The following is a 460,459-nucleotide window of genomic DNA, read 5'->3' on the forward strand; positions in this document are numbered from 1 at the left end:
GGCGGCGGAGGGCGGGCTGGGCCAGGCCGAGCTGGGCCAGGCCGAGCCGCTGGCGCCGCAAACGACGGCGCCGGCGGCTAAGGGGGCGCGAGGCGGGGAGCGCGCGCCAGGCCGCCCGCCGCGGGGTGTGAGGCCCGGCACATGGCGCGTGGCCCCGCCCCCGCGCGGCCCCGGCCCGGCCCCGCCCCGCGGCTGCCGAGAAGCAGGCGCCGCTCTGGGGCTGACCCGCGCTACCCGTCAGGCAGCGCGCCGGGCGCCGCGCGGCCACCCCCGCCTCCCTCGCCCGCCCTCCGCCCCCGGCCGCGCTGAGGTGGGGCGGCGCGGCCCGGCGATGTGAGGCGGCTCCGCCAGCGCGGCCGCTTCCCATCCCCCAGCCAGCCAGGCAGTGGGGCGGCCCGCCGCGGCCTCTCCGGACGCGCAGCACGGTAAGCTAGGCCGCTCCTTCCTCTCCGCCCTCCGTGCTGGGGCGGCCTGCTGCCTCCCCGGGCGGAGGGAGCCGCAGCGCGGCGGCGGGCGGGCCGCGGGGGGATTGTCGCCTGTGAGACCGACGCCATCTTAGGTCGGAGCGCGGCCTTGCAGCCCCCTCGCGTATGTGAAGAGGGGACCCCGCGCCGCGAGGGCTTGTTCGGGCCGCCCGGCGGGCCCAGCTGGGAGCCAGGGGCCTGACCGCTGGGCTGCCTCGGGCAGGACTCGCTCCGTGCTGCCTTCGCCGGCCAGGGCCCGGCCGCGGCCAGGGCCTCCGGCCATGAGCGGCGGGTGCAGGGCCTCCTCCCCTCCCGTCGGGCCGTGGTGTGCGGCCCTCGTCCAAACCCGAGCCTGCAGCCTCCGTCGAGTCCTTGCGGTGACCCGGCCCCGGGGAGGCGGGACGCGGGGCGGTCAGGCGGCGCCACAGGCGCTGCGGGCGGAGCGGCGGCTGCTCAACTGCCCTCGGGCACTTGGCTCCTTCCCGCGGCCTCGCACCCGCCGCAGCGCGGGGGTGTGAACTTGTGACTGGATTGCAAAGGCAATATTGCCCTTCCCTAGGCGGAGCTTATTTCATCTCGTGGCGGAGAGGGTGGCGTTGGCTCTTTGGTTTGATTTTGAGGGAAAGTTTGTTTATACTTCGGCTTTTTAAAACTTTCCATTTCAGCTCGATCATCATTTCTTTGCTGCTGAAACCAGTGCAACAGTCAATAAAAATATAGTTGCTCACAGTCTTAATGAAACTGTGGGTTGTGCGCTTTTCTCCAACTAACATGATGAAAAGTTATGTTCTATATGGGAAGTCATCTGAAAAATACAATGTGGGTGCTTGCCGCATAATCTGGGTTGTAAATAATGTAAATTCTCAGATCATTCGAAGTGCAGCTGTTAAACTGCAGAAGAAAAATCTGTTTGAATAATGAACTTATAGTATGGAAAGATGACAAAAAAGGCTAGTCTGAGAACTTTCTGGTTAATGTAGGTGTCCTCACTCTTTAAGTTCACTACCATTTTCATATTAGTGATTTGGTTTCAGTTATTTTAACCCAATGCAAAGAAGTATTGCATATTGGAAGACTCACTTGACCTTAAGAGTGGAACAGATGAGTTGCATCTAAAGTACTACATGGTTTTTCAGTAACTCTAAAGCTTATTATGGCTGCATTTGCCATGATTTTCCATAGTACTGATTTCTGTGTATCCGTAAGTTGCACTTCTACAGATCACTTCCTGCTGTTTTCACTATAGCTGTTACACTCTTGTTACATTTACTAATGTTTGTATCTTTTTTTGTTGTTTCCGTGTGAATGCTTTTAAATCCTAACAGTAAAAATAGTCTGTAAATACAACTGGCTTTTAATAAAGTTAGGTATCTTTAAACGTAATTGCCATGATAAAGATGTCCAAACTAGTTCTTTTAAAACACATTTTGTCAGAAGCTTGTTGCTCTTTTGTGCAATTAGTTCATTTTTTTGTTCTGTCATGTATGAAGATTTTAGTTCATTGCTTGTCTAGTAACTATAATAGAGTTCCATGGACTTGTGTCTTTGCAGGTTGTTGATTATCTCTGCCTGTGCAATGAACTTTCATGACTAGCCTTATTTTTTGCTGGACAGTTGCCTTTTAAAGCAATATCTTGATATACTCTGATGATATTTTTTAAATGTTTTAAAGAACTTGTTCACATATTTGAGAATTTTAGCTTACAACAATGATTTAAATGCTTTCTTTGGTTATATATATATATATAGCATATCATTGGAGTTTTGGACCTCTCAGCTGCATTGACTACCTTTAAGGAGATGTGTGCGTGAATGTATATATATGTTTATACAGATGAAAAAATGAGGAAAATAAGGTCTGTTGTCAATAGGTTTACCTTTCTTATGTTGGCATCTGTGCCTCCACTGGAAAATATCTGGGAAGAGTGGGGGAAGGATTCACTGTTTGTTTTGGGTTTAAGAGCAACCACTAGCAGGATTCCTGGAATGCATTTTCTACATTAACGTAGTTAAAGAAGCTGAAAACTTGGAAGCTAGTTGTACTCTAAAAATGGAAGTAGATGTTTCCGTTGGCAATGGAGACTATTTGAGCAGTTCCTGCACACCTCCTGTAATCAAATCCATTACCCCGTACTGCGGCTTTGATTGCTCAGGCCATGGATTTTTTTGACCTCTCGTTTGTGCTGGTGAAACTGTTAGTGGGCCAGGTTATTTTTAATCTGAACTGGTTCACATCATAGTTCCATGAAAAGTTGTACTAGCACAACTGAGGGAGCAGCGCAAGACCAGGGTGGGAACTCATTAGGCTGACTTTGTTGCCAGAAAAAAAAGTCAGTGAAATCTTGGCTTCAAATCATAACATTGAGACTGAAAAATTAGATTCAAACATCTGAAATAGTCTTGATACTTGCCTTTTAAAAGCTGCCTCACATTTTGAGGCACCTTTTGAGAACACCTTAGCACACTCATTCTGATTTATAAAATGAAATGTCCATAAGAGGTGCCACCAGTTGGTGTAACTTTCTAGAAGTTCCTGCCTATGTTATTAAATTTCTTTTAACTGCATATTAAAAACTAGCTGCATTATAGTGTAGCTGCGATTATCACATACATCTTGCTAGAATTCTGCTAATATGTAGAATGCTTGTGTCTATTTTATGTTATTAATATAAGTTACATGTGCTCTCATTTGCATTCTCTGAGCACATTTTATAATTGATTACTGTGGGTTCTGGTTTTTCTTTTTTTAGTTTAAGAAAACCCCTCATATTTGTGTTGTTCCGTGAGAAAAGTCTCTGAAAATAGTTTTTCGTTTTGCCTTGAAGTCTAACGAGCTCTGCTTCTGTGTTAGTAAGGGTGTTTTAAACAATGTCCTTTTCCAGAGGAGAGTCAGACTTAAGTCTCTTTCCAAGGCTCAGCACATGACCTCTGTTGAGTGGAAACAAGTTTCATATTCTTCCTCTTTTCCTGTGACAAGAATCTAGTTTAGTGTCTTATTCTTTTCTTTCCTACCACCATGTTTAACTTCAGCATGCTAGGATGATGGAAGGAGGAAGAAAGGAAGTCTGGCTTTGCAACTTTACATTATCCCCAAGACTTCACATGTAACACCAGCAGCCCTGTTCTCATGCACTTCAGTGCAAGTAGGGGCGTGATTCTGTCTGCTCCCCTGTGACAGGTTATGACAGACTAAATATTTCTACGGTTCATCACCAAATCTAGCAGCTCATTATTCCTGAAATTGTCTTCTCTTATTAGTTTCCTGCTGTGTATGTGTATTTCTGTGATAATGAGGGGTATTTTTAGTTTTGCATAATTATACTTTCAAAAATGAAATTTGACCCAATGTTTAATATCTATTTTGCTCTTGAAATATTTTTGGAAAAGAGGAGGTCGTGGGCAATTGTACAGAGAAATGTGTTGAATAAACACCCTCTTCGTCTTGCAAGATAAATTGTTTAGTTCAATAAATATCAGTTTATGATTATTAATCTTGATTTTGTCACTTTGTGTGTCAGGTTTGCTAGTCTTTAAGGACATAATCATACATTTGTGCTGGTCTGATGCTGTGGCTGTTAGGAGTTAAACTACCAGGAAAACTATGAGTGCATAGTAGTGACAAGTCAGGCTTCCTTAAGTAGTGTGCTTCGTCAGGTAAGTGTTTCATCAGCACCAGAATTAGAGAAGTATTGGTAATGGTTTTTGTTTTTTACTGTCTAGTCTCAAGATGGCAGAATTATTTATGGAATGTGAAGAAGAGGAGCTAGAACCATGGCAAAAGAGAGTGAAAGAAGTGGAGGAGGATGATGATGATGAGCCAATCTTTGTTGGGGAAATCTCAAGCTCGAAGCCAGCTAGTACATGTAAGATAACATTTTCTGTAATTTAAAACAGATATTTCAAGGTGTAAAATTTTAAACTTACTTTGAAAATATAGAATTTTTAACAGTAAGACATAAGAAATTCTACATCTTAAAGCTGTTCCGTAGTTGTCATACTGAAAATTTGAATTCTTAAGGAATTATGTCCTAAAACTCAGGCTATGCACAGCTCCGTCTACCTAAAATCTCTGAAGTCAGAACAAGGACATTTGAAGGTTTTAGTGTTAAAAATCCAATATATGCAGTGCTGAAACTATGCATGCAATTGCTCTTAATATAGTTGATATTTAGTTAGATACTTGGAAGTTGTTTCCCTACTAAAAGAATATGCATGAATTTAAGTCTTCATGTTACGGTCTTTCTTTTTTTCTCCACCCGCATTTCCTTTGTTGGTGGACAGTCTTAATTGGTTGGAAATTATTCTCACAAAACCAAGGTAACTGCGTATCTATAAATGCGCGATCAAGAAAAGTGAATAATGTGAAAATAGTAGAAGCCTCTGTTAAGAGATTTTTTTAAAAATTAATTCATTAATACCCTGTAAAATAAAGAGTTTTTTTTTCATCAAGTTCTGTAGTTCTTTCCTAATGCAGGCAGTGCAGGGAGTAAGGTTAGGTGGTTGTGGTGACAGCAGATGTGTAAGGATTCCATGTTTGTCCTGTGCTTGGGCTTTAGCAGGTAAGTAAAGGAGAATATTATCTTTATTACTTAAATTACTTTTTGCAATGAAACTTTGATTTCTTTGTTCAGCATCTTGCAGTCAATTGTTAAGAGGTTTGACCTAAGGTTTCTCGAGCGACCAAATGCACAAGATTTTGCCTGGTGAGGTTTGGTGCTTTCAGTCTCTGTCTCATCTCTGTTATGCTTGTATCCAAGATTTCCATAGTCTTCTGACTTTCCATGGTTTTCTGAAGGTGTGTAGTTTGCAGTGAAGAATCTCAAGGCAAAATGTTGAGCTGGGTTCTCTGTCACACTGCTGAATGGACTTTGGAGCTATTATTAGCTGTTCAGTTATTTTAGTTCACAATACTTTCATCTTGCATCTGAACTCTATATTACTTTGTTACTTACTGGGACAGTGAATCTAGTGCTTCTTACACTAGCTTAAAGAAGTGAAAAACTGTGGTTTAAATCTTTATTAGGATTACTGAAGCTGCTCTTAAAGTTCTCTCACCTGACAATAGTTCTTAAGGGTTAGTATTTTTGAATAGTTAAAAAGTATTCTAGATCCTCTTGAAAATTTGAAGAATATTTTGAAATTACTCTGAAGTTTCTTGCAGTTACAAACTTCTAGAAGGACTGAAAAATAGCCTTACTGTTTTCTGGAAGGTCCACAGACTTCTGGGTTGCTTTTGGTCATTCGCAATAGATCATGACATGGAACAACTATTAATGCACTAGGCATATGTTGGAACAACAAATATGCCAAATTTCATTGCAGTTGTTGCAGTAGTCTCCAGACTTTTTGTAGTCATAGAAGATAGAAACAGTTCAGGTGAAAACTATAATTTTGATATGATTCAGCAACTTCAAGAAATTTGGTAAAAGATGGAGACTTAACAATGTATGCATCTTATTCTAGTGCTGTCCATACTCACTCCTGACACAAGTAAAATCATTTATGGTATAACTTTTTACTTTATCTCTTTTCCTTCCTTTTTCTCAACTTTTCTCGTTGTAATCTTCTACTTCACTATCAAAAACAGCTATGGAAGAATGACCTCAGTTCTTCTCTGGCTTGTAAGTAGTACTACCTGGCAGTAGTCAGGCTTCAGTTTGTTACCACTGATAGGCAAGACACAGTGAACTCGACTTTACTTATCACCATTGTTTAGTTTTTACCTGAGAAAATTCCTGTCTGATCAGATGGAAAATTAGATGACAAATAGAGACTCGCATGTAGTTCTCTATTTTTCTGAAAGGTACATTTTCTGCAATACATAGCAGAGCAGTTTTTTTAACCTTTTCCTAACAATGCGATTACCAGTTTTTATACAGGCTGGTGTGGAAAACATGATGGAAATAGTTAAGAAAACCACCTTCGACCTGCTGGCACAGTGTCATGTACAATAAAGCGCATCTTCTGATGTACTGGAGGATTAGTTTGACTGGGATTAAAAGTATTTCACACTTTGTGCCCTTTACCATTTCCTGCAACTACTAATTTTTCCTACAGTTACTGCTAATTTTTCTTGCTTCCTTTTTCATAGTGATACAAACCTGTAATTTGTTGCTACTTTAAAATGTTGTTCTGCATGGTAGCTTTCTTATACTTCAGTGGTGCTTTACCTGAATAAGACAACACTTAGATGGGGCAGGGGAAGGGGCATATCAAGTCTATGATGAATCAGTTGAGTCAGGTAAATCTAGTTTATAATTTCAAATAACTGACTTCTTAAATGTTATTTTTGAAAACAATAAAATCCACCTTTGTGTTTTAGGGTGTGAATTGCGTGTGCACATTGGACTGTCTGAAGCTGAACTTGCTTTGCGAGACATAACTTTTAGGATAGGTTGTTGTGTTTTGTTGTTGTTTTTTGTTTTTTTTTTTTTGTAGGTAGATTAAGGCTTTAGTTTCATTTCACTCTGGAATTCCAATGTGAGGTATAGATTTATTAAAAACCACACAAAAGTATGTGTTAAGCTCAGTTCTGAATTAAGTTAATCCTTACTCATAGTTGGTATTGTGTTGGAGGAAAAATAATATTGCTATTACAGGACGAAATTTTGTCATATCTTAAAAAATGCAGACCTGTTTGGATCTGTTGGTTGCAGCTGCTTTTTTATTAGCATGATCTAAATGCAGGTGACAGGTTGAAAGCTGTGATCTTCTGAGCTCTACTGCTACTAGATTTATTTATCAACCTGAGTAATGTAAACTAATGAGCCATTGCTGGTGGAAACAGCCTTAAGGTTGTCAAACACCATGTGTAGGTACGCTAAGACCTATTGTTTGAGATCCTGATGTAATTTAACCCTAGTTCAAGAAGGTACTTTAAACCTTGTTTGTTAGGTTGGACGATCAATCTAATTTCATATGCATATTTTCACATGTCAGAGCAAGACACTTGACAGCAACATTAACTGAATTGAGAGTCTGGTGTTAGAAAAATATTTTGATTCGATGAATATTTTTGTAACATTCTGGAATGATCAAAAAACACAGACTAAGACATAAAAAGTCAGGGAATGTTGGTGACATTAGTTAGGGGCTAAACATCAAATCTGAGAGATTACATGTGTTTCTAGTGAGCTAGAGCTCTGGTCACAGACTACCATGTAGGATATGTAAGAAAAATCAGTCCTTGTAATGCAGTTCCAACACAACTCCTTTCATTGCTCGTCTGTTGTTTTTTTTTTTTTTCTTTCGCATTGGAAAATGGAGATCGTGAAATCTAAAAACAAGTTTGTAAGTTCTGTATTTTCCGGTAACACGGAGTAAAATTGTGTAGTTACTAGTTTAGAGAAAATGCTTCCTTTAATGTACAGCAATTATTATATTTTGGGAACTTATTATGTGCATGAGAAACAGAAGTGAATAGATGCATTATATCAGCAAAGCTAAGTATTTATTAAATGCTGGTTTTTTGTTTGTACTCTTATTTGTGTGTTCACCTATCTGCAATAAAATAAAACTGAGATTCTTGGATGAAATAGTTTAGCCTAAGAGAAGCAGAATAATGTATCTTAATTTGTACATATAACGCTTTGTTTTTCCAGGTATTTATTTAAGAAATAATATTCTAATTTGTAAGTCAAATCCTCGTTGGCTTAATTAGTGGATATGAATGCAACTTTTAATTTGAAAAGCAATTAAGCTATTAATTTAACTGCAATTAAGATAAATGTAACTTTTGACAGATATATTGAACAGAGTCAACCTCAGCTCATCACGAAGGGGGATACAGAATGGTGCACCCAGTAGAGGTACTTTATTGTCCTAATATGGTAATTAAAACCAAAAAATCCACAACACTTATGAAACATCTGACTGCAAAATTATATAAAGATAACTTTGGAATCCTTTGCAACAGGTACAGTTACTTCATTCAAGACTGAAAGTCACCGTTACGCGACACCTGCCTCCAGCCCTAGTGCCATGCCTGTTTCATCCGTCTTTCATTCTGTATCCAGACTTACATCTAGCTCTGTAGCGGTTCAGCCTTTGTCTGTACCAGTGAATGTTTCAGGAACTTCACAAACACTGCAGAGACCAGTGGCTGGATGTTTATCAACACAGCAGATGCCTGGGTCAAGTTCTGGAATATCGCAGCCTGTTAGCAGACCTGTAACCGTTCCAGCGACGGCACAACCAGTATCAAGAAATATCACGGTTCCTGTAGCGGCTCAACCTATATCCAGGCCAGTGACTACTGTAACAGCACAGCCTGTGATGCTCAATCAGGTAAATTTTTATTACCTTGAATTGTAAAATACTCAAGTGCAATTGCTTTTGAATAAATGAATGGGGAACATACTGACTCAGTCTAGTAATTTGAAGACCCAGACTAGATTATAGACTGTCATTATATAAACTGTAAAGATTATAGGATCATAAGATTGCACTGGCAAATTAAAATATATATTTGAAAATACTGATTTGCAAGAGTCAGAGATGATAGCTTTAGTAACAGTGGAATTGCATTAAATGAAAATCTTAGGCATAAGAGAAATCAATACTGTTTAGGTTACTTTGTTCGGGTTGTGTGGAGAAATAATGGAAATTCTTATTCACTTAATTTTACAGATTTCTCTGCTCCAAGATGAATCTTCCGTATTGATAATTTCTTTTTTAAGTACCTTGTATTTGGTGATTAAAGTAACTGTGGTTTTCCCACCTGATTTTTACAATGTATCTTTTGGGATTTTTGTTTCTTAAGAGAATGCCATATTGGTAGTTCCTTAGATGTTTTTGCTTTTTGATTCGTGTGTCAGTTGTAATGAAGCAGTAGTGTGGCAAGGAGGACTTCAATAACCAGAAGTTGCAGGGTCAGTAGACTAGACAATTCTGCAACATACTTGTTTTGTTTGAAAAGCCCAGGTGAATTATGCACATAGATCATGTATCATAGATCTTCCTGGATTGCCGCAGAACCTCAAAATGATAACGTTAGGGACTCAGGTTAGATGCTGGTTTTGTTGTCTTGGCTCTTGGACATCTGTGAGAGAGATAAAGTGAAGGTTAAAATTTCATATCTGTATAAGGTAAGCTATGATACCTTGATTGAAAATCATTTAAGCTGCAACTCTTTAGACAATGTGCCTATAATACTAGCTATTGTCAGGTTAAAATGAAGCCTGACAGTAGACACCATCCCCACCATCCACACAGAAATATACACCTGCAGTTGTCCTAGCTGTCGGTCTTATGGTATAAATAAAAATCATGCAGCCAGATGTATTCTACATTTGCTTAACGGAGTGTTGGTCTGAATGAACATAGTTAATAAGGCCATTATAACATGAGAATTAGGTGTTCTTCTTAAGACTTGTGGCTAAATCAGTGCTGATGAGGGGTTGTATTTTAAGAAAAAATGCAATGGAGTCGTTGCCTGTCAGCTGGGTAGCTGAATCTCTGGCAAATTCAGTAAGAAACGACTTGTACTTTGCAATTTTGAATCTTCAGCAGTTGATTGGTAGCGTGCGGAGAAAAATTGTGGGCATGTCTGGTGAAGCAGGTTAGCTCAGTTGTCTGTCACTGTATCTCAGAAGGCCAAAAAAAAGATACAAGATATAGGTGGGATATCTGGACAGGTACTTAACTTTGAAGTTAAAATACTGTGACACAAAGATGACTGTAAGGTACAACTAGACACTGTAGCATGACTCCTGTTTGGCTGAACAACCCTCAGAGTGCCTTTGCATTCTTGATCTGGTGCAATATTTTTTAATCTCAGGATATCAAAGTTTGTTGGTTTTTTCTTTTTTTTTTTTTTTTCCCTGTGGGAACTGCTTGCTTTTAATCATTACCTGGGTTGAAACACAAATTTCCTAATGTGTGTCTATAAATTACCTTTTGTCAGTATTTGGTATTCCAGTTTTATCATTGAAATACCCCTTTCCAATCACAGGCTTGATTCACTGACTTCCTGCAAAAGTCTAGGTTTTGTGTTGTTACCACACTACATTAATGCAGTTCCAAAAATTCTGAGGTGAATTTGGCTTCAGTCATACTGTTTACAGGAATTCTAACTTTGTCAGAGCTGCTGTTGTCATATATGATAGCATAGGGCTATCCTCTTCTTTATGGAAGAATTTGTACTTACTGGTAAAGTTTTTGTATTATTCAGGGTTCAGAATGGTCTCCAGTACAGGGAGTACTTCAGATCATGTAGCTGTTACTCATAACAAAGAGCAGAGAAATCTGGTAACTATTTCCACAATTACTCTTGAACGTCTATGTTTGATTTGGTTAGATTGCATTAGGTCACTCACCGAAAGAATGGCTCTTCATTATCATTAAGGTCATGCAGGGTCTTCATTTAAGAGAAGTACAACAAAAAGACAGGATAAGGAGAAGCATCTTCCTTTTTGTTCAAATATTTTCTGGTACTTAGGAGTCCTAAAATGATTATCATATGTGAACTTGTGGACTTGTTTAGACTTCTTTCCATCAAGTTCAGTCAACATGGTGGTAGTTAAAAGTGTGGTAACTTCCACAGGGATGGATGTAGCACAGTTGTGAATGGGAAGCATTTTGTGAGCTTGATCTTTACAGCACGAAGTATTTTGACCTTTGTCTCGTGGATACACTGATGACAAAATCTGTGTGTTTTGGGTATTTTTTGTTTCACAGTACAGCTTGACGAAGTGTAACCAGTTGAATTATTTCAGAGTAGAACGATCAAGTGCCAATATTTTGCTGTTCATATCCTAACGCTGAAATTAAACCTAACTACATAATAACATTTTTCTTAGTTCCTTATTGTTATTGCTAAAAATATTTCACGTTCCAGATTGTTTGTGTTAGGATGAATGGATAATTAAGATTTGAGCATTACTGATGAGCCTTGGAAAGCATATTTCTCCTACCTTACCCTCCAACTTAGAGTATCTGTAAAGAGAACTAAATTTCATGTTTCTTTTTTCTCTGAATTTTACCTATTGAGTGACCAGTGAAGGTGTTAAGTTTTAACAGTTTTCAGTGTCGGAGCCAAGAAATGTGGACTATTTCATTTTTTAGGTTATGTGTAGTACTAAAGTGCAAACCTTTGAAACTGAAGGGTAAGACGACACCTGTACTTGATGATGCTCAAAACTTAGTGTAACAAGCTGCTAATAAATGTGAACTGACTTTTAGGTTAGCTGTGCTTTGAAAAGAGCATTTAATTCTATTATTTCTAGAAGTCCTTATGAAATTACTCTACAAAAAAAAAAAGAAAAAAATATGCTTATTTGATATAATGAATCTGAGTGCCATTTCTGGTCAACGTGATATAGATACACTTGTACTTTCATTAAAGCTTGACTACTTAGTAGAATTTGATTGATTTAATACCATCTTGCTTTGAGAAGCTTCTGCTTGCTGCCAATTTGTGCTTTTGAATTCTATTTTCTGGTCTTTTAAATGCGGCTAGCTGTCACTCGAGTAATGGGCAAATGCTTGAGTTTGGGTTGAAGGAGAAAGTATTAGAAGCTTTTGAAAAACAATTCAAGTATAATTTGAAACATTATCAGACTTTTGCACAAAACCAGTTACAATTGGCAATTCAAATAGGGTTAGTAATATTTCAGAAAACGGACTTTCCCAGGTCTTATGGTCATTTTTACTATTCTGATACACAATTATGGATAAATTAACAACCACTGGTAAGAGTTACAAACTTAGCAAAATGTCAAAAAGAAACTGTTTTGGGGAGATTGTAATTAACTTGATTTACAGCTGGGTACTTATGAGTACTTTTAAGCAATCATATGTTTTTAAAATAAACCCTTGGAAGCATGCAAGTTAAAAAAAAAAAAAAAAACAAAGTTAAACCTCAAATTTCTTTTCCCTCTTGAAAATATCTTATTAGGATTATATTATGGATTCTCCACCAGCTGCACCCGATAATACATCTGGTATACTGTTTGGTGTGAGACAGGACGTCGGAGTTCCACAGTACCAGACTGGGCCAGCAGTGATTGTAACAGGTGTGTATAACAGTAGTAGTTGAGAAGAGAAAGAAACAGCCTAATGTCATTTAACTCTAGTACAGATCTTTGGATTATAACTTTAAATAGGCTTTCTAGGACATAGTATAGCTACTTTTTTCTTCCCCGGTATATAACTCTGTGTAATGTTTAATGAAATAAACTTTGGAGTTTTGTGTTGTCAGACTTTGCTTTTCAGCACATTTGACTGACTCTAATGTCAGCTGTTATTTTCTTACAATGCACATTTAGATGGAACAAAATATTGCCAGATCCACTGTAATTTTTTTGACCGATAAAAGCTCTTTTTCAGTATATCCAGCACTCTTTGACTAGCATGAATAGGAATGGCTGTTAACAAGGGAGGGGCTGTGAACAGTGCCATAAGAACTTCCTCAGTCTGCTGAGTGGCTTCCCTGTGATTATGATCTTATTTTTTGACTGCTATATATAGTTGGATGGGTTCAGAAGGATCCTGTCTGAAAAAGAGGGGAAGAGGAAAAAGTATGTAGTTTGACAACCAGAAAATATGTATATTTTAACTAGCTAAGTAGTGTTTCAGCTGAAGCTATTTAACCTACTTAAAAACAAATGCCTTTTTTGTGTTACAGCTGATGAACAGGTTTGAAGTGTGCAGTGTATTCAGTCTTAAACAGGCTGTGACTTGGGACTTCCCTTCTTTTGTGAAGGATTGCACTATTGTAATAACTGACCAGAACCTTGTAATTCAGTCTGTAAGTTACAGATGACGGTCACTTCTGATTGTTCCATGAGGTTGCAGGTTCAATGAAAGGCTTGACCAGTCATACCAATGAGTTATGTAGAGCAGAGTGACTGCTAGTTTATTCTGCTTGATGTGATGACTTTGCATCTCTAGTGTAGGCATTCACTCCAGATACTTATCAATGAAGGGTTTGTAGCATATTTCCTTGCATGTGTCCAACTGTTCTGTGATCTCATTTTTGTCTTACTGAGTTAAATAGCTTTTTGTAAAGCAAGCAAAGGTTTTATTTCCTGCAAATGGTTCAGTATTTCAGCCCTTGTTCTTCAAAGAACAGGTAATAAAGTTTAATTGCTTATGGGTTTGTGGTTTTGTTTTGTTTTAATTTTGGAGAACTGCTTGCATATTTAAAATTACTTGTTTTAGTCTCTTACCCAGCAAAATTAAATACTTAAAAGCGTCAAGGATTGAAATTCCGAGTGTCTTAAATATACTATACTGAGCCTATGTATATTTCTGTAAAATGGCAATAGCATGTAGATGATAAAAGATTTATAATTGTGGGTTGAAACACAAGTATCTTTATGATTCAGAAGACAAATTAAGGTACACTTCACAACAAGGAAGTGTCTGTATATTTTGTGGTTTTGCTTGCATGGGGATGTCACATAATGGGCTTATGTTCATGTTGTTGATATGTGCCAGTGCCTACTTGCCTATGTTGGTGCTCTGCGTCCTCTAATTTATGTGCAGCACTGTGGGCACAAAACATTCTGAAATATGGTATTTGAAAGCAGAAGCCTTTTGGGAACTGACCTGTGATACTCTGCAGGACAACTTCTCTACATGGATCATTAAAGACATTTTTTTAGATTAATATAGCATAAATATATATTTCTGAAGTCTAAGCAGGGAAATGACAAAGCTGCTAATGGATGCTAACCAGCCATTTTGTTAGGCTGCTAAATAGGTGTTAGTGTTAAGGAAAACAACATTGATAACTCTTATCTGCAGGTTGAATGAGCATTGAGGGTGTATGTAGAACGGTAGTTTGCTTTCTGAGAACATTGTGGGATCATTCTCCCACAAACTGTACCCACTTGGAGGAACCAGAAAAGGCTATAACCAACAGAAGAACTCTTCTGTGGTATTTAGGAGTTGACTGGACTGTGTATGTGCATTCATAGCAGTAGATTGATGGAAGATGTTGGTGAGGAGCAATGCACTAGAGGCCTGAAATAATTTGGCTTTCATGTCCCTATTCTGTTAATCTGATCAGACTGTTACCATGATACATTTAATGCTTTTATTCTAGGTGACCATTTTTATTGTCTTTTGCCATCATTCATGAAATCAGGCCTAGCAGGCACAGATGCACGTAAGTGTTAAGGCTTTTACAGTAGTGTTGTAATGTGTGTTTAGAAAGCTGTCAGCAGAATGATCCTTCATCCAGGTTGTTCCAAATAGTGGGTGTTGCAGAAACCAGCTGCTTAGTTTAACTTTATTACTGTGAACTCACCTTGTCTCAGATTAGTGTGGGTCAAGATGTAAAAAGTAGGCCAAATAAATTCAGGTGCTCATAGTATGATTTACTGAGTTTCAGGTATGGGGCTGTATCTTTTTGCATTTATCCTGTCCTTCTGCAATGGCCTTAGACTATTCAGTCTGAGTTGGATATTGTTTTCTTGACTTCTGTATGGCTTATTCTTTTAGGGAAATGTTAACTGCTTTATGTAGGCTTACCTATCCATTAAAGTTTAGGCATGAATAATGTGTTATTAATGTACTGTGGGGAAAAAAAAAAAGGTTCTTTAAATTAAACCACCCTAGGCTGAATGAGAGTGGTTTTGTATCTAGGCATCCTGCTACTTTTGACGGCAACAGTGTAACTCAGAAAAAAGCCAGGCCTAATGAGGTTGGTGCTGGAAGCAGTTTCAATGTTTCACATACAGTTAGCTCTCCAAAAGTAACACCATTATAAATCAAACGATAGGGTAGATCAAATGGTCTAGCTGTCAATCCGTGTATCTGTTTCATGGAAAAAGCTAGCACTTGTAATGTTCAAGTTGGTCAGCATTATTAAACCTGTTAAGGCAGTGTACATAAGTAAAATCTGTTCTTATGCCTTAAAATAAGAAAAACCTCTCTATGCAAGGATTTATATGCTTTTACAAATTAATACACTCTAGGTTACTACCTATACAAATTTTAGACTTCTGTTGTTTAGTAGGTATGTTTGAATTCTGTAAAGCAATGATTAATTAAGTTTTTTAGTGGCTGTGAAGACAGATGATCAAAACAAATTACCTTATACCCTTAGTTCAGATTTTCAATGTCAAAGAACTGAATAAAGAGTTGAAACTTTATAAAACAACAAACCAGAAAATCAAGGTTGAAAAAATTCTGTGACTGCTGAATTTATCAACTAATTCTGATTAGGTAAAAGGAAGGGGGGAAAAAAAAATCATTGTAGGAATGCCAGGCAAAGCAGCAGGGACTCAGGTTGTGGAGATATTCACAAGTTGAACAAAAACGCCTCCGCAGACACAACGTAAATTATTATGTGATTCTGTACTCAACTATCACAAAGTATTTCACAGTTTCCCCCTTTCTTCTGCAGCCGTGTTTTTGATGCTGTTTAAAATAGTAGTGGGAAACAAGGAGAGGGATCTAAGTTACAAAGAGAGCATGTTCTTTGAAAGACCTTTCTGTCCCTACAAGAAGAGGTAGTCTGGCTGTTTCAGTGTATTAATAATTAGGTGCTTTTTCCTCTTGAGCCAAACAGAGCTTTCCAGGTGATTGTAATAGATGAGGATTTATTTCTGACTTTAAGATATTTCCAGACATGTACTTTCTCTTATAATGTTAAAATGAGGAGCCATGTGCAGTGTGATTCTGTTGTTTGGAATAATTTCATGTTTGGGTTTTTTGCATGTCCTGTTTGCAGCTGGTTTGCTATCAGACTCTTCCCCAGCAGCCAGAAGGAAGTGGCTATAACATGGAATATTGCAGCAAAAAATTTTCCTTACCCTTGTGTTGATAGAACAGATACTGTGCTTCAACCTTATAACGTACAAAAGATAACTTACTAAATACAGTAACAAAGGAGCAGATAGTATTCACTGAGAACCTTATTTTTATGAGTTTGTTTCTAAGCTGTCCCGTGCTAGCACAGCGATTTCTAACCTGTCACTGAATCCAGCACTGAAGCACTGCAGGATATTAGATCTTGCTGCAGAACCCGTTTTCTTCCAGCTCAGTTTACACTTTGCTGTGATGTGTCAAAATGTCTTACAAACAGTAATAGTGAAGACTTGCAGCACTCTTCTGCAGTACTTCTCTCCCTTGGCTGTCCACTCATGTGGAGGACTTTCTGCTTAATTATGATTCTTAGCAGTACTGTTTTCTTCAAGGAAGAATACTATTTGTTCCATGTCTACCTCATGGACTATGCAAGACTATTTTTGTGAAAAAATGTATAAAGCACGGTCATCTCTTAACTCAGATGCTCATCCCCTTGTTAAAAGGTGGGTGTATTTGTGTGTTTATTACATTTTTTCATAGCCCTAGCAGGGTACAGTTGACTCTATAGTTTAGACATTACTTAAAACTATTCCTGTGTTTAACCTCCTCTTCTAAACTACTTAGCATGGACCCCTTCAGATCTGTGAATGACTTAAGAATGCAAGAGAACTTCATCTGGAAAAGTAGTTTTTGCTCTGGTGGTTTTTGGCAGTTGGGAGAAAACTGGAAGCCTGGGTTCATTCATTAAAGTTTTACTTAATGTCAAGTTGTTGGGTTTTTTTTATTTGCTCAAAAGGTAAGAATAATTTTATGTTGATAAGAGAAATACTATATACTTTCATTACTGGGAGAAATTATTGAGAGGATTTATTGTCCATGTTCTCCAAATACATCTTTACTCAACAGGAATGATGCATCTGAATAGGCCTCGGTTTCAACAACTGTCCAGAGGCAAATATTCTCATCACTGAGAACCAGATGGTGAAATTCCTTTCCAGAATCAGTTATCTGAACACTTTTGTGATGATGATTGGGTCCTGGCATAAAACAAGATTTACATCTTTATTTGAGAATTAGAATTCTTCAAACAGAAGCATCAAAAATCTGTCCTATCTGGGGGCTGGTGTGGGACATGGTGCACGGAATTAATCCTTTGTCTCTATCGTGCTGCCTTTAACCCCCTCCGATTTTTTCCTTATTTGTTGCTAAGATTTTATAAAAGTTGTTTATAGGTCTATATCAAACAGAACAAACTCAAACTTGGTTTAGAGGAAAGAAAGGGTAGTTAAAAACGGTTGTTAAACCTTGCTCATGGTTACTGCAGTTACATCAATTATAGTATTTTCATTTGAAATAGCATATTTTGCTAGAATAATAAATAATAATAAATTTAGTATTTTGCTAGAATAGTAAATAATAATAAATTGGGTATTTTGCTTGTGAATGCTGAATCTTATGTATTTTGTATTTCACAGGTTCAAATGCTGCATCAAGCACCATTAAAAATGGAGGACCTTTTCCACGAGCTTGTCCAAAGTGTAATATTCATTTCAATCTTATGGATCCTCTAAAAAATCATATGAAGGTAAAATATTTTGGGGTTGGTAAACCTTATAACGAAGTTATGTGGGCTTTTGTTTGGTTATGAAAGAGTGCTATGTTTTGGTATGAAGATAGTCTGGCTGCTGGCTATGATCAGCCAGAGCCCATAAGCTCAATGTCTTGCAGTCATGGAGAAGAAGAATGGAGTAAGGGAGCTCTACATCTTGCCACTTTTTGCCTTATTTTTACAATGAGTTGAGGCATATTTACTGTCTCTGTTTGATTTGTCTCAGCCACAGCTGTGATTTCTTGAACCATTGGCCAGATTCAGGTGAATTTGAAGTGCCTTTCATAATCGGCAGCCACTTGACCCACATCTGTGCTAAATCACTACTGAAATAAGGATAACAGTGTAAACTTATCTTTTTATGTTGATATGTCATTTGATAGCTGAAAAAGTTGTTCAGCTGAGGGGTGAAACTTAATTTGTAGTTCATACTTAAGAACTGGGATAAACAAAGCTTTCAAAACTAAGCATCACTCAGACTGCTTGTGAAACTACTTGTTATTGTGTCTGGAAACGTTGTTTCCTGGAAAATATTTATTGTTATTTGGCAAAGATTCTTGCAATTCTTGGGCATACGTATTCCATTCCAGGGGCAGAGAGATGGCTTTGAGCTCTATACAGAGTGTGGATAACCCTTGCAAAAAAAAAAAAGGAGTATGAACTACTGTGTAATAGATATCTGTGAGGCTCTGAGTTAACACAGATCATTCTGATTTACTGGGCTTAAGATACTGTAAATGGTAGCTACTGTCCTCTTCAGCTTCAAAACACAATTAAGAAACATACATAATAGTGGAAAACAAAAGAAGAGTTTTATCTTTCTCTAATTGTTATTTGTAGAGAATAGATTTTGCATGGAGTACACCAACCAAATGAAGGAAACATTGAAGAAGTGGATTTACTTAGTATTATTCAATTAAATTTTTAGTTACACTATATGGGGTAAATATACTGAGTTACACTTCCACAGTAGGAAATGAACTCTTTACTAGTAGGCTTACAGTAGTTGTCCTACCCAATAAGAACCATTATTCAGCAAGAGAAACATCCAACATCTCTGAAACATCCAAGTTCTCAGTAAACTTAAGCTTGTCAGGAAAATGCTTGCTGCTTTACTCTTTCTTGTTATAAATGAAGTAGACATTTTTCTAATGAGTAAGGCAACACTGGTATTCTAAATTCTAGCTTAAATTTATCTTAGATGAGCCTATGCGAATCATCCCTTTTCAGGTTTTATAATATATAGTGTCTTGTTACTGAAACAGAACCTAAAGATTAATTGTTATTCAAAATCCATATGTGAATATGAGTAAAGTCTATGTTAGAGAATTGAGCTTTGTGTGTAACTGAAGTTAGTGAGTGGCTTCAGTTTTTAAAATGCTGTTGTCATAAATGCAGTTTGGCAAGAGAGACTGATACCTTTGTCTCTGTCTCTTCTCCTCCCACTTTCCATCCAGTATTGTTGTCCAGATTTGGTAAATAACCTTTGCCCGGGAACAACCATAACAGAATGTTCAAGCACAACAAGCAAGACTGCTGAATCTGAGAAAGGAAAATTGATTATGTTAGTTAATGACTTTTATTATGGGAAACATGAAGGTGACACGCAGCAGGTACAACAGGAACAGAAGACTCATACGACATTTAAGTGCTTCAGTTGTAGGAAAGTTCTCAAAAATAACATAAGGTATTTGAACTCAGTTCTTTAATTTTTTGTTGATCACTTACAGCCCATAGCATTTAGTCCTATGCATTAAAGACTTGTCTCTCTGGAATATAATTTTTTTTCTTACTGAAAACTGATAACTGAACAGAGCTTGAATTAATTTTTATTGTGCATATATGGCCATAATTTAAACTCTTCACAGATAAGAGTACAAATTTTAATGGTTTAGAGTTTTAATTAGAACAGTTGTAGGACTCTCAGGTTAGAAAGGGCAACAGAAGGTATTTTACAATTTGCTATCTGGATTGATGGTGATATCAGTAGATGCGTGTGTTAATTCCCTTTAGGGATGCACAATGACTAATAGTTGGTGCTTTACTTATGTAACATCTGTTACTTTGATGGAATAATTTTACTTCCAAATGCTGCAAAAAACTTCAGTAAGCTGTTTTAATAGGTGGATGAGTTCCTGCCATTGTTCCTTTGGAAGTTAAGGTCATTGCACTTTTTTACACGCGTTCTACAAGGGAAGCTGAAGTAGCAGAATGTAAAACTGAAAAACGGACTATTCCTTCAAAGGACACAGTCTGCAGATAAAAATGGAACATCTTTATGCTAACATTAGACCCATACTATTGAACAAAACAAAAGTTTCATGTGATTACAAACATTAAATTTGCTCTTAATCACTTAGTATGTGTAAATCCTAAGTAAAAGAGTCGGTAATTTCTCTTAAGCAGCTTGAAAATGTTGTATGTAGTTAGACTTGAAAAGAGTTTACCTCATGATTTTATCGTTCCTGTTAGTTACGGTGTTGATCGCCTTGTAATTTGTCTTTTTAAGAGCAATAACCAATGTTTGATACGGGTTGAGAAGGTTTTTGTCTTTATGTACATAGTACTTTTCAAATAAGCTCTTAAATTATGCAATTAATTCTTGCAGTATCATGAAAAGTAGTCTGCAGAAAGAATACTATGTTAAGATAATGGTTTCATTTTAAAAAATATTTTTTTCTCTCTGCATTATATTGGAAACTCTTGGTGCTATGGTGCCTGTGTGTTCCACAACAAGTTATTGAAAATGAGCTCTGATTTTTTTCTTTGAATTTCTCTAGAGTCGACTTTCAGCCATATTAATTTTTACTTTAACTTTGTAGCTGTATTCTGTAGTTCTATATCTTCAGAATTTTTATTCCAAGGTACATTTTACACCTTTAAGCATTTATAGTGGACAAAATAAACACATACTCCCTGTCTATCTGTAGTGGAAGTTTTCTGGACTTCAATTCAGAAAAGCACAAAGTGTTTGATCAGGGTAATCCCCTGCTTCCTTTCAAAGATCTATGGTTGAACACTATTGAAGTAATGTTCTGTTAAGGTAATATGCAGTACTAGTGTCAAATCCTTTCTTCTGCTAACTGAGTATCTTCAGTTAGCTTTCTATTGCTTTCTTTCTTTTTTTTTTTTTTTAAGCAAGCAACTGCGTGTTAGAAGCTTGAGTTCAAAAGACCATTCTCTTTCCTCATTTGTTTTTTCCAGTTCCGAGGTCACCACTTCTGTAACTACATTCCTTTTGTGAGTGGCTGTACTGAAATGAAGTGCATTCAAAGTAGAACAGGTTTTGAAGTTTAGCAGTAGTGGATTGTGCAGCTAACCTGTCCTTGTACTGCTACACTAGTAACTCACCTGCCAACGTTGTCATGGCTGCCTAGACGACTCAACCAGAATAGGTTCCTGCTACAGATAGGTGGACCTGTTAATGCAGAAAAGATGGTAAATTGCAGTAGTGACATACCAAGAATTTTCTGATACTCTTTTGGTTGTCAACTGCACAGTGGCATTCTTTGATAACTGTCCTTCATAATTCACCTTCAGTCCTAAATGCTTTATACAAAGAAAGCTCCTGGCACCTGCCAGTTTTGAATGGAAGCAGTGTCAGAAAAAGCAATAGCATCCTAATTACAGATATGTTGTTGCTACTTCATTGTTTTCAGCAGAGCTAAAGTTATACTTGCTTTAGAATGTAGCTTTGAGACTCTGGTGATGGTGAAGTGCGAACAACTGACCTGTTTGGTTGTTGCCTTTGCTAACTTCCATTTACTTCAAGGCAAGGACTTTGTCTAAGCAAACATGAAAAATGCAATAAATTGCTTAGTCTTCGAACATGTTTCAGGTGCGTGACATGTTCCTTATAACAGTCAGGATTTCTAAGCTTAGAAAGATTATTTCTGGCCTAGTCTTTGTTGCCTTTTTATTACTAATTTTTTAATGAACACTTATTCCTTAGAATTTTTTGAATTTGAGTATCCTTGTAGTGTAAAGTTTCTAAAGAATGCTATACATCTTGCATGTGATGTCATGTATACTGAATGTTAAAGTATAGTTTTTTCCACCTGTTCGGTATCATTTAAAGGTTTATGAACCACATGAAACATCACTTGGAGCTTGAGAAGCAGAGCAGTGAAAGCTGGGAAAGCCACACCACCTGCCAGCACTGTTACCGCCAGTTTCCCACCCCATTCCAGCTGCAGTGCCACATTGAAAGTACACACACGCTTTATGAGTCATCTAGTAAGTTGGATTGTATCACATTGAATCTTTTTGTGACCTAAATTTTTGAGATATTTTCTTTACTTTGTTGGTTTGTAACTTCAGAATAAACCTATTGTACTTTAAGTGTAATAATCTTGTGATTTAATATGAGAGCTGAGCACTTGTTCAATTTATGTTAGAGCAGTGTGTGTAGGAAAAAAAATTAAAATAATTTTGTGGGTTGTTTTTAATTGAAAGCTTGACTGTAAGAATTCATGTCAAGGGCCTTCCACTTCTGCCTTCTTGTAATTGTACAGGGAATTTCTTCTGAAGAGTAAAATAATGATTAGATCGCTTTCCCTTATAGTTTTATACAGTTCACGTATACTTACATATTATAGTTTATCTACTTATGACCCCAAATTAATTTCTACTTGTTTTTCTTGTTTTTCACTTTTTTCTAGCAATTTGTAAAATCTGTGAGTTATCCTTTGAAACAGAGCAAGTTCTTTTGCAGCATATGAAGGACAATCATAAGCCAGGTGAAATGCCGTATGTTTGCCAGGTATCTCAGAGTGACTGTTTTGTATTTAGATTATCTCACCACCCTGTCTATAGTGTCAATAAACTTTTAACAAGAAAGTTAAACTTTTTTTTTTTTAGGTATGTAACTACAGATCCTCAGCTTTTTCAGATGTAGAAACACATTTTAGAACAGTTCATGAAAATACAAAGCATTTGCTATGCCCTTTTTGCCTAAAAGTAATTAAAATCGGAGCACCGTATATGCATCATTATATGAGGCATCAGGTAAGCAGATATTTTCAATCCTTAATGCTAGAAAAATGCTAAATATATATCATGAATCTCTATCTGAAAAAAAAAAAAAAACTTGTATGATTGTTTACTGGATAAGAATAGTTAATAAAATATGGTAGAAGAATTATGACTGCATCTTTTAAAAGGTCTTTAAGAGAATTGTTAGAATTTTTCATGGTTTTGGGTGACAGCAGCTCCCTGTTTAAAAAAATCTCTAAATATAATTGAAAGAATATCTCTGCTACATGGTTTCTTCAGTAAGTTGTAGTCATGCGTTCTACCTTTCTTGAAGTTACTAGCAAACCTTTCACTAGTTCAGGTAGAGAAAAAGATTGTGAAGTATGGTATCTTGTAACTGGTAACCTGATTCCTCCTTCTCCTCATAATGTTACTGCCTTGCATTTTCAAGTGTTTAAATATTCTCTCTTTAATTCCTACACAGTGTCTTGGCTTTGTACAGTATTAGGACTTTGTCCAGTTAATGTTTTAAAAACTGAATGACCATTATGTAGGACAGTCTAGGGTTGCGGTTTTGTTTATTAAGACATTCATGCTTACTATAGATTGTCTTCCATTTTTTAAAAGAAAAAAGGGATCTACCGTTGCACTAAGTGCAGACTGCAATTTTTGACATGCAAAGAAAAAATGGATCACAAGACTCAGCATCACCGAACATTTAGGAAACCCAAACAGTTAGAAGGATTGCCTCCTGGAACAAAGGTAAGTGTTCATACAGGAAAACTAAATGGGACAAAGGCAAAAAAAAGAACAGGATAGAATAGACATAAGTGCTTTTCTCCTTTCTTTTCCAAACGAAAGGCTTTTTTTTTTTCTTCCTCTAAAACTAAAACTCTAAAAAATACTCTTTTTTGCAAGAATTGTCAGGCATAGTTTATGGTTTCTTTTGCTAATGTTTAGGTGTTATTCTCTGTCCCATTCTTCCGTATATGCATATCCCAGTAGTCCAGTCAGTGCTGTTGCTTTCTGGAGCTGTTGGTCAATTTACCCCCTCCCATTTATCCCTTCTTGTGCTAGGACAAAAGGAGATAGTCTGGATGTTATTCTGAGGGATCTGTATCGATTCTTGTGAAGGATTTTCAACCTGTGGAAGGTGGTGGCAAAAAAATCATGTAGAGTCCGAAATCTACTTCTCTATAGACAGTATGTGCCTAAAACTCAGTTCACTTGGTCTTTCGTAGCTCCAGCATTTGAAGGAGAAACAAAGAGCATATAATTTTCTACTAAGCATTTTATGAAGTAAACTTGGGTCCCGTAAGAACAGTTAGGCTATCTTTAAATCATTATTGCATTTCTCAAGAAGGAGCCTCTTACACTAGGATTTTCCAGTAGATTTCAGGACTTCTTACTATAGTTTTTTAATGTAGTGTGAAGATATATCTTCTTTCGGTTGAAAGAAAGAAGAAACTTAACATTTTGATCAACTCCTTACGGTTAGTTTGCTGTAGAATCAGGAAGAGAATATGACTGAAGTTGACGTTGATTGTGTTGCTTGGCAGAATGTAAAGCACTGATTCTCTATTCTGTGGCAAATACCTCAATTTTTCTAAAAAGTTCAGAGTCTTCTTGATTTAAAAAACAAACAAACAAAAAGCTTAGATTAGGTTAAAATTTGTTATTAGTAGACCTCAACAGGATGTAGATAATGAGACTGAAGAGCTTGGAAGCAGATTTAGAAGGAGAGGTGCTTATAATTAAGAGTCATGCTGCAAGTGAAAACTGGAGAACCGAATTTACAGGCAAGACGAGGGAGTGTGATAATGCCAGATGAGAGGTCAGGAACTAGAGTTAGTCCCTAGGGCAATCTGGGATGAGGAGCAAAAATATCTGAAGGAATCACATTGACTAATCGTGAGGCAACAAGACACAAGGCTTTTGTTAAATCCAGGCACCGATGGGATTGTTTGATATTCTTCTTAGCAGGCCTAAATGGCCTCATATTTTTGTGTCTTCTCCACAACTACATTTTTTTGTTTTAAGAAAGCAGGATGTAGCCAGTTGCAGATCTGAAGAGAGCAGGGTGTTTTTTCATGGCTAACTACTTCCACCAAAACAAGAGCCTTTTAAGCATCTATTGAGGTTGTGTTTACTCTAGTCAACAATATTTCATATTTTTCAAAGCAGTCTTTACTGAGGAGTGTTTCTTCTGCTATGATTTTTTTCCTGAAGTGACTTAAACTTTGAGACGAATGGAAATGGGAGTTTAGCAAGCTTAAATCTAAATAGAAAAATTTTTAATTTCATACTTGTAGGTGACTATTCGAGCATCTGTTGGATCTCTTCAATCAGGATCATCAGCTACATCTTCTGTTAGTACAAGCATTTCCATGTTTCAGTTATCACCTAAAGCTAAAAATAAAACCACTAGAAATCATAACAAAACTAATGCAAACAAGTCAAAAGAAAAATCAAAACCAGCTACAGCAAAGAAGCAGAATGCATGGACCAACAGCAAAAAAAAAAAAGTTACAAATACAGCATTGCATAATCTAAGGTAAAATATTATCTTTAAAATGTATTTCAGTATACTTTGGATATAAGTAACTGATCATTTAATTATCTTTCAATATCAAGAAAGTAAAAGCAAGCTGTTCGGGGAATGTGGTGCTTGTATTTACAATTTACTGAGTGTTGCTATCCTTACATTAATAATTTAATGAGTGTTTTATGGACTAGAATATAATTTCATTGATTGAGTTAGCAGGTATTTTTGTCAAAGATTGTAGATGTCTCCCTTTCAATAAGGTGCTAATACAGTGTGTAGCTGAGACATCAAAAAACAGCCAGCAAAACTGGGCAAGAGTGGGATTACATTCTTCCTTTGCAGATACTTCAGAGCTTGTGGGGATTATCAAGGGTGACAGAAAAGCCAAAGGCTCACTTTTTCCCTAATGTAGACAACCTTGCTGCTAACTGAAAGCAACAAGTTTGAAATAGTTATTTCATCCTGAAGTGTTGATATTAACTGTTAACTCTTTCATATTACTGTTAGGTGTCGTTTGGGAGCTCACAAATGCATTGAGTGTTACTCGGAAATAAAAGATTTTGCAAGCCATTTTCCTGCTTATGTCCACTGTAGCTTATGCAGATACAACACTAGCTGTAGTAAAGCCTACGTGAATCACATGATGAGGTAAGAATTCTCAAAAAAATTGTATTGAGTTATCAAATACTTCATGTAAGATGTGTTAAGTGTTTCTATTAGCTGAATTTTGAACTGGGTCATAGGACTAGCGGGGAAATGTGTAAGGTTGAATTTTTATTTTGTAATGAGGGCCCAAACCCTGTGTTCTTGTTTTGACTTCAAAGTCCACTGGTTCAGGCGGTGTTCTGTCTTTGCTTTGGAATTTCTGTGGGATCTTCCTTAATCTTTTTGACCAGACTTAACAAATAATGACTAATTGTTATATGTTCTCTGGGTTTCAGATTGAATACCCCACCTGATTTTGCAAGTGCTGAATGCATACAGCCACAGCTATTGCATACTCAAGTGGATACTTTTTCTTATTCTACTTCTGGTCATCTGTAAAAATAACGTCTCATTTTGCAGGAAGTTTGACACTGATTATGAAGCAATGTAGGGTATTAGTCATGACAGCTGTTAAAAAAGCCTGTTAAGAAAACATGAATTAGTTTTCAGAGCAGTAGAGTTATACTGTTCAATAATTAGGCACAGATCATGTAGCAGTGATGGTAAAGCAAAATTTTGAGAACCCACTTTTTAATCCTGTGCCCTGAACAAGCCAAATATATTGCGGAAAATACAGAATGCGGTTGTCTTCTCAAATACATGTATGTATAAAATGTCTTGGCATTTTTGAGTGCTAGAATTCTTGAATTCATTACCCAGGTCTTTGAAAGCTTTTGTATATATTTTATATGTTGAACAGTTCCTATTAATTTTGATGCTCATCTAAGTCCTAGGCTGAAATATTTTACATGCTTTTATGCATATAACCTATTGGTTACATGCTTTAAAAAAGAATAAAAACTGCTGTGCTTGTACAAGAGAATGTTTACTCTAGAAGGGGACAGGGAGAATCTAAGGTAAACTGTTCCTACTGTTGCCCCTGTTTTCGGTGTTGTCGAATTCAACTACGCAGTAAAACAGCCAGTCTTTTGTCTTCTGTCTCCTTGGTGCACTAATGCTCCCCCTACTTTGACCCCTTGCAGCACCTATCATTGACTTTTTTGGTGAGGAGGAAGGCTGTTAGAGGGAAGGTGTCTTTGCAGTAGCAGCTCCCATACTCAGCTGCTCGCTTTTTGTTTCATATGGGAGTACTGTGTTGGCACTATGAGGTAAATTATGGGTTGTCTGAAAAAGTGATTTATCTCCTTTAAAGTCTTCTCTTTAGAAGTGTGAGTTCAGCAAAGCTTAATTTCTTTCATGGAGCAGTGTACAGCTACAGCCACAGTGCTTCAAGGGCTAAACTACTGATGGACTCAATGTAGCTAATGTTCTTGCAGGACTGTGCCAACAAAGTTAAGCCTTGCCACTCCCAAACTTGTTATTTATAAGAGAGCCAATGTTTTAAGCTAGAACTGAGATTCACAAACCCATAAGCTTTCAGCAATTTTGTGTTTTAGAATAATTCAGGTTAGTAGTTGAGTCTTCTATTTTCATGCCTTCTCATAAGCAAATTGCGGTACCATGTTCAGTCTAGGGGATATGTAGAGTAATATACTCTAGAAAACCAGTCTAAGTAGTAATATTCTCTTATGTTTAGTTTTCACAGTGCTCGTCAAAGTAAAAGATTTTGGATCTATAAGAGGCATTCGGAAGAGCTACGGTAATTCATCTTTTTTCAGTTACAAGTCGTTATTATTTTAATTTCTGATAGTGAATTGATTGGTTAAATGAGATTATAACCTCTTGAATTTCTAGGCTTCCACAATTTAGAAAGAGCAGAGAAATAAAAACATTAAGTCTTCCACTATCTGTTCTGTTCAGTGACAAATATTTGTTATTTGTTGACATTTATTGACATCTTTCCTAGGGCTGAGCAATTTTAAAAAATTTCTATTTCTTTGTTTCTATTTCTTTATTTTCCAGTTTTACATAATGTAAAAAATTGGGGGTGGGGAGGGAAACAAAAACCCAACCAACCAACCAAAACTGAGAAACACATGCTTTGCAGACAAGTATCTGTCTAAAGTGATGTTCTTTGTATTACATTGAGCATGGAGATGCCCTGGTCATTGACTGGTGTTTCCAGGTGCTAGCTACAGTATAAAAACTAAGAATATGTTTTTGTGAGTCATCTCATCTAAAGTTACAGGAAAATTTATTTCTTTCTTTATAGTCTGTCCAGTTGCCATAAATTAATTAAACTGTTTTCACAATCGTATTTATACTTCCTTTTTGGTTTCTCTTCTCTAGAGGTGTTACTGTAGTATGTCTTAACTGTGATTTCCTGACTGATGTTTCTGGCTTAGATAGCATGGCCACACATCTGAGTGAAAGCCACACTCACACTTGCCAAGTTATTATAGAGAAAGGTGAGTACATACAGTGTCTTTTCTATATAGTATACTTGTATAAATACTTACACATGGAGTCTTCGTATTATTGCAGTCCTTTTTTCAGTTGTGTTGTCATTATTTCTATGTACTTGAATTTGAAAGTGAATACTTCTGTATTTCCACATTTTAAAATATTTTAATTAAATCCTTTATTTTTATTTTCAGTTTCTGTAGATATCCCAACTGCTGAACAAGTATCTGAGTAAGTTTTGTTTTACTGCTCCATGTTTATTTCTATTAGTTTAGTGACAGATGGCCAAAGTTTGCGCTTTGAATTTGGATTTCTTTCGAATGTCATAGAATTTGAAAAGCATGGATGAACATAGACCCTTACTTGTGTTTTTTGCATGTTCACAATTACAAGAATGGGGAGATAAAATGACTACCTACTGCAACCAAAATCAAAACCAGGTTTTTGGTCACTTTGGTCAAAGAGACAGCAATAATTTTTGCAATATTAGAACTTCTCAATGCTGGCTTCGAAGTCTAGACATAGTGAGACTGTTATTTCAACTTGCTTTAGTACTAGCTTTATTAAATGAGTGCTTTGTGTTCTTTATGTAATATTAATATGAATGGAAAAAAACCCTTACCTTTATTGCAGTAAGACAGATTCAGACTTAATATTTTTTAAATATTTACAAATTATTTTCAAAATTACATTACTTATATGACAAAGGTATCCTGTTTTGTAGTAACTTTTTAATTCTGACTTCCAAAGAAAAGTTAATAGGATTTCGGCTTTCAGGGTTTTTTAAGGAATTGAAAAAAGAACCTGCAGTATTGTGGAGATCGTGTTGCAGGGTTTACTTGGGGCTTTTTTTAACCTTAGAAGACTGAGACACGCCAAGCCATCTCCGGTTGTCCTGGAACGCTACCTGAAGCTTTACAATGTAGCTTCTTAGCCTACTTATGCCTTAATTGAAGGTGCAGATGTGTGTCAGTTGAATCAAACATTTGAGTTCTCTCTAAACTGTTTCAGAACACAGAAACAAAAATGTCAAATTGATTGCAAAAAAGGCATTTTAAAAGACAGAATGTTTAACCTTGATTTAGTGACAAGGTGCTGTTGAGTCCATCTACCCTATTGCAGGATTCTAAAAGGGATTACACATTCTCATGCATGATGTGAACTCTTCCAACAGAGTGAGAAGTTCTTAGACCTCTAAGCATAAATCAGCCCTTACTCAGTGTTGGGAATATTCCCAATGGGTTGTGTCATAACAATTAAGTATTTTCTTTCTTAGTTTCCGTAAATTGGCCGATAAGAGGAGATACTGGAATAACCTGCTATCTGATCCAAACTTGGACATACTTCTCTTTGGCTATGAGTAATAGTAGAGCAAGATAAATGCTATAAACTTCAAAATTCTACTGTTTAGCATGTGATGCAGTTGAATTGGCGGTCTGAGATAACTAATAGACATTATTAAAAAGAATTGAAGATATTCTGTCAGGAATGAACAGGAGAAGGAAGTTAATTTGGGAAAGCATTCCAAAAAGTCATTTGAAAAATGAAATTTCTGATTTTGGAGCACTGAATATTGAAATTGGACAGAACACTGGAAAGAGTCATCTAGGAGGGTGAGCTACATTCCTTTCATTAATCCAGACTGGCTTGTGTGCTTTAACAGTTTAGATTTCAGCAAAACTCAAACAATAGGGAAAAAAAGTGTTGAGCTGTGATACACCCTTAGCTTTTCTACTTGGAGGTGGTACTAAGTGTTGGGAATTAATACTTGCTGAACTACATGTAAGGAAAGGTTATAGATATATTGAACAGAGGGGAAGAGGTACCATTGTGTCAGGCTGTTGTCAGTACTGCACAAGGATCTAGCTGTCTTGAATAGTATTTTCATATGACATCTCTGTAATATATATTTAAGAATGTTCAATATACAAAGTATATATACAAAGTATATATTACTCAGAAACAGATGGGTGAGCGCTGAAAAGGTGTGGAGTCAAGAATATGTGCAGGTTTGTTTCTGCAAGCTGTTAGATTAGGACAGATGCAGATAACCATTATTTTTGAGAGCTCTGATGTTGGCATAAGATTAGTTACGGGTACCACATGAGGTGATAGAATCTGTAATGGTGCTTTTTGAAACTGTCATGCTTATAGACTTCATTCATTTCAGTAAATCTTGTCCTGTTCTGTATACTAATTTTCGGATACTTTGGACAAGAATATAACATCGCTAAACCTAAGAGCATAAATGTACCTGTGCAGCACATTTTTTGATTCATTATCTACAGTACAGAGTGCACACAAAAATGTTCATCTTTTTGTGGGACTGTTCTTCATGGTACTCTGTGGTTTGCTTTGGAAGAAGAGGAACCTGCAGACAATATTCATAACTTCTGCTGTATAGTTTCTCATGATCTATGAATGTTTTTTCCCATTCTTTAACCCATAATTCAATGAGGTATGACTTGTTTGTGGGGCTCTTGAGAATCACTTCATCATCAAACAATGACTCACAGTTACAATCTTGAATGCTTTTGGATCTTCTCTTGCATCTCTCAGATGGTGTCTTTTGGTATCTTTTATTACGCATCAGCCTGTCTGTGTGTGTTGTAAAACTCATCTTTATTGCTAATGACCAGACATGTTCTGTGAGCTCTGTGTAGTGTTGATGGGACTGTCTTTGGACCAGAATCCTGCCGTTAGTAATACAGAAAACATGGCTGGAGAAGTTCCAGCAGCAATTGCTTTTTAAATTGTTACTCTACATAAAGTTGCCTTGTTTGTTTAGTGTTGAGGGAATAAGGCTTAGTAACTATGCCAGTACTCTTCTAATGCTCAACTCTCTGCTTTGCGCAACAATTAACATATTTTAAAATGAACTGACAGCAGACATTTTTGTTGCAGGGGAGTTGAAAGTGAGCAGGTATCCTATACTGCCTTGGCTCACTGATACATCATTGTGGACCAGAAAATTCAACCCAGTCCAGCTTGGGATTATTTTGGTATGTAAGTGAACAAGGATCTGACCAGACCTTTTCCTTTTTCTTCATACATTGAAGCTGTGGTATTCTCTTCTTGCATCTTTTAGGCAGCAGGTCTGGTCTTTCTCCAAATATTGTAGCCTGGCAAAGGCCCTTCTGTGATAATGTTCTCTGCTTTGCAGCATTGACTTGCAGCTTTTTGGGGGCTATACTCCTTTGAAGAGAGGCTTACCAGGAGTTTGACATATGTGATGCAGTGTTTCTTTGCTGCTCATAGCAGTGTTTCTTTGCTGCTCAAGTCTCTCAATATCATCCCAAGTCAGACTAGTATATAAATGATGACGTATGTGTTGACATCAAAGCCCATTTTATTCTGAACTTGATCCTAGCTTCTGAAACTAAAGGGCTTTGTCATTCTCTTTGGGTGTTCACTAAAACGTACAAGTCCTGATCTATTTAATATTCAAGTAAGTTGCGTTTTTGTCCGCCAATGACTTTACAGTATATAGTAGCAAAATATGCTTTGAATTACATCTGTTGCGTGTAACTGCATAAGGTGAATCTTGACCAAAGGAATTTATTAGCTGCTTTGCTCTGGTAGCTAAGCTTCTTTTTACTCCTAAATACTGTAGGAGGAGAGCATGTGATGGAAGCAGATACATTTATTGAGCCTTGATTCTAAGGGTGGAGCAGCCACAGTTCATTCACACTTTATTCTTTTGGTATCATTTCTCATCTTCAAGGATGCTCTACTCAAGCTGCTGAGACATCTGCTGCTTTTGATTTCACTGCTTCTGACTTCATCTTTAGTTCTAGATGTTCTGTGGCAAGTTTATTCATCAACAGGTTGTCTGGATGTATGATGAGCTTTCCTTTTGTCATGATGAACATCTAGTGTTCCTCCAAACTCAGCCTCCTGCTTACAGTGGATATGTGTCTTGGTTTAATCTCTAATTTACTAGCTTCCAAGCAACCTGATAGATAGAGCTAATCTTACTCTGAGATCAGTCCCCGTTACAACTTTCGAGTTATAAGAGATTATTTCTGATGAATGCGAGCTGTTCTTGATTTGCAGCACTTTCTTTTCCTGCATAATCAAAATATCTGAGAAAATTAATTTTTACCAGTATTTTTGTCCTCTTCACCTTTAGTATTCAAACAGTAACAGTTTTGGTGATAGCGAGCTTCTGCAACCACTGTGGTATTGCTAATAACAACAACGATCCTGTCATCCATTGTCTCTTATGCATATTTTGTAATTGAGCATCTGCACGCTTACTCAGTACTCTAAAATCTCGTTGTTCTTTTTGCTACTTTTTTTTTTCTTCTGACAGAAGCTATGTTCCATCTTGAATGCTGCTGTTCAACTTAAAGCATCAGTTACCTACTCCAGGTTTTTCTTGCAGGACTTACTTCTGTTTTGACACAGCAGCATTCAAAAAAGCATAGTGTGTTTGTGTTTTCATTGTGAACATGCTGTTGCATTTCAAAGAAAGTTGAATTTGTGATATTTCACTTTCATTCAGGTTTCTAGCAGCAACGAAACTGGAATATGATTGCAGATTTTCATGGCTTTCAGCAAGGTTCTCTAAGAATTTCCCAGAAATTACGCTAGATTGACATTTCAATTTGAAGTTATGTAAATTGTATGTCTGCTCATTTTGGATATTATCATTTGGTTTTTTTACAGCTTTACTGCAGAATTTTTTTTAAGTTTCAGGCTTGCAGTTAAAACACTTGTAAGCCACATTCAGGATTGCCAGCTTTGTGTAAGTAGTTCACATAGAAACAACTAGCACCATGGCATCCTGTTCCTGTTTATTTGTTTGAGGATCTCAGAAAAGTTACTCATGTGGAAAACTCAAAACATAAAACTGGTACTAAACCATGCAAGTAAACCTGCCTGACTCAATATTAAATATCCGTGAATGTCCCAACAACTACCAAGTTACGTGAATAATGCAACATATTGGAGCACATATGCAAGGACAGAGCATGAGTATGTGTGGTATAACCAGTTTAGTTTATGGTCACAGAACTAAGATTTCATTTGTTTGTACCTTAATCTGTCTTTTTTGTTATTTTTAGGATGTTGGGTGTCACTGCATTATGGGTACTTAAAAGACATGTAGTTGCAGGGAAACCTCACTTGAATGTATTAATTCTGTACTGGCTTTGTTTTGAAAGTCTTTCTGACTTGAAAGTAAATGTTTATTTCTGTTATTCTGTTAAATGACTGTAACTTCAGCTTTGAGGGTAATAACACTTTACTACTCATGATAATAACAGTATGTAACTGTTTTCATTGTTAACCCCATCTTACAGGTGAGAAACTGGAGACAGTGTCAAGTAACATTAATGTCGCCATCTTTACGTTCACATTCAGTCATTAACATTTTAAAACCAGCACGGCATACTGGCACATTTTTCTTCTCTCTAACAATGCATTCACATGTGCCCTCCTAGCAAATGCTCACACAATCAGATATTTGGGGGAAAATTGCACTTTGAGTTATCATTTCTATTTAGAGTTACATTTTTCAAAATGGGGAATTTCTGCTAAAAGCTGGGGGTCTTAAAAAAAAAAAAAAAAAAAAAGACCTTTCTGTTCTCTTGCTTGTAAAAATAAATTTATATTTTTAATGCTGGGTGTGGTTCATTTGAGTGGCTGGAAGGTACCTTTGAGCCACTTAAATTACATAAAGTTCTTTTTTAGAAATTCTTGGAGCTACGGTTGCCCTATCAAAGGCTACTTTTGGTTAGGGCTGAAAAAAAAGGGATGACTGGCAAAGGATTCCAGCTGAGTTTCAGTACTGCTTACTCAAAGAACTCTTTGGTTGTAAGAAAACATGACAGATTGCTGGGAAGACAACTGCTCATTATTTGAGCTCTGTGTGTGTGTGCAGATATACAAAATTTTATTATGTGAGGGCAGGGGAAGCAATGAGGCTGGATGAATTTCAGAAATGAGAATACTCCCATCTTTGCTTAGACTGTGCATTTTAGAGTCTACTTGTTTCACTGATTCCAAAACTCTTCCATTAGTCCTAGATGACTCCTCACGTATCAAATAAAGTTTCAGGTCAGCCTGAACTTTAAGGTGCCTAAATTAGTGTCCTTACTTACCTAGATTTTATTGTGAGTCTCGTTAGTTTTATGGCCAATCCATTCTATTGGGTATCTCGAGCTGAAACATAGTGCACAACTGCTACATTTTGGGGGCATTTTTGTAAGGGATCAATGATTAAGGGCCATTTTTTCGTTGTTCTTAACTAGAAGTTTATTTCTACGTAGAATAAAGAATCTTTGGAGAGTTCTAGAGAGGTTTCAAAGTTGCTCAAAATTGTGGACTAGCAGGCTGTACTTACCAGAGATGGTCATGATCTTAGTTTTCTTTTCATAAGGTTCTTTCCAGAAGCACTGTAGCTCCACAGATGTAAGAAAGTACATTGCTTTAGTTGCTCATTGAAAACGATGGGATTTAAGATTTCTTTATCACTAAAGTGTTGGGATCATCACAGGTGATAGTCTTCTCTGGTTTAGTATCTGTTTATTAAACTTCTGCTAATTTCTTTAAGTTCTTACATAGAAATCATTAAAGCAGTGAAGCTAAGCTACGTTTGGCATTGCATCGTGTTCTGCTGGTGTTGCTACATATGACTAAATATTTCAGAGTATTTCAAGTCCCTGACCCAAAAAATGTATTGTCGTTTGATATACCCTGATCATTTTCCTTACTGTTAAAATAGACAGTATAGCAATGTTATTTTAAAACAACCCTTTTTTTTTAGTTATTTTTGCCATTTTATTGCAAATTAAGATGTAATAATTAAAATAGTTATAAATGATTGTTTATACTATAGTTGAAGTTTTTGGTTACCTGCTAGAAGATGAGTGTTTTAAGGTGTTGATGGTATGCTGAAAGTATGTGCTGAAATTCTTTACAAGGTCTTTTTTCGTTACTGCTTTCCTGGATTAAATTGGGAAAACACATGTGGTAGATATCAATCTAATAGTAGTATACATTTTTTGTAAAATTTAAGTTGATAAAGTGGTTTCTTCTGTCAAATATTTTGTACCTTGTAGACAGCCATTAAGACTCGCTGAGGTCATGAATCATTTAATTTATGATTAATAACATTATTTAAATATAACAGAGGCAGCACCATACTTCAGCAGATTAAATTTGCCTTTAATGCAGCATCAACAAAGAAGATACAAGCATAAGCAATTTTGAGGGGTTTGTTCTTTTTTCTTTTTTTAATAGCAAGCCTTTGAAAGGTTAGATTTTATATTAGAACTGATGACTTAACAAGGTTTTGTAGGAGACATACTTCTTGCTATCTCTGCGGTAGCATTTTCTTATATAAACACAGAAAATCAATGTTAGTGATGTTGAGATAAGCGGTTTAATTAATGTGGTTTTTAAAGTCAATAAATTTAAATAATTTATAGCTAATCTAATGTATGGACTGTGCCTGTGCAGATATTTTGAAGGAAGTATCTCCTCCAAATAGCAGCTGGAGGTCAGCTGCAATGTTCTGTAGTTGCCCTGAAGTAAACTACAGCTGTGTTCTGGGTATTCCGGTTATGGCAGACAATGAAAACTGAACTTGTTTCGCAGAATGTTTTCCTTCAGTCATGATGTAGCTTTATGCACTTTAAAAAAGTACATTTCAGCAAATTTGCCATTTCAGATCTTAAATACTTCAGTCATGGTTTAAAAGGCCTTTATGGTGAGGAGATTGTGCCTCATGTAGAATTGCAGTAAGAACCAGAATAAAAGCATTGCTAACCATCTTAAGACTGTTGGTTCTCGTCTTTCTTGAGGTGAGAGAACTGGAACAGGTTACATGAAACAAGTTTGTCTTATAGTTTCTTTATACCCAAGAAAATATTATGAAATTCTGAAATGCTCTTCTGGAACCCTGAAGTGCATTTAAACTCAAAATAAGTATCAACTTCAAAAACTGGTTTCAGATTACCAAGTTGCTTTCTTACTTAAGTATTTTCATCCTTATCTCTATTTTCACTATACCGTATTTTAAAACATTGAATCTTAATTCTTTATCCACTAGGTTAGACTGAAATCTCCATTAGAGAGAGAGAGAAGCTAAGCTGGAGGTAGTGTCTTTTCTTCACACTGTCTGACAATATCTCTGAACTTCATGGCTAGTTTGAACATCCAAGACCATTGTTTTTTGTTTAACTACACATATACCACTGGGTTATGGTGTTTAGAAGATAATGCACAGTGCAAAAACCTAGCTTTCTGTATTTTACTACAAAAAGATGTGGCAGTGTTGGAGGGGCACCATTAGTATGCCTGCCACACCCAAAGATTTCCAGTTTGCAGTCAGTCCATTCTGGTTGATCTGTATACCAGGCTCCAATGAAGGAGTAAGTTTAGTTGCCTTCTAAAACTTCATCTTCAGGGAACCTGGAAATTGGCCTGAAATATAACATGAGATCTGGGTAAATATTGACTCTGAACTGTAACTTTTTGAGGTTTTTGTTTTATTTGTACTTATTTAAGAGGAAATTCTTTGCAAATGCCTCTTCAGGTCCAAATTATATTTTTCTAGGCATGTGTACAAATTTTCCCATGGTTTCTGCCTATTAGGAATCTAAACGATCTCACAGTACACAGTAACTCTTTTTAAAAAGTACCATCTTTGGATTCTGGTTTTATAGAATTTTCTTTTGTGACAAGTTATTTTTCTATTGCCCATCAAAAAAGGGCAATGTGTTACAGAAATCTGAGCTGGCAAGAGTGGGAGAAGTTCTCAGATGTAGTAAGGACTTTTCTTGTGACACTGCTTGTCTGCTTAAGGCTGCAGAACGAAGGTGAACAGATTGTCTGCTTCCCAAAGTGCAAAGGGGTTGGTGTGTTTGCACATACTTTGCAGCTACTCTGTATGCAGATGCGTGAATGTCACTTGTTTATAGTTCTGTTGTAGAGTTGTAGGAATTTTTTTTCTGCTTGTAGATTTCCAGATTGCTGTAGATTTTTTTTTTCCTGGAATGGATTTTTAAAATCTTAAGATAAAATACCAATATAAAAGAATACAATACTCTAAAAGTGAATATGCATAGCAAAGAGCAGCAAAAAAAACCCGGAGTAGTAGTATTTTAAAACAACAAATATTCAGAGCCTCAGCCTCACTTGGGACCCAAATTGTACGTTTTCTATGCAATGAGAAAAAGAAAAACAAGAATCCCTTTCTGTAGCTTACGATGGGTGTATGTTTGCACCTGGTAGACTCATCTCTTCGATTCAAAATTGTCTTATGCTACTCCCCTGAATAGTCGCATCCTAAGACCTGACTTCATATAGGTGATATGACAGCTAGTTCATTAGTATAGCCCATATTTGATAGTCTGGCCATGGTTTGTATAGTGCTTTAGAAGATGGGTTCATTGTTTTAATTAAACAGAAGTCAGATTTTACATTATAACTATTCACTGAAGTCCTTCTTTCTATATAATGCAGTTATTATCATTCTTGCATTTTCCAGTCTTTTTAACGTCTGGATTTTTAGTTTCCTTACGCTGTAATCAGTAGTGCCTACAAAAGTAAGAGTATGTTTCATTCTTAATACTGGATGGAAGACTGTTCTTTTTCAGCTACTGACTTACTAACAGAATGATTTCTTGCAATCCCATATGATTTTTCTTTCTATTGTAGGATTTTAGTGTGTCACAGGTGTTACATTTCGTTATTCATCTGCAGTTCACAGCAGAGGGAAATTATTTCGTTGGAGAACTGTTCTATCTAAATGAACTTAATGTCATGCTTAGCAATTTAAAAGACCACTGTTCTTTGTGGATAACTGTTTTGTGATAGGATTTGTTGTACAAAATCTTGTTCAATTTTGTTTTTATACTCTGTTTTCTTGTTATAAATGACTCGCAGGAAGGTATGCTGGTGAGAGACAGTGTGTTTCTGCATGAGAAGTGAATATATAGAGACTTTTCTTTTCCTCCTCCCCATTTCCTATCCTTCCCTTCCTCTGTTTTGCCAGAAATTAATGAGAATGAGAGGCTGGGTTTAGATGAAGCTGGGATTTTGGTTACTAGAAGGTGAGGGAGATTGTGATGGGTTTTTTTTATACGCTAAGGGCAAATTTGTCCTTTGAAGAGTTTCTCAGTGCAAATTGTGCGTGTACATGTATATGTGATCCATCTGGGATTTCCAGTGTGGGAACACTACTCTGTGTGAGCTAATGAGGCATTAGTCATATCTTTATTTAAACTCTTGGAGTTTTGTTCGGTTGTTTGGATATTTTTTTTGCACATCCGTGTTCAGAACTTACCGCATAAAGTGTAAGGGTGTGCTTGTTAACTCTGCATATACACCTGACTCTCAAGCTGCTTGTTGAAAAACTGGTAGCTAAAGGTCGTGTATATACACTGTTTCATAACCAGTTGAATGCATTTTCATGTGAAAACAATTCTAAATATTTACTTGCATTCATATGGTTCTGTGTAGCTTAAGTATTTCTCTGGAATAGAAGGACCAGTTACGGCAAGACCAGTTATGTCATCCACGGCTGATGGGTGGTTCTGGGTGTTGGCTTTTGTGCTGGAATTCAGTCTTGAGTTTTCTTTCAAATATTACCTGTTTTCCCTTTTTTCCTGGAAGTCTGAGAGAGAGAAGAACTTGTATATAAAGTCTGTTCATATATATGAGAATGTAATTTACTGGTTTCTATAGTCCAATAAATGAAAAAAAAATCTTTGACACAAGTAGCAAATGTAGGTTGTAATTTGGAAAAGAGTTTAGTCTATCTGAGCTAATTCCTTATTATGAATGAAAAATCAATATAACAGGATCAAAGTGTTCTTATGACTACCTCGCTGATGGGTAGGATTTCATCACTTAAGGATGTTTCAGCAGTCTCTTATCCCTACTCAAAATATTCCTCTGACTTGAATTCGAAGTAGGAAATGTATTTTTCTTGGATTAGTTTAAGTGAAAGTAAAACCTGAAAACAGATTTCTGAATGTTTGTAGTATGTAGCACATATCCCAGAATAAACATTTTCTGTAGAACTCAATATCTTTTAGTGCATAGGCAAATTATATTAATTTGGGAGACCTTTTTGCTCCTAATTTCACTTCCTATATAGAATTCATATCTGAAATCAGACCAACTGTTGTTCTTCCATCTTCCCCCTCTGCTTTATTTTGTCTGTCACTATCATAATTTCAAGTAATTTGAGCTGCTTCTCATTCTGAAAAATTTTTAATGAGTTAAAAATAATATTAAACTTCTACCCAATTTAAACCTTCAGAGCAAAAAATGAGCTCCATCATTGAATGAATGTGAGAAACTGGTGTTGCTATAATGAAGAGAAATATTGGAAACTAGTATTTAGGATTTTGACTGTTAGAATATGAACATATGAGCAAATTGCATATAGCATTATGACGAGACTTTTGTATTTTTGTGGGTACAGATGGTATTTTAAGTATACGGTTAAGTGTTTCTTTGCAGCATTCTGATTTTTTTTTTCTTTGTCACCCTAAAGTACTGCATGCATGTGGTTTTATTGAAACAATACAAGGTTTAAACAGTTTGCCTATGAAGTTCATATGCTGTGTTTTAGATTTTATTATACAGTAGGATTCTAATTTTTACTTACATAACTCAATAGTGAGCTATAATCCTTTTTATAAACATAGAGCTTTACTCTGAAAAGTGACTAAATATACTACTTCACAGATTCCATTATTCAGTCAATCCAAGTTTGGAGTTACTCAACAAAATTTTAAATATAAGTTATAGATTTCCAAACATTAGCTTTTTTCCTCACTTTACTCTTGTTACTATTGTGGAATCAATTTAGCAGTATAAAGGAATGAATGGCTTCTTTTTCTTGCGCATCATCAACCAAAGTTTCCTAGTAGTTGTATCTGCATCTGTGTCGAAGAGGAACTTAACATTGTGGTTTCCAAAATTCCATGTGCCACACAAATGGGGCAAACTAACCTTCCTTTCTGGAGCTGAAACGCATGAACTAAAGAGTTCTAATTGATCGGTAAATAAAAAGTTGAGTTTGTAAATAGGTATGAAAAATGCAGCTGTTAATTAAATTCAGCCCATCTTGCTATGAAAATTTGTGACAAATACTGAACAGGAAAGCTACAGTACCACTTTCTGAGTGTCACTTTGCAGAGTACATCCATGTGTTGCTTTATTTCATTTGTTACAAAATTAACTTGCTTTGTTTTGTTTTTCAGCAAACAAGGGCATGACTCTTCAGACAAAACAAAAGAATGCCATCAAAATCAAACTGAAAAAGTTGCATCAGTTGAAAAGAATGAAGAAAACTCATCATCGTCAAATATAGAAAATGTTCCTAGTTTGGAACTCCCTGACAACAGCTCAAAGAATTCTCTGCATGAGAAAGGAGCGTGTTGTGATTCAGATAATAACAAACAACTAGCAGATGAGCAACAAAAATGTATTCATGATGCAAGCGAATTAAAAACTTGCAAAAGTTCAGATAATGGTGTCTTGAATGAGCAGACTAAAGTATGTAGCTTGGATGAAACTACCCTCTCAGCAATGAACGCAAGGGACTTAAAGCTAACATTGGGTGAAGATGTTAGTTTTGAGCAGTTCTTGAGAAAAAGAGATGAACCTGACTCGGTTAGTTCAGACATCAGTGAACAAGGCAGTATTCATTTGGAGCCTTTGACTCCATCAGAGGTACTAGAGCATGAAGCTACTGAAATTCTTCAAAAAGGTAATGTTGCAGCTTCATCAAAGAAAGCTGGAAAACTCTCCGAACAAGCAGATGAGACTTCTAAAGAAAGTAGTCCCAACAGAATGGAAACAACTGTAAGCAAGACAGATGAAAATGAAACAAGCTGAAATTATGTTAATTTTATTGTTTATTATGAACAATGGTAAGAACACCATGGACCATTCTTGATGAGTGTGCTCACTGATGCTAATTACAAAAAATAAAAAAGACGGGGGGAAGGAAGAGAGAAAGAGACACTAGAGGGAAGTTCTGCATATGAAGGTAGCATGCACAACTGAATTAATTAAATTCACAAAAGATACCACGTTCAGGTATATTTTCCTTTCTCTTGGATGTGATATATCTTATTAGATTGACATTTCAAAGGAGGAACAAATTATAATTTTTGTAGTTAACTAGCCAGGGATAAGGTGATTTGTTTGCCAAGAAAATATTTTTATAAATCCTCAGTGTGAATATCATTAAACAGTAGAATTTAATATTAATTCCCTTCTGATGCTGTAATGGAGCACACTTGTAATGATGGTTATTGGTCTGCTGATAACTTGGGTAAACATAACCCTTTGGACTTGGTGTCACATTCCTGTCTGTAAGAGCATGTAAATGGAGTTATATTAATCTATGCACCTCTGTACAGGTGTAATCCTGCCAGGCTGTAAGCTTACCTTAATAAACTTTCAGTGAAAGTGGAATTATTACAATAAAAATATATATTTGTGGGGTTTTCAGTGTGCAGGCTGTGCAGCAATACCGAACATAATTGTATAAAGTAGAACATACTGCTGAATATACTGTAGCTGTTAGGCTTTTACCATTGTTTTAATTATTCTTAGCTGTAGACCTGTAGGAATGGTCTGGAAGTCACACCAAAGTATGGTTTAATGTAAAAACTCTTTTAAGCAAGAAGAAGGAAACCCCCCAACTGGAAACACCAAATGGCATGCATTCTGCCGTTCTGCAGCTGCTACTGGCTAACTGTTACAAAAAGGACACAAGGGCGTATAAAGTACAGTGTACAGTTCAATTTCAGGACTCTTTGTAGTTTAAATTCTGTACAGAAAGATGGCTGCTGGTTTTGGTTTTGTTTTTAATTTGCTTTTTTATTTTGTCGTCTAGTTAGCAACTAGATGTAGGAATGCATATGATTAACATTAGCTTGCTCTTATGACTTCATTGCTCCATTTGAAACATTCAGAATGTGCTTCTGACTTACTATTTTGTTTCTAATGAATGTTAAATGTTTTGAACAGCTGTTAAAGAACTGCTGTAAATTATTGCTTTTTGAGTAAATATTTGCAAGAAGATGTTGTCTTTGTGCATAATTTTATGCTCAGGTTAAACTTTGGGCATAGTCTTCCCACATCTTTTGTAAAGATTTAGTGACCATTCCCAAAAACTATTTAATTTTAAAATTGTGAATTGAATTTTAGACTTTCATGGGGGTTTTGGTTAGTTTGGGATGCTTTTTTTTTTTTTAAGAATTAAATGAGCAAGTGCCTATGCATAAACATATTTTGTAGCTGTGTATTAATATTATGGTAAATGTGCTAACTATCCACATTATATAGAGAGAGTTTTCTGGGCCATCAACATGCAGCTGAAGGCTACTTTGTCCTCCTAGGTTAACTGGGCTCAGCTGCTAAATTAATCTAATCAGCAACACTATTAAAATTTAGAGATCACCCAGCTTATTGCTGGAGTCTCTAAATAAACCACATCAATCTCAACATCTCAAAAATGGCTTCAAACTCCTGAAGAGTTATATGACTTGAATTTTGAATTGCATCTTAATTTTCCTCCATGCAGGTTTAGAAGACTTGTAGAAAGAAAAGTGGAACAGTTTACATAGTCAGAGCTCTTCGAGATCTGCCACTTTAAGAGCTTCAAATAACAAGACACAGAAATGCTAAGAGCAATAAGTTGCAATGTTCTTTTGTTCTTTAAAGATTTTAGTGAAATCAGTAACTCAAGGTATGATTAAGCAGTCTGATGTCTTCATGCGTGTACACACAGAAGACTCTAAAATCCAACATCACGATGACAGTTTAAAGGATTTAATCAGCTATGGAACTTGATGTGTATGTTGCTGAAGGAGTTCCTGAATGCAGCTGTGTTTAACCCCAGAGAAACCTCTATAGTATTTTTAATCTGGTTGATGATCTTCAATGTAAATGATATATTTTGAATAATGCTCTGATATGAAGTGTAGGAAAAGATTAAGTGCAATTGGAGCCAGTTGTATGATACTTGCTTGTGAATTCCTCACATTTGTCTTCTATTATGCAATTAACTTTTTAAAACATTCACTATTTTAATAAGAAAAATTTGGAAGAACTTGGCCACGTACTATCAAGAAAAGGTGGAAAATAAAACTCTAATTGAAATATCTGCGTATTTGGCAGACGTATATACATTCTCAGATACTTCATATGTAAAGCATTGTTTGTTTCAAACCACATATGCTTATATAAGGTAATGTTAGGTATAAAACACCCACATCTCTAGTAGCCCTTCCAAAGGTGGGGGTGGCAGAGAACTAGATTGTTCTAGCGAGACCATCAGACAGCTTTAGGTAACGAAGGTGAATCATGGGAAGATGGGCATGGTATTTTTGTGAAGGAAAAAAAATTCATTACAGTGAAGTAATGAACTTCTCTCCTATGCAAAGTAATTCATTTGCTGAATGAACACTTTAAAGAGTGTATAATTATTAAGATTAATCTCTATCATGTTCTTTGGTAGGTTTCCTAGAGATAAATTAAATAAGTACTTTTGACTGAAATCGCTCCAGAAGATGAAGTTACACTGAATGCATTTTGAGCACCTAGTTCAGTTTTTTGTTTCTGAGTCATCTAAAAGTGTTTTTCTCCATCCAGCCATCAGTGGTTCTTCTTCTGTGTCCTCTCTTTTTACTTAGGAAGACATTTTGCCTCCAGTTTTCAATGCCTTATGAAAAAAAACCAGTAACTTGAAGTTAGATTTTAGTATCTGTACTAGAATCACCATTTCCCATAATCTAAAGACATTTACTGTATTTGCTTGAATAATCATTTCAGATAGTTTATTTTTAAGGAAATCATATGCTACATGTATGCTATCTTCATTATTTGTATTTAATAGAAAACTGCTGTTATTATTGGCTTATGGTCAGTGAGTGTTCGGTCACTTGGAGCTTCCTCAAGTGCAGGCAGCATCTGTTTCCCTTGTGCAGTTTAGGAATGAAATTTTGGCTTACCTGTAGTTCAGCTTTTTTTTAAACAGAGTGGATGAGTAAACTCGGGGGAAAAAAATCACATCGCATCGCAGAACATAGTGAGTTCTAAGTATTGGGTGATATATTAGAGCAAAACCTCGTCCACTTTTCTTTTCCTGGAAATGGGCACAGAGAGAAGAGAAGAACCTTGGCCAATAGATGTTAAATCACATTCTGTGGTGCTTTACTGCCAGAAGGCATTAGAAACTGAAGGTCGGGGTAAAGAATCTTGAGGAACACTTGGTATTCTGCAAAACCTTAAATAAAAGATATCAAAGCTTTTTTGCAGGCATTTAGCATTGTTATTTATATGCTGGCATGTAGAAAGCAGTCATTTTTTTATGCTGTAGGATATACTAATATTCCACCAAAGACTGTGTCCATATGCTGTCACAGTAGAGTTTTGAGACTTCAGAAATTTTTGTGTGGGGCAAATCTTATACATGATTGTTTTCATTTTGTTTTCATTAGTGTTTGATTTTTGAGGCTTGTGAGCTTATTTTGTGTAGCGGCATCCTGTATTTTTTTATGTATGCTTAATATACACCTAATAAAAAAGGTAAGTATGTCTTATGATTGCTTAAATTAATTTTGCTGTTAATAAAACATTTGCTTCCATTTAAATGTAGCTCAAAAGGACAGTTCTTAGATGAAGCCCAGCAGGTGTTTTCCTTTGAACGTTACGTTTTTATGAATAATTTTGACTCTATTTTTTCTCCATTAATTCAGTACTAAAAGGGAAAGTATGTTGACTGGCATTTCATATTAGTTTACAAACTCTACACAGAAAGTTCTTCACTTAAGTTCATTTGAGTTTTGGATCACTGTTCTAGCTCTAAGACTTAATTTTTTTTTATTCTGTCATTTCATAACCATATTAAGTTGATATTTCCTGTATTGCACCAGATTTTTAAAAAAATGTGGAAAATATTTATCTGTGAAACACCTCATTTTGAGGGAGATTAATGTTGTTATGCCTGCAAGGTGCTGTAAAGCTCATGTGTTTATTGATATAAAAATGTGCTTGGTTTTGTTGAGGTTTTTTTTACTGTTGAAACCGTTATTTCAGAGAGGCTGAGGTTTTTGTGACAACCACAAGGATACGTGTGCTCTTAAACATATATCTGCATTTGAGTTTGGGTAAATTTAACTTAGTATTAAGAAAATTAAATGCTCAAATTGCATGCATGAGCTGAATCACACTATTTAAAATAAGATTAATTCCATTATCAGGAAGTGTTAGCTTGTGAGCAACCAATTCTCCATTCTTTAAGGATTTTTTAAGTAGCATTGCTAAACAAATCCAGTATGTTATGAATTTAATGTAAATAAACTTTGTTTCATATTTTAGTTCACTATATTCTCAATATTAGGCATTTAATTCAAAGTAGCTGTTTTCTCTAAAAATTTCAGTGAATGGGGTAACATATCATGGTATGTTTATGAAGAAATTTGTCTCATACTGATAATGTAGTAGCCTTGAAAATATAACCATATGTTTTGCTTATAAATAGAATAATCAATAAGTAATCATTTTTACTAAAGGCAAGTAACATGCAGTTCTGTTTCTTACACCCTATTCTGACTTTTTCATTCTGATCTCGTGATGATATTCTAACAACAAATTGAAGTCCTTACTTTCCTCCCTTTTAAGGCTGTAAAGGAAGTGCAACATGAATACTTGATAGTTTTTGAACTGAATGTATTTGAATTACCCAGATATTTGCTGCCTGAAATGAGGATTAAACTTTGTGTACCGCTCTCTCAGGTTTTCAGCTGAAATTCGTGTCTTTCCATTTTGTCTTCTTGGAAAGACCTCCCTTCTTCTTTGACCTAGGATGTTGGTGCCACATGGTGTAATTTTCCTAGGATATTTAGTGAAATGCAGTGTATTTGTTGGATATCATTTAAGTGGCTTCTTCTTCCCTGTTGCAATCCTTTGTTTCTTGGAATGTCTCCTCTTGATAGATGGTGTGTGATCAACTTCCAAGTTGCTGGCTGATGACGGCAAGCAAAAGACACTTCTACAGGGGAGAAGCAAAAGTGAGTTCAGAATTTTGATCATGACTAGTAGTGTGCAACATGTATGGCAGGTCAGTTAACCTGCTTAATCTGATAAAGTGAATCTTTTTTACTGATTCCTAAAATTGCAGATTGAGAAACCAGAGCAGTTGGGCAAATCCAACTTAAATGGATCAGAATTCGTAAAAGGAGCCTAAAGCAACGTGTTCATCCTAGGGAAGATCTTATGCTACTTGTGTGACTGTCCACTCTGTTTTGTTTCCTAGAGACCATATACTGGGTGCCCTTTTAAGACCACAGAAAGGCCAGTTATCCTAGAGGAGACGAGTGGTTGTATCATCTTCCTTGATGGAACCAAAAAGAAGCTCTTAACATGTAGCATGTATGCTGTTTTATATTAATACGGTAAGATGTGACTCAGTGTTGAACAGTGGCATTTTATTAATCTTTGTTAAATAAGGAAGTTCTGTCACTTCTTCGGAAGAGTCTCTTAACAATAGTTTTTAAAATAAACATCCTTTCAACTATAGCTTGCTGCTTTTCAGTGGTCTTTGTCTGAAATAACAATCTAGTAAGTACCAGCTGAAAAGTAGCAAGGCAGGCTGTGCCATCCTCTGTTTTAAGGCTGATAATGACTTGGCCTTTCTGGAGGATAACCTAGGAAGTTTCTTCGTTTGTTAGAAGAGAAACTTTAATGTACAGAACTTCTATTGTTCATAAACCTGCTTGGAACTTAATATTGATACAATTTAAATTAGTAAACTTACTAAAGCAGAATGTAGTTTTTAATACCCTAAAACTTATTTCTGTTTTATTAAAGAAATCCATTGTCCTCTGGGTTCCTCAGAAGGCAGTCTTGATGACGTAAAAGGAGATGAAAGTACGACCTGTATTTAAAATACAGTAAACATACCAAAGCTTTTCCTAGCCAAAGTAATGCAAGTTACTTGTGGATGGGAATGTATAATAATCCACTCTGTCCAGAACTCTTCTTCTCACTTTTATTCAGTGCAGTGAAAGATAAAGATTTCTCCCTTCCCTTTGCAGTTGTTTCGCGTAGCATATTTAAAATACTAGTGAGTGTGTAGTGCCAATATTAAATCAGATTTTACTTTTTCTGTGCTCTTTAAGTATCAGAAGCAACGTTACCATGAAAGATGAGCCTGGGAACTAAAATTCAAACCTTTAATGTATATTAAAACTAATGAACTGAGCACAGCATAAAACTAAAACATACTAAAACTTAGGGCAGTTAGAATTTTGGCATCATTCTTCCTGTTGACCCCTAGCTGTTTCACAGGGATTTCTTTGTCCATCCTGCAGGGTTTTAAACGCTCCTAGTTTCTCTGCTAGGTAGCCTTTTGCTCTTCATTTGTTTCATCTGCTTTTTCTCCCAAATTGGCACATTAATGAACATAACAGAATTCAAAATAATTATTCCCATCTTGCACTTTGCTGCAGTTTGTTGCTTCAGTTTCACAACTCCAAGAAGGGCTGTGTACCTGAAAGTTTATCGTTCTGTTTACAGCCACAGATATGGTTGAGGGGGAAAAAAGATTATTCTCTTCCCTTGTAAACCTGCATCACCAACATCCTTTGGACTATCATACTACAAATAGAGTTAAGTGAATTTTGCTTTATAAATAATTTCTTTTACTTAGTCATTACAGTTTTTTTAGATGAAGGTAGCTGAGTTTTACAAGAGGAGTCCAAGTTTAATCTCATAAATTTGCCAAACCAAGAAGGTTTTCAGTGATTGAAGCAGCCCTTTTCCTCTGTAGCTGCTAAGTCTCACTTCAGCCAATTTTTGCAGATACATGCTGAGCTAAATCACAGAGCTGATCAGGCTGAAAAAACACCCCTGGCAGCAACAAGCAGCAGCAGAGAACAGCATGGCCAGTTTAGGCCATTCTGTTACTGCTGAATGGGAAACCACAGCCTAAGAAAAACAGCTTTTGGAGGAGTCTGTAGGGAATTGTAGACAAATTTCTACTTTGTCAGGGGGAAAGCATTTCCATAAGAGGAATAAACACAGTGAGCTTTCAGTGTACCAAACAGCTGCAAGTAATGAAGCTATTGGATGAGTTCCTTTGGAAACTGTCTGCTTATTATGGCTGCATCTCCAGAGATGTTACTAGTTGTGTATGTTTCAATTAACTGCTGCTGCTGAAGGTAGGGCCCTTTTTGAGTATGACCTATACATCCTTCAGTGTAAAGGCTTAGAGGTTTTAATACAACTTGCATAATTCCTGTGCATATGATGTTTTTAGATCTATGCAAATGCAATGTATTCGGTTCGTCCAAGCAAGCACATTGTGATGGGGGCACCCTATTGCAGTTGGAGAAGACTAATTTTCAATATAAATTCTGAAAATTCAAATGTGACTGTGTAGGATTTTAGAAAGTAGAAAACTAGTCTGGTACCCAGGAGGACATTCAGCACTCACACTTTAATTTATAAATGGAATCTTATTATTAAGTAAACCTGGGACAGAATGGAGGGACTCAAAATGAAACCCAGTGCTGTGAGTAATTAGGATGAATTCAACCTGAAAGGAAAGCTTTAGAAAAACTGGACTTGATCAGAAGATAAGTGGTGGCAGTATAGAAGTCAGGTGAATTCTTAACTACGTTGGACTGTTACTGCATTCCTATTATATTTCCTTGTGCACACTTGTTTATGTGCAATGATACGGAAAACAAAACTTGGTTTTATTTTCCCTGATGTACATAAAAAGGCTAATAAGGAACAGAAAGGATGTTATTTTTTACCATGTTAAACAGAGGGTAGAGTTCAACAACAATCCGTATGCTCTCTTGAGCACAAGGTTGTCTATACAGATTGTTGTAAAATTGCTATTACACTTGAATGAGAGCGTTTTGCTAATCCAGGCACGCTTCCGACTAGGTGAGCTACTCAGCAAAGGGAAATGGGAGTAGGTGAGATGTGCATTCAGACAGATCATGGTAAGGAAGCTGGGCTCCCTGAGGGTTCTGGAAAGCGTTGTTCCTGTCCAGGACATCTCTGCCTTTCAAACTTGTTCGTTTCCACCAGGCTAAAGTTGACACTTCCTAATACAGTTGATTTATAGGCATTATTATGTATGGGAAAGTTTATTCATTGTTGGAATGAAGCAAACAAAATATTCTGCATGGAAATGGACTACTTTTCCTGACTGAGTTTTCACAGGGTGATTCAACTGCACTAGGGAACTGCTGTTCAGCAGTGGTATCTTGGAAGCTTTTTACATGCTGTTAGTTCTTATTGCCATTTGTATTTTAGCAGTAATAAAAATAGATCTGTTGTCTTCTTGCATCATATGTGGCTTATATTAATTTATTCTTCGTTTGCTGTGTTTACACAGTTCTTACAAATACATTGATTCTTCCTATCAAAATAAAATGTATTGTGAGAGAGCTTACAATCCACTTGCACTTTTCTGAGGGTTTCTTGATCACATCTTATTTATATGATTTTGTATGTGACCCTGTATAAAATATATCGGAGAAGCAGGGGGAGGAAACTACGAAAAAATGTTGTAAAGGTCAGTCTCTTGCTTATGCCTAATTAAAGTGGGCAAATTATATCCACCCTGAACTTCTGACTCCGCAATAACAGCCATATTCTCTTCCTTATAGGTGATGCTAAAGTTGGTAGGAATTCTGCTAAACAGAATATCCAGAGAAAATACAAAGCAGCAAATGAAGAGTGTCATTGGATTGTCAAGATGCCTCGTTGCAATAAAGGATCAATAAGAAGCTGCAGCAAATGAGAACTTTCCTGTGAGTGCTATATAGAACATGTACAGGCAAAATGCTTCTGCTTTTAGTCTTTCAGTTAATGATAATAGAGGCCTCTATCAAGAAACATGAGATTCTCTGCAGTATAGTCGCTTAACAGTACAAAGACATTTGACCTGACTGTAAACTGACATGCTTGATTGTGACAGTGTACATTTTAGTTGTGCATTGTGACATTAGTAATGCTAAGATATCAAAGCGTTTAGAAAGAAGTCATAGTTCTATGTATTTCTAGATGTAATATTCACCAATTCCATGGTGTCTCTCAAACATCCTAAACTTTTGAATACTATGCCAGATCAGTTCTAAGATCAGGGGAATAAAGAGCATCACTGAAGAAAGAAATTTTTTTGGTTTAGTTTATTTTGGTGATAACTGGAAATCCAGAGAAAACCAACAAAGATATAGATATGAAAAAAAGGTTTGTCTTCCCTACTGTGACAGCAGACAGAACACTGATTGTAGAGGTCACGTCACGGAGCCACTGATCAGGCTCTTCCGCACAGTGCCCAGTGGAAGCTCTAGAGGAAGTTACTGAAGCTGAAAACAGCAAAAAGAAAAGCAGATTCATCAGTTTAGGTTCACAAGAGTGTCCTTTAAAATTCCGGTGGGTTCTGCATCAGATGCTTGTATTTTTACTATTCCCATCATCAGCAAGTTCTGTGTTACAGATTGTGCATGACTAGAAAAGTTAAAAGGTAAAGGTTGGTCAAAGAAAGTTAACTATTTTGTTCTGCATGTAGTTGTGTGGATAAACTTAATTGACTAGGAACATGCGTATCTAAGGAAAGGCTCTCAATGCATGTGCTGAGCTTGAACAAAGAAATTAGCAGTCCTTCTCCTGATTGCAGAAAGGCTCTGTCTGCACATGCTGTTATGGTGAAGCAGACAAGCCGTTACTGTGTTTGTAGATGGATAGCTACAGTAGTTGCCTATGAAACCAGAGCTCATTAATCTTTGCACCCTTTTATGGACCGTTAGAGTATGTGGTGGGGGTAAATGAATTGCAAGGTTAACCAACTGCGGTTGTGAAATGGAGACATGCTTAACTAGATGGGATTTGAGATACTAGAACTAGAGTCTCTACAGGCAATCCAGGCAACGATTTCTTCTATTATTACAGAAGCAAGAGGGCAATTTTTTTTTAACAATACAATATAGTTTTCAAAGTATTTGTGAAAATCTGGATAAAACTCTCTGAGGTTCAACAAATTCAATAAGAGCTAAGACAGCTTGGAATGCAGTAGCTGTACTGATGATTGAGTCTACATGAAGGTATGAATTAAATTAAAAATAGGAGTAATCGGACCACCTTCATACTTAAAAAAACCTCTTTGCTAAAGAGCAGAGACAACAACTGTAAAATATTCTGGTCTTTCTAAAATGAAATTCAAGAGTCTTCTTGTCAATGAAACATGATATGTTTATTAAATATGCTGTAGAACACTGTATGAGAAAGTTGGTTTTATCTGCTTCAGTTTTTCTCCTTAATTTCAGCTGTATGTATGCTACTACAGCTTCAAAACATCTGGGTACAGCAATTTTTTTCTTTTCTGCACCTGCAAGTGTAAGTACACACATAAACAAAAAAGAAATTAAATCTTTCACAGAGCCAGAGAGAAAAAAACCAACCAGCCATGAAGCTCAGGGGAGCAGTATGACAAGTGCTGAGCTGTAAACAAGCTTGAGAGGGATTTAATTCTTATGACAAGCGCCAGTGGTAGCATCTCACATGGTCTCAGCATATGCACACATTTCAGAGAAGGAATCACAGAGGACTTAATGCAAATATAAAAAAGCTCAGAGCACATCAGCCTATCCTGTTCTAAAAATAGCCTCATAAATCAGGATGAGCTAGGGTTGTAATTACCTTGATTTTTCAGAATTTTGCCACTTGTAAGAGTGTTTCTGGTTTACACTCACTGTAATTAGACTTTATAACATATGGACTGCACACTCTTTGGGGCAGAGATTGTGTCATATATTTGTAGGACAAGTACAAAAAGACCTGACTGCGTGATGTTTTCAGGGTGATAGTACAGTATAAAGGCTCAGTAATAGCTGCTGTATTCCGTTTTAAGGAAGCTTATTTTAGGTCAGAAGTTTTTTTGTTGTTGTTTGTTAAGGAAAGAAAGCCGAGATGTAATTTGGTATCCAAATTAAATTTTAAAAGCCTCTAATTCACACTTATTCCCTAATTACAGCCAGGTCCTTTCTCTTTCAAGTATGCTCATAACTGCCTCATTTCTCTAGCAGCATTCTGAGAAGCACATACGGCAAACCATACTCTGCAGTCTGTACTTAAGCAGATTCCCCATGGCAGTTGATGAGATAGTGCTGCAAGATGTAGCCAGTTTTCACGTAACCTTCAGGCAGCTCTGAGACAAGCAGCACATTCCCTGCACTCCAGCCACTACACAGGTTTGACTCATTTAAGTAACCAGAGCAGTGCTCTGTTCACCCTCGATCTTCAATCCAGCTGCTTTATTTTCTGGTTTCCTCAGTGTGCAATAAATTAATTTAAAGGTTAAATTTACTAGCAAAGGGTTAATAATCCCTGGAGGTTATGGGTTTGGACTGACTGCAGGCTCAGGCTAAAAAGCTGTTTCTAACCATAGTTTAGATTTCATTGCAAAAGGATGCAGTCTCTAGGAAAAGCGTCTCTTGGACCCAATCTTTCTTGCTCACTTAGATGATTGACAGTTGGAAGGACATGTTATTTTACCAAAGTTCTATTATGTTTTAAACATACTGAATTTTAAACACAGTAGTACAATACTGATATTTCTGGATGTAAATATCAGGGGCTTTTGTATGTGCAAATTACCCTTCATTTTTGTGATGTAAGTACTCTCTTTTCTTAGCCTGCTTCTGGATGTGTGTTTTGGACATCTCATTTAATGCAAAAGATTGAAAATGGCCTTACATTTGCAGTTGGTATGAATAACCTTCCAAATAACAATTAAGAGGCTTGACTTTGAGTGGAGTAGTTTCTTCCCACCTTTGGCATGGAAAACTAGAACTGTTCTTTCCTTCTTTCACAAACACAGTAACATCTTCTGTTTTAAAATTAATTTTTAATTCTGAATTTTATTTATGGGGTTTTTTTTAATAACAATAAGCATAAAAGGTGCATATTTGGGTTTGAAGTTAGTAGTCTAGTGGCTTGCAAAACTTTAAATAAGCATTATGTCTTCTAGGAACCTGTATAATTTGCTTTGCTGATTTAAAATTCCCTGGATAGATCAGTGTATGGGAGAAGAGCAGAATACCAAAATCCTATTTTACCAGGTGACTAGAAAAACTTTCTTTTGATTAATTCTTTGTTACCAGGGCCGATGCCACCCCCCGGTCTGAACTGTCCGTTATTTGTAGAAGTATTGGGAATCATGTCTAAATAAAGATTCAAATACTGAAGTAAGTTAAACAAGCATTAAAATTCAAGCACCTCTAAATCTTGAAAACCAAATTCCAATGTAGTTAGAATCCTGTAATATTTATTTTCTTTTTAAATGTTAAGCATAGTGCTGCATGTTGTAGAAAGCCATTGTCCAAAATTCTGGGACTTTTAAAGACCTCTTGTGATAAGGTAAGGCAACATGGTTCTCACTGAAAATAATCTTTATGTAGATCAAGAGCTAGTATCTGACTTAACAAAACAAATTATAGTGACTCCGTTTATGCTGCAGTCCTTTGAAAGAAGCATTGTACTCTTGTCAGTAGCTTGTTCTTTTTTGTGGCAAGACGGAATAAGTTTGACTTTTCTGAAGAGCTTCTAGATGAAATGCTACATAATGTTTGGACCTAAAGGGTCTTGCATGAAAGTAGGGTGAACCGTTACTTTGCATACTTCATGGATTCCTGATTTTCAAATATCGTTAATCATCCCCACGAAAAAGAGGTCTGGGCTTTTCTAAACATCTAGTAGTAAATTTTAGAACAATAATGGATTCTCACATTCTACTTATCTTCCACAAGTAGGTTGAAAATAGAGAGTTCTTTTGTTCTTTATAGGCTCATCGTAATCCTCAATGTCTTCTGGCTTTACACAGGTAATCCATGTAACTGTGGTTTTTAAAGACCACTAGGGAAGCATCTCTGGCCATCATTGATTTTGTGTGTTACTGCTGTTTGTAGGGGGTGTGCTAAATAAGTTACATCTCTCTTACAGACTTATTTTGCTTCTTTTATTTTAATATCCTTTGATATTTTTCCAGTATTTTACTTTGTTTGTGCAGTAGCAGTTGGACAGGTCGTGCTGGGAGGACACCGGATACTGTGGGTGGCAGCAAAACTGCTCATTTTTATTGTCCTGGGACTATGATCTGTTGAAGAGTAAAAATTAATATAGACAATAGATAGGGCTATGGTATGCTGCTGTGCCTATGGGGTTTCTATTAATTTTGGTATCTTTATATAGGTAGTGATGGCTAGGTATACGCTTTGTGATTCTTTATGTCAACCTTGCCTTTCTTGTTGGGGAGGGCAAGAAACGCCCTACTTACCCTAAGCTTTGAGTAAAGAGTTATGTGAACACAGATGTACAATAACTAGGCCCTTAGGCCAATCAAAAGGCAACCATATACTACATTATACTAGTCTTATAATGTCCCTGTAACATAGGAAGTTGGCAGATAATGTGTATATTTCTGGATGGTGTTTTGTAAGATTTCTTTGCAGAATGTTTTGCTTGATTTTATAACTTGATAGAACTAAAGTTGTGTGTCTCTGTCAAAGGTAGAAGACTGGATTTAGAAGACAGGTTACTGAGGTAATAGGTGGTTAACTGTTGTTCTAGACTCCCTTGTGCTTGAGTGCGTTGTGGGAGCAGAGTGCCTCTGCCAGGCTCCCCTTTGCACCCCTCCACCCATCCTACTGCAGGTGTCAGAATTTTGGTTCTAATAATCATAGCAAAAAGACTGCTGCTTTCATAGTAGCGGGGAGAATTTCTGTAAACAAGGCAAATATCTATTTCTTACGGGGGCATCTAAATTTTTCTGCAGTTAACAGAAATTAAGTTGATTTAACTTCATTCTATGCTCTTTTATTGAACCTAGCTCTCCTTTCTAGTGCTGTAACTAAAAGCAAGTCAGGAGCAAGCTGCCAGTTTATACAGCTTCTTCAAATAGCTTACAATTTGATTCTTGCTTGTGCTACCTTTAAGAGAGATGGTACTTTTAGTCCTCTGGTTGCGTATATTGGTCTGAACATCTAGAAGGTTAAAACCGTTACATTTACTAGATTTCTATTAGTAAAAGACAGAAATTCATTCTGCATGATAAAGACAGTGTTCACCAAAACACGTTGGCTGAGTTTAAACTTTGCTCCATTAATTTCAACCCTCTGTGGATGCACAGGCCAAAGAATCAGTAACCTTCAAGATTTGTTAAAGGCTTTACTCTTCTAATTCCCACTGGGCTTTTTTAATGTTGACAGCTGTTATAATTCTCAGACTACAACTTCACATCCATATTTTCTTCCTCACAGACACCTGTAATGGGATTCCTCTGTTTTCTTTGTTATTCCCTCTGCTCATTTAAATGTAAAGTGCATTTTTCATCACACCACTGCATTAACTTCTATATAAATTACTAAAATGCACAGATACACACACACACACATATACACATATTTGTCCCAGAAAAAAAGAACATGGGATTTTGCTTTTGAATATAAAGCTGGCCAAAGATAAATACAGTACTATAATCCTCATGCCTTTCTTTAAAACAAAATACTTTTTAAATTATTATGTGGACAATAAGGTGTGGCTTTTGAAGCTCCTTTGGAGATTTTTCATCTTCCCTATCACCTCATCATTGAGTGATGTTCCAGGAGTGGAGGAACTCATTGCATTTATACTTCTGGTGGTTTACTACCAGTCCGAGGATCCGTCCCTGCCCCTCCAGTCCATCTCTTCTGATTTATAGTAGCTGGACTCCTGGCTTTGCTAATTTTTTTCCTGGGAAGGGTTAACCTGATATCAGGTGGGTATTGTATTGCTTCAGGGATTATTAATTTCCAGAGCTTTTGTTCTGCAAATGATGTGTTAATAGGGATGTGTGAATGGGTGTTTTAACCCGATGTTTGATTCAGATTCCTACTGAATCAGTCTTGTCTGCCTTGGTTCATCTACTGTGCAGGCAACTCTGGATGCCAGCATTGTATTTGCCCTCAAATTTACTCAAAAATAGCTTGGGGTTATAGTGGTTGGTAAAACTGAGGGAGGGTGGCTGAACAGTCTGAGGCAGAGCTGTTAAGCCATACGAAGTTTTCTGCTGCCATAACTATGTTCCTTGCGACACCTCACTTGGACCCTTTGAAGTCTTGGTGAGTGTCCACTGTACTGTGATCCCAACAGGGATCATCACAGAATAGATCTAGCACACGAATTAAAAGTACGAGATTAGCTGAGATGTAGTCATTAAGAATCTAATCTGCAGAAGATGCATGCTGCAATGCTGGTCAAATTAAATTCTCGTAGGAAGTCAGGCTTTTATGTATCTTATTTAATTCCCTTCCTCAGTGAGCAGGGAGGAAAAGAATAACTTAATCGAGATGGGTCAGTGTTACCTGCCTCTCTCTGCAAATACTCTTCCCGTGACAGCAGTGCTGCCCACTTGGCTTGAAGAAAGGCCTGCTCACAGGATGACTCTGGGTACCCTATTTGCTTTTGCAGCCTGTGTATGAGTTTGGTGGGTGGTTTGTTCGTCAGTCAAGGGTGACTTTTCACAATGAACTGATACTTAAGCACTTAGATGAAGCTGTGGTCTTTGTAGCTGTTGACAAGCATGGGGTTTAGACTTTGGTAATTTAGTAATTGGTGTAGTGCTCTTGTGAGGAAAAACGATATCACAGTATCACAGTATGTTTGGGATTGGAAGGGGCCTCGAAAGATCATGTAGTCCAATCCCCCTGCTGGAGCAGGAACGCCTAGGTGAAATCGCACAGGAAGGTGTCCAGGCGGGCTTTAAATGTCTCCAGGGAAGGAGACTCCACAACCTCCCTGGGCAGCCTGTTCCAGTCCTCTATCACCCTCACTGAGAAGTTTTTTCTCAAATTTAAGTGGAACCTCTTGTGTTCCAGCTTGATCCCATTACTCTTTGTCCTATCATTGTTTGCCACTGAGAAGAGCCTGGCCCCATCCTCATGGCACTCACCCTTTATATATTTATAAACATTAATAAGGTCACCCCTCAGTCTCCTCTTCTCCAAACTAAAGAGACCCAGCTCCTTCAGCCTTTCTTCATAAGGGAGGTGCTCCACTCCCTTAATCATCTTTGTTGCCCTACGCTGGACCCTCTCCAGCAGTTCCCTGTCCTTCTTGAACTGAGGGGCCCAGAACTGAACACAGTATTCCAGATGGGGTCTCACCAGGGCGGAGTAGAGGGGAAGGAGGACCTCTCTCAATCTACTGACCACTCCCCTTGTAATACACCCGAGGATGCCATTGGCCTTCCTGGCCACAAGGGCACAGTGCTGGCTCATGGTCATCCTGTTGTCCACCAGGACCCCCAGGTCCCTTTCTGCTACACTGCTCTCTAATATGTAATTTCCCAACCTATACTGGAACCTGGGGTTGTTCCTGCCCAGATGCAGGACTCTGCACTTTCCCTTGTTAAATTTCATCAGCTTATTCCCCACCCAACTCTCCAGCCTGTCCAGGTCCCGCTGGATGGCAGCACAGCCTTCTGGCGTGTCAACCACTCCTCCCAGCTTAGTGTCATCAGCAAACTTGCTGATAGTACACTCAATTCCCTCGTCTAAATCGTTAATGAATATATTGAATAATATTGGCCCCAGTACTGACCCCTGAGGCACTCCACTAGATATCAGCAAGGATCCTCCAGGGCCTGTGACTGTGAGGCCACTCTCAGCTGCGCATAGAAGGCCTCATCAACTTCCTCAGCCTATTCTGGCCTATAATAGACACCTACAACAGTATCACCCCCTGCCAGCCTGTCTCTTGATCCTGACCCATACACTCTCAACTCGTTCCTCATCTGCTCCTGGGCAGAATTTAGTACATTGCAGTTGCTCTTTCACATAGAGAGCAACTCCACCACCACGCCTGGCTGGCCTGTCTTTCCTGAAAAGAGCGTAGCCATCCATGACCACATTCCAGTCATGTGAACTGTCCCACCATGTTTCTGTAATTGCCACCAGATCATAATCTCCCGACCGAACATAGGATTCTAACTCCTCCTGCTTATTCCCCATGCTGCGCGCATTGGTGTACAGGCATTTCAGGAAGCGAGCAGAGCACACCAATTTCTCCCTAGGGGCACAGGAGGCCACCCGGTCCTCATCTGTTTTAGAATGCTGCCCCACTGGGACAAGCCCAGCTAGAACCCCATCCCCCTTCGAACCTAGTTTAAAGCTCTCCAAATGAGCCCAGCTAGTTCCTGCCCCAGCATCCTTTTGCCCCTGCGAGATAAGCCTTTCCCGCGTAACACTGTCTGGACTGGAGTCTTATAAAACCAGCCTTTATCAAAAAAACCAAAGCCCTGCCTGTAGCACCAGTCTTGGAGCCAACCATTTAGAGATTGAATTTTCCCATTCCACCCCACATCATCACTTGAAGAGGGAAGGAGTGAAGAGAAGATCACTTGAGCCCCTGAGTCTTTCACCATCCTTCCCAAAACCTTGAAATCGTTCTTCATTCCCCTCAGACTACAGGAAGCAGCTTCCTCCCCATCTGTCTGGAAGACCAGCAGCGGGTAGTAGTCTGTCGGGTGTACCAGTCTGGGGAGCTCTCTAGCAATATCCTTGATCCAGGCTCCAGGTAGACTACAGACTTCCCTAAGATGAGGGTCAACCCTGCATATTGGGCCCTCTGTTCCTTTCAGAACAAATAAAAGATATAAAATATCTAATTTGTACAAAATCAATTCTACTCTGCCTTGAATTTTCGTTTTAGCTACTTATGGAAGTAGAAATAACATGCTGCTATTTTAACTGTGCAACTTTAGCCTTTTAACTCCAACCCTTATTGTTGTTTTTCACTTCTACTATAGCTGTGCAGAAGCCCAACCCAGATTTATAGTTTTGGTATATATGGTATAAATATAGTATATATTATTTTTGTTACCTAGCTTACAGAAAGTCCTGTAAAATGTTTGTAGAGGGAGGTTGGAGAAAGGAAGGATTTTAATGAATCAGAGTCAGAAATAAGGAGAATAAGCAACTTTGATTTATTTTGGAACAATACTGATAACTTCATTGTTACCAAAAAAATAATCCTGCAACGGAGTTTGTATGAAGACTGAAGGTAGGTTTTGAATCTTTTTTTTTATTTTTGATGGTGTAAAACTCAATCATTTGCATATTTGAACAGGAAGATGTTGGTGTCTCATATAAAGCCTTTTTCTGTCATACCTTGAAAGAGAGTGTACAGTTTCTAATAATAAAAGTCTTTGCTCTTTTATAAGACACATACGAATATAAAGAGGTTACCTGTGCATCAAATAATGTGTTGTTATAATGCATCAAAATATTCTTTAATGAGGAAATGTATATAAAGTGTACAAAGCAGGGTAAAACAGCTACTAATACCTTTGTTACTGTCTGTCAAAAAATGACAGTCCTATCACTAAATGAGAGAGCTAGAAGGAATACATGGACAGCTTACCGAAATTGCTTTCACAGTGATCTCTGAACACAGAAGATGCAGTTTTAAGCCTTCAAATTTCAATGCAGTCATTTTGGCAAAAGCAACATGTTAGGTGTCAAGAATGTTTTACTCTTTAAATTCCATAGCTAGGCTTTGGAGTATTTTTTTAGTTTTAAATATCTTTTGTGAAATATTAGTGTGTTCTATCCTTTAAAAGTATTTTAGCCACTAGCATTATTCTGGACTGTAGAATTCAAGCTACTAATTACACTTCTGACAAGTACAGTTGTGTCAGTTGTGGCCTTTCAGAATTAAAGGAATTCTTTGTTTTGCTTGGGGCATATCAGGGCATAATACCATGAACAAAACGCTGACTTGACCATTGGTTCCAGGACATGATGTTGCTGCGTAATATTTTGAGGCTCATTCCACTAATAAATTACAGTTTTAATGATGATTCTGCTAACATGGCAAATAGAACGCACTTTTCATAGATTCAACAACATAGCTTCCAGTAAAGCCTCTGCAAAGACTAAAGAACAGTAAATTGTGAACCACCTAAGTGTTCATTTGTGGTACTTTCTGTTGAATTATTTAACACCTTCTTCCTTTCTGCTTTAAGGAATAATCTGCGTTAGAAATACTATTACTAATCAGGTTACCAAATCTGGACTCCTATATACTGCTTCTGCTATTTTAAATCTGTACATGATGTTTACCTGAAAAGCGGTGAAAGGAGACTATATTTTTCATAAATTAATTGATGAATATTTATATACCAGATGGTTTTCCAAGTGCTAGCCAAAACTGACTGTCTTTAAATCAGAGCATTTGACAAAGATTTAAGTAATAAAGTGATTAAAATATCTATGGATGGGTAGTACATTTGTGAGTTCTAACAGCCAAATCATTCTTGATTCTGATGTTGATCCTGTAGGTAGCCTATGCTTTTAAGAGGACGCTTACTGCTGTATATAGCACAAGCACAGGCTGAAAGTATAACTCACCCAGTAACATGAATATCTATCCACAGCATTCCTCAGCAGTAAGACTCTGGCTCAGTGTCTCATTTTGCTGTGTACACTTCAAAATGCGAAATCTTTGTTTATGGGGTAAGGATTAAAGTCTGAGACGGGGAGTGGGGGGCAAAGGGGGAAGAGAGAGCAGGGGAAAGGGGATTGTTTATTTTAAAAGACACATTCTAGACTTAATTAATGGCTATTTTATACACTTTAAATTAACTAAATTTCAGTACATTTGTTTTAATGGATTTGTCCAAACTAGCTGTCAGTTATCTAGTAGCATTTGCTTATAGATTGAATTTTGGTGCCATCATCTGTTGACATTGTATAATTGCAACATGGACAGATCGGGATCCTAAACCATCTGCAATTACAATTTTGTATTGCTTGTTTCACATATAACTTCAGTTATTGCACTCACAGAAAGACCTTATATATGCTGCTTTAAAGAAAAAAGTCTATACAGTGGAGGAGCTGTTGTCTGTTGGGTTGGATGTCATATGCGAATATTAGCACAGATGAAGAAATTTTACAGGGACATAAACTAGACCGTGTGAAGTGTAGAACAGCATCTTTAAAGGTGATTTTATGTAGCCTCTTTATATCAAAAATTACAGGTGCTCGTAAGGTTTTGCAGCAAGAGTGTGTGTTCTAGTTGTTACTCTATTTGGAAACTTATGCTCTTTGTTTTGGTACAGAGTTTCTGACCTGCATGAACAATGCTATTTGAAAGTAGTTAACACTGACTTAATTCTGCTGCTCTAGAAACTAGACCTAAATCTCCCATTCACTTTTCTGGGAATACAGTATCCAGCCAGTATTCTGTATTGTCTTCAATACTAGCATCTGCAGAAAGAATAATGATTGGTTTATTTGCTTTACCAAAATGGTGTATTTAAATTCAGCAGACCATCCAGACACAAGAAGCTTTAACATGTGTCTTGCTTGCTGGTAGTGGATGCCTATCCTGTAATCAGGCTTTTCTAGGTGTGAGGTGTTGTAGAAGTAAGGTTCCTTTCCACATTTGTAGCTCGTTATCACAGTTATTCATAGCCTCAATCTCAGCCTCTGTTTATCAGTTTCTATCAGAGTCCAGCAAAAGAAATAAGTATGAAGAAGTTGGAGAGATGTCTGGAGTCAGTCACCCTCGTCAGAATGAAGAACAAGACTTGGCTATACCTCAGGGCCTCTAAGTGCCTGATGTTTGTAGGTGCAAGTCGTTGTGCAAAGTTATCTGCATCTGAGTTGATCTTTTCCCATCAACAGACAGTGAAGAGAGACAGTGACATGATCTCAGCCTGAGGCACATGTTTATAACTTGCAGGTACACCTGCTTCTAGCCACTGGCAGTGACAGGACCTCAAAATGGAGATGCTACAGTCTGGACTTTGCCAAGGCAGATCCCATACAATATATCCACACTGTCTTTCTCTGTTGCAGAGAAAGAAGCTCCGTGATGAATATCTGCAACAGCTTGTCATCTGAAAAGGAACTGCTTAGAATATCTCAGAGCTATGAAACCAGAGCAACACATGGAAACTGGCCCAGCTCAGAGCAGGGGGTCAGATCAGATAGCTGCCACAGCCCCATCCACCTACAGTTTGGGAGTGTTTTGGGGATTCAAGCAGGTACCCTCTCTCAAGGGTGAGAATCAAGGGGAAAGCTTTCTTTTATAATGTGTGCAGGATTTCTGTGTGTTATAAGTGATCCTTAGCAACCAAACATACACATAACTTTTATAACTCAGTGACAGATTTGTGCTGCACAGTAAGCTGCCCAGGTGAACTCAAAACTTGTCATTGATTTTTGCACTCTCTTAATCTTCCTGTTTATTCTGTGCCTCATTAAAGTCAGTCTCTGCTGGACAGACTGTCACTCAGGCTAGGCCTGTCCTGCTGTCTGCACTCTCTGGGGAGCACCCTTCATCCTGATAAATGGTCTATTAGGAGAGCACATGTCAGAGAGAAACCCTCCGTGAAGCTAAATAGATTAGAGTCTCTTCCTTCTGAACAGTTTCGGTGCAGTGGGCTAGGCATGATCGTTAAAGCGGATTTAGAATGAGACGCTTTTTCCTCAGGGCAGGAGATTGCTCTGAGTTTAGAAAGGTACTGAATAGTTTTAGCAAATTTATAAAGGGAAAACTCTCAGCATTTGCACTTGCCACTGCTTGAAGATGAGCTCAGTTGTTTCTGAGGTTAATGGACATTTAGCAGAGGTTGGCTTTGTTCTGCAGACCCTCAGAAGCAGCTTCAAGCTCCCAAGGTTGCTGTTTCTTTTTTTTTAAACAAACAAACAACAAAACCAACCAAGCAAAAAAGCCACCACACTTTTTTTTTCCTTCGGTGTATTTACATTTCTTTTCTCTGCATTAGCGAGTGGGGATGAAGAGAAAACTGATTCAGAGCTTTTCCCCACAACCGTGTGTCCTGAACAGCCATTTCCATTAGCAGCAACAATCTCTGTTTCTCTGGTCTTTAGTGTATTCGCTGTTCTGGGGATGTCTGAGGTGTAGCAGGGATGCCTGTGGGAAAGGGAAAGACTATGCAAAGAGCAGGCAGAGGAGATCCTGGTGCTTGGTTTTTGTTGCTTGCAGGAACTAACATGCAAAAGGCCTGATTTTCACCTTTGTTGGAGCCAGTTCAACAGAAACATCTCGGTTCTGTTGGCAGCAAAGAGGGCGGCAGGTCCTCACTGGCGGCATTTGTACCAAAATGGGGAGGGAATGCTGCCAGAAGACTCTTGTGTGAAGAGTGGTTACGGCCCAGGGAGAGGATAGAAAAAGATTATGCTGAGAGAAGCTAATTTTAAATTAATTAAAGGAAGATAAATTCACATTTTCTGGTAGAGCATCTTCCAGGAAAAGAAATCAAATAACATAAAGGTAATAAACAGCAAATTCAACATTAGTTTTAATGAAGGACTAAGCAAATATTGTAGACTTTTTAATAATAGTAATAAAAAGCTACAAGTATCATAACAGCATTCATGTCGTAAACTCATGTAATCACATGCAGTTATTGTTCCTAAACTGCATCTTGGTATTTGCAGCAGTAATATATTCTCTGTCTGCCTGGGAAGATTTGGTAGACAAAGAATGCAATGATGGTACAGAAATTGAAAGAGGTCACGTATGGGAAAGGGAGTTCTGAAACACTCTTTTCAGCTCCTTCTTTTGTTGCTAATTATTTAAATCCAGATCTTTTAGCCAAAAAAAATAGTCAAAAATCTGATACGTATTTTGTAGCCTTGGAGGATTCATGAATGTACGACTGAAGTTACAGAAATGGTGAGTCATATAGAAACTTGTCCCAGAAAACAAGGCACATCTGATATTTTTAAGTTAAAGGAAGAACAGGGCATAGCAAACTCTTAAAATAAGCCAGGGTGTGTAGCGTATCTTAGTGTCTTCTAACAGTATATTTCGAAAGTCATCTTCTAAGAGTGAACTATGTAGGAAAGTACTTGCTTTCGTCATCTTCAGGCCAACCCAAGCAGTACTGAATTCAGACAGCTATAATCATTGCAGCTTTCTGCCTTCGGATCTGTGAATGGCAAATGCCTGTAAGGGCACATCGTGTTATTGTTAGAAAAGCAGGTGGTTACCAAGTCTGGGAACAGGTCATCATACACAATTGTGGTCTTGAGTGTGGTCTCCAGAAATGTCATTCTGCTCTGCGTGCACTTCTGCAGGTCCTGGTTTGTATCAATGGAAGTTGTCCTCCCTGCGCTGAGGTCGTTTCCCAGGGCTGGATAGGGTCTGATGCAAACAGGTGCAAAAACTCATTTTCCCTTTCTGTCCCTTGGTAAGTCAGTGTTTGAGTGGTGTGGCTTCCAGTTCCTGGGCAAACTGCAGCAAAAATGTGGCAGCTCCATGTGGCTCCTGTGCAAATGGGACTAAACCTTCCTGCAAGCCTGGGGGGCCTGGGGATACCCCCCGTTTCCTCTGTTAGTCCTGTGGAGGTGCAAGTCAGCTTCTCCCCTTGAACAACATTATGGCATGCTACAAATACATTAAATCTTTAATTTATTAAGCTTAAGACTTACCTGACCTATTTTAAAAATGTCACTGTTTCCAGGGTATCAACAATAAAAATAATACCTGAAAAAGACCTACAGAAAAGCTTAGATGCATGTCATGAATGTCATGTTATTTAATGGCTCTATGTTTAAGCATCTTAATTACTGCATCTACTTACAGTTAGAAGATTACCAACTAGAACAGGTTCAAAACTTTGTTTAAATGAAATCTACATAGCATAAAATGAATTCACAGTAATCTGTGGGATGTAGGTAGAGATGACAAAAATGTGTGGCTCAGCATTTGTTGTGTACTAGTATTGTTATTTTTGTCGTTTTTTAGTGTTTCTCCCATACCTCATAATGAGTTCATTACAAAAGCTTTGCCTTTACAGTACGACATAAGTAAACTTACGTTTAGCATTATTATTATTATTAATATTATATTATTTGCTTGTAAGCTCTGCCAATTTTAGTGCTGAATTATAAATTTTTAGTAATATTATTTAGTAAATAAATGTCAACAAATGTCTAGGATTTTTTCTAGCTTTACTCGGATCAGTTTAAATTAAACTGTTCAAATCTGAGGTAAAATACAACTTAGTAGAGTCTATATGTAACTTTAACAGTCATTTAGCACTGACTAGGACTCGCCAGAAAATCAATATTGGGGGGGCTTTCATACATTTTGTGATTAAAATATCTCAATTTTTTCACTACTTCTTGAGGAAAAAGAGACAAATTCTCTATCTGATGTAGTTGAGGGCATGGAGGGTGGATCTTCTACTTATAGGACTACTGGGTATTTAGGATTATATATTATTTAAGATATTTCTGACTTCATAGTCTCAGCCTTCATGTCTCTCTTTGAAAGCACATTTGAAGTATTGTTGTTTGTTTTCTTGCTTTCAGCTGGGGACAAGCTGCTATAAGGACTCAAGCTTGTGTGCTCAAGGCGTACAGAGAAGCACTCGTGCAGGGGGACGCCCTTCTACACCTTAGGTCTGGACTGGTTAGACACTATTCTCTGTGTGTAGAGTAGCAAGAGGTTTCACCATGACTTGCTAATCCAGTTTGGGAGCCAAGCAAGGTGAGTATTTGCTGACAGGCTGCCTGGAAGGCAAAGAGCATCATTTTTTCAAATATTGAAATTCATAAGAAGAAAGGGCTTGTCTGTTACCCCTTCAGGAGACTGGCGCTTTATATAAGAAGTAGGTAAGAATGAATTGTTCAAGTCAGTTTTTAAAAGAGGAAAATATTTAGAAAGTCAATCTTGCAGTCTGGATAACAGTGATTTTGTTTTATGTAGCTGCCAGTGAAGAGTCTGGTGTCAAAATGCTGTAGTACTTGTAAGTGGTAATCAATAAACATTAATTATTTAGCAGACACAATATTAAAATGGGCAAGTATTAAAATAGAATCAATCCACTGTATAAGCACTAAGAAATGTGTATGAATTCCTAGCAAATTGATAGTGACATCCATTTGGAATCTCAGCTAACATGCATAAAAAGTGTAAGTGAATATTTCATTATCAAAATGTAAATAAATTATAGATAAACTTTAACTAAGTGGTATCAACTAACTGTTAAGGATCAAGTATCTTTGGAGCATCTACAGTATATAAAAACAGATATGTCTGGCCAGATGGTGTGAGAAGAATTGACTGTGTTTCATATAAATAACCAGCACCTAGAAATCATGCGAGGTCAGTCAAGGAGCAGAGGGATTCAACTGGCCACCACATTTTAAAAACACCTGGAAGGAAGAGATGAGACAGTTTAGGAGTGACTGCATTCCATGTGCAACTGGTAGAGAGAAGATTTTAATGCTTTTTCAAGGTAGAGGGAAAAAAAATCTGTAGTAGCAATGGCAACACATAAGAGGCAGACTGATTCAGGCAATTTACTCTGCTAGACATCATATGCTTTTTTGAGGCTGTAAGTGATCATTCAAAAGTTATCTCAGATCAAGCACCCATGGCCAAATGTCTCTTTGTTGGAGGGGAAATGAGAAAGTCTCATTTAACAGAGACACTGTTATTCAAATGTTTTGCTTATTCTGTCTGCAGAAGTCAGGTCCCAACAGAGCTCTTGGATTCTGCAGAAGCCTAATGAGAGATGTCATTCCAAACCCACTGACAGAAAGAAGTCACCCCACAGAGAGGAAGAGGAGTAATAGTCCTCATATGTAAATGAAGTGAGGCAAGGCCAGAAAAACGCTTCACAACAAGAGAAAAATTGAGGCCAGGAACTAAGAGTGCCCAAAATAGCACTTTGGAGAGCAAGCACCTTTAGGATGGTAAGAAAATGCCAAAGAGGTAATGGAGATGAGAAAGAGGGTAGAGATAATTGCTCTGAAATTCGTTTTTTTTACCCATAGTTATATCTCTGTAGTACATGTCTGAATAGATATGCAGACAGGAAACAGTCATTTGTAAGCTAAAGTGAAAAATATTACTGGTGAGGGATGTCAATTTTTTTTTTAAACAGTAAGTGACACGCTTTAAACAGTGAGATCGTGACTGTTTAAGGCTGGTCAAATCCCTTTGACTTCAAGTCACAATCAAGGCTTTTTACTCACGGTTCCTGGTCACTCCTCACCATGTCACGTCAATGTCAGAAGTCAATATTGGGCCCTCAGTTGTGTGCAGAGTTACATACACACGTGTGCAAATGCTGTATGTTTTGTGCACTGAAGTGTGCAGAACTGACTCTTGTTTTGTTGTTGGAAAAACTGAGGCACGGAGAGCTGGAGAACAGGACTAAGGCTCCTGAATGGCAGCATGGCTATTTGTGGCTGGGAGCAGGGTGCTTCCATCTGCTCTGGGTGTCCATGAGAGCCCAGACTGCCCTAGGGACCCCCTGGGAAAACAGGCCCTCACCTGTTCCTAGAAAGCTTGTATCAGTCAGAGCATGAGACCAGCTCTGCTTTACAGTTGGCAGTGAGCAGAGAGGCTGATGAGAACGGCAATCAAGCATCTGGGGAAGTGAGTCCTGACAGCTCAGTGATAGCCGTTACCAGGTAGTGATGTATGCATTCAAATGCAGTACAGGTATAAAAGAACTGATCTGTATAATGCTCCTCCTGTGCAAGTATGACAAGTATTGTTGCAGGCATGAAAAGGGCAGTAAGATAAAATCGTTTTTTGAATGCTATGCAGCAAACTACAGACAAAACCAGAATTCAGGTGCACGTAGTCCTCAGTCTGTGCCCAATCCTAGTTGCTCGAAGTCTCTTTGCTGTTGTCATATACAAAAGGTAATTACATATTTGAAAACGTTCCCTCTGCTAGTTGCTCGGAGAACTATTAAAGAAGCCACATATGAGGGACGAACAGAATGAGACTGTAAGTTTCTCATTGTTCAGCAGAAATGCAGGACTGGCAAACTCCCCCATCACATGCAGGATTGGTGCTCTGAATTGCAGAAGAAAGACTGCTGTAGCAGTGTTTAAAGTGGAACTGACTAATCTGAAGATTATCAGTCCACAGACTGTAAGAAAATTACACTGAATGTTGCAGCCCTTCAGCGTTTGGAACTTGTATTGCTTTCAGGGTCTGCCAGATTACCCCCCAGTTTGTGAAGAAAAAGCCTTACCTGACAGGCTTTTGAGGAATGTTCCTCTTTGAAGAAGTAATTCAAACCACCAGTTCGTTCTAGAGCATTATTAGAGACCGTCCTCCCTGTGCTGCAGTTATTGGTTTCCTTGCGCATGGAGTGAATTAGTGCCATGTTTCAGCTGGATTTCATGATAAGTATTATCCAGTCAGTAGTAAAATCCATTCATGTCACCTCTTTGAAATGCCAGCCTGTTGTGGGTGCAATGTCATGTTTCATGGGAGCTGTTTACATTATGAGAGAAAGAAAATGTTTGCATAGTAGGCTATTTAGCTGTTCTTTGAAACTGAACTTTTGGACAAGCAGGAGGGGGTAAAAAGGGAAAAAAATCCTGAAAAATCTCTGGTTGGGTGGAGGTTTCAGCAAATTACTTATTATTTAACCCTATTATTTGTCTCAAAGGCAAGATCGTCCTGTGCCTTTGTTCTGCTGTTATCCCACTGGAGTCAATCAATTTAACGAAGCTGTTCAAGCAAAGAATTAAGCTTTCTGGTATAACTCCCACCACGGAGCACTGAGTACTGCAGAAGCAGAGCAAGCACATTTCTGCTTCCCTTGCCTGCCTGGGTATGACCCGGACCCACCACCACCTTGCGCTTGTATGTGTGTGTTTTGCTGAACAGACAAAGCATGTGCTTATTTTTCTAGCTCCACTAAAGTTTAAATTCATAAACCTGAAGTTCCTTCTTTCTTTGGCTTCCTCTCCGGTGACACTTTTTAAATATGTCATGCTCTATAATCAGGAGTAAAAGAAGCACACTGATATTGCTTTCAAACTTATATATTACCTAAAAGGCAAGCCCATGTAGATAATTTTCCGAATGAACTCGGTTAAAATTTCAAAAATATAGATGGATGAAAAGTGGGAATTTCCAGCATACCCAACAGCAAAAGAAAAGTAGAAACTGCTTATCTTAACCTATAGAATTCTGTAGGTCACCAGCTTCAGGTGATATGCCCTTATTAAAGCACCAGGAATGTTTCTAGATTCGTTGCAGTGAAAGCAGAGTTTTTTGACAGCAGTGTTCATCTATCAGGACAGCAAAATGATCACAGATTCTTACATGACTAACAGAAAGGCGAAGTTAAAGATCTTCAAACAGAGGCCTTTTTTAGCCACACGGGACAAAAGGAGAGTAGGAAAAAGGACTGAAGAAAGTTGTATACAAATAAGCCATTTAATGCAGATTTGCCATAGGGCAAGATAATAATGCTTGAACGTTATGAACTGCAGAAACTCTATGAACACATTATGCTTTAAACACTTAATCTGTTTTACAAACTATGTACATTCTTCTGCTAAATAAGATGAATTGAGATTCAAGAAGCAGAACATCCTGACAAATCTCCTCCTAAAGGCATCCATTAATATAAATCAACAGTAGCAATTTTGTTTGATCATTTATTTGCAAGAATCATTAAGGCTTATTAGCATAATTATTCCCTGTGGGACTTGATGTCACATAAATGAAAAATGGCATTATCAATATTTAAAAGATAAGTGCGTCATGTTCAGAGTACTTAAACAGTACTCTGCAGGTGGTGTCCAACTGTAGTAAATTAGATTAGGTTTGATTTCTAAACTGTAGAAATAGAATTTCAGTGTAACTGTTTATCTCAAAACTAAGTTTGTTTATTGTGCAAGGCATAAACACACAACCGAACTCTACAGTTAATTGTTACAGTACATGATGTACATTGTTTTCTGTTTCTTAAGTAAGCAACTTGTCTGAAGATATCAAATGGGAAGTTCATGTTGCTTACTGGTGGAAGTATTTTTATAATCTTTTTTACTTTTTATAGGTCTATATAATGACCTGAAGTTCTCTCAGTGAAACAAGATTACTTTCTCCCTCATCCTCCTATCTCCTTCCAAGCAAAACAGTAGTTATGGTGTCATCAGATTTGAGGGAGGTCAGATGAGTGAACCGCCTGCTTGTCCTCTGCTTGGGGAAACACTTTGGCTCCACTTGCTGCTCAAGAGCAAGTGCTGAGCAGCAGGCGTGAGCAGGAGCACATGCTGCTGTGGGGAAAAGTTGCCTGCACAGGTGAGTTACCATTGGGTGCTGCTCAGAGCGAAAGCCTTTGATTGTGAGAAGGGACTAATGATAGTCCAGCTGCTGGGTGGCACAGTAAACACAGCTTTTGGGGCTGGGTGAGCCCCACTTTTGGGCAGTAGATCCACAGTGTGCAGAGCTGCATGGTGTGAGGCCGGAGTGCGGGCGTGAGCTGCAGCCACCCAGGACGGCCTCTTGAGCCCTCTCCACAGCTGCTGGCAGTGCTGCTATCCCCCCAGCTGGGCCGTGCCCCACATCAGTGTGCCCTTTCAAGGGAGCTGGCGTGCAAGGGTCCCAGCAAATGAATCATGCTAAGAGGTGAGAGAACGCCTCACAGACAGAAATCTGTGGGTTTTGTCTGCTCCATGGAAATACAGAGGGAATTCAGCACTTTGATGGTGAATTTTTGGGGGGAGCACAATATTGCTGTTTGATCAGTAGTGAAGCGTATCATTAAGCCCTGTGTGCGCTTTTCCTCTCTAAAGGCTCTTGAATAAAACATCAAGGATTTCACTAAGAACGCCCCAGGACTCCTCCAGACACATGCCCGTGGCGGGCAGGGCAGCAGGGCCGTCACCAGCTCGGGGCTCGTCACAGTGCTCTGCCGAGGCTGTCGCGCAGGATGAAGTGCCAGCGAAAGAGATGGCTGTGGGCAGCAGAATTACTTTCACATTGCTCTTAGCCCTTTCTGGGACTGATGTTTGTTTTCTGTTATTGCCCTTCAGTTGCCCTTTCGGTTGGCTAGCTTAAGGTTATGGTTATGGATTAGTTTGTTAAATACTCTGTTGTTTGCAAGTGGCATTTTTCTTCTTAGTTTTCTGCTCTTTGCTAAGCTTCCCTTTGGAGCTCCTCGCTTTTTTAATTATTCACAAATGTTAAACTGAACTCTCTGGAATTAATTGTGTTTGGTATCTTGCAGGAACGAAAGGGGTCTGCTTTCTTAGCATCTTTCTTGGTGCTCTGTTTTGCACTCACATCAGAAAATATTCCAACACCTGGACTTGGTGCTTCCCAGGGATTGGGGAGTCCAGGAAGCATAGGCCAGCTCACCCTGTTACTTGGTCTATACTTTTTTATGGTTGTTGCTACGGGGAGAAGAAGAGTAAAGCTTAGTACTTAACAGCTTTTTCTCAGTATCTCACTCAGCCTTGGAATTATGAATCTTCCTTCCAGAGTGTGCATTCTGATGGCATTGCATACCAAACACTGAAAAGGAAACCATGACCTGGTTAAGTGCTTAAATAATGACCAAAATCAGCTGAGGTGACGATGATTCCCCCCGAGACACTTCCTTTGCCCCACTCAGTTGGGCGCTTTGGCAGATGAGCTTGTTGCAGCCTCCCCTAAACCCCGCACGGAAAGACAAGGATGGGATAGAGTAGGAAAAATCAAAGTTGGGTATTTAATCTTTCTGCTTTCAAATTAAAAACTACAAATGGAGCTTGTTATCTTGAGGATCACTTTTTGATAAATAATTGAATCAGAGCTCACATGTAAAAATCTGATTAAAGTAGATATAAATTTTTTGAAAGGCTTTTACAAACAGAACTTTCATACCCATAAACATTTAAATTCTCAACTAAAAATCATCACTGTTCATTTTCTTAAGAACTCGGTTCTTTTGCTTGAACTTACAATCCCTGTTCTTTTTTCACAGGAGACAGGATTCTGATTATGATAGGTAAGTGGATAAAGCTCTTGCTGCACAAACCAGAAGTGATGTCATAGCAGTGGGTTTACATTCTTTACACAGAAGAACTATATTTGCTCTGCCTAGACCATTTGCTTAAAACAAATGATCCCAGGTAAAGCAGAATGCCTGGCAGTTGCAACTTGTATTGTCCCCAGTGTTAGCTAGCTGGATTAAAAAGAGCGTGGTGAACGTGGCTCTCTAATTGTTTTTTAATCACTCAAATCTAGCAAAATTGTGCCACCTGCACAGGAGAAATGCCCTATTCCATAACCCACACAGATCTACTAGCCAGGCAGCCAGTTGGCAAGAAAGCTCAGACTTTGCTGTTCTGCTATGAAAGCTCATTTCCCAGCTCACTGAACGGATGTTGGATGTTGTACGAAACCTGGATGATGTTGATGGTGTAATTGCTGCCTTTTTTCAGGTTACCTATAAGAAGCAATTGAACTGCGATATAGATTAAAGCAGGGAAATAATAAAAAACTATAGAATATATAGGATACTTACAAACTGCTAAACAAGGTGTAAATAAAGTTGATGGAAGGGAGAGATGCAGAAAGACACAAACCTTGGTATTAGTTGGAGTAATAGGAATGGGACAGAAACTGCAGAGAAACAAGAAGCACCCAAAGAAAACGTGAAAGAAACAGTGAGAGCCCAAGGCACTCTTCCCATCCTGAGCCTGGACAAATTGTGAAAGGCTGAATGCTGGCTGGAGAGCCACTTGAAAATGAGTTATGAAATAGTGTCCTAATTCCCTACTTTTGTTTTACAGCATCAAATGGGTTTGGGCTGCACGTTTCTAGAAGCGCTTGTTTTCTGGCATTGCTAATGTGGGAACAAAGAAATGACAAGGATTGTGTGGAGGTAAGAGATTGTGGGGTGAAAAATGATTTTGTCAACATATAAGTCTGCAAGGGACTGTATAATCCTTCTGCCTGCCTGGAAGCAGAATCTCATCTAGTTGCGCTACACTACAGTTTTTATTTTTAAAGATCCTCTCTACAAACTATCTAAGGAGTTTGGTTTGGTGTTATCTTGCCCTTTTAACTAGAATAACAATTATTTTGTGTCCAACCAGGAAAAACACCCTCTGTAAGAAACATTAGAGTGTAATGTCACTGTGGAGTATAATTCATCTGTGGTCTTTCGAATTTATGTATTCAGTTGTTAAAAACAGTATGTCTCCTCAGAAGAGTAGGTGGATGCTTTATAAACTTGAATAAATCAGTAATAAATATTAATGAGGAATGTTAAGAACTCTGGGTTTACCAAGAAATGCATGCTATATGGTGCTATGGATGTAAATGAAATCTAATAGTTCTAGTCCCATCGGTCTTTAGACACACAGCTCACAGCTTTTGCTCTTGACCGGTAGGACAGAGCAGAGTCTGTTGCACAAACATCCTTTCTGGCCTGAGACACTCCATTTATTCTCTTTATTCTTAGAAAACTCAATACTACAGCTTAAATATTTATTAAAACCACATTTTTCTCATCAGGAACAGGTGCATTTTTGTTGAACACATTTGAAGCACAGAGTATTTTTGTTCCTAGTAATATTTTTGTTTACAGTCCAGAATGTCATAAGTAAAAGATCAGTTCTGCCTACTGCTGCCATGAGACATATTTTCCCTACTACTGCAGGGTAATTTAAAATAAAAATAAAAATAGTGCTAACATTTTCTTGACAGTGATAGCCCCTTAGCTGCTCAATCTGCTCTCCCATCCATCACTAATCTCAAGCAAAGCAAGCATTAGTTTCTCTGTGACTTATCTAGGTCTTTAGTAGATCAATAGCATAGCTCAGATGTTTCAGACTCTTCCCTGTTAATTCACATTTATCTTTTCATCCAAAGAAGGTAAATTACCTCACAGAGAAGCTGTTATCCCCAATAGCGGTTTATAATGTTGCCAAGTCAGCATGACCCATATATCTTATCTCAGCTGGAGCGCATTTGTCACTGTCTCATGTTATGATCATCTGGTAAAATGCCCTAGAAAAGAGGTAAACCTGCAAAATGGCTTCACCATTTTCATTTAATTACCTTTTCTGTTGTGTGCTCCTGCATCACCTTCAATTTAAGCTGCTAAAATAAAGGGAACTTTCTTTTTTCCTTTAGTGCTTCATTTGATAATTTTTATTATTAGCAACATTTCCAATCCTCAGCAGTCTTCATTTCTGCTGTCAGGAGTTGATCACGAGGTGATGATATTGAGACAGAGAACTGAATCATTTATTAATATGCCGTTGTTAACCCTGAGAAAGGACTGCTGAGTTTAACTCTGCATTTGTACCATGTGCTGCTGGTTACCCAAAGCTTTTCAGGCCCTGGGAGCATTTAATGCTGTTAGGAGAAGCAATGAGAAACAGGTCGCTGACCAGTAAGCTGTGACCAGGCTGCTGCAAGAAGAAATGCTGTATGAAGCAGGAGTTTGATAGCAGTTATGCAGCAGGGACTTGTTCCTTTCCAAACTATAGTAGATATTTCATTATTTGTTATTCTAAAACCTCATAAATTATATTATATTATGGAAAGAAACACACTTGACTTTTAAGTTGGTGGCAAAACCAGTATGTTTTTATTCTGTTCCTTCAAATGAGCTGAGTAACTCTGGACTGAGTAATGCCTGGACTGAACTCTGTTCCACACATGTTAAATTCTTAGGTCTTTAACTGAGAAGTTAGCTGATGCCATCAAGGAGATCTGCTTTTTGACATGAGGAAAAGATAGGTGTGTTTTCAACACACAGCTTCATTTCCTCCCAAATAAGAACGTATGAGGGAGGCTCCTCCATGGAGCAGGGAGTTGCTGTGACCGCACAGCTGGCAGGAGCAGCAAAAGCAGATGCTTCCCCTGCAAGTGGAGGTGGGTGGTCCAGCGAAGGTGACCTTGGTGAGGAGAGCAGGATGTGCCAGGAAGGCGCAGGACAGAAACTCTTGTCCACGTGCAGGTGTGTGACCCGTGCGCTGCAGCCCCAGCCAGTTTGCAGGTGATCCGAGCTGGGACGTGCAGTTGGTGCCCCTGGGGGACGGCGCCACAGCCCCTGGTTGTGTGGGGAGCGCACCAAGAGGACTGAGCCAGGCTCTGCCGAGAAGCACAGTGGGCGTCTGAGAGGCCAGTGGTCACACGCTGAAAAGGGGGAAGTTCTGGCTGGATGTGAGGGGGCGAAAAAAGAGTTAAGATGACCAAGCTTTGGGACAGGAGCTTGCATTTATTGGGGGAGCTGAAATGTCTTTGGTTTCACATAAGTATGTAGAAAGGAAAAGAAGGGTGTGGAAGGGGGCGGGAGGACTCCGGAATTACATAGAACTACAGATTCTGGTGATGTTCATGGTGAACGTTCTGCCTGTTGATTCCCTGACTGTCATAGTAAGTATGAAGGAGGTAAGTTCTTCATTAAATGCTGCCACCTAGGCCTTGTGCCTGTAGATAACTGCATTAACTTGCAGTAATCATTCAAGAAATGCTCTTGAAATCGATTTTTTTTGTTTAGTTTGCGAGGCGGAGCGGCCGCCGCCGTGGGGCTGTGACAGGCTGGGTCCCGCCCCCGCGGCTTCGCCCCGCCCATCCCAGTCACGTGTGAGGTTGGGCTGGCCAATCATCGCGGCGGGTTTCTCCCGGAAACTAAACCGGTTCACTTCCGCCCGGCTGCCCCGCTCGTTGCCATGACAGCGCGGCCGCTGCGGGGCGGGCAGACGACATGGTGAGCGGGGAGCGGGACTGCCGCTGCGCTGAGCCCTGCCCGCGGCGCTGCCCGCCGCACTGCTCCTTTCTTGTCGCCCGCAGGTGTCCGTGCAGCGGAACGAGGGGCTGGGGGCGGCCGCGGAGGAGCGAGGCGGGCGGCGGCGGGCAGCCAGGCTCTGGGCCGCGGCGGAGCAGGAGCGGCGGCTGGAGGAGGCCCTGCTGCAGGTAACGGAACCTGCAGGTCCAACAGCCTGTTGAACTGCGGGTGTGCGCGGACGCAGCCCCGGGGGCCTGATGGCGGGGGAGGTGGCGACCCCGCCGTGCTGCTCGGAGGTCACCCCCTCCAAAACCTGCTCCTTGGGAACCGGCTCACTGACCGCGGGCCTTGCAGCCTGGCTGCTTCCCAGCGGTGCGGGAGAGCTGTCTCGGGAATGGCTTGTTCCCATTAGGCAGAAGAGAACAAAAAACAGCGTGAGCTGCAGCTGGAGCGGGAAGAGAAGCTGGCAGCAGAGCTGGCCAGACTGAAACATGAGAAACTTAAAGATGAGAAGATGAGGCAACAAGTAAGAGAGAACAGGTAACGCTCCAAAAAATCTCACTGTTTCATTTAACTACCTGTTATTTAAAATCAGTGTTAGCCCTGAAAAGCATATTTACAGAAGCATTCAGTCAGTTGCATACCCTCCTACTCATTTTTTATTTTTCTCGGTTGCATTTTGGTCTGAACCCTAGATGCCCTGAGACTATAGCATGAGGTGTTTTCAAGCAACAGAGAGGAAGTTTAAGCATGCCAAAATCAGAGACATATCATGTTTTTTAGAATAGGCTTTAACTTTTTGAATTTCGGCAACAGATAAGATCATAACTGGAAAAAACAGAGGAAAAGGTAGATTGAGAAGAGTCAAGGAGAGGAGGCTGTGGCACCGGGGGTTGCTGCAGATTCAGTAAATGGTGTCAGAAAGAGCGTGGGGGTGAATGCAAAGCAGAGGGGAGGGAGGAAGGGGTGAGGTGCTGGAGCTTCTGTGGAGACGGGACAGACTTTGTGACGGTTGTAGCAGAAGTGGAAATGAATCTGCCCTGGAAAGAAAACTTAAGGCCTAGATATGACAAAAAATTACTTCTAAGCAAAGCAAATTTTGTCAGTAAGAGAAAAAACATCTCCAAACAACAGAAGTGTCATTTTTTAAGTGTACAAATTTATATATAGTTAGAGGTAAAGGTACAAAACTATTGATAGTATATGTACAGATGTGGATAGCTCTTGGTTTGAGAAAGGTTTTTCTTTTTCTGCTGTTTTACTAGAACAGTTGTTTTTAATCTAAAATCAGGCTTTTCCCTTTAAAAATAACTTTTAAAAATTGTGTTTAAATAGTGATGGACAATTCAGTTTTTCCTTTAGGCACTGACCTCCTTGTAATAGTATAAATTTCCTTTTTTTTTTTTTCTTTTTTCCCCAGTCTTGAACTTCGAGAGTTAGAAAAAAAGCTAAAATCTGCTTATATGAATAAAGAGCGAGCTGCACAGATAGCTGAAAAAGAAGCTATACAGTATGAGAAAATGGTAATTGGCTTCATAGCGTCTCCCAGCACCTGTGTGCTGTAACTCTTTGTATGGATTGTGCTGAAAATTTCTGCTTTGAAACTGGCCTTTTTTCTGCAATATTGTTAGTTTAGGCATTCAGTGTTTATTGAAAATATGTTGTGTGTTATCGAAGACTGATTAGCCTGCAATAAGTAGCCATAAGAAAAAGGCTTACTTTGCTATTGCAATCAAAGTTGTAGTGAATTAAACTGTATGAGAGGGTATAGTTTTTATTTTACTGGTTTGTAATATTTCTCCATGTTAAAACTATGATACACTTTGTCCATAAGTGCTTATTGTGGTGAATCTTTACCTCAGAAGCAGACTATTGAAAATGTTATTACTATTATTAAACATATGTCTTACTGAATGAACCATGACGTGTGTTAAGGCACTACACTTGGAGACTGAGGTAGCAAACATTCCATTTTTGAAGTGCAGTATGATTCCTTTTGATCCTGTGTAGTTTCTCGCTGTAAGTTTTATTAGTGGTAGTAAAAAGGCATCTTGCATCACTTTTTTTTCCCCCTATAGAAACGTGAAGCTGAAATAGCCCAAAAGATGAAGGAAGAGCATGAAAGGGTAATAAAAGAAGAAAGTTCTGCAGAACTGAAGCGAAACAAGGAGAAAATAATGTACCAGCAAGAGCTGGAGAAGCAGCTTGAGGAACGAGAGAGGAAGAAGCAGGATGCTTATGAAGAGTTCCTAAAAGAGAAACTCATGATTGATGAAATTGTAAGAAAGATCTATGAGGAAGACGAAATGTTAGTTACTTTGAGTTTTTAATATTCATTAATTTAAAACAAAGCAGCTGATATAACACTGTATAGAAAACTAATTTGTACGTTTATTTCACAGACTAAGGCCCACTTTAGTTTTCCTTGGTCACGTTTTACTAACAGGAGATTGACTTGTGGCGATTTTGCTGTTTAAACATGAGAATGCTCTTGTCATTCCAATCAGTCTCACATCCTTGTTCCCCAAATAGAAAATCCAGCTTATTTCAAGGAGCGCTGCCGCTGGGCCCATCCCAATGGAACCAGCTGCATTGCACAGGTTTCTGCTGGGCACCCCGTCCTGGCTCTCCAGGAGACACGTGGTGTCTGCCCGTCTTACGGACAGCGATAGGCTGGGACGTTACTGAGGGCAGGCTGGGGGTGCTGGGGGAGGAGTTTAGTTTAAATAAAGTTTAGGAGATTCTGTGCTGTTGAGCTTCCTTCTCTGTTCTGTGTTGGGGGGAGCACGTAGAAAATGGAGTGGTAGTGAGTACTTATGTGTCCTCCTGAAGAAAGGTGTTCGACCTGAGGTTCCCTTGTGGGGCAATTCAATATTAAGTATTCTCAACCTAGGCATCTGGTTTTCAGCTAAATGGATAAGGAGAGTCACTTAAATCTTAGTCTCTGGGATATACTGTTAAAGGTCTGTTTAATGTTACTCTGCACTATGTTAAATAACTATGTAAACACTTTTCATCTTCTACAGGGAAAAACAGCTGAAGTTAGACAAAATGAAAGCAACTCAGACGTATATTGAAGAATTTAAAAAAGAGCAAGCTATGTGGAGGAGAAAGAAACAGGAAGAGATGGAAGAAGAAAATAGGAAAATTATGGAGTTCGCCAGCATTCAGCGACAAAGAGAAGAAGATTGGATGGCTAAAGTTCGAGATGCTGAGGAGAAAAAACAAAGACTTCAAAGCATGGTATCAAAAATGAAACGGTAGAAAGAAATACTGTTTGCTTTGTCTGTCATTTAGAAATCCTTCCTTCTTGTAATAGATCGCCCAAAATCTGGAAAGAGAGCAACAGAAGCGAGAAGATATGGAACAAATACGACAGGAGCTGTATCTGGAAGAACAAGCAGAGACTGAAAGGAAGAAGGAGATGGTAAGTGGCAGCAGGTGGTTGAAGCAGCACCTGTGTGTTGGGGGGAATATTTCTCTTGCAGAGACATCTGTGGGTATTTTGGTACTTGGCAGATACCAGTTCTTTCACGTGTCATACGTATGTTACGTGTACCTGTGCAGAAACTGGTAAAGGAGGATGCAAGTGCAGTATTATAACTGTCGTAATTCCTGCAGAACATTCAGGTCAGTGGAGCTGGCCTGGATGAAACTTTCATAAAATAAAAATAGTGTATATGCAGAAAAACACATCATTTATGGAGCACTTGTAGCTATGGGTGAGCAAATCTAATTTAAACGTTAATTGACTGCTTGCTTCTTACATGTACATTTGCTCTTCCTGTATGCCCACCCATATTCTGTCTTACCTTGCTATGGGTGACAAATAAAATGTAACAAAGGCTGAGATACGTAATACTGTTATTTTGAGAGAGTTGTTCAGGATGACTGTCATGTTGATTCACTTTATGCTAGTGGAATAAGATAATCTCCCTTTGTTTTGGTTTTAATTTTTGAGAATCTTAAAGAGATCTGCCAAACTGGTTAATACAGGAGACTACTGTCAGACCTGGAGCGTTTGCTCCAGTTTTTTATGCTAGAAGGTAACCGTTGCAGTAATTTTATTCCAAGATAAATCACTTAGGTTGGCTGATGATTGGTCAAAATTTTCCAAAGTATGTTCAGTAGTACAGCATTTTATTGACTTTCCTTCATAGGCAGAAGTTGAAAAGAGAATAAAGCAACGCCTGGACTTACAGCAAGCATTTGAAGAGCAGCTTGCTTTTAAGAAGATTGCGCGACAAGCGATGCAAGAGGAGGAAGACGCTTTCAGAAAACAGATGTTGGCCAAGTTTGCAGAGGATGATCGCATTGAACAGATGAATGCTCAGAAACGAAGGATGAAACAGCTTGAACACAGAAGGGCTGTGGAAAAACTGATTGAAGACCGTCGCAAACAGTTTATTGCAGATAAAGTAAGAGTTTTCACTTTTGCTTTTGGTTTGAGCCAAAGCATTTCAACAGGAGAATACGGCTGCTCTCCTAAGTGACAAGGCTATTGTTACCAGGGAAAGATGACAGGGGAGCTGCAGAGAAATGTGCAGGGGGAAGCAGGCCTTTGTTTTGGTTTGAGGACAAGAAAAAGTCGTTTTAGAAGTAACTTCTTTGTAGCTCAAGAGGTTCAGCTCAGCAGTGTCCCTAGACCCTGGTGTACTCAGCGTGCTCTGCAAGGACCTTTTCATGGAATCAGCAACGCAACTGTCGTCCAGTTCAGTGTCCCTGATGATCAGCAGCACTCATGTTGATGATGTGTGAGAAGGGAAAGTCCTAGCCTTGATTTAGACTAAGTGTCTCAATTATCACCTGAGGAAGAAAAGCCATAAACTGAAAACAAGTCATGGGATCCTACACTGCAGCTTTTGAACCTGTTTATAGGGTATAAATCACACGTAACGTGCATTGCCATTTCTGGCCATCAGCACGTGAGTGCACATCTGTTTCTCCTTTCCCTGGCTTACATCAGTGGGGCAGGAACAGACTCTCTTATCTGAGAGCCAGGAAGGAACCAGAACTTGACTTAACTGTATTACCTTTAGAAGGGCTCCTAGTCTGAGACTAAACACACATAGCAGAGCAACCTCGTGTCTTGCCATTCCATTTTCTCTTTGGTCTGAGACGTCTTTTTCTAGTTACCAAACACGTATTGTTTAAACACTGCTCTGTGGGCTTTTGCATACACTTTTCCATCCTTCTCAAATTAACTTCCTGCAACCAGGAGTTAATAAGTGGAAGTTCAGAATCGAACTCCATTAAAAAAACTTTTCTCTTTATACTGTGGGGGATATTGGTGGAAACAAATGTTAACAGAGCTGCAACTGGACAGTTACAAAAACTTGCTTGTTTATTGTAGGAGCGTGAACTTGAAGAAAGACAGTTAGAGGAGAGAAGACAAGAAAGCATCCGTGCAGTTGTTGAGGAAGAGAGACAGAAACTCCTGAAAGAGCATGCGTCTCAATTATTGGGTTATCTTCCTCGAGTAAGTTAATTGTATTTTAGATGCTTTAAATGTTTACCCTATAAATCAGTGTACTCTTGGGTAGCTGAAGGCGAAGTTGCAGAACTGTACAAGTTCTGGGGTCAGTGGGTGTCCTCACTGTGTCAGCCCTCCTGGGCTCACCTTTTGCTTCTCCCTTTTTTTTTTTCTTTCTGAGTTGGGAAGCAATTTACAAAAACATTTGTTCTGTATGAGGGACTTTGGGCTCTCCTGCAATGCTGATGCCTTGTACTGAACTTCCCCAGTGCTGTGCACATTCAGTTTTTGGCACATGGAATACCAGTTCCACAGCAGGGCTTTTCTGGCTAGGAAGGGCTCCACCATCTCTTGAGCCCCATTTCCACCAGATGTCTCAGGTGGGCTTTTGGGACCAGTTTCTGACAGTGTTGGCTGTTTTCCACATTTGCTGTTACCATGGACGCTCTCTGTTGCAGTGCTCACAGAAGCATTTCAAAGCTCTCTCTGTTCATCCTCATGTTTTTAAAAGTTAAAAAAGATGGGAACAATTATTGTAATAGCAATAAACTACAATTTATTTTGTATCGTACTTCATAATCAGAAAGATCACCTGACGGTACACAAATGAACAGAGAGCTGCTCTAGGGATGTAAAAGCGCATTTACAATAGGCAGGGAATTATCCAACTCTTAACAAAATTATTTTCTGCAATACTGGAAAACGTTGTAAATATAGCAGAGTATAATTTTAATTCAAATATTAATATACTAATTTGCTGCATGAGTTTGTAAAATTTGGAGTGACTTAATTAAAGGATAACTCAAATTGGCAATATTTTGATGGTCTTTTGGTTGGAATTTACTGTTCTAGGAAGTCTTAGCTATTTCAGTGTCTCCAAGGCTCGTACCTGTTCCATCATATTGATGTTCTAGTTGGTTTTTTTCACTCCTTCAACACTGTGTCTCAATCATATGGTCATACCTCGTGTTACTTCACTCAGAATGGCTCAATGGAAAAGTGACACCTAATTCTGAAGTCTGTAATGTAAATGTAATTTGTATTTTTTTTCTAAATGCTGGAAGATATGTTCTGTGGGCCATACACACTTTCAGCCCTAAAATTAATTTAGATTTAGAGATTTGGATTTCTGGGTTCCTCTACTTCCTTTCCCCAAAACATAGTTGTTTACAAAGTTGTTCAGTATCAGTTGATTTCCAAAATAATTTATTTGTATGGGCTCATTTCAAAACACCTGGAGGTAGAGACAGAGCCCCACCCCAGCCACTGCATCTTCTCAATGCAGTTGCTTGATTTTATTAAGCCTGCGTCTGTGCTGACTAGAATCACTTTGATTAGAAAGAGAATGCAGGTAAGTGTTGTCTTTTGTATAGTGCTCATGTTAGAATCTTCACGGGGTTCTCAGCGTCATTTGCATACAGAACAAGAGGCAGCTCCAATGAGAAACTCATCCGCTGACCTGTTGTGACCGTTTTCAGAGCCATTTGTTTTAAAGGTAACACCAGTGCCAAGAGACTATATTCTCTTCCACAGAACATTTCTGAGATCCATAATGATCTCTCTACTTTGTTTTACCTTCTGACACGTGTTTCTTTCCCCTTGTTGCAGGGAATAATCAAAGATGAAGATGACATTAACATGCTTGGAGAGGAATTCAAATTGGCTTACCAGAAGAGGTAATGAATTTACAGGAGAGAGCTCAAAACTTCCCCATCTCAGCTCCTGCTTTGCCACTAGGTGTCATCTGATTTCCAATGAAAAGCTCCATTTGCTGTTACCAGTGAGGAATTCCTTTTTCCTGTCATAAAAGGTCTCCATTTTAAGACTGAGTTCTGAACTGATGGGCAGCCTGTTATATGTAAGTGTATGCTGCACTTGCCTTTTTCATCAATAAACTGCTATGGATTTCTCTGTTATTCCCTGTTAGTGATGCAGCAGCATTAGAAATGCTTTCTCCAGCAATTCCGCAGAACACTGAGCTCCTGTAAATTCACATATGTATTTCAGTGCAGACTGCAAGATTCTCTTAATGCAGTCTTTCTGGTTTTATTTTAAAGATTTGTCTGCATTGGCATTACACAATCAAAATACTAATCTACATGTAGTTGGTCTCATCTCAAAGGGGCAGGTCTGAGTTACCTGTTTCACTGTTAGTTCATGTGACTTGGCCAGAAGGATTTAAGCAGAGACATTTTCCCATTTTGAGGTCAGAATCACTGTTTACACCTTCCAGTGCATAAACTTACTATTTATGTGCTGTGTTCCTATTCGGTTACTCTGAGGGAGGAATCCATTGAACGCTTAAGTTTGACAGAGGTTCAGGCAAGCAGCACAGGCTTTTATTCCTCCTGTTCATTAATGTACATGTGATGTGCTCAGCTCATCTACACTCAAACTTCTTGATTATAATGCTGAGAAAATGCAATGCTTGCAGAGCCATCACTCCAGAGGGTATCCCAAAGTAGCAGCTGATGGCTAAGGAAAGATTTAATACTCTCACCTTGACTAAAGTACCAGTTTAAAAGAATACAACTGTATCACATCATGGAGTCTGTCTGGATAGTGAGGGGCACGTCTCATGTATGTGTTTGTCCCCAAGGGTGTAACAGGTAACAGCTGAAACAAGTCATGGTCATGTCTATGAAAGAGCGGTTGGTCCCTATATTAGATGCCAGACCAACTGGCTCTGACGGGAGATCTCTTACTGAGAACAGACAAGGCCGGTCTTCCAACCATGTGGTTTAAAAAGGACACCACCATTTTCTTCTCAACTACATCAGTGGTTAATTTATTTCTGTTGCAACAAGGAATCTTCTGAGACTAAACCCCAATTTCTTTGGACTGAATATTACGTTAGATAACATATAGTTTTAAATGCTAAAACAGAGCCAAGCGGTAACACAGTTCACTTGTTGGAACATTCCTTGCATAGTCTGTGCTTCTCTGCTCATTACAGAATGGACAGTTTGGCCTGAAACTTCACTAGAAATGTGTATTTCATATGATACCACAACACACACCATAGGCTTATAAAAGTTAAACAACTTATATTTAAGCCAAATCAACAAAATTCACTGGGATATGCAGTTGTTATTAACAAGCCTTCATATACAAAATAATGTACCAGCGGACTTGTTTTTCAAACAAATTGGTTTTTTATGGAATCAATTTCCCCACTCAAGAGCCTTCATGAATTCCTCTTCTGTAAAAGAAAGCATCTTAGCAGCTTCGATATGCAGCTTAAAGAAAAAAAGGAAAAATTAGGAGCAGAAGGTAAAATAGTGTGAATGACCAATACAAAATTCTTTATAACTGGGGTAGCTGAAAGAGGCTTCAAATCTCTCATTCTTTTTCGCAGTGTGGTTTTGATGGATGTTCTGGTTAAGCTGAAGCTGCTCTTCATATTTTTCTGCAAAAATGTATAGTGCAGGGATAATGTGATAAATTTGATGTCAAGCATTATGCTAAACAGGACCAACAGCTTTTCTTAGTTCCTTTTATATTGCTTTAAAAAAAAGTCAGTTTTAATGAGGCATGGAAATTGTTGAACGTGTGACAACTCTTGTGACCTCCAAAGAACGTGTATAAGAAAACTGGTTTACATTGTTTTGAGCTGATCAATATACAGCTTCAATTTAAAGCTATCACAAATCAAATACATCATTAAGGCTGAGCATGGTAGAGCCTCTAATATGTGTGATGTTAAATGAGCATTTTAATGAAAGAATCTAACACCATGGTGTTAATTAAATTAATAATTAGCATAAGACAAAGAGTAACTGTACTACACCTTAATGAGAAATACCTAGAGCTGACCAGGGGTACTAGCTGTGTTGCCATGTATCACACCGTACATCTCTGGTCCATAATGGCACATATATACACATATAGCCACTGTACATAAGTATTTGTTTAAAAATCATACGGTAGTCTGAATTTGTATTTTCATCATATAGGATATAGCACATTATTTTAAATTGAACACTGAAAGGAACAAAGAACTTTGAGGTACAACAAGGCTATTTTCTGTTCAAATGATGCAACTGCTTGGAAAAACGTCATCAGGGTTATCAAGGTTTGATGAGAAAACGAATACTAAAGAAATGGTTAGTGTATCTGCAGAGAACTACCAATGAAAACTCCCTGGTTCCAGCTGATGTCACAGCAAAGGTCACAGCTGTGCCACATGTCCTCATGCCCTCACTGCAGTATCATTTCTTTACCTGTCACTATGTCAAGTGGAAAGGAAGGTATCCCAGCTAAATACTTTTACTGCAAGTTTTAATAAAATGGTTGTGCTTTGAAGAACAGGAAACAATTCACATCTACAAGGAGCCTTGTGGGTTTGTTTTATATATAGACATGTTGTAATTTAAAGACAACAAAGCATACTGTAGTTTATGCACCCTCCAGCTCTGTAAAGCTTGGAGTAACTTCCCTTAGTCCCTTTTAAAACTAAGATTGTATATTAAATTCTCTCAAGGCAGCAGAGAATGGTCAGAAGAGACCAGCTGGAACACCAGCACTATTTGCTGCCAGCTGCAACTTGTTCTACTACTGATATTTAATACCTTTGTGGGATTTTTTTTCCTCTATCATTTTTCACGTGGCAGCACATCCTCACCTTCACACGGCGTTACCTGCTGCCTGCATCCGAATCTCCACACAGGCGCTACACTAACAGGACAAATTAGGTTTTCCTCATTCATTCCACAACAGGCTTGTGTAAAGCAGGGGGAAGCTGTGCAGGTGTTGGGGGGCACTGAGCACAGGGAAGCTCTGGCTGCACCCCTCCCCTCCAGCCCTGTTGCTGCACTTACAACAGGCAGTTGAGCACCCTTCTCTCTCAGCTGCTTCTGACTGTCTGTTCTGAAAGGAGAACTAACAGCATCCTCCTTCTGAGAGTAAATCACTTTTTTAATAAGGTAAGTGGCTTCCACTACTATCTGCAGCTCTGATACAGTATTCATATTTTTTTCTAAAATGTATTTAGTGAAGTTTGTCTGAGACTATGGTTTTGGTTCACAGTCAAACAGAAATACTGCTCTTTGACACCCATTTCAGTGAATTCCTGTTCCAGAGGACGAGCTACCTCCTGTAGAGAGTCTATTTCAAGTGAATGCTGTGTTTTTTTCATTCTCAGAATAAACTGTAAGGGCTAGAAAGGCCAGTCAAAGCCTGCGCTTCTGTTGGGTAAATCCCCAAGATCAACTCTGCATCTTGTTATTCCAGGAATTATAAATGGATTGAGATCAACTCCCCTCCTTCAATCTAGTAAATTCACACCTAGGATAGGTACTGGATTTTTTTCTTTTTGTTTTGGCCTGCAGATGAAGAGAACTGCACTTTGGCAGAGCTGAACGTGTACAGAACACCTCAGAATAGAAATAAACATAAGCAATGTTAATAAAGAAGGACACACTTGCAAATGTAGGTCTCGAGTGTAATGGCTCACTCCTGAGAGGGCACCTGTTAGAGCTGCTGATATGACAACTAATATGTTGGGAGGAAAAAAAATAGCCAATAAATATCTTGCATGCTAAAATGGATTCTACTGACACAGCACCACAGGGAGTTGCTGTCATTACCTCAACAGTATTTGTTCCTGAACAAGTAGATACTCTCAGTCGTAGAGCTTGTCAGCAATCCTTCCCCAGGACAGGCATGTTCCTAGTTAGGGATGGTGTCACTTCAAAAGACGATCAGCCTTCACTATAAAGCAACACCTTGGCAAGATGCACAAATAGAAGTGAGGCAGCTGCTCCCTTGCACTGAAACCTGCCAGCCCTGGGGCTCTGGTTGACACAATTACCTCATTTGGCAACAGCCACATTTACCTAGAGGTTGTTAACTGAGATACAGAAGCACTCTGGTTCTTACCTTTTGTCTCTTTAAAATATCAATTAATTTCAGCTGCTTTTTAAAACCTGTCATTAGCTCTCCTTTTTGTTTCTGCAGCTTCTTGTTTTCTGCTTTTAATTCTTCAATGGTTTTGAGTTCTTGGCTAGCTATATCCTACCGGGGGAAGAGAGGAGAAATGTGTTATTTCTAACAGTGGTGCTTTAACCAAAAAAACTTGACGTTGCGTAACAAAATGACAAACAGTAGCCACACATGACATTTCTGAAAAGAAATGGGATTAATCAAAATATTTCCACATCAAAACTACTTTAAAAATAAAATAAAAACTCAAAGAGAACAGCCATGGTTTGACTTTGTATGTATTAGGTGTGTATGTGTACTTTGCCCTTTTTCTGAACACTGATTTTCATACAAATGGGGAACATCAGAAGGGCTCTAACTTTATTCTGTATGTTTCTTCCTCCTGCATAGGTTGCAATTGTGTGGTCCCGAGATAACTCATCAAGCCCTTTGGTGACTTGTTCTAAGTCAATTTTGGAACTGTCTGTAAGAGATGCGATACTTAAAAAGCTGATCAAGCCTTTTGTCTCATTCTAGCATTACAGAATGTTTACAGTTGGAACTGGTTTTCCTAAGCCACTGTACCTTGGCACTTTGTTTAAGTCTATTCAGCTCCACTTTATACTTTTCTGCTTCTTCCAGGGCCCTGTTTAAGCGAACCTCTGTTGCACTCCGGCTGCTGGCAGCCTGCTTTTGTACACGCTTTAGAGTCTCCAGTTCCTATTTCAGAAGCAAAAGATAAAAACATAGATTATGATTAATGGTATTTTAATGAATTCTGTATAGACAACACATTTACAGCAAGGCCCACCCTTGAAAACTTAAGAATCTGTGGACTTCTTTGGCTTGCAGATAAGCTCTGCCTCAAAGACCATTAATTCCACTGTTGTAACATTCCCTTCTCCTTTGGAATCTTGAAAATGGATCTTTCTCACCTTTGTTTTAAACTTCTCTTAGAATAATTATGGAGTTGATCATGTCAGACGACAGGAGTGACTGAAAACCTTGCATGCTCAGTCAGAAAAAAGAGTTTTAAATGTTGGTATGTCCACGCTGTGGCAGACTTGAGAAGGGTGTCTGGTATTCCCCGCTGCCTCTTCCCCCCTACTCCTTTTACCTCTTTTCCCCAGAGACTACTACATGCAATTACAACAAGAAGTTACAACAGCCTACTGCAGATGGCTGAGGGTAGCAACTATTTCATCTAGCAGGAAACAGTTCAACGAAGTGTTTATGGCAACAATCAAACCAGTTCCCTCCTGTCTCTGGTGCTGGTATTTCATAGTGCTCTAAGTGGGGACATGAAAAAAAGAGAGCAAGATGAGGAACAGAATAGTGAGATTTTTAAAGATCAGGGAATACAGGTAAAAAGCAAAGCAGAAGAAATAAACAATTCTGGCAGAAAGAGCACATCTTGTCATTTGTAAAAAAGAAACAGACACTTGAAAAAAATATTATCAAATTTTTAGTAATGAGTGCAGAAAGATTCTTTTAACCACATCAGGGTAGAGAAGGGGCTTGTTAACTTTTCACACTCAGCCTTATTTCTGAGTAAGTGTTCCATTTCCTCAATTCCACACCAGCTCTTGTGGTGGTTACTTCTAATTTCTGCATCACTTATCCAAGAAATACACGCTAACCGACAAGTGGGTGCAGCAAAGAGTTATGGTAATTTTATGACCGGAACAGGTATTTTGGGGAAGCTTTGAATCTTCTCCAAAACAGATGATGAAAAGAGGAGAGTAAGATGAATGTCACTAGAAGATATGCAAAATAACTTCTGAATTAGCAGAGAACTGCTCATTACACATACCTGCCTTGTTTTGCCTTCTCAGTATTTTAAAGAATTACCACTATGTGTCATTAACATGTTGATCAGTAACCTTGAGAAATTCTAGAGAACACAACCTATTAGAAATAACTGAAGTGACTAAGGATGGTTGATCCAGAGCAAAGACAAGTGAGGAAAGGGACCATATTTTGGCTATGGTGGCTGTACAGGACAAGTGAATAAACTTCGCACCACAACAGACATCTCCTAAACACTGGGATAAACTTCCTGACTGTGACTGCACAAGAATCAGCACAGACTGTCCAAAGTACTTACGGCAATTGCCACCATGGAGGCTTTATGTAAACAAATGTATGTGCAGGATGGTTTAGGTATCATCTGCCCTGTCTTGGTTTAAGAGAATGGAATAAATGACTTGGTAAGTCTCTGAGCCCTGTTTACCGTGAGCCAATGGGGAGTATTAGTACTGCTATTGAACATTTTTCCTGACAAAATCAACAAAGAGGGTACTTATTTAAGGGAACTTAAAACCTCCAAGTAGCTGCACAAAAAGAACACATAAACTTAGAACATCTTAGTTTTAAAATGCCAGAACTACAGAACGCTAAGATGAAAGCGTGCCTATACAAATGCATAGTATGATTTAATGGCACTATCATGAGACTTGGTTAGGCCAAGTTGTGTTTTTCCCCAAATTTTCAAGTGACACATTCTCCTGGTTACAGTACATGTACTACACAATACTATATGCATTACATGATTTTGAAGGCAACTTCTCTCACTCCCAAGTCATTAAAGGAAAACACATGCTGCTCCTAGATGAAGTTCCAAACAAACAAAGCTGTGTGTGCAGGCCATCTGCTGCAGCCGGGCGCGGGTACCGCTTGGCACGCGTGGCCTGCGGCAGGCGCCAGGTTCCGCTGCACTCACCCACGCTGGAGCGGCTGGTTTCCAAACAGTCCGCTTTCAAAACAGAGACACCCCCATGCCTCAGCCTGCAGAAGATAGCAGTATGAGCTGCAGGTGGTTCTTTTCAAAATGTTCACCAGGTTCTGCAGTTTACAATAAAACTCTTATTACCAGAAGTAACTTATAACATTTATAGTGAAAAATGGAAAAAATGAAATTTCCCTGTATTCTTCAAGATTCCTTTCTGAATTTGACCTCTGAAAAGGTTGTTTTGTCTCTTCCAGGTCTTTTACACAAGAACTTAATTCTAAAATAGAGAAATAACTGATTGTAGGAGCAGAAGAAAAGCAATTAGCAAAATATATTATTTCATCCTTTAAAAAGGTGATCAGACCATTTAAAAAACACAATTTCTAAAACTGCTATCAGAGATTGAAACACTAATGGGATCATTGGATATGAACCCATCAAATTTGGGTACAGAGGGTGGTTTGATGAGGGTTTTTTTTTTCCCTTTCATGAGATAAATGAGACTAACATCTGCAATACCTTTTCTAGCGAAATGACTTCTTGTTGTAACCCTTCACTTTTTTTCTTTGCTTCTTGTGACAACATTTTGTACTTTTCAGTCTGCGAATGTTGCATATTGATTGTTCGTTGCAGTCTGGTGTTTTCTTCTTCCGCATCTTTAAGCAGAGATTTTAAACTCTGATTTTCATCATCCTGTTTGACAGTAATTAACAAAAAACCCAACTAAATTATTGCAAGGAAGCAGTAGGATAATACGATTGTAATGTTTTGTAACTAAAAGGCAGTTAGAATATACATATTGTAGATGCAGAGATAATGATTTTTTTAAATTATGTTATTTTTAAATGTTTAGATCCTTCGTGATGGATTTCACAACAATTTTAAGACAGGAAATACCTAGGACTAACTAAGAAAACAACACCAATTTACCAGGACAATACTTCAGAAAACAGTAACATTCTTCTCGTTTCGTCATCTGCAGTCTCTTCCTTGGAACTGTCTTGTATGTAAAACATTTAATTTCTCATAGTTCAAAGGTTTTGAGAATTAAGTCTCAAAATGTTGTAGAATAATATGAATAACAGTGGCATGTAGATATTCTGTGACACTTTTGTGAGAATAGCTAAATGCACATATTAGGAAAAATTCAGGGGAAAAGAAGATAATGTAATTACTGATAAATCAATCCATTATGTTTTAGGAGATTATCTGGTTTTGACTTAAAAGCAAGCTCATGATCCAGGATACATCAGGTATTCAAATTCTGGATTCTCTTAACATCAAGTGAGTCCTGTATTAACTTCATGACCTACTGCCAATTACATCCCACATTAAGCACTATAATTTCAAGGCCTTAATATTTTATGGCCTTTTAAATATTATAAGTGAATATTAATGTAGGTTAGTTCAGAGATACATTATGCCCTTAATTTCTTTAAGAAAAAGAAATCAAGGCACATACAGAAATGGGGTTTCTATGAAAACAAGTCTCTCCTGTCCACTCAGCCCCCAGGAGAACGTGCTTCTCACCCAGGAAATCTCTGTGCCTTACCCCAAGGTGCACGTGACCACACGCACCCCAGGAACTCCCACTGCTTTATATCTAAACCAGATTTACTGCTTCAGTATAGTAACTGAACTGTGAATTGGACAAAACCCAGAATCTACATCAAGGCTTTGCCGATATGAAATACTTCTCACGTTCTGAATGTAGTAAAGTTATTTTCACACAAGAGGAACTAGTACTTGAAACGATAGAAGAACAGGTACAGGGTTGTCTTCTGTCATCTGCTATAGTAATTGAATTTTGTAGTATTTTTGGCATGGAATTATGAAGTTCAATAGCTGACAAAATCATATTTGACTTGAAAATGAAAATTACTTTAAAATCCTACGTAACGACTTTCTCCTGATCACAGCATAAAAGTATTGAAATATAGAAGTAACTATATTGATAAAAAATAAATAAAGTATAAAATATGGATACAGAATATCAAAACCTAATTCCTTCTAAAAATTTATCTCCATATACGTGTCTCAAAAATCTTATTTAATATCACCCCACTACTTAACTCTAAAATAAAAGCTTGACACAAAACATATAGGTGGTTTGTCATATGTTCTGAATGTCATCATCACATGTGGGCCTGGGCAACAGGGGAAAAAAGCATTCTGACGTTAAGAGATCACAACTAAGAATAATCTAATTGTGCAAAACTGAAAGTTAGTTCAAAAGCCTTGCTTGACTACAAATGCCTGAAAAACAGGTGATCCCTTTGGCAGACAGACAGAGACTATTTGAGGTTTTACAGTTCAAAAGGTGTTTGAGCCTCACCTGAAAACAGATTGCCAGACAGTGCAGATGATACAACTCACCTGTAGTGTGCTCTAACAGTACAGTATCAGTGCAGCTTCACGCTGCCTTCACTTCCATCTGACCTGCTCAAATTATGTAATTCCTTCGCAGCAAGTGTAATCTTGAGAATGGAGAAAGCCTGATTTCTGATTTGATTATGATATTCTACTTAAAGTGATCATGGATCAGTGATTTCCATACTTTTTTCCACCAAGGATACCCCAAACCCCTGAATAAATTTCTCAAGCATTTTTATTTCTCATTCTGCCCTAAACATCCCTCTCTTCCCATCACCCAGCTCTGGGCACCACTCAATATTCTCTCTGTATGCTGAAATCTGTATTTGACTGTTACCATATCCTGTGCCTTCTTCCCAGGCTCTGGACAGGCTCTCCTTCCCAGCCATGCTGGCGAGGGCACCCTGCAGCACCAGTGTTCCTACACTGGGCCACATCTTCATTCCCTGTGGCTCTTTCCTACCTCAAATTCTTTTTCATTAAGTATATTCCATAAGCTTTTAGCCCAAGATCACATTTATACAGAAATTACCATTCTTGCCTCTAAATTCTTAGGGAATTTTAGAAAATAAAGCTTTTGCTCTTCATACTTGAAAAAGAAAGGTGAGGAAACTCTGTTGTGGTTATGTTAAAGGGGAACCTACTCTGTTTCTATAGATAAGAAAACTCAGCTCCTACCTTCTTCCTGCATTCGCACAGTACACTGTCCAGCTCTTCCTGCATAGCACGTAACTTTGCCTTAAGTAATCTGATTTGAGGTTCTGTGAACATAAAAGGTTACATTTCATATCACAAGTATGCATTATTCAGTGCAGAAAAGAAGCAAGACGGATGTAAGAACTCACTTCCCTCTTATTTTTAAAAACACATGATGTTGTTTATAATTACTAAAGAGAAATAGTCAAATGAAACCTAAGATTTCTAAATAAATTTGCAAGTTTCTCGTTCTTAGGCAAAGCTATTATAGATTTTTCCTTTTAATGACTGAACTCAACATCTTTAAAAAGTAAAAGAATCACAGTTCTCAAAATTGAATCTTGTTGGAAACTTTCACCATACTATGCTATACACTGCAGCATTCCTTGAGACTGAAGTCAAGAAAACTATCTTGTAGGGTCTGTCTACATTGCAATCAATCGGTGGCTGCAATTTGTGTAGTTACACCCAAAGTAGTTTTAAACTGCTCACAAGAAAGAATTTGATGTAAACTGCAACCCCCTCCTAATAGGTTAATACCCATCCTAACTTTATTCAAATAATAGTTTAAAATTAAACCAACTTAACCAGATTTTTTTTCCAAATGAAGTACTTCCTTGCTCTTGGACAGCTAAGAAACATACTATTGTCCTGACAAAACAAGCTGTGAACAGTGTATTCATTTTCTCCCTGTTCCCCACCCTTTCCCCAGGTCATCCACCAGGAGCTCCCCCTGAGCTTCCGGAGGCACAGAGCACAGGAGCAGTCCTGAGGATTAAGTTGAGCGACACGGGAACAACCGTTATCCACAGCAGGTATGAGGGGAAAAGCACAAAGTGCAGGAGGAGTATGTGGAGCTGAATGTGAGGGGATGGATGGGGACGTGTTCATTTGTTGTAACAGAAATTATTTTAATTTCACCCACCTTCCCTTATCAACTGTCAGCTGCAGCTTAAGTTGTAACTCTGTAGAGGCCAATAATAAGTCAGATTTACCTTTTCCCCCCTGTTCCATCCTTGCTAGCTTCTGGGAACTAGTGGCTATCCTGAGATGGAGACCACACTGAAGCCATCAAGTTTAATACTCTTTCATGTACTGCTGTACTATTAAGTTGTTTGATTTTATTCATAAAACATATTGTAATTTGGCATTTAAATATCCTGTGGCAATGAATTGGCTAATTTAATTATGTATTGTATAGCTTGTTTTAAATCCAACTTAATGTGGCATTTACTAGTGTCTGCATTACAAAAACACAGCTTTCCCTTTGCCGTTACTACTTTCATTACAGAATCCTTCACATTGCCCTCAATTCTTCTGTTTTCAAATTGAAGATTCAAATTCAAGTTGTTCCACACTTTTAATTGCTTTTATATATATATATACATATATATATACTCTTTCCTTTATCCTTCATAGTTCTACATCCTTGTTTTGAGGTGTACAGAACTGTGTTTCATACTCAAGATGGGGTAGCATCAATTACATAATAGCATGATGACAACAGTACAGTATTTTGTCTTCTGTTATCTTCCAAAGGATTTCTAACAATCAAATTGCCTTTTCCACCATGAACAAGCAATAAGTTTAAGCTTTTGTAGACATCCTAATTAGTAATAACTAAACAAAGTCCAACTCAGAAGTAGGTGTGATTAAAGTTGTTTTTTCTATCAGCATTGCTCTGCACTCTTTAATGCTGATTACAAACCTCCATTCTATCACCTTACTCAGTGCCATGAGATTCTTCTATAACACTTCAATGTCAGTTTTAACTATCCTAAAATCATTGCTTCATACACACATTTGTTTACCAGCTAGCATTCTTTTTTTACAGATTCTTTTTCTGTATATTGAACAATGTCAGCTCCATGATGGGTCACTCTAGGACTATACCACTACCTACAAAAACTGGTTGTTTCTTTTTACTATTTTGTTTTCTCTTTTACTCTAGTTACTAGTCCTCAGACAATTTATCTTCCTAGACAGTGCTTAGCAGTAAACCTTACTGAAAATCCAAGAGCACAAATATAACCACACCAGCCTTGAGAGGTGTCTATGATCCTAAATTGGTTTGAATTCTCACAAGAGGTAAAGACAATTAAACAATTAGCTTCCTAATTGGTCAAATTTAATCACCTGATGAAGCTGAGAAGGGGGACGGGTATCACTTTCTAGGATGGTCTTAGGTTATACAGCAAGCAACAGTTTGGTGACTGAGAAGAGGACATTGGGGAGACTCCCATACCTTACAAGAAAGAATAGGTGTCTTGAACTTCTGTGTGATGACACATTTGGGTATTTTGTTCGTGTGTGTGAGTGTATATTAGATATAAATAGAGCTTCATCTTCAGCCTTCTATGTGTCTGTGTGCTACTATCATTTGCTTGTTACTGCAGAGTTGAGTTGAGCCACAGAAGAGGCTCCTGAGAAAAGTAATGTGTAAGCTCCTGTGTTGGCAGAAAAATGGCTGCACTGTCATAACCTGTGAATGTGAAATTAAGATATGGAACTGAAGTCCAGAAAGTGCAATTCAAGAGGCTCAGGGAAAGAACAATGCTATGGAGCCTTCTCAGCATGTTGGCCTAAAAAGTCCAGCACAGGCACATAAGCCTCAGGAATCCCTTCCTAGGAGATGATTCCCATGAAGGGATCAGCCCACTCTGTAACAGGCCCTATTTAGCCTATTTAGTAGCTACCTCTACTTCCTTGTGTAAACTGTAACTGTTCTGTGAATTTGACACTTCTAGCATACTCTGCAATAACTTATTTAGCACATTAAGGAGGAATTCAGAGTGTCCTAAATAGTCAATATGAAATTTATAAAACAAAAATATATCCAGAATATTTTAATTAAAGTTACAGAAACAATTCTCAATACTCAAATACATGCTCTTGGTCACAAGACCTGATCACTAGACACCAGTAATAACTCTTCTTGAGTTAACTTGGATTATTTTGGTGTAAGCTTCCATTGCAGTCCAAAGCAATTTCTTTTTAGTTCAAGAACAAGAACTATAAAAAAGATATCTGAGGTTCTGTTTTGGGAGACTTATTAATGGAAGACTTGCACATAATTACATGAGGTTAGAAATCAAGCTATTTTTGTGCTGGCATGCTTGTTGATGTCAAGCTGTTAGATTACAAGATGTTTTGAGTATTTCATACTATTGCAGTGAATCTCTGACTTCATGCTTGCTTTAGCATTGTAAAGAAACTGCACAAACCCACTGTTACCACACCAGAGCCAAGAAGACAGATGTGCATCATGCCTTTGGCTTCCCTGGCAAAGGCTGCAATTCCCTTTCCTACTCCATAGCGTATTTCAAAGAGATGGACCCTGTTTCAAAGATACAGGGATTTCAGATTGGGTCCATCTTTTTGAAACACCCTGTATTTCTAGCACAAACAAACGCAGCATTTGGAGGGGGACAGTATCTGGAGGATTCTCATTCAAGCACTGTAACTGAAACGTTACTCCATTTACTAAGATCTTACTAAGATTACTACAGCATTGATCTGAGAAACGGCTGTTTCCTCTAAAGGCAGAGTCCATGCAAAGGACTGAAGTTCATCTTTTGGGAAATACAAGCTTAGCATCACGTATTTCTATTTCCCTATGCAAATGAATCAAATGTTATGCACATATTCAGCCTATGTAACCACATGTCTTCCTGCAAAGGTGGAAATCAATGTAAGAATTAATTTTTTCCAATGATTATTGGTATGTGACCGGATCTTCCTCTAGGACTACACAAAGAATAAAAACCGTCTGTTCCTTTTCCTTTAATTAAGAGCTCTAGAACTTTCCCTGTAATTTCTACAGAAACTCTTCATTTTTTTTCCCCAGGAGAACCCATTTCTAACAGTCAGGAAGTAAGCATAAAAGTACTTAAGCATGGAAAGAAACCTACCTGCTCTGATTTCGTTTCCAGTGCTTGGAATAATATCATCATCTAGACAATGTGGTAAGCCTTCTCGCTCTACTTTTTCTTCTGTTTTGCTTATTGTTTTTGCTAAAGAAAAATCCATGCAATCGTCCAGTACTGCAACATCATCAGCACTTTGTACATCCAGGTTTCTTATATTTGAACTAAAAAAGAGCAAACCCTAGATATTAAATTTATAATACAAAAAAATTACAAAAATATAGCATACTTGCTATTTTTAAAAGCATACAGAGTTATTTACCTAATGCAACTTCATTGCTCACATTTGTCTGAAAGATGCACTGATGGCAGTTTCTCAGAAAAAAACAAAGGAATGTTCTCTTGGCTTTAGCTACTATCCTCTGCCTTAAATTCTGTCTTTTCCCCTGCATATTAACTGTTCTAGAACTCTGTCTTCTCCAGCTATAATCTCACCTTACTACCACAATTTCTGTATCACTTTGCCTGGCCTAGGAAGGAAACTTCAATGATCCTAGAAGTTGCATACCAAAAATTTCATAAAACCAAAACACAAGGTGTGTGACACAGTTGCTATGCAGGGTGTCTCCTCAGCTTTTTTTTTTTTCTTTTATAAAAAGATGACATTGTTTCCCACAGGATCTGAAGCTCTTAAGTTTTTATTCCAATATATCCTCATCCTAATGCAGCCTCCAAAGTTGCTCTAGCTACTAACTTTCTCCCACAACTTTGGGTTCACCCTGCAGCTCCTGTACCTGCACTTCTAAATCTCATTATGTAGTGCCAGCGCTCTCTCCTGCTGCCTCCAATCATGTATTTCCCACACTGCACTCACTAGGCATCCTTTCACTGAAGGAGTTAACAGAGATTAACTGCCAGCCTGGAGAAGTGCTTGAGCCGAAAGCAACAGTTTCATTGTTGTAATATTAATCACATATGTTCACTAATACTTGTTGGTGCTCTATGCAAGTAAAGAGACAGCTACATGGTGGAGCTGACTCAGGAGGGCCCCAAAAGTTTCATACCTTTATACAAATATATATAAACGTAGAAGTGTACATGAATAAAATTAACCCAATAGACAAAAATAGCAACTAAAATATTTTATTACAAACAGACAGATGTGTATAAGATACCTTGAAGTTGTTCTTTTCCCCTTACTTCCAGAGTATGGTCTGTTCTGAGCCATGGGCATGGAAGCACATTTCTTCATGTTTGCTAGCTACAAATTTTTTTCAGAAAAAAGTTATTTATTTTCTTTTTAATAAGTTAGGAATTACTTTTTTCTAGTGTTTCTTGTGGGTTGTTTAGTTTATATTTTTCATATATTCAGACTCAAGGAAAGTATGCTTTTCAAACTTTCAAAAGCACAGTTTTTCAGTTTTATTTGCACTTGTCTTTATCTTGCAACTTTCATGTCTATATGCCTGAATTACAATACACGCAATAGTCATTTGCTTGTAGCAGCTTTTGAACACACACTTATAATAAATTCATGCATAAGCAAGGCTCTCAGCTTTTATGAAGATATTAACTATTGCATTTATTTGAAAAATGTTTAGCATACATTCCAAAACATGCTATTTTTACACATTACTTTAATCTTATAAATTCCCTGTAGAAAGATCTAACAATATTTTTGTTACCTTCACTCAAATATTATTCAAAAATTAGGCTGTATTCTGATAAATAACTGAACATAATGTTTTCAAAGCTTCAGCTCACCTCCTAAAAGATTCAATGTAATTGTAATAAGAGACTATTGCGTTTGTTCCTAATATAATCTCCTTTCTCTGTTATATTTCCCTTCCTGTATTCAGTTATTTTGACTACTTGTTTATTATTACATCTAGAAGACAGTAGTACTGCCTGTAGTATTATACTGGGCGCGGAGGGAAGGGGAGGAAGGAATAAATAAATTTTGTTCTAATATTTGGCACCTGGAATTTTTAATTTGACGTTCAAAACACTGAACACTTCAGTGCTTTACAGATGAGGAAACACAGAACACAAAAATTAAACATGATATAAGTCCACTTAACTACCAGTGGTGCTAAGAAACCCTAGTACCACTGTCCCTGTAGAGCTGCTTGGAACATCATTTCCTTTTGGCTTCCCACCCATCTAAGTCCCCAGTGTAGCACAGCCTCAAAACCAGAAGTAACACGTGGAAATTATACTAGAAGATAAATTAACCAGGATAGTTTTGACTTTGATACCTCAGCATGTGAGTGTGTAGATGAAACTTCAGGACAGAGTGGAACCCTGCAGAAAATAAAAATTCAGTGAACACGTATAACAAAATAAACATTTTACAATAAAAATTCAAAGCCCTCTTTCAGAATCAGGACAATAACATTTTAAATGTCTAGAATAAACAATATAGCTAAGGTGTGAACATACTCTAAGTCCAGTCATAGATTCAGTCTCATTCTCTGTCCTTTCCATTCTACCTAATTTGCTGTCTAAATCACCTGGTGAGTCCAAGATGTCCATTAGAACCGTTCACTTCTGTACCAGAATCTGAATCTCGTCTCTTGCAATTCAGGCGATTGCGGCAACTATGAGCTGATTTGATCAGTGATTCTCTGTAGCAGGGAGTACTCAGCCAGTACACAGAGGGTTATCAGCTTCAACAAGAGAGGCTGACAGTCCCTCACCAAAGATCACCAACAGCTCACTGGTTAATACACCTACCTGACATACAAATCCCTGAATTAATACAAAGAAAATGAAGTGATAAACCAGTGTCCTCTACATCGTAACAGAAACGGTGTGCTCAGATTGACTATTATCAAGTCAATTGACAGGGACTACCAAGTGAATATGAGGTGGGAGCAATTCATAAATTAAGCCTCATAGAATTTTATCTGAAATACATATTTTAAATATCGTATCAATTTTACAGGTGATAAAAAAAAAAAAAAAAAAAAACAGGAATAAATAGGCAGCTTTTTATCTGCTTATTTGGCTGAAAACCATGCTTCTTAGTAACTGAACTTCAGGTTAAATTATTATTTTTTAAATCTGCTGGAAACAAGCAGAAAGTTTTAGCATGCTGTGTGCTATTCAGGTCGAGTTTCTTGTCATATGTATAACATTTTTGCTTTCAGAATGAGTTATGTGAATCGGTGTTATTGCACTGAAAGGTGACTTTTTTTACTACCCTTTATAATTTTTAACTTCAATTAAAATGCTGGCTTATATAAGATTTGAAAAAAAAAGAAAAAAACAAAACATTAAATTTCAGGCACATCAAGTGACCTCAATTTTTTTGCCAAGCTGATTTGAGCAAATGTTTAGATCCTGCCTTTAAAAATTTCACAGACATCCATTCATCAGCAAGAATTATCTGCACAAAGCTCCAGGTTTTATTAATCCAAAAAAAACCTGGAGAAATTGTCTGTGTGCGGGTGGCAACAGACTTCAAGAATAGTATGATTAGTTTTTGTCTATTTACCCTATTTTCCTCATTCATCCTTCCTATTGGCTAGCTTTAGGAGCACGCAGAAGGTGAGGATTTGCTGCCACAGAAATAGCAGCTATTCTGAAAAATATGAAAATACAACACTTTCTATAGTCAAGAAAACAATAAACTTCTCTCCATCAATAGACTAATTTGTTCCTACTCTGTTGTCTCAAGGCCTTCTTTTTAGAAAAAAGCAAAGCAAAGCATAAAAATCCCAAACCTCATTGTTCACTAAATTCCTCAAACTTGTTTAACCTTAATGGTTTCTTTCCTCTTCCCCATGCACTGCAACTCATTTTTAAAACCTCATAATACAATTCTATAGTTGTTTGGTAAGTGAAATTAATGTGTAAATCCTGGAAAGGTATAGAAATAAGTAGCTAGAGGACTGTGGCAACACTGAAACAGAAGCTAACGTTTAACGATTCCATCTCTGCGTGTAAACACGAGATGCATGTGCATGAGCAAACCCTTTGTGTTTGCTAATCCTATTGGAAGCCTATAGCGCTTGCCCATGCGCACGCAGCTCTCATCGCCATGAGCCTGGCGCTGCTCGGAGAGGGAAAGTGTAAACAAAAGCTGATTTCAATGCAGTGTTGCTGGAACTGCTTTGTCTCTATGTAATTCAAGCTCCTCTGCAAAAATTACATTATAAAGCTTCAGAACAACTTATTTTAAAATATACACTGATTTGGAGAGCAACTTAGATTTTTTTGTTGTTGTTTTTTTACTTTGCTTACTCATCCTTTTTCTCTTAACCTGTCTTTTCTCCCCCTGCCCTGATATGACCTCTTTGCTTCAATTTCTTCCCCTCTTTTAATTTGCTTTAGTGTTAATTCTTCTTAAAGAAGAATTTCAATGGAAATTTCAAACAGATATTTCAAAAACATCTCAAGTGCTTCCTTTACATTTATAGCCTATCTGCTTGTGCAATTTTGAAAGAAAAAAAATTTTAATTAAATACTTGGAACTAATCTAATTGAATGGCCTCAATGTGCACTCATGGATAATCAGTGTGCCTAATTCCTAGCACACATTTCTGATTTTTTTCACTACAGCATGGGATTTTAATTCTCTCACATAAATGTTTACCAGAACACAGTCTGGTTTTTTTTTTTGAGGTGTTTTAATTTATGTAGGTAATTGGTAAATCAGCTGCTACTCTGACATGCTAATTGCCAATATATTTGTTAATTCTTCCAGCACTCCCATTTATTTCAAATGTACACCATCAAAGCTGTAAACTCCCTTTGCGGGGCTGAATCCTCTGATCACATTACTTCATAAAACAGCCCCACAACTGAACTCCAGTTTGAAGTGCTTAAAAATCTTCTGTTTGCTGTTCAAAATGCATCTAACAAAACTAAAGTAAGATCCAGAATTTGCTTGCAAAGTATGATTATACTGATAATACAGTGAGTTTCTTTTTTTTTTTTTTTCCCCTCTATGCCTGACAGATATGGCTTTAAAATAGCTTAGGAATAATTCTATCTATAGTAGCAAACTTTTCATGGTGTAGCCAGGCTTCTGTCAGAGAGTTCCTGTCGCACCTTTCTGCGTACTGAAAAACCCTTTCAAATTCATAAAACACCTTTTTGTTTTCAATTATACTCTCCACAAAAGTAATTATTTTATCATCTCTAGCAGCCTTTCATTTATACTATTTCAAAATAGCTTCCCAACAGCAGCTTAACATCTGAAGCACATTGTAGTGTGCCCCTGTATCTTTGTTATCCAGATTAGTGGCATCATAAATTTAGGACTCTACCAGATCAGATCCTTGATAAAATGTGTATTAGTCTATCTTAAATTCATCCCCTTCCTGTACTATCAATACACAAATCTGTAACAAGTAAGCAAATCATAATGTCTCTGAGCAACTAAGTAAAGAGGGCTGTGTATCCACTCTAGAGTGGGTTTGAACACCCAGGCCTAAACCCACGGCTGTCCGTCTGTTCAGCCAGACCAAAGGTGTCGGCCTGGGACATGTAATGATATCCAGGTTCCAGAGGGTGGCAGCTGAATGTTTGTCTGTCTTTGGTTTTTGTGTTCGTTTTTTTTTTAATCAAGCTCTTCCTGTCCCAGGAATATTTAGGCCAAGTTAAACGTGAGCGAACATCTATTTCTTCACTTTGTCAGCTGAACTGGTTAAAAACCATCTACTGCTGAGTGTCTACTGTTGCGCACTGCAAAGAAACCTGTTACCTTACCTTGCTTTTTTACAGATGTCAGCACTACTTAGCATGCTAAATAGAACTTTCAGCAAAATAAGGACCTCTTTAAAATAACAAGGAAAAACACTTAGTATCAATTGTTTTGAATAATATGAAAAAATTTAGACTCTACCACTCTAGTATGCTGCAAAGATAAATCAAACAGGAGCATGACTAGAGCGCAAGTCAGGGTGTGCAGATCAGTGTGAAAGAATCCCCATGAATTACATGCAGCAGTTGTAAAGCACATACCTCTGTCTGTTGTCTTCATGTGACTTACTCTGTACTGAAACTGGTCTAGATAGTATCTCCTGTTGGCTTTTCTTTATTAAAAAAAAATAAATAAAATAAAAAGAAGTCACTTCTGTGGGAATATAATCAATTAAAGATGAATTACATATTCATAAATCACAGGTCACAACTATAGTCAATTATGGAATAGAATGGAAACCATAGTCTACTGTGGAAAAGAACTTCTCAAACACATGAAAAGATGGCTCAAAATTAAAATGCCATTGCTATCCCCCACCATTTACTTCTGCTCCACAACATGTAATTGTCTTTTGCCTGTAAAACTTTCGGCCAGCTTAACATCATCTGAGATGCTGTTACCCTCCCTTCTTTTTCTTGGAAATATAGGAGTAGTAAACGCACAGCAGGTGGAACAAATTTTCATTTTTCCATATTGTGCAATAAACCTTAAAAATAAATCTTTGTTAATGCAATATGACCATAATTGGACACTGATATGTTGTATGTGCTTTAGAGAACAATTCAGCCTGAATGTTCAGACAGCTCCTATGTTGCTAAGTTACACTTAGAAAGCATAATCCAGAACAAAATGCAGTTGTCCTGTTTGGCACTTTTTTTTAACTTAGACTGCTTCGCTTTTGTTAAAAATCTGTGTGATCTGGCAGTGCCATGTGGTATATTAAGTGTCCTAAGAATATCTGATCTTCTGCTGTATTTAGAGAAGGAAAAAAATAAAGCGGTTTTGTTGTTGCTGTTTTTTAAAGGAAAGAGACTAGATGCTATTTTGGATGCTTCATCTGCTCCTGTTCAAATGCCAGGCAGTTAGCCCCAGCGTACCACAGCTCAAGAGAACGTTTTCAGAGGGCATAAAAACAAAGTTTCAGCAAGAGAAAAAGTGCATATAAGTATAGCTTTCCAGAAGACTTAATAATTTGCTTTTTAATCCTTATTTATTTGAGTGGGTGCACTTACAATGAATGTATCCAGTATGCAAAACACCTTCCCCAGACTGTTTTGCATATAAACCATACCTGTCCCGTTCCCTAATTTGTCCAATTTTCATATAAAAACTTGACTCTATCTGGTACACAGCCACACCAATGTTAAAAGATAATACTGACAATAAACAGGAAAATTTTTTGTTTCCTTCTTACTAACTACATATTTTCTATTCATGTTGCTTATTCTTTTGTATTTCTTTCAGCTTGAACAATGTAGATCCTATTTCACTAGGATGTTAGTGCAACAGTACCTAGTTTCAAAACACTTTTAGTATTTAAAACATAGAACCCTCTACAGACACTTTTCTTAAACATCATAAACAAGTTTTTAATGTGGTTTTATGTATATATCTGCACAAATGCTCTATGCATCTATGTGAACGTCTACTTACCTGATGAATTACATAAAAACTACTTTGGGATGTGTTTACAATTTTGAAAAAAGAAAAAAATAAAAGCTTAGATTGCATTTGAAACTATAATACTTTTAGTTGTCATAGTCTAAATAATTTCTTTTGAAACCTGACACTATGCATGTGAACCAAGGCTGAGTTATATATCAGTCTGTATACTCACCATTACTTCTTCAGCCTGACGCATCAGTTTTTCTGTTTTTGCTTCTAATTCTGCATTCAGTCGCCTGAAAGCATAAGAATGCTTGTCACTGAGTTTTTTGAAAGATTTGAAAGAAATAAATGTAAGCTTGACAGTATCTTTCTCTGAACTATGTGAAATTTTAATAAATTCTAAAAAGGAACACTGAAATATACTTCAGTGTATTAACAAAGTTATGTTTCTACAGCTTCCTGGGTTTCTGTCAAATCAACAGTAATAAAACACCTATACCCATTAAACAGTAAGGTTTAGACTATAAATCTGAGAGGTGAAGGGTGTCCTTGGTTTTGGTCATGTCACTGCTTAATATATATTTTACATGTTTATTTCCTCAGTGCTTTCAGTCTTTAACACAGTCCTTACCTTCAGTATACTTAGTAGCAGGGGCTGGGGAAGGTGTCATATATGATTATGTTACTTAATCAGATAACTAAAATGTGTGGCTACCTGTATGTACAGGTTAAAATAAGCTTGTGTTCTTGCCTGTTTCTCTGTTTATCTTTCCATGCAGTGTGAGTTTCTGACACACAGGTCCTTGTCCATTCTCACCATCCACAGGGGCTGACAACTGACAGGTAACTAAGTGCTTTTAAATGTGCCTTCATGGCATTTGCCACAAGCTTTAGAGCTTTTATTTATTTTTTTAACAGGCTTAAGCATTTCTATATTAATAATTTAAAAGGAATGTGTTTTAAGTGCAGAACGACCTGCAGTGCTATGCAGCAGGGCCGCAGCGAGGCCCAGCGCAGCACACAGCCCGCCCGCGGGCGCCTGAGCACGGGGCTTAAATTTAAAACTGCGCTTTTCGGTGCTCTCGGCTGCCCGCTTCGGGGAAGGGATGCTGGTTGAGGGACTCAAGACCCTGCGGATGAACTGCAAACTCCGTCAGGGGTGACGCTGAGGTGCCCAGGCCCGCCCGCCCCCCTTACTTGTACTCCGCCTCCCTGGCCAGCAGCTCTCCGCTCAGCGGCGTTCCGCTCGGCAGGCCGGGCCCGGCGACGGGCGGCAGAGGGCCGCCGGGTGCTCTCCGCACCTGCAGCGAGGACAAGTGAAAGTGTGGGGGCGGGCAGGACCACCCTGCCCCGCTCGCCTCCCGGTGCCCGAGCCGCCGCCTTACCCCGGGCAGGCCCCCGCCCCGCTGAGCCGCGCCGCCCGCCGCCATTTTGTTCGCTGCTGCGTGACGACGCCTTCGCCGGGGCAACCGGCTGCCGCCCGGGGCTGCGGCTCAGCCGCCCGCCCGGCTCCGCCGTGGGGCCGGGAAACGGCCGCCCTCGCAGTTTGCTTCACCCCCGCGGCCTTAGCCCTGGCCCAGCCTCCCGGCGCTGCTGGGTACGGGGGCAGAGACAGGGGCATCCATGTTTCAGCCCTTGCTGCCAGGCCCTGGGCAGCAGAACCGCTTCGGCCCCGTTCCCGTGCACAGTTCGGTGCCGGGGTGAGACGTGTCAGGGCCCGGTGACACCAGTGCGGCCCCAGGGCACGGGGACAGCTGGCTCCTGGTGTGGGCACGGGCTGCCGTGGGGTCAGGTGAGGGGGAAGTGATAAGGTCTGAGGTGGCGCTACACTTACTATTGTAATAAATACTACAGTCCTTCTGTTCAAGCCTCTTGGCCTTGCTACGTATTGTCCTGCCACCATCCCTTCATTTCAGTGTTTAAAACTAACATGTTTACAGCACTATGGCAACAATAAGATAGCTCTACACCTTGAGTTACATAGACTGTATATGATTTTAATGAAGAGACTTGCACGGGGGAAATCAGAAGAGTTTGGTTGACTAGAAGTAGGAGGTTGATGCATGGTTGAAGGACTTCTGCAGAAGTATTAGTTGCAAAACAGAAGAAATGCTTGGAGGAGATTAACTGTGAGCACTGAGACAGGCAGTGCAATGGGATAAATGGAAGTGGAATGAAAGACAGGACAAATGTGATTAATCAAAGGCAAAAAACAGAAATATCAATACAGAAAATGAAAGTGCTTAACAGTAATGTTGGTACAAATATATTGACAGAAAGGGAGAAAAGAGTGAGCCTATGAAAAAAGTTATGGAGCTTTTGAAAAAATTGTCAGCCAAGAAGTCAGTCTGTTAATTTTTTTTTTTTTTTTTACTAGTAAGAACGTCAAGATGTTAATGGTGGCCTTTCAGAAAAAGATATGCAGAATTTAACTCCATTAGCTATGCTTTTGATTTGGAGAAAAAAGACAGGGCAAGGTCAATAGTAGAAACCAAACCTGCACAATGGGAAAGACAGATTTTGTTAAGAAATAAATTGTAGATTCCATGAGAGGTTAAGGCATCATAACCAAACCAAGGTTTTAGAAACCTCCCTGGTGAGATTAGTGAGGTTCTGGGGGATTTTAAGCCAGAGAGAGGAGCTAAAGAAGGGAAACAAGGCTGACAGGTTGAAAGCTACAAGGAGAAACATGCTCTTTCCAAACAGCAACTTTTTTTTTCTTTCCAAAAAAAAGCACTCTTTTTGGAGAACTAAAATATCTTAGTAAAATTCTTACTCTCTGTAAAGTTCTCGTCCAATATAGCTATAAGATCATACCTTAAAAATGCCAAAAGTATTAGCTAGAGGATCTCTGCTAGTTAGATACCAAGGCAACAAAATCACTGGTTGAGATTAGAGAGATTAGAGCCACTGGTTTTCTAGCCAGCTTTTAGATAAATCTTAATAAACAAAAGAGGGGTAATTTATTATATGATAAATGAGTAAATATGTTAACAAACACAGCAATGCAACATTCTTTTTGCTTAGAGCTCTCTGAGAATAATAGCGTACATATATATTAGGGTAGTAGATTTGTACAATTTTTCTAAGATCCACAACATGATTATTTAATGTTATTTTACTGAAGTATTGTATCAACTGGATTTAGAATTCAACTATCTATATTTAAAATACTATGAAAAGATTAGTGTGTCTACATAAAGTATTTCTTAGTGAAATTTAAAGTATTTCTCCAGAGATGTAGAAAACAGAAATAAGAGATTTTGTTACATTCTTGATCCCTTACTCCATTAAGGTTTTATCACTTTAAAGTTGACCTGGTGTGACCTTAGCAGTCGTGGTTAATTCTCTAATACATAGTTGGTAACTGGGTAGAGAATAGGCTTATATTACAGATGACAACCAATAGCAAGACACATAAGGAGCTAGGAAAATTTATCTCAGTATTTGTCTGGAAAAAAAAAAAGCAGCATCTGAAAAGCTCACATTGGTATGGGATAATGAGCTGTACTTGGGACCTATTGCTTGGGACCTCTGTGATTAGAGTAGTACATCATCATTCTGTGTTTTGCAAGTGTTTCAGTTTTGAGGTTTTTGAGGATTTTAAAATCCCAGAATTAAATGGCTCTAACAGTGATGTTAGACTCCAGATTAAGTGGCTCACTGCATTGCCAGAGTTGCTCTTCCAGCGAAGGAGGAGGTCACAGAACAAAAGAGCTCAGTCAATGTGTCTGGTAGGAGCGGTGCAGGACAGAAAGGTGTGCAGAGCTGGTATGACATTAGAATAGTTTATTGCACGAGACTGATGAGAGTCAATAACAGTATTTACCCTTGATTGGACCAGAGAACTTGCATTATTTAATTGTTACCTATGGCCTTCTTCTGCAGGCACAAATTTTCTGATCTCACTTTCCTCCCCCAATAAAAATATAAAAGCAGGTGATTTTTATATCAAGCTATTATCTTTACACTTTTAGACACATTTTTTGTTCGTAATAATTTACTATTGGCTTAAAGATTCATTATTCAGAATTTTCAATGCTTCTGATAAAAGTTGGGCCATTTAGTAGAGACCTAGGGTACTGGCAACAGCCAATGCTGTAGGAAGGCACAGGACTTCACTGTATATCACATTACTTGTCAGAAACAGAGGAACAATAGTGGTTTAGGACATTTTGTTCCATAAAAATCATTGCAAATGTTTCAGACCAAACAAACAACAGGTGATACCCTTGCTCAAGTTTTTGGTTTTTTTTAATAAAGCCCATTCTAAACAAATAAATAGCATCATATATATGCAAAAATGCTTACCGTTTTTAGACCAAGAATCCTGTTAAGGGTTATATGTTGTCTTTGGTATGTGATAGACCTAACTTCAATTAAACATGTATATATATATATATGAGAGAGGCCTGCAGTCTGTCGATTCCACCTCTAGAAGGAAAAGTATTCTAGCAGACTTGTTGCTGCCTGCTGTACCCTCCACCCTAGGAAAGGGGGATACTTCACTGAGGCAATATAACACAAAATGTGTCATTCTTCGTTGTATGCTAGTTTCTTTGACCAGGACAGTGTGTACTGCTTAAATTACCCTGCTCTGGGATAAGCAGTCAGGGAGAGACTGTCTACCACAACACATTCACCATCTCAGGTCTGAACACTTGTACTTTTCCCACTCAACACCCGTGTTTTAGGCACAGGAATCCGAAGCAATCCAACCTGCGCTTGAAGGAGAAGCGTGTTACCGACGGGGCTGCCTGCCTGGCAGCTGCGTGTCACACAGCGCTGCCATATCTCGTGGCCCACGTGACACAAGCTGCCGCTGGCACCGTGCACCTTATCGCGTGCTGCAGGGCCAGGCCATGCACAGGAGCTCTGGCAGAACCAAAACCCTGGCCATGGGGAAGTACAGCAGGGACAGGCCTACGGCAGCACTCGCAGGTGAAGGCACGGATTGTAAAGCAGCAGGCAGTTGTTTACTTGTTTCCTTATTTATTCTAAATGTACCATAGAGGATGTCAAACTTGCATCCAAAGCATATCACCCTAACATAAGCAAGTGTAACAATTACAGCCCCTTCACACTGAAATAGTTTCCCTACCTTAAATTTCTGCCTTGTTTTTCTAGTTCCAATTTCCCGGAGGGAAGAGCAGGATTTTGGATTGAATTTTAGGTGAAATTTAACACTCGGCAGCTTTCTGAAAAGTAGAATTTTTTTTTTTTAATCTCTAAGCACTCATATTAGTTTTTACTTAAACAAATAAAATTGCTATTTCATATTCCTATTGTGTGGGGTGGAAGCAACAGCTAATCTTGAATTCACCTAAAAATCAGAATAATATAAATAATTTTTTGAGAAAAAAAAGGGGGAAAAAAGTGTAAAAAAGGAGGAAAAAAGTAAACTCATGTACAGTATTTGCAGACATTAGTGGAGTGATAGGATCTAGACAACGTGTAGCTATTAAATCAATAATCCAGACATCGAGGGGATTCCCCCGACAGCTGTTGGATTTTCCCCCCCTAATCAGTAATAATAATCCAATGGTGTTTGAAATGGTGTGATTGTATATCAGAACGTATTTTTGTGCTGGTATTTTCTCATGTGTCTCTAATGGCTCCCTAAAATCCAAAGATGACCAAGTATTATTGATAGCCATATATTTCTTATGAAAAAGCTGTGAGCTGTTTGTATATATGAAGTCTTCAAAAAAAATCTTTAGACCTTACTGACAGCTATCCTAAGCTGGTTTACACCAGTATAGGCTGATATATTTTTTTTTTCTAGCAGAATGACCCAGATGCGTGTCTGTTGCCTGTGTCTAGTTTTGTGTGGCAGAAGCTGGGGAGGTGTGTGGGAACTGAGCACGCAGATTTTGATGGGCAAGCTGACCTAAGAAGCCTATTCTGTCTCCAGTGTCTCCAGTTTTGCTTTCATATGGATGGTGCAATACAAATGTTTATTCTGTTTCCAGTAGCTGTATAAACATATACAATACCTAGTTTCTAGGCTAGTCAAAGTTATTTTTGTATAGGTCTAACCAGCATACTTAGGCTATCCAGACTGCTATTTAAAAATACAAATATTTTTCTTTGTTCTTCTCTGCTTTGCGGTGCTATTGGGGCTTACTTATTTCAGTGTCATCCTTCCTAACCTAATCCAAACAATAACCTTGGCTCAACAATTTGAACATATTGAATCCTCAGCCAGAGTAGTTTTCCCTAGTAATACTCTGATTACAGCAGCTTTTATGTCTGAACAGGAAAGGACCTTAAACACTAAATCTCATCAGCACTGTAAAAAATAAGTGGTGAGCATCAGTCACATTTTCTTGAAATACCACAAGTCTTTCTTGAAGCCTAATCCTTTAATCTCTGGATTTTGGGCACTTCTGTTCTGATTACTAGGGATCAAAAGGTTTGGTAAATACTCTTCAGACCACTCTTCAAGGTGGCCACTGTAATATCACTAGGTTGTTATGACAATTGTATGGTTATTTGTTGTAGTAGAACTGGTGTTTGGTTTGGTTTGTTGTTTTGTTTTGGTTTTAGGGGTGGAGGGGACAACAAACAACCAAACCAATGAACACCACACAAAAAAACAACCTGAGAAGTTAGTTTATCAGTGCAACAGTTTGCCACATTGAGAAGTACTTTGAAAAGCACATGGTCTTCCAGTACTGTGGTTCAGAGGATTTCAGAACATGGCAATGTCAAAGAAAAAGGGAAATATCCTTCACTGATGATGGAAATTCCTCCTACTGTGTAAGACACAATATATTTCTAATGGCTGTTACTCCTAAAGGGCTGCTGCAACATATACAAATGCTGTTTTCCCAGCTTGTTCCCAAAGCTGCTAGGTAATAATTCATTTTACTGAAACTCGAAGTCTTATACCGTTTCCTACCTGAAATACTATCATATGTGAAGTTGAACAAAAGAAAGAACTTGGCATGTCATCCATAGATCAAAATCAATACCTTAGACTCTGCTACCAGATATAGTTTTGTCAAATGTTCATTGGTCTGTTCTGGAAGGATAGAGCTTTTTCCTAAACGAGATTATTTCCTCATGCTAGTTCGAAGAAAATCTACATACATTGAAGCAAAACAGTGACTCCTCCTCCGCAAGTTTCATTGTACTTATTGCAAAATTAGAAGTAAAGGTGGGCTAAATATTTTTCTCTATATTTGATCACTAGGACTCCTAAAGCCTGACAATTTACATGTTAGATCTCTGTCTGAAGACAAGAATCCCACCTCACTCAAATTTGAGAGATAAAAAGCTACTTTTAAGAAGAAATCACTCACTTTTCAACAGAGAGGCATGCTATTGACAGGATAAAGAAACAATCTTGTCACCTGGATGCTGAGCCCTGCAGTTATAGCAGCAGCAAGCACAAATCTGTCCGTACTGTTCCTGTTCATCACAACCTCCGTTACTGGCCTGCGTTTGTTGTTCCCATCCTTGCGGTTGCCAGTAAGAAACCCAATCGTGTATTTAGTACCAAAAGCCTAGAGCCTGAAAGAGCCAAATCCTCTTCTGCTATTTTCATGAATATTTTATTTGCATGGGTGTGTTATCACTTGTATCCAATTCCTCTTCACTTGGAAGATTATGTTCTGCTACATAGCATAACATTAATTTAGAAAATACTTTTTTAAACTGTTGCTTTCATGAGGCTTGCAACATTGTATATCTGAGCGTGCATACAAGGAGTGAATGCAGATGAGGCCTTTGGAAGTTACTTCGCTGTGTTGACACCACCAAAACAGATCTGGCCTTTACTATCAACTTGCATATTGTTTATTAATTTTTCATTCAGTGCAGAGTAAGACATAATGGTTCTAAAATATTCAGTGAATATAGTGTGGCACCACCAAGAAAATTAATATTATGTAACAAGTACAAACAAGTTCTAACATTTTAAATGTGTCAATGTTACCATTCAATGTTAGCCTAAAAGCAGAATAACACATGTTTTGGCATTTGCTCATTCTATGTTGCTCGATAAAAGGAATGCTAATTCAGCCTATATTGTCAGCTGAGCCCTTGGCTTCCCTGCTAATGCCTACTCTCTTTTAGAAAACTTGTTCCAGTGTAGTAAAATGGATTAAAAGTCAACCTACATGCCCATGTGTAAACTGCCAGTATGAACGCATTTGACTTCTTAGTGCATTAAAGTGCACTGGAAAATTATTTCAGCTTAGGAGAGGTAGGAACTTTTTTGCTAACTGTAGTAAAAAATGTGAAGCTCAGTGTCAGCTGGAGGGAGAATGTTAGTTTGTTATCTTTTGCCCGTTTTCATAAACAAATGCCAACAGCGATTGTTGTTATTGCAGAGCCAGCAGAAATTCATAGGAGTTTTCTTTTGTTGTTCTGCCACACACAAAAAAGATGTTATTTTAACAACAGCATGTTTGATAGCTTTTAAAAATACAAGGCCTAATTTTAGGCATACTGAGCCACCACAATTGCCACTGAAGTCAGCTCTTGCTGCAGATGCGTTACAGCACTCTAAGGAGTCCCTCAGATTCGCGATGCAAGAACAACATTAGGGAACATCTCTGATGTGAGGATAGCCACCAGGAAAAGCATGGCGGTTTTTGCTTTCTGTATGTGAACTCCAATTGGACTGAGTCTTTTGGAAGGTACCTATGTTGAGTGTGTTCATGAGATCTGCCAAGGTACCATCACAGAAATCAGGCTTAGTAGTAATGAGCAAGTTAGCTGAAATGAGAGCAGGGCTTCTGTGATGGGAATTGCTTAGTGAGAGAGAATGCAGAGGTCAGATTTGGACATAACCACTGTGGGACAATCAGGCACAGTAAAACACCTGTCCTTTGAAGAAACTACCTGTGGCAAAAATAACTTTGGACTGAACGCTGAGCTACATTTCCAGGCTGGGTCCACCTGTCAGAGATTTAAAGGTTTCTGTTGGGTGGTCGCTGTGGTTTTTTTCCCTTGGAGCAGCTAAGGTTTTCCCAGGACTCATGCTTCAGCAGGTAACAGTTAACAGATAACCCTGAAGGCCTTCTGAAAACAAACAAAAAAAAACCCCGAACAACGACAACCACAAACCAAAATAAAAATTTCAAGTCCCTGACAAAATCAAATGCATAAATACAAAATGAATAAGTTGCATATACAAAGTGGAAAAATGCCCTTACTTTGGGCCTATCATTCCTTACTGTCCTCTTTCCCAAAGCTGAATCCCTACTTCAATTCAGGTGTTACGTATCCATTAAGTGTCATAGAACAGATGTAGAGACAATGTAGTGGCAGGTAAAAGGCTGTTCATTCCCTTAACATCTATTGCCCACTAATTGATTAGCACTATTAAATAAATGTCTGTGTTCAAATGCTCTGAACTTTTGCTTAACAAGGTAGGAGAGAAGAAAAACTGGCTGATGTTAATTTTGAATGGATCAGCTTTTATGCCTGTGGCTGTCCTGAGTAAAAAGAGCGCTCCAAAGGCATTTAAGTTCAAAGACTAGGCTGTGGGCTCTTTTCCCTAAAACCCGATCAAAAGAAAAAGATCCATTGAAACAGCTGTTTTGTTTGCTTGGACTTGGACATTTTTCTCCAGTGTTGGCAACTCAGATTTTGCAAGTTTGTGCCAGAAAGTGGAAGATAGAGATGAAAGCAAATGTTTGCTATCAAAGAAAAGTTGGATTCTCACTGTAAACAGATAGCTTGACTAGTGAAAATATTATTTGTAAAATTATTGCTGGTATCAGTAAATTTTAAAATATGCACATAAGCATTACATGTAAAGTTACATTTAATCATTTTCAAATGCAGAGTCAGCATATTAAACAGCTCTGATTATAAGCATGATTTTGTAGCACTTCTTTTCATTGTATATTGAGTGTTAAATGGTACTTAAGTAGAATTAAAACTCCAAAGTCAGACTGGGACAGCAAAGATAGAGCCGTTGGGAGTCTAGCACACCAGTTGTGGAAGGGCAATGGGCAGAGTCAGTGAAGGTTTGCCTGATGACTGTCTTTCAAATCAAACACATGGAAAGATGAAGAAAAGAAATCACTTAACCACTACACAATGGGAAATTAAGGACTGGAAAAATCTTTGTAATATATTGCTTATGAAAGAGAAAAAAAGCAGATAAGGCAGTGAAAAATAAGTTCCATTTTCCTTTTTATCTTTGAAGTTAATGCAATGAGAACAGCAATCATGCATCCTGTCCCTGTGCTACTCTGTCGCCATCACTAGGAGCTGGTCTGTAGTAGAGAAACCACCTCCACTAAAGTTGTGGTTTATTCTCCATGCAGCTTTTCCAACTGTGTTGCCATTAACCATAAAGCTGCACATAGTGTTATTTCATGTCATGTATAGTTGTGTTTTTCCTTATGTGGTCAGCAGTCCAATAGGCGATGAAAATAAACTACCTCTTTTCTGAGCCACATTGAACAACCGTTAGATGAGTGCTGACCACTCCTGTGTCTGAGCATTCAGTTCTATAAAGCAGTGCCCAGGCTGGCGTCACTGGAGTTCTACAAAGTTACCTGTGTGACAATGGCAGCTGCTGATGTCAGTGGGCTATGCTAAGGAAAGCACTACTTGTGTAAAACTGAAAACATATTTTTCCCAACTTGCATAATATTTTTGTAGATCTCATCTGACAAAGATTTCAGGGTTTTTTGAGATTTTTTCTGATGTTGGAACTGTCAGGAAAGTGGTTAAACTCATGTATGCTGCTAAGCGCGTGAGCTGTTATCCAGCTACGTTGCTGAATCAGATTTCTAAATTTGTTTTGTCTCCTTTTGAATGGAAATTGATCCATCTTCTGAAATATTGCTTATGCTAATTGAAACATATTTATTTTTTCAGAAAGGCATGCTAGTTGAATTAATATTTGCCTTTAAAGTTTGATTTCTTCTGGCAGAGGGAATAGTTTAAATTATGTCTGTGCTACAGTAGAGCGAATTTCATAATGAATATATAAGAGATGAGAGAAGAATATCTAGCATTCCTGCAAGTAATATGAAGCACCCTGTTTTATTGTTTGATCTATGGCTATGCTGTACTGTTTAATAAGACTTCCTGTTTAAGTCTTTTCCTAATGTTTCAATTCCCTCAAAAGTATTTATTCTTTAAATTAGTAACATGGTATGAAACCATCCTGTCACTTTCCAAGGTCTTTTAGAATTTACTTTCATACATGAGTTTAGCTAGATTTTTTAAAAAGCATTCATGTTAGCCATTTCCAACCTGTACTCCTTCACTTGCCTTGCCTATTTTTCAAGTTTTCCTTTTCTGCATGTTATTTTTATGGCAGAGACCATGATGCAGAAACCACCTTTGGGACTGATACCGTGTGGTCTGGAGTCTCCGCAATGTGCATTGCAGTCATTGACCCAGGGTAGACCTGATGCTTATTAACTCAGGTTTCCACTTGGGCTGTGATAGTTGTGTCCAGGTGGCTTTAACCTTTTATGCTTAAAATATCTCATTGTTGCCACCTCTGGTTCAGCTCCATGAGAGCACTGGTCTATAGACCATGCAACAACACAGCTTTTGTGTTCTAGGTCAACTAGTATTCAGACATTCATCCCAAAACCAGGCAAAATAGTGGCAGAAATGGTGAGAAATTACTCCTTTGGTTGAAGCAAAAAAACTGAAGAATAGAACCCGTGTTTCGTTATCTCGAACACCAGAGAGTGCTGACACTGTGAGTCTGTTAGCACATGCACACAGTTCGAGAATAACAGCTATCATGCCCAAATTTCCATGGCATCTATTCATAATAGTCCCTCTTTCTCAGTAAAAAAAGCAAGGTTTTGGTGGCCTTTCTGAATTTGTTTTCTGCTGAAAACTATGTCTCTTAAAATCTGGATGCAGCTGAACTCTGGGTAAGGCCGATTCTTTTGTTTGTTTGTTTGTACTTTGACCGAAGGATTACATTGACAGTTTCCCAGGATCCAAAATAGTATTTAGTCTGTTTACGGAGCTACATATGTTATTTGAATTAGAAAGAAGGAAATGAAAGTGCCTGTATCTGCGTGAGCTGGTTCAGAGGAAGCAGCGATTACTGTCTCGCCTGCTGCCCCGGGAAAGCCCACTCGACTGCTGCGTGGGGCACGGACATGCAACGCTGCCACCCCAAGCACCAAAACAGCACCAGAGAGCAATAACAACTAACACACATAGGCAGAATAACAAGAATTAGAATAATTCCTGCAGGAACATAACTGAAGGTAATTTCACTTGCAATTGTCAAACTCAGCTAAACTGGCAACCGAAGGAATGTGGATTTGTAATCAGCAGCTGTGCACTTGCAGCGAAGGAGCGACGCGGGCACAGCACGCTCAGGCACTATCACCTCTTTCAAATTCGCTCAGCCTCTGCCGTACTCTTGCATTTTTCCTCTTTGCTTTTTTTGGTCACAGCTCACACATCTGTGAATCATTGAAGGGGAAAGTTTGAGAGATGCTATGTGTCAGGTCAATCCAGGTTTATTCACTGTATGTCCTTAGAAAGCGAGAAACACTGGTGTGTAAACAATGGGGGAGGGGAAGGTTTAACGAAACAACCAGGGTTAACCTTTTCTTTCAGTGTTGCACAAAATTTGTTTTTCTGATTACACACAAAACTAGAGTTGCATTTTCTTTAATTCAGTTATATAAACACAGCAGACAATTAATATTCCTGCGCTCTGTGTGTTGCGAAGGATGCACGGAGAAAACCTTTGTTATTTTTCTGGTGCTAAAGGAGCTGTTCAAGTTAAACCATATCCTCTACACAGCAACAGCAAAGTAAATGACAGAATTAATTCAATTCAGAATGCTTGATAAATTGAGACGGATTGTTTACCTAGTGTATGAAAATGTCTCTATGGGGATGGGTTTTATTGTGATCTGCATAGTCATCCATCTTCCTATACTGTCTGTGCTCATGTTTGTGAGTAAAACATATACAGTAATTTAGCATTCAGATAATCCCACTGCTATAATCCAGACAGATTTAGCTCAAATTTCTCCAGGATTTCTATTATCTAGATTTAGCAGTGTGGTGTTGACTGGATATTTTAAATTGCTGCAAATGCTTTTTTCTGCAATAAACAACATATTTTGATGTTCTCATAATTGAGATTCTTTCTGGCATTAACCACATGTAAAAATGTATCTTTGTGAGGGCAGTGATTGCACAGCTGGAGCTTAGTTTTAATGAGTTCCAGCTATTTGACTACAGACCACGTAAGATCATACAATGTTCATGTGAAATTCAATGTAACATATATGAAAGTACTCATGGGGATAACCTGAAGAATGTTTGTCTCCACACCTCATCTATTTGAAAATGAACTCAACTCCTTCAATTTTAATAGTGTTTTACTACAGTATAGAGACAATACAATACTATAGAACCTGTTTCTCTTACAGCACTTTTCTTAAGTAGATCAGAGCTTTTATTGTTTTCTGATTCATCTGACAGGACTTCTAGTCTTCCTCGCTCAGCAGTTTTGAGGAAAAGAGGGAGTCCAGGGGGAGAGAGAGCATCATTATCTGCATGAAATGAGGGGATATTAAGTCCGAGTGCACTGGGCACCTTTCACAGCAGACCACCCTTTGTCGTGTGTTCATCTGATTAATTGCAAATATATTCAAGGGAGCAGAGCAGACGCTATAGCGAGGGTCCAAATATTCTTGTACCAAAAATGTCAGCCCTCCCACACTTGCTAGCACTGGTGGAGCTGCAGGAGTAAGAATGCTTATGTGGGAGATTTTTAGGAGGGAAGTGTACTGTGGGGAAAATTGTAAAGCTGCTTCTTTTGCTCAAGTAGCGTGAGTGAGAGTGTCCGAATTGAGGCAAACTGCAGAGCAGGGCAGTGCATGCACTGTGCTCTGCTTAGTAATTGTGTTGCAAATGCATAAAATACATTATTCACCCCCAGGCCAGATCTTCTGGGAAGAGGCTTATGCGCACTTGGCAATAATTTGATGCTAAGATAATGTCATCCATAAGTGTCTGAGAAATTAAAAATAAGCAAACCACTTGGAAATGTTTGGAAAACAAATGTTTGGAATGATTTGTTGGGTTTGGGATGCCTTGTGTCATATTTTTGCTCCCTGAACTGGAGAATTCAGATGCCAATTCACTAGGTGAATTCAGGTGCTGCCCATGAAAGCATCTCCATCCCGCTGTGTTCCAGACACCACCTCTGACTGTGCAATATCGCCAGCACCAATAACTGTAAAAATCTTGAGAGACTTTTCTGTGTGAAGAAAGAGGATTCTCGTTTAATCAGCTGTAATAAACCTGTTCCAGGTATGAAATTTATCTGGTTAGTCCCCAAATTACAGATTTGCCAGAACAATAGAGGAGAAAAACAAAGGCGGGGGGGGAGCATGAATGAGAGACTTTTGTAGCTAACAATCATGCTTCTAGGTAGAAATCTGAAAGAAATATGCTGGGTCTATGTGGCAGTACTTGTGGTTTCATACTTGCTCTGAGTTATTCTTTGCTCTACTATAGCAACTAGGTTTCAGAAGCAGCAGTGCTTATGCACTTGCAATGGAAAAGAAAAGAATCAAAGCATTCACATGCCTTGCTCTGATGCCCCTGCCACAGCAGTGGGTCTGCCTCTATTGCACTGAAAGCTCCCACTTCTGGTCTAAGAAATTATACTTATGTTGAAATATCTATCAATATCCAAGCGCGATCCTGAGTAAGTCAGAACTATGAAGCTGTAATGCCAGTGAGGTGGAAAAGCAATCTGATAGCTCTTAAACTGCTCTTTCTTCCAGACGGTGCCTGGGGCACCAACTGTTTTATTAATAGTTGGTAGTTTTCAAGCCTCAGTTCTCTTCTTTCTGAAAAGGATTTCCTTAGACCCCTAGAAAGTGGTGTCAGAAAACCACAGATGATCAGAAGAGTTTAAGAGCCTAAAATGGACCTGACATTATTATGTCTTAGCTGCATCTTTATCTGAACAGAAGTATAAATCAATTTAATGTTTTACAGTCAATGTCTGAGGAGGTTGCAAATGCACCCACAGGCCTTCTCATTACTGCACATAGCTGCTCAGCTGCCTTTGCTTTTTCACTTGCTAATGCAAATGCATCTCAAAATATCATCTTCCTAAGTTATTAGATCCAGGGCTTGATGATGCATACTGGGCTTAGTTGAAGTATCAGACCAACAAAGAAAGACCAAGAAACAAAAGAGCACTGTGTAAATATTGACAGATTGTTTTCATGACTAAGCTATGATTATTCTTCATTGATTTGTCTATGCTTTCAGAAAGGAAGGGAGGAAATTTGAAAAGCAGAGTAGTATTTTTTTAAAACAGGCACCTGTGTTCTGTGATTGTAGAATTTTATATTCAAGAAATTCCTCAAATTCAGGAAAAAAATTTAAAAAGAAAATATCTTACAGTGAGGCAAGTCTGGTATGTTTAAGAGTAACACCAGTGTGTTCCGTGTCTGCATCTGTAATTTGAGATTAAATACACTGTGGATAAGGTTAAAAGCATAATCTTTTCTTACCACCTACCAGGCATTTCTGCAGTATAGTGTTTCATTTTTGACAGTTAAATTACTAGTAGTAATAAAGCTCTGTATCTCTGCCACGACAGTGTTTGTCCTCTAACACAGTCGTGCAACTGCACCATCTGCTATAAGCTGCACCAGCACGAGGGCAGAATCTCAGCCTGCAGCATTCAGTTAATCATTCTGCGTGCCATTAGCAGAGCTGATACCTTTGTGCCTCCTCCCCTACCTCAGTGCTGGAGAAATAAAGCAACTCGTCAACTGCTGCAATTCTGAAAGCAGATTTTCTGTGCAAGAAGTTGCCATCTGCACAATCATCCTTCTCCTCTTTGGGGTGCAAACAGCCAGAAGGTACCAAGCCCCCTCTCTCTGTTGCAGAGGGAAGAATCTCAGACATGGCTTTGGTAGCTGTGCCCTGCTGTTTTTTTTTAAGCCATTGAGGTATTTTCTAAAGATGCTCTTATTTCCATGTGCTTGGCTGGTGTTATGGTGACCATGAGTGCATATATCAGGTTACTGGTATGGGAGTAGCCTTGCCAGGAAGCCAGAGGGCATGTTCAGTGCAAACTGTTTTTAGAAGCCTAAATAGGCACAGCTCTAAGTTGAGTGCCTGTTAATAAAATGTCTAAACATTACTTCTCCTACCTCTGAACGTGGACAGAACACAGCCTGTATCTGAGAAAAGGCTTACTCCTGGGTTGGTGTCACACTTGGCTAATTAGCCCTTAAAGCATTGCGTAAATAGCATAAATAGTATTCTTAAACTGGAGTTAGTCAGATTTTTGAGCTTGGGATCTGCTGGAATTTGGGGGGAGGACTTTTTAAAAGCTGAAAGGGGAGAAATTAAGAAAAGAAGCAAACAAACAAATTCCCCATCTGGCCCAATATGGGAAATTTTAATGAACAAAATGTGATCAACTCATTCTAGTAGAGGTTGAAGTAAAAATGAAAACCAGAGAGAAAGCTACCCTTACTTCCTTTCTAACTGGTGTTGAAAGAGATCTGTTCCTTGCTTCATGAAGGGAATTATCTGACTCAGGAAAATCAAGTTAGGAAGGTGACCTACTGATTTATTTATTTTACTCTTCTCATGGTGGTATAAAACATTCAGTTGCAAAGTGCGCTGGTTTGTAAACTGAGCTGTTCTGCTAGAGGTTATTCAGATTAAAACTGCTGAAAAACTCTCAACACCATCCCAAACTGTAAAGTTGAGGACTTTATCAATTATAATCCTCGTGCTTTCCTCCTATTCTCAGATTATATCAGTTGTAAAATGGCAGCTAAATTTCCATAATTTCACTCGTAGTATTTATTAAAAAACTATTTAAATACATAAATAATCTCTTACGTTCACTTAAGAACAGCAGAAGACATGAAGTGCTCTCTTGTACTGAAGTTTATACCTTAGTCTGTTTTTCTGTTGAATTGTTAGAGAAATGTTAGAAACCTGATAGTATGAGAACGGCTGTTTCTTGGCTGTATGTGGTGTTGGTTTGTAAGAGTAATGATATTGTAATTGTTCAACTAATTGGGACATTGATAAAGCATCTTGATACAGGATGCCATTCTCCTCCTATCTAAGCTGATTTGCTGTTGAGTTTTTTGCCAAGTCAACAATCCAACCCAAACACATTGGTTAAGACCGCAAAGATCCCTGTGGGTATGGAGCAGCCTAGACCCACCACTGCTGACTCCTTCCCTGCCACGTTCCGCTGCCCTGGGAACCGCTGCCCAGCCTTGCCCTTACACCCCTGTACCTGCTGCTGTCTGCCCATGGACCAGGGTCCCTCAGCAGCTCTCTGGCTTCATCCCCATCTCAGTGGTACCTTTCCTGATAGCCTAATTTTGGCTCTGAGCTAGATCCAGTGCCTAGATAGGATAAGATTGCAGCCAGATGGATTATGAACAACATTTTCTTTTCAATGTTCTTGGCTACAACCCACAGGAGATTGCGTTAGCCCAACAGAATAAAACCCCATCGTTCAGGCAGCTGAGCCACTTGCCTTTACCATGCAATGTAATTATCCTATATGTTCCAAATAACAGGCATTCCATTCTGAGCTTCTGGTTTGCACCTGATGTGCTGCTGAATTCAGGACCACACAGTGTGAGCTTCCTTACAAAGGCAGATAGAGGCATTAAGAATCAGGAACTAGGTATAGCATCACAAATAAACAGTCTTTCATTTCTTACATTTCACCTTAATAAGAAAAAAATAAAGTCCATGCTTCACCAAGCTCTATGCTAGTGAGGAAAACTCCCTGTGAAACTTATAAGCCTGTTCAATGCAAATAGATAATACACCTTTTTTTTCCCAACTTGATTCAGATTATCAATGAATGCAATTTAATCCACCCGTCCATACTGAATAATTCTACAATCACATATTCCTGCTCAGGGAGACCTTCTAGTGAAATTATTTGCAGGATAAGTCTTTGCTACCTGTTAGAAGTGGGATCATTGCAGAGATAACATTTTCCTTATACTTATCAAATGCAGCACAAATCTGCTTGGCATCTTTGTTAATTATTTAGAGTGTAGAAGACAAAACCAATCTTCTTAGAATTATTACTGCAAGAATTTATGATCTATTATGAAGTGAAAGCGATTTTTATATATGAGCGGTATTGAGAGGAACTGCCAGTGTGAAAACTCAAACCGGATCTGTGTGCATAATATTCTTGTCTCGCAGGAAGTAGTGGGAGTCACATGTAAAATAGAGTTGTTCACAAATCGGTATCCTTGGGAGCTCTCTAGGTGACTTTTCCTGTACTTTGTGATACTCTATAAAAAAAAAAAAAATCCTCTTTTCCCTTCTTTAGCCTTTTTGTGTCACAAGCTGTGCACATAAAGCCACAGGCGTAACAACTCACACCATTCTTCAGCAGAGGATGCAGAGTAGGATCAGGTACATAACAAAGGTTCCAGTCCATTATGGTGGTTACAACTACAAATCTCTGTGCAAAATAATGTTAGTCATTAAAAGAAAGGTATTCTTAAAACCGTTTCTATTAGCAAAGGCTGATTTATCTTTCCATGTTATAATGCAATGAATACCCGACAAGCCTTTGCATTGTCTTCACTCACAGTTTTACTGGAATCATGAACAGTTTTCCTAACGAAGTCTAAAGCCTGCAAAAGATTTGTATTCCAAGTGTACGCATAGACTCTGTTGTTCCAGATTGTACTTCTTTCCTAAAGCATGCACTGACAAGCTCTTCAGTGTGTTTATTACTGTACAACACTGTGAGCCAACTAATGTTTATTACTGGCTGCACATTAGGTCAATCCAGGTTTTTACCACAACAAGGTAGGTTTTAAATGGGTTGTGCCTGAAGGGCACTATCCCTTATGGATCAGCTTAGTGGGGAGAAGAACCTGCATCTTAACAAGGGTGTGCTGAGCTCCCACCTCAGCCTCGGGGGAGAGTAGGTAGAGTGGCAAGTCCTGTCCTTGTATTCTCTAAGCACAATCCCCCTGGCCTTTTTACAGGGCTCCAAGATGCAGGAAATCCTCCTCATGTCCTGCCTCACTCCGCAGAGCTACACTAAAGCCAACCGCAATTACTGGTATGTGTCTTATTTTGAATAATTAAGTCCATGTAACATCATAAATACATGTGTATATACCTAAGTTATGTTCATAATGAAGAGCAAAGATGCATCCATAAATACATGTACGAGACTGCTCTGTACATAGAGAACAGATGATATTTATTCTATATTAATTAATATTACATGCAGAATTGCCTCCCTCTTCAAATATCTTTAACATCCTTTTTTAGAATCTATATGCATACATACAGATTCTTTTGCTTTGACAGCTCACCACTGTATTTTATCTCAATTCAACATAGGTGGTCTTGGTTTGTTCTTATAAGTATTATCTTGTGTATCTTCAATCTAAATGCCATTATTGTAATTCTACTTTCTACTTAAATCAAGTTAATCAACTGATTTAATTAAAGACGGAAAGCAAACAATGCTACCAACCCTCCTGAAATTTGGGAGTTAATAGTTCAAGTTTGACAGGATTTGGATCTGCAGGTGTTGGTTTCCCTGGCCATTACCCTTTTGTATAGTTTGTGTTTTCTTAGCCACTTGTTTCAGGCTAACATTACAGGTAAGGATGAAATGCAGCCACTGCTGGGATTCTACTGTTCCCTGTAACTTGTTCAGAAATACTGCTTGAGACACGTGGTCTTTGCCATTGTAGTCGTACAGTGGAACATTTCTGCCTTACAACTAGAGCCACACACAGATGCAGCTAAAAACAAAAAAGCAGTGGCACTATCATGGATATTCAAACACCATTGCTTTAAGGGACACTTGAAACGAAACTAGGCCAAAAACTTGACCTATTTTAAAAGACATGGCAATCTGTTCTTTTAAAAAATCCTTCACACTTCACTGAGTCCTTCTCTCTCTCCTATACCATGAAAAATATCATACAGCAGCAAGATTCAGAATTCTTCTATCTCTGTACAGTTTCCCATACAAATATTGCAAGCTGAATTCTCTGATTTGACAATTTCATTTTTCTCCATCACTGGTCTTGAGAAAGAAATCATCTTAAAAATTAGCAAATGCATAAATTTAACTAATTAGGTGTAGCTAACTAAAATTGCTACATCACTGTACTTTGTCCCTAGCGTTAGCCGCTTGTGGACCCATATGACAACCAAAAAGTCTTAGGATCCATAAAAAATTTTTGCTTCTAGGAACTTCCCTGTTTTGAATTTGAAAACCAGGAGCAGTGAGGCATATTTCTCAGTTATTTTGTTGTTTGAAATCTGGCTGTGAAACTCTATTTACTTTGTGTTGGACTCCTGCCAGAGGAGGCCTGGTTTTAGCAGATGGTGGTGGAGCGGAGGCCAGACGTTTCCTGCTGCATCCTGACGAGGCACTGATAGCACCGCTCCCAGGCACGGGCAGCGCTGCCTGCAGCAGCTACCGGCGCTGGAGGTGCAGGGACTGCTGGCCCAAAGGTTGTGAAGAGCCTGTGATGCAGCCCTGGAGGCAAAAGCCTTTGTGGTCAAGAGGTTCCTGTTGTGGTGCTCAGAGGTGGTGGAGGTGCCAACCAGAAGATGAGCAGGGACAGGGCTGGAGTTTTGACCAAGAAGAACTGAAGTGTTAAAACCAGATGGACGTATACCAGCAGGGATGAGATGTGATTGCTGAGATCTTTGACAGGACACCCCAGTGCATTTTCAGGGATATAGAGCTGCAAGAAGAAAGACAAAATGGGAGGCTATGGCATTTTACTGTTGTGTGAGTTTACCTGTCTGCTCTATGGGCACAATGTGCAGGTAGCCTTTTCCTTTCCCCCCATTTCTGGGGAGCAACTTCTATGAGAACAAAAATCTTCAATGTGTCCTCAGGCTGGTGTTTGATCTTTTAAGACAGTGCCTGCTTGCAAGATGGGGAATCAAAGGGCAGTGCCATAATTGCAAGAGTGTATGTATTGCTGGATCACTGCCTTGCCAATTTGCATATAGGAGAAAATGCAAACAAATTTCTCAAGGAGGCTGTAGGACTTGGAAATCCATCAGGATTCCTTCAGGCAGCAGTAAGATTAAGGACATACATAGTTTATCTGGGGATCCAGAGCTTGGACCAGCATAGCTGAAATTTGTGGTTCCTGTGCCACATGGCTCTGCCTTTGGGGACTGGGTGCTCTCCCATCCTCTGCTATCAGATACCTGGAGCCACTGCATTACTGTGTGAGGCTTATTTGGCTCATGATTTTGTACAGGTGGCAAGGCCCCTGGGACCTACAGCTGGCCCCTCCTTGCGCTCAAGCCATTCTGCTGGTACACAGTGTTCAGTTTTGAACACCTGTGCCTTTCCAGTTTACCACTGGATCTCAAAAGGGAAAAAAAAAAAAAAATCAAGGAAAGACTGAAGTGTTGATTTCTTTGTTACATGAAACTTGCATATATTTCTCTCTCCTTGGCCTTAATTCTGTCAGAAACACCCTAAAACCAAGCCTCTGGGTTAGCACAAGAGACAACTGACGAGATCAAACATGTGCGTAGGGGTCTGACTGAAAATATTTTTCCCCTAACTTCTACCTGCAGGAGAATAAAATATTCAACAACACTGAAAATGGAAGGATGTCTCTTTTTAGAACCTCAGTCAAGGATCAAACTTTGGTATTTATTTCTTTCAGTGACAACCCTTCCTTCCTACTCATCAGGCTTGTACAGGACAGTCTGAATCACCACTTTCATGACCTACTGTTCCCTTCTAAGTAGTTTTCTTAGGCTGTGGTAGTTGATGCCTTTTTCTTCCTTGTTGATTTCTTCCAGCTTGAAGACAAGTATGCAGTGTATAGGAACATCATACTCACAGTAACTTTTTCAAGCTCAGCAGCTGAGCCCATTTGACATTACATTGAGACAAAGATATATTTTACAGAGGAATCAATCTACAGAAATGAAAAGTTTCAAACTACCTGTATGATCAAAGAGCCTTGATGGACCTTGGGAATTAATCTGCTTATCATGACTTACAGAATGCCAATGGTCTGTGTATTACCCCAGCAAAATGCCATACTCCTTGTCTGACCAACCATGGCAAGCTACAGCCAGGCTTGTGTGAGCCTGGGCCATTGCTGTCTTGCACCTGATGATCATCTACATCTGCACTGAGTAAGGGCTCCATACCTGTTTAATTAGTGCCTTAAAACTGCCTTGCAGAGATGTAAATGACTAAATGGATGGCAAAGCAGACAACTGGAACTGTGGTTGCCAGGAAAACTGCTGTAACTAGTTAGAGTGGTAGGACACGTGACCACAGGGCCTAACTCAGACGTCCCTACCATTTTTTAAAACGTTTCCCATTATTTGCCAGGTCATGAGACTGCCCACCGCACAGCCCTTGCACCCGCTTGAACACATACTGCAAGATCCAGCAAAGCTTGGCAAACTCCCGGTCAAGCAGGCTTTCATTATCATTAAAATAGCTCCCTTCTCACTACCAGGTTTGAAAACAGCCTGGTTTCTCCTGTCAGTTGGTATGATATCAGTTTGAAGATTACCTAGGAAAACTTTTTGGTTTTGTTTTTAATAATTGAAACCATAAAAGCCAAAGTATCCATTAAAAGTGGTTAGGTAAATTACTAGTTATTGCACTTTCCTTTTACAGGTGCTATGCATGAACAGAGGTAACAAAACAAAGAGAACCAGAGGAAGATGCCTTGGGCACAGCTCAGGATACATGGAGACAGATACCGCTAGGGAAGGAGAGTTGCAAAAAGGCATCAAAATGGGGTTCACTGAACCAGCGTTTTAAGCTTTTGGAAAGTATATTTCTTTAGCAAACCTTTAAAGTCAATTATCCTCACAGAATATATTTTATGTTCGTCTTGAGGATAAAGATAGCGAGATTTCATTATTTATCTGCCTCATACCTCGGGTTAGTCTCTGAGCGTGCAGGTCTCTGGCCCTGTGCTAGACAAGAGGTGGCAGATCCCTCTCCACGGACAGAGGAGTGGGAAGAGCTCCCTCCCTTCAGTCTGGCTGCTTGCTGGAGAAAGGGCAGCAAGACGTTGCTCCTTGAAAGCTTGAAACGCTGTATTCCCCAACTGTCAGAGACAACTCATAACAGTGAAGAAAAAAAACAAAACAAAGCCATGCTGAAGTACAGTAGAGAAAATCCTGGAAAACAGGTTAGATAGTATGAAAGCACAACTTTTCCCCACTGAGACAGCTTGTGTTAGACCCTAAGCTCCAGAAATGGAGGGAAAATAAACACAACTTTTGGAATTAACCTAGCAAAATGGAGTTAGCTCCTACCTGTCACAGGACCACATGGTGGAGATTGTTTTCGTGCAGACAGCTGGCTCTTCCTTTCTCTTTTCAAGATCATCCTCTAATGAATGTATCTGTCTGGCACAGCAGGCTTCTAGTGTTTTGAGTTAGAAAAGACAGGAATTTTAGTGTCTAATACAGCAACATCAATTTCTAGATGAGCAAACTCTGTCTGCAGAAGGAAAGAGGAGGAGAGAAAGCCCCCGGCCTACCTGCTCTGAGCTCAGCTGCTGCGCTCTTCCATCAAAGCATACATTTGGAAAATGGAAAAGAACAAGTAAGATCCTGGTCAGGTTTCTGACAGGCTTAAACTTTCACACGTGCCTTCATTTACAGTAATGTGACTTAATATTAACTCATTTTTATTACTTTTTGTGTGTTTGTTATACAGTGCTGACCAGGAGCTCAACCTCTGTGTCACACAAAGGTGTTCAGAGCTGTTAGGTGCAAGAACTCCAGCAGATGGTTGTCATGGTCCTTGGTGGACATTCCCTGAAGGTCTCCAGTCAGTCCATCTGAGTTCAGGTTTGTCAGATCATTCTCCTCTGTGTCTTCAAGTTAATTCTGTCAGCACAAGTTCTTTGTTTATGCAATTATTCTGGATCCGTTTGTTCTTTGCTTTAGTTGTGTATAACCAAGTAAACTGCCTGTAAGATGCCGCCGTTTTTCTTTCAGCCATTTTGCACAGGAGTCAGCTAAAATGCCCTCCATTCATGGGCCTACCTACTGCATAAAGGGAAAAATTCCTCAGTTGGCGTTAAACGGGCCCATAACAAACCCACGCCAAACCCTGTGCTCTGTCGCACTGAGGGAACACCAGGGAAGTACGGAGGGGGAATTAGTCCTAATACAAAAAAGGCTCTTGAGGAGCGGAGTATGGGCCTCTGCTCTAGCTAAACACAACAAAGCCCCATTTATTTCAAGTATCATGCTAGGGAAAAAATGTTAAACTTTTGTTTACTGCTAGGCCTGAGGAGGAAATATCTTCTTTACACAAAATTGGACCCTGGTCCTATTTTGGGCCTCTATGCCATCTTATTTTGGGCCTGCTACTAGAAACCTGGTAACAGAAACTGACTAACACTTCAAAGGCTTCACACCAAAAAAACCCACAGAAAAAGTAGTGATTTGTTTTGTTTTGTTTTAAAGCTGACTTGATGGTGAGATATGGAAGTACAGACATAGCTTTTGGGACCCAGTGACCACTTCCACCACAAAAATGCAACCTGGAGTCTAGCCCACTTATTTAATCTCTGTGTCAATTTAATCACATTCTGGGAACTAAATTGATTATGAACTAAATAATAAATTTGTCAATTCCTGGTTTAGACTGAAAGCAACACTGAAATGATGTATATTTTTTCAATTTATTGTAATAGACTATTACCCTGTGACTATGATGCACATCTGTTGAACTTTATTCTGATGTGTAGGCCCCTTGATTTTAGTCTGGGACTGATACACACACTGGCCAGAACGTTTTTAGGTCTGGGATCCCCATGGGTTAAGCTCTGAACAATCAGATGCCACAGGGTCCAACAAAAGATCTCAACAGAGGCAACCCTGAACCCTGGCTGTGTTGATACTATTGGTATTAGGTGGAAATTGCCACAAAACTAGAAAACATCACCAAGGACATCCACCTCTGTCTTCTGTGCCAGTTAACATGCTTATTGATGTAGTTTTCCTGCAAGAAGCATACCAGTTAGGGATTTTAAATGGATTACTTTTTTCTGTTTACTTCTGATTGCAATTTTTACTTGTATTTTTCTCTTTTTTTTTTTATGCCCTTCAGAAATTTTAAATTAAATTTAAAAAATGCTTTTAACAGGAGGCAGGAACAAGAGAGCTTAGTTTTTGTGATTCTGATGAGAGGTCTTATAAGGAGAAGAAAATCATCATTGTCATAGCCATTAATGTTCCGATTTTGGAGCAGTGGAAACTTAAGCAAAGATGTATTTTTGAAGTCTCTCTTTGGTTGGTGACATAGTGATTTACAAATACTCATCTCCTAAATTTAGCAGTGCCATGTCTCCATGTGTGTATTTACATTATTAGTCATCTTCAGGCCCACATCTATGATCAGCCTACGGAGGTCAGTCCTCCTTCCTTGCGTACCACTGTCAGGAAGGGTACCTGCACCTCCATCCCTTTGCCATGTGCTGCCCCAGTGGGCTGAGCCCAACAATTGTGAATTCCCATCAGAATGCTACCAGAATTGCAGCGATTGGGAAAAAAGGGGCAACACAGGGGGAGGCTGAGCCGCCTGTGCTGTTCATGAAAGCTGGGGGTCAAGGCCCGTGGGACTAATGGCACCACCGACCCACTGATGTGCAGGGGACACACAGGAAGGCGGAGGACAAGGGGTGGCCCTGCCCCCACGCCGTGCCATGGCTGCCTTCCTCAGGGTCGTGTGAGCACCGAGGAATTATTTTTTTTTTAACAAACAAGCACTTCAGGAGCGCTGCCCGAGGTGTGAGGCCGGGAAAGGCGCAGGAGCACCCGGGAGGAGCCGGGCGGCTGCGGTGCAGCCCGCTGATGTAATGCTGCCGCAGCTTCACGTGTCTCAGTGCGCAGATCAGCTCTGTGCACCCTGTGTAAATCATGCACATCTACGTGTATTATATATATCTCTATCTATAAAAAACGTACACACACACACGTATGTGTTATTTTCGCCGCCAGCGCGCAGCGGGGGCCACCCCCGCAGAGTCGGGCCGCTCCGGGAGGAGCCCACCACCCCGCGGCGGGGGCCCGCAGGCCGCGGCCCGGGGCTATTGGAGGGGCCGCCCCCACCTCCCCGGCTCCGGCTCGCCACCGCCGGCCGCGCCCCCGGCCCCGGCCCCCTCCCCGGCGGCGGCGCGGGGCGGCCCGTCTGCTCGGGCAGCGCCGAGCCTGCGCACTCGGCGCCCGGGCGGGCACGGCGGCCGCGGGGCGAGGAGCGGCGGCGGCGCGGCGCGGGGCGGGCCGGGCCAGGTGCTGCGAAACGGGGTAGCGCGGAGCGACCCTGCGCGGGGGCGGCGGCCGGGCCGCCATGCGCCTTGCCGAGGGCTGGGCTCGCCATCCTGCGGCGTAGCGGCGGGACGCGGCTCGGCTCTCCGCCCGTGATGTCCCCCGGGCAGCGGGGGAAGGCGACTCACTCAAGGGCTGCGGCAGAGGCCTAGTGCGCCCAGCGCCGCTCCGCGTCCCCATGGCCGAGGAGCAGCAGCCGGAGGGGCAGCCGCCGCGGCGGCTGGCCGGCACCCCCGCGCCCGGCGGGGCCCTGCCGGCCCTGGTGCCGGGGCTGCAGGGCTGCGAGGCCAGCGCGCTGCAGCACAAGATCCGCAGCTCCATCTGGTAAGGGCCGGGCCCCGCTGCGCCCCGGGCCGGCGCTCGCTCGGGTGCACGGGGGGAGCGGAGCGGGGGTGGGGGCGCTGCGCGGGCGCGGGGGGGGCGCGGCCCCTTTGTGCCAGGAAGCGCGGAGCTGCGCCCGGAACCGCCTGCCACCCCTCCGCGCGGAAAACACGCGTGGCCGCGGTCAGGTGCGCCGGTTGGGCGGGCCGGGGCGCGCGGCTGCTGCCGTGCCCGGTACTTGTTATTTTCCAGGCGTGAGGCAGCCAGGCAGCCTCCGTGTGCTCGGCGATAATGGGAGCTGCGGAGCGGCTCTCCTCGGGCGGGCGGGCGGGCGCAGGCTCACCTGCTGGAGGCATTTTAATTACTCGGCATCCTATACGGCACTCTGTTTTTACCTTTGGGGTTTTTTTTGACATTCACATGAGATCCTCCAGCACAATGTTGATGCAGCAAGGAATGCAGAGTGTTGCAGTAAGGGTGCGTTTTTCCAGCCTTCCTGTAAACCTCTATGCTTCTGAGTTTCCAGTCTGGCAATTGAAATGCAATTTTGGCAGAAACTTGTGATGGTGGTTTGCAAGTTTCTGCACAGGAATCCGTTTTGTTTTTCTAAAAATAGAAACAAAATTAATAGTAAACCAACATTTTATTTAAGAATATTTGGGGGAGGTAGATTGAGCTTAGCTTGCCCTGCAAATAAAATATTCTACTTTTAAAATAATATCTGTAAGAGCCTGTTGTAGCATTTATATTTTCTGTATGTTTTTAAAAACTGCTTTTGGCTGAGGGGGTTGGTAAAGTATTGTGAAAGTTGGGAGTTATAAATATAGGTTGCTCATATGTAATGTTTTCCTTTATATATACATAGTATATATATGTTTACATACATGTGCTCATCCTCATAAGAACATACCGACCTAGCTTGCATATTGCTCCATATTACAGTTAGATTTTATGGTTGGATTGATGTAACTATGAAATAAAGAATCTAAATATAATTTTTCCTTCAGATTCTTTTATTGTATGGCATACTGAATTTGCATTTGTTGTTTGGTTGTTGGCTGTTTTTAATTCATTGTCCTTAATCTACACTTGCTACCTTTTGTTTTGGTTTTCTCTGCAATGTGACCCAGAGAAGGAATACAAACTGCAGAATTTCCTGTCTGTTTAGATCACACAGTCTTCACACCCTCCTAATTTATTATGGTATTCAGTGGTGGTCTTTTTGTATTTTCTTCTCTTTCCATGAACGTGCTGTTTGGAAATGAGCCTCAGAGAGCGTGTTTACATTGCATTCAGATTAGGTATCATGTCCAAGTTGAAGACAAAATGGCTACTAAGTAAAACCTCTGCTTTTATTATGGGTTTTCTTTTCAAAGAAAAAGAGAGTGTATGTTAACCTTTTAGATGAAAGCTGCTGATTTAATTCAGGTAAACTTGATGAGTAGCTCGAGCCTGCACTGGGTACAAAGGAATGCAGCGCTTTGGGGGTGTAAGTGGCTGTCCTGTTGCCAAGTGCCTGTGACCAGCAGAGGTGTTGGCAGCACCTTGCAGCCCTGTCTCCTGCTACTCTGACAGCCGTTCCTCTCCTCTGCAGGACTGTTCCTCCCTGGAACTCACTTCCTGCACTATGTTGCCACTTCCTTGCTGCTTGCAGGCAGTATCCCTTCCCTGCAGGTTATACTGGTGAAATGCGGTGTTTGAAGATAAGATTATTTTTTATAATAAAACCTTTTCTTTGATACCTTAAAATCTTTTGTCTGGAACCACTAGAAATTCTGTGTTTCTGTATTGCAATCAAGCGGTCTTCATTTCAAGCTGGAGTTTAATGTTAATTTGCATCTTCACATAGATGCGGTGGTTGTTTGCGAGCAGCAAGGATGAGGAGCATTGCCAGGGAAGTCGTGCATTCCACGCTTGGAGTAAACTGTGGAAAGTCTCCTGTAGTTGCCGTTTGGATCTGCGGTTCTGTTCGGCAGGTGCTGTGTGCTGGTGATGCATAAACAGTGGGAGAGATGGTGGAAGGCTGCTTGTGAAAATGGCAGTGTTCTGTTGTTAACAGGGACGAGGTGTAATGTGCAGAGAGAGCTTCCTCTTTTCTGCCTCCCCTCCTCTTCCTCTGCTCTTCCCCTGCCCCGCTGGTTGTGTCTGCTGGCAGGTTGGCGTGTTCAGTTCCTCTGCTTCCCAAAGCATTTAGCACATCTAGATTAGTACTCTTCCGTATTGTTTCCGCCCCCCACCTCTTTCTTCCTACAGGTTTGTGCATACTGGATGTTTTTTAGTTCGTTGTTTTCTGGTTGTGTTTTTTTTTTGAAGAATGGTTTCAGTTTTCCAATTGTCTTGTCAATGAAAACAGTAGTATAGCAAAATATAGCAGCTACTGAAATACTGGACTTGAGGATCACAAACAAGTCTGTGCTTGTCCTTCTGCTCTACAGACGAATATAAATATAGTGTGTGATGCAGACCTCGCATGGAACAATGAGTTACTTGTTATCTCAACTCACACTTAATTTATTCTGTTTATTAAATTGAAATGTAGTTTGATAGAAGTAGCTCGAGTAATTGTGAACATGTTGAGTGCCCTAAAATGAAAAAACAGGTTAAGTCCTGCTGGTTAAAATTGCAGACGTGGCTGACATATGTACTGAAGACTTAAAAATGTGCTTGTTAGGAGTCCAATCTGGGTTTTGTGTTTGGTTTGTGTTTTTTGTCTTTTTTTTTTTTTTTTTTTGCATATAAACTGACCATTAGTTTGGACTGAGGTGGAGAAGATAAGAGTTACTTAGCTGTTTGTAAAAACAAATCAGGACGTATTTATTTGCATTGTAATATCACATACAGGTATTTAACTGCTGTTTGGTTACAATAATTGAAGTTCATCACTGTCTAACTGTATTTCTTTCCTGTCTGCCCTACTTGTACCCATCCAGCAAAGTGGTGTCTGTTTTTGTTTCATGTTGCGTACATGAGTTGCTGAGGCAGTCAGATGTGTTCTTACGGTGTCAATGAAACAGGCAGAAATAATATTAGATGTCTTTTCCCATTGACAGATTAGCAGTCTAGACGGGAGAACACGTCTTTGGAAGCCCAGCCGGGCTGATTAGTGTCAGGTTGGGTGGGTTTGCAAGTTGCCCTGGTCTTGGCTGGCCACTGGGCCTTAGTCTGGCTGATTTTATTTCCCTCTAGATTCATTAAAGCTTTCATATTTATTAATAGCTTTTTGTCCAGACGTTAGAGCCTGAGGCGGGAAAACCTCTCCAGTCAGCTGTCTGAGCCTATAGACTAATGGGGTTTCAATTATTTCCTTCGGGTGAGGGTACTGTATTTCCAAACATGTGTTATTTGTATATGATGTTTCTGTACACAAACACGTGGTGGTGAAGACACAGTCTACTCAATATTACATTAAGTTGCCAAAGAATATCTTGTGGCTGAAGACAGCCAGTTATGTTTGTACATAGAAGCAGTGTGGGACAAGGACTGAGGTGCGGAGATGACCGAGGGAGGAAGGTGTCGCCTGAGGGTCTGCTCTTGCTGGCGTGAAAGAAAAAGACCAACAATTCTAGGCAATTTAATCCCTCTGCTCACTGTTTTAATCTAAAATCCAGTCTGTAGCAGCGAACACTGTAGGAATGGATGCCTTTGTTTTCCTGCTCACTGTTGTGAGTAACTGGTGATGATTCCTCCATGAGAACTTGTTTACTGTTGTAAATAGTGATCTCGTGCTTGCATCTGTGTGCGGGTTGGCCTCAGCTTCTTTCACCTTGCCTACCTCTTGGCTCTTTTTGTCCCAAAGGCATCTGTTAGAATTTGAATATAATAATTCTGCTTGAGAGATTAATTTCTCTCCTCCCCCTCCCCAATAGCTCATGTGTAAACCAAGCTGAAGACCAGGTGGCATGGAGTGGCAAAGACAAACCATTGCTTTTGCAGACATTTCAGCTGGATGTGGATGTGGGTTTCGGATCCATAATTTTTGTCCTCAAATCACTCTTCTAGCTAGAAGTTGTACTGGAAAACCACATGAGCTAGACTGCACAGTGCCAAAATTATGTGTCCTAAGGCCCTGTTTGTTTCATTTTGAAGGGGGAGTAGGACATGACTTGTGCCCTTGTTCTGGGCTCTTGGTATCATGCTAGAAAACCAAATTAGCTATTTCTAACACCAGTATTTTCAATTTTTGGAAGACTCTGTTCTTTCTTATGACTTAAGTAATTCCTGCTTCCTCCCGCAATCACATCCATCACTCCTCATTAGGCATTGTCAGCAAGTGTGGATCGTCACTTAGCTGTTGGAAGAGCAAATGTTCCACGATTTGGGAAATGCCATTGAGATTTTTCATAATAGGAATTGCTACTTATTTGTATGGTTAGGTCAGCAGAAAAAATGATCAATAGCCTTGATATTTTCAACAGAATACCTGACAATGAAGAGAGAAGCTCTAGGGGTATGTATTTCAGGCTCTTTGCAAATGCAGGTGCAAGCACCTTTCTGGTAGTTTTCTTCTGTGGTTGAAATTCCTGCAGCACCCTTTATGTATTTTTAACAACTCAGATTTCTTTGAGTCAGTTTGGTTTAATCTGTAGACCAGTCCATCTGCATTTACTCTTTTTCAATTTTCTGTAGCTGAGGAGAGGGAGAAAGGGAATAAGAGCAAAGCAAAAAACCTCTATATTTTGTTAAAATTGACTGGAGAACTTAAAGATTCTTGTAACTGATTGCAGACTCTTTGTGGTTATTCTGTGTCTCCAGCCCGAAATGCACCAGCCGCTATTGCCTCCTTCATCCTGGTTAATTCATTGTTGGAGATGGGAAACAAAGCTTGTAATTCTTCAATAACAGACTACTAACTATTGTGAGGAAAAACTAATAATTATCATTGACAGGCATACAGGCTGCGCTCACTTCACTAAGTCTGTGTAATGTCAGAAATGTGTTTACCTCCTTTGAAAAAGTGCTTTGAGGCTCTTGGCTAAGAGATCCCGTGTAAAACTGCAAAAATTTCTTGTCCCTAAGCCAGTTTTCCCTGGCTTTATGGTTCCATTGTTCACAGGTGATGGTGAGACTTGCCTGTCCTGAATGTATTTCCCGGTGTGGTATATAAGCAGTTGAATATGTGGGAAAAAATTGAGCTGTGGCCCATATTTTAGAGTAGTTCTTGATGATTTCAGGGGAGGTCAGGCTTCCTTGGGCAGAGCATTTAGCAGCATGTCATTCTGCTTCACACTCTGCTTCCCCAAATGGATAGGAACAGAAAGTGGAATTTGTTTCATTTGGCTCCGTCTGTTTCTGTACAAGTTGGTCAAGGTAGCTCCTTTGTAGCCATTGTGGAGAAAAATGCACTTCTGAGGTGAGGGCCATCTCCTAGAGAAGACGTTTCCATAAAACAATCCATCCGATCACTTTATTTGCCTGATTTCCTTTTACTATAAACAAATTCTAAACTGTGTGCCAGGGCCAAACCATCTGTGGTGCAGATCTCTCGAACTGGGCGAAATAAATCCTGCACCATTTGTCATTTTTTTCAACTTGATTTATTTTCCTGGAGGATGGCCGCTGTGTCCCCTCCGTGGGTTGTTTTGGAGATCTTCCATTCTCTTGAAGAAGGTCCAGGTACACCCTTTATATATGACCACACATTCCTGTATGGAAGTAACCCTCCTTTTGGAGGGAAGCCCCCATGGAAGAATTGCTTCTCACCAAAGTGGCTTAAAAAAGCATATGCTGTTCCCTGCTGAAATGCCTCCTGTTGCTGGTGGGGAAGCTGTACCCGTGTGGGAGCGGGCAGGTCAGCAGCCGGCACTGCCAGATCGGCGTGGGAGGAGAAGCAACTTCCCAAACCGGGGCACGGCCACCACAGTGGTAGAGTTTCTAGGTCAGCAGGTGTGGAAGCCAATTTGGTCCACAGGCATTTTTACAAGGTTAGAAAATAAACCTGGATAAAATGAACGCTAACCTTTATGTAACCTTTTGAGAATGGAGTTGAGGTTTTATTGAATATCCTGGCGCTGAGTTGGATGGAATAGCTTTGCAGAAAAAAGATCTTTGTAAATGTGCTTTTAGGAAGAGTGGATTTTTTCACTCTTGCTCCTGGGTTCTGTTTGTCTGTGTTTCTTGAAACAATAGGATCTAATAAAGTATATGAGAAGAAAAAAACACTATTCAAGTAATAAAAGGTTTGGCTAAGTTTTACTGCTGTTTATTTAAAATGCATAGGGGTGCATTAAATTGTTGACTTTCCAGCATCAAACATGTAATTCCTTGTTTCATAAACATTTCCACTGCAGGAGTTCCCTCCGTTGAAGTAAGTCAGACGGTGTGACATCGTGATTCAGAGCAGCATTTCTAATGAGCTCTTAATAAGAACAGAATTGCAGCAGTGTCATCCCAGGCCTCCATAGCTGGGTCGCTTGCCATTTAGGACAGTTCTGTTTGATTTGTGTGTGTGTGGATGCCATTGGCGAGTGGGAGTCCAGACATCTACCTGAAAAGAACATTTAGAACACCCCCCCCCCCCCCCCCCCAATTTTCTGGGTGCCGTATAAGTTAATCAGAAAAAATACTGTAACTGGGTGAGATGGCAGAAATGTTCAGGTTTGAGTGATCAGATTTCTACTGAAGTACTGATTAACCTTTTAATTAATTGGGGCTGGGTGTGGTTTTGTTAGTCTTTTTGTGTTTGTGTGTTATGTGTAGTTTTGAGAGCAGGGGTTGAGCTTAATGTTTTTATGCAGATCCTATAACTTATGTATGTTGCCTTCTCTTGTTACTCCACTCTGCCGCTTGCCAAACAGAAGTATTTGGAGAGAGGCCAGAGCTGCAAAATTCAGGATCCAAATTTGGATTTTTGGTTCAAGTCTTTCTAATATCTAATATTTCAAAACCTCATAGACAAAAAAGGAACTTCTTATTTTTAAACTGTGAAGGCGAGGAGGTGAAGGTAGCTTTCTAGCTTGCCTCTGAAGCAGTCCAGATAGAATGCTGGACTGCATGTTTGAAAAGTTATCAGTAGGTGATTCAAAAGGTAAATTGAATAGATGAAAATGCAGCGAGTGCTCTGTCATCCAGAAAGAGCCCAACCAGAAGGCCAGCACAAATTGGTACTTTCAAGCCAGTGAGAAGAATCCTCCAAAAAAATCTAAAAATTCTGAAAGCACTGGGGTGTTTTTTTGTGTTCCCTCAGATCTTTGGGAATTTTGAGGGTGTGTTTTGTTTTATTCTAAGTGGAGTTAGCTGGTATCTCAATTTTAATGCTTTCTTGATTTAATGGAAAAAGGATTATCTGTCATCAAGTAGGATGCTTGTTATCGGCTGCTGTGCCATCAACAGGCTTTCAGTAAGCTGCCAAGTGTTTTCTGTTGTTGAATGTTTAATCATTAAGACAGTGGAAAAAACATTCAAAACTTCCCAGTATTTTCCCTGTTGCTTGTTTTCAATTGCTTGTGGTTGCTGCAACAGCATTGTACCAGTCGGAGGGTGGAGAGGCCGGGTGTTGCTGCAGGTGGGACCCAGGATGGGTCTTTACGTAGCGCTCAGAGCTCTTATTTTTTTCTGATTATAACCTCTAAACACACTGCGGGACACAGTGCGTGGTGATTGCAGAGGCGGGGATGTGTCTACAGGGTCTCTCAGGGTGTACCTGTGCTCCAGAGCGAGGGGTCCTGCTTAGTTTTTCCCTGGAGCTGGCTAGGGATGGTATCACTTACTCATTGTCAGGTACTTCAAGTTTGGGAAGAAAGTCTTGTTCCTGGGAAGAACTCATTTGTTAAATGAAGCATCTTTGTATCTCCCCCCAAGAGGAAATTAAAGGTTAAATGTCAAAGTCTGTGATTTATTGCAGTCTTTTTTGATGGATGATCTCACAGGCATGGAGGCAATCCGTGTTTCCCAGTCAAAGATTCCTAAGTGCCATTATAAGGTTGTTGGGACTCCTGTCAATTAAAAAGTTGGTTTGCATGGAACAGCAAGAATTACAGTTCATTACTTTGGTAACCTTTAAAGCAGTGATTTAAATTATTTTTAAAACTGTCAGTGATACAGACTATTGGAACTTCTTCTTAGTATGAGGTTGCGTGGCAGTGTCTACCTCAAGCAACCTTCGGACAAACAAGAATTAGCTTGTGAGCAAGATGTACCGGATAGTAAGGTGGGCAATTTGTTCTGATGCATTTTCCTCACCTTCTTCTTGCCCTTGTTTAGAAATCACCTGAAAATACTTAAGAGTAGTCTTTGTAACTTCAGTGAAAATACTCCTGTGTGCTTTATTAAAATACAGACTTAAAAGACAGTTACTCACTACCACAAGTGGTAACTGTTTGAAGTCTGTAAATTGAAAAGTTTTAATGTTTATTTAATTTTTTTCGTGGATGGAATTTTAAGTGCTTTTTAAAAATAGAGACAACTCCATCATCCAGAACCACATGCTAGTTTTATTGCTAATTCAGTGGAGAAAAGTACTCGAGAGACTTGGAGGCTTATTAAGCCAAGGGAAGAGCTGGGCAAGGTGCTTCTGGAGGCAACCTGGAATTGGCACTTGAGGCTTCTGCTTGGGCATTGTGGTGTGGGTGTCCCCCAAGGGACGGGTGCCCTGCTGAAATGAGCTGTGCCTCCTGGTACTTACACAGCATCCTCTGCCTACAGCCGCCGTCTCCCATGTTATCCTCATATTCAGGTGCTCTGTGCTTCTCACAGTGTTTCTCAGTGAAAGGTAAATGATCGCTCTGTGATCCTGGTGCTGATTACACAAAGGTCGAGGTCAGCCAGCCGGCACACAGCCCTTGCCTGAAAGCTGCAGCTCTTTCTGCTGCCATGGGGCTCTCTGAAGCAAAGGCCAAAAATAGTTTGGAAATAGTCTTGCAGGACTTAAGAGCCGGTGCCACAGGAACCTTTTATCCAACCTCTGGCAAAGTATGGTGTTCCTTTCATAAGGGTATGTAAGAAATGTGCCTGTTTTCTTTATGGCTTGATTTTTTTTTTAATTAAGCCTGTTAGCATTTTAAACAACAAGCTGTATTAGGCCCTACATTGCTATTAGTGGTCATGTAAACGAAATAAATTAGCTGATATTTAAAAGACAGTTAAATTACTCACTGGCAGTAATAGCAAGCTGCACACCTGGAACCACAGTGTGCTGAAGAGCTAAGCCAGCTTTTGGCTCCAGGAGGCTCTTCTGCAGAATTACCTTCATTATGCGTGATTCCAGTGGTATAGTTCAATGATTAACTCATAAAAAGTTGAGAAATTAATTGGCAGCCAAGAGAAAAGTGTATTTGCATCTTCCATTCAACAAGTGAATGAAGTGGGATTGATGGGTCTAATTCTAAAAGTGTGGAATGGGATATTTTGAACAGAAACCATCAGTTGTATTTAACAACTAGAGATAGCTTACTGAATCAAATAAAAAAATCCCAAGTAATCAACAAATGTGCTCAAGACATATTTCTTTTTACAGTAATTTGGAAATGCTAGTTTGTGTGCGTTTAATTACGTTGGACAAAAGTATGTCTAAATGCAGCTTAGAGTGAAATTTTGGGTAAAAATTAATCTCATAAATTATCATTTTATCATGCAAAAAAAAGCTAAAATGCTGATCCTGAAGATTAGGTAAACTACATAAATAAGTCTCTGATCCATGAAAATATTCAGACAACTCTCTGTTATTCCTTACTTCCAAGTAGCAGCTGGGTGTCTGATTACCCTGTAGATATGTACCTGAATGTCCACTATGAGTAGTCAATTTTCCTGGTTAATAATGGCTAAAAAACCTGTAATACTATTGATCTCTCAGACTGAGAATAAACATGAAAAACAAGGTAATGTTTTGTTTTGTACTAATAAGTTTAAGCAGTCCCTGTTTACCTTTCATTGCAGATATCCCCGTGGACTGCATCTTTTCCTTGCTAGATGCTTACTTCACTTGGAGGGATTGAGAAAGTGAGGTTCATGTAGCATCATTTGTATGTTCAAGTTGGTGAAACTTGTGGGTTAATTAAAAATAAAATTTAGATTGTGTGTACAGTGGTTTAGTGTGTGGAAGTCCTGTCTCTCTGTGAACACTTAGACACATGTGTGTACTGGGATGTTGTCAGTCAATAGCTCCAGATGTTCAGGGTGAAAATATTTATAATGGGTGTTTGCAGCATGGCACCTAATAATTATTTGTCATTTCATGGTGATTCTTGCTACTTCAGAAGAGTTCTTAGTTACCACTGAATACTTCAAATACCAGTAGCTTTGTGGCAAATTAGGCCCAATGTAGGATCAGGAGATAGCTCGAGTAGATTGTATTCTTCTGGAAGAGATGGTCCTTCCTAAATTCATCAAACTTGGAAAGGCGAGCTGCAGTTTTGACTTGATAGTTCAGATGCTTAGTAAGGGAGTGGCAAAGCAGCATATAGTTCACCTTGAAAATGGAAATCAAACTGCGTTAATAATCAGGAAAAGACATTTTCATTCCCTTAATGCAAACATCTGCTCTCCCACTGGCATGTTTACGCATGATGTGGTTCACAGAAATTAAAATCCAGGCTGATCAATTCCGTACTGCTTTCAGACAATGTCTCCTCCTGGAAAGACCCATCAGACAAGTAGTTGTGGGTAACATTAGTGTGAAACTTTCATACAAGCATAGATCAGTAAATTGTTAGGTGCTGAAAGATGTGAGCCAGCTACGTGCTGCAGCCTACAGGTGAATTTTAACAGTGCACTTATCTCTTCGGGAATATTGGTTTAGTACCTTTCTGTCTACATCTATCTTAAATATAATTCGCTGGTGCTACGATTTTTGGAAAGTCAGAAGTTTAATGCAGTTTTTCTGAAATCTGTTCTTTAATCAAAGAAAGCCTTTTCTGTTTCTGAGCGCTTTACTAAGTAAGTTGTGGTATAACATCCTGGGGATGTCTGAAATGGACATATTATAATAAAGAATCCGTGCAGGTGTTCTACAAATTGTCTTACTAGGGTGCTAAACTCAGTGACCTGCATGGCTGTGGCTTCAGTACCTGACATGAAGGCAGGTCACATCCGCTCTGCTATGTTTTTAAAAGAAAACCATGAAAGCTTTAAAAATAAGTATCAAAATGCTTATGGACAACATTTTACCTGCAAAGTAGGTATGATACTTGAGAAGAAAAGGGCGAAATTCTCCAGTTTTTTGGTCGTGTCCCCACTAAGTTGCCTACAGAGGTAGGATAGGCTGGCAAAGCCAAGCGTAGCACAGGCTGCCTGCAATGAACTGGCTGCGTACATTGCACTTTGTTCCAAGGAGACGGAGATTCAGTGCTGGTCATAATTTCCATTAATAAATTAGGTTTTAGAGGAAAGAAATAATCTGATAGACTTGCTTGTTCATTCATCGTGGCTGCAGAGGCAGCCTAGCAGTGGAGGAGTGAAGTGACTGAGTGGATGGTTCTCGTCTGCCCCACGCTTGTAGTTTATGCATCGTTGGCAGTGGAATTGTCTGCTCTGGCCGCTGTGAAGCTGCACAGGCCTGCTGGTTGCCTCAGCCAAAGAGCTGGCAAATGTATCTTGGGTTTCAGCACCTGGTCCTGCAGTGCAGGCTCGTGCAAGATGCTAGTTGGACACAGTTAAGCTACCACCTAGGAGCGAGGGCAGCTGTGTTCAAACTCGGCTCTCTAGCTGCAAACTGAAATAGATGCATGTAGGTATGAACTGACATGGCTTTAACTTAATTAAATTTTGTGCAGCTTTAATTTTAAGCAAGTGCAGCTTACAGGTTTAGACAAGCTCTTGAGTCTGCAAAGTAAACTAAAGTTCACCTGGGTTGCAGACAAGGGGAACTCAAACTTCCCAAACTAGATCCTTGAGAATTGGAGTAGCACATGTTTGCAGTTTTTCTGAAGATCTTAGTTTGGGGACCAAAAATGTTTTAAAAGATACCAGTAGGATTATTATTTTTACCCCCAGAAACATAGGCTGGCAAACTTATGGTTTATACTACTGTAGTATCTGATGAACAGACCTTGAAGGTAGGCAAGAGACTTCTGACTGCTTGCAGATTCGTATTTACAGAGACCAGACGGTCTCTGTGCCCGGCGTGGGTCAAAGCCTGTAAGCAGAGATGAGTGAGAGATGCCCCACGATACAGGTGCAAGGCTGAAGGATGGAGGCCTGAAAGAACGTGTGGCAGCTGAACAAGAGGGAGGAATTTTTTGAGATGGGAGGCTGTATGACTGTCACCATCAGGCAGCAGTACCATGTTCATCCTGAATACATTCAGCTTTTAGATTTTACACCTCTACAAAAAAGTCAAGGACTGGAGTAGGGTTATGGGATGTGCCAGTGAGAAGCGTGGCGCAGGTCAGGAAAAGAAGTTGCCTTTTCATGTCCATCTAGTACAAAAAAGTGACCATTTTACTAGGAAGATGCTTGGAAGGTGTTTGTGGATACTCAGAGCATTACTCAGCATGGGGAAGCCTAAGAGGTTGCAAGGATTGCATCCCCTGGGAGTTACCAAGGTCAGCACTGCGGTACAGGTTCCTCTTCAAGTGGAAAAAAAAGGGTGCAGAGGAGCTCTGTGCTGGACAGCCGTGGGAGAAAAGGGAGGAGGAGCAGAAATGCAGATCCAGAGATTGGAGCAGAAGTGGTACAACCAGTAACAAACCTGTTTCTTAGCAGAAAGTAACTAGGATGGCTGTGGGTCATGGAGATGTCAAAGGAAACGATGAGAAATGAAGAAGAAACACACCTTTTATCAGCAGGCTTCAATCTGCCATCCGTGCACCTGCGCTAGCATTGGGAAACGCGTGTGGTAGGAAAGCATTGCTGTGGAGCTGCTTGCACTGGAAGCTTTCATAGTGGATTCAGCTGAGCTGCATGTAACTGTGCAAGAAGCACAACCCTATACAGATTTGTACGTTTATGGGTGCTTGTTAAATGTAAGCAGAGTGTAGAACCATTCCTGTCTTCTTGCGAGCGTGTTGTTTCGCTTTGCCCTCAGCTGTTTGTAGCCACCGTTTCTGCAGGGAAGGCCAGCAGAGGGCTGGGTCTGTGCCCTGGGCAGGCTGTGACGCACAGTGAGGTGCCGCCGTCCTCCTACTCATCCTGGGGGCTCCACAGGCATGGAAGTGAAACACCTTTGTGCTCATGTGTAATGTAGCTGTGCTTCTCCCCCCCACAACCTGGTTTTTATTTTTAAGTGCTGCTGAGGAGTGTCGCTTCTTTAATTTCATTAGATGTCCTTTCTTGGAGCTAGGTGGGACAAAGGCTTGAGAAAAATCTCATCATGCTTTATAGCATCTCCAGTTCAGACCCTGTAGAAATACTAACCTTAAATAATAATGTTGTGGTTAGACCTCTGCTGACCATGGCTGAAAATACCACAGCAGATCTTTTAGCAATCTGTAGACTGAATTCAGAAGCAACCAGTATTTTTTTTTTTCATAATTAGTTTTAAAACCAGAAGTTTTCATTGTGAAATATGTGAGCCGTTGCAATGGATGATTTGCCGTTTAGCCACAAACCTGCCTATCTGGCGACTGCATCCATTCTTTTTTGCTTTTAGTGGAACATAGGTTAAGTTCCAACTCGAGCAGTCTTTCTTGTAATTTTGTTGAGATCACCCTGTGCTTTTTGTTTTTAGCCTTTCTAGGCAATTGATCCTTGCAGACTGATCTTAGAACAATGCCCTGCAGTGCCCCATGTAGATTGTTAGTAATAAATATAGGATGCAGCTCCTCTGAAGTCGTATTATCTCCCCACAGAATGTACAGAGGACATCGCATCCTTGGAATAGAAAGTCCTGCCTGAATATAACAATATGCACTGATTTGAATTCAGAGCAAGGCTGAAAGAACTAGGGTGAGAACTGTATAAAAGCATTTTCTTTGTCATTAAAGTAACTTATGGCAAAATACTGTATTCAAATAAATGTAAAAACCCTCCAAAACTTAAATGACTATCTTGTAGCTGGAATAGAGCACCTGGCAGTGTGTGATTGTTATAAGTTCTTCCCAGTTATTTTAAGAATTGTGGAACAAGCCTTTAGTGTTGAATACAGCTAGATTTCTTCAGAGAGCTAAAAGAGATGTTTATAGACCTAAATTTCAGACATAGGTATTCTGATGTCTGCTGGCTAATTATTTCTTGGCAGTTCTTTACAATGGGCTACATTTGAGGCTTGGACATTTCATTAGCAGCCTTATCTTCATTCTTTGTTCAGCTATTTGTATAGCTGGTATTATTTAATACTCATAAAATCATCATAGTGTCAGAAAAGGTGAAAGGATTAAATCTGTATCCTATATGAAATATTTTAATTGCATTTATTTTAGTAATAAGTGTTGAAGTAGTGTGTTTGACCAGTTTTAACCTGCAGTAACTCAAGTGTTGTGGCACGCTAAACTAATACTTTTTTCAGCTCTGTGATGCAGCATTGCTCCTTGTGTCTGGTGGGAAACTGGTCTGGCTTATTCTCTTTGGCAAGTGGATGGAGGTGGATTGGGTTACAGGGAAGGTTAAATGGCTGCAGCTCACCCTTGTTGCACTGTTTTATCCGCTTGCTGTGCTTGTTGCTTCCTGATTCTGCCGAGAAGAGTCTTGACTTGGATTGAGTTGGAGTCTGCCTTCACACTGAAAGAGCCGATGTTTACAAATTGGTGAATACTTGCTTTTTTCACTTTTTGAGGCCTGGGAGTTGGACACTTTTCTGCATTGCCAGTGGACACAACTCTGGCTGTTTCTATGCGCTACGGAAATAAAGATACATCATGTGCTTCCAAGATGCAATTACAGTCCCTGTAGCTTTTATCTGGAGTAAGAATACATCTGCATTTGAATACTGGAAGATTTAATTTGTCTTTTGTTAAATGTTTTGCTTCTGTTTGCTCTAGGTTCAAGTGCCGTGTCCCTGAGGGGTGACAAGGCATTGTCCCCAGGGAACAGAGGAGTGCAGGTGGGGACAGAGCCCCTAGGTGGCATCAGAAGCCACCTGATTTTTGGGTCCCGCCTGCTGAAGGGTGGGAGTCCTGCCTCTGGGGTGCCAGGGCTGGGTGTGCTTGCTTTTCTCTGTAACCCGTGCTAGCAAAGGCTCTTACTCCATTAGCTGAGCAGTACATATAGTCATCATTTCACTAATTCAAACATGTTTCAACCTTTTGCAGCTCTGCTTTCTAAATATTTAATTGAAATGCTTTTACAGCCATTTTACTTCTTTATCAACGTGAGCCAAGCCAGACAATGTAACATGGCATATGTTAAGATGTTAATTGAGTAGCAGCACACATAGGCGGCTGTTTCATAATTTTCTCCTTAGATGATCCTTGGCTCCAGTTTAACATTTCTTTGTGCTTCTGAATGGAAGGTTATATAAAGATATATTTAGAGCTGTTAGTCTAAGAAAGAGAAGCATTAATTCAGTAAGATTAAGAATTAAGGGCTGAATCCTGCAGGCACTGCTGGGACACAGTGCTTGTCGTGCTAAGGATGCGATAATAGTACGTTTCTGATAGTACCACTTACTGTAATAGGGTTGGTAATCCTTTTATCGAGTGGTTCCTCACAGCATGCAGAGTAAGTAAATGTATTTTTTTTTAATGTTGCCTGATGAGTTGTGGAAGAGGTGTTGAATGTTTCCAGAAGGATGTGTGGTCAGTTTAATAATGACCCTCCCTAAGGTGGCTTTCAGGAAGATGGCTTTGCAGAAGCTGTCACTGTTGGTATTTAGTAGTGGAGTGTAGCTGGCTTTCCTCGGGAGCAAACTGGGTTTTTGCAAGAGGCAAAGAGGCAGGAGGACACTGCACAGGAACAAGAGCTCTTGCCACCAACACCCAAATACCGCCCGTGCCTGGGAGACAAAGGCCTGGCAAACACTGCTCCTGTGATATTGAGCTGTGATAAAGCAGCCGTTCCAGACTACCTGTAGACCCTGTTGTTAAGCAGTTTGACAAACCACCCTTGGAAATTGTGTGGGAGAATGGTTGATGCAGTGTGAAATGGAGGCTTTCAGGGCTGTGTAATTTTTAAAAGGCTGTGTGGCTGAAATAGTTCTTCCTTGGCAGACAGCTCTAACTGCTGTCTCGAGTATTGTTCTCATACAGAAGGCTTGTTTTCAGATATCTGAGTAAAAATACCAGGGCAGCAGTGTGTGGCCATACCGGGCTCGGGTGGTACCTGGGGCCAGGAGGGAACCATCATGGGGGGTGGTTCCCTGGGGCCCTGAACAGCCTCAGCTGCTCTTCTTTAGCTGAACCTGTGCTGAGCTGTTGCTGGTCTTGTGCTGAACTCTCAAAAGAGAAAAACTTATGAGTTGGGTCGGTTTTGGTTTTCCCCCTTCTCCAAAGAAAGGGGTTTTTAATAATAAAACTTGATAAACTTCATCTCTGTCTTGAGTAGTTGTCTGAGAGGGTGGGTGGTTTTCTAACTGAGATGGTAACTAGTTAACACTGATGATGATAAGTAACTACACACTGGGGTTTTCCTTTCTAGTTGCAACTTTTCTTACTGCATCCTGTGTACCAGGTAATAATGTAGCGTAATGCATGAGTAGTGGGAACTGGGGGCCCTGCGGTGGGGGAACCCTTGCTGCTGGGTCAGGAGGTGGATCCTGGCTTTGTGATGGAAAGTGGTTCTGTTTCATAAATTGCATTAGTGTTTGGCAGAAATAATGTTTTCCCCAGGCTGTCCAAAATGTACCAAGCACACGGAACACAGCTACAGGGGCTGGTTTTGCATGGGTATTCAGTTTATGCAAATATTTGCAGTCTTGGACTGAAGAGGATACAGAGTATCTGTGGCAACATCAGTGTCGGTATGGAAGTTATAATGAAAAAATCACTCTGGGCTTCCTGGGTTTGACCACCTAGTCAAATGATTACAATATTTTGCACAATAAACTGTGGCTCCACTTGTCCCCTGAATTTTGCTGAACGGGACTCATTGCTGAGATTGACATCGGCTGAGTCCACTGCTAGTGCCTGAATGATGAGAGCTGTGTCCCTTGGGACTTCTGGGGCTGGGAGGTCCCCTCCTTGTGGAATTGCTGGCTTTCATGGGGCGTGCATGATCTGCAGCTGGAATGCTGATAAGGGTTAATTTCAGTGGCTGTGTGGGCTTGGAGAAGGCTTAGAGTTAACTAGGCAGTAGCTAATAAGGGCTTTCTTTTACCCCTTCCAACCACCTTCCTCTTTCTGGTCTCACAGGCATAAGGCTTCTCATATCTCATGTGGTTATGTGGGCTTCTGCTGTTTGCAGCTTTACGGAAATACTCGATGTGCTCACAGCAACTGAATTCTGCCACCTCTTGTAATACAATAGTCTCATATTGCTCAACGTAGCTCAGCTACCTATTCCTGAAAGAAAAGTATTGCTTAATTAGAGGAAGGTTGGCAGTATCTGGTTTTATGCCACTTAGGAAAAAAAAAAAATTACATCTCCTTGCCTTCTCCCTCAGTGCAGAGTAAACCCAGCTGCACACCTGGAGAGAGAACACACTCCTCATTCTACCTGTGCCACATCAGGGCCATTAATATGGGGCTGTTTTGAGTAGAAATACATAAATAGGTCAGGGAAAGCAGACGCACATACTTTGGCTTAAGATAGAAGAGCAGTTTGAGGAAATGCTTTAGTCTGATTTTTTCCCCCTCTCCCCATTCTCCCCAGAATACTTTCAGGAGTTAGCAAACGTGGCTTCAGCATTTAGGAGCTTAAATTACTGCACCCTTCAAAGTCACCTTCAAGATTCTTTCAGTGGTCTTGGGCCTAAAAGGTTGAGTTGAAAGCTGAGGCTGTTAAGATGGGCTGGAGGCTTTCCAGTAATGCTTTCCACTGCAGACCCAAGGCGGCCAGTGCACGTGCTGGGAGGCTGTGGGACTGAGGGTCCCCATGAAACACAGCGGCTTTCACAGGGAGCCACCCTGTTGCGCTTCACTAAACCACACGATAAGAAACTCCCCTTTTCTCTGCTGTTTTACTAATTAGAAGCTAGACTCTTGATGGGCTGATGCTAGCTCTTCAGAGGTGAGCAGGTTGATCCAGACTGGAAACAATCTGCATGGTGGTATCCGTCAAGCAATAGTTTCATTGTCGATTGCAATTGTGTGTTTTGGTTTGGTTTTTTTGGTTTTTTTTGGCTAAGTTTCGATACGTAGTTTTATGCTCCCAGGTTCTCGTGGTGGGTCAGCATCTGGTGCAAACTGGTAAATCCAAGGCAGCTGTTAAAGCAGCCACCTTTGCTGTCACTTATAAGAGACAGCTACCCCCAGAATCACAAGAGGCACCTTCTTGTCATGGATGGAACTACTTGCAGTAGTCTGAAATAAGTTGTAGATCAAGTAAGTGAGCTATTGTAAGTTCAGGGACACTGTCACCATGAAGAGCTATGAAAGAGAAGGTAATGTCAGCGGTGCTTCTGGCTGGGGGCAGTCACAGCAAGCCCCCAGGAGAAGCAGCACTGGCTGTTGGTTACCCCACCGTTTCAAAGTTTAGTTTTCCAATGGCCCAGGTCCCTAGTAGGTTCAGATGGTTATTTTCATTAGCGAGAACATCTGTTGCTCCCGCTGCTCTCCTGCAGCTGTTCCTAGATGTGTAGCAAAGTGTGTGGGTAGCAGCCTCCGAACATTAGAAGTAGCTCTGTGTAGGACCTGATTCAGCCGTGCTCCTTGTGATTGCTGGTTGCAGTTACTGTGATTGCAGTAGTAATTGAGTAAGGGGTGCTTTTGACAGGGACAGAAGCGGAGTTATTTGTTTGTAAACCAAATTTCAGCTTTCAAACACATTTGTCCTGTCAGTAAAGGAAGAAGTGGGGTGAAATAAACAAAAGTGGCAAATACATTGTAACTGGGATGGCTGTTCCTTTGCCACCTTTGTCACTTGTCCTTTTATCTCCCGATTCGATGGAGATGCATCCTGCAGTGTCAGGAGCTTTTCTGTGTCGTGCTCAGGACCACGAGGAGGAGGTCACTGTCCCAGCACCTTCCCAGGCAAAGGGCTGGTTCCTCAGGGTTGCTGTTGCTTGCCTTTGGCATGGAACAGCTCCACTGGAAGGTAAATTAGGAGCATTTATGTCATTAGGCACAGGCTTTATAGAATCAGGCCATGTTATCCTGTACTTTAGTCAGGATGAAAGAAGCCTTTTTGGCCACTGACAAATTTTAACAATGTCTTCCCAGTATAATAGAGAGCATGGAGCAGGACATGAAGAAAAGAAAAAAATATGTTAGAATAGACATCATGCTTATCCGTGCTGAAGCCATAGGACCTTTGCCTTTTAAAATGTCACAAACTCTGCTTGCAGATTGGAGGACACAAACTTGACTATCCTTTTTGTGCCACCAGTTGACAAAAAGGGAACAGAGAGAAGGTGTATTTGCGGGCCTTATTATTGCTCTTCTGCTGCATCCTCTTGATGCTATTGACGCTATTGATTGCTGCTGTGGGAGCAGAGGTCGCAACTGGGAGAGCCTGAACTAAATTTGAGAGTTTACATTTACTGATTCAGACTAATATTTGGAGATAAAAGGACAGCTCCAGGGTTCTCCTGCCCAGTTGTCTCCTGGCAACTTGCTTCTTTCTCTTTGCAAGAAGACATTATTAATGCAAACGGATGCTCTTATCTGCACTTTGGCAGAACGTAGCAGGAAGGGAAGCCGTGCTGGCTGAAGCGTGTTCTCCTGGAAAGCCTAGTGCACAATGTCGTCTGCAAGGCTGTAGAGTAGAGGCTGTATTTGGACTAAGTTTGAGCTGCTTGTACCCTGCATCTCCTCATCCTCCATGCTCCTTTTCTGCAGTAAGCTATCTTGTGAAGCCATAGGTACAAAACGGGCACACATGCCTGAACCCCGTTGCCTGCTGCTGTAAGTGCCGCTTTGTAGTAGAGGCTGTGGATCTGCAGCAGCACAAGGACTGTGAGGTGCTGCTGGTGCAGGAGTCCAGGGTGAAGGAAGCGCTGCTGGAGCAGCTGTCCGTGTCGGCAGGACTTGGTCAGACACAGGGATAACTCTTAGCAGCAGGTTAACATGCTTAGTGTCCTTTGACTTCTCTAGAAAGACGGTGGTTTTTGAAGAGTGAGATGACATGTGGGTTCCCTTGTCCAGAGCCTGCAGTAGATGTGAGCATCTTCCCCCAGGCAAGGAAAAGCTCGCGTTTTACTGTGCCAAGCATTCCCTGTTCTCAGAGTTCCCCAGCATATCTGCTTTACTCCTTCCTGTTCCCAAGTGTCCACCCATTGGATTACCTTCCCTTACACAAAGTCACCTGAAGTGGATGGCTGCTGATGTATCTACTTTGTGGATTTGTCATATATTTTTACCTGTTGGAATTTTTTTTATTGTGTTCTGTCATTATAGCATATGAAGTATTTGTGTGAGAAGGAGCATCAGTATCAGCAGCTCCTGCAGAACAGATTTTTAGACTGTCTGGTTTCAAAGTGAGGTGATGTAGCAAAGCAGGACAACCGAGCTTCTGCCTCTTGGAGCATCTGATACAGCAGTAGATGCTGATTCAGTGGCCTTGGTTCCTGTTACCACCAGACACTTTGCTTGTTTATTACTTTCGATTTTAGTGTATCCATCAGATACCATACTTGGTCCTTCTTTGTATGTGGTAGCACCTGTACAAAAGTAAAATAGCTGGAAATGAGATGTTTTGTTGTGTTGACAGGAGATTGAATTATGTTTTATTTTACTAGGGAAAGAATCGCTCCCTGAGCTCCAAAAATGATTGTTTAGTGCTTGTTCAGTACGTGTCCAGCAGCAAAGAGTATTGGGTTTTGCATGTTAAAGCTCCTGCTCCTCATCAGAACAATGATAAAATGCCTTCAGCTAATGCAGTCAGACCAAGCATGTGAAATCCCGCATCCTTAAGAAACAAAAGCTGCATATGGGTGTGTTTGTATGAAGTATAATAAGGTCCACACTATTTGCACTCCTTGGCACATACACTGAGCTCATTTATGGCATGCTTTAACGCAGTCCCCACCCAGTGTCGTCTTAATAAGCCAACGGAGAGGTAGTGAGACTAACGTGGAAAACTCCTGAATTGCTTGTTGGATACCAATTGTTTGCTTTGTAGAGCTCTTTGGAAAGCTGGAAATAAATGCCTCGAAGTGGTGGGATTTACTGGAGCATGTGGAGAGGAGGATGTTAATTGTGTTACAGATGAACAAGTAAAATGCATCTGAATTGTGGAAGAGCTTACAATAAAAGTCATGACATCCATCCTGGCTGCTTTGCAACTTGGGATAATAGCTCCCAGTTGCAATGATACTTCATTAAAAAAAAATACAGTTCTTATATAAAAGAGCAAAACAGCAAGAATTCTAACAAACAGTTAAGTTTGGGAGTTTGGGATGAGTTTCTACAAAAAATAGCCAGAGGAGTATTCTTCCCTAGACTAGCAGGATATTTCACAGCAGGAGATTAAGCCTGTAGTACAGTGATAGAAATTCTAATATGTAACATTTTTGTCATTGCTGTTTAGATTAATTCAAGATTTCTATTCTCTCTTTCTTCCCTCACGTCTAGCAAAACTGTACAATCTAAAGTGGACTGCATTTTGGTAAGTACAACTCCAGAATGCTTTTTAATATTTAATAAACTGCAAGACCAAAATAGATGGCTCTGGAGACTGACAGCTATTATGACGCCTTTCCTTAGCAGTGCTTTAAGGTACTGCTACTAAATGTGATTAAAATTAGTCCAAAACTGCCAAAAAAAAGACAAGATGTAGGTTTTGTGTTTGTTTTCCATGAAAGTATTGACCTCTTGTTGCCAGCCACAAGTGGCTCTGATTGCTGCTCGTCGAACTGTCAGTATAGATACAGCATAAAAGATGACTTACTGCTTTTGTAAGCATGATTTTATTAAATGCAAGATTGTTTGTTGCACAGATCAGAGTATGCAAGAAGCTAATTGTACCTTCAATTCCATTGCCCTTAGGCCTTTAATGACAATTATTGTTGCTTTTGCTGGTGGTTCCTTGAAATATTTAATTCATGGCCAGTGCTGCATTTTAAGGAATTAATAAGATAGAACTGCGTGTTTGCACAAAACCAGGCAGACTAATGTTCTGGTCTGTGAAAATGTTCCAGGTGTCTGATAATTATCAGTGTTTGGTTTTGTGTTGTTTTTGAATCTTTTTGACTTCGAAATTTGCACATCATCTCAGGTACCTTCCCAGAAATACGCAGCTCCATAGGTCCTGTTGTTAGGTCAGCTGTATTACTAAGGAAAGGGAGATCGTATTTTTTGAAGAAGGAAAGCCCTTGCAATGCGTAAATGTCATCTTCCTTTGTGCATTAAAATAATAGGATCTAGACAGTGATAAGAGATTATTTCTAGGAAGCACATATTGAGCACTAACTCAGAAAGAGGATTTATTTGTTTGTTTTTAGTAGTGAGCAGGCTGTGAATTTCTTTAAATCGGAGTCTGAGTTCATAAATCTTAAGACTGGAAGGGACTGCTTATTCTGACTTTCTACCTTCAGCATTTCATCCAGAACTACCAGCGGGTAAGATAAAAAGATGACATAGACAACCATCTGGATACTATCAAGTAGAATCTGTTCAGCTGTATGGCTGAGCTAGATAAGAATACTCCTTCAAGTTATATTATCAGAGGCTAATTCAGATGGCGCTGAATTCTCTTTCCTTAAAATGTTGTCTTAATTCATTGTGGTAAGAGGTTTAAAATAAGCTGTATTGTTGTATTGCAAATGAACTTCAAACCCAGTTTTGCCTATGCTTAAAAATTTTTGGATGCATCCAACTAAAATAGCAATGCAAAAATGTCATTTTTGTCCACTTTATTCCTCATTGACATTTGTGGACACACAGAAGGTGTCTGAAGATCTTTATTTTTTTTGTGAGCCTTCAGTGGCAAAGGGACAAATTGCACTTGTAAAACTCTTTTAACACGAGGTTTTTCCATAGCGAGAAATGGGAGATGGGGGTAGGTGTTCCTAAGTAGCATTGGAGAGGGAGTAAATAAGTAAGAGGTTAACTGGTCATCTGCTTCTTGGAAATCTGTTCTAAGAAAATGGAATTACACTAAAACTATTCTTGCGTTAAATTCTGCAAATTCGTGGCCCTATGGTACTGAGGTAGGGATGGGCTCAGTTTGTGTGAGCCCATCGTTTGTGTAGGTCTCATCCACTGGAAGGATGTGCTGCTTTTCTGAGTAGTGCTCTTGGAATCAAAGCATTCTCTATAGCCTGACTTGGAACAGAGTCCTGATGTCTGATGGTCTGTCCGGATGTCCTGATGGTCTGATTTTCTGTTCCAGATGCATCCTTGTCTGTTCCGCTGATGAATTCAGAGGAGCCCTGTCAACAGTGGAAAGGCCACTCTAGGTTAGCAAAGGGGGATCTGATGCTATTCAGGTAGTTTAAAAAAGAAAAATCCAAGACCAGAGTAGTTGCAGGAAATGAAAAGCTGGATTCTGGAAAAATGGTTTCTGGTTTTTCACATGCTTTTGGAAAGCTGTGAGCTGCAAGACAGAATGTAACACTATATTAAAATAAAAGGCTGTGACTATATAGCTCCAAATAACTTGCTTGGAGCTTCCTTGCAGAGCTGTCCGGTTTTGTGCTGCAGAAGGGAGATGAGCAGGTTGCTTCTTTGTGGAATGTTAATGGGCTTGTCAGAGCAGCCTGTGACTGAGGTACCAGCTGCCTGCAGGATCCAGCTCCAAGCTTATGGGCAGGTCAGAACATTTCCTTTAAATACACATTCTTACATGTTTGGTTCAGATGGAAGCATTTTCAGGGCCTTTGAATCAAGCCTCATGGTGCATAAAGGGACAATGTCTGTCCTTTGTCTCCGTTCTTACTGTAAGGAGATTTGGGACTAGCTTTCAGTTACGTTGGAAGGTGCTGACAAGACGCTAAAGCATTTAAGCTTTATCAGTTTGCTGGCAAAACAACAACAAAAAAACACCAATAGAAAAAAATCAGACTAGCTTTGTTGCCATTTGTGTTTGGTAGCACCAGTCACAGCCGCAGTGTGCAGAACTGCACACAAATGCTCTTTAGTACATACATATCCTAGCTCAACACAGGATAGTGAGAAAGAGAGAAATAGGAAGAAGAAACAGAGGTAATGGCAATAGACTTTGTGGAGGGAGTAGCAGGAGAGGACTACAGAAAACAGCTAGTATAAGGGCACTGGGACTGCAATTACTCATACAAGAGACCAAAGTTATCTGCCTCTTATTTGTTATACTGCACCACTTACATTCTGACATACTGTCAGTTTCTGGAAGATCATAAGAAAATCATTGTATGCTGTGCAATCCAAAAAAGATAATTAGCAAGAATTGTGGTGTAAACAGCCATTAAAAATTCATTATAACATCTTTTTAACTGTAGTAAACATGTCTAGCAGTAGATTCTCTTATGACTTCGCTTGTTGTATTTGTTGCCACATACTAAGTGAACTCTTGAACCCGCTGTTTAAAATGGTGTGCTCCATATAAGCGCTCAGCAAGAAGGTTAAGGTTTCTTTCCTTAGTCCTCTGAAAAGAGGTCAGTGCTGCGAGAGAGCCCTGAAAACCGATGCTGCTGGTGGCTGGAGCAGGTGCAGGTGGGCAGGAGCTGATGGAGCAATGTGGCTCGGTCCTGCTGCTGAGAAGGTGGTCGCTTGTCACTTGTCTTGTTGGCCATACAGGAAACAGGCAGGAGCTCCGTGAAGCTTTGGCAGCTGTGCTTGGACACTGTCAGTATAAAGCTGCCATGTGTTTTTAGGGCTTGTTTGGAATATTTAGCACCTGAAGTATTTTTCTGCTTCTGTTCAGCTAGGGCATATCAAATGTATTTATGAGCAGCTTTTTAGAATAACAGGTTCTGTTTCAAGTATTATCTATTTCTGTTTTGATCATATTTCCAGCAAACCATCTGACCTTGAGCAAATTATTTAACCTTTGCTTCTTGTTTCTCTATTCATGAAGTGGGGAGATGATTGCTTGACTACTTGGCTATTCTTAGCCTGGTTGTTAAATAATAGATGTTTCTTTTGCTGAAGTATGACAAGTTTCAGAACCAGTCTGCCAGTAGGTGCAAGTTACATTGCCATTGGCATAGCCTTTTTAACTTCGATTACAGTATAGTAATCTATAAATACTCAAGATGTGGAAATATTAAGATCAGTCCCTGCTCTTTAAAATAGTAGCCTTGCAAAAAGCTTGCAGCAGTGCCTCTGGCCTCCTGCTCCCCTTCACTGGAACGCAAGGACAGAAATAACCTGTAATTCTGCCTTCACTGTGGAAATAAATAGTTCAAATTTGAATGCCATTTTTCACTGTATTCATTAGAGAAGTTGTAACTCTACTAATGGTTCTGTAGTATATTCTTCCTCTATCTTATTTAAAGTTTGGCCTGACTAAATATTTTCTTCTTTAAAACAATCCAGAAGCACGTTCCCTGGACTTTTCCCATGGTAATCCCTTTTGACAACTTTAGGATTAAACTTCACTAACGTTTGTGACCTGACAGTAGATCAGCAGTCAGATAAAACCAGATAGAGAGAACCAATCCACCAAGATCAGGACACCTTAAATGGGATTTTGTGATTCTGGAGACTCATGTTCCAGTCTCTGCGTTGTCTGGTTCAAGCAGAAACTTGAATAAACTCATGTTTCCTATAAAACAGGTTAAGTCCTTAATGACACTGTGTTGAACTGATCTTTGTACTTTGTGCTGCAAAAAGTTTCAGTGAAAAGTCAGTGTTTCCAAGAATGGAACCAAATATCAAAACCTGCTATTTTCATGAAAAAACCCAAACAAACAAAAACGCAAAAAAACCACAAAACAAACCACAAAAGAAAAGCTCAACAAAACCATAAATAACCACATTTTGGCTGTCCTCTTTTATTTTAGAGCTGTTTATTTGCTTAATCAAAATGCCTGTTAGAATAAAAAAGAAAGTTGCTTTTCTTCCTGAGACACCGTTTTTCTCTTTCTTAGGCAGCAGAAGCACAGGTTGATTTGGAGCTGATCTGTGTGGCCACTGAGAGTGCAAATATAAATGGAGCTCTGGTTTTGTTTATTTGCTACATGTTTTGTGCCTTTCTTAAGCGAACTGTATTTGGTAACTGTCAGAACAAAAATATCAGGTAGACTTCTGCTCCTTTGTATGTTACTGTTTGCTTAGCTGTAACTTGAGGTTTCTAATTCTTTGTCTTCAGTTTTTCTGTCTCAGAATATAAGATCACTCAGATACTTGGCGTACTCGATGGATCTTTTTAGCTAAACTGAAGCCAAGTTGGGAAAATAAGTATGAACGCTGCTTGTTCCCCGTCTCCACTGAATCTTCCTTCATTTAATGTGGTTCCAGTCAGAGGAGATAAATGTGTGAAAACCAAGAGTAACAGAGGTGGTGCTTTCTGATGGCTTTCCGCCTCACTCCTGCAAGCAGTTTGGCATGCTTACGCATTTTCCTAATGCAACTTCAAGAAATACCATTTATAAATAGCCTTTGGAGAGCTAGACAGTCTTCATCTGATTTGATAGAACCAGTCAATCAAGATCAGGAAACCTGAAGTGTAATTTTTGCTTAGATACTTCTAAGTAGCAGAAGAGAATTCCCCAGACAATTTACATTCTGTATGGGTTTTAAAACTACCGTAGCATAAGCTTTAATGAGCTGCGCAAAGGGGAATGTGTCCAAGACAGTGCCAGTATTGCAATCTTCCTTTTGATGCTGTGACTCTCTTCCGCTCTATTGACCTGTTTTTTCCAGACTATTGACCTATTTGGGAGGTGGTAGTGGAGAAAGTTTAGAGTATATTTTGTGTGTTTGTTTCTTTTCCATATACATGCAATTTAGCACAAAGAAAAACTCAGGATTGAATGAATCTTTTTCTTCTTGGTCAGTAGTCGGCAGCCCAGCTGATATGTTCCTCTGCTTTCCCAAATGCTTTTCTGATTGTGTTAAGAAATTTGAAAGTTTTGATACTTGCAACAGTTGCAGTAGCAGAGTTGTTGCTGATTTCACCAGACCTTTAGCACTGAGAACTGGTGGATGTCAGCTGAGGTTGAAGAGATTGTATTTACTGAGGTTGTAAACCAAGTTTTGAGAGTTTCAGAAATGTTTGGAGAAAACAGTTCATACTGTTTATACCAAACATAACGTTTAACAAATTTATAAACTAAACAAAACATAATGTTTCCTGAATCCGCTTGCACTGACTGTCACACTCCATCCCTTTGCTGCCACTTCTACAGTTTTAAGATGATTTTCTCTAAATAGATTCAGTCTCATCTAATAAGCTTAGGTTTATCTAATTATCACCCAGGTAGGATTACATCTGTGAGCTGCCTGTGACTCCTGCCTGCAGCGAACTCCAGTTTGGAGGCGGTGGTGCTGCCCCACAGCCGGAGGAGCTGTGTGGAAAGTGCTGCCTGCGGCCAGTTTTTTCTCTACACATACATTGCTGGGTTTTGTTTTGTTTTTTTAATTAGAGAATTTGACAGACAGGGCCTGTGTAGCAGCCTCCCCAGCTCAGGTAGGACCTTCCCCACAGCCCCTTCCTTCTGCCAGGACATGAAGCACAAGTTGCTTCAACTGCTGTGGGCACTGAGGCTACTTGAGTATTTTTTGATGGAAGATTTAATGTTGCTTCTAAAACCTTGCCCTTTCTGCTGCACTGTGGCACGTCAGATTTGGAAGTGAGAGATTGTCTTCCACCTCAGTGTCAGAGTCATTGGGAATTTTTGGTTTTGTTTTCCCTTGAATGCTATTGCTTCACGGATTAGCGCTTACCATGCAAGGGAATCTCATCCGAACTGTGTCCTTTGGAATGGTACTTTGGCATTTTCCGTTTAAAACAAAAAGCAACTAAGTTTCTCAAAGAAGAGGTCTAATAAATCAGTGCAAATGTTCTTGCAGTTGTTAAATTTATATTTTTTTCATAAATTAATGATTAAGTTTCTGTAAATTCTTACTTTGAAGAAGGTTCATCTTTTCAGTAGTGGGTTTGTTAAAGAAAAACCCACCAGTCCAAATGGTGTGATTTATGCAGGAAAGGAAGAGCAGAATTGGACAAAGTCCACCCATTAAGAAATGCCTCTCTGGATATTTGGTGGTCTGGGCACCACTGCTGTGTAAGCTGCTGTAGAGCCACACAGAAATTGGTATCAGCAAACTTCAGGAGTTTGTCAGAGGAAAAAAACAAACCAAACCCAACCCAAATGTTGTGGTTTGCTGCAGCTTGTAAAAGCAGCGAATCCAGTGTCTGTTACCTGGCCGCTGCTGGAAGTGTTTCTCTTGGCTCTGACAGCGTCTGTCGCGTTGCTGGTGGCCCAGTTCTGTGCAGTGATTTTGCGGTGGGTGTAGACGGGGGATTAGCGACCGCAGGTCCCACTGGCCCTTGTCCAGCGTCTGGGGGGACCCTGCACTGGGCACAAAGCCAGCGGGGGAGGCGAGAGCTCACCTCCCCAGCACTGCTGTCAGTTCTGGGCCAGCTCAAGTGAGGTGGATCTGGACAGGACTGGGGCAGGTAGGGAGCCCTGGCTAAAATGAAATTCAGGTTTGTAGTTTCTCTGCTCTTTATTAATTTGTAGCTGAAGCAAACAGCCAGGTCTCACTCCCTGTCAGTCCTGCTCTTGTCTTTTCTCTTCCTTTTGGAAAAGCTTACATTGGCAGTAAGACACCAGTAAAGGAAAAGAGAATTAACTGTAATCCAGAAGCTGTATTCTGACATGAACAGGTGTCATGGGAGGCTTTGAGTTTGTATGTGGCAATCACTATTTGCATACACCAGGTAAAACCCCCCCTTGTGTCCAATCCTCAGCTGGTATCCTCTGGAGGATGAGTCCAGCATCACTGAGGTTCATGTTAGCTGAACAACTTGTCTTCCGTACCTGTTCAATAAGTCTGATTTCCAAAGCAAACACACAAAAAACCCCATATGTATATAGAGAGATTTTAAAATGAAATTGAATGAAAATTGGAATCTGTGATGCTTAACTATTTATATATAGTGGATTGCAGGATCAGGTCTGACATCCTGCATTGTTACAGCATGGCTGGTTTTTATACTGCGCTCTCAGAGGTGCTCCGTGTGTGCTCTGAGAAGATAAAGCTTTCATGTTACGTGACTGGTTACAGAAGGGATCTATTACTGACGTTTTTTCCAGATTCTGCTTTTGTTGCACATGAATTTTGAAATGGTGACCAGTGATTTCGAATTTGTGATGGCGTGCCAATAAAATAGAAACTCACATTTCTAGTGCCAGAGTGTTCACAGTCACAGTATTTCACATATTATCTTGTTTAAAATTATATTATTTAGGAATATACTGTTGGATGACAGGTTTTAGCTGTCGAGCTCAACTCTTATTGTTCGCTTTTTCTCTCTCTGCCTCCCCCCACTGTTTTCTTTTTAACCAAAACACCTTTTTTATCTAGCAAGACGTTGAGAAGTTTACAGACCTAGAGAAACTCTACCTCTACCTTCAGCTGCCTTCGGGTCCCAGCAATGGAGACAAAAGGTACGTGTGTGAGTGTGTAAGTGTGAGCAGTTAGTACTGAAAACTTACTTCTGTGGCACTTAACTGCTGAGGAACCATTCACATAATGTGTTTGGTAGCAGAAGCAGCCCTTTTTAAAGATTAAGGACTCTTATTTTCCTGAAGATAGCTTTTTTTAAACTTTTGTACCTTTTGTGCATGAATAGCTTGTAAATATAAAACTCCTAAAATACAAGAGTCATCAGAGAAAGTGTTCTGCAGCCGAAGTGTGATCGTTCTGTTGCTTTTCATGTAGGAAGTGATAATACAGCAGCACAAATGTAGTGGTGGGGAAATGAAGGAACTGCTGGTATTTCTGGTAACATTTGTTTGACAAAAAGAGGTCTAGAAAAACAGCCTGCAGATCACAACATCACAGAGTTAGTGTATGTTCCCAGTTGGGTGGTTATAGGCAGACAAGTGCCTGCAGGAAGCACTCAGGGCTGCCTGTAAGCAGGAGGGTGAACTCTTGCCCATCACTGTCTGCTCATGTCTGTAAATCAGTCAAGAACTGGAGTGTGGAGTCTTTGCCAAATTGTAGATGAAAGAGGGCAATAACTGCTGCCTGGGCCTCAAGGAACAGCTGAATGTGTGAGGTAGTGGCTTGTTGTCTCTGGTGTCTCTCCACCTGTGTAAGCAGACAATTATTAAGTCTTGTAACTGAGGAGGAGCTATGGAGCGAACTCTTCATCGGCACTGCTTCTTCTTTCCCTAGCGATCAGATCTCCATGTCGTCCAGCCGTGCCCAGCAGATGCATGCCTTCTCGTGGATACGGAACACCTTGGAAGAGCACCCCGAGACATCCCTTCCCAAGCAGGAGGTTTATGATGAATACAAGTGAGTGCTTCCCAACTGGATCTGTACATACGGCTTTAGCAAGTGTAGCTCTTTGACACTGGCTGTACTGGTACTCCACTGATGTACAAGTGCATATAGCAGAACAAGGCCTCATGTACGTACTAGCTACAGTGAGGCAAACTGTATTTGTTATTTCTGCCACTGAAGATAAGACTGTGGTTTTAAATTGTGCATAACATATGCTGAAGGAAAGGTACAAGTATTTCTTAACAAGTAAATATCTGTATGAATATTGGTTTTGTTTTGTGGACAGAGTGGCACAGATAAAAAGCACTGTTTACTATCTTAGAGTATGTTTTTGTCTGCTTCTATATACATACGTATATGACTGCCTTAAAAAGGATGAGGGGCTTAATTGTTCCTCCTGGAAATGCAGCTATTTTGCACATAAGATCTAGCTCATCACACCTTTCTTTCCAGAATAATGCATAATTATTGGACTTTTCTGCAGCAAACCTGATTGCTACAGAGGCACAATATATCTGAATATGTATGAAACCAGTAACCAAGGCCACTGTGAGTCTGTGTTGTCAAGTGTCAAAGCTACCATGTAACGAGAAAGCGATTAGCAGCAAGGGAGAGGGAGCTGTCTGGAAGTTGGATTTGAATTCATTTACAGAACATTCCCCACAGGGGAAAAAAATCATCCTCAGCCCAGTTGCCTGAAGATGAATAACAGATTTATGATCTAGTATGAATATTTCCATAATCTGAACGACTGCAGTAATTTGCAGTGAGCTGAGTCCCTTCACCTCCTAAGTGCCTACAGGATTCAGCCCTTAGTAATTGTTATTGTGGGGTTGCCTTCTGCGAATACCTGCTTTTAATTAACGCTTTCTGGTCAAGTTTTTTTACTCTGACTGAACTGAAACATGATGGCATTCGTTTGCCTGGGGTTGATCAACATGCACACACCTATTTCTGAGATCTCGCCACCGACTGGAGTGGTGACGCAGCCGGGAAGTGCAGCCAATGCACAGACGTGCTGGGGTGGCCAATCCCCGGGCAGCAGCCGCTCGCGCAGACACAGCAACAGCGGCAGCTGCTGTGCGGGAGAGAGATGGGAGCGTTATTCTTAAATATATTTCTTATTAAATAATTTATGGCCTGCTTCAGCAACAAATCTGCTTGGCTTCCATGCTGTGCCAAGCTGCAGATGCCCGGAAAAATCATCATCTACAGATTGTGGAGTGTGAAATTTGGATGGCTTTTGTATGTAGCTGCATCAAGTATTTGTGTATTGTGGTTTTTTTCCTAACAAAATAAGGGTGGTAAGCAAATATTCAGGAAAATATCAAATGTTTGGAATCTGTTCTCCTTTGAAAGCATCTGTTCTGTTTTTAAAACATTCAGTTTCTTTGAATATTTTCGTGAGTTATTCTTGCACACCAAAGGAAGAGTAGTCTTGGAGTGGGAGGTAGGGACAGGCATATAAATAGATAAGAGGGTTAGTCTCGATAAGTCATTTTTCTTTGCCTAAGAGTATTAAGACCTCTCAAAACTCACTTTGCCATATTAACAAGTTACCGTTTCTCTCCTGCGTGTGCAAAGACAGATATTGCGTGAGTGCGCAGTGAGCAAGCTTATGCACTCTGCACATCTAAATCAAAGTTACAAGGCTTCAGAAGAGTGCCATGTCATACCAGCATCTCAATTCCTACTGTAAATTTTAGTCGAAATAAATCTTGCAAAACTGTTGGGCTTCCGCATCACCTTTTATGTGTGTGGGTTTGATTGTGGGTTTTTTCTTCTTTTTGTTTTTTTGTTTTTTCCTTCTGTGAAGAGGGAAAAGTCAGCAGCTTAGAAGCTTGCACTCCACACGAGTCAACCATTGAGAAGTGTCAATAGTGTTCCAGCTCCTCTACCTTTCAGTAGCCTTTTCTCGCTGTGCTTATTCAACACAGTGGCTCTTTTTTCTGTTTTCTTGCTCTTAAATTTAATTGTGAACTCCCATCTATAAGTGGATAAAAGTGAATTGATTCATCGTCCTTTTGAAAGGCATATAATAAATGAAAATCGCATCATAAGGCAGTAACAGTTGGGAGGGTTGAGAGCTTGCAGCTGAATTTCAGAAAGAAGGCAGATGAGAGCTGGTTCACCTCTGGTTGGTGCTGCGACACCGCTTGCACTGACAGAATACACTGGGCTGTAAGAAGCTGTGTTTCTGTTGGGCACACGTGGTTCTTCTGCCAGCTGCCTCTGGGAGCTATTTGGGGATACAGCCTGGAAAATACGGGAACTCATGGGGAGCTCTCTAAGGTGTTATCTAGCGTGCAGAAAGTAGATGCTCCTTCCCATCAAATCCTTTCAATGTTTTCTTGCAAGTTGGTTTTACTTGGGAATCTTCTCCCTGTTAGTAGACACCCTTCTGGAGGCAGCCAGGTGTAAATATAGCTGAGTGCAGGGAACTAGTATTTCAAGTGTAAGTGCAGTTCTGCAGTACTTATGCAGACAAAATCCCTATTTGCCCACAAAATGATTTGTTGAGCCTTCATTAAACATTTGGGTCCTCTTATTTTGCTTCTGCTAGTGGCACAAGGAAAGGAAGTAATTCATATTTAAGTTTGGTACTCTGAAGATTCAACTGATATGCTTAATATAGACTAGGAGGTCTTTGAGTCAGCCTGTATCTCTTTCCTTCAGTCTGTAAATCATTGATCTTTGCTTTACTGGCTGATGGGCCTGTTGATGCCACCTGATGCATAGATTATATGCACTAAGTGTTAAGGATGTTAACCAACAAGTTAGAAGACTATTTGGAACCTATCACAGAAGAGGGCAGTAGGTATAGGAATACCATGTGAAACAGCAAACACAAGATAGATACTGATCGTGTTTGATGGAACTTAATGCATGTTTTTATATAGAACTCCCTGATAGGAACAGGGTGGGACCTATTGTTGTAAAATCCAGTCCTCTGTCATAAGCAACTACCTATATATTCCTTTTAAAAGCCAATCAAACTCCATTTAAAGCAATTGTTTCCCACCTCTGCTGCTGCTCTTGGGAGTCTGACCTGCAGTTTCATTCCTCTGATGGCTTTCAGACATCTATCTTCTACCCTACCTGATTTTTAGGCCTCATTTCTGTGCCAGTGTTTTTGTCCATTTAATGAGAACCTACCTCTTACTAAGGTTCTTCACTCTAACCCATTTTTAGAGACCAGTTGCTTTTCTGGATTGAATAAGCCAAGATCTTTGTGTCATTTCATGCAACAGATTCTTGATCATTTGCTATTCAAAGTGGTTTCTCTGCCTAGGAAGCTATGTAAGCTGAGCTGCATTGCCTGACTGTCTTCACTGGCGTTTTGGTTAATCTTTTTTTGTGGTTTAATTCAGGTGCACTCCTAGTGTAGTTTATGTCTCCAGTCCATTTAATTCAAACATCTTAGGAAAAAAAGAAAAGGCCTTTTCTTCTTATCATGTAGGGGAGCTCTGTACAAAGGAACATGAACAACCACGTGCCTGTTGCCATTCATCTCTACGCAGACCTTCCCTCCCCCCATCTGTTTCCCACCCACCCTTCAAATAAGCAAAACAGCTCCTGGGCTCAGCGTAGTGCCAAGAGCGCAAGTAGCAGAGCGAAGAGCTTCAGGGAAGAGACTCCTGGTACATGTTGTCAAGTCAATGAGAGACCACAGATGGACGTGGAGGCTCCTCGGCCGCGCCAGGAGGAGGAGGGGCCATATGGGATGATCTGTCTGAAAACCGAAATTACATGATGATGATAATAATAATAGCTCATAAATCACAAGCTTGCAGGAGCTGCCAGTATGGATACGAGGGGACCACGTAACTGTGTTTTGCTGCTAACAAGTACTTGTCTTGAAGCAGATGTGCCAGACTTGAGGAACTGAATTTTTTCCGCTTTTTTATTTAGTTATTTTCTCTTAGATAGGGAATAATTTTAACTCTAACGCTGATTGATTGACAGGTCCCTAATCCTGTTGTTTTGCTGTGGGTTTTTTTTTTGTTTCTTTGTCTGGATTTTTTAAAATCTGCTTTGCTGACGTTGAGTTTTAGTCAAAGATACTGCCGACAACGGCAGAGGAATTCCAAGAGCGCTCCTTTGCGTGCTAGGTGAGACTTCCAAGTCCTGTAATCAGTATCAGTAAGCAACAAAGACCCACCTTTTAGGAATTTTCAGAGTGAAGTTAAAATCCATTGGAGCCTGAGAAGATGCACAGAAAAAAAAAAAGGCGCACAGAGATCTCTCTATTACACATAAAGCAATATCTGATTCCTGAGAGGGCGCAGCAAGGTAGAAGTCTTCCTTTGTGTTAACTTCAAAGGGATGCATCCAGAATCCAGATTCTATGACTGACGTGCATTGAAATGAAATATATTGGTATATAAATTGGATAAGGACTTTTGTGATGTCCTGTACAGAAACCAGACTAATGGCTGACTGCACACCAGCTTGCAGGCAACATCTCCTGGTTTGGACGGAGTGGCCCAGTAGCTGGGGGGGAAGTGGGTGCCACAAGCTCTGCAGGGAAGTGTCAGAACCAAATAGCATAAAACTTGCTGTTTACCATTATCAAAATGTTTGCATTTGTGGTGCTGCTTTCCAAGTGGAGGTCACCTACATACAGCCAAGGTAAAAGCAGCAGATACTTGCTCTGTAATAACTAGTATTTTTACAGAGAATATGAGTGGAAGTATCTTAAGAAACATATACTGTTTTCTGTAGAGCTGCAGTTTTCAGAGAAGACATTTTGACTGGCCTATTTGGATGCAAATGCCATTGTTAATTGTTACAGTTTTTACTAGGGAATGCTGGGACTGAAACTTCTGTCTCAGAAGCGCTGCTCTTTCTTTCTTTCTCTTTGTTCCTTTATGAGCAGAGCTTTGTTTGTATAATGTACTTGGTTGGAGTAGCAGGCAAGGTGGTCTACAAAGTTACTGTGTTTCTTGTCTCCTGCTGATGCCCACACAGGACTGTGTACAGCCACCTCTTCTTTTCAGAGACAGGTTGTGTGTTGCTGGTAGGACTTCACGTGGAAAAGGAGGTGGTTGCTATCTGGGGCTGACACTTTGCTGTAGGAAATCTGAATGAGAATGCTTTATTGTTATGTTTTGGGCCTTAATGCATTAACAACTGTGAAATACTACAAAAAAAACCAAAAAGGCAATGTGGCATATATATCTTTGTGCAGCCTTAAGTACTTGCTGTGTAGGTAAAACCTTCCAGAGCGGTTCCCACTTTTCTCTCTGCTTTCACGCGTTTGTGATTTTCTGGAACATTTATGTTTTGCAGCGAAATCAAAGACTCTTGTTCTCTGCCTTAAGGAGATATTTCTTAAATATCTCAGATGTTGAAGCATCTGAATAGATGATGAAATAAAATTCCTTCTGCTGTTTTTGAGAAATGAAGACAGGTAAAAGCGGCCATTTTACTAGAATAAGTAAATTTAGCAAACCAATTACCTTTTGTTGCTTTATTCCCCTATATCATCAGGTTGTATACTCAGCTGCATGAAGATGTACATTCGCAGAGGCAGTTGAGATCTCAGTTAATTTAGGACTGTTAACAAATACAAGGATGTCTATAATTAAGCAGCTCTCGTAGTTCAGTAGTGATACAGTGGTAAGAGGATTAAGTCCTCAGTATGTGTTATGCCACACCTGTAAAGGTGAAGCTGGTTCTCTGGGAGGGTATGGTTTATTAAGTTCAGTTCTGTTAGGCTTTATTAAATTGAGTTTGTGTAGGCAGAGTCTTTCTCTGGACACTGACAAATGTCTTACCTACTGCTTTTCAAATATTCCTGCAGGACTTCAAGCCTTACCATGCTCAAGCTATACTTGTGGCTAGAATGTCTCTGATTTTAATATGTCCTAAAAAAAGTGAATTGAAACATATGCTTCAAACTAAGTTGTGGAGTAAATCTTAACTGTGCTCTAGATAATGCCACTACATGTTATGTCTCCGCATGACTTGACTTTGAACTCAGTAGAAAACAAGGCAAAAACTATAGTATTAATAGCTCTGTTTATACATTTTTTATTGCATTCAATTCGTTGTGGATAGCTTCATTAATGTTAAATGTGGTTCTAAATATAGGTGGGTATAAGTGTTTTCTTTTGAAAACCTTTGATGGAGTCTAGCATGCAGACTGGCCTCTTGTATTGACTTTGATTCCATTCACGCTTTCTTTCTCTTTGTTGCAGGAGCTATTGTGACAATCTTGGCTACCACCCATTAAGTGCTGCTGACTTTGGAAAGATCATGAAAAATGTCTTTCCAAATATGAAGGCCCGTCGTCTAGGCACAAGAGGCAAATCAAAATATCCTTTGCTAGAGCACTTCTCAGTAACTTCTTCTGCACTTACCTGGAGAACATCTGTCATTATGGCTTAACTACCAGCCAAGTGTAGAAGTAATGTTAAATTAAAAAATGCAGACACTCTCCCAGCATTTTAAAAAAATTATTAATTGCAGTAGTGTTAGGTTGCAAGATACAACTTTAGAAACAAGTACCTAAATTTCAGTTCTGATGCTTAGTTGTCACAGCAGTGAGGAATCAAAGAAACTTTATCATTTAGTGCAAAGAGAGGTATTAGAATAAAGGAACTTTATATACGTGCAGTAGCTAATATTTTATTGGTACTACAGCTCAGAATTATCAGAACATTTCTTGCTTTTATATTATACTTTTGCACACCAGTAACCTTTTAAAAGTTAGCTGTAAAGCCAAAGGTCCTTCCTAAGCTGTGCTGCAGATAGTTCATAAAACTGCCCCTCCTCGACCATTGGTATTGCTAGAAAGAGGGGACTGGGAAGTTGTCAGAAAAGCTGACTTCAGACTTGGGGACGGCACGATCTGAGGCTTGTCCTCCCATCAGAGGGGGCAGGTGGCTTCCTTCGCTGCATGGCGCAGACCTCCTGAGGCAGGAAAGACAATCCAGAGCAAAAGCTTCTAGGGTGGGGAGCGCTGTTTCTCTTGACTGCAGTCTTGTTTTCTGTGCCCAAAGCTGGAATCCACTTGCTTCCCTCCTTCCCTGTTAGAGAAATAGTCCATCCCAGAGGGTGTGAAAAACCACTACACTATTCAATTGTAACTTTACACAAATGTTAAAGTATTTTTTAAAATGATGTTGTCATAGTGTAATTAGACATAATTGCCACAGGCAGAACTATACATAGATCTTAGGACAGATTAGTTTACCAATCAATAGGCAGCCACAGTGAAGAATTCGGGGCAAATTCTCTGCAAAAGAGTCTGCTCATACTGCTGGTGGTTCTGCTGCTTTGGTATAGGGGCAAGGAGTTCTACTAGGAAAGAAGCACGGTAATCAAGTCTAAAGGCTACAAGGATGCGACTTTTTCTCAGGTTTTTCTGAGACTGAGCTGTAGTATGTCTAGAGTTTAGCATGCTGAGGTGTCCGTTGGTGATTTTCAAAATTGTTTTTTCATCAGCAAGAATTTTGTCTTTTCCAAGTTAAGAATTATACTGTCCCTTGAGAATCCTTAGAAACCATCATGAAGTAATGTAATACCTGCTGCATCCCCCCAGGGGGCAGCTCTTGCTCCATTCTGCTAAGCCATTGCAGTAAGCAAGGGAGGGAGAGCATTAAAAGGCCAAAAGGCATCATGGTGCTTGCAGGCTTTAATTAAAAACCACTCAAAACAACTATCCGTAATTATATGGACTCACTGTAATACTGGCCTTTGCCAAGGTCTCGCTTGATCATGCACTTACAGAGAGTTAAGTGCTAGCAGGCAGCCCAGAATTATTTGTCTTCCATAGAGAAAAAAACCTTCCATGTAGCAGTAAATGGAGAAGTTATGTGTCAGTTAAATTGTTTCATAAAATAATATTGATTATCTAGCAGTGGAGTCCAAAACCTAGTAGTAATGTTTTGGATAGAGCTCAAGAAGTTTTAAGGAGGAAATTGTATGACGTAGTTGTAGCATGACCCAGGAGATTTCCTTCAGTTTGGTTTTCCCAAGCTTCTAATTCAGAATTTTTAAAAAGTGACCTTATCTCACACTTACCTAAATACCTAGCCTCCTTGCATTTATTTTACTGTATTCATGCTCCATGCAGGTTAATGCGAGCAAATACAAACTCCATGGTCTAGGAAAGAGCACTACAGACATATTTACAGAATGTGAAAAATTAGTGATCCTGAAAAGGATTCGTGTGTCACAGAGGAGAGACACTCTATGTGAACTCCCAGAGTAATGCTGTGGAGTGGAAAAAAAAGCTGATCTTATTTTTAGACCTATAAACAAGCAAGTAAGAGTAATGGAGGGAGTGTATTTTTGTGTACAGTTTTTTTGTGCACTGATTTGATGAGATCAACGTAAGAACAAATCTGGGTATTCGTGTCCATGTTTTTACAGAACAATAATTGTCGTGGCAGGGGAGAGATCCACAAAAACTGTGTGGAATCTTAGGAAGAAGTGTCCTCAACAGTAAATTTATCTTGTCATCATGGGGAACTTCTTCAGTTTGTAGAAGTCCCTTGGGAGAAGGAAATATAGCAAAAAGAGGCAAAAATTAAGAACTCATAATAATGTAAAACTGAAATTGGGAACACATTTTTTAATAGCAATTAACTTTTGGAAGTGCATTTTCCATCTCATTTTGGGCCTGGTTTAGGAAGAGAGTTTAGTCCAAATTTATGTTAATGATTTAGATATTGAGTAGCTAATTGAAACTACTTGGTGTGGCTTAGCAGTTCTTCTGAGTCATCAAATGAAATTCATCATGCTGTTGGAGAAGTTTAATGACCAGCATAATTTGATCTGCTGCATGGATAGACAAGCCCAACCACCTGCCCAAGAACACAGCCGTTTATAGGCTCTTGATGCTGGCTGCCTATGAGACTGTGCTAATGACAGTCATTATTAGATCTGTTGTTGAGTTTGCTTATAAAGCTTATGAGGGATATCAGAGGAATGACTGCCCTTCCCTCCTATCCCCCAGTTAACAAGCAGAGACAATTTAGACCTTAATTCTTGTTCACATATTGCTACAGTGGACTGCGGAAGAAGGCTTTTGTGCATATGCCAACACTGCCCAACCTTGACTTTCATAAAACTGGAGATGGGGTATGATACATACTTGCTTATTTTCATATATATATATTTCTGCAAATTAACATTTATCATGTTGTTTTTCTGTCTGAAGTTTTCAAAACGATGCAAAGGGCTGTGCAGTTTTTAAGATTTTTTTGCTTTACAATACTTATTCTGAATCATTGTTTCCTATTTTTCTGTAAAGTTCAGAACAAATTGCAGTGCTATTAAAAAACCTAATTTAGGAGGTGAAGCAGACTTTCACAGTGTTGCCACCCACAAACTATGTCTCTTCAATTCTGATTCTGTTGTGGTTTTACTGTATTAATAAAAAATAAATAAACACAACCACAATGACAGGGAAGACGAACCCCAGGGAAAGCAGCAGTTCCTGCCTAACAGTGGCTGCTGAGTTGACAAGACTCTGGCTGCAAGAAGCATCTATTGGTGGTGGTCCAGATATTAGGATTTTTTCAGAGATTTTCTCCCAGAAATGTCACCTCCATATAATGCCTTTGGAAACAACCAGTAGATTAACGTTAAGACATTTCCTGTTGAATGATATCGATGTTATGATTTCATTCTCTCAGTTTATTGAAAATCTGTGAACATAGTTGCTGAACTTTTTGTGTTTCTGATCATCATTTGCTCTCAATTGTTGTTTTCAAGCCATAATGACCCTTAATAATTAAAGTAACCTTTCCTCCGCTGTTTGTTTGTTTTAGTTGGACGGGGCAGAGCCGGCTGGGCAGCTGCAAAGTGCTGATGAGGAAGTCGTCTCTGCGGCCTGCCGGCTTGTTTGTGAATGGGCCCAGAAAGTGCTGAGCCAGCCTTTTGATACAGTCTTGGAATTGGCTCGTTTCCTTGTAAAAAGTCACTATATCGGTACCAAGTCAATGGCAGCTTTAACAGTAATGGCAGGGGCACCAGCAGGTAATGAGACAACTTAATGCCGAATGGATTACATAAGGGATCTTTTATTGAAGAATAACAACATCTCGGTTTGAGGAAGCACTCCTCTTCAGGGCAAACTTTAATTACTGACTCTGGGTGTTGAGCACGCATTTGTTATTTTAATCCACATTGCTGCAAATTACTTTTCTTGTTGGGAGTCTAGGTAAAGAGATCTGAAAATAAGCAGTTTTAGTTTGTGTTAGATTTAGTTTGTGTTCCTCCCACTCCTCCAGTGAGGACTCTGGTCTTTTAAAGCACTTCAGGGCATGTGTGTAATTGTGCTGAATTTATGTACTTTGCTAGATCAGGAGTTTGGTGCCGGTACAGTGCTGGTTTGTAGACAAACTGCTGTTTCTGTCTGATAACTTGCCCTAATTTGGAAACAATTGTCTGTCTTAATTTTCTCTCAAGAGAAGATTTTTGTGTAGGCATTTCTGATATGTCAGATGCAAATTTTCCTCAGATGTTTGATCAGTGTTTGGTAGTCCAAGCAAGTCAGCTGCTGTTATTATTGATCACATTAGAAGTCAGGGCTTGAGGGGCATTGAGAGGGACAGGAGGAACCTCCTCCAGGGGCAGTCGTGTGACTGAGATTCCAGCACTCAACTTCAAATCTTCATTAAGGGTTGAGTTAAAAAGAAGAGTTATCTTGTAGTTGGCTGCACCAGATGAATTCCTGTTTTATACAGTCTGTAGGAAAGACTACGTTGGATGTGGATTTTCATCATCTTTTGTTTTCTTTGTTTCCCTCTTCATGATCAAAATCAGTCAATCCTTTAAAGTGTTTTTTTGTGGCTGTGAATGAAGTAAATTATGAAAATGAAGGATGAGGAGGGAAGTGCAGGTGCACAACGTGCCGCCAAGACTTCCCTCTGGCAAGTCCTGCCCAGGACTGTCAAGCAATGTACGTTTGGGTCAAGGCAAATCTCTTGACTTGAGACAGGTGATTTCAAATGGAAACCGGTTGTCAGGGCTGTAGGTTGGGGTGATGCCTTTTTGGATCACGTTCCTTCTCCTTCCAGCTCTCTTTCCTTTGTTGCAACTTGGAACTGACGGGTGGCAGTGGCATGTTTTGTTCCTTTTTTACCTGTTGTTGCTGGGCTTCATTGGTTCTGCTGACCGTGCTGCTGGAAGGAATGCTGGGTATATGGACAGCTCTTCAACTCGTGCAGCTCCTCCACCTTCCTTCAAGAGAAGATGGTTTCCTTAAGGAAAAGGGCAGTTGTTTCCAGTGCATGCCTCTATGGCTCAGGTAGTCATTTCAGGAGAGGTTCTTTCAGGAATGGCAAATAAAATATTCCCATTCCTCTTTATCCCAAGGAACCACAGCGTCTTAACTGAGCATTAACTGAGGAAAAAGCAAAATTTTACCCTCAAATAAAAATTTGTTTAATTTTTTTTTTCTCATAAATATTATTTGCCTTCGGTATTCGGCCCACAGAGATGACTTGTTTTCCGGTAACTGCAATATATTTGGGCATTTCACTGCTCTGTGAAGAAGGAATTGTGAAAGTGGAGACATGTTGGGATGTTCAAGCTCTCATGGTACACGCAGACTGCTGCTGAGTGGGTGGGCTCCCACACCACAGTTCCTAAGCACGTACTGGGTATCAAAAACCAAATACATACTTGCCCTAAAATTGTGTCGATTAATTTGTAATTAAGAGTTATTTTTAAAACTATGAGCAAAGTGTAAATGAAATGGTGTTGAAGCATTTTTAGATGAGCAGATCAACTGGGTTAGTTGGTCACTGTAGACCATGCTAATCCTCTTGACTGTTATTAAAAAAAGATCATAAATGTGATGTGATTTTTGTAAGGGAAATTGGTAGCAGCTGCACAGATGAGACTAACCCCCTGTTGTTCTCCCTGGAAGCACCATTTGCTTGTGATCACCAGAGGCACTATCACCAGAAACAACATTCTTCCATTCTAATTTCCATTGTTTTTTCACCTTTTCCTCCTCTTTTTTTTGCCTTTTTCCCTGAAGACTTCTCTTCTTGCCCTTCTTTCACCATTAGCCCTGAATCACACACAGGTGGTGATCCGTTCTGATATATGCATTGTGTTTAATGCCTTGCCCATTAGATGATATCATCTGCTCAGAGCTGCTCCTGTGTGACACAGACGCACAGCTTTCTAGAAAGATTTTTCGTTTTAAAAGCTTCCTTAGACATTGACAACAAAACAAAACCACAGTAGATGATGAATTTTAAAGGTTTATCTAAAACATGCACTGCCCTCTACTGTCAGTTAAATGAAATATGTTGGTTTTCGGATTTTGTTGACACAAAAGTTGCAATTTGAGACTACTAGAAACGAGATACCAGTACATAGTGTTGTAGCAGCTAATGCCAGCTTGTCTAACAGATAGTTTTTGCCACAGATATGCACATAAGTTGAAACACTGAATAGATTTGAGCGTGAAGTGGATGGGAGGACGTCATGGAGGAGGTAGTCCCAGGATAGCTGTCGAGACACCTACCATGAATTCTGTGTGGTTAGATACAGAAGTGTCACTACAGCAGACAGGGTATTATGTGTGGTTATAGTTTGTTCTTCTTTTGCATTCAGGAATAAAAGGGATCCCCCAGCCCTCAGCTTTTATACCTACTGCTGAAAGTAATTCCTTTCAACCGCAAGTGAAAACTCTGCCATCTCCTGTTGATGCCAAGCAGCAGCTGCAGCGTAAGATTCAGAAGAAGCAGCAAGAACAGAAACTGCAGTCTCCTTTGCCAGGAGAGTCTCCAGCAAAGAAAACGGAAAGCACCGCAACCAACGGCGTGACCAGTATATCTAATGGAAGCCCTGCAATTCTGTCTCCTCCACCTATTGGCATTGTTGTGGCAGCTGTCCCCAGCCCAATACCGGTAATGTTCTCCAGCAATTCTGTAGAGAAACCACCTTATGAAAAGGTTTCAGATTGACAGTAACAAAGCAGCGGTGTCAGTGGGATAGAAAAACTGTTTCCATTCAAAGGAACGAGTTCCTTGATGCTTCTCTGTCCCACTGACTCTGCTGTAACTCACGTGGTATAACATCGATACAGAGGCAGCAGAATACTGATCACAGAGCATATACTGAATTCATCTTTGAAGTTATTGTCAGTGGGATTTCAGCTAGCAATAATCAAGGTTATATTGGGAACAATTGCTCTTGAGATGGAGTTTAACCAGGCGGGAGAGCTGACACCAGTTGTGTGGGTCACTGAGCCCCTGTTATAGAACCTAAATTGCATTTCATTGGCCCAGTGCATTTAGCAGAAGCAGCAATTTTGGTTTTGGATGAATGTCGGTAGCATGGAACATCTTTGTCTTTCAGGCCATACAAAACTGGGGTGGGGAGATAATTTGTTTCCAAGATGTTAGTTGTGTTGTCCATTTTGATAGGTAAGCCAGTATTTCTGCCTGATAGTGGGTTTGTATTTAACTCACTTTTGAAGTGTTAACAATGAGCAGTGTTTTGATCACATCGTGTTCTCTTTAACCTTTGTATGTCTGTCTTTTTGTCCCATGTGGTAAAGGACTGTATGAGAATGACCCTTTCATTAGCAGAAGAGCAGACTAGCGCAAAGACCAATGCCTTATGCCTTAAACACTGAGGCCACATATCTGTCTATCAATCCTTAGGCAGACAACTAGAAATAGTCTTGTATATAGTTGAAGAGCTTGTTTTGTTTCAAACTGACACTCACGAGCTTTGGTGTATTGAGCTGTGTTGTCTTTCACCTTTGAAATGCTTGGGGACGAAGTGGTCTGTGGATCTTGGGGACTTCCTTGCTTCATCACCACGCTTTTTCTCTCGACAGGTGCCAAGGACCAGGCAGTTGGTGACATCTCCAAGTCCTATGGGATCGTCTGATAGCAAGGTCCTGCCGCTCAACGTTCAGGTGGTCACCCAGCACATGCAATCAGTCAAGCAGTCACCAAAGACTCCCCAGAACGTTCCTGCCAGCCCAGTTGGTGACCGCTCTGCCCGGCATCGCTACCCACAGATCTTACCGAAGCCAGCAAATACCAGTGCTCTCACCATCCGGTCTCCCACGACGGTGCTCTTTACCAGTAGCCCAATCAAGACTGTTGTGCCAGCTCCACACGTGAATTCCTTAAATGTGGTAAAAATGACAGCAATATCTCTAGCCCCAAGCAGCAGTAGTGTGCCCGTCAAGCAGACGCCTTCAGCTAGCAGTAATGCAGGAGCAGTGGAAGAAGGGAGGACTGGTCCACAGATCAAAACTGGATCTGCTGTTTCGCTTCAGTCTCCAGGATCCAAGCCTAGCACTGTTGTAGCTACGCCTGCAGTCAAGATCAAAATGGAACCAGAAGTATTGCTGGATGAGAACTCAGTACAGGGCCAAGAGAGCTCTGAGGTGTCTAAGTCCATAAAGGCAACCCCTGACCTGCCTCCTGCTCAACTAATCAATTTTGAGGTTGCAACCTTGAAAGTTTCAGCTGATGATGTTGTGGAGGTAAAACCAGTTAAGGGCTGTGATCAGGGAGCTGAAGAAGCAGGAACCAAATATAAAACACAATCTAATGAGATCCCGCCAGTTTCTTCAGTAGGCAATAATCAAAGCGCTCTAAAGCTCTCAGTTGCCAATCAAAACTTGTCCAGCACCAGCGTCGGTTCACCTCCTACTGGTGAGTCTATGATTAAAGACAAAACATGCACTAAAAGTCCGAGAAAGCGACAACCTTCTACACTTCAGGATTCCCAGGTACCACCTGTAAAGAAACCACTGGTGGAGCAGCTTTCAGCTGGTAATGTTGTGGAGGGTCAAAAAGCAAATGGCGTTAAGAAGTCTCCGAAGGTTGGATCATTAGCTAACAGTGACAATACAGCAACACTTGCTCAAGTTTCCAGCACAGTACCTGTACCTTCTGCAGCTGCAGCAAACTTGGCAACAGACCTTTCCGTGAGCACCGATTTAAATACCAGTGATTCTGCTTTAGAACAGGAGCTTGCATCAGTACCATCTCCAGATATAAAAGTAAAATTGGAAGGAAACATGTTTATCATAGAAAGTGATTCAAAATCTGATGGCAGCTTTAACCCAAGTACCTGGCACCATATCACCAAAACCTCCGACTTTACATCTGTGAATTGTGAGCAGCAGCAGGATCTCAGCGTGATGGCGATTGCAGGGCACTCCGGCGACTTACAGGAATCGGCATGGCAGCCAGTGCACTGCGAAGATATACAGCAGGATGCGTACAGCCAGCAGTTACAGAGCCAGATCCAGGACTCCTCCTTGGCTCAGATACAAGCACAGTCTTCAAATCAGTTACCTCTGCAGTCTGAGCTGAAAGAGTTTGAACACACAGTCCCTCAGTCAAACGATAACTTCTTTTCATTTGATGATGACCTTACCCAGGATAGCATTGTGGAGGAGCTGGTGCTCATGGAGGAGCAAATGTCCATGAATAATTCTCATCCTTATGGTGGTTGTCTAGGAATGGCGCTTCAGAGTCAGACTGCAGCTCAAGGAGCTCCCGTGTCATCTCATCCAAGCAGTGTGCACTTTTATCATTCGATCCATAACAACAGCACTCCGATTCACACTCCCACCCCCACCCCCACCCCAACTCCCACCCCCACCCCAACTCCAACACCCACCTCCGAAATGATTGCTGGGTCTCAGAACATGTCCCGAGAGAGCCCTTGCTCGAGGCTGGCTCAGACGACTCCCGTGGACAGTGCTCTAGGGAGCAGCCGGCATACGCCCATCGGCACACCGCATTCCAACTGCAGCAGCAGTGTCCCTCCGAGTCCCGTGGAATGCCGAAACCCCTTTGCGTTTACTCCCATCAGCTCCAGCATGGCTTACCACGATGCCAGCATTATATCCAGTAGCCCCGTGAAGCCGATGCAGCGGCCTATGGCTACCCATCCTGACAAAACCAAGCTTGAATGGATGAATAACGGCTACAGTGGAGTCAGCAATTCGTCAGTTGCAAACCACGGCATCCTGACGAGCTATCAGGAGCTGGTGGAAGACCGCTTCAGAAAACCTCATGCTTTTGCCGTTCCTGGCCAGTCATACCAGTCTCAGCCGCGCCACCACGATACTCACTTTGGCCGCGTGACTCCGGTTTCGCCGGTGCAGCACCAGGCAGCCCCTGTCAGTAGCACCACCAAGCAAGAGGGCTTTGCTGTTCCTGCTCCTTTGGACAACAAAGGAACCGGTTCCTCTCTCAACAACAGTCTGAGGTGTCGGAGCGTGAGCCCTGCTGTCCATCGCCAGCGTAATCTCAGTGGAAGCACTGTCTACCCTGTTTCAAATATACCACGCTCTAACCTGACACCTTTTGGAAGTCCAGTGACTCCTGAAGTTCACAATGTATTTGCTAATATCCATGCAGACACCAGTGCCAATAACATAGCACAAAGAAGCCAGTCGGTCCCATTGACTGTGATGATGCAGACGGCCTTCCCGTCTCTTCAGAAACAAACAAACACTAAAAAAATCACCAATGTGTTGTTAAACAAACTTGATTCTGATAGCGATGATGCAGTGAGAGGTTTGGGAGTGAACAACATGCCCTCAAATTACACAGCCAGGATGAATCTCACTCAGATTTTGGAGACATCCGCTGCTTTTCCTAGTGCCAACCCACAAAATATGATCAATTCCAGCACTTCAGTTTATGAATTCCAAACACCAAATTACCTCACAAAAAACAGCAGCACCGATCAGATCAGTTTTTCTTCTGGAGATAACCAAGCACAATCAGACATCGGAGAGCAGCAATTAGATTTTAGCAGCACTGTAAAAGACCTTTTAGGGGAGGACAGTCTGCCAACAAACCAGCAGCTGGTGGCATCAGATCTCAATAACGTTGCGTCTGTCTTTCCCAGCGACATCAGGTTGTCTTCCGAGCTCTCAGGCAGCATTAACGATCTGAACACTTTAGACACAAATCTACTGTTTGATCCAGGTCGTCAGCAGGGACAAGACGATGATGCTACACTGGAGGAATTAAAAAACGACCCCTTGTTTCAACAAATCTGCAATGAATCCATTAACTCAATGACTACATCAGGTTTTGAGTGGATGGAGAGCAAGGAATGCTGTTGAAATGTTGGGTTAATCTTGTTTTATAATATGTATGTAGCACACTGTATCTAAAAGACAGACGTATTGTATTTGTCTTAATGGAAGTGCCTCCCGCAGCAGAAACACTTGCTATGTATTGTGGCATTTTAAAAAAGTTTGCTGTATCCGTTGCTCATTCTTCAGCAGGGAAGATGCAGTCTTACCAATTTTAGACAAATCTCTGAAGGTGATGGGCTATCAAAGAGCCAGTATTAAACTTTGAATTTTCTAGTGTTTCCCACTTGACATTTCTTACTGTAGCAAATAAAGAAGTGGTTAACAGCCAGCCAGCAGTGACAGCTATGGCTGAGGCTTTGGGAGGGTTTAAGCTCATTAGTAGGCTTTCCGTACATCGTGTTGCTCGTTACTTCTTTGTAGCTGATCCTTACTGACCTCTGTCGTTGAGGTTTGGAATGCAGGGTGTGTGCAGCCACGTGGGTGGTGGGGAGTGGGTACCAGTGACCCAGGTGACGTGCAGGTGCCCGAGTGCAGGTGCCCGAGTGTTGCGTAGCTGTTGTGAGCGCTGCTCGGTGGGAGCTGGGGAAGTCTCTGTAGCAGTGGTGCCATTGACATCTCTACCAAAATGCAGAGAGAGGAAAAAATAACAGGAATGATCAAGGAAAAAGGAAGATGCACTAAATTTTTTATTTAAGAGAAATAAATCTATGTCGTTATTTTAGTCATTAATATTCATGGCATACTTGATATTTTAGTTCTCACTTCAATGTTTTTATATTAAGTAGAATTCATATGAAAAGATTTTGAGCACTGAGATTTCATCTAGGCATAACACCGTATTTTAAAGTGATAGGTACTGTTTAATTATTTATCAATGCTAGAGTAGGAATGTGGTGTTTTCCCTCTCTTTTTTTAAATAGAAGAGCTGCTGGAGCTCATTAAAATACTATTTTTCAAGATTCATTTTTTAAGTTTGCTCTTTCCTAACCTAGTGGAGGGTATGGGAAGACGTTATCTTCTGTATTTCACTAGGTTGAGCCTTTCTGTATTTCTTGCTCAATCTCAAACAAAAGATTAAAATATTAGAAAATGTGATTGAACTAAATATGTTTTGTATAGAGCCATAATACTGCCAGGCACTTTACTGATACGCAGTAAGACATGTGATCTTTCTTTCGGTAAAACTTCTTTTAAAAGTACTTACTGTTTTAGAAGCCTGAATTCCATTTTCAAAGTGATTGGACAGGACTGGTGCATCTAAGTTTTTTAGAAGTCCTTAGCTGCCGCCCTGGAAAATGAGATTTAGACTTCTGCCTCACTAGTTCACTTGAACCAAAAAAGACTTTTTGTTTTATTGGCATGGCATGGATCTCTCTAACGGTGAAAAATGAGAGATACGGAAGCAGCCATGGCCCCGACGCTGGAAAGAGGATTTGCAGAGGCCAGCTTTTACAAATTAAGTGCTGCACTGAGGATGCTAAAATACCATCCCTTAGGCTTAGTATGAGATTGATTATTTCTCCTGTGAACTGACGCAGAACGGAAAACAGCAGAAAACGTTTTCTTCTCTTGCATCACCTCTCTGAACGAGCAGACATGAATTTGTGAGGGGTAGGCACAATATGTCCCCCTAGATTTACTTAAGGGGAAGATGCTCAGATTTTTCGGGTGATTGATGTTTGTTTAAGTGTCTTGGTGGTCTTCCGTTCCTTCAGTTTTTGCTGATGACTTGAGATCCCAGTACTGATCAACTTTTTTGGCGGTGCTGATTCAACCTGTGCTGCTGCATTGGCATTGAGGTGCTGGTGTACCATGGCTTCTCTTGCTCTTGCCCAAATTCACCACCACTCTGTGGCCTCTTCTGCAGGGACAAACAGTTGTGCCAAGCTCTAGCACCTTATGGGGCCTGACTTCACTGTGCTTGCATCGGAAGTTTTGCTGCTTTGTTAGGAACAAACTTGGAGAGTTCGAATCCCTCCTTGAAGCACATGGATGTGCAATGGTGTAGTTTGCATCATTTAAGACCAAGTGTCCGTTTAAGGTTTTGTTAAGGAAATGGGAGGAGATTAAAATCTGCCTGATAGCCTTCTGCTTGTTACCTTGCCAGGTATCTGTTGGTAAGGCTTGAACCATTCCTCTTGTAGACTGAAGTTGCTGAAGGCAGGGCTTGAGTTTTGTACCTGCCTGTGGCCTTTTGCCAGCGATGTGCTGAATGTCCTCTGACCTTTCTGACTTCACTGGCTCTCAGAGACACTCAGCACCTCTTTTTTTTTTTAATTTTATCTTTTTTTCTTTTTTCTTCTTTACTTTTTACTTTTTTGTTTTTTCTTTTTTTTTTTCCTTTGACCCTGTGTGAAGTGCCAGCACATCCGTGAAGGGGTGACACCTGCCTTTGGGTGGAGAGGGCTGGGGAGGACGAGGAGAAGCCACACGTGTGCTTTGGCAGCCCGTGCATCTGCGTGATGTGCTGGCCTCTCCTCCCGCTCACTGACACCTATGTGGGCTTGGGGAAAATCAGCTTTTCCTTGGCTTCACTAAGTTTTTTAAGAACATTTCTCAGAAAAGCAAGAGTAGATTTGAAGCTGATGTGTTCTGAATTATGCAGCCGTCGCCAAAGGTTATAGAAGTGCGTTTAAAATAATTTTTAAATACAAGCATTACACTGGGCCTAATGTGTAACTTAATTAGTGGAAATATTCTATAATCAGTGGATTTAAAGCAAAAATGTGTTTAATTTAAGAAGTGTTAAATTCAATAAGGATTGTTTCAAGTAAAATCCAGGGCACAGGCACAGCTTTGTAGATTGGGATGTATTATTTTAGAGGTGTATGTGTGTTGATGTTGTAATTGATGAGGTTAGGTCCCTGACCTTAGCGCTAGCGGAGTTCTTTACTATACATTGAGACAGAGCACTACTGCACACCAAAGTATGCAATACCCAAAGGAAAATTCTGTGATTCTAGCAAATGGAAGCCTGTCTGTGTCAGATACTCCAAAACTAAGAATTTGTGACAGTTCTGACCCCTTGTTTACATTATTGGCTTCCTACTAAGGTGATAAATAAATTATTTTGATAGCAGTTTTTGCTGAAGTATACAAACTAGTGAATTTGTACCCTGTGTACAGTATTGCAGCAAACACTTTAAATTTGGTTGGTTAGTCCAGCAAACTTTCTGGGTTCATATATTGCACTAAAATTCTGTTGAACCTGTGGCAGGCACATTCCTTAGGATAAATGCAACAAATACGGCCCACAGATTAAAAAAAAAAAAAAAAAACTTTAAAAAGCAAAACAAACAAAACCTTTTTAATGTGTTTCATTATTAAAAGGCAAATGTCATTAAAAGTGACAGGTGAAATTGTCTTATGTAGCAATGTGCATTGATCTCAATGAGATATTTCTATTTCTTATTCTCTTACATGAGAATATTACAGCAGGAAAAATTAAGTTTAGTTTGCTTCACCATGTTAATACATGATCACAAAACGTGCATGAGTGTTAATGACTTAATCTTGTACAGTACTAGATATATTCCTGTAACCACTTTTATTTTTTTTATTCTTTTGCTGTATTGAAACTGGTTCAGTGTTAACCAGGTGAGCATAGTTATTCACAAGTTATTTACTTTTTTATGTTAACTAATTCAGCTTAGTTATTGTTGAATATGTTCTTTTCTTGGATTATTTTTTATTGTTCTGGTGTTGAAAAACATTTTTGCATCATTTTATCATGAGAAGAATTCATGAAGTAAATAATTTGCAAATAATTGCAATAAGCACTGACTTCTGAACTGAAAAGAAGGAAAGCGTTTCTTGTGCAGTGCATCTGAGGTTCATATAATAGTCTTGTACTATACTGTGCTTTATTTACTGCACCGTAAGGAAAGAAAAATCCCTGTTCCACGTTTTCATTTAGTGCAGGAAATCCAGTTTCTCCCCTCTTCCCCGGTGTTTTGTTGTCTGTTGTACTGCTGAAACTACAGTAGTTGAATATTGCAGTAGCATTTCAGTTATTTTTTTTATTGAAAGTGCTCAAAAATTGTTTTTTAAATGTTTTCAAAAACAATAAAAACATTTTTTATTAAAATTACTTCTGGAGTTTTTTTCCTTATATGGAAAACATGCATTAAAGTTGGCCTAAAGTACAGAGCTTTCTAGTCTGTGTGAAGAGGGGTTGCGGCTGCCGATGCTGAGCCCAGTCATAGACTCGGAGCTGGCAGGAAGGTGGATGTTCTGGCTGGGATGCCTTGGGCACTCTGTGCTCCCAGAGCAATCCCAAGAGAAACTGGTGCTAATGGGCTCCTGACCATTCACTTTATATTCCATTTCCATCGGTGTCCCTTTCAAGTGGAAAGTACTTGTGTGGTGATACTGGTACATTTGGGGGATAAAACCAGCTGAATCTTACAGTTGAACCTGACAGTTCAAATTTACAATCAAACCTTAAAATAATATTTTGGTCAAAGCTGTACTCCAGAATGCACTGGTGATAGTCCTGCTGGTTGGAGTTGTCATCACGTGCAGCTCCTCTGTGCTGCAGATGTCCCAGTGTGGGTGGTGCACCAAGTCTTTGGGTCTGGGTGGTGGCTCTCACCGTTGTGCTGTCCAACATTCCATTGCTGGAATGGCCATCCACCATGACGGTGCCTGGCTGGTTTTGCTTTTCGACACCAGTACAGTGTGCTTACAAGGTAGTGTTATGATGCAGCTTGGCTTGCTGCCATAAAGGAGGAAAAAAAAATGCTCTTTTGGTCTACGGAGTCCTTTATTTGGGTTGTAAAATTGTATATAAACCCGGCAGCATTCCAAGCACGGTTTACGTGAACGTGATGGAGAAGTATTGCCACAGAACAGAAACTGGCTATGAGAAAATGAGGGTGGGGATAACTATTTAGGTTTTCATGCCAAAAAGATAGCACTGGTTAACAGATTCCATCCCAGACTACAGAGGTGCTGAGATGAGCTGGCAGGTGGCAAATTTGATAGTAGCACGAAATCGCTTCAGGTTCGTCAACAGAGAAGAATAATCAGGGAGACATAAATCAGGCAGCATGAATGAAAGCATCAGAAAGACAAGTTTATTTTTAACGTGACATTCGAGAGTATGCTATTAATATATCCCACTGGGTTCTAAATTAATGTGCTCTAAAAAGAGTTCTCCATGAACAATTTGCAGACATGCATTCTCCAGGTTCCACAGTCATAAAAAAAGGAAAATTAAAAACTCCCAAGGAATGAGATAGAATATAATTTTGTGCATATAAAAGGCTATTTTAGAAACTGATAGTTCATCTGAAGTAATAACGGGGTTTCATTGAAACCTTGCAGCTGTAGACTGGAAAAAATTGGCCTTAATGGTTAATATGAAGGGCCATGAGAGCAAACAAATCTGACTGAATTGAAATGGACAAACAAGAAAGGCATGTCGGAACTAAATGCATTACCAAAATAACTACCTCAAAATGTTGAAGTCGTGAGCTTTGTAGGTTTCAAAACAACTAGATGTTTATGTGTTTAATAAAGACATCCAGAGTAAATTCTAAATCACTGCTTAGAAATACTTCTACATCTCCAGAAATATAAATCTGCATGTGTGAATCCAGCTGGTACCTCCCCTCCTAGGGTCATAAGGATTGCTGTGTTGAATTAGCCAGTGGTTCACATAGTCTGTACAGCGTCTCTGGCAACTGATATCACTGTCTTCTCCAGAGAAAGGAGCCCTGTGTTATCAGGTGCTCAGAGAATAAATTGCCTCTGAGAAAGCTGCTCTCCTATACCCAAGAGCTGGAAGCTCAATCTGAACCCAACGCATTAGAGCTGGGGTGGATGAATGAGGTGACCTCTGGAGCTTCCTTTCAACCTCCCTTGGTCAGCATGTGCATCAAGGATGGAGAGCTGAGTAAACCTAACTTGATCTGACTGCGTAGCGTGGCTGCTTTCACTCAGGTAAAGTTCACGCATTATATTTATGACCATCAAGTTAATTTGACAGAAAACTTGTAGTCATCTAGGCCTTCTCTGATGCGTAAGTCTGAGATAGCCAGCACTTTGTGTGAGTTAAGCTTGGATACAGAGAGGAAATACAAGAAAAATGTGTAGTGAGACTTAGAAATTGTGGAATAACTCTGGAAAGCAATTCTATACTTAAGAAATGAACAGTGACCTGACTGTGCACTTAAGATGTTTCTGAATAATGCTTTTAAGGGAGTCCAATAAAACTTGCAAACGTGGTGTTTCATGTAAAACGTTTCATCTGCATAGTGTTTCTAATAGTTACCTGTAATCATCCAGACCAGGAGACTGTTGCACATAGAGGAGTCAGTGATGTACGTAACAGTCAACAACCTGAACATGCCCAGGCCTGTGCTGTGCTGTCCCTGGGTTGTGCTGCGCTTTTTCCTGGGCTGCAGGAACTTGGCCAGGTAACCATAGCAGAGAAACCTTCAGGCAGCTCCTGCTCGGTGCCGGCCATTGCGCCACTTGTGTGTCCTTGCCTTTATCTGAAAGTGCAGCAAGAAGTTTTCATGTGAACATCCTTTCTGCTTGACAGTAGAAATGATGAACAGAATTGGGGTTTTTTTAGTAAGAAAATCCTACAATAGTTCAAGTTACCAAAATTGAGTGACCCTTACACAGGCAGGATCTACATGTGGATCAGAGTCCCATTCAGTGCTGCACAGCTCGGGGATCTAAAGGGATGTAAGACTTTCTATACTGTCCTTCCTTTTTTCTGTAGTGCTACTGCTAGCAAATGGCATTTTAAGCAATCTGAGCACCTTTGTTACTGCTATCATAATGAAGCAGCACCTCCTGCTTAGAAAACATACAGTGCTAGAAAGACAGCAGTTCCATTCTGGAGACTGCAACGTTTAAATACCCAAAATAAAAGATCACCTTGATATATAATGCAGAGTATATAACCAAGTGATTATAGTTCCTAATAGGTCATAACATTTCTGCTATGTGCTTTGAATATGTAGGATATATCCTACTATTGATGTAAACAGTCGAGATGTGTTGCCTTGGAATACTTGCACATCCGTTCTCCAATGGCTTTGCTGCGGCTCCTCCTGAGTCTGTTCTTCCTGGGCCTGCCTACCTGTTTATGGTAATGCTTTAGCTCTGGAATTATTTAAAAGGTCCATTTTTGTCCCTGTAGGTCATCTTTCCTCTGTTGTCAGCTTTCTTTTAAATAAACTGCTTTTATACGGATTATGGTAAGTTCTGTATCATTGGAACTTTACCTATCCCGCTACCTAATTAGATGAAGCCCATTAGAATAAAATTTTCAGTGGACCTCAAGATACTGTTTCAAATAACATTAGCAGTGTGCTACTGATCTGGAGCATACTCCACATGTAGAGTTTTTTGACACAAATGTTAAAATTGTACTTGAAAAAACTGGCCCAAGGATGGAAATGAGTCTCAGGAGCTTGTGAGAAGGTTCCATTTTAACCTACCTACACAGGCAAATAACCACCTTTGGTACAAATATTTTCAAAGTAGTATAGAAATTATACCAAAGAATCTAAATTTATTTTTAAAGCCTTCATGTATCTTAAAGGTAGGAAAAAGGAGATGTGTAGGGAGCTGAAAATACATCTTCATTTATTCAGGAGCCTTATATCCAGTTATTAACCTGTTGCTAGTGGATTTTTGTGAAGACTAAATTGAATAGGGCATTTCCTGACTGCTGCTGGGGCTGAGTCCATCTGCAGCCCCAGTTCTCTGAGCGCCGTGTGGAGGAGAGTGGCCAGTAGGAATCAAGAGAAGAGGTCCCTGCAGCCTTCCTCAGGCAGCTGACCTACCCATCGCTACTCTACATACTTACTTTCAAGAGCCATTGGGCGCCCTCATCTCAAACATTCTTCGTTGGTTTTTAGTATGGATGGGAAAACATAGCTATATAACTGTATTACATTATAAACAAACTGATCAGGGTTCACTCGTCTCCTTTATCAAAAATACCCTTGAGTGTTCCATTTGCCTGTTCAGTGTCAATACTTCAAAAGGACACTTGTTCCAAGGGCTGTGATAATCAGTTCCCAAAGAGATCAAGCCCAATTCCTCCTTGCTCTGAGACAAGAAGAAGCATTTTGAAATGTGCTGTTTAAAAAGCTGGGTATAAGCAATGATTATTTCTGACTGGAACAAAGTAATTAAAACCTGCTTATAACAGCAATTATTTACCATTCGATTTTTTTCTAATGGAATAAGGGAGAAACACAATGAGAAGAAGCCTTTTGTGTCAAAAAGAGAGGTGTAAACATGGGAGTGCATGAGTGCTGCTCAGTCCCAGGCCTAGTCAGAATAGTATTATAGCTTCTTCTGGTCTTAGTGATGTTTTAGACACTGGCAAAGAGCATATGGCACACACTACTTCATACACATATGGAGAATGATAATCTCAAGGTATTTAAAGAAGAAAAGCCCAAATACGTCATCCCTGGAAAGAACTTACTTCTGCAACACTGTGTTGGGTTGAGCTGTTAGCAGAAATATCCACAATGATTTTGTTAACCAAGGGATCACTGGTGGTGAATTAAGCTGAGAACAGCGTGACAGCAGTTGACTGGAGCTCAGCACCTCCGGGTTTTTGTTCTGGCAGCTCTCCTCCCCCTCAAGCTGAAAATAGAGAAAGATGACATGAGTGGTGGTGATTCAGACAAGTGTTTACCACTTCATTCAAATGCATATGCACCAAAAGAGCGTGACTTTCCACCTCCACCGCAGTTGCTCTTCTTACTATGCAGGTTTGCTCATCAAGCCAGAGAGATTTCCAAAATAAATTGCTTGTAAACTGTTACACTTGTCACAGAAATTAGGAAAAACATTTCTTACATCTTTCCCTTCTCCCAGCCTCCCCACGTGACAGCTGGAGATCTCAGTAGCTTAGCTGGGGGACAGAGATCTTTGCAGGGGGACGGACAGAGCTGGCCCAGGGCAGGTGTTAGTGTCTTGGGAACACAGACCCATGTTTGGGGAGCAGTGTTAAATTTTGTCTGCAGGCTGCCAGTTGTGCGGAGGATTACTGATTCATGTCTGGTCTGTCCCTGGGTGGTGGTCACACCTTGCTGTCCTCCTGCAGGGACAAGTAGGGCTCAGGGTTTGGGGCAGTTGGAGGCAGAAAGCAACACATGTTGTAGCAGAAGTTGCTTTTAAGGGAAAGAAAAAAAGTTGGGGAAAACTGAACCGGTGACTTTGGAAAACTGAGGATGAAAAGGAGCAATAAGGGGCTGCCAAAAACCTGAGCGTGAGCTAACAGCAGCCTAATTGTAACGGAGACACAGCACTCAGTCTGGGGTGACTTCTACCAGATTGAATGAAATTCTTGTTTACAAAATTTAAACTTTCAACTTTGTATCAATTTTGCATCTTGTTATCATGGTGTTTGAAATCTAGCATTAAGCACCAGGATCTAGCACATATTTGCATGTAATCGTAGAGCCAAGAAGAATGTTGTGAGTTCAGCCTTAACTATATCTCTGGCATTAGTCTCATTAGTGAGTCATTGCCACGATAGTAGAGAAATTGAGATTATGCTATCAATAGGTATTTACTTCTCTTAGTCAGAGTAATGACTCACTAGCAATATACATTTTTTCTATTCATTCCCTCTTGTATGTAGTTTTTCATTTACCTGCCACTGTGACACTGCGAGTGGTTCATCATATCATTTTGTATTGTATTACTCAATAGAACAGAAGACAATAGAACAAAATCCATTTGTGTCATTTGCATCTGGACTTTTTGTTTAATTGCGGTTAAAATTACTTCTGATTCCTCTAGTTTAAACAAAGAGCAGTGAAGATAATTTATCTAATTTGATTTAAAATCCTCTGTAGCAAAAGTGTATCCTCTATTTAATAAGATAACGCATGCTTTGATATCACTTGATATCCTAGCTTTTGTAACTTAACCATGAATATAGTTGATATATATTCTTAAGATAAAGATTATTTTATTATGATAACCCTTTAGGATTCTGAAACAGATCTCCTTTTCCTTCACTTTATTCCCTCCTTTAAAACTGAACACTGCTTTGTTTTTTTCAAAGCAGTTCAGTATTATAGCGTATGGATTATCTTCAGCTTATAAAAGCATTTATGATAAAGAAAGACGCAAACATTGGGTCTATAATCTAAGAGAAGGAAAATATTTTAAAAGTTCATAATTTTTTGATCTTTCATGGTACTGAAGGTTAATTTAGATAGCAAGAGATGTCAAACTTCTTTGTTACCAGATGAGAACTCACTATTGGGATGGAGTAATGAGATGAGATAAAATATTTTTAATGGTCTTGATATACAGTTAAAGTATTCTATTGCATTCATATGATCTAAATGCAGGTTATTCTCTGCAACTGAAAATCAATTATTTGCAGAAAGATGAAGAACCCTCAGAAGAGCCCTCTTTCACTATTAGTCTGTAATTGCATAAGACCACGAAATATTAAATGCTGGAGATATATATCTTAAATGAGAACTGATTGTTAACAGATAGATCGTGGTTAATTTTCTCCGGGCTTTAAGTAAAATAATATTTTAATTTTAAATTCTTCTATTTTGAATGAACTTCTCGATGTCTTGCTGGAATATTGAAGATAACAATTGATCCCACTGAAAATGCACATAGACCTTACTTTAGCATATGGATGCCTCTGAGTAACAAACCCAGAAACACAAGCCTTGTTGATAGCAGGTCATCTATGTATGCATTTGGGATTTGACTGCATTGTAGCTTCTATTCTGGACAATCAGCGGTCTTTCCACAGAAAAAAATGAATCAGTGAGATCTTACTTGGGGCTGTGTTATACCCTGCTACTTAAAAAAAATGCAATATAACAAATTCGGTATCCTAATGCTCTGTTGTAAATTTCAAAAGGGCATATTTCAAATTTCAAAGTTATTGAAATGACACGTTACTTAGAATTCGATGTTTGGGTTTTGATGTCTTACAAAAAAGTCCAATAAGTAATGTGCTAATAAAATATTCACAAATGAAAGCTTTGTTAAACAGGACTTCAGGATGCTTGAGAGTCCTTTTTACAGCCACTGAGTGTACGGAAAAGCTGAGGCTGAGACTGCGGGAGAACAGACGAGCAGAGTTCAGGCAAGTGACAGTAATGTTGTAGTAAGAGATTATAGGGGGAAATAAATCAGTATCTTTTATTAGGCTAATCAATGCAATTTTGAAAACAAACAGTGTTTCACAAAGTAACTGGACCTGGGAATCATTCCTGCTGTAACTTAACACAGGTTTATCCTTGCTTGGCCCTCACCCAGAAACCTTCCCACTTAAATTTGGACAAGCTTCTGAACTGGTGCTGGGACAGTGCTGTAGGCAAGGCTGAGTGAAGGGTACTGGAGAGAAACACTGGGTGTCCAGAGGCTCGATCCAGAAACAAGGGAGTTGTTTCTTCTGAATTACCCAAAAGCTTATCTGGTTTTCCAAACTTTATCAGTTGGTTGAATAAAAGACATTGTTACCCCATGTTAACCTACGTGTTCATATTTTTAGACAATCATGACTATGAAGACACTTGCATGAATGCCACTTTGTCTGTTTCTCAGACACTCACCTGATTTTTCATAGGTAATACACTGATTTTGGAACATGCACAAGCTGAAGTTGCTGTTGAGATTGTTTCTCCTTGGAGGCCCCTGGGAAGAGAGCACCTGTGTGTGTCAGGGGCACCGTCTCTCCCAAGCCCTGCTGGGGAGGTGTTGCTCACCTGGCTGTTCCGTGATCCGCCTGGGGTGCAGTCCAAAGAGCAGAGCCTAGGTCTGTGTTTGTTTTGGGAAGCTGGGCAGCAGCACTGAGCAGCGATTTGGAAATGACCTCAATCGTTCAGCCGAAATGTCGTCCTGCTCCCTTACCAACATGTTGCTGTACTGCTGGTAAGATTGAATAGAGTGGGACAGATTTTTCTTTTGAGAAAACTGCAAGTCTTCACGATATTGTTGCTTTGCTTTCAGACAAGGCTCTTACAGTTTTTATTTTTCCCTGCTCTGGCATTCTCCCTGCTCGGGTATTGTGTCTGGTCAGCCGCCCAAACAGCAGCGATGTACCTTCTCCTCCCAGTGCCCTGGAAGGCAGCACTACCTCGTCCTGTTGAGCAAGGTCCTTTCCGCGCATTGACAATTTTTATTTTTTCCTCTGTTTTCCTCAAATTTTTGCCATTTCAGAATGTTCCCTGGATGCAAGGGGTCTATGCAAGAGATCCCACAGCTTGTGGTGGCCCTCAGAGATGCAAAAAAGACCCTCACAATGTAAACCACCGGGAAAAAATCTAGATAAACGATTTTATATTCACGCCATGACCTAGCTAAGGGGTGTCTCTGGGGCAGGGTAAGCAGGTGTTGTCGCCCCCGGTCCCCCGCGGGACGGCTGGTCGCTCTGTGGGCCGGTGCAGCCGGGGGTGGCTGCCCGCACGGCGCGTGTCTCCGGGCGTGGCGCGAAGCGAGAGCCAATTGGGAGGCGCTGCCATCCCCGAGTGGGCGGTGGCGCGGGCTCCTGCACCAATCAGGCGAGGCGGGGGCCCGGAGAGAGGGGGGGGGGGGCGCGCGCCCGCTTTCGCCAGTGCTCCTGGGCGGCCGCCGCTGGCGCGCGCGGCGGGCTGTGGGCGGGGCGGTGGGCGGGGCCACGGCGGGCCGCGCGGCGGGGCGGTGGCGGCGGATAAACACGGCGGCGGGGAGCGCGCGCCGCTCGGCCATGGCGGCCTCTCCTGTGGAGGTGTTCGGGCTGCCGGGAGAGGAGGTGAGGCCCGGGGCTGCCCCACCGCTTCCCGCTTCCCGCTTCCTTGCTCCGCCGAGGGCGGGCGGCGGCTTCCTCGCGGGGCATGGCCGGGCGGGTTTCCCCTCAGTGCGGGGGTTTCCTGCGGGCCCACCGCGGTCTGGCGCGGTGGCGAGTGGGCCAGCGGGGCTGAGGTGGGGTGTGGTGAGGTGAGGTGGGGTGAAGTGGGATGGAGGGGCGCTCCGCGGGCCCCCCCGGGGCTGGAGCCAGAGCCAGTTCCTTTCCGCACTGGCTGCCGGGCCGCCCCTCCAGCCCCCGCGGCGGTGGGAGCGCGGTCAACCGGCGGTGGCCGAGTCTCCTGCCCCGGCGTTCCTGCCCCGGCGTTCCTGCCCCGGCGTTCCTGCCCCGGCGTTCCTGCCCCGGGCATCTAACTCGTGACCGTGCTGGCCGGGCGGAGCGGGGTCTCCGCTCCCCCCGCCCGCCCCGCACTGGAGAATAAAGTCTTTGTTCCAGGCTCGGTCACAGACAGTGTTTGAACCGCTGGGGCGGTGTGCGGAGTACAGTTGTGCAGGAGGTGGTTCGGGGCCTAGGCGATGGTGCTGTCCTGCGTTCTCTTCAGCAAGAGTGTGGAATCCTGTGTGCGTTTCGGTGGATTTTGCAATAAACTTGTGGGTAACTGCAAGTGACATCTGTAGTGGCTGCTGTCATGGGGTGGTGGTTCTGGAGCACATGGGTCTTTGGGAGGTGGCCGGTACCATGTGCCTGGTGCTGTGTTTAAGTGGTGACAGATGGGTGGGCTTGTGCATCACAACTGTGCCCTGTCCATAGGGCAGAGTATTAACGGAACAGTTAACTTTATCAAGAAGAAAGAAGGTCACTTTATCTTTAATTGCAGGTACAGGAAGAATAAAAGCGGTGTGGTGACCTGTGTGAAGTGTCAGTAATGTTGTCTTTGAGCCAACAGGGTATTTTACCACGGCTGTCTTTTATCAGCTCTTTTTGTGTCAAGGCAGTGATGATCTGTGTCAGTGCACACTTGTTGCATCCTTAGCGGGGATTCACTTCGTGGAAACTCTGAAGCATTAATCCTAGTCTGTTAGCATGGCTCTCTTTCTCATGTTCTGCTTTACTTCTCGAGAAGTTACTGTAAAGGTATCAAAGGAGTTTTTTTCTTCATCTTCATATTTAAATTGTGTAGAAGTTCTATTAGAAAATTAGCACAGCATGCTGTAAGGGTTGCATAGCACTTCCCATTGCAAGATCCTATTTTCAGTTGCTAGAAAATTTTTGAGGCTAATAGGACTAACACATTCCATGCTTCAGGCCATCTATTTTAACTTTATTAAACTTTGGTCACTTTACTTGTTTCTTAGCCTCCTTTGCTATGGGGGAAATATTTTGAAATCCGGTCAAAATTGACCAATTCTGATCTTCTGTCCAACCTTTTCAAGATGAACGTATTATTTTTGAACAACTGGCAGGAGGGGAAGAAAGTTTGACTGTGTTACAAATCTATCAGATCCAACTTTTTCTGTAATTCAAAAGATTAGCCAAACTTTTCCAAGTTATAAATGTGAAAAATGTGGATTGTTTATGATCAGAGACAGATATTCAGTTGGTGCAGTTCACATGTAAAGAACTTGCTCAGTTTTCTTCACAGTGATCTCAAGGTTGTAAGAATACTGCTGCCAGCTGCCTTTGCCCAGGGTACTGGAATGCAAACTAGAGTTCTGCCTCCCTGGATTGTCTTTTTTTTTTTAATATTCCCAGAGTTTAAATCTGGATGATTGAATACACAGAGTTGCAAAAAACCACAAAGTCACAAACCCAAATAATATAATAAGTGGCATCAAGGAGTGTTCTGTAAAACCATTGTTTTGCAGGCTTTTCATGGCTTGTGTCTGTCTAGTGCTGCTTCTCCAGGGCTGCTCTGTGATCCATTCTGCAAGATGGATTTGCTTGGCGTATGAATCGAAGTTACCTGTTAAAAAAAGTGGTGTTATCTGTGAAACGTCTTTACTTTATGCGGTAAATATAATAACTGTAAATAAAATAATGAAGGACAGTGAGAAAAAGTTGGTCTAATAGTTGAGGCAGTTCAATGCAGTGTTAGAATGTGGATTTTTCCTCCCCTTTCCCCTCTGCTCCACCCCCCCAAGTTACACATTTATTCCAGATTTCCAGTCACTTAGACTTAACAAAGGATCGTTAATATGATGTTGCTGACACAAACAAAGCGATGAAGAAGCTAAGATGAAAAGGAAGCTGTAGCTGAGGTGATTGTATATACAGTGGGTTGTTGTATATGCTGCATTTAGGCATGTGAATTTCAGTGCCTGAATCTAGCAGATGCGGTTGTCCTTGATTTCTGTGGTTTAGTGTTTCATCTGTAAAATGGATATAATACCCTTATATCACCCATAGGACTTCTTATGACTTACTTGGGTATTGAAATAATCAGCACTAGATAAGTCAATGGGGAAAAAGAATAATTCTGTATTTGGAGCAGGGTCTTAGCAACATCTGAAAAACAAGTTCTGGGGTCACATGCTGAAAAATGAAGACAGGAGAAAGTACAAAATAGTTGTTTGTGAGTAATACCAATTTTGTTTACTTAGTAAGTTGTCTGTCTCTTAAAAATAATTTATGGTCCTATCATCAAAAGTTCTAATGGAATGAATATACAATAACAAGCTAAAATGAATATAATAAATGGAACAGTATTAGATTAAAACTGAATGCTGATGACATTTCTGAATTATTTTTTGTAAATTATTTTACGTTGTGGGGTAGTATATAGAAAAAAGACAAAAGCACAGATTATATATCTTGCTACAGCTGATCTCAATGTAGAAAAATTAAGAGCTCTGATTTTTTTTTTTTTAAATTACTTTCATCCTCTCTTTAACTTTTTTTAAAGAGGAAAGCATTTTTCAGTGTTTTTCTGGGTTTAAAATGTAATTATTAAAGATCTGTCCAGAACGATAATGCATTTATTTCTGTCTTCTATTAAAATACCTGTTGGCTCTGTAGGGCTTTGGAGTGGCTTTTAATAAAATGATGCCGCTAGTCTATATACACGTAATTCATAGCAATTTTAATTTAAAAAATTTTATGCGTCAGAATTCTTACACCCACAGCCTGAATTAAGGGTTTTCTTATTTTGCTTAGCTCTTTTTACATTGCCTACACAACAGGATAAGTTAGCTGGCTTTTTTCATCTGTTGTGTCTGTTATGTTTGATCTGTTTCAGGGGTTAAACTGGCAATGGGAACGTCTCACAGGCAAAACCACACTTCCCACTTGTACACATTTGCCATTTCAGGTTTCTCTGTCAGTTGAGAGCTGTCCTATGTAAAACAAGTGTTCTTGTTTGCTGCAGGTCACACAAGATTTCTCTTGAACATATGGTATTTCATTTTGGAAAGCTTTAGGTGTATTGTTATATTCCTGTAGGATATACTACTGGCGTAGGTTGCTTATGGTTATTTAGCTTGCTGCTGGTGAACTGAATGTCTTGAATACATACTTTGTCTTCACTACTTCTGCACACTTCTCACCCCACAACCCTTCTCATGTTGCTGTATTTTGGAGATAATGCTGGTGACCAGAAATCTTTACTTTGGCACTGGAATGGACTAGTCTTTCTCTGGATTGCTTCTGATGAAAACAGTTTTGTTTGGCTTGTTTGTGCCTTGAGGCAGCCCAGTGCTTCTGTTTCTGTTCAAACCCTGTGGCTCCCCCAGCACCTCTCTATGAGATGTCTGCTCCATCTGACCCTGTTCTCACGTGGGGCTCTCAAACAGAAAATACAGATGTGCATGCCTCTGTGCTATGAAGGACTTTCTCATTGCAAGGTGTGATCTGGAATGGTTTAGACACTTGTGGAAATGATGATGCTTGCTGGTTTGGGGAGTTTTTGTTTGTTTGGGTTTCTTGGTTTGTTTGGCATTTTTTGAACAGTAATATAATTTATGTAGATCTGATAGTTTCTGGAAGCTGTCTTGTACCTGGGTTTGTTTTAAAGCCTTTTTTTCACAGTGAACTAACAAATGCTGACTCCAACTGTTGTGGATATTGGGTTGCACATGTTGAAAAGTGGTTTGGTGGTGGTTGTTGTTTGGTTAGTTGTGGGTTTTTTTCCTAAAGTAAAATTTTGTTGACAAGTAGATAACTCCATTAGTGGACCCTTGTCTTCTTGAATCTTTTCCTTGATTTGCAGTTGAACAAGGGTGTTAGATAAAATCTGTAGAAACATCCAGCATTTCTTGAAGGATGAGACTTTCTTATTTATGAACACAAAATTCTTCTGTGGTACAATTAACATTTAAGTTCTTTTAGTGAGTTAGTAAGACTGGACTGTAACTAGCAGGTGGAAGCTGATGACTTTCACTATGTTTACAAGCTTGATTAATGTAGTTCTATAATGGGAATCTTCCTGAACCTAAAACTTGCTTTGAGAGACTTTCTTCAAAGAAAAATGGTTCAGCTCTGATTGCCACAGAGCGGGGGAGAATGCTCTCCGCATTATGAAGGAATAGTCAAGATGGCAAAGTCTCCTTCTCAGTTTCTATCTCCTGGTGAAATGAACTCCTCATGCTTACAAAACTTACTATAATTTAGAGACCATCTGACATGTATGTCTGCCTCAGGTCTGAATATTGCAGGAACTACTTTCCTTCAGCTAATGCTCACCATTCTGTGGGAAATGCTTTATTTCAAATGCGATGATAGGTTTTAGCAGTAACTTAATTGGGCCTGTTCTGCATGCTGTCAACTTTGTCTTTATCTCCTGCTGGAATTGCTCAAGCTGAATGTAGCATATATAAGGGCTCTTAACTTGCCTGATCTTATAATTATGTGTTACACTTTTTTGTTTGAGATCTAAAGAATTTTATTTAAAATGCTTAGTACTTCTTTCTCTAGAATATATGAGGAAGGTCTGTTCTTAAATGTTGTTTTTAAGGTTAGACAGGTGAAGAATGTCAATATCTTGACTGCGTGAGGGAAAACATTCTGTGCTAACCTCAGTGTAGGTAATGGAGAGCCAAATCCTTAATTGTTTAGACTCTGAAAGGTTTATTTGAGGTTAAAAGTCTGCTTATCATTCCGGTAAATGCCATTAAGGAATTTGTTTTTATTGTGAAACACTCAAACATAATTTTTGTGGTCACTAATGATCTCAAGGTACAAACAAACAAACCCCCACAAACCCAACCCACCAACAAAAAACCCTCCAAAACAGGCAAACTTTCAGTGCAATTTGAAATAAGTGCTCTTGGATGGGAAATACAAACTAGGAAACTTGTTAAGGGTTTTTTTAACTTATAGAAACACAGCAGTGTCAACTACTAAAACTGACTGAGGGAAGAAACTATCTATTCAACTGAAATATGTAGTCGCTTTAGCAGTAAGTAACTTTCAGCATCGTTTCCAAGCTGCTCCTAGGCTTCAAAGCCCTCTGTGTGGTGGTGTCTGTCTTTAATAAAAAGATTAGTGCTTGAAATACAAGCTACTAGTAGGGTAAATCTGAGTACCTTGAGTAAGATGTTTCACAGATTTGAGAAGCATGCTATAAAAGAAACTGTGTGTTCATGATGTGTAGCTCTTACTCTAGTACTCATTCTTTAACAGGCTTTAGTTGCATTTCTACCCATGCAAGTGTCCCAACTTTTCTTGCTGTTTATAGCTGTTCCTTCACAAGGTCAGCAGTCTGTTTAGATGTGTGCTGCAGAACACTTTATAATTGATAATATATATTTTTTTTCCTTGCCCTCTACTGACATTCTGGGATGGGATGGGAGGGGTTGCTCTGTCTGGGACACAGAATATGATTAGCCTGTTGAACATCCCTTCCTTTTTATGCTCTTTCGCTGGCCCACATTATTTACTGGTTTCAATTTTCAAACTTTGAGACTATTGGTATATTTCAGCTTGCCTTATCTGCACATACCCAAATCTGAGTTTTCTGTTCTCTTTTTACATGTAGACTATATGCAGACATGGTATGAAACTCAAGAAAACCTTAATATGTAATTCCTGATATTACTAGAGCCTTAAAGTGTGATGCTGCTGTACTGTTTTGTTGTAATATCCTTTCATGCTCTTTTCTTAGATTGTTTTAGTGGTAGTTGATTCTTGACCTATCTAGCTAGAACAAAAGAATAACAGGATGTTATTGCCTAGAGCAGTTGTTTACTACAAAGTGTGCTCTCTCTGTTAGACTGCTTGGACATTTTTATATTGGCTTCCTCAAAAAAAGCTGTCTAGTAGTCCAGCAGATACTACCATTTTATGTTTTACATTAGATTAACCATCCTGCTTTTGGTGTTTCCTTACATCCTGTGTGAATCTTTTCTGTAGAAGAATATTGAAAAAGTAAAACCATGCTTGAAACAAAGATTAAAATAGGAAAGCAAATAAAATTAATTTCTCAATACTAATCAAATATGTACTCTGAGGAACCCTTCTTCTAATTAAAATCCATTATTTTTTTATTGCTATCACAGAATGTTAGGGATTGGAAGGGACCTCAAAAGATCATCTAGTCCAATCCCCCTGCCGGTGGCTATACAGTTATTTTATCTGAATTTTATGTGTCTTACACATGTCAAACTGCTTTTTCTGTGTGGTAGCTTATCTGAGTCTCACTCCAATCAATCCTCTGCTGGAGGTTTGGGATGTGTCAGGAATCACTTTTCAACCTGAGAAATGGGTTGAACTTGCTGAAAACTCCTGTAAAATTGTTTGGACTTGAAATATTTACATTACCATCAGAGAGAGCCTTATTAACCACTGAATTAGATAATAGCATGGTACATGTTTTGTCTTACCTTCAAGTGAAGGAAAACAGTTAGTAGTTGATAGTTGAATTATTGGATGTTGCAAACATTAATGACTGGCAAAGGTAAATGCGTTTTGCTCGTGTAACTTTTTAGTATTTCAGTGCACAAAAGGAGGCATTTTGAACTTCCCTTCTCAATTCAGGTATAGGCAGCAGCTAAAACTTTTAAGGTAACATGTTACAACTCCTTGTTGTGAATCTCGTGACATTTGGTTTATGCAGGAAATATTTTATCATTTGCAGTCCATGGTGCTGGTAGCACACCCCACATGCATGCGTATGTCGGCGTATGTTCACACACGTGTGCGCTCACGCACGGACTGGACTGCCCTTCGGGGACTCGCTCCAGGATCACGCTTCATCATCGTTCTCTGTTTTGTTCAGTGTTTTGCACCATAGTCATCGCTGTGTCACCATTTCTTAATTTGTACCTTCTTTCTCACCATTTCTTTCTGCATATGCCGTTTCATCTGTTCTGCCTTGCACTTCCACCACTCCACTGGTACTCACTCTCCCAGTTCACAGTAGCATGTGAATTTGGGAAGGATCAGGGTGGAAAGGATAGTGGTAGTACCTGTCCTTTTTAGTGGTTGACTATAAATACCTGTAACCCAGGCAAGACCATTTGATTCTGGTAATTTTGAGCAAATTTTAAACTCCTTAAAATATTGAAATTTCTTTCCAAATGCTGTTTTCTTGCCCAAAATGACCAGCTTAAGAACTTCTCACCTTAATATATATTCATTGAATCTGGGTAGATTCCTAGTGACCTTTATGGAGATTAAACACTATCCACTTCTCGAAGTGCCACTTTATTAGCTTGCCTCCTATGCTGTGTAGAAAACATGTTTTAAAGCTGTTTGACACCTCTTTTAATAGGCACACATAAAAAGGTTTTCTGTGTTAACGATCAGTTTAAAGTATCATAGGCTGGCAGGCATTGCCTTTAAAGCCTTAAGTTACTGATTGTCTACACATTAGCTCAGAAACCCTGTATTTCATCATCTTGTTACATACTGTTAGTAAACAGAGTCATTGTTAGACCTTGTGAAAATGGCATGCCCTAGCAGACCTGGTTATTTTGGCCAGTGAGTTGTCAACATGTACTTTAAAATATACTAATATGATTAAAAATAGAATAATGATAAGTCCTGGAAGTCCATAATAAGATAACTAACTTGCTGCTTCAGCTCCGTAAAGGATGTTTTTCCTGACTTAATCAGACCAAGTCCAAGCAACTAAATGCAGATCCAAACAAAGGTATTTGTCTTTTAGGGCAGTGTATTCTACACCAACATCTGTTCTTGGTCTTTTTCTGAGGAGATGGTGGGTCTGTTTCTTGGGCTGAATTCTGTCTATTGGGTACCATGGGCTGTGTCTGAGGAGCCTTCTCTTGTTAGGAGAGAATAGTGGTGCACTGAGGGAAGTGTACAAGTGCTCAGTGAGCGTGGAAATGCACACGTGGGCCTCTTCAGCTTGAGTAATCTTTGAAACTCACTGATATCGAATGTCACTGAAGCCAAATAATGGATAGAAGACAAATTGGATGCTGTTTTGGAATGTAAAACAAGGGTGGGTGTTTTAGGATATTTGTGGTATATAAAAAATATTAACAAATGACTGTTCTTAATTTGATGCTAACATAGTTTTATACTTATTTTTTCTTAAATCTGGTCAGTTCTATTGCTGTCATAAAACATATTGGTGATGTTATATGCCTTAAAGCCTGATCATGTCTGAGAATTTTAAGAACCTAGGACACTTACTCATGGTGAGTGCTGGGTTTTTCTTTTCTGAACTGTTAGATTTCCTAGTAGAAGACAATTTTCTTTGAGGTGAAGGTAGAAGATAGACTTGTGATTTGGCTGGAGTTGTCTTGGCCAATTGACTGCTTTGTCAGTAGTGGATATTGTAGATATTCATGTCAGTCCCCTGGCAATCACCTCTAACTATAGAGGATGGGAGAAACTTGCTTACTTTAAAAAAAATGTTATTTTTATTTAGTGGTTTGTTTTCAGCTCTCCCTTGTTAGCCAATAGTCTCTGCCTCAGGATTAGCCTGCAGTTCTCTCCGTTAGCTTTACAGACACCTCCAGTTGGTATTGGTGAGGGAGTCCAGCCCTGTGATTATATAGGAGACCAATGATAACACAGACTTCCTGAGTGCTGCTGGGTCGCCTTTTGAAAGTACTTTCAATCATAGGTGGAATCCAGGAAGGCCCCAGGGACAACATCTGCTGCTTCACCCATTACTCTTGGTATCTGTTTAACTCTTTAACCATGTAGTTTGGATCAGCCTCACGCACAAGCGTCTCTGCATAGCCATTGCCTACAAACAGTCCTTCATCAGCAAAGCTTTTTGCTTTCCAGGCAAACAGTGCTCATTTGTCATCTTCCTCTGACATGGTCACAGATGTTGGGATTTTTTTCCCCTCTTGAATTTAGTAGCTTATCAGATGAGCTGTGTAAGCCTCTGCACAGCTATAGTAATTAACAGGAGGAATGCAATCACTTATGTCACTGCTGTGAAGCTGTAATCTGAATAATGTGTAACTGAAATAGTTTTTGGGTTTGTAAAATTCTCGTACCCTGCTGACACATTTCAGAAATCACAATATTTTGTGTGGCCTTTCTGTGCTGTAAAATAAAAAATAGATGTAAGAATTCTTTATTCTTTTCTCTTTCTGGAGTTCTTTACTGCTTTATTAATCTTTTTAAATAAATTTGATACCCTTTTAATTCCTCCCAGGAAATAAATTTATGGTCAGAGTCTATTTCCCGCCCTCTGATGAATGCTGAGATACCATTATGTAAAGACTTGCACAGTCCATACGCATTTGTCTGTGTGTTTAATGCAACTCACTTGAATGGCTAGTGAGATGTAAATGGCAGCACACTCCTTGCATCTTAACAGATCATGCCCATGAGCGATAAAACTTTTTATGCTGTTTAGATCTTGTTCTCACAAAGGTCCTTGTGTACTCTATAAAAAAGATGGCTAAGAATGGCTTGCTCAGAACCACGAGAACTGCTCCCATATGCTCTCCTTCCTGGGAGCAGCAGAACTCACTGAGCTGCAGAATTGTGGCAATAGCAGCTTGTTCAGTACTCTGGGAGATCTTCATGTTTGTGCTCTGCAGTATGTATGCGTTGCACCTGGTCTGATACAAGTGCATTGCAAGGCTTGCTGGGGAAAGTGGTGACTGCTGCTGCCAGAACAATTCAGGATTTGGGAAAGAAGGCTGGCGGAACAGGTGTATGCTAAGTTAACAATCTTATCCTGTGGAACTAAGCATCCTAACTCCAAACAAAATCCCACTCCTTTAAGATGCCAAGAAACAAAATAAAATGAATTTTAAAAACACCCAACCCTATTGTATTGACTTATCTGGATTTTTGAATCTTGCATCTACCATTATATATGGATAAGACTTTGAAAGAGAAAAAGTTAGAAGAAATTTACTACTGAAGCTTAGAATTGTTTCTGTCAGACAAAGTAACCGCATTACTTAGTCTGTAGTTTTCAGTGTAAATTCAAAATTATGCCAATAATTGCTCTTAGCTTTATGAATTAAAAATAGATCTGAAAAATGAATCTGAATGCATCCTGAATATTTTAATTTATATTGCAGGAGAACACACGAATTGTCAGGGTGAAGGTTATAGCTGGAATTGGCCTGGCCAAGAAGGATGTCCTAGGAGCCAGGTAAGAATACGTATCATTAAAGCATTAGGGGACATCTGCTTCTTTATTTTCTTTCTACAGCTCTTTAGATCTTAGTAAATCCTGCTGTGCCTCTTTAAAAAAAAATCAGAACTGTTTTAACTGGTAACATCATAAAATGATTAGAGACTCTATAAACATGAATATATCTGATTTCTTGCCCAAGAGTCACTTGGACACATGGTCCTGCATTGGCAAAACACTGTGTGGGAAGGTTTAATTCTCTGCATGGTAAAAGAGTTCTGCCATGGAGAATAGATACATGTATATATTTCAGGTAGACTGTTGCTAAAATAACAAGAGTTCAGTTGTAATCAAAATTGTCTCATCTGTGACTTAAAGACTTGGAATGAACACAACACTAAACACTTGTAGTTGCAAGACTATTTAAACTTAAATTATATTCTGAGGAACAGCATCTATCAGTTCTGTTGATGTGGTAAACCAACGCCAGTAGCTGCAGCCTCTGGGAATGTATGAATTTAAAAATTAACCATCTGTGTAAGAGAAGAAACAATTGAAGTTGCTTAAAATGTACCACAGGAAAGATCAGGCTCTCTAATTGGTAATTGAAATGCTTTGTAGGATCTTGTAGAATTGGCAAGTGGCAGCATGCAGCTTGTACTAAAGCTACTTTTTCTTTTGGCCCATGTACAGAGGGTCTAGTTAAGTACTGATAGGTTTAGTACCAGTTCTGCTGTCAACTGCTTTGGCATATGTACAGGAATGCTGTTATTTTAGCACTATCAAAATTCTTATGTGTGACATTGGTTTAGCATTAGAAAAATTTCTCTTGTGATATTCATATTTTCCCTCAAACCAGGCAGTCTCTCGTAATTTTTTTTCACGTGCGATTTTTTTACTTTAAACAAAAATAGGGCAGCTTTTTTCATTGTAACGTAAATACGTGAAAACTGTGTGTTCTTTTTCCATGTGGCAGACAGTCTTGGTCACCTTTTGTTGCTAGTCTGTTTGAGCAATTGAATGCCTTGACTCTGTTCATGGAAAGTAGATATTCACATAATCTGTTGTTTATTGCACCACAGGAAAGGAGAAAAAAAAATCTGAGGCAGGGGGCCATTTTAAGCAGCCATACTAGGACACCTTCATTAAGAGAAAAAATCAGGTTAAACTCAAACTCTGTGAAACTGATAGAATATTTAGTAAAAATATTGCATATTCAAGGAAGTGCTGCCAAATCAGGTATTATAAATAGTTAAAAACAAGGGATTTAATACTTTAAGCTTTTTCAGTCACAACTGATTTTTTTTTAATGTGTGCCTTGTTGAAATGCAAGAGGATTTATTAATTCAGTTCTCATGAAATAAGACTGGTGAAAGAGGAGAAACACCTTGTAGTGATGTACAGAATATAAAATGACATAGCTAGTATGGTTGTAATCACTAACTATTTACATTAGTTTTAGAGATAAAACTATTTAGAAAGTGATTGTAAGAACAATGTGTGTGATGTTCATAAAGTAATTGTAACTCTTAGTCTCATAGCTTCTATTAATTTAAGCCTTTAAAAATTCAACTGCTAATAACGCTGACGAAAGGATATATAGCAGCATGCTGATCTTTTTCTTTCCCCCTCTCAGTGACCCATATGTGAAAGTGACAGTGTATGATCCAGCAAATGGAGTCCTTACCAGTGTTCAGACAAAAACCATTAAAAAGGTTAGCTGTCTTATCTTTGTGGGTGTGATGGTTTTGTTTGGGTTTTTTTAACAGACTCTAGAGGAAAAGTTAATGCTCTAGGAAACTGGGGAATTAATATGTCACTTGAGTGAATGGACAAGGAGGAAGGAATGTTCCATGACCTACACTGTGTCTTTTTTTGTGGCATTAGTTTGGTATTTTCCCTTAAATAATTTTAGTGAAAGGTAGAGAAGCACTAAAGATAATGAGGTGAGTACTGATTCAGACTACATAATTCATGGAAATACCAGATTGTTCTGATTTTCTGAGATCTTTAGTAATATAAGAATCTATCTTGCTGTCCAACTTTTATCTCTAATGTTTCAAACACAAACGCAATCTTTTGTGTTTCAATATCAAATTGCACAGTTCACCTGAATCATGATACTACTTGTTTCTCTAGAATACCTGCAGGAAAAAGTCAGTCTTAGTACTAGTAACTTATATTAGTTCAACTAAAAATGAAATAATGTATATGTGAGAGGGAAAGTACTCTTACAAATTGTTGTTCTCAGATAGTGACTGTGATTTATGTTCTGAGATGACTCGTACATTTTCCTTTCATGTTGATAATTGTTGGTTTAGCTATGATGAGAGCTCAAAGTATCCGTAGTATTTTAAAAAATAGCCACAATGGGAAGATGCGTTTACTTGAGCAGGTTGTATTGCGGCTGACCCACCTGTGCCCGGTCTGTTTCAATTACGTTGAGACATGTGGCATTTGCCAAGAGTTTGTAATTTCAGGATTAGCACATGTTGGTATGTAAGCAATGTAGATAGTGGACTGAGGAGAAGGCAGTGATTATTACTGAAGACATACCATAAATAAACTGATTTGGACTGTATAATGGGCCCTTCTCTGCATCCATGGCATTAGACAAAACCTGAGAATACTTGCAGAAATTGTTTCAATTCTGCACTGTATTAACAGTATAAAACTCCCATGACTTTTTTCTGCTATAGCAAGGTTAAAGCTTTCATACTTTTTTCTTAACTGGATTGTTACATGAGATAAAACATATGTAAAACATCAAAAAAACACCAATATAGAATTGTCACTGTAACCAATGCTGTCTTTTTTTTTTCCTTCCCCATCCCCAGTCCTTAAACCCAAAATGGAACGAAGAACTCTTATTTAGAGTAAGTGTTTTTAACAGCCTTATTACCTATGTTGGATATTATATTAACACATTAGGAAGAATATTTTCTCACTATTTCAGCTTAAAAAGTACATCTTTAATGTTCAGAAATGCTCACACACCGTTTTCCTCACAAGTACATTTGTTAATGTTTTTATTTGTGCCAGGGTTAAATTTTCAGTCTTGATGCTATATTCTTTGTTCTGTGAATGCTTAAAAACATGAACATGGATTTAAAACCAGTTTGGGATAGCACCAGTCTTGGCACACTGGTTCTGATAGAAATGTGATGCATGGTGAAATGGCAGCAAGATGTAGATTCGCTGTTTAATTTAGATCTTCAATTTTGAGATTCTGGTGAAGACAAGTGCTGGAATTCAGCACATATTTTAACTGTGAACATATTTCTTTTTCCTAGGTTAATCCTCAGAAACACAGACTCCTTTTTGAAGTATTTGATGAAAACCGTTTGGTATGTCCTTCTATGTTAGTGTTGCACTGTATTAAAGACTTGAATGAAAGTAAGTTCATTCTGATTCAACATGGCTGAAAAAAATGCACCAAACCACCTTAACATCTATAAAACCTAAAGCTAAAGGCAGACTTGATTCATTTACTTATCTGACATTACCATACTTTGTGATTCTCTGAAGCAGTTATATTATTATTCTTTACTTCTAATGTTCTTTAACTTGTAAAAGTGTAGTTCTTTTATAGTGCTTTTTAAATGATATGGCCAGATTCTTTGGTGATATTGAAAGCTCCACATCAAATGTTGATTTTTCCCACAAAGTAGTATTGACAATGTAGGTAACTCCGTACACGGTGTGAGAAGCTTCTTCAGTGCGTGAGCAGTAGCATCAAAGAAAGCGTGTGTGACTTCTCTTTGAAAATTTGAACAAGTGGACAGTGAATTGGGATCTTGTAGATAGGTGTCGCTCCCTGAATGGCAGGTCATAAGTAAGATGAGGATAGATTGTGCATTTATTTTCTCAGTGAAATCAAAACTAATCCTCTGACCATGCTCTCGTTTTGTGTGTGAAGTTGTCTAATTACCCGTCTTCCTATCTGTATGTTTTATTATAAATGGATAAGGCTGGTAGCAGTACAGTCACAACACTCACATCCTAGGGCCGCTTCACAGATGTCCCTTACCACCTTTTCCTTCTGCAACAGTTTGAAACTAGTAGGAAGGATTGAACGCTCTTTAGTTTGTGCTCCACAGTTTCATTCTGATAGCAGTTTGCAAAGATCAGTTTGTGCTCAAATAGTGTGTTAGCTATGAAAAACTATTTTTTTCCTAATGCATTCTGCCTATGTTCAGTAATCCATTGTATCTTTTAGGGAGGTGCTGCTCTGCTAAAGTTGGGAAGAGTAAAAATGCATGTAAATATAAGTACAAACTATCTAGAATAAGCAGACTTGAGAAAGAGGCTTGTTTCTTGGTTATAGGCATCACACAATCCCCAAACCACTTACTTCTGGACTGGTGGTATTACCTGACCCACATATTTCAAATATGATGTCTCTTATGTTTTTAAAAAACGATTTTGAAGGGATTCACCAGCACTTGTGGATTACGTGGCAGGTTAAATATGATTAAGATGTTCAGATGTTCATCTCGGTGTGCGTTATGGGCCACAATGTATTCTCCATGGAGTCGAAGTACTTTGTCCTTTAGTCATTGGAACATTACTGCCACCCCTTGGAAGCCAGGAGATGTGATTAGAAGTCTGATTCCTGATTGTCTTGGGAGGACAGTGCTTGCTTTGTGGTTTCCACCAGAAGAATTCCTTAGCATTCTTTCTCTAATCTAGAGTATATAAGTTGTTTGACCTGTTTGCCTTATAGGAGAAGAATAAATAAAATATTTTATTGGCATCAGCTTGGAAATGGTGCTTTGTTTCCTATGTATGATTATATTTAGACCTAATTACTCACTCTGTAAAAATAACGCCAGTATTTTCTCTTTTCCATCTCATTTGGTGAAGCCTGCTTTTCTTCAGCTTGCTCTCAGAAACACCAAGTTTCTATCCCAGTTGTCTTGAGCTGTTTTAAATAAGTCAAATTGTTGCCTTAGCTGTGACTGTGGTTTAGCATTGACAAGCTCCCCCACTTCTATTAACTCATCTTCACATGTGAGAAATCATAGGTGCCTTGCACTCTTTTTCTGGCTTACACAGCTGCGATTGAAAGGTGTTTCATCTGCTGTTATTTTACTGAGCTTCAGTGTTAATCAGCCTTCCTTTCTTCTACCTATTGAATGGCTGTTTAAACTCTAGATGTGAGCAAGCTGATAAAACAGAAATGCTTTTGCATTTGTGAGACCATCCTCCCAACAGAAAGTTTCCTCTTTACAAAAATTTGTCCTAACTGCTTTTATTACCTGTAACTTTTGGGGTTAAACTGAAGCCTGAAATCTGTCCTGTTTAAGAAATGTTCCTTTCTTGACAATCGAGCTCAAAACTTACCTTCTTCAGTGTAAGGGTTCAGTTCAAAGTCTTTCTGTAATAGCTTTAAAACTTGTCAAAGGTCATCTGTCTTGGATTTGGTAAGGGAACACTAAATCTGTTTTGTTCTGCTCATTTGTTTTAAACCATTAGTAAAGGGCTTGAGGAGTTTGTAGAGTCCTCAACTATGGTTGTCTTTAAAAACACCATTAGAAAAATCCATAAGGAAGGACAATGAGATCCCTTATGAGATGGACTAATTCAGGGACTAGATTACTTTTTGCTGTCTCTTCCTATCTTACAATAACTTGTCACAATTATGTATATTTCAAATGAAATGCCAAAGCTGGTTATTGCTACTGAAGATGTCAACGATGTTAATATTTGAATGGAACTATTGGTACATAATTTTTTAAAAAATTTATTTTTATGTCAACGCTAATTCAGCAAGACAGACTTCTGCATTTTAAAAGCCATTTTATATTGGCTAAGGAAACTTTATTAGACTGGCTGTACTTATAGCTAAGCAGGAGTGACATGTTGAGAAATCTCGCTTGAATCTTAAGCCTGAGTTACCAAAACATCTCAGCTTATAATTCTCTTAGAGATTTCTTTAGTAAAATTGAAAAACATTTCAGATCATCTGTTGGGGGAGAAAGTGTTGCTCTCTTTTACTAAAAGCAGTATCTCTAAAGTGGTTGCAATTTATTGCGTATCACACTAACATGTTAGGACCTGTGCTACTAATAACTTTGTTGGGGAGAAAAGGAGCTTTAAAAAATGCATTGTTTACTTTTCACTCCCATATCTTAGGGTGGTGGTATAGGTTGTTTTGTTTGTTTGTTAATATATTGCTTTATGTTCAAATGTAACTTTTTGAAACTGTGACCAAAAAAATAGTGTGGTATTTTCCTTTCCTCTTCTCCCTGTCCAAGTCCCCCTTCAACATAGAATGTTAGTTGGTAAAGGGTAAAGAAATAAATGAACTATTGTCTTTATTAGCTTTTATGAATAACCTAGTATTCATTTATTGCTGCATTCTAATAATGGAATTCAGGTAACAGAGGTTAAGTAAGCCCTGGAGTATAATTAGAAAACAAATTCGTTGCTTGCAAACAGAGTACTGTGGATTTGATTCTGGGCTCTTTTTTTGGGAAGGAGGTATAAATGTTGATTTTACTGCCTTCTAGCTTAAAATACAGTAAAGGTTAAGTAAATATGAAGCAGGAAAAAAATCTAGTAGTATGACCTATAAAAGTATAAATGGCCCAGTGTTCTTTTCTGTTTTGCACTTTTTCAGCAGCACTAAGTAATTTCATCTTAGTGCAGTAGTGTTTAGTACTGCATCACATATGACTTCTGTATTTAAAAGTACCTTCTTAGCCAAAGGTGTTTTAAAAAACAAACAAACAAACCAAACCACACAACAAAAAGACCAACACCAAAACATACTTAAAAGCAGGATTCAAGATTGTCTTTTTTTGAAGGTCCCACTAGGTGCCAGCAAAGGATCTTTTCAAATTATATGAGTCAGTGAGACATTTTGTAGGAATTCTCGGTCCCATTACTCATGTAAGAGTTGACAGTAAATTAACTTATTGACATGCGATCATTTTATTAAAAAAAAATAAGCTATGAATGTATGAGACCATTTGTGTATAATTATACAGAATAGCTTTCTTCTGTAGTTGTGCTTGGTAATCTTATTTCTGTGTGCACAGTTTGGTCAGTGTTTTAAAAGTCTGCATAGTTGGTCATGTATTTGTATGCTACACCGAACCCTAATGAATGTCTGTTTATTGTTGGCTTCCAGCAGACAAGATGAGGTAGTTCATTTTGTAAGAATTGTTTGTGTTTTTCTACCTTTAACAGCTGTAATTTTAAAGGGTTAAAATAAAAAATAGAAGGTTAAGATGGCAGGCTGAAGACAAATGCCAAATTATTAATCAGAATAAATTGTTGTGGTTCTAATTCAGTTGCACATCACCGAAAAATATGAATTATTTGGCAGGAAAGGCTTCTACTATGCGCAGCTCTTTAGAAAGTGTGATTGCTTAACAGCACGTAGATTGCGAGATAATACCAGATTTCTTTTAAGTTTTATTTAAACAGTGTAGAAGCACTTCTTTTAAGGAGGAGGCTTATTTCACTGGTTTATGCATTATTCAGACCTCAGCAGTTTGCTAGCATGGCTACTATTTGGAAATTCAATCCTAGACTTGATACTCAATTATATGGGACTTCATTCCTACCAACTTCCTGTAATTCTAAACCTATGGGTAAAAATATTAGTAGTCATACGCTGCTGAGGAAAGTGCGGACACATTGACTCAGCTAGTACAGCTGCAGCAGGCGTTGCTGTTTTAAACTTGGAAGTACTGGAAGTTTATTATTGTATTCACGCATGCAAATTGCAGCAGGTATACTTAAAACAAGGTCAGTAGCGTTTGTCAGCGTGTTGCATTTTAGGTCGCTGGAACATAAGTGCTCTGTAAATGAATGCTTTCTGACTGCAAGCAATCAAAGACGGTCCAGAAACTGCAGTTCAACAAATGGCTGACTTATTTCAAGAGGTACAGTGTGGGTTTTTTTAACACTAGTATCTTGTAGAAATTCAGACAAAGACTGCAACTTTTATGGGCTTTTACTGTTGTGATGTACTAGCACTAGGTTCTGTGCAGCTGCCTGTAGCCTTTCTGCCGAAGGATCTTTGTGGTTTTCATTTGCTAACATGCATGGAAATGAGAACAAATGGCACGGCGGTTAAGATTGCATTTTGCTACCCAAAGAAGCAACACGGATCCGTTATTGGAAACCTCTGAAGATGTTTTGGATAGTAACAATTGTATGCACTTCAAAAAATTGCAAAATTCTGCACCTAATGTTACACAAATGAAACAGACTCCTAGACAAGTTGCTTATGCACCTGTAACGCAACAAGTAATTAATCAAGAGGAAAATGCAGCTATTTCTTCACTGCAAGTAAAAAAGAGCACCTCACTACACATTTCTCTACAGACTAGAAAATATAGTGGCTGTTTTCGGTCTGGTGATGCTGTAGCTGCTGGTGAAGACACTTCGTTCGTTGGTACCGGTAATGAAGGAAATTGTGACGCTAGAATTGTGGTTGATCATCGATCTAACGACAGCCTTCTGAGCAGCGCTGCTCTGTGCAATGGCAGTCTCAGCAGTGCCACAGCCAGTGACAGTGGATCGTTCAGCAGCGCTGGCAGCGACTACGGATCATGTGCAAGTACCACAAGCGATGGAGGTTCATATTGTAACAGTGTCGTCAGTGACAGTGGCATTCTTTTGACAAGTGACAGTACTTTCTGTAGTACTGTTGTTCATGGTGATTCTTCATACAGAAGCACTGCAAACAACTGTAATCCCTACAGGAACAACTCATCTCAGGAAATTCTATGTACAAGTAATACTACTTTTGACCAAAATGCTTTGTCAGTGAGGAAGAAAACGAAAATTCCACTGCGACGTTGTTCATCGCTGGTTATTTTCCCTAGGAGTCCTTCCAGTACTCCTCCAGCTTCTCCAGTAAGCTCAGGTCAACTACCACATCGAGGCACCTATCAAACATCCCATAAAATAATTATTTCTCCTAGTGAGCCGGCACAAAAAGATGATGAAACCATTTCCAAGGGATTCCTTTCAACAGCAGTCAATGGACTTCGGCTGTCTAAAACAGCTTCCTCTTCTGGCGAAGTCAGAGACATTCGACCACTTTATTTGAACACATCATTACAGGGCAGAAGTAAAACTTTGAATAGTTCTGAGCAGGCAACTTGTGAAGAAGTGTCTGATGGCTTCTCATCTATTTCGGTTCATCTCGCTCGAAGAGCGTTTGCATCAAGCAGTGAAATGGTTAATAGCTGTTGCAGTCCTGAGTTAAATCTGAACTCCAGTGCAAAATGCCCTCATTTAAAACTGGCACGTAGCACATCTGCATGTTTACCCTCAAAAATAGATTCAGAATATGAGATTAATATAAATGGACTAGAAAGACCAAATGCACAGATGAGCAAAACCCACCACGTTTTGCAAAGAAGTGTTTCATTGGAAGGATCATGTCAAAAAGTTTCTTGCTGTTTATCCAGCCTTAAATACAAGTGTCATAGTGCAAGGACGTCTCAGTTGCACATACAGTTCAAACCTGGGAACGAAGGAAAAACAACTGGTGTTAAGAAAAGATATGGAACCTCTAAAAGGGAAATGTCTAGCACTTTGTGGAGGCCCCATAAGGTGAGTGTTCTGGTTTATAGAAAAATTGACAGTATTTTACAGCTGAAATTTAACCGGAAAATTATAAAATTTACAATTAATACTTCAAGATAATGATTTCAGAATTTCCTGATGGTGTTAAACTGTCACTCACCATTAGGAAGTAAATTTTCATATTGCCTGTAGGAGTTGGTTTTAAATTTGTTACTTAGAATATGGGACATACAGTAGCATGGGTGAGTAGGTATCACAGTGAAATGATTGTATTTAATGTATTATAAACACTAATTTCCTCTTTACATGAACTCAAAGGGATATTATTTTCTAGTTATCTAGACATGGGAATTATTCAAACTTAAGATGAAGTTTTATAGTTTTAAATATGTAACTTTACTTCTCAGTAAATTAATAGAAATTACTAAAATTGCATGCAAAATGGGTAAAAATTAGTGAATTACTGCAGAGTCTTTTAGGTTTATTTCATATAGGCTTTATTTTACAGAACAGTGCTCTATGTAGAATTAAAGATAAGTAATATTTGAGCAGAGAAGCTGTAAATACCATTTTTTTTCTGTATACACCCTGAACCACAGGAATTTTCAGAGTTTCCTCTCAATTTTTTTTTCCTTCCAACCACTACTTCAGCCTGAGCAGTACACTGTAACTTAATACTTCTCCTAACAACATCGCTGTTCAAATTATAGTACTTGGGTCCAGAAGGCATATATATATTTTTTTTTTTCTGGTAATGAAACACACATCCAACTAAACTGCAGAAGTGTGTTTGCTCTTATTAACTCTTAAGGGAGTTCATATTGTTTGTAAGGCGTAAACCACACTTGTTTAAATAACGCTGTGAAGACTTGAATGATCTGAATAGTATGTATTAGTTTTAATTGTGAATGCTGATAAAAGTGCAATAATTAATGTTTCCCAAATTTAAGATCTCATTCCCTATGAATTGACACTACTATCATTTAACTAACACACTTGTTTAAGCAAAAGGCTTTATGCCCAATATCTATTGTTATGACAGTCCCTTTCTAAACTAGTAATATAATTACCTTGGAGGTATTAGCCTGTAATTTTCAGTCTGTTGTTGCTCTTGGAGTAGTGCCTGATGATTTTAAACTTTTTGAGTTCTTTGGAGTTTTGTATTACTTTTTGGTTAAAAAAAGTCTGAAGAAAAATGCACTTTCCTTCTTGTAAACTGTGACCTATGTTTAAGCTTCCTTATAAAACTCAGAGTGGGTCACAGGTAATCACTATGGGTATTGTTTAGTGATTCCTTATCCCAAAATCCAACTGTAAAGTTTATGCTAAATTCCACAATAAGCACAAACAGATTATGATATATTTTAAGTAGTCTGAATGTATTTATTTTTTAAAAGTATATTGTAAAAAGGAAAACATGTTGAGTCATGCACTTCAGGTACGCTTCTCAGCAACTTGCACTGGTAGCCTCTGTGTTTAATGACAGTTGATATGTAAGAGATTTTGTATTTTAATATTGAGTAGCTTTTAATAAATTCAGTTTAGATTGAATCCCTGTTCAGGATTAGATTGTTAGCAAACATTTCCAGAAAACTTTGTAGGATGCTGGACTGACAATGGTTTGTTTTGGTTCCTGGGAGTGGTGTTTACAGTAGGTTGACATCAAATCTAAGGAGATTTAACTTTTTAAAGTGCTTGGTAGCATTCATCTGTGGTTGTTGAGCATTTTTACTGTGTTAATGGGGCAATTTTAAGCTTTCTGGATCATTAAGATTTTTGTCTTCCGACTGGAAGACGGGAGAGACAAGTTTAAAAATAAAAAATAATTTAAAAAAAATCTGCATTCCAAATTGTTGTTGTTATCCTGTACTTTTCATGTGTTTGCAAATATTAGATTTGTGCCATGTCTACATGCAAATTCAAAAGATCTCTCTCAGAAAACTGGACAGTGAAGGTTTTATAGCAGTATACTTGTTTCAGATTCCTTTATGCAACAACAGACAGAGGAACTGTTCCACCCTGAAATGGCCCACTCAGGCTTTATGTAAAATCAGTTTTTAGAAAATATCCTGTAAAACATGTTATCAAAAAATGTAAAAGCTTCCCCCACCAAACCGAACAGATTGACTTTATAGCAGTTCAGCAATTCACTGGAATAAAAGAGATAAATATTATTGTATTTGCTGTTACAGTCTTTGTGACAAATGTAATATATTCTATGGCAATCATTTAATTATGTAGTCCAGTTAATTATCATGGTGTATTGTGACTCATTTAAAAATAAACAACTCCCAAAATATTTCTCTTGACTCCAGTTAGTCTGGCCTAGTATATTGATATGCTGAGTCTGGGTTCAAATTTAACAAGTTGATACTGGAGTAGCATTTAGTAATGTCAGCTATCTGCACAGAGCAGTCATGAAATCAAATCAGCGCTTTGCTCAGGGACTGTGGAGTCTGAAGCAGCAAAAGGTCTGTGCATTCTTCTCTTTCGTGCCTAGCTACCAGCCTTCAGCCGCCTCCTATCACATTTCCTGCTTTCTATAATCAACAGCTTGTTAAAGGCTGACTTAAAAAAAAAAAAAAAAAAAATCAAAACACCGTTTCTGCAACAACTGGCCTTGGATTATTTTTAATTAATTTGAAAAATGTGGAGTGGTGATGGCCCACATACCACTGCTGTTCTTTACTGGAAACATGTTGAATAGGTTCTGCAGTAGATAGTGGAATTTCATGTATGTGAAGCAGGAGGAAGAGGTGGTCTTGGTTGCAGCATTGAAGATTGTCCTTGACTTCGTATTTCTATTTTTTGGGTTTTTTTAAAATGCATCTATCTCTTGCTTCTGGTAGAAATAAATCTGCAACTAAAGCACTTTGACAGCACAGATGTGAACTGAGAGTGTAGGAGTAAGGGAACAGTTTACATGCCATCTTATGTAGTAAACTTAGAGGTGCAGAGGAAGGCAGAAGCAGTGACTACAGTTCCACTCTTAGTATAGACCATAAACAAATTAAAAAAAAAAAAACCGCTGTGCTAATCTCTTCCACAAGTGTAATATTTTGCTGACATCTCTGCTGACATTGGCCATTCCTTCCCTGTCAGTATCACTGCTGATTAGACAATGTGAATATTGTAAATGTACTTGTCTGTTTCAGCAGCTGTATACCTTTAAAGTAATTTGTTTTACAATTAAGGGAATAAGTGTGTTATTGTCCTTTTGTTTACAAGTAGTTTTACTCAAGCTTTGTGTCTAGCAAATGAAGTAAATGTTTTGAAGCAAAAATACTTCAGAGGAAGTATACAATAACAAAACATTTTTTTTTACTGTTAGGTTTGTGTGAGGAATAGCTTTAGGTGGAACTCCCAAGCTTTTTGAATGAGGTTCTGGAACTCTGCCTTTTGTATTTGTAAAAGGAGATACTATTTGCATCTTTCAGTACTAAACTTACATTTTGAACAAACAGTAATTGGAGGGTTTGTGTGTGAGGATGTCTCTCTGCACTAACTTACTTCCCAGCTGATCTGAACGTGCTGAGGGGACCAGAACCAGTGCTGCACCAGACCTTAACACCGAATAGTCTGAGGTTGTCCTCTTTCTTGTGTCCTTTTTAAGTACAGAGCTTCTGTCTCAGCAATACTCTTTCACAGAAGATAATGGTCCAGCCAGGGAGAAGTGCCAAGAGAAGGGCAGGAGAGCTGTGGCCTATTGCCAGCTATCTCCATCTTTGCATATCAAGCAAAGAGGCTGCACAGGTATCTTTTTTCCCAAATCTGTGCAAGGAGGTGACGGGGGAAAGGAGCAGGTGAAGCAAAAGATTATAGAGGCAATACAAGGCAAAGCACAAGTTGAGATCTCTTTATGCTATTGTGTTACGATAACTTCATCACCCAATAATTTTCATATTGTTCAGTATTGCATATCTTGAAGGACCATGTTACAGGAGTGTCTATGGCAAATCGCTGTGTCATGGTAGATCAGTTCAGCCAAGGAGAATTGGGACTGAAGCGAAGGTGGGGTGTGTGTTTCTGAGGAATCATGTTAGCACTTACGTTAGACTTAAATCACATAACACAATCTATGTTGTCTCAGACAAATTCTAGAAGTTCAAATATATGTCAACACATTAAAGGGAAAATAGTGGACAATTAATTAACAATTAATTAACAATTTATAATTAGTTGTATGTGATCTCCTCCTACTCTCTTCTGTTATATAACAATGACCTGTAGCTCTTTGATGATTTGTATCAATTTCTTCTATTTTCCATCTTCCTTAAATGCAGAGTTTTGTTACAGCTTCTATTCCATGTTTTTTCATTCCTTTAGCTTTTGATTAGCCATCTTCTTCAGGGGAGAAGAAAATTGCACACAGAGAATGTGATAAACCTTACAACCAAGACTAGCTGTGAACAGTAGCTACGTGGAAGCATTAGTGAAGGAAGCAATGAATTAATACTATTTGGTACCAGCTCCATCCCTAAAATTTTTCTTTGTCACTTTTAGCAAGTTGCATTTGGCAACAGTGAACCATAGGTAACTTTCAGAATGTGATCACACTATAAGGAGCAGTGTCTGGGCTGTAGCAGAATACTTGAATAACCCTACTTATCAAACTTCTAGCACTTTGTAGTCATCAGCACACACTACACATCCATATTAAGGAGGCATTTTACTTGTTTGTGCTATGCACAAATTATGAAGAACCTCATTCTGTTTATAGTCTGCAGATGAACTGATTTTTGGAAGGTTTCTCATGCCAACAAAAGAGAAAAATTAAACTGCAAAACCATGCAAAGCAGAGCTCCTGAAACAGCTTATGTGAATGTTTAATTATCCAGCCTTCAGGTTGGTTCAGGTCCTTTTAATCTGCCATGAGGGAGTGGGAAGCATTGATGGTGTGGCTTTTTCAGTATAGCCACAAGCTGTAGTTATTCTATGTCTTAAGACTTAGTATATATTTAAGAATGTGTCAAAGTAAAACTTGTTCCTGAGGCAAGATAGAGACGTTCTTCCCTTTTCTCCTGACTAGCCAAGTAACTTGCAGGCTTTCAGATACGAGATCATGATCATTGCTGTAATTTTTTTTTTAATGGTACATCCTTTTTGCTTTCTATGAGAAATTAGATCAATACTTCGGGTTAAACAAAAACATTTCTTGGAAAATGTTATAATGTAGAAATCATAGTCTTTGTGAGCATTGTAGCATAAGACAGAAGTCCTTAAAAAAAATTAGTACTTGAAGGTATTTTCCCAAGAATTGTTAAGAAGTTCATCTATAAGATTGTTGAAATACTAACTGCTGTGAGTTATCTTTTAATCGATTGAATTCCCTTACTGAAGGAAAATGCTAAGCACTGTGCCAATATTTTTAAATGACCAGAAGGGGAACTACAGGCTACTGCACCAGGCTGGTCTGGAAGGAACAGTGCATGAAATAGAATTAGTAGAAATAAGACATGTTTTGTGTTTATAAGGAGGGAGACTGAACACTGCTTGCATACAAAGTTTTGTCTTACAAATCAGGCTTAGCAGTGACATGTGAAGATGAGTGACCTGGTTAATGCAGGACACCAAGCTTTTCAAAATATTTGACAAAAACCCTATATTAGAAGTTCTGAAAAATACTCTCAAGACATAGGTGCAACAAAAAGCTTCTTCATTGATGACTAAAAGATAAGGAAGTGAGAATTAAATTCTCACATCTGAAGTTGCAGAAAATCTCATGGTAGTGAGTGACTAGACAGTAGAATGGACAGTTTGAAAATCAGTGTTGATAAATGTCAAGTACTGCACACAGAGGAAAACCAGCTAATGATGCATGTGTGGTGATGGTCTCACGTACTGGTCAGGACATAGTTAATGTCATGGTGAGTGACTCGCTGAAAATGTCAGCTCAAATCTTGTTGGCAGTTGAAAGGCAAATAGAAGGTTAGGATTTATTAGGAAAGGAATAAACTAACAAAATTAAAACCACCGTTATGGAGTTGTACAAATCCACATATGTACGTGGCTTGCATATTTCTGGTCATCCTTTTTCAGGAAGCACGTATAACAGAACTAGAAAAATACCAAGAAGGGTCACAGGATTGGGGTAAGTTTTATGTGAGGAGACACTAAGGAGACCAAGGACTTTTCAGCTTTGGTGGGAGCAGGGGAAAAGTGGTATGAAGGGAGTTTTATAAAACTGTAGTTCAGGGGAGGTGAATTTAAACAGAGAATCCACTCTTATAAAACAAATATGTTCTGTTATGTGTTGCTGAGCTCACTGTTGCAAGATGTTGCGCATACCAAAAGTAGAAATGGATTTCAAGAGGTTAGATAAGTTGAAGAAAGGTCCATCAAAGAGTTTTACATTCTCAATGTGTGTTTTATGTCAGGATCAAAAAGTCCATGACCACTTATTCATTAGAAACTGGGGAATATATCAGAAGTAGTACTATTTTTAGCTGCTGCTTTTATTATTTCCTTAAGCACCTGCTCTTGGCCATTACTAGGGAAAGGATACAAGGCTATGCAGAGCGTTAATCTGACCACCAGGCTCTTTGGTGCCTGCTCAGCCCTCGCAGCCACCTAGGATCAAATGGTAGAAATGCTCTTTCAAGTTCTCCCCTCACCCTGGGCTGAGAGTGTTCTTCTGCGTTCCAGCACGTGTTTTCTCATTTTCCAGAAGTGGATGAATTTCACAGACTGAGCAAGCAAGCAGAACTGACTGGCCTTTTTAGGCAAGTCAGTTGCTCACGACTGACTTTCACCCTGGTCTGAAGGGGACTGCCCCACATTTCTGTTAAGTGTCTCTGTTTCAAGTGAACTTTCTTTCTCTCTGTGATGAACAGAACCTGCTGATTTGGGAATGCAGCCAGCAAAATGTTTGTAACTCATTTCAGTGTTAGTTTTAGGATCTATACTCATCTCTGTTTCAAGAGAGTACATCACTCTCTTTTTCTGTCATGGCAGTTTACAGTAAACTGAGAAGTCTACAGATAGATGCAGTTATTGTTTGAAACTGTGGGCTGCTTTCAATTGTATCAACTGGAACATAAGCAAACAGAATTTAAGAAGGACATCAGAAAGTTCCTGACTGAAATTAATTACAAACTGTAATTGGAGTCACTGAAGTTAGGGCATATTAAAATGCAAATGGGATACTCCAGCTACTCAGAGGAATGTGGGAAAAAAAAGTGGAACTGGATTCTTTAAGACCTAGATGATTTATCTTGTAATCTGTGAATATTCTAGCAAAAGAGAGAAGGCCTTATTCAGAAACTTGAAAGAACAAGAGCTTTTTGAAGATCAAGTTTTCCAAAATGTGTTAGGAGCATTAGTTATTTTTAATAGTGCTTTTACCTTAGCCAGCTGTTCTATTAATCATTGTTTCTAGTAAGTTCAATTAGGGACAAATATTTAGCTCATAAAGAATAAATCTAATGTGGTTAATATCTGGCAAATTATAGCCAAATAAAACCCACGTCTAATGTGGGAAATGCAGCACAATTTTAGTACGAAATGTTGAGCTTACCTGAAATAAATAGTAATACTGCTTTTGTTGTATTTGTTTTGTAGTTGCCTTGTGTCGTAGAGGTTGAGGCATCCACGGTCAGTTCACACAGACTGGTTTTGGACAGATAGATTTATAACTTGAGCACAGCACAGCTTAAGATAAACTGGTCAGTTCTGCTGTAGCTGGCTCATCTTGTGTGCAGTTAGGACTGGTAGCAGTGGGTCCAGGTCTGGGGTTGGGAGAGGTCATTGGGCAAGGCTTGGGGCTCCTGCCCAGCCCAGCGGCGGCTAAGGGCTGATGCGGGGATCAGGGGAGTGTGGAGAGCTGTGACATGGCTGGAGCAGATGCTGGCTCTGCACTGGGACAGAGGCGCAGGAATCCCCCAGGTGGTGTTGATGTTGAGTTTGGATAAACAGGAGGTGAGAACAGTAGACTCAAGAATGCTTTTGAAAACTGCCGGACTAACTTTGGAGTAGACTGAGGCCATTCAGCCTGCATCCCACCCTGCTGTGGGTGCATGTTCACAAAAACTTCTTAGAAGGCGTCAGTTACTTGTACAGCCTGGGCTGACTGTTCAAGATTATATTTCGGGCTGGGAGAAGCAACCTCGAGGCTAAACCTGGCTTTGTGCATCTGTGTGGCACCGTACTGGGCCCAATGAACTTCCCAGGAGTGAGACTGTGATGCAGAAATGATCCAACTGCCTGTTGTCCTTTTTTTTTTTTTTTTTCCACAAGTTCCCTCTTGCTCTGAATAACAAAAAGTTGTCTGTGTATTGAGTCCTGTGGTTGAGTGTATTAATTAACCAGGGTGCTTAACATCTGTTGTATCTGGTCTATCTGTTGCTCATTTCAGGGAGCAAATTATGTGTGCGGTTTAATGTTTGATAAGGTTTTACATTTTCGAGTGTTTTAAGCTTTATAGTGCTGATTGGTGAAGGTAAAGTAAAAGCGCAACTGGAATTGTTACTACAAGGGTTTGTTTTTCAAACTTTATTTGAAGTCTTAAGATTTGGCACCAAAACTTCCACAAATAGATGCAACTATGAAGGTAGCTGACAAGATGTCAGAAATGGCTTGTTGAAATAGTACTTAATTAAATACTTGGTATTTGGTGGTTTGATGTTGTGGGTTTGTTAGTTTTGTTGAGTGTTGTGGGGTATAACACAGGAAGCCAAATCTGAGTCGGCTCTTGACTTTTCATAAAATGCAATATTCCTGCTTTTTATATGGTAGCTTATTTGACATATCTGTCCATAAAACCAAAGGAACTAAAATTTCTGATGAATAAAATACATGCATTAGTAACTTTTGACTTGTTCTCTATTTAAGTTGTGCTTAAGTATGCTTCAGTTATATTAGACAGCTTCTTGTTTTCCTGTGCCCTATATGAAAATGAGTTCTCTTATGAAAAAAAAAAAAACAAACAACCTATCTTAAATTGCTTTATTAGTGAACTTTTGATCACAAGTTCTCAAAGTACCAAACGTTGAGTGGAGTAATATGTGAACATTGTTCTAAAATCACTGTAGACTAAATATGAACTTTTAAGGAAGCTATCTCTAAGATTCTCATTCTATATAAGAAGTGTAAGCTATAAATGGAGAAACAGATGACACTTTTGCTCTAGTCTTTTTAGAGAAGCAGTTCACTGAAAAATATCTTTGGAAGCAAGAGAGAATTAGTGAAAATAACTTGTCATTTCTAAAAGCTGTCTATTAAACAGATGGTAAAAGTGCTGAGGCACGCGGTGCTGACACCTCGCTGCTGCAGCAGCCAGCAGGGTGAACGTGTTGTGTAATAACCATTGATCTAGCAGTATGGATTTGCTCTATTTTGTGAAGGCTGATAGGTTCTTATATCTCAGTATTCTAGGCAGTTGATCGTAGATGTCAACTAAAAAGAAATGCCTACATCTTATTAAAAAAAAAAAAATCAATTTGCCATCTATCTATCTCCCTTAAAAATATGGGAGACTTGGACTTTCATGAATTCCACACAACAAAGTATTTATTGCTTTGCAAGACAGAGAAAACATTATTTTTAGAATCTGTGAATTTGATAAGATCTTAACATGGTAATTGAATTTTGCTTTATTGAAACTGGTATTTTTCTATGATGAATAGCATATGCTGACAGTATTTTATAGAAGAAAAAAAGCTCGCATTTCTCAATTCAGAGTTCAAGAGCACCAAATAATATACACAGCGCAGCATGAAAAGAAAAATACTTGAAGTTTCTAGTGTAGCTCAGGAAAGTCTTTCTTCATTCTCATCAAGCTTGTAACCAATGTTGATGTTTGGGTGTTTAAGCAAGAAGAATTTTGGTTTTATAAGGGATCTATTGAGCCCTTGTTTTCTTAAGCAGCGATAGTCCGGACCACTGTTTGCTTTTTCGATTTGAATTGATGCTTTATGTTCCCTCCAATAAAAGCTGTATGCTTTCTTATTTTGCCATACAGCTGCAGATTTCTGTGTGGAAACTTAGTCACAACTCACTATCTAGTCAGAAAAAGACTTGGAATGTACTTGGGTTCTTATTCATGCACTAACACCAATAAAATTAGTCATAAAAGTTGGTAGAGAAAATACCTGTTATTTCAACACCCTGGTGTTACACAAGAGCTGTTTCAAAAGGCACTGTCATGAATCCAGCGATTAAGAAAGGCATTAAATTCAGTTAACTGTCTTCAAACCCGGTGTAATGTTCTCAGTACTGCCCTTCAGTGTGTGACTCAGATAAGCATACCTGTTTAAAGTTTGCTTCTATCCAGTTTCTGATGAGAATTGCAGAAAAAAAGTCCAAAATCTTTCCTGTTAAGTCTTATGAAGTTCATATTAATAAAATAGACAAAAATGAGCTTTGGACTGAATTACTTTCTTTTGGTGCTTTTCCTCTTTGAGCACTCACTTTGGCATTGCACTAGAGTGCTTTAAATGTATTATATAGAGCAGCTGTCTGTCCTCACATTTTTTCAATAACTTTCGATAGACTAAACCAATGAATCAGTAAAATAAAAGGCCTCTTTGTTAGTGTAGTGTATCATTAATTGAGGTTTATGCACTTATGGTTTGGCAAGCAGAAAGTCTGAGTTCTCTGGCTGTTAAGAAATTAGAAGTTGACAAGAACAACTGACCCATTTGTCTGTCTTGAAAAAAACGGGATGCCTGCTCTCCTGAAACAGAGATCGAAACAGTTTCAGCCCCGTTGGCATTTAATTGTTAGTGTGTGCAGTCTGTTTCAGAGCTTCTTTGGCACTTCTTTGAAGGCAGTTAGTCAGCTCATCATAGTGGGGCACGTTGCTAAAGAGCATTCCTGCTATCTGATCTATGTGTTAGTTGTTTGGAGGTCAACAAAAATCTCCACTGGAGGATTTTACTCTGGCTGGAGGAGAAAGTACTGTTAAAGGTTGGTTATCGAGGCTAGCTCTGCTAAAAATAGCAGGAGAGACAGCAGAGTAATAAAGTGAATAACAGGAGCCTGTACTAAAATAATGCTGGTAACAAACACAATGTTCTGAGGTTTTCTAAAATACAGCAGACTTTTGTCCCACATTCCAGTAATTTATTTGAAAGGCATGTTCCACTTGAGGATTGCCAAGAACTTTACAAATACTGAGCCTTTTAACATGTCTAAGGTATGTGCTGTGCCATTTTAAAAAGAACCTCATAGGCAAAAATGATAACTGTATTTTTCCGGGAGCTTGTGGTTTATAATAATACAGAAAGTTTTCCTTCAGCAATTTGGGGACGCTTCAGACTCTTCAGGTATGAAAACCTGTTGTAGCTTTCTATCTCAAATGAGTTTGTGAACTAAAAAGGTGGGTATTTTATTTCCACTCCCCTTCCTTCCCCCCATTCAAATCTGGATATAAGCCATACACACTGTGAATTCAATTTGAAGTTATGTTTCTCTAGATTTCTAGCATGTTATCATCTGTGACAAGCTCTGCAGTCTAGTTGCACTTTCTGGAGGCGTAAAAATTGGAGCTTATACAAATGTGAGGTGCTGGTTCTCCATATGCAGGTACAGTTTAAAGATAAAATGGACCAACTTAAGACAACAGAGCTGAAGAAAGAAGGTACTAGAATTACTAAGGGAGAAAGAACTGCTTCAAGAAACACCTATGGCCTTTAACATCAGAGCTGTTTGAATGGAGAATGTCATCAATGGGACAAAAAAATTAGTAGAATTGGGCTGGACTTTTAATACTGTAAAACACTAGTATTGAAAATTAAAAATATAGTCATGCTAGAAGAAAGGTGAAACACATGGCGTTGCCTTGAGGTGAAGGAAGATGGAAGGTGCAGAGCCTCATAACGGAAAGTTTTATGCAAGTAGGACGTGAAAATCCTTAGGTGATGACTTTGAATAAAAGCTTGTGGTACACTAACAGATTTAGGAAATAAGAGGCACCAAATCTCGTATTAGCTGGAAAAATCAAGACAAGAAATCTTGAAGCTGCCCAGGCTACACTGTTGAAGACTTTCGCAGTTCCTTATGCCATCTGTGGAAAGAAAGCATAGTCTTGTTATAGTGTGGATTTTTGAAAAATGCCATAGGCTTATACATGCCTTTTAAAAATTTAATGCCCTCTTGATTTTAGCACACAGGCAGTGATATGTCTTCATGTTAAATGACCCATATAATACATTTTCCTGCTTTTGCAAAGGTTTGCAAAGGCTTTCAAATCTCAAATGAATTTGAAATAACTCAGCATATGCTCGAGTAATCCAGTGAGAAGTCAAGTAAAGTACTCTGACTGTTGGCGGTGATTGTTGGCGAACACTGAAATTACTTGTGTAAATTATTAAAATCTTTATTTGGTAGACAAAAATCAATGATCAAAAGTAAATTGTACAATGATACCATGTATTGTCAGTCCCTCCCCTGGTACTGTGTGTGAGCCGGAGTGAATCAGGCTACAAAGCTGCTACATTCATAGTCTGGTTGTAGTTGGACAGTCCAGACATCTGAGTCGGGGTGGAATCTTTCAGATTTTAGTGGTTAAAACCAAACTCCACAATGTTTATAGGCAAATGGTGGGGTTTTTTTATATATAAAATTAATTTTAGCAGATCTTCAGATGTCAACAGGAATATCAGGCAGGGGTTCAGGGAGGTGCCAGACTTGAAACTCCTGCTGCCAAGCTTGGGACTGCCGGAATTGCTGAAACTTCCAAAGCACTTATCGCAGATGAAACTTATTTTTACTTCATTTTATTTTTGACAGTAGCTGTGGTATTTTGAAAAGAAAAAATATTTCTATATGCCTGTTTTGAACAGCTGCCTAGGATTATAGAAATTGTCAGGCACTCCTAGGTGGAAGGTCTTCAGTTCTGTTTTAATCTGTGATAAATGTTTAGTTGCTTAAGCACATACCAAGACAATTATTTTACTGAAATGGCCAAGGGAAGAAGTGTCTTTACCCTTTGCCTTTTCGGACAATGTTTCTACTGGAGATGCTGTCAGTCTCAGTCCTGATGCTGAATAACTCTCTCCTGTTTGACCAGCATTAGTCTATGTGACTTAAAAAGCAATCTAAATCTCCACCCCCAGCTCCCTCAAACTTCATTTATTTTGAGAAAGGCAGAGTGGTCCAGGGCTCTGAGTGTTGGATCAATCAGCACTTGTTCTGTATAGAATGAGTTTGTTGTCTATTATGTAAGACTGTCTTCAAATTCTTTAAGTATTGCTATCCTGTCTTGGGTTTGGAACAATGTTTTTAAAACAGTTCGCAACTGTAAACTTTGTGGTTTTTGTTTGTTTTTATTCTCCATAGACTCGAGATGATTTTCTTGGGCAAGTGGATATTCCTCTTTATCAGTTACCGGTTGGTATTTTTTGTTTCTTTTTGTTTTAAGAATGATTCTGTATGCAACTCTATTAGTTGTCTAGGGAAGTTAACCGTACTGATAAGTGATTAAATTCTCCTGCTCTGTGGGTTTCTTGTTTGGTTTTCTTTTGTGGATTTGTTAGGGGCTTTTTAGTGCTGGTATTTACTGAAAAATCTAAGTTACCTGGTGTTATTTAAATAGTGGATTCTGCTGGTACAAGAGTTAGGAGTGCTTTTGGCTTTGTCAAGAATTAAAATGTGAGGTTTAAAACAGTCTTGAAGACAAGAAGAGATAGTGAATACTGTCGTTATTTCTTAAAACATTTTCTTTAAGATCTCCCATTTTAAAGAGAGGATAACAACTGTGGTAAAGCAGGCAGTTGTTCTTTCACTGTGGTGAGAGCTGTGTCAGAGGTGGTTACGGAGAAGTCCCATTTCCCACTGGACCCAGGGGTGCGAGACCCCACTCAGGAGTCAGGCGGGGCTGGGAAGAGCAGCCGCCATGTCCCTCGGCAGAAAACCTTCTCGGCGTTTTCACTTCTCGCTACCGAGCTGCACAGCAGTATCTGGAGTCTTGAAAAATTGGGGCATTTCATTTCTTTGTTTTTTAGCATGAACTGGTTTATAGAGCCTCACTCAAGGATTTTTGTGGCTATTTTCTTACCTTCCTCAAATGTTAATTTTTCCCTGTCTCTTCTTTGTTTCCATCTTCTTGGTCTAAATCCAGTGTATTTTATTGGCCCAAACATAGGTGGATTTTTTGAAATTCTTTAATTTACATAAGTAAACATCTTGGGTAACTAAAATCACTATAAATTATCTGTTACATGGAGATTTGGTTTTGCTTGGTACTATTCAAATGAAGACTGTTCATAACTAAAAGGAGCTGTAATAAGAGATGTGTAAAAAGGGCAAATCATCTGCAAGGAAAGCTGCTTGGCAGATACAAATTTGTTCCTTCCAAACCCAAAATGTATTATTCCAAGTGTAATCTAGCAGTGAATCTAAGGCAACTCTTGTTTTTGGAAAGTCATAAAAATAATTATGAAACTTAGATTAAGGAAATAGTATTTTTCTCTGTGATGTTTTGTGATTGCACAGTGTCTTAGTGTGTGTGTTGGTGGAAATAATGTAAGGTGGGGGGGGACAGGACCCTGAGAACCCCACAAAACTAAAACCCAAGCTTAATTCCGTTTTAATTCCAGAGAAGTACTCACCTTAGTTGTAAGACAGTTCGTTTTGTAGTTATAGAACCTGATCATGCAGGTAACACCAGTGTAACACTTTATCGTTACAGGGTTGAAGGGCTGCATTTTAACTCGTGAAGGTTGAACATTTCAACTTGTGTAGTATTTCTAAATTGTATTAGTAAGAGCTTATACTGAAATATCTGAAATACAATTGAGCATTTTTCTTTCTGCGATTCAGTGTAATAGTCATCACATTCAGTAAAACTTGGACAGCTTAATCTTAGAACTTTTTCCTAACAAAGCTCAATAGTTCCAAAAAAATCTCTAATCATGTCCAGCCTTTAGATTCTGCATATTATTTGTTGGTTTGTTCTCAGCAAATGTTGACAAACATGAGATATTTTTTGAAAATACTATTATGGAATTTGGATTGCATCATGTATCGTTTTTATTAATTAAAACAAATATAGCAGTTGCAAGTTTTTAATCATATTATACAGTACTTCTTGAAATGCTTAAAATGTGTTCATTAATGAGAGTCTAGAGTTACTCTCCAAAATTTACCAACAGTTGAAAAAGGAAGAAATGAGGAGAAAAAACAATACTCAAAGATATTTACAAATGTTCTTAAACACATAATATTGCAAAAATCAAATGTTGTTGTAAGAATTGCAGAACTTCAGCTGGATTAGAAATATTTATGTTAACCAGAAAAATAAATATCTTTGGGTGTTTTGTTTTGTTTTTTTAATAATCCCTGGTGTGTATTTCTCTACCTGGACATGAGATGTATATTTATAAAATGAGGTCTGTTTATCTCTGTGCTTCTTTCTGTTGAGCAGCTTTGCTGCTGAGAATCAGAACAGAGGTGTTCTCAGAATAGATTCTTCTGTGATTAATTTTTATCACCAAGTCCTGAAGCTAGAAATGGCTTTTTATATATGTTCTGTGTAAAAATACTTGAAAAATATTGAGGGAAGAAAGAGAGTTGTGGTCGATCTTTTAAATGTGAAAATTAAGAATTTGTTTCTTGATTTCAGGCTAAACAGGATTTTTTTTCTGTGCTTTAGAAACTGTAAGATATGTAAATGCTGGAAGTTGTTTGTGTGGGTTTTTTTGTTGTTGTTGTCTTTTGGTTTTTTTCTTCAACTAGGGAAATAGCTTTATTGCCAACATTAAAGCTGGTATTAGTTACTGTAGTGGTTCCTATAAGTTAAATTTTATAATGTTATATGGCCTTTAAATAAACTGGTTGTAAATTTCTGGTAGTTTTCTTTAACTTCAAGTGTTTCACACGGATTTTTCTTGAAAAAATTTCTCTTATTGCAGACAGAAAATCCAAATATGGAGCGACCATATACATTTAAGGATTTTGTTCTTCATCCAAGAAGGTTAGTAAATACTGCAAAGAAAATTCTAACTTCCCTATCTAAATAATGCTGTTATGTGGTTGCTTGTATGTGTGCAAATGTTGTCTAAATTTTTTTGTTTACCTCAAAGAAATATGAGCATCAATGGAGTAAGATATCCATGCTTCTAAGTTTTCTGCGTTTAAAAAAAGGCAAAGTATTAGGCCTTAGTCATGTGGATTTTTTTTTTTTACTTGTTTGGGATTTTAAAATATTTATTGTAGTAAGATGATGTGCAGGTATCCACTTGACTCACGATTTTACAGAGCTCTTTTTTTTTTTAATACCAGTAGTCAAACAGATGAGATAATTGGAGAGATTTCTTTACCAAGTGAAATTCTTAAATAGAATCAATATGAATAAATCCTGTTTTCAGGCTTCTAATGATGCATTAAGCTAAATACAGAGAGACAGATGCTAAAGTGTGTAAGCTTGCCCTAACTAAAAGTTTTAGGAAAAGTAGTCCTGTTGGTTGAAATAATACTTGGTAGATTGTCTGCAGACAATATATTAATTACTTTGTCATTATTCTTATATTCTTGTTCTTTATTGTTGTTGGATACTAGGGAAGTTTTCGGAAGGCTGAGTTGGAAAGACAGGTTTCTCGTTGTGGTACATAATAAAAGATGTATTCAGAAGTCTAAAAACTCAATACCATTATAGAACTTAATCAATTTAAACTATAAGAAGACAAGTTTGTGCTGAGAGACTTAAGAATAATCCTCTAGCTGTGCTTTCTCGGCTGTTGTATTTCCAGATAATTTCACAAGTGCATAATAAGAACATTTAATTTTCTCTTCTACAGCCATAAATCAAGAGTTAAAGGCCACCTTAGATTAAAAATGACTTACTTACCTAAAAGCAACGGGTCTGAAGAAGAAACCACAGAACAGGCTGAAGAATTGGAGGTGGGAAAAGTAGTATTTATTGCTGAAAAGTCTAGAAAATGGTCGGTCTTCAGCTGTTAAGGGTAGTGACAGTAAAAATGAATATTAGGAATCACTAAGCTATGAATAGTTTTAGAAACAAACCAGTTAGAAGCGATTGCTTTTATCTTATATAATAGCTATAAGTCAGCATAAAAAATTCTGAAGCAGTTTTTCTAACCAAAGGAGTGGCTTTGTCAATGTTTCTAAAAAAGAAAACCTACATTAGGCTCTGGGTTTTGTTCTGACACCGACTTGCCGTATGTCTGTGTAGCTTTTCATGATTTAGAATTAATGGCAGGATCATCACCCAGTATTTTTACTGCTGTTCAATATTGTTTGACCCCAGCCAGCCAGACGTTGACATCTTGCTGGTTTTAGAATTTCAGCTCTCTCCAATTTATAGGGATATTTTGATCCTAACTACTTTACATTTATAATTTCTTGTAAGCACAACCAATTTAGATCAGCGGACTGCTTTTCAAGACCTTAAACAACTCTTGCCAGCATTCCCACCTTTGGCGTGATTAACCTTGCTGTTACAAAATGGTGTGCTCTTCTAACCAGTACATTTGCAGTAGATGTATGAAATGAATATTTTTTTAAAAAAAATCTGTTCTAGGAATGCTCTTTCTTTTCCTGGAATAAACAACTTTTGATGCTAATAGGTTTCAGGAACTTGAGTTAAAAATAAGATTCTGCATGCATCGCTTATCCTATCATTTCTTGAGAAATATACACAATATAACCCAGAACCAGTCTTACTAGCTTAAAATGTAGTGGAACTGCACCTTAAAAAGGGGTTGGTTTAATAAATTGAGCTACTTCTTTATCTTTGGTAATATGAATTAAAGTTAGTTAATCTTGTGTCTCTTAGCCTGGGTGGATTATATTGGACCAACCAGATGCTGCTAGCCAGCCCCAGCAGCAGCAGCAGGAATCTCCTCCGCTGCCTTCAGGCTGGGAAGAAAGGCAAGACATCCTCGGCAGGACCTACTATGTCAATCACGAGTTCAGAAGAACACAGTGGAAAAGACCAACTGCTCAGTATGTCTTTTGGCCTGAAAATTCAAGTGTTATAAGTACAGTAACTAGTTCACTCACACTGAAAGAAAGGAAAACTAGAAAGTGAACAGCTTGAGAATGGTAGAGCACTTTCCATAACTTAACCTTCAAGCCCACAAGTAATGGTCACTGGCTGGTGGTCAGTTTAACTGCACAGTACTCCTTTTCTCCAAGTATGCACTCAAATGTAAAGTGGTTGCGATTGTAAGAGACTAATATACTAATGAAAAGGAAAATATTTTCCAGCTCTAAGCCTGATTCCTCCTTCTCAGCAGAGACTGCATTAAATTATTTACCTTGGTTATTTCTTTTTTTTTTTCTGTTTTTTTTCAAGATTTTTTTTTTCCCCTTGGCATGTGAATTACAAAAGTAATACCTGGAATGCAATCTGGTTCTTTAGTTTAACTTCATGTTGAGCTGAATGCTTATTATTTTTGAATAGTTTACATTAATTACATTAATAGCTCATGGCTGTTTCTTTTTCTTCTGTTGAGAGGACTATGATGTATGTTTTTGCTGTTAGGCTAGCTTACTAGTGAAAGATGAAAATATGGCTACTGTGCGCTGACTTCTCCTCCCAACAGGGACAACGTAGCCGTTGCAGATATTGGTAATGTGCAGTTGGAGGCCCAGCATGTGTTCACTCATCGGCGACAGATATCGGAGGATACAGAAAATCTAGACAACAGAGATTCCCCTGAGGTAAAAACAATCTCTAAATGTGTCTGAAACGCAAGGAACTTTTAAATCTAGTTAAAAATATTTTCTTAACTATTTGTAACTTGAAACTACTTATTTTTAATGTTTTTTCCTTATTTTCTTTTTAAAGAGCTGGGAAATTATAACTGAAGATGAGGCAACAACATATAGCAATCAGAATGTTCAAATACCTCTCTCACAGAGTAATTGTGATATACAGACTCATCTTGCAGAAGAATTGAGTACTAGACTTACTACCTCTGGAAGTTCAGCTACTGGCCAGTCAGCAGCCTACACTGTAAATTATTTTTCTTGTTGTACTAACATAAAGAATATCTATAATATTTTACACAAAATGTTACTACTACTAGAATTGGATCCATAAATACTTCATATAACAATCATATTTTTAATTTCATCTTGAATGCAGAGAATTTAAGAGAAATCTTTTTTACTACAGAACCTCATCTAAGCAGACGTTTTATTCTTCCCCACTTTGCTTACATGAATTTCTGCCTGAGATTAAAACAGATTTGGATTAACTATTTTTCAGTCTGTAAATCTACATCTTGTTCTAGTGTCATACTAAGTACTGCTGAAAACTACGGATGATGGAAACTGTATTCGGAAAGCTTTTTTCCAAGGGATTCATGCTATGTTGGTTACTTTTACCACTAGGACAAGTGTTAAGATCACTCATTTTTCATTGTGAACATTGGGATAAGGTTTTATGATAGGGCTGAGTAGACCTAGGAACTCCCTAGCAGTGAAAAAGGGATCTCACTCATAGTTCCTTGAGGAAAGTCTGTAGAGGTGACCCAGACCATCTCGTCTGTAAGATTTATTTGGTGCTTGAATAGACTCATTAGCTTTTGTGATGCTGAGAATGCCATTGCAAATGTGAATTTGGAATTGACTATGTTTTTTGAAGTTAGTACTAAGGCATCACCAGTGCTGATGGAAACAGCAGAGTGAGACCAAAAAGACTTTACTTGATCTCTGCTGTTCAGAATCATATGGATAGTAAGAAAACGGTTATTTCAGCCTACTTGGGTGGCCTAAGCAAAGGAAGAGGCAGATGTTCAAATTATTTGCAAGAGCCAGCTAGAATGGGTCTTGCCTCCTTTCACCACCATTACCCTCAAAAAAGTAAATTTAAGAGCATAATCATGCCTCTTCTTTGAAGTATTCTAAAAGGGTTTGTAGATAGGGAAAAATCCTTCAAATAATCTGGGAAATTCTGGAGTGAGATTAAATATAGTTGCTTAATTGTAGCAGCTGAGGTCTAAATATGGTTCTAGGCAGAAAAGTGTATGCTTCTGCAAAGTCCAGGGACTGAACTACTCTTCTCAAACTGAATGTCTCAGACTGTCATATCTTATCATTATTAGCTTAATCTACTCTCTGAAAAGTTCTGTTAGCTCTGATACATCACAGGCTTTAGTCTACTGACAAGATAACACACTAAGTTCTATACTGTAAGTTCAATTGTAATACGACTGGTTGCAATTAACTCTAATGTTTCAAGTGCCAAAACATCTATCGTTAGGGTTTTCAGAACTTTCACAAGCCTCTGTATTATTCTGGCTTAAGGTTATAATAGACACTGTGGACTTCTAGAAGTGTTAAAATGATAGTTTCCAAAACAGTATATTAAATCAATGCCTCAAAACAAATAAGACAGTTTGTTCAAGATGAAAACTGTAATAGTGTAAAGTGTCATAACCATTGCTGACTGTTTGCTGCCAACCTTGAAGCTGCAGTAACAGCTAATATGTCATTCCTCTTCACTACTTCAAGAACCATTCCAGCAGAAGGGGTAGTCTGCAGACATACAGAGTTGAAGAGCAGCCTGCACATCCCGTGGTATGTCATTTTCTGGAAAAACAGGCTTGTGTAGCAGAGAAGTTGAAGGATTTTCTTCATATAGAACTTTTTTTCTTAAACTATGTATTATGTGCTGACATTTTAAATGAGATTTGGCTGCATTTTGGCAGCTATCCTGACAGAATTTGAGTTATGAATCTAGTAAGATTGGAGTTCAGTTGTAAAGCTTTCATGTTCCAACTTGGTGGTTTTGTTTTAACATTAGTTTAATATATGGATAGGGCCGGCAGGAAGGAAGTAGTCTTCCCATGAAGATATGAGTTTTGTTTTTCAAATTGTTTGTTTTATAATTAAAAGCTGTACCACCATCCTGACATTGTTTTCATGGTGACACTGCAAACGTAGAATGATCTCATGACCAGAAGTACTAGGCTGGACCAGGCATGCCTAAACCAGGTATATAAATGAGTCCTTGTAGATGAGGAGCTTGAATTAAAAAATAAATGGTTACTTCATATTGTTCAGTAAAGATTTAAGTACTGCTTTTCCATTTTATCCAGTTTGTGAAAATCATGAACTTTCTGGATTTTGGTTTTGTTTCGTTGTTTTAATTTGACATTTAATCTGACTTTTCACAGTCAGTTTCATAGTTTTCTTAATAGTTTTTCTTCTGTTGTCACTAATATTTAGTTACTGCCTACTTCATCTGGATTACCCCCAGGCTGGGAAGAGCGACAAGATGAAAAAGGGAGGTCATATTATATAGATCACAATTCTAGAACCACTACCTGGATTAAGCCAGTTGTACAGGTACTGTCTGTCTTTATTTAATGGTTTTATTCGTTTAACCTTTTAAACTTCTCACGTAACAGAAGTGAAGTTTAGAGACCACTTTGAAATAGAACATGCAAAATGCATAAACTAGTAAAGCACTGCGTAAAATATCTGAGAGAATGCAACAAGAGTGAGGAACAGTAATATTTATGGCAACTTGCTCTTCTAAAGACGTAGCAAGAAAGCCTTCTGGAGAGTGACAGCTCATTGAGAATCCTGAAAGACTTCTTTTACCCTTGGTAGCATAATTAGTGATTGTTAGTGGTGTTGATATTAGACTAAACAAATCTATGTACCATCTGGTACTTGGTTCATGAAACTGCTTTTGTGAATCAAAAACGTAAGTTAACAGAAAAAAAATGTATTGCTCTACAGGGCTTTGATTTTTGTCTTTTTTGTTGTTTACCATAGATTGCTATGGAACCAGGTCAGTTGTCAGCTGCACAAAGTATTTCTGTAGGAAGACAACAACAAGCAACATCAAGTGATTCATCACAACAGTCTTCTCACCAGCAGCCTGAAATGGAGCAAGGATTTCTCCCTAAGGGCTGGGAAGTCCGACATGCACCCAATGGGAGACCATTCTTTATTGACCACAATACCAAAACTACAACATGGGTAATGGAGAACTGCTCTCATGGACTGAAATTCTAGTTTCTCTCAGGTCAAAGCTTTGCTGCTTTCAGCACGCTTTTGTGGATTTCTTTAGTGCCAAAACAGCTGTATCATGTCTGTTAAGGAACATAACTGACAAACATGAAAATTCATTCTACTTATGATAGATTTTGTAAATATTATGAATTCTACAAACCATATTGGTGCTTGGAAGTTTAGCTTGGAAGGATACAGGAGTCTGTTTCATGAATGTAAAGCGTCTCCTAAATGACACTGCTGTCATAACTGTAAAACTGCAATGGCTTATATGTGCTGTTAGCAGAAATCAGTTTTGTAATCTTACCTTCAACAGGAAGTCCATTACCTTGAAATTATCACATGGTACAGCGCAAAATGCAAATTGCTGCGAATTTTTTAAGAAAGCAGGCCAGGTACAGCTGCAATATGGATGAGGGAGTTGAACAGCTGTAGTTCCACAGAGTGGCACTGTGCATCACTAGGCAGAGCTAATAGATGGACTTAAGCATTTAAAGAGTTGGTCAGTATTACTGTCAGGTGAAAGAGAAACAGAGAAATGCATTTAATTGATGCAAAATGGATATCCACTTATTCAGGATTATGAAAGACCTCATTATCACAAACACCTTCCCCTTGCCCTGTAAAAAAACCCCAAACCAACAGACCAAAATAACCCAGCCACCAAACCCAAAAAGCACAAGGTTTGTCAGAAACCAAAGATTAATTCAACTCTATTACACAAAAACTGAGTTGAATGAGGGATTTTTTAATATAGATATAATAAAGTGAAAGGTCATTAGAAGATGATTGTGAACTATTGGAGGACTGAGAATCCCAAGGAACTATCTGGCTGAAAAATATTCAACAATTATCTGGTTGGTACTAGACATATTCTTACACAGTCATGAATACAAGAGGAAAAAAATACAAGAAAACCAAAGCAACAAAAGGGTTTTAATGTGGTGCTTGTTTTGTTTTCAAAGGAAGATCCAAGACTGAAAATTTCTGCTAATCTGAGGAGAAAGACTTCTCTAGATCCAGTAGACCTAGGCCCGTTACCAGTAAGTAAATGGTTTTATACTTGTTTTGCAGATACAATGATTTAAATACTTAAATTAGAGCTAATAAAGATGGTACATGAGAAAATACAACCTGCTTTTTTCTCACCAAAAATAGCACTGGAATTCAAATTAAGAGTGAGAGTAGATGGAGGGGCCAGTGCCCCAACTGCAGGTCATGTTGATTTCTATGCAAACTGTACAGTCAGAAATTTCTAACAAAAGCGTCTCCTCTTTACAGCCAGGGTGGGAAGAGAGAACTCACACGGATGGAAGAATATTCTTCATAAACCACAGTATGTAGCATGTAGTGTTCTGTCACTCATAATTTTATTTCTGAACATTATCTAAATTAATGGAACTAATTAAGAAATATCTTGTAGATACAAAGAAAACACAGTGGGAGGATCCTCGACTGCAGAATGTGGCAATAACTGGACCAGTAAGCTTTCCTCATGTAGCTTTACATAATTTTCAATAATATTGTTAATAGAATCCAAAAAAACTGTTGTCATTTTTCAGGTACTCAGTCTAGAAAATGAAACTTCAAGCGTGTTGGAACAAAGCATTTTATTTCTTTTTGAAGACTGTTTAGAAAGCTTTCTGTAGAAATGAGGTTGGGCAGGGAGGAGGGAGTGATTTGAAGTGGGTGAGAACCTGTATTTTTTTGCCCACAGTGTCTAAGATAACACGAGCTCAATTCATGAAGTAAACTTGAAAAAAAAAGGGGGGGGGGAAGGGAAGGGGAAGGAAGAAAAAGAGATCAAAACAAAACCCAACAACAACAAAATACATTTATAAGGAATGAAATTAATTTCCAACTGAAAAATAATTATCTAGCCTTGATACTTAATCTGAATTGCAAAGTTACCAGGACTAATTGCAAAGACTGTACACATTATAATTATAGATGGGTTTTAGTGTTCAGCTGATATGTGTGTTTATTAATAGCCCACATATGTAAACAACCGTCTCTGTCCATGGAAAATAGAGGTGTTTGTAGCCAGGTCTGTCATGATACAGCAAGGAAAAGACTCTGTGTTACGTAAATCACCGGAGGCATTTTGATCACTTTGATCTGGGGTAGCCAGATCGGTCACATCAGCTAATAGTAGAGTACAGGGTAAATTCTATGGAACTGATCAGAACAGGTGTTCTGAACAAAGTACTTTTCATTCCAGATGTTTTTAACTGTCCATGTATTTATGAATTGAAAGTGTCCCCGATACTTAGTAAAACATGTATTGCTGTTTTCTCAGAACTTAAATGCATTGTCTGTGTTTCACAAATATAGACTGGTTTGTATTACATTTATTGTTAGAATATCTCAAGCATTGTTTTTTTTCTGAAGGCTGTGCCTTACTCCAGGGACTATAAGAGGAAATACGAATTCTTCAGAAAGAAATTGAAGAAACAGGTTAGTAATAAGTAGAAATCCAGTAGAAGGTTAAGGAACTTGTGCCCCTAACCAAAGGAAAGCTTACGGTGAAAGGAACTTGAGCTTTGTAACCTCCTTTGGGAATGTACACTTGCTTTCTGATCACAAATACATTTGTGAAGCAGCAACTTACTGAAAATTAGCATTTAATCTAGCAGTAAGGTTTGTGACACTATGCAGTGATGAGACTGCAAGCAACCTAATTGAAAAAGGTTGAAATTGTGAACTTGGAAGTAGGTTGGCAGCAGAAACCTCTGGAAATCACTAATCTGGCATATAGTAGTTTTTGGAACTCAGAATATGGAAATACAAGTTCTCAAAACAGATTTTTGGACTGTTCAGATAGAAGTCTGTATTGTCATCTTGCTCAGGCTAGATGACTGTAATAAAATTGTTATAGCCTTAAAATATTAAGTTCACTTGCAACTTCTAGTTTGAATTGGTAGTGCCAGATACATTTATAGCACATAGCATAAAAGACTGTAAATAGCATCTGGATATTCAGATAACAATGAGTCTTTGCATAACTACAATCAAATTGGGTATTCCTGGGAGGTATTTCATATACGTAATAATGGTGTTTGAGTTTAGACCGTACTTCACCTTTTACCTGTCTCAAACCTTTCCAAAACCTATGCATTTTTTGCTGATGTGAAAACTGCACACATTTATATGTGTGCCTTTTTTGTGTTCCTAGTCAAACAGGCTCGGCATTCATTCAAATGTCATTATCCTAATCTGAGAAGTGATAGACAGCTCAGCCACACAATATAATTGCAGTAATTTAAGAATTAAATGCATGTGTGGATTTTGAAGCATACATTACTGTTGCCTTTTAAGCTTCCACAATTACCTAAATGACAATTAAGGTAATGGATAGATTTATGTAGATATTTAATTATTGAATACTACTTTAATCAGCTAAGTTTGGTTTTAATATTTTATTTTATTATTGTTTGAACTTTTTTTTCCTGAAAAGTTGATTTGTAACTAAAAAAATAGATATATAACTTTTAAGAAATTTATGGATATTTACTGCTTTCTGAAATGATGAAATATACAGGTCTTTTTCAGCCACCATGTAAATAAAGGATATAAGATTGTACAGTATTTTGCAACTTGGAAAATGACGAATAACATGCCCCCCCTGCAAGTACTTATTATTTGTTTGCAGTATGGATCAAGCTGTTGTTGGATATAAATAGGAGTTACATTTAAATGCAGCTTTTTTTAATTTGGGACATTTAGGATAGATTATTTGAGGAGGATAAAAGAACAAAAAGACAGCATATCTGAACGTGTGCTCTTCAGATTGATTTATTAACTATTTCTGCATTCAAAAATTCATTATTTCTACTTAGTGTGTGACTAGTTCTTTAAAATTTGACATATACTAAGTTTCATTGCATCATATTAATCTAGGCATAGAGCAACACGAGTTGAAATTTCCTGTTTCCACTTTCACAGAATTTCTCAATTTTTGCCTGAAGTAATTGCTGAAATAAACTGGCTGAAAACATGTGAAATCAAGAAAATATTCTGTTCTCAGATAGTAATTTAATGATTCAGGGAAGTTTTATTCCTGGTTTATTAGGGGCTTACTCTGTAAAGCTCAGCAGCAAATATGAGCTCCTTGGGTATATTAATTTATATTTTTTCCTTTGTGGTAGTAAATACTAACCTTGTGATTTGTTCCTGTGACTTAAAATGTTAAATGGATTGGTTTTTATTTTACTATTGTAGGAATACTTGTGTGTCATGTATATCTTAATAAAATGGGGCACCTCGCCTTATAGTCAGAATTTTCAAATAAGTCAGGCAAAATAATTCCAAAATAATTTTATTTATCAAGTCTTAGCCTTTTTTTTAATCAAGCTAATAGTATGATGAACTTTCAGTGTTAAAAAATATTCCATGCCTTGCTGCATGCAGAACAACTGAGCATGTGCTGTTACTAGTAAGAACTTATTTTAACCCTATTTACTTGATATGAAATAGAACTTAGTATCTGAAATTATCCATTCTAGTTGAGTTGTGTGTAAATAGAGCCTCTTGTCAACATACTGTGTTATGTTTCTAAATTATTTAAGAAAATTATTTGTGTGTTGTTCTTTGTTCACAGAATTTGCAGACTCTGGAAGATGCTGGGTTTTGTTCTATTCTATGTTTTCATATTCTTTTTTTTTTTAGAGTGATATTCCAAATAGATTTGAGATGAAAATTCATCGTACAACAATCCTTGAGGATTCCTATAGAAGAATTATAGCTGTAAAGAGAGCAGATTTCCTTAAAGCAAGACTTTGGATTGAATTTGATGGTGAAAAAGGTTTAGACTATGGAGGAGTGGCCAGGGAATGGTTCTTCCTTCTCTCTAAAGAAATGTTTAATCCTTATTATGGATTGTTCGAATATTCAGCTACGTAAGTAATAAAGGTCTGCGAGACATGAAGGCTAGTTAGGGAAAACAGATCGATTGTATTTCACATACCTACTTAAAAAATGAAATTATCTCCCCCACTGCAACTGTTTAATTGTTAATAACTGCCCTGTTCTGCACCTAGTTCTTTGTTTGATGGAAGAATAATGTGGAGACGGTACCTGTATCTTTTCTCAGCAGTCTAATATAAGCCATGACATCTTTGCATAGACAAGCATATACTGCAACCATCTATGGCTTACAGAGGAAGCATTATTTAAGAAAAATGTGGAGAATGTTATTCTGACTACTTTAAAATTAATAGGAGTTAAGCCCTTGGTGTTGGTAAATCTCTAGCTTACAAAGGTGTTTCAAAACTGTTATTTCAGCTATGCTAATAGAATCTTCTATTGAGTGTTTGATATTAGATTAATGATTTATTAATCCAAGTATGATGACTTTTCATGAAAAGTAATCTCATTTAACCAGTGATGTCTTTCAGATTTTCAAATGTGGGACTGTTCCAATAGTACAACGTTTTGTTTTTCTTTCTCTTCCCTGCTCCCTCCCTCAACTTCAGAGATAACTATACTCTGCAGATCAATCCAAACTCTGGACTTTGCAATGAGGATCATCTCTCTTATTTCAAGTTTATAGGTCGTGTAGCTGGAATGGCTGTTTACCATGGCAAACTTTTGGATGGTTAGTGTTTATTTCATGTAATACAAGATTTAGCTTAATATTGTGAATATTTTGAATTGTAAGTCACATACTGTTCAATTTTTTTGTTCTTCTTTAAAGCCTTTTTTATTCGTCCTTTTTACAAGATGATGCTCCAAAAACCAATAACACTTCATGATATGGAGTCTGTGGTATGTAATTCGCTTTATTGTATATACTAGGATTTTGTGTTCATATTATTTTTTAAATGTGTCTTTAACATTATGAAGTGCATGATTCAAAGAAATTTTAGGTTACATTTTTTACCAGTCTGTAAGTTGTACAGGAATTAAAACTTGCAGTGAAAATCAGAGACCTAGATTCTGGTTTAAGTCAGTTAAGCTGTGTTGAAAACTCGAGACTAAACTTTCTGTTATGTTTTCTTAAAATATTTTTACACACTAAGGTTCTTAAATGTAAACATCTTTGGGATCCCTATGTCAACCTGCTCCTTAAAATTAGTTTGTGTCTTTTCGTTATTAAAAAGAAACATTCTTATACTTTTAGAGGCTGACCATATTAATGTGTGAGACAATGTAACAGTTTTAGAGGAGAACATGGCCCTTACAATTCTCTTGTTTGTTTCCCTGATAATGGCTCTTAACAAAAGTAGTTGTGGGGGCAGAGTGGTTTGGGTTTGTTTTGGTTTTGTTTTTTTTTAATCCAGTCTCTTTAATCTATTACTGCTTTTGCTGTCCTACAAGAATACAGAATATACTCCTTATCTGGTTTTGAGTGTTTGATTTATACATGTCTTGATTATTTTTTTTCGTAGTACTGTAGAATCATAGAATAGTTTGGGTTGGGAGGGACTTTAAATATCACCTGGTTTCACCCCCCTGCCCTGGGCAGGGACATCTTCCACTAGACCAGGTTGCTCAAAGCCCCATCCAGCCTGGCCTTGAACACTGCCAGGGATGGGGCATCCACAGCTTCTCTGGGCAGCCCATTCCAGTGCCTCACCACCCTCATGGTGAAGGATTTCCTGCTTTTTTCTAATCTAAATCTACCTTCTTGCAGTTTAAAGCCATTACCCCTTGTCCTACCACTACATGGCATTGTGCAGAGTCCCTCTCCAGCTTCCGTGCAGGTCGCCTTTTGGTACTGGCGGCTGCTATAAGGTCTCCCTGAAGCCTTCTCTTCTCCAGGCTGAATGGCCCCAACTCGCTCAGCCTGTCTTCATAGGGGTCATGCTCCAGCCTCCTGGTCATCTTTGTGGCCTCCTCTGGACTTGCTCCAACAGGTCCATGTCCCTCCTATGTTGGGGGCCCCACACCTGGACACAGTACTGCAGATGGGATCACATGAGAGTGGAATAATGGGAAGAATCACCTCCCTTGACCTGCTGACCACACTTGTTTTGGTGCAACCAAAAGGATGCAATTGGCTTTATCGTAATATTAATTTCCTAAGGCTCTCTGTAGTAATGCCTAACAATAAAGGGAAGATAAATATAGGATGAGAGACAGAAGAGTCTAAAACACATTACTTCAGATAAGGCTGTGACATCACCATTCTGCTACGTGAGAGATTTTCTAGTCCTGAGGTTGAGTCAAGATTTCAAACGTCTTTATAGGTCTTTGTTTCTTTGTATAATTGCAGAGAGTCTGTATCAAATACAGGATTATCTTAGGCAGCAACATTCACTGGGCTGTAATGGAGCCTCTTGTAGCTTTGAAGGTGGCTACTCTATTTTATATTTACTATTTTGTAATTCTTTCTCTTAGGATAGTGAGTATTACAATTCTCTGAGATGGATTCTGGAAAATGATCCAGCAGAACTGGACCTCAGATTTGTAGTTGATGAAGAACTTTTTGGTCAGGTTAGTATGTTTATGTAAAGTAGAATAGAGAAAACATAATCAAAGCATTTGACCTGTGAAATTAGCTGATTTTTATCTGTATGATATTAAAGAAAACCCTTCATTTACAGCGCTGTTGGTTTGTTCATTCAACTGCTTTTAGCTGGCACTTCCTCATGCAGTGCTCTGTTAGCCTGGCTGTGATGTGATAAAGGACTTGGAAATAAGCAGAGCTTTAAAAAATAGCTCATGCTGTTTTTCTGAAATAAATGTAGCTGTTACTGTGAATGCAACTGAGACAGAGATATCCATAGTCCTGTTATGTAGTCTGGAGAACAGGTTGGTTTTATGTGATTGTCTAGAAAGGATGAGCTCTGGTGGAAATGGCTGGAATCATAAATTTCATTGAGAGATAATAATAGGTATATTTTTTTCCTCCAAGATGTACTAGAAAACTGTGGAATAAACAAGGTGGTTGTTGTGTAGAAAGTCTATCCAAGATAAGCCGTGTAGAAATATGAGAGGTCTTGAATAAATATTCCAAGTTACAGATGCCAGCTAGATCCAGGTAGGATAATAGCCTTTGTGGTCTTGTGAAACTGAAGTGATCCTAAGTAGGAGTGTGAAAATGCATATCCATAATGAACTGAAAATCAGGTATTTGTATGCTGAGGTTCCAGTAGTATAAATCATTCGTAACAGGTATGCCAATTCATTCACTTATTTACTGTGACAGTTGCTGACATTGTTCTGTGTTTTTCCTTGAGATTTGGTAAAAAAACTGGGTCATTGAATATGCACTTAGTGAAGTCCGCTTTACTGGAAACTTGTGTGCAAACTTAGGTGACTTATTGTTGCAGGTCAGAAAAAGCAGAGCTTGCCCCAGTGCAACCTGATATCCCAGAATAATACAATTTTAAAACTATCAACCAATTTGTACTTATTTGGGTGACCTGTGAAACTGGTTCTATTTCTCATAGTTTTAAAATTCCGCAGTCTTCAAGAGTTATTTAAATTACCCAATATATACCTCATTTAAGACCTGTTCTATGTATCGCATTTAGACCCATCAACATGAACTGAAAAGTGGTGGATCAGAAATAGTTGTCACCAACAAGAACAAGAGAGACTACATTCAGTAAGTAGTGATCACTGTGTCCAGTGTGTCTGACTGGATTGCTTGTCTAGTAATAGAGGCTGTATGTTAGTTGTATGAACAAAATGAAGTCGTTACTTTGTATATTAATTGCTTTTTTTTTTTAACAGTCTTGTAATTCAGTGGAGATTTGTGAGCAGAGTACAAAAACAAATGGCAGCCTTTAAAGAGGTATAGTCTTACTTACAAAATTAATTCTTCTAAGAATTTGTTGCATCTAATCTTAAAACAAGCTTTATTTGGACATCCTGAGAACCCACAGATGATGTTGTTACAGCTATAAAAAAAGGCGCTGATACTGTTTATATTGACAGCTTTGAATTATTTCAGACTTACTCTTTTTGATATGTTTTTACTGAGGTATTTAATTCATATGGAAAAACTTGCCTATTTCTCAGTCCTGGCTGACAGCTTCAGCTGTAGTGCAAACTGTGTAATGAACTCTGCAGAAATGAAAACTAAATCAAACTATCTAGAGTTGAATTAAATTAAACTAGCTGGTTTAGCCTTTTTACATATACAATATTCACACTTATATATTCACTGTTCAGTGTAGCACAATAAAGATGTGAGATAAATCAGAATTAAAAGTACTATAACCAAACTGGGGACTGCTGCTATCCAAACATCTGTATTTGATGTATTGCTTTGGCTCAGTTTACTGAAGCATTTAAATATCTTTCTCCAAGAACAAAAATGCTTAAATAATGTTGACTCTTTTTTTTTTTTTGAACTTCCCTCATCTTTTTAGGGCTTTTTTGAGCTAATACCACAGGATCTCATTAAAATTTTTGATGAAAATGAACTAGAGGTAAGTGTATAATGGAAAAGAAAAATTATGTTGGAACTTAACGTTACTGACTTAAAAATTGGTGGTGTGTTGTTTTTTTTTTATCTGTCTAGTTGTTAATGTGTGGATTGGGAGATGTGGATGTGGCTGATTGGAAGCTACATACAAAATACAAAAATGGCTACAACATCAACCATCAAGTAATACAGTGGTTCTGGAAGGTATTGTGAAGTTCTGCTATTTTTTTTTACTTAAAGCCTGTTTGAAAGCTGCTGCCTTTCAGCTCTGCTAATTTATCATGTGATTCATCAATAAGTAGGCAAATATTTGACCATTAAAACTCTTAAGAAAGGCAGTAAGAAAACTGAAAATGAGATGTGTGGTAAGAATATAAATATGCTGCTGATACTTGCTTTTACCAAAAAGTCCATGTCTGATTGGGGTTAAAAATATTTCTGTGTAGGTTTTTCTGGCATGGGTACACTAAAGAGGTGGTAAACTCTTCTGTTTAATAAATTACAGGAATTTGACTGCTAGTTCATAGCATCAGGAGAGTTCAAAGAAAGTAGGGGCCAAATCTTCAAGGGAAGCATTTTAACAGCCTGCTAAGCCAGTAACCATGCCCTTGTTACAGTGCCATTTAAAAATTGTTGACTTCATAGCTTTTAGCAGCAGGCGGAGAAATGGGCTGTGTCACTACAAAAATACGTATGTATAAAGGATAATGATTTTAGAGAGAGCAGATTTATTCAACACCGTTGCTAGCTTAAAACCTTAATTTAAAAATAAATCTTTAATTGTAATCATTATCGTATGTAGGCAGTCTTAATGATGGACTCTGAAAAGAGAATAAGATTACTTCAGTTTGTTACTGGCACATCACGCGTACCTATGAATGGGTTTGCTGAGCTGTATGGTGAGTACTTAGGATTATGTTCACAATTAATTAATGAGAATATAATACTGGCATTGTCATGATGTTTGTCTTCAAACACAGGCATGTTAATTTTCAAATTTTGCTTTTAAAATGAGTATATGCTGGCAGTTACAAGAAGCAAAGTTAGAAAAGAGTCACTTAGATCACACATTACCCATGTTCTATAAATACTTCATTTCAATTCTGGTTTTGGAAGTTTTTAAGTGTGTAGGACCTCTCAAATTGATGTGGATTTTCTAAAGAGCTGCAAAAATCCCTGTTTAACACATGATTGAGCTTGAAGAAAATTCTCAGTTATCTAAGATCTGATTACAAAGACATGCTGACATTGGCAGTTAAATTCAGATTCCACAACTGCTTTTATCTGCTCAAAAGCCATGGTTGTACAGATACAATTGTTTGCAAGGATACACTCTAAAGGGGACCACTGAAATGACATGAGTCAAGCATAATGCCAGAAGAAAAGTAGTGAACCTACAATGAGGAGACTGAACCAAGCAGATGCCAGCAAGGAGCAGACCTGAATAACAGAGCCAAAAAACACACTGTGGTAAGACCAGGGACAAGCAGAGAGAACAGCCCATGAAGGGTGGGGGCTGTTTTGCTTACGGGAAGTCTGTTTTCCACTGCCATCAGCTATTATGTTTTCTGCTATGCTACTTTATTAAGGCTGAAAGTGCTTGAGATCGTGTGCAAGTAGCTGAATAGCCTAACTTGTGTATTTGAATAAACATCTCCTTCTTTGTAAACAAGACAGCAATTTGTTTATAAAACACTAGAGTTGTGAACAAATATCACGCACCACAACATGTATCCATTTCTCCCTCTCTTAACATCTGTCAGAAGGACCCAGTGTATTGTTTTCCATTCCATCAGTGAATGAGTTGTGAGTTCCAATGGCATGGACAGGGGCCCCAGAGAACTTGAGCCGTGTGTCTGCTGTTGCACCTAAACCTTGGTACTGTTGGAGTTATGGCACATGCTCATCACAGCAGAACCCAATCAGACTTCTGCTGCATCTGTATTTCTGTTTATTTGTCTAAAAACGCTACCAGAGAGAGAACTAAGGAATGAGGAAATAAACTGTTGAAGCTCTTGGCTTCCTTCTGCCCTAGGGCTAGGATATCCTTGGGCAGTCTTCTGGCCAGGACCCAGTTTCTGTAGTTCTGTTCACTCATGAAAAATTCATTTAGCAGTTGTCTTGCGCAGTGCTTTATTTCTTTCTCTTAGTTATTTCTGCTTTACTCTGGCCAGCATGCCATCCTCACTAAGTCCCAGTAGTGATCACAATTACATTTCCAGTACCTGCTTGTACCTGAAGAGCTGTAGGTGGTTCTGTGGTGCTGGTGCGTGGCTTTGTGCTGCTGCTGGTGCTGCTGTTCCTGGCTGCAGGCCAGAGCTGGCTTTCCAGTAGGACATCTCCCTCCTGTGGCCCAAAGAGGCATTTCTGCCTGTAGGAAGGGAGTGAGCACTTGGTGTTCAAGATAAATCCACCCAAGTTTAAGAACAAGGACAGTAAACAAACGTGTGGTTTTCTTGTATTTCTTGTCTTCCCCCACCAAATTCATGTCATAGGTCTAAAGGTACTCTACACAGCACTTAGACCTCAGCCATATTCATAGGTCAACCTGCTCTCATTATAGCTGTTCATCTTTAATCTGAAACATGTTTCACATCTTCCATTTCAGAAGCAGAAGGCTACTCTTCCTTGGGAGCCATCTGCCTTGGAATACAATCTCTGTGTTGATGGTCTCCTTATAGAATAGTCAGAGGACACTCACCATCAGATAATATGCTCTGACAAGACAGTGTTTTGGTTTTTGGTTGGTTTTTGTTTGTGGTGGGTTTTTTTGTTTTTAAATTAAACAATACAGTCTTCTCCAGACACACACAAATGCCTTTAGCAGCTTAAGGAAATGGTTACAAAATGCCCTTTGCATCCACCTGGCAAGAGTTGAGAGGTCCAAGGAACTTCTAGAACTGTAAGACAGCTGCTGAAGCCACAGGCATAGCTGGAGCTGCACTTGTTAGCCACAAGTTCTCTCAGGTGTATATGTACATCCCTGGAGTACACACGTGCTCACAGTTTCAAAAATTTCTCAGTTACTTGGCTCTGTTGTTGCATAGGTAAAGGTGGATATTGAATACTTTCTGCTAGATTATATAACTTGGCATGCTGTGATAAACATATCTAAATTTCTACATGGAAAATTTATACGGTATAGGACTGTCTTCTGCATAAAATTTTCAATGGCAACTGATATGTATATATATTTAGGTCTTAGACTTTGGAGCTTAAGCTGTAAAAGTCTCTTGAAATTTAGATGTAGCAAGAAATAATTAAAAAGACAAGTGAATTGGGATTATTGACAGAGTATAGACTGTATTTGAGTCATATAGATAGCTCCTACTATTGCCAGAATTGGATTACAAAAAAACCCAAAATATTTCATAATTTGACTTTCTAATTATAAAAGAACCTAATAGCGGGGTGAAAAGTGATGTATTCTTTTCTGCAGGTTCAAATGGACCACAGTTGTTTACAGTTGAGCAGTGGGGTACCCCTGAGAAACTGCCAAGAGCTCATACCTGGTGAGTATTTAATTTAGATAAATTGTGACCTTTAGTAAGAGTGATACAATACTTAAGAGTTTTCATCTGTGTTTCAGCTTTAATCGCTTGGATTTGCCTCCGTATGACTCGTTTGAAGATTTATGGGATAAACTTCTTCTTGCGATTGAAAATACTCAGGGTTTTGATGGGGTTGATTAAGAGACAGACATAAATTACATCAGTCCAGTGCTGCAATTTCATTCTAAGGGTTTACAAACAGATTTGAATTTTCCAGGGACTACCTTTGTATTTAGTTACACGGCTTTTGAATCTTCATAGTATCACTTGTAATGTAAGTATTAAAAATTCACTAACTTTTGAAAATGTGTTTTGCTATTTCCACAGTATTGTATACTTTCCTAATAACTATAATATACACATTGGATGGGCCAGTGCCAAGTAAGTCAAAAACGAAAGTATTTTTCAGCAGTTTCCTCTTCTATGGTATTTGACAGACTGTCCTGCAGTACACTACTGAAGTAAAACTGTGAAGAAATTTTTGCAGAGGGTGTAGATTTGAATTGCTGCTTTAAAAGGAACAACTGAAATTGTTAAACTGTTTAAACAAAAAAAAACAACAAAAAAAAAACAAACAAAAAAAACCCCAAACCAACAAACTTCGTGTAATGCAGTGTCATAATCTGTGCTGCTTCAGACTGTTTGCTACGGATCTGCCCAAAGCACCTTACGGTTCAGCGCATCAGATAAAACATTGGAAAGCATTTGTTTGTATTATCAGCCATCCATTTGCAGAACGTTGACTTGCTGACACATTTTATTTGTTAGATTTCTGTTTTCAACTCGCTTTTGTTAAAACAGTGTAACAAAGCCAGGATTTTTATATAAAACAAGCAAGCAGCATAATTCTGAATTGTAATGAAATTTTACATCCTTTTTTGTCTGAATTTGTATACTGTCATTGGTTTGAGAGTTCATCACTTTTTTGGATAAATTTGTAGTTCAACGATGGATAATATTTTCAATTCAGCCTTTTGCAGCAAAGTAATCTTAAAGTGAAATTTGTATGGATATCACTCAGTATTAGTTACTGGTAGTTAGAGGCCTTTATTATCCATTCTTGCAGTATTGCACTACATAACAATAAAAAACATGTTTACAGGGTTTTCTGAGCCAAATTCAGCAGTCTGGCATGTGCAAACTTCTCTGAACTGCATGGAAGTTATGCACATGTAATCAGGTGCAGAATTTGGTTCTGTAATATGTTTACAGGTTATGCTAGTTTCTATAGCTGCGTTTTTTGTATTTTTTTTTTCCCTCCACTGTTAGTCTAGAAACCAAATTTGTTGATATGGTATAACCAAAGTCATAACCAACAATGTGCAATTTATTGTAGATCAACTTGTCATATAAATATTAGTTTGATTTATTTTGTAAATGTGGGTATTTTTTGTATTGCGAACACTTTTTTTGAGCAAGTGCTGGTTATAAATGATTAGCAAAGTTGGCTCTAAAAGGAAAAAAATGGTTTATATACCTGGATTGCTCTAATTTTAACATTTTATTACCAATATGATATGAAGAAATGACAGTATCTAGCTTTGGCCAGCAAATTTCTGTTTAGTCACAGTCTTTATAAATATGCAAGAAGGAAGTGTAGCACATCTCTAAAGATATGTAAATTATGTAACAAATGTAATGGGTCTTAAGGGATATTTAAAAATCCCACTTTGTTTTATTCTTTGACTAGGTCATTAGGGCTGAGAATATTACATGTAAATAAAGGTAACTTATATAAATTTCCCAAATCTATATGCAGTTTTGTAAAACAAATGATATATCAGTAAATCTGTATAGATTTGAATGTAGCAGGTTTTGTTGCATACTTTAAAGTATAAAATAAGGATCCTGAGAACAGTAAATAAAAGTTTATTCTAATAAGTTGTAACTTGGTTCTTTTTGGTGCAAATGTGTAGTCTTGAAATAGCAAGAATTCAGTCATTTTAGTACTTCTATGTAGAGTGGGGTGGCAGTTCCGCCTACCAAAATATGCTGCTACTTTTGTAGAGGTGTTGGGGTGCAGCGGTGCTGTTTCCTCGTGTTCTGCTCCCAAGGTGTGCAGTCTTTGAAAATTTAAGACCATGTTTTTATAAAACCTCTAGGTTGCTGTATGGCCAGCCTAGAAACGCTACGCAGCAGACAGGTGAAGGTGGAGGCCCCACAGAAATGCCAGCTGACAACGGCTGAGGGCGGGCAGGGCTCCTCTCCTGCTCTAGGAGCACCCTTCTCAGCTGGTCGGCAGGTGCGCAGCCAACAGACAGCAGTGGTGAGTGTAGCAGGGATGCGAACGGGGCCCCAAAACTCTGCTGCAGGCAGCATAGACTACCCAGCAGTGATGGGGATGCACCACCAGGCTTGGTCCCTAGTGCCAGCTGGGGGAAGCAGCCCTGGCATGTGCTGGAAGCTCCTGGAGAAGGGTTCAGCTGCCAGGTCCTGAGCTGCAGGGAGTACTGGTGCCTCTCCTGAGAGCTGAGGCAGAGCTGACCTTGCCTGCAGGAGCTCTGCTGTGGGCAAGGCACTGAGTTACCCCATGAAAGAGCTATGGGAGAAGTGAAGAAGCCTTGTGCCATTGGGGAGGATGAGCAGCGAGAGATTATAAGGGTCTGTGCAGAGACCTTGTTGAGGCAAAAGACCAAACCATGCAGTGGGACTAAGAAGGGTCAGCTGGAGGTCCTACTTGGGCAGATGGTGGATGGAGATTCCCAATATCCATGAAGCTGGAAGCTTGTGACTTCTGACATCAGAAGAAAGGCTGCTTTTCCACCCTTGGGTATGAATTTACAAAATTGCTATGGTGCTGTAATAGATGAAGAAAAGAAAAATTTGCATTAAGGGGGAGGGTTCAGAACTAGATGGGCCTGAAACAAGCTTTCACACCAAGAATTTGAGTGATAGAGTGCGGAGAGTTCCTCCTGTGGGCTTTAAACTAGTTTTTTTCAGGAATGGTGATAACAGCTTGTGGCTAAGCGAGAGAAGAGAGGTCAGTGGTGCTCAGTACTGGGGCAGGGAGTGAGGCAGCCCTTGCTGAGGATGCCACAGGCTGAACAGGACCCACCTATGTGCCAGAACACACTTGTAGGCGGTTGGGAAAAGACCAGGAGGAGCAAGAAACATGGCTTGTATAGCTGGAGCCACTGAGATGCAGGGAGATCTGTGGAAGGGGTGACAGGCTGGTACAGAGCTTTGTAGGTGTGGGTTGGGGGAGACACCAGCATGGGAAATGCATCTTGGTGAGGACTTGTCCTGGACCACCTGTTTGTGAGAAAGTGAGCAGAGTGGTCTTTGAAGCATCTGAAGGAATACCAAGATTGCAAACTCTGGCTTTTACAGGAGACTAAACTCCCTGACATCTGCGGGAAGGCAACATGAGGAGTTGCAATCTGGGAGGCTTCTGAGGGGCATTATGAGCACCTGAACAAGGGTGCTGGCTTGGCCAACCAAGGATATGCTCTCCTGGATCTGCTGCATGTCCCTTGGTACTTGTATCTTCTGCATGTCACTGTGCTGTGTTCCCTAATCATATATGCTTAGATTTTGAAGGACAAGTCCAAAGATGCTGCTATGAACACTTACTGTTTTCTTCAGCATAAACACGGTTCCTAATAGGGCTCAGTGTGCCAGCTGCAGATGAGAGCAAACAGCTGCTTCCATCTCTTTTACAGTGTAATTTCATTACTCTTAACATCTGGCAGTACCAGATGAGGGGTAAGGCAGAAAAAAATTCCCAGGTAGGTAAGAGCTAAATGTACCTATCTGCTGGAAAAACAGAATGTGTAGGTAAGAGACACTTGGTAAGAGATTTTGTGCGGAACTGGCTAAAAAGCATAGATCTGTGAAGAAACTGGGTTTTTTAGAAGAGACTTGAGCAAGATGCTAATTCTAGAGCAAGGACTGGACCATAACATGAGGGAGGTGGTTGCAACAGGAATGGTTTCACTTTTTTCAGCTTTAGAAACACTGCACTGAAAATCCATGGATGCCTTTGGCAGTGTTTTCTGGGCTGCTCCAAGCCTGAAAGCAAAACACTTCCCTGCTATTGATTATGGCTTTTGCGGGTGAGCACTGATTCAAACCGGCTTTTGTAGAACCTGAGAAAATACGACTGGGTATCTGCCCCGGATTTGACCATTTTCCTTCCAGCACTTGCAGCGGCTCGAGGCGCCGCTTTGGCCGCCAGGTGGCGCTGATGAGGCGGGGGGGGGGGGGGGGGGGGGAGGTGGGGGGGGGGGGGGGTGGAGTGGGGGGGGGGGAGGTGGGGGGGTGGTGGCCCTCCCTTCCGGCTCCGCGTGGGACCCCCGAGCGACAGCGGGGGGACACCCGGGCTGGCTGGGGCAGCAGCCGCCCCACGAGGCGGGGTCAGAGCACCCGAGGACAGCCTGGAACCTCTTTGGAAATCTGTCAGGGGCTGAACTTTCCTGGTGAAGTCAAACCATCTTCTGTTTCACGTTTAATGGGGATGGTGGTGACATTTATTCGTGTATCAGTTATTACCATTACGTGACAAATGGTGTTTTGTTTCTGAATGAATAAATACGATGCTGTTGAAGCAGTGAATTTATTCGACCTAAAATCCATAAAGTGTATAGTTCAACCTCAACAAAGGCTTGCAGTATAAACTGTTTATAATTCAAAGGTCTACTTAGACTGCTGCGGATGAGGTTTTCTTAGATTTTTCAGCTGATGTCAATAATTTGATTTATATTGACTTAAAGGGTTTTGGTCCAAAATTGTCTTTCTCTAAAATTTCTCAGTTACTCCAAAGGTTATTATGTATGTGGAAATGCTCTGCAGGCTGGTGTTACAGAAATGAGATTTTAGGAATGCAAAAGCAGCATTTGACAATAATTTGGAGGTTTGGGGCAGTGTTGTTTTGTTTGTTGTTGTTTTGTTGGGTTTTTTTTGTTTTCCTTCAAGATTCGATTCTACCAACTGGCAGGTTTTTGGGCTGGGTGTTACTTGTCTCAGATCTCTCACTTCTCAAGGTGGTACAGGTGATTCTTCAGCATTCTTGTTGCATCATGAGGCAGAGCTGTGAGTTAGTAGGAAGCTAAATCAATAATTTCCTCTAAGTGCCTCTGAGGCTTCATTTATGCTGCTCGAAGGACAGGACTTAATTTTTTTAAATTTCTATTAATAAATCACATTTGTAGCATATTAAATTATTTTTACTAGAGACAGGGTGGAGTACTTATGCATCAAACCTAGGGAAAATATTTGATTGCAGGCTACTAATTTTGCTTCTCTATCCTACTTTTCCCTCTTTAACCTCATTGTTTCATACATAAACTTTGCAAGCTACCTAGTGCCTTGGCCTTTGATTTGTTTTGTAAATCCGTAGTGCAGTTGCTATTTCACTAATTGATGGTGTCTTTACAAAAATGTGCGTGTCTCACTGAAACCCGCAGCTGCTGCTGGCATCGTCAGTGTGAAATGTGTCCTGGATCAGCACAGATTACTTTTTTTCTTGTGTACTTTTTTTCAGTGCAACTTTAACAAATACATTATATTTTTATCAATTCCCTGCAGTGGGAATTACATAGTTAGGATGATAACATACTAAAAGACATATGAAGTAATTAAAACTGAATATATGTAGTTTAAAATACTGTTTTCGTTTTACTCATTTCTTGTGTGGTCAGAAAGAATGTTAACTGTTAGGAGACCAGGCTCTTCTGTCTGCTGTTCTTCATGCTCTCTGTTCATTTGAGTTGTTCTTTCTGTTTCTTTTTAATTAGTTTGTTGTGGTGCTGAGGTTCTACACATAGGGTCTTATCAAACTATTTTCTTTAAATGAGATTCTGCTTTTTTTAGGGAAGCTTTTTAATTTTACTATCTCTCTTTTTTAATGAATGATTTCTGTAAAGAATCAATGTGCAGTTCTTATGATGTGAACTAAGAGTAGGTCACTTATTTATCTGAAGTTAGACCACAATCACCACCAAGAATCCATACCTCTGGTGCCATAGAAGCGCCTTATTGAAACATCTATACATTTAAAAGGTAACAAACACCTACCATCTTCCATTGTTATAAACAGAAATTAAGCATTTAACAGCTGCTGTTTTGCTCTGCAGCATCACAAAATCAGTAGGAGATGCAAGCACAAGCTTTGGTACTCTCAGACTAAATCGTTTTTCTTTGAAGTGGAGACTTAATTGCTTTTTCTATGTGGAACATATATCATTAGCACGCTAATCAGAATACAAACAGCTTGCAAAGGGGATAATGAGGGAGAACTTCCATGTAATGCTTGGTTTACATCCACGTGACTCTGTAGAAAAATGTTTTGTTTTGCTGAGCTGTCCTTAATTTGAGGTTTCTTGCTTAATGAGACTTCAAACAAATTCTGCATTGTAGGTTTCAGGTTTTCATCCCAGAGAGAGGCTTGGGATTTCAGGGAGGCGGGAGGCAGAGCAGCTTGGGAAACCTGAACAGACATTAAGTAACGAGCTTGCCTCTGGAGGAAAGACAGATAAGGCAGCCTTCCTAAATGTGGCAGAAAGTAAAACTTTCTGTTGAAATAGACCACACTCTAAAAACATACATCACAATTTGTTTTTCTTAAGCTCTTTTGAGTTTAATTTAATGGAAAATGTTTTCATAATTGTCTTGTATTTTTTTCCTGATATTTTCTACAAGCTGAAATATTTCTGACTCGGGTTTTGTTTTGAGGGCTGGGAAGTATGACCTTTTGGAGGCTGTGAGCACACATGTCCTACTATGCACTGCTGCTTGGGAGTATGTGAAATGCTAAAGGTTTAAATCAAATTGCCCTGAGGACTGCTTACTGACCTTTTGAATGCGAAGCTGTCAAAACCTTCAACTCGACATCAGCTCCAGAAGAACACTTAAGACAGATCAATGCAAATAGAAAACAATGTGGTTCTGACTTTTGGTAATTCCTAGTTAGTGAGAAACAATTACTGTGCTACAAGAGCTGCCAGAAACAAAACTGCACTGCTGAGGAATTGCTGTGAGTAACATGTAATAGTTGTTTTTCAGGGAAAACCTTTTATAATCTACTTAAGAAATTAAAAGTTTTCATTAATTGCCAAATCCTGATATAGCTATCTGAGCAGGATGCTTCATTGACTTCAAAGGGATTTTTGTCTACTTAGGGAATGCAGGGTCAGGCCCTTAACTAGTGATAACTTTCTTGAGTGGGTTGTCAGATATGACAAACTATGCCACTTTAGTAGAGGTTGCCCTCGCCATGCCACGCCATCCCTTTGTCCTGAAAACCTGCTTGCTTCTTTTTTCCCGGATTAGAGAGTTTATAGGTGGTTGCGATATAGAAGACCTTAGAAATTACTCTTTAGCTGAAGCTGTGGTTTCTGTGAATGTATTTTATTTGAATAACTATGACACATTATTTTCTAGTTATGATACATTATATAATAAATTCAGTTGCAGAAAATGTTCGGTGGAGTTATGAGTCCGCTCATTCTATTAATTGCTGCCCAGCAATTAGTTATCTGTCCTTAATAGATTTATTCCTAATTAGTTGTTCATGCACTATTGATTGCTGTAATGCAGAGTTTTAAATAAATGCCTTCCTTTCTATGTAGGCTTACAAAAAATGGACCAAATCCCAGGGAACTGAGAAGCTGTTCATTCATATGCTGAGTCTTAGTAAAATAATTCCAGGCATCCTGTGCAAAAAGTATTAAACAAGCACACAGATCCTGTACTGAAGATTCACAGAATAATTACTTCACAGGTTAGTAAAAAAATTGTCTGCACTCTATCAGAATGTTACTTCTCATCTCTTAGCATCATGAAAAGTTAGCCATCAAAACAGAAGAGCTGCCGCTTTATCCAAGGCAAGAATATAGTTGGACTCTATTAACATGTAACTAAAAAAAATACATTTTTTCAAAATAATTCATTTTTACTCTTCTCCACACTGAGAATTCAAAGTCTGACTGTAAAGCATTATAAGATCAAATTTTCACTTATATAAACATCTATATTTTTTTAAAGATAAGAGGTGAAGTCGAAATTTTTTGCCCACATACATAAACCTGGGTTAGGAAAGTGACCAACATTTTAGTCGGGTAAATACTTCTTTTGTACTGGAAAAAATCTAGCTATTTAATTGTCTCTTAAGGTGCAAACAGGCTGGATCAGTTGATCTCTCACTGTAGAAATAAATTAATCCTAATTACGCTGTGTCTAAGGTGAAGACTGAGCAGGCAGATGGGCTGGTCTGGGCTGCAGACGGAGCTGCGGCTGCAGCAGGACAGGATGTGATGGGGAGCTGAGCTGCGAGATGCAAATTGGGGTGTCCCACTTTGGAGGGGTGAACAGGGAGGGGCTGCAGCTTGCTCAGGATGCCTTGGAAAAGGCATTTGTCTGCCTCTGCTCCTCCTGAAGCCAACAGGAGTTTAAATAGTTGGAGGAGGATTTGAACTGCTCTCTGCATGTTGAAGGTTTTCTTTTCCCTAGTCTAAGGCATCATGCCTCCCATGCTGCAACAGCTTGCTGATGCTGAACGGGACACCCCCATGGCCACAAGCGCTCTAGATGGGATTTCCAGTCAGTGACTTGCACTGGCCTGGTCCTTGACTGAGCATATTAGGCCAGTTTAACTCTGTAACTTGTCATAAAACTTCCCTGCCTCACCTCACACACTTTTTTCCTAGTTGTTTAGGATGAACATTTTGGCATGCACATGGTATGTATTCCACATCTGTATTATTTGCCAAATACAATTTCTGTCATGTACCAGTGTTTGGCCACAGTGACCTTCTAGAGGTATCTGAACATAAATGAGAGCAAAATGTTATTTAGCATTTAGCAAACAGTCCTGGTGTAATAATTAAATACTGGGCAACAGCACAGCTGAAACCAAGTTATGCTACTAGCAGCCTTAACTGCTGCTTGCTCCCTTGATGTGTTATGTAGGCATATCTGTGTATGCTACATAATAAACTCAGCCAGGGACTTGATTCCAGAAAAAAATACCTGTATTTCTCCCACCAAGTTATTTCCGTCAGGATGAGTACTCTGATTTGATTCCTCACTTGGCCACGCAAGCTCCTGTGCCAACCCAATGTAGGCACTGACCCTTGCAAAGCGCCGAACTGCATCAAAGAACCTGAGGGTGCCTGTGGATGTGCTTCCAGCAGAGCATCTGAGCTCCTCCTGCTGAGCTGGGACAGTGCCCAGGTAGGAACAGTGTGGGGGAAAGAGGTATTGGGGTGAGCTGCTCTGCTCCCCTCAGTCCCCTGGGCTGTGCAGGGCACTGTGATCCCGCCATGTCTCCTGCCTTCAGCTCTTCCAGAGCCTCTAAAGCATGAGAAATCCCCATGGGCTCACAAGTGACTCCTGCAGCCAAGCTGAGATAAAATCCCAGCAACTGCCACTGATGGAGGCACTAATTTTGGCATCAAAAGAAATTGTCCCTGTGCTGCCCAGCTTTTGGCTCTCCCTCAGTTCGCACCCCCCTTGGCTCACTCCTTGCACCGGGGTGTTGCCTTTAGCGGTTCAGCCCAAATTCTTGGTAAAGCTGTTCTGGTGCAAGTCACAGCTTCACATGGCCCTTCAAACATCTCTGTATCCATACACAAAGCCGTGCTGTGTGCGGGGGCGTTTGCAGGACAAGCCTGGGTGCATGTGAGGGGGAGGAGGTGCTGGAACATGCCTTGAAGGCTTCAAATCTGTTTATCTTCACACTCCTGAGGGGCGATCGCTCTCCCGTGACAGGGCAGCACACTGGAGGGATCTGCGCTGGCAGTGGGGAGATAAACCTATAGGGCACAGGCTGCTTTGGCCAAGTGGCCTTTCCCTGACCAGCAATTCCTTATGTCTCTGTGAGATGAAATAGGACAAGAGCAGCAGGAAGCCTCCTCCAGTCCTTCTTTTTAGTAGTTCCTTGGGATAAATTGTAGATAAGAGGAGAGACTGCATTGTTAACAAGCTGAGAATGCAAAGACAAAGGAAAAGGCTGCAATACTTCACAGCAAAAATAAATAGCTATCTGTAGCATGGTATATTCAGCAGTATGTCCAACTGCTAGTCAGCCTCTGACTTGCCTTGTTTTTAGTTTATTTTATTTCCAGTAATTGTTTCCTGATTGCAAACATATAGAGGAAAAGCAGCAGAAATGATTTGCGTATTTCCTGTTGTAACAGCAGAATGAAGGTAACTTATACAGGATGAAAGGAGACCGTATTTCACGTCTGTTGCTAAACAAATAGCTGCAGAACAGTGGGTCATGATAAGCAAGAAAGACACTAACAAAAAGCTGCCTCTGTCTGGAAGGTTTGAGAGATTCCTTTGAAGGTTCAAACACAGAAAGTGGTAACCTAGGAGATATTTTCTTTCTGTTCAGTTATTCCTGGCTTGATATTTATTGTATCGACCCAGTGTATTAACACTTTGATTTATGGAAGATAACATCAAAGTACAGTACCGCTGCATTTCCAGGGTATTGTTTTGATTTCTTACTGGGGCAAGGATTGAGAGAGGGGACTGTACTGAGCCAATTAAAAAAAATATACATTGCAAATGCAGTTTGTGGAGCAGCTCTTCTCCACCTGCTGGCCATTCCTGATCCTTGCTGTGATTTCCACATATGCATAAATTCTTGATGAAATTATTCCATGTGTTTCAGTGCAGAGATTCCAGCTGCAGCTACCTGTCTGCTGTCATTTTGGTCTCAAGCCAGCTGAGGCCTGAGGGCTTACCTCCCAGGAGAGCGGAGCATCCCTGAGCTCAGAGAAAGTAAATGGTGCTCAGCACCTCATGCAAGAGCCCAAGGTGGCACTGCAGAGGCATGCAGGCTGCCCTGGCCGGGGGAATGTTCATGGTGGTTCAGCTGATATGACTCACGGCAGCCACTGTCCCGGCCTGTTGCCATACCTTCAGCTGCATGTTGCAACCCTTGGTGTTTCACCATTCATTTTACACTATAAAGAGCCAGGTTAAGGAGATAAAGCAGAGAAAACAAGCTGTACTGAAAAAAAGGAAGAGTCTTCTGGCAGGTTAGGTGTCCGGAGGAGCTCACTGCAGGCAGAGGAGCATCAGCTGTGGCATGAGGGTGAGAAGAGAGAGCACAGAGCTGTGGTAAACCCAAGTTCCACACTGAAGCTACACACTGCATGGAAGGGCAAGAGTGCATCTGGGATCAGATATGTTCTCAGGTGTGTGCTCTCTGTAGCCACAGTTGTGTGGTTTCTTAAAAGTACCAAGAAGACCTGATGGCTTGCATCTAGGAAACAGCAGTGACTGACCAAAAATACTTAGGTGTTTTTCACACCTTCCAGCTGTGCCAGATCCCTGTGAGGTTACTCCTCCCAACTGCCTGCGGTTGCCTCTAGCAGCAGGGGAGGATGCTGGGATGTCCTCTTTCTCATGCTGAAATTCTTGGCAGGGTCCCTCTTCATTCTGGTGTGATGAGCCTTCAGAAGTGGCTGTAAATGTGCAGAAGCTGCCTCTGGGGCACTGCGGAACAGCCCAGCTGAGGTGCACCCACTGCTTTGTGCTAGGGGAGCACTACTGTGGAAGGTGGCTGGAAAGAAAAAAAAAAGATAGTATGGCAAACAATGGTACTCCTTCCACTTCAGTGTTTGTTGGTTTATAACCAAACGAGATCTGTGTTAAAATCCTTTTGTCAGAGAAGTGTGCTTTCCCTGTGCAGGAAGGCTCCCTGGAGAGAAAGTTCATTAGCATCCCAAGGGCTCAGCCCAAGGTGTGTTTGCCCATCTGCTCATGGAAGGAGTGAATCTCCTTTGAGAAAGCAGTGGAGGTGGTAGCTGTACACAGGTTCAAAATGAAGCAAGAATCCACTAAGTGACCAAATGTGTATGGTGGGTCTTATTAGAGTTAGCTTAACATATTGTAAATCTGTGAATACAGTTGTAATTGGGTCGGGAGTTTGGCATGAGCAACAAGAAAGTGTCCAAACATGCCTACAGTGACACCAGATCAAAAACAGAGCAAGAATTGTAAAGAAAAAAGGGGCTTCCCTGAGCAGAAGGGTTAATAACACCCTGCCAGGAGTGCAGCGACGTGGCAGCCCCTTCGCTGGGTTTTGAGGACTCCGCTGGCTGAAGGCAGAGCTGAGCCGGTGCAAATTGCCGTAATTCCCCTGCAGTTAATAGGGTTCCGGCAATTACCACTGCTCTCAGCCTGCCCTGAAAAATGACCGCAGCTCCAATACTGCCACAGCCATGCTAAGCTGCCCATGGTGATTGTGCCCTCTCCTCTGCACTGAGTGCCTGTAGCTAAAGTTTTCCTCATGCCTGCAGTGACCTGCCAGCAGAGGTGGAGGATAAGCTGGGACCTGGCACTGGCAGCAGGTCCAGGTTGAGCCTGTGGGGCTGAGAACAGTGGGGGGACTGGGATGATGATTGTATGTTGGTTTGAAAACAGATTTGGGCTCCAGGACCCTACTACCATCTCTTATATGCTGCCGCTAATTAAAGATAGTGTTGTGATTGCACATGTGGCAATGAGGACACTTAAATTGCTGTAAGCAACTCTCTCTGCACCTCTCCTGTTTCCCCACCCACAGGTACTCATCCCTATCCTTTTCTGTCCCACAATGTTGTGGTGTTAGAGTACAGCTGTGCAAAGCTAAATCGGGGGAATGGATCATGGGGGCAAAGCCACTTTCCCAGCTCCGAACTTGTTGGGTCACGTGAGACGTGGCAGCATGTGGGCATCCTGCTTGGGCAGTTTGTGGCCATGCCAAATACCACCTGTGCTGCGGTGATGGCTTTTCGCAGACCACAGGGACGAGAGAGCTAATGTGGTGCCATTCTTTTTCTCAGGTAGAGCTAAAAAGCTCAGTGCAAAAATGAACACAGACCGAACTGAATTATTTCTGGTTTAAACTAGAAGAAAATCAAATGGTCTAACACACACACAAAAAATCTTATTCTAACCTGGAAAGAAACCACGTTCTCCACCTGGGCTTGTGGCTGCAGAAATCTCATAAATGTAGAGTTCACCCTGGGAAGCTTCACTTACAGGTGAATTTTCAGCTCCTTTCTTTTTCCCGAGTCCTGCCTATTCCCTGTCTAGAGATGTTGGTAACACCTCAGAAAAGTGTATAAACATCATTGTCACGAGACTTCATTCACCTTTGGAAAGTTCCTCTCTCTCCTTGCTGGTTCATAATGGGATCAAAATGCTGCATTGTCAATCTGATTTTTAAAGTCTTTCTTTTCATGAAACATACAAACTGGGTTTGCCAGGGCTGAGACTGAGGCTGAAATGCAGCATAAGGTAAATCAGGTTATTTAGAGACAGCAGCCTGGACAGCATGCTGTTATTCCAGCTGTTGGTAGCACTTCAAAGAGAGCTCTTACTACTGACTTGTGGTTTAAGGCACTGAGGGGCTGACTGCTGAAGTATTGAGTTATTATTTAATTGAAAGGTGTGCGCAGCTTGTTTGTAGACCTCAAAATCTAAGAGAAAACATAGAAAAGAGTTTATATGGGTCTGAAAAGAACCACAAAAACTGGTAAAGCTTCCATAGTTTCCAACATACACCAAAACTACAGACTGAGTTAAGCAAAAAAGTCTTTGTTGGTGACAAAAGAAAAATTGCTGCCCTGCAGCAAAGTAGCCACAGCTTTGTTTATGCTGGCTGGCAATATTTTGTACTTACCCTGGACTGCTGTTCTGGCTTTCTCAAGATAATGGTTCTGTGAGATGGTTAGTCAAGTAGGTAATTGTGTTTATTGGCTCTGTATTTACTAACATGGTGTATTTGACAAAGTTATGGTGGGCAGCGCCTTTAAACTGTGGTTCAATGGGTTTATCAGCTTGCAGTGAAGTATGAATTTAGATACATTATCGCAAATCTGCACTCTCTCTAATCCAGTTAATTACTGGAAAATGTGTTGAAATAATGACTTCTGATGAATTAAGGAGGGAGAGTTTATGCTCATCTAGTTATAGGACTGCTTAATTCTAGTAAGGAATTTACTATTTGTTTTGCTCAACAGAAATGTGGAAATGGAAATACTGGTGTTTGCAGCTGCCCATACCCAGGCACAAGGAGCACTCCAGTGGGAAGCACTGTTCTTCGTTTAGCCATTTAAGACAAATACTGCATTTGACCTCATGAGTCAAAACCTCCTGCTGGCACAGTGTAGTCCAGGGAGACGGTAAAGCCGTTTCCCTGCCACAGCAGAATACAGCAGTGAGCACAGACGACACAGCTAATGCAAACCAGCCCACGAGTAGGACTGCAACTTGCTCGCTCGCTCTCTGTTGACTTTTTTTGGTCCCTCGGTGCACCGGGACCACCTCCTGCTTCAAAAAGGGCTGGTGAACTGGGCAAGGAGGTGTCCCTCCTGGGCTGAGGGGGGTAGTGTCCAGTGCTGGGCAGTACGGCCGGCACAGCCACCCGCTCGTGCCGCTCGGAAGCAGCACCCTGCTGCGCAGAGCAAATGGCTGCAGGGAAATAACGTTTCGTCTAACCAGGGATAGGTTCAGTCTCTGCACCGACTGACCCAAGCAGATGGCATAGAAATGTTACTGAATAATGCATTCCCCATTGGTGTGTTTGTCTTCTAGAGGTGCTGAGGTCATCTAGGAAATCTCAGATTCAGGTCACTCTGAGAAGGAGAGTTTAGCAGGAGACACTACAGTACCAGCATGAGCTATAGTTGCAAGTTGTGAGTTTGACACAAGAAAGAAAGAATGTTTAATCATTAATATTAAAAATAATCCAAACAAAACTTATTGTGATACTTTTTTTCCATAGTTCATACTTTTGTGACTGGATAAAGTAAAATACTATGGAAAATTCAAAAATACTGAGACAAGTGGACCCTGTTTCTGTATTCACTCTGCTTTGGACACCAAAGTGGTGCATATGCAGTTCTGCTCTGCAAAGTGACCGTGAAACTGCCTGGATGCCTTTTGGGTAACTGATTTGCAGGCAAAGCAAATCTTTCCTAGTTTTCCCAAAAACTTGTGCTAAGATCGAACAAGCTGAATTCTTCTGATTGTGTGTTTTTGACAAGTAAGGAAGGCTTTCGGAGGGGTCACCGACTGAGATTGTAGCCAATCCTGATGATGATGCAGCAGAAGAGACCTAGTTTGGCTGCCAGCTCCTGGCTTTGTGAGCTCTGTGGTGCTGGCAGGAACAAAAAGCAGTAAAAACTTGCCTGTCACTGAAGTCAGCAGCTCTTACAATGAATGCAAACTGGGGGCAAATCTGCTGAGTAAGAAGATGCCTTCTTCCATGGTAGCTTTAGAAACCAGAACTCTGAACAGCCAAAAAGAGCTTAGAAATCAGTAGCTGCAAGCATGGAGCAAAATCATGGGTGAAGCTGAAGGTTTAATGGTAGTGGCAGCATTTGCTTTGATTATATTATCCATAGGCTGTTGTTTGCAGTTCAGGTTGCACTTTGGCAAGCTCTGTTTTGGGCTCAAGGCAGACAAACTTGTGGCTGCTTCTTGCTAGACACAAATAAAGGGCAGCTCATCCCTGGCAGAGCCCTGTCCCGCAGGGCCATCTTGAAGTGGTTTTATTTGTGCTGTCAGTGAGAATCATTGACATAATGGCACTCCATTTCTGATCCATTCCCATCCTCATATTCAAAACTTGGTCTGCATGTGTAGGAAAGCAGGTTTCACCTGGGGGTGGGGATGTTCTCCCAAACCCGACCATTGCTGCACCTGCACTGGGCACTGCAGGGTCCACTGGTGGATGCTCGGGTGGGCATCTCTAGTTTTGGTAAAGCCAGATCTGGCTAAGTGCACGTTTTTGCAGCTGCTCGCCGTGCCGCTGTGGAGAGCACTGCGGTTTGTGGTGTCCAGGGCACCCTGCGCCCCGGGGTAGGCATGGCCGGCAGCTCCTACCCGCCAAATGCCGGGCTTGGCAGGGCCGGGCTGGTTCGGGGCTCTCCCGGTGGGAGCTGCTGTCGGGTCCCGGCGTTGCCCAAGGCGCCGCCGGCTGGGAGTGGCCGCGTCTTCGGGGCATCGTCGGTGTTCACCCAGGGCGGGAGGGGGAGTTCGGGCTCAGATGGCGCCGGACCTCGTCGCTCCTCGTGCGCGGGGCCCGCGGGTCCTGCAGCCCCCCGCCCCGGAGTATTGTCCGCAGCGGTCCCGGAGCCCGCCCCGTCCAGCGGCGTCCCTCCCTCCGGCCCTGCCCCTCGCCCTTCTCCTCCCCAAAGGCCAATAGAGACGAGATGCGGAGAGCAGGGCTGGGACGGGCGCGCCGGGGCCGCTCCGGCCGTCCCCTGTCTCCTCCCCTCGCCCGCTGACCGGTCTCTCTCGCGGCGGCCGGCGGGGCATGCCAGCCGCCTCCCGCTGAATGGCGCCGCTCCGCCGCCGGGCGCTGCTGCGGGCGCTCCTGCGGGCGCTGCTACTCCCGCTGCCAGGTGAGTCCGCCCGCCCCGCGCCCGAAAGCCATTGTCCGCTCGCGCCCCGGCCCCGCTCCGCCGCACGTGGTTTTATTTATCCGGCACCGGCGGGAGCGGGAACCGGCTCCGGCCGCGCGCTTTGTTCGTGCCGCGGCGGAGCGGGCGGCGTGGAGGGGCTCCCGCGTGCCCGCCCCGCCGACAGGTGGCGCGAGCGGGCCGCGGGGCTTCGCTCCCAGTCGCGCGGTGAGTGACCGTTAATTAGCCACGCGCTCGCGGCGTCGCGAGCTGGGCCGGGGGCTCTCAGGCGCCGGCGGCGGGATGTGTGTGAGGGGCGGTTTGCCGCACCCCGCCCGCCGGCCAGGGGCTTTCGCTAACGAGTTCTTGTAAAATTAGCCTTTTACGACCCGCCCCGCTCCGGCTCCGTTGGCAGGCTTGTAAAATTAGCGAGCGGCTCGGGCGCCCCGCCTCGAGTGCGGCACCGGTCGCACCTGTGTGGCGGCCCCCGCCGCCCAGCCGGGCTCAGCAGGGCTCTCCCGACCCCCAGCGCCTCCCGACCCCCAGCGCCTCCCGAGCCGAGCCGCTCTGGGTTTCCCGCTCCTTGACACGGTGCGTTTGGGAGCTGGGAAGCAAACGCGCGGGTGTTGCACAGCCCGATGGCTTTGCTCCGCTGGAAATCAGTACCAGAGTTTTCTCAATTTTCTGAGTTTGGAGGGCTGAGGGACCTCGGAGCCTGTAATAATGATAGTTTTACCTCATGCTGTGGGTTTAGCACAGTAACTCACAGCTCACAGGTGTGCTTGGTAACTTGCACGTCTATGCTTACAGGCAAAAATCTTTTTTTCTCTCTCTTAGGAGTATGGTGCTTTAGTGAACTGTTTTTTGTGAAGGAGCCCCAGGATGTTACTGTCTCAAGGAAGGATCCGGTGGTTTTAGACTGCCAGGCCCGTGGTGAAGCTCCTATAACTATTACATGGCTGAAAAATGGAGGCAAAGTGTCTGAAAATGAACGGATCTACACTTTATCCAATGGCTCGTTATATATCAGTGAGGTGGAAGGAAAGAAAGGAGAGCTGTCTGATGAAGGATTTTACCAGTGCTTAGCTCTGAACAAGTACGGTGCCATTCTCAGTCAAAAAAGCCACCTCACACTAGCAAGTAAGTTCCTGCTATTGTTCATTAACCTGCTCTTGAGCTTGTGACAGCAGTTCCCTGAATGACACACAACAATCTATCGTTTTGATTGTGTACCTGAAAAGGCAAATTATGAAAGCAAAGAGCAAGTAAATTGTGCGGAACCTTAATTTTCCTTTAAACGTGTAAAGATTATAAGCAAAACTTGCAGTGGCCTCTTTTTGGGTACCTGAAGTGACAGGAGTGGCACAGCCACCTTTGAGACCTCTTGGGCAGTGGTACCTTGTGTGGGTGGCTCTTGTGGGTCCCTGGTCTCCACAGCAGGTGGTGATGCAGAGTCCTGCTGGCAACCTGCTGCAGAAGTCCTGGGTCTTGTTTCTCAAGTGCTGTTCATGTAGCCTTACAAGAGTTATCTATGAATCTGATTTAAACAATTATTATTCCTTGTTCACTAGCTTGATGTTGGTGTTGTGCCATCCTGGGGCAGGGCAGAGCTGGCTGTCTTTGGAAGAGGGAAGGGTTTTCTGGGCAACCATGAGGGTTAAATTACCAAGCCCTTTCCTTTCTGACACGTGTGTTAAGCTGAGCAGGTGCGGGTGCTGCCCCATTTGGAACTGCTTCGGGGTCCTCTGGAGCCAACCGTAAGGGCCTGTTATTTGGTTCCTCTAGGAAGTGACATTCACGTTTCTAGGGTGACTCGCTACTACTGGATGAACAAAATAGTTGTGTGTAAGTGCCTTTATGGCTTTAACAGCCTGACCCTGAGTGTGTGTTGCTTTCTGATTTCCTAGCATCTTTAAATGTATTGAGCGAGGGATGTGCGTTACGAACGGAATGCTATGCCTTTTTCCATGCCAGTGCAGAGCCTTGCCAGTAGGCTGCTTCTACAGCACTATTTTTTCTGCTTTCCAAAAGTGCACAGAGTCATTTCAAAGAAAGTATAACACAGAGAGTACACAGTTTATGTAGTCTTCTCATGTTTCCTCTGTAATAGGACTTAACTGATTAACTTAATCTAATAGGAAAAGGCTTCCTTTGACCTCTTCAACCCTGTTCTTAGTAGTAAGCTGCACAAAACTGTGGTGCTGGTAGCTCTGTGGAAACTTGACATTAGTTGTAGATTGCAAGTTTTACCAAATTCAGTCTGAAACTAGTTAATACAAGTGGTACATTAGCTTACATTACAAAATCTCTGAATGTTAACGTTTGTTAGGTTTTTTTTGGTGTGCTTCTGAACTTGTTATAAAAATTGTCCATAAAATACCCCCGGAAGACGTGAAATACCTTGTTCAGTGAGCTAGAGCGTTGAGCAGTTGAAAACCAGCCTGGAGGGAGGTGGCTCCAAATAAGTGATGAGTTTTTCACATGCTGTAAGAAGCTGATCTGTGAACTCTCGATTTCAGAAAACTGGCTAGTTATTACTTTGTGTCATGGCATCTTACATGCAGAATTAATAGACCAAGCAGTTCTTGGATACTTTTGATAAAATGATGAAAAATAAAGTATTAATATTGTGGACATTTACATTCACATCATTAAGTTTCAGAGAGTCAGCACCATTAATAAACAGAGTAAAGAAAATCTGTCTTAAGAGGAGAGGAATTTTGTTGTTGTTAATAAAAAGAAAGCAAAGCAGTGGCTAGTGGATTAATTGTGTAGGACTGTGGAAACTTCAGGGCTTTTTTAGGTCTAAGACATTGCAAGATGAGCTCTGTGCTCAATATCAGAGAACTTCTGGCATAGAAAAGAGCACTATAGTCATACAACATAGTAATACACTTGTGGTTTTATTCAGACAGTACTGAACATTTATAAATGTTTGTTTCTAGCATGCATGTTATTTCACCAGAAGGATGGTCTAATTTTGTTTTGGTTTTGATAATGAAAAGTTTTCACGAAGGAAGAGTTGAGAAGCAATAGATGGCATGGTGTGGAGTGAGACTCTTGTTTTGCAGACTTTTCTGTTGGTGTTTTTTTTTTTTTTTCTTCCCCTTCCCTGTAAGACTGTGACAAAAGTTTTCTTTTCTTCTTTGAATACAATGACTGTTGGAGAAAACTGGAAGAGATAGTGGATCCATAATGATCACAGTAGGTGTTGTTGACTTAGAGATTAAGTGGTTAACTAGTGGCCAAACATGAAGTTATCCTAGGTAGCAGTTTCTTCTTTTTTAGTCATATTGCAATCTGAATGGTTTCAGAATGTCATCTTTGCTGTAAAGCTGTGAAATAAGGCTGTAATTTGTATTGTTACATTTTGAACCCCATAAAATAAGTGCAAAATTAGTTTTATATCTCATTTTGAACAATGTTTATGCCTGCTATCATGAGCTGATCAAACTTCGCAGATGTTTTAAGTGAAATAAAGTCTTGTGGGAGATTTTGTAGGCTTATAGCTTTGTTTAGAAGTAGTTGTTGGTTGCTGCAAAGGCAAATTACCTTGTGATCTGGGTACAGAAGGAACTATACATATTAAACAGGTGGAGAATAGGCATTAAATGGTCATTCTTTCTTCGGGGGAGAAAAGCAAATGCTCTCTTCAGTTTCTGGTAGCAGCAGGGTGCAAGGATGTTCTTTTACTTTGCCTGGTCAGAGCTTTTGCCAGTAAGCTTATCTTTTGCTTCAGAATTGTAATGTTTAGTGTTGCGTTTGGAAATCAAAAACTTTAATGTGTCTAAGAGTGTAAGATTTGAACACACAAGGAGATCAGGTCTTGGTTTCTAAAGTTAGGAACTGGAAGCTGAAGGTTGCACTCTTAGCAAGAATTCCATTATTCATGTGCAAATTAAGAATTCACAGGGTTAAAAGGTTAGAAACTGGCCAGGATGAGGTTTACCCTTGTGATAAAGAGCAGATGACCCTCATTCATTGGCCAAAGCTTTCATGTAGCTCCTCTGCAAAGTTAGTGATTGCCATGAATTGTTCTTGAGGAATGCAGAAATTCAAATGTGAGCAGGCCTTTCCTTAAGTGTCACTATGGAGCCTTATCTCCCGAGCACATCAGAGTAGGTCTGAAGGGACAGGGTTCCTCCCCAGAGGCCCCAAGGCTTTGCTTTCCTGTTGTTCATCCATGCACAAAAGAATTTGACTAATTTAAGGCTTTTTTTCGGCGAGATCCCCCTACTATTTTGAAAGGAAACTGTAGGGCTGACATATTGCTTAGGTAAAAAGAAATATTAGTTTCAGTACATGCTTGTAGTTGCTTCCAAAGCAGGCTGGTTGATGTGTGGGGGAGAGGAGGAGGTTCCAGTGTGGTGCTTTGTGAGGCAACATGTGAGGGTAAAATGCTCATAGTGAAGAGTATGAGTTACTCAAAATTCAACTTACTGCTGCCACTGCTACTAAGAGAGGTCTCTTTTTAACAAAAAATAAAAGGAATGTAGACTGTGGAGAAAGTCTAAGCACTTTTGGTGCAACTTTGAATTGGCCAAAAATAAACAAGCTGAGATTTTTGCATATGTGCATTTTTAAATTATGACTATTTATCCACAGTTAACTAAGATTCTGTCTAAAAATAAAGCCAGCCTTCCAATAAGATAGTATTAAGATAAAATGGAGAAGGTGGATCATGTTCCGAAGTAAGTAACACGGGATTTGGACAGTGATTGGACAGGATGCTCGTTGTTTATTTCCTTTTCACAAAAAGTGGTAATTGAAATCTTCAGATGGTTGGATAGGATATATACAGCTGGGTAGGAGCACTCCCAGATAACCTGTTTTCCTTTTGTAACTTGGCTGAATTGATTTTAGTGTTTGTGAATTACAGGAAACATAAGCCAAAATATTTGTGTACAGGTTTCTACAAATCACAGGAGTGAAAGGGTGTACAAGCACAAAGAAGGTTCTGGGAGCATCCTTCTGGAGGGAAGCTGTGTGTGCACACTGCACGCCAGTTTGTGAAATGCTGGGCCTGTTACATGTAGCAGGCTATACTTTGTGAAGAGTGTAGTTTTGCTTACCTGCTGTGGCAGTGATGTGGCTTCTGGTCCCACTGTCATGCAAATAATTGGCAATATTTATGTTTTGATATCTTAATAACACCTTTTGCTCTGCTTTTAAATATTTACACTTAAGAGTGCATCCAGCTGAGACTTATTCTGTACTGTGGCAATCATGTTTTCTTTAGTAGTTCCAGCTGTTGGTTCCTACTTTTGCATTGTGCCCTTCCTTGTGTGGGCACAGCTGCCTGTGTTGCTAAATGAACAGGGAACTGATCTGGGTTAAAATAATATAATTAAAACAAAATATGGTGTTTAACCCAAATGAGTTCCCTGATGTGGGATTGCACTGGTGTAACTGAGAGGAATTGTGTGGAGGTGGAAGAACATAGTGGGGACAGAGGAAGGCTACTGAAACTTTGTTCCAGAAATCAGTATTCATCAAACTACTGCCTTTATGGAACATGTCTGTAGGCATATATTTTCCCTCTCTACTAAATTTTAAAGTTAATTTTAGTATCTTGCCTTAAATGAAGGGATTAATAGCTGTGATCTAACAGTATTGTTTTCATTTTGTATGAAATCTGTCAATTAGGATATCTCCCAAATGCATGTACAGTTCAAGGGTATTTTTAATTATTTGAAGCAGTAATGGAGAGAGGAACAAATTCTGAGACGGAAAGGTAGGGCTGGGGTGCAGAAGTGTTTTTTGGCTGAGGTGGAAGTGGAAGGCAAATGGCTGTTGGTAGGCAATGGTCTTGTATTAAAAGAAGTAGCAAAGTCTTAATGCTGTAGAACTGGTGTGGTTGCAGTTTGAGGAAGCTCTTGGTTTAGGTTTTTATAGTGGCTGCCTTGTTGCTATTGCTTTCATTAATTGATTTGAATGTCCTGAGAGGAGAATCCATTTCTAAGCCAAGAATGCTCATGGCTGATCTTTGGTGAATTTAAAATTCCAGTATTTAAGGCAGGAGGACATTTAATGCCTTAGCTGGCAATGTCAGTTGATAAGAGTGAAGAAGAGCAGTAAGATTTTTTTTTTTCTTTATCTGAGGTACACTGAAAAAACAAGAAAACTGGGAAATATTTTTCTTCTTAACTTTTTTTCTTGTAGGACTTTCCTCTAGAACTCTACTAGACATATTTTGACCTGACCTCCTACAACACGTTTACAGAAGAAATTGTCAACATCCTTTTAAGACAGAATCACTACTTTTTTTTTCCTTCACTAGAGCATTCCCTATTCTTTCAGTGGTGACTGGTCTGCACTTGTAAGAGCTCTTCACAGATGAAAGGATGGTCTTTTATATTGTTGCCGGGAGAAAAAAAATGTATGAAACCTTACTTAGTGCACATGAACAGTGTATGTTTCCAAAACTACATTACTGGAGAAGTGAGCTTTTTATGGGTTTCCTCAACACCTCAGTTTCAAATTTGTGTCAAGCATAATGCCAAACTGAGGCATTTCATGCCCTGGCTTTTCCTCCTAGCTAGTATGGCCAAAGCTGTTACAGTTTTTACTAGTTTTCATCACTATAACTTTACAATGTATAAAGTTTTTACCAGCTTATTTTTAAAGGAATGCTCAGTCTTACTGGCAGTGTGCTCTGTAGCTAATAAAACCTTCACCTATGTGAGAAATGTTGAAGGGAAACATGGTATCATGCTAGAAGCCGTGGGGAGCTGTGACTAGAAGCACTCAATTCTTACCTGGTGCAATTTCTATCTATGATATATGCCCTGAACTATTGAGATTTCTACTTGCAAAGCAACGTACGGCAGCAAAAGATGCTGCTCTGTTCTTGCAGTGTGGTACTCACCCCCAGTGCTCCCTTTCTTCCCCCTCCCTCTCTCTCTGCATTTCTTGGTGTAGAAATTGTTGAAAGGGCATTCAGTAAGGCCCCCTTTTGTCAGCCAGCTCTGATTATCCCAAAGAAAAGGATCTCACTCTGAGCAGTTGTTTGCCTAGAGACTTCTTGTCACGTCTTCACAATTTAACAGCTGTGGCTATTGATGGTGTGCAGAACAATTTAAGGCAATGACAAAAGAGAATCTCAGAGGAAGAATTTAAAAGTTACTAAGCATTTTCCTACAGAAATACAGTCATTTCCATTGTTGGACAAACTTGTGCTTACTTTTTGTGTGTTTTGCTCAGGATTTTGTATTTTTCCACATCTTATCTTCAGAATTTTGGGTATAATCTTTTGTTTAGTTTTGCATTGTTTTTTTTTTGTTTCATCAATAGGGCCAGCTGTTAAATTGGGATTGATTACTTCCACTCTTTATAACTGGTAATCACCACCTAAGTGAAAAAGTAATCAACAATGTCAAGTCTCCACATTTTGTTGAGTAAGTGTGGGTTGTATGGTCAACATTAGTTACTAGGTTCAACCTCTATGTAGCTTTTAAGCAGCAGCATTTTAAGCACTATCTATGTTTTAAAGTTGATTGTGTCAACTGTTGAGTTAAAGCAGGGAAAAAAATGGTGATTTGTGTTGGGAGTTAGAAATCTGTCTGTCAGCCTTCCAAAACCACATCTACAGTGGAAGCATTTTTATGTTTGCATGGATGAAGTTGTTGCTATTTTAATAGATGGAGATAAACAGCAGACATAGGAAGGAGATGGTTGTGAAATCACTGGAGTGTGGAGAGTTTGTCTGTGACTTACTTTATGAAATTATTGTAACCTCCTCTTCTGTGTTGTTTGTTCTGTATCTAAAAGTTTTGGAGAGAGATGACCTTCCTAATATATTAGAAGAAAATGTAAATAAGCAGTACCAGACAAATTTTCGTTACTGCTTTTAATTTGTTTCATAACTCTCAACAGTAATTCTGGTTAGTTTTGTTTGTTTGTTGGTTTTTCCAATGAAATAAAATGTGATCTCCTTAGGTGAGCTGAAGTTGTTTGGTTTTTTTTTAATAATGTGAATTCTCACAAAGGCAAAATAAACTAGGTGGCATCTGGATAATACAGTTATCATCTCGAGGCCCCGTTCCAAAATGCTTGTTTCTCAATTGCCTGTCTGTTGGGCATCTGCTAGGAGGTTTCTGACACATCAGTGCATCTGCAGCTTAGGGGAATAGGATCTAGGTATCATTCATCTCAGATGCATGTAGATCTGCTGTATGCTCATGAAGTTCACTTTCTGTCATTTTTGGGTTATGATAATATGAAACAATGTGCAATCTTTGTATTTTATGAGGTAAATATTTCAGGGTTACTGAGTCTTTCTGGGCCACTGTTAATACTGAAGAGCTTTTATAATAAAACTCCCACTGTGATCAGCGTATTGCCTGAGTTTGACTGATGGGAAAACTGTGTATTTTTCAGTAGTTAAGCTTGAGGAAGTTACATTTGCTTCTAGATTGGACACTTTATTGTAGCAATTGTGATATTATTCAGTGAGTGTCTTCTCACTGGATGTCAGAGCAGCAGAATGCAATGGGAAAAATGAAATACTGAAAATGAACATGTTATAAAAGACATAGGAGTGCTGACAACAAGCTTTATATCCAAAGTTGTTATCAGAATTTAATAATTAATTTGAGGCAAGAGTTGCAATATACCAAGATACTCCTTCACCATTTCTGGAAGGCTTACTGGGGATTTCACTACTGGGGAGGGAGAAAGTCAGAAAGGAGTTCAGTTATTTAATGTTCTGTAATCGTGGTTCTTAGGTTTATACCTGTATAAATTGATATCCTCTTCTGACAAAAGTATTAAGAATACACACTCCCATAAATTATTTGAAAATGATCGCATTAGGTTGTTTCTATACATAATCAAAATTTTGATGAAAGGAATGACTTTTGGAATAAGAAATAAATGGAAATGCACTGATTGTAAAGTTCTAGCAAAACTGAGAACAGACAAGAACTTTTGTTATAAAACTAGAAAACAGGTAGAAACCTCGTTAAGTAGAATTTCCTGCGGTCATGGATGTGGAGGCTTGCGAGGCTCACAGAACATGTGATGCACTCTGTCTCAACTCCTTCTAGAAACCTGTCCTTACTGTTTAGGATTGTTAATAAAGGAAAAAAAGCATGAGGACACAAGGATGCCGCCCATATCCTACATCTCTGTGGTTGCAGGCAATTTGTTTGATGAAAATGTCTCAGAAAATAGAAAAATAAATGCAACTTTAACGTTTTCACCTGGGATATTTCTTCCTGTCACCAAATCTTGGCATTAGTTTAAGCTAATGAGTGTGCAAGAAACAGCCAGGTCATGTAATTTTACTTAATATAACAGAAAAAAAAATGATTTAAGGAAAAAAAAAAGCCAAAGCCAAAAAAAAAAAAAAAAATCTTAGAAAACTGAAAATCCAAAGAGCAAGGCTTCTATTGTACAAAAATATTTAATGATCTGCAAGTGTGGAAGTCCTGCCTTGGATGCCTCAGTAGACACTAAACTGTCCTCTCAGTGGCCATTTTTAAGGGACATGGCTACATGAGAAAATGCAGCTGAGCTATATGCTTTGTTAAGTCGTTATTTAAAAGAAAATAATAAAAATCTCACCCGTCCCTTGCATAAGCAATAATGATCAACACTATTTCTCTTAGGACCTTACAGTTACACTTTGACTTCTATTTTACCAATTTTTTCAATGGTAGAATACTACTGAGGTAATCACCCCTCCAGCCTTTGCCAAGACTTGTGTTTGAAAGAGGTGCCTGCTGCAAGAGCTCTGGTAAGATTCTCCTGGACAGCAAGGAGTAAAATTGTTGTTTTTGAATTCTGACGGAACTCTGTTGTGAAGAGTACAAATCTAAGTGCAGAGAGAGTCTTTGTTCATTCCCAACTATAGAATCTTAGGAAGAAAACTGCCTACATACTGCCAGATATAAAGGGACTGGTTGTAGGATGGGGTTTATCTCAAAACATTGCATTTCCATGTATCTGTATTCAGATGTGGAACATCTTTGCAAAGCCTACGTTTAAGTAGATGTTGGAATGGGCAACAGATTCCATTCTGTGCAACTTTATAGTTCTGCCCAAATTGGTAGGCGTTTCTGGATGGCAGCTTTAGGTGAGACAAATGCAGTATTTTAGAAAGGAGAAAAGAGTTTGTCTCTAGCTACAGGCTACACTGCATGGTACACTGATGGGAAAGCAGCAAAATTTACTTTGTGCTAGTTCTCTAGCCTCAGAACATGCTAAAATTATGATTTTGGATTTCATAATTACAATGATTGCCTCGTCTTAGAAGCATGTGTAATGGAAATTTGCTCTTTAGCTCTGAGGTGCAGTAGTTCCATTTTGAAATTATTTGTGTATGAGAGACAGGTTTGAAAGAAATAATCACCTGACTGAACAGGGGGAAAGGGTATGTAAAAGTTATTACAAGCATTAAACATGTGATCTTGTGTTCTTATAATACATAGCAAGGGGGAAGTTAAACTAAGTCTTTACAGCTTGTATATAGTGATTGTGAATGTTGGAAACTGGAGGGGATTCTGTGAACAGAAACAACTGTGTATCTTCAGATTTGCTTTTTAGCATCTTCAGATAATAATCCTGTTCACACTGATTGATTACATCATTCATTCTCATCTCAGTAGATCGGAATTTCTCATGCAAAACCCTCATGTCTTAATGATATCACTGGCAAATGGATAGAATTATAAAAGTAGAAAAAAATGTGGGATTTTTAATGTATCAGTGTAATTCTACCACGTGTGTACTAGCTCACCTTTGGATACCTTGCTAGATACACGACTCAGTTTAAAAATCTTACATTACACCAAAGATCTCTTTGAATCTTCCAGTCAAGAGGGTTTTGAGATTTGATTTTTTTTTTTAATCTCCTTTGAACCATTTCAGATTAAAGACAAAACAAGATAAAATAGGATTAGAAAAAATAACTCACTCTTCTATGTCTCAATCTTTGCAGCAATTCTTTCTCATGCAAAGTAGCAATGGTCAGCCTTCTCTTCTTGCACTAAAACCATGAAAGTCATCTATCAGCCTGCTTACAAAGTGCGATTGTTAGTTCTTCTAAGCTGTGTTGAGAGACACTTCCTGTACACTTTAAAGTTGAGAGAAAAAAAACATAAATAGGAAAGCTTTTAATTTGTTTGCTGATCTGTTCTAATATTCAAAATTTTCTTGTAATTTGTGTCCTCTCCCATGTTCCCACTCTTTTCTCTTTTCCGTGTCAGGTGTAGGCTGTTTTTGCTGTATGTAGTCAGTTTTATTTTTCCTTTTTCTCTTTATGAATTGTCATATATATGCTATATCATTGTTTTGGATTTGCAAAACTGCTTCTGGTGACCCCTGTTTCTTATTCCTGTCTGATGACTTTCCAGTGGAGCTTATTTTCACAGCTGTGGCAGAGGAGAGAAATGTCGTAAGATACTTTGAGGTCAGTTTTGACCCCAAATTTAGATGAGGTAAAAATGATTCAACAGGAGTAAAATATCTAGTCTCAAGTGGTTTGTCTGTCACTTCTAAATCAGATAGTAATTATGATCAAGAAAAAGCTGTTTTGATAGCCGTTACAGTGTATAATAAAAGCAGCTCAGTGTTACACGGTATTGTTTTCTGTTTTACAACTTGTTACAACTGGAAGTTATCAAATAAGTCATTATGTTTTCAAAGAAATTTAAAATTAATCTTAAGGTCTTTGAACATGCAGAAGAGTTTAACAATTTTTTTTTTCTTACTCCTGCTTGTGGAATCTTCAACATATTAATAATTGTTTAGGTAACTTATCAGCAAATTAACTAGTGTAAATTGTTAAATTACCATTTTACTGTCCACATGAAGATCTCTAGTAAACCTGTAATAACTGTAACATGCCTCAGGCAGAGCTGTGCATTATGTATGTTCTTTGTAATGAGAATTCATTGACTTTATGAAGCCATTGGCAGACATTTATCATTTTGTTCATTAAACTTGTCTGTGACATCCGGCAAATTGATGTTAACTGGAAATATTCTCTGGGAGTTCTGACATGATTGTCGTTTTGCCTGAGGAGAGAGAAACTTTGTATAATAGCGTGTCCCAAATTGTAAGGGCGAAACTTCCTTCTCCCACCACCTCGCCAAAAGCATAAGTGAGTGTACGACCAACTCTTTTTTTAATCTTGCTTTTAATGCTTGTTTATGCAAGCAACCCTGTGGCCCACAGTTTGCAAGCAGATTTATCACTGATCTTCAATAGAGGCTGAAAGTGGATACTGCTTTTATTTGTTCAGCCTGTCTGTTTCAGGAAGGCAGCTCAATTTTATCACATGACCGAACTATTGTAAAAATGATCATAATGCAGATCCACAGTTCTCTGTGCAAAGTGGCTCATGGAACCAGTACATGTGAGTTCATATCCAGGTGCATTAGCGCATGCTCTCAAAATTAATATTTTGGTTATTTAAGAAGGGGAGATGTTATAATTGGGTATGAGGATGTTTTGCTCGGCTTTTGTTTCTCACGAGTAGAATTTTTTTTAATTCCAGTTACTATTTTTCTTTTTCCTTTTAAGGGTGTGAACATTATTTCTAGCAAAAAATATGTTTTCTAGTGTTTGGAATTCTTGAATACACTAAACAATAGGTAAGCGTTGATACAGAGTAAAATAAATTAACTATGGAATTCTTGGTAGCATTGATGGGAGTTTTATGACATTCCCAGCACATGTAATTTAGTACTTGTTTTTAATGGTCATCATCTTTACCTGGTGTTTACCTGGTGTTGCTCATTGTTGATTCACATAAAATATATGGTTGATAGATGCTTTGTAGAGCAGTGCTTCATTTGGTCTTTCAAAATTACTATGTTTTTAATGATGAACAATCTCTCATTCATTCTGCTCTTGAGCACTCAGTGTGGAAAGAAAGATACGCTTTTAATACCTGGCTGTGTTTGATTCCTGTGGATAGCTATCTCTGATAACGGTAGAGGTTGTTCATAGGGTATCTGCCCACCTGCTAGTGTTCCTATTGTGCTACCTGAATCCAACTGTATCGGGGATCTTTGGAACAGGAATGAATGTACTAACACATTTTGGCATAACTGACTAAAATATTTATGAATGGGCCAAAGATAATACTCAGATTGTAAAAACGTCTAAAAATTGAAGATCTAAAAATCCATTGCATAAAATTTTGTCTTTTGACAGAAGGAGTAAAGCAGTTGGCTCTTTAAAATATATTGTGTCTCACAACATAATAGTTCACTGGATTAAATGAATTTATTGATTTCTGCTTCTTTACTGACACACATTTATGAGCAGTTTCTTTGGCACCATGGACACATGTCAAAGGTCATAACTTTCCTTCACTGTGGAAGAATAAAAGCTTTCAGATGGTGAATCCCTGAAATCCACACAGTGCTTTATTCTACCCTCACCCCTAATATAATTACTGGTTTTGCATGACTTTATTTAAGTAAACAATAATAATAAAAAATATGCGCACTAGATAAACTCCTCTACTTATCTATCATAAAATAACAGTAGGAAACTATTTCTCTGCACAAAAGGTGATATATCTAGTCTGCTAATAGGTATCATTATGGGATTCACGGTATTATATTAGGTTCTTTTCTAGTCAGATTTTATTGAAAATAGTCAATTTTAAGAATATTAAAAAATAAACATCTCTCATGAATAATTTTGTTACACTTCAGTTTAGAAATAGTATTTCTTTCCTTTTAGAGCTGTGCCAAAGGCATCGTATACTTTATGCACCAGAGGTGATATTGTTGATACTGGAAGCAGATTCTACAGAGAGAATGGAGCACATTCAAAAATCTGTGCTTTGTGTTTAGATGAATGTTTATAATGCTGACATTTTCTTTAATGCCCTTCATTAGTAGTAGCCTGTGGGATTTTTGGTCTGTAGTAGATCTTGAAGTCCACTGATGACATAAACATGAAGTTATTAAAAACCAAACTGCACTGGAATATAAGGAAGCTTAATCAGTCCACTAGTTTGCAAAAACAGAACAATAAATCATGCTTTAAACATAAATTGGCTGACAGTAGTTCTGAAATTTCGGAAATGTAGAATTTGATGCAGTTAATGCTGCCTCCCTTGTGCAGTCTGTGATGCTCCTCTGATTGATAACCTGGCAGAAAAAAACCCCCAACTTATCTAACTAATGCAGTTAGCTGTGGTGGTTTGAACTGTCTGTCTGTGTTATCTGACAAGTGGAAGAGCTGGCTGGAAGTAAATAGGCAGGAGTAGTGGGGATTTGGGACTATCTGGGAAGAGTTTGTCGTCACATTTTAGTGTCTACTAACTGGTAGATTAGCTCTGACCATCTTAAATGGCAGTGTGAAGGTAACTTTACTCCAGTGTTATTTTGATTTAAAGTCATCCAAATGTTTGTGCTAGGTAAGGTGAAATAGGTTCGAATTGTTAGTGGGGATTGGCTATAGTCCTCCTAGCAGGGCTGTTACTGAAGGAATATCAGAGCCTGGAGTTGTATCAATGGAAAAAAAAACCCAAACCCACATGATTTTCTGGAAAGAGGTAAAAAGTCTTCCCATCGCTCACCTCAAGAAAGAGAATAGGCCGTCAAACTTTATTTTTACATAGTAGGGATGAAGCCTGTTGATGCTTTTGATCATAACTCTTGCAAGAAATACTAGTGGTAGACTTCTGCTCTGTTTTGTGCAAGGGATAATCTTATTCTAAAGGAGCTGGTGGCACTCTGCTCTTAAATTTACCAAATATTTATATTGCAGGACTATAGTTGCTAAGGTTCTGACATGTTAACCTTTTGGATGGAAATTTGCCGGGTTAGTACCCATCTCTTTGCCTATAGAATATACTTCTGCAGGACTGTTTAGCCTGTTCCATAGAACAAATCTAAGGTAAAACTACTTTTTCTGTATTTTTTGTTTGTCAGTAGGATGGCATCAGAATGTCTGCTTAGGGAACAGGGACATGGGATTTGTTAGGGAAATGGTCTTTGTCTCTGGAAGTAGCAGTTGCTGTGACCATATTTGCAAATTTGGTTGTCCTGTAAGCTTGAGGAAAAATCTTAGGCTTTTTTGTTTGTTCGGTTTTTTGTGCATATGTTCAGCACAGATGTAGCTTGATTAGCTATGGACACTGAAGACGCTGTTTGTGCTGTGCATGTTGCTCGTGAACACTGAGTTGGGCTTTCCCTCTAAGCAGTCCTTGGCAGCTGTGGATTTGCCTTTTTTTCTGTTCTGAATTAATGAGGAGCTAAAGTGTGATCTAACACTGGAGAAACCAGCTGGCATTGAAAGCTGAAGTAAGTGAAAACAACAGTCTAATTACCTGGAGAGGGAGTTTGGGAGGAGAAGTGGGTGAGGTGGAGATGTGAGTGGTCTCATGTGTCAAGAGGTCAGGAAGGGGAAGAGAAATGCATTGGTGGGAAGCAGTGAGTACTAAGGAAAAGCTTTGTGGAGTGAGGCTTGGGATTGGCTTGATTTGGAGATTGCTGTGGGTACAAGTTCGGAATGGGAAAGGAGCGAGGGGCTGGCAAAGTCTGACTCAAGAGTGCCCACTGGAGCAGCTGATCTTTCAGGACATGGAATGTGGACCCAAGAGTCCTGGACTTCCCTTGGGAATTTCAGAAAGACAAAGAATAACCTCACAGTCAGGGGAGCTTTGGAGGATTTAAATTGTATCACTACTTCAGCCAGAAGGTTCTACAATACATGACATAAGTCAGCTCATCCCTACTTTCTGTGGGAAGTCTGTAACTGCATGTTTCTTATGGTCTTGATGTTTGATATGAGCTTCTGAGGTTTGATCAGTTGCAGCTGCAGCAAGGTGGGGGCGCCATGATTGCAATGCATAGGGTGCTGTGAAGGATCGATGTCTTATCTTTGACACCTAAATTTAGTTAATGTTTTGGGCCACCATCCAACTATTTGTGCATACCCAACAGTTAAAATTAAGGTAATAACAAAATGTCATCTCGAGGTGTTGTGAGAGTAGATGCCTTAACATTTGTGAAGAACTGTAGTCCAGAACCCTGCAGAAAAGACCATAGGGAAGTTAGTAATTGCCTTTAGGGCAGCACTTAACAGAGTGTAATAAATAAGGAATGAGGCCACACACTGAACAGAGAAGAGAAAACAAAATATTGAATAGATGCTCATTATGTCAGCACCATTCAATTGGTACTGTGAATAGTGGGAGAAGTGTGATTGTGTGGTTGGATTGTTTCCTACAGTGTGTATATAAACAGAGCAAATCAGTTACATAAGCAGTTTCCTAATTTATGAGCATTTGGGTTTGGAAATTTTCAACTTGTTTGTGTATACACTCATGTAAGAGGCAGAGATATACTGAATAGTGTGTTAGTGGGAAAGTTTAGAGGTTAGCTTCATTTATCCAGTTATGTTGGTAATGCAGCAAAAAATGAAATAAATATGCGTGAAAGTATTAGAGTTTTATATAGGCAGAGTGTCAGGAAAAAAGACTCATAACAAGGGTCAGCGATATGTTTATCAGAACTTTTTGATTCAACCAAAACATGAGCTAATGTCTAAGCATGTATTTAGCAATAGCTTTAACTTGATAATTATAAAGAGCATTTTTGTGGTGCATATTGTTAGGCAGGTGCCAGGGAGGACTGTGGGCTCCAGTGCTGCAGAGGAGTTAGCACCTGTGGGTTTCACCTCCTTTGTCTGGTCTGTCTCTTTTCTCAAGCACATAGCCTAGACTGCCACCTACTTGTTAGGCTACAGGTCTTACCTTGGGCTGTAGGGCTTTCTGGAAATACAGCCCAGTAGGCATGACCAGAGAAAAGCCCTGATACTCTTTTTTTCTTCTTTTTTTTGACGTATTTGTGTAAAGAATCTCAAAGGCAGTAAAGTATTCAATACGTGCCTTCAGTGCGAGGCATGCACCTAGATCCAGTTGGGGATCTGGCCCTTTGTATACTAAGACCTTTTTCTGAGAATGTTTTACATGGGCATGTTCAGAAGCTGGAATTATGAGGAAATGTAAAGCACGATTTGTACTTACTTTAAGTGTTCCTTTCCTCACTATTTAGTTGCTACCATGTTTGCCATTGTCTTCCATTTACCTAAATAATGGTTGCCTGGCCTTTCACAAACTTGTGAAGAGGAAAGATGGTGACCACCTGAAACAATAATATCTGTGGCAGAATAGCCTGAGAACTTTAAATAACCAAAGGGGGGACCGTTTCCAAGGCAGCCAAGTGACCTTTGGATCCCAGAAGCAGGCTATTCATAGAGGTGAAGCCTTTGTCCTGCTTTGACCAGTGGTCAGTGAACTCTGGCAGGCCCCTTGGCTCACCATCTTGGCCCTAGACTAGCAGCTGGTGATTGATTCATTTAGCTGTCCAGATTCACATTCTTCTGTCAAGGACTTGTCAAGGAAGAAAAAGGTTCTATGGAGAGCTATTCATTTTACTAAAAGGAAAGGGATGCATTATATGATTGAGTGGATTACTTTTGGGTCAGAAGAGTTCCTGCATTGCTCTGTTTTAATTTGGCCTTCAATCAAAGAGAGATTTAGTTTATCAGCACAGTGTGGTGCTCATGAAGGGGGACAGATCGTTTCAATTCCATCAGTGCAATAGGTCTGTTTTGTTTTGTGGGTTTTCTGTTATTCTGCCCCTCCTCTCTATGATTTGTCCCCCCCACCATTTTTTTGCCAACAAACCCATAGATTTTTGTGATTAGTTGATACAACAGAGGATAGAGAGTATTCATTTCTATTACTCTCACTCTTAGTTTTGACGTGTATGATATATGAATTGTAGTGCTCCTACTACTTCTCATATATGATGTTAAGCAACCCAGAAGAGCCTAGAGTAAGTAAAAGATTAGTGTGTTACTTCTGTTTTAAATGTGGAGAAACCTGAGAAGATAATATATTCTACAGAATCAAACAAATTACTTTCTTACAGACAACACAAACAGCTGTAAAGCTGAGGGTAGAACCAAGTATTTTCTCTCCAGTCCCCATTTTCACCTGATGAACAAAAGTTTGTTGTACAAACCCAGCATTTTCCAAATGGACAAGAGTGCTATCTGTCTGTTTGTCCATTGAGAATCTCTTTTTTTAAAAACAAGAGGGAAGTGTTTCCATTCTGTTCTGGTTTAACCCAGCTGGCAACTAAACACCACACAGCAGCTTACTCACACACCTCCAGTGGGATAAGGGAGAGAATTGGAAGGGTAAAAGTGAGAAAACTGGTGGGTTGAGGTAAAGACAGTTTAACAGGTAAAGCAAAAGCCACACACACAAGCAAAGCAAAACAATTAATTCATTTACTGCTTCCTATCAGCAGGCAGGTGTTCAGCCTTCTCCAGGACAGCTGGGCTCTATCACATGTGACAGTTACTTGGGAAGTCAAATGCCATTGGTCCCAGTGTCCTCCCCTTCCTCCGTCTTCGCCCAAAATACATACTGAACATGATGTTATATAGTATGGAATATCACCTTGGCCAGTTTGGGTCAGCTGTCCTGGCTGTGCCCCCTGCCATCTTGTGCACTTCCCATGGCATGAGAAGCTGAAAAGTCCTTGACTACTTAGCAGCAATTAAAACATCAGTGTATTATCAACATTAGTTTCATTCTAAATCCAAAACACAGCAGTGTACCAGTTACTAGGGAGAAAATTAACTCTATCCCAACCAAAACTAGGACACATGCTTTCGGAAACTTGAATCATGTTTTCAATTTGATAATTAACGCATCCAAAAATCAACTTTGAGTTGCACTGAGGAGCTGTGTTTGCTTGTCATGGTGTTGCCAGACTATTCTGTCCATCTTGCCTTCAGCTGTGCTGTGTTCCCTTAGCATTAGGATTTTTTTGCTGATGCTCTTCATGAAGTACCGAGAAGAGAACATTGTTGCTTAGCCCCTTCCACTGGAAGTAAGAGGTGTTAAAGACCAGATCCTGCCAGTTAACCTTCTGCCTCTGTTTGAATGAACACAATGAGCTACAGCAGATGAAATATGACCTTCAAGTTTCTTTACCTCACTCTCATAAGCCATGTATTGTTTTGATTTGGCTTATTGAACGCATTATGAGGGATTTCTGATTGGCTTCAGGCCAAGGTGTTACGCTTCTGCTGACCGAAGTACGAGGGCATAATTTAGAATAAAATACAGTGAGGGCTGGTCTGTTGTATTCTTTTCTTTTCCTCTTTTTGGGGCAAAAGGGAGAATTTTATATTTTTTGAGATAAATGGGTGGCTTAACTATCTTTAATAACACAAGAGAGAAATGAAGTCTGAGATAAGCTAACCTTGCTTAACTCTTTTCTGTTATACATATCTACAAACATGTCAGAAATCTGGGATAAGTACAACACCTGTTGAGTAGGTCTCCTTCTTTCATGGAGGCCTGGTGGTATTCCTTTCATGTCTGCAGTTGCATTTCCCATGGATCAGTCCCCTTTCTCAGAGCTTGGTTGGTCAGGATGGAATATGATGTCTAAGTTGGAGGTACCAGCTTCCCTGTGCTCCAGGTGACACTTCCTTCAGCACCTTCCTGGCAGCTTTGATTAATAGCTTTGAGTTGGAGAGAAATAACGAGCTTTTGAAAATCTTGGAAAAGGAAGATGGGTTGTCATTGTTTATTAGAGAATATAAGTAATCTAAAGACCAGGAGTATTACCAGCTTAGTGGAACATGGTTATTTGTTTGCACTGTGACTGGACAAACTGGAAATCCAACTATTGCCTCCCACCCAAGCAGTCGATAGCTGTAGCAAGGTGACTTACTCTAAAGACAATTTTTTTGGTTCTTTCTGTTTGCCTTTGATATGAGGGATTTTATGCTGTGTTCAGCATAAATTTGCAGGATATTTTCCAGACACATAAGTAAGTGAGAGAAATGTAATTGGGGAAAAATATAGGGATTTCTATAAGTTGAAGACAATATGATTTTCATCTGGAAACCACACTTTTGATTTGTTTTATGTGAAAGTTGCAAGAGTTGTAAACTCTTTCCTCTCCCCTACCATCAGAAATTTTCAGATAAACATCTAATTAGAGGATCTAAGTAACTTCAATAAATAAGCAGTACTGACAGTGCCTTTGTGTATGTGTGTGGGTGTGGTTTGTTTCTGTTTTTCTCCCTGCTGCTCTCAGACTTTAAGACATTCAGAATTTTGCTGTTAGTTATTGTCCTGTGTAGAAAGACAGTTATTGGGGAAATATCTCTGAGCTGTGTAATGTAGTTGGGGGCATTTGGTGACAGGGAAATGAGCTGCAGGCGTTTGGCCCCTGAGAGTGGAGGCATCTCTTCTTTCCTTTCCCCATGGGAACACTGAAATGTTGACATTTGGAGAGGAGGCTGAAGGGCTTGAATTCCCAGCACCTCTCCTCAGCATCTTGCAGTGAAATTGTGTCTTTCATCCTAGGCTGCTGATTCTGAAACAAAAAAGTGAAAAATGCAGAGTACTTCTATCTCTCAGGGGTAGCATTTCTGACAGTCTGAAGGCTTACAGCACCACCATATCAACTTACGCTCATTCATACGTGGATGGTGTCAGTTTGCCATTGTATGAAATGAAACATCTTCCTTCACCTCCCCCCTAGATGTGAGGGAAGGCACAGTGGTGGGCGGCATGGCAGAGGAATGTGTGGGGCCCCGCTCCTGTCCTGGGATGCGTTCTGTGGTGCTTTCTCTGATTGATGAGCTGGGCAGGGTGAGGTGAAGAGCGGGTATTGCATTTTATTGGGGTCTTGTTTTATTTTAGCCAGGAATAGCATTTATTTGTTTTTAAAGGTACATGACTGATAAATAGAGGTCTTACCCTTCAGCTGGCATCTCCAGTGAAATTAATGGATCAGAATGAATTAGTGCTTACAGTGCTGGAGACTCTTGTTGCGCAGTGCTGAAATTCTCTTTTTCTGTGTCACACCAAGCGATTATTACTTTTTTGTGTTCTTTTTGGAGTGTTCTTTGTGGAACTTTAGAGTCATAGCAATCAATCTTTAATTTTCCTTTTTTTTTTTTTTTGGAATGTGAAATCAGAATAGTTGTGAAGGGATGTGTCTTTTGTTGCACAATCCTGTTTGTGTTCTGATCCTTCTCTTCATGTCATAAAGTGCAAAACTGTGTCGGATGTTCCCCATGCAGCAGTTGGGGTATTAAGCAGAACTAATTCTTCACAGAATGGCAACAGCTCCAAAGAAAGCCCTCTGTAGGATTAAGCATATACTAGAAGGCAATCACTTGGCAAACTGCTGAAGGAAGAAAGTGGTGTGTTCTTTCTCCTGAATGCATACAACCACACAAGTAGAACAGCTTTGAAGCTGGTTAATGTGGCTTACTGTGTGCCTTTTCTGTACTATTACCTACATTCTTGTCTGCAGAAGAGCAGAGGGGAATTCCTTGATAAATGCATTAGCATTTATTGTGCACTTCTGTGGCCACACACTATTGCCTGGATGATAGATAGACTGAGAAGGGAAAACCCCAGCTGGGATGCCTTCAAAAGTGAAAAGATCAAATCTCTCACGCTTGTTTACATGATTCAGTAGGATATGTCAGTTACGCCATCAATAAACTGTTGAATATATAGAACCACATATTTCTAAGCCTCGATCTTTTATTTCCTTTAAAACAGTGCTAGTAGAGAGCTCCTGAGGTGATATGTATGACTGGTTTCATTGGGAAGAGTGCTAGTGGTATATTTTTTGCCACTTATTAAAAGGTTGAGGTGTAGTAAGACAATACATGTGGTTATGTGAATAGCTTACACATAGCTGCAAGAGGCAGAAAGTGCCATTGTTGCACTATCATTATCTGCTTTGACCATGGTAAAGTAGAAAGACCTGGGTGTATTGTACTGTACTTTATTCCTTCACAGATGGGGAATTTTGATGCTTGCCTCTGCATTGCAGTTCTCCTGAATCATCATCTCAGTGTGGCTCAAAGAGCACCTGATTGGCCAGAGAGCAAACAGTAAAGTAAGGTGGTCATGGGTTGGTAGTATGTCAGTTAGGATCCTCCTGTTATTTTCTCTAGTGCATTGGTGCTGCCAAGGATCCCATATATTGTCACAATTACGTTAATATGTAATGAATAACAAGCTGCCTCTCTGTTCCAGTGGTCTGAAGAAGTGAGGAGGAAACAGGACAGTCTCATAGTCACTCTGCCAAGTTCTACTTTTCTGTTCCTGCATTTAAGAGAACTTTTTGAACGGTGATTATCCACTTCTAAGGAGCCAATTTTCTTAAACTATTTTCATATTTTTTCTTAACATACAGCAGGCATGCTAATTATGAACTCTTTCTGTTGTTAAGATTAACACTTTCCAAAATTCATGGTGAACACATGCTGCTGCAAAAGAAAAGAGCATTTTTCATAACGTACAATGTATCCTGAGATGAAATGATTGCTTTTATGCTTGAAAAAACAATCAGTGTCATAGAGAATCCTGGTGTATTGTGTATTATAATAATTGGGAATTCACAGTTTTATCCATGAAGGAAAACTTAGCCAGGCACATGTTTAAATGTTGAGAGTCTGGTATGCCATATGATGTGTTCTGTGCCCAGAAAACAAATATTTACAGGGCTGAAAGCTTCTGAGACAATAGTTAAATGAAAGTGGTAGAGCTTGCTTCTGTCTTCGATGATGTCCATATGTGTAAGAAGGGGTTGCGTTTCCGAAACTGTCTCACCAAAGGGAGGCTGTTCCAGAATCACATGCTTCATTTGTTCTTTTTTCTGCATTTTTTTCTCTGAAGCAGCCAAAGATGACACTCTGAGACCCTGTCTCCAGACCTTGCACTTCTAAAGAACTCTTGTAAGAAGGGAAGAAAGTTTTGTTTTGTTTTTAATGAAAACAAAAACAACTTTGGGAAAGTCAGGATGTACAAGGAAAAGGCTATTCTCAGTTCTTCCAGGGGTTGTGCATGGGGGCTGTGTGGGGGTGTGTGTGTGAGACAGTGTCCTTATCTTGTCAAATTTCTTCTCCTTTCCTGTCAACTGTGTTCAACATGCAGCCTTTTGAATCTTTCTCATTCCTCTCTGCACTGGGATATATCAGAAACCTGCTCACAGTAGTTTCCGTTCTGTATGTGGAGAAGACGGTATACCTACCTGCTTTCTGAGGATGCTGTAAGAAAGAAAGAATAAAAGAGTACTGTAGATAAGAAAGAATAAATGAGTACATTTCCCTAAAAACCTAGTCCAGAGTAGTCTACTTGAATTCCAGGCTTTCAGGAAGAGAAAATACTACAAATGAAACTTTAGACTGCTCTTAACTTTGAGAAGCCAGTGCTGAAAACTGTCTCTCTATGCGTGTGTGGCCAGAATCACTTTTGCAGAATCTAGTCCCAACCCAAATGGTGGAGAGCTTAGTGAACTTCAGTGGATGTATTCAGACTTGGTTATTCCTGTACAGAGATTCTTAAAGTGATCATTTGTCAGCCACTGAATTAGGAGCTTTAAAGAAAGGAGCAGGGGGACCTGAAAGTGTTAGAGGAAACAAATGAGATTGCAGCTGACATCTCCAAGGGAACTTTTGTTCAAGGGTGCTCAGGCTGTTGACCTCTTTGCTTCTCCGTTTCATTGCCTTTAGATTATAGCATTCTTTGATACCAGAAAAGTAGTGGCTAGTTTGTGAGTGGGCAAATGGTACCTTTGTTTTTTTGGTGGGGGAGGCAATCATAGACATTGCTGTGCAAAGATTTTAATGTACAAATAATCAGTTTTGCATTGTATTTTAAAAGTGTGGGGTTTATATATTAAGCTAATCATTTATTTCCTTTTCTCCCTTCTTACCATAGATTGCAGAGCAATTCTTAGTGATCTGCATCTTAGTATGGAGAACATTGTCTAAAAATTACACTTCTTAGATATCTGTCAGCATGTTGGCAAGAATATGAGAGAGGAAAGAAAAAATTAAAACATACCATTGTTTCTTACTTTTTCTGTTCCTTTCTCTATTGCACCTCTCTCTCTTTGCTTAGTTTTAGTGGCAGAACTAAGTATGTAGTAGGCTAGAAGTGAACATTTTTGCAGCAAGGTGACCATAAGTTTTAGCAGAACAGACTCTTTCCCAGATGTAATTGACTGGCAGTTTGTTGGAGGTGAAACCACAGTAAGCTCTGCAATGGACCTCACCCTTTAGCTTAGCAATCAGGGCCCTGGAGAAGTTTTGTCCAGAGCAGAGGTAATGAATTGAGAATAGCAGAAAGGACAGATGGCCCAAATCCTGCCTCATTACCTCATCTGGGCTCTCCTTGGTATTTATCAGTGAAAGCTTTCTGTGATTACCCTGATGTGCAGAGCAGTTTGTGGTCCCTTCAAAATTCAAAATGTGATTTTTGAGAGGGTCTTGCATACTAATACCGCAGAAAGATTTGCTCCTTGCCTACAACCTATAAATACTATTCTGTGAGCTGAACTGTGAGGAGCACATGATGTGAAGGATCAGTTCTGTCTATAGGGAATGTCAGATTTCGTGACCAAACCTGGCTCTTTCTCTGTGCTTCCATGTCTTCCACGCTGTAGAGATGGTGTTTCTAATCTTGTCAGTTTTTTGCGATATTTGAGCCTTTAAAAAAATCTTGTTTGTTTATTATTGTTTAGGTTTATGTCTTCATGTATAGACATATTTTGCAGTCATTAAAAAAAACAAAACAAAACTTCATAAAGTTTAGTAGAACAAACCAGAACAACTGCCTTCCCTTCCAAACCTTCTTCTTCCATCCTTCTGATCCCAACCAAACAATATATGCCAGAATTCTGGAGTTATGCACATATCATCTGGAGAACTGAGGAGGCACAATAATGGGTCTTTAAGGTAAGGCCCTGACTCAAAGCCTGTTGAAATCAAGAATAAGACTTACTGGTCAACAGGTATCAGCAGGTTGGAAGAAATGAAGAAATGAAGAAATGTGTGTCAGCAATCTTATACGTCTGGCTCTCAAGCTCTCTGGATTTGTGAACGTAAAGTGCATGGATGCCAATAAGCTATGCTAGCAGCTCCCAAAAATCTTATCCCAGTTTGAGAAAATCTATTCTTTGATTTAGGAAAAAAAAAATGGTAGGAAGGGAAGAGAAACCCAAATTGTAGTGGCTCGTAAAAATGAAGCTCTGTAGTTTCCCACTCCATGGGGTTTTCCAAAGCATCAGAATAATAATGATCACTATAGAACATGATTGTATTCTTTACAAACTGTAATTCCAATCCACCTGCTTTAAAATATTAAAATGCCTGCTAGGGGATTCTAAATGGGAAATGGTTAAGAAATATCTTTGGGATAGACAGATTAATAAGTGTCCCATATCAATTATTGATAGTGGCAAATCAATGCAGCAGTTTCAGTCTCATTTAACCTTCCTATTATTTAATTGTAATGCTCTAATTGCTGGAGACGGGGCTCCTTTTCAATACAATTCTGAACTGTCATCTTCAAAACTGCTGCTATGGTGTTCATACTATCACAGTCAAGAATTTCTTAATATTGGTAGAGTCACAGAGGAACATTTCTTTATCTTTTTGTTTTCATTTTATGAAGAGACAATGGGTGTATTAGGTTTATCCTGGAAATATGTTTAACTCAAGAAATATCTGTGAAAATACACAATGTAATTTGTTTCACAAATAGCATGGTGATAGGCTAAATGGTATCCTGCTTGCTGATATTTCCAGTATAAACAGCAGGCTGTGTGGTTTTTGTTCTGTATGTTCCCAAACAATGTAGAGAGAGTTATTTAAAAAAGGGAGGATTATTTGCACTTCTGTCACTACTTTTCTTTTTGGTGTAGACTAATGGAAGCATGACTTGTTACCGTACTCAGAATTACATTTTTGTCTCAAACTAGTATTTTTTATGGAAAAAGTTTTGATGGATTTAAACTTACACCTTTTGCTTAGTGACTAATAGCAAGATTTTTCTCCCTCAGATTTAATTTCAGTAAGCCAAGGTATAAACATTTTAAGGAAGTTTCCCTGCAGCTTGGGGTGATTATAAATGTGTTTTTCAAAACTGTTCTTGAGGACAACCTGATTTTGCTGAGATACTGGCAATATAGATTTAGGGCTAAACACACAGTTAAATTTTTCTGTAGAATTTTTGTCCTGCTAGCACAGTAGTTCTGTAGATACATGGGCTTTTTGTCTTGTGAAGATATTCTCTGCTATCTATTGACCTGCATGTTCAAATGTTTCTGGAGAAATATGTTAACAAAGAATCTGAAAAGTTCTGAAATATATCTGGATGTAGAAACACTAACTTAGGTGCCAACCAAGCCTTACTTTGTAGTAATGTTAGCAGTGAAAACTATACCTGGCTATAAGGGCTTCTAAACTGACAGGGTACTGTGGTTTGGAGCGTCCTTTTATTTATGTAACACTACTGTTTGCTCCATTCCATCCTTCTCACATTTTCTTTCTTCCTTAAAATACTTATTTTCTGTCATGTAATATCTGAATTAGGTGATTTTTTTTTTTTGTAATTTTTTGTGTTTTCCAGGAAAATGATTTTATTTTTCGTATTGTGAAGTTAAATGTCATATTCACTAGTGGCAAACTAGCTTGTTTCTGTCATGTAATCTTGGGTCTGCATCCTGTCTTTCTGAGTTCTTAGTAACCATCTTGATAGAACAAAGGAGAAGCAGAAATTAAAGCTAAAATATGAAGCTGGAAAACAAAACAGAGGTAAAATGAATACCCTTTAACAGGAACAACCACATTTCCAGACAATTCAAGCGAATACTGATTTTAAAGTCATGTCTAACAGTTTAGTGTTAGTACTTCATTAAAATCCAGGGATTAGTAGCAGCAATCTCCTTGTTACACATCAAAAGCCTTTAGTTTAATTTGGGATTAGAGGATACAAGGTGCCATTCTAGCAAACCTATTTCCAAGATTTCAGTGAGGTGAAGTGCGATGGTGTAAAGACACTGGTTTCCCTGTCTCGGTTATACTATATATTTATCTATATATCTGTATGGATTTTAAAATTGTGATGAACTGATTCAATAATCCTTTATAATCTGTGTTATCTCTGGAAGTGAAATTGTCTGGAAAAGCTTGTTTGAAATGTTGAGAAAGGCAATTGGAGTTATAGGTCCACACTGCCTTTCTGGGACCAGAGATGTGCTCGGGCTCAGGTTGGTTCAAGGACATTGAAATCTGGGGATACTGATGTTGAAGAGTCAGCACCAACAAGATTTCCCTGTGTGTTAGATAAAGGTAATGGGCAACATTCTGCTCTTCTCTCCTGCAAGTCTGCAGCATGTGCAGTGTGTGGTAGTAGTTGCAACAGGATTGGTCATTATTCTCCTCTTTTTTGTACTACCGGTGTTTCCAAGGCATGCAAGTGAGAGAACAGCCATCTTGAGAGCCCTAATTTAGGAATTAATGAATTTGAGGAGGGGCACAGGATGAGTTTATGGACGCTGCCGTCCTCTCCATGTTTTCAGATTTTGGGGAGAAGGAGAGGATGATTGGTTGGTGGTTTTATTGCTATCAGTTGCTTTTTGTTAGGCGATTAATATGTCAATGTTTGATAGCATTTACTGCCAGGGATAAATACAGAGAAATAAAATACAATTTTGAAATTCTAGTGTAAAGAAGGATCCGGTATAGTATTATCCAGGATTTTCATCATGATTTTTTAACATCTTGGCAGTGATATCAGCAGACTGTATGATTTATTTAATGATTTTATTTATATATTTATATTGTGATCCTCATGACTTTATGGAAAAAAAATACTTATTTTGTTCCAAAAGAGTTTAAGTATCAAGCTTTTGACACTGTATACGTCTTTGGTTATGAATTAAAACCAAGTATATTAAACTAACATTTTAAGCAACAGTAGTACAGAACTATGCAGTTTCAGAATATTTATTTTAAAATACAAAGATATAGAAAAAGTGTATTTTAGTTAAGCTTATTTTTTCCAACCACTCTGGCAGAAATTAAAAGTAAGAGCTGGCTTTAGGGAAAAGGCCACACTTCCAGTTTATCAGAACAGTTAATTTACTGGTAATTTCCAAGACTGCCGTTATCAGTATGTTGTTTGAATTATGATATTTTCTTCTTTATTATTTTATAACAGAATGAAAAGAGAAAATTTGGTATTAAATTTATCATGCTGTTCTGAAATCCATTTATTTGGAAAAAGCCACAGCTTTTTTTTTTTTAACATGCAGGTTTATTTTTCTCAAGTGAAAACCGCTTTGCCTGAGAATTGGGAGGCGGGGGAAGAAAATAATATTAGTTTCATTGGAAGGGTTAGGGCTGTTATGTAATTATCAATAGCATTAACACCTAAGTTCTCCAGATTGCTTTATGCACTTTTGTTATTTCCACCTGAGTGGTTCATCTGTCTGAGTGGCCATTATCTCTTGAGAAACACTTAAGTGGTTGTTGTCATGTGCTCTAGAGTTTCTCAATATTTGCTGCATTCTGGTTTGATGAAACCCCCTTCTGTGCTACTGTTTCAGTTCAGGGAGTAATTTCAGTTCAGGGTTTTTTTTCCCCATTCTTTCAGTTTCTTTATTACACAGTTATAGACCAGTCTAGGGCTAGTGTCAGCTGTTATGAAACTCACAAGCTTTAACAATAATAAACATGTAGGTTGTTGGAATTTCTTTTGCCTTTTAAGAAAACTCATTCAGAAAATTACTTAATGACATGAAGTGAGTGAGTAGAAAATGCAGCCTGTAAGGGAACAAGTCACCTGGACTTGGGTTTGAACGAGCTTCAAGACTTTATTTCAGGAGTGAATGAAGTGGGTGGGTGTTGTGTTGTGTTTCTTTTTTGTTTGTTTGTTTGTTTTTTCTGTGTGTGTGTGGTGGTTTTTAAAATTTATTTTATTTTTATCTTTTATTAAAGTGAGTGAAGGACTGCTGCTGTATTTAAAAAACAACAAAACCCCACAACTATGTGAGGGATGAGCTGCTTAAATTTTACTTTTCCATACCTTAGTAGTTAAATCTATGCAAACCTGTTTAGGTACTTTTTTTTTTTTTTTTCTTTTTTCCATGCAAAAGAGTATTCAGTCTGTGTATGTTGCAGGAGACACCAGCAGGGTTTCTCTTATGTTTAAGCAGTGTGTGACAGCAAGTAATCAGTTGGGTTTTGAGCCTGTGGGTATTTGCCTCAATGGTAAATGAGGGAACTCATACCAGGACTCATACTTTGATTTCTCTCTGCTTAGATAAGTTTGTTGAACAGACCTGTGTGTTTTATGCCATCAAAGATATTAGTACTCAAAAGTAACTATACAAAAACATGTTCCCATCACATAAATTGCAGGCATTTATGATAGTAAATACAGTTTCTAGCTATTGTTTTCTTCTTCTGTAAGCAGCATTTGGTATCTTGCAAGTTAAAAAAGGTGGGAGCATCAGGTTCTCGGAGTAACATTAATTATTTTCTTTTGGCTATAAATCTGGGAACAGAATGATTAAATAGACCAGAGAAGAGGTGGAAAACTCAAATAAAAAGGCACTTACATTTATTGCGTTTTGCAGGGTTGTTTTCAGGAACAACGTATGTCTCTTGAGACTTTGTTTCTTATCCATTTTATAGAGCTCTGGCCTCTTAACAGCACTGCTTTAATGACTTTTTCTTGGGGTTCTGAGTTGGTATCAGCACTTGCCTTGAAAACAAGCCTGTTACAAAGAGGTCAGGTTTCACGAGACAGCAATAGACTTGTAAAACCAGATTTTACTGGAACAAATAAAGTCAGAATTAAGAAGAAACCAGAGATTTGCGTACAGAAACAAGATACAGAAGGAGCAAGTATTGAACTAAGCTGATAAACAATGTATAATTTTTAGATGAGAGATAAGTGGAGATTTTTTGTTTCTAAAACCACGTATAATTACCTTTTTGCCTTGTTAAAATGGTCCTTTCTTATGCCATTGGCTGTGTGCTGCAGCTGTGCTGCATGATGGCTCAGAAACTCGTGTTAGATTGATTTGTGGTGTTCTTGTTATCTGTGCCTTTATTACATTCCTAGAAATTTTATTTTGAAAGCTAAGCAGACTTGCCTAGTTTGCTACATCATGCTTTCAGTGAGTAAATGAAGAATGCAAAGCACTACGTTTTTGTTAGAAACTCTGTTAAGAACAGCACGAAGGAAATATTCTGAGTGCAGGTGAACAGATGTGGTTTCTGGGTAGCGAGGAGTTAGAACAGAGAAGGAGGGAAAGGAAGAAGTAAGACAAGCCTGGATGCTCCCCCCCGCTCCCCGCTTCCCTTCTGTAGTGGAAAACTGCAGGGGAGTTGGACTGCATCAAATTTAGTAGAAAGCAAATCCAGAAAGTTTCGAGTTATGGGAACAACCTGATATATGTGCAGGTTATTTGACTTGCATTGAGTCCTTTGGTTTTGTGAAGCTGAACATCTGTAGGTAGGAAAAGAACTAATAAGTCTCACTTTTCTTCTGATGGTTTCTTAGCAATCAAAAGAAAATCTGTTGAAGGAGAGAACTGTTTTTGTGTCTCCTCCCCCAACAAGCTTTAAATTTGTAAGACTTCTGTTGTAACATCTTCATGCAAGTTGTGTGGGCTTTTTGTTTGTTCTTGAGCCTGGTACTGCTCATAAGTGGAAGAACAAAAAGTGGAGCATAGGGAAGGAACAAAAAGTGGAGCATAGGGAACTGGGTTAAATTCTGCTGGCAAGAAAGGCTAGTTCTGTCTGTGGTGAAGGTGTGTGGGGCTGTGGGGGACCCACTGCCAAAAGCACGGGACTGATCATAAAAATGGAGACCAGGAGCATCTCTGCTTTCACCCTGTGAGTCTGGATCATGTTTGAGGTGCCAGACCTAGTTGCCACCTGCCATGGTATTTGCATCATGTGGCCACAGCTGCTTTCAGGTGATTTTGCTGTACAAGGTGGTTTGGTTGTCTCATTAATCACAATCTTTGGGAGGTCTGTTCACAAAGCTGCAGCACTTTAACTCTGCTGGTATGATTAGGAATGTGCATTCCTGCAGTGCTATTGCAACTACAGGAATGCAGTGCAAAAAAGGCATTTCTTCTGACCTGGGAGGTGAGGTAGGTATGGTAGTAATAGGAATCTTTAAGTTATGTACTTAGGCCCATGTTAGAAGAGAGTTTGTCCATGGAGGGGAAAGCAAAAGGGTCATGTCACATTTCCTTCGCACTCCAACATTAATCTATCGATGCTATGCAGTAGCATTAAAATGATGGGAGGTGGGAAGCATTCTTTGGAAAGCTTGGTGTGCAGCAGTACTGTATGTGTCCTTTGCGCAGAAGGGTATTATTGAAAATGTTAGAGTAAATAGGATGAATAAACATTTCAATTAATGAACGAGCAAAACAGAGGAATTCTTTCAACAAAAAACTTGTGTGTTAAGCAATGGGTAACTTACTAATTTTGGTTTATCTATTAAAATCATGTTTCTGTATAATTTTTACAAGAACAGAAATTTGTTTGAAATCTGAGTTTCTTAAAAAAACCAAATCGGTGCTGTTGGGTTTGTGCAGAGATTGTTCTCTGTCCAGTTATGATGGGTGGACATGTGTGCAGTGATTTGTGTTGTGAGTTATCCAAAAGCCTCTGAAGAGTTGTTTTTTTCTGTTAACCATGTTAAAAGCAGCAGCAAATAGAGCAATTAATCAGAGGGTTTTGTATTCCTTTTTCTTTGAATTTTATTCTCTGAACAAAGAAATCCAACTACTGGTCACCTTCTTAGGTGTCTGTTAGCTACAAGGTATTTATCTGCCACTTTAATTGTCTTGATTTTTGTGAACTCCTTAAATTGTAAATGCTTGAAATTATATTGATGCTCTGTGCATCAGACATCTGCTCAGTGACCGCTTGGATTGTTGGGATGAAAGTGTTCTCATATGATGAAACTTATGTTGAGATCTTTTTCATTTCTTTTTCTTATCAAGCATGAACTTGTACTACCCTCCAAATGCTTTTACTGAAGTGAGTACTATTAGAGGACTAAAATATGACTGTCAGGAACTGTCAAGTATTTCTGGGTATTTTTGCAAGTTAATCTATGATCTGGTGTTTGGTTTAGCCAGGATTTTTTCCTCACTTTAGTCCTCTAAATTTGATGTTCTCTTATTTCTAGCTATTTCTGCATTTGAAGTCCAGCCACTTTCAACTGAGGTCCAAGAAGGTGGAGTAGCTCGATTTGCTTGTAAAATAACAGCAAACCCTCCTGCCACTGTGACATGGGAAGTGAATCGAACATCTTTACCTTTAGTCATGGACAGGTATGTACAGTTACACGTTTAGAATGTCACTTATTTCTGTGACGATTTTGAGCCTCCTCCAATAAGAAAATCTGAATATTTGCAATTACATTAAAAAGGTTCCATGTGGATAGTATATCAACAATTAAAATAACTAGTAATAATTATGATGTTAATGATATTTAAATAGGTGTTCTGAGCGCAGACCAGAATCACCCACTGTTGTCTAGACCGTAGTCATTGGCTTATGAATTGTCATTGGAGAAGTTTGCTTGCGAGTCATCCTCAGGAATGGAAATTGCTGTGGGATACAGAATAGATGGACTTCAGCTGTGGGGGTGGTTTCAACTAGCAGAATTGCTTTTGCAGAAGAATTAATGCTGAGTCTGTTTTTCTTTAGAGGGCCAATAAAGAATTACATGTGAGAATGTTGGGATGGATGTTTCTGAGGGTGAGAAAGATCTTCTTATTGAAAGTAAATTCCTCTGCTCTAGTCATGGTGCTGGGTGGAATCTCATCTGTAGTTTGGAAATGTGGGGAGATGAGTCATGTATGAAGAATGTTTTTGAGTCTCCGGCCTGCTGTTTCCAAGTCAGTGTAGCAATGACTGTTTGTAAATCAAAGTTAATTCCATGATGGTGTTTGCTGGCTGAACATTTATCTACATTTCATTTTTTTTGTTTGTTTCTGTGACAGGATAACTGCTTTACCTACAGGAGTTCTTCAGATCTATGGTGTTGAACAGAAGGATGCTGGGAATTATCGATGTGTTGCCACAACAATAGCCAATAGACGTAAAAGCACTGAGGCAGTGCTGAGTGTTATTCCAGGTACTCACCGTGTGAGATTTTTTTCAATGGTGTTATATTATAGCAAAAACACATGTTGAAGAGCCGTGACTGTCCTCTGAACCACTCACCCAAATAATCATTTTACTTGCTTTTATCTTGTGGCTAAAATATTGTTTAGTGGAAGTTTCCACTATTACTGAAATAAGGCTTTGGTGTAAATGTAATTTTAAGCATACTTTTAAAAATATTATGTGTTATTTAATATTTAATTGCATTTTTATTTACTTGTTCTCACTTATTTCTTTTTCTCCCCTTCAAAGCCTCAAACTTGAAGCCTTTTCACAAGCCATCTATAATAGCTGGTCCTCAAAACATCACAGCATCTCTTCATCAAACTGTCATACTGGAGTGTGTAGCCACAGGGAAGCCAAAGCCAATCATCTCATGGAGCCGGCTAGGTAGGTCTTAAAATTACAGCATACGACCTTCAGCCTGTGGAGAGGAAGTGAGACTGGAAAGAAAGGATTTCTGCAATTATGTTACTGTTTTGGGGCTTCATGTAGTCGATAACAATTAGTAGGTTAGGGTAAGATAAGTAAAACACTTCCATACTGCTGTTGAGAAGCCCTGAGGTTTCCTGAGGCTTCGGGCTTCCTGCGGCTGCTCTCAGCCCTGCTCTATCCCCAGCGCAGTGTGCACAGAATCCTGGGAAGGGTGGTGACCTCCAGGGATCTGTGGCTTGGAGCAGAATCAATGGTGAATTAGGGTGGGTTGGAGTGGTTGCATCCTATGAAACAATCCTGTAAATGTTTCTCCTCCTCTACTTCTAAGAAGAGCAGTATGTGAGCGTGGTTTGGACCTTGTGTTAATGGGTCATTTGGACTATAGATAGGTACAGTCAAACCCTGAGTAGTCTGCCTAGAAGGGCAGAACAGAGGGGATGCAATAAGAATACCTATTCATCAGCACATCACACTTTTCCATGAAAAATACCTCTGTTTTTATTCTGACGTGTACCTAAATGTGAAAGTCAGGACTGAATCAGAAGCATGAAAAGTTTTCCTACATTTCTAAAAGCTGGAGAAATTAACATATGTTTCCTCACTGATTCAGTGGCTCTTATAGACAAATAATTAAGAAAAAACTTATCTAACTGTCACAGAGCATTTGCCTTAAAAACAGAAGAAAATACATGGTAATCAAATCTACCCATTTTATCCCCAGCATAATTCAGGAGGAGATGATGTGGATGTTGGTAGTGATGAAATGAATCATAGTGCAAGGCAACTGTGGAGGCTAATGGTGTTAGTTTTTTAGCCCCGGTAGTGAGTTTCAGATATAAACCACTTAGCAAATGGTGAGACTAAACCATGTGAATGGAGAAACCTCTGAAAGCTCATCTGTGATTGCCCTTTGCATTTTTTGGCTTTTAAACTCTAATTATGCCATTACTGCCTAGGCAACCCTATTTAGTTGTTTGGATACGCTGAACAGCCTCGTAACCACACTTCTCCCGCTCTTTTGAATAGACCATAAGTCCATTGACGTCTTCAATACCCGTGTCCTTGGAAATGGGAACCTCATGATCTCTGACGTAAAGGTGCAGCATGCAGGCGTGTACGTCTGTCGAGCCACTATTCCAGGCACACGAAACTTCACAGTAGCAATGGCAACTCTCTCTGTGCTGGGTGAGCCTGCTTTGACTTCCAGACTGTTTTAACAACTTGTGTCTGTCTTGAACTGTGCTATGTACCGGGCTGAATTTTGATCTCAAACATAGCACACCAAGGGCTGTAGGAAGATAGCAGAGATTAAACAGATCACAGAACTGTGGCTGCCTTCTGTCTGTTGACTTAGATGAGAAGTGTCAGATACTCAACATTTCTGTTATAAACTAACAGTTCATTTGCACTTGGAGATACCCAGGTGCAATGTTTGCTCTGGGAAGACAGGCTTTCAACACAGAAAAGAATTCCATAACGAAACAGAAATATGTAATACACACATATGCCTTACGAGCAGTATGTCAGAAGCTGGAGTTTGATTTGTTTGTATTCATAAATGCAGTAATAAAAATGTGTAGAAATGTTGCTGTCTGTGCAGATAGTATGAATCTTTAAACAAACGTTCTTTGTTTACATGAAACATGCTTTCTGCATAGGTATGTATGTGTGTTTGAGTGGCCAGAGGAGAAAGGTTTATGTGTGGAAAATTCATTATTATTCTGACTGTCCTTGCATTTGTTGGAGCTTGATATTTTTTTCCCCCTTGTTACTTATCTGTAGCTCCACCTTCATTTGTGGAATGGCCAGAAAGTTTAACAAGGCCGAGAGCGGGTACTGCTCGTTTTGCTTGTCAGGCAGAAGGAAATCCTGCCCCCAAAATTTCATGGTTAAAAAATGGAAGAAGAATACACTCCAATGGCAGAATAAAAATGTACAACAGGTAAGACTATACTTGCTGTATGAGAGCTGTGCTAGGGATGTGCCACCAAAGGATGAAATTCCATAAACTAAATATAGCCAAGCAAAATATAACTCAAGTAAACATGAAATTGGACATTAAATGTAGTTATAGACATTTCCTTGGTAGAAGGAATGCAGGTGAGTCAATACCTAAAATCCTCAGCAAAGCTTTTGTGATTACTGCCGTATCTGGAGGGGAAACTGAAGTGATTTCACCACAGAGTTGCTCTAGATTTACAGTAGTGTAGCAGAGACCAGAATCTTTCTAGTTGTATGACACCTCATTTGACTGCTTTCTGTGGGCAGCTCATATCAAAGAGTTGGTTAAGAAATGACAATCCTAAGGTTGTGCTTTTTGCAGGAGGGGAATAGATATACGGGTTTGTTTTCACTGTGCTTAGCTTTGCAGGCATAAGCATAAACATGTCAGGTTGTGAGGAGCATGTAAGTTGCTAGTTTCACACCTGCACATCCATTTCTATTAGATGAGTTTATGGCACATAATGATATGAAACTCATGAAGCAAACATAACTGTTAAAGCATTATGCAGACCTAAGTTTATCCATGATGTGAACTTTTTTCTACCTTTTTCTTCCTTTTGGATTCAGTAAATTGGTGATTAACCAAATCATTCCTGAAGACGATGCCATTTATCAGTGCATGGCTGAGAACAGCCAGGGATCTATTCTCTCCAGAGCCAGGCTTACTGTAGTTATGTCAGAAGACAGACCCAGTGCACCTTACAACGTCCATGCTGAAACAATGTCAAGCTCAGCAATCCTGCTAGCATGGGAGAGGCCGCTGTATAATTCAGACAAAGTAATTGCATACTCCGTGCATTACATGAAAGCAGAAGGTAAGCAGATTGGTTAAAATACTATTTAACTATTCAGATGTGGTAAGAGCTTGGATGTCCCTGCAAAGAGTGTCAAATTTGAATGGTTCATAACCAGAGCTGCATCAGAGCGTACATGCAAATAAACACATATTGTAATCAACAGGCCTGCTTCAGGAAGATGCTTTTGCCACATTGTCTCATTTGTGGGACTGAGTGTTCATCCAACTCGCCCTTGTCTGATCATTGCAGTAAGCCCATTTTGAAGTTAGGAATAGGCCTTGAAACTTGGGGCCTCCATACAACTATCTGGGTTTCCCTCTGTCCTCAGCAGGAACTTCTGCCTACTCTTTTCTGTGTGTGTGCTTGGCAAGGAAGGACAGAGCATACAGCAGAATGTTGGAGGCTTACATAGTTGAACTTTTCACCAGACAGCTCTTTTGTCTAGATCCTCAAATTCTAGTGACTTTACTGGCCTTCCTATATTTTGGAGTAGAATAATCGATACTTTATTTGCTTAACTGTCTTAGAACAAATATTGGCTGAATGGTAAAATCCACTCTACTTTCACCTCTTGGTGTCCTACAATGAAAAGAGTGTGCTCTAACTCTAAAACATGCTGAGATAGCCATGAATCATTTCTCCTAGTCTCTAAAATGATAAATAAATTGCTACATAAAAGGGAATGGATAGTTAGAATAAAAATTAGTAACTAGACATTAAAAACCCCTTAGTAATATGTAATTGCTTCAAGGTAATCTTTAAGGTGACAGAAAACAGAGATTTTTCATAAGCAGAGGAAGTGGTTGCTAGATGACTTGAAAATTTCTTCGGTGCGTGGCTTAAGCTATGCTATGCAGCTCTGTTCCGTAGGAGTGATTTCTTTTTCCATTTCTATTCAGTAAGTGGTTTATTCAAGGACAGGAGTGCAGATGCTCAGCTTTTTGTGGAATATTAGTCTGCCATCTGCTAAGCAGAGGACAGGAAGGACGACTTAATTACTCTAATACTGATGCAGAAATAGCTGCCTTTGCAAGTGGGATATTTCAGGACACAAGAGAATTTTGTCTGAAGGAAGGAAGGAAAGTGTTTTAAAAGATAATGAGGACAAGAGGTGTGGGAAATTACCCCCTACACTTTCAGTCACTGAGGTATTGTGCTCACAACCCCCTCTTAAAGCTAATATGAATAAAGTCACAGTAGATAAGTTATCTGGGTAATTGAATGTCCGGTGCCAGTGTAGAGAGCGGAGACTAGGTAACTTTAAAGAAAACTGGAAAACTGTCCTTAGGGAAGTGTGTATTTGGGCACGAAATATTCCTGCACAGTAGTGAAAAGAGGTGTCTTCTGAAATGTGTTTTCTGCAAAATCATTTTGCAATCCCTGCTTCATTTGCTTGCTTATCCAAAGGCTATGTCTTATGAAATGGGATTGTAGTTTGTCTTGGTTTAAGAAACAAAATAAACTCCAAACAGAAGCAAAAACCAAAAACACCTCTCTGATATATTTGAACCCGCTTTCTCAAATACCTGTTTTTTTCATCATTCTAGACTGTCTCATTTACTTTATTTAATATAATGCTGTTGTGTATCTATTCACATTACTAAAGACATGCACGCAGGGAATGTGGGGAAGGCTGTGCTAAGAGGAGTAATAACAGAGGTAGGAATCAAATATAGGTGATGTGCAGGAATTTTTTCTTTGGTAATGTGATTGGGTAGTACCAGAAGATCTGCATCAGGACATAAAAACACTTTGTTCTCATTTTGTAGAAAAAACCTTGAGCTTCAAAGGCTAGTGGACTGCATTTCTGTAGATATAATTGTTTTCTAAGTGATAGTTTGTAAACTTTTCTGAGGATGTTGCCCACGTATCAGAGGCATTATTAAAAACCTAACAAATGCCTTTGTGGGAAAGTATCACATCAGCCATCTCTCTATTGTAAATTTAGAAGCAGCTATATTTAAACAAATGCAAATTAAATATTAAAAAAAGTCTTTTGATGCCATTCACACCATACCAGGCCACAGAGATGCTAACATAGACTCCTGACATTTTCAACACCTTATTTACTCTGTAAGAAATCTAGATACTTATGTATTAATGTAGTTTGTGTGGGTGTATTGCTTTCATTATACCTTTCAAGCCTGCCTTTCTCCAGTCAACCCTCAGACGCCGTTTCAGACCCTAATGAAGATTAAAAATGATCTTAGATGCATCTAACTTAACTAGAGTATATCTTACTTGCTTAAAGCTTCTCGTGTATGACTTTTTACTGATACATCTATGTTCATACATTGCTCTCTTATGTTAGGAACGACATTTGTCAGTGTGAGTAAAGAACATTTTATTGCAAAAGAAAACCAGTGCTTGCTAAGTCTCCTAAGTTGTATTGATGCTTATGATTCCATAAACTTTAAAGGAAAACTGAATAATACGCTAATCATATGCATTTCTGTAGAGTTTCTTCTGTAGATTTCACAATGTGGGAGGTACTTTGAATACAAAAGATATGACCACTCGTTGTTTAATTTCACAACTCAAGTATTCTGATGTTTCACTGTAAAAATAGGTTCTGGTCCTCTTCGCTATTAAAAAAAAAAAAAAAAAAGAAAGAAAAAAAAGTGTTTTAATCAAGTTAGCTGAAAAAACTAACAGGTGTTTTTTTGTGTTTTTGTTTTTTGTTTCTTTAAGCAGAATATTTTACATTCAAATCAGGGTCATAGTAGCAAGAAGAATAAGGGTCTGATGAGCATGCATGTTGGAGTGTGTTAATTCCTTGTTAGCGATTTAGAAAAGGCACAAAGGGAACACTGATTGTGGTGGAAGGCAAGCCTTGTTCTCTATTATGGCTGTTTCATTAGGGCCTCTGCGTGAGGCCTAGCAATCCATTCAATGAGAGAACAAGTCCTTTTAATTTGAGCTCAAGGATCTTGTTTAGCAGGTCAGAAATCGTGCCTTGCAATTCCTAATTAACAAGCCATTAACTAGTCTGTTGTGAGATGCTCGTAATCTTGTCTTATTAAAATGCTATCAAGTTAATTCATAAATGTGGGAAAACTTAATGGTGGAATTTGCCTTTCGTTTTGTTTATAAATTCAGTTGTGAAGAGGAGGAGCTGGGTCTTACAGAGTTTTGATTAAGTTGACATGCACTTGGTGTGAATTGTTCGTTAACACAGCAGCTTTCACCACACTTATTGCACTTTATAGCTTTCTTCTATAGGAATAAAGCCCAACAAAGACAAGGACTGCTGCATGCATTGCTATGCATATTTTAATGTGAATTGCTGAGAATTTTTTTAACAACTCACTAAGGAGCCAAACATTTTGGAAGCTCATTCTGGTCTGTTCTTATTGGCCTTTCTCCAAATTAAAGAAAAACCACGTCAATCAAATGTAATACAATTCACAGGGCTAAAATGAGATCCTTTTGCTGAATAAATTCTTTCTGTTTGTTTCTTTGCGGGGTGGGGAGAGAGTGGGGGTGGTGTTTGTTTTGTTTTTGACGGAGTGGAGCCCTTGCATTCCTTGCAGTCTGATGTAGAAAGGCTCTGTAAATAGGTTTTGAAAAAAAACCTCCCTGACTCTAAACAAATAGATTTAGAAGACTGGTATGAATGATAAGGCTATTAGAGCTTGTCTGTTGTGTTACTGTACATTGGGCACAGTTTGTTGTGACTAATTCTAAATAGGGTTTAGAACTTCATTCAGCATCCCTTATTCAGGAAAATCCTAAAACACTATAATCTATACCACAGCAAGACACAGTTACTCCTGTGGATGAAAGAACTTTTACTTAGTAGGGTTGAAAAAACAGAGGTGGGCTGGGGAAGAAAACGAAATAACTTTGTAAGATCTTAAAGCTGAGATACTGTGATGATTAGGGATTGTCAAGATTTTTTGTTTGTCTAACCCTTGTTTTCTGCCAGGTTTAAATAACGAAGAGTACCAAGTTGTCATTGGAAATGATACAACCCATTACATTATTGATGACTTAGAACCAGCCAGCAACTACACCTTCTATATTGTAGCTTATATGCCTCTGGGAGCCAGTCAGATGTCAGATCATGTGACTCAGCACACTCTTGAAGATGGTAAGACAAATACCAGTGATTTTGATAAGCATTTTTATTTGCACTGAAGAGAAATGTGCAATCCAGTGCTAATGCCTCTTGAGCATCCCAAATTTCCATTGGTATCAGAGAAACTTCTGGATGTGTGCAGTGTAAGACTGAGCCAGCCAATTAAAGGAATGAGAATAAAATAACATTCTGACAGGCCAACATTGTATATTACACTGTGTCTTTTTCTATGTTGGAAGGCATTTCATTAAATCCTACAAATAGCTATTCTAGGTCTTTAAGAACTCCTTCAGTGTTAAGAATTTGATGATAGCCTAGGGTTTAGTCTCTATGACTCTCTCTTGGGCATCTGAAACGTGAATCAAACTGCACACTCACTGCATCTTTTGCAAATTTTAAAGGAAAATTTGAAATAAAAATTTGCTGTACCATTTATTTTTTGTCTATGTCCTTGTTAGTAGAATCAGAATTTCATAAATGACCCTAATGACTGACTTCTGTGCAGTGATTTAACTAATCTGAACATCGTGGCAACAACAAACTGTTTAGTATAGTTAATTAGAACTGATTAATAAATTCTGACAGGGTTAAGCTTTGGCAGCATGGAACATTGCCAGTTCCACTTGTCTGCCTGTCTCTTTGCCAGGAGTTACTACCCTCATTACATGGTTGTTGGAAGAGAGCATGCACTGAGTCTTCAGCAGTACAGGTTGTCTGGCCTCTCCGTTTAAGCTGATGCATCTAACTCTGACAGTCAGTTTGTCAGAATCATAAGATGCTGATTGCCTTTGATTGCTGCTGACAGCAATAAGAGAAGAAAATGTTGAGGGCCTTACAGAAAGGAGCTTGCTAAGGCTTTACTGCATGCAAAAGGTGAGAAGTATGAGTAGTGTCAAGTTATCCTTAAAATAAACAAGAATCTACAAAACTTCTTGAATTATTTACTGTTGCATTACTGGTACCTCATCATAGACTAAGGTGTCAGCTGAGAATCTTCTATCTCTCTTTTCCCTGAGCTGAAAAGCTTTGTCTTCTCCTTTTTAGTTCCTTTAAGAGCTCCTGAAATTAGTCTGACAAGCAGGAGTCCTACAGATATTCTCATTTCTTGGCTGCCAATTCCTGCAAAGTACAGGAGAGGTCAGGTGGTCCTGTACCGTCTGTCTTTCCGCCTCAGCACGGAGACCAAAATCCAAGTCTTGGAGCTCCCAGGGACTTCAGATGAATATCTCCTTGAAGGCCTGAGGCCTGACAGTGTCTATTTGGTTCGTATCACGGCTGCAACAAGGATTGGCTGGGGAGAGGCATCCTTGTGGACTTCCCACCGGACTCCCAAAGCTACAAGTGTGAAAGGTAATTCTTAATGTTACCAGCAGCCTAGAGATGAGGTTAATGGCAGGCTTCATCTGAAGGTTACACTGTTTTCTGATAGGTAGTGCAAGGATGTGAAATGGGTTCTCCCATTACGTGTTCTTGTTCTCATGATCTAGAAAATAGTGTTCTAGCCATGATTCTGTGCATAGTCTGCAAAAACCTTCTGATCCCTTTAATAAATTATATGCAGTTAATACATAGTTTCAGGATCAAAAGTTGAAGAGGAACTAATCTGTCTTCTGAAAGACCTTATGTGACAGGCGAAGGAAAAGCTGATATATTATTTTGGTGTCAATCTTTGATTGTTTCCATATGTTGATGTTCACATATTTGACAAAGTGGCAGGAAACTTTAATCCATGTTTGTGAGCTGCTCAAATGTTTTAGCTTGTAGACTTGTTTCCAATGTAACACAGTTTTTTCTGTTTTATATCATTGGAATTAAAAAATCCAACAACCCCATTCCCAAGCCCTATTGTTGTTCTGTGTAAAATACCTGTCTGCAAAGCAGGACACTGCACATTAGCAGTGTGTACAGCTACATAAAAGATCTGAGTTGATGCAAATATGTCTGTATTACAAACAAAATACATGTTTTGAATATGCAAATTGACTTGATATTTGAAGTCTAATTTAAATTGTTATGATTGAGTTTTGGATTACATTAGTAATGTCATGCAGAAGAGCATTCAGCTTTGCATGAATGGCTTGTAAAAGATGTAGATTTGAATTTGTAACTTTGTTTCTTAGCTGTAATCCTCATCCATCCACTTTGGATTTCATTGAGAGTTGACTGCTACAGGCAATTATTAGCATTTGATGAATTGTGATGTTATTAGTTGATAACATTTGCTCTGGCTTACTTTAAAACAGGAGGTAATTTTATAACTATCTTTGGAGTGTTTTTGGTTTTCTTTGAAAATAACCACCTCATACATTTAATTAAGATGCAGAATTTTAAAAAAGTTTCTATTCTGATTTATCTTAAATCAAGTTGTTAGATTATCTTATGGGGAGTCAGACATCATAATAAAGAAATAATTATGTGAATACACAAATGAGCTAGAATTGAAGTCCTGGGCGAACTTTGGACTGATGGGCTTCCAGATTTTTATGTGAAAAGTAGTTATTCCTAGAATATAAGAATATTATATGTATTTCTCTAAAACCAGCACCGAAGTCTCCTGAACTGCGTTTGGAGCCAATGAACTGTACAACCATTACGGTACAGTGGCAGCAGGACTCTGAGGACACAGCAGCTATTCAAGGGTACAAACTGTATTACAAGGAAGAAGGCCAACAGGAGAATGGACCAATTCTGCTGGATGCCAGTGATCTTGAGTATACTGTCAGTGGTTTAGGTGAGTATATAAAATATAAAATATTTCTTAACTGTTCTGGAATACAGCAAAGTCAAAGGACATCTCAGAGGGCTTAAATCATTAGACCTGTAAGGCAAGGACATTAGGTTTCGCCAGCTATTTTCCCAGCAATAAGCATGGCATGCGTGAGTTATGCTGCTGCTGGAATAATTCTCTCCCAAAATATGTGTTGGAAAACACTCAGGTAACCAGATCTTGGAAATCTTGTGTAAGTTGGAAGAAGGACACTGAACTACTTATCACAAGATACAGAACTTACAGTTAGTAAATACTGCCAGTAGATGACAGCTTTTTAATATTCAGTTTAATACTCATTTTTGTTTTCAGATTTTGTCTATTTATGCCTGAACTAGTAACAGTGAAAGATTAATACTAAATACCAAAGACTTTTCTCTAGTATTTCTAGCCTATTTCTCTTTTATTTGTAGTCTTTGTCTCAGTGATATCGTATAACAAGCACTGCTTGCTCCACGTAGTAACAAGTAGCTCCTGTGCATGTTATTATGGTGTTAATGTTTTTAAGAAGTACTGGTATATATTTTCAGAACTGAGCACAAGGATTAGGGCACAGAGCTTGCTGAGTCCTATTGGAGTCTTTTCATTGATCACCTGACACTTCCTTCCTGTAGCTTTTGCAATGTATATTAGTACAGATGTGTTGAAATTATCCCTGGATGGAAGGTGCTTCTGTTTACATATATAACTGAGAATTTCTCTCATAGAAAGATATGGTATGTAATGTAATCTGCAAAAGTAATACTGAACTTGACACTTTGTATTTGAAGTGTGTTGAGATAGTTTACCTAGGGGTAGTACGGAGAGTTAATCTTCACTAAATTATCAAAATTGACCTGCAGTCTTAACTAGGTCAAATGGCCTCTTGACCATGCTCAGATATTCTCATCTGCTGCATACAGTTGAGGTACTACTTTAGGGGAGATCTGAGGAGAGCATCCTGGTCTGTTAACTGGACAACTGACCATCTGTGACCATTTCTAGCCAGAGCATCTGCCAGCAGCTGACTGTTTAACAGAGCTGTGAGACAAAAGAGCAGTGGGTTGAAAGGATGTGGTGTCTGTGTGTCTTAGGACATCAATGCATTTTTTTTGTCTTCTCATTATGCAGTTACAAAGCAGTCATTTCAGACACATGCAAACTTATTAACTGTGTGATCCACATCATATGGCTTTTCTCAGTACACTAATCCTCCTCGAATTAAAATATTATTTTACAGAATGTTGTTAGAATGTATATTTACTGTGTGTTTTTATTGGTGTTTATTTCCAGTAAGCACGTAGACAGAGGAGAAAACAAGCGAAGTGAGTTTGGGAAATGACAGCTTTCACATGCTCACATTGTTAACTGAATTACAAGAAGTGTAGGCATGGAAGAATTCCTGTGCTTGAGTTAACCGTTCAGTCATGGTGCATGTGATGTGTTGAGTGTTTTTTCCTTATCATAATCTAAATATCTAAATATGGTGACCAAAACATGATACATTTGCTATCATCTGATTGCTATCACTTGTGTTTTTCACATGTGTATAATTTATGCTGCCATAGGTTAGATCCACTGAAGAGTATTTTTTTTCAAATAACTTCAGTAGAATTCGTGGTTTTTTATTTTTAATGGGATGTATTGAGTTATTTGAAGTGTATATCAAACATGGGAAGTTTTCCTGTGTATGTTTCTTTGCTGGTTTCTTAGTTTTGTTTGCTTTGTAGCATTTACAGAACCGGGCATTCATTGCTACAGCTACAAAATATTCACTTGGCACAGGAAGTGTGATTAGGTCATGATTTTCCATTGCTAGGATGATTACATGTGTTAAAGCCTGGAAAGTTCACATAGACTTCTCATAGTGACAGTGCCTGTCTGACTACTGTATCTGCCTGTTGAGAAGCTGCCTGTTTGAAATACTTACCTGCGCTAAATTATTTCTTAGAAAACAGTACTCAACCAACCTCCTTCTGCCTGTGTCAGCTGCGCATGTAGAGAATTATAACAGGTAAAATTAATGCTTTAGGTAAACCCACAGAGACTGTAGCAACATCCGTACATTAAGAAAGGACTGATTTGCTTTTCTTTTTATTTCTTGTAAATAATCTAAATCATTGGAACCAGGTTATTTTTGCATTTCAGATTTCAAATATTACTTATTAGGAAGTGGTCCTACTTGGTAGAATTTGAGATAAAACAAGGCAAGCCACTGCTCTAGGTTTTGTGACTATGGTAAGCTGAATCTTCATGAACTAGACAGAGGCTTTGAGGACTAATGTTCTGTCATCCATTTGCCTCTCCTGAGGACACTAAACTACTGATTTATTGACAGCCTCTTTAAAATAAATGTCTTCATTATGACCTACAGGAATTAGTAGAATACTGCAAGTGTGAAACCTGAAGGGTAATGGTGTGTTATAAGATTTTTGGTTTCATAAATGTTGGATAGCATGGTCAAAAGAAAAGGTTGTTCCTATTTTGGAAGAATAAGCTAATAGTATTAGGTGCTTTCCAGTGGCAAAGATGGAGTAGTTTCTCGTGCATTGTCTATTGCCACAGAAATTATGTGGCTTCCAAACACTTCCTCCTCATGTCCTAGTTTGTCATGAACTAAGGCTGCTCTACCATTCCCTGTTCTCTTGCATAGTTGATAAACTGCAGATAGACTTCCAGTGATATTTGCAGCAAGTCAATGCTTCTCTCCATGGAACTATCTGCAGATGTTGGTACGACTGCCAATTGTGCAAAATCTGTGTATTTAAAGCAGGTTCACTTACTCTGTGGCAATTGAAGTGCATCCCAAAATCAGAATTTGTAATATTTTCTAATCAAAGAGAACATTAGCATTGATACTATAAACACTGTTGTGATTGCGTTGTTGATCACATTGATGTAACTACTGCAAATGATTTGCAAATGTCTGTAGGACTCTTGATGGGGGGACAAGTGTGGTAGGTAAAGCAGAATCAGCAATGATACTGTAAAATAGGTTACAGTGATTGAACATGAAATAGAGCTCTGTGAATGCTTTCTGTATGTTTTAATCTCTTGATTCCTACTGTGTTTTTTGAGAACTGACCTCTCTTACTCCAGTGTAGGTCTAGCCAGTTACTTCTGTGTATTTTTAAACCGGATTATTTAGCACAATAGTCACCATGTAAGTAGAATTAAATGATCTGATCAGAGTCAGGACTGCCATTTGCAAAATAAATATCCAGAGTTTCACATAGACATTTGTTTGTGTTAAAGGTCTTGGCATTTATTTTTCAATAGCAGGCCATTTGCTAGTCCAGTGTAAAATTCCATTATCAGTTGAATTTGCCACAGGAGCAGACCCTTGGGTGCATACCATACATTTTTGCCTCTATTTTTAATTCCTCCTTTGCTTCCTTCTGCTTGAGAAAGTTTTCACTAACAGAAGGTCTTTCATTGTGAGACTTGATGAGTCTGCTGGTAGAGGTTCTGTTTCTGTAATGTTTCAGAACATGTGTGTTCAGAAGTTGAAATGAGTTTTGTTGGTAGAAAATGTTGTTTGAGAATCTTCTCACCATGTAACAGGAGAGGGATTGGCAAAGCTTGCAAGATAAAACAAAGGAAGGGTCTGGAGAAGCTCATCTCCCCCTTTAAATGTCTTCAAATTATTTTTTCAGAGAGTATTTTAAGCATGTGCATATGCATCTCTGCCTTGGTGTTGTTGGTGCTCACTGCTATGCTAGGTGGACTGTTTGCCTGTCACAGCTCACTATGTTTGCAGCTATATGACTGGTAGGAAGTTAGAACCTACACAAGAAGGGCAGTGACTCAGAAGAACCCATTTTGAGCTTATCTGGTTTATTTGAGCCTGGAACTAGATTGTAATGCTGATAGGAATCTCATTCTGGCACCTACATCTAGGGAGAATAAAATCAAAATCAGCTTCTTGCTTCACAAACTCAAGAAAATATGGTTAGTCCTGATGCTGTAAGACAAAAATGCTGTTCTTCAAGCTGCTTGGAAGTCTTCCACTCTGAACTTCTTTTTTTAATGTTTCATTTCTTATGCTAGTAACAAGGAATATTTGTCCTAATCAAATGAATGCCACTGATGATGGTGGAATGCAATATGTTCTTGAGCTGTGCCTCCTCGAGTGATTGTAGTTACATTGAGGATTTCAGAAAGTTGCACTGTGGTGACAGGACTAATGTAGGGTCTCACTAAATGCACATGAAACCCCGAGGCAAGGAGGCAGTGGCAGAGATGAGGCCACCTTTCGGTTGCACACAAGATGATATCGCAGTAAATAACCATTTTCAGGCAGACACCTTAGGGGATGGAAAAACTGGTCTGTTGGCTTTGGTGAAAATGGCCTGGAGCATGGGATCCCACATACCTTGGCCTTTCCCTGGTGAAGGGCCCTCCCCAGGAGAGCCTGCCCAGTGGGGTGTCCTGTGCTGGGAGCTGCAGCCCCCAGCTGCACCCCGGCTCCCCGGGGCTTGGGGCTCTTGCTGGCTGCTGGTGTCATCCAAGCTGTTTAGCATGAGGTGCATCACAAGCCCTTGCTGTTCCTCTTGGTACTCCCCAGTGTTACATTACCTGGTGGCCTTTTCCCCACTCCAATCTGGTTCTTCTGGAAAAATAACTGGATTCTGTCAGACTAATTTGTGCAATTTATTCCAAAAACTTTGGTCTTAATCAGAAAAACTTGCCTGCCTGAAAGCTCTTCTGTGTCCTACCTCTTTCCAGCTGCAGAGAGAAATTAGGGAACGTGCTTTCCTCCCCCTGACTTGGACTGTATTACCAAGTGTAGAATTTGTCAAACTCTAAACACCAAGACACATTTTGTGACCCTGCATGGCACTCTCCTCTGAAAAGGATGCTTGTGCTGAAGAATTAGCCAGCTGCCTACTGCACTTTGCATTCCCCCAGAGACTTGGCCTTCAGTTGTTTGATTTCCTCTGGATCTGTTTATATCACGTTACAATTGTGATCATAGTTAAGCTTCAGTCCAGGGCAGCAAAGATGACAAGGTGATTCTACAGTCTATGGAAACTGAATAAAGGTGTGTGAGACAAGTCAATGCAAAGAATCTCTCCAGTTAAACAGTCTGATGCATGTCACCCGAGTATCTCTTGTAATAATTCTGTGAAAGTGCTTATGAAGTTTCGTAAAGCAGTTGATGTGATGGTCAGATATGAGATAGTGGTTTCCTTTACACCATATTGCAAGCTAGAAAAATGTGAATTTAAAAAACTTAATGACATCTTTGACAGCTTTCTCATTAAGAATTGCAAATGCTGTAATGTTGAGGAAGAGTACTCTAAGAGCATAACGTGTTAATGTAGCTATTTCTGATAGCTAGGGCAATAATTTCAGTTTTATCCCAGATTTTGTTGGTGTCAAAATGTAATCTCTACATGCTTGTATCTGAGCATTCTGGAATATCCAAAATTATGTATGTGGGAATTGATACTGTTTTTTGGTTACAAGTTATTATGGAAATGTAGCTTGAGATTCCCATACAGATACAGAGAGCCAGGCATTCCCACAGTTTAATAAAATGATGTGAAAGAAACACAAGTCATCTCTCTCAACACTCAGATTTACTTTTTTTTTTTTAATGTCATAGTTAACTGCTCTCAAATGCCATTAAATAAATTATAATCTAGTATTACAGACATACTTTATTTCTGTTTGAGATATTTTATATCAGATCAGACATTCACAGTTAATGAAATGTTGATTTGAACAAACTGCAGCTATGTTTAAAGAAAAAATAAATCAGAAATTACTTTAGTTCTTAATAAAGATCAACTAACAGCTCAGCTTTCTGGCTCGGAAAAGGAGATGAGAACAGTATGCTCTATATACTGTAGCCATTATCTTTACATTGTTACATAGTGAAAAGTGTCTAATAGCTCAGTAGGTGACCAGGACAAATATTATGATTTATTTCCACTGTTTACAGCTGGGTCAGTCTAGTGTTTACTCGTACTGATTACATCCTTAAACTAAACCTCTTATCTGTCAGTTCTGATTGTGTGCAACAGGCTTGCTTCTGCTACTTATCAGCTAAAGCATAAGGGATTTGCCGAGAGAGGGGAGGAGGAGTTGGTCATATTGCACAGTAATAAACCCAAAATCCCTAGAAGTAGAGTGGCCATATTTAAAAGCAGCTTCTTCCCCAGCTGTGACCTCTTTCTTTTTCTCAGACGTGGCAGTTTATGTATATTTGTACTTAACAACCCCAAGCTCTGGTATGACAGTGCGCTTTCCCTGCACGTCAGTGAACAAGAGACACATTCCTTACTTCATACTCATGAAAAGCAGACCTGTCACCACTCTAAACGAGCCTGTCCTCCAAATGCAGATGTGGCATACCTGTATATAATTTTTTCCCTTTTTTTTTTTTTTTCTTTCAAGGTTTATAAGAGGAGGGGGAGGAACCCTTACAGGTTAAAAAAGAGAAAGGAGGGGTCTTTATTACCCTGTAACTTTTTTTACCTGCAAAACATCAAAGCAAATGTTGCTTTGATAAGCTTTTACCTCTTTTATGTAAGAAACCATACTGCATTTTACAGGCTGTAAGTGTAAATAGACATCAAACTGGTTTCTGTTCTGTTTCGTTGTTGGAATTTACAGACTGTCACGTCATGTTTTGTGTCAAATGTATGTCAGTGCTATTAAGTTCTTTAGACTTGTTTGTAGCAGAGAGTTCCTTTTAGATTCAGATTTTCTGGTTTTGCTTGTAGAAGAGTTAGGTTAGTTGGCAGAGGCATGGAAGGAATCAAACCTCTGTCTTGTGCAGCATTTTTGATCATGCACTCGTTAGTTCATGTGCACCTTGACGTGTACCAGGACAAGTGAGCGGGCAATATCAGGAGTCTGCTCAGTGTAGATATACTGATATGAGTGACCAAGCAAACTGATTCACAGTCTCACCTATTTGGTTCTGCATCCCTGTGGAAGAAAAATACTAAACTGCTCTGTTCACATGAAAATTTGTTTCACTCAGGTTGTAAACTGAAATCTCACTGAGCAAAACTGAATCTCATGTTTAGCTATGTGGTCCTCTGTTAGAGCTTATTGGCATAGCATCCATTACAACTGTGTCTGTGGCTTGGCTTTATTTAAGCACTCTTAGACAGAACTGAGTGGGAATCCTAGATAAATATCAGCTTGTTCTGAGCAGATTTGCTGAGGAGAGGCCAGTTAACTGTCAGCTGCTAATGCTGCATGCTTGTTATGCAGTTCAAGTGCCAAATCTGTAAAATGTAGTGCCTTGCTTCCTGGGTAGTTCTTCCCTTATTTCTCTTGCACTGTTCACAATTTGTATCATAATTACATATTTTCACTCCTATGTTTGTTGTTAAAATGCTGTTACTTTCCAATCTATTCTTTCTGACAGCATTTAACTTTGCATTTGTTAAAGAGATTTATTTTGTTTTGTTTTAAATCACATCACATTTGCTTCTGCATGTGTTTTGGTTTTCTGAAAGCAAACGTTATTTTCATACAGTTCATTTATAATGAAAGGCTTTAACTGATGTTTAAAGTATTTGTCAATTTTAAATTACGCCGTCAAGCCTCTCAATAGGTTTAGCCAATAATCAACTTCAGTAGGTGCTGAAATACTGCAGTCTGTAACATCTGCATTAGCAGCATAACTGGCTTTGTGTTGATTAAAACATTGCATATGACAGACACTTACTAAGCAGAATCTCTAGGCTTTCTTTGAATCAACCGCAGAGTCATGAAATGGCTCTAAAACTCATGGAATATTATTAGTCTACACGTTAAGCACTTAATCTTGGGGCAGAAAGATGCATTCTTGCTCTTTTAGGCAGTTAAGATATTTCAGAAACAGGGAGATTGTGTGTTGGAAGAATTGCCTAATATATTTTTTTGTAGCCTTCTTGACTGTGCTCTCTGAACTGTTCCATTTTGAACTCATTTATCTGGGAAAATAATCCTGACATCCTCATTTAAACATGCCTTGACTTTTGCAGTAATTCATTTTAACTTCCCAAGCTAGTGGCTCTTCAAAGGGGAAGGACATGGTGAGGGAGGAGATGCCCAGATGCAGAATAAAGGTACAGTACATTCAAAACAGAGTGTAAAGGCCAGTTAAGCCTGGCTCTCTAAAGAGATTGTAGGTGCTGTCAGGACAAGAGAAGTTTCATTATTTTGTGGGGAAATGCCTTGTAGCAATTGTAAAGGTAAAATGTAAAGATTTAGTAAGGCAGCAGGAGAGATGATGTTCCCTGAGCCCACTTGAGTAGCATGAAGGGTTATTGCCTGTTTTTGAGAGAGTTGTTTGTCTCTTTATCAACTATCCCCATAACTGAGTCAGATGCAGTTGTTTCTCTCAGGATATAAGATTAATTGTGTCACAACTCAAAGAAATGGAATCAAGGGTGCTGCAAAGCCTTGGAGCAGGACGGGGAGACTTTTTGCACTCTGGCAAGACAACTTGCTGGCCTATAATAAAGCAAAATATGTAATGTTCAAAGTATTTAAAGGTAAAATTTTCAGTGGTGGGAAAGCGATTAGAATCTTGCAGGAAATGCTCTCTGCTGCTCTGCATTCTTGGGGTAGAAATTCCACAATTTAAAGCTAAACCTGTGTGGGAATTCAGTTGGGAAATTGTGTCATGTTGATTGAGTAACAGTTAGGATGGATGCAAATAGTGTTTCATTGTTCGTTTGCTGGAGCTGAAGGTTAAAATTTGCTTCATGAAAAGGACATATTGATCACTCTTTACATCAAGAAAGTTATAAATTATTTTAAATCCCCTCAAAGTTGCATTTGAAATGTTTCTAAGTATTACAATGAAAGTAAAAGTGACCAATTAATAAAGATCAATTTATTGAAAATGGAAACAAAGTGAAATATGTACCACTGTTTAAAGAGTAAAAAAGAGCAAGCAGTATAACAATGACAGGAATGACCAGGGAATTGCTCAAGTTTCTTAAACAAAACAACTAAACAAACCAAACTAAACAAAAATTAAAAAGCCTCCAACCACTACGTATATTTCTGCTATGCAACCTTTTTTAGATTTAAACAGAACTGTGAATATGGTGGTGGTTGTTTTGTGGTGGTGGTTTTTTTTGGTGTTTTTTTTTAATTCCCGAAATGGGAGGATTTGTCTCTGGGAGACAGTATTATTTAATTTGCTATTTATCCGACTTCATTAGTAAAATACTTCAGTCCTGGATTGCAAAGAAACTGCTCCTTGGAGAAAGCTTAGAGAAAACTCCTGTTATAGGAAATTAAATCAACATTGTCCATTAATCATACTGCATGTCAACCCCCAGACCTCTCTTGATTGTTCTTGGTGAATGTGAGGAACCATTAGATGTGTGAGGTCCTTAAAGGTCTGAGTAAGTCAAAGGGGAAGAGTTTAAAAAAATGCCACCATTAGCACATGAAAGGGACTTCAGAGTGGACAGAAGAAAACATTTTCTGTACATGGATAGCTACATTTCTGAATTTTTTCCTGTTTTTAAAATTTTTTTTCTTTCTTTATTTAACAGCAATCCAGATGTTGTGATCAAACTGTTAGTCTCATTTCTGCTGAGGTTTTTCTTATTAACTTTTTTTGGGTCATGTTACCACTTGTGCTGTATGGGAAAGGTAATAGTAGGGGCTCGTTGCAAATTCTGTGTTAGTGATAAGTAAATGCACTTCTAAAGCTAAGCTAGTATGTTTTCCGGTAGCTTTCCTGCCTGGAGTAACACCGTGGTTATATATTTGCCATGAAGACATTATTGCTAACAGAAGCATTTTTCTATTTTGGGAAAAGATGCAATTGTGGAAAAGCCGATGTTTTTTTTTTTTTCAGGCCACCTGGAGTCACACTTTTGTGGCAAATGAAGGGGTGGTATGTGGGAAGTGGAGAAAAAAAAGCAAAGTTGTGTTGGAAGAAGCAGCTCTTGCTGTGAAACTTATCTTCCAAACCTGTGATTTTTTTTTTTTTGCATATGGAAAAAAAGTGTAGTAGAAATCGGTTTTGCATTAAAAGGGTATTTCAGCATTTATACTCACTTCCACAGTGTTTTTACCATTATCATAGCTGAATATTGTACCCCTGACTCAAGCTGATTGTCATTATGAAACAAAAATACTTGTTACTGCACAGGTTAGTTGAAGCTGGGACAGGGAAATATATTCTTGATCAGTTGATCAGTTAAAGACTGGAGTTTTCTGCCTCTTGGTGCATCCCGTTGTGCATGCTGCGGCTCTTTGTACAGCTGACATGTTTGTATAATCAGACAAAGGAGAAGACATAAAACATGGTATGCAAATAAAACCTGAAAATGTGGTCTGCATATCAGCTCCCAGTGCTTTTTTGAAGGCAGTTGACTGGAGATGTTCAGAAGCAGTGAGGTAGGACAGTGTGTCTGGGGGAAGAGAGGCAGATGGGTAGGTGTTGCAGTACTGTGCCTGCTGTCCCTTTACCCACCAATTCCCACTTTCTCCTTTGTATATTTAAGCCGTGGGGAGGGATGTGCTTACAACCTGTTGCTCTGTATCTGTGTGTCTGCATTTGCATGTGTATATAGAGACTGTTGGGAGTTCAAGAGGGTATCTTCTGGCTCTTCGCCTTGGTCTAGTTCAGCACTTCTCTATCAGAAGCATATCTCTTACTGCATTAGTCTTTTTTATTAATTTTTATTTTCATGATAATTGTTAATATTGGCCTAATCTAGCCTTTTTTCCCTATTCATATATTTTGGCTGCCTTCTTACTCCTTCTCACTTGCCCATACCTAATTTCTCTTGGTTTCCCACCAGTTGTTGTTCCCTCAGTGACAACCACTTGCCTTGGACAATCCACAGCTGTGACACTCCCTACCAGTTATTTGTGCTGGAAAACTTTACTTCGGGCTGGCTTGCATGTATTAAGACTTTGTATCTTATCCAAGCAGAGCAGACAGGTATTCACAGGCTGTGGTTGGAAGAGCCCTATCATATATGCAGTGGTAATCACCCCTGTCCTTCGGAAATGACAGCACCGTCATGTGTCCAATCAACCCATTAAAATACCTGAAGTAAAGCACCCAAGCACAGTCAAGTTGTAGGACAGAAAAGTGAATTGCTCAGCATGATTCAGAATGCAGGCACAAGTCCAGGGTACTCTGGCCAGGCTGGCAGTGGCTATTTCTCTCTCTTTTGCTTGAGCCGCCCTGTTGGAAGATCTGTCTGTGAAGGGTCATCTTCCCCTTTGTTGAAGCCCGGAGGAGTCTCCTCTGAGGGACCACAGAGCCTGCATTGTCCCTTCTGCCCCTCTGCAAGGCAGCTGAAGCATGCTGCCTGGAGTCCTGTGACAGAAATCATATTTCCGCTTTTCTTTGTTATTTCTGCTAATAATACATGCTGCGGTATTCCAACACTTTGTAACCATTCCAGTGAGTTTCACTGGTGGATGAATGTTCACTGCCTCTTCTTACAAACTGGATACTTGAAACACGAGGAAGAGAAGGGCCTTTTTCATGGAGTTGCTGGGGTACCGATGTTTTAAACTAAGTACGATATGATATCCCAGAAATCGATGACAGAGCTGACCTGTAAATTTACAGCTTTGCATTCAGTCTATTAGATAACAGCTCCCCTTTGAGGGGTGTTTCTTTTATTAATAAATTCATGACATGGCTTTTCTATCACTGGAGTTTTTGTGTGGATAGGTTTGAGGTTCCTGATTTCACCAGGATCCATAAGATGAAGCAGACCCATGGTGGCTGTGTTGTGTCCTAACCAGCGCGCCAGCACTGGGAACAACCAGGTGGTTCTGCTGAGGGTTCGCTCTGGTGCCTTGACACGTTGCTGAGTTCTCAGACTTCATCAAAGTGCAACTCGGAGCACAGTAAAGTAGCAAAAGCTGGCACTTGGGAAGAAAACACCCCCCATTCCTCATGTACCTGTCTGTACTAATTTGTGCTGCTTCTCTCTGTGCTTGCATTAACACTTGTGTGGTTGGCCAGGGACAGGGCGGGAAGTTGGCTGGAATGAAAAACAACTCGGCAAAGGAAGGTTGTGGCAGGCGTGAGGGGCTGGAGGGTGTGGGGAAGCTGGGTGGCTGCTTTCAGCAGCAGCGGTGGCTAATGCTGATTTGAAATGCTCATCAAACTGCAGGCTCAACTTAGCATTTGTAAGACTGAATTAATGATGAGAAACCCTTTTAATTGTACAAAGGAAGATAGCTATCTAAGAGTTAAGTAGTTGTGTGTTTATTTTACTGAAGTAATCAATCAGTCAGACTGCTTTCCATTTTCTAAGTGTTGTATAAACTTCATATACAGAGGAATTACATCAAGATAATTTTGTTCTCCCTTTTTCAATCAAGATAGTAATATAGCTTGGATTTAAATCTTGAATGCATTAGGAAAGATAACAAAAATAACCTTCCTTATGAGTAGTCTCCCAGTCTTTTACTCTGTATCTTTCATTTTGTTAATACACTGTTTGACATGTGTTCAATGCTTGTTTTTCACAAAACTAGTTCAAAAATACAGCAGGCATGGCAAAAGATTTAAATTACAACTGGTCCATGGTGAAACATTTTGACGACAACAGCATTACTTCCTGTGAGAAGTGGTTTATTTAAAAAAAAAATAAAGTCAAAGAAAAACATTTTGAAGAAAAAACTTAAGCCAGACCAAATTCCCATGTATATAATTACAGAAAATAGACACATAAAAAGTGTTCTTGGAAAAAGGGACTCAACCTGTGAAATTCTATTCCAGATTCTGATAAGTTATAACTTTTCCATGTTGTTATTGCTATTCTGAGCATCCTTTGAAGTGTTTACCTGTAGTAAGTTGTATTTGCTTTAAAAACATGTTGTAATCCATTTCCAAGTGAGGGAAAAATACGCTTTTGTCTTTATAAAACGCCACGAAGTGTAAAAGAAATAATAGGTGCTGTGTTGTCAGCCAGAAGAGCAAAAGCTTTTGGAAAGTTTCAGGAAGCCTGAAATCTTTCAAGCTGCTCTTCCTTAGATGCTTCTTTGTACAGACATTAAACAAGATTTTTGTAAAGGTGTTAGTACTCAGAACCCAGCTCAGAGAATTACTCTAAACTCCAATTTCAGAATGCACATGTTGACTCCTCTTACACCACCTGCAAGATGTCTGTGGTGCTTTCAAGAATACTGTTCCAGAAATTTGGTCTTAATTAAATAGATGTTAATGGTTTGTTTGAAGACTATTTAACTAAAAGCAACAACAACGTTAACTTGCACAACTGTTGCCACTCATATAGACTGAGTAATCCTTCTGGCAAATTATCTTAGAAGAGCAGAGCCCTGACCTGGAAAAAAGTGAGCAGAAGATACCATGGAAATGTGGTTTTAAGTGGCATCAGTGTAGAAATGAAAAGCTAGGATAATTTTTACAGAGAAGCAAATTTTCCTGGCCTTCTAGATGGATATTTGTACCTAATTTAAGCTTAGCGAAAGCATTCCAGGAGAAATATAAGTATGTAGTATATCAGGCTTCATCGCTTGGTGACAAGCTGTCACTTACTGTGTTCTTTTAATAAACCTTTTTGAGCATATTCTTACCACAAAACTCATTATTAATAGCTCATGCCAGGGTGCCATTGAATGTAACAGCAGTGCATATTTGAGCCAAGGATGTTGTAGGTTCCTGTGTACTTTTATTATCATTACAAATGGAAATTTTCTTCAGGGCATGTTTTAGAAATCCAGGATGTGCTGTATGAAAATGTGAAGGCTAAAAATAACACTGCTGTGCCAAACCACTAGGGAGGTTGTTCAGCATAATCTAAATGTAATTAAAATGAATACCCTTCCTGAATGTCAAAGATATGCCACCAGTCAGAGAGGCTGGAGAGAATGAGGTGTCTAAGAAGATAGTGACGGAAAAGTTGACATGTTCATATATGGAGGAGCTACTGCAATGCATTTCATGGCAGAGGAACGAGACCTGTGTCCTTATGCCACCACACTTTGGGTGAAATTACCTGCTGAGCTAAGGCATTTGAGTTGAACTCTTCACAAGTGCAATACTTTGCATTAGAAGTAGTGTACAAATGAAGCTTGATGCCAGCCTTTAATGCTGTTTAGTGCATTTGAATTTAACTTCAGCAAATGAACTATGAGAGTTGTCGTATTAGAAGCAGTAAATGTGTATCACAGTCTGTGACAAATGTGTCAGTTTAGCAAATTTACTATAAAACTTATCAGCCTTCTAGGTTGTCTTGCTCCTCCACCCTGTGTTCAACAAATGAATGCCCAATTTTGACCTTCTTTTACATCTGCATCTGCTTTATTTACATCCGCAAAGTGTCTGTGTGATAATAGCTCAGAGCACAGATCTATCTGTCTAGGAGGTGAAACCACCACAACCTGGTTGTCTGACAAATAAAAGGGAGTGTTGTGTGTGTGCAGGAGCACACGTGGCCCTTGACACCTGCAATAACAGAATGTCCTGCTGAAGTTTGGGCCCTAATTATAGATGCAGCTGGATATAGGCTGTGCAGCCAATATTTGACTTAAGAAAAATATAGTGGTGGTTTCTACTTGCATGTATTTTGTTTGTTTTCCTGTCACTGCTGACTTGTTTTAGACCTAGCAATTTGAATGTGTTTTAGTGCAGTTCCTTGTCGCCCTCTCAAGGAGAGAGCCAGGCTGATTATGAGTTGCCCTACCTGAAACTTTTGCATGTTGCAGTCATGCTTGCAAGAGCACAGCTCCTAAAGCTTGAGATCTGAGAGGAGTCACCAGAGCACAGATGTTTTTGCAATGAAAAAGAGGACCTCCTAGAAAGTCACTGCGGTGCAAGTAATGATAGATAGTGTTTTCATTTTGCTGCACAAAAGGGTCAAAATGGTGTGGGGAGTCCATGACAGCCCAGCAGAAAATGTTGGTTCTGAAAGAAAATTTATTTCATAGCTTCAGGGGAAAGTTTGGGAGCTGTGAACAGATTGCCTTTTGTCATTGTGTAAAAATGTGTTGTTTGTAAGGTGATGCTGGATGTCGGGCAGTCACTGTGTGTGTATGATAGAGCTTGGTACCTAAACAGATGTTAAACCAAGTGCTTATTGTATTGTGTTTAGCTGCATTTGCTGGAAGCGTTCCTCTTAGCATGAAGGTCAGGCAAATTGTTTGAACTTCCTTCCTGTCTGCAACCCAGAAATGTTGGTCTTCACTGGGGAGAGCATCTTTTCAATCTCTTCCAGCTTATGGAAAAGAACGTTTTATAGCACACTCCTCTTCTGAGGCATGCTTGTAGCTGCATTTGTGTGATGTGTGAGTTTTGGATTTTATTTCACATACACACACACACACCCCCTTTCCCCGCACCCCATCCTCTACTATATTGTTTATCTCACTGTTTTCTGTCACTCGTACATGGATCAGCTGCTCTATGTAAGGGAACCTGTTGTATGGGGTGGCACATCCTATTTGGACCACTGCGTGAATTCTCAGTGGACATATCTGTGTTAGTGACTGGCGATAATTAAGGTTCTGCTGGCTTCTTCGGACACACTTTCCCTCCCCCTCGCCCTCCCTTTCTTCTTCCAGAGATGGCCTCTCTACATAATTCCATTAAAGCGATTGTGCTCTGAGGGGTGGACTGAGGGGCAGTGCTCTCATCTTTCAAAGCAGGACCAATGAGCTATGTGCTTTCCACTGGGCAGCAACAAAAGAAAAGGTCTCTCAGAAGAAAAGATGAGCACAAAAGATCAAAATTAGGTGTTTGTCCAGGCCTCTGGTATTGCTTTCAAGTTAGCTTTTGAGGGCTCACTTTGAAAACGGTGAGCCAGGCTAGTTAACATAAGGGTGTCTGCTAGTTAGAGAGTGTGTTGTTAGAATAATATTGGAAGAGAGCTTTTTGCTTGTGCAATTTAACAGTTCTCTGAAGTGCTAAAGAAACACTGGGACAGATTGAAAATGTTGCAGGTGTAGTGGTAATGTTCTGCGCCTGTAAGGAAATGGAGCAAACTTAAAATCCTTGAGGTTTGCTTCACTTATTTTAAAAAGATTAGAGACATTTGGATAGTTCTCGTGTTTCTGTGGTCTCCAAAAGGCCAAAATGCTGGATGCTGGGAATTCATCCTGCCCCACTCGCCCTCCCCCCACACTTTTTTTTGTATAAAGCTGCTATTGCTGATGGTGGGCAGTAGGAGAGGTGATGTTTTTACTGCAAGGGGGTGTGAGGTGTTGTTTGTCCTGGGGCCCTCTAAGGGGATAGCACAAAGCTACAAAGGGGATACAGACCCTTTTCAGATTTAGACAAATAAGCGAGAGCCATCCAAAGCTGTGGAAAGCCAGACCGTGTAGCTGGATCAGTTCACATATGTCATATGTTCTAGTTTCTACCAAAATAAACTTTTACAATGTTGTACAAAGAACAAATTGCTTAGTTTCTACTTCAGTTATTTGGTTTGCAAAGAAAAACATGAGTATCACAGACAGTCTTTGTTCCATCTGACTGTTTAAAGTTACCTTTCAGTTGAAAAAGAAACCAGGAGATGTAAAATGCTGGTGATTTGTAACCTCTCAAGCTATTTTAATGTGGTACTATAAAGCTGATATTTAAAATCGGCGATCAATTGAAATTCCAGCTCCTTTAAAAATAGAATTAAATTATCTGAAGTTAGTAATAAGACTTAGAAATTACATACCCAGTGCCTTGACAAGATTTTTAAAACCATGATAGAACCGGATTGCTAGACTGTTTCTTTGCTTAATCATATGTACTCAAGCAAGGTAAAAGGGGATTTTTTAGAAAAGCAAAATAAAATCCAGTACTGAAAATCTGCGAGGGAGAACCTGCTTCTGAGAGAAACAGACCTGAATCTGTATCATCCTTCTGCTTCCTGGCGTTATGTTACTGTTTGGCTTGATGCGCTTTTCTTCGTCCCTTTTGTCTAGTATATTTGAAATGTTTTTGCTTATTTTCCTAATAAGTTTCTGCTGTATTTACATTACTTTGCTTCAAAAGTACATTTTTAAGGATAGTATTTCTCAGTGCTCTTCCTTTCCCACCCTTCCCCCTTAATAATTCCCCTGGCCCTCTGTTGCTTGGAGCAGACTTTGGCTAGCCCCAGATTCGATGTCAAAGGCCATGACCCGATGTCAGAGCAGCCCATGCTGCTGGCCTCTTCTTTGAATAATTATCTGGAGTTTATTGTGTTGAAGGCATGGGCTTGGGGGGCAGCGCAGTCACCCTGGCAAACCAGACCAATGAGCTACCCAGACAGACCACTACCCAACAATGGACCTGTAGGTTACACAAAAAAATCCAGCAGCACAAAAGATTAAAAATGGACATTTGGCCACAGAAGTTTTGTCCTTAGAACAACTATTTTTTCAGCCTTCTGAGTGTAGTATGGTTTTGGATACCTTAAATTGAAAGGAAAAAAGAATTATTTGTATTTTGTATGTAAGCTAGAATAAAACTGAAATATTTTTCTTATCCCCTTCCCCAGCTGCAAGAATCACATACTGGATGTAGCTTAAGAAATTGTTTCCAGGTTTCTAGTCACTGAATTCAACTCAGAACATCAAGCCACTGAACTTTATTTTTTTTCTCTAGAAACTCTGAGTAATCCTGATGCTTTCAGAAACAATAACAAAGCCCCCAGTACTTTTGTTTTTATCAATATTTTATTTTTAAAGTGCTGAGAATGGGGATGTTCAAAACTGGTATGAAAGTGTCCTCAGTTATCCGGAGTTAATGAGTCAACAGTAAATGAAGGTAAAATGCCCATTTTCTTTGGGCTTCCTTATCTTTTCCTCTCCCCAAAGAGGGCTTAAAAAGTCTGAAATCCAGATTGTGGAGTGCTGTCTCTTCTTATCAGGACTGAATGAAAGGCTGCTAGAGGTGGACTCACTGTTCTGGAGGGGTGTGGGGGGGGAAAAATCCTTTCATGGTCTGACCTCGGATTCTTTCTTAATTTTATCTAGCCCTGACCTGTTGGCTCTGCTCTGCCTCCTTTCAAGGCCTTCAGAGCTTCACAAACATGCAGCAGCTGAAGGAAACAATGACAGGGCTTTTAGGGGCTGCAATATTACACTGTCTTGTAACCTTGGCTAAGTAGCCCGTAAACAGATGCTTTCTATGAAGCGTTTTCCAAAAAGCCAAAATTTTGTCTGTGTTGATGCCAGCAAACACAGCTATATAACACTCTTGATTTGCAGCTCTTCGTTTTGTATTCAATATAAGCTTCAGCTGGAAGAACAGTTACCCAGAGTGTGTCTCGTGCATACAATGTGGTTGTAGAACTTCCTGTTACAGGTTTTAGACTTATCTGTAATGCTATAAATTTACCTGGAATAGAAGACTTGTATGAAGGCAAATTATCAAAATCCAAATGTGCTAAATGCAGTTCAGTCTTTTGCAGAAAACTAATTTGAAGATGGTGTTAAAGTGTAATCAGGCTGCATACATTTCTGTGTATTCTTGTGAGAAGGCAGGATGGAATTATATATGGATTAGGACTTTTCATTGGCTGTGCTGCTAGTTTTGTGCTGCTTTAAGTTTAGGGGGTTTTAATTATCTAATAGAATGTATTGAGAATGGAAATTTTGTTCCATTGTGAATATGGAAGTGACATTATTTGTTTTAGTAATGTTTCCTGAAAGTTCAGTCTGTGCAGTCTTGGTCATTTTAGAATAAGGTACTTGCATGAGAAAGTACTTCACCAGCTGCAAAGTGACTAGAAGCACATTTTGTTTAACCGCTAATATAGGCATTTAATCTTTGCGGCTAGTTTTTCCAGCTGTGTTTCTTGGAAGTGCATGAGGACACCATCTGGCAGTAATGAGGTATAACTCTACCAGATGGAGAGATGTTCCTTCCTCTCCCCATGTCACCTGCATCACTTGGAAGTGTCTTCGAAACAGAGGACAGTAATCCCAGCAAAACCTAGGTCTTCAGTGGATGTATTTCAGAGGCCAGTAAGGGTCAACAGAAGCACCATTTATTCTGTTATGGAACAATGGCAGATTGTTTTATATGTTTTTGTGTGTTTGCCTGAATGTTTTAGAAGAACTGCAGAACTAAGTCTGAGACAGTAACTCAGTGGAATTCCATGGAATACACTAAATAATACACTAAAACTAGTTCTGGCACAAGAAAATATCAACTCTATACTTGTTTGGGTTTACCATTGTGTATGTATTTACTAGACTATTTATATTTTCCTAAGCTTTTAAAACTGGGCTCTGCATGTTTAATCCATGTTTAACTAGTAAATAGGTAAAACTTGAACATATTAAAATCTTAGGTTTTGGAAAATAAAATGGGTGAGTACTTCTGACTGACAGCTGCTTTGTAGTAGCAACTTCTCCCCTTACTGAAAGGGAAATGGAAGACTTCCATAGAAGCAAGGCTGATGGCAGTAGTAAAGAATACTGAATAACTTTGAACTGCTGCAATAAAATGTGGATGCTGTAATGAACTGTAGAGTAATAGAACTGCTAATAAATCAAGCCTCAATTCTTCTTGATAGTTTTGCAGTTTCTCACAGTTTCTTGCATCCAGACAGATAAGCAGCTGTGGTTCTCCCTCCATGCTGGGAAATGAAATGACTTTGTCACAAAAACAGTGTTGGGACATCTGAGTGCACTGGAATGTTTTTCTGGAAGAATCTGTTTTTACAGCATTAACACCAGTAACTTCTCTGAGCTTACTATCTGCTTTCTGAGAAGCTGAACATAATCTCTAAGGTTATATCTCAGGGATGTAGTAAGGCAGTAAAATACACAAGTAAAAAATTGTCATCTGAACTCTTACCAGGCTTCAGCTACTGTAATGTTTCATGTTTTTTCCAGGTTACAATCCATGTTTTAAATGATAGTTCAATTTTATTTTTTTGCTCATACTTGCAGTACTTAGCATTGCTGTAGATTTACTAGAAGGTATAAAACCCATTCATAGACTCGCAAAACAAAGAGAAGGCTCCCCCACGTGTCCTGCTGCTGAAAGACCCATCAGGGTTGAATCTGCAGGGCTCACTGCAGATGTTTACGGGAGAGTGAATGACAGGATATGGGATTCCAGAGGAGTATCAGCAGGGAGCAGTGACCTACCTACAAAAACTGCCAGAGGAAAATTAAGCTGATCCTATGTGAACTGTAAAACAATGATTTATGGGACAGTATCTGTTTTGATAATTTGAATTAATATAAGTAATATTTAGCTTTTTCCTACTGTTATTTTATAGGAGTATAATTACCAGAGGCAAAATTTGTGCCTCTGGTTGAACTATTATTTATGTGTTTTTAATACTGACAGGTTTTGGTTCTATGAAAAGGATGTGTGAGGCAGATCCATTGTACTCTGTGAAGCTATTGCAAGCTCATCACATCCAGCCTATAATGTCTTTGAAAAGACAGTCTCTGTGTACTCCAGAGGCACTCTTGTAATAGAATTTATGAATTAGCTCTAGCATGTTTATATCAACATCAGTTCTGGCCTCTTGATTTGTACAAATAGTGCAGTTTTTGTGTCTACCAGCTGATTTAAGTAGTAACAATAAAAATGCCTATTAAAAAGCTGTGACAATTTTAGAACAATCTAATGCCAGCAGCACTAAAAACAAACCAACCAACCAAAACCCAAACCACATTCAACAGAAAGAAATTAACTTAAAAAAATTTAGCCATTTGGTAAATAGACTAGGAAATTGTTCCTGTTCACCTTATGTCTGGGAACAAGCCTTCAACCACCACACAAATTCTGGTAATTGCAGGAGAATTACCAGGCTGTTGAGAGAAATTTTGAAAATGCAGGCGTGAAATCTTGATATGTGGGTTTTTTTACTTAAACTGAATTTATGTGTTGAATGCATCTAATTTGTTTCTGAATAGCGGTGCTCTTCTGTGGAAGGATGTGTTACTCCTGGGTCTGTTATGAGCGTGACTGATGGTCTCAATACTTGCTTCCCTGATTTCTGAGCCCCTCAAGCCTCTTGTTGCTGTATAATGTGCACGAATGGCATACACTAAATTTGAGACTGTCAGGCCCCCAGGTGGCCATGCTACCCCCAATCTTTTATCAATGATTTATGTGTAAACTATTCAGGATATCTATGCTGGTTAAAGATAAGAAAGCTCCTGAAGTTTGTTTTTTCTTTAATGATGTCTGGCTTTGAATGTTCGATCCAGCTGATGAACTGGTAGATAAAAGTCTTTATGCCAAATTTGTACTGGGATTGCCTTTGAAGAGTAAATCAAATCATAGGCCTGTAAAAGAAACTAACAATTGATAAAAATATTCTGAACAGAGGGTACTAAATAAAACAAATAATGTGCAAGTATCTGTTGGAACTGGAGGCAGATTTTGGGCTGTTGATTACCTTGGTTGGCATATGGTGAAGCATGATCAACATGCAACAGCATCCCAGCAGGTACTTTGAACTGGTCTTGACTAATGTTATACATATAATCTGTGAAGTGAGTTTCACCTATATTTCTTTCACTGCTCAGTACAGTGTCTTTAAAATTATTTTATATTATTCTTTTTAGATTACTATAACATTTAGGCTTTTCTAGGCCAGTATATAAGGCAGCCCTCCTCAGTTGCTCTTTCAGTTACAGATAGCAGCAGATGGTTTTTCAACCATAGAAGCAGTAATGTAGGACAGCTTAAAAATTCTCACATTGCTTTTGGATTGAACTAGTCTTCCCACCAGTCGAACCACAATGTCCTGAAGTGCAGATAACTTTGCTTTTTAGATGGTAGCGACTAGTTGAGAGATTTTATTTTTTAACAGGTGTTTCTATATACAGAGAATTCTTTTTGAAACTTCTTGCATTACACAAGACTAAGATGAATGGTATTCAACATGGTGCTTTTTCTAAATGCAGAGTGTTAAAGACACATAAAAATAAGAATTTTAATTTGTGTTTTTTCTCGAAGACTTTTTTTTTTTTTTATGGGAGTTACTTTTTTGCCTTTCTTCCACATCCCATTATTCTTCTTCTCCTCCCCAATCAAGTGTTAATGAGGAATTCGGTGGGTTTTGTTTTTTTTCTTTTTTTTTTTTGAAAAAAGACAGTGAGGATAAACAGACCTCACAGGCTCCTCATTCAGCTCAGCAGGGCACTAGACCTTAGCTATTCTTCATTTCACAGTGTAGATGATCAGTTCTGGGTGACCACTTTCAAAGGCCACAGAGTTTTTGAAGGTGCTCGACAGGATGATAAATTGTCATGTCTGTCATCCTGTCTCTTGCGGAAATGCAGCAGGGGTCTCTTCTGCAGGAACTTGGAAAGAAAAAGATAGATGGTGACACTTGGCCGGCTGGATGCCGCCTGTTTCAGTGGAATCTGTTCGAGGGTCTGTTAAATACTACCTGAATTGACATTTTTTCTAAGAATGGGTGGGAGAGTTGGTTATTATAACAAAAACCTCCAAAGCATAATCCTAATGAGATCTTAAAGATGCCTTGATGGCGTCTTTTTAAAATTTTGGCTTTGTTTTTGAATATTTCAGTTATATGCTAAATATATGTATTCCTACCACAAATTAAGAAGCCTGGGAAAGTATATATTTCTGCTTTCCTGAGCTGCATGCTGCAATTAACCTCAGCAGGTCACCATAAGTTGATTTTGGTGTATTCAAATCACTTGGTATTTCTGAAGTGCAGTTACCTTTTTGTTTGGGCTCAGTGTTAAATGCACCTTCCCTTCATGTGTCTTTTGTTTCTTACAGATTTTTAAGAGATTGCAATGATTGACATGAAATATCTTACTATCTTTCTGAATTTTCAATATTAAAATTCCATATTTTCTTTTATCACATGCTTAAGGTTAGCCCATGTGGTTTTGTCCATCTTTTCTCTGATTGTAACTTCTTGGCTAGGAACATCTGATGTCATTCGTGATAGTGATATTGTAAAGTGAACAAATCTTCAAAGCAAATGAGAATTTTACTCTAGTTTAAAGCAACCTCATTTTTTGACATTTTGTTATTTATATTGTCTACTTGTGATGTTAAAGTCTATTTGAAAAATGTGACTGGGCTTCTCTTGCCTATTCCACCTTTAGTGTTAAACACATCAAAGAAATACTTTAATCCAAATTTAAGCACCCCTTTGCCTTTACACCTCTATGTAGATTTTGGTAAAAAGGTATTTTAAAAATAAACATACACAGAGATGTAAACTCTGCCTAGTGATAGCTCATTTAAAGATGATATTGATAACTACAGCACAAAAAGATTGTCTGTTGCAAAATAAATATGAACAGATTTGATAAAATGTGTTATTATAAAATTACCATGCCATCTTTATGGAAAGATCAAATCAAGAGTTGTTAAGATTGTATTGCTGGTGCAGAGTCTGCAGAGGGAGCTAACGATCTGATGTGAAAAACAATCCTGTTGGTCATGAAGAAATGTCAGGGGTTTGTGTTGCTGTTTATATCATGAGAGAGGCCATGTCAAATCTCAGCTAAAGGGAGAAAGAGGAGAGCGTATTTTGAGAAGGGATAATATTATGGTATTTTAGGGTAAGGAAAAACAAAAGAAACAAGATCAGCATAGTTACATAACATCTGTCTAGACCTTGTGAAAATCTTAATAGAAAGAAATAGGTTCATGACAAGAGAAGAGGAAAATGTCCTAATATCTGCACCAATACTGGGGTGAAGTTTAGCTGAGAAGCTCATACGTACTAGTAGCAAGGACCTTGCAAGTCATCATTGTATGGAAGGGATTTGTTGCAAACAGCATTGGGAAGGAGCAGGCTGTGGAGAAGCTGTGCAGCCATCCCAGTGGTTTGCACTCCTCACCACCTATGGGTACCCCATACCGTCGCCACCTGCAGAAAGCTCAAGGCCCCTTTCTAACTCATTTCTCTAGTGATTTTTCACTTGGGTCAAGGCAATTGTATTGTTAACAGAGCTGAGAGAAGCAGCAAACTGCAATATGGGTACCCAAAGACATGGCCAGAGAAGGGAAATAGGGAGACCCTTCCACCTAAGAACAGTGACCCCTTCAGAAAGCCAGAGCCAGCTTTCAAGAAAACATGTAGAAGGAGAAGCTGCAAGTCAAAGGTATTACTAACAGTCACTGTTGTTTCACAGTGTATCTCCTCTCGGAAGCTGGAATGAAAACTTTTCCCACTTCTTTGCTCGGTCCCATCTTTTTGCATGTGCTTTGATTGCCCAGCTTCATTACAGAATTTATTTAATTCTGTGAACCTCATGCTGTTTTTTTTAACTAATCTTTACTGCAGACTGAAAGCACTTTCAATATGTTAAATAATGCTATTAAATCTATGTAGCTGTGAAGGTGTGATTTTCTTACAGATAGAAATGAGATATTTATCCTACTCCCACTGATTCCTATTGCAAACTTCAGTTTCAGACTGTTGGAAGCAAGAATGACAGATATGTGACTGATTCAAGTGCAGTCTGGGCAAAGATTTAGGGAAGTTCACAGAGCTGGAAAAAAGATGGGCTTCCAGGCATCCAGCCCGTTCATCACTGCGCTAATTGCAGCAGACAAGTTTTGAATCAAACTTGCAGAAGAACCAACTTATCTCACTATCTGTCAAAAGCTGCAAATCCATATTTTTTTTCTAGAGTCTAATTATCCCTTTTCTCTTTGTGCAGATCCTAGAAGGAAGTATCATGTGAGGCTGCTGGCATATAACAACATGGAAGAAGGTTATCAGGCAGACCAAACTGTCAGCACTCCAGGATGTGTCTGTAAGTGTTGTAGGTGCATGAAGAATTTATTAAGAGCTGAGCTGTTGTGCGATCCCAGCAGCTCTGTGTTTTTAACCTATAAATAATGAATTAATTCCGTGTAAAACAGAGAACCAGAAAGATCATATATCTGACAAAGACTTTCCTAGTCATCCGGCAACTCAGTCTCTTGTGTTCATGAACTGCAGCTGAGGAGACAAGGTAGCCACCAAGCACATTTTCTTCCCCTGTTGGGTTGTCTGCATCGTCTAACCAGTGATGTATCGTGTATCTTATGACAGACTTCTCTCTCATAAGATTTATCTCCCTTGTACCTGTTTGTAGTTTTGACTTGTTTTGTCTAAACAAGGGGGCCTACAGAAGGAATATATGACATGTATTGGGTTAGGAGGGATCCTTAATAGCTTGAGCCAGATTTCTGGGTCTGAATACCAGGTAGTGCTGGGCAGAGACAGATTTGAATCTAAACCTGTGGGCTCAGACCCATCTCTTAATCTTGACAGTATCTGTATACAGTTTGTTAAATAATCCATGCTCCTTTTTTTTTTTTTTTTTAAACAGCTGTCCGTGATCGCATGGTGCCACCGCCGCCACCCCCGCACCACCTCTATGCCAAAGCTAACACTTCATCTTCTATCTACCTTCACTGGGGAAAGCCCGCCTTTACATCTGCGCAAGTCATTAACTACACAATCCGCTGCAACCCAGTGGGGCTGCAGAATGCTTCTCTGGTTCTCTACCTTCAAACGTGAGTGTAGCACTAATAATGACTCTTGGTTTCCCATTTACAGATCCTTCCCACTCAATTGCTACTCTTCCTGCCCTCTCTTAATTGCCTTTTACTGTAACAACTTTTATCTCCCTTAGATGACTGTGTGTTTTGCTCAGTGACTGCTAGTTCTGTTTTTTGGGTTATTTATGTTGTGTTCATAGAATGGCTTCATTTTCTACCTGTGTTGAATCCCTGGACAAGTTCTTGAATTTTTAATGGCTTTCTAGCTGTCTAAGTTGAATTTAATCTTAAGCTCTTGTTCCATCAAACAAAAAAGATTACCTATTTTATAGATTGCATTTTTGGGCTAGGATGGGACTTGATCCAGTGTCTGAATTTAAGACTGGAAACAAGAATTTTTGATTTTTGAGGGGTTGAGCATGTTATTGTGGGAATGCCACGTTCCTGAGTGTGTGGCGCTCTGCCAGGAGAAAGCTGAGTGGGAACTACAGCTTGCTTTTCAGAGAAGCAAGACATGAGCCACAGAATGGTAGAACACGGAAGAAATTCTGCCTGGGTGTTGGGGTTCAACTCTCTGCCCAGGTGGTATTGGGAGTAGAAGACTTTGCTCCGTTGCAACCACCTGTGCTGGGGGCCATGGTGCTGTTGAGGGAATCCATGTGTGTGTAGCTCCCTCAATACTTGGGTTTACTCAAGCCTTCTAAATAAGAAAAATGCTGCCTTAAAAGATAGTTTCCATCGTAATATTGATGGTTTTCTCTTCAAAGAACACCTCCCCTGCTGTATAACTCCTGACTTAATGATTAGACACAGTATAATCACCATGTAAAATCCTTAGCATGCAATATGGAGCATAGCAATGAATGCTGCTTTTTGTGATAGGATGAAACCATTGCTAATATTGGTGACTGCCTTTGCAATGTGGAAGATGAAAATACTAAATGAGATTTAATAAAGCAATATCTGTAGACTAATGCTATTTTAAACTGAGATTTGATCTTGACTTGGGTATTATCACCTGGAATTTCCCCATGCCCCCAGAATCAAAACAAAGCAGAATGTCTACAATTGATTTTGTGATTAAATAGTAAATTGCAGTATTACAATTAATATAATAAATTTTTGCAATTAATAAATTGCCAAATATGACTACAAGATGAGTAGGGAACATTAATATTCTACAGAGAGCCTCTAAACATGAGGTGATGGAGGCCAGAAATGGAAGTTGTGCATATAGCCTTTGTCTGTTCTGGGGACCGAGAATCAGATCCAGGAAAAGCTGATGCAGCCAACAGCATGTGCCTTTTCAGCTGTGGTGCTGGTTGTGGTTTAAGTGTTACTCCAGCTTGAAGCATAGTGTCCTATGGATAGATGTGGAAAGAGCTGAGTTTAGGATACCTACTGGTGATCTGGGAAATAATATTCTTGGACTTGCTTGTGCATCAGTTTCCCAAATAATCTTTATAAAAACTTGAGCTCAAGTCAACTGACAGCAGATATAATATCCTCCCAAGTGCTCCAGTGTTCGTACAATTACATTTTCAGGTAGACAGCGTGGATTGACCACGTGTCTGGACTTGAATTGATTTGTCGTGTGTTGAACTGACAGTGAGAATCTACACACAGTGACTAAGAGATATCATTTGAATTTTTGGATCTTCAAGTCAACTGCTGCTGTTAAATTAGTTTTATTCCTTCATCTGTACAGGTCAGAGACTCACATGTTAGTTCAAGGTCTTGAGCCAAAAACCATGTATGAATTTGCAGTTCGGCTGCATGTGGACCAGCTCTCCAGTCCCTGGAGTCCGGTAGTCTACCATACAACCCTTCCAGAAGGTAGGGTACCAGGAGAGGACCACGTGGTTCTGAAAAAAAACTCTGTAAACCAAATGGCCTGAAAAAAATGTTTATTAATTTTAACTGTTTGTGGGAGACAGAAATACTTTCCTCTGAAATACAGATATTGCTGCTTTCGGTGAGAGAAAAATACTGTCAGGAAAATCCATGTTTTGGAACTGTGAAATTCTTTTTCAAAATCTACCCAAAACCAACAATGCCTTTTATGTAAAATGTGATATACTTACACCATTAGAAACTACTGAATGAAATTAACTTGAATAAGAATTTTAAAATATGCATTGAAAAGACAGGACTGATTCATAGATATTATGGAAACATATTTTAAATCCCAGAAATTTTAGAAACCATAAGAATATTAAACATATCCTGCCCTAGCTGCTGGTTTACTTTTCTGTCAGCTTGGTCAGTGAAAATCAAAAACTTCAGTTTAATGTTCTCAGCATTGCAGCCTTTGGGATGTACCTGTTTGCGGGGTAATTATGCGATTTTTTTTTTTTGTCAGTAGCAGTTTCCTTTTGGAATTGAAGGAAAAAGATGAAGTTTGCTTTTACAAGATCTAAGCTATTTGCCAGATCAGAGTTAACAGGAGAGTTTCTCTTGAGGAGCAGTGAGCATGTGTTTATTTATATGTTGTTTATCTGGGATGTAGCGGTAGTCATTAGGTCTGCTCATCAGTTTCTTTCTGAGCAATTTAATTGCTTGTAAATTAGGTTATCCTAATAGCATTGTGTTACTGTTCTCACAGCACCGTCTGGCCCTCCAGTAGGAGTGAAGGTGACTTTGATAGAGGATGATACAGCTTTGGTTTCCTGGAAACCACCTGATGGTCCTGAAACAGTTGTTACACGATATACCATCCTCTATGCATCCAGGAAGTCTTGGATCGCTGGGGAATGGCAAGTGTTGCACAGAGAAGGTAAATGAAAATTATAAACCTATGAACCAGACAATGATGCTACTTATAAGATGCTTTGTTACTTTCAGCTCCCTTGGACTACAAGAAGAAAGAAATTAATACAAATTTTCACATAAAAGTTACGATTAGTTTAGAAATATTCCCATGGTTGTGATGAAAATGTATTAAAACCCAACTAATACTTAGAAGGTGAGAGGGGAGGGGCTGTCTGTTTTTTGGAGCTCAATGTGTGCATGTGAACCAAAATGTCTCATAAATCAGTTATATCCATCTTAGTTCTGTTGCAACCATGCTTGTGATGGTTTTATTTTGTAAATGCATTCTTTCAAATCTGAAGTCTCTGAGATGCCTCGCTCTCCAGAAATAAATTTATAAACATGTCTGTGTAGGTTTCTATTTTTATTTTGGTCACTGCCCATCCAGTTAGCTCAGTTTGCTTAATGATCTTTCCTCTACCCCCAGTAAATTGCTCTGCATATTCAATTTAACTCTCTGGCTCTACTCTGCTGCTGAGCCCTGGCTGGCTAATCTAGCAGTAACTCAGGTAGAGTGATAGGAACAGCAGTCACATCTTTGTGATTAGATGCAAATAACCCTATGTTTTTTTATAGGCACTTTCCAGAATAATACTATGATTTGAAGAGGTGCATCAAGAACAGCTTTATACTATAGCCAGAAAAAAGCAAAAAGGCATTTATGGTTCAGTTGGTATTCAAAACAGAGAGAGGCAGTTCAGAATAGATAATGTTCTAAACATATATTAAACTAGAGAGGGAAGCTCAGTGTTGCAGAGAAAAGTCATGTGCTTGAGTAGCTTATTTAAGAGGATTGCCCAGGAAGAGTTACTATTTTGTTGTTCCAAGTTATTCTGTGGCTGAGAGCTTGGTTGTCAACAGAGAGTGAGGCTTTACATTTTAGGTGTACAAAATTCATAAAGCTTAATGAGTGCACTCACAGTGGACAATTTGCTCTACCATCAGTGAGAGTGAACTGTTGTAGTTCAAACATGGTGGTTGTTGGTGCTGCTTCTGAAGAGAGGACCAAGGACCAACAGCCATCTTGAAAGGTGCCAGTGCCACTTTGTCTTTGCTGGAGCAGAATGGTATTTGTTGGGCTGGCCTCAAATAGAATGGTCAACTGTGATGAAGTGACTACTCATCTTAAGAAAAATATGTGAAAAATAACTGGTCTGAAATATCAATGAGGTCTAACTATAGGGGAAAGATTGAGCCCATGTTTTTTTCACTATTAGAACTGTTGAAAGAACCAGTGGTATAAAGATGTCTCATTAAATTGTTGAAAGAAACAATGATGTAAAGTTGTAATATTAACGGACAAATTTAATATTAATTTTTACTCACTAAAAACCCAGCAGATTTAAATACACAGACAGCTTATATATGAAGAATACATCTTGACATTTTGCTGATGAAACACTGTATTTGTTGTATGTGGCTGAATTGCTTTCAGGTATATACTTAAGCTCAGCCATGACTGTGAAACTGAACCTTGTCTCAAATAGTATTTTACCGTAGATATTTTGAATGAAGGGCTGGCGATGACAGTAAACGTTTTCATGCGTTCCCAAGTGAAAGTGTTGGGGGGATTGAGCAAATGGACAGCTGTAAATCTCAGTGTATTACTATGTCCATTAATGTTAGAGTCACTAATTTTGTATTTTGACAGAAATGTTAGGGTTTGAGATGTGGCATAAAATCTGGGCATCCTGACACATTAGGACAGTCTGTAATGCTCTTAGTTAAAGTAGAAATGAAAAGGCCTGTGAAAGAAAATTAGTAGGTAGATGTAAAATTGGGCAAATACTGTGATAGTCCCATGACAGTCCTTTGATAGCTAATTTGAGGTAGAAGCAGGGTTTGGGGGTTTTAATGCATTTATTCCAATAAGATCAGCTAACCCTATGCAATAAATCGCCTTCTCTTGCTTGATACTAAACTTGTACAGAAGATTTATGAAATCTTAACCCCATTCCTTTCCCATACCTCCAAAGACACCCCCCAATAAAAACAAACAAACAAACAAACCAAAACCAACACCACCACCAGCAAACCAAGGCAAAAAAACCCCACAAACTGATCCTACCCCCACCTATAAAAGCCCTAGCATGGGCTTTAGCTTATGCATGAAAGTTTCTACCAATCCACCAACCAAAAAAACTAAACCCTGTAATTTGACTGAGCTTGTGATAGCCATGGCAGAATTAGAAAATGCTTGTTGCTCATTTGTGATGTATCTTCCAGCCACCACCCCCCTTTTCCCTAGTTCTCTTCAAGTGGATCAGAAGTTACAGCCTTTACACACTTGGTGTGCAGTAAATCAGTACAAAGTGCTTACTTGGCTTTAGCAATGCAGCAGATTTGAAAGGAACTGGTGGGAGAGAGCCTGTAATATCGGAAGGTGACCTTTCACCCTTGCTGGTGCTAAGCATTACAGCTCATTTGGTTACAGATACCTCACATTTTACTTCAAATGGGTGTTTTTTATGGAAGAACTGAAATAGCTTTTGAAGTAGCTTCCCTTTTGGCAAATGTATAATACTTTCTGTGAACACGACCCTATATTTTATACGCTCCCATGATACTATAAATTCTGACTTCTGAAACTGATTTGAAAGGTTGAAATTTAGACTTAAATCTGAGAAGGTGAATGGAATATGTGAAAGAGAACAAGGGACAGATTTGGTCCTGTAACTGCCACTATTTAGGGAAAGAAAGGCAGTAGATTTCTGTGGTAGGAACAAATACAGGCATCTTAGAAAGGAACTGAATTTTAAGCAACAGTCTGCAGTCCTTGGACAGGCAAAGCTCTCATTGACTTTAATAGGAGTTTTGCCTATCGAAGGATGATGCCAGTGAATCCTATTTATATTCTTAATCTGTTTTTCCTGCCTCCAGGGACTTTAGGAAATGAATCCTTAACATGTGAGAAAGACATTTTTCTGTAATATTTTTAGTAGCACAGCTTAGATGCACAGTAATCAAGGAAGCCTATGCCGATCTTAATAGGGTTTAATTTTATTTTTTAAAGTACTATAATGTGCTGTTCCCAATCTGTCGTGTTCATTTAACCAACTAGACTGCAATTTGATAAACTGAACCTGAATTATTTTGTTATGACAATTTTCATTCACGGTACAGTGGATGTAGGAGAGGGGCATAGATTAGCGTGTGAGAGAGGTCTAACATTTTCTCTGCCTGGAAGTCTGTTTAATGTTTGGAGCATCTCCTTACAGGTGCAATCACAACATAAAAGCTGAAATGCAGCTAGTGCTAAATTTAGGATTAGTGTGCTGTGTATCGTAGCAAATACTTTACTCTTGGTTTCGAACTATATTGGCACCTCACAGCGTGCTGTGTTCGGGCAGTATGGAGAGAAAAGACAAAAGGGATGAGCAAGCAACCCTGGTGTTTGGTCAGTACCCTGTATGTGCAGGTTAGAATGTACAGAAGTGACTGCAGTCCTCAAACAAGATTTAGAGATGGTATTGGAAAGAAAGTGTAGGCCCTAATGTCTAAATCCCACAGATTTTGTATAACTGGAACTGTGTATCTAATCTTTTCATAGGAGCAATGACCATGGCTTTGCTGGAAAACCTTGTAGCGGGAAATGTCTACTTGGTCAAAATAGCAGCTTCCAATGAAGTGGGAGAAGGACCCTTCTCAAATGCGGTAGAACTTGCTGTCCTGCCAAAGGAGACATCGGAGTCTAATCAGAGACCTAAACGCTTGGATTCAGGAGCTTCCACAAGTCAGTAGCAATGTTTTGATTACCGCTGTCACAAGTATGAGGAAAAAAGATCCCTGTTTGGTTTAGCTGATTAAGCTTTCTGAGTAAACCATTCTGCTTTATGTGAGGCAATCATTACAGTGTAGTGTTTTCTTCTACATGAAACCATTATGGAATTTTTCTCTCTGTTCAACTCAGAACTGGTTTTAAGTCTTTTGCTCAGAAGATGGAAGTTTGACTTTCAAATGAGCATATGTAACTGGTTTGAGTTTTACATCATACCAACTTTGCAGCCACTGTTTTAAGGCACTTCCTTTAAGTCCTTTATTTTGCTTGAGATACCAGTAGCACTGGATCAGTTAGAACCAGACAGCCCAGCAGGGAGATGGCATCTCAAATCTATTGAAATATGCTGGTTCCTGGTATTCCAGCAACCCATATAAACCTGTCAGGCAGTGATATACCAGCATATTTTTTCACCAAAGAAGTCAGCCCCACCTGCAGCTCTTTGGGGAACACTATGTGCTCCCTTGTGGAAATTAAGGTAACATCAGTAGTTTCTCTGTATAAGAATGGAGGAACACATTATCTTTGTCTGATGTAGAAGAGCATTTATCTTGGTGACTTGTTACAGATTTTAAATTTGGGGAGACAAGAGCTAGTAATTATTCAGATACATGAACCTTTTAACCTTTCCTTGTTGCTACACATTTAATCGTGATTGAAACACAGGGATTTTTCTTGCTTAGGTTTTCTCCCTCCCTGGTATGCAGCTGTATTTTAGGCCTGAATAAGCAAATAGAGTCACACTCTCAGGATTATGTTAACAGACATATGATATCAAAGCATAAACCAAAGTGAACCCTCCTAGGTAACAGTGGATAGACTTCTCCGAGCCTTTTCCCTTTGTTGTCTGGTAGCACCCTGTAAGGAAGGTATTAGAAAGAGCTCTTCTGTTCCATGTTGTAGGTCACCAAAGCCGCTGGGGTGTGGGACAGTCTTTCCCATCCCATACCATAAATGCATACTCTCCTGTTTGATCTACAAATTTTATTTTCAAAAGTGTCAAAATGTATGACAGAGAAGGTCTGGAAATCTCATTCAAAGGAAGCATTTGCCTCTGTGGTTATGACTGTAACCCTATTTATTTCCTGACAGGGAGCAGCACGTAACTCTTCATATTTACTGAGCCTTTCTATGTTCTTTTTTGCTATAGCTTATTCTGACTACTACCATCTGGACCAGAAATCAATGACTGGCATTGTTGTTGGGGTTTGCATAGCCTTGACCTGCATCCTTATCTGCATCCTGATCTTAATTTATCGCAGTAAAGCCAGGTATGTTTATGTTCTTCAAGACTGAGCACTGATTCTTGGGACATGCCTTCTTCTCCAAGAGTGCTAAGTTCTCTGAAGTATTCTGTCTCTTCACCTATTCCTACCAGCAGTGAAAACAAAGCACTTTGTTGGCTCTTCTTAATCTACCCAAGTCCCTTCTCCAGTGAAAAGAAGGAAGAACCCACAGAGTGAGTCAGTGGTGCTTTGACAACTAAGTATGAGGCATGTTTCCAAATGAAAAAAAACCTTTTGAGTCAGATCAGCATGCTGCTTTACATCATCTGCTCCTCCTGCTTAACCCTTCAGCCTGCCCAGACCTGGTTTGCAAGGCTTTAATCCTCTGGTGTTGCTGGACAAGGGGAACTCTGACATAAAGCAGTTCTATAATACAGTTTCTTTGCAGTGGTGCAAGTCACCATCTGTCTGTCTTGATATCCACTGCTATTGGGCAAAACTGGCCCAGTGACTCTGCCCATAACTTTGGGATCAGAACAAATGTAAGTTCCTTGAAATAATAAATTTTAGTAACAGTGGCATGTTAGCATACATGCAGAAAAAAAAAACATGGATTGGGAGAGAGAGTCTCTGTGTAGCATGGTAGAAATGTCTTAATATTATTACTGGTTACTTCCTCTAAGTAATAGCACTAATCATGACAATTCCTTTCTGCACATAAGCTTGTAGCCTCCTGTATATGGTGAACTGGAAGCAGATGTTATTTTTATCACGAGCAATAACATCTAAGTTCCGGGAGTTAGGAGTATCATATAATAAAATGTAAATGCCTAGAATATACCAATATTATTTGGTTAATAATAGCTTTAAAGTTTATCCTGGATTTTTTAATATTTTCTTCCTGTGGGTCAATTCCTGTTTATCATTGTGCAGGAAAACATCTGCTCCTAAACCTGTGCAGCAAAGCACTGACCAGCTGTCACATGCCAGCATCTCATTAGCCAGTGCTAATGAGGTGGAGAAGAGTACTGAAGGAATTGCAGAGAATGAAGAATCCTTATTGCCAATGATAGTGGGAAACAGCTTCATCGATGCTAAGGTACTGTGAGCTTTACTCACTCCCAAAACAGAAATCTTTCTTTAGAATTCATTGCTATAACATCTGAGTCCTTATCCAGAGTAAAATATGTACACTGCAGATCCACAGTAGGATTTTCTAAATGGGACAAGCACAAGCTCGGCAATCCAGGGCCAAAGTTTCAAGACTCATCTTAAAGTTCAGCTGGAGATCTGATTCAGTGCACTTGTCTTGCACTGTACTCTGCAGATTGCAGAGTTTGGCTCTGGCACAGTACCAAGCAATTAAAAGCTCCATAGACTTAGGGCTATTAGGTGACCTCTGCTAGTCCAAGGAGATAGGTGAGAGGGTCCTTGTCAGCACCTGGTTCAGTAAACATCTGTGCACAATCCAGTCAAGAGTGACATTTAGCAGATATTAAAGAAAATACTGTTTTTCTGCATATGTACTAGTAAGACAATGTTACATTTAAAAACTCTAATTTGGTCAAATTATCAATTGAACTAGATGGCAGGATGGATCAGTGGATGTGTAGAATCTTACAGTCCAGGAGTCCAGTGTGACAAAATCACACTGGCCCTACTTTCACATGCAGACACACTGATTTAAAGTGTATTCTGTACACACTGCAAACTTGAGTGGAGCTGCTTCCTGAGGATACATGCAAGAGCTGGGAGATGGAAATGGATCCCAGTACAGGCACAGACACTATGTCTGTGAATGGTCACATTCAAAGTAGTAGAGCAAGAGCAGTGGCTGGAATATTTTGCTGTGTTTATGCAGCATTAGAGCTGTTGGATGTGGCCTGTGGGCTTGCCAGATTCAGTGGATCTGGTATTGACTTGTCTTGAGCAATAGATGAATACCAGACCACAAAAACATGACTGAGCACTGCGACTTAATCTGTCTTCCTTTTCAGTATGGAGCCAATATGTAGGAATAGAAAAATATTTTCAAATGTCGTAGAAATTTAGTTTGTTAAAATAAATGTCTGTGTGTCTCCCACTCTTGTAGGGGGGATCTGATCTGATTATTAATAGCTATGGGCCTGTCACAAAGGCTAACTGCAAGAAAAGGTGGCTGTTCTTCCAAGATACTAAGAAGGCAAAGACTGAGGAGGTAATTGCTCTGATGGGCAGAGATGCACAATCTTTACTGTAATACATTGGCAAAGGAAGATGCATAGTTGCCTGTTTATGGAAAAGCATAGTTAGTAGTCTAAGTTTTAATTGGATGGTTTTAGTTGTGTTAAGGTTGATGGTGTTCTACCTTGTACTGAAGTCTTACAGAAGTTTCATTGTCTGTCCCAAGTTGCCAGATATTGTAACTCTTCAGAGTGAACTGGTTGGCTTCTTGCCAGTGCCCTTTTAGCTGTGAGCAAAAGGATTTCTGTGTACTGGATTTATGCATAGCATCTACAGTGACTTTGTATAAACATAAATACAGATTAATTATCTATTTATAAATAAAAATTAAAATAGTATCCTCCTACTCTGACAGCTAAAACTTTGTTTGCTGAAGAGAAACCAAAAGAGGAAAATTAAATGATTTACCCAAATTACTTACTGAAGAAACTGAGAATCTGAGTAGAACTGTCTGGCTTCTGAAATTATTGTTCTGGACACATTTGCTGGTTGGACGAGAAAAATAACAGTTTAAAACTGAAGTGTTAAACCAAATCCTGAACATTATCATGCAAATTCACACCTACAGGTCATCTAACTAATGATTATTGAATTGTAACTCATATTGTGCTCTTATGTGTTTAAGGAATAGAAAGTCTTGATATCCATGTTGTGAATTCATATTCCAAAATATTTCCAGAAACAGCTGCATATTTCTGATGCCTGTATAAGCAAAATATTTGCTATCACCCTCGGAATAATTCTTAAAGAATATGTTTGAAGGGAAGAGAGAGACCTCTATCAAGTATGTTTTTAAAATACCATTTAGGTCTCTCCAGTGAAATCATTCTTGATTAGCCATGCTTAGGTAGAAGGGATTATTTCATCTATTATGGAAAAGTATGAGCAAGACTTGAGATTGATTCTTTTTAACCTCCTATAGGAAAGCGCGGACTGTTTCAAGCCAGTGCTGTTGTAGGCACTCTGGTGAAATAGGAGATAGGAAATGCAGTAAAAATTCAAATTATGGCTGAGCTTTTCAGAGGCTGAGCAACCTTTTTCTCTCTGCTTTTTATATAGCCTCAGAGAAGATTTGCCCGGGCGGTGTGTCTGTATCAGCCAGGCACCACTGTGCTGATCGGTGAGGATGGCTCCCCCAGCTCTCCTGGCCAGCAGTCCAGTTTCCAGGTGCCTTTCAGTATTACTGCTGATACAGAGCATTCGGCAAACAGCGAAGGAAGCCACGGGACTGGTGACTCTGGAAGATTTTCCCATGAATCCAATGATGAGATACACCTCTCCTCTGTCACAAGTGACACACCTCCCACCACCAGTCCTTTCGTAAGCAGTGACTTGGGTACAAACATGATAAGCCCTGCCATAAGTAACTGCACAGAGTCTCCTCTGCCAGTCGCTGCTGACCAGACTCCTACCTCACCTCTTCAGATACACTCTGCAGTGCAAAACTGCCATCCTTAGGGCCACGCCAGACATTCTAGCAGTGTATGTCTGTTCGAAGGACAATGAACAGGGAGCCAAAGTTCTATTGTGGAAAGCCTGACCAATGTAGCAGGTGATCCTGTATTTCTGTTGAATGTTTGTTTTGGTTGGTTTTGATTTTTTTGTTTTTGTTTCTTTAACTCATTTTGAATGTTCAGTGGTCAACAAATGTGAAAGGACAGTGAAAATTTCTGACTAAAGTTAAAAATGTCACTGGAGCAAAGGGAAGGCTGTTGGCCCTTTTGCTGACTATCTACCTCAGTTTGCCGAGAGGTGAACTCTGAATGATGACTGCTTTACCTCATTTGTGTTCTAGTTGGTCTCAGCTATGGAACTGATGATACTTCCTAGTAGTGTTGTTTTATTTTGAGTTTCTTTTTTTCTTTTTTTTTTTTTTTAATTTTCAGTTGTGTGTAGAATATATGTGTGTTGTGTGTGCACCTGTGTGCACTCAGTGATCAGGGAGTTGTATAGGTAGGTGAACAAGATTGTTTAGCTGAAGCTCTGTCTTTAAAAAGAAGGAAACCTCAGAGTATAAAAAGTAATGATTGAATGTGGTTGACATAGAGAATGTTAAAAACTGGAAAAGTGGAGTTGGTGCTTCCACATATACAGCCACATGAAATTTCTGGTACCTCTCATAACCCCAGTAAGCCTAGGACAGTGCCTTTCCCCCAGAAACTTGTGCCAGCAACTGCTGACAGGATGTATGCTATATCCTTAGGGCTCTGGGACGTTCTTCACAGTGACAAATGTTGCCCCTTTATTGACAGTTAATGCTAAAAAGCATGGCAAAATGAAGAAGTATTCAGCATTTCCAGTTTGGCTCTGCCCGAGAGTCACAGAATAGAGTATAATGCTGAGTGTTCCAGTATCACAGTACTTCTGAGCAATGGTGCCTTGCATTATATATTATGAAATTACTGATTTGCCTTATGCCTTTTTAGTATTCATAAAGTTGCTTTGGAGTACAGAAAGATGCCTTAAATGCTTCTTAGATGTTCTAAATAAACTATATAATGAGTTTATAATTCATTTTTACCCAGCTTTGAGTGCTGATAAGCACTGCTAGCATCCAGTATGTCTCAGAGCTGTGGTTTGGATGCAGCCTTGCTCCTTGCCTTCACCTAGTGTGCTGTTAGCCAGGAATTTTAGCTCAAGGAGTGACTTTACCCACATGCCAATCTAAAACTCTGATTAGGCTACCATGAGAAATAAAAAAGCCAGAGCTTTAGTTGAAGAGTCTGTTGAAAGAGGTGAGTACTGCTACTGCCTTGAAACCATGCAATTCCTGTTTTATACTACCTCCTTTAAAAGTTAGTCTAGTGTATTTTGGGGTTGGTTGTTGTTGTTGTTTTTTCCTGTACTCAGGGAACAGTTTATTACTTTTGAGCTGCCTCACAGAAGCGTGGAGCAAACTGACAGGGTATGATGTTTTGTTTGTTTTAATAGGAGAGAGGGAGGAGGTTGGAATCACCCAATGTTATAAGCTTGCCTGTATCTATTAATATATCTAGTCTTCTTCTCCATCCACTCCTCCTCTCCCCCTATTTTACTTCAAAATAAGAAAGAAAAAAGAAAGAAAAAAAAAACCAGACATATGTTTTTACTTAAAAAAAAAGAGTTGAAAAATGTGCTGTTGTGAAGAAGCAACCATAGGAACTCCTGGCTCTATTGAGGTCTGTCAGAACTCCCACTGGCCTTAGTGGGGCCAAGATGTCACCCTTAAGGTAGCCAGGTTGACTTGTGTGTTGTTCCTCCTGGATCACAATGCAGTCAGAAGCCGTCAGTAAGCCCTGCTGTTATGTCTGTTTGTGTTGATGAATCAGCCTCTAGTTACTGTAGTTCTTTACCTTGTAACTGCTGGTTCCAAACCAAACAGTACACATTCACCAGTTTATAACAGTGTTGACTCAAATGCTTTAAAAATAATCTTATACCAAAGACTTTTCTGTAGAAGAGCAGGAAGCTGCATACTGTCAAAAAATAATGGAACTAGTTAAAAACTATAGGTTTGAAAAGCTGAATACGTTTTAATCTGCAAGTAGTTACTAACAAAAAACAATAGGGCTTCTGGATTGTAGTAGTTGATTGCATAGATGAGTTGTATGCTTCTACAATTTTAACTACCTTCTTGTTACAACAGCCTTTAAAGAAAGTTATAATAATACCAGCAGATATCTCCAAAGACTTGGAAGCGTAATTTTTTTCTCCAGCATGTAGCTGATCAACAATACAGTATTAAAATATTTTTTGAACAGTTTTTTATCTACTTGCTGAAGAAAAAGAAAACCTTTTCACCAAAGATTTATTTTTGGTCTCATCAGGAAAAATGTTTAGTGTACAGCAGAGTACTGTTTCTAGTTAGGTAAAGTGTGAATTAATCAAACTAGAGTAAGAATGTGTAACTGTAGCATGAAGTTTCACACTTCATCTTTCACAGTAGCCTCTTTTGTTAGTTTCATTCAGAAAGAGCTGATATGCATGGGGTAACTGTTTGCTTCTCCAAAGACTTATTTGCTGTAAGTACTGATAATCATATGTAATTTTAGGACCTTCATTACCAGCAAATACTTTAAATCCTAAACCTTTTCTTCCAGAGACCCGCACTGTAGCTTAACCCATGGATAATTTGAGAGAAACAGACTTCATATAAAAGTCATAAGTCTAATATAGATGCTCTAACTTCAATAGCTGAAGAGCTGAAAATACTCAGTGTATTAGAGAGCAGTGCATCCAGAACTGTATTCATCACTTTATGTTTTATTAAGGTACTTTTTATCAGCAAATAAAGAAAACCAAAGATATTTAAGGTTACCTCAGCATATAGGCAAACTTAGTTAGACATTAATTATTCTGTCTTTGTGTTTATGTTAACCAAATACATGTTTCTCCACAACCCAGTCTACGTTCATGTGCTTCCACTTACTTTGTCACATAGTCAAGATTACTACAGAACAAAAAATACATTGTCCTCAAAATTCACAGCCTATTACTAATATATCACAAGATTTTGTGAGAGAAAATTTGTCTTACAATTGAAAACTCCACCGATGTAAGCAAAGGAATCTCCAGAAAAATTGTGTAGAAATTGATACTGTTTCTGTTGAACTCAATAGCAGAATCAGTCCTTCATGATTGTAACAAAGCAAAATTGGGCTCAAAGTTTAAATGCTTCATATCCTTGAAGCCAAGACATGTAATTATAGCTGTGATATCACAGATATTTTCTTAAAAGTTTTTACTTGAGGAAATCAGCCTTTCAATATGTAAACTTTGTTCATTCCATTTGCCTAGAAAGAGCTGGCAGAACACAGCAGGCAGAATGGTTTCAAGTTTTCCAGTATGTTTTCTTGGTTATGTCTGTAGTAACTGGGTCCTGGAGAAAAAAATATCATTTTTAAATTATGAATTTAAGTGATTATGTTCTGGGAGATGAACATAAATGTGGGATTTAGTGTTACACTATGTGAATTGATTTTGTTTAAGTCTATTAAGAACTAAAGAGCCATGGCTGGTGTAATGAGTGCATATGTAACCCTTATAGAGGAAGTCTGAAAACTGGCTTATCATGCTCGTTGTGTTTCCAAGGAAGGACTCTGCCGCTCAATTGTGATAGCAATGCCTGTTCTGCAGGTCCAGGATCTAAAACCAAAGCTCAGTCTGCCCACAGTTACACTTGTGTCCTTCATATGTAACAAATAAGTACTCATCTTTCAGGAATTATGCGAGGGAATTGGGAATGAGTATGCTGGGTAGAACAGGCCCTGTCAATTGATTTTTTTTTTTTTTTTTTAGCTCTAGTTTTATAAGAGAAACTTGAAAAAATCTACATATCACTTTTAATAATTTCTTATATTAGCTGTGAATTTTGTGTATAACTTATGAGATTTTAACAGAAAAGATTGAGAGATTTCTTTACCTGTTTTAATTATTCTTCATAGTTCATTTCCTCTTTGGTTTTATTTGCTTGATTTAGACTATGAGCTAAATCTTGTTTGCCTTATTCCAAGCAGGGTCCTCCTCCTGTTTGTTTTTAAGACAATAAGAGAATTAATTTTTATTTTGGTTTGCATGGTCTGGACAGACTGAATCAGCTTTTTGTTTGTTTTTTAATTCTTCACAGTATTATTATTTTTAAAGGACAGCATTATTACATAGTTAAAACTCCCATTGGCAAATGGATTTTTGTGAGATAACAGGATACCGTACATCAGAGTTCCACTGCAAGTCTTCATGCATTCCAGTCTTAGCCTGTAGTAAATATTGAGTATTTCAAACCACTTTAGCTCTTTGTCATTGCAAACTAAGGCAACTTGAATGACTTAAAATTTGCTGCAACCTGAGCATACACAAGAATAGTTACTTTGGAATGCTGGGTCTCAGTACGATGTTACTCTGAGCAAATGTGTAAGCCCTAAGACCAGGAACTCTTGCTTATTTTATTTGTTACAGAATGAAGTTAATGAAGGGAAAAGTCCATCTTGTAACGTGGGCAATGTTGGTAGATCTTGTAGGGCATTCCATGTTTAGCCAAAAGTCTCATTTACACCAACTGAAGAGAGAGCTGCACAGGTGTAACTCTAGTGGTATTCACAGAAATCAGTTTACTGAAGTTGTTCTGGTAAAATGGAAAGCAGAATTACACCTAGTAATTGCTGAAGAGGTAGTTCTTACTTTGAACAATTGTTACACATTTACTAGTTGCTGCAGCTGCAGCTCTGCTAATACCAAGTGATTTCTAAAGTGAATGAATTTGCAGGAAATATGGAACGCCTCTCTATAATAACACAAATTAAAAATATATTATTTGTGTAACTGTATAATTTAGAGCATGTGTTTCACAGAGTATACTATTCTTCAATATAAAAGTCATAAACCAAATTGGTTTCTGTTAATAGAGGCCCTTATGAAAAGAATTCAGTTTTACTCAAATGCAAGTAAGTTTATTTTTTGAAATTCCTCTAGATTTACACTGAGACTGGTCCTAATTGACACAAAAGGGATGTAAATACATGCTTAAGATTTTGCTGTGTTGGGCGGTCTAGTTCCATTGTGAGCTGTGCTCCTTCTGGAAGTTTTCAGCTTTTTGTGGTTGCATATACCCACATTGCATCTGCCTGGTGTGTTTTCAGTAAAGACTGACTGTATATGAAAAACTGACTTATACAGATGTTGCTTTTGATTGTTTGGCTTTTGGGTTTTTTCAAAGTTGTGAATGAAGTGCCAGTGTAGGAGCCAGGTATGTATCTCATATTGTGGTGGTCTGGATCCTTTCACTCCATGTGCCATTTTCTTCCAAGGGCGGCAATGGCTGACTGGCTAATGGAGGATGGAGCTGAATTGGATTAATTTTATATTTGTCTCAGGGGATCAGCTCTGTGAATTCCATTGCATGAGGGAAGCTAATGTTTGCCCTGATTTGAATGTAACTTTTTAATGTCTTTTAAAAACTATTTTGTTTAATAATATGGATTTGTTTTTCTTTTTCTAGCATTCTAGTAAATATTACCTAGTGTGTTGGTTCATTTTTCCCCTCCAGGGTTGTTTATATACTTACCCCAAGGTCATGCCAAAAAGTAATAGAAGTTTAAATGCCAAATGTTTATGAAACTGCCGTCTAAATACTGATTGATTGCACAGTTGAAATAAAAGTTTTCCTTAGTAAAAGTGCTACTCGATAAATATTTTCTTTTCGGTGTCTCTGATGAGAGGTTCAAAACAGGGAAGATATAAATACAGTGCCTCCTTTTAGGCTGAGTGGCTAGGGAGGTGTTGGCCCTTAGTCATAAAAAGAGGTAGAGAGTAAATTGCACATGCCTTATCATTGAAATTCATAGAACTTTCTCAAATACGTATTAATGTATCATTTATGTACCTGGAATTATTTCCCACCTAAAAACTCCATCTGTGTCCCCCGACTGTCACCCATGCAAGGTCTCTGTTTTGGTTTATTTTCCTTGGGTGTGGGAGGTGTGGTTCTCAGCACAGTTCTTCTCACAAGTCTGGAAAGCTGTTGACAAACCTGCACTCCTGAGTTTTTTCCAAGCCTTTTTACACCTGCTAACTGCTGAACCTGGCGTTTCAGTGTATGACAAGACTATGAAAATGCAGTTGCTGTTGGTCAAAAGGCAAACTGCTGTTTTTACAAAGGACTACATTCTATATGAAAGTCAAGTTAAATTACCAAGGAAATTATCTTCTCAAGGGATTAAAAGGTTTCTATTGCTAGCAGGTTGATTACTGATTGCCACTTGAAAGCAACGAAAGAATTGACCAAGTGTTTTAGAGAGTTAGGTACAGAGCTGGATTTAGAATAGTGGTGCCCGTGCAAATCTTACACTACGGGAAATGAAGCCACAGTAATTAGTGCTGTTATTTACGGGGTCTCTAGGGAGAAATAAAAACAAACCAGCAATGGAATCTGAACTCTCTCAATACTTAGGTAGGTTTGACTTTGGCTTTTCATCTATATTGTGCCATGAAAGAAACAGCCATCTACAGTCTTTGCTTATCTGTTTTTTGTGTAAAAGGACCAATACTTTGGAATATAAAGGCCAGCTCTCTGTGGTGCTTTGCAGGTTGCTTGGCCCCCAGCAAGCAAGCTGCCTTGGGCTAATTCTTCTACCTGTCCTCATCTTTCCCTCAGCAGGTAAAACTGGCATCTCTGTTAAGAAGCAGAGTCCGTACCTGTATTTTGCTGCTAACCCTGTGCAAAGCACCATGTGTTAAAGGAACTGCCTGCCTCAAGGTCTAAACTAGGTGTGTATATCTCAAAAAACAGCCCAGTTTTCCACTGAACCTCTGGTAACTGCAGATTTGGAATCTCCTTTGGACCTAAAGCCCCAATTTGCATTTTGTTATCTACAAAAAAACTTCTACTTTCCTTTCATTTATTCCTTAAGTTATTTCTCTGAATATTTACAAGAAGTAAATCCAGTTGGGTTTTTTGTTTGGGGGGATGCATAAGCATTTATTATCAGTAGGATTAACTTATGCCATATCTTATTTCTAATAGATTTTGGCACTGTGCAGCCCAGTCTGTCTCCGCTTTTTCCTTCATCTGCAATCCTGGTCTCAGAATTGGTGCTGGACAGCAGAGTGTACCCTTTGTCAGTAAGAGAGAAGCTGTAGGTACTAATGCTGTGGCTGTCTGTGTCGCAGTGTCCTACTCTTTCTATAATTAAGGTATTAAGACTTGGCTTCACCTTTTCTTCCCCACACAGTGAAGAGGATGGGATTTGAACCCTCCTTTCTGCACATACCTGCATGCTAGAGCTCCACGTAAAGAAGCTCAGATTTGACAAAGAGTTACCATATTGTTTCTACCTGAAAATGGAATGTAAGCTTTATTTAAATCCCATAATCTAAATCCTGTTTACACAGAAAATGCTAGTAATTCAGAATCCAGCTGTGCCTCAGTGAAAGATGTACTATGCACAGATATCCCTAGTCTGTAGGATCTCCCTTGGCTGGCAGTAGAGGTCTGGGGCTGGCCAGCTGTTCTCTGAGAGAATTCTGTCCTCACTATCAGGCATGAATCCCCGTTTGGCCTGCAAGAATCACCTGAGATGTTTTTCTGGCAATGCGACAAAGTGGTCCGAGTTCTTCAGGGTTTCTCTGGACAGGTGGCTCAAGCGTCACTGGAAGTTGACCAAAAAATCCAGGTGGGTCTAGGAGGTGCTAGATACTGTAATCATCTGCAGTTTGGAAGGATGAAAGTGAATTTCTGTGGGTGACTGAAGATATGTTTCTTATTATACCACTCCATGGGAAGTTTTAAATCAGTGCCCAAACCACTGGATTTTGCTTTAACTGGAAATAGACTGGGGACTCCCCAGAGGTCATGTCAATAAAATGGGTTTGGATTTCCTTTTATCTGCATGGCAATACACCGTGAAAAAAAATTTTCATGAGTAAAGCAGCAGATTTCTGGCTAGGCTGCCAGGCGGTTGCACCACATGAAAGCAGGAGAAGCGTTGCTCATACTACAGCTCACAATAGCCTTTAACAATTTGCATTTTGTTGTGCTGGGCTGAGAAATTAACCCCTCTGATTTGCTGAAAGCTTATCACCAGAAGATGAGTGACAGAGCTTAATATATGCTGCCTCCTCACTTTTTACAGCTTACAGTCGTATTAGCTTAAAACAATCTCACTGAACTACTTGCTTATAGACTTCCCTACATTAGATCATGCAATTAAAGTTGGAAGTGAGGTAGTTTACAGCACAGACTGTAAAATTTTTTTAAAAGCCATTAAAAATTATATCATTCATGTTAGCAACCGTCATGCTTTGGAATAGATCCTGAATATTTAAAAGTCAGTAACAGCTTGCTCAGTCTTTACCAAATAAAACAATCTGGCTTTGCTTTACACAAAACCCACAGTCAAAGCAGAATGAATCCCTTGAGATCAGGATTTCTAACTTCAAAGGATAAATTAACTCCAAGCTCTAGTTTTAAAGATTTCAATTAAAATTCTTCTGCAAAACCAAGACAACCTCTAGTTCATAATAGGAAAGATTTCTGATACTGACTTTTACAACACTTTACAGAAAAATTACTATATTAAACAGGGAAGCACCCTCTTATTTTTTTATATAGTGTACCTCTAGCTTTGTGATCTACGTATGGTAAGACAAAATCAGTGAAGAAGGTCTGCATATTAGAAGCCAGATTCTAGAGTCACAGTCAATACCGAAGAGTCCACTTCTGCCCTTATAAAGGCTCAGAGGTTTAAGTGAGCCCGGACTGTGGTTAGCTTTTGAGCACTGCCTAGAGATGGGATAAGCACCCTGTCACCCAGCAGAGTGGGCTGGCTTGCGTCATAGCCTATGATTCAGAAGTCTCAGACTAAGTGACAAGGTTGCCATTCATAGATGGGTTGACTGGAAACAGCCTTTTATTAGTAACAGGAGCACTCTACCACTTGGTTTAACATTCAACAAGGTTTTAAGAGTTTGTGATGATTCTCTTCTGTAGCTCAGCTGGACTAAAACTTACAGCCCAGCCCTGCAGCTGCAGATAACTCAATCGCAGGATTCCCATAGGAACAGATGTATAGCACCCTAAAATGTCTGTCTGTAAATTGAAGATTTTGAACTGTACCCACTAGGCAAAATGCATGTCAAGCGATTTAATCCAGTTTGGTGTTTGCGGACAGATAGTGCATGTATTTTAAATAATTAGTTCCACATTCTTTTCTTGAAATCCTGGATTTCACATGAATTTTAGCCTGGGGATTAGGAAAGCTGCTCTCAGATGTAATGGGTGTGTGCAGCATCTATATAACTAGGTCACAGTGTTCTTAGGCATATCTAGTTATCTCTTCTTGTGTTCTTCCCTACTTTTGTTGCACAATAAACAAAAGAGGTAACGAAGTTTGATTCATTATCTCCTCTTAAAGGACGGCAGAATTCTGAGATTTTGTGGTGGGGGGGGTTTTTTACTGCATTTTCTAACAAAGGTATGTTTGTGATATTTTTTCTTTCATTTTGATATTTTTTTTTCCTGCTTTAGCTGTATTTTCCTTTCATATTCTACAAACCCTCAAATTCAGACAGTAGTTGGTTCCTGCTTCCCAGCAGGTCCCCTATTATTCAAAGTTACTTGTTCAAAATAGAGGGTTTGTTACTGCATTCCAGTAATTATTTTCCTTAAAAATTGACTAAGCTATAGTTGCCAAAAAAAAAAAAGACGACACAGCACGTACTGTCATCTAGCAGTCCCCTTGATTGGCCATTAGCTACGTTTCCTTGTTACTGGTTAATTGTGGAAATGCTTGGTAATTACTGCAAATACATTGTCTTACTGTAGGAAGGTCTGTGACATTATGGTGGGTTAACCTTGGCTGCCAGATGCCCACCAAACTGCTTTCTCACTCCCCCTCCTTAACGAAACAGGGAGAAAACAAAATTTAAAAGCTCGTGGGGCAAGATAAAGACAGGGAAATCGGTTACGAATTACCATCACAGGCAAAACAGACTTAACTTGGGGAAGATTAATTTATTGCTCCTGATCTGTACTCACAGAGGCCATCCCTACAGCCCCCTTGCTACCAAAACCGTGCCACCTACAGCCAATACAGATATTAAAGATCTTTTTACACTGTTTGCTCTTTAACATATAGCTGGCTTCTGAGCATCCTGCTCTTAATTTCAAAGAAATACAATTGTAGTTGATTAACTCAACTGCCGATTTGGGTGGAGGGAAGGGTAAGACACATAATTTGACTGAGGTGGCTGTAAAATGAATTGCTCCTCTTGACAGATATGTTCTTGCTGAAATCTGGCAGGTGTTGCTGCTCTCGGTGCTTCCCATCCTTCAGAAACGGTTCTCAGATGATCCCGCGCAACAATCTCCAGAACCAGGACAGCCCGTGGCGGTGGGACAGGAGCACGCGGGCCGGGGGCACGTCCTGGCTGTTTCTGCAGTTGATGTGTGAGTTGCTGCGTGAGCTGGAACCAACCTCCTGATGATCCAGCCCGGCCCTTTGTCCCTGGCTTTCCCAGGTCAGCTCAGCGGGCTGGGTCACCCACAACTGTCCTCTGGTGGCACCGCCCAAACGCACCCCACGGGCTCCCTAGAAAACGGACATCACAGCACGGGGCCGGGGGGTGGCATGCAGGAGCCTTTGCGCTTTTCGTTTGGTTTGCTTAGGGGGTCTTTGCCTTTGTTGTTGTTTTGTTCATTAGCTTCTCGTTGTTGATTTGTTTGTTATTATGCTGTTACTCTATATAGCTCCTCGATGGCGCTTACAGAGTATGGATAAATCTAGCCTCCTGCGACAATTTTCCTTACAACAAGTGATTGAATCTGCTATAGATTTTTCCCGGCAGCCCGGGCGGCCGCTGCTCTTTCATTTGCATGTGCCCGGCCTTAGGGGGCAGCACAGGCCCCCGTCGCGGAGCAACAATGCGCATGCGCGGTTTACACGCCGCAGTACCGGATTTCTGCCGCCGAGCGGCAGCACAGAGCACGCCCGGGGGTGCAGTACCGAACCTCGGCCAGCAGGCGGCGGCACCGACAAGGAAATGTCAGAGACCGACACCCCGAGCAGGGACGGACATTGGAACAGTCGCGAAGTACAAATTCCCAGGTACAACAGCTGCTGTGGGGCTGGGGTGCAGAGAATTGAGAAAGCGGGGAGGACAGAGTTGCGCGGGGAGACAGCGGGTGGTTTGGGGGTGCAGGTGCCCCGGGAGTCCACAGGCAGAGGTTCCCCCACCCTGCAGGCAGTGTGCTGACAGCCCACTGGTGCCAGTCCCAGGGCAAGGGCGGTTTGAGCGTGGGTACCAGCTGTGGCAAAGGGTTTCAGGATGTTCATGGCGCTGGGGTAGGATTTGGGCATGTTTGGCAGCGGGCACTGGAGGCCCCGAGGCAGATTTTGGGGTGTTTCGGGGCGCCATGGCAGGCTGGGAGGGCTCTGGGGCAAGGTCGAGTGGCTGGAGTTTCAGGGCCGTACATGCTGGGGGCTTTGAGGACGCTGCAGTGCAAATGGCAACAACTGCCAGTGCCTTGTGGGAGGCACCTGTAATCCCAAGGCCTTACTGTTGACCCTAGCTGAAGCAAAAGACATTTCTGTCAATTGAGAATGAGATGCCACCAAGGACTGCGGCTTGTCCTATGAGGATGGGGCATGAAGGTTCTGGGAGGTTGGGAGATGTGGGTCGCTGCGGGTGTTGTTCCGCGCCTGCACCAGCTCTGTCGTGTCCCCCCAGGCATGACAATGGCCTGGAGGACGCGAGGCCCCAGGTGATGGTGGTTCCAGCCGCGCGTGGGCGGCTGCTGCCTGCGGCCCGGACTGAACGCAAACCCGTGGGGACAAATGACTTTTACTTAGACATGAGTTACAAAGGCAGATTTTACTAGAAGACAGACTTTGTACTTGTAGCTATTCCCGTGTTAAATACAGTGGTGTAATGGAGTAAGCAAAGCTAAACCACTGGTAAATTGTAAAATACAAGTGGTGAGAGTGGCTCTTTTGATAGAGTTTTTCCTTTAAAAAACCCCTCCACAGTTCTATACTGTTGCTCAGCTAAAATGAGTAGATTCCCATTTTTCAAAGAACTGAGTTGTTGTTTTTGTTGGTTTTTTAGATTTTTTGCCAACACCCTGTTTTTTCAGTAGGTGTAGGCAACAAGAGAATTATTGTTACGTCATGGAGTAAGGACTCTTTCCCTACGGGTACTACACGGGCCTCTAACACCTCATCAGCTTGTCCCTAAATACCAGCTGGGTTATAGTTGAAATTTATTTGGCACACATTGAAAAGTATTAAAAATATTCACTTAAAAAAGGGGGGAATTATAAATACCTGTGGCTCGAGAGCTTGCAGAACACAGCTGCATTTTCCTAACGATCATTTTATCATGTCCTACTATTATTTTCCTCATCCCCTAATCAAAGGATTCAATTTTTTAAGTCCTTTTGGGATGTAGCAAATTCAGAGACAGGAGGAAAAAAAAAATCAAACTCAACCAAAACACAAGACCAAAAAAAAATCCAAACACAAAAAACAAGGCAAGACCTTTAACCCATTCCAGACCAGTTTGTCATATATCAGTGGAAACCCAGGTCTGCGGCATCTCCATTTCCTATGATCTGGACCATAAAGATCTTTCTTGGGTTTGGCAAGTGACTTGTGTTATTGGGTTGGACTGAACATGCACCAGCACTAAAATATGTTTAAATACTGTCAAAACACCAGCAGGCTGAAATAAATATTTGCTACCACAAGGACTGCAGAAAAGCTGTCCTCACCGATGTAGCCATTTCAAACACTAAGAGTGTCTTTCATGAGAAAAAAAATAAGCTGAAATAACCAGCTCAGAGTAGATCGGAGATAAAGCAGTTCAATTAAACTCAGTAACCTGAAGGAACAACAAGTGACCTATGAATAATTTGAAATTTGCAATTAAGAGATATATCCCTTTCTTTAAAAAAATGAAAATGTGAAGAAAAAATTGGAGAACTGGAGCAACCGATGAATTTAAATGTCAGATTTTTTTTAGAGAGTCTCTGCATTTTTATTGGATATAGCAGAACAGCCAGCACCACCACCAAGGTGGGGAAAAAACCAAAACCACAACAAAGTAGTAAAAGAAATGGGAATTTGAGTATGGGTACAAAAAATGTAACTTTTTAAAAGCTAGCCTATTTAAGATAGTCTTCTTCCTTTGCCAAGTCTGCAGGTAGAGCCTAACATTTATTGCATCAGATACAGATATATAGAACATTGCTCTAATCTGGAAAAAGTGTTATTTTTGGATTTCAAACGCTATGTAAGCAACATTAAAGAATTTTTTAAAGTTTCTCTCCCCTTCCCCAAAAGGCCTCTTTTCAACCATAAGCACTAGTAAATACATTCCATGGTCTCTCTGTTTAAGAGACCATCAGTAAATTATTACAGTGTGACAAACAGAAACACATCAAGATAAATGAGACACTAAAGCATTTCTATGTGGCTATAGTACAAAATCATGATCAGGTCAGCAACCGTTTGTGACGCTGATTCCCCAGAGGACAGCAGTTCTACCCCGGGAATCAGCTGCTGCTGCCACCACCAGCGCAAGCAAAGGGGTAACCTGGACCTCTACCTTTTTTTATTTTGGTCATTGCTCTTAGAGAATAACTGGAGTCCGAATACAATTTGCAACCCTTTTTTGCTTTCAGGAAGAGGAATACTGGCTGCTGTACGTGCCCTCTTCGCACAGGCAACAAGAATTCAGTCCTCAAGAGGCACATAATTAGCCAAATAAAAGCATCCAGATGCCCTAAGTATACTCTAATATTAGTTTAATCCCCAGAGCCATGTAAAAATACATTCTAAATTAACTGCTTTTCAGGGGACCATCAAAGTTAAAGATCATAAATAAACAAAGAACCAACTCCCTGCAGACGCAATCAGGGCTGTCAATTCACAAGAGGTGCTAAGTCCTCCTTCATGATACATTTGATATACTTTAGCACAGCACAGGCATACACTAACACATAGCTACAGCATTAAAAGTTGTATGTGCAAGTTCCTATTCAAGTCCCCTTTCACAGGCTTGCTGGCAGAGGTTGATTACTTCCCATAAAACTTCTTATTCAGAAGAAAGATCAGAAGGTTGACATTCACTTTTGCTCTGTCGAACAGCTTCATGACCGCAACACCTTCATACTGCAGCTGCAAAAGATCCTGCCAAAGAGAATACCTTTAGAAAAGAGGAATCCTTGGGATCTTATAGAGAGTATTATACAAGACCCGGTGGTACACCAGGTTTTTGAGGAATATCTATCACAAGTACATGCGTAAGATAGAAAAACAACAGTCATTAATGAACTGCTCCTACTGCATGAAAAATAGCCGGTCTGAGGCCTTTAAGATGTTAATTTTTTAATCTGTGTTTATTAAAAAAAAAAATACAAAAGAGGGCAGCAATATTATAGAACACCTTTCTAAGAAAGCCAAATTTCAGATCTAGCCCTCTGCAGGCCTTTCATTTGCACAGGAGTCATAAAGGAATTGTAACATTTAGAACGGGTCTCCTATGTCCCTAATTATATTATGTACCCATGGAACAGTACAACAGCCCACAGCATCATTTTCTAAAAGTCTTAGTTGCCACGGGTCATAGTGAGGTGGTTTAGAGCACAGCTAAATTGCAGAGAAAGAAATGGCATCTCTCGTAGGATGACATGCATGGTGCCGATTCAGTCTCTCAGTGCTTCATCAAGCAGCATTTCTAGTTACACTTTACTCCCGTCAGTGACATACCTGACAGAGCAAGGTGACCCATTTAGCTCAGCAATTAATGTCTTGCAGCAAGCCCACTCCTGAACAACACGTGCTGGACACGGTGTTCAGGTAGTGTTACTGCAGGGAAATGTGCATGTGCCAAAATCTGCATCCAGCTCCTGCAGCTGTCGAGCCTGGGCGACAGTGAAGTGAATAATCATAAAGCTATTTCTGCTGCTTTCTGCAAAAATTTTGACAATGGCCATGCAAATGTTTTTAAATGATGCCACTGTTAATGCTATAGTTGGATGACCCACAGCAGTTCCCTGTTGCTGTGCTCTCAGAACATCTGCTTTCCCAGCAAAGCAGCACTACAAAGGCTCGGTGCTCTAGCAGCACGCGCCTGAGGAGCCAGTGCCCCCAGGCAGCCCCATGAACCAATGAGTTTGTGACCACCTCTGATGGATTAGGGCTGGAATGAACCAGGGGAGTCCTCAGAGCACGAGCAGCCTGTGCAGGTGGCAGGTGCTCTCCCGGCAGCCACTGAGGTGGCACAGACATCGCAATGCAAGGGGCTCCTGCACACAACCTGTTTCAAGACCCCTGAAGCATCCACAATTAACAAACCAAATGACACCCAAGTTGGGTGGGAGGTGGGCATGGACAGCAGTGGAAGAAGGGGACAGAGACACCGGGTGTAACAGTGCTGGTATGGGAGGAAGAACAGGGAACCGTCTGGGGAACGGTCAGTCAGTATTTCTGCTCTGGCAGCCTGGCCTAAGCCAAGGCCGAGGACTCCCAAGAACAGTACAGCTAAAGCAACGGTAAGTGTGGGGTGGTAGAGAGTCTGGCAAATGGACCTTACATGCCACTATTAACTAGGACAGTTCTTACCTGATAATGTAACATAAAGGTTTCCATCTGTACCCCCATGAATTTTGCTTTAACCTCAAAGTCTCCTACTTCTTCTGTTGGACTGATTTCAAATATCACGTTTTTAAACCTATGGAATTTAAGAAATTAAAAACCACAGTTCATTACAAAACATGCAATTTCTACTGAAACAGGGAGAGAATGACATGAAATCTGAAGGTAAATTTCTAAGAATTCTATTCTCAACTCTTTATTCTGTATCCCCATTTAGAGTAAGACTGTAAAAGCCTACCAGGCTCAAAAACATTGAATGGAAGCCTAATGGATTCTATGTCCAATAGGTTGCACCTTCACACAAGTGTATTAGGAAACATGGTAACTTAGCCCATGCTTTAGTGTTGCACATCTGTGCCTCCTTCAGCACACAAAGTACAACATATGATTCAGAGTTGAAAAAAAATTCTAGTAACAGGCAGCTTCTCTATATTCTACAGAATACACACCAAGTTCTCAAGGCTAACAAAGTGCAGCTGGACAAACTCAAGCTAGCATGAAGGTGATTTTTCTGAATGGTGAGAGTCATTAAGCACAGTAGCAATTCACCTGAAGAGGTGCTCACAGTTCCATGACTGCAGGGGTGGCAGGGGAGGGGGGAGGAGAATGTCATGTTTAAATCCTGTTACACTTCTCCATTAAAGAGCCGCTTCGCTTCAACCAGACCGAAAAAAAAAGGAACTGAGAAGTGATCACTATGCAAGGTTTCTTGGCCCCGGCACGCCAGCCTAGGTTGCCAAAACAATTTATTCAGCCTTAATACCTAAGTCTACCAACAATGCTAAATTCTAAGAACAAACCCAGAAGACAATCTGTCACGATCTCAAAAGAAATCTCAAGAGCTTCTGTTCCTCAATTGCCAACACCTAGACCGGTTCGCAAAAAGAGACAAGAATTCAACTTACTTACCCATTTTCCTCCAAGAAGGTTATTTAGCTCTAAAGAATTTTTAAAAGATACTCACTGGTTACCTTGCAGGTCCTCAATCTCTAAAAGCACTCCCTTCTCATGAAGTCGAGCTGCTGTATATTTTAGAGAAATCTTTTTACTGTTTTTGCCTTTCATTTCCCGAGGTTTCTTAGATACTCTGAAGAGACAAAAAAAACCCAACCATAAACAAAACCACAATAACCAACTAAAAAAAAAACAATAAAAAACCCCAAACAACAAAACAACCCCACAACACACACCAAACAAGATGATCAGTCAAATGAGTAAAGAGATTTCAGACAGCAAACACTGAATCCTAGTTAGATGAGGTGACAGGACCAGTGTAGCTAATCAGCTCTGACTAACACAGCTGAGAAAGAATGTATTTCTACCAGTGAGTTTATCTACAAAGCACTTGTAGCTCAGATCAGATCTTTGATTTTCAGCTATTTACCAATAACTCTTACACTACAGGTGAAAAAAATACAATAACAATAAAAGCAGACAAACATAACCACATGGTAGTTCATAGAAAGAAGCACCACTTGTCTTTAGGCAAAAGTGGTCTGGTGAGAATGAACATGGGAAGGCTGAGACTACTCAACAACCTCCTTGCCCCAGTTTTCACTGGTAGTTGCTCTTCACACATCTCCCTGGGGAGGAAGACAATGTTCTTTTCAGGAACACCTGAATTATCTTGCACTACAACAACTGACTCCACTCAGGATAAAAAGAGGACAATTCGTGATCAATGCTTTCCATGTAGGTAACTGTTATTTTCATCCTCTGCTCCTAGACAGAATGAAAGGACAGACTGACAGAGCAGCACATGCATTATCTGGGCAACCTGCTTCATTTCCACTGGTCTCTCTGCACTCCCCTCTCCCAGAGAAACTCAATTTCTTTCAGGTATGTGTTTCTGACCCCATTTCGGTCACTGCCCTCTCCCCACATTTCCCCACCACTGCTGAGATCCTTTCCCCAGACTATCACTGTGGTAAAGAGCGTGGCTGAAGAGCTTTGAGCAGATGGCATTATGATTGTTCTTGGCAGCAACCTACACGTTTTCTGTAAGACCTACTTCTAGGGCCACGGCATGGTCCTGAGATACTTACTTGCCCTTGCTGGCCAGGTTATCCAAGCAGGTTTTGATGTAGCTTTTGTAGTAATCCACTTGTTCCCCATAAAAAGTAGCTTTGGAGTTCAATGCAGTGTATGTCTGCTGCAGCTTCACAAGCTCTGCCTTTCTTCTCTGACGGTATCTGCGCTGATTTCGGATATCCTACACCGCAGAGAAAGGACAGGCAGAGACTTCACAGTCATTTGAGCTCTCCAGTTTTCAAGCCCAAAGCACAGAGCATTTGAAACACACCACTGGATTCTGCTCAGTCTTGCTTCATGCTCCAAGCTGGAGCCCTCAGCTGCACTCATCCCATTTTAAGTGTCACCACTTCCTCTCTGTGATGACTACTTTTGGAACTAACCAACTCTACACAGCGGCTCATTTGAACCTTTTGTTGCTCTCTCAAACTTCAACGCTGTCTTAGTTGCAATGACCAGAGTGCGCACTGACAGTAAGTGATCTGAAATAAGACAGCAATTCTTGCCACCACTGGGTAGGAAACGCATCTTACAAATCAAGAACTACAAACCCAGCAGCACACCTTCCTTGTCCTTAGTCAGCCATCTTTAAGCATACGTTACCTTAATACCCGAACAAAAATATCACATTCCAGTCGACGTCTATTTTCTTTTCTGATACATATTAATGATCGTACAAATAATTCTAATCTGATTCCTAAAGGTGATTATTTATTCACTTTATACATATAACATTACCAAAGTAGTTTATCAGTAAACATGTGATATAAAATACATTGTCACTGTATAGCAATGTACAACAGTATTAGATCACTTTTGCAAGTCTTTCTCAGCTTCTCCCTTTACCATTTTGGTACTCTTGAATGGGTGCATTTGAATGAAAATGGTTAGGAAGTTCTTAAATTATGGGCAAAACTTCCTCATGTGACCAGGTTTGTAGAGGTGCTACTGAAATTAGTGAAAAGGAGCAGGAAAAAAGATCACACACCAGGACAGGTGCCATGCCAAGAGGTGGAAACACTGCAACAAAAGGAGGCTTAATCTCTGTAAATTAGCTACTACAAAACTTTAAACTCATGCTGGTTTCACAATGCTGCAAGCTCTGGGACAACTCCACTATGATTACTAGGAAAACACAACTGGCCTACCTTTGCGATGTCATTGATGAGTTCCTGGTATTTATTTTTTGCATTCACTGTCCCCAGTTCTGTCAGCTTCTTCAGGCCTGTCTTGATTTTATCTTTTTTTTCTTGAAGATTTAAGTTGCCATCTTCCTTTACGGACACAGATTTTTTCATCTTATCGGGAGTTTTAGCATCACGAATGGCTCGTTTCTGCATTGCTCTTTGATGCTCTGCTTCCTAGACAAAGAAAACAAAAAATTACAAGTTCCTCAGCAGATCCATTTTAAGGTGACAAAGAACGAGAAAAACAGATAGTCTGACCTCTGGCATAACACAGGACAGAGTTTTGCTTGGTCATTCCTGTACTGACTCCAGTGAATCCATGTTTGATGAACATGTTCCATGTGTGCGAACCAGCAGAAGCCTACCTGCCATTCAGAATGGTCCTCTAGATAGTTTATAGCAACTACCAGAGGAGTAAGAGTCACACATACAATTTATTTCCATTATATTCCCTCCTTATGATTGCTACACACTGTTCCAACATGAGTGGGAGATTGCTTCACTGCAATTCATAAATGAGGATTTCCCAAGTACACCCACATGTATCTAGACAGATGACAATTTCCTACTCTAAAAAGAATGCAGGTAAACAACTTCGTACTTGCTCTGAGGTAGCTGGAGTTTCCAAGATTTCAGTCAGCGTCTCCCCTGGCTGGAAGCGGATTACATCAACAATTAAACGTTTTGTGCTGCAAAGAAATCAAGAAGAATAGGAGAAAAAAAGAATTAAACTGAAAGACCTTCAACACTGTTCTATTCTGCAATAACAGCAACATTACTGGTTTATCTGCAGTCAGATTATCACTGGATGCGTGCTTAGGTAGTCATAGTTAGACCAGACCAGAACCCTAAGAAGCACTTTACTATTTTGACAGTGTCCTCAGAAACTGGGTGCCTGAAAGGTTAACCCATGTAGTACACAGGATTTGCTCTGCTGTACCCCCTCAAACAGCAAGAATGTCCCCACACGTATTCCAAGGCAGCCCCAGTACTGCGACACGGGCCACAAAAGTGGCAGTTTGAAGGGGAAGGGTAAAGCAGGCAGCTGCAACAGCCACCCAATACAGACTTTTAAAGAACAACAAGTTCAACAGTGACAAAGAACTAACAAGAACAAATTTAATAGCCACAGCATTGAAAGGACATGGCTATAAGCTCAGTGTTTTTGGAGTAACAGTTCCACATTTGTTTAAATTACACTTCGATTTTCTTATTTTCAAACGCATATTAGCTATGAAAATTCAGGTTCCTCATTCTCTTGAGAAACACACCAGATAGTTACCGTCCACTTACTTCAGCAGAATCTGCCTCGCATCCATCTCTGCATTCTCATCACCAGGAACGTCAAATTTATTAGCGAGTGTGAGAGAAACTTCAGTTTTTGCTAGCATCTCCCTGTTGGGGTCATTAACATTGCCAGACCCTTCCCCTGCCAAGCAGAAAGAGTTTAGAGATCAAATGGTGTTCTTTACATTCTTGACTGCCAGAGCTTTGTGATTTTTCCGTGCATAACAGATCACAGAAAAACTACACGGTTTCCTATGCTGCCAAAAGGACACTTCAAAAGCCAAAACCAGCTTTTAAAATCATCATCTTGAATACGCTACACGCTTTTCCTTCACAAAGCTGAGAGAATGCACCAGCCAGAAAGGCACCACAAAATCACTAGTTTGTATTCCTTAAAGATGTATGTGTGTTCCACACTGTATCTCAGCATCTCTCTCTACTGAGAAGAGTAGCTGACCTGCCAGAGATACTCTATAAATAAAAATATGACCATGCCTCTATGTCTGCGGCCTCATTCAAATGAAATTTCCAAGATAAGAGCGAAGCCCTTGTTGGCAACTGAGCTTGTAGTCTTCTATTAAGCACAGTAATCTATCCTTCTTTTGCTCAAATTGTGTCCAAACTTCCATCACAACAGTTGTCAGGATGCTTCCCCTCCTGTCCCCGCCTTTTAAAGGGCGGCAAAAAGATTAAACTCTGACATACTAACCACACCAGTACAATGCACACAGGAGAAGAGAAAGAACCCATTTTTTTCAGGGGAAGGAATTCTGCAGTCAGAACACAGAGGAACAAATCTGCTGATGCTTTTTAGAGCATGTCCTCCCAGACGACCTGTGATGATTCCTTAAGTTTGTTTACCACACTTAAATCATTTAAGGTAATATCGCATATTTCTTAAGTACAATAAACTAGACCACCTATTAAGGACTCAATTGTAGGAACCTCTCCAAGATCATCCAGCATCTCATGAATTGGATCATTGTGCTCAGGAGCAATTGCATCTTGATGGTCCAAGAGCAACTAGATAAACAGAAAGAACGTTTATGTTGTTAATCGTACAACCTTTTCTAGACAGTAACATTATATTACTTTGAGCTGGTGTATTTTTGAAAAAGATCTTCTGTCATTTGACTCCAAAGCAGCAACATCAACATTCAAAGCTGTGCCATTATCACATACTCAAATACTTTCAAAAGAAACTCAGAGAGGTCACAAGCAAATTACTTAATTCTATAAGCCAGCAAGCTCTGGCAAACTACAATCAAAGACAACTTTCAGCCTTGTATTTGGTAAATTTGCATTTCAGCCAGAAGCAGCGTTTTCTTTGTAAGCACTGCAGATAAGGAGCAAGTGTGACTGATGTATACTTACAGTGTGTGTATTGATGATTTCACCAATAGAAATATAAATAACTGGTTTAGTGAGAGTCACCAAGTCAGAATATTCATCAATATTAAATTTATCCTGCAATTCGGGAACCTCACATGCAGCCTGAAAAAAACGTCTTCAGAAAAAAGGAGAAAAGATGAATCAGAATGACTCTGAGAGTCACATCGTGTATCACGAGCAGTAATTCCCCATGACAATCCCAAGTGTAGTCTCTCTCTCCTTTAAGCTATGGTACATTTAGGCATACTACAGTTTGTCAGCTTTAGTTAAATGTGCCAGAAGTAACCTAGTAAAATCAAGTATTGGTATTGGCGGTTTGACACTGGCTCATTTTCAGCATTTGCAGGACTGGTCTGTAGCACTGGTGACCACTGTAGTGACACCCCTTGCTTCCAGCGATCTCTGGAATCTCTGGTTTTCTATCTTCCAAAACATGAGAAGTATAAGACGACGATTCTTGAACAAAAGCATACTTGAATCATACGAACAGCTAAATGCTTTGATCCTGAGCACCACTGGGCTTCCATGTGGAGCCAGGGCTCTTATGGGACAGAAGAGTATATGACCATTCTAGCTGTCCATGTCCAAAGTATCACAATAAACATGTGCAAAAGCAACCTTTGTTTTGGAAACTCCCAAGTCAAAATACTTGACTTTGCACTCCAGACTGCCATAAGCATCAGTGACAGTGTTAGATAAAATGTGTGCCTGGAATTTATGAGCAATACACTGTATGTTAGTGAGATTGCAATCTCCTATTTTCAACAGACAGCGTACTCAACAGAGAGAGAATTTATTGTATTTAAAATGTGTCATTATCCCTTTTTACTTGCAAAGTTACCCTCTGCCAGACTTCCCAACTTCATCAGCTAAAGGTCTTCTACCTGAATTTCTGGTATGAGTGCGACAGGTATTCATTAATGATGCTCAGGTGCGCGTTGTCTCCCATGAACATCTTATTGGATGCAGCATGCTGCAGCATCTTCGCAATGGAGCCCAGGTTTCTGCGTTGGTCCGTGGTCAGCTGACCTCCAGCTGAAAGATCGATGATGTCAAACGCATCTGGTGCGACAATGGCTGGATTCATGTAGCGATAATAGAGTAAGTTGCCGACAATCTAGAAAAAGTTGAGAAGAAATGCATCAAGGAACCATGGTTTAGGACCCAATTTAGTTTTATTCAAACTACTTTGGCTGCACTTTAATAAATTATTTTCTTGTAAGCCAGAGGCCCCTTCCAAGATAAAGGTTCTGCTGTGCTGATGTGTACAAGCACATACTGTCCCAAATAATCTACAGCATGTGTGTGGGGAAATTAACACACAATAGGATGGTCAACACAAAGAGGAAGACTGAGCACTACCAGTCACAGGACAATACACCACCAGATATTCATATCTATAAAGATTTAAAACTTTAACTTATAAAAATGTATGGACAGGAGATACTACACGTTGCCAGTGGACTGCTCATCCGAGCATGAGACAGTCTGTCAGGAGAATTAAACATAATTGTGTTAGTCTAGTAGAGGGAAGAACGATCACGGTATAGAGAAACCCGGTGACGCAGTTCCAATATGGAACAAGAGCTAATTCTTAGAGAAGCGTGCAGAAATAGCCACCATCTCTGACACAGCAAAAATGGTGAGGAAGCACGGCGCACTAAGGAGTTAAACTGAGGAAAATAACTTTCCATTCCTTCTCCAAAGCCCTTTTCTCTTTCAGAATAATTCTTTGATAAGTCAGCAACATTTTGAGACACAGACCTCCTGTTCAAAGTTAGCAAGAGTAACTGAGAAACCATTTAATCCAGAGGTAAGAAAATCAGAAGTACAGAAGATGAATGGCATTTGATGCTCCAAAATCCAATTTACCTAGTCAAATGTGAGCAGCAATAAACTCCAAGGAACCAAAAATAAAGATGTCACATAATCTATATGCTCACAAATATACTTCTAACCTGTACTTGATATTTTGCCAAAAGTAATTCTGGCAATGAAAAGGAATTAACCCAACATGTTGATGTAAAGCGATAGTTCTCACACCGCATGCTCTAGTATTTCTGGTGATTCACAGACATTTCCAGAGGGCCAGGCCACTGGACCTTGGCTACACCTGCTTGGCACGGGACTTAAATGCATGGAAGAGATCGGGGTCTGAACAAAGAGCTGAAAACAGAGAGAAAAAAATATAGCCCTGGCTGAGCAGCCCCAGAAATTGTTAACCTTTCAGTGAGGTCATGTTTGTGACAACTGTTTCATGCAAGTCCCTGCTGTACTCTCACAGACCATGTCATGGGCTCACACCAGTCAGAGCTGTTTACTACCAGGAACAAGAAAACACATCTGTGAAAGAAATCGTATTGATAACTTTCAGACTTGCAGGGGGAGAAGAACAGCATGTTATATGGGTAGCTTTGGTTGCTAAAAAACCCCCACAAAACTACAAGTAGTCATGGTACACAACTGCAGTTTTGACTTTCATGTGGACAGTTATTTGGTTCCATGAGGATTAACAAAAACCGCAGCTTTCCACCTAAATTTACAGATGGAAGAAATTAATTCACCTGCATAGAAAGAATCGATGTCTCAGAATGGGAAAGCACAGAACTAGAAGAGAGAAGAAAACAGCATTCAGATTGGTAATTATTTTGTAACGAAGCAGAGGCAGAGAAGTTTAAAGAGACGTTATCAAGTATTCTAAGAGCTAAGATTAACAAGCAAAGCATTCATGAACATACAGCCTTCACAATTACCCAAAGCGATAAAACCAAAGAAACTTCAATGAAAACTCCAAAGCTATACTCATCGGAGAGCGACTATTATTAGGATCCTTTTACTTCTCCAGACCTACTGAAATGCAAAATATAAAACCGACTAGACATTATGGAAAGTGACTCTCTACATGTTGCTATCAAAACATCCCAGAGTGTTACACATAGGGGAATTAGGAATATCAGACTTTTGCATATACTTTTTAGCTTGACATTGTCTCTTTAAGAAAAAAGCATCTGGCTGTGATGACACCAGCAAAACCAAGGTTTACTTTCTAGGAGCAAGAGTACCCCAAGTCAAGGCATATAAAGGACCAAATGCCAAAGATATTAAAAGCAAAGCAGATGCAACAGAAAACCTCCTTCCAAACAGTACATATTACATCTGAGGCAATGTATATGAAGCTAACAATCAAAAGTCCCATGTGAAACATTTTCTACGCTCAGAAGTAAATAAATAAGCTTTATATAGGTTTATATGCTATCCTCTCCACACATACATCCAACAAAGAAGAAGAATGAGATGTGCTTGCCACAGCTAATGTGGATGACAATTATTCATAAAGGTGTTCAGATCCTCACCTTCAGCAGCTCATCCTCACCAGCATCAGGAAACTTCTCATGCAGTGAGTCCTTTAGTACCTTGGCAATGAAACGCATTCCGTAACTTCAAGAGAAAGACAAGGGCAAATGAGATTGCTGCAAGCACAAACCACCAACAGCCTCTCAGGGATAACACTGTGGTGCAACAGACTCACGGGATTTTGTCCACTGAACTAACGATGGCAGACAGGAACTTGTCTGTCACTGTCCTCATGTTTCTGATCGAGGCATCCAGGCGCGTCCTCACCTCTTCGTGACTTAGAGCTTGTTCAGGTGTAACATCATACGGCAGTTTGCTGTTTGAAAAAGTCAAACACGTGAAGGTGAATACTCCTCAGGCCAGCGTATTTCAGGAATTTCTATTTTGACACATTAATAAGCTTGTATCCACACAGCTGCTGAGAGCTGTGCATGGTCTTGAGTTAACCTTTCGGGCACTGGAAGAGATTAAGACCTCTTGCTTTAGCTTCCTCGACTCTCCCTTGCAATGGCCACTGTGAGAAAAGGCCCAGCTAACTCAAAACGGTATCTTTTTTACAGCATGCACGCTAGGCAACAAAGTGCCATCTGTGCCACGGAGCAGTTCTTCAGGCTGCAAATAAACTGGTGAAACTGCAAGCTACGCATTTGAACATTAAGATGATAAAACACCAAAGAACATTCCTTCTTCCATCTCCTCATGAGATTCCCTTTCAATACACTCAGCACCATCGCCAGAATATCTTTAGAATCTCAGATGAAAGATGTCTCAAGGAGATGGAAAAGCTGGTGTCTTGGACAGATGTATGCAGTGAAGCCAAGGATGGTCCGGAATGATTAACCGAGCAGTGCAGAGCAACCAAGCAATGTTTAGAAAAACACAGTAGTAACATTTCCCATACCTGGCCTCGCCAGTTTGAGACTCCATCTGGTTAACCCAAGACTTGTAAATATCCACTGGATCAGTTTTGATATTGAGGGATTTATCATCGATGATTTCTTTCACCACCGGTGCCAGGATCTGCCTCAGGGCATTCTGACCGCGGGCACCACGGTTGAAACTCACTACCATTTTAATAACAGTAGGATTCCCAGTCACAATTTCTTGTATTTGGTCTACTTTTGATCTGAAGAAGAAAGAATAAATATGAAACATGAGGTACACATAATTCTGTCAGGTGGTAGATATATTCCTCAGCTTAAAACCAACTGTTAAAGAGCATCACTGTCACAACAGATAATGGATTTGTGCTAAAAATCTCAATACGGCAATAAACTACAACATGGTACAAGAACAACACTGGAATACTTCCCAAGACAGATGAGGGAAGAAACCTCTACTCCCTCTATTTGGGAATTCAGTGTAACTTGCCAGTAGTCATCTCAACAACAATTAATGCAAATCCAACTGTACATTCTATTTGAGAGCACAATTCAAAAATACAAAGGAAATGAAGCATGTTTTATGTAGAGGAGAGAAAGAACAGTAGGTTTCTTCCAGTATTTAGAATAAGAAAACAAGCAAATCGACTACAATAGCTAATCCTAATATGCTGCTATGTGAAATACAGCAGTAGAGAACAAAGCATCTACATTCCTTAGTTTACATGTCCCTGGTTTCAAGTATGAATTTAAGGGGAAAAAAAAAATCTCTTTTAAAAATTATTTGGTTTAGGGCATACACCATCTTCACGTTTAAAAAGCATTCCAAAGAATGCTTAAAGAGTAGTTCCTCAAACATTTTATTGCACATTCTTCTTCCCAGGAAGTTGCGCAGCTCTGCACTGTAAAGAACTGAAGTCGCGAAACACTGAGCTCCTGAGGCCCAGCCGATCAAGAACATGACTGAGGACAGCTGCTCCGTCAGCCCCAGCACTGACAGAAAGAGGAATGCCAAACAAGAAAGCCTCTCAGTTTTAGCTTCTCCATCAGGTTTCGGAAATCCAGAGAGCTTAGCTCTCTCCCTGGCTTGTAAAGCCTGAGTTTGCAGTTCGTTGGTGGTGTTTATAGCCAAACACTGGAGAACTGAGATCAGACTGAATTTTAGGATGTCTTTGCATCTGACTAAAAGTAGCAACCGCATTAAACAGTGAAATCTTGACTGACGCAAAAACCCCTCACCCTCAATGGACATACCTCTTTTACAGACTTAATTAAGGACAGATACGAAACTGGAAGACAACAATGAAGGGAAAGTTTAGCATTATCTGCATATCAGCATGAGACACCCCATGAAAACTGCCTCAATTCAAGAAATTGCCCACCTCACTCAACAGCTAGAATGTGCCATATATTACCACATACTTGATCTCTTCCTGCAATGCTGTTTGGAAAAGCCGTAACAACAGGTATTCCTCTCTTTGATTGGATGCATAGTTATAGAGTGTGAAGATGACAGAATCCATGAACTTTGTGGATTTGTTTTGTGGCATCTGAAAAATCAGCTTGGCCAAGTAGGTTGGGTTAGTCTACAACAAGAAAAATTACTTAGTGCGCACATCCACACAGGCCAGTGTCACTAAGAACTATGATGGCTCAAAACCACAGTGCACAAGCAAAGATTGTGCCAAGACACATAAGCCTACAACAAGAGGTCACCAAGCAGCATTGGAAGCTGCTTACCTGAAGTAAGTAGAATAGATGCTGATAGGCTTCCAGCTTTTCTCTCTTCTCTTTGCTCAAAGCTTTCAAACCTCCCCTTTGTTTGTTCAGCATCATCATGTCAGAGAGCTGTTCCTTGTTCTTCTTGGTAAGTTTTTTGCTATGAGAAACAACATCCTGGAAAGAACGAACAGGGACATATTCCACCCTAAGTATTTTATAACAGGCAATGTTAGAAAATAGTTGCATCTGAGAGCACAATTCTCTTGTACATGGAAAGGCAGGGTCAAGGTGTGCCTAGTGCTGTTAAACTGAAGTATTATTTGCTATGGCAGCAATTCCTCTGGCTGAAAATGCACATCCTGCTTTGTCCTTGACTTCCTGAATTTGTCTGAAGACATGGAAAGGTCAGTCACACTTGGCAGCAATTACCATCAGAGCCAGCAGCATCCTGAAGATGCTTGAAAATGCTTTCCTTTCTGAATTGGGCTTAAAACCTAAAAAATCCCGCTTCATGCTCAGCTGGCTCGGTATCTCCACACAGTCTGACATCAATGGCACTTTTCGCTGCAGACACCGGTCCAAAAGCCGCAGGCTCCTCCCAGACCCATTTCACTACACTGGCTGAGGTTTTACACCTGGAGGAGCCTCGTGCCATTCCTCCCAGGACCCGATGAAAGGCTGACCAGAACTTCAGCTTGAAGAAAAGTCAATGCTCTATCAGCAAGAGCTGTTTCTGTGAAAACAATCACGTCAGCTGACAGAGAAGGCCTCCTTTAACCAACAAACACCAAGCAGCATGACCATGTCTCCTGCCTCCTAGGTCACAGCTGCCCACCACTCACCACAAGGTTGTGGCTTATCACTTGTTAAACCACAAGGGATCAAACCACAGGAGTTCTCAAAGCCTTGAAACACACAAGCTGTTTAATTCGTTAAGTCTAGATAGCCTGGTGTTTGTTTGATTGTTTTAGCTTCAGGTCTTGCTTCTTTTACTCCTACAGCTTACTAAATTAGCGGAATGGAGTAAAAATGTACTGGGAGTAAAATCTGCAAGTCTGAAGCAACAACATTTTATGCTGGGCCTGAGCAATAGGCTCTCTCCATGCCAGTCTGCAGCTGGTTTCCCATCAGCACATTTCCTACCTGCAATGTGATTTTGTTTTTCACTAGCAGCCCAATTTTGATGTCCATGAGGTTGAGGTCATTTTCCAGTTGCTGATTGGATCGGATCAAGGTTACAACTTCCTCACGTAGTTTCATTAGCTCAAGCTCCTCCTGAAAATCTTGGTCACTCTGATCGAGCAAATGGACAAATTTCCGAACGACAGCCATAGGTGGGTTTTTAGCATTAACTAAAATAGGCAAGAAAACATCAGGGATGGGAAACAGAAGCAGATACATGCCTTATTTATGTTTAAACAGCATATCAAGGAGCAGCCAGGATAAGATTAGCACCACCATGTCTAAACAGCTTGTGACATTCTGAATTTATTATTTTGAGTTAATCACAAGAGAAGCAAACAGTAAAGAATGAAGTCACAGAATCATAAAATGTTCTGAGTTGGAAGGGACCCACCAGGATCACAGAGTCCAACTCCTGTCCCTGCACAGGACAGCCCCACAGTTCACACCGTGTGTCTGAGGGCGTTGTCCAGTCTCCTCTTGAACACTGTCAGGCTTGGGGCCGGGACACTTCCCTGGGGAGCCTGTTCCAGTGTTCAGCACCCTCTGGGTGAAGAATTTTTCCCTCATGTCCAGCCAACAGTCAATATCAGCCTAGAGTAACTCACACAGCCAAAGGTAACTGCAAAGCTCTGGTTCTATCTTTCAGCAGCAAAAGCAATGGCTGGAATCAAGTGTTCCTTCAGTCTAAAGAGCTACCCACTCTTCACACTGCCCTGCCAACTTCATCTCAACCACTCTTCAAAACTATCCTGATGTTATAGATCACACCAGCAACAGCCCTTGCAAATAGAGATTTAAGACACATCTGTTTTATCCTCTTGGCAATACTTACTGAGGGTTTTGTAGTCTTCTCGTGCTTTGTTTGCTCGGATAAAGGCTTGAATTTTTATAACATCATTTATCTAGGATTAAAAAACAAATAAAGCACTTGACCTCATTCTGGAAAGCGTACAAACATCAGGTACCGAATTCACTTAACAAGATAGCCTCTTACATGGTTTCTGAAATACTGCAGACGATCTCTGTAACGTCTTCTGGCTTGATACATCCTGGTCATTGATTGAATCTATAGAAAGGTAACCAAAATACTCACATAAAAACCTTTCCCACAAAATTCACTAGCCAAAAGGTTTACCAAAAGAGTCAGCAGGCAGCCTTCCCTACCTTCACCACGTGGTCCTTTTGTGCTCTCAGGTAATCCAGCCGGGTTTGATAGGCCTTCCTCTGCTTGTAGCCGCGCCACTGGGACTGAAAACAGAAAACAGGTATACTGACTTTATTCTTCTAATTAAAGAGAAGTAATTACCAATCTCAGCTTCTTTCTGCTCCTCAGCTTCAAACTTCCATTTCAGCGAAGCAGAACGTGAGGCAGACATGCTTATGCTATCAAGAGATACACAGTATGAAGCATTAACTACCTCACCAACTGGAATCACAAGAGACTGGAATTACCCCATGGAGAGCCTGGAGCTTCTGAAGCACAGCTCAAGATCAAGGACATAACTAAAGAGTCAATTTGACATGAGGATCGTGCATTAGATGCTGCTGCTGGCAAAAACAGTGATGCAATAAACCTGCAGAACAGACTCGCTGCTACTGATACGTGGAACGAAAGTTAGGTGAGGAATTGGACTACACTTAAAGGCAGAGAGTGGTATTTTAATTAGCTGGGAGTAGTTTGGAGGGTCGTTGTATGGGTTTGTTTTGTGTTGGTTTTTTTTCCAAATATACATGCAGAACATGTGCTAGTTAGGCAGAAACAAATACACATGTGCTGCTCAAATAATAAAGTGGTAATGGGCTACAAAGCATCTATTTCACTTGCACACATTTCAGTTACAACACCAGAGAAAGATTTATTTCACTGTTCTCCTGTAAGTGCACCCAACCTCGCGCTGAATTATCCCACTATCTCTTTCAGGTCCTTAATCCTTCAAATCCCTGGACAAATTTGAAGAGAGGAAGAATCTTATTTGGGAAAACTGAAAACCATCTTGTTTCTCTTCAGTTCATGGAGAATCACAGTAGTAATTTCATCACATAGTATTATCAACATAAATACGTACAACACACTTCATGTTGCCCTATTCCTTAAACACTGAATCTGACAATAAAATGACAGGTAAAGCTTCCTTAAGTAAGTTCTTCTCTTTCCAGTTCTGCCTGATAAGACTTTATTGACGAGATATGACATAGAAAAGTAAATAATAGGCCAAAATTCTTGAGAGAAGGAAATGCTTTTAGATAATTTGCAAAATGAGGTGAAGAAAGTTATGTGTTGTAACTGAACTGAATAAAACCAGTCAATAAGCTTGCACATAGAAAACAACTGCAGAGTACAAGTTTCAAATGCATTTAAAGGATATAATTACCTGAATGCAAGTGATTGCTGGGACTTGTTTCTTCAAAAAATTCATTCTTGAGTTGAATTCCTGGCGAACAAGATAACCTCGACAGCAAGCCTGAAGTTTTGTAATAAGGTTCTCATTGGCCAGCCACAGCTGCTCTCGGTTGTACGCAGCAGTGACTCCAGATATGGTGCTCTGCATTGAGATTTTGGTAGGAAGAAAAGCCAGAAAAAGAGAATGTTACATCAGCTTTCCATATTGTGCTAACAAGAAACTTCCAGGTTGCCTTTCAGGGAACAGCAACACCATTGTCCTGTACCCTTTTACCAACACGACATTTTTGTCTGAAATGAGACAAGGGGTTTTGACACCCCATCTGATGATGGTCAGTGAAATACATGAGTTACTAAGCTTGTTAACATGAGTACAAGGTTAAAGTGGTCTCTCTTAGAGATGCCCTAACAGTAGGAACTGTAAGAACGTCAGCTTTTCAGAGAAAAGGTTTATGTTTTCTACCCTACCTGTATCTCCTCCCGTGACAGCTGTGTGTCATTCGGCACAAATTCCGCTGGTTCATCCCATCCTCCCTCTCTGGTCCGCAGGTTATGATAATAATGATAGCCTCCTCTCACCCAGTGCTTCACCCATTCACTGCCATTGCCCCCTAAGAACAGAAACTGCTTTGTAAGTCACAAAAACAGACAAGTGTCTTATCTTTCCCGCATACAAATGTTAGAACTAGGAAATCCACATATACAGATGCTCCTCTCTTCAGCGAGAGAAGGAATGTTTCTGAGTCCCTAATGACCTCATACAAGAACTACCTACACATAACACATTCTACAACTGGAGGCTATTCTACTGTTCATTTTTCTTTTAAACCTTAGTTCGCAAAGCATCCACAATTGCCACCTGTAACACAAGACTTATCCCCAGAGGTTTTTTCACCTCTCGTTCCAATTCCACATGCAATAATATTGAATTTATTTCACTAACAGCTACTCGAGGTTCACCTGCTGCCACTTTTCTTCTCTTGACTTCTGACAGCTCTCGCTGGTATGTCTCTGCACATTCCGGAGTGACTCCGTACAGCCCAACGTCTGGCGAACGCAAGGCACTCAGGGTCTGGCCAACGTCACCACGGTCCACTGCTTCATTAATGGCCAGAATTCCTAAGGAGACTTTGATAACACAAGGGAGCAGGTTACCTTGGCATCCAGGGGCTCAGCGACTCACAGCAAACACAGGACAGAGAAAGGCAACACAAACACACACAGTTGGGGTGTGAATATACACAAACATTTAAATGTATATAAATACAGAATGTAAATAAAAACCAGAAAACTTGCAGTAGAGAGGCCTCTTCAGTACAGTGTCCAAGCACATGTGTACTACACCTGGCAGCACGTACCTGCTGTGCCCCAAGTCCCAGTGTGTGCTGATCTACCACCAATATTTCCCAACAGCACACAATGTTTTAGCTCTACTCTGACATCTGCCACAGATGCATTAAGAACTCGTTTTGATGGTAATCTAGTCCAACCCCATTCTCAAAGCTGGGATAACTTCAGGGCCTTGTCTAACCGAGTCTGGAAAGCCTCAAAGGACAGAGATTCCACAGTGCCTTTAGACAACCTGTTTCAGAAGGCACCAGAGAGATTCCAGACTCAAAAACTCCTCAGTTTCCAGTACAGTTGCCTATTCAAAGCAAAATCAGAAGGGACTGACTGTGCATCTTTGCATAACTTTAAGTATCAGGCTAACATCAAATCAGAAGTTTTGGAAGTTGAAAGTAAGACATTTTGTCAGCACAATGGAGATGAAGAAACAGAATAAAGAAAAATATAAGGTGACTCTAAAGAGAGAAAACAATCGGTCTACTAATACTGTACAAATCAAGCAAAACAAGCAGACGGGTGCAACTGTTGAATGTAACAGGAAATTAGAGAGTTAGAGTAAATGCAAATAGAATAATATCATATTACTTTTTAATGTATAAAACCAAGCTCTCTGAAGCATGCGGTACCCAGCAAACAAACAGCATATACAGAGAACAGGATATTAGAATATATGAGACAACTATAAAAACGCTCACGTTTTGTTAAACTTTCTGTCAGGAAAAAATCCCAAAGAAAGAAAACAAAACAACAAAAAACCTCAAACAAAACAAAACAAAAAACCCACCCAAAAAAACACCACCAAAAATCCAACCAACACAAACAAACAAAACCAAGCAAACAGCAGTAATTACTTCATTGTTTCAGGAGACAGAAATGACACCAATGCAAAGACTGGGATGTAAAGATGGTTGGGCCAGTCCACCTACAAACTGCACTAAGCAGCAAAGGGGGTTATCACTGATGTGTATTATTGTCTGTATTTGAAAAAGATGTGAGGTAGTCTAGAAACACTTTACAGAACTGAGACAACAGTATGCACGCAAACAAAACAAAATGCACACCAGAAAACAGCATTTAAATTGTGCATGTGACATTCTCATACCTAAATAACTGCCCACGGGCACACACAATGCAAATGACAAACAACTCAATAGAGATTTGCCCAATGAGGTAACATGGTCACATGCAAAACTGGAAAAATGGCCTATCTCTCCAAAAGATAAGAAATACAGTATTTGAAGAATCTGACACTCACTCTTCAAAACCAAGCACTACATGAGAAACACATAAGGGCATTTGATTTCCTTTGCCACATTTATGTGACATTTCTAGCTCCCAGCCTTTCCTTAAGCAACCACTACTTGGTCAATAATGAGGATTAATTGCAATATTGTGTGACAGTACTCACATCTCTCCGACTCCTCCGTGTCCTTGTTAGCCCTATGAATCCCATCCTGAATTTCATCTAGCCAAAGCACAGCTGTTTCATCCTGTGTGTCCTGAGGGGAATATGATGAGAAAAATATACAAAGTGTGAAGAGAAAAGTATCACTATTTTTGCAAAGTAAAATAACCCGTATCAACAACAGTCAGTACAGTAGGTTTCCGTATCAGAGGGAACGAGAAGCAGTTCATTGTTTCTAGTTCCCTCCAACACAAGGACACCCTGTGCATTTGTGACCACCAGAGACTGCTGTGGCACTACCAAATTAACACCTCCTCCTAGGCAAAAAATCTGTTCTGGAAACAGAATGAAGAAGAAATTCTATCAGTGGGAATCACTCTGATAAGCAAAGAGAACACAAGGCCAGTGGCTCACCAGCGGTTAGTCCTACAGCCATACTTGCTTAGAGGACGAGACTTTCCAGGAACACAAGTCAGTCCTTAGACAGAACACGGCTACAAAGAATTCCCAGAACAAAAAGCAGCCAAAGCACATCTGTGTGTGGCAGGCAGAAACCCCTGGGTAACTAATGCCACATCAGGCTGTCCTTGTCTCTGCCCATAGGAGTTCACAAGCCTGTACAGACTAGCAAACCAAAACGTATTGTACATGTTGTGGCTGGGTGTACACACACAGCCTGAGCCACATTTTCAGTCTTTAACATGTGGCTCATCAAGGGGTGGTGATCACAGAGTATCCTGTATTTTGGCTGGGATTTGAAGAAATCCAGTCAACTGATGTTACATGCAGAAATTGGAGAAGAGCTATGAGTCAAGTGTTCAGCAAGTCCCAAAATATACAATAAGAACAATGATGCAGCAGTTGCCAAGCGCAGCTTCTCCACACCCACTGTTGCTTCCTGTAGGTAACTACGGGAAGAAATGCTGAGATGCAACAGCCACCCCTCCTTGACAAGTCCACAGAACACAGGAAACATTTACTTCTCGTATGGAATAATATTCACACTGCACAAAAGAGCCACTATTTACAGTGTTCAAGAATTTTGGGGCCAGGCTGAAAAAAAGAATTTTCTCCACATGCCCTTCACATTTTTCCCTGTTTGGGCCGGTCCAAACCTGACATGCTTAATGAGTTATCTTTGGATACAAGGGACAAACGTGTCTTTCACGGGTAGGCTTCATCTGAAAGCCCGCAGACCCACAAGAGGACCAGCAACAGCAAAATTCCTGTCCATGGAGCGGGAGAGAACAATTGAAGGAACAGCTTCCTCTACTGTGACCTCTACCAGCAGAAATCAAGCCACAGATCACTGAAACCACCTGTGCTTCTCTACAGATTCACTGCTGCAGGCTTTCCAGCAGGTACACACATGTACCATGGCACCAGGTCCACTGTTCTTCTCTCTCGTTACATGAGACACGTGCATTGTCCAGGCTGTCTGGCCAGTCACAGTCTGGACAGCTGCAATGAACCACAGTCCCTCCCAGCGCCACGGCACAAAATCACCAGTTAGTAACAGTGTGCTTCACATAGTGACTGTTTTCCCCACAATGTTACTTTATAGTATGATCTGTCACTTTCTGAAATTAATGCCATGCTGCTGAGAGGAGCCCTAAAATGAACATATGCCTAAATAAGGTAATTTCACGCCAACTGAGAAGTTACCAGCAGGGCCTGGCACAAGCGTCAGTGTGCACTAAAAAGAGTTCATTATTTCACTCTGACTCAGCCGGAGGAAATGCTGCAGCACAAACCAGGTTCCTAAGCAACATTAACTCTTTCAGGTCCCTTGGGGAAGCTGCTAATGATTTTCATCAGAAATGCACACAGTTTTCAGCTATTGCCATCACATGGGTTTATCTTCAGTTAAAAAACTTTAAAAATAAATTTAAAAAAAAAAAGATCAGTGTTCAACACAATCTAGATTTTAGTCCCCATGCAAAATTCTGCATTGGTGGTAGAGCAAACACTCTCAAGCCACTAAAAGCAGAGATGTCTGCTGATACTTTGTAAATAGATTAGGGAAAAAAAAAAGCCGGTATGTCATCCACACTGCTGAAAAATCAGCTGCGTACACACATACACTGATCCTCACCCATAAAATGAGACTCTTCCTCTCCCCATCTTCACCTTCACATTTAGTCAATTAGTGAAAGAGGCAACTATGGCCAAGTAGGTAGAAGTCCCTGGCTAATAAGACAACTACCACTCACAAAATCATTACCAGTGAGTGTCACCAGGTGAACAACAGGCACTGGTATACATTTTTCTAGTAGCATGCATTTTGCTTCATTTATTTTTTCTAATTTACCACTTAACAGATTTTTCCACTTTCAGAAACTTTCTTTTTGCCATATATAACCGTGCCTATGACTACAATTAACAACACTAAAAGAAAATACTTAAGCTTGCAGGACACTTGCATTCAGAAGTTCAGAACTCCTAGAAAGAACATGGTCTCCTTGTAAAAACAGATGAGACATTATTTGTCCCTAGGAGATACACATCTCATGTTAGCTGTAGCAAGATATCTTGTGCAGTAAATATTCTTGTACCAGTCTTGGTAGCTCATGAAGATTCATCCAGTCTGGCTGCAAATCTCTTTCTCTAGTACAGAAAGATGCAAACTGCCCGGATAAGATCAGGGCATGGTACGCAGAATGCCCTGCTCTCCACGTCCAGTTTTGATTCCTGGCTTTCAGGATCAGTAATAAGCCCATTACACAGATGTAAAGGTTTATCATGAGGTGCATCTATTGCACTCACCTGTGCTTTCTCTCTCTTGGCTCGAAGCAGTGTATCCTGGTAATGCTGTGCTACCTTTGGGGCTACGCCCTCTAGTTTTGCTGCAGGAATCTGTAAGGCTTGAAGAGTCTTTTTGGTGTCCCCTTCATCCAGAGCTTCATTGATAAGACCAATTGCCAAAATCCCTAAGAAGGAAGGCATGGGGGAGAAATACAAAGTTCCATTTTTGATCAACAATAAACAGAAGCATTGTTTCAGAAGGAAAGTGGAGTTAGTCCTTCCTAACCCAGGCTGAGAACTGCAATATTTTTAACAGAAAGCTTCCTTTACTGGTGAGGAAAGCAAGACTATTTCTCCACCTTAAAGCAGTCATAATGCCTGGGCACTGCAATAAAAAAAAAAACCAGAAATAATAAAAAAAAAATCCCTCAGAAAGACCACACGCAAGGACAGAACTGAGTCTTCGCACATCCAGCTCTCTAGAAGAGAACTATCAAAGCCCAAATGGCCAAAGTTCATAGGTTACAGTTTTCCAAGGTGCTCTCTTCCCTAGAAAGAAATCTTCACATGAAGCTAAAGTAACTTCATATTTCAGAAAACTCTTGTATTTAACATATGTAGTATCAGCTGTATTATCAGAGATGTGGATGCTATTCATGTACACTAAAATTTACCATTCACCTATATAGAAATAAACAAAAATAAATACCTTATAGTTAGCTAAATATGAACAGAGTCTACATCATACATGTCCTACCCACAGCAACCATCTCCTGTGAATCACAATGTAGGCCAGGTTGAGATGGACCCTAGAGGTCATCTGATTCAATTCCCTCTTAAAGAAGGTTCAATGCCAATCAGGGTTTGATCAGTGCAGAACAGAGAGATCTTTAGACAAAAGAAAGCAAGGAACTCAGTGTGGGGATTTCCAACTTTGGTTAATGTATCCAAAGATTGTGACTTTTTCTTCTGTGCAGGAAGACGATCACAAAACAAAATCATATATGAAAACCAGAACATGTCAGGGAAGAGGGGGTATTTGGATGGAGCAGAGATTAGGGAAAAATATATGTTAAGGACACTACAAGAACGAGGATCACTAAAAGCATGGCATGGTTTTCATCAAAAAGCAGATATGGTCACTATCTCACTTAGGAAAGAGCACATAATATAAGCAGTGATTTTCTCTGATTAGTTTGCTAATATGGGCATAACAAGACTACTCCATGGCACAGCCATGTTGTGGCTCCTCAGTAGAAACCATTTTAAAATTTGAAACTATTTACAAGGACAGTGGAAATGAAAGATACATGGTTGTATGCCTTGAGGGCCTTCTCAAACTAATTTAACTTATTCATAGACAGAAGAAAAGTGTCCTTCCATGTGGGCATATATGAAGCAGACCAAAGAATTAAGTAATTCCCTGTGAGAACAGCTTATTTCACTACAGAGTTTTCTGCACTTTTTTTACAGGTAAGGAGTGTTACAAGAAACAGGGTGTTGGGACTACACAAACTTTCAGACTTGTGCTGTGACCTCTTACATAGAAAACCTACTATGAAAGTAACATCTAATTGTGTGCACCTACAGGTCTGTGTTTGTGTGGTTTCCAAACAGGAAACCCAGGGTCTATTTGGAGATCCAGGAAACAAGTCAAATCAAGATAGCAGGCTCTTAAATAAAAGTTTAACCCTCTCTAGAGTATGAAGACTTTTCAAGGTGAAACACAACTCACCAACTATGCAACAAGACATCTGTTTGTCTCTGTGTACAATATAACATAGCACTCCTTATGAGGTAGGATCAGTCTAGCATGAATCGTACAGAAAACTTACTTTCATGTTCTTCATGCACAACCATGTTCACATGATCAATACATGACTGGATATCATTCCATGTAATAAATTCATTTCCTTCTGCACGTGTTTGAGCTTTCAGCTTCATCAAATCATCGATGTACCTGTCAAAGAACAAAAACCAAACCCAACAAACATCACATTGCAACAGGCAGGCCACGGAACACACAACACAGCATGAGAATTGCACACAAAGTGGAAGGAGTAACATAAGGGTTTTAACTGGAACAAATATGAAAAGTGGGAAGAACAGAAAGAGGAAAGGCTGCATACAGAATGGTCAGCCCAAATGTGAAATAATCGCCAAAAGCACTAGAGCACTGAACGAGGGTCCAGGGCAAAGAACACAGTGGGTGAGCGAGCATAGCGTTACTGACAACCTGATGGTACCACAACACGCTTCAGCCTGAAATCCATGAGAAAGCACTGAGACAGCACAGAACTTAGACCAGTAAGAAACAGTAATCGCAAAAACAAGATGTAGGAGCCAACAGAGATTAAATCAATACCATAATAAACAACACAGAAGGAACACAAAGAGTTGGGGGGCAGGAAATTCAAAGAGTCACAGAATACAAGGAACATCAAGGACAGACATAATTGCTTGAAATATCCACCTCTGAGAGTTTTCATCCTCAATATTTGTAAGGCCTGTGACAGGACTGCTCAGTTGTTTCCACACTGTATTCACATCCCCTGAATCCAAAGCCCTATTAATCAGGGCCACAGAAGACAGCATTTCAACAGCAACAGATAACTCTGGATGGGTGAGGTTACCCTGCATACAAAGAGGACAACAAATTAACTCCACTCGCTTTTTACAAACTACTGCTGCATATAGAACACACAATAGAGTAGTTGTCAGCATAGACACATAACAACGCAAAGGGGAAACCCTCATGACACAAAAGTAGAAAGATGAGTATCATATACAAAGCTACAACATCAAGTGAGAGATCAAAGCAGAATCTTACAGGGCCAAGTAGCTCAAGATTTAGGGATCAAACTTGACATCAGAAAAGACTGAACACCAGAGCAGTTCTACGAAGACGGGAGACAGGTTTGTTAGAGAGATTGCATTTAACAAAACAGCCAATGTATATACAGTGATCCATATCAACTTCCAGAAATAAGAGAAAATGTGGTACGTACCTCAGGGCTCTGTTGCTGCAAGGTGGCCAGCTCCCTTTGGTAAAGATCTGCAGCGAACTCATAAACCTCTGGTAACTGGGCCTCTGGATTCATCATTTCTGCCACAGTCTTCCTGGCATCACCCATTCGAATTGCAGAATTAATTCTGGCTACTGCCGCCAGCCCTAAAGTTCAAAGAGGCAGCATAAAGAACCAGGAAGGCAGACAGTTGAGTGTCTATTAATAATAGCACTTTTATTCTACTCAATAATCAGATACCTAACAAGAAAAAGAACAATTCCCTCAGCTCCAGGGAACAGGTGAGGCTTTCTGATCCCAGTTAGTCTTCTATTACTGCAGACAGCTAAAATACATAATGCCTTCCTTAAAATAAAGCTCATGTTTAAAACCAGTTCACCTCTTTGTCCATTATCAAAGGATTGTTTTACCCTTTCAGTCTTCTGACAGTAAGAAGCCTCATAATTGCAAATTTTTGCATGGATGAGTGGTAACATTTTTTTTCCTGTGGACATCGATCCTGGGTCTGTGCTGCTCAGGGCAGTGACAGGCACTCGACAGTGGGTACACCTTGGCTGACACCAAAATAGCATAAGCAGGCAAACAAATGCCAACCTCCGTGCTGCAAGTGAGGTATTTCAAACGTGGCCTCCCAGTTATCAGGCATTTGCTGTTTTCCTCCTGCATTCTAAACCCTCTCCACCCAGATCTCTAGTTGTTGCCTCCCTGCCTATCACAAATTGAAATAATCGCTTCTGCATGGGCGGAACTGAACATTCTTCTCCAGAAAATAGCTCTGCATGTTGTCAGAAGCATCAATCAAAAAACAATCAGCCATTCTATTTGCCACCTGATATTTAGGAACAGTTAAAGGTTCAGTAGCTCAAACCAAGTAAGGTTTATGTCAATGGTCAGCAGGTGATTTAGTTTGACACCTCATGGAGCAATCCACATTTTCTTCACAGATCCACAGCACACAAACTCATACAAGCATTCTGGAAAAGGTCGTTACTTAAGGTGGACACAAAAGTTCCATGTTCAGTATTTCAGTATCTCCAGCAGCATTCTGACAGCTGGATAGGAGACACTACAAATAATTGGGCAACCACTTCTCTTTAACAGTCATGAAGTACTTAAAGAACTTTTATAACAGTTTGAGAGAGACCTCACGTATCTCCACAGAGACCCAAATGTTTTGCTTTCATCCTTTTGACCACATCCATGGTCACTTTGCTGCAATAATTTCTGCTGATCCTTACTTTGCTGATACTGCTGTGCTGCCCTGTTAGCAGCATCCACTCCCAACTGCAACTCTTCCTTCTGCAGAGGTCCTGTAAGGCCAGCCTGCAAAAAGAAAGAAACCAATGTCAGCTTACTTGCTCTGAATAGCTCAATAAGAAAAAAACAAAACAAAACAACAGCTTTTCCTTGAAACACTAATGCCACATAGTTTCTGCAAACAAAGAATGCTACATATGCGAGGAAGACGGAAATTACTCACCAGATTCTCAGTTCATATGTAGAAAAACCATATGTGTGCAACCTGATCCTTTTTACAGTATTAGAAGTGCAGTCCCATGAACACAGCAATCAAAGGCAACACCCAGCTTCCAAAATTATAAAACATTAAAGTTATAGGGGACAATTCTGTGGTAAAATGATCCCTGTACATGAGCTGCATGCTGGAATGAAATTAGTACTTGTGAAGTTTCCCATGAAGTGACACATTAATTCATGTTCCATTTTACCTCTGAGCAACGAAAGAATTAGCATAACATCAAAAATGGACAACATGCAGTTCTAGCTTACACATACATGCTTCTAGAACTATATGGTACCACATGAATACAAATAGAAAATGAGGTTGAGTGACTGAGGAGCAGGAGGGTCCAAATAACTAGAGTGGTAGCCATACAGGTCACAACTTTTTGTGTAGTTCACACAGTAAAGATGGTAATTCTCCAAAAGCACCAATAGACCACAATTACATAACAAGACCTTTCAATTCCATTCTGGAAGAACATGTAACCTGACTTTGAAGCTCAGAAAACAGCTGAACTTGGTTTTTGTGGCTACTAAAAAACTTGGTAAAAATCTTCCCCATCCTGTTTCATCCCTAGAGACATCTCTGGACAACTGTGGAGAGTTTCTGCAGCTCTGTCACTGCACACAGGCCTCTAGTGTCTCCTGTTCATTTCCCACCCCGCAAGCATTAGTGTACAGGCACTGCAGTAAGGCAACTGGTTCATGGTGACTTCCCAAGAAAAGAGTAAGACACCAGAAGGTTGTGCTGCCATTCAGCAAGGCCTGGACAGGTCAGAGAGCTGGGCAAAGAGGAGCCTAAGGAAGCCTAAGTGCAAGGAGGGCAAGTGCAGGGTCCTGTGCCTACGGAGAAATAATCCCAAGCACCAGTACAGGTTGGGTGTTGAGCTGCTGGAAAGCAGCTCTGTGGAGAAGGACATGGCAGTCCTGGTGGCCAGCAAGTTAACCATGAACAATCAATGTGCCCTTGTGGCCAAGAAGGCCAGTGGTATCCTGGGGTGCACGAGGAAGAGCGGGGCCAGCAGGTCAAGGGAGGTTGTTCCTCCCTCTCTGCTCTGCCCTGGTGAGGCACATCTGGAGTCCTGTGTCCGGTTCTGGGCTCCCCAGTTCAAAGAGCAGGAGCTACTGGAGGAAGTCCTGCGGAGCACTACAAAAGATGATCAGGGAACCAAAGCATCTTTCTTACTAGGAAAGATTAAGAGAGCTGGGTCTCTTCAGTCTGGAGAAGACTGAGAGGGGATCTTGCCAGTCCTGATAAATATCTTAAGGGTGGGTGTCACGAGGATGGGGCCAGACTCTTTTCAGTGGTGCCCAATGACACGACAGGATAAGGGGCAACAGGTACAAACTGATACACAGGAAATTCCATCTGAATACAAGGAGAAACGTCTTTACTTTAAGGGTGACAGAGCCCTGGAACAGGCTGCCCAGAAAGGTTGTGGAGTCTCCTTCTCTGGAGACATTCAAAACCCGCCTGGACACGAGCCTGCGCAACCTGCTCCAGGTGCACCTGCTTTAGCAGGGGTGTTGGACTAGATGACCTCCAAAGGTCTCTTTCAACCCAAACCATTCCATGATTTTCTAAGAGATTCCCCTCTAACACTGCTCTCCTCACTTCTGTATGTATGTTAGACATACGTCCCCTTCAGCCTTGTCTTATAGGTTTCAGGGTGTCTCTCATCCACATTGCTCTACACCCTTTGCTTGCCAACCCAGATGACCACTTCCCCACTTGGTGACATGACCACCCTGCCCTGTTAATTCCTATAAAAGATTAGACCAGATACTTTCAACAATTTGGGAACAAACATGGCATAGGGTTTGATCACCACCTTCATTCTGTAGCATACTGGGTAGGAAAGGCCAGCCCACATGCTTGACATTTGCTGACTTGAAAAACTAAGAGGGCAGTTTTGTGAGTAAAGCGGTGTGAACAACTTTCTGAGGTTCACTTCAGGTTTGTCAGCACTGAGAACATACTCCTACTTGTCCTCATGCCTTGAACTGCTGTCAGTAAATATGCTAAACAATGCAATACCAGCTACGCAGCGGCTTACAATGGGAAATGACACTGATTGCCTGGGGCCCGACACTGAATGTTTGTTTCCCACCTGCCAGCTCTGGTGATTTAAGACTTAAACTATCAATGACGTCTGCTCTAGTGCCTTATGATTTAACAGCGGTAAGAATTAAAAGTCTTACAATAATGCATAGCTACCCCCTCCAAAAATAAACAGAAATTCAAACTTGACACTTATTCAGGACCTGAATTTAAACTGCCAGGCCTCACTACAGATTCAGCTCTCTGATTGTTTGTCATGTACTATTTCTACTTCAAACTATTGTTCAAAGGCCATAAAAACAAATGTTTCTTCAGCCTCTTACTGTAATTATGTGATCTGAGCTTTTCTAGGTCTTTCCACACTACCTGCAGCACAAAAACATTTCATCTCCTCCTCCTCGACAGGTCTTCCAACAGGTGCTATTGGGCATGTAATTGCATTTTCTACCCATGGCACAAGCACCCATGCACTCTCCAGTGCTCAAGATCTGTTTTGTTGTAACTGTGTAACTGACTTGTCTACATTTTTCTTGGATCTAAACACATGCAATATCTTGTCTCTCTTGCTGCAGCTTTAAAAAAAATTCATTAGAGATGAAATAGCAATAACCATCTTTGCATCAGCTTATTTTTCCCCTATTAACATACACAGAATCCATGGAAGACTTGGCATGAAATGAGAAACTAAGGTTAGCCCTAATTTTAGAATCATAAGATAATTTACGTTGGAAAAGACCTTTAAGATCATAGAGTCCAACTGTAAACCTAACACTGCCAAGTCCACCATTAAACCATGTCCCTAAGTGCCACATCTGCAAATGGCGTATGGCACGATTCTCCACAGTGAAAGCAGTATATGCTGAACTGATAGCTATTTGTAAAACATAAATATCCACATTATTTGGGCACTGACAATAGTGAAATGAGAAGGAAGATTCACCTATATTATAATGGTTCTATACACATGTAAGTTAGTATTTTAAGGTTTAGTGAAAGTATTTTAATTATATACATACAAACATTATACTGGCCTTTCATATGCAGATGTGAAAACTAAATGATAAATATGCTTACTGTATGCTTCTCTCAGCGTTAAATTTTTCAAACCAACTTTAAACTGTACTGTAAGTGGTGGTATGGTGAAAGGGGGAAAACCTTGTGAATTAGGGTAATCTTGACTTTTCCATACCTCCCGTTTCTGCTGTCTGTCACTCAAAAACTGCTTGAAATACCAGTCACAATTTTCTCGTAGCAATCCTCGGAGTCCCAGGGCTGGTGTTGCCAAAGCTTCATACAGTGCTAACACATCTCCTTGTTCCAAAGCCAGGTCTATCTTTGATATGGCTGCATGTGCTAGAAACAACAAAGTAGAGGTTTGACAGAAACATTCAATGAGGAAGTCCCAAGGCTTATATATGTGACATACTGCTCAGAAAAAAATACTCTTAGACCTGGTGGATACCAGGTTAGGTATGTAATCTGAACGGAAGACTTCCAAAGTCAATTGCAAATTAGTACTTGAAAAAGAGCCTGAAGATTGGAAATAGCATGCATTACTCAAGATGAAGAACTGGGCGGGGGGGAAGATGGGGGAGGACAGCGATATAGAAAATCCATTTCTTAAGGGAAGGGCAACAGGAGCTTACAACTATGTACTAATAATGAGCAAAAGAAAAATACCACAAACTAAACACCAACAAAAAATCCCCCAAAACCAGGGGAGCTGCCTCTCACTTTTGTTAGCATTGCAGAAAGGGAGGAGAAGCACAGGTATCGTTTTTAAGTGCTCTTTTAAACAAGACTACTATTTAGCATGACACCTACTGTTCACTTTATTGATGTTTCCCTGAATCTCAGCTTGAGTCAAAAGTTCTTCATACACATCTCTCTCTCTCTCTGAATTTTCTGAGGCAATCTGAAGATGAAACAAAAACGAATCAGTGTTTCTACAGTTACCTTTGCTCTCATGGATCTTCTCAAAGAAAAGGTCAGAGAGGTTAACTGTGGATACAGAGTTGTAATAGATAGGCTACCTCTACACATGCAAAATGAAGCTCTAAAAGTAAACACATATAAAGTAAGTAATACTTACACTCTGAAACAGCCTAGAAACACCTTATTTCAATGTAATGGTTCTATATGAACACACAGTAGAGCTCCCAAACATAAAAAGCAGCACACATTGCTAGGCATCTGATATACAATGTCCTAAACCAAAACTGACCCCTTCTGAGAGCATCAGTCAGTGTTGCCCATCATTTCATTGTTAAGAAAATGTAACTATGTCATATGAAAACAGAGGGATAGCATTCCCAACATGTACAGGCTGACATGAATTCTCTATGCAGTCCATATTTCAGACAGCTAAAAGGAAGAACACAGCAAACTGCTGCCCGTCTTTACAACAGGGCAACAGGTTACTGGGGAACACATGAGAACACCCCAGGAGTGAAGCTGCCTAACAGCATATACGGGACTGAAACACACATTCTGTGAATTCCCCACAGTTCACATTGCAAGACAAAGCTGCAGTGCATGCAAATAGGTGGTTTGAAAGAAGAATTAATCTACCCTATTTTTAGCATTCTCCATCTTGTCTTGCTTTGCTCTGTAGAGGGTATCTTGGTAAGTGGATTCCAGTTGATCATCAAGATTTATCAGCATGGCGTTAGGGTTCTTCATTGCCATAAGAGTGTCAGCTGGAACTTGATGGTCGATTGCTTCATTAATGGCAATGACAGCAGCATGTACTGAAAAATAAGTCACAGCCTGCCAGTTAGTGTCACACACAATAGCTCCATTAAAAACTGAGAACTTAACCGGGAAGAGCAGAAGAATTATCTGGAAATTAACTGGAAAGCAAAAGAATTATTGAAGTACCTCTCAATCCACCACAGCTTTGTGCTCTTGACAAGAAATGACGGCCTACTTCCCAGTATGATACCCTAGCTAGTCAAATTATCATGTTCCAGAAACAAAAGAAAAAGGGAAAGAAGAAAATCCTTTTTGCAGTCTTCCAAAAGGCGTATCAAAAGCATTGTACTATCTTACAAGAGGTGGCGTTAAAATCAACACTAAACAAAAAAAGGAAATCTAATCTGCCGATTTGAATAATCGCATAAAACACAACTCCATTTTTCCTTACATGCTGCTTCATCCACAGAAAGTTCATTCGCAAGAATTCCTCCAATCTTGCTGAAGGCAGGCATCTGAATGCCATACTTCTCTAGTTCAAGCCTCATGTTACTGATTTCCTCCTCTGAAACATACGTAAAAACACTGTTACACAGGATTAAACACATTAGGAATCAGCACTGCTACACCAATTGCTGCTATGAAAATAATAAGGATAACTGCAATAAATTACAACTACTGTTTAAATACTATTTTGAACATAACTCAGTAAGTGAAACAAAATAAATGAAAACTGACAGACATTTTGCACACTTTCCATAAATATCTACATTTCTCCCAGAAACTCATACGGGAATATTCTGTAGCCTTTCTCACTAGAAACAACACATGACTCTCATGAGGAGCTGGGAACAGACTCCATCATTCTGAGAAGCCTCAACTGTAGCTGCCAACAGGTCAGGAAACGCACGGGTAGTATTTTAGCATTCCTGTTTCCCCACAGAGAGCCCATAGTGAGAAAAGTGAATGGAGGATATTGAGACAGGCTGCTGCCAAATACCATACAACTCAAAAAGAGAGTTGTTAGTTTAGCATTTTATAGGTACACTCAATAACTCTTTTGAAGAAAAATAAAGTTTATATACCTTTAAAATCAGATGTGTGCCCTCAGGCAAGAACCTCACTAACGCAAAACACAGAATTTGACACTTTTGCAAAAATCAAGGAACTGGAACCTTGAGGAGGCAAGTGGACATGAGACCTTGTGCTGAAATCTGCAGCGTATCAGCTGGCAAACCTTTCTTCAGCTGACAGCACCTCTACTTTAAACTGTCAAGGGAAGTCAGAACCATTTACTGAGTTTCAAATCAAAACCTCTCCCAAGAGGATGGAGGTGAGGTTTGAGCATCTTACAACAGTGAAAAAAAGTTAAGGGGCTGTTATCTGCAAAAGTAATGATTAGCAAAATAATGGCTATTTAACAGCCTGGCTCAGAAGTACCCAAATCAAAACATTTTCTTAAATTACTAGAACTCTTCACAGACATTAACTTTTAATTTAATTTGCATTTAGGATATCAACAGTAACAGCCCTTTAATTGATCTATACAATGTCTAGGAGGGTAGGAGATAAGGCAGCACACATATCAGTACTATTTTTGTTTTTTTTTTTTACCTGTGAAGTCCACCTTCCCATATAAATCCTGAATCTGGGGGGCAAGACCCAGCTTGAACAGGTACAGGCTAGAAAAGAAAATAAGTAATTAGAAACAGTAATTTTTCCTTGTGCTTCTGACAAGGACATAGATCATTTAGGAGACAGGGACTTAAGAAGCCACTCAGGTAAGCTAATATAACAGCTCATAATCACCAAGAGGCTGAGCAGACTCCTCTTTGTCCTCAGCTACACAAAACTGTCCATCACTCTCAAGTCTTCACAGAATTACAGGATGGTTGAGGCTAGGAGGGCGCTCTCAAGTTTGTTTTGTTCAAGATCCCTCCTCAAACAAGGTCACATAGGACCAGGTTACTCAGGATCAAGTCCAGATGGCTTTTTAATATCTCCAAGGGTGGAGACTCCACAACCTCTCTGGGCAACTCATACCATTCCCTGGTCACCCTCAGAGCAAACATGGCATTTCCTGATGTTCAGAGGGACTCTCCTGGGGTTTGGTTTGTGCCAGCTGCCTCGTGTCCTGCCATGGGGCACGGCTGCAAAGAGCCCGGCTCCATCTCCATGGCAGCCTCCCCAGAGAGCTGCACACCTGCTGGGATCCCGGGCTGTCCCTTCCCCAGGCCCACAGTGCCGGTTCCTCAGCCCTTCCTCACAGGAGATGCTCCAGTGCAGCAGTCACCTCAGTGACCTCCCTCCAGTCCTCCCAGCACGTCTGTGTCTCTCATGCTGGGAGCCCAGAACTGGCCCCAGCACTGCGGGTGTGACCTCCCCAGGATCCACCGAGCTGATCTGGGTTACTGCAATGGTGCTAACGCCTTCACTTGGAGCTGCCGAGAAACGGCACTGCTGCAGAGGAGGGGTTAATCCATAACCCATACACCCAAGGACAAACGAGACTGGGGAAAGAGAAGCAACTCCTTTCCTTTCTGCCTGTTGTGCCAGCTCAGCACAGATCATGTACCCTGTATTAAAATACACCATTATACAGGAATATTAAAAATAAATGATCACTGAAGCAAATACCCATTACTCTGGTAAACTCAGTTTTAATGTGAGTAGAAAATAGAGGGGTAAGCAATTCCACCCTTTCACATGACCTTAACACATCAAATCTAAATCTCCAATCTTTATAAATCTAAACAGAATTTTTCAGGTGTTCCTTTAAGCCCCAAAATGTTCAGCTCTGCTCAGAGAGCAGAGAGGGAGGGTGAGAACTGGGATCGGAAGGCAGCAATCACAACATACCTGACTGGTTCTTTTTCTTTAAGCATCTGATTTGGCCACTGCCCAAGGCAAAATACTGGCTTCATGCATCTTTGCTATGACCTGGTAAGATTGTCCTGCTAGAAAATTCATCCCCGTTCAGCCCTCTCACTTTTCAACCTTGCAGAAAGATTTCAGAAGCAGTTAGATTTCTGCCTAGCATGCCTTACCTGAGTGCGTGTATACAATAGATACAGCGTGGCATGTTCTTGCGATCATAGATGTCTGTAGTTTCTGGGTAGAATATCTAAAGGTAAAAAAAAGTTAGCATTCTGAATTTTACTCACACTATATAGCCACATCACATAACCGCGACAAGCCTGACTCTTCTGCAGTACACTAATGAAACCGCCCACAGAACAAAACTCTTCGAGCTTCTCTGCCCTGTCCAAACATTTCTCCTGCTTGAAGTGGTAATCCTTTGTTTCTACCACCCAAACCAGGGCTCCCCTTCTCCTGTGCACATTCTACACCCATGGATGAGTACAGCCGTTCTTTTGTGGGCTCACCAAGACACTGGGTCACGAGCTATTAGTGAGGACTTCAGCAGAAGCCGAGAGGTGAAGGGACGTTACGTTCTAGTTATCAGAAGATTTCTTGCGATTGCCTATGAGCACAAATAGCATTGCTCTTTCTGTAAAGGCAAGAGCAACTCAGCGACCCTCACAACTCCACAGTGCCAGTTCCCTGGCTCTCCTGCATGGGAAAATACTTAAAGCACCAATACCTCTGTCAATGTACTGGACTCCAGCCCAGTTTCTTTAACATCTCCTCACAGATTTATTTTCCTTCAAAACCCAGTTACATCTGAAAATCTTGCCTCATACCTGGCAATTCTCTCTGTCTAGCTCCCTCCTCATTTATTTTCATCTAGTAACATTAACAGCATATATCAGTATTTCATAATCCCAAATTTGTTCCAGTAAGATTGTCATAAATCCCAGCAATACTCACTAGGAAATCTCAACAAGTTATTTGAAAATCTTTGCCAAAAATAAACGGTTCAACTTGCAAGCATGTATGCTAACAAAATCATCGAATCACAGAATTGTTTTGGTTGGAAAAGACCTTTAAGATCATCAAAGCCAACTGCTAACCTCACACTGTCAAGTCCGTCTCCAGCCCCTATCCCTGAGAACCTCATCTCCGTCTGTTCAACCCCTCCAGGGATGGTGACTCCACCACTGCCCTGGGCAGCCTGTTCCAATGCCCCACAGCCCTTTGGGGAAGAAATTGTTCCCCGGATCCAACCTCAACCTCCCCTGGCACAACTTGAGGCCGTTTCCTCTGCTCCTGGCGCTTGCTTCTTGGGAGCAGAGCCCGAACCCCCCTGGCTCCAAGCTCCTTTCAGGCAGTTCAGAGATCAGAAGGTCTCCCCTCAGCTCCTGTTCTCCAGCTGAACCCCCCAGGTCCCTCAGCCACTCCCATCACACTTGTGCTCCAGCCCTTCACCAGCTCCATTCCCTTCTCTCAACTCACTCCAGCACCTAAAGGTGTGTCTTGGTGTGAGGAGTCCAAAACTGCCCCCAGGATTCGAGGTTTGGCCTCCCCAGTGCCCAGCACAGGGACAGTCATTGCCCTGTCCTGCTGGTCACAACAGTGCTGGTTCCAGCCAGGACGCTGCTGCTATGCAGGGCTTAACAGAGTCGAGGCCTTTTCTGTTCCTCACATTACCCTGCCAGCGAGTAGGCTGGGGGTGCACAAAGAGCCAGGAGACACACCAGAACAGCTGCCTCCAACTGACCAAAGGGGTATTCTAGACCTTATGACACCGTGGTCAGCAATAAAACTAGAAGGAAGGTTTGCATGGGGGTCACTGCCCAAGGACTGCGTGAGCATCGGTCAGTCAGTGCTGAGCAACCATTCTCATTTGCATCACTTGTCTTTCATGGGTTTTATTTTTCTTTGTTATTTTCCTTTTCATTGTAATTTATTATTATAACTACTATTATTATTATTATTTTATTCCAATTATTAAACTGTTCTTATCTCAACCCCTGAGTTTTCTCACTTTAACCCTTCCTCCATCCTGCTATGGCATGGAGTAAATAAGCAGCTGTGTGGTGCTTAGTTGCTGGCTGGAGTTAAACCACAACAATAAGGATGCAAATCTAGTAAATGAAGAATTAACTAGATGAAGTCTGCTGATTTTCGTACAATAGCAAATGCTTCCATGGAATGTAAAGATTTTCTGAGATGTACGTGGAACATAGAAATTACCTTGGGGAGACCAATCTCAGCCATGGCATTCAGCCACTGGATCACATTATCTGTGTGCCTGAAGTGCAGACCAGTCGCCTGAAATAAAAACAGGCAGGAACAAGGTGAGGGAGGACAGTAAGAAACAAAATATCACAGCTGCCAGGAACAGCAGGGAAGTTCATTGACACAGAGAGGGAAAATTATACTCTTACAGAAAAGAAAAGAGAAGTCTTCTCTATACAATTATAGTGCCTGTTTATGAAAGTTCTTTCACATAAGTACAAGCTCAGATACAAAGCTGAGTCTTCCCCTGCCCCAATTAAGCATTATTCTAGGGTGACAGTGGAGTTTTTCAGGTAATACTAATATAAACCAACCTTCTAATTACTTGCTCACAGTACCTCCATGTGCACATTTTCCTACTTTAGATGACTACCTAAAGCAGTATCTATGGCCAATAGGTCTCACCTTGTATCTAGTTTGTTCCCTATCATATATTTTCTTCACAGAAACCACTTTAGGGGAGAAGAAGTTTCCCAGTTTGGCCAGGTAGACTCCATTTCTCAGTCCTTCTTCCAGCTCTGTTGTGGGAGGCAGCTCCTCATTCAGACAGGCCTCCATCCACCTGGAAGAGCAAGAAGAACAAAGTTGGTTACATGAGTATATTTCCAAGGTGTGAACACAACCCCATGCTAAACAAGTTTCACGCTGCTACTACTGTCATACTCCAGCATATTTACTCAGCATTGGGGGTGGAAGCAGGTTACAGCACTACGACACAATCGGTGCCATTGAAACGCTGGTCGGTAACGCCCCAGACAAAATGTTACAGAGAGGTACGGAGTTCAGTAGCCCGAGTTTCACAAGTAATTAAGGTACCACCTCACCACCTTGTTTCTCCTTCAGCCCACGGTATAGCTCGTACTGGTCTGGACACAGTGGCCAACCTGTCTTTTTAACCAACTTAAATCATCCTCTTGAGTACAAGCTTATCTCACAAGCACCTCTTTGCTCTCATTAAGTATTGGCTAGTGATTTCATGACTTTGTACCATTTATTCAAGCTCTTTCAGCTGATCTCACAGAGGCCCTGAAATGTCATCACTAAGTCTTCCTTCCTGATCTATATATTTTCTCCCACCCCACTACACATTTCAAGAACAGCAGAAAAATACTGGAACAAGCGTTCCTCTCCTCATAACAACTGATTTTCCCTTTTTTCCTTCCATCTCATTTAATGTTATCACAGATCCTGATGACAAAACCAAAGGTTACAACAGTAAATACTTTTGAAGAGTCCCTGTTCTCAAACAGAGGTGCACCTCGACATTTCTTCCGCACGGAGCCCCCAGGCGCTAGTGCTGCAAGCTCAGCTGGGCGGCTTCTCCCACACACAACGTGCTCCTGGCTGCTCTTTCTCTGAAGAGGAGCTGCAGGGCCATGGGCCACTCCTAAAGCGTCTGCTTTTCATCGTGCCTCACTTGCAGCTGAACCCTAAAGCTCTAAGGGGATGGATGAGACGTAGATCAATAAAGATCACAGAAATTTGCCTTCCAGACAAGAGCAGCTCAGAACAGCAGTAGCCAATATTATACACCAGAGCTAACAGTGTAACACAAGCAAGGTCAGTGATTTGGCTCACAGGGATGATGAGTCCATGTTGCTGGGACTGATCTTAAAGACAGGATCCTGCTTGAACCCAATGAACAGAATTTTACTATTCTAAACACTCTTTCAGATGGATACATAACTGTGAAACATTTAGCTCCATATTAATCCAGCAAAATAACAGGAAAACTCTGTACTGGATGTAAATGATAACAGATTAAATTAATAACGGCAGAAAATTAGCACAATTTCACAGAAAATAGTCCTGAAAAACACACCTGTAAAACTGCAGACATATCACATCCATGAGGTACGAGGCTTCATGCCTCACAATATTCTGATTAAAATCAAGCACTGTACATACAAAACCAGCTCATATACACTAAGAGCTAACAAGCATCTTCAAGCAGTGTTTCCATGGGGCTTCATGAACAGTGCTGTTTCTAATGCATTCTGGCATAGATACATGCTATGCCCCCCTTTCAGTCTTCTGTTAAATAAACACGAAAACTGAGGCTGACAAAATTGAAGAATTGGAGGATAATACCAATATCAGCAACTGTAACCTACAATTAGCACACGGGTGGTCACAGCTTGAGTAAGAACAGGACTATTCAAATAACTGAGGCTTTAGACGTGGTTAAATATTATTGATCTAGCTTATATACAGACTAGGGATTGTATCCTAAAAGACAACTGTGACACAGAAAAATGTGTAATGAGTACAGTTGACACAATGAGCTCAAAGTTTAAGGCTCTAGGACCTACTGATGTTGTGGAGTGTATACGAAGGGGAATGGTAAAGTCAGGCACGACTGTTCTTTCTTATACAGCTCTGATGACACTGACCTTGTGCCAGTGGTCTGCAGTTTGAAAAACTGCAGAGAAGGAACAGGATAGGGAAGAATTTTTTATTAGTTAAGACAATAGCTCACAGTGAGAAGCCTGAACAATGGAGTACATTCAGTTGTACATTCAGTTCGTTGAAACCAAGTCTGAGAAGCAGCTTTGTGCTCAGGCGTGCCTTTGGTAGCAGACTGAAATCAGACAAAACTCTGACATCAGCTCCACCTTGTCTGATCAACAGCACCAAGTCTATGCAGGGCCATATGAACTACACACGAATCCATTTCTGAACAACCAATGTTCAGTCCAGCATGCAAGGCTCAACAAAAACAGCTGAAAATTATTCAACCTGCAATATCTGAGAAGATGTCAGAGTGAATGACTGTTCTTTCTGACCATAATGAGAAAATAATATGTGATGATTTCTTTACAGTTACTTACAAAAGTATCATAAATATAATCTCACAGACTGCAATATTTTAACAGTCAAAGAAAAGATAACTTTGACTAGCACAGATATGTAGTCTTAGATACATTTCTTAACGTAAACTCCAAGGTTTACATTTTTGCCCTGCCACAGGGCCAGTCTGCTACTCTGCCACAGCCCCTCCATTTTCATGTCTGTCGGCATCAACACAATGCCTGCTAAAACATCCATTTCAGATGAATGTACCTCTGTGCTACCCAAACTCAAGGGGAAGGCCATTCAAGCTTTCATGTCTGAATCTATTACTTCTCCACCTCTCTCTACTTGAAACGTTGGTATACAACGCGGTCTCATAGTACATTAAGTAGCCATCTGTCAAGATAAACAAGCCAGTGTTCTTAAACCAACAAAAAAGCATAACACTAGTGCTTTGTTCTCTGCTCTAATTCTGCATTTGCTTCAAGGTAATTCAAACACATCTATTCAGCTCAGTCGTCACTAATCTTCAAATGGCCTTTCTATAAACACAAGTTATAATCAGCTGTAGTGATTCAGATGCCTACAGCCAAGAGCACCTAAAAACTCACTGTAGAGCAAATGCAGCCTAAGTCCTCAAAATTTTAATGTATCCCTCTTGCACATCTGTTTGAGTTTTTTTTTAAAGACCTAATCCCTGATGCTGTTTTCCAATTTGTGGATTGTGCTGCAGACAGTTACGCTGACAGCCTCATTGTTGAAAGAATACTCATGAGTCAATAGGGGTTTTCAAACAGCTTGATCTTACTGCTGTTTTACGGGTTATCTGGATTGCTTGCAGTACCTGCACTCCTCTCTGGATAACATAGAAAAACGTGAAGTTATTTCAAAAGAAAAAAAAAAATCTCACTAACATTCCATGGCTGCTCATCATAAAGTACCTACAATCAGCTACTATTACAGTCCCCAAATCCCAGTTCAGCTGATTCTTCCACCTGAATGGAGACAACTGCACAATTTTAAGACCAAACCCCTTTGCCCTGGAAAGGCTTTTCCTCATTTGGCTTCTCTACAGCTCCCAGCAGCAGAGGTGACACCTTTGTAAAGTTAACACAAGGAAGACAAAGGTGCAGCAAAGCTGTTCAGCGAGGTTGCCACATCACAGAAACAGCTCAGCAACCAGCATCTCCAACAGAGACAGCAGTGGAGACTTCAGGAGAGCCTGGAAGGAATCAGAAGAGAAAACGGAAACTACACATTTCTCAGGAACTAACGCTCACAAAAATCAACAGCAACAAACAGTTTTATGTTCCTGCTGACACCCTCCCACAACAGGGAGTGGTTTTCTGCAGGAAAAAGGCAAAACACCAGATTCTTCCATCTTCTGCTGCCTTCTTATTCTCCAGCTCTCTCACTGCCTTCTAGTCCTTCCCAATCCCCAAAACTAGAATAAATTTCCTAACTAACATCTCACAAAACTCTTCACAAAATGTGCAACATGGCAATCATAGTCTCTTCTCTGAATGTCTAGATTACAAAAGCTCTGCGTGCAAAAAGTTTCCATCAGCAAATGAGCAGCTGGTTGGAATGGCTGAGACAAACTTTACACAAAGATGACTGGGCCTCTCTGGGCAACCTGGGCCAGACTCTCGCCACCCCAGGGACAATAATTTCTTCCTCATGTCTGGTCTGAATCTCCCCTCTTTCAGTTTAAAACCATGACCCCCTGCCCTGTCATAACAGCCCTGGTCAAAAGTCTGTCCCCATCTTTCTTATCCACCCCTTTTAAGTCCGGAAAGGCCTCAATAAGGTCTCCTCGGAGCTTCTCCAGCTGAACACCCCAACTCACTCAGCCTCTTCGCCCAGCAGAGCTGTTCCAGCCTCGGGTCATTTCTGGGGCTCCTCTGGTCCCTCTCCAGCAGGTCCAGCTCTGTCCTGTGCTGGGGACCCAGAGCTGGACCAGCACTGCTGGGGGGTCTCACCAGAGCAGGGCGGAGGGGCAGATTTCCCGCCAAGCCTGCTGCCCACGGGGCTGGGGATGCAGCCCAGGACACAACTGACTGTCCGGCTGCAAACACACACTGCCAGCCCATGGCCCGTCTTTCATCCCTCAAGCCTTTCTCCGTGGAGCTGCTCTCCATCTCTTCGTCCCCAGCCTGTACTGATACTAGGGTTGCCCCAACCCTGCTGCAGGACCTTGTGGCCTCCCTGAACCTCATGAGGTTCACATGGTCCCACTTCTCCAGCTTGTCTAGGTCCCTCTGGATGGATCCCATCCCTCAGGTGTTTCACCTGCACTGCTGAAGAAAGTGTACTTGAAATGGGACACTGCAACACCACATACGGATGGGGCACAGGCAGAAAAACTTCCCTCCCCATTGCCCAAAGAGTGGGTGCTCTGTAGAGATCATGTTTTGGAGAAGCACCTAAAACACTGTTCGGAAAGATACATAAAAATCACATTTCCAAGCCTCTGTCTCAGACTCTCTGTGGGTTCTACTCACTTTCCTAAAAATCTGCAGGAAGTCAGAAGACTGATTTATGTGCCCTTTGATAGCAGCTGTCTGGAAATGTAATGAGCCCCACTGCCCAGTTTATTCACAGAATCACAGAACAGTGCAAGCTGGAAGAGAACTTGAAACACCATCTGGTGCAGCCTCCCATGGGAGAAGGAGCCCAGATGAGATTACCCAGCACCCTGTCTAGTTGCATCTTGAGTATCTCCAGTGGTGGGGACTCTACCACATCCCTGGGGAGGTTGTTACAGTGGTTGATTGTTCTCACTGCAAAAAAAATGTCTTTATTGTATCAAGATGAAACGTCTCCCAGTGCAACCTGCACTTATTGCCCCTCAGCCTCTCCACATGGATCCTGGTGAGGACAGAGCTCCTGTACTCTTTGTAGCTGCCCTTTAAGTACTAGAAAATTATGATGAGGCTCCCCCTGAGCCTTCTCTTCTCCAAGATGAAAAGACCTGGCTCCCTCAGTGCTTCCTCACAGGGCGACTTCTCCAGCAGTCAGATCACCTTTGTGGCCCTCCTTTGTACCCTCTGTTCACACACAAGACAGTCACCAGCGAGCCACCAAACACCAGATGATGCACAGACACATTCTTTCCCATCTTGTCTTTGAGATCCTTGCCATCTAACTTGGGAAAACAATAGAAAGCCTGTTTATGCAAAGCCTGTAAGGTACAGAAAACAAATACAACCCGAAGGACATGTTAAGGGAGTAAGGAACTGAGTCAAAGTACAATTTACAGAAAGCTAACCAGTTCAACAAGTTTTGACAGGAGTTCAGTATACAATGGGAACAGCTTGCAAATTTTATGCAGTAAAGGGATAGAAGGGCAGAAGGTATCAACTCAGGACACGTACAAGTCACAGAGGGCACAGGATACATGTCAGAAGAGTTCCAAATAAGATATAAATCAAAACACCCTATATTATAGAAGCTTCCACAAGGCAAAGGAGGCTCAGTCCTTCCACTCCAAGTGAAACAATATCAGTAATCTCAGAAAGTCTCACATACCTTGTATTTAGTATTTCACGTATAGTGCACTTAAATTGTAAGTAACAATTTTGAAGTGGAAAAAGTATAGGAAAAATACAGGAAGTTGCTAATTTGAGCCTCGTTTAGCCTGGAAAGCATCAGCTTCTCAACAGTCTCCTACAGTAAGGGACTTATTACCATACTTTCCTTTCTAATGTGACATAAATATAGTCTTTTGTGACTTAGACTGTCATATTTCCTCAGGTTGATTTTATAAATAGGAATGCAAACACTCTCCTAAGGGGATTAAAAACCAAGTTGGTTGTCACAGTTTCTTGAATGGAATGTTCTCAAAGAAGCCTCTACTGCGAATAAAGAATTGTGGATCATAGTGAAACTGGGAGAGCATTTTAAATCCCAAATGAGACACCATTACCCTGAGCCCAAGACAAAGGAGGCTTGCAAACCAAAACAGGACAGGGAGCCTGGAAAAGCAAAAAGGAGTAGAGTTTACCAGGAAGAAAAGGTTTCTGGGAACACCTGACCAACTTCTACACACAAGCTACTAAAAGAAACTAATTTTTCTGCAAACTAGTACTCTCCTGGGTTTTGCTACTTTTGTCTCTGAAAATTAGTTCTTGAACTTCGAGTTCTAGAAAAATGCAGATTGCCACTGAATGGGTGATAGAGAAAACATGAGATAAGTTTAAAAATTCTGGACCGTTACCCAAAAGATCCCGTAAAGCAAGTGAAACGCTGTTGTTCAGACCATGCTCTTCCCTGTCCCACACGGCTGCATCTCCTGTGCTGGGTCCACCCCACCTCACAGGACCCCTGAGATCCAGTCCAGCTCCTGCCTGTCACACCAGCAAACCCTTCCCCAGCCTTCTGTAAATCACTGAAACATCACTGTAAATCACTGGTGTGCCTTGGGTCATTGCAACCACAGCCTCCTGAGGGGACACAGCCCCTCAGACCCTGGAGCAGCCCCAATGCTAGCAGTCGGGTTCGTAATGCCCTCCCAAGAACCTCACTGGGGCAACAAAAGTCCCACCCACCTTGTTCAACCTAGGAAGATGTAAAATGAAAGTAGAAGGGGCATGCCGACGAATCATTTAATGCCTTACCGAAGGACAAAGGCAGCAACTTCTGTTTAAGTATCTCCATAAAGTAAGATAAATAGCCTGTAATTACAACACAAGCTGCTTCAATGTACTCATACCTGTTTCAACAGGTTCCTAAGTGGGTGTTACTGTAACTACAAAACTAAGGCAATTTGCATATAATACCACTCGGCCTTGCTGTGGCGTTGCTTAACCACTGTCTAAGCCAGAGGACAAAGCAACATTTTCAAAAAGTATTACGCAGTACCTTTTACATTTAAAGCCTCACATACTAATATTTACACCTGTAATTCTTAAAAGGCAAAGAGAAATGCAGAATTTCCAGATGAACAAGAAGAAAATATTTCTCAAGCCTCAGGTGGTGGCAGGGAAAGGGGTGGGGGAACCTGGCTGATGGGCAGCAACCCTGTTCGCTTTGGACACCAGGCACTAGAACACTATGCCACCAATAAGCTTTTGACAGAACCCTTCGATTATTTTTCACTAGTTCAGCAGATTCCACTACACTCCCTCTCACCAGCACAGAACGATAAATTTTTAGCCCCAAATTAATTCTTCAAATTTCATTACATGACTGCATAGGTAATGTTGGACACTCTCCAATTTTACTGAAGCTAGCTCAAATTAAAGTAGTAATTGCACCTTTCTCATCAGTCAGTCCTATGGCTATGAAATGCAGAACCTCCCTCCTAGAAAAACACCCTTGAATATCCACATGCAGCTACTGCCATCAGCTGCAATTGAGGCCTTCCCTGAGAAGACACGACAGTAAAAACCCAACACCAGGTATTGCCAGGCAGCCAATCTCAAGTAATGCTGCCCTCGCATTTCCAAAGGAAACACTGCTCCATTAGCAAGGACTGGAAAAAACAGCAGTCACCTCAACCGCCAACTGGTCACAACCCTCGATACTGCTGTATTCAGGGAGAGTAAACAAGTTACACATAGGTGTTATTTTTCAACAGTATCACAGCCCTGGAGTTTAGATGTGGTAGAAACTTAACATCGATCACACAGCAAGCATTTTGCTCTTACACTCACAAAAGTGTCAAAAGTCTGGTTAACCCCAAGACAATGGAAAAAATATGGTAAAGAAAAAAAGTCTCTCTTTTCCTCTCAGACTGATTACAGATAAGCCTGAGGAAGAACAACTAGCAATCCATCTGTCTAGAAGTTGTTGCAAGAATACTTAATTTTATAAAGAAAAATAGTCGAGCAGACAATTAAAAAAAAAAAAAAAAGGCAAAACCTATAAGAAATACTGCTCATTCCATGACAGGAATACCATGCCATATGTTCCAGCACAAAAAGAAAAAATAACATGGCACAGAAAACACAGAAGTCATTAACAGTCAAAAAAAAGTGATCTTTATCAACCACTGAGGAAAGTTCACTTCTTGGTCATCAGTAAGCAGTAGTGACTTCAAAGTAAAATTCATTATTTGCAGAAGCTAGAAACAACTTTTTCTAATCTACGGCTGGCCTAGAATTTCCAGACAAAGGTTCTTCCTTTTGTACACAGACTGGTCAGTGACATTTCCAATTGTGAGACCAGAGTGTGACCCAACATACCCTCTGGTTCTGCCCCTGGTGGTCACTTCCACCGCGCTGGCCTCAAGAGCAACACGGCAGTACTTGCAGCCTTTGAGATCCCTAAGAAGATAAAGTACATAACACTGACACACGATGCTAAAGGATAATCAGCATCGCTCCTACCAGACTCTGGTACCAATGCCAAGTGTCGGCTGGAGTTCAGTTGTCCACAGGAACACTAAAAGAAGTAATCCTGTCAGCAATTACTGACCTAAGGGCATGTAAGCAGTAGACCAGTCACCAGGTCAGCCTGCTCCTTAGACAGAGAGTGATTTGAAGAACTCCTGATCAGGCGCTCCTGTCCTTGCAGTTTGTACATCCCGGAATATGCATAATTAGTTGAATTTGTTTAACATATAAATATTGAGACTGTCAGACAGAGTGTCCTTCGGATGAACTTAGCTCATTATGATACTAAAAATTACACCCACAGGCATGAAGATCCCTGCCCAACTGAATACCCTCACCCATGAGCATGTGTAGCACAAGAAAATGATTGTGAACCACACGTAAATTACTAACGGGCCCTGAAAAGGGGGTGGAAACGTGGCGATGTACTAACCAAAATTGAAAATATAGATTATGTAAGTACTGGGAAAAAGTTGCGTTAGCTTTGTGATTTTACCCCCTAGTACCCGACATTGCGTGGTCTCATAATAAAACGGCGTCTTGACCGTGTGTTCGGCGGCTTGCACACCAGGTACAGAGCGCTGCTTTGCGACAACACAGAGGGAGACCCGAGGAGCACAGAGCCCGATTCTCTTTCCAGGCACATATGATATTATTAGCAAAATAAGCCTGCCTAAACCTGTGCTCTACTAACACAGTTCGACTGTCTTAGACACAGTTACACTCTTACACATCTCCTCATAACCATCAAACAGCTAGGCTAATTGCTCAAAACTGTTCTTCAAACACATCTTCAGGATGTGATCTTCATGTGCATTCACACACTGTGGGTACAATTTTTTTAAACAAGATGATATTTTCACACTTTCAAAGTAATTCTATGGGTATTCACCCATTGTCTATTGCTATATGCACATACAAACAAAAAGTACATCTTGTTAGCTTGGTGCAAAAGTAACTGCAGTTTCAGATCGTCATTTTTAAATCATTATAATTAGGCTCGAACACATCTTTATTAATGAAGATAGGAACCGTTACAATTAACTCATTTTCACCAACAAGAAATAAGTTTGTTCATTCCAGTACCATAAAAATCATGTTTCAGGATTCAGTGAACTCTTGGAAAGCATCTTCTGTATCCTGCTGGTTGTGGAAGTGTTTTCCCTGCAAAAAGTTGTTGCGATGTTGAAGTACTGTTAGTTGGTTGGCGAGAGGTCAGGTGAATATGGTGGATGAGGTAAAACTCTGTAGTCCCATTCATTCAGCTTTGGAGGTGTCGGTTGTGTGATGTGCGGTTGGGCGCTGTCGTGGAGCAGGATCAGGCCCTTTCTGCTGCCCGATGCCGCAGGCATTGCGGTTTTTGGTGCATCCCATCGATTTGCTGAACGCACGTCTCAGATGTGATGGTTTCACTGGGGTTCAGAAAGCTGCAGTGGATCAGAGCAGCAGCAGAGCAGCAAACAGTGATCGTGTCCTTTTCCTGGTGCAAGTTTGGTTTTGGGAAGCGCTTTGGAAGTTCTTCTGGTCCAACCACGGAGCCGGTCGTTGCCGGTTGTCATATAAAATCCACTGCTTGTCACACGTCACAATCAGATCGAGAAATGATTTGTTGTTGTTGCGTAGAGTAAGAGAAGATGACATTTCAGAACGACAATTTTTTTGCTTTTCAGTCAGCTCACGGGGCACTCACTTACTGAGATTTTTGCCTTCCCAATGTGCTTCAAATACCGAACAACTGTCAAATGGTCCACATCAAGTTCTTCGGCAACTTCTCCTGTAGTTGTAAGAGGATCAGTTTGATGGGCACTCTTGGTTGGTCGTTGTCACCATGATCCCCATCGTCAAGGTTCTCGTCTCCTTTGCTGTGCATCCGTGAGCAGTTCCTGCGCCAAACGCGCTGCTGATGTTGCGAGTTATCTCTGCTGCTTTACAACCCATTTTGAACTTGAATAAGAAAATAACTCGATTTTGATTTTTGTCTCACATCATTTCCATAGTCTAAAATAAATATCAAATAAACAGCAAGTAATGTCAGCAGAAAAAAAAAAACAACTGAGAGAAGTGCATTAAATATGTGTATCATAACCACATTTATTTAAGAATGTATTCCAATATCAAATGGCAAATTTCAACAATGCAAAAACTGCAATTACTTTTGCACCAACCTAATACACTTAGTTTCTTCAAACCCCACAATATGCAAAATGTATCTTATTGTCTCTCCCCTGTGCAGCTGAGGAGGAATGAGAGAGTGTCTTGGTGGGCACCCGGCAGCCAGGCAAGGTCAACCCACCACAACCGGAGAATACTCTCTGCAATTCCTCCCACCCACTAGACACATAAAACGGTCCTCCAGAGCAGTCAAACGAGGAAATTATTACTTACTGCGGTACGGAGAAACCCCATTTATACACAAACAATTCATTGTGCTTCAGCAGGTTATTGTCCAAGACATCCCTTGCCCCAGCCAGCCCACAACGTGCAATAAAACATGCAAGACAACAAAAATCAAAGGAGGGCACTGCACAAAGAATGCATACTGAAAAAAAAAAAAAAACATCAAAAACCACACACCAAACACAAAACCAGCCACCCTACCTTGTCACTCTGAAATCCAGTGGAGGACAGTACACACTGCTGCAGAAGGCAATAAACAGAGGAAAAGGCAGCAGCTTTACACCAGCTGGGGGTAAAAGAAACAATCTTCAGGAGGGACCTTATTTGAGGAAGATATGGAACAGGACTTGATCAAAGCTACTGTTCTTGGCCAACTGACAGCAGTGATCAGCAAGTGACAAAATTATTAGTTACGACACAGTTAAATAATGTGTTGAAAATAAAAACAAGCTTGAATTTGAGGTACTGGGAAAAGGAAACTAGAGAGGGGAAACCAAAGAGAGACAACCAGAGCAACGCCCTGGCAGGACACAGGGACAAGCACAACTGGCTGAGCACAGATGGTAAAACTGCACAGAGAGAAAAGCTGCAATATCGGGCACAGCTACACAAGATCAATCCCTTTCTCTGTCCCAGCTGCGTCCCCTGTGTCCTGGAGGCTCCTCTGCCCCAGCAGCGGGTTCAGCCCCGACAGAGACAGAACGTCCCACCTTCTGTCCAGGGAAAAGAACACATGGTTTTTGCCAGGTCAGCAAAATGGCTATTAGAGACTATTTAATCACTCTTAATCGGTACTAATAGAACTAAAATATTTGCAAGAGCAGGAGTCCCAACTGGACAATGACAATAAGATCAACAGCTAGAAGCTACAGAAGCTGAAGCAGGAAGAACTCTTATTGGAAAACACACACAAATTTTAATCTATTGGAGTGACTGATCCACCTAGATTTTGGCTGATCTCTCACCATCTGGAGCCTTAAAAAAATCAGCACTGAATACCTTTACAGTCTAATTCCATCAAATGTCATAACATTGATATAAAAGTCACATAAAAAAAAAGCTGTCCCAGCATCTATTGCTGTTGTACAGGCTTTTTTAATAATTTAAAGGAGTTCTTGGGGAAAGACTGCAAAGTTTCTCTCTTCCCCTTCCAGCTGTATGAAGGGCAAGTGAAAGTTAAAATAACAGGTTTGTCCACAAGAAAATAAATGGAAAATGTGCACCTGATCTACCAGAGCCAAAATGAAAAACACCTGTAGCAAAGACCCCAAAATGTTCACAGATTTCAGTTTTGGGCAGTTAATTAGCTAGTTTCACAATTCCTGGATACCTACATTTAGAAAAACAAGGACCTGTAATGTAAAATATCTGTCCCTGTGTTGAAAAGGACTTGTATTTTAGTGGAGAGCAGTTTGCTTCAAAGGATTTCTGACATGCAGTGAATGATCTCATCTTCCTCAAGCAATAGAGGTTGCGAAAACATCCTATTCATGGAGCTGCTGTAACAGGAAAATTTGGCAAGAATCTGGTAGGTAGAAAAAACCATAGGGAGCAGAGGGCAGAGCCCTCTGTCAAACCCAGTTTCAGTGATCGCAGCGTCACCGCTCATCAGGAGCTGGAAACGAGCCGGTGAACGCTGCGGAACAGCCATTGGGTTCACACTGCAAAAATGACAAATCGCATCACGCAAAGACTTTCAGAACACCAAGAATTCTACTCAGAACAAAGCCTCAGGAAAGAAAACCCGTCTCCCTTTCCCAAACACCCACCAGGTTCACTCATCCTCAGGGTCAGTATCTGCATAACAAATCACCGTCTTTCCCCATCCCATCCAGTGTCCTGCACTGACACATGCCGTTTCAAGCATCACCATCCTCTGCCCGGCAGCACGTCCAACAGAAACCAGGCTCCCAAACTCAGACCAAGGGACAGATTCCGGACAGCAGGTGTCCAAGCTACAGGAATGCATGAACAGTATTTAGAATTCCACTCTTCAGATAACAAATGGAAATCCATGGGGTGGGGAGGGGCGAGCCCCTGCCGCAGCGGTGACAGCGACAGCTGGGAGACAAGATCAGCACCCAGAGACAGCGCCGGAGCAGCCCCGGAGCTCCTCCACGGAGGTACATCTGCAGTCACACGGGGCTCTGTGGAAATCAATATTAAGTCACGTACCTTTATTAATATCAGAATTACACCAGTAACTACCACAAAACAACCAGAATTGTAATTTGAAACATTCTGTGCAGAAAGATCCGTTTCCTAAAGCACATTTTGACTGTTCATTGGTTTGTAATTATCTTCTTTAGTTCTCTATCAAAAACAGCATTGTTAATTCCAATTTCAACTCAGATAGTTCTGAGAAATCTAACAAACTGAAACAGAAATTTAAATCTTTGGCACCTGACCCAGAAAAGGAAAAGCTCTTGCATTCAAATTAGGTCTAAAGCCAGTGTCTACTGAACCGGTACGGTGACAGTCGAGCAGGGAATGCAGTTTGACCCCTGTCCCAACAACATAGTAAAACACACCAGACTACAGAAGTGGGAAGCTGATTGTATTTAACATAAAAAATGAAAACAGAACTCATTTTGCTCAATCTCATACTCACAAGCATCAGAAAGAATTTGGTGCCCAAGGAGTCTGTCCAGGAACCAGTGGATGTTCCAGCTGCCCGCCCAGCAATGGGCTGTCACACCCAGCCCAAAAACCAGCACCAGGCGCGGGACCCGCGGGACCCGCTGCCCCAGCACGGGAGGTGAGGTACACCGCTTGTCAGCTCTCCTCACACTTCCCAGGCTCGTCCCTAGTGGGCAACCACAGGCAGAGGTACACATTGCAGACAGGCCTTTTCACACCCTTTTCCAGCTGGCAACACTGTCTCTGTCCTGTGTCACCCCCATGACCCATCCGGATTTGTTCAGGGTGCTCTGTCTACAAAGGGTGTCTCATGGAACTGAATGCAAACGTGCTGGGGTCTCAATGACCGGCTGCTAATCCAGGCACTCAAACACGGGTCAATCCCACGCTGCACATAGGGCCTCCACATCCAGGTGCTCCCATCCGCATCCAGGCAGCCCTTCCACTGCAGTTCCCTATGAGCTGGCAAGGAAAACACGTGTGGACGCAGAAGGGGAGAAAAGTGGCCAGAGTATGGCCCAACAGTATCTGAATAAGCCATCTAAAAGAACGTATGAAACCACGGCTTTAAAGCTTTTGCACTACTCAGTACTGCCAGCAGCACAGGCATGGCATTTTTTTGGCAAATCATACTATTCCTTTTATCAAAAGAAGAGGGATCTCACACTCCAGCAGATCATTGCCTATACATATCTATCTCAAACATTTTTAGTTCAGTTACAGTCACAGACTTGGCACATTCTTGCAGAGGATCAGAAGAGGAATCTTGCAATGTCCACTCCTCATCCAGTTCACCTGAGTAAGGACATTAGACAGCCACCCAAAAACCCCAAACAAAAACCTGTGTCTGAAATAACTCATCCTGCCAACTCTGAACAAACCAAGGAATCATCCAAGAAAATAAAAGATCTCTCAGAGAAGAAACAACAACAGAGCAAGATAAATTTATCATGAGTGTTCTCCTCCAGAGAAGATGGTGGAAATTTAAATGCATTTCACTAGTTTGTGCAGGAAGACAAGGCACCTCAAATGAAGAACTGGGAAAATGAGAACTGCCCACAGCTAAAGGGTCTCGGAAAAATTCTTCTCATGCACAGAGACAATTTCAGCTCAAGGATACCAGAAAGCAAAGGATTAGTGAGCAACACAGGCCAGATTTTTCCCTGGCAACATGCAGCTGAACCAAAGACCATATTAATATTCCTTCCCCCCCCCTCTAAGTAAATACGAGTTCCTCTTTGTTCCATTTCAAACACTGCCAACAACTGGAAAAAATACCTGAGCTCCTCTTGCTGATGGGAATCCCATCACATTTGCCAGGTTTGCCAAAAAGATCAGTTCTGAAGAACTTTCAAATGAGGAACTTAATTAGCACATATGCAAAAATCTTTTTCAAGGCACATTCAACCATTCTGTTACCAAAGCTAATTGCTGTGATCACTTACCATTAGAAACTAAATAGGCTTAAATGCTTGGAAGGTAGAACATCACTAAAGCTACCATACCTCAAAACTAAGTTGATTTCTTGCAAATAAGGGTTATAAGACCTCCCCAGTACTCGATCATCAAGAACTGTTATGTGACAACTACTTACTGTGGTTATTTTGGGCTCCTCTCTTCTTGCATTACATACAGTATTCCTTCAGAAACCACTGTCCAAAGAGCAAACCCCTGGCCTCCAAACTGAATTCTGTGCAAACAGCTGTTTCTCTCCTGGCCTGCCTTTCATTACTATTTCCAGTGAGTCATAAAAAAAGCATTCCGAGTGAGGCAAAGATGATGGGGCTCCAGCACTGTCCTCCCCCACCTCTCTCCACCCACTTCTCAGAAAAATACAGTTCTGAATGTGCATTCCAACCATTTCCAGCCCAGGCAGCCACTCCCTGCCAGCCGCATGAGTCCATGGACGGAACAGCCCAGAACTGCAGAGCAACATCTGCTCAGGTCCAAACGGGAGTTGCGGAGAACCCCAGATGGAGGCGTGAGAGCTGAACAGCAGCTACGTCAGCATACAACTATTGCTAATAAAACATTACCTATGAATATTCATGGATTACAATCTAATACGGGACTTGTATTGTACCTGACAGAAGCAGAAAAACAAACAAAAAAGTGCAAAACCACACATGCAACACCACAACACACAAAACCAACCAAAACCAAGCCCACAACACACAAAACCAACCAAAACCAAGCCCACAACACACAAAACCAACCAAAACCAACCCCACCCCCACAAACCAACAACCAACCCAAAAATCAGTACCTGACCCAATTTACAAGTGAGAATAAAATGGTAATACAATGAAATGAATTAAAAAGTATTGATTAACCTGGAATAAAAAGAGGAATCCTGTTTATGACACATAAGAGTAAGTTCTGCTATGTCGATGCGTGTCTTCCTGGCCCACTCACCTGACCTAGAGAAGTCAGGTTTGCTGGGAATTATACACATAATTTTCAGCCAAATGCCAGGTCCTGTGATTGTGTGACTTGGATTGTACATCAAGGTATTGAGACTACTCACACACAAATACATCTCCAAATACAACAATTCATGAATGAACTAACAACTCTCTTGACTCTGCAACTATAAAAATCCAATCATACTTCAATATTCAATATATATTTTTTTTTTAAAAAAGGCCTCATTCTAAAATTAGAAAATAAAGGATCTCCAAGAAGGAGTTGTACTTTCGAAATAAAACACCAGCAAACCAGACAGACATTCAACAGCCTCAGGCTGCCTTCCATCTGTCTGTAGAGCTCATCAATAATAGGAACACGATCTTTGGTTCTACATTACACACTACTGACTAAATTACTGCAGATGTTTTCTAAATGGAACTAATTCCATCTTCAGTTCGTTTCCAGCATGCAATAGTGATCAGCCTCTCCTGTTGCCCCGCGTCTGAGCCTAAAGATTTCAGATTCAAACGGAACGAGTTACTTTGACACATAGTCAGGTTTTTCTTATTACTTCAAACCTCATCCAAATCTGAATGGACAGAAAATTATTACCTGCTAGTAACTAAGCAGCCTCTGTATCTCTATAGTAGAGATGGTTGTCATGAAGCATCTGAAAGACTATAGCATATACTTCAGTGCTCCCTGCCCCTTCAAAAATATACTATACATTCTTGGTAAGGCAGCATAAACTATTAAAATCCTGGAATCAGGTCCTTCTTTATATTCCGGTAGCAGTGAACTTGTACAAACTCAGTATTTGCTCCCCATTAAAATCACTCCAGCAGAACATGTCTGGTCTTGCTGGGGAAGTCCCACACAGACTTACCCAAAATTCATCACCCAGCAAGTGGAAGAGAAAGGTTTCTGGCTCTTAATCCGTATCATCTTTTGAGGGACAAAGGCAGACTGAAGTACTCAGTGAGCCACGACAAAACATGCTGCTGGCTATTGAGAACATGTTTTTATGCACGGTCCGTACTTTTCTGCTGTTCCAGAAGTTATTTTCTGTGGCATACACATCGGCCAGTTTGCCTAGATATTTGTGAGAACAAGAAAAGTCTAAGCTCACAATCTATTTCCGACTAATCACAAAACGCTCACAATCCATTTCCTGATTCATTACAAAACGTGAACTGGAACACCAGCCTGACTGTCAAGTGTAGGGGCCGGGGAGTCACCAACACACACTCTGCCTCACCTCTTTTTCTTTAATTTTGTTCTTGGAAACCAGCCTTCGGTCTTAATCTCAGCTTCAAAAAAAAATTTTAAATTTCAAGTAAAATATGCAATTTATACAAAGGCATGAAAAGACCCAACTGTCATGAAGGGAAGCAGCTGACAAACTGCTCTGTCTCATTCCTACTCTACACGTACAGCACAGAGGATTGAATGCTTGCAAAAAGATTTTTAAAATACCAACAGTAAGACTTCATGCATTCATTTTTAATATTGGTTCTTTTTCCTTTAATAGCAGATATATAGCATCTACTGCGTTCTGATCATACTTTTCATTAATTGTCTGAATGAAGAAATACAGCATGCTTATTAAACACGATGACAAAAAAAGTTACACACATGCTAGAGGACAGGAATAAGATCAAAATTATTTCAATATATTAAACAAAGGTCAAGAAAAATCAAATTCAGGAAGATCAAGTGAAAGGTAACACACTCGGGAAAACACAACAGGTTGTACAAACACAGGATGAAAAAACAATTTCAGCAGCAAACCTTCAAGGAAAAGGTGGCAACTCAGCAAAACACTACATCATACCATTACGAAAACGTTGATACCATACCATAATGTACAACACTAGCATTTCTACCACGGTACACAAGATAATCCTTGTGCTTCCACGAGCAGGCATGGTAATGCCTCTGTTGGAAACTTTTCTCTGTTTTGGTAGCGCAGTTCTGGAAAGACATGGAGTGAGTACAGAGAAGTTGGAACAACCCAGGGAAAAGCACTACAGCTCTATTAAACAGGACCACAGAGAAATATGCACAAATTGGGTTTTCAGTTGAAGAGAAGTGCAAGGGAAATACGCTGTTATAATTTAAATTTGTAAAAGGTCTGCAGTTAAGAGCACAAGAATGACGTGTTCTTCATGTCCATTGATGCATAGAGAGGTAACACTGCACCAAGACACACAGGTCAGATAACGGAGAACCCGTCAGTGCTGTGAGCGCTGGAGCTCCAGAGTCCTTATCACAAAACATCTTTAAGAACGTGTTAGACAAGCACATCAGGGGTCGGATGGGAGTTTTCTTTGTTTGTGGGTTTTCTGTGTTTTGTTTTTTCCTTTGTGTTTTGTTTGTTTTTAAAAATGAATCCATATAGCTACTAAGAAACACAGGCAAGAGGTAAGCGGCATCCAAGTTATTCCCCTTACCAAACACAACTCCATTAAAGCACCAGCAGTTTCAAACCCACTTATTCTTACCTCTTTGCTTCTTCCAGATGACACAGGTATTCATAGGCCACATTCTGCCGTCGTCTTTCGTCCATTTCCTCTGCTGTTAACCTCTCATTATCCAAGACCGCTGCAAATAGTCAAAACAAATTCTCAGGTGTTTGAATATTGAATATAGCTGAACAGGGACACCAAAAATCAGACCTGACCTCTCCCACCGAAACTCATCACAGGTTTTATCTGATTCATAAAATGAAGGAACAAATCTATTTCTTCTCTACAAGCAACAGAAACGACCCTGTTTCCTTATCCCTACAGTCTTGTCACATAAACTTGCCTCTTCTCTCCTTCCAATTCCTCAATTTAACTGTGATCCAACTTCTTCCATCTTCTAGCTTTGCTCTTCTTTTCCTCAAAAGCACATCTATGGCCACATGTCCCTCCATCTGTCCTCTGATTTTGGCAGTCAAAGATTATAGAAAGACAACAATATATATTCACAGCACACGATGCCTTCTGTATCTTTACAGTCCGTCTCTAAAAAAAGATGGAAATGCTACTTGCAGTCCTCATCTGGAAGGGAATAATTCAGATCCACAACCTGCCTGTCATCTTCGGAACAATCTGAGGACCTGCGTATGGATATGTGCCTAAATCTTGCAGGTTCTGTGTGCTAGAAGCCCCAGTGACAAAACCCACTCTTCCCACTCTTACAGCTCAACACCTTAACCATGCTCTCATGTAAGAAAAAAAAACAAACAACTTTTTAGGTTTTATGGACCAACTTGACAAAAAGGAAGTGTCTCATGCCATTACTAATCCAAGGTTAGCTTACTCCTAACATGTCTTCAACAAATACACTCAAGTGACGACCCATCAACTGCAGCACTGCGGATCACACAAGATCGTGGTTCAAACTGCAAAGGGTCACTCAGAAATCAGTTTGGAGCCCCACAAGCGCGTACTTCTGATTGCTCCAATCCCTCCCAAAGCTACAAGAGCTGGAAACTGTCCCAAACCGCAGGGCAGCGCCTGCAGCCGGGCACGTCCCCAGGAGCCGGGAACATCCCCCTCCCCAGCTCAATCCTTCCGTGCCTCCGCGGAGCGCCCGGCCCCGCCCCCGCCCGCACCTGCCGTCCCGCCCGGTCCCGCCCGTCCCGCTCCGCGCTTCTCCCGCCTCCGCTCATTTCTGACGTGGTGCCGCAGCACAAGCGAGCGCGCATCTCGGCCTCCCGCTGCACAGTCCGTCTGTGACAGGGAGCCGGAGGAGCCCGATCGCAACGCGCGCTCCGCCGGGTAAGTTGCGTGTGGCCGCCGCAGTACGTGGGAAGGAAAGAGACAGCGACCGCGGTCCCGCCCCGCGCTGCCCCGCCCGCGGCGGACATCTTGGGCGAGGCGCGGAGCCCGCCCGCGGGAGACGACGGCGGGAGAGGCGGGGGACGCCCCAGCACTGCCCGGCGACCGCCTGGCCCCCTGCTCTTCTCTAACGCGCGGGGAGGGACGTCGAGCCCGGACGAGCTCCCGCGCCCACGGCGCTCAGCCCCCCGCAGAGCGGCCGCGGCCCCACCGCCCCCCCGGGCCAGTCCCAGAGCCGCGGTCCCGCAGACCCCCGGGCCTGCGGCGCCCCAGCCTCCACGCCGGCACCGGCCCCTGGAGGGCCGGACTGCGCGGGCCGGACAGGGCGTCGCCGGGCAGGTCGCTTCTTGGCGGCCGCGCGGTCCCCGCAGGCCGATACTCACAGCCATAGTGTGGCCGGGACATGGTCAGCCCGTCCGCCTCCTCCGCCGCCATGGCGCTGCGCTGCTCCGGGCCTGGCCGGGACTTGGGCGCGGCTGTTCCTCTTCCTGCCGCACCGGGTGTGGCGGGGGAGGAGCCGCTGCTCCGCGCTCGCTGCCCGTCCCCGCCCCGCCGCCTCCGCCACCTCCGTCCGCTGCTGCAGGGGCCGCTTGTCCCGCCCGACCCAGCTCGGCCCGGCCCTCAGCCCTGACAGAGCCCGGCCCGCCCCACGCAGGTCTCGGTGTCCCGCCCCGGGGTCCCATTCACGGGGCCCCTGCCCCGCCCGGACCGTGAGCGTTCCTGTCAGTTCCGTTCGTAACACCCAGCCAAGCTCTGCCAGCCCTGCGACAGGGGACACAGCCCCGGTCAGCCCAGGCGTGACCCTCCCTCGTCTACACCCACCTGCCCCGACACCCGCCCTCCCCCAGCCCTCCAGCCTCCCCGCCGCCCAGCCGGGTCAGCTCGGTCTGGGCAGTCTGGCCCTGCACGCCCTGCTGGGCCAGGCTTGGGCAGACCCCCTCCTTTGCCAGGCTTCCTGCCACGCCAGCCTTCCTCACAGCAAAACCTGGCCTTGCTGGGCACAGCTGCGCCCTTCCATGGAACAGCTCTGCCGACCGCCCATGGTGACACCTGAAATGTCAGCAGTTTGAAGCAGGGTGAAGTGCAACAGCCACATCCAGCAGCACTGCAATAGGACGTAACCACATCCTGAAAGGTCCCTTCTCCTCACTGTGTGTTAAGCTCATCTATTACTATTGCTTTGCCTACTTCTTGTTCAAGAGTGAGGGTATAGAACATGCCACCCTGTGTCCATTTAATTAGTCCCATGAATTTTACTGGCACAGCATAAGCACAAATTAAGTAATTCAGTAGACAAGGCTCTGTGAGGAAAAGCCTCACCACAGGTCAGGGAGCTGAGCCTGCGCCTCCCCATGCTGGTGGAACCACAGCTGCATTTCTGCCCCAGGACAAAGGAGATGTGGATGGGATGGAACAAGCTTGGTGAAGCACGAAGCAGCTCATTGAGGGCTCGGAGCATCTGACATACGAGGAGAGGCTGAAAGGACAGGACACGAAGCAATGGGCAGTGGACTGAAATTCACAGAAGTCCAAAAAACCATTTTGACTTTGAGGGTGGTCAAACACTGGAAAAAGTTGCCCAGAGAAGTTGTAGAGTCTCTGTCCTTGGAGATACTTCAAACATAACCAGACACAGCCCTGGAGAACACACTCCAGCTGACTCTGTGCTGGGGGAGTGAGGCTGAACCAGAGACTTCAGAGCTCCCTTCCAATCTCAGTGACTTTGGGAGTCCATGGAAAAGTATATTTACATAATTTTTGAAAGGGTCTGTTTAAGTGAAAGCTGGTTTGGTTGATTATAGGGGTTACATGTCACAGTTCAACAGTTACAGAAATAACTACACAGGTGAATGCCAGACATAAATTACAAAACAAAAGGTTTTGTAACAAATGGTTATAGTTCTAATTGTTAACATCTATTTGCATTATTTCACATGTGGCCACTTTGCAGTTATATAATGAGAAGACATTAAAAATAATGTTTATATATAGATTGTGGAGCGTGGAACTGGTTTTGTTCCCCCCCCCCGAAAATCCCATATTTTTTGCACAGTCCCACAATTGTCCCTCAAAAAAATCTCATAAACTTACTCTCCTATAGACCCATTCTGATAAGAAAAATAAATATGATTATCACATATCAAAGGTTATATTTCAGCAGCTTCTGTAATAGCTCCCGATTTAAGATTTCTGGTCTTTGTTACTGTCTCTGCTGACTGTTGTTTGTTAGGGTTTGTGTATCTATGTTTAACTTATTGCCTCTCCTGTTTCTTGTCTTGTCTTTTTAATGTTGAATAGGCACTAGTCAGCCTTACAAGTAGCATTACAGAGGTACCTGTCTTTCTCTAGTTTCAAAATTGGAGCTATCAATTCTGTAAAAAAATATTCTTTAAGTACTTGGCCTTAGCGCCTTGTCACCAGGCTTCCCAGGGGAAACAGGCCCTCCAAAACCCAGTCCTTCATTTAAACTGCTGTTGTCTGTTCTTTTGCAGGTATTTATTGGCCACTTCCTTTACAAGAAATATTATTTCTGTGAATGGTGCTGCAAAAAAAAAAATCATGTTTAACACACCTGAAGACTCTGAAGCTGTGATTCTGTAGTCACTTGAAGATAACCTGGCCACATCTACCACTGAAACAAGGAACCTCCAACCACTTCAAATCCTCCTCCAAACAGGACAGGACTGGCAGTTTTTACACCTGCCTTTCCAAAGCAGTACAGTCCTGCAGTCAAAAAAATGGTTGGGAAATAACAGCCCATTCAAACAACCTTCCCCTGAACAGGTGTGCACATGTACCCTCATTTCTGGCCAGACAAAGCCTGGAGATGAGCAGGACCTGCCATCAGGATTACAGCCGTCACTTGTTCTGCAGCGCACATGCAACTCACACAGCTGTGGTTAACACGGCGGTAGCGTGTCTGAGCACACGGCATCTGATGATCCATCCCATTCTTATTAACCGGGTTTTTTCTTAGTACTGTTTTTCTACTTCAGTCACCAACAGCCAGTCACAGCCTTTCCCTTTAACCCCATTTTTCCCGGCTGAGTTTTGCTCATATCCTCTATGTCTGTAATAAGGTTTAGATCCCTATTGATTTTTTTGCTCTGACTGCCAGGAGCTTAAGAACATAACAGCAGCCCCTTAAGAACATAACAGCAGCTTTTTCCTACATTTTAACCTCATTGTGACAAGCCAATCATGAACCAAATACACGTTTAAAATAGAAAGTTAACAGACATGCATCATATGACACCTAACACTCATTTCTTCTAAATGGAGTGTAAAAATGCACATAAAAAAAAAAAAAACTCTGTGCCAAAAACAGCAAAAATAAAAGGATATTGCTAAAAACCAGTTTATTAAGTAACTGCAATTTTGAAAGTAGTCAGTTTTGATTACCTGGATTAAGACAGTGAAGGAAAGCAATAGATAATAAATAGAGAATGGCGCTGATAAGACACTGATGAATGATGAGAGAAACTGATAAGGATACCTGGTCAGGGACACCCAAACCGAACACCAACCAGAACCTGCGGGTTCTGCGGTCCTGGGAGCCACCTCCGGGCCAGCCCGCGCACCGCAGCGAACAGCGGCGGGGGCCGGAGCGCCCCTCCCGCCGCGCTCCGCCCCGCTGGGGCGCTCCCGGTGCCCGTTCCAACCGCTCAGCCCCCGCCCTCGTGTTCCGTCCCGCCCGTTCCCGCCGCGGATCCCGAGCCGCCCCTCCGCGCTGGCCCCGCCCCCCGCCCTTCCCGGCGGCCCTCGCGCGGTTCCCGGCAGCCCGCGCGGCGGCGCGCGGCAGGATGATCCACGAGCTGCTGCTGGCGCTGAGCGGGTACCCGGGCGCGGTTTTCACATGGAGCAAGCGCGGCGGCCTGCAGGTACGGACCGGAGCGGAGCGGAACGGGTGCGGGTACGGAACGGACCGGTGTGCGGTACAGAACGGTGTGCAGGTCGGGTACGGAACAGTGTGCAGGTACGGACCGGTGTGCGGAGCAGAACGGTGTGCAGGTGCGGGCTGGTGTGCGGTACAGAACGGTGTGCAGGTACGGAACAGTACGATATGGCACAGAATGGTATGGTGCAGGACGGTATGGCCTGCAGAAATTGCATGGTATGGTACGGTACGGAATGGTCTGCCAGTATGGTGTGGCACGGTACGGCCTGCAGGTACACAACGGTACGGCACGGTACGGTCTGCCAGTACAATACGGCCTGCGGGTACGGTACGGTACGGCCTGCAGGTTCAGTACAGCCTGCGCGGGACCGGCCACCCCGGCCCCCATCCCAGCGCTGTTTCCCCCTCAGGTGTCCCAGGAGCTGCCGTTCCTGCACCCCAGCGAGACGAGCGTCCTGAACCGGCTCTGCCGCCTCGGCACCGATTACATCCGCTTCACCGAGTTCGTGGAGCAGTACACAGGACACGTCCAGCAGCAGGTGGGCCCCGTGCGGCCGCATCTCCCAGCAGAGCGTGGCAGGCGCCGGGATCTACTGCAGCGTTAGCACAGAAAACGCGCGTTCCCAGGCAGAGCTCTGGAAAAACTCCGTGCAGTGCAGAAAAGGGAGGGCGCAGAATGGCGACACATGGACTCACTGTAAAGTCTCATTCTTGGGCAAGCATCCTGTAATAATTTCTCGCCAGGGCTTGTGAACTGTACAGGATGCTCATCCTTATGTTGTCATGAGTCCTTCTCGTGGTTTGTGAAGAGCTTTGAGATTCAAGAGCTGCGGATGAGTACAAAGAAGTACTGAAATTACTAGTGGTTCCCAGCTCTTGTATGTGTCCCCAGAAGAGCTAAATATCACACTGCTTGAGGAACTCTCCCTGTGACAAACTTCTAGGGTCTTTTTCCAGGCACTTTCTGGTGGGCTGAGGTGCATTTCAACGTTTTTGGGCCACTGGCTGCTGGCGTAACACTGCACAGAAATTCCATTACTCTTTAGACCTGCGCTGGGGAGCTGATGCAGATTTTGTTGTTTGGTTTCAGGACCATCATCCATCTCAGCCAAACCAGAGTGGGTTACATGGCATTTATTTGCAAGCCTTCTGCACAGGTCTCGACTCAGTGCTGCAGCCATACCGACAGGCACTGCTTGACCTAGAACAAGAGGTAAGGACAGACACTTGGAACCAGAGGCTGTCCTGCTGCTGACAGATTGTGGGAAGTTGTCACTTTTAGAGTTAATGTGCTAAGTAGTAGTAGCTAAAGAGGAGGCAGGGTATTTTCCTTTTCATATTAAGAATGTCTTCCAAATTATTCTTGTGAGGTGCCATTGTAAATGACTCTTCATTCTAATAGGTATTAAATCCTGTCTGCCTTCAGTTCAGTAAGTGCCCTGTCTCAGAGCCCAGTGCTGGCTTAGACTATTGTGACTTCTGTTTTCAGTTGTAAAGGTTTTGATTAGTCATAGAATCACAAGATGATTTGGACTGGAAGGGACCTTAAAGCCTGTCTAGTTCCACCCCCCGCCATGGGCAGGGACACCTTCTGCCAGCCCAGGCTGCTCCAACCCAGCCTGGAACACTCCAGGGATGGGGCATCCACAGCTGCTCTGGGCAGCCTGTGCCAGTGCCTCACCACCCTCAGGGAAGAATTTCTTCCTTGTAACTAGTCTGAATCTCACCTCTTTCAGTTTATAATTGTTACCCCTTGTTCTACAACAAGTCCTTCTCCTCCGAGCTGTTTGCCATCCATTCTCTGCCCAGCCTGTGTTTGTGCTTGGGGTTGCCCTGACCCAGGTGCAGGACCTTGCACTTGGCCTTTTTGAACCTTGTGATGTTCACATGGGCCCCCCTCTCAAGGTCCCTCTGGATGGATCCCTTTCCTCCAGCATGTCGACCGCACCACACAGCTCAGTGTCATCAGCAGATGTTCTGAGAGCGTTCAATCCCGCTGTCCATGTCGCTGACAAAGACATTAAACAGTGCTGGTTCCCGTACTGATCCGTGAGGAACACCACTGGTCACTGGTTTCCACTGGGACAGTGAGCTGTTGACCACAAGTCTTTGAGCATGACCATCCTGCCAGTTCCTGGTCTGACAAGTGTCTAGCTGTCAAATCCATGTCTCTCCAATTTAGAAACAAGGGTGTCGTGTGGGACAGTGTCAAATGCTTTGCACAAGTCCAGGTATATGACATCAGTTACTCTTCTCCACTGAGGCTGTAACGGTGTCATAGAACCTGCCAGATCAGCAGCTGTCACTTCTTGGGTACTGTCACCATCCGGTGGTCGTTACAGCTGAAAATGGGACACAGCCCAAAAAAGTGTTTGTGTGGAAGGAAAAGCTGTGGGAACTAAAGGTTTGGAATATAGAGCCAAACATGCTTTTTTACTTATCCCTACCTTATTTTAATTTTCATTAATTGCTTTGTTGTGCTTACAGTTTCTGGCCGACCCGCATCTTTCCATCTCGCATGTTAATTATTCCTTGGACCAGGTATGCCACGTTAATAAACAGGTGGTGATCTTTGCTTCCTCTTAGCGCTCCTTGAGTCTAATAAGAAAGTGGGTGGGATAAATAAGGGTTAGTCTGCCATATCGTGCCATTTCTTTTCAATGTCTCTATATTTGTGGTCCTTTACTCATGGTCAGAGGATCTCCTGCGCTTTGAGTTTAGGTCCCCACCTTGCCCCTTGCGTGTTCCTCCCTGCCTGTGTTCAGCCTGAGCTGCTGCTGGGATGTAATAACTTTGTGTGTCTTGGTCCAGCAGAGGGAGGATGTTCTTCCTGGAGATTTTTGTGTCATGTTTCTAATTTGTGGAGAAAGCCAGATGACAGTTCCATTAAATTGTTGTAATCAGCTGCTGTCCACACACTCAAAGATAGTTTTTCTCTCACCCATGCATAGCAAACTAATTCACTATTTTGCTCCTTATTCTGCAGTTTCAGTTACTCTTCCCCTCTGTGATGGTCATGGTGGAACAGATCAAGACTCAGAAGGTGCAGTAAAATTGTAGATAGTTTGTCTTTAGAAGTTTCTCTTTAGCTCATAAAGTTCTTCCTGCCTTCATTCCAGACATTTAATACTAGGAAAGAATGTGGTTTCAGTAATAGGTGTCCTATTTCTCGTACTCCTGTAAGTATTGAATAATGATTTTGCAAATCCATCTGCACTGGATTTGACGTTTTCGTTATCAGTGTGATCTTTGATGACTTGCATTTTATAATCCCAATACATTTCATTGTACAAGATGCTGCTGCTTGGAATTTCTTGTTTTCTGAGTCTGTTTTAAAGGCAGGAGCTTATGTTTTCAGCATCCAGAGATGCTTAATTTTTATTAAGGGACATTTTTGAGAGAAGCATGGGTATAGAGCCACAGATAGGCAGCCTCTTTCTTCACTACATGGAGTGTGTTACATCTTTCTTTCTGTAAGACTTTTGCAGCTTGTTACGGCATTTTCTTGTTAGCTAAAAGTGTACTGTTTAAATGTTTGAAAAGATCAGTACAGATCTCATTAACAGACCTAGTCTGACCGTGTTTTCTTTCTGCAGATTCATGGATGTCAGATCTTGGAGACAGTCCACAAACACAGCTGTGGGGGGTTGCCTCCTGTTCGCAGTGCTCTTGAAAAGTATGTACATACAGTAAAGCTATTATTTAATTGTTCTGTAGTAACTGGAGTTTGTGTCAAAGTGTTTATCAGACTTGTGAAAACAATACATGCAGAACAGGCTTGCATGATATAAAAATAGGAAAAATTGTTACAGTCCCCAATATTTATCTAAAGCAGGCTTGTGGGAGGAATTAAGGCTTTCTCCACACTTTGGACTTAGGACTGAGGAAAGTTCAGGTCCTATGTCTTTTCTTCATTTGAGGTCTAGATGAACTGTTTGCATATGGTAGACCTGCTATTGGTTTTTGATCCTTCAAAAGGATAAATGTGACTGGGTGAGTGTTGCTAGGTTTGGATGTCCTTGGGCAGAAAGGTAGACTACTTAAAAGATAATTTGTGTTCATGCTGAAATGGTAATTAAGTAGAAACAGCAGGACTAGGAAGCCATTGCAAACTTACTTGTCTTTCTGGTACACTGGCAGATCTCCATGGAGAAGCCACATATTCAGAAGTTATGTTAGTTTAGTTTTGCAAGTGATCAGTCCACCTTTCCTTGTTAAAAAAAAAAAAAATATATATATATATATATATATATATATATATGTAAAATTCCACAGTAGCCATTTCGCACTTGCCATATTGCCTGGCTGACTAACTGGACTTTCCAGAATCATGTACAATGAGGTTTTGATTACTGCATGCGAAAGCCCCACTGTCTGTTTCTCCCGACCTCAGGATTCTGGCTGTGTGTCATGGAGTCATGTACAAGCAGCTCTCTGCCTGGATGCTGCACGGATTGCTGCTTGACCAACATGAAGAGTTCTTTATCAAACAGGGCCCCTCTTCTGGGAATGTCCCCACCCAGCCCGAAGAAGATGATGATGACCTAGGAATTGGGGGACTTACAGGAAAACAGCTCCGAGAACTGCAGGACCTGGTAAGACTGCAAGTCATAGCTTCGCATCCTTTGGTCTTTTGGGAACTGAAGAAGAAATATATTGTTTTCTGCTCCAGTGCAAGCTGTACTAGACCGGGCATATACTGAGACCTGGCAGATGGCAGATGAACAGAGCACTGCAGTAGGTTGCAGCCAGGCTTAAAGGACACAGACATATTGTTTGGCACAGCTGGATAATCTGGGGCAGAAAGCCCTATGGTAGAATCTGTAGACACTGATGTTAAGAAACTGGAACTGCTGTACACACCCTGGCCTTGACTGTTCTGATTCCTCACACTGTTGGCTGTGTGGGCAGCTGTGAGGGGAGGGTGTGGGGAACTGGGATGTTCACTTGCACCCTTTCTCCTGGCAGCTGGGTCAGGTACCTCTCTTGCACAACCATTTGTTGTGCAAGTGTTTCCTGACTGGGCAATACTCCTGACATTACTGGGGAAAATGTGCTATGCGAGAGTCGAGAGGCTGCGAAGAACAGGGTGCTAAGTTAAGGAAGGGAGCGACCTGCCAATACACGCGTGAAAGGTGGGAGGTAACTCCTCACCTAGATGGCAGACCATTAGTGTGCCCTTGTGCAAAGGAGCTTTCTCAATGGAGTAATTTACATGCTTTGTGCGTCTGCATAGTGTTTGCTTTAGGGACCCAAGAGGAGCGACTGCGACTCCATACATTCACACTTCAGTTTGCTGTGAGGAACATCTCCTGGGCCCCCGTGGTGTCAGTGCAGTGTGGCTGTGAGCGGGCAGGAGACTCACCCTGAAACACCTTGTGGTGCATGTTAATTAATGCCCTGTACAATCTCTGCTGAGGACAGATTGCACACAGGCAAAAACAAGGGAAAACATTAAAACGCAGTTACTGAAAAGTCTGTTGTTTCACTATGTCGGATATAGGAAGAATGTGAAAATTGTTGAGTCTCCAAGATCTATGGTGGGGAATGTAGGCATTACAAGGTGAGAGCAAGAGAGCCCAATTAACTCTCTTCTTCAGTATTATTGACTAACAGTGTTGGGAATTCTTCAGTCACAGTAAAATAAGAAACGCTGAGCGTTGATGGGGTAGGCTGATAAAATACTTGGGTATTTCCTCATCTAAAAGTGTCACAAGAATCTTAAGAACTGCCAATCTGTTAACATCAGTGTACACACTTGTACTGAACTCTCCTGTTAAAACTAAGAACTCTGTAGATGGCAAACATTCTCAAAAATTTATTAGCATGGTGTTTTTTGAGTTGCATACTAATGAACCTAATTCTCCAACAATGAGAAGGCCAAATGAAATAATCAGTATTGCTTCTCTGAAGGAAAATTTTGCCTCTGTACCTGGAGTTCTTTATTAATACATTCAGAAAAAAAGTTAATAAATTACTGTATTGTTTTAAACACCTTTTGCAGGAACTGAGAAACTTGCGTAATTTATGCTAGCAAGCCTTCAGATCTCTGACCTACATGCTCACTATTGGAGGTCTTTACATTTGGCGTGTATCACAAATGAAAGCAATATCTCCTCTGGGGAGATCTGCTAGCGGACCACAAGTACAAACAAGTTTGCAGGCTCACTTAAATGATGCACATGAGCTCTGCTACCTTTCTGCTTCCAGCATCCTTAGATTGCTTGTCCCACACAGAGACACACACGCTTTTGGACACCTTTTCTCTCTGGATTTCTCACACTTTTTTTTCTTGTTTTCTTTTCCGCGGGGTCTCTGACAGCGCTTGATTGAGGAGGAGAACATGCTGGCTCCATCTCTGAAACAGTTTTCTCTGCGAGTAGAAATGCTGCCTTCATACATTCCTGTGCGGGTTGCTGAGAAAATCCTGTTTGTGGGAGAATCTGTACAGATGTTTGAGAATCAAAATGTTAACCTGACCAGAAAAGGTAAGGGATATCTTTGTGGCCTTTGCTCAGTTATGAGTGGCTGATGTGTCTTCCAAAATGCTGTATTATCAAGTTCCTCAGCAGTCACTGGCTGGTGGTTGATGTTCTTCAGAACATGCGGATGGTTGTGCCAGGACAGAGCAGTGGTCCCAGTGTTCAATTGATCCCAAGGGAGAGGTATAAGAACACAATCAGTAAATAATGACACTTTCCAAACATAGTCTCCAAGTGTCCAGCAACAAGTCGCCATGTGATTTTCTCTGGATAAATAAAGTGATTGCAAAGGGCAGGTTTTCTTTTCAGCTTGTGTCCCTGTCCCTGAGGGGTGCAGACAGACGTGAGGGCACATCTTGCTCTGTGTCTGTGTTGCAGAATGGTGTCACAGGATTAAAACACATCCACAAGCATAAGAGAGTCATTGCAAGGTGGTCCCTAAGGTCGCTGTGGAAGACAAATGATCAGGATGGAGCCTTTAAGACAGCAAGAGAGAGAGAGAATTCCAGCTGCTGGTTCTCTTTGAGAGCCTGATAAGTTTACATTGGAGAAGGTTTTGGAAACATTCCTACACCAACTGGGGAGGAGTGTTGTGGAGGTTCTATCTTGAGATTGTCTGCGCAAAAGTATTCAAATGACTTGAGCGACATTGCAGAGAACAAAGGACCAATTAAATTGGACTGTTTTCTTGCCTTAGTAGAAGAGAGATGGAAAGAAATTGGTCTTCTAGCTTAATTAGTTAAAAAAAAAATTCCGAGTTCAAGCAGTAGATTTGAAAGGGGTGGAGGCAGATGGAGAGCAAAACTGACTGGTTAATGTGTCAGAAAAGTTGTGGGTTCAAAGACAGAGCTCAGCCCTAGGAAAAGGGCCATTACTGGCAATCATTTACAGAGAAAATACTTGAGGTTTTACTGATACTGCAGCACTGCTGTGTCAGTACTGTAAATGTCCTTGCAATAGTAATCTCATTACTGCGCAGGCTCCATCCTAAAAAACCAGGAGGACACTTTTGCAGCAGAGCTCCATCGACTCAAGCAGCAGCCGCTCTTCAGTTTGGTGGACTTTGAATCAGTGGTTGACTGGATCCGGAGCACGGTTGCTGAGGTGAGATCCTGGTGGGATAACTGGGGTACGGGCTGAGCAGCAATTCAGGTTTGGAGCAACTGGAAGGAGATGGGGGCTCTTGGAATCAGGGACTGAACAGGCGTGTGAGCGCTGCAGATGCTTCCATGTTTGTGTGGGGCTCAGAGCTTGATGTTACCCCATCTTTTAGTGACAAAAGGACATCAACACATACTGTGTAATGACAGGGAAGGGAATCTTCAGATATGCTTTTTTATTTCACTTGCAAAAACTTCAGAACTTTTCATCATGCTTTCACCATCACAGATGGTGTCTCACTAGACAAATTCTTTGCTTTGGCAATTTTAAATCTTAATTTGCAGCAGGAGGGACTTCTGAGAAGACAGGGAGGTTAGAGAAGTGAGAACAAAGCTATGCTGGAACTGATTTCATAAGAATGTACTTATTTTTTTGTCATGGGTCTTTATGTTTCTTGGGCAGAGTTCCTTGCTGGTAACATTCAAGAGTGTTTCAACTAGTAGCACGGGCTGCCTACATACAGGATTCTTAGTGTGTTCTCTTTTCATACAAGTGCTTTTTTGTATGCTTCACAAGTATTTTAAGACAGCTACTGTTCTCACTGAGAGGAGGTTTCTTTTGTTTTTTGTTTCTTCACTAGCATCTTTGGAAACTGATGGTGGAGGAATCAGATTTACTAGGACAACTGAAGGTAATGTAACTGCTAGCTTGTTTCGGCTAAAGCAACTTAAATTCTTCCCTTCCTCTTTCCCATTATGTACTTAACTGTCCTAGATTCTGCACTTTCTTCTTTTAGGAAAAGCTGTTTCCATTTTCCAGGTCTCAAGAATGAGCACAGAGTGATAGAACTTGGCCAGAGACAGAAAGAGAGGGGTGTGTGTATGTGGTTTCATGGTTTGCATCTTAAAGTAAAGGTAGTGTAGACTTTCTAGGCCCTGGATGAAATCCATAGCTCTCCAACTGTGTTTTGAAATGGCAGAAATTGTCCAAATAATAATAAAAATGGATGTTATCAGCTAGGATGCTTAAAATTTTTGCTCAGTTTTTGATATGCTTATATTAAAAAAAAAAAAACTCCACAGATTATAAAAGACTTTTACCTTTTGGGAAGAGGAGAACTGTTCCAGGCCTTCATTGACACTGCACAGCACATGTTGAAAACACCACCGACGGCTGTAACTGAACATGGTGAGTGTTGCTTGTTCACTTGCCAGCCTGTCCTCACTGGGATCCAGAAGGAAAGTGGTTATCCACAGCCAGTACAGAAGAGCTCTGCCTTATCCTCCAGATGTTGTTGTTGGTTTTGAAATAACAGCTCTTGTGAATTAGAATGTCTCACGTAGTGGGTGAAAATAACACCTTGGAAACTGTCAGGTGGCAGGTTTCTCTCCATGATTGAAACTGGAATTAAATTAAATTAGTGGACGTAGCATGTCAGTGCTGTCTTTTATGGCCAAGCATAAATAATTGATGAGTGCAAAATTAGCATTGGCTGCATCATCTTGTGCTGGTATCTGTGCTCTCTCTTTGTCAGATGTCAACGTTGCATTTCAGCAGTCTGCTCATAAAGTGCTGTTAGATGATGACAACCTCCTCCCTCTGCTTCACTTAACCATTGAGTATCATGGAAAGGAGCATAAAGGTATTTACTTGCATTTTTAGTAGTGAGTTAAGAGGGGACATGAGGACCTTGTTTTCAAGTCCTACTACGTATGCTTCTCTGACGTTAAAGAAACATTAACTTTTTTCCCTTTGCAGCCCTATGTGATGGCCTAGCCTGCTTTGACTCTTATTCTACTTTTTCCCCTTTTCTTCCTTACCATGGTTGTCTTGACTGAGAAGACAACTCAGCCCTTATTTGTTTTCAGATACTTCTCAGACTCGTGAAGGGCCCTCCCGGGAGTTATCTCCACGTGAAGCCCCTACATCTGGATGGGCAGCTCTGGGCCTTTCTTACAAAGTTCAGTGGCCACTGCATATTCTCTTTACTCCTGCTGTTCTGGAGAAGTAAGTACTAGGTATGGTCTTTGCATGTTCATCTATAGGTTCCCTGATCTTAGGCACCCACTAATGTGTTGGGGTGTTTTTTCCTCTCTGTGGAGAGAAGGGTAGAGCTATAATACTTTAGCTTGCTCCTTGAATCTTAAAAATGAGTCCACATATTCACATTGAGAGTACTTGTAATGTCAGTAAGACCTGCAAGATGCTGAGAGATCTGCACGATTTTATGAACAGTGCTACATGGACCAAATGTTGTCAGCTCCTGCCTGCTTGCAGTGACATTAACCTCCTATTTTTTAGGTCCATAATCTGTTATGGGCAATCACCTGTTGTCAGGCAGTCACCTCCTGTTTCTTTTTCCAGTCTTGTATTATTACGTTCTCTGGTACCTGCACCCAAGGAGGATTTTAATCTTAAACAATTTTTGACTGTAGGTACAATGTTGTGTTCAAATACCTGCTGAGTGTGCGACGAGTCCAGGCTGAGCTGCAGCACTGCTGGGCTCTCCAGATGCAACGCAAACACCTGAAATCCAACAGTACTGATGCCATCAAGTGGCGGCTGAGGAATCACATGGCTTTCCTTGTGGACAATCTTCAGTATTATCTGCAGGTCAGGATAACAGAGAAAGGCCAACTGTTTAGTTCATTAGGAACTGGAAGAAGTTCGCGGAGGGAGCTCTGGAGTCCTGTCTTTCAGGGCTTGGGTGCTTTGTGCTTTAAGGAGGTCAGACTTCCTTTGGAACAAGCCTAGAACTTGGAGTTCCCAGACTTGGTGCTACAATTACCAAGTTTTTTGACTTGTGAACCAGTGAGTGTTACTGGAAATCCAGGAGTTCTGGCTCTATATTGCTACTAAGCATTTGTGAGAAGCCACAGTAGCCTCTGAAGTGGCATCATTAAGATCTCATCCCAGCTCTTCCCTTGACCCTTTCAGTGAACTCCAGTTTGAGCTCAGTGACAAGTTGCTGTTTTGTTGTTGTTGTTTGTTGTGTTTTGGTTGTGAGGTTGGTTTTGTGGGGTTTTTTTGCTTGTTTTTGCTTTTTTTTTTTTTAAGAATTGAAAGAAGCCATATTCTGACCATTTGAAGTAAAACCAAGACTTTTCAAATGTAAACACCAGTTATTAGTAGCATGATTTTGTAAGAATTACATACTGTTTTGCTAACAGCTGAAAGAGCTGAACTGAGGGAGGCCTGGCTCTCCCGGGCAACATGGCTGAGACTCCAGATAGTACCTGCCAGTGTAAAAGTCAGATATGACTACAGTCAAATGCCTTTGTTTACATGCTAGCTATATACTTTTTCAATAGTTAAAGAAAGTGACTGTTTCCCTTTCTACTTGGGCAATACTTAGCCATCAGAAATTGTTTTCCCTCCGCCCCCATTCTGTACTGCTGTTGTACATAATGCCCCATTCAGGAGGCTGAGGGAGGGTGATCCTCAGCCTCTAAGGTAAGAGTAGCAATAAGGAAAGTAAACTTCTTACACAAAACTGCTGGCTGGTCTGAAGTACTCCCGTTCCTCGAGATACTAAGGACGTTTCTTTACGTATCTGTCAGGTGGATGTACTGGAGTCTCAGTTCTCACAGCTGCTGCAGCAGATAAACGCCACGCGAGATTTCGAGAGTATTCGACTGGCTCATGATCATTTCTTGAGTAATCTGTTGGCTCAGTCTTTCATTCTCCTAAAACCTGTAAGTAGGTCTTGTTTTCTCCTTTTTCTACAAATTCTCCAGCTGCCCTAAGAACCTTTTTGAACAGCTGCGACAAACCATCTCTTCTAAACCAGATCAGTGATAATCTGCAGAGCACACACTACAGTTCTAGGAATAGAGCAGGTATAAACTAGAACAGAAAATTGAATTAAGAGCACTTAATTTGCAGTCGGTGAGTGTGGATGCTGCATTCCTGGCAATTTAAAATCAAGATTATTCCAGCATTCAGTTAACCTTATTAACTAAATTTTGTCATGATTTTTCTCACAAGCAGTTTTATTAAAGAAGTACTAATTAGCATAGTGCTAGGAACTGTATTGCTGGGGGACTCATTCTGAAATGCATTAGATTAGGAAAAATTCCCTCTTATAGTTTACAGGACAAAAGTAGTTGAAATGTTCCCAAGTAGACTTTAAGGTTGTTTTTTATTGTTTTAGTCAAAAATATGTTAAAGTGGTGCCAGTACTTTTTATTAACTGTGTAGCCTCAACAAACACGCTCCCACAGAAGGCTGGTATCAATGAAACACAGTGAGACCACAGGTCTTGTCTGTGTTGTTATTCTGCTCACTCTATGAGGCCAGAGCAAAATGTGGCAGAATATGAATTATCCAGTCTGGAGCTTTCAGTGTTCCAGCAGTTATGTTTGTGAGGCACTTGGGCTTTCTTAACACTCTCTAATGCAATTTACAATTCTTGGACCAACTAATACTGAAGAGATTCCAGGTTTTGTGAACAGTAGTACCTCGAAGTGCAGCTCTTGCTGTTCTTTATTCTTTGTTCTCTGTTGGGAGCTGCAGCGCTGTCCCGCAGGGGATGGGGACACCAGCATTCAGCTCCAGTGCCAATCGCTGCTTCCTCAGAATGTCTGCAAGGGGTGGGGGGCGGTGGGAAAGGTGCAGCATAACATCCAAGTCCTTTTTCCATAGAAAGCCTTACAAAAGTTCTACAGGTGCTTTAACATCTTCCTTACTGATTGAAAAATGTGGCACCAGCAACATCTTGTGTATGAACGCTACAGCTTTTCAGGTACTAGGAACACCTTTCTCTGGGTTTGAGCTCTGTTTAAACTACTATCTTTTTATCCCATGCAGGTTTTCCACTGCTTAAATGAAATTCTGGATCTTTGTCACAGTTTTTGTTCTCTGGTCAGTCAGAATTTGGGCCCATTAGATGAACGAGGAGCTGCACAACTCGGTATTTTGATGAAGGTGAATCTATGTTTATACAGATCTGTTCTTCTCTCCTGCAAACCTTTGCTTAAGCAGTCATTGTTGGTTTTAACAACTGTAGGACAGCAGAGTTTAAGCCGAGACCTTTTACATGAGTCCTTACAATTATTTTAATTAATCAGCTGTTCTCGAGTTGAAAATTGTGCATGGAAAGGAGGAATGTGGACAGGTAAGCAGAAATAACTCCATTGGAACAGAAAGAGGTGGATCTCAGGCTGTGCCTCTACCTCTGCTTTTGGATACCTGACATCTAATAATTCTTGTGGCTGACAGTTTCCCTTGTAGTACCCTTGCAGTGATTCTTTTCATCAGTCTGTTAAAGGACTGTTTAGGCAGGAACAGAGATGAAAGGCTGGCTTGCTTGCTTTCTCTTTCTTTCTCTCTTGAGACTGCCCAGAACTCACTTGTTCTAATTTGTAGGGATTCAGTCGTCAGTCATCACTACTCTTCAAGATCCTCTCTAGTGTTCGCAACCATCAGATAAACTCTGACTTGGCTCAACTGCTGCTACGCTTGGATTATAACAAATACTACACCCAGGCTGGAGGAACCTTGGGCAGGTAGGAATATTTTCAGGGTTTCTTGGAGCATTTTCCTGAGGTACTTGGAGGACAAAGTGATCTAAATGATTGTAAGTAATTTTTATTGATTGTGTAAGCCAAATTAATTAGAAGCGAAGTGTTGGTGAATACTACAACAGAAAAGTAACAAACCAGCATGAGTTAATTTGTTTTCATACGCTTTCTCCCTTCAAGTTTGCTCTGGCATAAAGTTGAACTAGCTGCTAGTTCATATTATCTGAAAAATGCTGATGTGGATCGATAAAGGGAATTCCTTTCAACATGTGGTTCATATTGTACCCTTCTCTTGCAGCTTTGGGATTTAAGCACTAAGACCATTTCTTCAGGCTGCGACCAACAGTGCGTCAAGCAGCAGAGACTGGTGCTCTCAGAGGGTTTGCTCTGAACTGAGTTTTTCTCTGTAGATCTTGTTTGGTGAACCCTGTTTCAGAAGGACTTGGCAGGAGGTGCTGCTGCTGTCTGGCTGCCTGGTGATGGCAGAAAGCTACTCCATTTTTTCTGAACCCGTAAAAACGTGCTTTCTGCAGCCCTGCACATACTTTGAAATGCTTCTAGGAAAACAAGCTCTGCCTCTTTATAAAGTGGAAAAGCAATAAGAACCAGGGGAAACAGTCTGTTTTTCTGGACTATGAACTGTATTCAAGAAGTTCCACTTGTGCAGTAAACTGATTTACAGTGTACCATGTCTGCTGCTCAAATACATACCAGGTAAATGAAACACCTGCAACAGCAGTTTAAGGTAAAGGGGGAGGGAAGAAGGAATAGATTTGAAGAATCTCTTTTCATACAGCACACTGTTCTAGCACAGCTGTATAGGTCATGGAGCCACTAGTGATATCACATGCTTTCTATATAAAACCTAGTATGTTTTGTGTGATAAAATTATGCTCATCAAGACAGAAGTAGGAGCTTTGCCCTATTCAAAATATAAAGCTCTTCTGCTGGCAGAAAAGCATGTTAGAACGAAAACTAAGGAGAAGCCTAACTACGATGGCAGTTTTAAATGAACTGTTTTCATTCAAGACTTTAGATGCTACTAGTGACTATTTTACTGAACCAAAATAAAGCCATCTTGTCATGAAATTATGTGGAATATTGTCAATGTCTGCATCCAGGTGCAAAGGGACTAGAGTGGCACAGCATCCTATTTCAGTGAAGAGTGGTATCTGGCAGGAATTTCTTGCATGTTACTAAGATTCCTTAGTCTTTCCCAGTTTGAACACAAAGGCTGCCAGGAAACCAGCCTTCCCCTCCAAGGATCGGTGTTTTCAATGTCTGAAGCTGCAGCTCTCGAGACAGTTACAGTCCCAGGGCTGAAGGGGAAAGAGAAATCCTCTGCTCACTCAGAAAGGCACAGTGACAACAGACAGTGAGTGTAAGGTGTTGCATCTTCAGTGCACTACAGGTGTTCGCGGTAGGACTGTGCCTGACACAAAGTTAAAAATCCTATGACCATGAAAAAAAAAATCTCAAACACTGGAGAAAGGGTGTTGAAGCTTGGATGTGGGATTTACAGACCAACAGAGTCAGAACATGACTGAGCTACGAAATGATGAGGGAAAAAATACCCACCAAGAAAAACTGATGCTTCTGCAGCAGGAACCTGAAGTTGGGCTGGATGGTGGCCTGGGCTGTCAAACCTGGGCTTGGTCTTTACACTAGTTGACTGCTAAGATAAAGTGCCTGGCTGTGAATGCAGCAGCTCAGGACATTATTTACTCTGTTATCTCCTCACATTTAGACAGGGGTGCTCAGCACTTCAGGTACTCTGTCCCTCAGTGTCCCAGCACTGGAGTTGTCCCAGGTCCTCATGTCTGCACTAAGGCAGGTCAATACCGATATAGTCACAACAGCAGGAAAAAAAAAAAGGTAGCCAAAACAAAATGGCACTTCATCCTAGAAATTCTTACCAGTCACTTTAGCAACATCTTGATGAAATTCATAGAAAATAACAGCAAGCTGGAGAACAAACAAACAGAAGTGCTCTTGCTGCCGCTGCCCTGAGCTGGGTCACAGGGTATTTCACAAACACAGGCTCCTGGTTGAGAACACATTTCCCTTCATTTATAATTGACTTTGTGTCGAGGTCAGCCTTTCTGAAAGTAGAATATTAGTGCTATTTAGTTCACAGAAATGAAAGCATTTTTTTTCTCTCTGCCCTCCTCTGGAGGCACACCCCTGGAATCAGTTTAGATAAATAAGGAGTCCAAGTAGCTACCACAAGAGATTGAACGTTTATTTCATCATAAAAGTCCAGCAGATAAAACTATATACAGTAATCCATGCACACTGTCCAATTACACAAACATTTAAAACCTGGTTAAAACACAGTCTGCACAACAGTGGGACAGCAGGGCAAAGTTTCAGTTCAGTTGGAGACATAGTCGTGTTTGTATTTTGGATGCTGCTTGTAGCCTACTCTCTCCCCAGCAATCAGGCTCTGGATCACCCACTCTTGCGAGACAACAGGCAGCCGTAAAGCTTCTGCACACTTCAAGACACCAGCTGGGCAGGAAAAATCAGTCACCACCACGTCATAAACACCCAAAGCAATATCTGCACAGGAGGAAAGACAGGCATCTGTCAGGTGGAAAAAGAAAAATGATCTCTGCAGCAGATCAGTGTTTCACCATTATAAATCTCGTGTCCTCTCATTCCTAGCCAGTGAATTCTCTTTGTAAAAGCCAAGACAAGCTCTACAGCAACACTGCACCTTGCAAGTAAAAGATTCTCTCTAGTCCAGATATAAGTGAACAGAATACCAGCAGCCAGCACTACAGGCAGGACTAGAAACCATGAGACCTCAGGCTGTGAGTCCTGGGGCCCACAACCATACGGAATGGGAGGGACAGATGAGCTCAGGAGGACAAGAAAGCACAATTTTAGTGGCCTACAGAAGGTCCAGGAGCAACTCTTGCTTATTCCTCCCTTTCAACATAGACTGGAAGCTGCTTGCTCATGTCCTGAATGGCTGCAGCATCTCCACTGGAAAGCAGGTTTTCTAGATGTAATCTTTGATTACATTCAAGCAGAGCTAGCACCTGCACTGTGCCCTCCTTTGTGCTTACAGACAACCTAGTAAGCCATCCTAAAAGGTTTCAAACCATACTAGAGACCACAGGGGCAAGGGATTCCCAACTACTAGCCCTGAGAAACTGGCCAGTGAGTACCTTTGTTGTGAGCATTTGAGCAATGCTGTTTAACACATGCTGCTCCCCCCGTCATGAGGATTTCAGACCACAGATCCAAGAAGTTCTGCTGCTGGTCTGACACCAGGAGAACCTTCAGGTTATAGAATGGGTTTTCTCGTGGGTGCCTGTAGAACAAAGAAGAGAAATGCAGACTGCTGAGAATACCCAGTAGTTTAAGACTTTGAGGACCATTATCTACTTCTAGTCAGCTGACTGGCTCTCATATTGGTTCTTTGAATACCTTGTGTACCATGACCTGTCTTACCACCCCTCCTGAAATATTTGGAACAAATATGCTCTGTTTATAGATAGTAGAAGAGAGCTAGACAATTGGTGGCGTGTGTGTGCAGCGGCCTAAATCCAAAGCAAGGCTAGGTTCCTCCTTAATCTTGAACCACCTTTTCTGTGCATATCCAAAATGCCTCCACTTGGACAGGGCTGAGTGTGCAGGCATTGGGCTCCTGCCCAAGAGCCCATGAAGATTTACAAACTGCTTTTGTCCACCCCTCACCTTGCCTGAGGAGCCTGACCTGACAACTGTTCTCTCAGACGAGACCTCCTGGACTAGACTCCACAGAAAATGCAGCAGCTGGCTCACAACGTACCAAAGGAAAAGGAAATTGCAGCAGTATTGCTCTCCTTTATCCAGGTAATTTCTGAGCAATTACAGAAGTCAGCCAAGTGTGTGGGAAGCCTTCCCTGAATTCCATCTTCCTCATGAGGAGACTGACATCTTTCTTACTTCCCAGGAGACTTTTTTGCGTATATGGCACCCAAATGTACCTCAGCTTTAGAGGTGACTGTAAATCCAAGGAAAGAAGTGGAAGTGCTGCTCCTATACAAAATGGAAAGGATGGGGACCAGCACTAGGGACACCTCCAATAGTTGTAGTATTCAAGAGCCTCCGAAGTGTAAACAATTGTCTCCGATTAAACCCTTGGTCTGTGGACTCAGATCACAGCTATTTGGCACTTACCATTCTAGCAATTTTTGCTCCTGAAGGCTATAACCAGCTGGCAAGAGGTAATTCCGAAAATTTTGAAGCTGGTTAGCATGACAGCTGTCACGGACCCAGACATGAGACACACAAGGGATCCCTCTGGCAAGGCACAGCAAGTATTTCCGAGTTCGACAATGCTGGTCCGCAATTAAGAGACACTGATATGCTGCATTACACTTGAGGGAGATAAAAAGACATGTAAACAGAAGACAGTGCTTGAAAAAACACCCAGAAGTTATCCTGCTGCTAAACACTCTAAAGAAAACAACTGACACCCTGACTTTCACATCCATATTATTTGAAAGGTGAATTAGGTAAACTCTGAAATCAGGAGAACCTACAAGAACCACCTATTCCACACTATGCATTTCACAGGCAAAAGCTCTGTCTAGTAGTTTTTGTACCATAACTGTCTCTTCCAGTTCAGACAAAGGACAAGATTCATCTTCTAGTTTGAGACTCAGTAACTCACCACAGAAGACTCTGCATCCTCAGGCAAGATGCTCAAAGAACACTTTACCCTCTCTATCAAAAATCTAAATATAAGTAAAAGTGACACTAAATGAGATGAGTTACCCAACTAAAGCTGGCAAATGAAGAGCTCTGCCTCTAAGTGTTCCCAGGCACAGAGCTGTGGGGAGAGCACACCTGCAGTGCTGCATCCAGCCCAGGTTTGCAGCACAAACACACAATACACTGGGACAGGCCCAGCCAAGGGCCACTGGGATGTTCAGGTGGTTGGAGACACTGAGAGCTGAGCTTATTTCAGCTCCAGAAGGGAAGGCTTGGGTGGTCTTATCAATGCATATTCCTGATGATAGGAAAGTATACAGAACATGAGCCAGACTCTTCTCAGTGTTACCCACTAAGCAGACATGAAGCAACAGGTACAAAATGAAACACTGGAAATTCCATTTCATTTCATTTTATTTCCTTTTTTTTTTTTTTTAAATTGGAAGTGGTCAAACACGGGATGGGCTGTCCAGAGCGGCTGTGGAGTTTCCATCCCTGAGGATACTCAAACCCCAACTGGACAAGGACCTAAGCATTCTGTTCTGTTTGACCTTGCCTTCAGCAGGGGGTAGACAAGATCAGCTACAGAAATTCTTTCCCATCTCAGCTATTCGATGACTATCATTCTAGATTAGTAAGCAAGCCCTTACCTGTGTTTCATTGAAGTCTTCCAGGATATAGCCAGCTCCTGCTCGCAGCTGCTGTGCTATGTAATGTTTGTCATACGGAGTCATCTCTAAAAATTCTACACCAAAAACAGAAAGTTCATTTTCTGGCTATAATTTATCTGCTTATGTCCGTAAGGTCCTCAAGTCTACAGAGCCCTTATCCACTCCAGTCATGGATCTTAGCCCTTCTTGCAAGAATATCTAGAAAATACCCTTGAAAGAGTCAAAAAAAAAAAAAAAGGGCAGCAGAAAGTGAAGTGCAGCACTGGCCAAACAAGCCAAGTGAGCACCTTATCATCTGTTCATGCTGCAGCTCACTGTGTGAAATGTGACCCTAGCAAAGGCAAACTGGAGCAACCCATCCAGGCTTTCAAGTACTGTGTTTCCAGCACGATCCTTTATGTCTCAAAGTCACCCTTCTCATACTATTCTGACACCACAGTTCTCAGCAGTTTTCATATGTTTCTTAACTTGCCCCTATGACCATCATTCATCTTTGCCACATTTCAGGCTGTAAATTCTCTAAAACAAAGACTGAGTCTTAGGTCTTTTCTGCAAAGGATTGAAGAGCAAAACGGTAAAACAAGCACTCACACAAATGCCTGATCAGACAGCATCCAGCATTTTTCTTAAAGCCACAGCATTCCACTTGGAAATGCAATGGGTAAGGTTTGCCTCACCTTCTTCCTCCTCACTGCTCCCTGCAGGACCATCTGATGGCTTCTGGTGATTGACCAATTTGTCACTGGGTGTTGCCATGGTGAGGAGAAAGGCATAGCCCAAAAAGAGGGTCTTATTATGGGGCAGGGGTCCATGCTGGTCCTCCAGGACTGGGGCATCTACAGCATCTACACCTTCATGGATGCTTACAGACTCCTCAGCTCTCACAGTCCCTGCAGAGACAGATGCGCCGTGAGTCTCACAAGTCAGGCTCAGCACAAAGACCATGGGTAAGATCTGGGATACGTTCAACTTCAGTTATTGCAGTGGAGGAGACAGAGGGAGGCAGTCAGGATTGTGTTAGGATTATGCTAGGATCGGTTGGGATCTTTTACTCTTCTGGTTGCAAAGAATCTTCAAATCAAACTCTGAGTCACTAATGGGACAATGTTCCCCAGGCTATCCTGAAACACCAGCCAGGGCTATGAAGGGTCCATTTAACAGGTAGACATTACAGGACTGACTAAACAGATAAGAGAGAGGCAAATCACAACATTAAGGTCAGAACATTTCTAAAAGGTACAACTGAAAAGATGGCAGGTAAGTACTCAAACTATGCTAAAAATGTCTCTGGCTGCTGAATGCATCCAGGGACAATCAGTCTTTAAACCTGCAGGGCAAACAGGCAATCTCATCTACTTTTTGCTAATGGGAAGTGGAAAGATCAATTACAGAAAAAAAATAGCTGAACCCAAGTTTAAGAGCAGAAAAAAGGGTTTTCACCAGGCTTTATCGTTGCTGACTTGCGGCCACGTTTAGCTGGGGATCTCTCATCTTCAGAAGCAACGAGTTTCCTTTTCCCAGACAGCGTGCCAGGTGGGACGCGTGGGCTCTCGTGCCCTTTGCGAGTGGGAGTTGTGCTGCTGCTGGAAGTGCTGGGAGAACCAAGGTTACCGCGCCGCTTCCGCTTCCCCTCCACAAGATTATCTGTAATACAGTATGCAGAGATTAGTCACTGGCTGTCACTGAACTTCACAAGCTTCCACCCTACATATCTGTACAGAGGTGGCTAAACTCAACAGTAGTGTGAAGGTGCACACGACCACCCTCTGACAGAGAAGAGCAAGAAAACAGATCTCTCACTTTGGTATCTTCCTTCCATATCCTGCCTGTCCCTTTTCCTCCCAGTGCTGCTGAAGAGTTTGTACCACAGCAGCCATGCACCAAGTGAGAAGGAGCACAGCAAGCATTGCGGTCCTAGAAGCAGAACACTCTCCACAAACCAGATAACACCACTAAGTCTCTGAGCAGGACACAAAGCAAAGATCCCACTACAAAGTTAAGTACCAAAAGCACTGTTGAATACCGAGAAAGATTTACGCATCAGTAATTTGTATCAGGAACTAGATGCATGTCAAAGGCACGGGACACAGAACAGCACAGCCAGGAGCTGAACAGCACCTCCCTTACCCAGACTGATGTCAGCTGCTTTTGTCAGAGGGGTGACAGGTTCGTAAGGACCCAGCCCAAACTGTTCCCGGAGCTTATTGCCTTGTTCCAGAGAGAGGATAACAGCCATTCGTTTATACCACTTCCTCTGGCCTTCTTTCTCAATGCAATAGTACAGCTCTCCAGACTCCTTGCGGTGTCCCTTCACCACACCTGATGAGACAGCAGGTAACACCCGTTATGCTCTGGCTCCTCGTCCTCCTGGACAAGCACCCATCTCCCACTGTATTCAGCAACTCAGAAAACCCTCGATGGAGCTCAGGCACCACTCCTACCTGCACTAAAGTACTCATCCTCTGAGAGTGCGGTCACCTCCGTCTCCAGCGGGATGGGATCACAGAGTAAAATATCTTTTCCTAGCACATCACATTCATATCCATCATCAAAAAGCAGCTTGTACTTTCCTGCCCCAACATCTTGGGTAATCATCCCAGAATAGAAGTACCCATTTGAGGACCACTTTGCTACAACCCTAAGGCCTACAAAGCTGCTCCCAGAGGATGAGTCTGCACCGTCTGAAGGACCAGTCACCACTTGTAATGGGATTTCTGGAGAGTCACTACGTAAGGCACAGAAGCCAGAAGCGTCAGATTTCTCCCCTCCCTCTGGCAGGCGAACTGAATGAGTAAATGATTTATCCTCAGCTGATGGTGTAGTTGAGAGATCCTCCACACTTGGCAGTCCAGCTGAATCTCTGCAGAAAAGAGAAAAGCAGTCCCAGAAGGAAGAAAGAGAAAAGCACTCACAGAAAGTTCAGGAAAAAGTTACTAAACAAAGAATATTTGGGCAAGATGCTTACAAGTGCTACATGCTATCACCAAAACCCATCTCCTGAAATAACCAGTACTCCTTCTTCTGTCACATGAAGACAGCAGCTCCCCATTTTCTTTCTTAGCAATAAACTAAAGTTATAGTCTCTTTTTTCCAGGGTACCTTGTTGCTGCTGTTCGAGATGGTGGGCGGCCTCTTCTGCCTCGCCCCCGAGGAGTCCCGGGTGCTCTGCCTCCCTGGCGAGCACCAGGCACAGAGTCCTCCTCTTCCTCACAGGGCAGCGCCCCTGGCTGGCTAGCACGGACTGGAGACACTGGCTGACCAGCTCCTTTCCTAGGGCTGGAGAATTTATGAGTTAATTTTTCTGAAAAGAGAAGGCAGCCATTAGGATCCCCCCCATTTTATCTGTGATCTCAATACTGGTCAAGAAGCCTGCCTCATCATTGCTAAGAGCTTACACAAAGCAATGCCTCGCACAGAAACAAAGTATTTATTTAGGAAGAACAGATGCGAAAGCAAGGACTATCTCCTTATTTCTGTTGGTCAAGCCAAGATCCTTCCCAGAAAAGAACTGATTTAGGGTCTACCCTGCTCTGCACTACGCTCAAGCTAACTGTTCACTTCTGCAAAATATCTGTTCTTCCCATCCCAAGGCTCTGCACATACCTTAATTTTCCTAAGACGCCTTTGCCAATGGGTAAAGCAAACTCTCCAGGTTCTGTCCCACACACTTTCCCCTTGACAGCTCCAGTTCCTCGCCCTGAGCTGCTGCTGCTGCTGTGCGTGGCAGAGTGACCACTGCTGGCTCCGCTGGATGTGCGGTGGAGGCTTGAGGCCTTGGATGAGAAGGAGCTGACATCACCGAGGTCCCCGGAGGTCAGTGAGGAGCCCACTGCAGTTCTAGAGGAGGATGTGTCAGTCTCAGACTCCTGGCACTCCACCACAGGCCCCTCAGTTTCCTTGAAAGGAAAAATTAAAAAAAGGTTTGTCAAGGATGATGCATTTGCTCAATGGAAGCTCTGATGCATTTGCTCGATGGAAGCTCTACAACCACAAGGGAAAAGCACAGCCAAGGTGAGAGCACATTAGTGAAACTGAAGACAGCTCAGCAGATCCAAGTCTGGCTAGATCAATGGCAGACAGTGTCTCTCACAGCACTCACTGCTGCTCTGTACAGAGAAGTCACTTTAAGAAACCAGTCAACAGGACAAAGTTTGGTTGGTGTCAAATTAGTCTGGCTTTGAATAATTCCCACCCTTCATGAGTCTGAGAGTGCAACATCTCCAGGAGACACCAGCAGCCTCCGGTTACTGAAGTCCAAGACCAGTTTCAGACAGCTGGTCCTCTGGAGCCACTACAGTTTTATGGATATAAAAATATGTATCTACAAAATAGTGATTTCCAATGTTGGTAGATAAACTGGAAATGGTTATATGATTGTGATTGCACAACCTATGTAAGCACATTTCAGGACACTTAATTCTCTATTTTAATGTTACAATAAGCAGTTTCATGTGCAGTATCAGGCGTGAAAGTATAAGCTTTGCACTGATTTATCCTTCTGTGTCATTTCTCATTATAGCAACACAGCACAAGACTCTTAAGTTATATACTTTTATAATAGAATAGCAGTAACATTTTATCGCCAGCAGGATGATATCATTACCATGCACATCAAATCAGCATTTGGCAGCTATCTTTTGAGATTCCCTAAAGATTTTCCAATTAACGAATGAATATACATCAACACAAGTGTGCTAACAATAGACTTCAGGTTTTTTGTTTGTTTTTAACTTGCTTTTTGTAGACCTCTTATAGAATCTGGTCCACAGGACTCAAGAGTGTAGTTTAAAATGATACTGAGCTACAAAACAGGCTAAACTACCTCATATAGTTCAATTTTACAGGCAGAAGTTATTTTTGCTTACTAACAGAATTTCTGCCCATTCTGATATCTATTCTGACAAAACCCCCAAAATTTTAAAACAGTTGGACACACATAATAAAGTCTTCCGTCCAGTTCTTTGGGAAGGGAAAAAAAAAAAAAAAATCAGTGTGTCTTCAGAATCCTGTAACAAGCGTGAAACACAACAGCACCAGGTTTCATCATGCACTAATGGTCTGCATGTTTGCACACTGTCATCACACCATGCTGACTTGTTCACTCATTTTCTGCAGCCACAACACATCATCTTTTAATTTAATTAACTTTATTTTTCAGCAAACATATCATTACATTTATCCCTGAAAGCAGGAACCTACCTCAACTACTTTCCGTTCCACCTCTGCACCATTTATGTAGTAAACATCTGTCGTAATCCGCGTAACAACAGTGCGCACTTCACGAATAGTTCGCGTGTGGCGATGCTGCACTCGGCCTTTGGGTGGGTGAAGAACGTTAAATTCCTCCTCTCCCTGTAATAAGCAGGGCAAATTAAAACCAAGACATTCCACAATAAAAAGCAAATCACTTCTGGGTAGAGCCATCTCTGCGGTACAGTTTCTCCTTACACATTCAAGTACTGGAGTAGGGAACCTTTCAGCATCTTGTTACAAATCAGAACGCAAGAGAACCTAAACAAGGGAGAACCGAACACATTTTGCTGACTTGCTAATGGGTAGAAGAAGGGAAATCACAGCAGTGCAAGGAGGAAAAAGCAAACTTGCTTAGCATGGTTTCTGATAGTCTTTCATTCAGTGGACTCAGACATACCACACTGATGTTGCACTGCATATTTATGGCCCTGTTCATCTCCTGTTTCCCTGAGGACACACTATTCTTAGCTCAAGTTTAGAAAAAACTATTTTTCTGGTCATTGTGTTCACAATATACAAGTTGTAACTGCAAGGCAATGATTTTTCTTAAGTATGCAATACTTTCTGAAATACTAATTCAAAGTTATTAATCTTGTTCGAACATTTCTCTGAAGCTCTCCCCTCCTGTGTTTACCCGTGGACATCGGATGGAGCGGCAGAACAAGCTGTCAGACATTGGCTGGTGCCAAACAAAGGCACCAAGCCCTTCACTCAAAATGTCCTGCAACTCCCATCCTCATCCAGCAAAAAGTGATTTTTTTTTTTACAGTATTAATTACATCTAGACACAAAAAACAAACAAACAAAAACACAAGGAACCAAACTTTGTCATAGTTTTCCAGAAAATAAATATGGAGACATTTACTTCCCAAACTTACGCTGCCCACTAAGTATTGCTGCCTTAGCAGCTGTGTACAGCTGACACAGGAAAGCTTGCGACATTAACATTTTAGAGTAGTCTCTTGGCTTTTTTTGAGAGAGAACCTACTGTTAGTGAATGTACTGGCTGAAGGGATACCTTACCGTTCTAAACCAGTAACATTAAATCCAGGCAGCTTTACCCCACCTGGCTGTGCAGAGAGTCCGTGTCCTCGGCAGAGGCGTTAACGAGCTTCTCCCCACTCTCGGTTTGGACACCAGCATCTTGCCGCCCGGGTCTTTGCCCAGACATACTGGTTCCCACTTCCACCTGCCTACAGGTTTCTTCTGAGGTTTGTGTTGCTGTTGTAACAGTTGTTGGGGTAAAAAGACAGTCTGCTGCAGTTTGGATCCCTTTATTCCTGGTGTTTGCCCTCCTCTCTTGGCTTTCATCAGTCTTAACAGCCTTACTTAGTTTCTTCTGCATTCTTCTCTCTTCCTCTGTCTGAGTGCTCAGGGTACCAGTCTCCACAGACTCCTCATCCTCTGCACCAGGCTGTTGATCGCAGTCCTGCTGTGGCCTCCAAGAAACCACGACACGTCCACCACCGTCAGTTGCCTTGTACTGCAAGCCACTGGGATTTTTATGTAATTCAGCACCTTCATGAGTGCCAGAAAAAACAAACAGATTCCCCCTGCAAATCAGTTATACACAGATCAAAATTATTGATTAAAAAAAGCAAACAACCAATATGCTGCCACTCAATTGAAAGCACTACTTGCTTGAAACTGGAAATCACACCTAGCAAGAAGAGGCAGGAGCATAAACACAAATGCTGTCTAATGTTTTCGCTAGAACTTGTCTGCCCGGTCAGATGTGCTATCAGGTACTACACAGGATCATATGCTGAGCCTTCCTAGAGGCACACATTGGGCTTAGAGGAGCGACTGTCTGCAGTGCCCTTTTGTCAGCACAACACCCAGCATTGCAACTCCCTATTGATTATGGTCTTTAGTGTAACTGTTCAGTACTCCTGAAATACGGGTTACTGTTTCTCCATAGACCAGGACCTCACTGCCCCATCCAAAGACAGAGTGGCTAACTCTGAAGAAGCATATTTCTACAGCTGGTCCTCCAGTCAGCACCCTCATCACCGTAAGATATGCAGCAGGACAGTCCTTTTCAAAGCAACCAAAGACAGCAAAAATTGATGGACTTGGAAAAGAGACAAGAGCAGAAACAATAACAAACACAGTAGTTCAGAAGATCTCGAAGGAGGAGAAAGAAAATATATTTAAACAGCTGCAAGTATGATCTCAGTTCTCTCAAGCCCCAGGTTTTACTGAAGCACATTAGCCAGCTGGAATTGCATTGCTGCTCAGCCAAAAGGTAAGTCTGATGACCATGTGAGGTACAAACGTACAGTACTTATCATACTTACCCTGTTGTCCCCAACCTTCTAAGTCACCCAAAGACAATGACTTAGTGCAATTTCTTTGATGTAGAAAATGCACATGTGCATATAAATCCAACCAGGACTGGCAGGCAAAGACTGTGAGGAGTTACCTAAATGGAGAAGCGGAAAGAGCATGACCTCTGGCCTCATCCTCTCGACGAACTTCACAGACACGACTAAACACAGATGATGCGTTCTGGGAGCTAGCAGTGCAGATTTAAAACAAACAAACAAACAAACAAACAAACAAAAAAGCATCAGGGAGTGAGAAAATCCCTTATACAGCAAAACAAGAGTTCCCCAGCCCCTTGGGAACACAACAACTGGTACTGAGCCTGTTGACCTAGACGGTCACAGAACGAGTATGGTGGTCAGCCTCAGAGGTCAAGAAACAAACTGCAATTGCAGAAGCATTTGTCATTTCTGCAGACACCCTAACAGCCAAGAGCAATGTAATGATTCCAGAAAATGCAGTGTGGAAAACCACAGTGGCATCAGGATTGTCACCACCTACTGCCCCTCATACCCAGCAGGGCACACAGATGTTTATGGTTACTTCTCAGGATTTTCATGACACTGCGAAGTATTGGGAATGGCAGTCATGAAGCAGACCCTGAGAGACCAAGTTCAACATGTACCTACAAAGGCAGCTCATCCTCCAGCGGTGAGGAATGACTGCCACCCCTCCTCAGCACTGAGCCGTGACTTCCATCTCACACGCAATCCTGGGACAAGAGACTCTGAGCTTATTTCAAAGTTTTCTCACTGCTTCAAACCATACAAACCATACTCCCCAACAGCTAGAAATCAAGTAAGGCCTTAAATGTGAGGTAAGAGAGATACACATAAATCAAGAGACCAAGGGAGTAACTTCTGCTTCGGTCAACACGTTAAACTGTGATTTCAGTGTATCAGTGACACAGCTATGTTTCAATCAGCTTCATATCAAAACCAGAATTCTCTTTCAGAAATCCCAAGCAATTCTTCGCAGAAAACTGCACAATGAGGACAGTAAGCAGGAAACCACGTATTTGAAATTTAGGAGGTGGATATTGCATTCCAGACTGCTGAAGACATGAATTTCTGCTTTGACTGCAATCAGAAGGAGGCAAAATGCTGACATTAGTAGGAAGCACAAAGCCTGTAGTGAAAGACCAGGTGTGGCACTGACCTTGCCCATGTACTTAAAGATTGGTGCAAAAGCCAAAGAGTTAATGTTGTGGCTACTGCTAAAAGAGTTCCCTGCTTCTACGTCTCATTTTCTTTTTTTTTTAACCTGCTCCTGGTAACAAGCGGAAGAAGGATCTACCTGGACCTTCATATTAACTGTGCACAGCAACAAGTCGTTACCTGGCAACAGCCCCGGCAGCAGCAGCAGATCCATCTTTCCTGTCGCTGGTTGCAGGCTCTGAAACGAGACGAAAGGATTTCAGTGTCACCTGTCACTCTCCTGCCCTTTCCCCGTGCCCCAAACTCAGGAAAGAGAGAGGCTGAGTAACGCAGACAGAGGGTGCCTGGACCTCCCCGTCAAACTTCTCAGCATGGCCCTAAGTTTCTGCAAGTTTTAGACTATTAGAGCAAACGTGACTGTTCTGATTAAAACACAGACAAACCTTTTTGTTCAGATTTTACTTTTAAAATCTTTTCCCTCCTAATATAATCAAACTTCAGTTCCTATCTTGTGACTTTGCCGCTATACACCACAATTTTCAGTCTGCTGGAAAGAACTTCCTTCACAACAGAGGCCTCTCCTCTCACTCCATCCTTGCTTAGAGCATTGCAGAAACAGAAAAACTAAGTGACACTGCCCAAAAAGAAAAATGAGAAAAGTTACAAACACTCAGACTATCTCGGGGAATGTCACAAAGAGGTTTTGAGTTAGGGTTGATATCTAGCAGGACCTGCATGTTTCATCCTCTTACTTTCCAAGCTGAATGGCAGGGACTCCTCACTCCCATCGTTTACAGGGGTAACAAGGTTCATCCGCAGAGAGAGTTTTGCATCAGCCTCAGGAACCACCAGAGAGTCTCCTTTCTCGCACACTCCTGACACATCTGCTGATACCATTGCACTTTCCACAGTGACATTATTGGTCCCCATTGTGCCCTCTGCTGTAACATCACTAGTCGCTATAGTGCTGTCTGGGCAGCTATCATCCACTGAAGACAAGAAAACAAAAAAAAAGGAAAACAAAAAGTAGCTGCTGTCATTCACACTGCTGGGGTTCTGTTCTGAAGATGCTCCATCGCATGTGTTATTAGTAATAGTGCAGTAGTGGAAAGTCCTAGAGCTCTGAAGCCTCAAAGTTCTGTAGCACAGGTTTCATCCTCAGCTTGCAACAGAACACTTTACTGTTACCCAAGCAGAAATACATGCTTGCTTTCATTCAGCAACGGTTGGGTGTTGTTTTGTGAACCCAGCAGAGAAAATCTTGCTAAAGGAGGATGAATACTGGAAACAAGATTGTTTTAGTCTAAGCTCTTTCACCACTCAGAGGGGTCTTCCACATTCTTTAATGGAGTTGTGTGTGGGAATGAGATGAGTGCAAGGAAGACATGTTCCATGCCACTCCAGACTCAGGGAGCAGATACCTTCAGAAGAGACTCAGGAGAGAACATAGCAAGGGAAGTATGGAAAAGGGATGAACCCTCCCCAAGGAATACCAATGTTTTTTGCTAAGGTAGGTTTGAGTTTTCCCATCAGATCCTGCATCAAGAATCAAAAGCTTACGAAGAGGCTTCCACTGCAGACCAGAGCCCTTCGGTGGAACTCACCAATCGGGGTGCTGTGTCTACGGGGTCCCATCTTCAGCTGCCCCAGAAGAGGCGGCGTTGTGTTGGCCAAGGGCTGAACAACATCTCCCTCCTTTGGCACCGGAAAATGAAACGGGGTTCCTAAAGACAGAGCACACCAGGATTAGTCATTTTAGGGGACTCCTTTGGTCCAAAAACACAGGTTCACTGTGCTGTGGAAACAGGGAAAAGTGTGACCCTGGTGCTGCCCTGTACAAAACCCTCTGAGCAGTCACTAGTTTCAGGACAGTTGCTCTGACTGGTCTTCCTCACCTTTTGTGTTGAAAATCGCTTGGTGAAAATGTGGGCTGTGGTCAACTTGACACAGTTGTCTCCAGGTGCTAGATAAAAGTGAGACTAAATATCCAGAAATGAATAGGACTTTACAGAATGCAGCTTTTTTCAGAATGGCTCAGGATTTTCCACAGAAAAGGGAGATGAGGCCAGAAACAGAAATGAAGGTTAGAACAGAAGTGAATTAGCAGAGCTACGTGTTGCCTGAATTAATAATCCAAAACTTACCCAGAATTATGCTTTATCATCAAACAGCCTTAGACAGAAGGCCAACAGATACAGTTCAGGTAGCCACCACCATCCTATAACATCTTCCATCTTTCAGTATCAAAAGACCAAGTCTTTCTTTGGCCCACTTTGTCTCTCTCAAGTTTGCTAATGCTGAGGGAAAAAAAAATTCCATTTGCTTGGGTAACACTTTCATAGGGAGAGCTGAACGTCCCAGCACGACGCAGACAGCAACCACCAGGACAGCGCAGAACTGCACTCCTGATGGAAGGGACAAAGGAGCCTCCAACTCTGTGTCAGGCTGAGGGATGCAGAGCTGTCACTGCTTCCCTGCCGGGGGACAGGGACATCCCACCATGTCTCTGCACGTGATGCCCTGGTCCTGGTAGGCAGCCTGCAGTGCTAGGCCGCTCCAGCGCTCCTCCCTCTGCTCCAGTTCTCTCCTACCCACTGCCTCTGCATGGCATGCAGCACACCAGTCACAGCACACCGGCTGTGGCACACACACCGTGGCTCTCACCACACCTAGAGCTGCTGAGAAGGCCAGCAGAAGTGCATGCCACTGTTTCCTGTGCACGGAGAACAGAGGGGAAAAAACCCAAAACCCACCACCCAAAGAACTCCACGTCTTCCATTTAAGTTTTGCCTTCTCTTCCAAAAAGCCCTTTCTTAGCTCTGCTCTCACTAGCACAACTATTTAACAGACATGACAAAAGCTTGATGACATACATTCTTCTCCATTGGTACTTCATATCTAGCTGTGATATATCGAAATGACCCCATTAGAAAACAATAAACAACTTTACTTCCAGAAGTCTTTCAGATTAAGAATCATCACTCTCGCCACACCTGAGGCAATGTTAAAAAGGTAACTTTCTCAATAAGGTATCAATATTTACCTGTGATTCTTATCTTACAGTGTAATATAACACCTTCATTCTATTTTTCAGTATCTTGAGTTTCTTCTGACCAGGCAGTTCCATACTATTCAATGGTTATCTTTCTCTTTTGAGGAATACAGAACTCTATGTTTGAAAACAAAGCCAACTAAGAGGCAAAAGTTCCACAAAACTCAGATATAGCATCCCACATTTCTTGTATAACCACACAGCATGTTAAAGGGATTTCAATGTATCAGGACAATACCTGCCAAGCCACCGCTTACATGTGAGTAAAAAGCCATTCTACTTTAAAATAATCTCAAGATAAATTTGCTGTATTCGTTTCTATCTCAAAGCTGCTCTATACATCTCCACAAAGAAAATTCTCCTCTGAGGATGAAAAAATTTTAAAATAAAAAAAACACAGTAAGGAGAACAAGAGGGAAAGTACAGAGTACCACACACCCTTTCCTTTCAAAGATTCCACTGTTGTTGTTTCTGGGAAACAAAAAAAGTTACAAAAACTCTTGAGCCTTGTCAAGGTCACAACATTCTGAGTTTTCAAAGCTGTTCTGTGTTTCTGTCATAAAACAGAGAGCGTCTGAGGAACAAGACTTATCATCATCCCTGCCTGCAGGACTGTGACAAAGGGGAAGAAGGTGAAGGCACGTTATGTTTGTAACACAGTCACTTACAGTACTGCTCTGAAGAGATGCTGTTCAACACACCCCAGATCAGTGCTCCCTGAAACACTGCAGATTACATACAGCTATCCCGCATATTATTCAGAATAAACACCTGTGAACTACCAACCTAAACCCACTTACCACTGCAGGGACTGGGAGATTCAGCAGCTGCCTCCTCCTGTGTCTGCATCTGCTCTTCTTGCTCCAGATCCCTTGTCCTAACAGCGTCCTCCCTGTCCTTTGGCATCTCATTCTCCTCCTGAGTCACCAGCATGTCAACCCCTTTCCCTTGAAGTGGCGGCTGATTCCTAGTTATCATTATCTGTCCTAATTCTGAACAACCTGGATGTTTTTTGGCACACATTGCTTCTGATGGAACCTCTCTCTTCAAGTTTGGAAACAAATGGTTGTGCTGTTCCAATAACTCCCCTACAGAAGGCTTGGACAGACCCTCACTGAGCTGTGGTATGGTTTCCAAAGCAGCCTTGAGGGACAGTTTATCTGCGCTCTTTGCCTCTCCAGTATCAAAAGTACAATCTTTTGAAGTTTCTTTTCCCTGGATTTCTGGTTCGATTTTTTCTAATTCTTGTGCCTGATCAGACAAATTTTTGCTATTTTTACAAGAACCATCAGCAAATTCCACTTCCATATCTTCATGACACTCTACTTCATTTTCAAGAATAAATCTCTGAGAAAGCGTTGTATCAGCAAGGAACCCATCTTCATTTATTTGCTTCTCTGTTACTTGCAGTTTTTCTTCTTGTTCTTCACACTGAGTCTCAGGAACTGCCTCAGGTTCAGGAGTCTCTTCCAATGGATTATCTCCAGATCGTGCTTCTCTACCTCGAGTGTGTGGTGGAATCCCAGGCAGCGCAGACTGATCTGCAGCATCCTGACTTCCAGAAACATGCTCGATCTCCCGATGAGCTGTAGGAGCCAACGACCCATCTCCTGCTACATCTGCACCAACTAACTGCCTCACAGGCTTCCCTGCAGTCTGCAAGTCCTCCTTGTTTGCTTTTTCACAGTTTTCAGAGAGGCCTTGATCACCTGCATCCAGCCTGAGTTTTAGGTTGTCATTCTCCACAGAACAGAGTCTCAAGTCCGAGGCCTTGTGTTCAGGAGTGATCTCTACCTGTGTGGTTTCACTCAGAGAGCCTGCGCTGACCGTTGGGTTTGTGACCTGGCTGCATTCGCTCGCAGAAAGCACCAGCTGGCAGGACTCAGAGGGCTCTGACACAGAGTCACCTGTGGACATCTTTGACAAAGCATCTCTGGGTCCTGCTAAACACAACGGGGTTACAGCAGCAGCTTTTTCTTCTCCTTCATGCTGCTTCTCAGGGCTCTGAGTTGGAACAAAGATATCCTAAAACAAAAAAAAAGCGGGACATGGAGCATCAGGGCATCCCAAGTAGGACTGTTAATTTGTTATTCCTAGAGCATTACACTGAATTATGGAGCAGAGCAAGCTCACCACAAAACTATAGATTAAAAAAACAAAAAAAACTCAAAAAAACCAAAAAACAGAGCAGCAACCAACAACCACAAAACAACACAACACTTTTTTCCCCCCATTTATGAGAGTCATCATTGCCTTGTTCTTGCTGAGAAAAATTATCACCACTCATTACTTTTTAGTACCTCTGTGGCAAAGTCAGATACAACCCTTGGCACCCCTCTCACACTACCAAACCATGAAGTACTGGGCAAGTATGGCAAATTAGTAGCTATTTTTAGTCAAATAACCAGGGGCTCTGGAAAGATTCTCCACAGGAATCTATGATACTAGCATGACACTGCTGGCTAAGGAGAGGCCCTGCTTTGACTATTGGAGTCTCTAGCACAACCTTTATTTTCTGTCTTAAGGTGATGAAATTTGTAATATTAAGCTATAAAGCCACCAACTGTCTGTTAAAACCCTTTGAATAGCAATAACTTCCAGAATCAGAAAGCACAAAGATAACACGAGATAGTAAGGATAAGCAACACGAAAAATGCAGTAAATTAATTCTAGCCTTATAGGAGAATACAAATGTTTTATCACAAAACAGCTTCATGAGAGGAGAAAAAAAAAAAAAACAAAAAGCACAAAAAAAGGTTTCTAGCATAGTTTAAAAGATAACAAATTATACATTCAGTAATTCACTATGCTCTCTTAAGCTGTTCCACATTTTCTCTGCAGGATAAACCACCACACAGTATGATCAATACATAACCATGACTTGTGGGAACGGGGAAGCTCATGCGAACCAGCTTAACAGGGAAGCTCAGCACAGAAGCAGAGGCTGACTCAACACACACCTTCTGCACCAGCTGCATAAAAACCTCGGAGAACACATCGACATAAACCCTTACGTGAGAGAACTCCGGCTGTGACGGCACCGGTAACAATCCAGGAGAGAAGGCCGGTGCACTCTGAGACATGGGGGTTGAAGCCTGTGGCAGGACCAGTGGTGCTGGTGGGAGGCAGGGGATGCTTGTCTCCCCCAGCGCATCCCCCCTCTGCTGCTGCAGCTCTCCTCCTTCCTGGGGGACAGGGGGATCCATCTGCTCAGCTGCTTTCAAAGAGCAAAATATACATCATTAGCAAAGTTTTGTGCTGTACCTAAAGTTTCCAATGTTCTATTAGAAGACTTGTCTTCAGTGGCACATGCAATTTCCTCATGCTTTTATGGGTGAATCTAAAATCTTCTGTCCAGCCAAATTCTTTCTGGAGAATTAAAAAAAAATCAACAAAAACATCTGTATCTTTAAGTGGGGGGAAAGTGTTTTGTTAGGAATTCACATAACTATTTTGCTACAGGTCTTGAACGTCTACAATTAGAAAAAGGTATCTGAAATTTATAGAAAGCATTTATCTGAGGTTTTTTTCTTTGCCATCTTTATTAAAATGCAATCAAATTCAGACCCCAGCTAACATAATATCTATTCTAAAAGTATTACTCTTTCACATTCTGTGAGAGGGATCTCAAAGAAAGGAATTGTGATTTTGTATTATACTAAAAGTCTGACTGGATGGATATCTTGCCTCTGATGGTGAATGGGTGCTTAGAGAAAACATTTAAGAATCAAGATATCACATAGAATAATCCCTCTTTTGGTATGACATTCTAGAATACACACATATAACACACAAAAGCTTTTAAAAATACCATGTAAGTCATCCAAGTGAAGGTAAAACAACTGTTACGATGCAGTCCTCCTCTATCCTTTCTATTGCCCTAAGAGTACATACAAATATCTGCTTGAAGCCAGCACGGTTTGTCCCTAAGAATGGAGGACAGTTGCAAGTAGCAATCTGTATTGCAGACAAAGTATTGCCCATCTTTCAAATGAAGGGGAGCGAGCTGACAGTACTAATTATGACAGCTACGTAGGATATATTGACGGCACGTCAGCATCCGAGTCAAAAATATAGATCTCCTTTCACCTATCTCTTTCAGTGTTCTAAGTCCTGTTTTACTCTTTAAATATAATTTTAGCAGATTTTGAAAAGGCTGCATGCTCAGACTAAACCAGAGAGCACAGAAACACAACCACAGAGCAGTAAGTAGAAAATTTTACCTTCTGCTTGCTCCTGTTCAGTAGGACTGCTGGGGACAAGAGCACTGGATCCAAAGGCAACAGGAGGAGAAATAACGAGGCCTGAAGAGACACTGTAGACCAAATAAAGGAACAAGGAAAAGACAACCATACATCATTCAAAAATGCATTAACTTCTCCCCAAATGTAGCTCCAGCTTGTTATGAGTCTTCTCATAAAAGGAGAGTGTCACGTATCCGTTAGGAAGAGACCTGAGAAACAGCCATTGACCCCATGGGAATCATTAGTTCATTTCATCACAAAATAAAGCCATGACCCCCTCATAGTGCAAAATTAAAGCACTGATTGCTTAAAATCAAGCACAAGTCCTCTAATAAATAGTGGTGGAAATGCAGTATTGCAATTAAGCTATTGCAATAATGTGGGGATTTTTTTACTTACGTCGAATGATTCTCCTGCACAAGGGATCCCTGTCCAGAGAGCTGCAGGAGGTGCAGGCTGCGGGCAGGGGTGCACGTCAGAGAACTTCCCTCTTCCACCCTGGTTATCGCACAGTCACTCTCTGCAGCGGTTTGGAACAAAAGGAAACGGGATTAGAAATGTGGCCAATAACCAAGCTGATCGGAAAATTCTGAGGAATGATATTCATACTACTGCACAGCTACTTCTCCGGCAGGCAAGGACAAGCTGATTTTCTCACAATGCTGGAAGACGACACGCCAAAACTCAAGATGTGAAATGTGAGTATAATACAGTTCAGATGGAAAAGATAAGTTTGTACCTACAAAACAGACTTTTATCAGGCCAGACTGTACAAGTCTTCCTACTTGGGAATTTTAAAATAAAAGTCCCCAATAGCTCCAGTATCAGCACATTTGATCCAGCAGCAGAATGCAAATCCAGGCAAGTTTCTTCTGAGAGCCCACTGTGAGCAGGGGCTGCTACTCAGTCTTCACACACAAGATCATACTTGTAGAGCCACAGTTGTGCACACATTAAAACTAAACATTAGGCATAAAGTGAGACTTCATTTAGCTCATGCTTGATAAAGTGTGACAAAAATGCCTTTTTCTAGGCCCTTCACTATTAGGATTGTCAAGAACCTATTTCTTTATTAGCCTTTCAGTTACAGATACTAAAACCAGACAGAGATATAATCCTAGCAAGACATACAGTGATGACCTGGTCCTGATCTTATTTCATGTAATTTCTTCTCTTACAGAAAAGGAACATTAACGTAGGTGACAAATAAGATTGACCAAAATCGTGGGACAAAGATTTTGATTGCAGAGGCCTGTCCTGTCCCAACAGGAAGGCCAGTTCAGAGGAGCAAGGTGGAATGTTTTGCCAAAGGTACCCAGCATAAGAAAGCCAACGATATCTGCCTGCACTGTTCATCCACACTTCAGACTGTGGGTCTCTACAAAAGGTATTATTATTGCCAGTTTCCAAAGAGGGTAAAAGGGCTTTTTTGTTTTGTTCTTCAGTGGGCACAGACGGAAAGGAAATTAAATGTATTTAACAAGCCAGTGTAACTGTTCTAACAAGAAGTGGCATTTAGGCATTGCTCCATGGTACAGTGAAAGAGCTCATGGCCTTTCATTTGCACAGCACCCCTTGATTTTAGCAGAAATTATGTGAAAAATATTCATAGCACTCTTCACTCTAAAACACTACATGCCTAAAAAGATCAAGTAGGGATGAAGATTATGGTGATCTCTGGGATGGACCTTTTGGCTCTGCTTGTCTGTTGTTACCTGTTGCATTATTCTCAGGAAACATCTCTTCCTGAGTTGACAAGATATCCAGCTCCTCATGGCCAGAATCAAGGGATTTCTCAGTTTTAGTGGGGTTGCAGACAGGCATTTGTTTCTCAATACGCTCCTCCGCTTCCTGCGGAGCCCTGGAAAAGCAAGACACGTTCACTGACCTGAGAAACTGGAAGTAATACTGCAACATTGTACAGATGATGTATCAGCACAGATGAAAGGAGTTAATCTGTGTATACCACACGAACAAAAAAAAGATTAAAATGAAGATAAACCTCTCCTCACAAAACTAAGTGATGCTTAAAGGAAATTAAGATCATTCTACTGTTCTTTTCAATGTGGATTCTAGGAATTTTGTTTAACCTCCTTTTTAATATTATTTTGTGGCAGAATATGACAATAAAAGATATACAGAGAATTTTCAACAAACTGAAGTTCCACATTTAAAAATAATTAAAACTATAAAACCTATAATAGTAAATACTCAAAAGCATCCTGGAATAGCCACCACTCAGCCTCTGGGTTTCTCCTGTGAGGCCAAAGCCTCTGTTGCAGTAATTAAGTTATTCTGAAATAACTTATGTGACTTAAACTGAATTATAACTTTTAATATATTCCAGTTATTTAAGAAAATTATTAGTATACTTTATCCAGTGCAATCTCCCTTAAAAATAAAGCTATTGATATCTTTGTGTGTAAGAGTCTGACACTCCTTAGTCAGCACTACTGCAAAAAGGTCTCATCACTACTTCATCTTCACTTTTCTCTTTTGTGTTGATGCCTGAACTCTCCTACGCCTAAAAATCTAGTTAAAAAAAAAAAAAAAAAGACATAAAATAACTTCCAGAATGTCAGCAAGAGACCTACCAAGAACAGGGACTGTTTTACCTTTCAGACTCCTCTGGCTGGTCTTCCACAGCAGCACGTGCTGCTGCACTGGAGGCAGTTTCTCTGCTGTCCCCACACGGTTCTAGCAAGAAAGAGGGGAAAAAAAAGAAAGTTCTTACTTGGCCACCTGCATTAACATATAAAGAGAAGAAAGTGTAGTTCTGTAACTCACGCAAGCTGGACATGAAAAAAATAATCTTGATCTATCAATGATAAAAACAACAATAAAAAAGGACAGGATGAAGTTTTTACCAGGGAGAAAATTCAATATCAGATTTTCTGAATATTCTGGAAACAAACTAGGAAGGAGACATGCAAGAATCATCAACAACACTTGGATGGGTACAAGAAAATTAATGAACTAGCTGAAAGGAAAGAGAAGGCAAAATTATTTTCAACTACCAATGAGCTGTGAACTCATTTTTTAAAACTACTAATACTGTATTTTCTGACAAAGAAATTTAACATCTATCATTTAAAGAAACCAAAGAGAACTGACAGAGTAACAAAAGGACAGCTGAGATGATTTTCACTTACCATGCTTAGTATCGTTCTTCACAAGCCTGGAAGCAGGGACAGCAGCTCCAGAGTGAAACTGGTGCCTCGTGTCTCCTTCATTGGGCACGAAGTCACTCTCCAAGTCCTGGCTCTGTGAGAGCTCTAGAGCTTCAAAATGCAGCTGTGACATGCCTGTATCTAACAACAAATACCCATAACTAACATATATACCCCTAAAAAAAAAAAAAAAATAAAAGGGCCATCTGTCACTTTACAAGGGCAAAATATCCACCCTCTAACAAGAAAAGTATTCAGGCCATTGCTGAAAATCTGAATAACAGACTCTGATCTCAGCTATACTAATTAAAGATACAGTAACAGAACTGAGACAGTGGCCATTAACTCAGAAACCAGTGTTAATCAGCAAAGTCTTATGTAACGCCATTAGGTACTGCAGCAGATTTGGATTCCGTCATGAGAAAACAATCCTGATAACACACCCTGTGCCTGAAAGCCCTTTGATGACAACAACCACTATGCCAGGAGTTCTTTACTCTGCCATAAAAAGGCTCCATCTCTTAATGGTCATGATGCATCCATGTCTCTTCTCAGCCATTCCCTGCCTCCAAGATCCTTGTTAAAAATTATATGAATTCATCATCTTTATTTTTTTCAAACACCAAAGCATACAGATCACCTTCCAGAAAAAGGCACCAGTCTCTCACCCATTATAACCGGCACAACGCCTAGTGAGACAAGTGAAGCAGCTGAACTGCAAAACTACACAGACAGCTGATCAGATTCGCAGCCCTGAGAAGAAACCTTGGAATGGAGCCGTTACCTTCCACACAGGGCGAGGCAGGCCGGTCCTCATCATCACCTTCAGCTCCGCCCCCAGCTTTAGCAAGGGCACTGCAAGAGAAAGGCCAGTTCACATCGCTCCGGGATTTCCACTCCATCCCCCCAGCCCCGAGTAGCGCCCCCGGCCCGGGCTGCGCCACCCCCGCGGGCTTCGGCGCTGCAGCGGGACGGGCGCGGCCGCTGCCCGCACCGCCCCGTGTTCTCAGCCGGTCCCCGGCGCCCAACCGCGCTTCCACAGGGCGAGAGCCCCCCCAGGCCCGGGAAGGCGGCCCCGCGGCCCGGTCCACGCACCTGCTCTCCCCGCCGGGCGGCGGCATCTCCTGAGCGCGGCGGCCCGCGGGGTCCGGGCGGGCAGGGCCCTCCATCGGCTCTGCAAGCACAGCGCGGCTCTTACCTGCTGGTCGCTCTCGAGCCGCACCGCCCCCCGCGGCTGCCCGGCTGCCGGCAGCCCCGCGGACGATCTCCTGCAAGACAGACGCACGGGCCGCGTCAGGTCAGGGCCGGGTCGGGCCGCGCCGCCTCCGCGCCGGGCGCTCACCAGCACAGGGCTCGGGCCGCGCCGCGCCGGCAGCCGGTGGGCCAGCACGTCCAGGCAGGCCTGCTCCGCGTCCCCCGCCGCGCCCGCGCTCTCGGGCTGCGAGTCCTCCACGATCAGGCGGGGCGTGTCCTGCTGCGAGAAGCCGGGGTCCAGCTGGCTGAGGCCGCGCTCCATGCAGCGCCCCGCGGCAGGCGGGACGCCCGGCGCAGCCCCCTCACCGCCCGACCTGGCCGCCTCACGGCGCCACGCTTCCCGCGGCCGCCATCTTGCCGCGCGCCGATTGGCGGCGCGTGACCGGCCCGCCCCGCGCGCCGGCGCCGTTACCAGGGGGACACCGCCTCTCCCCCACAGCTCCGCAGCGGGAGCGCCCCCGCGGGGCCGGAGCCGTCTCGGCGCGTTTCCTGCCGGGGGGGACCTGGGGGACACAGGGCAGCCCCGGCAGAGTATTAACACAAAGTATTAACAGTTACCTTCCAGAATTCCTGGAGGATAGTGAGGTACCCGAAGACTAGAAGCAGCAAATGTGCCAGTCACTCCTTATCGAAATTCCCTTCAAATCCTCGGAAACTTCGATAACCAACTACCAACCAAATTACCAGTTTGTATCTAGAAGATAACAAGGAAAGGAGTTAGCAGCCAACACAGATCTGTACAGACAAGGCACGTAACATCGATTGATTTCTTATGTCAGAGCAACAGGCTTTACGGACAGAATAAATGTGGGAGAATAACTTCTTTACTATAAGACTTTGGGCAGTACCTATATGGGGTTCTCACAAGCAAACAAGGGAAGCATAGCTGTGATGAAGTCTCAGTAAGAGGAGTAAAAAACGTGTGGAATATCCATCCCCTGATGGTAATCACCAACAGTTCTGTGTCAAAACAAGTGTGTTCAGTGAGGGTCCAAACAGCAATGTACTATTCCTATTCTGTTCACTGTTTTCTTTCATCACCTTGGTCACAAAATAAGTACACTTATTAAACCCACAAGCACTCTGAAACTGAGAGGGACTGTAAGTAGTAGAAGAAAAATTTGTTAAAATGGTCTGAAAAATGGACAAAGTACAATGCAGGTAAGAACAACATTCTGCAAAAAGAAAGAACTGACTGCACAAATTCAAGATGGGGCTGATGGGCTCTGTCTGTAAAATAAAGAAATCGGGGATCACAGTACCTGACAGACTAATCAGAAGAAGATGCAGACAGCAAGCACTATACTCACGTACAGTATGATTATGTTAGTGCAGGGAATCATTGCTGTACCGTACACTGGCAAGGCCTGAGCACAGCGCTGTGTCTGGTGAGGAGGCAGCCAGGGAACTGGCTGTCATAACAGTCCTCACAGAGAAAAAAATCAACAGCAAATAGTTTATTTGTCATACTCACAGTTTAGAGGACAATTGCAGATTTGTTTATGTGAACTGCAAATAGGTTTAAATCAAAGACAAAGCAGGAATAGGCAAAAATGTTTAAAAATGCTAATAACGCTCTGAAGATTATGCAATCTCTAACATTTATGACTTCTTTTTTATTTTGTAAAATAGTAACAAACTGCTACAGTTGACCATGGTCTGAAACAGGAGGTTGGACTGGATCATCTCCAGGATTCCCTTCCAGCCTAATTTTTCTGCAATTCAACACTTTTCCATGTACCTGGGTAGGCCAACACTGAGGGCTCAGTCCAGGTACTCAAACCTGTAAATGCCAAAGCTGCATGTGAGTTTTAAAGCTGACTGCACATTTTTTGTGTTAAATTTGTAATCTCATTTTTTTTCCACTGTTTTTATGCTATGAAAAGAGCAGCCTGCTTTCTTTATTGTAGACAAGTCTTTGATCTAAAGATCGACTTTTTCCTGAGTCCTATAATGAATTATGAACAGAACGTGGCCACCTTTGTCTAAAAAACAGGATAGAGCAAAATTAATCTTTGCATCCTTTACCTTCAAACAAAACATGTCCAGCACCAGACTTTCAATGAATGAAGCTATGAAGGCTGTCTGATTTTTTGTATTTGGAATATTTTACCTCCGTTTCTTCATCTGTAATATAGTTTCTCCCTAGCACCTTTCTCAACACTTTGCACCTCACTTTCTCTTCTCTCACCCTGGGGCCCTTCTCTACTCTCTTCAGGTCTGAATTCCTTCAATGTGTGTGCCCAGAACTCTACACAGAATTCTAGATGAGACCAGGACCACCTGCTGACATTAGCACTCTTTGATTTCTGCTGGAAATACTTCATCTAATTCATCCTGGAACTGTCAAACTGTGGCTTTTTCATGGCTCCATGACGCTGTAAAGTCAGTTGGCTTTTGAACAACTAAAATACTGAGGGCTTCAACCTCCTTCATCACTTTCAGGTGATTAGTGCCTCTGGTAACAGAAATTCTTATTCTCAGTCAGCACATACACAGCCTTACTCTCTGTAATATTAATTTCGTCCTCTTTTCATTTTTGGAGTCCTCAGGGTCATTTAGATCTTGCTATAGAGTGTTCTACTCCTCCCCCACAGTGGTAATATTTTTGTCCATATTCTTATCACACAACAGCTATAACTCAAAGTAAAAAAACAGAGAAAGCATATCACTGGTGCTTAGGATAAAAAGCCTTGTTTTGAAGAAAGCATGAGAGACAGCCAGGCCAAGAGAGGGAATCAGTAGCAGAATTGAAAAAGTGAAAGCAAAAAACACACACAATAATTTTTGAAGACTTTTAAAATCCTATAAGCACATTGCATTTATTTATCAGGTACTTTAACTCATTTTTGTTGGCATGGTACCATGGAAATTCATACAGGTTCTATAGCCACTGGATCTCTGTCTGACAAAGATACAGATGGCACATACATGATCAGTTTTTACTGGACTTTGGAAGGCTGAAGGTTTTACCCAATATGTGCGTGGAACATGCAAGCGCTGCCTGTCACTCATTCACAGAGCTGGTAAATTAAATCATTTTCAGAACACAGCAATGTACAAACAATTACCCGGTGGCCCAGAGAGTGCCCTGCTCACACCTGAGTGCATTTGTTGGGGAAGGATAAATTCTGAATGCCGAGAAAACACTTCCTAAAGTTCCACTAAACTGACCCAAGAGTAATGTATGGGCAACTGACACTGTGTTTAATCAAATATTAAAGGAAAGCTAAGATAGTGTACAGGTGGGCACATGACTGAAGGATTTAGAGACATCACTGTGAGCTGTGCTGCAGGATAAATACCTTAAAACAATGAACTTGCTTGTGTTATCTTTTGAGACATGAAAGTGAAGGTCTCTGCTTCTCTTGTACTTGTGAAATCACGGACTGCTCCAGCAGCAGTGCTGAGAACTGTGTCCTCAGGTCACAGAGTGCCAGTCCTGCAGGACAGATGGCCAAGTCAGTCCAGAGGGTGAAACAGCATTTTTGAACTTACTGTGTTCTTAAACCCTGCTTCTATTATCTATGGACACCTCTTGTCAAACTTTATTGTACTCAGATGTTTCTGTAGTCATTTAAAAGTTGGTTTACTTCATCTTTCGTTGCTGTTGAATTTCAGTGCAAACATACAATATCTGTGGTTTATTTGGCCAGTTAACCAGTGTTCAGAGCCCATGTGCTCCAGGAGCAGGTGCACAGAGAGACTGGGATCAGCCACCAATGACCGTGCAATGGAGTGCTGTCCTGGAGCTCTCAGGAAAAGACTCGTACCGTTGATGCAATGCATCTATATTCTTAATTTG

The 460,459-nt window shown here is 40.4% G+C and overlaps 9 protein-coding genes and 5 long non-coding RNA genes across 29 annotated transcripts; 10 read left to right on the forward strand and 4 right to left on the reverse strand.

Moving 5' to 3' along the window:
- The first annotated feature begins 269 nt into the window (after positions 1-269).
- On the forward strand, positions 270-42,419 carry ZNF280D (zinc finger protein 280D). Of its 6 annotated transcripts, none has more exons than XM_071813878.1 (18): positions 270-425; positions 4,185-4,327; positions 6,052-6,085; positions 8,207-8,272; positions 8,380-8,750; positions 12,361-12,478; positions 17,699-17,808; positions 19,290-19,519; positions 21,911-22,068; positions 22,494-22,594; positions 22,693-22,839; positions 23,434-23,568; positions 25,119-25,360; positions 25,859-25,999; positions 27,594-27,656; positions 28,247-28,365; positions 28,555-28,591; positions 40,588-42,419. In XM_071813878.1, exons 2-18 carry the CDS (start codon positions 4,268-4,270, stop codon positions 41,222-41,224), a joined length of 2,769 nt encoding a protein of 922 aa, XP_071669979.1. In that variant the 5' UTR covers positions 270-425; positions 4,185-4,267; the 3' UTR covers positions 41,225-42,419. The 6 variants fall into 6 exon arrangements, 5 of the variants coding, with proteins under 5 accessions (XP_071669979.1, XP_065703233.1, XP_065703234.1 ...); XR_010652180.2 differs by lacking the exon at positions 6,052-6,085 and adding an exon at positions 31,265-31,362 and having other exon boundaries at positions 272-425; positions 40,588-40,722; XM_065847161.2 differs by lacking the exon at positions 6,052-6,085 and having other exon boundaries at positions 271-425.
- A 3,903-nt stretch (positions 42,420-46,322) lies between these two features.
- On the forward strand, positions 46,323-83,327 carry MNS1 (meiosis specific nuclear structural 1). 3 transcript variants are annotated; one of them, XM_071813880.1, is made up of 17 exons: positions 46,324-46,413; positions 46,659-46,797; positions 50,032-50,175; positions 65,755-65,932; positions 66,914-67,143; positions 70,266-70,510; positions 72,177-72,200; positions 72,988-73,079; positions 76,004-76,126; positions 76,351-76,478; positions 77,359-77,461; positions 78,017-78,246; positions 78,965-79,181; positions 79,258-79,365; positions 80,099-80,356; positions 81,292-81,417; positions 83,020-83,327. In XM_071813880.1, the coding sequence occupies exons 6-17, from the start codon at positions 70,480-70,482 to the stop codon at positions 83,089-83,091; spliced, it is 1,512 nt and encodes a 503-aa protein (XP_071669981.1). In that variant the 5' UTR covers positions 46,324-46,413; positions 46,659-46,797; positions 50,032-50,175; positions 65,755-65,932; positions 66,914-67,143; positions 70,266-70,479; the 3' UTR covers positions 83,092-83,327. The 3 variants fall into 3 exon arrangements, with proteins under 3 accessions (XP_071669982.1, XP_071669981.1, XP_065703765.1); XM_071813881.1 differs by lacking the exons at positions 76,351-76,478; positions 77,359-77,461 and having other exon boundaries at positions 46,323-46,413; XM_065847693.2 differs by lacking the exons at positions 46,324-46,413; positions 46,659-46,797; positions 50,032-50,175; ... (3 more) ...; positions 72,177-72,200; positions 72,988-73,079 and adding an exon at positions 75,834-75,920.
- A 1,111-nt stretch (positions 83,328-84,438) lies between these two features.
- Positions 84,439-106,051, reverse strand: TEX9 (testis expressed 9). The gene is made up of 12 exons (XM_065847694.2): positions 105,706-106,051; positions 105,518-105,621; positions 104,550-104,613; positions 102,973-103,043; positions 99,258-99,303; positions 98,175-98,260; positions 97,045-97,223; positions 93,116-93,198; positions 90,584-90,757; positions 87,919-88,053; positions 87,292-87,426; positions 84,439-84,650 (listed from the first exon to the last, which is right to left on the reverse strand). Exons 1-12 carry the CDS (start codon positions 105,748-105,750, stop codon positions 84,576-84,578), a joined length of 1,197 nt encoding a protein of 398 aa, XP_065703766.1. The 5' UTR covers positions 105,751-106,051; the 3' UTR covers positions 84,439-84,575.
- LOC139828931 (uncharacterized) lies at positions 90,954-97,093 on the forward strand. Its single transcript, XR_011741019.1, has 3 exons — positions 90,954-91,067; positions 93,846-93,948; positions 96,981-97,093. It is a non-coding gene; the product is annotated as an uncharacterized lncRNA (long non-coding RNA).
- On the forward strand, positions 105,125-128,919 carry LOC139828930 (uncharacterized). Its single transcript, XR_011741018.1, has 5 exons — positions 105,125-105,163; positions 123,322-123,398; positions 127,800-127,919; positions 128,034-128,167; positions 128,792-128,919. It is a non-coding gene; the product is annotated as an uncharacterized lncRNA (long non-coding RNA).
- Positions 128,920-130,589: 1,670 nt separating this feature from the next.
- Positions 130,590-178,364, forward strand: RFX7 (regulatory factor X7). Its single transcript, XM_065847581.2, is given in 10 exon segments — positions 130,590-130,978; positions 152,452-152,485; positions 160,333-160,415; positions 161,149-161,271; positions 167,463-167,579; positions 170,268-170,352; positions 171,045-171,252; positions 173,848-174,143; positions 175,082-178,341; positions 178,343-178,364. Coding segments are annotated over 10 exon segments (4,374 nt in total). The 5' UTR covers positions 130,590-130,832.
- A 5,388-nt stretch (positions 178,365-183,752) lies between these two features.
- On the reverse strand, positions 183,753-190,698 carry LOC136107024 (uncharacterized). Its single transcript, XR_010652213.2, has 3 exons — positions 190,063-190,698; positions 186,789-186,952; positions 183,753-184,827 (listed from the first exon to the last, which is right to left on the reverse strand). It is a non-coding gene; the product is annotated as an uncharacterized lncRNA (long non-coding RNA).
- Positions 190,699-190,977: 279 nt separating this feature from the next.
- On the forward strand, positions 190,978-247,893 carry NEDD4 (NEDD4 E3 ubiquitin protein ligase). Of its 3 annotated transcripts, XM_065847146.2 has the most exons (29): positions 190,978-191,087; positions 201,539-201,612; positions 203,231-203,309; positions 204,432-204,470; positions 204,888-204,941; positions 224,428-224,478; positions 227,001-227,062; positions 227,886-227,988; positions 228,884-229,053; positions 229,656-229,773; positions 229,901-230,068; positions 231,571-231,636; positions 232,288-232,407; positions 232,843-233,049; positions 234,048-234,125; positions 234,364-234,418; positions 234,506-234,564; positions 235,474-235,539; positions 237,751-237,980; positions 238,557-238,678; positions 238,778-238,848; positions 240,424-240,519; positions 241,563-241,636; positions 241,765-241,825; positions 242,406-242,465; positions 242,558-242,665; positions 243,264-243,360; positions 245,901-245,973; positions 246,051-247,893. In XM_065847146.2, exons 1-29 carry the CDS (start codon positions 191,043-191,045, stop codon positions 246,151-246,153), a joined length of 2,709 nt encoding a protein of 902 aa, XP_065703218.1. In that variant the 5' UTR covers positions 190,978-191,042; the 3' UTR covers positions 246,154-247,893. The 3 variants fall into 3 exon arrangements, with proteins under 3 accessions (XP_065703218.1, XP_065703213.1, XP_065703214.1); XM_065847141.2 differs by lacking the exons at positions 190,978-191,087; positions 201,539-201,612; positions 203,231-203,309; positions 204,432-204,470; positions 204,888-204,941 and adding an exon at positions 204,948-211,176; XM_065847142.2 differs by lacking the exons at positions 190,978-191,087; positions 201,539-201,612; positions 203,231-203,309; ... (1 more) ...; positions 204,888-204,941; positions 224,428-224,478 and adding an exon at positions 204,948-211,176.
- Positions 247,894-262,270: 14,377 nt separating this feature from the next.
- On the forward strand, positions 262,271-348,043 carry PRTG (protogenin). Its single transcript, XM_065847692.2, has 20 exons — positions 262,271-262,361; positions 263,196-263,498; positions 294,403-294,547; positions 295,223-295,356; positions 295,638-295,775; positions 296,847-297,005; positions 297,603-297,762; positions 298,392-298,639; positions 302,550-302,714; positions 303,747-304,052; positions 305,245-305,433; positions 330,028-330,123; positions 330,685-330,871; positions 332,565-332,692; positions 333,462-333,632; positions 337,218-337,400; positions 338,596-338,716; positions 339,605-339,770; positions 340,764-340,868; positions 341,954-348,043. Exons 1-20 carry the CDS (start codon positions 262,295-262,297, stop codon positions 342,350-342,352), a joined length of 3,570 nt encoding a protein of 1,189 aa, XP_065703764.2. The 5' UTR covers positions 262,271-262,294; the 3' UTR covers positions 342,353-348,043.
- Positions 348,044-353,157: 5,114 nt separating this feature from the next.
- On the forward strand, positions 353,158-373,178 carry LOC139828932 (uncharacterized). Its single transcript, XR_011741020.1, has 4 exons — positions 353,158-353,472; positions 359,750-359,862; positions 372,396-372,681; positions 372,984-373,178. It is a non-coding gene; the product is annotated as an uncharacterized lncRNA (long non-coding RNA).
- On the reverse strand, positions 354,220-417,400 carry IQGAP1 (IQ motif containing GTPase activating protein 1). Of its 3 annotated transcripts, none has more exons than XM_071813882.1 (38): positions 417,309-417,400; positions 412,487-412,586; positions 393,811-393,967; positions 393,361-393,438; positions 391,311-391,387; positions 389,878-389,945; positions 388,715-388,828; positions 388,141-388,319; positions 387,394-387,484; positions 386,759-386,922; positions 383,225-383,309; positions 381,969-382,132; positions 381,434-381,594; positions 380,796-380,920; positions 378,982-379,145; positions 376,219-376,309; positions 374,424-374,591; positions 373,932-374,074; positions 373,435-373,605; positions 372,227-372,310; positions 372,057-372,128; positions 371,895-371,964; positions 371,021-371,229; positions 369,896-370,051; positions 369,578-369,741; positions 368,176-368,400; positions 367,450-367,590; positions 367,274-367,358; positions 364,805-365,037; positions 363,903-364,035; positions 363,449-363,551; positions 362,535-362,670; positions 361,843-361,930; positions 361,203-361,415; positions 360,069-360,235; positions 358,988-359,110; positions 357,991-358,099; positions 354,220-356,556 (listed from the first exon to the last, which is right to left on the reverse strand). In XM_071813882.1, the coding sequence occupies exons 2-38, from the start codon at positions 412,549-412,551 to the stop codon at positions 356,443-356,445; spliced, it is 4,890 nt and encodes a 1,629-aa protein (XP_071669983.1). In that variant the 5' UTR covers positions 412,552-412,586; positions 417,309-417,400; the 3' UTR covers positions 354,220-356,442. The 3 variants fall into 3 exon arrangements, with proteins under 3 accessions (XP_071669983.1, XP_065703084.1, XP_071669984.1); XM_065847012.2 differs by lacking the exon at positions 417,309-417,400 and adding an exon at positions 414,196-414,382; XM_071813883.1 differs by lacking the exons at positions 412,487-412,586; positions 417,309-417,400 and adding an exon at positions 405,135-405,152.
- LOC139828933 (uncharacterized) lies at positions 413,648-417,166 on the forward strand. Its single transcript, XR_011741021.1, has 2 exons — positions 413,648-413,752; positions 416,305-417,166. It is a non-coding gene; the product is annotated as an uncharacterized lncRNA (long non-coding RNA).
- Positions 417,401-417,577: 177 nt separating the features above from the next.
- On the forward strand, positions 417,578-431,904 carry TUBGCP4 (tubulin gamma complex component 4). Its single transcript, XM_065847323.2, has 18 exons — positions 417,578-417,693; positions 418,121-418,249; positions 418,801-418,923; positions 420,198-420,251; positions 420,697-420,753; positions 421,307-421,386; positions 422,104-422,305; positions 424,033-424,198; positions 425,172-425,296; positions 425,934-425,984; positions 426,376-426,481; positions 426,828-426,935; positions 427,162-427,300; positions 427,729-427,906; positions 428,854-428,988; positions 430,103-430,219; positions 430,661-430,800; positions 431,114-431,904. The coding sequence occupies exons 1-18, from the start codon at positions 417,616-417,618 to the stop codon at positions 431,124-431,126; spliced, it is 2,001 nt and encodes a 666-aa protein (XP_065703395.1). The 5' UTR covers positions 417,578-417,615; the 3' UTR covers positions 431,127-431,904.
- A 1,132-nt stretch (positions 431,905-433,036) lies between these two features.
- Positions 433,037-457,020, reverse strand: TP53BP1 (tumor protein p53 binding protein 1). 5 transcript variants are annotated; one of them, XM_065847076.2, is made up of 26 exons: positions 456,743-457,020; positions 456,496-456,668; positions 456,185-456,255; positions 455,383-455,535; positions 454,846-454,927; positions 453,946-454,091; positions 452,630-452,750; positions 452,210-452,301; positions 451,001-451,203; positions 448,787-450,011; positions 446,539-446,658; positions 445,687-445,923; positions 445,115-445,172; positions 443,875-443,967; positions 442,516-443,002; positions 441,396-441,548; positions 439,800-440,092; positions 439,296-439,472; positions 438,638-439,056; positions 438,324-438,515; positions 437,637-437,840; positions 436,874-437,086; positions 436,176-436,270; positions 434,989-435,188; positions 433,992-434,137; positions 433,037-433,401 (listed from the first exon to the last, which is right to left on the reverse strand). In XM_065847076.2, exons 1-26 carry the CDS (start codon positions 456,914-456,916, stop codon positions 433,190-433,192), a joined length of 5,739 nt encoding a protein of 1,912 aa, XP_065703148.1. In that variant the 5' UTR covers positions 456,917-457,020; the 3' UTR covers positions 433,037-433,189. The 5 variants fall into 5 exon arrangements, with proteins under 5 accessions (XP_065703148.1, XP_065703150.1, XP_065703147.1 ...); XM_065847078.2 differs by having other exon boundaries at positions 433,037-433,377; positions 451,001-451,200; positions 455,383-455,541; XM_065847075.2 differs by having other exon boundaries at positions 451,001-451,200; positions 455,383-455,541.
- Positions 457,021-460,459: the final 3,439 nt, after the last annotated feature.

The sequence above is a fragment of the Patagioenas fasciata genome, chromosome 12, assembly GCF_037038585.1.
Source record: "Patagioenas fasciata isolate bPatFas1 chromosome 12, bPatFas1.hap1, whole genome shotgun sequence".
NCBI lineage: Eukaryota > Metazoa > Chordata > Aves > Columbiformes > Columbidae > Patagioenas > Patagioenas fasciata.

Excerpts from the sequence above, each read along its gene's own strand:
- ZNF280D (XM_065847161.2), top strand. The coding sequence starts at position 4,192 with ATGGCAGAATTATTTATGGAATGTGAAGAAGAGGAGCTAGAACCATGG. Across the intron at positions 17,809-19,289 it reads CTCTAAAAAATCATATGAAG|TATTGTTGTCCAGATTTGGT; the intron begins GTAAAATATTTT and ends CTTTCCATCCAG. Across the intron at positions 28,592-40,587 it reads ACTGCTGAACAAGTATCTGA|CAAACAAGGGCATGACTCTT; the intron begins GTAAGTTTTGTT and ends TTTGTTTTTCAG.
- MNS1 (XM_071813880.1), top strand. The coding sequence starts at position 70,480 with ATGCTGCTGTGGGGAAAAGTTGCCTGCACAG. Across the intron at positions 79,182-79,257 it reads AACAAAGACTTCAAAGCATG|ATCGCCCAAAATCTGGAAAG; the intron begins GTATCAAAAATG and ends TTCTTGTAATAG. Across the intron at positions 81,418-83,019 it reads TATTGGGTTATCTTCCTCGA|GGAATAATCAAAGATGAAGA; the intron begins GTAAGTTAATTG and ends CCCTTGTTGCAG.
- TEX9 (XM_065847694.2), bottom strand. The coding sequence starts at position 105,750 with ATGGCGGCGGGCGGCGCGGCTCAGCGGGGCGGGGGCCTGCCCGGG. Across the intron at positions 99,304-102,972 it reads CATGAAGACAACAGACAGAG|GGTTCCACTCTGTCCTGAAG; the intron begins GTATGTGCTTTA and ends TATTTTCTGCAG. Across the intron at positions 87,427-87,918 it reads GACTTAAACAAAGTGCCAAG|GATATAGCTAGCCAAGAACT; the intron begins GTACAGTGGCTT and ends TTCCCCCGGTAG.
- NEDD4 (XM_065847141.2), top strand. The coding sequence starts at position 209,671 with ATGGCACGGCGGTTAAGATTGCATTTTGCTACCCAAAGAAGCAACACG. Across the intron at positions 230,069-231,570 it reads GCCAGTCAGCAGCCTACACT|AACCATTCCAGCAGAAGGGG; the intron begins GTAAATTATTTT and ends CACTACTTCAAG. Across the intron at positions 245,974-246,050 it reads CTGCCAAGAGCTCATACCTG|CTTTAATCGCTTGGATTTGC; the intron begins GTGAGTATTTAA and ends TCTGTGTTTCAG.
- PRTG (XM_065847692.2), top strand. The coding sequence starts at position 262,295 with ATGGCGCCGCTCCGCCGCCGGGCGCTGCTGCGGGCGCTCCTGCGGGCG. Across the intron at positions 295,357-295,637 it reads AGTGCTGAGTGTTATTCCAG|CCTCAAACTTGAAGCCTTTT; the intron begins GTACTCACCGTG and ends TCCCCTTCAAAG. Across the intron at positions 305,434-330,027 it reads GTATACTGTCAGTGGTTTAG|ATCCTAGAAGGAAGTATCAT; the intron begins GTGAGTATATAA and ends CTCTTTGTGCAG.
- IQGAP1 (XM_065847012.2), bottom strand. The coding sequence starts at position 414,247 with ATGGCGGCGGAGGAGGCGGACGGGCTGACCATGTCCCGGCCACACTAT. Across the intron at positions 380,921-381,433 it reads GAGGATGAAAACTCTCAGAG|GTACATCGATGATTTGATGA; the intron begins GTGGATATTTCA and ends GTTCTTTGACAG. Across the intron at positions 362,671-363,448 it reads TACAATTGAGTCCTTAATAG|GGGAAGGGTCTGGCAATGTT; the intron begins GTGGTCTAGTTT and ends TCTGCTTGGCAG.
- TUBGCP4 (XM_065847323.2), top strand. The coding sequence starts at position 417,616 with ATGATCCACGAGCTGCTGCTGGCGCTGAGCGGGTACCCGGGCGCGGTT. Across the intron at positions 426,482-426,827 it reads GACGGCTGTAACTGAACATG|ATGTCAACGTTGCATTTCAG; the intron begins GTGAGTGTTGCT and ends TCTCTTTGTCAG. Across the intron at positions 430,220-430,660 it reads AACTCGGTATTTTGATGAAG|GGATTCAGTCGTCAGTCATC; the intron begins GTGAATCTATGT and ends TCTAATTTGTAG.
- TP53BP1 (XM_065847073.2), bottom strand. The coding sequence starts at position 456,916 with ATGGAGCGCGGCCTCAGCCAGCTGGACCCCGGCTTCTCGCAGCAGGAC. Across the intron at positions 445,924-446,538 it reads TAGACACAGCACCCCGATTG|TGGATGATAGCTGCCCAGAC; the intron begins GTGAGTTCCACC and ends TCTTGTCTTCAG. Across the intron at positions 436,271-436,873 it reads GAGCAGTGAGGAGGAAGAAG|AATTTTTAGAGATGACTCCG; the intron begins GTGAGGCAAACC and ends TTTTTGGTGTAG.